The following is a 564,131-nucleotide window of genomic DNA, read 5'->3' on the forward strand; positions in this document are numbered from 1 at the left end:
GGATTTAAATCATTTCCGAACAAGCGCAGGATGTTACTCAGCATCATGCCTAAGCCAAGTGTCGGGCTAAGAAATGATGTGGACACTCGCAAGCACCGGCAAACAAGGCCTTCAGAGCTTCCCAACTCTTTATTCCACATTCGACAACCTGGTATGGGGAAGAGAATTAAATGTATTGAGCACCCACAGGGGGCCCCACCCTCTGCTGGGCAGTTTCATGAACATTTCCTAGTGGAAGTCTTGCAATAGTCATGTTATCAAACCCCATGTTACAGATCAAGAAACTGAGGCTCGAGGAGATGAAGTGTCTTTAGTCCATGCCTGATTTTTATATAAATGAGCTACTGAAAGTATGTGTGTGTGTGTGTGTGTGTGTCAAATGTCACAAGGGACTAAGGAAGGGAGACTGCTTCCCAGTTACAAAAACACTGTGGAATTCCTATTTATGTATCATCTTTGATGACATGCCTCTTATGTTTTGTACATGTTCTTTCATTTTGTTCTTTTCCTTCTTGAATGACTATGGGTTGTTCGGCTTACATCAGTAAGTGTCAAACTGAAGCTAACAATTCACCGATTTTATCTGCTCAATGTACTTTCTCTTGTTTCTTAATACTGTTACATTTCTGAGACCTACATTTCTTAGTGCTCATATCAACATTATCAGTTTTCTATTTTCCACTCATTTTTATAGAACAATGAGAGCAAAATGGAATAAAATAGCTAATATCCATTAAGCACCTTACTGTCTTGTGCAATACCCATAAAAAATCTGTAGTATGTTCACAATGGCAGATGCTGCATTATTAAGTATTGGCCTGAAAAGAGAGAAACTGTTTTGATTGGGCATGGATGAGAACCCAATCCTCCATTTAGAGTTTTACATGTCTGATGATTAAAGAAATTTTCCACGGATGGAGTTCTGCCTTCTCCCAGTTCAAGTCTTCTTTCTCCCCTTCCTCCCTCCCTCCAGTACCAGCCACCGTAGGACACTGTCATAGCACCTTGGGATCTCTACCCTGCACCTTCATGGCTAGAGAGAGTGTGTGGGTGTCACGGAGGGTGGCAAGAATGTCCTGGAAGCCACTCCCACACTAAGGCAGCAAGCAGTAGCCTCACGATACACACAACTGACCGTGATCCCACAAACAGCCCACTAGACCTAAACTAGATGCTTCTCCAGACTCAAGTTTCCCTTCCACCAGATCCCCCCAAATACTCATGACCATTTCAGTGCCACTGGCATGAGAACAAGAAGGAGGAGAGGAAATATTATTAAAATATCTTCCTTATGCAAATTTTAATTTTTAATTTTTTTTAATGGAAGATGATTTGCCTTTTTTTATTATTATTATACTTTAAGTTCTAGGGTACATGTGCAGGTTTGTTACATATGTATACATGTGCCATGTTGGTGTGCTGCACCCATTAACTCATCGTTTACATTAGGTATATCTCCTAATGCTATCCCTCCCCACTCCCCCCACCCCACAAGAGGCCCTGGTGTGTGATGTTCCCCATCCTGCGTCCAAGTGTTCTCGTTATTCAATTCCCACCAATGAGTGAGAACAGGTGGTGTTTGGTTTTTTGTTCTTGCGATAGTTTGCTGAGAATGATGGTTTCCAGCTTCATCCATGTCCCTACAAAGCACATGAACTCATCCTTTTTTATGGCTGTCTTATGCGAATTTTTAAAATTAGATATATATATATATATATGATTTTTAAAATAAAAACTAAAATCATGCAATCCCATTGTTTGGGGCCCACCCAGGGCCTTAGCAGGAGCTTGTTCAAGTGAGCCTGTGGAGCTGAAGCTTCAATAGCTTCATGGTAGGTAATCAGCCTCTGCTGTCACACTGAACTAGAGTCATCTGGACTCTGTTTCACTGGGAATGGGCACAGTGGTAGCAGGGGTGGTAGAACCCATGGAGTACTAATAGGAGAAACAAATGTGTGATGACATAGTACAGGGGTCATCAAACAATGGCCCATAGGCCAAGTCAGTCCCACTACCTCAAGAAAGCTCACCCCTCAAGAAAGCCCTTGCCCCAACAGATGGCCCTTGAGCACTCCATCTCAGCCAGACTTCATGCAGACATGGCTGCTCTCTAAATAGGATCCCAGGGCCAGCACCACGTCTATGGTAGAAGGGAAGAAAATAGCTCCATTATGCTGTCCTAGTCTCAATATTCGTGATGAACCTGTTCTGCCATGATACCAATAATTGCTCGGTTCCAGGTCTCATTCTCTGCCAATCTCCTGAGCTTGGGGTTGGACTGCTTTTGTTTTTTATTTCTGTTGGGGTGTGAGTCTTAGTGTCCTGTGTCTGTCCTCATTTGGTTAATTGCATGTTGCCTATTTAAAATCTCCCCCCACTGTTTCAACTAGATGAAGTGTTCTTTATGTTCTGCTTGGCAAATCAGGTTGCAAAGCACTTGGGGTCCTCCTGGTTTGGAGGGGAGGCAGGTATTATTAATTATACAAGAGCTGTGTGGGGCTGAATAAATCACTCTGGTAACACTGTTGTACTCTTTCCCAGGATTTGGAAACCAAGGAAATATTTTATGTGACATGAGCCTGGATTATTGCAGTAGCCTCCTAACTGGCCTCCCTACTTTCACCTTTGTCTCCTCCTCTCTATTTTCTATTCTCTACCCAACATCCAGAGTGATCCTGTTAAGATGCAATTCAGATCATGTCAGTATGCTCAAATCCTTCCAACAGCTAACCAATTACTCCCATAAACCCAAAGTCCTTACACTGATCTACAAGGCTGTGCATCAGCGTTCTCCCAACCATGCTCCAAATCTGGCTGCCTGCTGTCCATTTAAAAAATAAAGTCTTTTTAAAATGGAACACAGCCATGGCCATTTGTTTACTTACTGTCTGAGGCTTTCTTGCCACAGCTGCAGAGTTGAGCCATTGCAGCAGAGACCATGCATCCTGCAAAGCCTAAAGTATTTGCTATCAGCCCTTTATAGGAAAATCTTGCTGACCCCTGCCCTACATCATGCCCCATCTCCACTCCCTACTGTCGCCTCTCAGACCCTACCTCATCCTTGCTCACTTTGCTGCATCCACACTAGGCTCTCTGCTATTCTCCTAAAAGCAACTTGTCCAACACACGGCCCGCAGGCCACGTGTGGTCCAGGATAGCTTCGAATGTGGCCCAACACAAATACGTAAAAATAAACTTTCTTAATACATTATGAGTTTTTTTTTTTTTTTTTTGGCTCATCAGCTATCATTAGTGTTAACGTATGTTATGTATGGCCCAAAACAAGCCTTCTTTTTCCAGTGTGGCCTAGGGAAGCCAAAAATTGGACACCCCTTCCCTAAAGCACCATACACTCTTCCATCTTGGCCTTGGGCTTGGCTGGTCCTTCTGCTGGGAATGTTTTTCCCCAGGTATCCTCATGACTTGCTCCTTTCCTTCTCTTGGGGCTTCATTTGATACTTGCCTTCTCCCCAGGGACTTCCCTGGTCACTCTATTTAAATTATAGCTTGCCCTTGACAGCCTTTATCCTGCTTCTATTATTTGTGCTTTGCTGAGGGATTTTTCACTAACATAACGTATGTTTTACTTACTTATCTTGTCTCTACCCCTCCACCCCAAAGTAAGCATCTTGAATACAGGTGTCTTTGTCTGTTTCGCTCTTTGCTATATCCTCAAGGTCTCAATTAGTGCCTTGCATATAGTAGGTGCTCAATGAATGTATGTCAGATGAATGAATATAACATTATAGGTTTAGAATTTTGCTGCACAACAGAAAACTCAAACAACAGGGGCCTGTTCAGGCCAGTAGGGTGGCTGCACAAGGCCATCAGGGGGCCTGGCCATCCAGCTTTCCTCTCTGCCATCTTTGGTAGGTGGCTTTTTTTCTCCCTATGGTGTTCTCCTGAGCATGCAGATGTTCGCCTCACCTCTGGGCTCCCCTTCATGCTCCAGGTTATAAAGAAGGAAGTGACTGGGAGAAAGAGGTTCCACCTACATCAGGAAAGCAAAACTTTCTAGAAATGCCCAGCACACCTCTGCATGTATCTCTTTAGCCAGAAATGAGTCACCTCATGCTATGGGGGAGGATAGGAATCACAGTCTCATAGCAGGATGCATTAATACCCTAAAGGAAATCAAGGTTCTGGTAGTAAGGTGGTGAAAGGGGAAATGGATATCAAAGAGGTGACTTATACCATTAGCCACAACTGGCCTTTGATTTTGTTCTCAGCTGGGATAAGTATTTAGAAGGTAGAACTTGGAGAACTCCTAGGACTCCAGAAAAGCACAAAAAGCAGAAATGCTGATTTTCCAAGGTCAGCCCAAACTTCCTCTACAGTGTAGTCTCATAACTTCTCATGACCTTCCTCTGTCATTGGGCTTATGTCATGCTTACCATTGATTCTCAGTCCCTAGCAGTGCGTGTAGCCTGTGGTAGATGCTCAGAACTATTCCTATAATAAATAAGTGAAGTGAAATTTCATTCTGGGGAGTGTGTACACACACACATAGGTACCTATATGTGGGTGTTTAAATGCCCAGTTTCCATTTATTGCATGCTTCCTTTATGCTAGTCATATAACGTCTATTCAATTCTGCCAATAACTCTGTGAAGCCAAGAGTGGTACCCCATTTTGTGGTGAGAATTATAAAAGTCTCTGTTTCAAGGCTCAGTAACCTTAAGGAAGCTTTGCAGGAACTAATAAGTGGTAGAGATAAGACTCAAAGCTCTAGGCCACTGACTCTAAAGCCTATGTACCCGTGATCACAATCATTCATTTAGTAATTCAACAAATATATACTTGGTGCTTACCGTGTGCCAGGCACTGTTACAATGATCGTATTTCCTCCATGTAGAAAATATTTCTCAAAGCAAAAGACTTAAACTTTTGTAAGTGAAGGGTAAGACAAAGAAATTAAAATATAAATGTCCTATCTGTTTTTATCTGTATGTTTTCTTCTGAAAGTTTCTAGGTAAAGAACACACCCATGTACCTTCATTGTCACATGCTTATTTTAAATTTCTCAACTAGCATCATTTACGTGCATTTTAATTTGTTTAATGAGATCATAAATTACTTGAGATTAGAGAGTATGTCTTATCTATTGTCGAGTTCCAATCCTAAACTTGCCTGCATTGCCTGCAGTTAAGACAGTAAGGGGCACACTGAGTTCAATAGATTCCTGTTGGATGAAACAGGATTGGTATGAGACTGGGTTCTTGGCTGCAAGAAACAGAAACCTGTCCTGAGTGATTTAAGCAGGAAAGGGATTTATTAAGAGTGACACAGCCCACAGAATCAGTTTTATAATGTTGGCAGGAACTAAAAGAGGTTACACAGCATGAATATAACCAAAGTCATGGCTGGGTAAGCTGCCACCACTGACACTACCCCTACTAGACACTCAGTCTGTCATTGCTGGATATTGAATGCTGATGTTCACTGCTGGAATACTGTATCATCTAGGTTATGCTGCAGTAACAAACAGCCCTATGTCAATATCTTAAATGACAAAAGTTAAGTTTTTATTCCCATTATCTGTCTCCCACGGTGGGGAGGATGACTCTGATCATCAGAGTTGCTCAAGATTCCAGGCTGACAGAGACTCCAGCTCAACTCAGGTGTTCATGATCCCAGAGGCTGGAAAAATGAAGAGCATGAGGCCATTTGTATATCAGCTCTTGAAGCTTCTTTCTGATGTACCACATGCTACCTCCCTCTCACATTTCATTAATGAAGGCAAGGCACATAGCCATGCCTAATTTCATAAGGGGTGGGAAGGTACAAATCTATTAAGTATCTCCAAGGAGAATTTTTATGTTTGTGATCAGCTTTGATGACTTCACAAACTCCAATACTAACTCCACCATGGATGTTTGCTTACTAGCTCTGCAATTTGTGCTACTCATTTAAAATTTAAAATCTAAAATCCCGGCAAGAGTGTCTCACTGGCACATTGCCCCATCAGAAAGACACATGAGAGAAGGCACATGCTGGTCAGCCCTAAGACCACAAATATGACTGAATTTTTCCTCTTGTTAGTTGGAATTTGCACTGCTGGTCAAGCTTGTTTCTACCAGGGTGATGCATTCTAAAAAGGATCTCTAGATGTGGGCCAACCTTTGCACCCTTTGAAGAGATAGTACTAGGTATTCAAAGCATTTTTGGTTTCTAAAAAGGAATAAATTAATAAAGGAATGTGTCTTATTTATTCTTATGCCCTAGGACTCAGCATTCAATATGTATTAGTCGTACATGTTTCTGAAGTATTTTTCTAGATTAAAAGCTATTGAAAAAAAGTTGGGGGTCAAATAATTGTGGAAAATGCTGGATTCATTTAGTCATTTTTTGTGACAGGCAGCCTCTAAGCTGGTTAATGATCTGCATCTCCTGTTATTCATACCTTTGTCTCATACTCTCTCCCTGAGTGTGGGCTGGGTTTATTGCCTCACTTCTAACAAATACACTACGATAGAAGTGATGGGATGTCAATTCTGAGATTAGGTTATAAAAAGAATATGGCTTCCATCTTGGGTTCTCTCTCTTGCACTTTTACTTTGGGGGAAGCCAGCTGTCCTGTTGGGAGCTACCCATATGACGAAGAACTGCAGCCTCCAGCCAAGAGCCAGGAAGGACCAGAGGCCCATGAACAGTCATGTGGGTAATCTTGCAAGTGGATCCTCCCCAAATGAGGCTTGAGATGATGGCAGCCAGAATGACACCCTAATCTCAGCCTGTGTGATTCCGAAGCACAGAACCCAGTTAAGCTGTGCTTGGATTCTTGACCCACAGAATCTATGAAATAATGTTTTAAAATGTTGTTTTAAAGTGCTAAGCTTCAGAATAATTCTTTACACAGCAATAGATAACTAGTATATTCTTTCATTCATTCGATAAATATCAGAGCGCATGATGCAAGGCTCTTGGGACATTTTAGTGATTACAATAGAACTGAGTTCTGCCCTTATGGAGTTAATTAATTTAAACCCGTTTCTATCCTACAGGAATAAATAGAGGCTTTAATATGTAAATATTAATCATGAATCTCTAAAAAGGGTAGAAAGTGTTTGGTGGATCCCAAACTTTAAACATTTTTATTTTGCTTGGCATTTTGTAGGGCTAATGTTTTGTGGAACACACATTAGAAAATTTTCTATAAGCTAAATGAGTTAATGAATTAAACTTGTAATTTTAAAGGCGTAAACTCCCCTGTAAACATTTCAGAGTATGCCCCCCATTGTTCATTATGAGCTTAATAGCGATTCTTCTTTTCCTGGACCACATGCACACTTTCACTAATCTATTTAGCAAACATTGACTGATTACTATGTTGCAAGCACTGCAAGCACTGGATTGTTGCTTGGGCAATGGTGCTGCTGTGTTTCTCCCCAAGTCTATTTGGAAATTAGCTAATTGTTTCATTTTGGGAGTAATGGTTTTGGTCACAATATTTGGGCAAAGAGCAAAGGAGAGAAAGAATGGAATTGGCTAATGTTAAAATCAAAGCCTCACTGAAAACAGTAATGCGTATTAAAGCAGAGAATTGTCCTCAAGGAGAGAAGACATAATCCGTATTGAAATAGTGCCTGAAACACTTTATTGTACTGTATTTAAAATGTTTAAAGAAAGCTTGGAACAAATAAAGCCCTGAAAAGGTCTTTCAAATTGAAATGAATTCTTGGCGTGCTTTTCCCTCAATGACTAAGGTCTCCCCCCACAATAGCCAGCTTCAGAGAAGCAGTGAGCGGAAGCCAGGCTTTTATCTTGATGTCTAATGTGTATCAAGTGTTTCATATTTTGGGTAGAAAGCAGGGAGAAAGGGACACCTCGTTTATGAAACGGACTGAAATGGCAATCTTATTTTGTCTTTGGTGCACTGCTCCTGAAGAATTCACATGACAGTCCCAGATTTAATGAGGTAGTAAATGTGCTGGGATCAACCTGTCAGCTAATGATATCCCATTTTTATCCCTGGAAGGCATTTTAGGTCTGGATTTATAGAAATAAGGCAGTGCTGGTGTTGGTAAAGGTAAGAAGAAATGGGATGGACTGACGACTCAAAAGTAAAATGTACAGATATAAAAGATAATCTTTATCTCCTTAAAATAGGGCAGACCTTTTTAACTTATGAACCTTAAAGAGAAGAACTGACAAATTTAACCATGAGAAAATTAAAATCTTTTGAAAGGAAAGTAAATAAATAAATTTAAGGGGGAAGATGACAAGCTATGGAGAATTATCTGCAATATATATGACAGAGAAAGACTTAGTATTTTAATTCTATAAGTAGTTCATATAAACCAATAAGAAAAAGACGTCTCAGGGCCAAAGGGGTGCTGCTTCCTACTTGGGCAAGTTGTTAAATCTTTGGACCTCAGTTTCCTCATCTGTAAAATAAGAATTATAGGGTTGTTGTAAGGCAAGCTGATACATTTCATGCACTTGGAATGGTGCCAGACACATTGGGAATGGTATATAAGTGTTAGTTATTTCTCTTAAAGTGATAAATAGAAAAAAATGATCATGGCAAGTGGTGCTGATGTAGTAGAGACACAGGCACTTCTGCATGCTGCTAGAGGGATATAAATTGGTCCAGTCTTCTTGGAGAGCAATTTAGCATCATGCATCAAGCTCTTAGAATACTACATTGCCCTGGACCAAATTCCATTGCAAGAATCTTTCCCAAGAAAATAAGAAGTCAAACATATGAAGAAATAGCTGTAAATGGTTTCTTTTCAGAACTGTGTACATTTATTTATGCAATACTGGAAAGGACACAAATGTCCAATAATAACAGATTCAGTGAGCAAATTATTGAACATCCGTTTAGTAGACTATATCATTATTATAGATGATGTAAGCAGAACTACTATAAAAGGCATTTTGGGGAGAATTAGAATACGAAATACATATTATTAGATAATACTATTACATCAATGCTGTTTCTTGGTGTGATAATGATCTTATATTTCCTTGTAGGAGAATATAGGATACATGCTGAAGTGTTATGATGTCTGCAGCATACTTTCAAGTGGTTCGGGAAATAAACATATATATGTTATTTCTGATACATGTAAAATATCAGAGAATGAGAGAAAGCAAATGTTAGCAATGGTGAATCTGGGTGAAGGATGGATGGGGTGTTTATCAACTTTTCTGTTTAAAATTTTTCAAAATAAAAACCTGGAAAAACATAGGCAAACATTTGAAGACCCAGAAAAAAATTATATATTTCAATGAAACAAATGGACTATAAATCAGTATATATAAATCAGTATGATCCCACTTTTGGTTAAAAGATTAGGATTAGCTGGTATTTTGGGGGGAGGCTGTCTATGTGCCATATATTGTGTAAAGCACTTACGGGCATTGTCTTATGTCATTATAACCCCCCATGAGGATTAGGAGGCATTACAATTTTCCCCACATAAACAATCAATAGATGAAAATTCAGAGGTTAAAAACTTATCTAAAAACCACAAACCAGCCACTGGTATTTAAACATGGGTCTTTATGACTTTAAGTCCACATTCTTAACTATTAACACTACTCTTTTGCACAAAGAGCAGGAGGTTGCTACAGCCGCTGAAATGATACTGATTGTACTTCTTAATTATTGATAAGGGTGGTAATGGAGGTACATGTTCAATGCTTTAAAGAAGCAGAGTAAAGGGAGGGGACTGTTCTGTAGGGCAGAACAGGAGTAGTGTGGTAGTTTTTTACCAAAATGGTAACATCTGAGCTGGGCTTTGAAGGATGCATAGGAGTACAACAGGAAACAAAAAAGTAACAGTATTCAATACAGAAGGAACAGCATGAGTAAAGGCACACACTATCTTTAAGAAACTATTAAGAACTGTCATCTGTTTTTAAAGAGTGTGGGGGTTGGTTATCAGAGCAGGATGGTAGCTAATTAGGTTGGACAGAGACCAGCACTACTACCTTCTGATGCAATGGGAGCTAGTGTAGAAGAATGATCCAGGCAGCAGAGTAGAGGTAAGTTTGCAGGGACAGTAAGTCTGGCACTGGGGACATCAAGTGATGACCTCTTGGTAACAATCCCAACAGAAGGTGATGAGTGATTTTACTGGGATAAGGACAGTGGGAAGGCATTGCTTGGATACTCTCCCTAAAACATACCTGTCTTGCAATATGATAAACTACCTACACGTGTGTCTTATCTCCTTGATGGGTCCTTTGCTTGTCTGTACTCACAACCATGCCTGACATTCTTCTGCCCTGCCTTGCCTACTTTGTGTCACGGGGAACTCCCCTTCCCAGACCCTCTTGCCCTCCAGCTGCTTGGTAGGTTTGCCAGCAGGAGGCCCTGGCAGAAGATGGGAGGTATGTAGAGAGGAGATCCCTGGGCTTTTCTGTCCCTCTCTGTCTGCTTCAGATTGTGTTCCTGGCAGCAGCTGTGTCTTACCTTTGAGTCCAGTTCCTGCCAGGCAGCCCCTCCCAACATAGGCTTCTTCCTGCTCAGCGTCCACTGTGGTTCTAGCTCTTGTCGGTTGGCTTGGCTTCTGGTAATACCATTTCCTTCCTTGTCCCTCCAGCCTTGGGGGCGGCTGAGGCTGCCCTGATGGTGCAAATTGCTCAGCTGCCTCCTCCCTGTCCCCCCCCCCTTTTTTTTTTAAACAGAGTCTCGCTCTGTCACCCAGGCTGGAGTAAGTGGCGTAACCTTGGCTCACTGCAACCTCTGCCTTCCGGGTTCAAGCGATTCTCCTGTCTCAGCCTCCTGAGTAGCTGGGATTACTGGCACCTACCACCACACCTGGCTAATTTTTGTATTTTTAGTAGAAACGGGGTTTCACCATGTTGGCCAGGCTGGTCTTGAACCCCTGACCTCAAGTGATCCACCCACTTCAGCCTCCCAAAGTGCTAGGATTACAGGCATGAGCCACCGCACCCAGCCTTCCCTGTCCTTTTAACTCCTCAGCTCTCCCATGCCTGCTGTAAATTATTCTTTGTATTAGATTCTTTTGGATTAAAACACCTAGAGTGGCTTCTATTCCCTGGCTGGACTCTGACACATTCCCCACCTACAGCAGAAGTTCCTAATGGACAGAGACTCTCTCTCCATTTTTGGAATTCCACAGGAGGGACATAGCAGTTACTCAAGAATTATCTGATTGATTTCCTGGTCTCAGGTCCCATCAGTGATTCTCATAGGCTCTCCTGTGTGGGGCCTGCAAAGAGAAGATATGGGGGAAAGAGGAAGGAGTTCTTAATCCTCCTTCCAGGGGCTTTGCTTGGGTTGTGGAGTAGTTTCCTTTCATTCATTCATTCATTCATTCCTTCAATCAACAAACATGTTTTGAGTACCTAGTAAATGCTGGGGATATAGAATGAGCCATTCCTTGTGGAGCTCACATATTACTAGGGAACTTTGGTGCACCAAAAAGCCATTGGGGAGATGAGGCTGGTCCATTTGTACCAGAGTCACTGACTAGAGAGAATCTGCTTAGGAAATAGAGACTTTCAGGGTAAGAGTTTTTGGGGGCAGATTCTGTGCTAACACACCTATCCATTCACTCCAATGAGCATTTCTTGAGTACTTGATATGTGCTTGTTGATGGGGTTTAGAGTAGTGAATGAGACAAATCGGTCAACATCCTCATGCATCATACAGTCTAGTTGGGGCGACAGATATTAAGCAAATGAGATAAATCTATAATAAAAACCAGAACATGTGCACTGAAAGAGAAGTAAATATCTTATGAGAGCTGATAGTAGGAGAACGTCACCTAGCTTCGGGTTTCGATGGTCAGGTCAAGTCTCCCCAAGGAAATGAGACCCAAGAAATGCCTATCCTATTTGCTTACTGCTCTCTGAGTGCTTGTCACCAACATTCTCAGATTTTAACAGACCAGATTGCCTGAAGATAATGAACTTAGAAAGGTCAGCATTTCCTCCAGAGTCTGTTTTGCTACATAGATGGGTGTGCTATTTTAGCTGTTCTTAGGTAGCTTGTCTGGTTTCGGGGGTCTTAGCTTTGGTTCTCTTTGTAAAGTTATTTCTAGTTAATTCATTATGCAGAAGGTATAGGGGTTTGTCCTTGCTATTTTATACTTGGTTATGTTTTTTCATCTTTCCCTTGCGGTACTATGTCTATTGCGCCGAGATATAATTTCTATCGCCTATACTTTATTTGGGTAAATGATTTAGTTGGGATTGTTCGGTAGTAGGATTGATTGGGTTTGGGGCTAGGATTGGCTCAGGTCACTAAACTGACCTCCTATAGAATAACATTCCTGGTGGAGCAGAACACTGCATTTGTGGTAGCTGTAATGATTGTCCACAAACATTCCAGTTCCCTTTACGGGTGGGTGTTAAGATTGTAGTTTCCTGCTCCTTTGGGGTTAGATGTGGCCATGTGCCTGGCTTTAGCCAATGAAAAACAAACAGAAGTGATGTGGGTGTGTAACTTCCAGGTGAAAACCTTAAAACGTCAGTTTTATTCTTATGGCCTCCACCCCTTTTTCTGCCTCATCAGTTTTAGAAGCGTGTGTTGAGAGGGTGCTTCCAGGGAGAGAGATGATGGCTTTACCACTATGACAAAGGGTGCCTGACACCCAAGACATAAAGAATCACTGCTAGGAGGGCCATGTTCACATTGGGATATGCTCTGACAGCCCCCAAAGTTAACAGGTACAACTATACCCCTTGTTTTAAAAGTTGCCTTTTTAAAGCTTTTTGAGGCCGGGCATGGTGGTTCACACCTCTAATCCCAGCACTTTGGGAGGCCAAGGTGGGCGGATCACTTGAGGTCAGGAGTTTGAGACCAGCCTGGCCAACCCAGTGAAACCCCATCTCTACTAAAAATACAAAAATTAGCCAGGCATGGTGGCAGGCAACTGGAATCCCAACTATTCGGGAGGCTGAAGCAGGAGAATCGCTTGAATCCGGGAGGTGGAGGTTGCGGAGGCCATAAGAATAAAACTGACGTTTTAAGGTTTTCACCTGGAAGTTACACACCACATCGCTTGTTTGTTTTTCATTAGCTAAAGCCAGGCACATGGCAACATCTAACCCCAAAGGAGCAGGAGGTTGCGGTGAGCTGAGATCACGTCACTACACTCGAGCCTGGGAGACAGAGCGAGACTCCACCTCAAAAAAGTAAAATAAGTAAAGCTCTTTGAGTTATGTGACCTATCTGCTCTGCAAATGGGCAAGCCATTATGTTGACTTTGCAATTCTATTTCAGGAGAGAGTTCAGGAGTGGAAAAATACATCTCCTTCTGATTTGAAGCAGACTGAAATTGGGTGGGTTCACTTATAATCATCTACCCAGTAGGAGAGTCTTCCATTCACAACACAGACATTAGCCTTAGCACAAGGATCATTGCGGAGGTTTACACATACTGTCTATGCATTTAGGAAACAGCTGATATTTGCATGGGGTGTGCTCAGAAATGATGCAGTGAAACATATAGAAGTTGTTCATTCATGTGTGTAATTCTCAAACTTCCCCTTTTCTGAAATTCATTGCACTTGCAGCTCTTATTAAAGTCCTTTTTTCAACTAAAAGCTCAGCAAAGGCAAGCTCCAGAAGGGAAGCTGAGTCCCCATAGCCTCCTGACCCATAGCACTGTACCTGACCTATAATAAAAGTAACCAGCACTATCAAGCATTTACAGTGCTAGCCAGACACGCTTCTAGTTATCTAATTTAAACCTCACAGCTGAGCCTCTGAGGAATGTATTATAATCCCCGACTGAAGATGAAGAGCAGAGGCCATTACTTTTAATTGCAAAACCATAATTTTGCACCAACCTAATAGTTAAGTAGTAGAGACAGGATTCAATCCAAGTGGTATTGCTTGGTACAATCATACATGGTAGACGCTCAGAAAACACCAACATGTATGAGTTCAGAACTCAATATGTCTGAGTTCAGTCAAATGAGGCTAGTTTGTATTATGGTTGTTGGACTAGTTGTTGTGCTTACTCTTTGGTTTCTAAAATGCTGAAAGGCAAAGTATTATATTAGTACTCTGATTGACAGGTAGGATTCAAAATAGTGGGTGAAAATAACTTTGTTTTCTTTTAAAATAATTTTATGGCTCTGATAAAAATAATATCTGTTTATTATAAAATGTTCAGAAATTTTAAAAAAGAAGAAGAAAACATCAGAATAAAATTAGAATAAACAAAACTCAATTAGCTGGGCATGGTGGCATGCACCTACAGTCCCAGCTACTCAGGAGGCTGAGGCAAGAGGATCCCTTGAGCTCAGGAGTTCGAGGCTACAGTGAGCACTCCTGCCACTGCACTCCAGCCTGGGCAACAGAGTGAGACCTCATTTCTTAAAAATCACCAGAAATCCAACAAACTAATTATAGCTATTGTTTCTATCCTTTCAAGCAAATTGACACACTTATACACATATTTAGCTCTACATAAGGCATTGTACATAAACAGGATCATAGTACATATACTCTTTCAAACCTATTTTTAAAAACATTTCTTCATGCACCAGTATATTGTAGAAATAAAGGTCACCATCATTATTCTTTGCAACTGCTTAAGGTTGTTTCTCAAAGTCCTATGTGACAACATGACCAAGAGCTTCCTTTATATTTTAAAAAAATATGTAAGGATCACCTTGGATAATATCAGAAGATATGATTTCTGGGAAGTCACAAGGAATACCCACTGACATTTTGATATAAATCAGTAAACTACCCTCCCCAAATGTATGCCCTGTCATGACATACATTCATCATCACTGGTTTTATAAACCTTTACCAATCTGGTGGCAAAATAATCCTAGCAATTTAATTTCTGATTTTTTAAATATATTTTTAATCTTTAGCATATGTTTATTGTCTAGTAGTATTTCTTAGAGGATAACATATATTACTGGTAGTTTTGAATAGTTATTGTATTAGTCTGTTCTCAGGCTACTAATAAAGACATACCTGAGACTGGGTAATTTACAAAGGAAAGAGGTTTAATTGACTCACAGTTTCACATGGCTAGGGAGGCTTCACAATCATGGTGGATGGCAAATGAGGAGCAAACTCACATCTTACATGGCAGCAGGCAGGAGGACTTTTGCCAGGGAACTCCCCTTTATAAAATCATCAGATCTCGTGAGGCTTTTTCGCTACCACGAGAACAGTATGGGGGAAACCGCCGCCATGATTCAATTATCTCCACCTGGTCCTGCCCTTCACACGTGGGGATTATTACAATTCAAGGTGAGAGTTGGGTGGAGACACAGCTGAACCATATTAGTCATTTAGGTACAAAAAGTTTCCTCCCAGCATCGCTTACACCAGTTAATAAGCAGAAAGAAGCAAAGGGGGAATCTGAACACCAATGAAAGTATAAACATACAACAGAAGAATATCTTGTAGACACACACACACACACACACACACACACAGAGAGAATATTTTGGATGAATATTTGATGGCATGGGGAAATTATTATACTATAAAGTTTGAGAAAAGTTTTTGAGGAAAAATCACAATGTGAAATAATTTGTAGAACAATCCCAACTATGTTAAAATATATGTGTTTAAACAAAAAGGCTAGGGAAAAAAATTAAAAGGCTAGAAGGAAATACTACAAGAAGTTGTTAATGTTGGTTACCTCCATGGCATGGGATTTTGGGTGACTTAAACTTTCTTAATTTTTTGTGCTTGCAGACACTGAATTTTCAAATATTCTGGGGCCAATATTTACCATGCGATTGACTTGTTTATTATTATCAGTGTGTGGGGTCACTCACTCCCAGTTGCTTAACAGTATCATGAATGATTTACCTTCGTCAACCAAATGGATGTGTGCTTTGGTTTATTCATAATTCTAAGGATCACATTCATTCGTACTAGTACTATGTTGTGGGCAAGATCCCTGCATTTAAGAATTGTGCCATCTGGAAGGGGAGAGAAGACATTTATAGCATAAGAAGAGGAAAGAGCACGTCTGCTGAGAAATGGCAAGGTCTCCTAGAGGAGGTGGCATTTCAGCCCAGCCTTGAAGGATAAGTTGAATTTGTAATGAAATATTTGTTTTTTCTTCTGACTCTATAAGAAATAAGTGCTTATTACAGAAAACAGGAAAATGTGGGAGCTATTAACAGACATTTATAGGGTTATTATCAAGGTGGAACACTGTGCCAAATCCTACAGAGTACATTTTAAAAATCTCATTTAATCCCCCTTCCCCACTCCCAGAAACCCTATAAAGTGAGTGTGATTACTTTGTTCATTTCAAAGGCAAGGAGATAGATGTGCAAAGGGATTGAATGAGCGACTTCAGGATACATGATTGGAAAAGCAGCAGAGATAGTACTGGAACCCAAGTCAACCTGGTGCTGTAGAAGAAAGAGTCAACATACAGCCCATTGCTTTCAGTCCCTTTTTTCCTCTCCATGAGGCTTTTGCCTCATGGAGAAAATGAGGATTCTCTTGCTGTCTGCATTCTACTGAGTGTTCATCACTTTAGATAGATGATAGTAACTGAAGGCATGGGGTAGGTGAGATCACCAGAGAAACATGCAGAGAAGAGAGAAAAGCCTTGGGGACAAGCCCTAAGCTCAGAAATGGGACACCTTCCCAGGTCGGGGCTGGTGGAGAATTGACAGCATCAGGGAAAACACAGTGGAACTAAGCTTGGATCTGAACATGAATGGTTGAGAAGGAAGGATGGAGAAGTGGAGGTGGGAGAAGAGTGCCACAAGCAAAGGGAACAGCATCTGCAAAGGCATATCAGATGCAAGAGACAACATGTTACCTTGGAAAATCAGCAAGCGATTTCGGGATGGCTGCAGCACAGGGTGCATGCGTATGTGAGTATGCCTGCCTATGAGTGCATGCATGTTTCTGTGTGTAGGTGTGTGAATGTATCTGTGTATATCTGTGTGTCTACATGAGTGTGAGTGTGTGTTCAGAAGGCTGGGGTGATGAGACCCTAGGGAGGAAGTAGAAATATCTCTTCAAGATAGAGATTTTATTTCATTTAGGTATATACTCAGAAGCGGCATTACTGGATCATATGGTAGTTCCATTTTTATTCTTTTTCTTTGGGTGGGGGGAACTTCCATACTGCTCTCTGCAATGGCTGTACCAATTTATATTCCTGCCATCCATCAATGTACAAGGGTTCCCTTTTCTCCACATCCTTGCCGTCCATCCCTTATAAAAGGTTTATGATATTATGGGAAAAATCTGGAAACACAGTGAGATCTGGAAACAGATCCCTGAAATTTAGCTAATCAGTAGAAACTTTATCTGGAAGGTAATGGAAAGCCTTTGAATTTCTTTTTTGATAATTACAAAACAATGATAAAATGAAAACAAGGCTTTCAGAAGATTCTTGGGCTGGATGGTTTGGAGAAGGTAGGGGCAGGAGAACAGGAGACCAGTTGGTAGGATAGTATAATAGTCAAAGTGGGAGGTGATCAGCATGTATATTAGGATGGCAGCTATAGGGCAATGGCGGATTGAGGCTCACCAGTATGAGAAACATGAGACAATTCATGAGGTTATCTGAGAAAGTCTATTGACTCCCACCCCGACCCAGCTTTACTGAGGTATGATTGAAAAATAAAAATTATCTATATTTAGGGTAGATAATGTGATGTTTTGACATACGTGTACATTGAGAACAATGACCACAATGAAGCTAAATAACAGATCCATCGCCTCACATAGTTACCTTCTGTGTGTGATGAGAACATGTGAGATCTACTCTTTTAACAAATTTCAAGTATATAACACGTTATTATTAACTAGAGTCATCATGCTATACATTAGCTCTCCAGAACATATTGATCTTACAACTGAAAGTTTGTGGCCTTTGACCAATATTGTTCCCTTTTTGCCCACTCTCCAGCCCCCGGTAGCCACCATTCTACTTTCTGTTACTATGAGTTCAACTTTTTTTTTTTTAAGAGTCCACGTATAAATGAGATCATGTGGTACTTGTATTTCTGTGTCTAGCTTATTTCACTTAGGATAATATTCTCCAAGTTCATGATGTTACTGCAAATGACAGGATTTCCTTCTTTTTTAGAGCCGAATAATACTCAATTGCAGATATATACACACCACATTGTCTTTACCCATTTATCTGTGGATGGACACTTAGGTATGTTTCCACATCTTGCTATTGTGAATAAACTGCAATGAACATGGAAGTGCATCTCTCCCTTCAAGAGAGAGATGTTCTTTTCCTTTTTTTTTTCTTTCTTTTGAGATGGAGTCTCACTCTGTCACCCAGGCTGAGGTGCAGTGGCGCAATCTTGGCTCACTGCAACCTTGGCCTCCCAGGTTCAAGCAATTCTTGTGCCTCAGCCTCCCGAGTAGCTGGGACTACAGGTGTGCACCATCATGCCCGGCTAATTTTTGTATTTTTAGTAGAGATGGGGTTTCACCAAGTTGGTCTGGCTGGTCTCCAACTCCTGACCTCAAGTGATCTGCCCGCCTCAACCTCCCGAAGTGCTGGCATTACAGGCGTGAGCCACCGCACTTGGCCGAGATTTTATTTTCTTTGGGTGTATACTCAGAAGTGGGATTGCTAGATCACATGGTAGTTCTGTTTTTATTTTTGAGAACCTCCCTGCTGTTTTCCACAATGGCTGTACTCATTTACACCCCACCATCAGTGTACAAAGTTTCCCTTTTTTCCACATCCTTGCCAACACTTGTTACCTTTGACTTTTTGATAATAGCCATCCTTACAGGTGTGAAGTGATATCTCATTGTGGTTTTGATTTGCATCTCCCGAATGATTAGTGATGTTGAGCATATTTGCATATACCTGTTGGCCATTGTTGAACATTCAAAGCAACAATTTAAAAGCATATCCTTATGTCCTTCATCCATTTACAACAAATATTTACTGAGCACCTATGCTGTGCCAGGACTATGCATGGGAACCCCTAGCCCAGCGTAGAATCCAGACAAGTAACCAGACTTTTGTAACCTAGTGTTGCAAGGGCCCAGAAATCAGCAACCACAGAAGGGGACGGAGGCAGCGGAAGCACCGAAGCCAGTCTTGAAAGATCCGGGCCAGCTTCCTATAGGAGGGGATTCTAAGCTGAGAGACACAGTGTGCGGAGCTAGGAATCCCCATGTGTGTAAGATATGGTTTCTGCCTGGGTGGATGGGGACAGACAAGTAGACGACACGATGCTATTTGACACAGGAATGCAGCTAAGCCATGCATATATATATTATATCTTTCTTTAGTCAGGAAAGAAGGTTCTCCTTTGAGCAAATTTACTCCTTTTAAAAAGGCCGAGCTATTTGGAAAGATGCCCACCAGGGTGGCAAAGTGTTGCGTGAGCCCTCCCTGCAGCACACGCCCAGAACTTTGAAGCAGGGACAGGGTCCTCCTGACTGCTGAAAGGAATCGAGTTAATGAGCCCTAGTGGCAGGTGGCGAATGGCCAGAGATCCGGCCTCCCAGTGGTGTCCACCGCCCCGGGCCTCCGCTCGGCGGGCTTATTTCCCTCCATGCTGGAGCAAACCCGGGCTGAAAGAGGGCCGCACTAATTGGTTTGCGTACCCGAAGTGGGAATAGAGAGGGAGGAAAACCATGTTTCAGGTGTTACAGGGGGGAAAAAAGTGAAATGCGAAACGCAGGGGAGAGAGCGACCGTCAGGCAGACACCATGTGAACCGCAGTGGAGAGCACACCTAGGTGGGGAGGTCACCGGCCCAACCCACCACCCTCCGGGAGAATGAGGGCAGGGACAGCAGCAGGGGGCAGCATCCACGTCTCTACGCTTGCAAGGGTTCCCCAACTCCCTGGCCACTGCTCCCCACTTCCTGCAGCCTCGGTCTCCGCCGGGGGCGTGTGTGAGGGGCGGGGCTGCATGGGGAGGAGGGATTTAAAAAAAAAGCGAGGTAATTAGCATTCTCCGATTCCACTGGCTCTCCGCCGCCCCTGCTTTGCATACGTCCGTCCCACTGGCTGCCCGGGGTTTGCTGGGGTTCGGCTAGGTTTGCAGCCGCCACGGCCGCTGCTGCGCTCCGGTGCAGGGCAGGCTGGCGCCGAGCGAACCAGGGCCGGGAGCTGGGAGCCGGGAGCCGGGAGCCAGCTGCCCGCGGAGCTGCGGCGACGGCGGCATCTGGGGTGGTCTCAGTCCCACGAACACCGTGGCCGGCGCCCGGTGGCTTCTGCGCCCAGCGGGGCTCAGCGAGGAGCGGTCTAGACACTTTTTATTTTGGAGGAAAGGGTCAAGCCCCGGCGGGAGCTTCCTTCCCGGCCTGGCTCGCTCCCCACTGCGCCCAGCTCCGGCCCGGACTCTGGAAGATGACTCCAGGGTCTCCTCTGTATATTCCAGCGGCGGCGGTTCCGGGAGGCAGCCGAAAGTAGTAACAGTTGGTAGCAGCGGCTGGTGGAAAAGTGAGCCGAGGCGGCGCGGACTCGGCTCTCCCCGCGCCCCGCGGCACTCGCTGCTCCTCGCCTCTCCTTCCCCTTGGCTCCCAGGCGGCTGCAGCATGAAGTGGCGCAGCGATGGCCAGGAGAGGTAAGAAGCCCGTGGTGAGAACGCTGGAGGATCTGACGCTGGACTCGGGTTATGGTGGCGCGGCGGACTCGGTGCGCTCCTCCAACTTGTCTTTGTGCTGTTCCGACTCGCACCCGGCGTCCCCGTATGGCGGGAGCTGCTGGCCGCCTCTAGCTGACTCCATGCACAGCCGGCACAACAGCTTTGACACCGTCAACACTGCCCTGGTGGAAGACTCCGAGGGGCTGGACTGCGCCGGCCAGCACTGCTCGCGGCTGCTGCCGGACCTAGACGAGGTCCCCTGGACTCTCCAGGAGCTGGAGGCGCTGCTACTGCGCTCGCGGGATCCCCGGGCAGGCCCGGCGGTCCCCGGCGGCCTGCCCAAGGACGCGCTGGCCAAGCTGTCGACGCTGGTGAGCCGGGCGCTGGTGCGCATCGCCAAAGAGGCGCAGCGCCTGAGCCTGCGCTTCGCCAAGTGCACCAAGTACGAGATCCAGAGCGCCATGGAGATCGTGCTGTCCTGGGGCCTGGCCGCGCACTGCACGGCGGCTGCGCTGGCCGCACTGTCCCTCTACAACATGAGCAGCGCCGGCGGCGACCGCCTGGGCCGCGGCAAGTCCGCACGCTGCGGCCTCACCTTCTCCGTGGGCCGCGTGTATCGCTGGATGGTGGACAGCCGCGTGGCGCTGCGCATCCACGAGCACGCCGCCATCTACCTGACAGCCTGCATGGAGAGCCTCTTCCGGGACATCTACTCGCGGGTCGTGGCCTCCGGGGTGCCCCGGAGCTGCAGTGGCCCTGTGTCAGGCTCGGGCTCCGGCCCAGGCCCGAGCTCGGGCCCCGGTGCGGCCCCCGGAGCGGATAAAGAGCGGGAGGCGCCCGGGGGAGGAGCGGCGAGCGGCGGCGCCTGCAGCGCAGCCAGCAGCGCCAGCGGGGGCAGCAGCTGTTGCGCTCCGCCGGCCACCGCGGCCGCCGCAGTCCCGCCGGCTGCCGCCGCCGCCAACCACCACCATCACCACCACCATGCGCTCCACGAGGCGCCCAAGTTCACCGTGGAGACCCTGGAGCACACGGTCAACAACGACTCGGAGATCTGGGGTCTCCTGCAGCCCTACCAGCACCTGATCTGCGGGAAGAACGCCAGCGGTAAGTGTCTGCGCGGGTGCCACTCCCTCTCACCCAACCTGGCCAACTGTTGGCGTAAGTTTGCCTCGGGTCCCCCTCCCGCGTCTTCCCAGCCACGCGCTGCTGTCCCAAGCCGCTGAGGAGGCGGCCGGGCTGGAGGTAACCAGAACAAGAGGTTGCCTGTTTCCTCTTGCACTCGGGTGCGCGTATTTTATGCCACTGGTGCTGTCCCAAGTCCGGGAGCGCGAGGTTCCGCCCCCGGTGCGGGGCGGGGCGACAGCTGCCTCCAGCAGGCAGTGAGCAAAACCCAACACCATTTTTTGGAGCAGGGTTGAGATCATTTGCGCTTAGTACATATACTCCACCCCAGCACTGTTTGTTTTGACCTTGAAGATGCCACTTCCCTGGGCGCATGAATTTGGCTCCCTAGGACTTGGGAGGAGGCTCGTTCCGCTCTCCGCAACCCAGTGCTCCCACTTCCCCCACGCCCTCGGGGGGCACTCAGTGCACGGGGGAAGGAGGGGCTTGGCGGCCGTACCGGCTGAATGGTTGAGAGCTTGCTCGGCCTAGACAGTCGTAGAGGTGTGTATGGTGAGACTGGGGTGCGGGAAGACTTGTCGGTGCCAAGTTTTTCCAGAGCAGTTTTTGAGGGCTAGAGCACACAGCTGGTGGGGGCTGCGGGATGGACAAAGCCCCCACTTCCAGCCTCCCAGCTCTTGGCCTCTCCATTCCCTCTGGCAGGGAGCTGCAGCTCTCACCACTTGGCTGAAGGAGCGCCTCTGGGGATCTGGGCAGGATGGAGCTGGCGGGGGGCAGTTCTGGAGGGGGTTGTCAGTTTAGGGCGTCGTTTCCAGCAGGTTCTATCATCGTCTCTTCACGCCCCACTGTTTTGAAGGCCTGACCTGGGTAGGTTTGAACCCGCAGTTCTGTCCTTGAAGGGGGTGGGGCCGGGGCGCTTGTTTTCGAGAGCTCTCGCTGGCGGTGCTGCACGTCTGCGAAAGCCGGAGCTAGACACTTCAAAGCTTCAATTTTCCACAGGAAATGGTAGAAGCGTAACTGGAGACTCTAAAGGCGAAATAAAACTTTGTTACATATTCGGCGGTTGGGCCAGAGGTTGCGTGGTTGGAGCTGAAATGCAGTCTTTCTGGGCAGATTTCATTCATGTTGCTGCCTGCCTGTTTCCCGGGGGCTGGAGGAGCACTGCGGTGGGCGGTGCCAAGGGTGTGCATGTGCGTGTGAGAGTCTGTGTGCGCGCGCGTCTGTGCGTGTGTAAGTGTGCTTGTGAGTGTGCGCAGGAACGAGCGGGCGCGCGAGGCGCCCGGCTCCAGCGGAAGCCTTTGGAAACCGACCCTGCAGCCCTCGGTCCCTTCACCTGGATTTGATCATCAGTGGGGGAGGGGGAGGAAGGAGCAAAGCGGGTGTGTGTTTGTGTGTGTTGGGGAGGGGAATCCGCGCTGATCACGGAGACTCTTCGGGATCTCTTTGCCAGAGCCCTTCCCCGTCTGCTGCCAGCCAGGGCACAACCCTCAAAGAGAGGATATCTTCGAGGCCACACACACACACACACTCACACACACACCCTGAAATCTCGACTAGGATGGAAACATCTGGGGAGAAGGCATTGGGCTTTGTATGTGCTTCTTCAGAATGACGGGATTCACCTGCAAAACCTGGGAGCTTTGGACTGGATTGCTCTTTGAAACCTTACCTCCACCAAAAAGCACAGAGGGGCTTAATTTCCTTCCTGGTGGCTCCCATGACAATCATCTTTTACTCTTTGCTGCCCCTGACTCCCAACTCCTTACCCACCTTCTGGGCCTGGAACCTCTTCTTTTTTCTTCCTCAGTATTTCTTTGGAAGGCTCTAGTGTGGAAATCTGGGCACCCTGCCCTACTTCTGTCTTTGCCATTATCCTGAAGTTGTGAGTTTGGGCAAGTCACTTTACATCTTTGGGCCTCGGTTGCCTCATCTGTAAAATAGGGGGCTAGATATGTAATACACCCCCAGGTCCTCTTGTAGCTCTGTGTTAGTTGCTTCTATGTTTTTTCAAATCGGTTTTACTTTTATGAACCTTAACAACTTTTAAAAACAGTTTTTGTGTTTACCCTTTTTGGAGGAAGTATAATTTAAGGAAGAAGAAGACCACAGAGTTGGTTTTGGGCAGGGTGAGTGTGTGACGGTTGGGGTTTGCTGCCATCACAACCTCTCCCACACCACAGCGCTTAACTCTTGGGTTTCGGGGCCCCTTCAGCCTCCTCTGGGTATGAGATATACTATAATTTCATTGTGATCTCTTCATGCCTTTTCTTTGGGCTTGTTTAAAATGGCAGGTCATTTATGCAGAAGAGTTAAAGAATGAGTGATTAATTCCTTAGGTATCGGAATTAAACATTAAACATCAAGCCTATTTCTTAAACTATTTTGTACGGAGTCTTTCTGATCTGCAAGCCTTATTAAGGACAACATACCTTACATAATAGATTTTCCCTCCTTTAACTTGGTAGCATCATTTATTTATTCATTTGTGAATTCATTTGTTCATCAGCACTTATTACAGTTGCTGAATGCTAGGGTCTGAGCAAGTGCTGGGTAAGAGGTAATAACAGCTAACATGTATCCAGCAGGGCTCTGTATATTGACCCATTTGATCCCCAGTACCTCTTGAAAAGGTACTACACTATTATCCCCATTGTATACAGGAAGAAACTGAGGCATAGGGAACTTAAGTGTCTTGCTTATTTAAATGCAGATAGCCTGGCTCCAGAGTCCATACTCTTAACTCCTGTCTGTATGACTGTTTAGTGACAGATGAGTTCCCTGCCTTCAGGCATCCCACCTGCCCTTTATTACCCACACAGGTGAACAGAGACGCTTCCTGTCATATAATTCCTGAATTATATACTTTTTGTTCCTCTCAAATGGAACTGGGCAGAACTGGATTTTACATGTTTTTCTATCCCCTGCTAAGCCTAAGAGAGGCCCTAGTACAGAGTTGGAGCTTATTAGATGCTTGTTTGAGTTGAGCAAGCTATTGTACTGTACTATACAATGATGTCCTGAAAGAAGCTATTGCTTTTTGAGTTTCTTGAATCATCTTTGCAAGTTTTTCTACTTCGTTGTTATTGTTGTTCTAAAGAAGGGGTCTCGCTATGTTGCCCAGGCTGGCCTTAAACTCCTGAGCTCAAGCAATCCTCCCACCTCAGCCGAGTAGCCGGGACTATAGGCAGGCACTGGCTCCAAGTTCTTCTTCCTTGGTTGCCCCTTCTTACTGCCATTTCTGTACCTGTCCACCTTTCTAATTTGCTGCTGCTCAACTGCTCAGGCTAAGGAATTGTGAAACTAGTCACATGGGACTGGATTCAGAAAAAAAAGATAATTGGCTCTAAAGCGAAAGAAGGCTTAGGGGCTCTCAAAAATCACATCCATGGGCTTGCTGTGGGCATGAACTTTGTGGTTACGTAAAACCTTTTCAGAACCGGAGTTTTGTGTTGATTTTCAGCTGTTTTGAAGAGCCGGGGAAAGAGCTAAGGGACCCTATTGATGTTTCTGTGGAGTTTTAAAAATTTGACTTGATTGAGCTAAATAAGGAGTGGGCAGAAGTACTTCACTGTGCCTTTGTATGTGCTAGTCATTGTACCTTAAACTCCTTTAGAGCTGGCCAGTTCCTACTCATTCTTGAAGACTTGGCTTCAAGAATGAGTTGGTCTTCCTGGCTTCCTTGTGAGGGCTTCCTTGATGCAACCCCATCTCCGTTCTTATTCATCTCTGTGTCTCCTTCCATATCACTCAGCACAGTGCCTGGCACTTTGTATAATAGATACTCTCTACTGCTTGTTAAACGAATATAATCAGCTCATTCAATTTTAGGCATTTAAAATTTGCCTATCACCTGTAAAGGCAGTTGTTAAGAGAATGGCCTCTGGTGTTGGACCTCTAGGATTTGAATTTCAGGGCTGCCATTTTCTAGCTGTGTGTTCTTAGGTATGCGACCCAACCTCTCTGTCCTCCAGTTTCCTCAGCTGTAAAACAGAGGTAATAATTACAAGGATTAAATGAGATTATGTGTCTAAGGCTATTATAATCTGGCGCTGACACATGGTAGGTGCTAAAATGATGATGATAGTTGTGATAATCCAGGCATAATGGTATGTCATCTCTGTTACATCCAGTTTAATTCATTCCCACATGCTTAGGGTGGATGGAGCCAACAAGGCAGAGAATTTTAACTGGATCCTCCTTTTTAATATAGCACCAAGTAACTCAGTACACCCACCTCAAGGATTGATGCCATGGGCACAGCCTTGTGGCCAGGGTCACAAAAAGATTGTTTTCGTCAAACGAAAATAGCTTATTCTGGGGAGGCTGAGGCAGGAAGATTGCTTGAGGCCAGGAGTTTGAGACCAGCTGAAGCAACATAGTGAGATCTCATCTCTACAATAAATCAATAAATATAAATAAAATAAAATTAAGTTAGCTTATTTTATTTGCTGTATTTTAAACTTAAATGATATCTATCTTTAGTGAAGGGGTACCAGGAAACTTTCTGGAAGTAGTCCCTTATGTTAGTTGGGATGTGGGTTCAGAGGTATATGCATTTGTCAAATGGGGTTTCACCACGCTGGCCAGGCTGGTATCTAACGGTAAACCTAGTATTTGTGCATTTTGCTGTATTGCGAAATATGCTTCAGTTAAAAAAAAGACACACGAAAAAAAGCCATAGGCATTCTTGAATTAAATTTTGTTTTAAATGTACAATTTGAAGGGCAGACTGGAAGAGGCAGTATGGATGATGAAAAGGAAAGGGAGAAAGACCTTACACTTAGATCTAACCCCAAATTTTCACTCTACCATTCTCTAGCAAGTGACTTAATTTTGCTGAACTTAGTTTTCTCATCTGTACAGTGAGGATTACAAAACAAAAGAAGATGTATTTTAAAAAGGAAGAAAACTCAAACCGATCACAAAGGGCGATTACAAAGATTAAATCAGATACAGTTTATAAAAGCACCTGCCACATAGTAGGCACTCGATAATAATGGCTTCCTCAAAAAACAGATTATTCAGGCTGGAGATAATAATAATACTTGGGGGATTTTGAATAGTCTCTTTCATTTCAGGGATCCCCAATCACTTGATAAACATTAATTAACACAAGCCCTCACCTGTCAGCACGGGCTTGGAGGGTAGGTTGCTTTTCAGGTCTCTTGCTTTTCTATTGTCTCTGCACAAAATGCTTGCTCAGCTGTTCTCCTGTCCCTAAACTGGTCATGCTGTTCTGTGGAGCAATGTTGCTGTGTTGGACCAAAAATGTCACAGAAGGAACCCACCTTCTTAAGAGGAACAGCAAACGCTATCTCAAGAGCCAGCTGTAGCAGTGTCTGTGCTCACAGAGCACCTTTTTAATTAACTGGCTTGATGTAAATTAAAACTTGGAATTTGGGTCAGTAGAGGGTGATCTGGTTTTCTGTGCAGACCTGTTAGTTCAGTGCTGGGGCGTTTGCAAGTTGGGTGTTTCCTGAAACATAAAATAAAAATAACAAAATAAAACAATGAAGGACTAACCTGAAGACCTGGTGTCAAGGGCGGAGTTGATGAACTTTGAATAGAAGGAAGGCCTCTAATTCTGAGTCTGTTAGTATTTGTGACCTTGAGCCAGGCACCAAACTCATTATTACCAAACTTATTATCTACTGAGAGGTAAATACAAAATAGTAATTGACTCTGGAGTCAGGCACACCTGTAAGCTGCAGTTTCCCTATCTGTAAAATGGGTATTATAATAAACAGCTCTACTCGTATAGCTTATTATATGCCAGGCACTATTTTAAAAGCTTTATGTATTATAGTCATTATAGTTACATCAGCTATTATTATTATTATTATTATTATTATCATTGAGATGGAGTTTTGCTCTTGTTGCCCACGCTGGAATGCAATGGCGCAATCTTAGCTCACTGCAACCTCCGCCTTCCAGGTTCAAGAGATTCTCCTGCCTCAGCCTCCTGAGTAACTGGGATTACAGGCATGTGCCATCACGCCCAGCTAATTTTGTATTTTTAGTAGAGACAGGGTTTCACCATGCTGGCCAGGCTGGTTTCGAACTTCTGACCTCAGGCGACCCACCCATCTCCGCCTCCCAAAGTGCTGGGATTACAGGCATGAGCCACCGTGCCTAGCCTCATCAGCTATTATTAAAGACAGTTCAGAAATCTCAGTAGCTTAACACAATAGAAATTCATTTCTTATACACTTAAACTCTGATTGGGAGAGGAGTGGGGTTGGAGGAGGCAGGAGGGTCATTTAGGTACCAAGCTTGATTAATGGAGAGTTTGCCTTTTTTATCTTCTACGTGTGGTCTTCAGTGCCTTCCTTGGGCATTCATCCAGCCAGTAGGTAGAGGGAGATAGTGAGTGTGGAGGAGCTTAAGAAAGGTGATATAGGCTAAGCCTGGAGGGACTTACATTGCTTGTGTTCACATATCATTGACCAGATGTATCATTGACTCTCTGACCACCAATTCGTGTGTGCCTGCTTCTTCCTATGCACAAAATACATCCTCTTTTCCCTAAGGGAGGAACCCACATTTTTTCTGACCCCTGCTTCCAACTTCAAGTTCAGAGTCATGGATAGTCCTATCCATGAAGCTGAGTGTGGCACCTCACCATGGTCCAGGGACCCATGAGGCAAAACAAACATATTATCTGCCACTCTGCATTCATATCCCACATCTGAGCAGGGTGGGATAACCATCATGAAACTCCCATTTGGAAAAGATAATCATGGAAGGTACGTACACATCTGTCACTGGTCCTCAGTAGTGATGAAATCTTGACAAGCAAGCACTGTGGGGTAGTATCCTAGCAGTGGGTGAAGTTCCTGGATTAGGTCCTGATTCTTCTCCTGATGGGAATTTACTGGTTCATTGTTCTCCACACTCTCAGCTGTGCTGGTGGGAGGATTTTCTTTGTTATTTTTCATAGCCACACCTGAAGCTGGTCGTGGGCAGTATGGCCTTCTTGGGGGCTCTAAATCTTTTGTGACCTAGTTCTTTCCCTTGAACCTCTGGGGGTCCAAGGATTGTTTTAATGCTGTAACAGTAAAAGACTATTAAAATCAAGGTTTATAGACTTTGCAATGCAATTCCCCCAACAACTTAGTAAGACTTTCATCTATGATGTCTAATATGCCAGTAGCCACACCCAAAGTTATTTCCTAGACTTAATTCTGAAGCCCGGATTATTACTTCCTTTTCCCCATACCTCTCTTTCTCTCTAAATTTAATGGCAGCTACCTTGAGGCCATCAGACTTAGGTGGGACGCTTATATTCTTAATATGATACTTCTTTCACTTAAATGTCTTCTCACTCTTTTGTCTTATTGTTTGGGGTTTAGACATAGTTGTCTGTTTTTACCTCTCCATTATTCCTTTCTAAAATTACTTTCAAACTGGTTAATTTATGCCTGAGTTCTTCTCTTTCCCTAGTACCTTACTTAACTCAGCCAGGAACAGTTAGCAAACTCTATTACCATTATTTTTTCCAGTCTCTTTCTATAGAGCATACAGGCTTAGTAGGCATGAGCTCTGACTGCCAAGTTATCATAGATGACAGTTTAATGAGACATTTTACTTCTGTATCACATGGGTCTCCAGTTTTCCAAGCTCTCCTATAACCTGCTACATGACTTCTAAGCCAATGTCACATGTTTTAAGCAGCCCACTTCTGGAACTAAGTTCTATATTAGTTAGGGTAATGCTAGCTGATGCGTCAGATAAATCCTAACATCTTAGTGGCTGAACATAATAAAAGCTGCTTTCTCATTCATGTAGAGTCCACCTGATGGCAGGGGAGAGAGGTGCTCTGTCTGTGGAAGTTGATGGAAGCTCTGCCATGTTGGACACATAACTCCTGGAGACGTCTCTGATTGAGGATGATAGAGAATGTGGAGGATTATAATACAGTCCTGGGTGTGGGTGTGTCAATTCCTTCCACATTCCAGTGACCAGCACTCAGTCACATGGCCTCTACTAGATGTAAGGGGGCTGAAAATTATGGTCTCTGGCAGGGCAGCCACCCACAGCCCCAAGTCTACACTATCAGAGGGGCATAAGTATTTAATAGAGAGCTAGCCATCTCAACAACCTTACGAAGCAGGCACTATTATTATCCCCATTTTACAGATTAAGAAGTTGGGGAACAGAAGGTTTAATGAGTTTGCTTAAGGTGACATGGCTTGCAAGTGGCCGGCCAGATTTGAATTAGGCATTTGGCAGACTGCCATATAGAATGCTTGTGAGGATTAAAATGACATAATGAATGTGAAATGTTGATCCTAGCATCTCATATGCACTTAATAACTGTTATCTTTATTATTATCGATAGTTTCATTCTATACTGAAAGTGGAGTGGATTAACAGTGAATGGATGTGAAGGTAAAATGTCAATCTGAACGAGTGGGTGCTCCAGGAAAATTGTATTACGTGTATGTCTTTTCTTCTTTGCCTTCTCCTGCATTTTATCCACAGGGGGATCTACCAGTTGCTGAACCAGGGACTATTCCAGGATTTCCACACACATGACTTCATTTAATCTCCACACTTTTCCGTGAAATGACCGTTTCTTATCCCCATTGTGTTGAGGAAGAAACTGAGGCTCAGGAAAGTTTAGCAACTAGTTCAGGATGCCATGGCTACAAAGTGGTTGAGTTGGGACTTGGGCTCAAGAGCCTGTGCTCTGACCTGCCACAGCCCAGTGGTGAAATCTGGATCGTAGGGGCCTCCAGGAGGATCCCAGCAGGACTCCAGTGCAGCCTGAGGGGCGTGTGGGATAGAGGGCGGGGCTTGCCTCCGTGGTGGTGGTTATGGTTGACGATTGTCCTTACGCATGATATGTGGTCGCAGGTCTTTTTTTAGTCCCCGCCGGCTTCCCCTCTCCCTGGCTGCCCCATGAGTCACTTCCCAGCTGTCCATCAGATCACAGCGTAGCCTCCTCAGCTGAGGCCCTGGGGAAATAGCTGGCTTTATCGTCTCCAGGGACAGCTCCCTCCATACCCTGCCTAGCTGGGTGGGCTCAGTGCCATAAGAAGCACAGGCCCTCTCACAAGTAGAACTGAATTCAGAAAACTGTGGCGTAGGGGAGAATTGATTCTATTTCTACTGCAGAGGAGACTGAGCCTGGTCCTCCCTGAGAATCACAGAGCTGGGTTTTTCCCAGACTCTGGAGTTAGGTGCACCAGGGTTCAAATGGAGTTAGGTGGACCAGGGTTCAAATGGAGTTAGGTGGACCAGGGTTCAAATGGAGTTAGGTGGGCCAGGGTTCAAATGGAGTTAGGTGGGCCAGGGTTCAAATGGAGTTAGGTGGGCCAGGGTTCAAATGGAGTTAGGTGGACCAGGGTTCAAATGGAGTTAGGTGGGCCAGGGTTCAAATGGAGTTAGGTGGACCAGGGTTCAAATGGAGTTAGGTGGGCCAGGGTTCAAATGGAGTTAGGTGGGCCAGGGTTCAAATGGAGTTAGGTGGGCCAGGGTTCAAATGGAGTTAGGTGGGCCAGGGTTCAAATGGAGTTAGGTGGGCCAGGGTTCAAATGGAGTTAGGTGGACCAGGGTTCAAATGGAGTTAGGTGGGCCAGGGTTCAAATGGAGTTAGGTGGGCCAGGGTTCAAATGGAGTTAGTTGGGCCAGGGTTCAAATTCTGGCTCTATTGCCTACAAGCCAGGTGATCTTGGGCAAGCCAGTTCGTCCTTCCCAGCCTCAATTTTCTCCTCTGCTTAATAAGGATAATGGTAGCACTTCCTCATAAAGAAAATGCCGTTGAGAGAATAAAATGAGTTAATTCATATAAAAGTCTTTAGAATAATATTGGACACATCATAAGTACTCAATATCTGTTAATAATCATCATCATTATTATTAAGAGCTTAAGCAGTGCCAGCCTCCTTGCTTAAAGAACTGCTCCCTGGATGCTGCCTCATTTACTGAGTGACTGAAAAGCTTTCTGTAGCTTGTCAGTAAACAGACTTCCGGACTTTGACCACTTATTAGCTGTGTGATGTCCGGCAAGTTACCTAACCTCTCTGTGACTCAGTCTTTCCCTTTGTTACATGAGAGTAATAGTGAAAACTAATTCTGAAGGCTGTTGGGAAGTGCCTGACATGTAGAAATTGCTTCATACATGTTGGCTATTGTGGGGTTTTATTATATTCATTATCACTGTTTCTATAGGCACTGTGTTAAGTGTTGAGCAAGCTCCTGTGCTCATGGAGCTTGCAGGCCTGTGCTGGGTTTAATTTATTCATCAAAGAATTATGCAGATGTAAATTTACAACTGGTGACATGTGCAACAAAGGAGAGACATACAGGCTATTAGAGTCTTTACCACGGCTTTTTTTTTTTTTTTTTTTATTATACTTTAGGGTTTTAGGGTACATGTGCACAATGTGCAGGTTTGTTACATATGTATCCATGTGCCATGTTGATTTCCTGCACCCATTAACTCGTCATTTAGCATTAGGTGTATCTCCTAATGCTGTCCCTCCCCCCTCCCCCCACCCCACAACAGTCCCGGAGCGTGATGTTCCCCTTCCTGTGTCCATGAGTTCTCATTGTTCAATTCCCACCTATGAGTGAGAACATGCAGTGTTTGGTTTTTTGTCCTTGCGATAGTTTACTGAGAATGATGTTTTCCAGTTTCATCCATGTCCCTACAAAGGACACGAACTCATCATTTTTTATGGCTGCATAGTATTCCATGGTGTATATGTGCCACATTTTCTTAATCCAGTCTATCGTTGTTGGACATTTGGGTTGGTTCCAAGTCTTTGCTATTGTGAATAGTGCCGCAATAAACATACGTGTGCATGTGTCTTTATAGCAGCATGATTTATACCCAGTATAAATATATACTTTGGGTATATACCCAGTAATGGGATGGCTGGGTCAAATGGTATTTCTAGTTCTAGATCCCTGAGGAATCGCCACACTGACTTCCACAATGGTTGAACTAGTTTACAGTCCCACCAACAGTGTAAAAGTGTTCCTATTTCTCCACATCCTCTCCAGCACTTGTTGTTTCCCGATTTTTTAATGATGGCCATTCTAACTGGTGTGAGATGGTATCTCACTGTGGTTTTGATTTGCATTTCTCTGATGGCCAGTGATGATGAGCATTTCTTCATGTATTTTTTGGCTGCATAAATGTCTTCTTTTGAGAAGTGTCTGTTCATGTCCTCTGCCCACTTTTTGATGGGGTTGTTTGTTTTTTTCTTGTAAATTTGTTTGAGTTCATTGTAGATTCTGGATATTAGCCCTTTGTCAGATGAGTAGGTTGCAAAAATTTTCTCCCATTGTGTAGGTTGCCTGTTCACTCTGATGATAGTTTCTTTTGCTGTGCAGAAGCTCTTTAGTTTAATGAGATCCCATTTGTCGATTTTGGCTTTTGTTGCCATTGCTTTTGGTGTTTTAGACATGAAGTCCTTGCCCACGCCTATGTCCTGAATGGTATTGCCTAGGTTTTCTTGTAGGATTTTAATGGTTTTAGGTCTAACATATAAGTCTTTAATCCATCTTGAATTAATTTTTGTATAAGGTGTAAGGAAGGGATCCAGCTGCAGCTTTCTACATATGGCTAGCCAGTTTTCCCAGCACCATTTATTAAATAGGGAATCCTTTCCCCATTTCTTGTTTTTGTCAGGTTTGTCAAAGAGCAGATAGTTGTAGCTATGCGGCATCATTTCTGAGGGCTCTGTTCTGTTCCATTGATCTATGTCTCTGTTGTGGTACCAGTACCATGCTGTTTTGGTTACTGTAGCCTTGTAGTATAGTTTAAAGTCAGGTAGCGTGATGCCTCCAGCTTTGTTCTTTTGGCTTAGGATTGACTTGGCGATGCGGGCTCTTTTTTGGTTCCATATGAACTTTAAAGTAGTTTTTTCCAATTCTGTGAAGAAAGTCATTGGTAGCTTGATGGGGATGGCATTGAATCTATAAATTACCTTGGGCAGTATGGCCATTTTCACGATATTGATTCTTCCAACCCATGAGCGTGGAATGTTCTTCCATTTGTTTGTATCCTCTTTTATTTCATTGAGCAGTGGTTTGTAGTTCTCCTTGAAGAGGTCCTTCACATCCCTTGTAAGTTGGATTCCTAGGTATTTTATTCTCTTTGAAGCAATTGTGAATGGGAGTTCACTCATGATTTGGCTCTCTGTTTGTCTGTTATTGGTGTACAAGAATGCTTGTGATTTTTGTACATTAATTTTGTATCCTGAGACTTTGCTGAAGTTGCTAATCAGCTTAAGGAGATTTTGGGCTGAGACAATGGGGTTTTCTAGATATACAATCATGTCATCTGCAAACAGGGACAATTTGACTTCCTCTTTTCCTAATTGAATACCCTTTATTTCCTTCTCCTGCCTGATTGCTCTGGCCAGAACTTCCAGCACTATGTTGAATAGTAGCGGTGAGAGAGGGCATCCCTGTCTTGTGCCAGTTTTCAGAGGGAATGCTTCCAGTTTTTGCCCATTCAGTATGATATTGGCTGTGGGTTTGTTGTAGACAGCTCTTATTATTTTGAGATACGTCCCATCAATACCTAATTTATTGAGAGTTTTTAGCATGAAGGGTTGTTGAATTTTGTCAAAGGCCTTTTCTGCATCTATTGAGATAATCATGTGGTTTTTGTCTTTGGTTCTGTTTATATGCTGGATTACATTTATTGATTTGCGTATGTTGAACCAGCCTTGCATCCCAGGGATGAAGCCCACTTGATCATGGTGGATAAGCTTTTTGATGTGCTGCTGGATTCGGTTTGCCAGTATTTTATTGAGGATTTTTGCATCAATGTTCATCAAGGATATTGGTCTGAAATTCTCTTTTTTGGTTATGTCTTTGCCAGGTTTTGGTATCAGGACGATGCTGGCTTCGTAAAATGTGTTAGGGAGGATTCTCTCTTTTTCTATCGATTGGAATAGTTTCAGAAGGAATGGTACCAGTTCCTCCTTGTACCTCTGGTAGAATTCAGCTGTGAATCCATCAGGTCCTGGACTCTTTTTGGTTGGTAAGCTATTGATTATTGCCACAATTTCAGAACCTGTTATTGGTCTATTCAGAGATTCAACTTCTTCCTGGTTTAGTCTTGGGAGGGTGTATTTGTCGAGGAATTTATCCATTTCTTCTAGATTTTCTAGTTTATTTGCATAGAGGTGTTTGTAGTATTCTCTGATGGTAGATTGTATTTCTGTGGGATCGGTGGTGATATCCCCTTTTTCGTTTTTTATTGCATCTATTTGATTCTTCTCTCTTTTCTTCTTTATTAGTCTTGCTAGCGGTCCATCAATTTTGTTGATCTTTTCAAAAAACCAGCTCCTGGATTCATTAATTTTTTGAAGGGTTTTTTGTGTCTCTATTTCCTTCAGTTCTGCTCTGATTTTAGTTATTTCTAGCCTTCTGCTAGCTTTTGAATGTGTTTGCTCTTGCTTTTCTAGTTCTTTTAATTGTACCACGGCTCTTGATGTGGTTGGGAGTAAGGCTTCACTAAGGAAATGGGGAAGTGAGGCTTGAGTGAGGCTTGAATGAGGCTGAAGCATGGCCAAGTTGGTGGAAAAGGTAGGAAGAATACTTGGTGAATACAAACTGCATGTGCAAAGGGCCTATGGCAGAGGAGAGCATGGGGGGAAGGTAGAATGGCCAGTGCAGCTGGAATGGGAGAGGGTAGGGAGGGAGCCTGGTAGAGGTTAGACTAAGCATCTGCCAGATGAAGCAGGCTTTTACAGAGGGCACTGGAGAGCCCTTGAAAGCTTTTAAGGAGGGAGATGCAGTGATCAGATTTGTGTTCTAAAAAGATTATGTTGGCAGTAGTTCAGAGAGCAGACTAGAAGGGTGAACGTGGGAAGGCTGGTTAGGTATTGTCATCATCCCCATCTTACCCAGGAAGAATCTGAGGCTGTGACACATTAAGTCAGTTGCCCAAAGTTGCTAAGACAATAAGTAGAGAACTCAATTTAAAAACATAGAATTTAAATCTGAGGGACTTCAAATTTGACCTTCCTCTCACCATACCATGCCTCATTCCAAGGGAGCATCTGGTTTAACTCTCACATTTTACAAATGTAGAAACTGAGGCCCAGATTGGGATACTGTCTTGTCCAAGATCACACAGCAGAGCTGGAACCCGTATCCCAGGTTTCTGGATTTTTAGAGCCCATCTCCCATCTGCAGTGATGTATTGTCTCCTCTAAACCAGATCACTTGTGGGAAGCATAGTGGGATGAGAGCCTGCATTGTCGACAGCAGTTTGGAGATTAATTTACGATCCAGCTGTAATATCTCCAGTTTTACTATACATCTCACAGTAAAATAAATGCTAGTCTGGAACGTGTGGAGGTCCCCATTAGATCGTGGCTGAACCAATGAAAGCAATTACTGTGAAGATCAGGTGTGCTAAATGCAGAATCAAATTAACAGTTCCCCTGTGCATTCATATCTAAAAGCAAATCAGAGAGGATGCTTTGAGGAGAGGTAAGTGAAATCTTAAAGTACAGTGCCTGCCTCCGAGGTTGAGGCTGCATGGATTAACTGATTTTCTTTGGGTGGTATGTGTCATTGTTCCTTCTTAATCCCAGCTCAGCGTACCACCCAGGGAGTCATGATGTGCCCAAGAAGCAAGCCAGACTTAAATTACCTTTCTTTCTCTGGATGCTTCTGAGCATTTCAAGTACTGGGGACGTGGCACAGCCTTTTTCTCTCTCTGCCTCCTTCCTCAGCCGCTTTCAGCCTTCCCTATACTGACTTTGAGGTTTAGGGGCTGGGCTCAGTCTCGTGAGCAAAGCCACAGGTGCTTCCTGCCCTCATGGAGCTTGCAGGCTTGAGGCGGGTTTAGTTTATTCACAGATAGTCACACAGATGTCAAACTGCACCCATGACAGTTGCTCCGGGGGAGAGGTTCACGGGGCCAGGAGTGTTTGATGGGGACAAAGCCTCCTTAGACTGCGGGGTGAGGTCCAGGGCGGTGCCTGCAAGGAGGGGAGCTGCCCCTGTCTTGTGCTTCCGGGGGGACCGGGGACACCAGGCATTCAGAGGTAGAAGGCTCCTTGTCAGCCTCCTCCACCTGGTGCTGGTGGTGACACAGGCGGTGGGGAAGCCTGCAGGGATGGGGTGGGTAAGGATGTGATCTGTGCACAGGTGATTGGAGCTCCTCCTTCCCACCCGGAAGTCTGCACCACCAGGGCAGGCAGAGAGCGGAGAGCAGGAAATCTCATCCCCATGTCAGCGCCTCTGATTCTGCTCAATCTCCTTCCCTTTGGAAGCCCTCCCCACCCTCCTCCTGCTCCTGCCATTCTGCAGCTGCCATTGTTGGGGCCAGATGGTAGGCCTCTGGTTCAGCTTGCTGCGGCAGCCATGGTGGATGGAGGGCAGGGGCCTCCCCTCCCCCCGCCCCACCTCTCCCCACCTGGGTCCGCTGGCTGCTCTTGCTGATTTGGCTGCTGCTCTAAGTTTTCTCTCTCCCAGCATGAGAGCTATGGATTAAGGAAACAGACCAAGAGTGAGCTGGCACCTTCACAGCCTCTGATGGCCCCATGATGTGGAGCCTCGAGGGGCAGCTGGGAGCCTGTGCTGGGGTAGGAATTTGCTTGAGCCCCGCAGTGCATGGGAAGCCGTCGCTTGGCTCAGGCCCAGGAGGGTGGGCTCCTGCTGTGTGACCTCACGCTCCTGACCTCTCTGAGCCTCATTGCCCTCACATGGGAGTTGGAAATAATGATCACACCAGGTTCTGGTGTTGATAGAGTTGGACGTGTCTAATGAGGCGATGCTTTGGAAAACCAAGAAGCCCAGCACATCATCATGGTAAAAGCTGACACGTTCTGACCATTTGCCTCACTCCTGGCACCATTTTAGGTAATGGAGAGCATTAGCTGCTCTATGAGACAGGTATGGTTATCATCTCTGTTTTACAGATGAGGACACCCGGGAGAGATGGATAGACTTGCTCAAAGTCCTACAGTTAGTAAGTTGCAGAGTGGGGACTCCGTCCCTGGTTCTCAGCGCCTGTTCCTAACCACCATGCCTTGACAAGGGAATATGGGATGTGAGAGAGATCTGACTCAGAAATCATGGAAGATGACTGAGGAATACTTACCCAGGCACCTGGGGTGAGTAACATCACCCCTGTCAGGGGCAGAGAAGTGAGGCAGCTGGCCCGAGACTGTGTGGCTAGTAGCAGCAGATGCCGGGGTTGAACCCAGGCCATCCTGCCTCAAGGCCTGAGCACACATGAGGGGAGGAGGGGAAAAGATGTGAGTCTCCCCAGGCCACGCCATGTGATGTTGTGACCTGTGGCAAGGCCCTGTTCTCCTACTGGCCCTGCTAGGGTTGGGCTACAGATTTGCCACTGCTGAGCTTCCCAGAAGCCTGTGCAAAAGGAGCAATTATGAGCCGACTCACAATTCTTTGTGTGGTGGATGAGACAGCAATAAACTAGCTGCTATAGCTGTGCCTGTTGCTTAGGCCAGAAAGAAATTTCTCAGTAGGAGACTAGAAGCCATTATTAAGTTGCATTTAGAGACCTCACATTTCAGCCCATGGTTGTTAAGGAAGAACAATGGTAGCTGCTTCTTGATCTGCAAAGGGTCTCTCCCACCCATCCCTGCTGCCTTCACCCCCTCCCTCATTCCTTATGGAATGTCCAATTGTTGTCCTTTGTGTATAAACAGAAGGCAGGGGTTGGGGCAGCATATGACTCTTCCTCCTATGTTCTGGAGGAGGGTCTTAGGGTCAGAAGGTGGCCTGAAAGTTTATATCTAAGTCAGATGGTCTGTAGAGAAGCAGAGTGAGTTCATATGCTCCTCTGGGACAAAATAAGCAGACCACACATTGCACCTGCAAATATAGTCATCAGCAAGCTGGGGTGCAAGTTTAGGGGGGCAGGAGAGAGCAGGGTGAGACCTGGGCTTTGGAGAGATTTCATCGATGTGGTCAGATGGGACAGCACTTGAGGGTTTAGTGCCAGAAGGGGACATGAGGCCCGCTCTAGAACAAGCTGTGTTGATTTCACGCAAGTGACTTAACCTCTTTGGACTTGTTTCCTCATCAGAAAAATGGAGATAAGAAATATACCAGGTTCCCAGAATTGTTTTGAGGCTCAAAGGAGTCCTCAGATGTAAAAGTGCTCTGTAAACTGTAAAATAACCATTCATTCAATCATTTATTCAATAGATATTTATCGAGAGCCTACTATATACCAGGTATGGTTTTAGATACTTAGCATCCATCAGTCCATAGAAAAAAATCATGGCCTTTGCAGAACTTACATTCTAGTGGGAGAGACCCTACATAATAAACACACTGAATAAGTAAAAGTGTTAGAAGGTGACACCTGCCGTGGAAAAAATAAATCAGAGTAAGGGGAATCGGGAGAGTAGGGGATGGTTGCAATGATAACATGGTCAGAGTGGCCTCACTCCAAAGATGACAGTGGTGTAGAAAGATGAAGGAGGTGAGGGAATTGATCATGTTGGTATCTGGGAGAAACCTGTTTCAGGCAGAGGGAACAGCCAGTGTAAGGGCACTGAGGCAGGAATAGCTAAGAACCCATTGTGGTGGAGAAGCATGAGTGAGCCAAGAGAAATGAAAGGTGAAAGCACACGGTCACTATAAGCCAGGTTGGGTAGGGCCCCATAGGTCATTGTAGACTTTAGCTTTCATTCTGAGTGAACCGGGAAGCCATGGCAGGGTTTTGAATAAGGATTGGCAGGTCTGGTTGAAGATGGACTCCAGAGGAACAAGAGTGCAGGCAGGGAGACCAGTGTGTGGAGGCTCTTCCAGTAGCCCAGGCAGGAGAGGACGGTGGCCTAGCCAGGGTGCTAGCAGTGGAGGTGGGCTAGGAAGAGGCTTCTGACTATAACTAAAAGGTGGAGTCACCAAGCTCATGTTGATACATTGGGTGTGGGGTGTGAGGGAACGAGGGGGGTTAAGGAAGACTCTGAAGGGTTTTTGGTTTGGACAAAGAGGAGGATGGAGTTGTCTTAAACTGAGATGGGAAAGACCGTGGAAAGAGCAGGTTTGGATATGGCAGGAAAATCAGGACTCCAGCTTGGGACGTGCAAAGTTCGAGTGTCTTTTAGGTGTCCAGGAGATGTTAACCAGGCCGTTGGATACTCATTCAGGAGTATCTCGAATTCAGGAGAGAGGATGGTTTGGAGATACAAATTTGGGAGTTGAGAGCATGTGGATGGTATTTCAAACCATGAGGTGGGCAAGGTCACAGAGGGAGTGAGTATAGAAGGGACAAGAAGACCAAAGACAGAGCCCTTCCTTGGGCCAGACGGAAGAGGAGGAACCAGCAGAGGAGGCTGAGAAGGAGCAGCCAAGTGAGGAGGAGAACTGGGAATGTCCTAGAAGTTAACAGAAGATAGTGTGTCCCCAAGGAGGAAGTAGTCCCTTGCATCAGGTGGTATTTGAGATAGTTACTCCCACTGTACCCCCAAACTCTGTGAGTATTTCTGTCTGCAACTCTTGGGGACTGTTTCAGGCCCCATGAAGAAGCAGCATTGAGGCCAGATGCAGTGGCCTATGTCTGTTATCCCAGTGCTTTGGGAGGCCAAGGTGGGAGGATTGCTTGAGGCCAGGAGTTCGAGACAAGTCTGGACAACATAGAAAGACCCCATCTCTATACAAAATGTAAAAAGTCAGCTGAGAGTGGTGGCATGCACCTTTCGTCCCACCTACTCGGGAGCCTGAGGTGGGAGGATCACTTAAGCCCAGGAGTTTGAGGCTGCAGTGAGCTATGATCATGTCACTATACTCCAGTCTGGGTGGCAGAGCAAGACCTTGTTTCAAAAAAAAAAAAAAAAAAAAAGCAGCAGCATTGATGTACTTATTGGGAACCACACTAACCATAATGATTCTGAGGATATTTGTGATGTTTTCCTAAGGGGATAGAGGGAAAATGCCCTCAGTATATCATCTATAAACCATAAACCAGGGGGATTAGGCCAAATCAATGATTTTGATCTGGGTTCTCATGGAGTAAGGCAGGGAGGCTTCTCACTTCCACCCTGTACACATACATCAGCAGAGTTGTTCCTCTTGTATCTGTTTTATATATACTGGGATTTTTGAATAAGATGTAGAGTTTGAAGAGCACTAGCCTGGGTAATGAGCAAGTCCTTCCTGCTCTGACATCCCGGGAGGCTCTGACTACCCATGGAGCTGGGATCCCACAGTGGGTGTCTGCTTTGGCTTTGACCAATGAGACAAGCTCGGAAAGTGTGTCCTGCTGAGGCTCAGAGAAGCAGCTGAATGAGGCTAGGCGAGTGAGGTAGGGCCAGAAGGGGAGGGAAAGAGGAGTGCTGCGCTCGGAACCTTTGCAGCTCCAGGACCCAACAGGGATAGAAGAGAGAAGACAGGGCATGAGGAGAACCAATATTGGAAATAAACTGAACTGGCAGAATTCAGGGTCCAACAACTGGATGCTTCACAGTTGAAGATGACTCTCCCTTCCTTCTCCTGCCCTGACAATTATTTGCAATTCTGCTCCCTCCCCACCACCCACCCGATGCAAAGCTCTTTTGTGTTCCTCCTTCACTGCTGCATCCTCACCTTCCAGGTGGCATTGCTGATTGGTGGGAGCAGAGGTGGAACTCATCAAAGCCATCTCTGAACCAAAAATAGCCTGTCCAGCCAGACATTTCCCAACCTTCCATGCCAAAGTGCTTGTTCTCATTTGTCAAAGTTGGCATACACACCTGATGGCTCACAAAGGTCTGAGGTTGAAAACAGAAAGGATCAGTCCTGCATTCCCAAACCCTGACATGAGCAAATGATGACTTTGGGATATTGTGACTTGTACAGTCTAAGTTACTTACCCACTCAATTGTCTAATCTGGTTGATTTTGAGGGGAGGGATCACATGGAAGTTACATCAAGGGTCTAAAAACAGACAGTCTGGCTGCATATCCTAGCATCATCCCTTACTAGTTGAGTCACCTTGGGCCAGTTCTCTCTGAGCCTCAGTTTCCTCCCTTGTAAGCATGGTCACCTCTTAGGAGTGTTTGGGGATAAAACAGAATGACGTGACGTCTGTAAGCACTTAGTGTGTGGCAGTGAGTGCTTGATACATGTTGGCTGGTATTGTTGGGACTGTCATTCCCCAGTCATAGAAAACCTCTATTATAACACCCATCAGATTATACTGAATGGCCCACTAACCTATCAGTCTTTACAGATCATCTTGTGTCTCCAGCACAGCATCTGGAACATAGTAGGCACTTCAACATACTTGTTCAATGAACGGATGACACCATAGAATGTAAACTTTATGCAAGCACAGATATTTGTCTGTTTTATTCGTTGCCATCTCCCCAACACCCAGAAGACTGCCAGAGTATAGTACGTCCTGAATAAATATTTGCAGCCTGTGAAAATGAACTGTGAATTAATGGAGCTTCACTAACAGGCAAATCCAGAGCTTGTTGCTAACCATTGGTTAACTGGCTGGGAGTCTTCCTGCATATTTCTGAATTCTCAGCCCTGAACAACGCTCCTTTTCAAAGCTTGCTTCTCTTTGAAGAATAGAAAGGAAATGATTGCCCATTATCCCTTTGTACCCAGTTTCTGCCCATGAGATGGCAACTCCAAAGTTGAAAGCTGTGTCTGCATAGACTTTTGGATCTTAGTGCTGAGAGAAGCTTCACAATTCTCCGGGCGCAGCCCCGCTGTCTTCAGTCTGGGTATCAGATGGATTTTGCAAGCTAGACACCTGAGAACCAGGGAGATTCATAGACTTGTATGGGGTTGCACAGCTGCCGGCAGGCGAGTGAGTCTAGTGGGTGACAGAAGTCCTGTTTTAAAGGTGGAAAGTCCTTCCTTCTCAGCTGGATCGGGATCTCAGCCCTCTGAATTCCCAGGTTGGTGCCTCTACGATGCCATCCTGCCCCAGGGAAAAGGAAACAAGGCTTTGTTCTCTTTCTTTAGTTGTGATTCACACCACTTCCTACTTATTAATGTGGCTGGTTCTGCTAAGCACGTTCGCAATAGTATCTCATTCAATTGCTCCACCACCACTGATGATGTCGGTGTTACTAGTTCCACCGCACAATTGAGGCGCTGACTCAGAGAGGCTAAGAGATACCCAAGGCCATGCAGTGGGGATGTAGGGGCTGAGGTTCCCACCCAGCCACCTGGCTCATCATCACCAGACCCTCCCATTAACTATGTTGGCCACATATGGTAAGGGCACAGTGTGACACGTTGAAAGTTCCCTCAATGCTCTGATGACACCAGAACTGTGTCTAGATGGTGTTAAGGCAGTTGGTCAATTCCATGGGGGGAAAGTCAGCCGTTAGGTGAATAATTCTTGATTTAATCAAATTGGCAATATAGAATTGTAAAGATAAAGCAACCACTTGTCTATCCTCTTATGAGTCGTTGTTTGTGGTCTTGCTGTCCTCTCTCCATCTCTCTTCTAATTCTTCACTCAGGAAAGAGTTCAGTGCCTAGGAGTACCAGGCATTGGTGTAATGGGAAAAGGACATGCCACTGTCAGTTTCTAACCTGGTTTTGTTGTTGGAAAGACCAGAACCATTTTTTCCCCCCAGAACAGTGTGATACTAATTAATTCAAATATTTTATCTGAGCCGGTTTAACCTAATGTTCCTCCTGACTAACTCAAATCTGTATCTTCTTTCCACTTCCCCAGGGACCAAACTCACCTGCCAGTTGAATGAAACTGAAAAGGGGGCCACAGGAAGACAGGAGGAGATGTTTAATATTAATCAGGCTATACTGACTGTAATTTCGAACCCCACAACACCATATTATTACTAATTCTTTAGACTTCCATAATTTACAGAGTCCTGTTAATTATTTCTATTAATATTCACAACAGCCCTATGTTGTAGAGTGGGTAGGTGTTAGTATCCTAATTCACACAAGAGGAAGCTGAGGGTGGGAGAGATGAAGTATCTTGCCCTAGGTTACCAAATAAGTGGCAATCTGGGCAAATGTTTGATTCCACTCCAGTGCTTTTTCTGGGCACATTGTCAGTGCTCAAATGTCTTGAGGACCTGGATTGAATATTCCTGGGTTGGGGAGTCTCATCTGAAGACTAATGAGGACATGGAGGTTGATTCAGCCTTGGACACAATCCAACCAACCCAAGGAATATGTTATGTTGGGGTACATAATCCCCCAACTCTTGGACATATGAAGTTGTTCTGTCCCCTGTAGCCTCTAAGGCCTTGTGGCTGACCCTGGCCCCTACCCTCCTAGCAGCAGTCATCAGAGGGGATGAGGCTCCTCGAGAGCCACCCAGAGCATTTTAATTAATTAACGAATTAATTTTTAAGGGAGAGTCTCACTGTATTGTCCAGGCTGGAGTGCAGTGGCTATTCATGGGTATAATCATAGTGCTCTATAGCCTTGGACTCCTGGGCTCAAGCCATCCTCTTGCCTCAGCCTCCAGGGTAGCTGGGACTACAGGGGCATGCCACTGCACTCAGCTTATCAGAGCATTTTGATTTGGACCTCAGATGCTGCTACTTGAAGGTTAGGAAGTCCATGGAATGTCCACTCAAAAGGAGAGGAGGATGTAACTTCTAGATTATCTGCACTCTTGCTAGTTCTGCAGGTCGGATAACCCCTTAGTCAACATCCCACAGGCCCAGAAAGGAAGGGCCACCGTCCTGAGCTCCTTGCACCTTTCCCATAGTGGGCCTTTCTGGAGGAACCTGTGGCCCAGGCCAATCAAGCTCTTTCTGAAGGAAAACACAAGTGCAGAGGCTCAAGCCCCACATGCCTTGGCTCAGCTGTCAATCTGTTCCGCTCCCACCCAAAAGAGGTCATTCTGTGTTGCGCCGGGTTCTTGCAAAGATGAGGCCTGCCCGGTGAGAGAGATGCCTCTAGACAGGTTCCCTTCCTTTTGTGTTTTTACTCTGCTAGAAGATTTCCACTGAAAGATTGTCACAATCAAAATCTTTATGTATTCTGCTCACAGGGCCTCTGTTATGGATCTTAATCAGTCATCATGTTTTCCTTAAAATTAGTTTTCTATGAAAGGAGAAGTGGGAGGTTATTGATTGTACATTGTATATCAAAGGAAGCTTCAGTGTGTTTTCATTTGGGTTAAGCGATGGGAAGTATTTGTTGCTGCAGTAGTGCCCGAGAAACAGGGAGCTTGTGTGTGTGTGCATGCACGTGTGTGTGTGTGTGTATGTTGCATGTGCATGTGCCTATATCAACTCAGCAGAATTATCAGAAATTGGACGCTTGCCATAGCTTCTGAGTGTGGGTTGAGTTTTGATAGCTAATATTTGCAGACTGTCATGTAGGCAATTCTGACATCTTCATAGACTGCAGCCTTCTTACCTATGGAGGCCCCATCCCATGTCACACTCAAACACAAACCATTACCTTTATATTCCTGGCTAGAAAAAAAAGTTGTAATGATTTTGCTTTTGCGGAATGGTTTTTGCTGTGTTGATATCATACTTATTTTATGAGGGCTCTGATTTCTCTGCTGTTATCTTACATCCTCAGGAATTCTTGCAAAATGAGAAACATCTAACCAGACTTTTTTTTTTTTTGCCCCCCAACGAAATTGTTGTGAATATTGAAGTCAACAATTCATGATGTTGACTTCACATCAAGCATGTTAGCCACTTACTTACATAGTTACTAATCATGGCTTTGCAGTTTTCTTTTCACGTGTTGGAGTTGATAATTTTTAAAGTGTTGGATATTTTCTTGGGCTCAAGAAGGCCCAAGAACTGAGTTGCTTAGTGGAGAAAAAATGGTCTTGTGCTTTTGACATAAAGAAACCCAGCTGAGACTGGCCTCAGAAAGGTCACTCTGAGAGTTTCATACTCTGACTGAGGCATCTCACACATACTGAAATGCGTACACACTCACATTGTGCAGGGCTATGCAGTTGTTAGCAATAAATAGAATCTAGTACAAAATTTAAACAAAACCAAACAGTGAGCCCTCTCCCATCTCTTCCCCCTTCCCTGTGGATGGTGCTGTGTGTTGTCTATAAATCTGAATAGGAAGATGTTTGTGTTCAGAATCTGGAGGTGGGGAAGGGAAAAACAGTTGGTACCTGCGATGTGACTCTTCGTTTTTTTTCAGTTCACTGGTCCCTTTTCCTACAGCTACATGAAGCATCGATGCAACCCTTGGAGAATCAATTAAGTGGCCAATCACCCTATTTTAGAGAGAATAAAAAAATAAGTACCAGGCAGGAACAAACAATGAAACAAACAAACCCTCCTGGGAAATTCACCAGAGATCTCCCAGGATGGAGCCCTTTTCTAGCTAAGTCACTTTACAATCTGCACATCCCCAGGTATGTTTTCTAAAATTTGCCACATGCTTACAAAAATTAGGAATTTGGTGAAGAGAAACAGAAGGACGGTGCTGAGTGCCCATTCTTGGCCAGGCTGGTGCTGGAGAGACAAAGATGAATACAATGCAGTTGGTGCCGTTGAGAAACGCACACCATTACTCAAATCTAGGATGATGTGAACTGTAATGCAGGCTGCGGACAGCGGGCTGTGAGAAGGGCTGGGCACAGACTCCAAGCCCTGTCACAGGTTGCTGGGAGCTCTATGAGCAGAAGAGCCAAGGATGCACTGTTAGCATACCCCCGAGTGCCGTCACCCGCAATAGCTGGGCCACACCAAGCTGCAGGCGCAGACAGGGATTGAGTAATCATGGCTTTGCTCCTGACACGCTGTGCTGCCTCCATCCCCGTTCTTCCATAGCACTGTAGCAGGGACTTGTGAAACATCTACCTTGTGACAGGCTTTGTCCCAGGAGCTGAGGGTAAACCTGGAGGTTGACTAGACTCCCCTGCCAGGGAGTCTAGCAGTGAATGAGAATGCCACTGCCCCAACCCTGTGAGGCTGTCCAGGAAATGTAGACATTGACCAAGTCAGTGCAAGACTGAGGGGGGTAAGAAGAAAGGGAGTGCAGGGTTCCATGGGCCTCAGTTTCTTCAGCTGTTAAGTGAGGGAGGGAATTGGGCTGTCAGTGGTTATCAGACTTAATAGTGACCCCTTTGTTTGGTGTGCAGTTTTTCTGGGAACCTCAATATATGAAACATTAAAAAGCAGAATTGTTTGGGTATGATCAGTATCAGTGGATGCCACTCAGTGGAACCCAGTTTGAAAACCAGTGGGTGAAGTGATCCCTGAGGAGCTGGTATAGTTTGAATATTTGTCCCTGCCCAAATCACATGTTGAACTGTAATCCCCAGTGTTGGAGGTGAGCCTGGTGGGAGGTGTTTGGATCCCTGTTGGTTTGGCACTGTCTTCACCACAGCAAGTTCTCATGAGATCTGGCCTTTTAAAAGGGTGTGGCACCTCCCTCCTCCCTCCCCCATCTTGCTTGCTTCTGCTTTTGCCATGTGACATGCCTGCTCCCCCTTCACCTTCTGCCATGATTGGAAGCTTCCTGAGGCCTCCCCAGAAGCCAAGCAATGCCAGCATCACGCTTCCTCTACAGCCTGTAGAACCATGAGCCAATCAAACCTCTTTTCTTCATAAATTGGCCAGTCTCAGGTATTTATTAATAGCAGTGCAAGAACAGCCTAACACGGGAGACCTCCAGGAGACTAAGCTGTCCTAGAATTTTTGACTTCTTGGTGACAGGTCCCTTCCTTTCTAAGCCACTGTGATCCTGTGTCTGGAATCCTGAATTTCCATTGGGTCTAGGGCTAGCATCCTTCTTTGCAGATAGATGCCAGACTCATATTCCTCATTTTTTGGGGGGTGGGGGGCAGTGGAAGGGGCATGAATGCTGAAGCTTCCATCCAAGCAGTTCCCTAGAGGATGGGGAGAAGGAAAGGGAGAAGAGAGCTGAGGTGTAGTTGGCTTGCTCTATCCCTCTAGCTGTCCAGAGTAGCTCTCAGCTGAAAGGACTGTGGTGGTGCTGTTGTCACTGTTATCCCATATCCCACACTGGCCAGAGCTGTCCTGTTTCATCCCCACTCAACGTCTCAGGACATCTCAGGAACCTATTGCCCTATTGACTGCAAGGTCAAGTCCAAGCTCCTCATCCTGGCACCCCCTAATTCTGCCTCAGTGGAACCTCTGCTCCTCCTAGGCAGAGCATCCATTCTCTCCATGAACCCTTTCATTCCTAATTCCAAGTTTCTGCTCATTTGCCCACCTGGAATGGCTCCTCTGTTCCCCTGCTGTCAGCTTCACTGCTGCAAATCAAGCCCTACATATTTCTTGGGGTTGCTCCCATCCCAGCATTTTTTCCTCCTTTGAACCCCCGTAGGCTTTGCTTGCTGTCTGTAATACAGCTTGGGCAATGGGTCATGTATGTCCTTTTGCTGTTGGAAGTGTTTTGCTATGGCTATGACCTGCCCCTCCATTGGACTGTAAGCTCTTCTAGGGCAGGGTTTGAATCTTTCAGTTCTTTTATTTAAAAATTTTTATTTTTAGAGACAGGGTCTCACTCTGTCACCCAGGCTGGAGTGCAGGGGTGTGATCATGGCTCACCGCAGCCTTGATCCAGGCCTAAGGGATCTGCCCATCTCAGCCTCCCAAGTAGCTGGGACCACAAGTGCACACCACCACACCTGACTGGTTTTTTGATTTTTTTATAGAAATAGGGTATCTATGTTGCCCAGGCCAGTCTCGAACTCCTGGGCTCAAGCAATCCTCCTGTCTTGGCCTCCTAAACAAGACATGATTACAGACATAAGCCACCATATCTGACCTCTTCCAGTTCTTTTGTATCTCTTTTCCTGCTCTCTGCTCAATGAAGATGCCTCTTGGTCAATACTCCCTCAGTTAGAACGTAAACGCATGTATTCACTTAGGGTGTGCTGATTGCTAAAGGTGGCTGGAGGTGAATGTGCCATATTGGACCAATAATAACTTTGATTTGAAAGTATTGGCCAATCTGATGCCACAATGTGTTTGACTGCTAGTGTCAGAGACCAAACTAACAGTGGCTTAAACAAGGTAGGGAGTTGGTTTTCTCTTTTACAACAGTCCAAGGCAGGTAGGCAATCCAAAGCTGGGCTGGTTATTATATTAGTCCATTTTCACACTGCTATAAAGAAATGCCTGAGACTGAGACATTTATAAAGGAAAGAGGTTTAATTGGCTTATAGTTCTGCATGGCTCGGGAGGCCTCAGGAACTTATAGTCATGGCAGAAGACGAAGGGGAAGCAGGCACCGTCTTCACAGGCAGCAGGAAGGAGAGAGAAGTGTGAGTGCAGGAAAAAGTGTCACTTTTAAAACCATCAGATTTTGTGAGAATTCACTCACTATCATGAGAACAGCATGGGGGAAACCACCCCCATGATCCAATCACCTCCCACCAGGTCCCTCCCTTGACTCCTGGGGATTACAATTTGGATTACAATTCAAGAGAGATTTGGGTGGGGACAGAGAGCCAAACCTTATCTGTAGTTCTCCATCAACTCAGGCTCCTTCTGTCTTTCTGCCCTGCCAGCCTTAGCACACGGTTTCCAGTCTCAAGGTAGCCTCATGGTCCCAAGATGGCTGCTACAGCTTCAGTCATCACATGTGCCTTTTAAGCAGAATGAAGAGTGAGAAAGGGTAGGAAAAAGGGTACCTACCAGTGGAGTCAGTCTTTCTTTTAAGCAGTGTCACTGGATGTCCACCTAATAATTCTTCTTATATCTCTTTGGCCAGCACTTAGTCCCCCAGCACCCATATCAAGGGAGGCTAAGAAGTTTAGTTCTTTACCCAAACACAGTGTTCCCACCACTACCACCCAATCACGTTAGTGAAGAAGAGGGAGAGAAGGGAAATTGGTTGGGTTGCCAACCAATAGTGCTTATCGTAGCTAGTTAATGACCTATTGTGTTTCAGGCAGAGTAAGTGCCTGTCAGAGAAGGCAATGGATATTTCCAGCCCCAGCTTTGCAGTTTTCTGCCAGTGAATCCCAGGACATCAGAGGTCAGGTTTCTCTAAGACCTCATCCCCAGACAAGTTTTTGTTGAATGATTCACCTTGAGCCCCTCAAATCACTGAACTACAGTTGACCTCGTGGAGGGATGACGGCTGACACCTTTGTCATGGCCAGCTCATCACCTCCCACTGAGGAATGTTCTTGGCGTTTTCCAGATCACATTAAGATTTGTTAAAGCAGAGGTAGAGCCAGAACAGCCTCTGTATTAAACTCATTGTCCCTAGTGCATGATAATAAACATAATCTTGAGTCCATGCAACTTTGAGCTTTAACACAGATTTAATTTTTCTGTAGGTTTTAATATAGCGCCTTGATTAATAAGAGTGAATTCTGATTTTTAAAAATGATTGATTTGCTTTTAAAATCACCCTGGTGGGTAAAAGGGCTCTAAAAGAAATCAGCCTTGGATTAGAAAGCACTCAACCTCATAACTTTATGGCCAGACCTTGTTTATTTCCAGTGGAAGATAACCATTTTCCAGCCTGGTCCTTCATCCAGGCTTGTGAGATATGGAGCTGGACACCACCCTTGCTTTTCCTGTTGCTCAGGAGGTTCTTCCTACCTGGAAGGAGAGCCCCTTTTCACCCCCCGAAAGTGTTCTCTTTTCAGGGTATTTAGCGCATAGAGATAAACATGAAGTATAAGATCATGGACTACCTCTGGGTTGAATAGATGGGCAAAATAAAGAGTGATAAAGGCAGAAGACTCTTTACAAATAAGTAGACACCTTGATGGGCCTGAAAAATGGATGTCCAAGGCTATTCATAAGGCAAGTGGATGCTCTATTCTCTGGCTTTGGAGCTCTCTATGAAGGGAGAGTTTTACAGGATTTGCCCAGGAAAGAGAATTGGAAAGAGGTTTGTTTTGTCTTTGGATAAAATGGGTGTGGTTTCTTTGGATTCTTTTCAGTTGCAAGTGATAAAAAAAAATTCAACCCAAACTCACTTAAGCAGAAGGGGGGGATTATTGGTTCAAGTACAAGAGAATCCCAGGGACAGGGTTGGCATCAGGGGCTGCCCATGCTGACTGGCTTGGGCCAGTTGGGACCCCCCGCCAACCCTGGAGCTGGGGCTAGTTCAGCTGCTCCCAGACCACACTAGAGTGTAGGAGGGGCTGAGTTCCCCAAAGGAAAACAAGGAAACCTAGGGAGACAAAAAACAAAAAAAAACAAATGCCCTTTGCAGTTGTATTTTTCCCCAAAATTTGAACTGACTGTGGGCAGGTGTTGGCAGTAGGGCTTGGTGGGTGGGGAGGTGGGACAAAGCCTAGGGAGCTTAAGAGGAAACTGTGGGTAGAAGGAAATGAATGACGAGCTAGAGAAGCTACTTGGACGTAAGGAGATAGCTGCTCTTTTCGTCCAATAGTTACTGGATTCCAAAAGTTTTACAAGACATTATCTCGAATAATCTTCATGATGGTCTCACGAGGTATGAACTCGTTTTAGCCTTGTTGCACCAATGAGGAAGCAGACCCAGGAAGGTCCATGGATTTGTCCAAGGTCTCTTTGTCATTAAGTAGCACAATCAGGGCTCACACCTGGGGCTGTTGAGAGCGGAGTGGAGCGGAGCTTGTGCTCATTCCCATCCAGCTGCCCTGCACACCGGAAGGAGTCTGGTAGTGAAAACAGCATGCTCCTGATCAGGGATTCATTTGGGGGCTGCTGAAATAGGTAGTCCTCAAGTCCCTTTTGCTTCTGAGTTTATGATATGGGGGAAGATGGAAAGTCTAGATTGGGATGGGGGCTAAACTGAGAATACTTTCTGGAAGCACCCCCATTGAGGGAAGTTAGGGGGCATCTAGGAGGAGAAGGCCAGGAAATGGCCCTCTGTGATGGTCCAAAGAAGGCATCCTCTAGCTATATCTCTTCGTTACAAGAAATACCATCACATAATAGGAAGCCCTTCAGATTGATTCTGCTCTTAATTTTTTTGTTTGTTTGTTTTAGATGGAGGCTTGCTCTGTGACCGAGGCTGGAGTGCAGTGGTGTGATCTCGGCTGACTGCAACCTCTGCCTCCCGGGTTCAAGCAATTCTCCTGCCTCAGCCTCCCAAGTAGCTGGGACTACAGGTGTGTGGCACCACGCCTGGCTAATTTTTTGTATTTTTAGTAGAGATGGGTTTTCACTGTGTTAGCCAGGATGATCTTGATCTCCTGACCTTGTGATCCGCCCGCCTCAGCCTCCCAAAGTGCTGGGATTACAGGCATGAGCCACCATGCCCGGTGAGTCTGCTCTTAATTTTTTGTCAATAAAAAGTACAATTTTTACTGGAGTCGGAGACCTTGGCTTGCCAGACTCTGTCTCTGAATGCTTGGGGGTAAATAGCAGAGGCCAAAGTATCACATCTCCATTCTGGTCCTGCAGGGAATGAAGAAACAGGGCAGGACTTCCTAGTATTAGGCACAAAACTGGGGTATTTTTATGTGATGTTTTTACAGTGACTGTCATAACCAACAGTATTCTTAAAACTTACTGGGGGTAATCATAGTTTTATTTCATCCCTGTAAAATCTTCCATTTAGAGCAGCATATATTATTCTGCAAATCTCCATATAAATGCTACTCATCCATTTTTCACATGGGCCAGGGAGTAGCTTTAGCTGATTACATTTTGACTGTATTTACTGAAGCAGTCCTCCTAACTTGGGGAATATTTAATTCGGTGCAAACCAATTCCATTCAGTCTAATTTTATTGAGCCAGCTATGAGCCTCACACTGTTCTAGGCGAGGAGATATAAAGTTAAATATGATAGGGTGAATTCCTGCCTTTGAGGATCTTTCAGTTAACTATTGCTGCATAATAACTACCCCAAAACATATTGGCTTCAAGAAACCATTTAATTGTGTGCATCAGGAACCCAGGAAGGGCTCAGCTAGGCAGTTCATCTGTGATGCATGTGGCTCCCAAGATGGCTTCTTACTCATACACTTGGTACCTTGATGCATTTCGACCCCCCTCTTTCTACATTGCATCTTGTCTTCTAAGGCCCCTCCACAGGGCCTGGGCTTCTTACAGCATGGAGGTATTAGGGTAATGGCTGTTTTTACATGATGGCTGGCTTCCAAGAGTCAGGAGTTACAAACTCCCAGGGCAGTTAAGGGCTACGTTCAAAACTGACAGTGTCACTTCCATCATTGGCCAAGGCAGTCACAGGGCTGCCTACTTTCAAGAGAGTGGGAAGCATCCCACCCCTTAATGGGAGAGTAACAAGGTCACCCTGCCAAAAAGCATGTGCAAAGGAATCAATTGTTTACTTCTTTGGAAAATTCAGTTGGCCACAAAGGACATCCAGATGTGCAGTTTAGTAAAGTATAATGCAGGGTGGTAACCACAACAATGAAGCACCAGTGAGCTGAAAGAGGAGCCCAGAGCTGGAGGAACAGGCTTGCCAGTGGGCTGGGGTGGGGTGAAGGTACAGAAGGTTTCAAAAGAAAGAGCAACCAGGGATTGAAAGAAGGGTTTTGAAAGATGAATAATTTGTGCACTTCAGGGAGAGAGAACTGCAGGTGGGAAGGCATGGTGGTGGGGTCCTCATAAAGGCTTTACTCAGAAAGTCTCCCCATACTTCATTACTTTTATTTATATGTACTAATGTGTGCATGCATGTGTGTATATATGGATGTGGGTATCTATGCATATGTATGTATTTACATATGTATATAGAAATATATGTATATACTCATATCTACACACACACACACACACACACACATATTTTAACAGAGACTTCCATTCGGTCTTTCATTCAGTAAATGTGTCCTGACCACCTAATGTATATGCCAGACAGTATTCTAGGTGCTGAGGATGTGATGGTGAAGAAAACAGAAGCAGTCAGAAGAGACCTGTTCATGCCTGGTGCAGTGGCTCATGCCTCCAATCCCAGGCCGAGGCAGAAGAGCGTTTGAGCCCAGGAGTTTGAGACCAAACTGGGCAACATAGTGAGACCCTGTCTCTAAAAGAAAATTTAAAAATTATGCCAGTGTGATTGTGTGCCCCTGTAGTCCCAGCTACCCGAGAGGCTGAGGTGAGAAGATTGCTTGAGACTGGGAGGTTGAGGCTGCAGTGAGCCTTGATTGTGCCACTGCACTCCAGCCTGGGTGAAAGAGTGAGAGCCTGTCTCATAAAAAAGAGAGACCTGTTCATGGTCCTATTCTGTGACAGAGACCAGCAATAAACATTGAAATATGGAATGCGATTTCAGGTAGTACTGAGTGATAAGGTAGGGCTTAGTCAGGGATGCTATTTTAGACAGGGTACCTGGGAAAGCCTCCCTTGGGAGGTGACACTTGAGCAGCAGTGAGGGGGGACCCTAGGCAGAGTTCCAGGCAAAGGGAACAGCTTGTGAGAAGACCTTGGGCATGAGCATATTTGAACCGTCTTGGCACTTAGCTTCCATCTTGCACTGTGGTTCTCTCTGTACCTGTAAACCTGCCTTGTCACCTTGAAGGCTTTCTGAGGTCACACAGCTAGAGTTCAGTGCCCTCTACTCACTTATAGCCACAGAGGAGGGCAGCTGCAGGTGGTGACTGGTCAGCCTCCATGCCTTGAGCTCTGGGGAGGTGGCTTCTCAGGGTGAGCAGCCTGTTCTATCCTGATGCCTCAGCCCCTGCTGTTCCTGGCACTGGGAGATTTGTTTTCACTTAGGGAGAGCCTGGCCTCATCTACAACATCATTGTTCTCTGGAAGCTGGCCCTTTCCCAAGAGGAGGAATGTGGGGCGGCATCGTCATAGTGAGCAATTTCACTAAGAAGGAAGTGTGCTGGGATTCCAGACGGGGAATGATGACTCAGAGTAAGGTGCATAGCAGGTTCTCCGGTTGCTCATCTTCTGAATTCGTTCATTCATTTATTCATTCATTCCCCAGACATTGAGCGTGCAGATGGAAAGGCAGAGTTTCAAATTCAGCTCTGTCATGTACTAACTGTGTAATCTCAGCAGGTTATTTAACCTCTCTGAGTCTTTGTTTCTTCAGCTGTAAAATGGGTATAATCTCTATTTTCAGAGTTGTGAGGATTTGATGAGAAGTCATGGAGATAGGATTGCCAGATTTAGCAAATAAAGACACGACAGCAATCAAATTTGAATGTCAGATAAATAAGGAATTTTTGTTTTTAGTATGTCCCAAGTATTGCATGTTTATCTGATATTCAACTTTAACTGTGCATCCTATATTTTAACTGCAACTCTACCCAGAGATAAGGATTAATTTAAAAAATGCCTTTCTTGGAGGAGCACAGGCTAATCATACACTGAAGGGCAATTTGACTGATGGCAGAGGCACAGACAGAGTGCTGTGGAAACATAGACATCTCCATTTGAGCTCCTAAGAATCCAGACCCATGCTTGCTGATTTCTAGCAGGCTTGTCAAATACCCCAGTGACTGTGGGATTGACGCTGCAAGAGCACAAAATGCTAGCACATTAAGTAATACAGATGGTTCAAGTTTGCTTTTCCACTGAGTAATCCGGGAGGATGAATTCTGTTTCCTTCTCTCTCAAGGCAAAGGATAACCTTTACTGTAGAGGAAACAGACAATTCATTATTTCTAATTACCTATAAGCCATTTAAAAATAAAATGAAACTAATTTAGGGGGGAAAAATCATATTGTTCCCTGACTTTATGGAATGCGCATTTCTCAGATAAAATGGTAAGAGTTCATTATTCTGGCTGGGCGCAGTGGCTCACACCTGTAATACCACCACTTTGGGAGGCCAAGGCGAGGAATCATGAGATCAGGAGATTGAGACCATCCTGGCTAACACGGTGAAATCCCGTCTCTACTAAAAATACAAAAAGAAATTAGCTGGGCGTGGTGGGGGGCGCCTGTGGTCCCAGCTACTGGGGAGTCTGAGGCAGGAGAATGGCGTGAACCCAGGAGGCAGAGCTTGCAGTGAGCCAAGATCTGCACTCCGGCCTGGGCAATAGAGTGAGAGTCCATCTCAAAAAAAAAAAAAAAAAAAATTAATTATTATTCTGCTTCCCCAGAGGCCTAGGGGTAAATTTCCCATGTGCCACCCAGGGATCTAATAGGAGGCACACAACTGGTGTCTCTGGCTTCACACTAAAAAATTCCCAAAGCATCTCTTTGGGTAAAGCTCCAAGCATCAAAATACTGGAGCAGATTGGGGACATTTTTAAAAAGGTGATATCTGCCGGACACATTCTTGTCTTCTCTTGTAAGTGAGTGGCCTGGTATTGAACATGGTCTATCAGCATTACTGAAGGGTCTCTCTTCTTTCCCAGAGATGGCAAGGGAATATTTTAGATGGAGAGGGTTGTTTTAAAAAGCCCGAAAGCCTAAAGTCTATCCTGGAGTCCTTGGTTGCTTTTAGCCACCTCGGGAAACCAACTCTCAGTGAGGTTTGAGTTTTCCATTGTGCCACAGTGATGGATGGGAAGGAGTCAGCACTAAGGCCTTTGCTAAGAAGATTGGAAATGGGGAAAAAAACCGAGCCTGGGGCTGAAAGGGAGGATGAAAGGGGTCCTACAAGGTTATTAAAGGCATTTATTCAATTACAGGATTTGCAGCAAATTTTAATTGATTAGTTAGTGGCAAGCACTCTGCCAAGGGGCTTTTCATACCTTTTCAGGGTGTTTTGATCCTCATTCCTACCTCATGCAGTAGGTATCTGGGTGGCCATTTTACATATTGTAGACCCAGAGGGTTTGAGTTATTTGCTGAGGGCACTGGCTTATGAGTAGCCCCAGGTCTTCTGATTGCAAAGTGCTTGAGCCTTACCATTGTGGTCCACTGCACTTTGCCATCAGACTTTCTCCTGAGGGAGTGTCCCCATTGGCTCCAGGTATTTCTGCTCCTTCTGCCTGCTGTGGTGGATGGAGGAATGGCCTGGCTTCTAATGCCCTACTGTGATTTGAATGCATCCCCCAAGGTTCATGTATTGGAAACTTAATCCCCAGTGCACCAGTGTTGAGAGGTGAGACCTTTAAGAGATTATTAGAATGCAAGGACTGCTCTCATGAATGGATTAACGCTGTTATCTTGGGAGTGGGTTCCTGATAAAAGGATGAATTTGGCCCCTTCTCTCTCTTGCACTGTCTCTGCCAATGTTATGATGCAGCAAGAGGGCCCTCACCAGATGCAGCCCCTTGATCTTGGACTTCCCAGCCTCAAGAACAATGAGCCGAATAAATTTCTGTTCATTATAAATGACACAGTCTCAGATATTCTGTTATAGCAACACAAAACAGATTAAGACACACCCTCTCCCAATTCATATCTGTTTGTGTGTGACCTGAGGCAAATCATGAGACTTCTCTAAGGCATCATTCTCCTTAGTAAAATGATGAGTCAGGCTGAGGTAGGAGGAGTCTTTAACTGATATGAAATCCTGTGTGTCTACCAATGGCATGCCATTCTGTTTCATTCACTCACTCCTTTACTAAATTCACTTAATAAATACCTGTGTTGTGTCAAGTATGTGCCCCAGATATTGGTGACTAAGCAGACAGTTCTGCCCTTTCAGAGCTTGGAGTCTAGGGGAGAGATACCCCAGTCAACAGGCTGTTATGACACTGGGTGAAGAGGGCTGTTAGGAGGCAGGTGCAGGGTGCTGTGGGTACCTTGTCTAGGACTTTGTGGGGTCAGGCGAGGCTCTGGTGAAGGGAAGGACATCCAAGGTAAGAGCCAAATGATGTTCAGGAGTTGTCCAGACTTAGAGGGAACAGTTTGTGCAAAGGGAGGGCACACACGGAGCACTTGGGGAATTGAGTGCTGTGCCAACTGTCTGGATGGAGGCTAGAGTGCAGTGGGGAGGGAATAGTCTGGAGGGAAAAGAGGATGCAGAAATAAACAGGAACCACATTGTGCAAGACCTCAGAGACCCTTGGGAGGAAACTGACGTTTGTTCTCAGGGCAGTGGGCAGGCATCAAAGGGCAGGTCTGTGCTAGCTGTTACTCAGATTGTGTCTTGCACAAGAGTGTCCAACTGAGGGGGCCCTTCCACATACCAAGCCATGGGCCCCAGTGCAGAGCCTGGGGCTACCTGGGAGTGGGTACCTTTTTCTAATTCTTATCAGGGAGCCGTAAGAGCTGGTGGTATCCTTGATATCAGGAGAATGATGTGATCATATCTGTGCTTTTCAGCCTCTTCTCTGGGTGCTGGGTTTGTTGGAGGAAGGAGTAGGAGGGGATGTAGAGTCAGGGCTGTGGGCAGAGAAGAGATGGGGGGTACCTGGGGAGGTAGTGGGGTTGGAGAGAATGAGTGGATTTGAGTACTGAGGATGCCACTGGCCTGTATGAACCACATGGATCTCATTACTTCCTGTGAGTGGGTGAGGTGAGAAAGTTCTTTCGAAAGCAGAAATCATAAGTGGAGGAAGAACACAGTGGAGAGGGTAAGTATTTTGCCCCTGGGCTACCGAGAGAGCCAGAGTTAGGTTTGATTGCCAGCTCTCCAACTCTGGCTCATACTCTTGATCCAACTGTAGGAGACCCATCAGGTGATGATCATGTGGCTGAATGGCCACACTTAAAGCCAAGAGTCAGGAGACCCTGGCATTCAGGTCATGGTAGACAGCTCTTTGGCGTTTCTGAACAGCATTCTCCCTGCCTCTCTTTCATGATACCCTGATGCTCAAACATGTAGGGAGTACCCACTAAGGGCCTGGCTCTGAGCCCAGCATGGTGGGGGGAGATATAGAACCATATGACACCATGTGAGCCCTCAAGGAACTCACTAGTGGGGTGGTAATAAGTGGACGGTTAATGATCAAAGACTGAGAGATGCTCAAGGAATGTTCCAGATTATCAGCTGTGTAGGGAGACAGAGCACAGTGGATATTGACATGGGATCTGGGATCAGACAGAACTGGGTTCACATTCTGGCTCTGAAAACATTTCCTAGCTGTGAGCCCAGGCAAATCACTTAACATCTCTGAACCTCAGTTTGCCCTCCTATGAAATGGGGGTGATTATACTTAAATGGTTTGCTTCAAGGATTACATAATTTGAGGCACGTAAAGTGCTTAGTAGGGTGTTTAGTAGAGGGGTCCCCAACCCCTGGGCTGTGGACCAGTAGGGGTCCATGGCCTGTCCGAACTGAGCGGCACAGCAGGAGGTGAGCAGTGTACAAGCGAGCATTACCATCTGAGCTCTGCCTCCTATCAGATCAGCGGCAGCATTGGATTCTTATAGGAGGGTGAACCCTATTGTGAACTATGCATGTGAAGGATCTAGGTTGTGCATTCCCTATGAGAATCTAATGCCTGATGATCTGAGGTGGAGCAGTTTCATCCTGAAACCATTCCCTCCCCCACCTCCCCTCGTCCATGGAAAATTGTCTTCCACAAAACCGGACCCTGGTGCCAAAAAGGTTGGAGATCACTGCTCTAGTAGACCAGTAGAAAGTAGCTATGTTTAATATTGTTTAGGATAGGCCAGTTTTTGGTGTGTTTTTTTGTGTGTGTCTTTATTGTACAGTTCTGAGTTTTGACAAGTAATAGAGCCATAGAACCAACACCACAAATATGATACAGAATAGTTCCACAACCTTCCCCCAATTCTCTTGTCTCCTGCTTCTTTGAGAGCTAAACCCTCTTACATTCTTTTCCTCCTTGTGATAACTTATTATCTCTTAGTTTTTGTAATAGCTTTCTTGAGATATAATTCACTTACCATACAATTCACCTATTTAAGGTGTACAAATCAGTGGTTTTCAATATATTCAGAGAGTTGTACAACCATCACCACACTCCATCTTAGGACACTTTGCCTCCAAAAGAAACCCCCATAATCTTTAGCAGTCATACTCCCCCAATTCTTTTTGTCTATCTTCTTCTCCCCTGCCCTACCCCTGGCAACCACAAATTTATTTTTTGTCTCTATGTATTTATCTATTCTGGACATTTCATAGAAATGGAATTGTATAATAGCTGGTCTTTTGTGTCTGGCTTCTTTCACTGATGATAATGTTTTCAAGATTCTTCCATTTCTAGCAGATATCAGTACCTTATTCCTTTTTTATTGCTAAATAATATTCAATTGCACGGATGTACCACATTTTGTTTATCCATCAATTGCTGGACATTTGGGTTGTTTCTACTTTTTGGCTATTATGAAGTGGTTGCACCTTTTACAGTCCTCTGAACAGCGTACGAGAGTTCCAACTCCTCCACATGCTTGCCAAACACTTGTTATTATCTGTATTTTTGATTATAGCCATCCCAGTGGGTGTGAAGTGGTGTCTCAGTGGAGTCTCCCTGTACATACCCTTAGCCCCTGGCAATTCACTGGTTTATCCTCTGGCCCTGTAGATTTGCTTGTGATGAATATAATGGCTGTAATCATACATTATATAGCTTTTTGACTCTGCCTTCCTCTCTATAGCATTGTGTACTTGAGATTCATCCATATGATTACATTCTTTTTTGTCTCTGAGTAGCATTCCATTGCATGCATGTGCTACCCCAGGAGTGCCTGCTTTTATTGCCAGTAAAGTTTGAGGGGTCCCTCGCCCAAATGTATCAGAGGCCAAGTTCTCTCGACTGAGCAGGGGCTTTTTATAGTTTGAGAGATCTTTCCCATGTCTCCCCAGGCTGCCAGCCTCACAGGAGACTCCGCCTGTTCCTCTTGTAGGTCCCTCTGAGCTGCAGAGCTGGGCTCACCGTCTATGAGCTGGAGCCTTCCTGGGGTGGAGACCCACCTGGGATTAGAATTTCTCTGTGTCGTGGCTGTGACATGCCATTCTTGGGAAGCAGCCTGTGGGGCCCCAGCCCAGTGAGGCAGGTGGGGCCTGGACCACGTGGAACAGCTGTTGCCTGGGAGCCCTGAGCCTTCAGTGTCCAGCTGTCTCCTGTCTCAACAGGGAGCCCCAGAAGCTCCTTGGATGGATAAACAAAGCCATTTTCTTGTTCCCTTATCTCTTTTCATCTTTTCATGGCAGGCTTGCAGCTTGGGGCTTTGAGCACTGCCACCTTCATCCCCCACCCTCCCACCCTTGAATGCTCCAATTTTCCAACTTTCTATTACAGGCTCAGGGAGAATATGATGTAAAGATATAAAATAATAATGAAATTGCACCTACCAGGTTTATTATATATATCAGAACCCAGAATTTTATGCAAGAAGAAATCAAGGTCACAGGTGGTTAAATCATTTGTTTAGTTATACTGCTGGTATGCAGCAGCCCTGTTGAACTACATTGCTATTGAGTATCAGCAGTGCAACTTTAAACAAATTATTTAACTAAGTGTAACTTTGAACCCACCGTCTGTGCTTTCATCTACTACCAGTGTGTCCTAAACCTCAGTCATTGGTGTAACACCTTCATAAGTCGCTTCTACCTCTTGTGCTATTATTTAGCTAATGTTTTTTATTAAAATCATCTTTAATATTTCTTGTTCAGCAAAAACATGTCCCATTTTAAAAAGCCTGTAACACAGAGGGTTTGATGTGCTAGTTTTATTTCTTTGTAATACACCTTCAAATGAATAAACACAAAACTCACAATAAAAGTGTTCATCCATATACCACCTAAGACCAGCTTTGCCCAACAATGGTAGGTGGTCCACACTTGGGGGTAGGAAATGGCGTGATATACGGGGATTTGCTTATGGGTTCGTCATAGGTAGGCTGTGTCTGTGTTTTATTCATCTTAGTATCCTTACCACCAGGTACCATAAGAGATCCATTATGGGCACTTGGTAAATGATGAATGAATTGATGACAGAATGAATGGAGTTATCAAGGGGAAGATGAAGAATGAGTGCCACTTCCCCTTCCTTATGGAGAAGATCGGAAGTAATCCTCTTTAATAAGAAGAGGAGGCTGGCTGGGAGCTGGGGCCCAGCACCGCAGGAGCAGAGTACTTAGGAGCTATGATGCTGTGACCACTGTGGAGAGGTTGGGAGCCTGCCATTCTCCATGTGAAGCCCTTCCAGGTGTCTCAAGCTCTTGGTTTGTAGGACTGTGAACCCCGTCATCTTAATACAGCCCTTCCCATCACTTTGATCCCTGATGGAAAAATTAGCTCTCATCAGGCTGGTTCTTTAGCTAAAAGTGTTCCACCCTGCGTGCCACTTGCTGTTTTCCTTCTTTTCCAGCTTTCTCGTAAATCCTGGCAATACTCAGATAAATTCTGCACTATCTCTTTTAGAAACAAATGCAGCAGCAAAGACTGAGCAACAGTCAAGGCCACAGAGCCGTGGTTAGTATTTGTATGAGTCAGAAGATCTGTCGGTGATCCTGCCAGCCAAAGTTTACTGAGAACCTACTACATGCCAAGCACTAGGCTTATGCCACTGAATTCTCTTGTCCTTCAGAATCAGACCATCTGGGCATAGCCACTGAAGCTGGAACTTAACTTCTGAGTTTAAAAAGGAAAAAGAAAATCAGCTCAACACCTACTGATTGAAGGCTAGCTATAATACAAAGATAAGTTTCTGCCCTCAAGGAGCTTAGGGGACCCTGAGGAATCTCATGAATTACAGCTTTGGGAAGTTGCTTGTGCATTGGGTCATGTCTTGAAATGTCACCGTACTTGTTCTCTTAGACAGCCAGCATATTATGGACACATTCAGCAGGCAAATGCCACTTATCTGTTTGCCCGGCATTTATGGGGCATATTTTGCAAGAATGGCAAGTGTATAGCTTACCTGTGCTCCCACCTCCACCAACTGCTCCATTGTGGGCATCCCAGAGATGGCCTCAGCATGCTTCTCCACCCAATGCCCCAGGCTTTCAGAGCTGGTATTTAAAATGAAATCTGTAATCTCAGAGACTCAGGAAGCCAAGACAGGAGGATGGCTTGAGGCCAGGAGTTCGAGACCAGCCTGAGCAACATAGGGAGATCCCATCTCTACAAAACATTAAAAAAAATTAGCTGCTTGTGGTAGCATGCACCTGTAGTCTCAGCTACTCAGGAGGCTGGGGCGGGAGGATTGCTTGAGCTTCAGAGTTTGAGGCTGCTGTGAGCTATGATCATGCCACTGCACTCTAGCCTGGGCCACAGAGTAAGACTGTCTCTAAAAAAAATTAAAAATTAAAAAATAAAAATAAGTGAAATCTGCTTACTGACCCTTCTCTGTTACTCTGTTATATTTTACTGGGACTGAAATATCCTTTCTTTCATGAAATGATGGTGCTCAGAGCGTGTGTGGCACCACGTGGGCTGCATAGCACCCAACTCCAGGGGTACCGTTCACTCAGACTACATGTGCTCAGCAGCCTCTGGTCTGCCCTGTGAGGCCCTAATAGGATGAGAGATGGTAGTTGGTATTTCTGGGCATCTAAAGCCCTTATTTGGCAAAATAACACAGTTGGCACCCATGTTGTCAATCCCTTACAACTATTAAAAAAATTACATGTCTGCAAAATTCCTTCTTTCCTTCCTTCCTTCCTTCCTTCCTCCTACTTTCTTTCCCTCCTTCCCTTTCTTTTCTCCTTCTGTTCTTCTCTCTCTTTCTCCTGCAAATATTAAATTGCCTACAATGAACCAGACAGTACTCTGGGGTCCAGGAGTAAACAGCACAGACAAAATCTTCTGCCCTCAATTAAATCCACATTCTAGTGGTGGAGGGGGAAACACACAAATAAATGCAATCTGTAATATAAAATATATAGCTTGTTAGGTGGGGATAAGTGCTACAGAGAAAAATAAACCAGAGAATGAGGATCTATGTGTTGGGAAATTGTGATTTTTGCTGGGGTGGCAGGAGAAAGTGGCATGTTACTAGACCTTCAAAGAAGTTAGGGAATGAGCTCCACAGACACCTGGAGAAGGACTTTCTAAGCAGCAGGTACAGCATGTGCAAAAGCACTGAAGTAGGAATGTGTCTGTTGTGTTTGGAGAAGAGTGAGGTGGCCTGCTGGAGTGCATTGCAGAGGGGAAAGTGGAGGATATAAGTTCAGGCAGGTAATGGGGTGGGGTTTAAAATCCTGTCTCAAATAATGATTCTCAAACTGTGGTCCCTAAACCACCCCAAACCCAGTGAATCAGAAAATCTGGGGGTGGGGTCCATCATCTATTTGTTTTTTTTTTTCAAGACAGAGTTTCACTCTGTCACCCAGGCTGCAGTGCAGTGGCACGATCTTGGCTCACCACAACCTCCGCCTCCCAGGTTCAAGTGATTCTCCTGCCTCAGCCTCCTGAATAGCTGGGATTACAGGTGCACACCACTACACACAGCTAAGTTTTGTATTTTTAGTAGAGATGGAGTTTCACCATGTTGACCTGGCTGGTCTTGATCCACCCTCCAGTGATTCACCCTCCTCGCCTTCCCAATGTGTTGGGATTACAGGCATGAACCACTGCTAGGCCTCCACCATCTGTTTTAAGGAGGCCCCCTAGGATTCTGAAACCCACTAAAATGTGGGAGCCATCTCTCTCTGCAGCATCCAGGCCAGGCCTGACTCCCCCCGAGGAGTCTGCTGTCCCATCCTATGTTACTGGCAGGCTGCGGGCAGCAGCAGGTGTGGCGTGGGACAGAAGGGGTGTCACAGTTGACCTGACCTCCTGATCCTAAGAAATGCCATCATCTCAGCATCTGGAAGTTGACATTCGTACTAATAAAAAAAAGTCAGACGTGGTGCCTGTGCTCAAACTGAGGGCTGGGCAACTGTGAGGACAAAAGGTAGGAGGCACAGAAGTGGGGCTGATGCCCAAGAGATGGGACCATTGACTGTCAGGGTAGAGAGACCCTTAGGACATCTGGTCCAGGCCTCTTATTTCACAGATGAGAAGACTGAGGCCTAGAAAGGAGAAATGACTGCTAATTAGATACAGATGAGATTGTCGTGCATCCTCTGGGCTTCTAGGCACCTGCTCCCTTTCCAGTCTTGCCTCCAGGTTCAGGGCTTCGGGTACTCCAAGAACACTGCTGCTGGGTAAATTCAGGGGATGCTGGTGGTGTGCTGGCTCCAAAGGGAGCAGAAACCGGATAGCAGAGATTACAGCTGCCTCTGACATGATGTCATATTAAAATGAAAGGTTTAGGGAGATGAGCACTGCAGTCTGTCACCAGGCAGCCCTGAGTGTTATTTAGGACTTTGTTTTTGTCTTGGTGGACTGCACTCAGTGCAGCTGTGAGTCACCAAATGATAGCTCTCAGGTTTTGACCCCATACCATGTGCTGGGCGCTGTGCAGACCTCATTTCTAAACTTTGTTTGTAAAATTCCCATTGTATAGACAAAAAAGCCAAGCCTCAGAAACTTTAACTTGCCCAAGACGGGGGTTTGATCCTCCCCCTCAGTCTGAACCAAAGCTGGGGACCTTTCCATTTGCCTCTGCTCCTTTCATCGTCACCTGCCAGCCTATGGTTTGGGCACCAGTTTGGCACCAGGGTTACTGCCAATTTTATCTCTTCCCTTACTTTCCTATTTTCCCTCCCTCTCTTCTTCTCTCTCTTCCTGTCATCATCCCTTTCTTTTCTTCCTACCTCAAAACTTTATCAGGTGCCCAGCACGTGCCCAACTTATGCTGGGTTATAAAATCCAGTGATAAGAGATAGTTCATGGTCTCAGAGAACCCCCACGCTGGTAAGAATAAGTCACATAACTAAATAGTTGTCACATTATATGGTCACTGATATAATCAACGCCTGAACAATATGCAGTGGGAATGAAGGTAATGAAAGGCTTCCCAGGGGAGGTGATAGCCGAGCTGGGCTTTGCAGGATGAATAGGAGTCCATCAGAAAGAGATGGGAAGTGGTTGGAGAAGGGTGAGGAGAAGAAACAGCTCATCAGGGGCTTTGAGGGATTAGGGTATGGACCACTTGGGGAACAGCAAGAGTTTTGCTGGACTGGAGCCCAGCCAGTGGGGTAAGATGTAAGATGTTGAGCAGTTGGGACTTTCACCTGTAGGCAGCGAAGACCCCAAAATCCCAGGCTCCCATTTCCTGAATGTTTTCTCTAGGCAATTCTAAGCTCCCTGGTTTGGTCACCACCTCCCCTCCCCAGCCAGCAATGACTGTCCCACAAGTGCCCCAAGCTCCAACACAACCCCGCCCTGACTTGTTTCAGAGTAGAGTCTGAGCAATCAGCCTCTTAACTGGCAAAGTCAGGGAAGATGCACAGTCCTATCTACCTAATGGCTCTGTTTCCAAAGGGGAGCCAGGCCCATTGGAAGGCAAGAAGCAGAGGTTGTGCTCACCAAAGGAGTTCTCTCCATTAGTCACTGGGTACATGGCTTTTTGTATTTTTTCTGAAACAAGGTCTCACTCTGTTGCCCAGGCTGGAATGCAGTGGCATGATCATGGCTTACTACAGCTTCCACCTCCCAGGTTCAAGCATTCCTCCTTCCTCAGCCTCCTGAGTAGCTGGGACTGTAGACATGCGCCACCATGCCCAGCTAATTTAATTTTTTTTTTTTTTTTTTTTTTTTTTGTAGAAACGGGATTTCACTGTGTTGCTCAGGCTGATGTCAAACCCCTGGGCTCAAAAGATCCTCTTGCCTTGGCCTCCCAAGGTAGCACTTTAGGAGTAGCCCCTGGGATTACAGGTGTGAGCCACTGCACCTGGCCTCACCTGGCTTTTTGAAAAATAAAAAATATATTCTTTTCATATTTCTGACTACATGTGCATCAGAGAAAATTAGGGCATTCACATAAGCGATGAAAGGAAAAAAATGTAACTGACCCATCGTCCCACCATCTAGAGCTAAACACTGCTAACAACTTGATGTATTATAGCATTTCCCAATGTTTTTATGCATTTACGTTTTTTCCTTACAAAATAGAATCACATTGTACTACTGTTCTGTGCCTGCTTTTTTCATTTGTCAGATTATGAGTGTCCTTATATGTCATGACACACTCTTTGATGGCATCATTTAAAATGGTGCATGATGTTTTGTGGTCACTTCTGTAATACTGGACATTTAGTTGTTTCTCATTTTTCAGTTCAAATTATAGTCTGGAGTAAGTTACTCTGCAGCGTAACTTTTCGTATATGATTGATTATATCCTGAGGATAAATTCCTAAATGTGGAATTGCTGGATTTGACCAGCCAGTTCATAAAAGGCTTTGATTGCCCCCCAGAAAGGTTGCAGTGACAACCGTTGAGGTTTGAGAGGATCTGATAAATAATACCTCCTTTCTCTACACTAGTTCTGATATAGCTGATGTAGACAAGGGGCAGGTCAGGGAGTTAGAGATGGAAATGTTGCTTGTATTACTAATACAGGCTGCTTTGTAGAACATGGCTGCTATCGATTGGAGGTTTGTGTCCCACCCTGCCACCTCAACTTGTATGTTGAATTTTCCCCCATGTGAGAGTACTAGGAGGTGCAGCCTTTGGGAGGTAATTAGGTCATGAGGGTGGCGTCCTCATGAATGGGGTTAGTGCCCTTATAAAAAAGAGACCCCAGGAAGCTCACTTGCCCCTTCCAACATGTTAGGACATAGTGAGAGTACTACCGTCTATGAATCAGAAAAGAAGCCCTCATTAGACATTGAATCTGCTGGCACCTTGATCTTGGACTATCCCAGCCTCCAGAACTGTGAAAAAGAAATGTTTGTCGTTTGAGCTACTCAGTCTATGATATTTTGCTACAGCAACCCAAACAGACTGAGAGTGGCTTAGTGGTGTAGCCACAGTTGGCTTCCTGATACTGAACGCTGCAGTGAAGCAGATGAAAGTACCTACTCATGAGCTGTGCTAGGAAACCACAGACCTCAACCTGGAACTATGGTGATGCTGGAGATCAGCAGAATGCTTGCTTCCTGCTGGTAGCTGGCTCCCAAGGAGGATGGGTGGATGAGCGCAGCTATGCCTGCCAGCTGCTCTTCCCAAACTCATTAACCAGATGAGGCTTCCACCTCCCCAGGGAAGACGTAAGGGGGTAATGCCAGGAATGTCATACAAATGGATGTCCCTCCACGTGGCAGGAAACATCAGGAGAGGGGAATACTGTTCTTTAATAATAACAATAAAAATGGTAGACCAGGTGTAGTGGCTCACACCTGTAACCCCAGCACTTTGGGAGGCCAAGGTGCAGGGATTGCTTGAGGTCAGGAGTTTGAGACCAGCCTGGGCAACATAGTGAGACCCAGTCTTTAAAAAATATTTTAAAATTAGTCTGGCAGGTTGGCACGTGCCTGTAGTTACAGCTACTTGGGAGTCTGAGGTAGGAGGATTGCTTGAGCCCAGGAGCTTGAGGCTGCAGTGAGCTATGATCATGCCACTGCTCTCCAGCCTGGGTGACAGAACAAACCCTGTCTAAAAAAAAAAAGGATAGCTAATTTGTACTGAGCACTATCCTAGACATTTTTCATGCATCTTTTCTTTTGATTCTTCTAACAATGAGTTGGATATTCTGTCCATTTCCATTTTGTAGATGAGGAAACTGAGGGTTAGAGAATTAAGGATCCTGTCCTAATTCACCTAGCTAGTACGTGGAGGACCTGGGATTTGAATCCAGGCAGCCTGATTCCAGAGATCACTCAGCCATTATAAAGCTGCCTCCCTGCATCAGCATCACCAGACTTTTGAAAGGGTGATACACCTTAAACTTAGAGGAAGATCGAGCTAAAAGGCCAGACTTCCAGCTTGTCATTGTCCCCAGGTTGAAATGGCATGCCCCTCACAATGTTGGGGCAGGCCTTCTGCCCAGCCTTGTTCCCATGAAATTCATTAATTGCTTCTGAAAGAACCACTTCACCATGTGTTTTAAATTACCATGAGCAGCAATTATGATGGACTGCACACAACAGAGAGGACTTGACAAGTGTCCTTGCTTCTTAGAGAACTAAGAGAGACACACTTGAGTTCACAAAGTGAGGTTTCTGATGATCCCATTTTGACTTAAGGATTGCAGTGCCTCATTAAGGATCTGCTTTAATTTAGGGAGAAAACAATGAATCTGTTAAAGAAATAATTTTTGATTAGAAAGAAAACATAAAATTTGGGAGGGGAGGATGAGAACACTAATTAAACTTTTAATTGTGTCTGTTGCCCTTTAGGGTGTAAACTAAGAAATTGAGTAAAGCAAGAGAAACGGGAGTTTTTCTTTAAGCTGTTTTCCATTGTTCTAGGCAATTCCCCACAGAGCAGCCACCTCTGTTGTAACCCATTTTTAGTTTCAATTGCCATATAAGCTGAAACTAGGCTGTCTTTTCTTCTATTTTTTAAAGCAATAAATTTTGGCATTTTTAAAATTACATGTCGTGATAATTTTCTTATTCTTTAAAGATTGGCTAAGGTATACTAAGAAATTGGAAGACCTACATTTTTATGCATTAGTATATCTGATTGGTAAAAGTGTGGGTGAGGAAATACAGGATACTGATTAAGAGTGTGGATTCTGGGGTCCTAACTCTTGAGGCTCACAGTTGGCTGTACCCTCTAGCTATATGATCTTAGGCAAGTTACCCAACTCTTCTTTGCTTTAGTTTCTTTTCTGCAAAGTGGGGATAAAAACAGCACCCCATCACAGAGTTATTGTGAGGATTTTGTCAGGATAAGCTGGGTTATGCTGAAGTAACAGACAAATCCGAAATCTCAGAGGTTGAATGCAGCCGATGGGTACTTGTCACTCATGGAGATTCCTTTGAAGGGCCGGTGACTCCAGAGCAGTTGCCCTCCATGTGTTGTCTTGACATATTCCCTGCTGTGTCAATTTTACAGCCCCTTCATATCAACGTGCTTCCATTCTTTCTGCAAAAGGAAAATAGATTATGGAGAATTATTTACTGGCTCTCAAATACTTTTTTTTTTTTTTAATGAGATGGAATCTTGCTCTGTCCCCCAGGCTGGAGTGCAGTGGCGTGATCTCAGCTCACTGCAACCTCTGCCTCCCGGTTCAAGTGATTCTCTTGCCTCAGCCTCCTGAGTAGCTGGAACTACAGGGCACACACCACCATGCCCGGCTGATTTTTATGTTTTTAGTAGACATGGGGTTTCACCATATTGATCAGGCTGGTCTTGAACTCCTGACCTCACCTCAGGTGATTCACCCACTTCAGCCTCCCAAATTGCTGGGATTACAGGCGTGAACCACCACTTCTGGCCTTGGCTTTCAAAGACTTCTGAAGGCAGCGATGCAAATCACAAACCACAAATCACTGTTTGCACTTCATTGGCCAAAGCAAGTTGCGGTGCATGAATTCGTGTTGATGGAAAGGGCCCAGAAGCAGAGGGACACCAGGAATATTGGTGAGCAGCAGTATGCCTGTCACCATATGTCTAGTGCTTATTCAAAAGACTGCATGGCACGCAGTAAGTGTAAGCTATTGTTGCCAAAGGCTGGCGCTGCCAAAATATTATTTTAAATTTTATTAAAGCTGGTTTTTCTTCCTTTGAAGATTTGATCTAAGGAATAACTTCCACACAAGCAAAGAGGCCAAATGGAGTCCCCTGGGAGGTAGTGGGTGTTGCTCTCTGTCACAGTGGTTGCTCTAGTACTCTGTACATAGTACATAGCGCACATTTGGGAGGTAGCATTCGCAGTGTTTGAGAATATGGACTTAGAGTCAGACAGTCTTGAGTTTGAATTCCAGAGCTAACACCTGCTGAATGTATGGCCTTGACCAGGTTATTTAACCTTCCTTAGACTCAGTGACTTCACAGTTAAAGTGGTTGTAGCAGTGCCCGCATCACAGGGTTGCTGTGATAATTAAATAAGATAACAGATATAAAGTGTTTGCAGAACCTGATACAAAGTTGAGTGTTCATGGATAGTAATTGTTATTTGTGTTGTGATGATGATGATGATGAGGATGAGCAAACTTTTCTGAACCCTCAACTTGCTCATCTGTAAAATGGGAATCATAATAGTTACTGTTCAGAGTTTTTGGGGGTATGAAGGAAATCACATATATGGACACAATACACAGAGTAGACACACAAAAAAATAGGTGTTTTCCTTTTTTCTCTACCAACTTCATAATGATGTCAGATTTTAATCCCAATCCAGCTGTACTAGATTATTTGGGTATCTTCTTCAACTCTTCCCTGCCTCCCAAGTTGTAGAGGGTTGAACGAGCTGATACAAGCACCTACCAATGTGGGTATGTAGAGGCTGTGCCGTAAATGTCATTTGCTATGACCCCCAACCTGTCCCACCATGTTCTTTCCTCCCTAAAGTACCATTGCCATGATGGGATGGAATTTTAGGGGCCAGGGAGGAGATGTGCTGTGACATTGGGTAGGTCCAGCTTGGCACTGCATAGATCCTAACAGACAACTGCACTGCAGTGAATGACCCCACCTGCTGCAGTGAGTGATGCCACCTGAGGCAACTGACCCGCCAGAAAGTGAAAAGTTACACTTTATTCACAACTGGGTAGCATTCATGGAATTTGACAACCTCTAAAGGAATGCTGGTCACCAGAAACCACCTCACACTGAGATCCATCAACAGTTGGCTTCGATGGGGGGCACCCCTGGGAGCTGATGAAGCCCAGATAAGGGATAACATATCCTGAGAACACACCACACATCCCTGATAGCATCACTGCCATGAGCACCTTTCAGGCCATAGTCACTGTTCTAGAAGGCTGCTGAGAATGTGCTACCTTCTCTTGGAAGCCTTCCACACCTTGCTACACCCTGTCTTCCCTGCTAGTTGGCCCCTTTTTGCTTTGTGCCCCTTTGAACCTTTTATCAGTGTCTTTCAGTGCTTGGCACCCTAAGCAACAGCACACAGTAGGCAGTTCACAGATGACTGTTGAATGAGTAATTAAGAGAAGAAGCCAGTGACCTTGAAAACAACTATTTTCCAGAGAAAGCATCGCACATAAGGTCTCTGGATATAATTATTCTCCTGAGAATAGAAGAGTGAACATGTTCCTCCTCTTCTAAAACCTTTACAAGGAAAAACAAGGGAAGAAGAGAGTAAAAAAGGAAAAAACCTAACACCAGGAAACAACTCTGGAGAATACCATTTGAGGCTGCAGAAAAGGTTCAGGCTTAGGAGAAAAGCATACAGAGATTGATTAGTCATGCCTGCTGGGGAGTGGGCTAGGAGGAGAGCAGCATGTAGGCTTGGGAGCTGCCATTTCTCTTCCACCCTTAACTAGTGACCAAATTAGTGAAAATGCAGCTTTAAGAGTGAAGCATGGTTTTTCTTCAGCCTCTAATTGGGATATTTAGCAAACATGGTTTACTATTAAAGTGAAAATGGGGTGGAAAATAGACAATTTTATAATCCACATTGAGTCTATATTGGTACCCTATCAACAGAAAATATATATTTTTTAATGCATGAGAAGGAAAGTGACTCCTTGCATCTGAGTTACTGATTATTCTTTCTGGAAGGGATCCCATGGTATCCTGGGAACAGGGAGGAAGGACATTGCAAACTCAGGCTGCCAGAAGCACTCCACTGAGAGACTTGCATCACTTCCTACAGGTGAGGCCTGAGCAGAACTTGTAGGGTTCCCCACTTGGCTGTGCCTGTTGGCCATTTGTTCTTTGCTGAGATCCTGTCAGGCAGCTGGGGCACAGCCCCCAACCACTCCCCAAATAGTTGGGACACAGGTGATTTGCTTAGATTTTGCCGCAGTTGGTACAGCCCGGTTGTTGTCTCATCAGACTGCTTGCTGCTTTGTCCTTTATTGGAAGGTGCCTTCCCTCGGATCACAGTGAGGTGGACGATTGGCAGTAGCTGCTGTGAATGGGTATGAACCTATACCTTCATACCAAGGGGGTGGTAACCATAGAGATTGTGAAGTGAAAACCCATCCAAGTTGATTAAAATCTGGTGAGGAAAAGGAAACTCTGTGCTTGTAGAAGACTGATTGGCATGAAGAGTTTAAAATGCATACTGAAGTCAACCAAGAAAAATGATTTACACCTTTTCCTCTTTCCTTTTTGTTTTGGATCTTGGATACAACAGAGGGTTGAATTATTCGTACTCGGAAGTTCACGGAAATTTTATCATCATGCAAGGGCTCTCTCTCTCTCATTTTATTAATATTTCACTTTTATTATTTTTATTTATTTATTTATTTTAGATACAGTCTCACTCTGTAGCCCAAGCTGGAGTGCAGTGGCGCGATTTCGGCTCACTGCAACCTCTGCCTCCTCCCGGCTCAAGCGATTCTCGTGCCTCAGCCTCTGAGTAGCTGGTACTACAGGCGAGTGCCACCACGCCCGGCTAATTTTTTGTATTTTAGTAGAGACGGGATTTTACCATGTTGCCCCGGACAGTCTCGAACTCCTGAACTCAGGCAATCTGCCTGCCTCAGCCTTCCAAAGTGCTGGGATTACAGGGGTGAGCCACCGCTCCTGTCCTCACTCTCTCATTTTAGTTATTCACTTTTTTCTCTTTGTCTATAATCTCCACTCCCCTGTAGGTACTTATCCAAGGTGTTTAATATATGCTCTTGAACAGGTACATGTCTTTGTAAAACATGTAAAATTGCTTTGTGTGTGTGTGTGTTATTGATTTATAGAAATGATATTACACGAAGGAGCTTGTTCTGATCTTTCCATTTTCACCTATGTTCTCAAGATCTAGCCATGCTGGTTGCACATCTAGCTTATTGTTTCTAACAGCGGCACAGTTAATTCCATCAAGATAGGCTAAGTTATGCAGCAGTAATAGCACAAAAATCTTAGCAGCTTAAAATTATGCAGGTTTACTGCATAGCCGTACTACATATCATCCCGTTAATAAGAGTTTTGCTTTGGAGACGTAGGCTGATGGAGCCTCCACCATTCAACATGGCAGACAGACGAGCAAGTAGCAAATCACACACTGGCTCTTAAAGGCTCTGTCCAGAAGGTGACAAACAGCACACTGATTTTTAAAGCCTGCCCAGAAGTGGCCCAAACAAGTCACATGGCCATTCTCCACTTTAAAGGCGGTGGGAACTGCAAGCCTACTATGAATCTAAGAGACGGAGACACTGGAAATATTTGGTGAACTGTGTAACGACTATCACATAGTTGGCACCCATCATATTTTGTGTCTATGCATTCTTTAGTGATGGGCAACTAGTTGCTTCCAATTCCCCACTACCGTGAACAATAATGTTGTCATGAATCTCCTTTCACTTGTTCCCATATGGACCCCGTGCAAGTATCTATACTCAGGAGTGGGTTGGTTGGGTCACAAGGTTTGTACGAACTTGGTTTCGATAATCAGTACCAGGTGAGTCTCTGGAACTGCTATGCCAGTCTAGACTCCCACCAGTGGTGTGGAGGGGTTCCCATTTACCCATATCCTGTTTAAAAATCAGGCCGGGCGCGGTGGCTCACGCTTGTAATCCCAGCACTTTGGGAGGCCGAGGCGGGCGGATCACGAGGTCAGGAGATCGAGACCACGGTGAAACCCCGTCTCTACTAAAAATACAAAAAAATTAGCCGGGCGTGGTGGCCGGCGCCTGTAGTCCCAGCTACTCGGAGAAGCTGAGGCAGGAGAATGGCATGAACCCGGGAGGCAGAGCTTGCTGTGAGCCAAGATTGCGCCACTGCACTCCAGCCTGGGCGACAGAGCTAGACTCCGTCTCAAAAAAAAAAAAAAAAATCAATATTACTCAACATTGTAATTTTGCAAATCTGTTGAGTATAATGTGGAATCTATTGTTGCTTTCATTTTCATTTATCTTATTACTAATGAATTTGAGCATCTTTTCATCTGCTTGTTGACTATTCTGGTTTCCACTTCTGTGACCTGCCTATTCATATCTACAGACCATTTTTCTATTGCATTTCCTTTCTTTTCTCATTGATTTATAGGAGTTAGTTATGTAGTTAGATGTTAATTCTTTGTTGGGTTTAGATATTGTAAATATCACTTTCCATTCTGCCACCTCTCTGTTAGCTTTGTTCACAGTGTCTTTTGTTGAACAGAAACCCTAATTTTGATGTAATCAAATCTACCAACTTTTTTTTTTCTTTTTGCTTTTTGGTTTGTGCCTTGGGGATTTTATTTAAGAGAACCTTCCATGCCCTAAGTTCACAAAGGTATTGTTTCACTTTCTTCTGTTAGCTTTGTAACTTTCCTTTCACATTCAGGTTTTTCATCCACTTAGAGTCTACTTTCATATATTGTGTTTGAGAGGGATCCAAATTCATTTAGTGAGCCAGTTTTCTCGACATTATAGAACCATTCCTTTCCCCATCGAGATGAGATGCAACCTTTATTATAAATCAGGTTCAAACAAGGGTTTTTTTTTTTTTCTTTTTGAGACGGAGTCTTGCTCTTGTCACCCAGGCTGGAGTGAATGGCGTGATCTCAGCTCACTGCAACCTCGACCTCCCGGGTTCAAGCAATTCTCCTGCCCCAGCCTCCTGGGTAGCTGGGATTACAGGCACCCACCACCACGCCCAGCTAATTTTTTGTATTTTTAATAGAGACAGGATTTCACCATGTTGGTCAGGTTGGTCTCGAACTCCTGACCTCAGGTGATCCACCTGCCTTGGCCTCCCAAAGTACTGGGATTACAGGCATGAGCCACCATACCCAGCCCAAACATGTTTTTTTTTTTTTTTTTTTTCTGAGCTTTTGTTCTCTTCTGAGCTCTCTGCACCTTATTGTTCAAGAAATAAAACAGAATGAGTTTTGTTTGGCAGAATTTGTCTGGTGTGTTCTGAGTAGGGGAGCCCTGATGATTTCCTGTAACGCTGGGAGGTGGTGAGGCATAATGAAACTAACATTAAACTTGGGGTCAGAGGAACCCAGGCTTGGTCCTGTCTCCACCACTTACAGCCACGTGAACTCGAACTACTTCCTCAACCTCCCTGAGCCTCCGTTTCTACATCTATTAAACAGGGATGATGATATGTATCTCCTAGGAATTCTGTAAGAGTTAAATGCTAGAATATATGTAAAAGCATAGCTTTCAGTAAATGTTATTTTCCCTTTGATCACTGTCACCAGACAATAACTCTAACAGTAAGTGGTTTTCCCCAGGCCTCACCAAGGTAGGTATAAATTGGGAACACATTATTCCTGATCCCCCAAATGTCACTGCCTCTTGTTCTCACCTGCTAATGGATGACTTCTCCTCAGTTCTTTCTGTGTATCCCCATGGTGGCCCACGTGGGCTCATGGAAGCTTCCCTTTGACCTTCCCACCAATGGGCACACTTCCATGGCACTGCAGAGGTTTCCAGGGACACACAATTTCTCCTCTTCCAAAGTCAGCCAGTCAGCCCCACAGGCTTGGAGACAAAGGTAGCTGTAGATGCTCAGCCAGGAATGTTGGGCGAGTCCTCAGAGTGTGGCTCTTGCCTGGGCATTTCTTCACATGGGCTTTAGGAACACAGTATTTCTGCCTGGCTCCCCTTCCTCTCTCAGCCCTTTCCCCTGAAAAAATAGAGATAAAAATCAAGACAAAGCATGGTCTCTGGGTCACAGGCTTGAGGGAAGAATGGGAAGTGTTGCAGCCGTGCTCTGGACTGGGTGGCCTGGTGGGGCTGCTGAGCCTGTGCTGCTGGAAATAGTTTGGTTGAAAGGCCATGCAAAGCCAGCTCTGTGAAGGTGCTTCTTTGGCTGCCTTTCAAAAAAGGGATTTTTTTTTTTTTTTTTTTTTTTTACAGTTTTGTGACTTAAGCTTTTGATCCCTTGGTTGTGGCTCTGTGCTGATACCTCTGCTAAGCCTTGAAGGGCTGTCAGGCTAGGCAGGAGGATCCAAAAGTTCTTTTCGACCCAGCACATGGCCAAGAAAGGCTATCACCTTTCAAGAAGGGTGACCACCTCCTCCTATACGGCAGCCCTCAGAGGGCGTTTATCTCAGCGGGCATTGGCCTGACCCACCCCCCTTCTCCTCCTCCCTTTGGATTGTGTTTTGAACTACTGCTGGCATAGCCGATCAGAACACGCTTCCCTTCCCCCAACCTTATGATATTAATAAAGCAATTTCATTCCTCTCTGGATCCTGGGACCTGTATGTAGGCTCTGGCTTGATTCCAGCTTGAGTAGCAAGCAGGGAGATCATTCTGGAACTGTGCTGTGTCAGAATGAGACTAAATCCCATCTCTAGGTTGCTTCTGCCAGGCTGACAGATTGGAGAGAAAGGAGATTTAGGAAATCTGCCCCAAACCTGTTGCTAAACAGCCTCACACTGTCTGTCCAGTCCCTGGGAAGGAAGGATTTGACTGGCAAATCTCGTTCTAGGATGAGACTAAGCTACTGTCCTGCCAGGCTCCTACAAAGCTTTAGGGGAGAAGTATGGAGATGGGTTGGGGAGGGGCACTCAGTCCAGATGCCCAGAGCTGGGCCCCGTTTCAGAGCCAGTTGCCCTTTGATTTTAAGCAGTAAAGTCTGGCCTAGACTTCTGTAGTTATTCCTTTACTAGCAGAGGATTCCTTGCTTTTCCCTCTCATTATTTAAATACTCTTGGAATTAAGGAGGTAAATAAGTGTACGCTCAAGATAGATTATGAAATTGAGTTTTTTACTCCTCCTCCATTTCCATCTTAATAGTGCAGTATACTTGCTATATTTTTATGTTAAATGTTAAGAGGAAGGCCATAATTCACTCTTCAAGCTCCATTTCCACTTATTTGATCTCCATTTCGGCTTGGATGGCAAAGATACTTAGTACTTCTGCCACTTGGGTTCTGTGATCATGGCAGACATAAGTAATTGAGCACAGCACTTTTTCTCACTGAGCTCAGATGGGACTTCAGGATCCTTCTCAACACAGTTCTAGGCAGCTGCTACTGATGAGAATTGGCATGTGAGATGTAAACTGTTTGCTCTCCTGCCCTGTAGGTACTCATCTGGTCTTCTTCATAGTTCTTTATTCATTCTATTTGGTACTTTGTACCTTATATGGCAAAGTATCTTCACTTCATAAAAAGGTGAAGACCTATATCTGAAAAAAGTGAAGATATATTTTCTGTAAGTTGCTTGAGAGAAGAATCTGTGTTTGATTTACTTTTGCATCATCCCAATTCTGCCCTGTTGTCATCTTTAATACCTATTTGCTGGATCAATGAATGAATATATCTTCTCATTAAGGCTAAGAGAACAGTGTTGAAATTGTACTCAGGACCAACGTTAGGTCTTGCAACTCCTTCCCCAGTGACACATGAATGAAAGCCAAGCAACAATTACAGAATACAAGCTGAGAGTACATTTAAGCCCATTTCCTGCCCCAAACCAGAACAAAGCAGGGATAGTTCATCTCATGTAAATTTCATAGTACAGGAAACCGCCTCCCCTGAGCCAAAATTCAATTCAACTTGGCGTCTTTCTCAGCTTGGTTCCAGCAAGTGTGTGGCACTGAGAGGTTGGATAGAGCCTGCGTCCTCAAGGAGTGTATTACCAAGGGGGCCATAAGGTGTCCAGATGACTAAATCAGCATGATAACCCCCTGACCTCCTCTACAACCATTCGCCTCTGTGCTCACTGAGCTCAGCCTCGTGGACTTCCTGCCACACTTGAAGATACACCCACCCCAGAGCCTCTATCACACCTGGCAGCCACTGCTTCACCCCCTTGCTTCCCTCTGGGCTTTTCTCAAATGTCCCCTATGTCCCTGATGACCCCATCATTCTCTTTCCTCCTTTTCTTACTTTACTTTTTGTAGTACTTTAACCAGTGGACCTGTAGACATTGACTTATTATTGTCTTTGTTCATCATCTGTTTCCTCCCCTGGGACGTGAGCTGCAGGGACATTGCCTCTTTGGCACATTGGTGTCTCCCCAGTGCCGAGAGCAGGGTTTATCAAACTCAGCACCATTGGCATTTTGGCCCAGACAATTCTTTGTTGTGAGGGGCTGTCCTGTGCATGGTAGGATGTTAAGCAGCATCCCTGGCCTCTACCCAGTAGTTGCCAGTAACACCCCCTCTCCTCGAAAAGAATGCCTCCAGACATTGCTAAGTGTCCCCCGGAGGAGAGGCAAAATCACCTCTGGTTGAGAACCACTGGCCTAGAACAACATTGGCACCTAGCAAACACAAATATGTGTTGGAAGAATAAATGAACCCCTCATTGGTTGGCGGTGCTCCAACTGTGTGCTAAGCACCGGTTTTCTCCCATTTACTGTTGCATCTGTGTGTGTAGATGGAGAAATTCCCATCTATACTTCCTCAAAGGCTGTTCCTAAATGTTTCAGCTGGGTGGTGCCTGTAGGAAAATATATGAGAAGATTCAGGGCCCATAAGCAGAGAAGCCATTAGTTTGAACCCATCTTCCTCTGCCTGGGCCCAGAAAGCAAACACTCCCCTGGGGTTCACTTTATGTATATAAAGCATCGTTTTCCTTTGAGGAAGTAGGGGTGTTGTGAAGTTTAGAGATAATATCCATAAAGCTTCTAAAACAGTTCCAGACACACAGTAGTAGATGCTTAATAAATGGCAGCTGTGATACTATGCACAGGCCTTAACCTGACCCCTGCTTGCCTTTCCAGCATATTCATCCCACATCCCCATCTCCAAGCTCCTCTATCTTATAGATAAAGCAACTGAAATTGAGTCAGCTGGAGGAATGTGCCCAACGTCACACAGCCAGGAAGTGATGGAGCCGGACCCTGGAGCTCAGGTGTCTGGGCTGTGGGACCTGGCACTTTCTCTTCCCTGGAGAGAGGGATGGCCCCATAACTCAGCATCCTGCGCTTTCCCTAGCCCGGTGCCTTCCATTCATGCTCAGTAAATACTTGGGGGGGAACTGAATGCACAGCCCAGCAAATAAAATCAGACAGGATCAGTGCTGGAGTGGAGTCTGCGCAGACAGCTCGGGACACGTGGGAGGCGGAGAGGACTTTCCGGTGGAATTGTTAGTGTGGGTCCTGGGCAGAGGCCTGGGTGAGCCCTCCCAGAGTGAGCCCACCGAGTCTCCATGGTGGGAGGGCTCTGGGATCATCAGCCCTGTTGCCTGCAGAGGGAGTGGTCGGGGAAGGGGGCTGGGGGCAGCCGCAGCCTCCCCTTCGTCTGCCTCGGTGCCCCATACCCTCCTGCCTGGTCAGAGCACTTCTTTGTTCTCCCCTCTGCTCTGTTTTCCAAATCGGAGGCTTTGAGGTCTGCTGGGTCCTTTCCTTTTTCTACTTCCTACATCTTACAGCCCCTGCCTGACTTCGCAACAGGCACAGTTCCGGCTTCAGAACTGCCCTAGTTGTCTAACCTACATTTCCCATTTCCTGCTGGGCAGGATCTCTCACCTGCCCTTCGAGGCTGGGTTTGAGGCCGGCTCACTCCTCTCTCCCCATGTCCCCCTCCCAGGCTGGGACCCTCCCACACCAAGTTCAAAGTTGGCTTTTCAAATCTTGCACTTTGGAGCCAGGGGAGGCCCTTTTCCTGAGTGCTTTCATCCTTCCTGGACTTTTCAAAGTGAGCTCCGTAGCTCCACCCAACCCGCTGGGACCAGGATTCTTGGCTGTCCTGCTGAAAGTGATGCTTTATATACGTAAAGCGAACCCCGGGGGAGCATTTGCTTTCTGGGCCCGAGCAGAGGAAGATGGCTTCAAGCTAGTGGCTTCTCTGTTTATGGGCCCTGAATCTTCTCATATTTTTTCCTACAGGCACCACCCAGCTGAAACATTGAGGAACAGCCTTTGAGGAAGCCTGTGTTGGTAGGGACATCTGAGAGTGTTGATGAATGCCAACGGCTCTGATGGAAAAAATAAGCTAATCGAAAAACCATTTAGGAGTAGCTTTCCTCTACAGTGAATAATTTCATCTTTCCTCATGCTCTGGTACCCAAACTCACCTGAGATCTTTGGCTGTTTTCTCTTGGGCCCTGAATGAATGCTTTGGGATGGAGGAAGTAGCTGGCTTCGGGAAAAGGTTAAGCCTTTTTGGCCTCCTCTTGTCACGCAACACACAGAGAAAACATTTAGCAAGCAGATTCCTGGACTGAGGAACCTCCCTGAAATGGAAACACTAAGGTGTTAAGTGTTAGGGGTTCCCTTTAAAATAACAGTAGTGGCTGGGTGCCGTGGCTCACGTCTGTAATCCCAGCACTTTGGGAGGCTGAGGTGGGAGGATCACTTGAGCCCAGAAGTTTGAGACCAGCCCGGGCAACATGGCGAGGCCTTGTCTCTACTAAAAATACAAAACATTAGCCAGGTGTGGTGACATGTGCCTGTGATCCTGGCTACCCAGGAGGCTGAGGTGGGAGGATCATCTTAGCCTGGGAGATCAAGGCTGCAGTGAGCCAAGATTGTGCCACTGCACTCTAGCTTGAAGGACCAGAGTGAGACCTGGTCTCAGAAATCATCATCATCATGATCATAAGTAAAAATAAATAAAATGATAGCAGAAACAACAGCAACAAAACCAAAGCCCTCTCCTCCCCGTAGGCCACTGGGGCACCTCCAGGGGAGAAGACCAGGGGCCTGGTGCCCTTCTATCTCTCACTGGCTGCGGAGCCCTTAGCAGGTAGCTCGAAGTCTCTGGGCTTAGGTTCCTGGTCTGTAGCACAGTGATGTTCGTTACTTAGCTGCTGGAGGAGAGACCTGGGCCAGATGGTCTCTGAGGTTCCTTACCACTTGGTTTCTGTGATCCCCTCCCTTCCACCTCCACTGCCCTCTTCCGAGGTGGACAATTGTTCTTTAGGGACTTCTCTTCCTGCCCTTGGAATCCTATACCCTTCAGCGGTGTCTCCTATTCACACCTGCAGAGGCTTCCCTCCCAACACCTTGGGAGTCGAATCCAGGGTTCCTGCCTCGACTGAGGCTGTGTACCATCCTGCCTGGCCTGGGCTGCTTTTCCAGCCCACTTCCCCGTGCACCATCTCTTATTTGTCACTCTCCAGGCCCAGGGCCCTTTTTGCTATTCCTTGAATAAGACCAGCAACTCTCAGCTTCAGCTTTTGCCCTTGCGGTTCCTTCTACCAGGATGGTGTCCCCTAGACAACCCCATGGCCCCCGTCCTCACTTCTGTCTGGTATCTGCTCCCCTCCTCGAAGATGCCCTCCTCTCCCTCCCTCACCACCCTGTGCCCCAGCCATCCCCTTCTGTCATCTCATCTGGCCATATTTTCCTTCACAGGGTGTGTGTTACAAACATGTTTGCTTCTTTTGTTTCACTCAACTCCAGGAGGGCCAGGCTTTCTCTGTTTTGTCACCACTGAGTCTCTGGTCCCCAGAACTGTTCCCAGCACATAATTGTAGGCCTTGAGTATATATTTGATGAATGGATGAATGAATGAATTTGCATTTATGCTGCAAACTCCTTGCTCCATGTCTCTGGAACAGGTTGATTTCTCTGGGCTCAAGTTCCTTAACTGAACAATGGGCTTATATTCACCCTAACACCTCACAGTGTTGTGTCTGGCTGCAGTTCAGAAGGAAAGCAGACCTGCAGCCATCTATCCACCTTCCAGCAGAACAGATTCTCAGGCCCCTTGCAGCCCTGACATTGCACGATGCTGTGATTCATCTGTGACCCTTAAAAGACCTGCCCTTAACTCCCGGGTTGCAATACAGCAGTATAGGTTCTCAGCACCGAGAAACAAATACTACTGCTATGGCCCAGAGCAAACAATTTTCTCCTTCATTCTGAGTTATGTAATAATGATCAGAGCTGCCTTTTATTGAGTGATTACTATATGCCAGGTACACATGCTGTTTTATTCAACCCTACAACCCTCGCGCTGAATGTGCGAGGTGCTCTCAGCAGCCCTGTTGTTCAGGTGAGGGGCCCAGAGGTATAAGGGGCAGATTCTCCATTTGAGCCCAGGCCCGTCTGAGTCCAGAGCCCGACATCTCACCCCTGCTGTGTGTTTTTCTGCTTTTCAACGAAGAAAAAGAGTCAGTGGCTACTACCTGGACTGTCTTGGACATGGAGATGCACTGCTCAGATACCCCTTCAGGACTGAAGGGCCTCCCCCACAGCTGAGGGGAGTGCTGCTGGCACAGCTCTCAGCTTTCAGTCCCCTTTGGAAGTTGACCTTGTTTGAGAGAGCTTCTGGGCCAAAGTCTCACCCCTCTCCCTAGGCAGCCCGTGTCCAGGAACTGATTGATGTAGGGGTATAAAAGCCCAGCCCCCATGCACCAATTTAGGACAGCGCTGAAGCATCATCCTAGCTTGCTAACACCCACTAGAATGGCCTGAGGCCTCTGTTGAGACTGCATCACAGTCTTACTTCTCCCTCTGTCCAGTTTTGCTTCTCACCCTTCCCTGCCACTGGGGTTGAGCCCAAGAACACTTCCTTGAGAGAGAGAGAGAGAGCAAGAGTGTGTGTGTGTGTGTGTGTGTGTGTCCCATGTACACTCCTTTTATGCTCATCTCTGTCTCCTTATTTGCTTCTTGGGGACCCCAACTTGCCTCAGGGACATCTCCCCTGGATCCCTGTGGGTCTTAGAGGGCCCCATGTGCTGGAGGTGACCATGTGCTTGGAGGTGACTGTCAGTCTAGCTCCTCATTGTGGTTCTGAGTTGTGATGTTTTCTGGTTAGACGAATAACTCTTTGCTGAGCTACTGTAAACACACACCATGGTCATTTCTGGCAAATGCCTGTTGAAGACGGATGGTTTGGGAATGAGAAAGGCAGAAATGGGATTACCATTGCACACAGCTCACACAGCCAAGAGGAAGACCTTGTTTTGGGAAGGCAGTGGGATGTGGCCAAATGTAATAAAGGCAGTAGGATGTGGCCAAATAATGTTTAAGTCTGGTTGCTTCAATGACAGCCCCATTCTGGACTTGTTTTAATCGCCTCGTAGTTTCTAGAAGGACCACAACACACACTTGATGCTCAAGAAGTGTGGGAAGAAGATAAGTGAATCATCTGGTAGGGAAGTAAAAGGGAACCAAGCAAAGCGAAAAAGTGGGGAACATAATCTCATTATAGACTTCGGGAGACCAAGTCATGTGTAAATTTCACAAACACCGGTGGAGTGCTCCCTTTGTGCAAAGCCAGTGCCAAGGGCTGGAATATTAGATGATTCAGCTGTGGTCCCTGTCCAGAAAACACTTATGACTCAACCTTGGGCATGTCCCTTAACCACTTTCTTTGGCTTGGCTATAGGCAGACATGGTCTCTTAACCTCAAGTCACCTAAATATTGGGGGATGATGGGTTTGCTTCCTCCTGGCATCTTCCCTGCTCATCCCCTTACTTTGCACATCATTTGGCAATGACTGCACCACTGCCACCACAAATTGCTGTTAATTATTGAGCACTCACCATATGCCAGGACCTGCGCTTAAAGCAATTTATGTACACTATGGTATTTCATCCTTATAACAACTCTATAAGGCAGATACTCTCCTATTTTATAGACGAGGATCTGAGGCTCTGGGAGCATAGGTAATTTGTCCAAGGTCTTATAGCAAGTAATTAGGGGAGCTAGGACTGTCCAACAATGCGCCCCATCCTCTTAGTCCCCCTCTACCTGGAGAAGCCCACCTGTTCATATTTTTGGCTCTCACCTTGTCCCCTTACAGGCCCTCATTCCCCTTGAGCTGTCTGGTCCTGCCTCCACACACTGGCTCGCCTTCCCTGTTTCCCTTATCACAACGCGTCCTGACTGTTCATGCCCAAACCTACAGCTGTGCTGGCTACCTCTGCCTTTGGGACTAAGAATGGATCTTCTGTCACTTGTGAAAATGTCCCCTGATGGGTGTTTGGCTGCATGCCATGCCCTGTGGACAAGCATTGGGGTTCCCTAAGAGGCTGTAAAATAGGAGTCACTGGGATTCTGCCTGCATCTGATGTGAAAGCCACGCCTGCTTTTGTAGCACAGAGTAACAGATGGTGCCAGAAGGAATTTAAGAAGCCTGATTTTTGCTCACAGCAGCAGGCAGTGTGGGGTAGTGGTTAAGCACCAGAGCCATCAAAGTTGACATCCTGAACTTACCATGTACCTGCTGAATGACCTTAGGCAATTTACTGAACCTCTCTGAGCCTCCCTTTGCCCTTCTATATAAATGGGATAATAGTAAACTCCCATAGGATTGCTGGAAAAGTAGGTGAGACATTGCATTTAAAGCACTCATTGCTCCATCTGGTGCAGAGTAAGGGCTCCATAAATGGTTCTGGTTGTTGGCATTGCTCTTGGTGTTAGTAGACCAGTTGATAGGGTTTGTCTGTGTCCCCACCTAAATCTCATCTTGAATTGTAGCTCCCATAATCCCCACGTGTCATGGGAGGTACCTGGTGGGAGGTAATTGAATCATGGGGGTGGGTTTTTCCCATGCTGTTCTTGTGATAGAGAAGAAGTCTCACGAGATCTGATGGTTTTATAAAGGGCAGTTTCCCTGCACACACTCTCTTGCCTGCCGCCATGTAAGACGTGCCTTTGCTCCTCCTTCACCTTCCACCATGATTGTGAGGCCTCCCTAGCCATGTGGAACTGTGAATCCATTAAACCTCCTTTTCTTTATAAATTACCCAGTCTCAGGTATTTCTTCATAGCAGTATGAAAATGGACCAATACACCAGCCACAAATTGAATATCCTCCACATCCCATCCTCTCTCATTTCTTTTCTTCCTTCCTCAATATTAATCATTACCCACTGCCAGCAAAGCCTAGTGCTGGGACAGTTGGAAACAGAGAGATGACAAAGACTGACTCAGCCTTGAGGAGCTTACAGAGCCCTCCAGAAGAACAAGGGTCAGTTGGACAAGCTGCCAGGAAGCCTTAGCTTTGAATCTCGGCTCCACTCCTTGCTCCATGTCTCTGGAACAGGTTGATTTATCTGGGCTCAAGTTCCTTAACTGAACAATGGGCTTATATTCACCCTAACACCTCACAGTGTTGTGTCTGGCTGCAGTTCAGAAGGAAAGCAGATCTGCAGCCATCTATCCACCTTCCAGCAGAACAGATTCTCAGGCCCCTTGCAGCCCTGACATTGCACGATGCTGTGATTCATCTGTGACCCTTAAAAGACCTGACCTTAACTCCCGGGGTGCAGTACAGCAGTAAAGGTTCTCAGCACCAGCAAATGTGTCCTGAACTGAGCACTGGTAAACAGACCCAGTATTTATGAATGGGTGTCACTGGCCTGCTGCTTTGCATTTTATCACCAAAGATTATGGAAGATTGGGAGCTCTTATTTCAGAGCATGCTTTATGGTTTTCATTACTCTCCTGAATCTCTGTATAATTTGCTGGGATTAGGGATGGAGTGCCTTTGTTTCTTTGTTTGCATTCTTTTCCTTCCATGTAAACTAGTAAAAATCAATAAAAAGCCAGCAGATGAAAGCCCCGCCCACACCAGAACTTGGTTGCATGTCCCAACATGACTGAGTTGGCCCCTTCTTGGTCAGGGAACAGGCTGAGTGAGCCTGAACCTAGGTTTTTGTTTCTGTGTGGTCTCAAGGAGGACCATGCCCTGTATTTACAGATGGGGAAACTGACACCAAGAATTAGGAAATGATCTGTCTAAGGCTGATTTACCTAGCATCTACTGAACCCCATGCTGAGTCATTTGACAAATTATTTTGGGGTGCCTGCTGAGTGTAATTAGCAAGGATCAGGGAATGGCTTTGTTTCTTTGTCTGCATTTTTCTTTTTAACCCTGAGCTGAGCTGCCATTCTGTCACAATAGTCTCCAAAACAGGGTACATGTGTGAATGTGCACGAAAGGGCAAGAAGAATGTTCTAGAACATTTTTTCTCATCCTTTTAGTATTTATATACTTCATGTATATTTTATAATGAGCTATATGATATAGTAGTACAGCAGTATATTATATACAATGTTATATATGCTATGTATATGTCTCTAATATTATACTATATATTCAGTTATAGGTTTGGTATAATCTATAATTAAATATATAGTCACATATCAGAGAGGTATATATAAGAATGATAGGGATGTGTGATCAAAACTGTTCGGAGACCACCGGTTTAATGAAAGCACAGCTGTTCCTGACCATTCTGTCTACACTACCCACCCCACATCATTACTCTCTTTTCCTCTATTCTGCCTTTGTCTTCATCATTCTCCCTGATACTATATTGCATTTTTGTTTATGGTCTGTTTCCTCTACTAGAAAGGTAGCTCTGCGTAGGTGGAGACTTGGGTTTGCCCACTACTGTCTCCCCAGCACCTAGAAGTGCAGGCTGGGCACTCAGGGGCCTGTGCTAAGTACTTGCTGAAACAAATGAATGGGTGTGGAGCCTCTGTGGACAGGTGAACACACATGCCCCACAAGAGTGGGCCGTGTAAAGGGTTAGGGAAAGTGCAGAGTAATCTGGGGATGCCAAGCGGGCATCTGATCCAGCCTGAGGTATGCAAAGGGGCTTCCTAATGAAGGGCTGCCTACACTGGCACCCAAAGGCTGAGGAAGGAGTTGGCCAAGAAAGAGGAGAGCTCCAGGTAGGAACAGCAAGGGCAGATGGCAAGAGACTAGAGAGGGCAGCGTTTTCCTCAGGGCTGGGCTGTGTCGGGGAATTAATGGCAATGGATGAGGGTGGAAAGGAGATTAGATCTGTTCATCAAACGCTTCCACATTGTCTTCAGGAGTTGGGGCTGTATCCTAAGGGCAGGGGGAACCATTCCGACTGCAGCATGGTGTGGTGTGTGAAGCAGGGACTAAGAGGCCACACCTCTGGATTTGCATCCTGGCTGTGTTATTCGTCAGCTCTGTGACTTTGCAGTTATTTAACCTCTTCGGCCTCAGCTCCCTCAGCTGTAAAATGGGGATGATAATAGGATCAGCCTCAGCAGGGCGTTGGGAGGATTAAATGAGCTAATTTATGTAAATCGCAGAGATAGCTCTTGGCATGTAATAACTACTCTATATGTGCAATTTATTATAATTCATTCAACAAATGTTTATTGAGCCCCCTGTGGTCTCCAGGCTGGAGATACAGTTGTGACCAAATCATACCTAAACCATGGAGCTTGCATTCTAATTAGGGCAGAAGAAAACAATAAATGAAAAAATAAATTAACAAGAACAAATCAGCCAGCAATAAGACCAAGAAGAGAATTAGAGTGGGGATGTATAAAGGTGATGGGACTCCCTCAGGTTGGGAATTCCATAAGGGCCCCCTGGAGGAGGCGACTTACTGGGAATGAGTTTGGATGCTTTCGAAGGCCTGCAAGAATAAGTGTGTTTGCCATATAGTGGGCCCAGGGGAGGGAGGCTTTAGGAGAGATGGGCCAGGACCTGGCACACAGGGCTTGTCTGTCAAGGGAAGGGGTTTGGGTGCAAAGCCACTAGAGGTTTCTATGTGTGGTGGAATTTTTTTAAAAAGATCCTTTTAAAAAGGGCTCCTTTTTAAAAGATCCTCTTTGTAGCAATTGTGAATGGGAGTTTACTCTTGATTTGGCTCTCTGTTTGTCTATTATTGGTGTATAGGAATGCTTGGGATTTTTGCACATTTATTTTGTATCCTGAGACTTTGCTGAACTTGCTTATCAGCTTAAGGAGATTTTGGGCTGAGATGATAGAGTTCAGCCATAAAAAAGGATGAGTTCATGTCCTTTGCAGGGACATGGATGAAGCTGGAAACCATCATTCTCAGCAAACTAACGAACAGAAAACCAAACACTGCATGTCCTCACTCATAAGTGGGAGTTGAACAATGAGAACACATGGACACAGGGAGGGGAACATCACACACCGGGGCCTGTTTGGGGGGTAGAGGGCTAGGAGAGGGATAGCATTAGGAGAAATACCTAATGTAGATGATGGGTCGATGGGTGCAGCAAACCACCAATAGCAAACCTGCATGTTCTACACATGTACCCTAGAACTTAAAGTATAATAATTAAAAAAAAAAAAAAAATCCTCGTAGCTGCTGCCTGGACTCATTGCAGGGTAGGAGGGTCCTTGACATGAAGAAGAAAATGGGCTTGTCGGTGCCCCTGCTGTGTCCCCTCACCTCCTCAATGGCACCTTCCCCCTTCATTGCTTCTAGTTCCCTTACATTCTCCCTGACCCCATGTCAAGGCCCCCTCTGAGGATCATTCCAGCTAAGAGCCAAATGACTGTAGCGGCTTACTTTGCAGCTCTTCGTTTTGGGGCAAGATTGGCCAGCCAGTGAGTACCACATTTAGGGTGCAGACCCACTCCAGAAGCCAGGCCTATAGCCCATTTGCCCTGCATGCATGGCTGGCCAGAGACCACTCGGTGCCTTCCACCCGCAGTCCTGCCTTTAGTATTTGCCTCTGTTGTCTGTGTGTGTGCCGCATTTTGAGAGGTAGCCTGGTGTAGAGGTGAAGCCAGAAGGTCCCAGAGACAGGCTGCCTGGGGTGGAATCCTGCTTCCACTCCTTGCCAGCCAGGTGACCCTGGGTAGATTCCTTAACCTCTCTAGATTCTGGTTTTCTCTTCTGTAAAATGAGGATAACCATAGCAACTACCTTACAGAGTTCTAAGTGAGTTAACATTTATAAAGCCCTTAAATAGAGTCCAGCACATAGTAAGTGGTCAATAAGTGTTCGCAGTTATTATCAGTGTTGCTTTCCTGCCTATTCAAGGGGACAGGCGCCTGTTCTCTGCCTACCTTTCAGAGATGGCTGCAGGATTAATGAGATAATGATTGTCGACTTTTTGGAGCTTTGCAGAACAAAGGCACTGCATAAATACACATGATTATTATTGTCATCTTTATGCTTTGCCTGGGTGGGCCTATTGTGGTTGGCTGATTTATGGAAATGGTGTGTCCCCAGGTGAACTGTATTAGTGATAAGCAAATTGCAGACAGTTCAGATAATCACAGGGTCTTCCATCTGCTCAGGGCCTTTCATTGTGAAAGCTTCCAGGGGGCTGTGTAAGATAGAACAGCAAGAGAGCACCCATCCAAGCATGGCTCCAAGTGCCCAGGTGTGCAGGCATCCACCTATCCATCCACCCAGTAATGAGCATCAGGCCCAGGTGTGCTGAGCATGCTGGGCTCCAGACCCACACACCTGCAGTCTCTATGTGAGTGAGGAAACAAGCGTGCTCCTTGCAAAAATGGCAGTAGCTGAGAACTCACATGTCTGGGACATTTGCTGAGCACCAAGTCATGTTCCAAAGATTTCATATGTATTGATGTGTGTGATTCTCAACATCCAGGGAGGTAGAAACCAATTTTACAAATAAGGAAGCAGAAAAGACCTGCTTAGGGCCATGTAGCTAGGAGGGGGTGTGGCTGGGGTTCCAACTCAAGCAGCCTGGCTCCACAGCCAACAATGTCCTTAACCAGCATGTGACCATTTCTAACGAGGAGCAAGAAGCCTCCTCAAATATCAGCAGAAGGAAAAATAGGTTAACTGAGAGAGCCAGTGTCACTGGCCCAGAATGGAGACCCTGGTTGGGTTTCTTTGTTCCCTAAATGCATCTTGGCAGGTGTCGTAGGTTGAATTTCCTGGAAAAGAGACTCTAAGAGGTGCCTGAAGGAAACTTACTGGGGATTGTCCTTGGGGTTAACTCAGGGATGCAGAACTGGACAGAGAGAGAAGTTGAGCTGTGATATACTCACAACAGAGGCCTCAGTACATCCCCTGGGAATAGCTCTCCAGCGTTGTCCCCAGTCCAGACAAGGGGGTCAGGTCTTTGTACTCCCACACTGACTAGTCATTGGATACAGCTGCCCCAGGAGCGGGTGTGACCTTGAGAGACGCCTTCCTTAGGCTGAGCAGTTCCTAGGAAGAGACTCAGCAGGAGGCCCTTGAACCTGCTGGCAAGGCTTGCAAGGAAGCCCTACAGCCTCCGCTGCAGGAGCCATTGCTGACTGAGCCATTTTATAAAGATCACTCTGGAATCAGGGGTTATAACCAGAAACCAAGGCGATAGCTTGGACTTTCTGGCATTCTCAGCCCCGCCACACCACGTCATGTAGCTTTTTCTTCTGCGTATCTGTTGATTGCTTGCACTTCTGCCCGTCCTCATAGTAGGGCTTAGTTCAGCACTTCTCCCTGGACTGGATTTAGACTCTGATGCCCACTCACTGAGCAATGAAAATAAGCCTGATCTAGCGTCTTCTTTCCTCGAAGGCAGCCATTCATCATTCTTTTTATTGTCTCCTCATCCCACATTTAAGTATTGAGTAGGTGACAGGTGCTGGGGATGCAGCAGTGAGAAGACAGACACAAACAGGGTCTGTCCTCATGGAGTTTGCCTTCTTGTGGGCTGGACATAGACAAGTCAACACTTGGAATACTTTCCAGCAGTGACGAGTGCTGTGATGAAAATAAAGCAAGGTGTTGGGATCTGCTCTAAGCAGGCAATGCAAAGGTGTGTAAATCAACACACCCAAGGGTGACAAACTGCTGACTTACACACCTTTGCATTGCCTGCTGAGAGCAGTGCCTGGTGTGGTCTCCCATTACATGACAAATATTAGTTATTTGATTGTAATTGATGACAGGCTGACTTAACTGGCATCGTCAGGGTTGGGGGTGGCCTGTCCTTCCTTCCTGCTGGCTGGGGTGAGGTTCCGAGAAACCTTCCTGAGGTGTGGTGCTTGCTGACTCAGCAGTGCTCTGCCTGGCAGGGCTGAGATGTTCCTTGGAAAAGCTCCGACCTAGGTCCTTGCCCAGGCCCCCTGGAGCTGCCAATCACAGCAGCTCTGCCAGTATGATGGCTTATGGGGCCCAACAGCTACGTGCACCCCCCCAAGCCCTGACTCAAGTTGGGCAATCTTATGAGAATGGGCGTTCTCTGGCATTTCCTGCTCCTCGCTGGCCTGGAAGACCGTGTGAGAACAGCCCTGCCCCCAACCTCCTGCCATCCTCACCGACGTGCCCATCCTGGCCTGAGCCAGGACCACAGCAGGCCTGGGAAAGGGAACCCTGGAACTTGGAGGATTCTGTGGAGTTGCACAAAACCAGGGTTTGAGTGAGAAGTCTGAGTTCTGCTCCAGCTCCTGTTGTGTGACCTTGACCTAGGGTTCTCTGGGTTTTAGTTCCTCATCTGTGAAAATGAGGCCTTACTAGACTTACCTTATTTCCATCCCTCACAGTTGTTCTCTCCTGCCTCAGGGCCTTTGCACTGGCACTTACCTCTGCTGGAATACTCTTCCCCACCTCTCTACCTTTTACCTAGTAGACTCCATTCCTCCTTCAGGCCTCAATCAATCATCCTACCTGCCTAACGAGGCTAGTTCACGGTTTCCACTCTGATAGGACTACAGAAGATTACATTCTTCTCCCTTGTCATGAATCAGTTGTCAGTTGATATTTGCTTGTGGGATTCTTGACAAATAACCATCCTTACATGCCCCAGCGAGGGCAGACATCTTGCTGTCTTGTCTGTAGCTGTATCCCCAGTGCATAGCACAGAGCTTGGTGTATAGTATATGCTCAAAAATTTTTGTTACAGAATGACTCTTCAAATGAAATTACGTAGATAAAGGCCCTTTATAAATGTAAAGCAGTCAACAGAAGGGAGGTGTTTTATTACCAGTGAGATAATGACATTGGCCTGGAGGAAGCATCTCAGGATCTGTAGGGATTTTGTGTGACTTTTCTAGAGTTAAAAGAGTATCTGCTCCCCATTCTGTCCTGAGTCAGCCTGTGCCTAGTGAGCCCACAGCCCTGACTGATCATTCCATTGGCCTTTGTTATAGAGCACACCAGGGTGGGTGTCCCTGAGCGGCTGGCTGCTTGGTCTTGTTCAGCCTTTCTGTGTTACATCCTTTTCTTGCAGCTGCCACACATAGCTTTCTAATTATGTCATGTCATGGTGATGTCCTTGATAGGTCACAGCGGCCTGGGCTTCCCTGGGTGGGAGGCTGAGAAGTCGAAGGAAATGGAAAGTGTGTGTGTGTATGTGTGTGCACGCTTGCGAGAAGATGGTGTGGATCAGACAGTCAGCTACATTCTTTTTTTTTTTTTTTTTGTGACAGAGTTTCTCTCTTGTTGCCCAAGCTAGAGTGCAGTGGCGTGATCTCGGCTCACCACAACCTCCACCTGCTGGGTTCAAGTGATTCTCCTACCTCGGCCTCCTGAGTAGCTGGGATTACAGGCACCTGCCACCATGCCCAGCTAATTTTTGTATTTTTAGTAGAGACAGGGTTTCACCATGTTGCCCAGGCTGGTCTCGAACTCCTGACCTCAGGTGATCCGCCTGCCTCAGCCTCCCAAAGTGCTGGGATTACAGGCATGAGCCACTGTGCCTGGCCAAGTCAGCTGTGTCCTAAATCCACTTTAAACATTCTCCCCCCACCCTTGAGCCTGCTCCTGCGGGTAAGTCTCTTTTGCCCCTCTTGGTAGTAGGCAGTAGGTGTCCTTGACCAGCCTACACCTAAGTCAGTGAATTTTTATTGACGGACTACTATGTGTCAAGTGCTGGGCTAGGTGCTGAGGGCTCAGCAGTGTCAATCCAGGCAAAGTCTTTGCCAGCTTGTAGATGACTGTTCAGTGGGGAAGACAGATGTTAAACAAATCACCAGATGTAATATTGATATGGTAACAAGTGTTCCAGGTACTGCAAAGAGGGGCAGAGTAGGTGTCTCATTTTTGAGTTTATTCATTCATTTGTTGGACAGTATCTTAAAGCAACTGCTCTGTGCCAGGCGGCATGCTAGGTTAAGTACGTCTCCTCCCTGGGACCTTCCTAGACCACCAGGCCATAGCAGTGACTCCTTCCTCAGAACAGCGCAGGACACCTGCCCCTGCCATCTGGGACTTGGTAGTTTTTGACTTGTGCAATTAATTCAAATTTAGCACCAATATAAATGCACGTCTCATACAGGAGCTTTGTTGACTTTTTCGTGAGATTGGTCCTTATTCCACCAAATAATTAAGACTCCTCCTCCTCATCTTCCTCTTTCCCCTCCTCCTACTCCTCTCCTCTTTTCTCCTCCTCCTCTTCTTCTTTTTTTTTTTTTTTGAGATAGAGTCTCACTCTGTTGCCCAGGCTGGAGTGCAGTGGCACAATCTTGGCTCACTGCAACCTCTGCCTCTCAGGTTCAAGTGATTCTCCTGCCTCAGCTTTCCGAGTAGCTGGGATTATAGTCTCCCGCCACCACGCCTGCTAATTTTTGTATTTTTAGTAGAGACGAGGTTTCACCATGTTGCCCAGGCTAGCCTCAAACTCCTGATCTCAGGTGATCTGCCCACCTCAGACTCCCAAAGTGCTGGGATTACAGGCGTGAGCCGCAGCACCTGACCCTTCTTCTTTCTTTCTCCCTTCTCCGCCTTCTCTTTCGTTCTCCTTCTTCCTTCTCCTTTTATTTTTCCTCCTCCTCTTCCTAATTCTTCCTTCTACTCTTTATTATCTGCCTCCTCCTTCTTTTCCTCTTCTCTCTTTCTCCCTGCTTCCTTCTCCTTCTCTTTCTACCATTTTCTCCTCCTCTTCCCCCTCCTTTTCCTCCCCTTCTCCTCATCTTCTTCTCCCCTCTTCCTCCTCCTTCTTTCCTTCCTCCTCTTCATCTTCCTTTTCCTCCTCATTCCCCTCCTACTCCCACGCTTTCTTCTTCCCTCTTCCTCTCTCTCCCTCTCCCCTCTTCCCCTCCTGCTGGAGGCCTGGGCCAGCTATCCTGGAGCCCTTAAAGGCTCATGCAGGGGCCTGGCAAGTGGCATCTGCACAGCACCAGCAGGTCTCTGCTGGGTGTTCCTTGCTTCCCTGCCCTTTGTATTCTGAATTGACCTAGGGCTCTGCTAATAGATGTAAAGGGTTTGCACAGTGTCTTATACATAGGAAATGCTCAAAGACGAATAATGAACGTGGTCAAGTTAGTAATGATGGTGATAGTTATCAGGGGCCAGGGTTTCCTCTTCAACTCTTCCATGGATACATTAATTTAACAAAGATCAAATGAGTTTGCTCAGATTTTGTGTTCTCTATTCCTCAGAAGAAAAGCATCGAGTTTACATTTTTCCTTTTGGAGTGAACCAACATTAAAAATCAGAGTTCAACTTTTTAATTTCCTTTTTCAAAGAAACAGATATGAGTTGCAGGTGGGTGTTAACCTGTGGTAATTTGGACTGCACCTCTGTACTACAAAGATCACAAGCTTATTTTGAATACTTGACTTTGGAAAATGGAGCCAGAGGCTATGAGATTCACCTCAACAAATTTGCCACAATGTTTGAGAAATTTTAGAAGATTAAACAAAAACCCTTTAAAGAAGCAATGTGACTCAAGCTGTAACCACTTACTTCCTCTAGTCTCTCCCCCATAATAGCTAAACATTTTTAATGCTTATGTACTAGGCATATTGCATGCTTTATCTCATTTAAGCTCACTATCATCTTAGTTTACAGGTAGGAAAACTGAGGTATAAGCAGGAATACTCCCCAAGGATCATAAATGATAGAGCTTATAAATGATAGAGCCAGACAGTCTGACACCTGAGCCTACACACTTCCCCACAGTGACATTCTGCCACCCAACAAGAGGTTCTGAAACTGGCATGGGCAACTCAAATTTCTGGATTTGGCCTCCTCCAACACTCCTGTCCAGAATGACTATTTTGGTTATTAATTTCTGTGAAACTAACCCAAACATAGTAACTTAAAACAACAACCATCTTATCCCACAAATTCTGAGTGTTGACTGAGCTCAGCTGGGTGGTTCTTCTGCTCCAACAATGTCAGCTGGGGCTACAGATAGCTGGGGGGGCTCTACTGGACTGGGATATCTAGGATGACTCCCTGACATGTCTGGTGCATTGGTAGAAGATGGTTGCAAGTGTGAGGTCAGGTGGGATGCTGGGGCATGTGCGTGCGTGTGTGTGTGTGTGTGTGTGTGTATGTATCTGTCTGTCCATTCTCCTTCCCTGATGGAGAACCACTTCCTCTTCCCAAAGCCTTTCCATGATGTCTTTCCATGTGTTCTCTCTGCATGGTCTTTCAGCACAAAAATTGGACTTCTTAAATGGTATTCAGGGCTTCCAAAAGCTCAAAAGCAGAAGCTGCCATGCCTGATTCTCTGGCCAAAGTTCTGTCTAGATTTCAGTGTGGGAGGAGACTAAACAAGGGCATGGCACTGAGAGGGGAGGTCCATTTGGGATCCTCTTCGGAGATCAGCTACCACAGTGAGACTTCTCCTTCCACACAGCTCATAGGCAATGAACCTATGTGACTTTTTAAAAAAGTACCTACTGTGCAGTTTACCTATAGTGTATCTTATTGTATTTAATGCTCCCACCAATCCTAGGAGGTAGATATTATTATCTTCCTTTTATGGATGAGAGAATAGCCTTAGATGCTTAATAACTTGCCCAAGGCCACCTAGCTTATGAGTGAGGGGGCCTGGATTCTGACAGGTTAGCCTGATTCCAAAGCCTATGCTGTTTCCTCTATGACATCCTCTCTTCGGGGAAGGTGGTACACATTTGTGTCTGCTTGCCACTTTCAATCAACTCTTATTAAACAAGCCAACAAATACTCACTGAATTATGAGGATGTACCAGGTTCCAGGAAGAGGTAGGAGGCAGTGTCAGTACTGGTTTCTGCCCTCTGAGAACTTGATTGCAGGGATAAGACAGGTAAACAGGAAAAGATAAAACCAACAATACTGGTTAGTGCTGACATGGTACTACTGAGGGTGGAGGGAGAGGACACAGACTGATGACCTTGGAGGCTGTTCCTCAGAGAAAGTGGGATTTTAAAAAATGATTGGAAAAAAAGAGATTGGAATTTGGAGAAAGGTCTGAGGAGTGGTGATAGTTTAACTTACATAACACATACCATGGGCTTCACAGGGCTATAAGCACTTTCCATGAATTAATTCACTGAACTAGGCCAGGTGCGGTGGCTCATGCCTGTAATCTCAGCACTTTGGGAGGCCAAAGTGGGTGGATCACCTGAGGTCAGGAGTTCGAGACTAGCCTGGCCAACATGGCAAAACCCTGTCTCTATTACAAAGGCAAAAATTAGCTGGGTGTGGTGGCATGTACCTGTAATCCCAGCTACTTGGGAGGCTGAGGCAGGTGAATTGCTTGAACCTGGGAGATGGAGGTTGCAGTGAGCCAAGATCGCACTGCTGCACTCTAGCCTGGGTGACAGAGCGAGACTCCGTCTCAAAAATAAAAATAAAATATTTTATTGAACCCTCAGACAATCCAATGAATTGGGTGCCATCAATATTGCCACTTTATAGATGAAGAAGCTGGGGCACAGAGGGGTTAGTAAGTTGTTTGAGTTCACACAGTGTGTAAAGTGATGGAGCTGGATTTGAATTCCAATTATGTGCATTCTGGCACCACAGTCGGGATCCTAATCATCAGGCCGGACCACCTCTTGTAAGGGAAGCTGATTTAGAAGGGGGGTCTTTTTGGGGAGAGAGTGGGTAAACCAGCTTGGCCAAAACATAGAGCACTTGTAGAGGGAATGAGCATAACAGTGACTAACACTTAAACACATTTGATCCTTCCACCTCCCCATCTACTGTAAGGGAATGATCATCTGAATTCTACAGGTAAAGACCTCAAGACTTAGAGAGGCAAAATGAATTCCCTAAGAGCACACATGTGGACCCCAGACTTTAACCTAGGTCTTCTCTATTTAAGCCACTGTCTTCCTTTCATATAATGAGAAAATAACCTAGTTTGATGGTTTCAGCTGCAGAGGTCCTGAGTGTCAATCTCGTGAATCCCAGTATGCATGTGGGTAGTGGCTCCTTAGCCAGGCATTCTTAGCCCAAGGTTCAGGGCTCTCCTTCATAGAGGCCTCCAAGGCTCCTGCAGCTGTGTGTGATGGTGTATGTGTATGTGTGTGTGTGATGGGGTGTGTGCATTTTCTAGGGAGAAGATGTATAGCATTCACTAGTTTCTCAGGAACACTTGGGACCAACAAAGGGTGCTCAGCTTCTGTAACTGGATCTTCTAACTTCAGATCTGGGTTCTGCTGCTTGTTAGCTGTGCAGTCGAAGGCAAGTTACTTACTATCTCTGAGCACCGGTTTTCTCACCTATAAACAGACTGGCAAAACAACCCTGTGGGCTGTTTGTGAGTGAATGGATGCTGTCCAGCCCTGTGCAGAGCACACAGTAAGTGCTTAACAAATGCCCACCATGACAAGGAGAGGACCCCTTTATCTGGGCATCCCTGCCTTCCTGGGCGTCGCGGCAGGCCAGGGTCCCTCCCGTGAGCTAGCTTTTTCGGGCTTCCCTGCTCTCCCAGCCTGTCAAGCTGTTTTCCTGGAAGTAGAGCCCAGTGCTTTTGTGTTTTTATCTCCTTCCTTTGCAGGGACCCTCTCTAAACTGTTCCTGGGGATCTGACCCAGGCCCCTTAGAGGGAGGTAGCTAAAACCCAGACTCCTTACCATGGCCCACTAGACACTATGTGATCCAGCCCTGCCTCTCCCTCCCTGCCTCTGCTTCTCATTCTCCTTCTCCAGCCACACAGGTCATTCTGTTCTGTGTCTGGGCCCAGATCGTTCTCATCACCGAGCCTTTGTTCATTCTCGTCTTTCAGAGTGGGACCCTCTCTTTGCCAGCCTAGCCTCAACTAATCGCTCAATGTCAGCCTCACTCCCTCAGAAGGGCTATCTTTGACCAAATTCCATCTCTGTTCTCCCCTTCCATAGGACTCCATGTTTCTGTAGCAATCAGTTAATTTGCAATGAAAGCCCATCTCCTCTACACAACTGCAGGCTCTGTGAGGCCGGAAATCACATTCATTGCTGAACTAAGCCTGGTGTTGTGTACACAGTTGGCACTTAATATATGTTTACTAAAATGAAGTAAAACAGTAGGCTGTATTAATCTTTTCTGGGGATTTTGTAAAGAGTTTCTCTGACCTGGGGAAGCTCTCCCACCCTGTGGAAGCTCCCCTTGCAAACTCACAGTGGACACACGCTGAAGGCTGCGGAAGGTGAAGGATGGGAAGGATGCAGGCTTGCTCCTTCAGGGTGAGTCTTGGAGCAGAACCATCACTGGTGAGGTGAAGGGAGGAGGAAGGTGTGTAGGCCACACCTGGTGCAGGGCCTCTGTCGGTGCTTCTGTAGCCGCCGCTGAAGAAGCCAGTGATTTATACGTAGGTGACTCAGGAAACGCTTCCTTGAGGGGCCTGGGGGGTAATCAGTCAGGGACAAGAACTCTGCTCTGCAAACTGCAATCATCACCTCCTGTCTTAAAAATAAATCTTTTTTAGTTTTCTAATGAGGTCACGGGAAGAATCGCTGTGTGCTTTCTAGTAGGAAGGCTGAGCTGAGAAGGAAGCTGATCTCTGGATCTGGTTTCCTGTATCAGGCAGAGGCACTTTGGGGTGGGGATGGGGATGTGCTAGGGAGAGCCAGGGGAATGAAAATCCTTAGGAATCCAAAGCCTCCCTTCAACTACTGCACTGCACAGCAACCAGGAGACAAAGAGTTCCTGGTAACTGATGGGCACTGAGCTCTAGAACTTCAGGCACTGTGTGATGGCCTCCGTGGGGGTGATGGCACTCAATCCTCATCACGGCCCACCCCACTTTACAGAAGCACACCTGCCATGGTGCCTATGTCATAGTAGACTCTCAGTAAATGTTTGTAGAATAAATGATAAAGGCCGGGCGCAGTGGGTCATGCCTGTAATCCCAGCACTTTGGGAGGCCGAGGCTGGTGGATCACGAGGTCAGGAGATCGAGACCATCCTGGCTAAGACCGTGAAACCCCGTCTCTACTAAAAATCCAAAAAAATTAGCCGGGCATGATGGCGGGCGCCTGTAGTCCCAGCTACTCGGGAGGCTGAGGCAGGAGAATGGCGTGTGAATCTAGGAGGTAGAGCTTGCAGTGAGCCGAGATCATGCCACTGCACTCCAGCCTGGGCGACAGAGTGAGACTCCGTCTTAAAAAAAAAAAAAAAAAAAACTTCCTTAAGATGGCACAGACAGCAGTGCCTGGATTCCCACCCATGACCACTAACTCCAAAGCCAGGGTCCTTAACCAACTGCTCCATCAAACCCTCCTGCAAAGAATTTCCACATGGATGCTTCCTGAAGCCCCATCAATCATTGCCCAAACAGGTTTCCCCAGGTAACGTGCACACATCATCTTGCATGATTCTTCCGGTTGTTCTTCGAGATCGCCCTTGTTGGCCCATTTGACAGAGGGGAAAATATCCTTCGAGAAGATAATCAGCTTACCCAGGGTCACAGAGTAATAGATGAGAGAGTTCCTGAGTGAAACTAAGAACTATAAAGACATGGCTTTCTCATTAGGAAGGTTTGATTCCCTTTAGCAAACCTTCCTAGTGAAAGGTACTTTCATTAGTACTTCCTCCTGGCACCAAAATCTCTGTCCATTCTGATCTTGGCCTCTCTGGTAACAGTGGGTATGGCATCCCTGCTTTAAGACCACTTGAGGCTCAAATGGGAAATGAATGCAGATGGGCTTTTGTAAACATTAAAGTGCTATTCCAATGTGAGCTGTTTTTACAGCCTGACTCTTAGGAGTATGGGCTTTAGAGCCAAATGACAGAGTTCATATCCCAGCTCTAACAGTTACTAGCTGTGTTACTTAACCTCTTTGTGCCTCAGTTTCTTCCTTGGCAAGATAATATTTTCCTCATAGGGTTGTTGTGCTATTTAAATAAGTTGATACCATAAAGCATTTAGAACAATGCCTGGCACAGAGCAAGCTCTCAGTAAATGATAGCTGTTTTCCTCCTTATCATCATCATTGTGATCATCATCACCAAAAAACATTATTCTCTCTGCAAATAGAAGCAGGCCAGGGGATTCCCTCAGGGTGGCCTGTGACTCCCAGCAGAGCCAGCGGCAGCCCTGCAGTGGCTGCACTATACAGATGTCTTGGGTTTCCCCAGGGTCCTTGTTCTCACCTGTGTTTTTCTCCCTCTCTTCTGGTATCTCCATGGAGCCTTGAGCACGGCCCACCTGCATACGTGGCCTAGTCCTGTCTCTGACCAAGGCAGCTGGTCAGCTGCTCACCCTCATCAGCAAGTGGCATCAGGATGTGCTCCTTTTGTCCTCACCTGATTGAAGCCCCAAACACCCACCTGCGTGTATACTGAGCTTTATTCTCTGCCCCACTGCCATCGAGTTGACCTGTTTCTTACACCGGTGTTTCTGCCTCGGTTTCCTGGTTTGGTATTTAGGTCCTCTGCTAACATCGTCAAAGGGTCTAGGCTAGGCACTTTCATTAGTACTTCCTAATGCTGATCTTGGCCTCCCTGGTAACAGTGGGTGCAGCCTCACTGCTTTAAGACCACCTGAGGCTCAGATGAGGAAATGAATGCAGATGAATTGCCTATGGCCCTGACACACAACTTATTTCCCCCATGAGTCCCCCCGGGCACTCCCCTGTGCTGGGTGCACTCCTAGCCAGTAGCTTCCCACTAGTTTTGTTAAACATGTTTGAGCATCTACTCTATGCAGGGTTTGAGGTGCACCATCAGTTCCAACCATGTCCAAGCATTTTCCCAATCACATGCACCCCCTGCTCCCACGAACCCAGTGAGAGGGTCTTTCTGTGGTGTCCATGGACTCCCAAGTTAGCCACGCTCCCCAGGTGCTGTAAGAGTGCCATCCACCCCCAGTGAGGGCCAGCTCTGGTCACTTCCCTCCGTCTAGTCTTGTCCATTATCAGCTGCCTCCCTTCTCCCACACTCTGTCCCTAAAGTTCCCGTTTTTGCCCAGGAGGGAGCCAAGGCACAGAGAAAATGAGTAATTGGCAGAAGGCAACACAGCAACCCTGTATGGGGCAAAGAGGTGGTGATCAGAGATACTCAGAGTATAGTGTGGTGAGCACAGGAGGCTCGATGGGAACTCTGTGTGGCCTTGTCCACAGCAGGGAGGGAGCGCTGAAGATACAGACCTGGCTGAGCCAAGTACACATTTGCTGTTAGTCTTGACTCCAGCAGGACTGCCTCCTGGCCCCCTCCTGGCCTAAGCCTGGGAAGTCCTTTGGCCAAGTGCAGGACCCACAGGAAATAGAGAATGTGCCCTGCCCAGCCCTTGTATTTCAAACCCTTTAGAACCCAGCCCAGCCTTCCTCTCCCTCTCCACTTTGTCCTCTGCGCATTAATAATACTTTCCTCACATGGTGGTTGTACTGTAAGTGAATGCATATGTGAATGCATACAAAGCCTTGAGAACAATGCCTGCCACTCACAGCTTCGGCCCCCACCTTCTTCCCTGCCTGCGCTGAACTTTACCTACCCGTGTCTGTAGAGTTAGGCCCAAGTTCAAGATCTGCTAGCCTTGAAAGCTCTGGCAAGTGGTTTAATCTTGCCCAGCCAGTTTTCTCATCTGTACAATGGAGACACTTCTTGGAGTTGTGAAGACTGAATGAGGCAATGCATTAAAAAGATCTGTTCACCCAGCAGCCTGTGCTGATCTCTGGATTTGTAGCAAAAGACAAGGTAAACCCAATCCCTGCCCTCAGGGAAGGTGGGTCCGAAATAAATAGTGACAAAGATGATTTTTTTTTTTTTTTTGCATGGTGAATTTTAATTGTATTTGCTTTGGGACTCATGCCCTTTTCAGTAATTAAAAATGCAGAGAATATAAAACTATCTACCAGAATTAACAGAGGTTGATAATTTCTCATATTTGCATGATTCTCTCACATAAAAGAAGTAAAACATTTTAGCTGCAGCCAAAATCCCTCTTGGTAGCCACTCACTGTGGACCTTCCTCCTTCCCTCCAGGCAGCCCTTGATCTTGAATTTGGGTCATAGTCTTCCAGTCTGTCTTTACGTTGTGCTGTCTCTGTGTGCTCATAAATCATAGATGATTTTTTGTGTGTTTCATTTACCTATAAAAGAGCAAACTATGGGTGATATTCTGCAACTCAATTTTTTCACCCAATATTGTTTTTCAAATCCATCCGTGTGAAAGCATTGAGTTGGCTCATTCATTTTGATCACTACGTGCGCTTGTATCAACCCCCAACCTGTGCTCTCACAGGCAAGGTGTGGGGATCGTCTTCTGTGCCTCCTCTTGGAGCCCCAGTGGGAGGTATTCCTAGAAGTAGAATTGCTGAATCACAGGGCGTGAACGTTTGCAGCTTGACTGGCTAGTGTTGGCCTGTTTTCCAAAGAGGCCGTTTGCACTGATTTATATTAGCAACATCTGAGAGTTCTTGTTTCTCCACATTCCCACCAGTGCTTGGTATTATTAGACTTTTTAGTTTTTGCCAAACAGATTGGGTGTGGAATGGAGCTCAGACCTGTCTTTGTCTGCATATCTCTAATCATGAGGGTGTTGAACATTACACCATGTTTTCTGAATATTTGGGTCTCCTATTCAGTAAAAGACCTGTTCAAATTCTTTACCCGTTATTTTTTTCTATTGGATTGCTTGTCTGTGTGTGTGTGTGTGTGTCTGTGTGTGTTCCTGATACATTTTTGGACTGATTCTTTACCTGTTATATAAGTTGCAAATGCCCTTTCTGGGTGTATTGCTTATCATAGGGTGTGTTTCTTGGGCTTTTTGTTATACCGCTTAAAATTTTGTTATGGTCAAATTGATCTTTTCTTTTATGATTACAATTTTCTTGCCTTGATTAAGATCTGACAATGTAAAGATACTGTCCTCTCTTTTCTTCTAATAATGTTGAGGTTTGTGTTTCAGTTTCATGTTTAGGTCATTCATCCATTTGGAACTTCTTTTTGTGTGTAGTGTGAGATGGGGGTCTAATCTAATTTTTTTCTTCTCTAGGGAAAGTCATTGGTCCCAATACCTTGGTTTGAATAGCCCATCGTTTCCACAGTGTCTTGTAACGGCACCTCCGTTCTGTGCTGCGTTGACATATGGTATTTATGTGGGTCTTTTCCAAGCTGTTTTCTTCTCTTCGCCTGGATAGGAATAATTCCTTAATCATAATTGTGGGAAATGCTATAAAAGATAAGCCCAGGCTGCTATGAGAACACACAGCAGGGGGATTTAGAAGGCCCTTCATTCCTCTGCCCTGTTTTGTTGCTTTCTTAGCTTTTGTGTGAATTACAGACCTTTCCATTACACAGCCTGGCCACCTTGCACAGCTCTGGCATTGGGTTGGGGCTGGGGTGGGCTCCCACTGGGAAAAGAAAACCTGATACATCGAGCAGGGACAGATGCCACACCACCCTGGGAGGCAGCATGCACGTGAGGCCCACGTTTGTTTCCTGAAGCCTGGTGCATGCCTATCCTCACTGTGATAGAGTCATTTTTCAGAGCAATTTAACCATGGCCGTGGGCCTGTCCCCACAGAGATTAGATAACACAGACACACAACAGTGCAAGTTTTAGGGAAAGGTTTAAAGTCTCCAAGCTCATTGGCAGGGTAGGTGTGTTCCAGCGGAAAGAGGAGGCTAGAAGTAGCAGGCTTGCCGGTTGCTGGGGCCGCTTTGAGAAGTAGCATTTTAATATTGCTACATCCCTTGAGCAGCATTTGTGTGTGCTCTAGGGCATTCAGAAATGTCTCTTTATTTCCCATTGTGGCTCTTGAATTCCAGGGCACTGCATGGGCACTTGGCTCTCATGCTGTTCAACCTCACTTTAAAATCCAGCACATGAAGCAGCAATTTAGGAACCTGCTAAACTGGGGCTGGGGGACAGGTAAGGGGGTGGATGACTGTCACATCTTATACAGGAGTCCAAACTCACACTACACAAGACTTATTTAACAGGAAGTTTATGGAGTAAATTGCTGTGTGCCATTTACAAAACACGGTTTGGCTTAGCAATACCTTCTAAGAATCAGTACAATCAGTAAACCAGTAAGAGTGCTGGATTCTGGAGACCACAGACCTAGGGTTGAGGTCTGTGCGATCCTAGACAAGCTACACTGGCATCCTATCTTGCATGGGGTCGGGATAGGGGGAGTTGAGTCTCACACCAATGCACTGAGAGTGAAAATTACCCTAGAAAAATCCCTCACATTGCCTATGAAGTATAATGTACAGACATACATTCTCAAAAGCAGGTCCACCACAGCTATTTTTTTCCTCCATCGCTGGAGTGGACCACCGTGTCTTTGAACACCAGAGGAAGTAGGTGGCTTGTGTGTTTAAGGGATGCATTTGAAAACTGGTTTTCTTTAAACAGAAGCCCAGCTGTCTGGAGAAGAGGAATGCAGCGGTACCCACTGAGCACATTCTCCAAGAGTGATTCCTTTTTGAAGATATTTAAGTAACACAGTGCCACAATGGTTGCTAGGATCATGAACAAAGGATGTCAGGGAACACTGTGGAAACAGGATCTTGAGAAGCTCCCCAAGCAGGGGCACAGCACCCCACCCCCCAAACCCATTCCCTCCATTGTTCGAACCTGGCTCTGCCTCTGTCTTTGAACACCAGACTCATACTCAGGGCTGGGAGTGGAGAACACTTGGTAACAGGGGGACCCAAGGATGCAGAAGAGTCCAGGCACCCATCTCCCCCTCATTTTGGGCATGAGCTCATTGACGGAAAGAATGAGTGGAATCACCTGACAAAAAATGATGATAACAATTACTACTACTATGATAGCAGCTACAATTTTGTGTCCAGCACTGGCCCACATGCTTTACATATTTTTTATATTTTATTTTATTTTACTTTAAGTTCTGGCTACATGTGCAGAATGTATAGGTTTGTTACACAGGTATACATGTGCCATGGTGGTTTGCTGCACCTATCAACCTGTCATCTAGGTTTTAAGCCCCACATGCATTAGGTGTTTGTCCTAATGCTCTCCCTCCCCTTTCCCCCGACACCCTGACAGGCCCCGGTGTGTGATGTTCCCCTCCCTGTGTCCATGTGTTCTCATTGTTCAACTCCCACTTATGAGTAAGAACATGTGGTGTTTGGTTTTCTGTTCCTGTGTTAGTTTGCTGATGATGATGGTTTCCAGCTTCATCCATGTCCCTGCAAAGGATACAAACTCATTCTTTTTTATGGCTGCATAGTATTCTATGGTGTATATATGCCAGATTTTCTTTATCCAATCTATCATTGATGGGCATTTGGGTTGGTTCTAAGTCTTTGCTATTGTGAATAGTGCTGCAATAAACATATGTGTGCATGTGTCTTTATAGTAGAATGATTTATAATCCTTTGGGTATATACTAAGTAATGGGATTGCTGGGTCAAATGGTATTTCTGCTTTACATATTTTAGCTTACTCGATATATGTATATGATCAACACTCACATGGGCCCATGATGAGATGCTTGGGGGGCATTCATGACCAACTCAGGTTGCCAGGCCTCTCCACTGAGAGGCTTAGCAATACCTTCTAAGAATCAGTACAGTCAGTAAACCAGTAAGAGTGCTGGATTCTGGAGACCACAGACCCAGGGTTGAGATCTGTATGATCCTAGACAAGTTACACTGGCATCTTATCTTGCCTGGCATCAGGATAGGGGGAGTTGAATCTCACACCAATGCACTGAGAGTGAAAATTACCCTAGAAAAATCCCTCACATCCACTGGGATTTCTGATTGAGTAGCTAGAGGTGGGGACCCAGGAATCTGTGTTTTTCACAAGTACTCAGGTAACCCTTATATACAGCTGGGTTTGAGAAACACTGAGTCATGATTTCTCTGTTCTTGCTTATGTTTGCTGAGCGGATACAATGACATTTGTGTCTGTTTGCATGCATGTGGCCATTTGCTTGAATTTTGCCTTTTCTAGCCCGAGTCTCCTTACCTGTAAAATGGGAATTGTAATAGGATCTACTTCCTGCCATGTGTGAACATTCAGTGAGATGAAGTACTGAGAGCGTGGTGTCTGGGATGTGGTAAGTGGTCAGTGTTACCATTGTTATTGGTTATGGCTGTTATTTAGGGAGACGCAAAGCATACAAAGAGAGACTTACAGCCCCCCGCAAGAGTGCTACCTGAGTGAAGTGACCTTTACCCAGTTCACTGCTGAGCTATGCTCAAGCTAATCTCCCTTCGCTGGTTTGTACAAGCAGATCTGGTGCCCAGAGGAAAATGGACTGGCAGTGAATTGATTACTTCCTGCCTCCCTAAGCAGCCTGGTTTCGAAAGGCCCTGGTCAAATTAAAATGCATTAACTGAGTTTGTCGAGGAGCGACCAGCCATCTGAGAAGGGCCGGTCCCTGCCTCCTACCCACATGTGTCAGGCTGATGACCATGTCCACATTCACGTGCAGGACCACGTAGTACCAAGACTTGTCTCCTGGCCGCATCCCAGCTCTCATGGAAACCTGGGGTTTGGTTCTGAGCCTGGAGACAAATGAGGTGGCTGTCTGTACCATGTTTCCCAATGGGTTCCTTTTCATGTGCAATATTTTCTCTGCCTATTGTAGAGGCTCAGCCTCAGAAAGCAAAAGCACAAAAAGGCCAAACCAAGAACTAGACCAACCAAAGGGAGCCAAGGGGAGGTGATTACGTAACCCCAGCAGCCAGGTTGTCTGCAAGCCGTATGACTTATTTAGCTGTCTGTCTTTTCGGATGTCAGACTCCATCCTTTCCAGCTGGCTCTCTGCTTTGGTGATTATATTAACACTCAGTAATTATAGGAAATGGACACCTCTCCAGTCACCAGCATTCCCAAGTGGCAGGATGGGGGATATTCAATACCAGGAACCCCCCATCACAGGGGGTCAGTCACTGCCCAAGGTTTCAGTAGTCTGGCAAAAAGAGACAGAAATAATGGCACAGTAGTGAGTGCTCCCATGATGCAAAATGTATTAAATTTAAAGGCTGGTGCTTGATCTTGAGCGGATGCCCTGGGGTTAAAATGTCCTTTAAAAAATCCAAAATGATGATGATTATCAGTGGTTGCCTCTGTCATTTTGACATAACACAACTTTGGCCCCTAATGTTAATCTCTATGTGGGGGAGAAATTCCTGATCGATGAAATTCTAGAGTCTGAGCATCACTGCTTTATACATAAGAAAATAACATAATAAGCAAAATAATAAGAAATAAAAGGAATCTTTTTCATTTTAAAACCCTGTGTGTGTAGCATTTTTTACCCTCAGCTGCTTCTCTTTATATAGTAGGTAACAACTGCTTAGGTTTTTTTTTTTTTTTTTTTTTTGCTGCCTTCTGCCTTGCTTCCCTATCCTCTGCCCTCCTCAGAAGCCTCCCTGCCTGTTAGCCCAGTTCTATCTCGACTCCTAAGCTGGTCTTGATGGAGATTGGTGTAAAATGTAATTATGATAACAGCCACCATTTGCTGCTTTGCTTCATCTTTGCTATGTGCTACTTTATTCAATAAAGTGAATGAAGTGCAGCAACAATGGCAAGTGGACTCTATTAGTAGTAGTACCATCCCTATTTTACAGATGGGAAAACTGAGGCTCAGAGAGGTTAAATCGCTTACACAAAGCCACACAATTTTCAGTGGCAGAGCTGGAATATGAATCCAGGCAGCCCGACCCTGCAGCTTATGTGCTTAACAACACTGCCTCTCATGTGAGCAAAGGATGACCCAGGAGAAAGGCGGGCCCAGATTCCAAATCTGCCTTGACTGCCTAAGAGGCTGAGTCTTAACCTCTCTGAGCCTTTGCTGCTTCATCTGTGAAGTGGTCCTCCTGACAGCTGCCTCCTAGGGTTGTTTTGAGGATGAAGTGAAGTAATGGAAGGCCCTTGGGATATGGTACCCCATCTCCTTCCTCACCTGGATGGAAAGCCATGTTCCAGCCACGGCTACTGGCCTGCAAATGGTTTCCTGGGGCTTTTTGCTGTCATTCGGTCTTGCACCTTGCTCCCCCTAGTGCCAAAACCAAGCTGCAGCTCCCCTTGCTCCCTAAACATTGCCTTATTACCTCTCTCAAGCCACGGCCTCCGCCCCCAGGATTCTGACTGGTGGGAGGTAGTGGGCCTGCCAGCTCTCCTCACACCACACCAGGCCTTGCAGACAGAATTCCTAACGAATGACATCCTTGCCCCTTCTACTATCTCCTAAATTCCTCCTCTTTCTAGATTTGCATCTCTATGGCTGGCCCAGTCAATTGGATACCTGTGGACCAACTATTTCCAGGATAGTGACAGTGGCTTTTGAGTCTGTCCTGCTGCTGGCTTGTCCCCCCACCCACCCCCAGGCTGTGCTATTGGGAGGTGGGACAGGAGCAGTGTAGTCACCAGCCACAACATGTCTTAGACATGGATCCTGCTCCTTCTTCTCCTGCATCTGCTCCAGGTTGTGGAGATGGCTTCCACAGGCCTTGGACCCAAGTCATGCATTCCGACTGTGTGAATACCCCTTAACGAGGGACCTGTAATATCCCAGGCATGGTCTAGAGATCATGTATATCAGTGAATCCTCCTGGCTCCCTGTGAAGTGGGCCCCATTTACTTCCGTTTGACAGATGAGCAAACCAAGGCCTGGTAAGGGCAGAGAAATGTGCATATCGCCCATGGCCCATTAGTGACAGACCTGAACTTGCATAAGGCCTTCTTCATTCTAATATCCCTGTGCCTGGAATGACACAGACCGAAAATGTAATGGGTTGTTTCACCGGGCTCTATTTCCAGAATCCATAGGAAGCTTGGCAGATGGGTGCTACAGCTTCCTACCAGCTACTACATCTCCCTATCAGCTACCTCAGCCCAGGGAGTGCCTTCACCACTCCTGTGAGCCTCAGTTTACTCTTCCCACAATGGGCCTACAGATACCTAGTGATACTTCCTGAGGCTATAGGGAGAATAAAATGAGATCACGTTTGTAAACTGTGCGTCAACAGTACACTTCATACATGTTATTCACCTTATCCTTGACAAAAGCTTCCACCGATACATTATTCTTGTTTTTAAAAACTTAACAGCTGTCTGGGAGCACAGACCAAATGGTCAGGGAGCATTTTGCAGTCAGGCTTAGCTGAAAGTCACAGATCCCAGAGGGCAGAGGAAAACTTCAGGCAATGAAGTTTGGAGGGTCCACCTCTCCAAAGGGCCACATATTTCCTAGGGAACTCTAAAAATGCAAGGGAGAGACCCTCCTTTCCTGGCCCCCTACCCAAATCAGAAGTAAACGGCACATGGCCGGGTGCGGTGGCTCACGCTTGTAATCCCAGCACTTTGGGAGGCCGAGGCAGGTGGATCACCTGAGGTCAGGAGTTCAAGACCAGCCTGGTCAATATGGTGAAATCCCATCTCTACTAAAAATACAAAAATTAGCTGGACATAGTGGCAGGCACCTGTAACCCCAGCTACTTGGGAGGATGAGGCAGGAGAATTGCTTGAACCTGGGAGGAAGAGGTTGTAGTGAGCTGAGATCATGCCACTGCATGCTAGCCTGGGTAACAGAGAGAGACTCCAACTCAAAAAAAGAAAAAAAAAAAAAAACGGAAAAGAAGAAGAAGAAGTAAATGACACAAACAAAGGAGACCCAGTGAAATGCCTGGAAGTCTTTAGAACTTATGAAGAAAACAGAGTCGATAGCAACCAGATTTTATTCTAATGATCCATGTCCCATCTGCTGGAAAGAACTTGCTTCCACAGCAAAATGTCTGCATATTCTCTTGAGCAAGGGGAGAGGGGCCAGAAAAACTTGTAGTTTGGGGAACTGGCCCCACAAAGACTCTATCTCTGCTCAAGAGAGTGTGGTGGCTGGGCCATCTCTGCATTACCTCTCGGGAGCCCCTCCTTGGCACTGCAGCCTGTCTCTAAAATGCATACTAGAGATGGGTGTGCCCAAGACTGCCTTTGAAAGCAACTCTGAAAAATGTAGCACCCCAAAAGATGGAGTATCTGCGAATGACTTGCTGGATTTGGCTCTCCTGGGACTTACTTCCTCTGGCTTCCAGGAGTGATGCATACCCAGGTTTTCTACCGGTTTGGGGAGCACTGATTAATGGTGCTCTGCTGCTTGTTCGAGGCAGGTGCTTTTTCACTGCTACAGCCTGCCCTGATGGATGGCAGAGGCTCTTCCCTGGCTGAGGCGGCCCCAACCAGGGCTCTCTCTCCTCACTCCAGGCCTTACTCATCATAGTAGCTACTGTGTCCCAAATGCCAGCTGGGTTGAGACACTGTTCGTATGTCTTGGCTTGTGGAAACCTCATAGTCTCCTACAGGGAAGGCACTATTAACATTGTCCATTTTGCAGATGAACATAGTGAGACATGGTTTAAGAACTCCCCAGAGGCCTCACATCGGTATGAGGTGGCAGATCCAGGATACAAACCCAGGTTGGTGCAGATCCAAGGCCCTGCTGTTTTTCTGCAACACTCTGCTTTGGTGAGCAGAGCTTGGGGTGAAGTAGACAAGGCACTGGTTTGATTCACCAGCCTTGGGAGGCACCCCTGTCTGGACCATGGCATACAGTAGGCCAGGTTGTACACTGCTCAACTCTAGAGGGCACTGGTCACTGTGAAGTCTATGTGAATGGCGCCCTCTAGAATTAAGCAGTGCATAAACTGCACAACCAAAATGGCGGTCGGGCCACTGTGAGTGCTGTTAGTGGTTATGATTATCACTTAGAGCAGTGTTACCTTGACTCTTCAATTGAGTTCCCATATCCATTAAATAGCAACCTATCAGGGTCATGGTAAGGATCCAAGAGTCAGTCATTAAATGGTCAAATGGTCACTGTTTTTATTGACTTATATTTTACTTTAGATCAATACCCACATCTCCTTTCTGTAGCTTCATCCTTACTGAAGGCATCACTCTCCGAGCAGTGGGGCAGGCAAGGGATCAGAGCTGGCACGGCTGTCCGGGTTTGTCCTCCCTGCCAAGCAATGGCAAGAGAGCTGCGAACAGCAGACACTTGGAAATCCTCAAGTCTGGGCTGGAGCCCTGGCAGCAGGCATCGGATCCGCCAGCTTATGCTGGGAAGAGAAGCCAGTCCCTGGGGGGGCTGTGCTGAAAACAGACACATGGCCTGGCATGGCCACCAGCCAAGGAAGCCTTCCTGCCCAGGATTGGTGCAATTGGCCTCTTCTCTTTGCTGTCCTCCTAGGGCCCATCGTCTGCATGAAAGAGGGATTGAGCCAGACGATTGGAGGCCTGAGTGGAGGGCCCCACTCTGCTCCTCACCAGCTCCAACTTGGATATCATGCTTCTACTCTGTGTCCTCAGTCTTCCCATCTGGAAATGAAGGCATTGGACCAGATTACCTTGGAAAGTCTGTACTTTCTCCCCTCTAGTTTGTTTGAGGGGCACCTTAGGGTCGTGGTTACGTGGAGCTGAGTCGTACTCCTGGGTGCTAGTTCTGGCTTTGCCACTTCTCTTAGCTGGGGCATAAGTCACTTAACCTGCCTGGGTATCACTTTCCTCATCTGTAAAACAGGTTGGGCACATGGTTGTGATAGTACCTGTCCCATGGGGTTGTTGCAAAGATTATGGCTTCATATACGAAGTGCTTAGAACAGTGCCTGGCACCAGAAGCACCCCATAAACGGAGCTGGCTACTTACTAGCCTGCTCCTTAAAGATGTCCCAGTCAGCCAGGTATGAAAGCATGTGCCTGTAGTCCCAGCTACTTGGGAGGCTGAGATGGGAGGATCGCTTGAGCCTAGGAGTTTGAGACTGTAGTGAGCCCTGATCACACCACTATATTCCAGCCTGAGCCACAGAGTGAAACCCTGTCTCTCTTAAAACAAATAAACAACAAAACAAAGAAAAACCAATGATGCTCTACTTTTTCTGCTTAAAGAGTTAGTCCCACTGCCCCAGGACTCGGAGTCTGGTTGCTGTTGAGCCCAGGAACCTCACCACGCACGCTCCTCAAGTGAGCTCAGAGCATGAGATGGTCTCAACTAACCCACAGCCAATATTCATGGAGCATTTCTTCATTCACTCTTTCAGTCTATTTAATGAGCACCTGCTCAGGTACTGTTGTAGGCTCTGGGGATAAGGCAGTGACCAAAACAGGCAGAAATCCCTGTCTTCATGGAGCTTACAATCTAGCAGGGAGAAGCCAGACATTAAATAAATAAAACGCAAAATATAAACATGGATCTCCAGATGTTGCTTTGAAAAAAAAAAAAAGGAGATTTTCTGATTCTTACCATCCTTATCCCTGGTTGTGACTCACTGGTGTATAAAGTCTAAACTCCTCCAGCCTCAGCTCATACCGTGTTCCTCTAGGTGTCCCCTGAGCTTGGGCACTGGAGCCAGAGAAGCCTGAGCTTTAAGTCCCAACTCTACCCCTGCAACTTGGCTGCTTTTGACCTTGGAGAAGCCACTTAATCTTTCCCTTCCTATTTCCTCATCTTTAAAATACCATTGCCCCCATCCCAGGGCTGTCATGAGGATTCAGTGAGTTAATACACATAAAGCACTTACAACAGTGCTTGCCCCTGTATAACCTTGGGCAAGTCACTCTGAGCCTCAGTTTGCTCATCTGTAAAATGGGCATAAAATAGTCCCCAGCTCACCAGGGTTTGGCAAGCTTCAATGTGACAATGCGTGTAAAATGCCTGGCACAGTGCTTAGCACACAGTGGATGCTGTTTCTCCTCTCCTGTATTCTTGCTGCATGACAGATCACTCTGAAACTCAGTGACTAAAAGCAACAACTATTTATAATTGCTTACATATCTGTGGGTCAGGTGAGGCAGCTGAAATATTCTAGGCTCAGCTGGGCCACTGTATTTCAAGCTACAGATCCAACAAGGCTTGGCCCCTTGCTGAGGTTTGGGCTCAAATCTGCTCCACATGTGTCCAGCAGCTACCAGGGGACACGCTTCTCACGGCGCTGCAGAAGTGCAAGATGGTGAACATGCAAGGCCTCGTCAGGCTTGAGCTGGGGCAGGTGCCTTCATTTCTGCCTCATTCTGTTGGTAATCAGAAAAGCAATCACATGGTCAAACTCAAAGTCAAAGGATAGAGAAATAGTTCCCCTTTAGTGGAAAGAACTGCAAAGTCACGTGGCAAGAGGCATGAGTGAAGGCAGGGCTGAAGAGTTGGGAACACTAATAGGATCTACTGGGCCCCCTGAGAACCCCCAGAAGATCATTGTAAGCAGCTGGTGATGGCGGTGATTCAGGGAGGTCCTCTGTGTTTTCAGCTCTACCAGCTCTCCTAGGATTGCTGTTCCAGATTTCTCCCTTCTATGCCTGGGGATATCGTATGGGATTTTCCTCCCAGGAATGTTGTACAGTGATGGAGGATGGGTGCAGGAAGGCTGGACTGCAAAGTCCTGGAATGCTTCCCCCCAACCCCCAACCTCCATGTCAAACCTGTCGTTGCAACGAAATAAATAAAACTGACAGCTGGAAAAATGAGGGGCAAGCCGACCAAATATGATAAATGGTCTCTTGCCGTGTATTGTATTCTCTACAATAAAACCCCAAGCGGAAGCTAAAAATGTGTGCGGCTTTGTGAGGAGACAGGCGTGCTCTGTGTGGCCGAGATTTTCTGAGAAAGGTAATTTAACTGCAATGCACATAAAGGAGAGAAAGGCAAAGAGAAGTAATTTGGAAAGTGTACATCAGGTGCTTTTTAAAAAGTTGATATTGTTGGTTATTTTTCTTTTATTAAAATCCACAGCCCTGTGGGCTGCTGTCCCATCCTTATCAGGCTCATTCAAGACCAGCATTGAGATTTCTAATTTGCAAATTTAAAGATTGTCAGGAAATGGTTTAAACACTCAGTGTGATTGGGGAGCTTTTTGACTGTGGGTGACAAGAGTGGACTCACCTCTGGGAAGACAGTAGGGGCAGGGGAGGAGAGCTGGGCTAGATTTAGGGAGAATCAGGAATAGCTAACATTTACTAAGCACTTAGTATCAGATACTCTTCTAAGTGTTTTACACATGTATTTTATTTTGTCTTACATAAATCTGTGATTTCCATTGTACAGATGAGTGTAATGAGGGTCTGGAAGCTCCTAAGCAGCAAAGCTAGCCTTGGAACCCGGCACTGGACTTCGGTATCGTGAGACCACCCCTGGCTTCCCTGCCTCGGGGAAGGAGCATGAGGCTCAGAGTCAGGCGGTCTGGGGTTCAAATCCTAGCTCTGTCAGTTACGCTGGACTCGGTGACTTTTTATTCATCCATCTGTTCAGCAAGTGTTAACTGAGATTGAACCTTGCACCAGATGCTGTGCTGGGTGCCAGGGGCACAGTGGTGAGCAAGACCCAGGATCCTGTTCTCATGGGCTTTGTAGCCCACCCCTCCAAAAAGTACAGAGCTGCTAGAAAGGAACATAATGCCCTAAGGGCATATGACTAGGGAAACTGTGGGTCCTGGGAAGGCTTCCCCCAGAAAGGGACTTCTGAGTGGATCTTTAAAGGAAGAGTCAGCTAAGCTATATTTCTCCCTCTCCCTCCCCCTCTCCTTCCCTCTCTTCTGTCTCTCTGTGTCTCTGTTTCTCTCTCTCTCTCCTTCTGGAAACTCTAGTACCTGGACCCAGCTGTCATGCTGTGAGAGAGCCCAGGCCCCATGGAAGGGCCATGTGAAGATGTTGTGGCCAACAGCCCCAGTCAGAACCAGCTATGTAGTTTGCAGGCTCCAGTGCACAATGAAAACACAGGGCCTCTCCTGTGGAGAAATAGGAAGGCTTTTACATTGTTGTCGGGAATGTAAATTAGTTCAACCATTGTGGAAGACAATGTGGCTATTTCTCCAAGATCTAGAACGAGAAATCCCATTTGACCCAGCAGCCCCATTCCTGGGTATATACCCAAAGGAATATAAAGATACATGCATGTGTATATGCATTGCAGCACTGTTCACACTAGTGAATAGAGAATATATACACCATGGAATACTATGCAACCATAAAAAGGAATGAGATCATGTCCTTTGCAGGGACATGGATGGAGCTGGAAGCCATTATCCTCAGCAAATTAACACAGGAACAGAAAACTAAACACCGTATATTCTCACTTATAAGTGGGAGCTGAGCAATGAGAATACATGGACACAGGGAGAGGAATAACACACACTGGGGCTTGTCAGGGGTTTGCGGGGAGTGAGAGTATCAGGATAAATAGCTGATGCATTCAGGACTTAATACCTAGGTGATGGGTTGATGGGTGCAGCAAAGCACCATGGCACATGTTTACCTATGTAACAAACCTGCACATTCTGTACATGTATCCCAGAACTTAAAATAAAATAAAATAAAATATTTTAAAAAGACAGGAAGCACACTATATCAAAAAAAGAAAAGAAAATATAGGGCCTCTTGTTTAAAAATAATTATTAAGATTCCCAAAATGGTGACAACAGAGCATTAAATCAACCATAGAGCCCTTCTAAATGTAGTGCCTTGAGCAACTAACTGAACACGTTGCATACCCATGAAGCCCTGGCCCAGCTGAGGTTCCAGCATCACCTGCCAGCAGTAAGAGTGAGGAAGCCTTCCAGAGCACATCGGACCAGCCACTGTGTGAATGCAACCGTATAAGAGATCCTGAATGAGAGCCACTCAGGGCACCTCCAGACACGCCCAGCATGCAAACTTTGTAAGCAAGTAAATAAATGATCAGAATTGTTAAAACAAAACAAAACAAAACAAAAAAACAAATCAGTTACGCTAAGGAAGCGGCGCAGAGTGGGTTCTAGGCAGAGGAAAAAGTACAAGGTGCTGGGTCAGATGGCTGTGTGGTGTGTTTAGGAGCTGAAGTGGGTTGTGGTAGGAGGGAGCAGAGTTGAGGGGAGAGTGGGTAGAGAGGGAGAGAAGAATCCAAGAATTCCAGTCTTGTCCTGAGAGCAGAAGATGCTGGGGAATACAGGAAGGGAAGGACCTACCATGGTTTGCATTTGTAAAGACCTCCTTAGGCTGTGAGATTCTGACTTGGTGAAGGGAATAGAGTTCCTGCAGTGAAATGGGTAGGCCTAGTTAAGAGGCTGTGCAAGGGGAGGGAATAGCCATGGACTGGACCAAGGTGGTGGCAGTGGAGATGGGGAGGGCTTGGACAGATTTTGAAGATGGAATTCAATAAGACGTAGTGAAGGACTGGAAGGAGAAAGAGAAGGGACAAGGGTTACTGAGCCCCTGGGTGAATGGAAGTGCCCTTGCTGGGAAAGGGAGAGAGTGGAGGAGAATGGGGTTTAAGCAAGCTTGTCATGGGTTTCATCCTAGGCTAGCTGAATTGAAGGTGCTTTTGCTAAAAGAGATGCTAATCAAATACTTGGATAGATCAAGCTGCAGGTGGAATTGGGGGGCTTTCAGGGTATAGACAGAGAATGAAGCTCTGAGCATGGATGAAATTACCTGCAGACAATATCTAGAGCTGTGCTATCCTGTATAACAGCCACTAGCCACATGTAGTTACTAATATTTACATTAATTGAGGTCAAGGCTTGGTGGCTCATGCCCATAATCCCAACACTTTGGGAGCCTAAGGTGGGCGGATCACTTGAGGTCAGGAGTTTGAGACCACCCTGGCCAACACGGTAAAAGCCTGTCTCTACTAAAAATACAAAAAAAAATCTGGGTGTGGTGGCGTGTACCTGTAATCCCAGCTACTTGAGAGGCTGAGACACGAGAATCACTTGAACCCAGGAGGCAGAGGTTGCAGTGAGCTGAAATCGTGCCATTGCACTCCAGCCTGGCAACAGAGCGAGACTCTGTCTCCCCCCTCCAAAAAAAAAGTAATTAATTAATTGAAATGATATACAATTTAAAGTTCAGTTGCTTGGCTGCCTACTCGAGCTTTGATTGTCTCCTATGTGTAGACATTCATACTCATCTCGTTGGGGTATTATGAGAATCAAATGCTGAAATTTATGTAAGGCACCTATAAGTGCGGTGTCTGGCATTCTTAAACATTGCCAGAATGAATGTGGGATATTCTATAGTTCTCAATAAATATTAGTGTCCCCCTCTTTTTTCTGGCAGGGTGTGGCAACTTGGTGAGGTCCCTCACTATTTCTCTGGCTCTCCATTCCCTCATAGCAGGAGGACTATGAGCCCTCTGCGCTGCCATGTCTGATTCTGTGGCCTGTGAGCCCAAGGGCCTCATGAGCTATACAGATTTATGCCAAGTGTCTTCTCCTCACCACTTCCCTCGCCTTGCAGGACTGACTAGCTGTGGCCAGTGGGGTAAGTTTTACCTTGAGCTCTCCGTCTATACCCTGAGAGCTCTCCAAATTCCAGCTGCAGCTTGATCTATGTCTCTGATTAGTGGATGTCATGGTTTATGATCTGCAGAGCCACATCTAGCCATACTCAGACCGGTGGTTCTGGGGACTGAGAGCAAGTCCTTTTATGGACTGTGGCACCAGAGCCATAGAACAGTGACTCATTTTGAGCCAAGAGTGTTTATTCCTGCTTCAAGGATGCCAGGGCCCCCAGCAAACCCTGACTCACCCTGAAGGATGAGCAACTGCAGTGCTGTTTAGGAATTGTGGATCTTATTACAGCAATTGACAGTGTTTATAGGGTGGCCCTCTATTACTCTGCTTTAATGCTGCTATCAACAACAGACATTTATTGAGCTCTTAACGAGTACCAGAGACTGTGCTAATACTGTATATACAACCCTTCATTTTATTCCTGCAACAGCCCATGTGGCAAACATAATACAATTCTTCCCATCTTGCAGATGAGGATTCTGAAGTTTGGCAAGTTCAAGTAGCTTGCCCAAGGCCCCACAGCTCCCAGCCTGAGCCAAGCTCAGACGCCTGTGCCTTCACACTTACTGTTGGATATTATTCATCCAAGCAGGACATGTTAGTCCTGCAAGATTGAAAGAGGCAGTGAAGGGGAGCCATTTGTGGGTAACGTCCACCAAATGGCAATGCTGTTCATGAAATTGCACTAACGGAGGAACACGGAAACGTAGGAGGTTTGAGCGTGGGCCTTAGAGATCATTTTATTATTTCACAGATCAGAAAACTGGGGCCCCAAGAGATAAGGGCTGTGCCAGGTGACACACAGATCAATGAAGACACGCCCTTCCCTGACCACCCAGTCAACTCGAAGCCTAGTGCCTGCCTAGTGTACCCTGCCTAATTAGGGTGTTCTTGCTGTGGGCAGTGGGGTGGGGTGGGAGGAAGGTAAGAAACCACTGAATTAAAGGAACTCTGAATTGAAGGATCTCACTTCCAATTGGTTGCCCCTCCCCCTCCACCCTACCCATCTAGTGTCTGGATTACCACATTTGATAGCCCCCAAACTCATAGGATCATCAGGATCATGTGAAGGACCTGCTAAAACTTCAGATTTCCCAGGCCGCAAACCTGGAGCTCCAGATGCAGCATGTCTGGGGTTGCAACTGGGAAATGGCACTTCCTTAACATCCCCAACTGATTTTAATATGCATTGAAGCCGGGCGCGGTCGCTCACGCCTGTAATCTCAGCACTTTGGGAGGCCGAGGTGGGCGGATCACGAGGTCAGGAAATCAAGACCATCCTGGCTAACACCGTGAAACCCTGTCTCTACTAAAAATACAAAAAATTAGCCGGGCGTGGTGGTGGGGGCCTGTAGTCCCAGCTACTCAGGAGGCTGAGGCAGGAGAATGGCGTGAACCCGGGAGGCGGAGCTTGCAGTGAGCCGAGATCGCGCCACTGCACTCCAGCCTGGGCGACAGAGCGAGACTCCGTCTCAAAAAATAAATTTTAAAAAAAAGCATTGAAATTTGGGAACTGACACCTTAGTCCATGAGGACTAAGATGCAGATGAGGAAGCTGAAGTTTGGCAAGTTCAGGTAGCTTGCCCAAGGCCACACAGCTCACAGCCTGAGCTAAGTTCAGACGCCTGCACCTTCACGCTTACTATTGGATATTATTCATCCAAGCAGGACACTCTAGTCCTGAAAGACTGGAAGAAGCAGCGAAGGGGAGCATTTGTGTGTAACGTCCAGCAAATGGCAATGCTATTTATGGAAAAAGTGATTACTGTTGTTCCGTAGAACACCAGCTCAGTTCCATGGGGGCATGAGGAGGTGTTATGTAAAAAAAGAAAGAAAATTGTCTGGAAGATTTTTAACAGCGATTGTTGAAGATTATTTTATGTTTGGGAACTGTTTAGTTAAAGGGGTGATTCTCATGGTGGCTTCACATTAGCATCACCTGGGAAACTTTTGACAACTCCTGCCCAGGCAATGCTGAGTCCCTCTTAGGGGCAGGACTCAGGAATAAGTCATTTGTAAAACTCCCCAGGTAATTCTAATGTGTGGCCAGGTTGAAAGGCACTAGTTTAGACAAAGCTAAATTGGCTTTTTAAATGGCAGAACTTCTCAGGGCTTTCAATACACAACGAAATGTACCTTGTGGATCCCTAAAAGGAGAAATAGATAGTTTATTTTCTCAGCCTGGGCATCTGGGGCACACAAGAGAAAAGAAGGCATAGCTAGGAAAGGAAGGTCATACGAAGTATGGAAAGAGTATGTATTAGTAAGAGGCGGTGAGGACAGGCAATGTGAAATTTAGAGACTCGTCTAATTTTTTAATGCAAATGAACATGAATTTATTTTTAGACTGATTAGAATCTCAGGGATAATTTGCTAATTGGTAATGGTTCCAATACTTTTTCAGCCACACAGCATTTCTGTATGCAATAAAAACAGCATCAATTGTATTATCCTAGTGGGGGCTCCGAATACACTGTGTGGATCATATGGACTGGGGATGTTAGTGCCATTCTACAGAAAGTGATGCTTTAAAAATATCAATCAGCTCCTGTCATTCCCCTACTTAAAACTGTCTGAAGGCTTCCCCTCCCATTCCTCACTTTCTTACAAAGCCCTGCATTACTGATGTCTAAACTTTTACCCCCACCCAAAAACCCGAGCATGCACCCTCATGATAAGCATAATCATTAGGAAATTAAAGACATTATTGGCAATAATATAGTAACACTAATTGACTTTAATTTCCTTCTTAAACATTTAGAGTCAGAAATAAAGGTGGTGAGACATTCAGGTCTTTTTTTTCCTGCACAATCGATAATCATTTGTGCCCCAGTTTGAGGCCACACCTCGTCTGGTCTCTGCCTTTCTCCAGCATCATCTTTTTTTCACCATCCCCCCCCTTTTTTTTTCTTTTTTTTTTTTTTTTGAGACAGAGTCTCACTTTATCACCCAGTCTGGAGTGCAGTGGCGCAATCTCAGCTCACTGCAACCTTCAGCTCCCAGGTTCAAGCGGTTCTCGTGCCTCAGCCTCCCGAGTAGCTGGGATTACAGGTGCACACCACCATGCCTAATTTTTGTATTTTTAGTAGACACAGGGTTTCACCATGTTGGCCAGGCTGATCTCAAACTCCTGACCTCAAGTGATCCACCTGCCTTGGCTTCCCAAAGTGCTAGGATTATAGGCATGAAGCCAGTGTGCCCGGCCCGTCCCACGCAGACTACACTCCCACCTCACAGCTTCCATCTGAACTTCCAAGTGCAGCCCAGACTTGGGGACACGCACGATCCGTTTCCTCCACTTAGAACGCTCATCTTCCTGTTTTCACATTGCTGGCTTCTCCTGGTCACGCTGATCTTAGTTTCACTGTTGCCTCTTCAGAAGGACCTTCCATGGCCACTCCGCATAAAACTGAGATCAGACATCACCATTGACTCACACCCACTGACTCAGACATCGCCCGTTTTAATGATCTGAGTAGCGCTTACCGCTGCCTGGTGTTTTTCTTGTTGCTTTGTTCGTGGTCTGCTTCCTCCAGCAGAGAAGAACAGTGCCCACTACAGAGGAAGAGCTGTGTTAACTATTTTTTGGATAAAAACACAAACTGGGCTGGGTGCGGTGGCTCACGCCTGTAGTCCCAACACTTTGGGAGGCCGAGGCAGGCAGATCACGAGGTCAGGAGATCGAGACCATCCTGGCTAACATGGTGAAACCCCGTCTCTACTAAAAAACCAAAAAATTAGCTGGGCGTGGTGGCTGGCGCCTGTAGTCCCAGCTACTCAGGAGGCTGAGGCAGGAGAATGGCGTGAACCCAGGAGGCAGAGTTTGCAGTGAGCCGAGATCACGCCACTGCACTCCAGCCTGGGCGACAGAGTGAGATTCTGTCTTACCCCCCCTCAAAAAAAAAAAACAAACAAAAACACATACTGAGACTCAGAGGGATTAGAACATTTGTCTAGGCCTGGCTGTCAGTTAATGGTAGAGCTAGAATTTGAACCCCCAACCTATATGACCCCGAGTTCAAGGTTCTTTGCATCATGCCATGCTGCCTCATTCTTCAGGGGCTGGTGAGAGTGGTTTGAGCCCACACTCTGACAGTTTGAGTCTGAAATCTGTTATGATGTCAGATGACTATGGAATTTGAAAGAAAAAAAAGTGACTGGCATTTTATGCTCTGTTTCACAGCCAGCCAGTAATGGGAGGTTGGAAAAATTCTGGAGTCTGAAATAATTCAGGCAGGCGCAGCTGCAAATGAGAAAAGTCTGTGGTCAGGAACTGCAGAAGGTGAACACAACCTGGAGAAATGCTTGCCCACTTGTCATGACGGAGCCCAGAATCCGAGGAAAGGTGCCAGATGTGTTTGTTGAAGGAGAAAGGAGGCTCTTCCATATTTCCTTCCATTTCTTGTGCAATTTTGAAGCAGCAAGACCTGGCACCTAGATAGAGAGGTATTGAACACGTACGCTCTTCCTTCCTTTTATTGAGCACCTGCCAGGAACTGAACTCGAATTATTTCTGTTAGCAGTTTCTGGAAATCCAGCTAGCTGATCCTTCCTCTGTCCAGAAGGTCCTGTACCCACTCCTTTATGCTGAGGGGGTGGGGGGAAAGCAGAAAGGAGGATGAACACCTGAGGCCCTGTGACCTTTGAAGAATAAATGGTTCAACTATTTGGATGCCTAGTTAGGTATGTTTGTTAAGAACCCCCATCACCTCCCTGTCTTACTTCTTCTCTTTCCAGGAGTAACCCACTTACAGTTGAACTAGAAAGCTGTTGGTTGCCTGGCCCTGGCGGTGTTTCCATCTTATTTTCACACCATGTCCTCTGTGTTTTGTTTTGTTTTGTTTTTAAGAGACAGGCTCTCACTCTGTCAGCAGGCTAGAGTGCAGTGGCACAATCAAGTGGTCCTACTGTCTCAGCCTCCCAAATAGCTGTGACTACAGATGAGTGCCACCCTGCCTGCCTAATTTGTAAAAAATGTTTTGTAGACATGGGGGTCACACTATGTTGTCCAGGCTGGTCTCAAACTCCTGGCCTCAAGTAATCCTCCTACTTCGGCCTCCCGAAGCAATAGGATTATAGGCCTGAGCCACCATGCCCAGCCACCCCATGTCCTCTTAATGCAAGGTGGGTTGCTCCCTTCTTCCCTTGTGTTGAGCACAGGATCCCTAGTGATGAATAAACAGGCAGAATAAAGAGGATCAAATTTGACAACTGAAGGCAAGGAAATTAGCAATTGAATTTTCCCTGCCTGGATCTTCCTCTTTCATATCCTGTTATCAAAACAATATTGATGGTGTTGTGTTGAAAGGAGATTTCCTTATTCATTCATCCAAGCATAGGTCCACTCATTCATTGGTTAAAAGCACAACCTTTGGAGTCAAACAGAACCACGTCTGCCACCAGCTGGCCTTGGGACCTGTGTTAGTATCCTAGAGCTGCCATAACAAAATACCACAAACTGGGTGGCTCAGCATAGCAGAAACTTCTCTGAAGGCTGTGGATCCTTCCTCACCTCTTCCAGCTTGACTTATGGCCTCATCACCCCAGTCTCTGTCTCTGTTTCTCATCTGCCTTCTCCTTTTCTGTTTCTTAGAAGGACACTTGTCATTGGGGACCGTATCCTTATAATTCCCCTTAGTAATCCAGGGTGATCTCGTCTCAAGATCCTTGACTACATCTCCCAAGTCCCTTAAATGGGACTTTGACCACCATTTAGCCCACCAAACAACCTCAGGCAAGGTATTCAACCTCTATGTGCTTTGGTGATTTTAGCTGTAAAATGGAGATGCCTGTACTATGTATCCCGTAGGGAGAATAAGTAGAAGGCTCTTTCAGTGTCCATGCATAGCGTGTGTACCATCAACAGCAGATACTTTTGTTTACTGAGTATCCGCCCTGTGCTCAGACATTGTGCTTGGCTCACACTGCATCCCCTGATGAGCTGAGTCCCATGCCCCCTCTGATATAGTCTGCAGAACCTGTGTTTCATTCCTGTGTGCATCTGAGGTCTACCCAGTGATGGGAGTGCCCAGCAACTCTGCAAAGCCCAGTTTTCCTACAGATAGAGAATGACCCATGGTCCCACCAGTAGGGAGAAGTTTGGAGGCAATTCTAGAAAGTTTCTCAGCTTATTCCAAGATATCTTTCTGGCAATTTTTGGGACAGAGGAAACTAGCAGCTGTGTGATGGTTAATACTGAGTGTCAACTTGATTGGATTGAAGGATGCAAAGTAATGATCCTGGGTGTGTCTGTGAGGGTGTTGCCAAAGATTAACATTCGAGTCAGTGGGCTGGGAAAGGCAGACCCACTCTTAATCTGGGTGGGCACCATCTAATCAGCTGCCATTGTGGCCAGAATATAAAGCAGGCAGAAAAACCTTGAAAAGGCTAGACTGGCTTAGCCTCCCAGCCTATATCTTCCTCCCATGCTGGATGCTTCCTGCCCTTGAATATCAAACTCCAAGTTCTTCAGCTTTGGGACTCGGACTGGCTTCCTTGCTCCACAGCTTGCAGATGGCTTATTGTGGGACCTTGTGATTGTGTGAGTTGATACTACTTAATAAACTCCCCTTTATATATACATCTATCCTATTAGTTCTGTCCCTCTAGAGAACCTTGACTAATACAAGCTGGCTCTTAGAAGTCAAGCTAGACCTGCATCCTGTCCTCACACCAGCCCCAGCCCACCCGGCCTAGCCACCGTGGTCTTTTCTCAGTATTTGGAATTGACAAGGACACTTCTTATCCACCACACAGTAGGTGTTCCACAGAGGACAGGGCTGTGAGCATCATGAGAACAGCAGCATGTTGCAGCCCAGAAACTGGGCATCCGAGAAGGGAGTTGGTCTGATAGAGAGCTGGCAGGAGTGCCTGTCCCTGCTTTGCAGTTCTCTTGGGTGACCTTGAGCAAGACCCTATGCTTCTCTAAGACTCAGATATTCAGTTAGAGTTTGATGGGGTTGATTAGGAGCAGTTTTCCAACTTAAAAAACAAAACAGTAAGACTTGCTTTAAAATCTTTCCCCAAATACCATTTTATGTAACTCAAATTATCTGCTGAGGGCTCCCTGTCCTCAGTCCTACCCCCATGAAAGTCCAGTGGCTTCCCTAGGATTTTTTTCAAGTATCCCTGCTTGCCCAGGTAGCAGATGGCCTGATAATTTAATGCAGTTCAAAGGAGCAGGTTGCTGGAATTTAATTAAGAAACAAACACTTTGAGAATGCTTGCTCTCAGAGACAGACTTGAGGGCTGGTGATCAGGGTCATGAGGTTGCATACCCCCAGGGGAGTTTATTAAGTAGTATCAACTCACACGATCACACGATGGGCCAGGGGGCCCATTCACAGCAGAGACCAGGGGAACCAGCTGGGTGGAATGAGGCCCACATGGCTGTGTGCACTGGCCTGTGGCCTGTGAGGGAGACATGTTTGTTCTGTGTCCTTCTCCTCTTGCATTCTATCCCTCCAGGCACTGACCTGCTTGGTCTATGCAAGTGGAGACACTTAGAATAAGCCCAGACTCCTTTTCATAGCCTGAGAAGCCTTCCATGATCTGGCCTCTGCCTGCCTGCCTGCCTCTCGAGACCCTCCCAGGACCAGTCAATTGATTCCTGCCTCTAGATGTTTGCAGTTGCTGTTTGATCTGCTTGGATAATTCTCTCCAACCCCTAATATTCCCATGACCACTTCACTCTCCTCATTCAGATCTTCAGGGTAAATGCTACCTCCTCTGAGACAACTGTTTGGAGCACTTTATCTATGGCCACTCTCTGTCTCCTGTTACCCCCAGCTGCTTAACCCCTCTGTGCCTTGGCTTCTCATCTATAAAATAATGGCACTGTACCACATAGGATGGTTATTAGGATGGAATAAGTTAATACAGGAAGAATACTTAGACCTGGCTCTAGCACATAGGAAGTACTCAATGAATGTTAGTTATTTACATGATCGCCCTCATCGTTAATTTCAGCCCATACTTGCTAACCTTGATTTGAAGCTTCAGACAGCTTTCTTACACACATGCCACAGGAACCAGAGTTAGGTGAAGAGCATGCCTAGCAGAGGGAGCAGCATGAACCAATGCCAGACACAGCACTGTGACCTGGGAAAGCCCAGGTGGAGTGGTATGGATCAAGTGTGATGTCTGAGGAATGAAAAAGGAAATGGTGGTGGAGGAGTCACTAGAAGACCTTGTAGGCCAAGTTGAGAGGTTGGCAGTGGGGAACCAGTGAAGGGTTTTCAGCAGATGTGTGCGTTGGAAAGATGGCCCTGCACCTTTTTCCCCCACATGAGAGTCAAACCCAAAGCAAGGGTCCTCGTTACTCCACTGAAACTGCTCTCTCAGGGACCTCAGTTTATACATCCAGTGGGGGGGTTTCTGATGACGTCCTTCTTGATCTTTCTGATCCACTTGAGAGATGACCACACCATCTCTCCTAAACCCTTCTGTATTCTTGGTGTATTAGTCCATTTTCATACTGCTATGAAGAAATACCTGAGACTGGGTAATTTATAAAGAAAAAGAGGTTTAATGGACTAACAGTTTCACTTGGCTGGGGAGGCCTCACAATCGTGGCGTAAGGCAAAGGAAGAGCAAAGGCATGTCTTACATGGCAGCAGGCAGGAGGGCATGTGCAGTAGAACTGCCCTTTATAAAACCATTAATCATATCAGACTTATTCACTGTCACGAGAACAGCACGGGTAAAACCTACCCCCATGATTCAATTACCTCCCACCAGGTCCCTCCCATGACATGTAGGGATTATGGGAGCTACAATTCAAGATGAGATTTGGGTGGGGACACAGCCAAACCATATCATTTGGCTTCTTTGATATGTTACTAGATCTTCTGAGAGGCAGCACATTGTGCTGGAAAGAACCCTGACTTTAGGCCTGGATTAGAATCACAGCTCATCACTGCGTTAGTTGTGGGACTCAGGCAGGTTACTCAACTCTCACCTTCAGAAGCTTTTCTGCACCCTGGGGATTAAAAGACCCAGCTGTGTATTGACTTTAAGTATGTAGAGGACAGTACCCCATCCCACTGCTTCCTTCTGTCTCCTGCTTTCTATTTTTCTTCCTGCTCCTAAATGTAGGTATTTTCCAAGGGAGCTGCCTGAATCATTACTATTCAGCTGACACAAACCTTGGTTCCAAATTTTCGTATCTCTTCTACCAACTTTCTAAACTGTTGTAAAAGAGTAGAGAGGTTTCAGTAGAGAGGAAGTCTACTGAAGGATTATTGTTTAAGGCTTTTCTTTTTCCATGTACATTTCTCAATGTGCTGAGTCTATCAAGAAAAATTTTGTCTCCAAGAGAAGGTGCAAGAATAGGCAAGAAACACAGTCCTACTGAGAGGCTTTTTAATTAGCCTCATACACGGATTGATTTTTCTCTTCCTGTTTAAACTTAACATCTCTGTAGTTTTAGAGCGAGTTGCCACTTTCTCCAAATTGCATGAGGTAAAGAAAAAGGAGAGATCTGTTACTAAGTGAAGTAGACAGAAGGGATTTCCTTTAAATACCCACAGCACGTGGACTTCTCTGCTGGGACCTTCCACAGCTGAGAGGGATGGCAAGTACTGACCAGATAATATATTGGTGCCAGAAGGGAGCACCCGCTCTGTGCCTCTTTAATGAGGAGAATGAGAATCTGCTTAGACTTTCTTAGAATTTAAGGCAAAGAGAAAAAGCCCGAAAAGCTCTTCTGCTAAGAGAAAATATAAAAAGTGCTGAAATGCTTCAGAGAAAAGGAAATCATGCATTTCTAGGCCTAGCACTGAATTGTTCGGTGAACGATATAAGCCACCTTTGACAGGGATCCACTTTATTTCTTCTCTGGAACCCCACTATACAGAAATAAAATTTGGGCTTCTCAGTCAACGTAGGGAAGTAGGCTCAAAGTACCCCCTGCACCTTCCACTTAAGCCTGGAGGTGAGCTGATCTTTGAAGACCATGGATCTCGTCCAGTCTCTTCATTGTTCAGATGGAGAAACTGATGGACCAGAAAGGCCTCCATTTGCCCAAGGCCAGTAATTACATATTTAGCATTTACTCAGACTCTCGACAAATACTTACTGAGCACCTATGATGTGCCGGGCACTCTTGTGGGCACTGAGCTACAGCAGTGAACAAGAGACAGAGTCCTTGACCTTGTGGAACTTATACTCTAGTGGGGAAGACAAAGTACAAAGAAAAAAATATATAATGTAATGTCAGGTAATAGAGAATGCTATGGAGAAAAGTAAGGTTGGGAGGTAGATAGGTTTGGGGAGCTACTTTCAATGGGATAGTCAAGGAGGGGTCTCAAGGAGGTAAAATTTGAGCAAAGAGAGGGATCCAGGAAGATACTGGGGGAAGAGGAATCTAGCTGGAGGAAGGAACAAGTGTGAAGTTCCTAACGTGAGAATGGACATGATATAAGCAAGGCCAGCATGGCCAGGGCTGAGTGAGCGAGGACACGAATGACGGAAGATGGGTCAGAGAGGGAGATGGGCCAGATCTGCAAGGCCTCACAGGCCATGATGAGGCCCTACAGGTTGCAGAAAGTCTTTGGATTCTATCCAAAGTGGAATGGGAACCCACTTTGATTGAATGGTTCCAAGCCGAAGAGTGACATGGTCTGCATTAGTCTTTAAAGGAATAATTCTGCCAGCCTGCTAAGTGGAGAATAGGCTATTGAAAGATAAGAGGGAAACAGTGAGACCAAGAGGAGATTTTCACAGTTGTTTAGGTGAGAGATCCTGATGGCTTGGACCTTGACGGCAGCAGTGGAGGTGATGAGAAGTTGGCAAGATTTGGGATCTATTTTGCAGGCAGATCCACCAAGATTTGCTAACAGATTGAATGAGGAGATAACTTCTTATGCCTCTTTTGTGCAAAGAACTGTACTAGGTTGTATTAATTAGGACTCTTGCTTATAAGAGCAGAAACTCAGCTCACACTGGCTCCTGTAACTGAACAGTCAAGCCATAGATGGGTTTCAGGCATAGTTGGTTCCAGGATTGCAAATTATATCTTCAGAATTTAGCCTTCTCTCTTATCTTGGTTCCATTTCTCACATGTAGCCCCCAACAGCTCTAATCCGGTACAAAGCTTATGGATAGCAATTGCCATGGGGAAAGAATATTTCTTCCTCTATAGTTTCACCAGAATTAATGGTTCATCTACCTTATGTCACCTGCCCTTTTCTGACACAATCGCTCTGTCTAGGAAAACAGAATACACAGCTTGACCAAGCCTTGTTGTGTGCTCAATCTGGAATTGGGAGTGGTGGCAGAGAAGTGTCCCTTCCCCCCTAAAGTTGTGCATTACTAGGAGGGAGAAAAACGAATACTATGTAGGCAAAAATAATCGATTTATACTACCTGAGGATAATAAGAATTTTTTCAATAAGTGAGAATTCTGCCTTCTCATTTTTCTTGTCACAAAGTATGCTTTCACGGAGACATAAAATGTAATTGTAGCAAAGAGAACTACAATGCGCTTGATACCCATTTTCAGAGTGCTTCGCCACACATTATCCAGCTGCAGAACACAATATCTCCATGCCAAGAAAAGGAAGGTGAACCTGAAAAGCTGACAGTCACATGTTCTCTAAGCACCTGAAGAGCACCGAGAGAGCGGAAAGTCGTACAATATTTCTCCCATTCAGACAGGAGAGCACACTGTATCCAGCTATTGTGTAAGGAGGATGGAGAAGTGGGACATTGATGGTGCGGGGTGGTGTGGTGTGGGGCCAGGAGGAGAGAGGTTGGTGATGAGAAAAAGCAGGGGACATTGCACAGAGGTCCCGATTTGGAGCCCGTGATGCCAAATGACCCCGGACATCAGGCTTTCTGCTAAAAAAGGATAGCTGAGTCACACTGAATTATTCAGACAGAAGTTTGGTGACAACCTGATACCACTCCAGGCCTGTCCCTCAGCAGTGTGGGCTGTTTGGCCTTGAGAATGCAAGCTAGACTCATTTAAAGAAACACTGAGAAGACGCTGGTTTTTCTTCATTAAAATAACAGTTCCTCCATTGCCTCTCTTGCTTTCAATGACATCTGCTCACTTCCCTGAGTTGTTTTCTTTGGATAATTTTGTACTCACCTAAGTTTTGTTTGCCTCTGGGGCTGATTTATTCTTGCCAGTTAAGAAGATTCCAAAAGCCCCAAATTTGTCCATGAAATCGTTAACTTGCATCTTCCTACCCACCATGGCACCATAAGCTGTGCCACGTGATGTGGGAGGACTCAGCTAATGCCATTACCTTGAGATGCCAGAGCGGGCACTTAAGTGGTGTGGAAAAAAAAAAAAAAACAGTTCAGTTTCTCCACCCTGGGGTCATCTCCCTGGTTACCTTATCAGTGGCGGCTTCATCCTGGAGACCTGGGGTCTAATTCAGGTTCAGCGCTTCTCCAGTGCATCCTTGGAAGTTTGAAGTGTTTACTAGGAAAACAGTGTCCTCTGCCTTTTTCTCCTTTCTCTACCCATCACCCACTGCAGGTAAACATCAAGATGGCAGAATTGCTGCTCTGTGGTCCATTCAGGCCCATATTCCTTCTCCCTTGGAGATGCTGAGTGGATTCGGGATCGAGAGTAGAGAGGAAGATGCAGTGAAAGAATTTAAAAGGCTGCTTGGTTTAATGAAAAGCCCTGAGGCTTTGGAATCAGCCAAGGATTGGTTTAAGCCCCAGCTCTGCTGCTTATTAAAGGTGTGGCTTTGAGTGTGTGGCTCCATCTCTCTGAGTTTCCATTTTCCCAGCTGTAGAATGGGAATGACATGCACTTTATGAGGCGCTGTAAGGAAAAAAGGAAGCAAGATTCGAAACTCTTTTCAGTCCAGACCCCTCTCCTGACCCAGACCTGTATACCACCCAGCTGTTGCTGGAAGGGTCCACCTAGATGACCCTCAGAACCCTAAAACCTAGCACTCATCTCCCCCTACATTGCCACACACCAAGCCAGCTCCTCCCAGCTCCTCACCTGAACTCCTGCATATCTGCCACTTTCACATGCAGGGTGAATGGGCCACGCCTGTTAGGTTTGCCTGATTAACGTATTTATGGCCAGCCCTCCCTCTGTGTTCCTCTGCCCCTGCCTTGGCCCTGTCCCTCCTAGTAGCTGTCTAACTGGTTTCCCCACTCCAGTGGTCCATGCTGCGTACACAACATCTTTTCTAAAATCCAGACCCAGTCATCTCACACCCTCGATTGCCTGCCATGGCTCCCATTACCTAAGCATAGTGCCCCAAACTCCTTAGCAGGCCAGGCCCTGTCTGCCTTCCCGGCTTTATCTCTCGACACTCCATGGCCCTGCCATGCTGACCTCATGGTTCATGCTTCCATGCATTTGCCAATGCCACCCCCTCCACCGGAGTGCCATTTTCCCTTTGTCTCCTGGATTGCACATGTAATACTTCCTTATTTTTCAAAATTAGCTCAAGAATCACCTCCTCTATTATCTAAACTTTAAAAGGAATGAAGTCCTGATACCTACCATATGGATGAATTAAGCAACGACTTAATTGGAACAGATTTCCTTGTGGGGTGAGGAAAATGTTTTGGAATTAGATAGGGTGATGATTGCACAAAACTGTGAATGTACTAAATGCCACTGGACTGTTCACCTTAAAATGGTTAATTTTGTATTATATGAATTTTGCCTCGATTAAACAAACTCAAAGAATTGCTCCTTTTGTAAAGACTTTCATGGACCTCCTGGGTGAAAACAGACCCCTTTTTAATGGTGGCCCCATGCCTACCATATTTCATTCAGATCTTATCAGATCACTCCCAGAACTTCACTACACTCATTTATTTCCATGCCTGTGACCCCAGCGGCCTATGAGCTCCTTAAGCTCCATCTTCTGAAGCTAGCACACGGCCAGGCATGTGGTGATGCTCAGTTGGTGCCAATCTTCCCCTACCCTTGTCTTTCTGGGAGGTTGTAACCTTTCAAGTCCTCACATTCTGGAGAAGGGGGAAAGCCTCTGCCCATTTGGGTTCGACCATCCGTCACAGCCTTCTGAGTCGTTTGGAGTTCAGCCTTCTGCAGATCTGGATCTGTTTTGCGGCTGCAGAAGGCATTTGCATTTCTAGCACGGGCTTCCTGGTCTCCCTCCCCTCCCACCCCCAGCAAGGGGGACTCACAGAGCTCTGGCCTAGTTGCATAAATGCTGGCATCTCCTTTTCGACTCCTCTCCTGGGTGTTTCCTTTTTATTTACTATTCTTTCCAATTTTGTGCCATCAGCACTTCACAGTGGTACCATGTCCCTCTTTTTGGAGCAGTTTAGAATGATTAAGGACAAGTAGTGACCCGCTGGCCCCATTGTGTCTAGGCAGGCCCAAGGTAGATCGATGGGGACAAGGAGGGGAGGGGTGGACTGCAAGCCTGGAACAGTGGCTGTGAGCCTGCTGTGAGTCAGCGCAGAGGCCAGCCCAGGAATCTGTGCATGGATGGTTCTAGCCTGGGGCCTGGAGTGGGCTCCCCGCCTGCTGTGGCAGCGTCACGATCGAGGGTGCTGCTGGCCCCTCTTCCTGCCCACTCAACCCAACTCCTATCCCCTTCCTTTCTGGAGTCACCCCAGCAACATCCAGATGTTGTCCTCTGCAATGCCCCACCTGGGTCTCTTGCACATCTTGACCACGTTTGGGTTTACTGATTAGCTCATTGGCATGCACTGGCCTTGCTGAGAGTCAGGCTGTGAAGAAAGGCAGCCTTTATGGAGGGTGAAGGTCGGCACTGCCTTGACACCAGCCAGCAAAAGTCCTGCACCTCAGCCTGGCCTCCCCTCTGCTGCCATCTGCCCAGCCACCCAAGCCGTATCTCTGCCTCTCCCCTCCCCTCCTCTCCCACCTCTGCCAAGTCCTGGGGATTCTGTCCTCTTAAGTCCTCTCTATTTCATCCTCCTTCCCCATGTCCACTGCTACTGCCTTCCCTTGAGTCACTATCACCTGTGACCTGGCAGTAGCCCCCTTATTCTCCTGCTGTTTTCAATTTCATCCATTTTCACCCCTCCACTGCCCCCAGAGCCATTGTATTAGTTGTCCTGTTGCTGCTATAGCAAATTACCACAAACTTTGTGGCTCAAAGCAACACAGATGTCTTCTCCTATGGTCATGGAGGTCAGAAGCCCAAAATGAGGCTTCTGGGGCTAAAGTCAAGGTGGCAGCAGAGCTGGCTCCTTTTGGAGGCTCCAGGGGAAACCCTTGCCTCTTCCAACTTCTAGAGGCTGCTGGCGTTCCTCGGCTTGTGGGTGCACCACTCCATTCTCTTCTTCCATCATCACGTTGCCTTCTCTCTGACTTCTGACCCTCTTGTGTCCCTATTTTTTTTTTTTTTTAAAGAAACAGGATCTTGCTCTGTTGCCCGGGCTGGAGTATAGTGGCACAATCATGGCTCACTGCAGTCCTGAATTCCTGGGCACAAACCACCCTCCCACCTCAACCTCCCGAGTAGTTGGGACAACAGACGTGTGCAACATGCCTGGCTAATTTTTTATTTTTTGTAGACATGGGGTCTTGCTATTCTGAAGCGATTCTCCCACCTCTCAAAGTACTGATATCATAGGTGTGAGCCACGGTGCCTGGCCCCGTGTCCTTCTTATAAGCACGCTTGTGATGACCTTGGGCCTACTCACAGGATAATCTCCCCATCTCAAGGTCCTGAATTGATCACCTCTGCAGAGTCTCTTCTGCCATGTAAGGTTACACGAGTTCCGGAGATTAGTTCATCCTTGGGGTGCCATTACTCAGCCTGTCACAGCCGTTTTCCAAAATACTCGCTACTTCTTTCATTAGAAATCTATGATGGTTCTCAGTGGCTTATGATCAAAGTCTAATGCTGACAGTCAAAATGGATTGAGCGTTCGCCACGTGCATCTGTGACAGTGGGTGAGGTGGTATGAGCTCATGTGTTCCCTGGATGCTGACCATGTCAAAATCTGGGAGCCATTTCAGGGCTTAGCCTGGCATATTCCCAGCATGTTAGCACCTTTGCGCACAAGTCAGAATCCCCCAGAACAGCCTTAAACCCCTTGCCCTCCTTGTTTCCACCTCATCTCTTCATACGTCCCAGGTCCAGCCCTGCCAAGCCACTTGCCGCCTCCCAAAACCCAGATCCTTGCTCTTTGACTCTCGCAGCATCTCCCGCGGTGTCTGGCACACAGCAGCAGTCAGTAGGTGCTCAATAGGTGCTTGTTGAATGGCTGGATGAAAGATGGAAGAAATGGACAAGTGAATGAAAGGAGTAAGGAGGACCAGCTTACCTGGCTAAGCCCTGAAAGGGCTCCTAGACTTGTACATGGCCAGCATCCAGGATCACATTGTCCGACACCATCTCATGCACCATAACAGATGCTGCCAGTTCCCCAGCATGTCCTTGGCCATCACCTGTATCTTTCTGCCTTGGATGTCCTGCCCTGGGTGTCCTCGGGTCCCTGGAGCATGTTCAGCCTCATCTGGGCAGGCTTGAAGTATTGGGGAGTTAACACCCCAGGAGCACCCCTCCACCAATGAAGGATACGAGTTAAGGAATAAACATCCCAGCATCCACACCCTCACCTCCTTGGTGGGACAGTTCTGAGGGATGCTCCACAACCTCTCAGAGGGTCCCAGAAAGACTGAGCCCCAATACTGATAGTGGTGACCTTCTCATTAAAGCATCCTTGATGAGCTCTCTGCTCTTTCTCTCGCACTCCCCACTCCCTTACTGTGCCTCCCAGATCAACAACTTACACCCAAATCCCTGCCCCAGGGTTTGCTTTTGGGGAAAGTCCAAACTAAAATACCACACACTGTGAAGAGGCAAAATCCAATTAAAATAGTAAAGGCTAACATTTATTGAGCGCCTGCTCGGTGCCAGGCACCGTGATAGGCCAGCAGCACTCATCATATCATTTAATCCTCACAGCATCCCAGTGAGGTGGGCGCTGTTACCATTCCTCTTCTACAGATGAAAAACTGGAGACCGAGAGAGGCGATGAGGTTTGTTCAAAGGCACGTAGCTGCCATATTGCTTCACCAATTCGCCAGTCTAAGCATCTAGGGCAGGTAGGGGAGGAAGGTCCAGGGGAAAGAGAGGGAGAGAGGAAAGGAAACATCCTTAAATTAGGAGGACTTGTTCTGTGAGGTGAGTGTGAAGGTTGGGGCTTGTTTCTCTGGCTTAATGTATGGAAAGTGCTGGGCTTCTGTTAGCAGCAGCTGGCAGGCATCCGTTCTCTCCTTGTCTGCTCTGCTTCTGAGTTGAGTCAGTTCTGTTCCAGCTTGGGCAGAGCCTGCGAAATGGGTAGGACCAACTGCCAAGCTGACCCTTGGGTATAGCTGTCCCAGGGCTTGCATATGGGTAGCCCACTATATCTTTTGCCTCTGAGCTTGAGATGAAAAACCACACTGCCATCAGCCTGGACAACTGGTCGACCACACTTCTCCACCCATGTCAATTTAAAATTTTCATTTTCTTTCCTGCTCAGCTCTCTTCACTGGGATGTAGGGAAATCGAGTGTGCAGTGAGTCACAGCTGTCACATTTGCTCACCTGAGCCAAATGCTTCCTCCCACTATGGGCTGGGCTCTGGGGCATTTGTCCTCACCTGCCAGGTTCGAATTGCAAGGTCAGCTGCACAGAAGCTGCTGATTTCTTGAAAGTCTACTACTAGCTGCCGGTGGATGAATGATGGGTTCTGAGAGGTTTGACTCAATGGATTCGTTTTCTCCAGGGCTCTGCACACAAGATAGTCTGCTTTATGAATGTGTAGCTCTGGTTTTAATTCACAGATATGCATGGTCCAAATCAGCCGTAATACAGAAAAAACCATGTTAACCTGTCAGTGTTCTGTGGATAGGCTTTGCAATGTCTGACATTGGTATCCATTGCAGATGTGACCTTTTGAGATACAAGAGTGGCTGTAACAAGCATAGCAGGCAGCACCTGAGACAGACTTTGCAGCCTCACCTCTTGTAAACATTGCATCAACTTATTTTTAAATAGCATGTTTTATGTTCTAATTATTTACTAATAAGCATGAAGAACAGATACCACAAACACCAAGATAATCACCTTTTGTATTTGTGTGTGAACCTTTCTGGTCTGTTTTCTATGCTTAAAGCTATAATTTACAAATTCACATTATGCTATGCATACTGTTTGTATTGTTCTTTTTTCAGTTGGTAGTATATCATGACCTCTTTCTTGCAGTATTGTTCACCTAAAATATGATTTTAAAATACTGTCTTATATTCCATCTCTCTCCTAGAGAAATCATAATGTATTTACCCAGTCCCCTTTTGTTGGACATTTAGATTGTTACTGCTTTTGTGCTTTTATAAATAGCATAATGTTGAATATTTTTGAACGTGACATTTGCCCAGGCATCTCAGATTACTTTCTGAAGACATTTCTAGGTGTGCAACTACTGGATTAAAATGTGCGAAAAACACTTTTGCTTTTGATGTTTGTTGTTTCAGTCTTACTCTTGAAAATTCTGTACAATTTGTACTCTAACAATCGGTGTTTAAGAATACTGATTTTCCCACACTCTTGGCTTTCAAGGTTGACCATCACCACACCTACATATAATCATGATTTGGGCCCCTTCTTTCTAATAGGTGTCTTTCATTTATCCGTCCGTCCATCCGTCCATCCATCCATCCATCCATCCGTCTGTCCGTCCCTTTCTCAATGTATTGGCTGTACCTTCCAGAATAGTGTTAAAAAATAATGGTGATATATCACTATTTCTTGTGCTTGACTTTAGTGGAAATATCTCTAGTGTTTCACCATTAAGTATGATGTTGATTATTAGAGAGATGTTTCCCATAATATTAATGTGTTGTGCTCCTCATTTTTCAAATATTAAAGCAGATTATGAAATGCCTTCTGTCATATTCAAAGATAAGTGCTCATCTCCTTTGATCAGTATTATTGAACTATAGTATTAATTTCCTAATATTAGCCACTTTTTATTATTAGAACAAACTCTTCTTAGTCAACACTTACAATTTTTAAAGCACACCACTGCATATGATTTAGAGATTATGTTTACTTTATAAAATAAATGGAAATCTTCCTGGCTCTCTATTCACAGAAATACTCATCAGAAATATGTGAACCGGCACATGTTTGTGCTTTTTCCAAGTATTTCTAGTAAATGCATGAGGGTCTTATGTGACCTGGATGAATCAAGGTGAAGCCTGTTAGACCCAGGCGGGGGTTGTGATTCTGTGCCGAAAAAAGGTCTCATTCAATTTGATTTCTGTTCTTGTTAAATGCTTACCAGTCAGTGGCAAAATACAAATGAAAACATTCATTCCGTTCCACGAGCAGGCTTGGCTTAGCCACCTCTGCACTCCCAGGAGGTCTGGTACATAGTAGGTACTTTAAAAAGTCAATGCAGTCCGGGCGTGGTGCCTCACGCCTGTAATCCCAGCACTTTGGGAGGCTGAGATGGGCAGATCATGAGGTCAGGAGTTTGAGACCAGCCTGGCCAACATGGTGAAACTCTGTCTCTACCAAAAATACAAAAATTAGCCGGGCTTGGTGGTATGCATCTGTAATCCCAGCTACTCAGGAGGCTGAGGCAGGAGAATTGCTTAAATCTGGGAGGCGGAGGTTGCAATGAGCCGAGATCACACCATTGCACTCAAGCCAGGGCAACAAGAGCAAGACTCTGTCCCCACTACCCGCCCCGCCCCCCCGAAAAAAAAAGTTAATCCAAAGAACTCAAACTGTGACTTTTGTGGGGTGGAGGCAGCATGTATGTAAGTCAGGTCCATGTGGCCAAACACATCCCTAGCATAGGGTAAATCTACCTGATAGCAGTAACTTTGGCACACCCTGAGGATGACCCTGTATGGCAGATGCACCTGAATGTGTGTTCCTAGCTAGGGAATCCGGGAGTGGCCAACTCAGAGATTCCTTCCTTGTCTATAAGGAACATCTGAGCTCGTGGCCTGGCCCATGGAACACGGGCCGTCCAGGGAATTGAGGCCCTGAGTTTGGGGTTAAATGAAGTTTGCAGGTGGAGGTCATTAAGGGGAGGGTGTTAAGTGAAAATGCTATATTTACTGCATGCTGTTTGCAAGAGGTTGCAGTCTTCCTGCCCAGCAGACTGCTGCTTGGCTATGTGGTTATGTTGTCCAGCCCCCAGCCACAGGGCCATTTCTGTGTATAAGGAGGTTTTCCTGTCTAACCCTATTGAGGTTAATATGGGTTTGGCACAACACAGAGCGTGTATGACCTCCCTTCACCCACTTCTTCCTGGTGTAGCCAGGTGATACTGAGGGTGGAAAGCCCTAAAGGTCAAAGGTTACTCTGAGGCCTGAGGACACTGATGGAATTGGGAGAGAAGGAAAGAGGGAAATGGGTTATAAGCTGATTTTGTGTAAAGACACTGTGGTACATTTTTACCTCTCCAAGTCACCGTAAAGTTATTGAGTCCTCAGTGAGACAGGCCTGTTGGCTCCTTCGAAGAAACCAACCTCCCTTCTTTACCTTAGGGATGCCCTGGCTTTCCTGAAGTCTTCTTTGAGGACCTTCTAAATGTTTAGAGCTGGTTCCCAGTGCACTGAAAGTAGGAGATATGGGCAGATATGGGCCATTTTCTCATTTGACAAATATTTATGGTGGTGCCAGTGCCTAGCTTCATGGCTTGGGACAGAGGAGGTGTCTAATAAGAGATGTTGAAAGGATGAATGGATGGGAGTTTACTCTGATTCAGGCAGTGGGCCAGTGAACAACAGTGCAGGTCAAGAACAAGAAGAATGTGTTTCTCTAAGTCTGTACTATGGGGAAGTTGCTAAAAATGCAAATTCCTGGGCTCAGTATAGACTTCCAGTGTCAGAATCTCTATAGGAGATGCTCAGTTATAGGCATTTTATAACAAGCTCCCCCCAAGGTTCTAAGGCACGTTTCAATTTGAGACCTATGCTCTGGGTGATCATTCTTAATGAGACTGTGTTGTGAAAAGCTTCCTTCTCCACAGCCCACTCATTAACAAGCACACACCTATTTGCCTGCCTCTTCTTCATGGCAGGGCAGGGTTAACACATTCAAGACAAGAAGAGCAGAGGGAGGAGGCAAGGGGGTTTGTCAGATTTCTTCAAACCATAAAGATGAGTTATAATTTGGAATTGTAATTACCCAAGCAGCTATTGGGAAAAGAGTAGAGCATGACATGGGCATTCCAGAGCTTGCAGAGCTTGACAAGCAAGATGGCCCTGGGAACAGAAGGACCACTGAGGAAGGAGCAGCCCCCATGGGAAGGGAAGTGGATTTGCTGAGTGCCACTCTGCGTGTGTCATGTATGTTCTCCTCTCTGCATCCTCACAACAGCCTTCAGCAGGGTAGGCCATTGTCTTAGGTTGGTTTTGTCCCAGAAGCAGACTCTAAGCAAAGATGTAAGCTCTAGAATTATGTGCGAGGTGATGGTAGAGGAGTGGGGAAGTGAGTCAAGAAAACTAAGATAGCCAATAAAGGGGTGCTAGCAAGCCAGCTGTCTTACTCTGTTCTGGCTGCTATATCAAAGTACCATTGACTAGGTGGCTTATAAACAACAGAAACCTGTGTTACACAGTAATGGAGGCTGGAAGTCCAAGATCAGGGATCGGTCGGGTTCTAGCCAGGGCCCTCTTCTAGGTTTCAGCCTGCCAACTTCTTGTCCTGTCCTCACATGGAGGAAGAGCTAAAGAGCTCTCTGGGGTCCCTTTTATAAGGACACTCATCTCATTCATGAGGGCTCCATCCTCATGACCTAATCACCTGCCAAAGGCTCCACCTCCTCACACCATCACATTGGGGGTTAGAATTTCAACATGTGGAATTTGCAGGACACAGGCATCCGGTCCTTAACATCACGGATCACCATGGGTGACTGAAGCTTATTCTCACGAGGGAAACTGGTAGCCAGTGTAGAACACATGTCTCAGAGTTATCCCACCTGTAGGGCAAGACAGCTGGGATATGTATACACCAGCTTCCATCAGTCTGTCGTTGGGAGCTGCCCCTAGCAGGCACTTCCAGACTGCCAGTGGATTTGTTGGCACAAGTGGGCTCTGGTGGCACAAGAAGGCTGGTAGGTAAAGAAATGCAGGTGCTGGCAGTAGGAGGTCAGCTGGCATACACTGAAGGGGTAAGTCAAGGGCAGGTGGGCGAGACACCCACAGCGTCTGCTACAGCCTTTCTCTGTGAGCCCTTGAGGGAGGACTTTTGTCTTGTTCTTTACATTCACAGCACTCATCACATACTCAGATGCTCCATCGAAATAGTGAAAGCAAACCTAGGAGCTAGAGGCTAACTATAATTCAATGTCCAAGAACTATATCTGCATTAAGAAGGCTGGGCTGGGCGCAGTGGCTCACAGCTTGTAATCCCAGCACTTTGGGAGGCTGAGGCAGGAGGATTGCTTGAGTCCAAGACTTTGAGACCAGCCTGGGCAATGAAGTGAGACCCCGTCTCTACAAAAAAATTAAAAAAATTAGCAGGTCTGGCTGGGCGCGGTGGCTCACGCCTGTAATCCCAGCACTTTGGGAGGCTGAGGCGGGCGGATCACGAGGTCAGGAGATCGAGACCATCCTGGCTAACACGGTGAAACCCCGTCTCTACTAAAAATACAAAAAAATTAGCCAGGCGAGGTGGTGGGCGCCTGTAGTCCCAGCTACGCGGGAGGCTGAGGCAGGAGAATGGCATGAACCCCGGGGGACGGAGCCTGCAGTGAGCCGAGATCACGCCACTGCACTCCAGCCTGGGTGAAAGAGCGAGACTCCTTCTCAAAAAAAAAAAAAAAATTAGCAGGTCATGGTGGTGTTCACCTGTGGTCCCAGCTACTTGAGAGGCTGAGGTGGGAGGATCACTTGAGCTCAGGAAGTGGAGGTTGCAGTGAGCCGAGATTGCACCACTGTACTCCAGCCAGGGTGACAGAGCAAGACCCTGTTGTCTCGAAAAAAAAAAAACAGATTAAAGGCCGATAGGCACATGGAGGAGGCAATAATTAATTCTTCCAAGGGAGGGTAGCGTAGGAGGTGGCCAGGTGCCTCTTGGGTATGAACAGCACCATCCCTAGGCAGTCACTTTGTCCCTCATGCATTCATTGTCCTGGCTTTAATTTTGGAGCAGTTTAGGCTTAGCTGAGGTTTCTTTTTTGAAACTGCACCGCATCAGTGCTACAAAAACAAACCAAAACCAGCCTTGCAGAACATTAATTAAACATACATGCCTCTGAGTTCTCCTCCAATTGTTGCTGCTCCGTGGGCACATGTGTTTATGGAAATAGAATCAGTGCACACCCACCATTTCTCTTGCAGCTTACGCTGACACTGAGTACGCACATTCCCAGCCCTGACTTTAATCCACACACTGTAGGAGGAGCCCTTCAGAGGCATTCAGAGGGCTAGAGAAGCAGTGCACTGAGAACACGTTGTACACAGCACTCTCTCCCCGCCTGTCACTCTCTGTGGCTTCAAGGTTTTTGTGGCTTTGACCATACTTAACATATTTTGAAATGATCTGTATTCATTCACCTACTTGTTGATGATCTTGCTTCTCTGCTCTGGAATGAAGGTACTGTAAGGACAGAGGACTTCTCTGCCTTGTTTGGCATCTGTCTCATGCAGTTGGTGCAGGGCCTGGCACATAGTAGGTGCTAGGTAACTATTTGTTGAATGAATAAATGAGTACACATATAAGATGTAAGAGGGTCGTTATTTTTTCCCTGAGCTGATACCCCTGGCTTAGCTAGTCTCCTATGCAGAAGCATTTGGCATGTTTCCAACTTTCCCTTGCTTTAAATGGTGCCGTCTATACAGGATATTTTGTTCTTCCTTATTACTTCCTTGGGATGTAATTCCTGAAGTGGAATTACAGGACCAGGGGGCCCATCCCTGTTTTATCCAGTAGAACTTTCTGCACTGATGGTAATGTTCTGTATCTGTGCTGTCCAACACAGGAGCTATTAGCCACATGTGGCTATTAAGTACTTGAAATGGGGCAAGTGTGCCTGAGAAATTGATTTTTTAATTTTTTAAAATTTTGAATAATTTAAGTAGCCATGCCTGACTAGTGGGTGCCATATTGCACACTGCAGCTATACACCATTTTAAAGCCTTGCTCTGCATTTCCAGGGCACCTTCCCCAAAAATAGAACCCACTAGCTGCACCACCAGCACAGCCCATGTCTACCCAGTTCCCTACATCTGCCAACAAGGAGTTTTTATGATTCTTCCTAAGCCATGGCAGAAGGGTTGGGGACATTGTCACATTCTTGCATTCTGGAGGCACCTACTGAAGACTCTCCAAGGGGTCAGATGTGCTAGGAGGGAGAATTCAGGAATGACCCTCCATCCCGGTTGCATGCAGGTTATTGACTGGTCTCTGTGTTCCTTCTGGGAATCAGGTGACAGATGCCTAAGAGGCCTAATCAACCCGTGCTGGGAATGACAAGCTGGGCTTGGGGATCTGCATGTGAGTGCAGTGAACTCTGGGGCTGTGTTTTCTATACCACTAATGTAGTCATGTGGTCAAAGGAGGATTTGGAGCCACTTCTGTGGGAGGCAGGCAGTCAGGGGTATGGCTGCCATTTTGGAATTTCTGGAATGTTCTAAGGATGTGAGGATTTCACATGGCAACATATGCAAGCCTGTGAGTGACTCAGCATCCAGAATGGTTATCCTGCTTGCTATACCCTGCCAGATCCAACACATTCAGGACTTAAAGGAATGTGGCCCTCGTGGGCACAGTAACCAGAGGGTGAGCGAGTTTCTCTGTGTATATTTTCTAAGCACGTGGTGGGACTTCTGCCAGCTCTGCTTATTAGCACACAGCTGAGCACCTAGCACGTCATAGGTACTTTATAAATCTTTGTGGAACACATACCCCCAAAGTATGTGCAACTATTATAGATCAGTAAGAAAAAAAATGTGGAGAAGGTCTATGGTGTTTGATATTTTGTGGGGGTCCTGGTCTCATTTGAGAGCCTGATAAAAGCTATGGACACTTTCTCCCCCTTTCTGCACCCCCCCCAACCCACCCCAAAATGCTTGAGTGCCCAGTCATGCAGAATTTTACCTCTGATTTCAGGAGTAGAAGAGTCATCCTTGAACTCCTAGGGGCCTATGGGTTCTTCCTGAGAAAGCCTGGGCTGTGGATGGGCGTGTTCCATAGCTTAATGTCCTCTGATGATGTGGGTCCATTTCCCGTGGCTGTTGTAACACATGACCACAAACTCAGTGGCTTAAAACAACAGAAATGTATTCCAACATACACAGTTCCAGAGGTCAGAAGCTCAAAGTCAAGGTGTCAGCAGGGCAGCACCTATTCCAGAGGTTCCAGGAGAGCATCCAGTTCTTTGCCTCTTTCAGCTTCTGGGGCCACTGGCATTGCTCCAGTTTCTGCCTTCATGGCCACACTGCCTCCTCTCTTATCTCTCAAATCTCCCTCTGCTTTTCATTTTCTTTTTTCTTTTTTTTTGAGATGGAGTCTCACTCTGTCGCCCAGGCTGGAGTACAGTGGCGTGATCTTGGTTCACTGCAACCTCTGCCTCCTGGGTTCAAGAGATTCTCCTACTTCAGCCTCCCTAGCAGCCGGGATTACAGGTGTGTGCCACCACACCTAGCTAATTTTTGTATTTGTTTTTTAGTAAAGACGGGTTTTCACCATGTTGGCCAGGCTGGTCTCGAACTCTTGACCTCAGGTGCTCCACCTGCCTCAGCCTCCCAAAGTGCTGGAATCACAGGTGTGAGCCACCACACCCAGCCGGAGCCATCATGCCCAGCCTGCTTTTCTTTTACAAAGATACTTGCCATTGGATTTGGGGCCCCACCTGGGTAATCTCAAAATCTTTAATCAATTATATCCACAAAGACCTCTCCCAGAATAAGGTCACATTCACACGTTCTGGGGATTAGGATGTGAACATATTTTTTTTCGAGGCCACCCTTCAACCTATTATAGTGGGTATTGGGGGTGGAGGTGGTTTGCCTTTTCTTGACCTTGACTCACCTTCAAACAGCTCTTGATCAGAGCTGCTAAGTCTCAACAAGAGAGACTGATTTGCATTTTGCCTGTTTTTCTCTGGCCTCAGTCGGTCTCTCCTGAGGATATTCTCTAATGGGGAGACCATTTGAAGGTGATCCAGAGACCCTGAGCTGGGCCCAGATCAGCTCTAAGATGATACAACCAGGCCCCGAGGCATAGAGTCACCCCTATGTCTCTGATCCTGCCCTGGGTTACAATCACTGTGAACACTCTATGTGATGTTCTTTTCTGGAAAGAAGGGCTGAGTGGGAGGGGGTTTCACACTGCTCCCTTTTATCATGCATTGACAGACAGTGGGAGAGATCACCTATAAGCCATTCTACTGAGAATGGATAGTTTGCAAGTCATGCATTTTCAGGCCACAGAAACAAGTTTGCCTTTCAAAAATGGTCTTCCATCCACTTGCAGAAGCTTGTGGGATGGATTCTTTTAGGTGGCATGTGGTGTTTAACTCTGGTGGAGCTGTGTGTCAATACAGCCCATTGCCTGCTTTGCTGCTCTGTGAGCCTACCAGAAACCTGTGTGCTGCAGCCTCGAGAGGCATTAGAATATTCTTTACGTGTTCCATACCTTATCCTCAGGAAATGCAAATATCTGTGCTTTTTGGAAACACATCTTCTGGCAGATAAAAGGCATCAGCCGTCTGAAAACTTCTCCCTTTCTCTTCTTAACCAATAAATTGCTGTTGTTGCCCTCACTCCCCCTCTCAGGTACTTGGAGCCATTCAATTTAACGTCCCCAAAGTTTGCGCTGAAGATGCGATGCAAGGACGCATTAGCACCAGATCCTTCTTAGCAATTATGCTGATTGAAAAATAAATTCTAGTTTTAGAAGGCTACAGCTGCTTGTCTCTTGGGGGGGGGGGCAGTTGCTCCAGGTGCAATAAATTTTAATGCCAAGCAATTACACGACCATTCAAAAAATTATTATTTAATATCTCTTTAGCTGAAGAAAACACTCCTGCTTGTGCCAAGATTAGGCAATTAGCAAATGGTAATGTGTTCCGCAAACATAAGGCTTCACCCCTTTTATTTTATTATTCTGGTTGTTAACAGCCATGGAAGTGTGGCTACCATTTGTCTCTTGAAGAACAAACAGTTTGTCTGTTGCTTGAACATAGACAGTCACCCACACACATGAAGTGCTAATAATCACGTGTCTTTAATGGTGCTGTAATTTGTAGATAACAGCACTTCAGTTGTCTGGTTTTTTTTTCCTTCTAGAATTTAACCTTAGCCAGACATGCCTGGCTTAACGATAAGGTTGGCCGTTCGGTTGGACGGGAGCTGGGTCTGAACTTTAGCTATGGGAGTGTTTGGAATAGGAAGGAAGCACTCAGACCAGTCAGCCCCTCACTTCTTGACTCAGGCCTCTTGCTCCAGGGCAGGCATCTACAGGTCAGAAATCTCACCTCTACCTGGCTTGGTTGCTGCCTGGAATTCGCAGGCCACCCATTCCCTTATGGTAAGCCTGTGTGGATACTGAGCCCATCTGTGGGGTGGGGCTCCAGTATATCTTGGGAACCACACAGGTAGGGCTGAGGCTCCACCTAATGACCTCACCTCTCCTTCCCCCTGCCCTTCCCAGCTTCCCTCTTTTCTCCTGGCCTAGCACAGAGACCTCCTCCCTCTCTCTCCTTTCACTCTGACCTCTATGGTTCATCTGCGCACAGTAACCAGAACGGGCTTTTTCTTTTAGTGATTGACATATGAAAAGCTGCATGTATGTAACATATACATCTCAGTGAGTTTGGGGATAAGGATGTACCTGTGAAATCATTACCACCATCAAGGCCACAAACATATCCATCCCCTCTCAAAGTTTCCTCCCACTTCCTTTATTATTATTTCTATTGGGTTTTGTTTTGCTTTGTTGCATACTTAAAATTTGCTAACAGAGTGAGCTTTTTAAATGTCAACCTGCTGGTATTAATTCCCTGCTGCTTTACTCATCAGTGGCTTCCCGTTGTGCCTAGAATAAAATATAAATGTCTTCATGTGACTTGTTTGATGGCCTGATATTTAGCTGGTATTCATTAGCAAGGCTATACTGGTTATTAGAAGTCTTGTCTGGTTCATTACCTGGGAACACCTCCCCCCGCCGCTCCTTACAATCCAGCAGGGAAGGATTCACCCCTGACACACGTGGGCCTGAAGCCCACTTCATCACTGCGGTCAGCACCCACCTTGAGCCTGTGTGGGTCCGTGACATAGACTGCCTGGCTTGTAAGGCTTACAAGGTTCTGTGGATTCTGTGTCATCTGCTTCCCTCTCCAGGTTCACACCTCGGTGTCCTCCACACAGCCACAGGGACCTTCTTTCAGTTCCCCAGACACCCCAAGCTCACGCCGACTTCTCGGGGCATCTGCCTGTGCTGCTGCTTCTGCCTGGAAGGTTCTAACCTCCAAGCCCTTCTCAGGGCTGACCCTTCTCATCCTTCCCACTTCAGAGGGGCACCTACCTCCTCAGAGAAGCCTTTCTTACCCTGCCTCTTCGCTAGGGCCCCTCCCTTATTCTCTCTCTCAGCTCTTTATTTCATTCATAGAAGTTAGCCCAGCCTTGATTAGTTGTTTGTTCGTGTGTTTTGATGCACTGTTCTCCCTGAGAATGCGTGCTTCCCCAGACCTGGAACCGAGCCTGTGACGGTCCCATTTCAACTCCCCAGCTGCCTGACACAGCACCAGGAACCTACGTGTCACATGGTAATTATTCTGGGATGGAAGAAGGAAAGAAGGGATGCAGAGAAATGAAAGAGAAGAAGAAAAAGTGAAAGTGAGTGGAAGGGGTGAGGCCCATCCATGTGACAATAAAGATAACAGCTGCATGAATGACCACCTGGGCCAAGGGCATGAAATATATAATCTTTACATTCTCACAATAATCTTAGCAAGTTTGTAGCGTTTCTCCCATTTTACAGATGAGGAATATGAGGCTCCAGTTGGAAGTGACTTGCTCAGATCACACAGGTAGGCAGAGTTGAGGTTACGGTTCAGTCCTCAATGTCAGCCGACTAGTTGAAATGCCTGAGCCCAGTGCTGGAGGAGGCATACCCAGCCTCAGCTTCGGTGGGGTTGGTAGGCCAGTGGTTCTCGAAATCTTAGAGTGCCTAAGAATTACCTGGGGGTCACATGGCCACACGCACGCATATATTCATTGCAGCACTATTCACAATAGTAAAGACATGGAATCAACCCAAATGCCCATCGATGATAGACTGGATAAAGAAAATGAGGTACATATACATCATGGAATACTATGCAGCCAGAAAAAGGAATGAGATCATGTCCTTTGCAGGGACATGGAAGGAGCTGGAAGCCATTATCCTTAGCAAACTAACACAGGAACAGAAAACCAAACACTGCATGTCCTCACTTACAAGTGGGAGCTAAAGAATGAGAACACATCGACACAAGGAGGGGATCAACACACACTGGGGCCTATTGGGAGATGTGGTGTGGGGAGGGAGAGCATCAGGATAAATAGCTAATGCATGCTGGGCTTAATACCTAGGTGATGGGTTGATAGGTGTAGCAAACCACCATGCCACACGTTTACCTATGGAACAAACCACATCCTGTATATGTACCCCAGAACTTAAAAATTAAAACTTAAAAAAAAAAAAAGAGTTACCTGGGGGGTCAAGACACAGTGGCTCACACCTAAAATCCTAGCACTTTGGGAGACCAAGGTAGGAGGATCACTTGAGCCCAGCAGTTCAAGACCAGCCTGGGCAATATAGTGAGAACTTGTCTCTACAAAAAGTAAAAATAAAAAAAAATAATAATAGCAGGGTGTGGTGGTGAGCATCTATAGTCTCAGCTACTTGGGAGGCTGAAGTGGGAGGATTGCTTGAGCCCTGGAGGTTGAGGCTGCAGTGAGCAATGATCACACCACTATACTTCAGCCTAGGTGACAGAGTCAGACCCTGTCTCAGAGAAAAAAAAAAAGGAAAGAAAAAGGAAAAAGAAAAAAAAAAAGTGTCATCTGGGATCTGGCGTATGTGCTTAGAATGCAGAATTCTGATTTCAGCCCCAGAGATGTGATTTTAGTAAGTCTGGCATGCAGCCCTGGAATCAATGTTTTTTAAACACCCTAGGTCTACGCTGTGAGAAACACTTTCATTTTCTTATTCTTGAGGGCAGTGACGAGTCTCTGCATTTCCGGGGCCTAGCACAGGGTGCATAGCTGGTACTCAGTAAACATTAGCTAAATGTATAGATGAGTGAGTGTGTGGATGGATGTTTTTACTTTGGATCTTTTTTTCAGTTAAGCAAGAAGTTTTCAGAGTAATTCGGGTCCTGTTAGAATTTTAATAGAGTATAGGCTCAAATAACTTTCCTCCTTTCAAGGATGTAACCTAATTTGTGTCTGAAAAGTAAAGATTGTAGATTTCGTTTCCCTTTGCCTGTTGGAAGCCGAACATTTTTTCGTTTGTTTAATTGTGTACCGCAAAATGTGGAAGATTGATGTCTCTGGATAACATTTATTTGGCTGAATATCTTGACATCGGATGGCTTTTCCTCACCAGGCTCCAAAGTGTTAGGAAACAGAGACGTAAATAAAGAGGCTTGTGGGGCTCTTTTCTTTCCTCCATTTTTCCTTTCTTTCTTTCCCTTCCAGTTAGTAATGCTTCCAGGATTAGTGGTAAGGGACTCCTGAAAAGCTTAAAGCATGAAAATCCTGTTAGATAATTGTGCTTCCTGGAGGCCCAGGGGGACTTTTAAGTAAGGAGCTTTGAGGAGGAAAGGGGGTTGTGGGGAGGCTTGGCCTGCTTGCCCTCCTGGAATCTTCTTTCCTAGACTTGGTGTGCTCCATTCCCACGGCAGCTGTCTCAGTCCACTCCGACTGCTGTAACAAAAGAGCATAAACTGGGTGGCTTAGAAACAATGTTTATTTCTCACAATTCTGAAGTCCAGGATCAAGGCATCAGCAGATTCAGTGTCTGGTGAGGGCTGGCTTCCTGGTCCATAGAGGGCACCTTCTTGCTGTGCCCCCTGTGGTGGAAGGGGCAAGGGGTCTCTTTCTGTCCTATTTTATAACAGCACTAATCCCATTCATGAGGGCTCCATCCTCATGACCTAATCACCTCCCAAAGGGCCCCGTCTCCTAACACCATCATTTTGGGGTTAGGATTTCAACGTAGGAATTTGGGGAGGATATGACATTTATAGCATAGCAGCAGCCACGTTCTATTAAAAATCTATAAGGGAGTGGGATGCGTTTGCTCAGAAGGAATTGCAGAGAATGAAATGGCACGACCTGTTTTTTTAGCTTTTTTAAAAGCAAAGGGGCCAGGAGCGGTGGCTCACGCCTGTAATCCCAGCAATTTGGGGCGGTCCCTGAGGGAGGCTGACAGCTGAGGCAGCACAGCCAGCTGCTGGATAGGTACCTCCTTTGTTTTGAAGGTGACCTTGGTAGCACATGACTTTGTCCACCAGACCTGAAAGAAGGAAGGAGAGCAAGCCAGGTGGACTTCTGAAGGAAGAGTGTTCCAAGCAGAGAGAATAGCAAGTGCAAAGGCCCTGAGGTAGGCATGTGGCAGGAGTTTAAAGAACAGCAGGGAAAGCAGTACGGCAGAGTAAATGTGGGGAGGGGAGTAGGAGATGCAGTCAGGGAAGTATTAAAGTCTGGATTGCAAAGAGTCTGTAGTGCCTTGGAAAGAACTTTGGCTTTTCTCTCTGAGCGTTGTGTTGGGAATAGATGCTCAGCATCTAAGGCCCACTTTCATAATCCGAGCTATAGTCTATGCCAATAGGTCTGAGAGGAGGTGGTGGAGACCCCAATAGGGCAGAGAGCACAGCGTGGGGAGCCTGGTGGGGACCCTGGATGGCTGGATCCAGTCTCCTGCCCTCGGAAAGGACTGACTCTTCATGTCACTGTGAAATGTGGGTGCTCCACCAGGTGCTGAGACAGACTCAAGACCAAAGGCCCTGTGAACCCTTGCCTTATAGACAGGGTCACCCAGATGGGGATGGGGAGCAGGTAGAAACCCAGAGATGAACACAGAGCCTCAACTTCAAGTCTCCAGACCTGGAAAGGAACGGAACCTCCCCTGCCTTGCAGTTCTGGCCACTAGAGCATGGGTAGATTGGCCAGCCACAGCCTGATTGGCTCAGGAACCCTGGAATTTGAGATAAGAAAGCTGGCAGAAGGTCAGCGTCCTGCAGAGAGATGCTAGGACAGCAGAGCATGGCGATGAAGTGTACTGCCAGTCCCCTACCCAGGGTTTCTCTTCACTTTCTACAGCATAGCCAAGGGGCTTAGCTTTCTAAACTGTACATTGGGATATAAGTTAGAACCCAGGCTACACAGAGAAGGGGCAATGAAACAAGCCACAGTCCATTGACCACCCACTGTATGGCAGGCCTGGCTAGGCCCGTTAGGGACCCTGACCTGTTTTAACCCTATGACCAGCACCTAACTGTGCTCAGTGGCCAGCCCAGTGGCTATTAGCATATACTAGATGCTGAAAAAAGATTGTTGAACATAAATAAATAAATAAACACATGAACAGAATGCTCTCCAAGGTAGATCTGTTATTAGTCCTGTTTTATGTATGAGAAAACTGAGATCAAGGGAAGCTGGTAACTTGCTGTAGAAACCACACATGAGCAGTCATAAGGGAGGTGGAGTCCCAAACCCAGGTCTGCTCAAGATGAAATTAACCATGTCTTCAAAATCCATACTTATTGATGTGTCCCAAGATGTTTGGCAAATGAATAAACTACAAAAATACGCACTCAACCTTTTGGAGAAAAGGGAGATTTTTATCGGCACTGTGGAAATGGGATTTGTTTCTAACAGGGCAGTTAAGGTCAGGCCCCCCGGGAGGCCTAGGGAGGTGCTGAAGTGTGAATGAGAGGGAGCAAAGCCCCCTCAGAGGCTAGGAGGGTAGGGGGACCACAGAGTGCTCCAGAGAGAAGGAAGACGGACAGGCCTGTGATACGCGGTGGGGCCAGTCAGGAGAGCTCCACGTGGAGCTGGCTGAGGCAGGGCTGCAGCCCTAGAAATCAGCATCGCTGGCCGCTTTGCCTCTGATCGTGGCTCTCCCCCCGGCCTGGAGCCCCATCTTCCTTAAATTAGCTCCGCTGCTGCTGATAATTGCACAGCTGAAGCTCAGGTCGCTATGCAGACCTTTCAGTGGACAGGCACTGATCGCCATCATGTGTTAAGTCTAATCCTACTAGCTCTGGCCGTCAACCCACAAGCACTTAGCAAAACCTCCTCCATCCCAAGGCACTGAGCTGGGCCCTGAGAATTCAAGGATATAAATTAAGACAGTTCCTTGGCCTCAAGCAGTTTACAGTCTAAATTCATTCACTTAATAGGCATTTATTGCACACCTACCATATGCCAGGCACACCACATGAGCCATTGAAGATATGAAAATGAGTAATGCAGAAATAGCGCCCGCAAGAAACTCATAAATTAGCATTTATTCACTGATTTATTCACTTTTTAAACAGCTATTGAGAACCTCCTGTGAGCCATGCCGAGGAGTGGTGCCCAGGGAGTGGGTGCCCAGAGACACCTCTAATGTATTACCACAAACAGCACTGACAGAAGAAGGAGAGCTCAGGGCATCTCAGAGAACACTGAAAGTTTCAGCAAAGAGAGAGGGATGGTTTACAGGCTTTTTGTTGCTGCTGTAACAAATGATCACAAGTTTATTATTTTACAGTTCTGGAGGTCAGAAGCCCTAAAATCAAGGTGTCAGTAGAAAGTCAGCTGCACTTCTTCTGGAGGCTTAGAGGAGAATCCACTTCCTTGTCTTTTTGAGCGTATAAAGGCCACTTAGATTCCTTGGCTTATGGCCTCTTCCTCCATATTTAAGGCCAGTAGCAAACATCTCCAAATCTCCCTCTCCCTCTCCCCTATCCCCTCCCCCTGTCTTCCCATCTCCTCTGTCTCTGACTCTCTTGTCTCCCTCTTGTAATTACATTGGCCCATCTAGATAATCCAGAGCAATCTCCCCATCTCAACGTTCTCAGCCTAATCACATCAGCAACCCCCTTTTGCCCTGTAAGGTCACACATTCACAGGTTCTGGGAATTCGAGTGTAGCATCTTTGGGGGGCCCTTATTCTGTCTACCACAGTGGGAAGGCACTCAGGCAGGGGAAACTGCTTCAGTGAAGGCATAGTAAACATGGCGCTGAGTGCACGGGAAATAGCAGGAGCCTTCCAGATCTCCTAGATGATGTGGGCTTCTAGAGAGGACTGGCTGGGAATTAGTCTGGGTAGAACAAGGCCAGTGGCTTGTTCCAAAGCTACCATGTCCGGCAACAGTCATGCTGTCTTTACTCGAATGGCATGTTTATTTGTGGTGGCTTGTTGAAGGGGGTGATGGTTTAGAGACTGGGAGGGCGTCACTCCATGCAGATGGGGAGGGGGACCGGGCACATTTTTGGTCAGGTTTTATAAATTACAGAGATTGAAAATTCAGTGTGCCCTGCAGTGTTGGGAAGTGAAACAGCAACACACTTAAGGACCAGGGTCACTTTCTCCCCTGTGTCCCTCATGTGGAGCAAGGAAGCAAGCCCTAGGTGAGCAAAAGGAGCTCAGAGCAGCTCTTGGATATGTCCTGGGGTCAGCAGAGCTTCAGCCCAGGGTCTAGCCACGTCTGCATCCATCCCCAGAGTGACTAATGTCAGCAAAGTCCTTAATCCCGGAGAAAAGAATCATTACAGTGGAGTATCTGATAGACACAGACTGACACAAAGAGGCGGGACTCAAATTCTGAAGACTGTACCCAGATCCCAGCTGTCTTGCTGGCATGCTGTGTGGCTCTGGGCAAGTCACTTAACCTCTCTGAGCTTCAGTTTTTTCATCTGGAAAGTGTGGATAACAATTTCTACTCTAGGGAGCTAGTGGAAAGATTGAATGATGCTTTCCAGAAAAGAGTGTTATAATTTTAAAGGGGTGGGATTTTAAAAAGGATATTCTCATTCTTTGAAAGCTTATCACCCACTCAGGATCTCATAGCCCCTCTCAGTTAACCAGGACATTTTTCCAGAGCAGTCGGTTCCAGAACACTGTGGGGGACCAGAGAGTGCAGTTCCAGGCGTCTGCTCACTGACGAAATAGAACGGGCGGAGGCCATGAGGTTGACCTTTTTTTTCTTTTTTTTGAGATGGAGTTTTCATTCTTGTTGCCCAGGCTGGAGTGCAATGGAGCAATCTTGGCTCAATGCAACCTCCACCTCCCGGGTTCAAGCGATTTTCCTGCCTCAGCCTCCCTAGTAGCTGGGATTACAGGCATGTGCCACCACGCCAGGCTAATTTTTTGTATTTAGTAGAGACGGGGTTTCAACATGTTGGTCAGGCTAGTCTCAAACTCCTGACCTCAGGTGATCCACCCACCTCGGCCTCCCAAAATGCTGGGATTACAGGCTTGAGCTACCTCGCCCAGCTGACTGACTTTTTAAACCTCCTGTCCCCCTCCCAGCCCCGCCTGGTTTTTCATGTTGGTGGTTACCTGAGAATCCGGATCCGCCAAACCCACACCCCAAGCTGGTGGTTGGGAGATGCGGGCAGTGAGAAAGTGAAACGTGTTCTTGCCTGCAACTGGGATGTTTCAAGCAGCTTTGCCAGATTTGAAATTCAAATAGCTGCAGTGCTTCCTGGCGCTGTATTAGTTTTTGCAATTACCAGGTAGAAAAACCTGACAGAACTCACAGGTCAACCCATGTAATGGTTTTCTCCATGTGAATTATGGAGCCCACCCTCCCCTACTTTGCTAAGAGAGAAATCAGAGGTGCCAAGAACAGCCTCTTCATGAAGACCTCCTGCAAGCTAAATACATAATTTTGAAATTGCTTAGAAAGAACTTGAGCTTCAACCTCTGAGCCCTTTCCGGGTCGGTCCTGCAGTATTGGGCCCGAGGGGTCCCAGGAGCTCTTGCGGCTCAGGGTGTTTTACTCTCCTTCCAAATGTTTACGAAGGAGTTGCATGGGCCGAGATGCTCAGCTGGGCCAAGCATGGGCTAAAGACTTTTCCATAATTGTCTTAAGTGAATGTCAGAGCAACCGTGTGAAAGTAAGTTCTGTAATCCCCATTTTAGAGATTAGAGGAATGAGGCCCAGATGGAAGTGGGAATTAGACTGATCTGAGTTGATCAGATGATCAGTTGATCATCTCCCAAACCAGGCTCCGTCATTTAAGATAGAATTGCTTTGGTTTATTCACCTGCAAAAATGAGGATCTTTCAAGGACTTTAAAGGATGCTGGGAGGAGTAAGTTAAGGTGTGTAATTATGGTGGGTACTCCCAGAGCGGCAGCTGCGTTGAGCTGTGTTGATTGAGTTGCCCGAGTCTCACATCCAGGGTTGGAAGCCTTTGTCTTTGACCACTAATTCCATGCTCTGCCCACAGGGGGCCCCATTCAGAGCCTGAGCTCTAACACTGACCCCAGCCACTGAAAATGATGAAAAGAATGGAAGGCAGTTCCCAAATAAATGAGAAGAGACAAGAATAAAAATAATTTAAACTTTAAACTCTAAACCAAGCCCAAGGCATGGTGTGCAAAGCACCCAGCATCAGCTACATCCAGGAAGAGCATCTAAGCCGGGGCAGAACCTGCATTTTCTTTCTTTCTTTCTTTCTTTCTTTCTTTTCTTTTCTTTTCTTTTCTTTTCTTTCTTTCTTTCTTTCTTTCTTTCTTTCTTTCTTTCTTTCTTTCTTTCTTTCTTTCCTTCCTTCCTTCCTTCCTTCCTTCCTTCCTTCCTTCTTTTTTTTTTGAGGTGGAGTCTCGGCTCTATCACCCAGGCTGGAGTGCAGTGGCACAATCTCGGCTCACTGCAAATTCTACCTCCCAGGTTCAAGCAATTCTCCTGCCTCAGCCTCCCGAGTAACTGGGACTACAGGCACCCGCCACACCTGGCCTCAGGTGGTCTGCCTGCCTCGGCCTCCCGAAGTGCTGGGATTATAGGCGTGAGCCACCACACCTGGCCCCAGAGCCTCTATTTGTTCATTGTGGGGTTCAGGACTGCACAGAGTAGTGCTTGGTGATGAGTTCTTGAATGAATGAATGAATGAATGAATCCAAGCAGCATCTGGAGAAGCATGAGGGAGGCCATCATGAATGCAGGCTCAGTACTGACAAGTAAGGAGCAGGAGGAAGCATAAAAGAGAGTCTTGGCTGCAGCCAGGTGCCTGGGGCCACTCTTATGTGGCCACTTGTTAATCGTGTGGCCTTAGGTGAGGCAGCCATGTGTCTGGGCCCTTGGGTTTCCCACTTGTAAAATTGCAGCACTGGGGCAGGGTACACTACAGAGCCTAGACCCAGCTGGGCTCTAGGAAGCCCAGGTAGCATCAGAGAGTACTATCGGGACTTCTCTTCTCTGCAGATGGGATCACTCTTCTTCATGCTTTCATATGTTCATGAACAGGCTGGGCATGCTCAGATGAAGCAGACCTCCCAGCATCTAAACTGGCTGTGTCGACATCATACACTCAGATAGCACATGGGACAAGTAACAAATGGACGTCCCAAAATTTAGAACTCTAAGCTCTTGCTTCACCTTTCACTGCCTAAATTTTTCTTCCTGGCTCAGAAGGCTCTGAGCTTCAGGAAGAAGTTTCCCCTGCCCCCATCTTCAGCTGTTTTGGCATCCCTCCAAGAATCATACTGTGTTGGCCAGCAAGCAAAATAGCATCAACAGTTACAGACTGTCTGAGTACCCTTAGCCATATTGCTTAACTTTTCAGACCTCTGTTCTTGCATTTAGAAATAAATAATGGAAGTACCCACTTTTTTTTTAAGAGATGCGGTCTCACTGTTTGGTTCAGGCTGAAGTGCAGTGGTGTGATCACAGCTTACTGTAACCTTGAATTCCTGGGCTCAAACCTCCCACCTCAGCCTCCCAAGTAGCTTGGACCACAGGCATACACCACCACACTGGCTACCTTTTTTTTTTTTCATAGAGACAGAGTCTCACTTGGTTTCATCACTCGTCTTGAACTCCTGACTTCAAGCAACCCTCCTGCCTCTGCCTCCCAAAGTGCTGGAATTACAGGCATGAGCCATTGTGCCTGGCTGATGTACCCACTTCTGATGGAAGGACATGAAGCTTAACTGAGATAATGAGTTTAGCACAGTGCCTGGTATGCAGTAGGTGCTCAAGGAATGCCAGTGCTCTTCTTTTAATAAATCTTTGCTGTCCCAACAATTAATGTGTGGCAGCTGGAACTCTGAGTCATGAACAGCTCACAGAGACTGGTAGGAAATGATTTGAGGCATTTCTTGGTGGTTACTTGTCTTGTTCTCTCTTATGACTTTTTTCTCCCTTTTTTAAAAAAATCATTTTCTTCTCTTCCCTTAACAGGATGGAGGGAAGTTCTAACTATGCCTCTGAGTTGATATGGTAGGGGCAAGGGAAAGCTTCCCCTTCACCCTTTGAAGGTCTGCTAAACATCAGCTCAAAAAGGCAAACTAAATGAAGAGACATACAAATATATTTGATCACAGTTTTAGATGACACGGGAGCCTTCAGAATGAAGACTCAGTCCCTCGATGGAGTGCAGAAGCTTCTATACCATCTTGGGGTTGCAGAAAGAATAGGAGCTTGGGTCCTGGCAACACAGGTTATGGGAGTAGGGAGAAGAGAAGTTCAATTGAGGGCAATACATGATTATTAGGGAGGATTCAGTGGGCTTGAGGGGCATTCAGTGGTCTAGGACAAGGTCTGTCTGTTGCCCATAAAGTGGACAGTGGTTTGTGACAAAAGTCTGTCCAGGTTTGTCGACAAACTCTAGTCCTCCCTCCTGTGATATGCGTTCAGTTCATGAAAGCCCAGAGAGGGAACTAGAGGTCATTGGTTTCTCTGGTTAGTCTGGACTTTAGGCAAACAAGGCAACTTCAGCCCCTGCTTTGGGAGAGGTGGAGGACTGAGAGGCAGGAGGGGGAGGGGAGGAAAAACACTTGTTCTCCTTTGCAGGTCTCCCTGGGTCCTTATGTAGATGGGGGAAAGTCTCTTCTGGCATGTGTTGATCTCTAAGAGCCTTTAATTCGACATACTCATTATAGCAGGAAGCCATATTTTGGGATGAAGTTCTCTGTGCTCCTTCAATATGTTTTTTTTTTTTTTTTTTTTTTAATGCATGTGAAGTATTTCTAAAGATTCTCAAGTCAAGGAATTCAGCATTAGAAACGGTGCCCTTTTGCAGCACATATGGATTCCGTACGGCGGCCCCTGTGATATTATGCAACTGCCATGTACAGCACGTTTTGCTTTGATAGGTTTGAAAGAAGCGACATTAAAGAGAGAAGAATATGGCACCATAGAGGATGGATTTTCTTACTCTCTCTCGCTCATGATTTAATCTGAGATGAGATTGGTTCACTTTGATAGCTCTTTTCAACCTCTTCTTTGCAAAAGGCGAGGTGGAAACCTCATTTCTCTCTTGGCTAGATGCTGCAACTCCAAAGGTGAATCTGTATAGAGAATGTTGAAGGCAGGGTTGTCTGAGACACCCCGCCACCCTCTGCTGCATTACACAGTACTGAGCCCTCCAGAGAGCTGCGTGTAATGGATGGATGTGCTCCCTGGAGTTAATAAATAACTATCTTCGCCTGGTCCCCTCTAATTCATCCTGTGCACAAGCACCAGAACACGCCATCAAAAACAGACCATGTCTCACTTAAAATTCTCTAGAGGTTTACCACCGACCTCGCGGTAAAGTCTGAGCTCCTTAGCATGGCAGGCGAGGCCATTGGAATCTTACCCCTGCCTGGTTCCCCACCTGTGTCCCTCACTGCTTTCTCTACCCCCACCTTTCCTTCCCCCCAGTTCTCCTGAACAGGCAGCTGAACACACAAGTTCTTCCCTACCTCTCTATTTTACATAGTCTCTCTGCTAGGATGCTTCTCCCCTTTCTGTTTAACTCCCGTTTGCCCTTTGAGACACATTGGAGAATATAACAATAATAATACTATAACAATAGCTAACAGGTGTTGAGTGTTGTTTACTGCATACCAACCAGTGAGCTAAGCCCATTATGTACACTCACACCTGTGCAATAGCCACAGCCAAGCTGAGAGGGAAGCACTGTTATTATTAATCCCATCCTTCATCCCCCATTTTGCTAAAGATGTGCCTCTTTTGAGCTTCTGGAGCATGTATAGACTGGACCATAATTGTTGGTTTACTTCTCTGCCTCTTGCACTAAACTGTGAGCTCGTTCATTCATTCATTTGGTAAACAATTATTGAGCACTGACTATGTGCCAGACACTGTGTTCAATGCTAGGGATAAGATAGGGATAAGAGTGACTCAGACAGATGAAAAGATCTCTGCCCATATGAAACTTTTTTTTTTTTTTTTTTGAGATGGAGTCTCACTCTGTCGCCCAGGCTGGAGTGCAGTGGCACGGTCTCCGCTCACTGCAAGCTCTGCCTCCTGGGTTCACGCCATTCTCCTGCCTCAGCCTCCTGAGTAGCTGGGACCACAGGCACCCACCACCACGCCTGGCTAATTTTTTGTATTTTTAGTAGAGATGGGGTTTCACTGTATTAGCCAGGATGGTCTCGATCTCCTGACCTCGTGATCTGCCTGCCTCGGCCTCCCAAAGTGCTGGGATTACAGGCTTGAGCCATCGCACCCGGCCATGAAACTTACAGTGTCTAGGGGTAAGCCACAGAGGGGAGAGTCTTAAAAATTTAGAAAACTAGGCCGGGCGCAGTGGCTCACACCTGTAATCCCGGGCCAAGGGGGGTGGACTACCTGAGGTCAGGAGTTCGTGATCAGCCTGGCCAACATGATGAAACCCTGTCTCTAGTAAAAATACAAAAAAATTAGTCAGCCTGGTGGTGGGCACTTGTAATCCCAGCTACTCGGGAGGCTGAGGCAGGAGAATCATTTGAACCTGGGAGGTGGAGGTTGCAGTGAGCCAAGATCGTGCCACTGCACTCCAGCCTGGGCAACAAGAGTGAAACTCTGTCTCAAAAACAAAAACAAATAAACAACAACAACAAAAATTTAGAAACCACATCACTAAAACAATTACAAGTTGTAACAAGTGATGGGCAAAATCAAAACAAGATGTGATACAGAATAACGGGGTGGGGCTGAGACGCCTTTTGACAGGGTAGTCAGGGAAGGCCTCCCTGAAGTTTTGACATTTCTGGTGAGGACAAAAGGTAGAGAAAGGGTCAGCTATGGAACAGCAGAGGGAAAGGTCTAGGGAATCGCATGTGTAAGGACTCTCAGGTAGGAACGAGCTTACGGTACTTAAGGAACCAAGGGGAGGCCAGGCTGGCTGGATAATCAGGAGTTGGGGAAGAGCAGCATAAGGTGAGGCCAGGGACCAGTCCTGAGGTTGGAGGCCAAGGTGAGGAGCTGGGGTTTTATCCTAAGAGCAACAGGAGATGATGGGAGGGTGCTATAGATTGAATGTTTGTCTTCCCCAACCCCTAAATTCGAATGTTGAAATTCTAACCCCCAAGGTGATGGTATTAAAAGGTGGGGCCTTTGGGGGGTGATGAGGTCATGAGGGTGGAGACCTCATGATTGGGATTCGTTCCCCATAAAAGAGACCCCAGAGACCTAGCTGGCCCCTTCCACTATGTGAGAACACAGAAAGAAAGTGCCAACTATGGGCCAGGAAATGGGCCCTCGCCAGACACCAAATCTGCTGGTGCCTTGGTTTTGGACTGCCCAGCCTCCAGAACTGTGAGAAATAAATGTCTGCTGTTTATAAGCCACCCAGTCTATAGTATTTTGTTATATCAGCCCAAATGGACTAAGAGGGCTTTAAACAAGGGAGTAATGTGGTCACATTTACATCTTAATTCCTCTGGTAAATCAGAAAATGGGATAGGGCAAGAATGGATGTGGGAAGAGCAGTGAAGAGGCTGTTGGAGCCCCCAGACAAGAAGGGATGGTGGCCTAGAAGGGCAAGGGTACCATTGAGGAGATGAGAAACATGTACAGATTGGAGCAAAAGTTTGAAAGTAAAACGCTGGGAATTTGGTACTATTCTGCAAGTAGGGGTGAGGAGGGGGAGGAATTGGATGACTCCTGGGTTTCCTGCTAGAGAGATTGGGAGGATGGATGGGGGCACTGTTTACTGAGGGGTGGAAATCCAGGAGTGAGAAGAAGAGAACTGGTTTAAGGGGAAATCAAGAATGCAGCTGGGGTCTGCAAAAGTCTTGAAGGTGGAGACCTTGTCTTATTCATTACATATACTCCCAGCACTTACCCTGTGCCTGGCACACAGTAGGTGCTCAATAAGTGCTTGTTGAATGAGTACATACCCACATCTACCTGATCAATGGGGATGCAGCATTAGTCCCTGCTAATGCAGATCTTATCTGGGGATGCCCAGAAGATCCATACGTGAATAGGCCCCAAGCAGGGCGGTGTCCATTATTCACAGGGCCCAGTGCTAAATGAGAAGGTGAGGCCCCTTGTTAAAAATCATTAAGGAATGTAATGTAAGGTGGTGACAGCAAATCATTAAACCAACCACTGCACAGCTTGCATGACCATGAAGCTGGTTTTGCGCCTAAGTAGGAAGCTGACCTATTAAGGGTTAGCGGGGGTTCATCCAGGGTTTCTGAGATAAAGGCTGATGCAGAACTTTCCACAGAATAGCAGAAGGGGCCCAGATGTTCCAGGAGCCCAGCAGGGACAGGCTGTGCGCAGCTTGTGTGTCTTGGGGAGCAATTCAGCTGTGCATCTCTCCTTGATGATGCATCCTTGCCACCTTTTCAGGCAGGCCCAGGTGCAGTGGGCATTGGCCAGATTGGAGGTGGGAAGGCAGGCCCTCGAGTGGGTGGGGTCCTTCCTGGGCAGCAGCAGGAGGTCTCTGCTCTAAACTGCAGACCCCAGGGCTGCATGCTGGGGGAGCTGCATGGTCCATTTCACTCCTCTCTTTTACTCACCCTTTTCCTCTCATATTTGTACCTCTGTTAAATCAGGTACTAGAAAATAATAATAACAAATGGTGCTAATTACTCAGCCTTTGGTATGTGTCAAGGACTGTGCTGAACACCTTATTGTTACAGTCATATTTGACCTTCACAACAACCCTTGAAGTTAAGCAGTATTCTCCATTCCCACTTAAGAGAGAAGGAAACTGAGGCTTAGCAAGATCAATCAAGTCACTTGCCCAAAGAGAAGAGACATTGCTATTATGGAGTTAGCACCTGCTACACATTATCTCAAATTCTAGGTCAGTACTTTCAGTTTATGGAAGAGGACAGTGGGGTCAGAGAGCCCAAGCATGTGGCCTGAGGTCACACAGCTAGAGAGAGGCAGAGGATTTGAATCCCTGTCTCTCTGATTCTAGAGCTGTGGCATGGTGCCACATTGGTGGGGATAAATCTGCACCACTTAACTGTATGATCTTAGGCAAGTTTTCTAAAGAAATACTTTAACATCTGCATTTGTCGCCAAGCCCAAAGAGGGTTCAGGTCCATGGTTCTTTTTTTTTTTTTTTTTTTGAGATGGAGTCTCGCTCTGTCACCCAGGCTGGAGTACAGTGGCGCAATCTTGGCTCACTGCAAGCTCCGCCTCCCGGGTTCATGCCATTCTTCTGCCTCAGCCTCTCCGAGTATCTGGGACTACAGGCACCCACCACCACACCCGGCTAATTTTTTGTATTTTTAGTAGAGACGGGGTTTCACCGTGGTCTCGATCTCCTGACTTCGTGATCCACCCGCCTCGGCCTCCCAAAGTGCTGGGATTACAAGTGTGAGCCACCGCGCCCGTCCAGGTCCATGGTTCTTTCATACCTGTGTGCTGTCGCCCATGCTGGTCTTTCTGCCTGGTGTGCTCTTTCTGTCTCTCAGTGGGGGATCTTACAAGATCCGGTTGTGATGGGACTTTTTTCTTTTTCTTCTTTTTTTTTGGTGTTGTTTCCCCTACAGATAGTGAGCTCCTGAAGGTTGTGAGCAGTGTCTCATTCACCACTGCTTCCTCCATGCCTATTCCAGTTCTCAGTAGAGAGTAGGTCCTGTGTCAGTTAGCTGTTGCTGCATAACAAACCACCCCAAAACTCAAAATGACTTAAACAATAAGCATTTATTTGTAGTATTCACAAGTCCAGGGGATCGCTCTATGGTTCTTCTGTTCTCAGCTGGGCTTTTGCATGTATCTCCTAGGTCAGCTGTGGGACAGGGAGTCAGCTCTGCTTTCTGGACTGAGCTCTCTCACAGGTTAGGGTCAGCTGGCTGCAGGCTGGTCCAGGATGGCCTCTGATGGTACAGCTGGGCTTTCCTCCACTGTTTCTAATCCTATATCAGGCTAACCCAGGCCTATTCGCATGGCCATGCTAGGGCACCCAGAGAGGGAGCAGAATTGAACAAGTTTTCTTTAGGTCTGGGCGTAGCATTCAATCTTGTTATAGCACCATCACATCCACTGCACTGTCTTGGCCAAATGAAGTCACAAATTCCAGCTCAGAGTCAAGTTGCAAGGGCACTTGCAAGGAATGTGGACAACAGAGGCATGAGAAATGGACTACAAATGTATCATAAATGTTTATTAACTAAATAAATGTACATTTAACATGTGCCAATAACTACTGTAAGCTTTTTCCATATTAACACGTTTAATCCTGACAGCTACCCGCTGAAGGAGTTACTGTTTTATCCCCATTTCACAGATAAGGAAACAGAAGCACAGAAAGGTTATATAATTCAGGGGTCCCCAATCCCTGGGCCATGGACTTGTACTGGTCCATGGCCTGTTAGGAACTGGGCCGCATAGCAGGAAGTGAGTGGCAGGCAAGCAAGCGAAGCTTCATCTGTATTTATAGTCATTTCCCGTTGCTCGCATTACTGCCTAAGCTCTGCCTAAGCGGCAGCATTAGATTCTCATAGTGGCACAAACCCTATTGTGAACTGTGCATGCGACAGATCTAAGTCGTGCACTCCTTATGCCTGATGATTTGTCACTGTCTCCCATCACCCCCAGATGGGACCATCAAGTTGCAGGAAAACAAACTCTGGGCTCCCACTGATTCTACATGATGATGAGTTGTATAATTATTTCATTATATATTATAATATAATGATAGAAATAAAATATGCAATAAATGTAATGTACTTGAATTATCCCAAAACCATTCCCCTACCCCCAGGTCCATGGAAGGTTATCTTTCATGAAACCAGTCCCTGGTACCAAAAAGATCAGGGACCGCTGATGTAACTTGCTCAAGGTCACACAGCTAGGAGGTGATAGAACCTGGATTTGAACTTGAACAGTTTGGCTCTAGTGACGGTGCATGTGGCCACTACAGTACTTTCTTTTCTTTTTTTTTTCTCTTCTTGAGACGGAGTTTCGCTCATTGCCCAGGCTGGAGTGCAGTGGTGTGATCTCAGCTCACTGCAACCTCCACCTCCTGGGTTCAAGTGATTCTCCTGACTCAGCCTCCCAAGCAGTTGGGACTGCAGGCACCCGCCACCACGCCCAGCTAATTTTTGTATTTTTTTTTAGTAGAGATAGGGTTTCACCATGTTGGTCAGGCTGGTCTCAAACTACTGACCTCAGGTGATCCACCCGCCTTGGCCTCCCAAAGTGCTGGGATTACAGGCGTGAGCCACCGTGCTCAGCCCTACAGAAGTCTTTCTTTCCCTTGATAATCCTGGGCAAACCTGAACATTGTTCACAGCTGCCTGTGTTAGCCGGGAATAATGGTCTGACAAGCTGGTCTTTGATGGTAATGGTTGTTTTTAATCCAAGGGTGTGGAACTTTGAGATATGGCACCCACGGCTCATTTAAATACAAACTGCTTCAAAGGCTATCCCAAATTTTATTGCCTGGCAGCAGAGCTGGCTTGCCGAAAGATAAGACTCCGAAGTTTTATGAACTGTCACCATGGCAATTTCGAAGACATTGGTTATGCCGAAAGATTTCCTGACGCTTCTTATTCATAATGGTGCTGGCGGGTCCCAGGCAGGCTGATCTATGGCTTTTAATCAACTAATGGATGGGGTCTCTGGGTACAGATTCACAGCGTTCAATCTTGTTAGAGCAGAAAAAAATGCTGCAAGCTCAGAGCTGTCCCAATTCCCAACCCAGGGACAGAGTCCTTCTGGGCAGACAGCAATAACATGGCTCTCCTCAGCTCGATAAAAAGCAGCACTGTCACCCAGGGCCCTGGAGGCATGGCCTCGGCTGCCTGTTGCATGCCAAGGCTTATGTCCTGTTCTTCCATCTGTACCTTCCCACTTGGCAGAACGGGCAAAGAGAGCCAGCGGCTCAAATGTTCACGCTGTAGGAGGCAATCAGGACATTACAGTAAGAATGGAGGCTCTGGCAACAGAAAGAAATGGGTTCAAGTCCCTGCTCTGTCCTTTAGTAGCTGTGTGACCTTGGGTAGCTTGCTTGACCTTTGGCCTCGCTGAGCCTCAGTTTCTTCCTCTGTAAAATAGGAATAATGACATTGTGAAGATTTAAATTAAGTCTTAAATGGGTGATTCATTTAACTTTGCACAAGTTTGGGTGTGAGTACCCAGTAAATGTTCACCGCTGCTGTCTTTGTTCTTTATCCTCATCCTCATTATCATTGCTGAGACTATGTCAAGCCCTGTTTAATGTCCCCCTTTTTCCCAGCCTGATGCAAAGGGAAATAGTGTGCACTGAGTGCCTACTGTGTGCCAGGTATCTTAAATGGGCTTTGTTATTTCATTGTCCCCACTCCCAGGGGAATAAAGCAGTTTTATTGTGATTTGACAGGTGAACAGAATGGGGTCAGAGAAGTTAAGTGACTTGCATAAGGTCACTCAGTAAGCAAAGGCAGACCTGGGATTGGAGCCCAGTCAGGACCAATGCCAAGGTCCACGCCTCTGGGTAGTTGCCAAGAGGACTGGAGCCAGAACAGCAGCCCCATCGATCCTCGTTACATGGGACAAGACAGAATCTAGGAGGATAGGCCCCCTTTTGAAAGTCTTCAAGGTGGAGACTTGGCATGGTGGGGCCAATGGGGACCACTAAGGACCCTAGAGTATTACATCTGGACGGGGGATCTACCCCTCACATTACTGATGGGAAAATGAGATCCACAATGGCCAAGTGTCTTGCTGGGAGATACACTTCCAGTTAGGGGAGAGCCAGGACTTGAACCCTAGAAGCCTCGGGAGCACCTGTGGGCATGAAGGCCTCATAGGGCAAGGGAAATCCAGCAGGCTGAGCTCCTATAGATACCCTGTCCCCAGCTCTCCTCACCACCAGCTTACCTGCTGCTTCCCACAGATGAGGCCATGAAACACTGAACCTTCCTGTGTCAGGGACTCTGGGGAATGAGGCCCTTCTCCTTTATTCATCTGCCACCCCTTCAGGCCCCCTCTATGCCAGGCATGGGAATAGGTGTTTGGAGCTTGGCGGATGCCTTGAAACTCTAAGGCCTTTGAGAACAGGGGGCCTGCCTCCTTCACCTACTCTCCTGTAGAACTTTGCAGTGTTCTGTGTTAGTCTATTCTCAAGCTGCAAATAATAAAAAACAATCCAATAATAATAGCTGACATAGACATGTAGGGTTGGCAGTGTATCCGGCACCTCAGACTCATCTCAGTTGATCCCTGCCCCCGACAACCCTATGGAGTAGGCACTGTTATTATGCCCATTTTACAGATGAGGAAACTGAGGCCCAGAGACATTACATAATTTGCTCAAAGCCACATGCTAGTCAGTGAGGGGTTAGAATCCATCCCAGGAAATCTTAATTCAGAGCCTTTTCACATTGCTGCACTGAACCGCGTGGTAAATTCGTTCATTTGTGATTGATTGATTGATTGATTGATTCAACAAATATTTACTGAGTGCCAGCTACTATGGTAGACACTAGGGATCCAACAGTGAGCAAAACAGACAAAACTCCCTGCTCTTGCGGACCTTACCATCTACAGAGACAGGCCACAAACAAAATTCAAACCTATAGGAGGTTAGATGGAAAAAAATGAAGCGGGGAGTGCTGCAGACACAGTTTTAAGAAGGCTGATCAGAGATGGCCTCGAAGAGGAGGTGATTTTGAGAAGAGCCCTGATGCAAGTGAGGAAGTGCCTAGTGCCCTTCTGAGGGAAGAATATTCTGGGCAGAGGGAGCAGCAGATGCAACAACCCAGCAGGGATGCAGTCAAAGAGGACAGTTATCAGACCCTAGATCCTCAGCCATTTATTAAGTGACCTGCATTGTGGCTGCATTTCTTCTGAGTGAAGCCAGGGCTTGCTGGGTGGCACACATCGCCATGCACAGGCCCTCGGTGGGGCAGCCCTGTGTGCTGTGGGTCGCAGGGGCCGTGGCCTAGCCCTCCAGAGTGCCCCCTACAGCCTGACTGAGCATGGCCCTCCCACCCTGCAGACAGAACCCCTGGCATTCATCTCTCAGTGACTCTAAAGCAGCCAGGGGGGCCGGGGTGGGATTGGGGGGCCATAACAAAAGGAGCCTGAAGCAGGAACCTGGGAAAACAGGCTGGCTCCCTGTACCCTCCTGGTGCCCTGCTACATCAATGTTCTGGGAACGGCTATTTTCTCAAGGGGTAACTTTTCCCCAAACCCTTAACAGGGTACCAAGCCACCTGTTTTCTGTTACAAACCCACCAGTGTTCTTTTCCTGGAAAGAAAAGACAGAAAGAGAAAGAGCCTCGGTCTTGGGGGAAAAGTCCTGGGTTCTAGCCCAGCTCTGCATTCAGCAGCTGTGTGGCTTTAGGCAAGTGGCCTAACCTCTCTGAGCTGTTTACTCACTGGAAGATGAGAAAGCTCACTCTCCCTCTGTGGCCATTGTGAGATAATACTGAGATCCTGGCTGGGAAAATGGTTTGAAAACTCTAGTTCTGGCTGGGCGTGGTGGCTCATGCCTGTAATCCCAGCACTTTGGGAGGCCAAGGCAGGTGGATCACCTGAGCGCAGGAGTTCGAGACCACCCTGGGCCACATGATGAAACCACGCCTCTACTAAAATACAAAAATAAAAATAGCTGGGTGTGGTGGCATGCCCCTGTAGTCCCAGCTCCTCGGGAGGCTGAGGCACAAGAATCGCTTGAGCCCCGGAGGTGGAAGTGGCAGTGAGCCAAGATCCCACCACTGCACTCCAGCTTGGGCTATAGAGTGAGACTCTCTGAAGAAAAAAAAAAAGAGAAAAAAGAAAACTCTAGCTCTCCCTCAGAGGGGCCACGGTGTTGCTTCTCTTGCTGACTCAACATCTCTCTTTTCCATCCCACATCGGGGGCTGGGGGTTGTGTGATGTAAGGTACTCAGAGAGGGTCCCAGTGGGGAAACATATTAAATAATTTTTTAAAATTCCTGCCCCTGTACAGGGTAGAATAGCACGTCACCCTGGAACCTCAGAATATGATTTTATTTGGAAATAGGGGCTGGGCAGATGTAATTAGTTAAAATAAGGTTATTTTAGTCCATTCTCACGCTGCTAATAAGGACATACCCAAGACTGGGTAATTTATAAAGGAAAGAGATGCAATGGGCTCACAGTTCCTCAGGGCTGGGGAGGCCTCACAATCATGGCAGAAGGCAAAGGAGAAGCAAAGGCATGTTCTACATGGCGGCAGGCAAGAGAGCTTATGCAGGGAACTCCCATTTAGGTAACCATCAGATCTCGTGCGACTTGTTCCCTACCATGAGGACAGTATGGGCGAACCCGCCCCCATGATACAATTATCTCCACCTGGCCCCACCCTTGACACATGGGGATTATTACAATTCAAGGTGAGATTTGGGTGGGGACACAGAGCCAAACCATACATGCTGGATTAGGGTGGACCCTAAATCCAGTATGACTGGCATCTTTAAGAGAAGAGAGGACACACAGAGACACAGACACAGGTGGAAGAAGGCCACATGATGACAGAGGCAGAGATTAGAGGGAGACACCTACAAGCCAAGGAATGCCATGGTTTCTGGGAGCCTCCAGAAGCCAGGAGAGGGGCACAAGTTGTCCCTCAGAGCCTCCGGAAGGAACTGGCCTTGCTGGCACCTTGATTTTGGACTTCTGGCCTCCAAACTACATTTGCACTGTTTTAAGCCACCCCGTTTGTGGGAATTTGTTACGGCAGCCTCAGGAAACAAATCCACCTGCAACCCCTTGTTTTATAAATCCTCGGCTCTTGTGGTTTCTAAATAATCAACTTTCTGCTTAAGACTTGTATTGCAGATTTGCCTTGAAAAAGAAAGTTTTGAGGGTGGGGAAGTTGGGGAGGTAGCGGATATGAATAAGCCTGGAGTCAGAAAGCCAAACCTCAGAGATTCACGTCAGTCCCAAAGCCTCCAGAGAAAGAAAATAAGCCAGGCCTGGGGCTGGGGATCTTGAGCCTGGCACTCAGCATAATCAAATGCTCCCCTGCTGGCATGGTTCCAGAGACAGCTGGAATTCAAATATGCTGATGAATAAATAAGGAGGGAGCCAGGGTTTCTCTGGAGATTTCCATCTGATTTTGCACTGTGGGTTGGGGCAAAGAAGAGGGTGGCCCAGGAGGAGGGAGGAGATGGTCTGCATTGGGAGAAGCGTCTGAGCCCTTCCTGATGGGTTGTTTTCCTTTGGGGTCCCTGGGGAGAATTTTGAGACTTCAATCAGCCTCAGTTTAGAAATTCCTTAGTAGAAAAGGCAGTGGGGTTTTGCACATCCTGGAAATCTTCCTTGTTTTTGTACTGTTTTATTTGCAGTAAATTTAAAGTTTTCTTTCATTAATGCCTTTAAAAAGGGATGGGATTTTAATATTAGTTTAATATTCAATGAATGAAACTATCTTGAGTATAGTTTTTGGCTTTCCTGTAATTTCTCTTATATCCAGAACAGTTTCTGAGAGCAGAGAAGTCCTCTAAACCAGTGTCTGGGGGGAAGTAAAAGCTTCCTCGGAAACCGAGGACTGGGGATTTGAAAGTCAGTAAGTAGATTTGTGGAACCCTTCTGTGGGCCACATTGTGCTAGACTTCACAGTAAGTTTGCAGTGGGAATGGTGATGGTGATGATGGTGGTTATGATAATGGAAGTGACAGTGATGATGATGGTGGTGATAGTAATGATGGTAGTAGTGATGGTGATGATGGTGGTGGTGGTGATGATGATGATGTAGTGATAGTGATGATAATAGTGGTGATAGTGATTATGGTGGTAGTGACAGTTATGATGATGGTGATGATGATGGTGGTAATGATCATGGTAGTGAAATGATGATGGTGGTGATAGTGATGATGGTGGTAGTGATGGTGATGATGGTGGTGATGATCATGGTAGTGAAATGATGATGGTGGTGATAGTGATGATGGTGGTAGTGATGGTGATGATGGTGGTGATGATCATGGTAGTGAAATGATGATGGTGGTGATAGTGATGATGGTGGTAGTGATGGTGATGGTGGTGGTGATGATCATGGTAGTGAAATGATGATGGTGGTGATAGTGATGGTGGTGGTAGTGATGGTGATGGTGGTGGTGATGATCATGGTAGTGAAATGATGATGGTGGTGATAGTGATGATGGTGGTAGTGATGGTGATGGTGGTGGTGATGATGATAATGGTAGTGACAGTGATGATGATGGTGGTGATAGTGATGATGGTGGTAGTGATGGTGATGATGGTGGTGGTGGTGATGATGATGATGTAGTGATAGTGATGATAATGGTGGTGATAGTGATTATGGTGGTAGTGACAGTTATGATGATGGTGATGATGATGGTGGTAATGATCATGGTAGTGAAATGATGATGGTGGTGATAGTGATGATGGTGGTAGTGATGGTGATGGTGGTGGTGATGATGATAATGGTAGTGACAGTGATGATGATGGTGGTGATAGTAACAATGGTGGTAGTGAAGGTGATGATGGTGGTGATGATCATGGTAGTGAAATGATGATGGTGGTGATAGTAACAATGGTGGTAGTGATGGTGATGGTGGTGGTGATGATCATGGTAGTGAAATGATGATGGTGGTGATAGTGATGATGGTGGTAGTGATGGTGATGGTGGTGGTAATGATCATGGTAGTGAAATGATGATGGTGGTGATAGTGATGATGGTGGTAGTGATGGTGATGGTGGTGGTGATGGTGATAATGGTAGTGACAGTGATGATGATGGTGGTGATAGTAACAATGGTGGTAGTGAAGGTGATGATGATGTAGTCACAGTGATGATGATGATGGTGATAATGTAGTGATAGTGATGATGGTGGTGGTGATGATGATGATAATGGTAGTGACGGTGATGCTGATGGTGGTGATAGTAACAATGAGGGTAGTGATGGTGATGATGATTGTGGTGATGATGCTGTAGTGACAGTGATGATAATAGTGGTGACAGTGATGATGGTGATGATGATATAGTGATAGTGATAATGGTAGTGATAGTGATGATGGTGGTAGTGATGGTGATGATGGTGGTGATGATGGTGGTGATGATAATGGTAGTGACGGTGATGCTGATGGTGGTGGTGATGTTGGTAATGATAATGGTAGTGACGGTGATGCTGATGGTGGTGATAGTAACGATGGTGGAATTGATGGTGATGATGGTGATGGTGATGATGTAGTGACAATGATGGTGGTGGTGGTGGTAGTGATGGTGGGTGATGATGATGTAGTGACAATGATGATGATGATGGTAGTGATGATGGTGGTAGTGATGGTGATGATGGTGATGGTGATGATGGTGATGGTGATGATATAGTGACAGTGATGATGATGGTGGTAGTGATGGTGATGATGGTGGTAGTGATGGTGATGATATAGTGACAGATGATGGTGGTGGTAGTGATGATGGTGGTAGTGAGGGTGATGGTGGTTGATGATGATGATGGTGGTGGTGATGATGATGATGATGGTATTGATGATGATGACAGTAGTGACCTGATGAACACTGGCAATGTACCTGGCCACCTTGATTAGCACTTTATACACATTATCTCATTTCACACTTACAAACTCCCTATGGGGTAGGTTCTGTGATTACTCCCATTTTACACATAAGATAACCAAGGCACAGCGGGGTTAAGCAAATTGACCAGAGTCCCACAGCCAGTAAGCAACAGAGCTGGGCTTTGAACTAAGATAGTCAGACTCCAAAGTTTGTCCCTAAGCCACATAAACTCAGTATGAGACAAGTGCTTGCAATAATGATAACATCAGCAATAGCAAACACTAACTGTCCATCTCCTTCGCACCAGGCATGTGCTGGGTGCTTCATAAACATTCTCATTTAATCTCCTCAGCACTCTCACAAGGGACTTCTACCCTCAATCTGCAGATAAACAACTTTGCCTAATGCTGTGTTAGGAAGCCTCAACCAGCCTCCTTTTCAATCTTTGCTTTTAGAGAACACCATTCCTGCCTAGGATCAGAAAAGATGGTTCCTACACTGCCACCAACTCTCTGTGGGACCGTGGGGGAATCTGCCCCCATCTCTCTGGGCCTCTGTCATTTCATCCAAAACCAACAGGGAGATACAGATGCTCTCCAAGGCTCAGCCTGGTCAGCCCAGGGAGGAGCAGGAGGCACAGTCCAGATGAGCCAGGTTTAGGGGCAGATGCAACCTGGCACTTTTCTTGCCTTGATTGGGCCGGCTGCCTTCTAAATCAGGCCACTTTTGACTCCGGCTAGATGTGGATTGGCTACAGGGTGGGTTGTGAAAGGGAGTTTATGAGACATGAAACGTGAAGAGTGTGTGTGTGTGTGTATGTGTGTGTGTGTGTATTTATGCAGTGGCCAGAGAAGGCCTCTGTGAGGAGGTGGTGACTGTTTTTGTTTTGATTTTTGTTTTGAGACAGGGTTTCACTCTGTTACCCGGGCTGGAGTATAGTGGTACAATCATAGCTCACTGCAGCTGCAAACTCCTAGGCTCAAGTGATCCTCCTGCCTCAACCTCCCAACTAGCTAGGGCTACAAGCACATGCCACCATGCCTAGCTAGTGTTTTAAAGTTTTGTAAAGCTGGGGTCTCACTATGTTGCCCAGGCTGGTCTCAAACTCCTGACCTCAAGCAATTCTTCTGCCTTGGCCTCCCAAAGTGTTGGGATTACAAGTGTGAGCCACTTGGCCTGGCCAATGATGACATGTGACCGGAGACCTGAAAACAGTGAGGGACTGAGCCATCTGGTTATCCAGGGAAAGAGCACTCAGGTAGAGGGAGCAGCAGGTGCTAAGACCCTGAGGTCTAAGTAAGCTTATGTATTTGAGCAAGGAGATGGGTGTGTTTGGAGCCGAGGTTCTCGATCAGAGGCAGTTTTACTCCCTCTCCCTTGCACCCAGGGGATGTTGGGCAATGTCTGCAAACATTTCTGGTTGGCATAGCTGGGGAGGGAGGTGATGTTACCAGCATCTAGTGAGTAGAGGCCAAGGGTGCTGCTAAACATCCTATAGCCCACAGGACAGCCTCCCTACCTTACACACACACACACACACACACACACACACACACACACACAGACACACACACCAAAGAATTGTCTTGGATCCCACACACCAACCATGCTTAGGTTGAGAAACCCTGATCTAGAGTAGGTGGGGAGAGTGTTAAGAATTGAGGTCAGAGAAGGGCTAGACCATGGAGGGCCTTGGGTGCCATGGCGGGGGCTGCCATAGCATTTGTCACAGCATAATAATAATTACCATTATCATTAGTAGGAGTAGTATATCAAACTCAGGCAGAGCACGCCATCTGCCCTCTAGTGCCCCGAGGACTTGATGCATATTAACCTGTTTACAGCCTACAACACAGCGAGGAAGGCACCGCGGTCAAACAACTTTCCTCAGGTCACACGTTCAGGTGGTGTTGCCCAGTGCCTTCCTAGGCAGACCAGCTCCAGGGTGCAAGCTCAGGGCCCCTAGCTCTGCTCTCTGTATTAGGATCGTCTGCTTACAACTGTGTTCCTCCCCTACACTGTGAGCCCCTTCCTACCTTTATATCCCCAGCACCTGACATAGGGCTTGGCACACAGTAGGGACTCGATGGTTTATTGGATGCAAGTGGGCATCCTCAGTGTAACAGCAGATGCAGTCCCATCATTCTGAACAGTGTGGGCATCCTGCTCAGGGGCAGGGGCTGCTGGGGGCAGACCTCCCCTGTGATGCTCTGTCCTCATTTACATACCAGGAAGGTCAAGTTCACCGTGGCTGCCCTTCATCACTAGGCTGCTGGGTTGTCTCAAGCCTCAGGCCTCCAGCCTTGCCCACCTGACCTCAGGGGCCTGGCTCATCTTGTCTCTTTCTCCCTTTACACATTTCCAGGCTTAACATCCCTGACTTCCCTCCCAGAAAACACACATCCACACACACAGTCGCGCGCTCTCTCTCCTGTTATGTCTTTCATGCTCTTGCAGAAAATAAACCTCCACGTTCGTACTGCCTCTTGGGAGTAGTCTTCATTTGTCATGCATGCATTCATTTTGTAATCACTTACCGAAGCCCTACTATGCATCCAGCATCGTGCTAGAGGCTGAGGACAGTGAGCAGAGCAAAAGAGACAAACAGCGCGCAGCAAGACAGGCAGGTAAACAACTGTCATAAGCCAAACTGTTTTTATCATTTTAGCTGCTGCCTTCAGTATCCTCGGGGGTGGATGCTGCTTGCTTTGGGGGAAAGTCTTAGTGAGCTGCTTGTGGTGGTATTTGGGAGCCTTAGGCTTAGGGCATGGGTGAGAAGGTGTCAGGAGGGGCCCAAGCAAGGGAAAGAGCGGGTCAGTTTCCTCTGCAAGGAGGAAACAGCAGTTGGGTTTACCTAAGAGGATGGAGCAGAGGCTAGAAGAGGGCAGAGGGAAGCGAGGGGAAGAGCAAGGGCCAGTGAGAAGGTGGGGGGCTTGGGACACCGTGGGGTAGGGGACCAGGCTGTCCAGAAGGGGACATTTAAGAACAGGACCACCTTCACTGTGAGCTGGGTTGTGTAACTCCAGAAACAATATCCCCGCTGTGCCACCCTCCCCAACCACAAATGTCCAGTAGAGGCAGGTGTTCTCACATGTGCTTTGTCAAGTGGCTTCTCGGTGGGTGTCGAAAGGGGCCTGGTTATCATGTGAAAGAAACAGCTTGGAGGAAGAGGAGACTGCAGGGCACAGGGACTGCAAATGAGACCTGCCCTGGGGGTCTGCAGACTTCAGCAGGGTGGGGAATTTGGAATCCTGCAGGGAGTTGATGCCGGGCTAGTTCAGATCCCAAAGAGCATGCAGGGCCTCTGGCATCTGGTTAAAGCTTAGCCGAAGGTGTTTCTGGAGAGTTTAATTAGGAACTGTGCTGCTTTGAGCAGGGCCAAGAAGGTCACAGTCATTCATTATGGGCTGATGAGGATCAGCAAATGCCTCACCGAGGAAGAAGCATTTGAGTGGCCTTTGAAGGATGGATAGGAGTTGGCTGGACAGTGAGAGAAGTTGGGGGCATTCAAGGCACAGCATGTTCACCATATCATCTTTCTGAAAGTCAAATAATCTTGAATCTGAAACACCTCTGGCCCCAAGGGCATTGGAAATGTGATTGTCTCTTGTAGTGGCTTACTCACAGTGTCGTTGAGGAGGATAAAAGTCAGGGTGTTCAAGTGAAGGGCTCAGAACTGTCCAGCCAACACGTGGTGAAACCTCAATAAATGGGAGCCGTCCATGTCGTTGGTATAAGGAGCTCCCAAACTCTGAAACCCCTTGGTGTGAGAGTGTGGGCTCAAGTTTGCTGTCTGAAGAGTTGAGGTGCCCTGATCACCTAGCTGAGGTGGGCAAGTCATCCGCACAGCCGTCTGTTTTCGGCTTAGCTGGGGCCTGCAAGAAAATGGGCCTTTGTATTTTGTTATTGTAGAGCGTGCCGTTCCAACAAGCAGCAGCCGTGCCTACCTCTGGCCAGTGCTCCCAGCAGGCATCCCTTGTCTCCCACAAGCCTGGTGTGGCCTGGCGTGGTATAGATAGCCTGTAAACTCCTGACAGCCTTGGCACCTTCTTGTCGTCAGCAACAACCAGAGCACTTGATAATTGTTCACGAATTGAATCTCACCTATTGACTCCAGGCAGAAGCCACTTCAAGACCCGCCTAGAAAACACCTGGATTCTGCGTTACTCCCCAGCCGCTAACACATGTATGTGCATGCACTCATACACACACACATTCACACACACATTCACACACACACATTCACACACACACACATTCACACACACATTCACACACTCACATTCACACACACACATTCACACACACATTCACACACACACACATTCACACACACACATTCACACACTCACATTCACACACACACATTCACACACACATTCACACACACATTCACACACACACACATTCACACACACATTCACACACACACATTCACACACACATTCACACACACATTCACACACACATACACACACATTCACACACACACACATTCACACACACATTCACACACTCACATTCACACACACACATTCACACACACATTCACACACACACATTCACACACACACACATTCACACACACATTCACACACACACATTCACACACACATTCACACACACACATTCACACACACACATTCACACACACACATTCACACACACACATTCACACACACACATTCACACACACATTCACACACACATTCACACACACACACACATTCCCACACACACATTCACACACATTCACACACACTCACATACACACTCACACACACATTCACACACACACACACATTCACACACACATGCCAACACACATCAAGACCCAGCTATATCATGATCCACTCAGGGATCCAGAGAAACCAGCTTCTTGAAGCAAAGTTCATTTTTTCCTGCCTTTCTCTGTCAGAGACAGGGACTTTAGGAAAAAGACCAGGAGAAAATGCTTCTGTTTACATCAAAGGTCCCTCCTTTTGTTTACTAAGAACTGTTTCCCACACGTTTTCCCTGACCGCTATTAAACAAACAACAGAGGCTTGACTGGCTTCAGAGGGCCCAAGATGTGGCCACCAACTGATCCCTCTAGATGTGACCCGCCTCCACCTAGAGACCAGAAGAGGCCCCCCTCTCCCCATGTGCAGGAAGAAGTAAAGGAGGCGCCTGCAGAGACCCCTCATCATTGCCTTGGCTTGAAAGATTCTTAGACTTTGCTGAAACGCTTCCGTGGTTTTCACAACCGAGAAATGCCACAGTCATCCTCTGCTCCCTGATTTTAGCTCATGAGCTGAGGTCAGCTGAATTAAGAGCAAAATGTGCCTCCCAGAAGGCTGGGCAGCAGGGAACTGTCGTTGTATTAATCAAGCAAAAAAGGGGAAAATCTGAAGACCAAGCACTCCCTGGCAAGAGTGCAGGTGAGCTGGAGCCAGCCGGCTGGGGTGTTTATTTTTCACTTCTGTGGGCCTGGCAGGAGGTAGGCACTCTTTTCCCTCTTATGCTGGGAGAGAGGGAAGCTGGCCAGTCAGTGGCCTTGTGAGTATAAAGAGTTTAAAGGGGCTCCAGCTTCTAGCAGGGGACCACCAGGGCCACAGGAAGTTGCAGATAGCCAGGGACCTGCGTGTGAGTAGCTTGCTGCTGGGAGCTGCCAGCTAGGCATGGGAGACTTTGAGGCTGACCTTGAAAACAAACAACGCTGCTTCAAAGATCCACTGTGGATGAGGCTGGGTGAGAGAGAACCATCTATAAAGATGGGCTGCAGATTGTGAGCTGAGGGGCATTCCATACTTAATGGAAGGGAGCACCCATTTCTTGACAGTCCACAAGTATTTATTGAGCACCTACTGTGTGTTAGGCAGTGCTTTAGGCAAAGGAGATATAAAGATGAACAAGATAGGAAAAAATAAGTAAATAAAGACAAATACTATAACTTTTGATGATGTCGAGTGCTATGAAAAAAAATGGAACAGGATATAGGGGCAGAAATGCAACCCATTTTCTAGGCATCTTAACCCATGATGTGGTACAGCAGACACGAGCAGGGGCGGTGTGACCTTGAAGGCTCACATCCAGGTCACAGAACCATTCCATGCCTCAGCTTTCTCATCTGTGAAAGGGGGCTGATCACTGTAGGGATTTCACAGATTCGATAAATAATACCTGTCCTCCCACACCCGCAAAAGCAGGCAGGCGACAAGGATAACAACATCCTCTTGATGATGGGTGAGGGCTGGGTTGAGGGATGTGGCTACCTGTGGGGCCTGAAGTGGGTTTCCAAACACAGACCCCGGCATGAGAAACTGTGACTCACCCCACTCTGGCCACCGGCAGCTCTGGACGGCCACAGGCCTCCCCTGCAGACATCTGCTTCTGATGGGACCCCAGAAGCAGAATGTGTGTTTCCTGTGGGTGGTTGGCTCCCAAAACCAGAAAACAGAGGCGGGAGGAAGGGGTGGAATTGAGCTTCCTCTCACCCTCACATCTGCCGACTCACCAACAGAGGCATGAATGTAGCACCAGGCAGCCCAGGGTTCAAATCCTGGTCTAGCTCTGCCCTCTGCTAGCTGCAGGACCTTGGACAAGCTGTCCAGCCTTTCTGAGAGTTGATTTTCTCATCCCTAAAATGGGAACAGCACTGGCACCCATCTGATGGGGTTCCCATAAGGAGTAAGTTAGGTGACACATGTTGGTTACTTAGGACAGTGCCCGGCATGTACGGGGGTGGAGAGGGCGAGGCATCAGACTGGCCTATTCTCAAAGAAGCCCTCAACTCTAAAGCACAAAGCCACAGAGTTGAGGTTCCCCCAGCAGCAGGCAGTGCCCACCTCATAGGATGGTTGTGAAGATTCAACTGGTTAACATAAGGACAGTGCCTGGCACACACGAGCACTTATTAGGTAATAATAGCTTGAATCATTTGAAGAAGTGTCAATATTCCATTCTTCTTCATCTACAAAAATGGCAACTTCAAATGGCAGACATGATCCTTGTTCATCCGTCCTTCCTCTCTCTCTCTTTCTCTTTTTTCTTTTCTTTCTTTCTGTCTCTCTCTTTCTTTCTCTCTCTCTCTCTCTTTCTTTCTTTCTTGAGACAGAGTCTTGCTCTGTAACCCAGGCTGGAGTGCAGTGGCATAATCTCGGCTCACTGCAACCTCCACTTCTCAGGCTCAAGCGATTCTCATGCCTCAGCCCCCTGAATAGCTGGGATTACAGGTGTGCATGGCCATACTTGGCTAATTTTTGTGTTTTTAGTAGAGATGGGGTTTCAGCACATTGGCCAGGCTGGTCTCAAACTCCTGACCTCAAGGGATCCACCTGCCTTACCCTCTTGAAGTACTGGGATTATAGCATGAGCCACCGCGCCTGGCGGATCCTTGTTATTTTTTAGCAAGGTACTTATGGTAGGGGCTCAAAAATATTTAGTTCCTTCCTCTCAAATAATCTGGTTGGGATGAGCCAGTCTGGGGTCCCAGGGAACATTGAGAGCCTACCCTCCCCACCTTCACTCGGGCCCAGTGTCCTTTACCCTGAGGAGGGCCTGGCTGGCCAAGCCACCCCCACCCCCAGGGCCCTGGTGTGGGCAGTGCAGCCACAGGAACCAGCATGGACCCTTCATAGACCTGGATGCTCCCAACTTGTCACTCGGAGCAGAGCACACTGCCATCTGCAGGGTCACCACTGGGCCTCATCACTTATCATGATTGCTAATTAAAGACAAAATTAACCGACCCTGGCCTGGTGGCACCTCTCCCAATGCCTGGCTCTGGCTGGCTGGGCCTCAGTGGGGAAGGGCTGCCCCCTGATACTTGGGATGGTGGCCAGAGCGAGGGGAGTGGAATCCCACCCAGAACGGAGAAGGTGCCAAGCCATCTGGAAAGCTGGGGCCAGCCCGACACCTCACCGGCCAGCTGGGAGAAATGAGATCTTGGGCCAATCTGGGGGTGACAGGAAAGGGAGGGTGAGATGTGGACGTCTTATTCCCCACTGTATCCCCTGCCCCTTAGAACAGTTGTTGTTGTCAGAGAGAACAGATGTGATGTACTGAGCATGCCAGGCACGAAGGGGGCATTTGATAAATAATAAATTGCTGCGTGGCTTGATGGATAGGGCTGCAATGCATAGTCAGTGCTCAGCGTTTTCTGCATACATTTTCAGAATAACAAACCCCTCTATGGTGCTTTGAGTCAGGTGTTATTCTTAGCATTTAAATATATTCATTCAATGGTTCTCACCAGGACTCTATAAAAGATGTTATTTCCCCATTTTACAGATGAGGGAACCAAGGCACAAAGAAGTGAAATAACCATCACAACGCCACACAACCAGCAAGTGGTGGAGATAAGAGCGGTCACAAGATTTGGGAACATAAGGGATTATCTGGGTGAACATAATCTTCCAGAATAGAAGTCGGTTTTTCATCTTCCTAGAATTTTAGGATTGGGTACAGAAGTAGAGGCTCCCATTGCAGGTCAAGAGGAGAAAAAGGGAGAGGAGAAGAGAGGAGGTAGTTGTAGTAAAAATAACAGCTTATAGGTATTGAGCCCTTACTGTGTGCCGGGTTCTGTACCCAGCCCTTTCTCTGTTTCATTCTATTTAATCCTTAGAGTAGCAGTACTTTGAGGTTGGTGTGAGCTTTGCCTGCAATCTGTAACTTTTACAAATGAGGCGCATTGCAAAATGACCCTGGCGTCCCTGGCAAGAGACACAGAAGCAGCTTCCCCTCCACGACCCCCCAGGTCAGGCAGTGTCCTCTCTATGAAACAGGAGGAAGAACACCCCTCACAGAGCCATGGTGAGGCTCAGGGGCTGAGTGGGCATTAACTGTGCTCCCGTGCCTAGAGTTCAGACTGTGGGCTCCCTTGCTCTGAAGCTTTCTACATGACTGCAAATTGACCCCAGACCGTGAGGCTCCCCTCTGTCCCCTTAGATCTGGTTAGAACACCCATCAAGAGGCATAATCTCCTTACTTTTCAGATGCAGAAAATGAAACCCAAGGAAGGGGTAACTGGAACCTAGGGCCCCAGCCCGACGCAGTCTCTAGGGCTCCTGATACCTCTTGAACCTGAAGAAGGAAAGAGCTGGCTGCCATCAGGGAGGATACTGGGGACCAAAGAGAAAACACCGAGTGGCTCTTGCACATGTCTGGGATGACAGAGCCCAGAACAGAGCCTCTCCACCCATCCCCATTATTTCTGCAGCAGAGGCAGGTTCAGGCTGGAGAAGTTCCAGAGCAAGGAAGTCACAGTGATGAAGAGCTCGGAGCAGCTGGCATGTATGTGTACACGTGAACCTTAAAGGCCTCTTGGATCTAGGAAGATAAGGGCCAAAGGCAGCTACAATGGGAGCTTAAAAAGTGACAAACGGAACCGGGGAAGGGATAGAGCAAACACAGGACCAAGGCACCCTGGCCTCTCCAGGAGCCAGGACAAGACAAAGCTCAACAAGCTATAGGGAGAGGGTCAAAAACGTGGACTCTGGGGCCAGATTCCCTTGGTTTGAAGCCCTGCTGTGCCATTTATTAGCTGTGTGACCTTAGGCAATTCGGTTGGCCTCTCTGTTCTTCAGTTTACATCTGTAAAATGGAGCCAGGAAACAGAATTTCTCTCACAGGGATGCTCTGATGAGTAAATGAAATACTACCTGAGAAGGGCTTAGAAGAGTGCCTTGTACAAACATAGTGAGTGATGTACGAGCGTCGGCTGATACTGTTATCAGTACCGCACCAAGTGGGAACATCCGCTGTTCGGTTCCCCAGATGTTTATCTGATGGAGCCCTCATGGTGGAAAGATGAATGGTCACTGGAGGAGCTCACAGACTAGTGGGGACAAGACATAATGACAGATTTAAGCATTGAGGGTCCCATAAGGTTTAGCCAACTCCAGGGATGTTCAGTGGGATCATTAAGGGAAGTCAGAGATATCTAGAGTGTGACCTTGGCCTTTTGACCTCCCTCAGCACCATCATCAGAGACAGTACCACCAGGCGACAGAAGCTGTACCATTCCAGTGTCCTTGCTTTATAGAGGAAGGACAACATGAAAGCCCCAGGTGGCCCAGGGAACAGGCAAGGCCACAGTAAGCAAGGGGCCGAGTGAGGACAGAGAGGTCCTGTGTGGCAGCTTTGTGGATCCTTTGCACCTTTTTCTCTTTTCATTCGTGAACTTCTCTGGGGCAAGATTATTTTTTAATTGAGTGTAATAGACATACAGAAAGTGCACACATCAAATGTCTACAGCTCAGTGCCTTTTTACCCCTGAACACACACACCTGTGAACCAGGCCTCGGATTAAGAATTCGAGCATGGCCAACCCCCCATCCTCCCTCTGGTCACTACCATTTCCCACGTGTAATGCTGTCCTGACTCCCACAGCATGGATTCATTTCACCTACTTTTTTTTTTTTTTTTTTTTTTTGAGACCAGTCTTGCTCTGTTGCTCAGGCTGCAGTGCAGTGGCATGATGTTGGCTCACTGCAACCTCTGCCTCCTGGATTCAAGTGATTCTCATGCCTCAGCCTCCTGAGTAGCTGTGACTACAGGCACCTGCCACCTTGCCCGGCTAATTTTTGTATTTTTAATAGAGACGGGGTTTCACCATGTGGGCCAGGCTGGTCTCGAACTCCTGACCTCAAGTGATCTGCCCACCTTGGCCTCCCAGATAGTTTCACCTGCTTTTGAACTTCCCCTAAATGGACTGATGCAGTATGCAGTCTTCTGTGTCTGGCTTCTTTTGCTCCACATATTTGTTTGATTCATCCACGTTGTGTGTGGCTGTATTTTATTGCACTTGGTGAAGAAACCATACATTCTACAAGTGGCTGGGCATGAAGCCATTTCTTTTCTTTCTTTCTTTCTTTCTTTTTTGAGACGGAGTCTTGCTCTGTTGCTCAGGCTGGAGTGCAGTGGCATGATCTCAGTTCACTGCAACCTCCGTCTCCCAGATTCAAGCGATTCTCCTGCCTCACTATAGGTGTGCACCACCACACTTGGCTAATTTTTTGTATTTTTAGTAGAGACAGGGTTTCACCATGTTGGCCAGGCTGGTCTCAAACTCCTGACCTCAGGTGATCCACCCGCCTCGGCCTCCCAAAGTGCTGGGATTACAGGCATGAGCCACTGCGCCCAGCCGAGGCCATTTGTCGTTTGGGGCTGCCATGTATTGTGCTGCTGTGGACATCCTAGGGCATGTTTTTGGTGACTGCGCCCAGTCCTGGGGGCTGTATATCTGGGAGCGGAATGGCTGAGTCCTCTGTACTTGACATCCAGCATGGGGCTGGAGAGGAGCCACCAGCCCATGTTTATTGAGCATGGATTCCCAGCCAAACCCTGCGCAGGCTCCCAGCTGTCTGCCACCGCCGAGAGCCACCTTGGCTCACTGTTTCTCTAATGAGGGTGTGACCCTGAGTCAGGCCCCTGGGACGGAGCAGCATGATTTATAACACGATATCGACACATTTAAGGGAATACTGCTCCAAACAGCAGGCTCTTTCCGAATGATTAAAAGCCATGGGAAGCAGAGATGCTTGAGCAAAGATTAAGAAATCAAAACCTGTGCTCTTCCGAGTGGCCTCATCTCTGGGGAAAGCAGGCTGTACCTGGGGCTGGACCGTGGATGCTGGGAAGGGGAGTGGTTGGCCACAAAGGGAAGGGGAGGCATTGGAGGGAAATCCAGAAAGACTGGAGATTAGAATGCCCTGGAAGGACAGGTAGGGAGAAAATGGCCAAACATACATGGAATGAAAGAGAACAATAGGAAAAGCCTTCAGTTGTTATTACATTTTATCAACCTTTAGCACAGTGCTTGGTTCTTAAGGCAGCAGATGCCCTGCAGAGTGAGTTTAACACAGACAACTGGTCTACCCCCTCCCACTGAGTCATATTTTCCAGACTGGGGCTTGAGAAGCAGGCAGTGCAAGCCCCAGCAGTGATTCTGATTTCCAGCCAGGTCTAGAAAACAACTGTTTTAAGGGACCAGTCCCATCAGCCCACCTTAGGTCCCATCAAAAAGAGGCTGAGTTCTCCTGACTCCCAGGCCCCTGACTCTCCTCCTGGTTTCTTTGGCTCTCCCAGTACTGAGTCTGCCCTTCACTCTCAGGGTGATTTTTTAACCATGCATCCTGTCTGGCTGCAGCATTAACTCAACTCAGCAGTGAACCTCCATCCTGGCCTGGCTGCCTCTGGCTGCTTTTAAATAACCCCACTTCACTTTGACCTCCCTCTGGTATGTTTTAAGGAACAGTATCTCTTTGGACCCGAGGTAAGGAAGCAGTCTTTTCATGCACATGGGTTCATGGCGGAGATCTGACTTGACTTTGACCTTTCTCAGCCTTAGGTGCTGCACCTGTGGAGTGGGAATAATGACACCTAGGTCATCAAGTTCTCATGATTACCAAAGAGGTAACAGGCATGAGATGCTGCACACAGCTCAGCTGACCAGTCAGCTACCCAGAGTAGCCAGAAACAGTATCTAAGGGGGAGTGTAAACCATTTCCATCACTCGGGTCATGTCACAGCAGCCTCCTGCCTTGTGGCCCTGTCTCCAGTCTTGTCCTCTCAAGTCCTTTTCCACACAGTTCACAGAGAGGTCCTTGTAGAACTCAGATCTGACCCAGATCCTTTGTGCACTGCAACCCCAGGAGCACAGGCACTAGGTGTGAATCCACAGTTTCTCTGGGCTCAGCCGAAAGGTCAGGACTTTACATGGGTTATTTTGTTTCCTGGTTACAACAAACCTATGCAGATGGTATTGTTATTTTCTTTTTTTTTTAAATGAGGAAACTGAGGCACTAAGAGGTCAAGAATAAAGCTGGAGCTTATGCCCAAGGCTGACACGAAAGCCCTTATCTGTTCTTTGGCCCTCTCCTGTGTGCCCCTGGCCACTGTGGATGAATTTTTGACAACAGAGCATGTCCCGCCAGCTGAAAGTTGAACAGTGCTTCAGGATGGGACCCTCCTGGCCTGGCCAGAGAACATTTTCACATCTCCTGAGGCTTCTGGAGCTCATGTGTTGCATCTGAGATATTGGTTGTTGGTGACTGGGATTAAAGCCGTGGCTCACACTTCCATAGAATGCAGCAAGATGCAAACATCCGCCCCCTAGCAGCCGGGGCCCTGATTTGCTTATTTTGCGGCTTGAAACCACCACTTTCTTTGGTAGGCTGGCGAGAGGTTTGAGGGAGGGCAGTGTGGGGCTGGCTAGCCTGGCCCCCTGCTGTCTAGGCTGTTCAGCCCCTTGCCTGCCCCTCCTGATGAGGCTTCCTGGGGCACAGTGAAATGTCAGATGAGCTGGGAGCTACGAAGCTGGATCTCTACCACCCCAGCCCCTCCTTCTAAATTGTGATCTGGAGACTTTGGTTTCCTGAAAAATCACAGAACTTAAAGTCGCCAAAGCCAAAGGTGAGCATCTCAGAGTCATTTAATCATCTAATCCTCACATTCACCTTGCGGTGTTAGGAGACCTGGATTTAGTTCCAGCTCCTTGTTTGCCTCGAGGTGAAACCTGGATGTGTCAGACAATCTCCAAGGGTCTCAGTTTTGCCATCTCCAAAATACAGGTAATACGGCAGAAATGTAGTAAGTACAACTTGAGTGTCAGGTATACCCATAATATCACTTCTGTCACTAGACCTATGGGACACCTTACCCTGCAGGGAAAGGGAGGGTCGGGAAATGAAGATGATCAAGATAGGCTTTCAAGAGAGGCAATGCTGGAGCTACATTCTGGAGTCTCCATGGAAATTAGTCCACCACAGAGAGCCACGATTGCAGGCTCTCACCACCCACCCCCAAGTGGACCATGAGCTCCTTGAAGGCAGGGAATGTGTGTGTGTGAGGGAATGCATGAAGTGAGTGTGTGTGTGTGTGTGTGTATGGATTTACTTGTATGCCAACTTGTGTGTGCATAAATACACATATATGCTCCTCATTCATTTCACATCTATATGCATGTGGCCAATAGGATATTCATATAGTAGGTGCTCTATAAATATTTGTTGAATTGTACTGAAGAAAAGCAGCTCTGTTTTCTAGCTGGTGGAAGGGTGTCCAGCTTTTGGAAGAAATCCACATCAGGTGTGTCCACAGGACTACTGGTGCTCTGTGCTGGCTCCTCAGGGACATTAAAATAGGTCTGTGCCCTGTGTCTGAAAATACTGGGCCCCTGCACTTAAAATCAAGGCATTGGTGCGCATGCATTGGAGGATTACAGAAGGTCACTTCCACCCCTCACCTCTGACCCTGTGATTGAAGTAAGGTCAAGGGGGTCTGTGGCCTTCCTCCTGCTGTTGCCTGTAGCATGTGTCCATGACACAGAGTTCAATGGGCAGGTCGAGAGACATCACTGTGAAAAACAAGCAAACAAAAGGCGGACTACCTCCTTGTTAGTGTGAAAATGATAAAGAAAGCTGTATTTCTCAGGGTGGGAGGCCACGTGTGTTTGCAGGCACTGGCACTAAGACTTGCCCCTGCAAGATGCATCTTTTGAGATGGGAATTTTAATCTATCCATATTGATGGGCCTTTGGAAAGAAGGTGCTAGAGTGTTGCCATAAAGTTCATCCTTGTGTGTGCTTTAGAGTGAATACTATGGGTATGTCATCCCGCTATATAGGTGGACCTGGAATTTTTCAAAAATTTAAGCTCAAAACTATTGTTTTATTTTATGCTAGTTTATTCTATTGTATTGATTTGATTCCGTTCTATTTTATGCACCAACACACATAAAACAGTTCTAGAAAGGACTAAAGTTTGCTTATGGCAAGATAAACTAAATGTGAACTCAATGACAGAGATAAAAGAAAAATGAGAGTGAAGACACAAAAATAAGCCAGAAACAAGATGCATCTTTAAATAAATGATATACCATTCTATATAGATGCTTACTCTGGTGAACTATAAACAGGGCTCTGAGCTTCCAGGAAGGCATTAGGATAAGGAAAACCTAGTCAGTTATACTGTCCCAGTTATCATCAAACAAACCTATTGATCAGGACAAGCAAACTGTGTCTGATACTGAGACCTGAGGGGAATTTCCTCTAAGCCCTTTGGGAAGAAGACCCGGTGTGGTAAAGAACAACCTCCCTAGAAAAATCCCTACAGAAAGTCCAACATTGCATTAAATGGTTGTGTCCACTGAGCAAATATTCAGCCTAGGCCCTTCCTCAACACACAATTCAGAGAGACAGGTTATGGCTTGGATGCCCAGATCTGCCACTCCTATAATTGTGTCAGTCCATTTAGCACAGGGATTCTTGTGTCAGGGCTGAAACTATATGCGGTTATTTTAAAACTGGTGTTCAATTATGTCATACACATCTTACACTTTAAATTTTTAAGGAGAAGTGGTCTTGTTTGAGTTTTGAAAGCTCTGACTGTTGGATTAAACTCTGTCAAACTAGGCGAGATGGTCAGGCCCATAAAGCGAAGAGCCACACGGGTCTAGGGTACTGCGATGCCTCCCATGCCTAGTCTTGCATCTGGCACACAGTAGGTGCTCCTGGTAGTTGTTTGTTGAATGAAGGGCTAAGGATATGGATTGAATAGTAGTTTGATAAACAAATTAATAACTAGTTAAAGAAAAGAATTAATTAATCCAGGTGCATTAAGATAGTCGTAGTGGACCCCTGCTGAACCTTTTCCATCATGTGAAGAGTTTAAATGATGAGGCAGTGTCTTGCACTCAGAAAGGACTGGATCTTAGGTGATAGTCCAGTCTATCCTCCGCCACCCTCATTTTAATATACAACTAGTACATTTGGCATGCAGGGAGCTTGAAACCTCTCTCATCTCACCCCTTGGAGACAGGACTCTGGTTTCATCATTATCTAGAATCCAAGAGTTGCTTCCTTGCCCTGACTGGGAAGGATTCCCACCATCTCAGCCACTGGCCCCTCAAAATGGCCCTCAGGCCCCACTAGCTGCTAGGTTTGTCCCAACACACACCGAATCAGGAGCAACCTTTGATCTGCCTGAACCTTCAGAACTGTGGAACTAATGGGGGAAATAGGACTTGCTTGAGGTTCTTCCAAGAGATGTCCTAACCCGCCGTCCCACCTCCTTTTCCCTCCTTTCCATAAGGTATTTCACAATGCTTTGAGAACGAACAGGTTTTGAAAATTGTGCTGCATACATTTACTTTGCCCGGGGAATGACACATCTGGGCTCCAGATGTTTTTCAGTCCTGCAGAGTGGTAGCCAATTTCAGGTGGTTGTAGGCAGAGCTCAGACTAAACACAAGGGTGCAGACAGCCACGCATAAAGGCATATTTGAGATTCCTCTGTGGCTTTTGCCACTGTTTTTTTCTCCATCTGGGATGCCCCTTGAGCTACTTGGTGTCTCTCTTCTAAGAGACATCACTAACACACCCCCTGTTAGGGCACAAGCGTCTTTGGTACAGTGAAGAGGTGTCCAGGGACTGAATCCCAGCTCAGCTCTGTGATCTCAGGTGAATTATCTGCCCTCTCTGCATCTCAGTGTCCACATCTGTAAAGGAAAGCGAATGGTCTCCACTTTATAGGGCTGTTTTGAGGGTTACAGAGCTAATGCTTGTAAAATGCCTAGGACAGTGCCTGGCAGATACTAAGCACTAAGTAGGTGTTTGCCATTATTATTCCTAGTATCCTTCTTCTCTGGAGATCACTATGGAATTAGAAGTTGGTCCCTGTCCCTTAATTGGTTATTATCATTTCACCTTAGCCCTATGTGACCATTTTTATCCTAATGTCTCCCTAAAGCCTAATAATGATGGTGACGATTGTGCTGAAATGTATTGAGCCCCTTCTCTGTGCCAGACACTGTGAAAAGCACTTGACATTATAGCCTGTAGGAGAGCCTATAGCTTGGCTCAATTCCTGACACAGAGTTTAGTGCATACAATAATTCTTTGATGTAGGCACTATGATTAGCCCCACTTTCAGCTAAGGAAAAGAAGGCTTAGGGAGGAACTGAGAAAGCAAATCATATCCAGGACTTGATCCAGGATAGCCAGCCTCAGATCCCGTGTTCTCAACCACTACCAGAGATTGAGAAAGAACACAACTAAATAAAAAACTCCTGGCATGGCATACAGACAGAACATATAGTGGCACCTGCTATAGGGTTTGGGTTACAGGCTACTGAAGGAGGTGGACTTTGAGCCAGGCCTTAAAAAGGATGGAGAGTAGGATAGGGAAAGGCATTCCAGGTAGAAGGAATGGCCTGAACAAAGATATAGAGGCTAAAAACCCAGAGAATGTTTAAGCACAGAAGTAGTTAGCATTAGCTAAAGTATAGGTAGGTGGAAGGCTACACCTGATTGTGGAGGGCATTGCATGACCAAAAAAAAAAAAAAGTTATCCTATAGGAAACCGGGAGCTGTGGAATGCTTTTGAGCAGGGAAGAGCATGCTCACAGCTGTGATCTAGAAAGATTAGCCTGGCAGAGGAATATCAGGTGGAGAGATCGGACATTGGGAGGTCACTGGATTTGATGATGCCTAAACTCATGAGATATTCCCAGTGTTCCAGAAGCAAGACTTGGTGAGGGAGATGATGTGTCCAAAGTCACACAGCTAGTGAAAAGTAGAGCCCAAGCTCTAGTCAGATCTTCTCACTCTAAATTCTGTATTCATTCTGCTATATCAAGGAAAGATATAGCTGATCCCATTATAAGATCTGAAAGAATTAAGCCTCATGAACTCTGAAGGGTCATGGCTCTAGTTACAAGGGGTCTGAGGACTCCTCGACATTGTATGCAGAATGGTGTGTGTGTGTGTGTCCTGTGAGCATGCACACAAATGGGATTGGTCATGGGAGATGGCCCACTGCATCCACTTTTTAGTGTCCACAAACACAGTGACAAACCACTGTAAAACCTCAGGGGTCACACCCAGAGGTGAAGCCCAGAGTTCTGCAGGAACAGTGCCTGCATTACAAAACCAACAGTAAAGAGAAGAAAAGAGACAAATTGATTGGTTGATTTCAGTGGGAAGAGGGAAGGGTAGAAGTTAAATGAACACTTGAGGCTTAAGAACCAAGTGTCCTCTGGGCAGTTAGCCTTCTTTAGAGCAGTGGTTCTCGATGATGGTGATTTGCTCCCCAGGGGACAAGTGGCAATGTCTAGAGACAATTCTGGTTGTCACAACTGGGGACAGGAATGGTGCTATTGACAACAAATAATTATCGGACTTACGGTATCAATAGTACCAACGAGGAGAAACCCTGCTTTGGAGGAAAAAGAAGTCTTGACTTCTAGCACAGAGCTGAGCAGAACCACTGGACTTGTATCTTCAGTGCTCAGCTTCCAGAAGAGGCTGAGGGCTAATTAGCCTCCTGTGGAATAACAGGCCTATGTGTGGTGAGCAGAACCTGGAAGTCTTTATGATTTCCATTAACCCTCAGGAATGGATATAGGCCTGACCTTGGAGGCCCTGCCCAGGGGCTCATTTGGCCTGGTTCCCTCTGAGCACCAGGTTGCATCTCCCCCTGCTTATCTGGAATTTAGGACTTGGGTCACTGGTTGTGGTCCTCTGTACAAACCAACGGCACAGAGCTGGAGGGACCTGAGAGGCCCTCTTGTCCCTTCCCTACCTATATCTCACACCCATATTTATAGAAGAAGGCATGGAAGCCCAGGGAGGTGAAATGACTTGCCCATGGCTGTGGTTGTGTATCCATGAGGACTCTTCCAGCAAGTGGAAGAAAATCCTACTCCCAACTAGATTAAGCCAACTGTTTTCATTCAGTAACCAAAACATCCAGGTTCCACCTTTGACACAGCTGGATCCGGGGACTTGGTTGATGTCACTGGGTCTTGTCTCTGGCCACTTCTTCACTCTGTTCTCTCCCTGGGACATTCTGAGCTGTCTTGGAAGCGAGATGATGGTTGGACTTTCAGGTTTCAACTTCACAGCTTTAATCAAGGGAGAAATCAAGAGTGTCTCTCTCTCTCTCTCTTTCTCTTTTTCTCTCTCAGTGGTCCCTGTGAATGCATCTATGGGCTCTGAGTTAGGGAATATGTCCATCCCTGATCCAGCCCCTGTTGTTTCAAGGAAGTGATGCCCTGAATGACCAGCCCAAAGCAGAAAGGAGGGTCCACAATGCCTGTGCAGGGAGTGGAGAGGGGTGGTCCTCCAGAGAAAATTGGGGATGCTATTACCAGAAGAAGGGGGAGTAGACACTGGATGGGCCAAAATAACACATGTCACCCCCTCCAGCTGACGAGTGGCTGGGCTCAGCATAGGTGTCCTCCTATCTAGCCTGTTCCTCCACCTCTGACACAGGGCCCCTAAGGTGGAACAGCTACCTCCAAAGGACTTACCCATGGTTTTGACTCTTGGCCTGGAGAACAAGAGGTGAAGAAGATAGGGAGAGGATAGTCCAGGGCTAAGACCCGAGACCTGGGAGCCAGTCACCCCAGTGGAGTTCAAGATCTCACTTTGCTCTCTTCATGGCCAGGATTTGGGGCACTGGCTTGGAGTGTGGGAAGGGAATAGGAGCAGGTGACTTGGATTTGGACAGTGACTCAGGGGAAAGAGGACAAGAAGAGCCCTGATCTAGGAGCTGGGAAATGACTTAAAAGCCATTTATTGCCCTCTTCCCACCCTTCCTGCCTTTTTGCCTTCCTTCTAGTAAATATGCATGGGGTGCCCACTCTAGTCTGCCCATGATCCCCTTCCTGCAGCACTGGCAGCCTCTCCTGACGTGTCACCTCCTCACTGCCCACTCCAAGCCAAGGAGCAGGTGTAGGATCTCTCCTCTTCCTGGCTCCATTCAGAGCTTGCTTTGATGCTTGCTTGCCTTCCTCCCTCTCTCCCTTCCTTCCCTTCCTTCCTTCCTTCCTTCCTTCCTTCCTTCCTTCCTTCCTTCCTTCTCTCTCTCTTTTCTTTCTTTCTCTTTCTTTTCTTTTCTTTTCTTTCTTCCTTTCCTTTCCTTCTTTCCTTCTTTCTTTCTTTTTTCCAAAGACAGGATCTCACTCTGTCACCAGGCTGGAGTGCAGTGATGTGATCACAGCCCAGCTCACGGCAGCCTTAACCTCCTGGGCTTGAGTGATCCTCCCATCTTAGCCTCTAGAGCAGCTGGGACTATAGGCATGCACCATCACGCCCAATCAATTTTGAAGGGGACGCTGGGAGGAGGTTTTAGAAAGATGGGGTTTCGTCATGTTGCCCAGGCTGGTCTCAAACTCTTGGACTCAAGCGATCTGCCTGCCTCAGCCTCCCAAAGTGCTGGGATTGCCAGACATAAGCCACTGTGCCCAGCCCCTTGATGCTTATTTTTACCCTTAGTTTTCCTGTAGGGAATATTGGGGGAGTGGGTCCCACCAGCATGATTTCCTTGGCCCCTGCTCTTCCCTGGGGACTGATGGGTACTTAGACCCTCTGATATTGCAGACACTCCCGTCCCGTGGCAAAGCACCCTGCCAGATGCCAGTCCCCCAGCCTTTCTCCCTTCAGTCCCCTCCCCTTCCCCACCAGGTCATGTGCAGCTCCCTGAGTGGCATCAGCTAGAGGCAGAATTAACTTGGTTGATCTGATTCCCAAATGCTTGCCTGAAGCACTTTCCAGATGTAGAGGAGATGACATTAGCTAGGTGGTCCATGCTGTTTATTTTTTTTTTTTTTTGAGACAGTTCTCACTCTGTCACCCAGGCTGGAGCCCAGTGGCACAATCATAGCTCACTGCAGCCTCAAACTCCTGGGTTCAAGCAGTCCTTCCGCCTTAGCCTCCCATGTAGCTGGGACTACAAGCACATGCCAGTATGCTTGGCTAATTTAAAAAAAGAAATTTGTAGAGATGGGGTCTCACTATGTTGCCCACACTGGTCGTGAACTCCTGGCCTCAAGTGATCCTCCCACCTTGGCCTCACAAAGTGCTGAGATTACAGGCAGGAGCCATCATGCCCGGCCAGGCTGTTTATCTTTAATTCATTCCAAACCAAGAATCAGATGTGCCTGTGCCTCATAAAGAAGTGTCTGTAAGTCCTTGGGTGTCTGTCCATTGAGTGCCATCCTAGGTGCTAGGGATGGAGAAGGAAACACAGGGACAAACATCCCTGTCTTTGTAGAGCTGACCATGAACATATATTAAGTCAAATAGATAGTCTACCAGCTGGGGAAAGCTAGGTGGAGAAAAGCAAAGCAGGTCTGGGTATTGGGAGAACCAGGGGCCAAAGCTGCAGCTTCAAACAGTGTGTCCCAAAGCCTCTGAAAATGTGGCATTTGCACACACTGAAGGAGGTGAGTGAGTGAGCCTGTGGTGCCTGGAGAGATGGCTCCAGGCAGAGGGATGAGTAGGTGTAACTGCCCAGGGCAAGTTAAAGTAGGAGTTCAAAGAACCAGTTCAAAGAATAATAAAGTGACTGGGATGCCTCAGGCAGAGTAAGCCAGGAGGAAAAGAGAAAGTGAGTCCCAGGGGTGAATGGGTCCCTTGCAGGCATTGTAAGGACTTTGCACTTTATTCCTAGTGGGATGGGGCATTGGAGGGTTTTGAGCAGAGGAGGGACCTGATCTGACTTTTTTTTTTTTTAATAGAATCACTCTGGTTGTTGCATTGAGAATAGACCCTGGTGAGGGTGGGGCAAGGACCAGAGCAGGGAAACCACTCAAGACTGTGTCAATAATCTCAGTCAGCAATGAAGGTAGCAGATGAAGTTGTCAGGACCAGGTACTACCTCTGTGGGTATTGAGAAGCAGTTGTGCTCTACACTTATTCTGGAGAAAGAGGCAACAGGATTTGCTGATGGATTAGATGTGGAATGTAAAGGCTGACTTCAGGGTTTTTGGCCTGAGTCCTAGAAGGAAGAAGGTGTTATTTACTGAGATAAGGAAGATGTTAAAGGAACAGGTTTGGGGACAGGGCAGAGATCAGCAGGTCAGTGTGGGATGTGCTATGTCTGCAATGCCCATTGGACAGTAAGTGATCATGTCCAGTAGATGTACACTGAGGTGGAGAAGACTATGGAAGGAAAGAGACCTTCACATATGTACTATCCTTCCATGCGTATAAGAACCGTAAGCTGATAGATTACATTATCTACCCATTTTAGAGATGAGGAAACTGAGCATTTTAGGGGTAAATAATGGGCCAAAGCTCACAGGATGCATATGTGAGCAACCTCACCCCTATGATTCCAAATTCATTGCTTCTTTCCTCTCCATCTTGCTGATTCCTCAGTTTTTCAGGAGATTAAAAAAACTAGTGGAAAAATTGTTAACCAGTGAATATTGTCATTGTCCTCCTGAGCTAAGAAAAGAGAACCCCTGCCTCCACCTCAGGACCCCTATCCTTCCCTTGTTCCTGCTGTGTCCTAGGCAGTTTGGGTTGTAAGTGACAATCACATGGGTACTACCTCATGCAGATATTCTTACTTTAATTCCTCCTTCTTCTGGCTCTTGGCCCTTTGCTTCTTGAGATGGAAGCTTTTTTTGTGACTCTGGGTCTGTCTGTGTGTGTCTCTGTGTATGTGTTTACACAGTGAAGGCTCAAGCAATGAAAATAGCAGCAGGCTTGACCTTCTGAAATGAATAACCCCAACCTTGTAAATAAATCAACCACTCTACCAGACCAAAAAAGATAATACCTGTAGGGCAATAAATGGGATCATTGTTTTTTGATTTCTTCTTTTTTATATTCTCTTGACACGCAACATAATTTTCTCTTTTGGAAGCAATGTTCTAAGATTGCAACAAACTGTAGTTGAAATTATTTTAGTGAAAGAAAATAATGTCTTAGGGTCATCTAAAGAAATGACTTCATATATCTATTTTACTCTCCTAAGTGTTTCTCCAAGTCATGCTGAAGTGGCAAAGATTTTTCTGATTCCAAGTTCCTGCTAACAAAATACATTAACTGTAGAGAGCAGAGATATTCTGAGTCTAGTGCAAGCAAAACAAACTGGTTAGGAGAGCTGTACAGATAAAGATAAACAAGATTCTTGGATTCCCAATAATGTGCTTGACCTTATTATTTGATGCTGTGGTTTGGATGGTGAAAACTCATGGTGAAATTTGGTCCCCAGTGTGACAGTGTTGGGAGCTGAGGACTAGTGGGAGGTGTTTGGGTCATGGGGGCAGATCCCTCATGAATAAACTAATGCCCTTCTGCAGGGGCAGGGGAGTTCTTACTGTCTTGGGACTAGATTAGTTTCTTTGAGAGTGGGTTGTTAAAAAGAATCTGGCTCCCTTAGTTTCTTTCTCTTGCTTCCTCTCTAGCTCTGTGATCTCTTTGCACATCTCTGCTCCCCTTCCACTTTCCACCATGAGTTGAAGCAGCTCGAGTCCCTCACCAGAGGCAGTTGCCCAATCTTGAACTTTCCAGCCACCAGAATCATAAGCCAAATAAACCTCTTTTCTTTATAAACTACCTAGCCTCAGGCATTCTGTCATAGCAACACAAAATGGATTAAGACATTTAGTATCTATTACCTCACTAAATTCTCATAACAGTCCATTTTACAGGTAAGGAACTAAGGCAGAGAGAGTAGCTCCAGATAACTCATTTAGTAAATGGCAAGAGCTGGCTCCAAAGCACATGTTTTCCCCACTACACATGTTTAGAAATCCCATCCAGGCTCTGTGGATGACATTTGAAAATTCTTTTTTTTTTTTTTTTTTTTTTTTTTTTGAGACAGAGTCTCGCACTGTCACCCAGGCTGGAGTGCAATGCCACTATCTCAGCTCACTGCAACCTCTGCCTCCAGGTTCACACAATTCTCCTGCCTCAGCCTCCCGAGTAGCTAGGATTACAGGCACATGCCACCACACCTGGCTAATTTTTTGTATTTTTAGTAGAGACAGGGTTTCACTATGTTAGCCAGTCTGGTCTCAAACTCCTGACCTCGTGATCTGCCTGCCTCGGCCTCCCAAAGTGCTGGGATTACAGGCACGAGCCACCGTACCCAGCCGACACTTGAAAATTCTGTCAAGTTGTGGGGGCAGGGGACAGTGAGTGGCCATGATGCTGGCAGACATGGCCTTTATGCCATCCAAAGCCATTACTTTTAAAACTCCACAGCTCTCAGGACTGACAGGAAGGGAAGACATTGGAATGTTATGTTCTCTCTTTCTCTCTCTCTCTCTCTCTCACTGGACACAAATTTCCCCTCTAGTTGATGTTTACAACTCTGCTATAGAAAAGAGCCATGACTGAGGATCAGTTCTGCAGGAAGCCCCATTAATCTTGAGGGACATGTTCAGACCTAGTTCTGTGATAAACGTATATTTGTGTTCCCTTAACCTTCTAACTCACAGGCTGGCAATCATTAGCCTGAGTGCCTTTTTTGTAAATAAAGTTTTATTGGAACACAGACACACCTATTCACCAGCAGAATTGAGTAGTTGCTGCAAAGAGTATATGGCCCACAAAACTGAAAATATTTATTATCTGGCCCTTTATAGAAAAAGTTGGCTAACTATTTTTCACACATACCACAGACACACAGATTCTATCTAGCAAACTCCTAGGCAGCTACAAGGCCTAACTAGAGTATTCTTTCTCCTTTCCAAGTATTAATCAGGCCTGACCCTGCTTAGCTTCCAAAATCAGACAATATCGGGCATGTTCAGGGTGGTATGGCTGTACATTAGAGTATTCTTTCTCCTGAGAGACCTTCTAGTAGCTACCCAAGCCCAAGGCAAAGCTAACCACATCCTCCTCTGGACCTCCAAGGGGCTTTTAATAGAAAAAAAAAAAAAAAAATCACTGATGTTCATAGAATACCGTATTCTAGACACTGTTTTAAGCATGTCACAGAGATTAATAACTTAACTATCATAGCAACCCTAAGTGGTAGGTATTTTTATCATTACCATTTTACAAATGAGGAGATCAAGGCAGAGAGAGATTACATAACTTTCTTACAGTCACACAGCTGGTAAATAAGTGAGCTGGGGTTTGAACCCAGGTAGTCTGGCAGTCCATTCACCATTTGGCTGCCATAGGCGCTGTCATTATCCCCATTATACAGATGGGAAACAGACTACACAGCATGTATTCTATTGTGTTCTAAGAGAATCCATGTCTGTTCCCAGTTTTTCCTTGAGAACAGAGGTACCCTTTCTCTCCCCACACCCTAGTGCCCAATGCATAGAGATGCTCAGGCACACAGAGAAGGGGTCACCTTCTTGACCATAAGCTTTTAGAGACCAGAGGGGTTGTCTGTTCATCATTGGGTCCTCAGTGCCTAGCCCTGTTCCTGCCTCAAAGAAGTTGGCCTCAGCTAGTGGGTCAAAAAGGGAGGAAGTTTTCTGAAAATAGGAAGCCCTCCATTTTTGGCTCGCCTGTGCTCTTCCTTCGTTCAAAACTTATGGGATTGGAGCTCTAGTTCCTTTCTACACTGTATTGGCTGCTGAGACACAAGGTCTCTGTCTGCTGGGCTCTCACTAGGAAAAGGTCAGCCAAACCTCAGTGCCAGAGTCTATTTACCTTGGCTAGGAGGTGTTCCTTGGGGAAGGAAAGGACATTACCTGCTACACTCACTGGTGTTTAATGTGACTTGGCTACCTTTTCAAAAGCTTCCATGATTCCACTTAAGGAGGAGTAAATCAGCACAAATTCTGCCAGCACCAGGAAATATTTCAGCAAATGGAATTTTACCTCCTTCTACTCTAGTGGGGTTGATCTTCAAGGAAACCTATTTATCGACAAAGACCCCAACTATATTTTTGCAGACACAAACAAGGACCATAAAGAATCAGTGCCAGAAAGACCGCTGGGAGTCAACTGATGCATTAGAAAGAAAGGACATTGATAAAAAGCTTTAGCAAAATACAAATGACATTTGATCCCCATCAACTGAGTATTTGAGCAGCATCCAAGGGGTGACATTGGCAACAAGGGTGACATGACAGTGTTCAGAGGAAAGGGGGCCCACTTTCAGGTTGGCTGGGTCGGGGCAGAAAGCCTTTTGGGGGAAATAAGATGAAAGCTATGGGGGAGGGGTGGGCCCTCAGTGTGGGAAACAGTGTTTACAAAGGTGCACAGGTGGGAGGGTGGAAGTTGTGGTTCAGGTACAAGCGTACCTTCAAGGAGGGATGGCTGAGATGGTACAGCTAGAAAGTGGGTAGGAGATTCAGCAGGTACCGAGCAGTCAAGGGTCTAGGTCCCAGAGTCAGACCTGGGTTCAGTTTTCAACCATCCACTTTGCTAGCTGTATACCATTAGCTGGCAACCTAAATCTCTTCGTGCCTGGTGGGTGGTGGAGATGTTCTGTGACTCGGTTGGGGTCATAGTTACAAAGGTTGTTCATTTGTCAAAACTCCTCAAGCAGTATACTTTAAATGGATGCTTTATTTTATGTGAATTATATCTCAGTAAAGTTGCTTTCAAAAGAAAAAAAAAGTGTGCCCAGATTTCTTTATCTGAATGGCAGAATAATAAATCTACCTCATTGGAAAGGTGTGAGGAGTGACCAAGAAATGCTTATAAAGTGTTTAACCCAATACTTGGCTCATTATAAACTGTGATTACTATCATTGTGTTATGTTGTGTAGAACATCATAAGCCATCACTGAACACTTTGAACTTTTGTCTGATAGGCACAAGGAGCCATTGAAGATTTCTGAGCAAGGAAGCAATCAAAACTTTTTTTAATTGCAATTATATATATATATATATAATATTATATATATAATATATATTATAAAATTTACCATTTTAACAATTTTTAAGTACAGTTTAGTGGCATTTGGCACATTTATATCATTGAGCAACCATCACCACCAACTAAAACTTTGTTCTTAAGAGAGGAATTGGACAGGATAACCAAGAGGAGAGAAAAGCTCAAAAAGACCATTGGAATGCTATTTAGAACAGTGTGTGCAGATGTTGAAGGCCTGAGTCAGGATGAATTTACAGGAATTGAAGAAATATATAAGAGAACTTAGGAAAGAAGCAACCATCAGCACTGGCAATTGATTGAAATTTAATTATGAGAAAGAAAGAAAGAAGTCACGAAGATGACCAAAAAGAAGTACAAAGGCATCTCAAGCTCTCTTTGTAATATTAATACTTTTCTTCACATGTTATTTGGCTTAAGATTCTGGCAGTTCTGTAAAATAAAAACATTCATACTGATAATAGTGCTGATGAAGGTGTGCTGAGATTGGCACTTATGTATGTTACTGTGGACAGAACCTTTAGAAAATTAACATAGCAGTATATGTCAAAGGCCATTTAAAAAACAAATCTTGGCTGGGCATGGTGGCTCACACCTGTAATCCCAGGACTTTGGGAGGCCAAGGCGGGTGGATCACTTGTGATCAGGAGTTTGAAACCAGCCTAACCAACATGGTGAAATCCCGTCTCTACTAAAAATACAAAACCAGCCAGGCGTGGTGGTGCATGCCTGTAATCCCAGATACTTGGGAGGCTGAGGCAGGAGAATCACTCGAACCCGGGAGGCGGAGGTTGCAGTGAGCCAAGATCGCACCATTGCACTCCAGCCTGGGTGATAAGAGCAAAACTCCATCTCACAAAAACAAACAAACAAAAAAACAGGCAAACAAAACGATTCTTACTCTGATCCCATGCTTCAGTTTTCAGGGATCTAGCTATCAGAATAATACAGAATTCACAGAAGCCGTGTGTGTTGATATCCATGGACCTCAGGTGTTTTTATAATAGCCCCAAAGTGGAAGCAACCTAAATGTCCCCAACGAATGGAATAGTTTGATAAAACGTGACATTTCTACTAAATGAAACTTTAAACATTGTCTTTTTTTGTTTTTTTAGAGACGGGGTCTTGCTCTGTCACCCAGGCTGAAGTGCAGTGTTACCATTATGGCTCACTGCAGCCTCGAACTCCTGGGCTCAAGTGATCCTCAGCCTCCCAAATTGGTTGGGATTACAGGCATGAGCCACCATGCATGGCCAAACAAACAAACAAACAAAAATGTAAAGATGTGTTACAAGACTGCTTTACATAGGGAGGTGCCCTGAGGGATTTAAAATATAGTTAGAAAAAATATATATACTTTTATGCAACAATTAGGGAATAATAAGCCCATTACAAAAGTGAGCCCCACTCATAGGTGGATCTCTGTCCACAGACTGATTATATCTTGCTGCAGGTGCCTTGACATGACTGAGAGAGCAACCCCCAATTCAAACGAATGTGCGCCGGCCCTTCTTTAGTTCCGCTCCACCGCCCAGGTTCCTGAAGGTGGGGCTGCTTGAGGAGACCGTGGGTTTGCACTTGCACATAGTCCTGGTCCCTATGGTCAGCAGGGCACATATCATGGGCAAGGAGCAGATGGTGACAATCTGGTCCTGGTCAACAGCTTGACTGCCATCATTGTGACTGGAAATAGCCCCTGCAATGGATTGGAGAGGGCATCTTCTATGCACTTTAATAAGAATATTATTCTACCTGGACTGGGGGAGTTGAAACAGATGGTGGCATAGTACTGCCTCTGGACTTCTTAGGCTGTAGGATCAGAAATGATCGTGGCGGGGAGAGAGGGATGTGGATATTTACCAGGTGAGAACCAACCCAGGAAGCTCTCTCTAATGCCCCTAGGAATCCGATTGGAACAAATGTTCATAGGAGTTAACTGCAAAATAAAAACAACCCTGTCTCCCAGTGCATTTAAATGTATAAAGCATTTTTATTTTCTTCATCTCATTACCGCAGTCCTGTGACAGAGGCCAGGCAAGTAGTGTTGATTTTGCTTCACAGAAGGAGAAACCAAGTCATAGTAGGGCAGAGGAATTTGCTTCCCCATCTATAACAGAGGATCAGAGGAGAAAGGGTGCGGGATGTGTTAGCCGCATGCAGTGCTTCCAGGCCTAGCTCAGAGCTTTTAAATGATTGCCTCACTTAACTCAGTCTTCACAACCATCCTGAGCCATTGAGAGCCCCTTCTGTAGATGAGAAAAGAGGCTCAGAGAGGTTGAATTGTTAGCCAGGACTACAGAGCTTATGAGGGGCAGAGCTGGGATTAGAACTCAGATCTGCCAGACTCCAAAGCCATACGGGGGCTACACCTTCCCGGGAGACATGGTGTGCATAATAATGACCGTACATCTGAGTAGGTGGGCCTCTGCGGCTGAGGAATCAGCCTGTCTCCAAGACCAGGGATAAAGAGACCAGCTCTCCAAGATCCATTCATTCATCTGTTCATTTGTTCTTCCATCAGCCAAGTGAATGGCTCCTTCGCCCTGAGCCTTGGCACCTCAGTTGTCCTGTTGATGGGCAGCCCCTGCATGCCCAGCCTTCACACCCTGTTCCCTAGGCCTGCTCACACCATCAGTAGATAAGAGGGAACATGGTACCAGAAGTGTGTCATTTCCTTTTAAATGCATTCATTCTTTCACTGGGAAGTCATTCGTTTATTTATTCAACAGACATAGCCAGCCCTTCCCTTCATACCAGGCCTTGTGCTAAAAACTGGGGCTGCAAGGGAAGGAAATGCAGTGCTAGCCCTGGCAGAAAGCAGTCCAGTGTGAAGGAAGGAGGGGTGAACAACCATGAGCCATTTTCATTCAAGAACTGGATGGCTCATGCCTGTAATCCCAGCACTTTGGGGGTCTGAGATAGGCAGATCACTGGAGGCCAGGAGTTTGAGACCAGCCTGGCCAACATGGTGAAACCCTGTCTCTACTAAAAATACAAAAATTACCTAGACGTGGTGGCGTGCGCCTGTAGTCCCAGCTACTCAGGAGGTTGAGGCACAAAATTTGATTGAACTTGGTAGGCACAGGTTGCAGTGAGCCGATATCACGCCACTGCACTCTGGCCTGGGCAACAGAGTGAGACTCTGTCTCAAAAAAAAAAAAAAAAAAAAAAAAAAAACCCGGTTGAACCCAGGCATCAGCCTGTTGGGATCCAGGAACTTTGAGGAGAAGATTATAAAAGGGAGTGATTGTCTGGGACTTTTTTTCCATAGAGAAAGAGGTTTAGTCATAGGGCTGCTGAGCGAGGAGAGGAGAGGAAACCTCTAGTCCATCTCCCCGAGGAGAGGGCTAGGGCTTTTAAGGGGTTTGGAGTGGGCTGAAGTGTGGAGATCGTGTTGATTGGCTGAAGAATGCAGGGTGAAGTCACGGGAGAGGGAGACGAAGAAACTGCATCTTCACGCTGATTCGCTTCCTCTGAGGAGACTTTATAGAATGATGTTTCTGAAGCCCAGTGACCTTCGATGAGAACTTAGATGAGAGTGGAAGGAATCCCCGCCCACCCGGTCCCGGGCCTCTCAGGCTTTGTGTTCACCTCCACTGACTGGAGCCCCCTAATAATGATAACGTCTTGACCATTTTCACATCTGAAAAATTGGGGGTGATGCTGCTCACCAGGCGCTTGCCACACTCCTCTGTGCTAGGCACTGTTCCTCTCTCCATCTCACAGATGGATCAGAGAGACCTGTGTTCTTGCCCAAGTCCCCTGGGGAAGGCAGAGAAGATGGCAGGATGTGCACTTGGCGTTTCTGGGCTCCAAAGTTAGCACCTTTCCTGCCATACTCACAGGCTTCTCATAACGCCAGTGGCAAGGGCGCTTTTCCCACAATCCTGAAGTCACTTTGGCCACGCCCCCAGTCCCTCCCACTTCACCTCATTGTCATCTCTGCAGCCTCCTTCATAGACACTTGTGTCTCCCCTGCAGAATGAGTTAACGGCCGCTGTGGGAGGTCTGCCCTGTCCTTCCAGAGGAGGCCAAATCAACCACATTTAACTCAACCAAAGAAAACAGTGTCCCAGTGAAAGCCAGCATGTTTAGGGGACAGCCACAGGCAAAAACCTAGTACGACTTCTCTGCCTGTTCATGAGCTTTGTGCCCTTGGGCAGCCACTCGCCTTCCCAGAGATAAACTGCCTTGCCCTGCAGCTGCTGGCGCCGGGTGAGCTGAGGGCAGGGAAGAACTTTGTACTAGCAGTGCCACCAGCCTCAGTGTTTAGTAGGTATTGGTGCTGCTGTTAGGACCAGAATGACACTAGGAAAACAGGAAGTGCATTAACCTCTAGGGCAAAAGAGCAGAGCGAAGCTTCCCCAGGGCCAAGCCACAGAGGAAAAAAAAAAAAAAAAAAAAAAAAAAAAAGTCTCTTCCTTGATAGAAAATAGAGGGGAGAAGAGCAAGGGAAAGCCCAAAGGCATCACTGAGGACCGAGGGAGCAGTGGGGGCCTCCCCACTCAGGGCCCTTGCAGGGAAGCATGGGCAAGAAAAGCCAAGAGTAGGTAAGCCTCTTTCTGCCAAGCAAGCTCTGTCCCTGTCCCTTCACTGTCATGGGCCAGAGGACAGCAGAGGACAGCCTTGATGTGCAATGTGGAGGTGCTTTCTGGGGCAGGGCATCCCTTCTGCGCAAATCAGGCCCAAGCATGAAGACAGACCCTCTGACAGCACTTGCAGGCAACATTTTCCCAGCAAGCAGAGCTTGCATCCATCCACAAAGCAGCCCCATGTGCTAGAACCTTCTCTCAGCCTCTGAGGCCAGCCCTTCTTTCGTGGGAAAGAAAACGGCCTGGCATTTCTTGAGGACCCATTTTGTGCTTGGTATCTTTATGTAGGTGCTATTGTTGAATTGTGTACCAGCCAAAATTCATATGATGAGGTCCTAACCCCCAGTACCTGAGAAAGTGACCTTGTTTGGAGCTAGGTTCATAGTGGATAGAACTAGAGAAGATGAGGTCATCCTGGATAGTGCAGGCTCCTAATCCAACAGGACTGATGTCCTCATGAAAAAGGTGAAATTTGGACACTGACACACACTCAAGAACACCATGAAGACGAAGGCGGAGATGGGGAGGAAGCTTCTAAAATACAACCAGGAAATGCCAAGCATTGCCAGCAAAACCCTAGGAGCTGGCAGAGGAGCCTGGAGCAGATTCCTTCTCACAGTCCCTAGGAGGAGCCAGCTCTGCAACACCTTGAGTGTGGTGTCTAGCTTCCAGAGCTAGGAGACAAGAAATGTCTGTTGTTGAAGCCAGTAAATGTGGAACTTTGTTATGACAGTGCTTGGAAGCTAATGCAGTATATTACCTTCTTAGACCTAACAGCACTACACAGGGAGGTATTAGGATCTTCACTTTACAAAAATAGGAATTGAGCTCAGAGACGGCAAGTGAGGAGAGAACGTGGGTAAGAGCCCAGCTTTGTTCAGCTCTCCAGGCTCAAGGAGAGTGAATAATTCACATGAGCATTGGATCCTGAGTCTTGGTTGGAAGTCAAGGAGATCTGAGAAGCACTGTGGGGTTCCCGGGTCAGCAGTTGGCAAGCTGGGATCTGGGCCTATGAAATGAGCCTGCCGAGTCCCTCACCCCACCCACGGTAAAAGAGGCTCCGACAGAAGAGCCGGGACCTTCCCAGATGGTCCTGGGCTGAGTCTGCTGGTCAGGGATCTGGGAAGGCAGGAATAAGGAGGTAGGAGCTGGTCAGGAATCAAAGGGACTCCCTTCATGAGCTGTCCAAAGGCCAGGGCTGTTTTGCATATGGCCCAGGGTAGAAGGCCTCTCCCAGCCTGGACCGGGTATGGCCAAGGAGCCAAATGGCCCAGCAATAAGACTCAGCCTCACGGGTGCCAGGAGCCAAAAGGTCACTGGAGTTTCTCTAAGAGCCTAAGCAACCCTGCCTCTGGCTCTCTTTAATGTTCTTCTTCAGGGAGCTTTCCGAGCCTGGGCTCTCCTCCACTGCTCTGGAATACCAGATTATTCCCAACAGGCCTTCTACAGCGCTCGCCACCTCCCTTGGGCTTCAGCAGCTTCCCCAGGTGGCTCCTCCCCTTCCTACTGAGGGCTCTGCCCTGCAGCTGCTTGTTCTCCCTCCCCTGTTTCCACACTGTTAGGGGAGCTCATCCTCTTACCGCAGGGCCCCGAGGATCATTCTTAATCAAAGCACGGCAAGATGGCATCGCAGTCCCCCGGAGCCTGCAAAACAGGCCTTTTAAGCTCTGTCTCTTACCACAGGACTGCCGGGGGTACAGGGGAGCTGTCACTAACAGCCAGGGAAATGCCGGGATAGGGAGAAGTGGCTGCTGCTTCTCAGCAACCAGGGGAAGGTAGGGGGTGGCCAGGACGCCCAGTGCCCAAGGAGTCCTCTCCGGTGCTTACAGACTGAGGCACATCCACCCCCACAGTGTCCTCAGGAACGCCATGTCCTCTCCCTTGGTAGTGGGGAACGGGGAGTGGAAAAAGACATGACATGTAGTTGGAGTCGTTACATTTGGCCTTAGCATTGCCTCCTGCCAGGCCACTTAGCCAGTGTCCAGCCTGTTGGGGGAAGCCAGGCCTACCTGCACGGGCTTAGCCACTCTCTGGTGTTCCCGCGTTCGTGTGCTCTGCAGGCAGAACAGACTTGAGGCAGGCAGCAGTGGGGCTCGGGCCAGATTGTCCCCCATGCCCCAGGGGGGATGGCCCGGCAGGCCAGTCCCAGCTGGAGGGAGTCCTGCAGAGGGGGCTCCTAGCTGCCACTGTGTGCTCTTCATAGGCCCTGGATTGGGTATGATTAGAACCAGTATAGCCATCCTGGGACTCCATTCCTGACAGGGGCCAGAGGGGCATCAGAGAGGCTAGGACTGGCTGCCTCCTTCCATGCCCACCTCCAAGTCACGGCCAAACCCCACAAACACCTCTCAGGGGCTGCCCTCCATGAATACCCCCTGAACTTCAGGGAAGCCCTTCTGTATCTACAGCTGGTATTGCCTCTTGGGGTATGGTGAGGTCCACCTCATTCCTGGCAGCTTCTCATTGTGCCTAACATAAGCACCCAGGCCCTGGGTCTCAGTGCAGCTTTGCCCAGGTCACATAACTCTTCCCTGCCTCTATTTTCTTGTCTGTAAAATGGGCATGATAAGAGTAGCTACCCCAGGCCGGGCGCGGTGGCTCACGCTTGTAATCCCAGCACTTTGGGAGGCCGAGGCGGGCGGATCACGAGGTCAGGAGATCGAGACCACGGTGAAACCCCGTCTCTACTAAAAAAAAATACAAAAAATTAGCCGGGCGTAGTGGTGGGCACCTGTAGTCCCAGCTACTCGGAGAGGCTGAGGCAGGAGAATGGCGTGAACCCGGGAGGTGGAGCTTGCAGTGAGCCGAGATTGCGCCACTGCACTCCAGCCTGGGCAACAGAGCGAGACTCCGTCTCAAAAAACTAACTAACTAAATAAATAAAGAGTAGCTACCCCATAGGGTCATAGGGTTATTGTGAGGATTACATGAGATAAGATCTTAAGGTATTGAGAATGGCACATAGTAAGTACTAAATGAAAGTTAACTGTAGAATGATGAAGATGGTGATGATGATGTCTCAGTCCCCTCAATTCTGCCACTGTTGCTGTTACTACTATTATTGCCTCATGACTGTTAGTGCCATTATTACTATCACTATCATTTGTGCCGTACTAATACCACTGCTAGGATAAGCACTGCCCTCCAGCATAACAATGATGGGTTTAGAAAGCTTTCAAGACTTTAATGGCTCCCCATTCATGAATGCAGCGGTCAAGGTTTTTCCTATTCTAGCTCTGTCTGCATCTCACCTCTAGCTCCTGCCTTATCCCCAGGTACATCCTGTCTCCCAGCACTCCCAACAGGTGTGCATCCCTCTGCCCCACTTTCTCCCTCTAACCAGACCAGCTCCTTCTTCCTTCATTATTAATCCTCCCTTTAAAAATTACATGCTCCTGAAGGCTCGGCTTACGTGTCACCTGTTTGATTAAATCTCTCTTGGAATTCTTCCTGTGGGAGAGGGCAGGGGAGATATAAGGATGCAAAATGAAAAGTCAGTTTTGGTTAGAATCAGGGATTTTGGTGTCCTGGATGGTAGCATAAGTGGAGGCAGCAAAGATGACCAATAAAACATTGAGAGTTTGTCTGGGGTTAAGCCAAGCCAGGAGCCTGAAGTGACCAAGTCTGCCTCTGAGTGGCTTAGATGAATTCTGCTAAGCACCTTAGAAGAAGAAGAAGAAGCATGGGTTACTGAGCATCTACTGCATGTCAGGCACTGTTCAGATATGGAGACATACCAACCCATACAATCCTCACACCAACCCATGAGGTAGACGCTGTTATCATCCCCACTTTACAGAAGAGGAAACTGAGGCACAGAGAGGTTCATTAATTTATCCAGAGAGTCAGTAAGTAACAAAGCTTGTATTTAAACTGGGGCAGCCTGGCTGTAGAGCCCATCTACCTAACCACCGCTCTGTCTTATTGTACCATGATTATTGTTTCTATTTCAATTTCCCCTCTCCCATCTTTCCTTCATTCTGTTCCACTTACCCTCTACCCCTAAGTGTGAACTTAAGGTAGTAGGAATCAAGTCATCTCTATTCATTAATTCAGCACATTTTTCCTGCCCACCACCTGGAGATATACAATGTGTGAGTATATGGCAAGTACTTTGAACAGTGCCTGGCACATAGTGGGTGTCAGCTCCTACCATCATCATTACCTCCACCATCATCATCACAACCACCACCATCACCATCCCCAACTTTATCCTCAACACCACCACCATCACTATCACCACCATCAGCATCCCCACCTCTATCCTCACCACCACTGTTATCATCATCATCCCTACCATCATCATCATCACCACCATCACCATTATCAACATTATCATCATCACCACCATCATCGTCATCACCACAATTATCATCACCATCATCATCACTGACACCCCCACCATCGTCATCATCACCACCACCATCCCACCACCATCATCCCACAACCAACAGCATCATCATCACCACCATCATCATCACCACCATCATCATCATCATCACCATCACCACCACCACCGTTATCATCATCATCTATATCCCCTGCACAGAACCTGACACTAAGAAGGTTTTCAGTAATATTCTGTTGGATGATGGATAACGAGGCATTTCTTGCAATCATTCTCTGTCCTGGGAGGGACAGCTTTTCAGTGTCAGAAAATCGATGCTCTTATTCTCTAAATCCCCAGAGAAGCCATTTTCTGTCCATCTTCTTCCCCTGAGATGGTGGGCACATCCTTCCTTCTCCTGGAAGTGACTCATTCCCACCTCAACTCTCTGACCTTACTGGGGAGGAGTGATTTTTCCTCTCCTCCACATGCCAGGACATGGAGCCTGACCTTGCTGTGTAAGCCCCTCTCCTTTTTTCCCCATGTCAGGAGAGCCTTGAGTCTGAGGCACATCCTGGAAACAGAAGACAGGCTCAGAACAAAAACAGAAATGGAAGGTGGTGAGGCACCCTGGGGTGGAGGGCAGCACTGGCCCACAAAGTGATGTCTTCAATGGGCTGAGAGGAAGGAACTCCGAGAGCATTTCTGAAAGTAAAATGCCAGAAAAAATGATTCAGATGCAGAGAGGAGTTACAAGGAAGAAAGGAGAAATGGCATTCTTTGGTCATCTCTTTATTTCTGCATTAAATTCTGGAATTTACCCAGAGGGGAGAAAAGGCAAAGGCTGAGGCAGGTGTCTTGACTGAAAACAGATCCTGAGTTTTAAAGTGAAATTAGATGTCTGGACTTCTAGGAAGATAAGTGATGCTCATTTCAGAATGACACCATCAGGTCCCCCAGCACCCCGAGGAGCCTTGTGAAGCTCAGTCTCATTTCAGAGGATATTCATTTTCTGTAGCTGCTGCTAGAACACACTACCACAAACTTAGTGTCCTAAGACAACACAAATTTATTCTCTTACAATGACATAGGTCAGAAGTCCAAAATGGGTCTCATGGAGCTAAAATTAGAATCCATTTCCATGCCTTTTCCAGCTTCTAGAGGCCACCCACATTCCTTGGCTCATGGGCCCATCATCTTTAAAGCCCACAATGGTCAGTTAGGTCTTGTTCTCATTGCATCACTCTGACACTGAATCCCCCACCTCCCTCTTCCAGGTTTAAAGGACCCTTGTGATAACATTGGGCCCACCTAGAAAACCAAGGGTAGTCTCTCTATCCCAATGTCAGATGATTAGCAGTCTTAATTCCACCCACTACCTTGACTCCCTCTTGCCATGTAACATAGCATATTCACAGGTTCTGGGGACTAGGACATCTTTGGGGACCATTATAATGCTGACCATGCCATGTTAGGAACATAGTGCTATATTCTGATTCTTTCAAAATTGGTAAATCATTTCTGAAAGTGCCTGGAAGTAGCCATTACCCAGAAATTGAGTTAAGCCAAGTTAATGTGACCTTAGGAGAGTTACTTAGCCTTTCTGGGTCTTTTTCTCAACTCTATGATAAAAGTTTAGCTGTAAACTCTTGGAAGGAGGGACCACTGCCCTCTCATGCCCAGGTCTTGGCACATAGTAGGCATCAGGAAATGTTAGTGGCTGACTTGGGGTAGCTGGATTTAGCATTGTCCAAGGCTTCCCAGCATTCAAGGCCTGAGATTTCATGACTTACTGGTTCTAAATAACACAGTACGAACTTTCAAAATGGGTAATTACATCTGTGAAGAAATGACCCTGGGCAAAAAGTGTGTCATTTTTCTCGGTAGCACAGTGCTGTGTACTAGAAGGCATTTGATTACACACACAGAGAGACACACAAAGAGGGAGGCTGTGTGTGTGTGTGTGTGTGTGGTGTGTGCCTGTGTGCAAACTTCAGATTGTAAAAATTCTCACCTAACCGGCAACTGGAGCTCCCTGAACAAAGGCTCTCTAATAAATTAACTCATGAATTTGCCCTGTGTATTCATCTGTTTTCACACTGCTATAAAGAACTACCTAAGACTGAGTAATTTATGAAGAAAATTGTTTAATTGACTCACAGTTCTGCATGGCTGGGGAGGCCTCAGGAAACTTACAATCATGCTGGAAGGTGAAGGCCTTCTTTACATGGCAGCAAGAGGGGGCAGGGGGACTGCCAAACACTTTTTCTTTTCTTTTCTTTTTTTTTTTTTTTAAGATAGAATCTCACTCTGTCACTCAGGCTGGAGTGCAGTGGCATGATCTTGGCTCACTACAACCTCTACCTCCCAGGTTCAAGCGATTCTCCTGCCTCAGCCACCCAAGTAGCTGGGACTACAGGCACGCACCACCATGCCCAGCTAATTTTTATATTTTTAGTAGAGACAGGGTTTCGCTATGTTGACCAGGCTGATCTCGAACTCCTGTCCTCAAGTGATCTACCTGCCTTGGCCTCCCAAAGTGCTGGGATTACAGACATGAGCGACTGCGCCTGGCTGCCAAACACTTTTAAACCATCAGATTTCGTGAGAGCTCACTCACTATCATGAGAACAGCATGGGGGAAACAGCCATGAGGGAAATCACCTCCCACCAGGTCCCTCCCCTGACATGCGGCGATTACAATTTGAGATGAGATTTGTTGGGGACACGGAGCCAAACCATATCACCCTGGTAGGACAAGCACTATTTATTTGTTGTGGATCCTGCTGTGCTGAGGCCTGGCTCCTCTGCTGAGAGTGACCACCGGTGAGGGAAGAGCCTGCGCCCACTCCCAAGGACTGGGGTGGCAAGCACCCTGCTGCCCTCTCCCTGGCCCCCCATGACCTCTTCGTTGTCTGGATTGTGCTTCGCCATGCGCACCTCCAGGTTGCCCTCATCTGCTTTCAACCATCTAGTCTCGAGGGTGCTTCCAGGCAACCAAGATAGGCTGCTGCCCTTTGATTCTCTCCTGAGCACTCTCTCCGTTAGCTTGACTGCCAGTCATTATTAGCACAGTGCCTCACTTGGGTTACAAAGTCTGTTCAAGCCCTAGCTGGCACGTGTATCAGCAGTGTGACCTTGGACAAGTCACTAAAAGCTCTGAGCCGGTTAACCCCCACTCTCCACCCCTGCCTTCTACCGGAGTTGCCTCCCTGCCATGCTCAGGCCAGGACTGTGTAAACCAGGGGTCCTCCATCTCATGGCTACACATGAGAATCCACCTTTTTTAAAAAACAAGCACTCAAGAATGATTCTACTGCAGGCAACAAGCAGACCCCACTCCAAGAAGCTGTGCTCCCACCCAGCCTGGCTACTGTCTTTTGCCACCCAGAGGACTGCACAGCCCAGCCTTGTTCACTCTGTGCCCAGATTATTTCTCTTGCCTCTGTTAGAGTCTTTAAGTGGCTCTTCATTAATCTTAGAATAAAATCTAGACTTTTTAACATACCTTATGAGCCCTTTCCTGACTTGGCCCCCACCTTTCTCTGCAGCACAAATTCTGAAGCCAAACAGACTAGGTTCTAGTCCCAGCTCTACCTATTGTCAGCTGTGTGACCTTGGGAAAGTAACCTAACCTCTCTGTGCCTCAGTTTCATCATCTGTAAAATGGTAACAAATAACAGCAACAATAAAACCAACAGCAACTGCAGAGGGATGCTGTAAGGATTAGAATAGTTAATGCATGTAAAGAATTAACATTGAATAGTGCTTGGCTCGTAGTAAATGCCATATAAAGTCTTAACTCTGGTTTTTCATCAGTATTATTATTATCTTGCTGCAACCCTGGATGGATGTGGACATTCCGTAAGACAACCTGCGGTGGGAGAAGAGGTAGGGATCCCAACCATTTGGGGCAGCTTGTTGGAGGAAGTGGCATTCAAGTTGTGCCTTGAAGAACAGGTAGAGATGCTCCCAGTAAAAAAAAAAACAAGGGAGGATGGCTGGGCGCGATGGCTCACGTTTGTAATCCCAGCAATTTGGGAGGCCAAGGCGAGTGGATTGCTTGAGACAGGAGTTCGACACCTGCCTGGCCAACATAGTGAAACTCCATCTCTACAAAAAAATAGAAAAATTAGCCCAGTGTGGTGACATGCACCTGTAGTCCCAGCTACTTGGGAGGCTGAAGTGGGAGAATCACTTGAACCCAGGAGGCAGAGATTGTAGTGAGCTGAGATCATGTCACTGCACCTCAGCCTGGGTGACAGAGCGAGACTCCATCTCAAAAACAACAAAAAAAAGAAAGACAACCTGTTCAAGTGTGAGTTTGCCTGTTCTGGAAAAAACAATGTCCAGGCACATGTCTGGGATCAAATGAGATAGAGCGTCCATAGGTGGGGAAACACCATGGAGCCCTGAATCATTTGGTTTTATCTTGTGGTTTTTCTGGTCTGTAATGCGAATGTTATGTGTTGGGGTCAGGCTTGGTGAGGGGCAGCGATGGGGCAGTAACTGTGATTTGAGTCAACTCAGAGGTTCTCAACCTGGATGTACATTGGAATTACCATGGAGATCATTGAAAAAATGCCACTGCCTGGGTGACGTCCCCAGAGATTCTCCTTTAATTGGTCTGGGTTGGGACTGGGCATTGGTGCTTTTTTTTTTTTTTTTTTTTGAGATGGAGTCTTGCTCTGTCACCCAGGCTGGAGTGCAGTGCCATGATCTCAGTTCAGCCTCCTGGGTTCAAGTGATTCTTGTGTCTCAGACTCCTGAGCAGCTGGGATTACTGGTGTGTGCTGCCACGTCTGGCTAATTTTTGTATATATTTTTTTAGTAGAGATGGGGTTTCACCATGTTGGCCAGGCTGGTCTCAAACTCCTGACCTAAAGTGATTTGCCCACCTCAGCCTCCCAAAGTGCTAGGATTAAAGGTGTGAGCCACCACGCCCAGCCAGCATTGGTACTTTTTAAAACTACCCACGTTATTCTCATGCATCCTTAAGGGGATGTGAGGCGATATAGCACCACCAGTGTGAAAGTTGGTTCACAAAATGTGGATATTGGAATGATTTGTGACCCTCAAAAGGGCCACAGTACATAAACATATATACAGTGTATTTATAATATTAAAATGTCATGAAGTGGAATGTTTTAAATCAGGGGTCCCCAAACCCCAGCCCATGGAATGGTACAGGTCTGTGGCCTGTTAGGAACTGAGCCACATAGGAGAAGGTGAGCAGCGGGTGAGCGAGCATTACCACCTGAGCTCCGCCTCCTGTCTGATCAGTGGCAGCATTAGATTCTCATAGGGGTACAAGCCCTGCTAGGAAGTGTGCACGCGAGGGATCTAGCTTGTATGATCCTTATGAGAATCTAATGCCTGATGATTTGAGGTGGAACAGTTTCATCCCAAAACCATCCCTGGCCCCACAACCCACCAGTCAGTAGAAAAACTGTCTTCCACAAAACCGGTCCCTGGTGCTAAAAAGGTTGGGGACCACTGTTTTAAATTATAGTGTCTTGACAGAAAAGTGCAGTAAGGCCAATGGATCAGGAGACAATTACCATTGAAAAGAGAGTTTGTTACTTACAGTTCCCAAGAGGAGGGGACATGCCAGGCCTTATCGGGTCACATGGGGAAGCACCAGGGTTGGTCAGGGGGCAGAAGGAAACCATGGGCAAGAGCCTTTATTATCGTTTCCGAGGGAAGGAACGGGTGAGGCAGAGAATCCAGGTTTAGGATTAGCTAATTAGAATAATTTCAGCAGGCTCTGAGGCATAGGGACTGCCCCTAGTTGCCTGGTGCCTGGCCCTGGAGAGATTAGAGCAGTTGGATAGTGGCCCAGAGTATGACAGCCTCATAGACATGGTGGCTGGGATGTGGGCTTTGGATGGATTTTTTTTACATTTGAAAAGTGTGCTTGCTGGCAGGTTGTTTACTGTCCCTAGGAATTGGCTAACCTTGAGCGGGGCCAACCCTGGGGGCTGCCCTCCAGGGTCAGCAAGGCCCCAGGTGTCAAAGCATCAGAATACAGACAATAAAAGGCACGGATAAGGCCAGGCGAGGTGGCTCACACCTGTAATCCCAGCATTTTGGGAGGCCGAGGTGGGAGAATCCAGGTGTATGAGAACAGCCTGGACAACATGATGAGACCCTGTCTCTACAAAAAATCAAACATTAGCCAGGTGTGGTGGTTCACACCTTCAGTCCCAGCTACTCAGGAGGCTGAGGTCGGAGGCTCACTTGAGCCCAGGAGTTCGAGGCTGCAGTGAGCTGTGATTGCGCCACTGCACTCCAGCCTGGGTGACAGAGCAAGACCCTATCTCAAAAAAAAAAAAAAAAAGAAGAAGAAGAAAAAGAGAAAAAGAGACCTGGTTAATACAGTGGGGTGGCAGTGGAGAGGTAGGGAAGAAAATGTCCATAAAGGCTTCTTGGGGTGGAAGGGGTGATAATAAAAAGCTGAGAAACATTGAGTTATATCTGGGCTACTTTCATGTAGTTTTTGATGCAACTCCCAGAACAGGTGCTAGGAGAAAGCCTCTCCCCAGAAGCATCCTTATCTTTCTCCTTGGCTGGATAGGGCCCCGCTTCCCCAGCAAGGGCTGTGTGCTCCCTTCCCCAAGGGCTCCTGGCTTTGGGAAAGTGCAGTACCTTTTAACAGCAATGACAAAGGAGAATTTAGAGTCCTCCTGTGGTTTATTTTACTCTGTAATCAGCTCCTGAATTTGGCCTAATGGGATTCTAATGTTTTTAAAAGCCAATTTAGTAATCTTTGTATTTTCGATGGATTGTGAAAGGCCTATTAGTTCTTTATATCAGCGTGCACATGCATGGCTGCAAATGGCAGATTTATGCTTTTATGTGCCATTAACATCTACACTACGTTAACAGCAGCATTTAGTCAGCTCTCAAAAACTTGGCCTAATCTCCTCTATGCCTGTAAACACACACACACCCACCCCTCTCTGTCATTGCATGTGGTCAGCCACAGGGTATTTCAACTTATTAAACATTCTAGTGAATATTTCCTCACTATATCATATCAAATAATAAGTCTATAGTCACCAGGCTGTTTAATTAAAGATAATCAGTCTTTGAAGACCTAGAATACAATTAAATATACTTAACACGAAGGCTTGGTTGAACATGATTTAATCTTTCCTTTCTTGGGTGACTCAGGATCTTCCAGGCCCTAGGGACTTTCATTATGAATATAAATGATCTATGTACTCTGCAGAAGTTCCCTTGGAAAGGGATTTTCAGTTGGAAGCATGCCAGATACACCAGCCTCCACTATAGAGGGTATCCTTGCTATTACCTGGAAATGGTTTCAAGACACCCCTGGGACAGGACAAATGTGAATGTTTGTCCTTGGCATAAAATGCTTCTGACAGCTGGTGTGAAGCCTCTCCATTTCTTCCAGCCCCCTTTGATTTCTATAACAGGGAGAAATCCTCAGTGGGGTGCTCACTTGCTATTAACACCCTTCTTTGACACTTAGTAATTTTTATTTTTTACCGTGAACTCTACCCAGGACTCATTCTTTAACTCAACTTGTGTTTATCAAACAAGTGTCAGTGAGACACAGAAGTGGAGAGTTGGTAACGGGAAGAGGTACAGCTAAATTTATTTCAGGGAACATAATGCATACTCAAATAGTAAATCCAAAAGTTTTCTTAAATGGATGTATACCTCCATTCACCCCTAACTGCCCATCACCTTCCCCTTCCCTTTCTAATGTGACTACCTTCACCATTTGAACCATAGTCAGATACTTAATGAATCAGAATTAAAATTAATCCGGGAAATAAATAGCTAAAAAATAGCCTCGAAATATCTTTCAGAAAGAAGACGTAATGAATCAGGACCAGCCCTACCTAATTTAAAAGCACTTATGAAACTACAATAATTAAGCAGTGTGATTCTGACACCGAGAAAAACTAGATCAGTGGGATAAAATAGGAAATATTGCTGTGTTCTCAACGACATCTGGAGATAAAGCACATGATGAAGTGGAATTATTTTAAATCAGTGAGCAAAAGGTGGATTATTCAGCAAATATTGGCTCAATTGGTTAGTGACTTGGGGAAAACAGAAACAAAAACTGGATCCCTACCTCATGCTATACAGATCAAAGGTTTTTTTTTATAAGTGGGGGTTTGTAGTATAGATTATTTCATCATCCAGGTATTAAGCCTAGTATTCATTAGTTCTTTTTCCTGAGCCTCTCCTTCCTCCCACCATCCACTCTCCAATAGGCCCCAATGTGTTTTGTTCCCCTCTATGTGTCCATGTGTTCTCATCACTTAGCTCCCATCACTTAGCTCCCATCACTTAGCTATCATCACTTAGCTCCACTTATAAAGTGAGAAAATGCAGCATTTAATTTTCTGTTTCTGTCTTAGTTAAGGATAATGGCCTCCAGCTCCATCCATGTTCCTGCAAAGGACATGATCTCATTCTTTTTTATGGCTGCATAGTATTCCATGGTACATATATGTACTATATTTTCTTTATCCAGTCTACCACTAATGGGCATTTAGGTTGATTCCATGTCTTTGCTATTGTGAGTAGTGCTGCAGTGGACATATGCATGCATGTGTCTTTATAATAGAATGATTTCTATTCCTTTGGGTATACCCAGTAATGGGATTGCTGAGTTGAATGGTATTTCTGTTTTTAGGTCTTCCAGAAATCGCCACACTGTCTTCCACAATGATTGAACTAATTTACATTCCCACCAATAGTGTATATGCATTCTGCAGCCCAAAGGTTTTTTTTTTTTTATAATAGAATCCAGTCTTGTCTGTCTTGAAGACTGTGTTCTTAATCATTTTATTACACTGAAACACTGATTACAAATGTATCAGCATATATAGGCACTATATAAAATCAAACAGACTTTTAAAATAGTCAAACAGGTCTTGATACACATTTTTGTTACTATGTCATTTAGTGCCACTTCATAACAAAATCTTGATTTTTCTCTTCTAGTTTTCAAAAAAACCCTTCTTTTTCCCTCAGTTTTTTTTTTCTTTTCTTTTTTTTAGTATTGTACTTTAAGTTTTAGGGTACATGTGCACAATGTGCAGGTTTGTTACATATGTATCCGTGTGCCATGTTGCTGTGCTGCACCCATTAACTCGTCATTTAGCATTCGGTGTATCTCCTAATGCTATCCCTCCCCACTGCCCCCACCCCACAACAGTCCCCGGAGTGCGATGTTCCCCTTCCTGTGTCCATGTGTTCTCATTGTTCAATTCCCACCTATGAGTGAGAACATGCAGTGTTTGGTTTTTTGTCCTTGCGATAGTTTACTGAAAATGATGATTTCCAGTTTTATCCATGTCCCTACAAAGGACATGAACTCATCATTTTTTATGGCTGCATAGTATTCCATGGTGTATATGTGCCACATTTTCTTAATCCAGTCTATCGTTGTTGGACATTTGGGTTGGTTCCAAGTCATTGCTATTGTGAATAGTGCCGCAATAAACATACATGTGCATGTGTCTTTATAGCAGCAAGATTTATAGTCCTTTGGGTATATACCCAGTAATGGGATGGCTGGGTCAAATGGTATTTCTAGTTCTAGATCCCTGAGGAATCGCCACACTGACTTCCACAATGGTTGAACTGGTTTACAGTCCCACCAACAGTGTAAAAGTGTTCCTATTTCTCCACATCCTCTCCAGCACCTGTTGTTTCCTGACTTTTTAATGATGGCCATTCTAACTGGTGTGAGATGGTATCTCATTGTGGTTTTGATTTGCATTTCTCTGATGGCCAGTGATGATGAGCATTTTTTCATGTGTTTTTTGGCTGCATAAATGTCTTCTTTTGAGAAGTGTGTGTTCATGTCCTTCGCCCACTTTTTGATGGGGTTGTTTTTTTCTTGTAAATTTGTTTGAGTTCATTGTAGATTCTGGATATTAGCCCTTTGTCAGATGAGTAGGTTGCAAAAATTTTCTCCCATTTTGTAGGTTGCCTGTTCACTCTGATGGTAGTTTCTTTTGCTGTGCAGAAGCTCTTTAGTTTAATTAGATCCCATTCGTCAATTTTGGCTTTTGTTGCCTTGCTTTTGGTGTTTTAGACATGAAGTCCTTGCCCATGCCTATGTCCTGAATGGTAATGCCTAGGTTTTCTTCTAGGGTTTTTATGGTTTTAGGTCTAACATGTAAGTCTTTAATCCATCTTGAACTAATTTTTGTATAAGGTGTAAGGAAGGGATCCAGTTTCAGCTTTCTACATATGGCTAGCCAGTTTTCCCAGCACCATTTATTAAATAGGGAATCCTTTCCCCATTTCTTGTTTATGTCAGGTTTGTCAAAGATCAGATAGTTGTACATATGCGGCGTTATTTCTGAGGGCTCTCTTCTGTTCCATTGATCTGTGTCTCCGTTTTGGTACCAGTACCATGCTGTTTTGGTTACTGTAGCCTTGTAGTATAGTTTGAAGTCAGGTAGCGTGATGCCTCCAGCTTTGTTCTTTTGGCTTAGGATTGACTTGGTGATGCGGGCTCTTTTTTCATTCCATATGAACTTTAAAGTAGTTTTTTCCAATTCTGTGAAGAAAGTCATTGGTAGCTTGATGGGGATGGCATTGCATCTATAAATTACCTTGGGCAGTATGGCCATTTTCACGATATTAATTCTTCCAACCCATGAGCATGGAATGTTCTTCCATTTGTTTGTATCCTCTTTTATTTCACTGAGCAGTGGTTTGTAGTTCTCCTTGAAGATGTCCTTCACGTCCCTTGTAAGTTGGATTCCTAGGTATTTTATTCTCTTTGAAGCAATTGTGAATGGTAATTCACTCATGATTTGGCTCTCTGTTTGTCTGTGATTGGTTTATAAGAATGCTTGTGATTTTTGTACATTGATTTTGTATCCTGAGACTTTGCTGAAGTTGCTTATCAGCTTAAGGAGATTTTGGGCTGAGACAATGGGGTTTTCTAGATATACAGTCATGTCATCTGCAAACAGGGACAATTTGACTTCCTCTTTTCCTAATTGAATACCCTTTATTTTCTTCTCCTGCCTAATTGCCCTGGCCAGAACTTCCAGCACTATGTTGAATAGGAGTGGTGAGAGAGTGCATCCCTGTCTTGTGCCAGTTTTCAAAGGGAATGCTTCCAGTTTTTGCCCATTCAGTATGATATTGGCTGTGGGTTTGTCATAGATAGCTCTTATTATTTTGAGATACGTCCCATCAATACCTAATTTATTGAGAGTTTTTAGCATGAAGGGTTGTTGAATTTTGTCAAAGGCCTTTTCTGCATCTATTGAGATAATCATGTGATTTTTGTCTTTGGTTCTGTTTATATGCTGGATTACATTTATTGATTTGCATATGTTGAACCAGCCTTGCATCCCAGGGATGAAGCCCACTTGATCATGGTGTATAAGCTTTTTGATGTGCTGCTGGATTAGGTTTGCCAGTATTTTATTGAGGATTTTTGCATCAATGTTCATCAAGGATATTGGTCTAAAATTCTCTTTTTTAGTTGTGTCTCTGCCCGGCTTTGGTATCAGGATGATGCTGGCCTCATAAAATGAGTTAGGGAGGATTCCCTCTTTTTCTATTGATTGGAATAGTTTCAGAAGGAATGGTACTAGTTCCTCCTTGTACCTCTGGTAGAATTCGGCTGTGAATCCATCTGGTCCTGGACTCTTTTTGGCTGGTAAGCTATTGATTATTGCCACAATTTCAGAGCCTGTTATTGGTCTATTCAGAGATTCAACTTCTTCCTGGCTTAGTCCTGGGAGGGTGTATGTGTCGAGGAATTTATCCATTTCTTCTAGATTTTCTAGTTTATTTGCGTAGAGGTGTTTGTAGTATTTTCTGATGGTAGTTTGTATTTCTGTGGGATCGGTGGTGATATCCCCTTTATCATTTTTTATTGCATCTGTTTGATTCTTCTCTCTTTTCTTCTTTATTAGTCTTGCTAGCAGTCTATCAATTTTGTTGATCTTTTCAAAAACCCAGCTCCTGGATTCATTAATTTTTTGAAGGGTTTTTTGTGTCACTATTTCCTTCAGTTCTGCTCTGATTTTAGTTATTTCTTGCCTTCTGCTAGCTTTTGAATGTGTTTGCTCTTGCTTTTCTAGTTCTTTTAATTGTGATGTTAGGGTGTCAATTTTGGATCTTTCCTGCTTTCTCTTGTGGGCATTTAGTGCTATAAATTTCCCTCTACACACTGCTTTGAATGTGTCCCGGAGATTCTGGTATGTTGTGTGTTTGTTCTCGTTGGTTTCAAAGAAAATCTTTATTTCCGCCTTCATTTTGTTATGTACCCAGTAGTCCTTCAGGAGCAGGTTGTTCAGTTTCCATGTAGTTGAGTGGTTTTGGTGAGTTTCTTAATCCTGAGTTCTAGTTTGATTGCACTGTGGTCTGAGAGACAGTTTATTATAATTTCTGTTCTTTTACATTTGCTAAGGAGAGCTTTACTTCCAACTATGTGATCAATTTTGGAATAGGTGTGGTGTGGTGCTGAAAAAAATGTATATTCTATTGATTTGGGGTGGACAGTTCTGTAGGTGTCTGTTAGGTCTGCTTGGTGGAGAGCTGAATTCAATTCCTGGGTATCCTTGTTAACTTTGTCTCATTGATCTGTCTAATGTTGACAGTGGGGTGTTAAAGTCTCCCATTATTATTGTGTAGGAGTCTAAGTCTCTTTGTAGTCACTCAGGACTTGCTTTATGAATCTGGGTGCTCCTGTATTTGGTGCATATATATTTAGGATAGTTAGCTCTTCTTGTTGAATTGATCCCTTTACCATTATGTAATGGCCTTGTCTCTTTTGATCTTTGTTGGTTTAAAGTCTGTTTTATCAGAGACTAGGATTGCAACCCCTGCCTTTTTTTGTTTTCCATTTGCTTGGTAGATTTTCCTCCATCCTTTTATTTTGAGCCTATGTGTGTCTCTGCACGTGAGATGGGTTTCCTGAATACAGCACACTGATGGGTCTTGACTCTTTATCCAATTTGCCAGTCTGTGTCTTTTAATTGGAGCATTTAGCCCATTTACATTTAAGGTTAATATTGTTATGTGTGAATTTGATCCTGTCATTATGATGTTAGCTGGTTATTTTGCTCATTAGTTGATGCAGTTTCTTCCTAGCCTCGATGGTCTTTACCATTTGGCGTGATTTTGCAGGGGCTGGTACCGGTTGTTCCTTTCCATGTTTACTGCTTCCTTCAGGAGCTCTTTTAGGGCAGGCCTGGTGGTGACAAAATCTCTCAGCATTTGCTTTTCTGTAAAGTATTTTATTTCTCCTTCCTTTATGAAGCTTAGTTTGGCTGGATATGAAATTCTGGGTTGAAAATTCTTTTCTTTAAGAATGTTGAATATTGGCCCCCACTCTCTTCTGGCTTGTAGAGTTTCTGCCGAGAGATCCGTTGTTAGTCTGATGGGCTTCCCTTTGTGGGTAACCCGACCTTTCTCTCTGGCTGCTCTTAACATTTTTTCCTTCATTTCAACTTTGGTGAATCTGACAATTATGTGTCTTGGAGTTGCTCTTCTCGAGGAGTATCTTTGTGGTGTTCTCTGTATTTCCTGAATCTGAATATTGGCCTGCCTTGCTAGATTGGGGAAGTTCTCCTGGATAATATCCTGCAGAGTGTTTTCCAACTTGGTTCCATTCTCCCCATCACTTTCAGGTACACCAATCAGACCTAGATTTGGTCTTTTCACATAGTCCCATATTTCTTGGAGGCTTTGTTCGTTTCTTTTTATTCTTTTTCCTCTAAACTTCCCTTCTCGCTTCATTTCATTCATTTGATCTTCAATCACTGATACCCTTTCTTCCAGTTGATCGCATCGGCTCCTGAGGCTTCTGCATTCTTCTTGTAGTTCTCAAGTCTTGGCTTTCGGCTCCATCAGCTCCCTTAAGCACTTCTCTGTATTCGTTATTCTAGTTATACATTTGTCTAATTCTTTTTCAAAGTTTTTAACTTCTTTGCCTTTGGCTTGAATTTCTTCCTGTAGCTCAGAGTAGTTTGATCGTCTGAAGCCTTCTTCTCTCAACTCGTCAAAGTCATTCTCCGTCCAGCTTTGTTCCACTGCTGGTGAGGAACTGCGTTCCTTTGGAGGAGGAGAGGCGCTCTGCTCTGTTTTTTCCCCATCATTGTGGTTTTATCTACTTTTGGTCTTTGATGATGGTGATGTACAGATGGCTTTCTGGTGTGGATGTCCTTTCTGTTTGTTAGTTTTCCTTCTAACAGACAGGACCCTCAGCTGCAGGTCTGTTGGAGTTTGCTGGAGGTCCACTCCAGACGCTGTTTGCCTGAGTGTCAGCAACGGTGGCTGCAGAACAGTGGATTTTCGTGAACCGCGAATGCTGCTGCCTGATCATTCCTCTGGAAGTTTTGTCTCAGAGGAGTACCCGGCCGTGTGACATGTCAGTCTGCCCCTACTGGGGGGTGCCTCCCAGTTAGGCTGCTCGGGGGTCAGGGGCCCACTTGAGGAGGCAGTCTGCCTGTTCTCAGATCTCCAGCTGTGTGCTAGGAGAACCACTACTCTCTTCAAAGCTGTCAGACAGGGGCATTTAAGTCTGCAGAGGTTACTGCTGTCTTTTTGTTTGTCTGTGCCCTGCCCCCAGAGGTGGAGCCTACAGAGGCAGGCAGGCAGGCCTCCTTGAGCTGTGGTGGGCTCCACCCAGTTTGAGCTTCCCGGCTGCTTTGTTTACCTACTCAAGCCTGCGCAATGGCAGGTGCCCCTCCCCAAGCCTCGCTGCCCCCTTGCAGTTTAATCTCAGACTGCTGTGCTAGCAATCAGCGAGACTCCATGGGCGTAGGACCCTCCGAGCCAGATATGGGATATAATTTCCTGGTGTGCCACTTTTTAAGCCCGTCGGAAAAGCGCAGTATTAGGGTGGGAGTGACCTGATTTTCCAGGTGCCGTCTGTCACCCCTTTCTTTGACTAGGAAAGGGAACTCCCTGACCCCTTGCACTTCCCGAGTGAGGCAGTGCCTTGCCCTGCTTTGGCTTGTGCACGGTGCGCTGCACCCACTGTCCTGGGCCCACTGTCTGGCACTCCCTAGTGAGATGAACCCCGTACCTCAGATGGAAATGCAGAAATCACCCGTCTTCTGTGCCGCTCACACTGGGAGCTGTAGACTGGAGCTCTTCCTATTCGGCCGTCTTGGCTCCGCCCAACCCAAAGTTTTAATAGTAAAAATGTAACTAAAATTACCAGAAGAAAACATGGTTAAATTTTTAATAATCTTGAATAGGTGGAGGGCTTTCTGAATGTAAACCCAAACTCAGAACCCATGAAGAGAAAGACCAATGACTTTGCCTGCGTTGGATGAGAATACTTCTACTTAGAAAAATACTGTAAGCACACTCAAAAGGCAGTTGAAAAACTGGGAAAATATGTGTGCATGACACATGTCAGGCAAAGGGAATATTTCCTTAATATAGAAAGAACTTTCACAAACCAATAAGAAGAATTTGATATTTCTATAGAGAACTAGGCAAATGATATACAAAAGCCACTCACAAAGGCAAACAGATGTTAATAACCATGAAAAAAATGGTCTTTCTTACAGTTACATGAAATCAAATTAAATTAGATACCATTTTCCAGCTTTGACATTGGTTAGGGAATGGTGTATGTACAGGTACTTTTCTCAAGGCAGTTTACACAGTTGTGTTTGTACATTTCTTTTTGGGATTATTTGATGTGTGTTTGTCCTCCCAGCTAGACTTTAAGCTCTATGAGTTTAGGGCTTGTATGGTGTTTTTCTCATACCTTTATCCCCTGTAGAACCTGCACATTGTTTGGACTTAATAAATATTTGTTGAGTGAGTGAATGAATTGATTCACGAGACTACACAGAAAGTTCTGGAGTCTTACACAAGAAACTAATAATAGGGGTTACCTCTGGAGAGTGGGATTAGGTCCAAGGAGAGGAAAAGAGGTTGCTTTCAGTTTATTGTTTTATCCCTTTCTTATTATTGAAGTTTTAAAAATAGGCTTAGATAACTCTGTGATTCATATTTTGAAAATAGCTTACATTTTTAAAATGAATGTTCAAGATGGCAGTGAAGAGAGGGTGTAAAGAGGCCAACTTCTGATGTACCACATTATCTCAACATGTTGATAGGTAAGCAGAGGGTCAGTCTGGGATGGAAGCCCTCAGGAGAGTGCTGAGGGGCAAGAAGGATACAGCCAAGTGTCCTGCTCAGCCACCCCTAAGGGGCTGGTTGAGCTCTAGAGGCACAGGCAGAGACAAGGAAGAGACAAGTGGGTGTTGAGAGTCCAGGGAAGCAGGAGAAGTCAAGTTTGAGATGTCTGCCAAGCCAGAAAAGATCCACAGGCAGCATTCTGAGTCCAGGAGACCTGAGAGGCCAGGAATGATATGGGGCGATGCGCTGGTCTGGGTCTGCTGGCAGCCTGAGTAGAAAGTGCCGTTCTCTGCCTCTGTCATCCTTCCTATTGACTCCCTCCCTCTGATGGTTATTCTGGCCAGAACACCAGCAATGAATCCTGACCTCACGGAGGCATCAGAATTGGTTCCCAAGGGATTCAGCTGCCTCCTCCCAATGATATACGACCCCCTCAACAAAGCACTTGAGCCCCTCAATGCTCCCCTCCATGATCTGGTCCCTGCCCACCTCATGGGAATTCCCTTCAACTCAGTGTGCCAGCCATGGCCAACTTCTTACACTCCCCACAATGCACCATGAGTTTTCTTGCCTCTGTGACTTGGCTTTTTCTGCTCCCTCCAGTTTGGACTCCCCTATGCCCTCCTCTTCCCCACCCCCTAGCCAGGTCACCTAATAACCATCAGCTCATCTTTCAATCATCCTAAGTCAGCTCAACAATGAAGGCTTTCCTGACATGCCACCCAGGTGGAATATCCAATTTCTGTTTGTGCCATCAGTGTAGCATGGATGGACTTCTCTTAGAGTACCTGTAACACTCATGAACATTGTGCCTATTCCACCATATTGAGAGTTTCTCAAGGGCAAGATCTATGTCTTAATTTTCATTGCAGTCCTAATCTGGCACATTATATTGAGTAGATTGACGGAAGGGTAGAAAGATGGATGGATGGATGGATGGATGGGCAGATGGATGGATGGATGGATGGATAGATGGATGGATGGATGGGCAGATGGATGGATGGATGGATGCACGGATGGATGGGCAGATGGATGGATGGGTGGGTGGATGGGTGGATGGATGGAAGAGTAGATGTATAGATGAATAGATAGATGAATGGAAGTTAAGCTCCAAGAAGGAAGCTCCTTTGTTTTCTCCTGTATCTCCTGTTGCTTAGCATAATGACTAGCACATAGGAGGTGCTAAAAAAATTGTTTAGTTAATTGAAGGATGATCAGACATATGGACGGAAGTTTGGATGGATGGATGGATGGATGAATTTTGATTCCAAGTATGCATGGTCACCTTGATATAGAGCAAGGTAGACATTGTCCAAAAAGCTGCCTCCTCATTATTTTACCCTGGTCCATTGCCATGATGTTAATTAAAATCTCAAAGATCATTTCTTTTTTTTTGGAGACAGAGTCTCGCTCTGTCACCCAGGCTGCAGTGGTGCAGTGGCACAATCTCGGCTCATTGCAACCTCCACCTCCGGGGTTCAAGCAATTCTCCTGCCTCAGCCTCCTGAGTAGCTGGGACTATAGGCATGTGCCACCATGCCTGGCTAATTTTTTATATTTTTAGTAGAGACAGAGTTTAGTAGCCAGGATGGTCTTGATCTCCTGACCTTGTGATCTGTCTGCCTCGGCCTCCCAAAGTGCTGGGATTACAGGTGTGAGCCACCGTGCCCAGCCAAGATCATTTCTTTACTCAACTCCAGCACACAATTTCCCTGTCAGTTACACTCCAGGGCTGAGTTTTATCACACCACATGACGTTATGGCCATGAGTGTCACTACTGTGTAGGGGACAAGGGAAAGGCTTTTCAGAGAACTTTCAAAGGCCACAGTCAATGCTCCTGGGGGCCAGTTGATCTAAAAAATCTGACTAACCTGTGACATTTCCACAGCTACCCAAGATTCAGCTGGAGGTCTAAAATGCCATTCCATGCCTGGAAGTTCTGAAATAGAGCCCTAGATCTTTTAGGAGGAGTTGGAGACTGAAGCAGGTGTTCCACAAGTCCTGCCAGCCCCCAGGAGCTCCTTGATACAGAGATGAGGAAACAGGGAGAATGAGTCTCTTTCCTCTTAAGCCCCTATGAGGCGGATGTCACCCAGGAGTCTGTGGGAAAGTTGCAATGATAATGCAAGAAAGGCTGACCCCTGGGAGAGAAGGAGGGATGGCAAAGGAGGTAACTAACAATCTTGTTTGGATTACATTGAAAGGGAAAGTTCTTAGGCAGTCTGAAGCCGAACCACCAAAAGAATAAGATGTAGGAAACAAAGATGGAGAATTTTCAGAATTGAGTGCAAGAACAGAGCTTGAAGTACATGTGGAGAATAAGGTGGTGACTTTCTGAAAAGAACATGAAGATATTTGTGGATCATTTATTAATTCAACCATGAACACTGAGTACCACAAAGACAACAGGATGTGTTCCTGCCCTCACAGGCTTCAGGCTGGCTGGGGAGACAGACCCCCTACCCACTAGTATACTATAAGAGAAACAGCAGCTCATAGCAGGAATGGGGTCCCACTGTGCAGCACAGCAGGGTGACCCCAAGTCAGCCCGGGAGCTTCGGGTATACTTCCCAAAGGAGCTCCTTACTGGGGCCGGGACCACCAGACGCAGATGCTTTTCCAAATTGGAGTAGGGCATGCCTCTCGCAGAGGAATGGTTTCAACAAACCAAGCCTGAATCTGTTTCCCACTGCCAAGTCTCTTAAAAGGGGTTTCCAGGCTAGAGTACGAACATTTTTTAATCTGATAATTTCCTGTCTTGTTTCCTAATAAATTTAACAGTAAAAGAAAGCCTTCTGGCATTGTCTGTGTTATTGGATTCCTAAATCTTTAGTTTCAGAGACCTTCACTTAGATTATTAGCAAACATTTATCGACCCTCTTCTGTGTGCCAGGTTGTCTCTATCTATTATCCCCTTATAGCCTCCCAGCCATGCTAGGGGGTAGATAGTATCAAACAGTTTACAGAGGGAGAAATACACTCAGAGAAGCCAAGTCAAGAGACTTGGCCTCACAGCTGGAAGCCAGTAAGGTGGGAATCTGAACCTGGCCAGGTCCGTCCAATGCCCGTTCAAGGGCTGGTGCGCTGCTGCACCCCAGCTGCTTCCTTCCCCTTTGTTAAAGCTGAGACATGGCGCCAGGACCCTCCCCGTTACATTCTGGGGTCACTTAACAGAAGGCCAAGCTTGTCAGGCAGGACTTAGCAGAGTCAGCTCTCCTCCTGCAGCCAGAGACAAACAAGGCAGCACCCAAGCCTGTGTCCAGAGTACCAAGGCTTACACGGTCAGCCCCTCCCCAGCACAGCCTTATACAATCATCTCCTGCTTGTAGCTCCTTCCCCAATGGTATACCATAGCCGCCCCCACACAGGGAAGTAAACCTTTGGTTGCCCACACTCTAATGCTGGAGATGGACAACACATTAACAGATAATATATAATATAGTATAACACAGTGGTAGGTGCTATAAAGAAGAAATAAAACAGAGTGAGGGGATAGGAGAGCGATGCAGGGTGTTATCTTTTAGTAAAGTAGTCGGAAAGGTTTCTCTGATGGCTGGGCACAGTGGCTCACGCCTGTGAAAGAAATCCCAGCACTTTGGGAAGCTGATGAGGGTGGATCACTAGAGCTCAGGAGTTTGAGGCCAGCCTGGCCAACATGGCAAAACCCCCTCTCTACAAAAAAATACAAAAATTAGCTAGACATGATGGTGTGCACCTGTAGTCCCAGCTACTTGAGAGGCTGACGTGGGAGGATGGCTTGAGCCTGGGAGGTGGAGGTTGCAGTAAACCGACGTCAGGCCACTGCACGCCAGCCTGGGCAATAGAGCCAAATACTGTCTCCAAGAAAAAAGAAAAAGAAAAGTCTCTCTGAGGAGGTGACATTTCAGCAAAGAGCCCTGAGTAAGAGAGCAGGCTGTGCATCTACCCAAGAAAAGAGAGTTCAGGAAGAGAACAGGGCAAATGCGAGGGTCCTGGGATGAAAATGTGTTTGCTATGCCCAAGAAACCCCCAGGAGAGTCATTGTATCATCTTTGCCATCCCCACCTTCCTACACACTAGGTAGATTCTTCCCTAGGCCAGGCCCAAAAGAAATTGGCAGTCGCAAATTGCCTGAAACAACCAAATTCTACACAGCAACATGGGGAAAAGTGAAAAGCATTTTAAGACAACAAGTTAACCAACTCTCAGTTTTGTAACTGATAAGTACCACTTAGATATGGTGCATATGCAGCATAACAAACTACCTCCAAATTCAGTGGCTTCAAACATCAACCATTTTCTATTGCTCAGTACTCTGTAGGTCAGCTGGGTGGTTCTTTGATCTTGGCCAGGCTCACTTATGAGTCTGTGGTCAGTTGCTAATCTTGGCCGGACTCTCTTACATTTTTTTTTGTTTTGTTTTTTGTTTTTGTTTCTTGTTTTTTTTAATTTTTTTTATTATTATACTTGAGGTTTTAGGGTACATGTGCACAATGTGCAGGTTTGTTACATATGTATCCATGTGCCACGTTGTTTTGCTGCACCCATTAACTCGTCATTTAGCATTAGGTATATCTCCTAATGCTGTCCCTCCTCCCTCCCCCCACCCCACAACAGTCCCCAGAGTGTGATGTTCTCCTTCCTGTGTCCTTGAGTTCTCATTGTTCAATTCCCACCTATGAGTGAGAACATGCGGTGTTTGGTTTTTTGTCCTTGCGATAGTTTACTGAGAATGATGTTTAGGAGTTGGCTGACTGTCCATTGGTCTAGGAGAGCCTTGGCTCTTCTCCAGGTGTCCTTTTTATCCTCCAGAATGCTAGCCAGGCTTCTTCTCTTGGTGGCGGCAGGGTTCTAAGAGAGAAGAAGCAGGCAAGACCTTTTGAAGCCTACACTTGGAACTGGCACCCTAACATTCCCATCACATTCTGGTGGCCAAAGCAAGTCACAGGCTGGCCAAGATTTAATGGATGGGCAAATAGACCCTTGATGGAAGGAACTTCAGAATCATCTTGCATGCATATAGACAGGGGTGAAAAATGGAGACCATTTTTGCAGTCAATCTACCCAAACAGATAGGGAATCAGAGACTGGAAAGCATAACACTGCCTAATTCTGGAGCAAGCAACTATGACTTCTGGCCCCCAGGTTTTAGTGGGGAGTCTAGAATGTTTTACCTATTCTGACGGAAGCCCCATCAACAAAGCTTTGTTAAACTCTCGTCAGCCTAGGGGTTTTAAGGATGTCCATTAAGTTCAAGAGGACTTTGAGGCTCTGAAGACCAGTAATTACCCTGGGTCAAGCCCAGAGGTTTTCACTTAATAACTACTGGTAAAGAAAAGCTAACTCCATACTTGATAAATCTACATAGTTCTGTTCACCCACCAGCCATGACCCCCTAAATCCCCCCAAAAATGACTGCAAAATATATGGAAACCCCAGGAAGCAAAAGAACCAGAGCTACTGAGTTATTTCACTGTTTGTGCTTAATTTGTTATTTCCAACAGGTTTTGAGGCAACTTATAAAAACATGTACAACATTGTATCATAGACAACAAAAGGCAAAAATGTTAAAAATGCATTTCCTTATTTACGCATGGGCTGCAAATTTGGCTGTGAGCTTCCTAGTAGGAACTGAAAGTAGGAAACACATCTATGCTGTGTATCTGTAGACTTTGTCTTTTGTCCCATGGGGGCAAATTGTAAACGTTTTCCATTTGAGATTAATGGTATTTCAGCACCCATGAAGTTTGTATACATGCCTGTCAGTTCCTGGGTAATAATGCCAGGGAAAACATCTCACATATGGTTATACTGTGAGCTTCAGAAGGGCAGGGATCCAGCTGTCTGTGTACGACCATGTTCCCTAGTTGTGCCTGGCAGAAAGTAGGGACTGAGTAACCAAGAAGCAGTATGCTGAGTGGCTAAGAGATTGAGCTCTGGAATCAGAAGACTTGGTATTCGATTCCTAGCCCCATTTTTAGGATCTACGTGACGTTAGGCAAATTACTGAACAGCTCTAAGTTTTATTGCATTCCCTATAAAGTAGAGATAATAATGGCAAGTATTTTATAACACTTCCTCTATGCCAGGTATTTTCCAAATGTTTTGTACATATTAACTTTTTTAATCTTCCTCCAACCCTGTGAGGTAGGCACTATTAATATTACCATTTTACAGATAGGAAAACCAAGGCACAGAATGATTGTAATTACTTGCCTAAAGCTACACAAGTAGTAAGTAAAGCAATCAGGGTTCAAACCCAGGCAATGTCAACCCAGAGCCTTTGCTCTTAAGTTACCTTATACTGTCTCCTCATAAATGTTGGATTTCCTACCATATAGTGTGGCTGAGAGGATTAAAATAAATCTGAATTTAAACATGTAAAATGCTAAGCAGAGTGCCTGGCCCATAGTTTGTACTCCATAAAAGTTGGCTGTTCTCCTCCTTCTCCTCCTTCATCACCACCACCATTATCATCATTTAAGGTTGGATGGATCAATGCTGATGGTTCTCTTACTTGGTTTTCTCTTCGTACATAAGTAGCATCTGATATGGTTTGGCTCTGTGTCCCCACCCCCTCACCTTGAATTGTAATCCCCATAATCCTCACATGTCAAGGGCAGGAGCAGGTGGAGGTAATTGGATCATGGGGGCAGTTTCCCCCATGCTGTTCTCCTGAAAGTGAGTGAGTCCTCAACGAGATCGGATGGTTTTGTAAATGCCTGGCATTTCCCCTGCTTGCACTCACTCCGTCCTGCTGCCCTGTGAAGAAGGTGCCTGCTTCTCCTTTGCCTTCTGCCATGATTGTAAGTTTCCTGAGGCCTCCCCAGCAATGCAGAACTGTGAGACAATTAAACCTCTTTCCTTTCTAAATTACCCAGTCTCGGGTATTTCTTCATAGCAGTGTGAGAATGGACTAATATAGCATCCCTGTCCCCTGCGTTCAATAAAAAAACATAGACACAGAGAAAAGCCCAGAGGAGAGTGAAAGGATGTCAGGGCATTATATTTGCCAAGGGGCCATCCTATACATCTAGAAAAGTAGGCACATTGGGAGGCAGCAATGCACCCTGATGGCCTCTATCAGAGACACAGTGCCAGACATGGTTGGCCCAGGGTTCTGCCCAGAGCAGCAGCTTTCATATTTTTTGTTCAAAATGACCTTACCAAATGGTTGTCTATCTCCAGTTGCACAAGATTTTGGAAAGATGATCTGCAAGGCCATTTGAATCCAGACATTAAATAAACAGGACTGCACATCTGTGGGAACAGGGTATTTATCCGGCACTTTCTATAGGCCAGAGGCTTTAAGTATATTATCTTGTTTAATCCCTGCAATAAACCTATGAAGTAGATAGTTTAACCCCTCTTCGCTGATGCAGAAGCTGGCTGGAGAGCAGGAAGTTCTTTGTCCCATTTGCACAGAGGGCAGCTGCAGGACGGTATCAAGCTCTGGCAGTGCCGGCATCTTGTCCCCCTTGCTGTACCCCACCTTGCCGCCAGGCCAGTCCCAGAGCAGAGAAACCTTGAATAAATGGGAATGTGGACAATCAAAGGCATTCGTTTGCCCTTTTTTAGGACCCATAAACCCTTTGGAGAATTTGAATGAACTCCCCCCTTAGACAAATGCACAACACACTCAAATTAACAAAATTTTAGGGAGACCGTGACCCCTCCAGCCCACTGTGGATCCTGGCTTGTGTTCACTTGCTCTCCAAGGAAATTATTTCCTTTAGGTCCACTCAAACTCATATTTGAACCTCAGTTCCCTCTGTATCTAAACTCAGGTCTTCATCACCAGGCCATGGCTGCCCTTGACCCTAATAGTGGAAATTGACGAGTAGTCCAAAACTCAGGCCTGCACCTGACACTAAAACATGATGCTAGGACCTTCTCCCTGACCAAGCAGATTTTTACATGAAAAATAAATAAATAACTTCAGTTTACCTGTATACCCCATACAGAGTCTCCAATGAGGAAAAAGAAAATTAAACCCTGGTATATAATCTTTGTGTAATATATCAATTATAGATTTCCCTAATCTCTATAATCTGACTCTCAAAGCTTCTTTGAATAATTGTATTTCCATATTTAAATTTCATAATCCTCTAAAAGAAGGAGAAATAATTCCAAGGGAAATTGTTGATTCTTTTGATAAAGACAAAGTAGTCGAAAGCTGGGTTAGTGCACATTAACTGACTTTCCTCCAGTTAACATATGTTAAGAACCTACTGTTTGCTTAGCACATGCAAAATATTTTGATACACATGATCTCATTTCACTCTCATACCTCACTCCCATCCCCAGAAGTCCGATGAGGAAAACAAGGTCATTACTATCACCCCATTTCACAGAAGAGGAAACTGAGGTCCAGAGAGATTCTGTGACCTGCCGAAAGTCAAACACAGTGAGAAGTGGCAGAGCTAAGACTGAAGCTCTGGGTTCCAGCCTCCAAGTCCCATTTGCTCAGGCTTCCAAGTCCCAATTGCTCAATAGGTGAGGCAACATTTTAAAACAAAGATCTGGGTTGTTGACTTGCTGCAAATAATGCAAATACCAAGAAAGCAATCCCGTTGAGAACATGGGAGTCATCTGTACTATTAATTAGACAACCTTCTCCCCAACATTCAGGGCCCTGGTCTCAAGTCTCCTTTGCTGTGTAGTCCCCTCTGATCATCATCCCTTTTCCGTAACTAGAGGGTCTCATTACCCTGAAAATTGGGTCACATGTTGGAGTGGGTCATGATTATCTGGCACTTTTTGCAGTGAACTCTTTAAGGGGTAGTAAGTTCCTGAATTAGTCAGAGATACCAGGAGCATCACATGAGGAATTGGCCCAAGATTCATTGCTGTGGCAACAGCTACTTGACTTAGCCTCTGACTTAATGTCTTGGCAGGTGGGCAAACCAGAGGAAGTAAGGATGACTCAGTGTGTTCCTGCCTGGGCTGAACAGGAGAATGACATGGCTGTCAAGGGAGAGGCAGGAGGATGGGCTTGGATGGTGAGCATTTCTGGGAAGTTCTTGTCTTCCCTGAAAGCTGAGGGTTCCTGAAGTACAGCACTAGGTAGTGCCCAGGAAATGGTGAATCTGTGTCACAGCCCACAGTGTTTTCAGACTGCCCATGTAGACCCATTAGTGGATCATGATGTCACTTTTGTTGCTGCAGTCAGCATTTTTTATTACTAAGATGGAAGAGAAGTGAAAAGGAAAACAAATGAGAGTGCCTCACATGTAGTAAGGGTCACTGTTATTTTCCATTAATATTTTAATGGAAATTATGAAGAGTGTGTGTGTGCATGTGTGTGTGTGCACGCACACACCAGGCTGTGATATAAAATATATTCTTACTCTGAGTCACAGTCAAAAATATTTGAAAAAAACAAGATTAGATTAAAGTCTTAGAAAAAAATTCCTTGACTAATTTCCTGATTATAGAACCATTAAAATCTAATGGTCATCTGTATCATTCATCCATTATTCATTTTTTTTAATTTTTTTGGAGACAGAGTCTCACTCTGTCACCCAGGCTGGAGTGCAGTGGCATGATCTCAGCTCACTGCAACCTCCACCTCCCGAGTTCAAGTGATTCTCCTGCCTCAGCCTCCTGAGTAGCTGGGATTACAAGCATCCGCCACCACAGCCAGCTAATTTTTTGTATTTTTAGTAGAGATGGGGTTTCACCATGTTAATCAGGCTGGTCTTGAACTCCTGACCTCAGATGATCCGCCCACCTTAGCCTCCCAAAGTGCTGAGATTACAGGCGTCAGACACCACACCCAGCCCCGTTATTCATTATTCATTATTTATTTATCCAAAAAGTCATCTACTAGAGTTCCCTACCCCGTTGTCTCACCCTCTGTTAGATGTGAAGGTAAAACATTTAGGAGAAAGTGAGTAGCTCAGCGTGTCTGGAGCCACCAGTCAGGCAGTGGGGACAAGAGCAGGAGTGTGAAAGGCCCACCTTACCAACGTGCCCATCTTCAAAGGAGGAGGCTTTGCTGAGGCTGTGTGGTTCAGGCAGGGTGAGGAGTGGATTTTAACTTCTGGCCTTGGCATTCTGTCTTCCCTCACTTGCTAGTTGGTTTAAATTATTTAGCACTTGTCTATTGACACTATTTTATTTCCAGATTATTTTGTCCATGCCAGTGTCATCTCTTCAGTTTTAAATGACTTGAATATGTCCTCTTCTTTTGCATCTCCAAAATGCTGAGCAGGTATTGCCTAGGTTTTCTTCTAGGGTTTTTATGGTTTTAGATCTAACATTTAAGTCTTTAATCCATCTTGAATTAATTTTTGTATGAGGTGTAAGGAAGGGATCCAGTTTCAACTTTCTACATATAGCTAGCCAATTTTCCCAGCACCATTTGTTAAATAGGGAATCCTTCCTCCATTTCTTTTTTTGGTCAGGTTTGTCAAAGATCAGATGGTTGTAGATGTGTGGTATTATTTCTGAGGGCTCTGTTCTGTACCATTAGTCTATATCTCTGTTTTTGTACCAGTACCATGCTGTTTTGGTTACTGTAGCCTTGTAGTATAGTTTGAAGTCAGGTAGCGTGATGCCTCCAGCTTTGTTCTTTTGGCTTAGGATTGACTTGGCAATGCGGGCTCTTTTTTATTTCCATATGAAATTCAAAGTAGTTTTTTCCAATTCTGTGAAGAAAGTCATTAGTAGCTTGATGGGGATGGCACTGAATCTATAAATTACCTTGGGCAGTATGGCCATTTTCACGATATTGGTTCTTCATATCCATGAGCATGGAAAGTTCTTCCATTTGTTTGTATCCTCTTTTATTTCATTGAGCAGTGGTTTGTAGTTCTCCTTGAAGAGGTCCTTCACATTCCTTGTGAGTTGGATTCCTAGGTATTTTATTCTCTTTGAAGCAATTGTGAATGGGAGTTCACTCATGATTTGGCTCTCTGTCGTTATTGGTGTTATTGGTGTTTAGGCATCAGCAAGGACTTCATGTCTAAAACACCAAAAGCAATGGCAACAAAAGTCAAAATTGACAAGTGGGGTCTAATTAAACTAAAGAGCGTCTGCACAGCAAAAGAAACTACCATCAGAGTGAACAGGCAACCTACAGAATGGGAGAAAATTTTTGCAATCTACTCATCTGACAAAGGGCTAATAGCCAGAATCTACAAAGAACTCAAACAAATTTACAAGAAAAAAACAAACAACCCCATCAACAAGTGGGCGAAGGATATGAACAGACACTTCTCAAAAGAAGACATTTATGCAGCCAACAGACACATGAAAAAATGCTCATCAGCACTGGCCATCAGAGAAATGCAAATCAAAACCACAGTGAGATACCATCTCACACCAGTTAGAATGGCAATCATTAAAAAGTCAGGAAACAACAGGTGCTGGAGAGGATGTGGAGAAATAGGAACACTTTTACACTGTTGGTGGGACTGTAAACTAGTTCAACCATTGTGGAAGACAGTGTGGCGATTCCTCAGGGATCTAGAACTAGAAATACCATTTGACCCAGCCATCCCATTACTGGGTATATACCCAAAGGATTATAAATCATGCTGCTATAAAGACACATGCACACGTATGTTTATTGCGGCACTATTCACAATAGCAAAGACTTGGAACCAACCCAAATGTCCATCAATGATAGATCGGATTAAGAAAATGTGGCACATATATACACTGTGGAATACTGTGCAGCCATAAAAAATGATGAGTTCATGTCCTTTGTAGGGACATGGATGAAGCTGGAAACCATCATTCTCAGCAAACTATCGCAAGGACAGAAAACCAAACACTGCATGTTCTCACTCACAGGTGGGAATTGAACAATGAGGACACTTGGACACAGGAAGGGGAACATCATACACTGGGGCCTGTTGTGGGGTGGGGGGAGGGGGAAGGGATAACATTAGGAGATATACCTGATGTAAATGACGAATTAATGGGCGCAGCACACCAACATAGCACATGTATACATATGTAACAAACCTGCACGTTGTGTACACGTACCCTAGAACTTAAAGTATAATCATAAAAATAAAATATAAACAAATGTCGAACAGGGTTGGAAACACAGCAGGTGTTCAATAAGTGTTTCCACTGTATTGACAAATACTTGTTCTTTAGGTCTCTGATAAGACATCCCTTCATTCCTAACCTTCTCCTACCATAGAGCATTTAACAAATGGTTTTGTGGCTATGTGTGTAACAACGTGTCTCCTTCACTTACACTGGGAGCTCACTGAGCATGGGATTATGTGTGTTCTCTCCATCACTATATCCTCAACCCCAAACACAGCACAATGTCTGCCTTGTTCCTTGTATCCTCAGTAGGATACTTGGTAGGTGTATCTGTTGGTTTTCACCACAATAATGGTGAGTAACTAACATCCCCACTATCTCAGTGGCATACCAAATAAGCATATGTCTTTATGGGCAGCTGGGGCAGCTCTAAGCTGCAGGCCAGTTCTGGATCTGCTCTGTGTGTCTCTCATGCCAGGCTAGCCAGGGCATGTTTTTCTTTTCTTTTCCCAACTTCAGATCTCCAGTTTTGCAGACAGCACATGTTTTTCGTTTTGCTTTTCTTTCTTTTTTTTTTTTTTTCTTTTGACAGTCTTGCTCTGTTGCCTAGGCTGGAGTGTGGTGGCACAATCTTGGCTCATCACAGACTCTGCCTCTCAGGTTCAAGCGATTCTCCTGCGTCAGCCTCCCCAGTAGCTGGGACTACAGGTGCATGCCACCCACACCCAGCTAATTTTTATATTTTTAGTAGAGACAGCGTTTTGCCATGTTGGCCAGGCTGGTCTCGAACTCCTGACCTCAGGTGATCTGCCTTCCTTGGCCTCCCAAATTGCTGGGATTATGGGTGCAAGCCACCATGCCAGGCCTAGGGCATGTTTTTCTTATGACCAAGGCAGAAGCACAAGAGAGCAAGTTCAATTTTACAAGTATTCTTCAGGCTTTTGACTCCATCGTATTTGTTAACATAGCTTTGACCAAAGTAAATCAAGTAGTCAAGCCCAAAGTCAAGAAGAAAGGAAAAGCACTCAACTTAGGGAGGTTGGGGTGGCAAAGGAAAGAGTGAATATTTCCAAATCATCTACCCAAGTAAGTTCCCAGCTTCTCACTGAATGTTTATGGAATGGAAAGGAAGGAAAGAGGATAATTGGATTCCAGGGATTTCCCGTGGGTATTCACCATGCAAGTTACAAAAGCCTATGGGGACTCTTCTACCTCCTGACATATAGCTCTACAGAGAAAGCCAGAAGCCTTGTCAAACGGGTAACAGCCCAACCATCCAGAGCTAGATTGTTGAGCAAACAAAGTGAGCCCTCAGAAACAATTTTCGGCAGAAACTATTCCCCCAGGGCACTGAGGGACCACAGCTGCCTTTGTCGGGAGAACAAAGGGAGTGACCTGACCACCAGAGTCACAAGAAGTCGCATCTAGGAATGGATAGCAACCCTTCCAGGCCCGAGGAGAGGATTCTGTTTTGTGTCCTTTGGAAATGTGTGTGTACAGACGAATGCGCACATGCTTGTTAAAATCAGTAGTCAGGACTTTGAAGAGACCTTTGTAAATAGCTGGGCATCCATTTCTAAAAGGAGTCCAGAGCGTTGGTTCCTACATTGGCTTTCTTTGCAGTACCAGCTCTGGCGTGGTTTGAGGTTGTGCAAGATGTTGCACCCCTCCCTTGGTTAACTGAAAAATAACAATCTGTTTTCCTTTCATTCTCTCTCTCCCTTCTGACTGCAGGGGTGCTGTGCCTACCAGACAGCCTGAATCTTCACAGAGACCCACAGCGGTCAAACAAGCCAGGAGAACTCCCCATGTTCAGCCAGTCGGAGCTGAGGACCATCGAGCAGTCTTTGTTGGCCACGCGCGTAGGCAGCATCGCCGAATTGAGTAAGTAGATGTTGGTTCTCCAGCTCTCATGCCCAAGACATATCCTGTCTGTGCCCGAAGTGACGCGATGTCCTCATGCCAACCCCTCAGGGCACTACTTTGTAATCAGCGGGGTGACACCTTTTATTGAGTGCCTGCTGTGTACACTAAACAATGCCAGTGGCGTGGGGAAGGTAAGAGCTCTGAAGCTGGTACATTTCCTGGTTCCGCCATAAATGTAGGTCAGGTTCCTAAGCTTTTCTGAACCTCAGTTTCCTTTTCTATAAACTAGAGAAAATACCAGTGCCTACCCAGAGTGTAGTTGCGGTGATTCAATGAGCTCGCATCCATAAAGGTGTCAACCTAAATAACAAACAGAGAAGGAGATTCTCTAAAACAAACTCATGTTTATCTGGGAATAGGCCTTGCAATGAGAATGTGCATACCAAAGTATATTCTCAGAGAAATACTAAGTGTGTATTCAGGGGGCTAAAGGAGGACAATGGTCTTTAATGGAAAAGTGAGGAGGAGGATTACAAAATTGTTTTTGAGATAATTATCATTGGCTACAAGGATCAATAAATAACAAGGGTGGCACCAGTCCGAGGTTGGACTGGCAGTTGCTGGTCACATGTCTTCATATAAGTTGTGTGTGTGTGTGTGTGTGTGTGTGTGTGTGTGTGTATGAAGTTACCATGGCCTTCATGCAAGGCTGTGATTTTTGCAGAGGTTTTCTGTGATAGTTCTTGTTATCAGGCATTTGTGCATGGAAATCTTCTCTTCATGGCCTTCCCTGACTCTCTTCATCAGGGATTTTAACACAAATGATTCCATTTTAATTCTGACAGCTTTCACAAGAGTGTTTGCCAAGGTGCCTGGCACATGGTAAATACTCTATAAATGGCTGGCCACTGTTGATTTCCACAATGAGATCCACTTAAAGCATATATCAGATCACATCTCTCCTCTGTTCAGAGTCCTCCACTGGCTCTGGTTCAGTGGTTCCCCATCTGACCCACAGGAAAAGCCAAAGCCCCAGAATTACTTCCAGGTCCCCCCACCCCCTACCCTCCCCAGACATCCTCCTCCACCCCCCCTCTGTCCCCTGCCTGTTCCTTGAGTACAGCAGGCTTACCACAGGACCTTTGCACTTACTCTTCCCTCTGCCTGAACTGCTCTTCCTCCAGGTATCCCCATGGCTCACTCCCTCACTACCTTCCCATTTCACCCAAATGTTACCTTCTCAATGAAGCTTTCCATGACCATTGTATTTAAAATCATAATACTCTGAGGACCCTTGTCTTAGTCAACTTGGGCCACTATAGTGAAATACCATAGACAACTTGGCTTAAAACACAGACATTTATTCCTCACAGTTCTGGGGGCTGGGAAGTCCCCAAGATCAAGGTGGCGGACAATTCAGTTCCTGGTGAGGTCTCTCTTCCTGGCTTGCAGATGGGTACCTTCTCCCTGTGTTCTCACAGGGTGGTGAGGTGGGGGAAGGTATTCCTCTTCTTATAAGACCTCTAACCCCATCATGATGATCTGCCCTCATGGACTCATCTAACCCTAATAATTTGCCAAAGGCCCTATCTCCAAATACTATCACATTGGGGGGCAGGGCTTCAACATATGGATTTGGGGTGACAGACATTCAGACTATGGCAACTCTTCTCCCCTTCATTGCTTTACTTTTGTCCCCAGAAGTTATCATCCTAAGATATACTCTATATTTTTGTTTTTTAATAATAGGTTTATTGAGATATAGTTCGTATACAATTTACCTTTGTAGAGCATACAATTCAGCAGTTTTTAGTATATTTACCAGAGTATGCAACCATGACCATAATCAATTTTAGAACATTTTTATTACGGCAACAAGAAACCCAGTACCCATCAGCAACTACTCCCCTCCCCTCCCACCCACACTCTATATTTTATTTTTTTAATTGTCTCTCTCTCTGTCTCCCTACTATATAGAATATAGTAGAAACATTTTATTTGCTCACTGATGTAACCCCAGCACCAGGAATACTGCTTGGCATATAGTAGGCCCTCAGGAAACATAAAGCAAGGAAGAGAAAGAGAGAGGGATTGGGAAATGGGAAAAGGAGGGAAGGAAGGAAGGAAGGAAGGAAGGAAGGAAGGAAGGAAGGAAGGAAGGAAGGAAGGAAGGAAAGAAGGGAGGAAGGGAGGGAGGGGAAGGGAAGGGAAGGGAAGGGAAAGGAAGGAGGGAAAAGAGGCAGAAAGATGCAAAGAAGGAAGGGATAATCAAGGTTGGGGTGTCCCAAGTTTAAGTAATAATTTACCATGCTTATATACCCCCTAATTCAGGGCTGTGCTCTGTGAGTCTGACCAACCAGAGGAAAGCAATCCTGTATTTACTTATGATCCAATTGATTATCAAACAATTTAGCTGAATATTAGTTACTGATGGAATTGAAGCATTGATCACAGAAATGCTAGATTGTGTTAAAGTGGGAGTTGGTATTGAAATTCCAGCAAATCCTGAACTATGAGAGAATTTAAGACCCAAAATACAACTTCCACTTCTTCCCAGAGGAATTCCCTGTACACCCAGATAGGGACCCTCCATTAAGCTTACGGCCTGCACCTCTGGAAAGGGAGTCAGTAGCTGATCCAAGCCATAGGGGGCGCTTATGGCCACTAGAGAGCTACTTTCCTGGCATCTGAACTTGGAAGTTGCGCTTCCATTCCCTTCAAACCTCTGATGTCACAAAATGCCTCCTGTCCCAGGGCCTCCTAACTACTGGTCAGTCCTGGGATTCTTCTGAAACTTTTGGGAGCTACAACACCTTTGGCAATCTGGTGAAACCTATGGACCCTGTCTCAGAATAATATTTTTAAATGCATAATGTGCAAATGATTACAAAGGAAACTGATTACATTAAATTTCAATTATCATAATATTTTTAATCTCAATTGTGGCATAGTAGTTCTCTGGGTTTTTTTTCTTTTTTAATTAGCACATGATATAACAAGATCTAGCAGCAGGTCAGATGACCCCATGATTTGGGTATAATATGTGTGAATGCTATTTTGAGATGTCTGTGACAAGTGGAATGGGGTAAGGAAATATCTGCATTTTAATACGTACTCAGGGCATTGAGAGGCAGAAGGTCCAAGTGGCACTCTTGGAGAGACATTGCTGTAAGAAGAACTGCCACACATACGGGACTTCAGTGTTTTCCAGAACATGCTTATGACCCTAGAAATGTAGGATCTGGCTACCGAGTTGGGACATAACTTTGTGGGACAACCCCAGAAGAGGCCCTCACACCATGTGGCCCAAACACACTGTCCCTAAGGTCTCAAAGCTTTGTCCTGGGATGTCTCAAAGTCCTCCCCCGGCCTCCAGCACCTGGACTGGGGCCCTGCGTAATTCTGGCGCTCTCTTCGAAGTAAGGATTTGCTAAACAAATCTGCTCTTCACCTAAGAGGCAGCCTGCAGGAGCTGCTTGCCGCATAAATTGTTTTTAAGGATAATTTGCTCTGTAAATTAAATGCTGTCCGCATTGAATGTTGACTTTTGCATGTGAGTTGTTGGCACACAAATGGGTGTTGCTAATTGCGAATGGGTTTTGTACATTCATTAAGTCAGCCCCATAGAATGTGTGCACAAGGAAGCACTTTGATAAGTCACGTCGGCGGCTGAAAGGAATAAAATTGCCTTTCTTCTGATCTGACTGTAATTTAGACTGGCTTGCTCTGTGGTCTGAATCAATATAGCCTTGCTCTCTGTGTACATACAGAGCTGTTCTTCATATTCAAAGGTTGCTCTGCCAATGTGGAAACCACTGTTTTTCCAGCAAAGGTGAGATGGAGAGTTTGTTCTTAGTCATTCCTGCTCTTGTTGAAACAGGGACATGTCTGGCCAGGGTCAAGAGTGGAGCCCTATTTTAGTAGCTAATAACAATAATAACGGCAGTAGCTGAGGTATAATGAACCAGGGAACAATGATAAGTGTTTATAGGAGTTACTTCCAATATGTTATTATTGTCCACAACTTATCCAAGATCAACCACACCTGTGAATTGAATGGCTCAAAATTGAATCCAAGCTTCTCAAGGCAAAGCTTTTATACTTAACCACTAAACTACACTCCCTCCAGGGAAGTCCAGAAGATATTTCCACTCAGACTTGAGATTCCCCACCTCTGTACCATCAGGGTGTCAGTTGGGTCTGCATTCCCTGCAAATTGCTCTGAAGATTTGCAATTTGCTCTGTAGGGTGCACTGTGGATGCTCTCCTGTAAACTAAACTGGAGGTGTGAACTTCACAAAGGTTACTAATACCTCCCTATATACAGCAAGCACTGCGTGATGACATTCCAGTCAATGACAGACTACATATATGATAGTGTTCCCATAAGATCATAACACTGGCCAGGTGCAGTGACTCGCACCTGTAATCCCAGCACTTTGGGAGGCTGATGCGAGCGGATTGCTTGAGCCCAGGAGTTTGAGACCATCTTGGGCAACATAGTGAGACTTTGTCTCTACAAAAAATAAAATAAAATTAGCCAGGTGTGGTGGCATGCACCTGTAGTCCCAGCTACTCGGAAGGCTGAAGTGAGAGGATCGCCTGAGCACTGGAGGTCAAGACTGCAGTGAGTCATGATCACACCTCTGCACTCTAGCCTGGGCGACACAGCAAGATCCTGTGAAAAAGAAAAAGAAGAAAGGAAGAAAGAAAGAAAGAAAGAAAGAAAGAAAGAAAGAAAGAAAGAAAGAAAGAAAGAAAGAAAGAAAGAAAGAAGAAAAGAAAGAAAGAAAGAAAGAAAGAAAGAAAGAAAGAAAGAAAGAAAGAAAGAAAGAAAGAAAGAAAGAAAGAGAAAGAAAGAAAGGAGGGAGGGAGGGAGGGAGGGAGGAAGGGGAAGAAAGAGAAAAAATATTACTGCATTTTTTACTGTACCTTTTTTATGTTTAGGTATGTTTAGATACACAAGTACTTCCTATTGTGTTACGATTGCCCACAATATCAGGACAGACACATACTGTACAGGTTTGTAGGCTGAGAGCAATAGGCTATACCCTACAGCCTAGGAGTGCAGTAGGCTGTACCCCTAGGTTTGTGTAATGCAGTCTATGATGTTCATCCAACAATGAAATCATCTAAGGACATATTTCTCAGAACCCATCCCTGTTGTGAATCAATGCTGGGCTGTATCTAGACAGAGGACCACCTCTGCAGACTGGGACTCCTCCTGGTAACCCTTGCTTGTTTCCTCGGGGCCTCATATTAAAATCTAGAACTGTCTTGATCACCTGGAATGTCCAACGCACTTATCTTTGTCCAGCCTGTTACGGCTTGAGGTAAAAACACATCCACTATTTCTGGAGCACCTACTGTGTACCAGCTGCTTTGAATACCTTTAAGGTATTATTATTCCCATTTCACAGATAAGCAAACTGAGACTTAGGAAGGATAAATGTCTTGCCCAAGGCCACTCAGCTAGTAAGTGACAGTCATAATTAAAATCATTTTTTTCTTTTTCCCTCTGCTGTGCTGTGTGCAAATCACCTTTGTATTGTGAGCACCTAACACATCACCCACAACTCAGGAAATTTCCCTTGAATGTCAAATGAATAAATGAATGACCTAAAGTGAACTTGTCTGAAACAAAAACTGAAGAAAATGCTGCAAGTGAGTGGGACTCTTAATGAAACCCAGTCAGATAATAAATTTTCTATTGAGCTGAATTTTGAACTCAGGGACATAGAGCTGAACCTATGCAGGTTCTAAAATATTTGACTGGTAAGCTAAATCAAGAGGCCACGAAAATTGCCAAACTGACACCAGCTGGCAATTCTTTGATCCTGAGCCTTAGGAAATTTGCCGGGTGATGGACATCACAGTTGACTTAGGGTTCGGTGGGTGGTCCAGGTCTTCTTCCCTGAACCAGTAAGCAGGGCTGGGGGAAGCAGGTCCACCCAATCCCCACAGGGCTATGGGGAATCAGAGGCCCTGGCTTCTTTCCCTTTAGGACCAATTTGCTTTTGGTCCCATCCAAGTCCATATTTGTGTCCTCTGAGACCTTGCCTTGGCTCTTCTGCCTGTCACCTCAACTTTGCCCCCAAGCTCCCAGTTAAACCCCCAGCTGACAGTCATTAATGATGGTGCTTGCTTTCTGTTGTTTAAAGAAAAAAAAAAATGAGGACTTCTTGGTAAAATGTCTCTTCCTGTTGTCTTTTCACACTAGACTGTGAACTTGCTGTCCCCAGGCAATTAGGCAATCAAAACAGGGCCATTAATTTACAACTGTATAAAAAGGTTTTCTGGGTTGTCTCTCCTCAGTGTCACAGAAGAAAATGCAAACCCACAAAAATAGCGCTTTTTGCTTGGACAAAGTTGTCTTTCCCCTTGTTTGAAATGTAAGTGGGCTCTTTTCTGAGAGTCCCCTGCCTCCAGCCCCTAGGGTATACCTGTAATCTTCTCATGTGGTGAAGTGGCCACTGGCCTACTGATATTTCTTGAATATTCCATTCATGCCCCTACCACAAGGCCTTTGCACCTGCTGCTCCTTGTGCCTGAAAAGCTCTTCCCCTAATATTCTCAAAGCTCCCTCGCTTCATTCGAGCTTCTTCTAAAATGTCACCTCCTCAGAGATGCCCTCTATGACTGCCCCACCCACCTACCCCTCCCCACATCACTCCCTATTCCCTCTTCTGCCTTAATTTTCTTCTTGCACTTGTTACCACCTGACATGCTATATATTTGTTTATTTTCTGTCTCCCCCACCAAGACTGTAAATCCCATAAGAGTTGAAACTATTTCTTTGAGACGGAGTCTCACTGTTGTCTCCCAGGCTGGAGTGCAGTGGCGCAATCTCAGCTCACTGCAACCTCCACCTCCTAGGTTCAAGCAATTCTTGTGCCTCAGCCTCCCAAGTAGCTGGGACTACAGGCATACACCACCACGGCCAGCTAATTTTTGCATTTTTAGTAGAGACGGGGTTTCACCATGTTGGCCAGGCTGATCTCAAACTCTTGAGCTCGAGCATTCTGCCCGCCTCAGCCTCCCAAAGTGCTGAGATTACAGGCATGAGCCACGGCACCTGGCCAAGACTTTTTTTTCTTTTTTTTTTAACATCACTGCATCCCCAGTGCCTAAAACAATGTTCAGTACACAGTAGGATACAATAATATTTGCTGAATGAATTAATGAATGGCAAGCTTCCAGCTGAATCCAGAGGTCAGCCTTAGCTTGTTGCATCTCTTTTCCTTCATCTCTCCTTCTCCATAAAAATCTCTCATTACCGTGTACCTAATGACCTGGATTATATGTGGTCTTTTTTCTTTTCTTGTTTCTTTCACTTTTTCTCAAGGAGAGGGGTTTCAATCAGACGAGTTAAACAGCAGTTTATAATACTGCAGAGTGACTTGGTTTCCTCATATGTGCTGTGTGACTTAGGGCAAGTGACTTGATCACTCTGATTTCCAGTTTTATAGTCTGTGAGAAAAGGGTGACAATACCTCCTCTCCCAGGATTGTGGGAGGTTTGGGAAATATACTAGAGTAAGTGGTAGCTGGCCATGGATGGAAGGAAGAGTAGGAAGGCAGTGAAGGTGCTGTATCAGCATGGGTTTGGACAGAAGGAGCCCACCATTGGAATTTGTGACTCTTTATCCCAGGGTGGTCACACTTGGCATGCAGGAACAATGGTTTCTTGGGGGCTCCACAGATGATCCTGAGTCAGGTAAGTTAGAGTAGCATTTCCCCAAGGGTGGCACTGGAAATGATAATAGGTGATGCACAAAACACCTTCTAATTTAAATTGCAATATATTTTTATGAGTACTGGGACAATATTAGTTTTCCATTTATGGCACTGATATGAAATTTTCTCTTAAAATGAATTTATATGTGTGAAATAATTAGCCAATTTAAAGAAAAATATTAAGTAAATAAATTGTATCAGCAGCACACAGATATGAGAGACATAATGATGGTGATTCCCAAATGGCTGATATTTGGGAAACATAGTTATTAGTGGATTGATTCTCAGGTAGGCTTCTAAAATCAAACTCCATCTATCCAAACTCAGTTCAGTTAGTGACTATTGGATTTGTTGTTTTGGGCTCATGACACTGACAAGGGAAGCAGCAGATAGAACATATTATAGAGCAGGGTTTGAAAGGAAGCTAGTGACTTCAGGGATCCCTGTGCCAGCTCCATCTCCCATGGCCAGCCCTCCTCAGAGACATCTTTGGGACCTCTGACCTTGGGACTAGGCTGCTGCTGTTGCTACTGCTGCTGCTGATGGTGATGATGGTGGCAGTGATGGTGACGGTGATGGAGATGATGATGGAGGTGATGACGGTGGTCATAGTGATGATGATGGTGATGGTGATGATGATGATTATGATGATGATGATGGAGATGATGATGGTGATGGTGATGATGATGATTATGGTGATAGTGATGATGATGGAGATGATGATGGTAGTGATGGTGATGGTGACAGAGATGATTTTGGTGATGATGATGGTGATGTCTGAGATGATGGTGGTGATAATGATGGTGATGGTGATGATGATGATGGAGATGATGATGGTGATAGTGATGTAATGGAGGTGGTGGTGGTGATGATGATGATGGAGATGATGATGGTGATAGTGATGTAATGGAGGTGGTGGTGATGGTGATGATCATGATGGAGATGATGATGATGATGTTGATAATGATGGAGATGATGACGGTGGTCATGTTGATGATGATGGTGATAGTGATGTAATGGAGGTGGTGGTGGTGATGATCATGATGGAGATGATGGTGATGGCGATAATGACAGAGATGATGGTAGTGATGATGGTGATGGTGATGATGATGGTGATGGTGATGATGATGATGATGTTGATAATGATGGAGATGATGACGGTGGTCATGTTGATGATGATGGTGATGGTGATGAAGATGGTGATGGTGATGATGATGATGGAGATGATGGTGATGGCGATAATGACAGAGATGATGGTAGTGATGATGGTGATGGTGATGATGATGGTGATGGTGATGATGATGATGGAGATGATGATGGTGATGGCGATAATAATGGAGATGATGACGGTGGTCATGTTGATGATGATGGTGATGGTGATGATGATGATGGAGATGATGATGATGATGTTGATAATGATGGAGATGATGACGGTGGTCATGTTGATGATGATGGTGATGGTGATGATGATGATGGAGATGATGATGATGATGTTGATAATGATGGAGATGATGACGGTGGTCATGTTGATGATGATGGTGATGGTGATGAAGATGGTGATGGTGATGATGATGATGGAGATGATGGTGATGGCGATAATAATGGAGATGATGACGGTGGTCATGTTGATGATGATGGTGATGGTGATGGTGATGGTGATGATGGAGATGATGATGATGATGTTGATAATGATGGAGATGATGACGGTGGTCATGTTGATGATGATGGTGATGGTGATGATGATGGTGATGGTGATGATGATGATGGAGATGATGATGATGATGTTGATAATGATGGAGATGATGACGGTGGTCATGTTGATGATGATGGTGATGGTGATGAAGATGGTGATGGTGACGATGATGATGGAGATGATGGTGATGGTGATGGCGATAATAATGGAGATGATGATGGTGGTGATGATGGTGATGGTAATAATGTGACAGTGATGGTGATGATGACAGAGATGATAATCATGATGATGTACATGATGGTAATGATGATGGTGATGGGGATGGTGATGAAGATGAAGATGATGATGGTCGTGATACAAAGAATAATAGTACTGAATACTTATTAAGTGCTTACCATATACCAGACTCTGTTCCAAGTGCTTTAAATGCATTATATGCATTTCTTCATTTAATACTATGAGGTAGGTACTATTATTGTCCTAATTTTGCAGATGAAATGAAGGTTAAATACTTTATATATATTATTTGTTTAATCTACACAACAAATTCATTAGGTCATAATCATTCTCACTTACAGAGACATTAAATAACCCACCTAAGGTCACTCATCTAGTTAGTAGCAGGTTGGAGGCTCTCAGTCTGAGTCTCAAGAGCATGTTCCTAACCACATGCCACACTGCCTCCCCTTCCCGGAACAAGACAATGGATGAGGCATGGTCTCTGCTTTTGAGACTCAGTAGGGAAAGTAGATGTGTGGATAATTAACTGTGAAATGCAACAGAATTAAACACGTAATGTGTTAGACTTTATAAGCAGGCTTTGCGGGTATATAGAGAAAAGAGGGACTTGATTCTGACCAGGGACATCCTGGAGGGCTTCATGGAAGAAGTAGCATTTGGTCATAGCCTTGAAGGTCTTCAGTTGTTAGGAGAATGAAGAAAAGGGCAATCAAAGGTGGGAAAACAAGAACAGAAGAAGGGAACCTGGAAATGCATAGCAAGCTGAAAGGTGCTCTGAGGAGATGGTGAGATGGTTAGCTCAACCAGGGCAAAAGGTACCTGACCGTCAGGCTTCCCAGTGCCTTGGGGAAATGAATGAGTGGAGTAGGGGCTCAAAATGATTCTCTTCGCTTCTCGACTTCCTTTTGAATCTTCTTGTTTTGAGCTTTTTAATGGAAGTTTTTGAGAGAGACAGAGGGAAAGATAAGTGTCTTCCACCCTCAACCTAGATGGAAGGTGCAAGAAAGTAAATGCCACCTCAGTAAGCTTATTATTCTGGTAATAAAAGTAGCACATGCCATAATTCAAAGTTCAGAAACTACAGAAAAATTGGACAGAATGTCATTGATAATCCCACTAGGGAGAAAAGTCCTTGGTCAACACTTTGGGTTTTTTTTCTCCCTGATATTTACTTAGTACATAGTTTTTAATAACATAATCCTGATTATACTGTATGCAATTTTGAATTTTGCTCTTTTCTACTTAACATTTTAATATGAGGATTCTTTTTTTGGTATTGCAGTTCTATGTAATCATTTTTAATGGCTGCATAAGTTTATTATTTTATCATGTGGATGTAGTAGAGTTTATTTAATCATGCTTTTTATTTTTAAACACTTGTTTGTCAAATTTTGGATCCCATAAGTAAGGTTTGGGTGCAAATCCTTGTGCATGAAGATTTTGCTGCATTTTGAATTCAAACATTGGGACAGATTCCCAGAAATGGAATTACTGAGTCAGGAGTTATGAATAGTTGTTAGTACCTTTGCTACATAGTGCTAAATTGCTTCAAGATGGACTGAGAGCTGGCCAAGGCTTCATTGGGCTGCCTTTGAAAGAGGGACTCCAATCATTTGGAATGAAGAGCACAGACCTTAGAGTCAGACAGACCTGGGTTGGAATCTTGTCTGCCTCTTATTAACCCTGTAACATTGGGCCTGTTTTCTTATCTGCAAAACATTGTTCCTTAACTTTGGCACTGTTGTCATTTTGGACTAAATTATTTGTTGTGAGAACTGTCCTGTGCATTGTAGCATGTTTAGCAGTATCTCTAACCTCTAGATGCCACTAGTAGACCCCTGGATGTGACAATCAAAATGTGTCCAGAAACTGCCAAATGTTCCCTGGAGGCAAATGCAACCCAGTGGAGGATTACTGCTGTGAAATTGAAATGATATTAATACATACCTTATAGAGCACTGTTAGGATTAAAAACAATGTATATTAAATACTTTCATAGCACCTGATACAGCTTTTACTATTGTTATTAGTAATAGTGGTAATAATAGTTTCTCACTGCTGGATGCTACAGAAGGACTCTGGAGAGGACAGACTGGATTAGCTCGAAGGCCAGTCCCAACTCTAGGAGCCTCTGGTTCTTTGATTCTTTGGCCAATCATCCAGCATTGTCTCCGTTCCTCTCAATCCAGTGGTCAGAGAGTGGCCTGCTATTTAGAAATGGAACACCTGCAATGCTAGTTACAGGAAAACCCCTCAGCCCTCACAGGACCCAAGCCTAGCATAGGGAGACGCCTAGAGTCCAGGAAACTGCATTACTGCAGAGAGGGGATTCACTCTTGGATAGTCTCTCCCTGCTCCCCAGTCCTGCAAAACCAAGCTGCTGCGGCATAGCACCAGTTTGAGAGTAGTCATTACTAGACTACATCCTGCCCTGAGACCCAGTAGCCCCTGCATCTCCACACCCTTGGGACTCAGCTGACGTCTCCCACATCCACTCAGAAGTCTGCAGCATTGCAACACCAGCTGGACCCAGCAATGCAGCCACATCCTCAGCACCTTAGCCCAGTTCAGTGCCCTACACCATGGGGTCTTGCACATCAGGGAGTCTGCCTCCAGGGCATAGGAAGCCAAAGCACACACTCCCCGGTACCTGAGAGCTTCCTGCCCCAGGGCCACCAACAATAGCAAACTTGCCCCCTCCAGTGGTCCCACACATCACTCAGGGACCTAAAGACAAGACCACCAGCATCAGTACCCAAACACAGCACCCAAGAGCCTGAGGATCAGCTCACCCAGGGTCTGCCATCACCAGCACCCACGTGTGCCATGCAGGGGCCCCAGGACAGGCCCAACCAGGGCCCACTGCCACTGCTGTCCAGTGAACCTGCCACTTCAGTGATGGGACCACCATGCACCTTTGTGCACCATCCAGGAGCCCAAGAACTGGCCCATCCAGCATCCTTGTCCCCAGCAAAACCATACCACATCCATCACAAACAACTACCGTCTAAGCTAGTGAGGAACACTGCTGACGTTGACTACAGTGGAAGAAATCATACAAAGGCTACACTGCTGCGCCCACCCAGAATCAAAGCCAAAGAACCCTACCCAACTAACACTATAGACGCATCTACAGCAAAAAGTCTTTCCTTGCAAAAGCTACTCCATAAAATTAGAAAAAGCAACTGCATAGGAAACCTATTTAATAAAATAATAGCTGAAAACTTCAAAAGTCCTGTGAGTGATATAGGTGACATTCAGGTAAGGTAGCTCAAAGATCTCCAAATAGATTAAACCCCAAAAGGTCCCCTCTGGGGCACATTATAGTCAAACTGTCAAATGTCAAAGACACAGAAAAAATTTAAAACAGCAAGAGAAAAGTATCCAGCTACATAAAAGGGAATTCCCATCAAACTAGAAACAGATTTCTCAGCAGAAACCTTACAGGCCTGGAAAGAATGGGATGATATATTCAAAGTGCTGAAAGGAAAAAAAAAATCCTGCCAGCCAAGAAGACTATATCCAGCAATGCTATCTTTTAGAAATGAAGGAGAAATAGTCTTCCAAGGACAACCAAAAACTGAGGGAATTTACCACCTCTATGCCTGCCGTACAAGAAATACTTAAGGGAGCCCTACATCTGAAAGTAAAAGGACAATATCTACCCTGATAAAAACACATGCATGTATAAAACTCACTGATAGAGCAAATACACAAATGAGAAACAGAAAAGAATCAAACATTATTACTACAGAAAACCACCAAACTGCAAAGCTAAAGAATAAGAGAGGAAGAAATATATACAATATAATATACAATATACAAAGCAATCAGAAAACAATTAACAAAATGACAGGAGTAAGTTTTCACCTATCAATAACAACCTTGAATGTAAATAGTTTAAATTCTCCAATTAAAAGGTATAGACTGGCTGAAAGAATAAAAAAGTAAGACCCAGCTAGGTGCTACCCACAGGAAACTCACTTCACCTGTAGAGACTCACGTAGACTGAAAGTGAAGGAATGGAAAAAGATGTTCTACACAAACAGAAACCAAAAGCATACAACAGTAGCTATATTTATTTCAGACAAGAATAGACTTTAAGTCAAAAAAACATAAAAAGAGACAAAGAAGGTCATTATATAATGATAAAGGAATACTTTCAGCAAGAGAATATAAGTTTTAAATATATATGTACCCAACACCAGAGCACCCAGATATATAAAACAAACATTATTAGCTAAAGGGAGAGATTTACTGCAATACAATGATAGTAGGGGACTTCAACAGCCCCCTTTCAGTAATGGACAGATAATCCAGAAAGAAAAATCAACAAAGAAACATCAGAGTTAAACTGCACTTTAAGCCAAATGGATTTAACAGATATTATACAACATTTTACCCAACAGCCATAGAATACACATTTTTCTCAACAACACATGGAATATTCTCCAGTTTAGACCATATGTTAGGTCACAAAGCAAGTCTTGACAAATTTTTAAAAACTGAAATCATATCAAGTATCTTTTCAGACCACAAAGGAATAAAACTAGAAGTCAATAACGAGGAACTTTGGAAATACATGGACACTAAACAGCATGCTTCTAAATGACCAATGGGTCAATGAAGAAATTTAAAAGGAAATTAAAGAGCCAGCCACAGTGACATGCATCTGTAGCTCCAGCTACTCAGGAGGCTGAGGCAGAAGGATCACCAGAGCCAAGGGCTTTGAGGCTCTAGTGTTCTATGGTCACAACTGTGAGTAGCCACTTCATTCCAGTCTGGGCAGCATAGCAATACCCTGTCTCTTAAAAAAAAAAAAACAAATATAAGAAACTCCTTGACACAAATAAAAATGGAAACATAACATACCAAAATCTATAGTATACACAAAAGCAGTGCCAAGAGAAAAGTTTATAGCAATAAACACGTACATCAAAATAAGTAGAAAGATTTTTAATAAACTGCCTAACAACGCACCTTAAGGAACTAGAAAAGCAAGAAGAAAGCAAACCCAAAATTAGGGGAAGGAAAGAAATAATAAAGATCAGAGCAGAAATAAATGAAATAGAGACTAAAAAACAATACAAAGGATCAATGAAATAAAAAGTTTTTTTAAAAGATAAACAAAATTGACAAACCTTCAGCTAGACTAAGAAATAAACAGAGAAGTACCAAATAAATAAAATCAGGGACAAAAAAGGAGGCATTACAACTGATACGACAGAAATACAAAGGATCATTAGAGGCTATTATGAATAACTATACACCAACAGATTGGAAAGCGTAGAGGAAACAGATAAATTCCTGGACACCTACCACCTACCAAGATTGGACCATGAATAAATAGAAAACGTGAACAACAATAACAAGCAATGAGATTGACTCAGTAATAAACATTCTCCTAACAAAGAAAAGCCCAGGACTGGACGGCTTTACTGCTGAATTCTACCAAACTTTTAAAGAAGAATTAACACCGATTTTTCTCGAACTATTCCAAAAAAATTTGAAGAGAAGGGAATTCTTCCTAACTCATTCTACAATGCCAATATTATCCTCATACTAAAACCAAACAAAATAACAACAAAAAAGAAAATTATAGATCAATATCCTCGGTGAACATAAATGCAAAAATCCCAACAAAATACTAGCAAAGCAAATTCAGCAGCACATCAGAAACATAATACATCGTAATCTAGTTGGATTAATCCTAGAAATGCAAGGATGGTTCAGCTTATACAAATCAAGAAACACACACATCACATCAGCAGGGTAAAAGAACAAAAACCATGTGAGTATCTCAATAGAGGCAGAAAATGCATTTGACAAATTCAACATCCCTAAACTCTCAACAAATTAGGCATAGTGGGAAAAAACCTCAACACAGTGAAGGCCATATATGACACACCCACAGCTAACATTATATTTAATGGGGAAAAGCTGAAAGCCTTTGCCCTAAGAAATGGAACAAGGATGCCCACTTTCACCACTCTTATTCAAATTGTACTGGAAGCCCTAACAAGCAATTAGGCAAGAGAAAGAAATGGCATCCACATCAAAAAAACAGGAAGTAAACTGGCCCCTCTTTGCAAATGGCATGATCTTATATTTAGAAAAATCTAAAGGCTCCACCAAAAAACTGTGAGAACTGAGTAACAAATTCAGTAAAGTTGCAGCAAACAAAATCAACATACAAAAATCAGTAGTGTTTCTATATGCCAATAACAAACTAGTTGAAAAACAAATCAAGAAAGCAATCCCATTTACAATAGCTACAAAAAAAAAAAAAAACCTAGGGATAAATTTAACCAATGAAGTGAAAGATCTCTACAATAAAAACTACAAAACACTGATGAAAGAATTGAACACGGAAAATGGAAAGACATTCCATGCTTATGGATTGGAATAATTAATATTGGAAAATTATCATCCTACCCAAAGAAATCTACAGTCAGTGCAATCCTTATCAAAACACCAACGACATTCTTCAAAGAAATAGAAAAAAAACACCTTAAGGTTTATATGGAAACACAAAAAAACCCTAAATAGCCAAAACAATCCTAAGCAAAAGAGGAGGCATCATGCTACTTGACTTCAAAGTATACTAAGCAATAATAACCAAAACAGCGTGCTATTGGTATAAAAACAGGCACATAGACCAATGGAACAGAATAGAGAACCCAGAAATAAATCCGCATTTCCAGCCAACTGATTTTCAACAAAGGCACCAAGAACATATATTAGAGAAAAGACACTCTTCAATAAGTGGTGCAGGGGAAACTGGATATCCATATCCAGAAGAATGAAACCAGATCCCTATCTCTCACCATATACAAAAATCAACTCAAAATGGCTTAAAGACTTAAATGCAAGGCCTGAAATGTAAAACTCCTAGAAGAAAACATAGGGGAAATCCTTCAGGACATTGGTCTAGGCAAAGGTTTTAGAGGTAAGACTTCAAAAGTACAGGCAAGAAAACCAAAAATAGATAAATGAGCCTATATCAAATGAAAAAGCTTCTGTGCATCAAAGGAAACAATTAACAAATTGAAGAGACAGCCTATGGAGTGGGAGAAAATAGTTGCAAACTATTCACCTGACAAAGGACTAATGTCCAGGATAGACAAGGAACTCAACTGCGAAAAAAAAAATCTGATTTTAAAATGTGCAAAAGATCTAAATAGACATTTCTCAAAAGAAGACATACAAGTAGCCAACAAGTACATTTTTAAGTGCTTAACATCAATAATCATCGAGGAAATGCAAATCAAAACCACACTGAGCTATCTCACCCCAGTTAGAGTGGCTGTTATCAAAAAGAAAAAATAACAAATACTGGCAAGGATGTAGAGCAAAGGGAATCCTCACACACTATTAGTGGGAATGTAAATTAGTACAGTCATTATGGAGAACAGTGTGGAGGATCCTCAAAAAACTAAAAATGGAACTGCCATATGATCCAACAATTCCACTACTGGGCATTTATCCAAAGGAAAGAAAATTAGTATATCCAAGACATGTCTGCACCCTCATGTTTATCGTTAACACTACTTATAAAACCAAGATATGGATCAACCTATGATGAATTCATCAACAGATGAATGAATAAAGAAAATGTGTATATTTATACAATGGAATACCACTCAGGCATTAAAAAATGAAATCCTGTCATTTATGGCGACATGGATGGAACTGGAGGACAATATATTAAATAAAATAAGTCAGGCACAGAAAGATAAATACCACATGATCTTCATATATGGAATCTTAAAAAAAAAATTGAGCCCATAGAAGTAGAGACTAACATTATAGTTATTAGAAGCCGGGAAGAGTAGCGGGGAATAGAGGATAGGAAGAGGTTGGTTATGGATACAAAATTACAGCTAGATCAAGAACCAAGTTCTAATGTTCTATTCCACTGTAGGGTGAATATAGTTAACAATAATGTATTGCATATGTTCAGAAAGCTAGAAGAGAGGATTTTGAATGTTCCAAGCACAAAGACATGATAAATGTTTGAGGTGATGGATATGGTAATTACCCTGATTTGATCATCATACATTATATACATGTATCGAAATATCACTGTGTACCCCATAAATATGTGCAATTCTTATATGTCAAGTAAAAAGGAAAAAAAAAAAGAAATAGAATTGCTTCTCAGGTCTTCCTGATGGCAGCCTTCCCCCTTGGCTTTCCCTCCACCCTCCCTTGCTCACTCCAGGCTGTCTGCAGCACAGCCTTCCTCCCAGAGGACAGTGAGTGTCAGCATGGCTCAGTTACTGGGCAGCCCACACCCTTCAAACTGCTTCTCTCTGGGGGCAGTGAAGGCCAAGTCTATCTCAGATCTGGCCAACCTCAGAGCTTCTCAGACTCTGCCCTCTAAATGCAGATTCACAGAAATTCCAGCCTCTGCAAGTTTGTCCAGCAGTTTTTCAGAGTCCCCAGGTGGCATCTGATGTGTAGCCACCACTTCCTGCCAGGCTGTGGCCCAGCTTAGGGCTGCCCACAGCCTGCGGCCTTGGCCTCCTGTGAGCCTGCATGAGCCTATGGCTGGGGCTGCCTTGGGGGACCCTGACCTCCCAGCCAAGGGCAGGACTGGGAAGTCTCCAGGCCTTTCCAAAGCTACTGCCATCAACCCTGCCTCCATGGTCCATGCAGCTCTTCCTCACTCTATGCCCACCGAGAATGCCACTACCAACAGACGCCAGTGGAAGGGATGCTGAGCTGTTCTGCCAAAACCCTGGGAATGCAGAAGCAGCTTGGGATCTCCAGAGGCTGTGCTGCCCCCAGGGCATGAAGACCCCTGCCTTCACAGGGCAGCGTGGTGTGGGGGACAGCCAGATGGCAGCAGCTTCCAGGCCAGTTCTTGGACTCAGTGGCAGTGTAATTTCAGTCTTATTAGTTATCTGTGCCTCACTCTCCTCATTTGTGAGATGCATATGCTAGCAGGACCAGCCCCATTGGGTCATGTGGCACTTAAATGTGTGTAACAGGTCTAAAGTGCTGAGAATTATCCTGCACACAGGAAGCACTAGCTGTTGGTTTGCTGTCATCCACCTTAGCCTCCTCTGGTGATCCCAGAGCTCAGCTGTCTGGGCTCCTCCACCTTTTCACAGCTTTCAGGGAGCAGCTCTTTCAGCTCTGCCAGGGGCCAGGTAGGAAGTCTGATCAGAGAGGCCAGAATTCTGTTGATTTCAGCACCAGCTTCCTTCCAGGCCTCCGTTGTTGTTGAGTTGCTTCTTCTACCCCTCCAGGCTCTTCCTGCTTGGTGATTTATTTCTTACGGCCTCATCGGTCACTTATGCAGGTTGACCACCTGCCACCCGCTGTCCTCCAGACAGACACCAACAGGGCAGACTCTGAGAACCCCAGGCTGGAAGCTCTGCTCCATCAGCAGAGGCCAACCAAATTCCTGAGCCCCCACCCCACCAAGTGGGCCCCACTCTGGAGTCTGCAATGGCACAGACTTTGGGAGATGTTTGGGATTTGAGCCTCAGACTCTTCGTCAGACTTTTTAAGGACCACACTCAAAAGTGGGTTCTAGATTTGTGCCTTTTTGGAGGCACTGTGTCATAGTCACAAAGAACACAAGCCCACATTGTGTGTCCAACTCCAGGTTGGAATCACAGCCTGCCACTTGCTGAGTGACACCTGGGCCGGTTACCTCCTCCCTCAATTTTCCCATCTCTGAAATTGATATAATAATGCTCATCTTATGTGGCTCTCACATAAATCAAATCAGAAAACATGTCTAAATGCCCGGAGACATGGTAGGTGCTCAGCATATTGGGGCTTCTACCTCTGCTGTCTCCTCTTCCTCTACTCTAAGCCACTGTCCTCACCGGAAAATTAAAAACATTGTCACAGTGACCCATCCCCCCCCAGGCCTCTATCTTTGAGTTTTCTTCTAGGTCCCTTCCCAACTTTCACCGATTGTGAGCTCTTATTCTGACCAGTGGCTGGAGCTTCCCCTTACTAGGCTAAAGTGATGTGAATGGCAGGAGGCAGGCACCCAGCTTAGCTTCCTTTTTTTTTCTTCCTCCCAGGGAGTGCAATCTCTAAAAGATGAGAATGGAGAGAAAAAGGAAGCAGTAGCAGCTAAGGATCTCAGTGCACCCCAAAGGGACCGCAGGAATGAGCAGCTTTGCAGTGTAGAGTCCTAAAAAAGTCAACCCCAGCATGAAGCAGCAAATCAGGTGCTCAGGGTTCAGCATGCTGGCAGGACTACCCCTCTCTGTCCCACGTACCTAGCATCCTGGTCTCACCACTCAGAAAGGAGGAAGAGCAGGCAGGCCATGAGCCCAGGAGAACTGCTTATTCAATGCCAAGTGTGCCAGGCATTTGCACAGTTTGCACTTAACCCTCATAACCACCTGAGAGGTGAAGATTATTCCTCACCTGAGAAGTTAAGTGACTTACCTGTGTTTACACAGGCTGGAGCTGAGATTTGAACTCTTTCCTCTGACCCCTACCTAACTTTCAGCAGTAGTTCCCCATGTTTTCCATCTGCAGCTGCCCTTGTGTCTTCCCTGTGATCTGCCTCTGAAAGAGAATGTCCTTCCTTGATGTTTTCAAAAATTTCTTGGATGAATTTTCCAGCTGTGGGAAATGGAGAGTGGAGAGGCAGGCTCAGGGCTGGGTATGTGAAGATGCAGACAGATGTAGGGCTGTAACCCCCTGAGTTAGTCTATTTGTGCAGCTCTAACAAAACTCCTGAGACTGGAGGATTTATAAAGAACAGAAATTTATTTTCTCATAGTTCTGGAGGCTGGGAAGTTCAAGATCAAGATGCCAGCAAGGTCAAGGTCAGGTGGTCTGGCTCTCTCTGCCTCCACGATGGTGGCTTGTTGCCATATCCTCATATGGCAGGAGGTGGAAGGGCAAGAGAGAAGGGTGTTCCAGCTCCAGAAGAGAGAGAGAGAGAATTTATCTTTCCTGTGCCTTTTTGTTCTATCCAGGCCTCGGCCACATGGATGGTGCCTGCCCACATTGGGTGAGGACAGGTCTTCCTCACTCAGCCCACTAATTCAAATGCCAGTCTCTTCTGAAAACACTCTCACAGACACACCCAGAAATAATGCATTAACGGCTATTTAGGTATCCCTTAATCCAGTCAAGTTGACTTCTAAAATTAACCGTCATACCCACTGCTGCCATCTGCTCAAGGCCCTGATCTGTTGGCCAGGCACTGAGCTCAGTGGATTGTAGTCTAGTTAGGCTGCCCTGACGAAGCCTTAGGACTTAGATAACATAGAGCTTTCCTTTATTTTGACAACTCCTATTAGAAGTAGGGGCTGAGCTACTACTCAGTAGTAGCTGGGTACTGTGGCTCACTCCTATAATCCCAGTACTTTGGGAGGCTGAGGCAGGAGGATCACTTGAGGCCAGAAGTTCAAGACCAGGCTGAGTATGAAAGCAAGACTCCATCTCCACTACAAAAAATTAAAAAATTAAAAATAAAAAAATAGCCAGGCATGGTGGCTTGTGACTGTAGTTCCAGCTACTTGGGAGGCTTAGGTGGGAGGATCACTTGAGACCAGGCTGCAGTGAGCTGTGATTGCCCTCCAGCCTGGGTGAGAGAGTGTCTCTTAAAAAAAAGAAAAAGAAATAGTAGCTGCTTGGAATCTTGTCATGAGAAGGACTTTAAGGCTGCATCTATAATCAATCAATCAATCAATCAATCAAGAGCTCTGTGAACCTCATTCCCATAGTCAACCCCCCTAAAGTTGGTGAACAGTCCTCTTGCCAGTCATCTTTTGAAGTAGTGGCCCCTCCCTCAGACAGGAAACAGGAAGCCAGCAGATGAGTGCTAAGCCTTCGGAGGAGAAACTCCTGCCTCTCACTTTGCCTCACTCACTCGAGTTTGGATGTTAGGTAAATGTGTCACGTTGAAAGGTACAGCAGGATGGTGGAGAAGGGATGAGATTTAAAGGCCTGGTTTCAGCTGGACAGTGAGAGGGGATGGGGGAGACACATCCCCCCAACAGGGGCTAGCATCATGGCAGATATTGTATTAGTCAGCATTCTCCAGAAAAACAGAACCAACAGGATTTCTCTCTCTCTCTCTGTAGAGAGAAAGACTGAGAAAGCCATTTATTTTAAGGAATTGGCTCATGTGATTATGGGAGCTGGCAAGTCCAAAATTTTGCAGTACAGGCCAGCAGGCTGGAGATTCCAGTAAAAGTTGTTGCAGTCTGGAGGCGGAATGCTTTCCTCTTTGGGGAACTTCAGTCTTTTCTCTTAAGGCCTTCAATTAATTAATGAGGCCCACCCACACTGTGGAAGGTAATCTGCTTTTCTCAAAGTCTATTGATTTAAATGTTAATCACATCTAAAAAGTACCTTCATAAGGGAACAATAGACACTAGGGCCTACCTGAGGGTAGGGGATGAAGGGGCACGAGGATTGAAAAACTGCCTGTCGGGTACTATGCTGTTTACCTGGTGACAAAACAATCTGTACACTGCACCCCTGCGATATGCAATTTACTCATGTTACAAACCTGCATGTGTACCCCTGAACCTAAAATAAAAGTCAGAAAGAAAAAAAAAAAAACCTTCTTTATAGCAACATCTAGACTAGTGTTTGATCAAACAACTGGGCACCATAGCCTGGCCAAGTTGACACATAAAATTAACCATCACTGGCCAGGTGCCGTACTTGTAATCCCAGTACTTTGGGAGGCCAAGGCGGGCGGATCACCTTGAGGTCTGGAGTTCGAGGCCAGCCTGTCCAACATGATGAAACCCCATCTCTACTAAAAATACAAAAAATTTAGCTGGGAGTGGTGGTGCATGCCTGTAATCCCAGCTACTCAGGAGGCTGAGGCAGGAGAATTGCTTGAACCCAGGAGGCAGGGGTTGCAGTGAGCCGAGATCGCACCACTGTACTCCAGTCTAGGCGGCAGAGCGAGACTCTGTCTCAAAAAAAAAAAAATTAACCATCACAGATATCTTAGGCGACTGTCTCCCAAAGTATGCAACACATTCTGGTGTGCATGAGATGATCATAAGTAGGACAGGGCCAATGCATTAAATAATATTGATTATAGAGTGATTCTTTTAAATTCATTTCAATCTTAACTACTTTATAAAGAAAGGTTCCATTTGATATCAGCCCCTAACACTTCTCTTACACCTGTTATTTATAAAAAGGAAAACAGGGCCAGAATTCAGCTAGAAATTAATTACATTTGATCCTTGAACAATGTGGGACTTAGGGGCACTGAACCCCCATGCAGTCAAAAATCTCTGTGTAACTTTTGACTCCCCAGAAACTTACTGCTAATATCCCACTGTTGACCAGAAGCCTTACTGGTAACATAAACAGTCCATTAACATGTATTTTATGTTATATTCTTATATATGATATTCTTACAATATGTAAGCTTGAGAAAAGAAAACATTATTAAGGAAACCATAAGGAAGAGAAAATATATTTACTATTCATTAAGTGGAAGTGGATCATCATAAAGGTCATCATCCTTGTCATCTTCATGTTGAGTAGGCCCAGGAGGAGAAGGAAAAGGAGGGGTTGCTCTTGTTGTATCATGGGTGGCAGAGGTGGAAGAAAATCCATGTACAAGTGGATCCATGCAGTTCCAGCCTGCATTATTCAAGGGTGAACTGTACACTGTTTTGTTGTCATCAAATTTACTTGGAGCGTGGTGGCTTATGCCTGTAATCCCAGCACTTTGGGAGGCAGAGGCAGGCGGATCACCTGAGGTTAGGAGTCCGAGAGCAGCCTGGCCAACATGGTGAAAACCCATCTCTACTAAAATTACAAAAATTAACCAGTTGTGGTGGCAGGCACCTGTAGTCCCAGCTACTCAAGAGGCTGAGGCAGGAGAATTGATTGAACCCGGAAGGCAGAAGTTGCAGTGAGTGGAGATCATGCCACTGCACACCAGCCTGGGCAGCAGAGCAAGACTCCATCTCAAAAAAAAAAAAGGAAAAAAAAAACAAAAAGTACAGTGTGATAACCCAAGTAAGGGCAGGGTGGTTCCAGAGGAGGTTTCCTAGAGGAATTAATTTATAAGCAGATACCTGGATGATCAGTTGGAGTTAGCCTGGAGAAGAAGAGGGAGGGAATGTTCTGGACAGAGGGAATAGCATATGCACAAGGCTCAGAGGCAAGAGAGAGCATAGCCCATTCTTGTGACTACGGTTAAAGCAGTGTTGGCCACAACATAGAGGGTGTGTCTCAGGGCGAGGGAGGCAGCATGCAGGAATGGGAAGCAAAGGGCTTCCTGAGCCTTGTTAGAAACACTGGGTTCCAGAAGGGCAGAATTAAAATGATCTTAGCAGCCCTCTGTGCTTGAAACAGCACACCAGATTCAGTAAGCCCTCCTATGCTGAATGAATGAATCCATTCCTCTCTGCTTGGTGAGTGACTTCAAGGTCCCATTGAACCACTTCATTTAAATAAGGGACTGCAAGGACCAGAGTCTCTACAGAGATCTTCAGGTACAGTTTCTCTGCCAGTGTTGGCTGCCTGGAGGATCTGAAATCTTCCTTCTGTCCACAGGTGACCTGGTGTCCCGCGCAATGCATCACCTGCAGCCCCTCAATGCCAAGCACCACGGCAATGGCACCCCCTTGCACCACAAGCAGGGGGCGCTGTACTGGGAGCCCGAGGCCCTGTACACCCTTTGCTATTTCATGCACTGCCCGCAAATGGAGTGGGAAAACCCCAACGTGGAGCCTTCCAAAGTCAACCTCCAGGTGGAAAGGTAAGAACTGCCTTGCCTTGCCTTGTGGTGGGTGGGTACTGCCTCCAGGGTGGGACAAGTGTCCAGGACGGGGAGGATGATGGGGGTAGAAAGGACTCACTTCCTAAAACTTGCCAGAGTGGTCCGGGTGGGAAGCTTGCACCCTGAGGGGATATCTTAGACCCGTGTGGGGGTCCTTGAAATGGGTTTTTATAGGGCTGGTTCTGTTTAGGATAAAACTAGCCTATGTCAGACAAGTGGGTCTGCAAATTCCAGAGGGGTAAGGGCCTCGGCAGTGAAGGTTGGCTTCCTCGTGAAGGCAGTCTTGGAGGACGCCACCACCTCTCGTGGGAGTTATCTTCATCTTCTTTCATCCTGGCTGCCCTGGGGCCCGGGAGAACCAGAAGCACCTATTCAGCCAGAAGTGGGCCTCTCAGGTGGGCAAGGGGCTTGATTGCCCAGGGGGAGGCAGTGTGACTGTTCTTTGAAGCTGAATCCTCACGGGAAGGAAGGAACTGGGAGAGGACTCGGAGGCTGCCTGGAGGCCTCCTCTCTTCCTCCGCACTTCCTTTAGCAACAGATTAATAGATCCTCTCCCCACAGTGTCTCACGAATCAGGTCCCTCCTCCATACAGACCCATTCACTCTAAGTACTATAGGTGTGGCCCATTTATCAAAAAGAGTGGTTAAGAGAGCAGGCTCTGTGATCCCAACTGCCTAGGTTCAAATCCATGCTCTTCTCATTAAAAGCTGGGGATCCTTGGGAAAGGCATCTGCAAAATAGGGACACAAAGGGTAAATCCTACATAAGGATGTTTGAAAATTAAATAAATTGAACAGTGCCCGGCACATAGTAGGTGCTCAATAAATGTTAACTTTTATTATTATTGTTGTAGATATGATCTGCATATAGCTGAACAACTCCCAACTTGGGCTCCTGCAGTTTCCTTTCTGTTACTTGGTGCCAAGTGGTTTTGAAAAGCTCATTGGATGCTCTGTTTCTGCCAGATGGATTGGGGCTGAATTGGGCTCTCTTACAAAACCATGTCTCTTGGCTTTCAATTAAGGGAAAAGGATGGAACATAGGCTATACGGAGGTTACTGTTTCTTTTCTTCTTCTTCTTCTTCTTTTTTTTTGAGACAGAGTCTCACTCTGTCACCCAGGCTAGATAGAGCACAGTGGCATGATCTCTGCTCACTGCAACCTCTGCCTCCCAGCTCAAGCAATTCTCATTCCTCAGCCCCCCAAGTAGCTGGGACTACAGTCATGCCCCACCACATCCAGCACATTTTTGCATTTTTTTGTAGAGACAGGGTTTCACCATGTTGCCCAGGCTGGTCCCAAACCCTGGGCTCAAGCAATCCTCCTGCCTCATCCCTCAAAGTGCTGGGATTACAGGAATGAGCAACCATGCCAGGCTACTTCTTTTTATTTAAGAATCCCAACTCAACATCAATATCTCAATCCAGTCTGGAATTAACTTATTCAGGAAATTAACTCATTAAATTACTCAGGTCTCCCACCATCCACAACAAATCAGTCAGTACGTTGTGCATATTTTCACGTGCAAACATGCCCCAAATGGAGAGGTGGTAAAATGTCCATGGCCAAAAAATAATCTTTCAGACACACCAAAACTTTGCTGTCTCTGGGTACAAATGCTAAGAGTTGAGAGAATGGAAACTGTTGGTCTCAGCCTATGGAGTGTCTAGCTCTTCACTCCCAGCCCTGACAGCCGGTCCAGTAGTGCAGTTTCTCTGTCTCAGCTCCTTCATGTTGTCTCCTGCTTCCACCTCCAAGCAGATGAGCCCCTCTCCCTGCTGCGGCTAGACACTGGCTCCGCTGAGCTCCAGAACCTTCTCATCTCACTCGGCCGACTTCCAGTTTCCACTGTCAAGTCTCATACTTGCAGGCTGACTCTTCTTCTCCTAGCACCTTATTCTTTTCTGCCTCATACTTACCATAATTTATAACTATGTGTGTATTTCTGTGTTTATTTATTGCCTGTAAAGCTTCATGAAGGCAGAGAACACATCTGTTTTGGCCATCACTCCTCAGTTGATGCCAAACTCAACATCTGGAGCAGAGTAGGAAGTCCACAAATATTTGTAGAATGAAAGAATTAGCAAACCTGTTGATCTAAGTGCCTATGGGACATTTCCATCTGGAGAGTTCAAACTACCTCAAAACTAAAGCCATCATCTCTCCCCCAAAACCCACTGTTCCTCCTTTCTCCCCAGGCTCTAAGAATGGTACCACCATTGGCCTGGTCACCCCGGTCAGAAAACTGAGACTTGACTAGCACTCCTTCCTCTCCCTCACCATCCCCAGGTGGTCAGCAGGTCTTATTAAGCCTGCATCAGTGAGATTTCTTTATTCCTTCCCTGCTAGACCACTGCCACTGCATGGCTCAGGACCCCATCTTTTCTACTTCAGTTTCTACTTTTGATGTCTACATGGTATCCTTGCATGTGAGCTTTAATAATCCTCTGACCTTGGAAGGCTGAGGCGGGTAGATCACCTGAGGTCAGGAGTTTGAGACCAGCCTGGCCAACATGGTGAAACCTCATCTGTACTAAAAATACAAAAAATTAGCCGGGTGTGGTGGCACACACCTGTAGTCTTAGCTACTCAGGATGGTGAGGCAGGAGAATCGCTTGAACCCAGGAGGCAGAGGTAGCAGTGAGCCAAGATCATGCTACTGCACTCCAGCCTGGGTGACAGAGTGAGACTCACACTTGTAATCCCAGCGCTTTGGTAGGCCAAGGCGGGTGGATGACTTCAGCTCAGGAGTTCCAGACCAGCCTGGGCAACACGGCAAGACCCCATCTCTACGAAAAATACAAAAATTAGCTGGGTGTGGTGGTGCTTGCCTGTAGTCCCAGCTACTTAGGGGGCTAAAGCAGGAGGATTGCTTGAGCCTGGGAAGTCGAGGCTGCAGTGAGCTGAGATTGCACCACTGCACTCCAACCTGGGTCACAAAGTAAGACCCTGTCTCGAAGAAGAAGAAGGAGAAGAAGGGGGAGGGGGAGGGGGAGGAAGAAGAGGAAGAGGAAGAAGAAGAAGAAGAAGAAGAAGAAGAAGAAGAAGAAGAACAACAACAACAACAACAACAACAACAACAACAACCACCACAACCCTCTGATGAGCTCCATCTTCCTCACACCTACCAGGCTGGAACTTCTAAAATGGAAGTCTTGCCATGTGACATCCTCCCTGCTCCTGCTCAGCACAGTTGCCCAGCTCCCATTATACTTTCTATTACACAGTATCCATTTTCCCTCTTGAATCTCCTTCTGGACTCAGAGTGTAGTTGGAGTGGCTGGAAGCCAAAAAGGACCTTCTAACGCTTCCAAATCTTCTGGGACAAGTTTTAAAGAGGCACGAGCAGAGAAGGAGAGCAAAGAGAACATGTCCCAGAATTTGTCAGAGCCATTTATCTCGTTCTTTCCATGCTTCTTTGGTTGAATTTTCAAGAGTCAGCACAAAACACAAAGTGGAACTTAGCGTTTTCCAGATTCTGTTCAGCGTGATCCTCTGGGAAGCATGTGGATTGGAAGTCATATAGTCCTTTAAATTTGGATCCCAGCTCGGCTTCTTGTAGCTCTGTTATTTCACCTCTTTGAACCTCCATTTGTCCTTCGTAAGGTGAGAACACAACCATCCTCATGAGACTGATGTGAGCAATGAATTAGACATTGTAGCTAAGACATCCAGTGCCATGCCTGGCACAAGGGGAACCCCCTTCCTCCCTAAAACAGTTACTTATAGTATACTTTTTGGGCTCTAAAATGCTATTTTCATTGTCCTTAAAGAAACCTGCCTGTGATTCTTTCTAGAGGGATCGTTATTTCTTCCGGCTCCCTGATGGAACAGGCTTTAGTGTTTAGCACCGGAAAACACACGTGGAAGAACTTCAGAGGCAAGGGGGCCTCTGTTTTCAGTCAAGTGTTTATTCACACCAGCTCTGTACCAAAGCCTCCAAACGAGAATTTCCAATAGAAGTTAGGACTCTAATTTGGAGTTATTTCTTTCTCTCCTCTCTCTCTCTTTCTCTCTGTGTGTGTTCTTTTTATTCTGCAAATCTATCAAACATGATCATCTCCTTGACTATCTTTATTCTGACAAAGTCAGGTAGGGCCATGATGCTTATATGGTTTTCCTCTAGACTATAAGCTCTTCAAGAACAGGGGCTGAATATTATTTGTTTTCATCTGTGCCCAACGGACGGCCTGGGAAATATTGGCGAAATATGGATTATTTTATGCCTCAAACCATCCTTTCTTGTCAGAACAGCCTTTCTTGGCTGAAGTATTTGGAAGTAGGCCTGCATGCACCATTTTACCATTTCATGTGGGCACAGCTTTGGAGTTGCTGCATTTGTTTTGGATAGTTTCGTTTTTCATTGTGGAATTTTGAAGAAGCTTAGTGCCAGTGTGAGATTTCTGTAGTCTAAGTTTTTCCAGAACTTTGGCTACTATTTCTTGAGCTTCTAAAATCATTCAGGTACCTCAGATATTTTTATTTTAAAAAACTCAGACAAATTTTATAATATTTACGATTAGGTGATATTTATTTTCCAAATAGTAATGATAAATGAAAACAGCTTAATTTTGATGGGAGGGGCTGCGTAAGGGTACTGTTTTCAAAAAGAATCATCCTAAATCTAGAATAAGGTTTCCTTCACCTGTATCATTACCGGAAATATCTATGATTCCTAGATGTCTTTGGCCATGGATAATTTTAGTAATTTATTACCACAAGATGAAAAAAATAGTAGGATAAATTGGAGTATTTTGTTGCCTCAGGTAGCTAGCTGGTAATGCCTGGGGTAACTGTGAGCAGCTTCACTTGGAAGACTAGACAATTACGTAGTTCTGCCCTCTTCCAGTCTCACTGAAAACAAACCACAATTTATTCCTAGGTAGTGGTAGCTCTTGTTCCTTTTGCAAACGGAATGTACAGACATTCATATCAGGGAAATGTCTGCCAGGGGAATATCAACTACAAACATGAGTATACAATCACCAATCACCAACTGTTTGAGGAAAACTAATAATGTGAAACAAAATAATCTTAACAAATGGAAGAATTTACACTTGAAGAAACAGAGTTAATAAAGCAGACATAACAGACATTAGCAGTGAATGACAACCAAATACATGTTCCATGATACTCACTCTACCAAAAGCTCACCCCAGCACATTACATCTTAACATTTTTTATCTCTGTGATATATGTGACAAGTGAGATTCAAACTTCAACTTAATCCTGTGGACATACCTGCAGTTATGCAGTAAGTCCAGCATGTTAGTTACAGCTCTACTCTGTTCTTTTCCAATAAGGAATGTAAATCAGAAGGCAAGTGAGTAGAGGTATCCTTGATACAAGCAGCACTACCAGTCAGGATACTTAGTTGCAAAAGCTGAACCTCTCATGACTGCTTAAAGCAGGAAGAAAACCTCTGGGAGGCCCAGTATGGGTAGAAGATTAACAAATCTTTTCCCCTTCTTTTGACCTTGAATTAACTCTCTAGCTCTGTTCCCCTGGAGGAAACCTTATAAAAATTGCAGTGTCAACCCTTATGTTTCTGGGAAACATTGCTTATGGTCAGAATGATCCCAGATTAACAAATTACATCTGGCCTAGAGGTACCAGAAATATTGATAAAGACCCAGAGCTTTTGACTTCCCTTAATTTATTGACTCTTGTAACTAGCTGTGTCCTTTGAAGAGACCTTGGAAGCTATTGCTATGGAGTTGTTACAAGAGATATTGGGGTTTGTAAACCAGGGCAGGGCAGGGCAGGGCACGGCACCTCCCACAATCACCCATGTGGATCTCAGCTCCTTGCACCTGCATGTCACCTGGACAGGAGATAAGTTGCTGATGACTGGGCAAACTGCTACAAGGACTCCCACTGAAAGAATGTCTGATACTGTCTTGCTGGGCCCAGGGTAGCCTATGATAGTCCCATGAATCTAAATGTTTAGTAGATCCTAATAAGACTTCTGGTGGGCATTGAAGCCAGAGAGCCAGGCTTTGAGGCTATATAACCAGGCTACATAACCTGGGATTGCACCCCAGGACTGCTCTAGCAGAGATCTCACAGCCACTAGTACTAGGCACAGACACTGGACCTCACACCACTGATGCTGGCCATTGAACACTCCAACAGGACCTTTGTCATTGTTGCCCCTAAACGCTGAGTGTCTCTGTCACCACCCATATCAGCTCCATGTACCCCATATGTCACAGGACCTGCCTGGACCCTAACAAGGGAGTCTGGGAAGGTGAATTTCTACCTGGTAGAACTATGGACTCATAATATGAAAAATTCTCCAAACACAGTAACATCATCAGTGGTTCTGGGAAGCTAAAAAAAAACCGAAAAACAACAAGAACAACAACAACAAAAACGGATAAAATCCACTATATTCTTCTAATTTTCTTTCTTTCTTTCTTTCTTTCTTTCTTTCTTTCTTTCTTTCTTTCTTTCTTTCTTTCTTTTTTTTTTGAGACAGAGTTTCAGTCTGTCACCCAGGTTGGAGTGCAGTGGCGCGATTTCGGCTCACTGCAACCTCCACCTTCCAGGTTCAAGCGATTCTCCCGCCTCAGCTTCCCAAATAGCTGGGACTACAGGTGCGTGCTATCACGCCCAACTAATTTTTTTGCATTTTTAGTAGAGACGGGGTTTTGCCATTTTGGCTAGACTGATCTCAAACTCCTGACCTCAAGTGACCCGCCTGCATCAACTTCCCAAAGTGCTGGGATTACAGGTGTGAGCCACCGTGCCCAGCCTGTGCTAATTTACTTTTAAAAAAATAAATAACACACAAGCGAATCATTTGCACAGGCCAGCACTTATGACCATTATTAGTCACACAAGTCACAACTGACTGGCTTACACATCACAGTTGAGAACAAAAATACCACCCCAATATAAGGACTCCTTGGTCTAACACCCTGGAAGCCTCAATAGCAAGAAGGAGGAGAGAGGAGAGCCATTCCTGGTATCCTGAGCAGGGATTTAGAAGGTCTATTCTCAGAGGAAGAATGCTACTTCCTTATCTTCCTGAGGGAGCAATCACATCTGGCTCATTTTGCAGTCCCCTACAATGCCCAGCCCAGGGCTAATGGCTCTGGAGAAATTCAGAGTTGCCAGATGAATGGGGACATGCTAGAGCGAGAAGATGAGATATTAGATCGGTTTTCTGTAGACCTGGAATCTCAACCACCATATAAATGATTCCTAAGGAGAAAAAAAAATACATGTTGAATTCTAAATTATTAACTCAAAAAGCAAAGTTTTGAAACATGATGCATTTGTAACTTGAGCATTGTGGCAATTTATTTCCTCTGGCCATGGTAAAAACTGCTGTAGCTCCACTATGTTTCAGACTGCAGGTTACAGCCCATAAGTGGGCCATTACATCAGTGTGCTAGAGGTTAGCTAACAACACCCTGCTGGTAAATCTGGCCCACTGTCTGTTTTTACAAATAAAGTTTTATTGGAATACAGCCACACTCATTTGTTTACATATTATTTATGGCTGCTTTTGCACTGTGACAGAGTTGATTAGTTATGACAGAGACTTTAGGGTCCAGAAAGCTGAAAATAGTATTTGGCCCTTCCCAGAAGAAGTTTGCTGACCTCTAATGTGGGTTGTAATCTTCCTTTTTTTTTTTTTTTTTGAGGCAGAGTTTCGGTCTTATTGCCCAGGCTGGAGTGCAATGGCACTATCTCTGCTCACTGCAACCTACACCTCCCGGGTGCAAGTGATTCTCGTGCCTCAGCCTTCCAAGTAGCTGGGATTACAGGCATGCACCACCACGCCCGGCTAATTTTGTATTTTTAGTAGAGATGGGGTTTCTCCATGTTGGTCAGGCTGGTCTCAAACTCCTGACCTCAGGTGATCCGCCCGCCTTGTTCTCCCAAAGTGCTGGGATTACAGGCGTGAGCCACTGTGCCCGGCCATAATCTTCATTTTCAGAAAAGTCAGCGAGAATTAAATTTTTAAAATCAGAGTAGTTTTTACCCCAGTTATATTAACCTAACTGAAGTTGATTTCTTGCCCAAGGCCATACCTGAAGTTGGAGAAGGAATACTTGAACCTTTGGAGTCAAGCCCTGGTCTGGGCTCCTAGCCATTAGTCTGTTTTGCTTCCATAGGCAGTGGTTTTAAAGAAATAAAGTTTGAAAGCCTCATCCCCAGTCCCTAGAATTTTTTTCATAATCTTCATTAGTATTTGCAGGGTATAAAATGAATACACTTACTAAATAAAAATGTGACAAGTCCAAAAAATCTAAAGAAGGAACTTTGAATGACTCCTAGTCTCTGTATCCAGGGATAAGCACTATCACTATATAAGACATTTCCTTCTAGTCTAGTTTTCTGCGTACATACAAAAGTTTTTCGTTGTTTCACAATATAGGATCCAGATACTACACCTACTTTTGTTGATTTGTTCCATTGGATAGCCTTCAAAAGCATGACTTTTCACTGGACTGTTCTGTCATTGGATATGAAATTTAGTCAAAAGAGATCTTAGAACAGAGAAAGTTCACTTCTTTCATGTCGAAGTTAATGAAACCGAAGCCCAGAGTGAAGAGGGACTTGGCTGGAGTCATGAGCACATTTCCAGAGGCTTTGCGAGGCAGTGCCTCCGTGCCTTTACTTATGTTTTGCCCTGTTGAAATGCTTCCTCTCCTCTGTGCCATCCTCTAGTTACCTCCTTAAGTTCATCCTTCAAGATCCAATTTAGGCATCACCTCCTCCAGAAACCCTTCCCTACCACTTCAGATTATACTAAATGATCAGTGCATAGCATATAGTAAGTGCTCAATAAATACTTACAGAACTGAACAGAGCTGGGCCTGAAACCTAGGTGTTCCTGCTTCCAGCCCAGAGAGCCATGTTGCCGAATCGACTCAGGCAGTCCTCATTTTGGTACTGGTTCTTGCATTCAAGTGCTGTGTGACCTCAAGGCTTCAGTTTCTTCAGCTGTGAACAAGAAATAATAATTTCTACTTCATGGGGCTGTTTCAGTGACAAATGAACTAACTTACCTAAGTGTCATGCATGATCATTGACACCATGGCAGGTGATCCATAAATGGTGGGGATTATTCTCTACTCCCTTAATCCAGATTGATCTCTTCTTTGATATTGCAAGAGATTTTGATGAACACTTACAAATGTGGCAGGCCCTGCTCTAAATACTTTATGTGTATTAACTCATTCAGTCCTCCGAATACTCCTTGAGGCAGGAGCAGATAGCCTTACCTCTTCCCATTTTACAGATGAGGAAACTGAGATGCAACACGGTCACGTAAGTTGCCCAAGGTCATGCACATTGGGGCAAGTCTATAAGTATCACAAATGTCAAATGAGTGCTGGGTGACTATAGGGAAGGGAGCTACATGCTAAGGGAACATAATATGCACCATCGGGGGAGGAAGGTGAGTGGACAGAGAGTGAGACCTTGTCCAGAAGAGGCTTTGGATGCAGCCGCAGACCAAGCTGGAAGGAAGGTTGAGAGACTTGATAAGGCGGCAGGATGTTCTCCCGTAGGCAGTGAAGAATTCAGAAGAGACTGGGCATGGTGGCTCAAACCTGTAATCCCAGCACTTTGGGAGGCCAAGGCAGGCAGATCACTTGAGAGCAGGAATTCAAGACCATCCTGGCCAACATGGCAAAACCTCACCTCTACTAAAAATACAAAAAATTAGGTAGGCATCGTGGCACATGCCTGTAGTCCCAGCTACTCGGGAGGCGGAGGCACAAGAATCACTTGAACCCAGGAGGTGGAGGTAGCAGTGAGCCAAGATTGTGCCGCTGCAGTCCAGCCCGGGTGACAGAGCAAGACTGTCTTGAGAGAGAGAGACAGAGAGAGAGAGAGAGAGAAAAGGAATTCAGAAGAGCTCAGAAAGGGATGCTGAGCAGGGAGGTAAGAGACCAGAACTGTGTCTGAGACCCCAGTAGAAGCATAAGGGATGGTAATGGAGAGTACTGAACATTTGATGAGCGTCTATGTGTCATGTACTGTGTGAGACACTTTACATACAGAGTTTAATTTAACCCCCACATCGGCCTTGTGAAGTAGGTTATGTCTCATCTGCAGATGAGAACATTAAGTCTTTGATCCTAAATTGCTGCTTAGTAGGAACGTGTTATTTGGAACCTAAGGATCGTCACAGCACATTTTTTATTTTTAATTAATAAATAATATTTAGATATGCTTATGGGGTACAGTGTGATATTTCAATACATTTATACATCAATTAGGAAGAGTAGTTCTCGATTTTTCTTTTTATTCTAGAGCCAGAACGTCTAGGTGAATATTCAGAGCTCTAATACTCATTAGCTGTGTGGCCTTAAATAAGTTACTTAACCACTCTGAGTCTCAGTTTCCTTATCTGTAAAATGAAAGATAATCATAGAATCTACTTCAGAGGGCTGTTATTAAGCAATTTTGTGTTAATATGTTTAAAGCACTTAAAACTCAGCACACATTAGCCTTTTTATAGATAATAGCCGTTATTATTCTCACTGTCATTGTGTTTATGGCCTGGGTATGTATTCTAGCAGAGCCTCTCAAACATTAATGATTTGAATCACCTAGGATCTTCTTAAAATGCAGATCCTATTCATTAGGACTGGGGTGGGGCCTGAGAGTCTCCGTTTCTAACAAGCTCCCAGGTGAGGCTGTTGCTGCTGGTTCAGGGACAACACTGTGAATAACAAGGTATAGTCGTTTTTTGTGCATGTGTCTTATCTCTGTTCCTTAACCGAAACCAACCTCCATTTTTAAGTTACCTAAAGGCAAGAAATCAGCTTTTGTAGTGACTTTTGTCTCCCTGGTAGAGCTTAGCCTGTCATAGGTGCTCATGAATATTCCTCAGGCTTTGGGGGCTGGAGTGAGCCTTGCAGGGCCTCGACTCCCCTTTCCCTCATGCGAGGCTGGATCCCTCTGCAGTTTGCTGAAATGAATGGGTCCCCAAGGTCAGACGTGGCCAGCCTGCAGAACTCTCAGGCTTTGGAGCAGTAGCTGCCAAGTGATAGCTTCGAGCATCCCAATTTAACGATCATCCTTAGCCTAACAAGGCGGCCAGCTCCTCTAACATGGCTCAGGAATGGCAAATGAGTGACAGGCTGTGCCAGGAAAAGGTGAGGCAGGATTGGACAGGTGTCCTCCCTGGGGACAGCATCAGGGCAAATCCTAAACTTCACCCGCTTCAGGGCTGTTAAACACCTCTGGCCTCCAGGGCTTGTCAAACAGCTTCTACTCGGTTTCCCAGGAGTTCTCAGCCAAGGGGGAGAGTTGTTTCTGACCACAGGTGACAAGCTACGAGGTTCAAGTTTAAGAAACAGCTCTCCCTCACAACAGGCATGTTTAGTCTGATCAGATGGATAGGCTGCACTTGTTTATTTCAATGTCCACGTCTTTTTGGAATCCCACTAAACTGGCTGCCACATCAATCTAGTTTGGTCTAATATCAGCTTCTCTTTATTTCATGGGAAAAGGGGAAAAAAATCTGACTTCTATGACACAAAGACTAAGGAACTGGAGCTGCACTGTCCAGCATGGTCACCACTAACCTCGTGTGGCTATTTACATTTAAATTGATTCAAATTAAATAAACTCCTCTATACCATGCGCCTCATTTTAAATGCTTGACAGCTGCATGTGGCTCAATGGCTCCCATATTGCACAGCATAGGACATTCCCATCATCACAGAAACTTCTATGGGACAGCCGTGAACTAGAGACTCAATGCAGGTAGTATCCCCCTTCCAGAAAAACAGACTGAAAATCCCACTCTCAAAGCAACAGAGAAGGATTCATTGTAGAGACCAGGGACCAACTCACCTACTGCAACATATGCCCCATGACTGTGTTTTGATCCTCTTAGAGCTGAGTTTCTTAAAGCAGCCATCATCATCAACATCACCATCTCATTTTGCCAGGTGTTTATGACATGCCAGGCGTCTTCTAAGTGCATTAGCTCATTGAATTCTCACAAGAATCTTATGAGTCAGTCAGCATCCTTTTTTTTTTTTTTTTTTGAAACAGAGTTTTGCTCTTGTTGCCAGGCTGGAGTGCAATGGCGTGATCTCAGCTCACTGCAACCTCCGCCTCCCAGGTTCAAGCAATTCTCCTACCTCAGTCTCCCAAGTAGCCGGGATTACAGGCATGCACTATCACACCCAGCTAATTTTTTGTACTTTTAGTAGAGACGGGATTTTTCCATGTTGGTCAGGCTGGTCTTGAACTCCCAACCTCAGGTGATCCACCCACCTCAGCCTCCCAAAGTGCTGGGATTACAGACATGAGCCACCGCACTATTGCTCTGTCTGTCTTGCTGCTGAGGAACTTCAGGCTCAGAGAGGTAATGTAGCTTACCCAGGTTATACAGCTATCACCAGGCAGAACTGGGATGCAAAGGCAGGAGCCTTGAGTGCAGAGTTCAACCTCTCAACTGCATCCCATGCTGGGATGAGATGAGAAGAATGCAGGATATAGAGAGAGGGCAGAAGAGTCTGTGTGAAGGTGAAATGCCTGAAAATCTAAGGCCAAGAACATTCTTGCCTTAATGTACATCGCCCTCCGTCTTCCCTTTTTCCTTTTAGTTTTGTCCCTGGCTTAGGAGCAACAAATATTGCTAATAAAAGTGGAATAATGGGCCGGACGTGGTGGTTCACGCCTGTAATCTCAGCAATTTGGGAGGCTAAGGCGGGTGGATCACCTGAGGTCAGGAGTTTGAGACCAGTCTGACCAAGATGGCAAAACCCCCATCTCTACTAAAAATACAAAAATTAGCTGGGCGTGGTGGCACGTGCCTGTAATCCAAGCTACTCGTGAGGCTGAGGCAGGAGAATCGCTTGAACCCAGGAGGTGAAGGTTGCAGTGAGCTGAGATCGCGCCATTACACTTCAGTCTGTGCGACAGAGTGAGACTCTGTCTCAAAAAAAAAGTGGTATAATGATAATCAAATCACTCCATCTGATTGGACGGCCTTTGAGAAACATGTTAATCTCCTGACACAAATTGCTATATACAGTGATACGTTGCTTAACAATAAGGATACATTCTGCGAAATGTATCATTAGGTGATTTTGTCATTGTGGGAACATTGTAGAGTGTACTTACATAAACACAGCTAGTGTAGCCTCTCTTCCACACCTAAGCTACATGGTAGAGCCTGCGGCTCCCAGGCTACAAACCTGTATAGTATGTTACTCTACCGAATACTGTAGGAAATTAACATAGTGGCATTTGTGCGTCTAAACAGATCTAAACCTAGAAAAGCTGCAATAAAAATGCAGTATTATAATCTTATGGGACCACCATCATATATGAGGTCTGTTACTGACCGAAATGTCATTATCATACAGTACATGACTGTATATAAATGCAGAACCTGCTTCTTAAATCTTTACTTCAGTATTACTTGAGCTTTTCATTTTTCATTTTATTTTAATTGTTTTCATTGTTGATTCTATTTATTTTTAAGCTTTAACAGTCAGTCGTTCATTTAGTCAATCCATAAGCATGCATTAAGTGCCAGCTATAAGCACAATAATAGTGAGAGATAATATTCATCAAATTATTTGTGTACCAGGCACCATTCTAAGTACTTTACATGAATTAACTCATTTATCACCCATGATAACTCCATGAGGTATGTATTATTATTGTCATCCCCATTTTACAGATAGACAAAGTGAGGCTGAGGATAGCTAATTTGCCCAAGATCACAGGGCCTGGAAGTTGTAGCACAGGGATTCAGGCCCAGCAGGCTGGCTCCAGAACTCACTCCCTTCACCACCATACTTTTGCTGCTGTGTGTCCAGCCCTTTGCTAGGGAGGGGGGACTCTGAGAGGCCTCACATGGCTCCCATCCAGCACAGCCAGAATGGAGAAAGAGTGCAGTGTCAGAAGGGAACTGCTGGGAGTGGGACAGATCAGGGAAGGTGGTATTTGAGTCGGACTTTGAAAGATGAATAAAACCAGCCATTTGAGGATTGGGAGTCGGGAAGGTGTTCTAGGTGAGAGGAGCAGCTGTCAAAGGCTCCAGGTAGGAAATCCAGAGATAGTGGGGGACGCATAGACCAACTGAGACAGACTGGCGCTGGGGCTGGACTGCCCATCAGCTGGTTTGCAGAGGTGCAGCTTTTTAACCAGTTATTAAAATGCTGAAATGCTTCTCTCTATGGGTTAGTGAAAAGCCACTGCCTCAAGTGCTCCCAAAGCCACGATGTCCCTGCCATCCAGCAACAACAGCTTGGCATCTAGCCCTGCAGGTGCTCCAGGATGCCCTGTCTGCACTGAGGCTGTAGGAGTTGATTGGTGCCTGAGCCTTAACAGTAGTTAAATATTTAGAATATCATCCTGAGTTGAAAGTGTCTGGGAGAAGATTTTTGTCTGCAGGTGTCATGGGGGCCTTTGTTCCTTTGACAGCAGGGTTAGGGTTGAAGGTTTGGATCAGGGGAGAAGCATAAGCAAAATCCAAATGCCTCTGCTCATCCTTCGGACTCAGCTGCATCCCCACCTCTCCCGTGAAAGGTTTGCTGACCTGCGCCTCTGGCAGGAGAAGGCCTCCTCTGTTCACAACCCCTTTGGTGAATAATTTTAACAGTCCTTGAGTGCCAGCTCATGCCAGGCCCTGTGACGAGAGCTTTTCCAGAGCATTTCGCTTAAACTTCACAGTCATTCTCTCAGCTACTGTTATTTTGCCTATTTAACAGACAAGAAGAGTGAGGAGCTGTTCTGGGGCTTGCCCAAGGTCACACAGCTAAGTTAGGATGTGGCAGGGCTGGAAGTTGAGCCCCAGCACTGTGATCCCAGAGCCTGCATCCTGTTGCCCACCCCCCGTGGGGCCCCATGACTGCTCTGGCATTATTTGCTTCCATGTCTGTCTCCATTGCCAGACTTTGAGCTCTGCACAAGCAGGGACTGGGCTTTGATCATTTCTCTCACTTTCTGACAGCCAGTCAAGGCCAGGCACAGAGTGGGTGGGGAGGAGAAGGATCAGTTAGGACCTAGCCCCAGGGGACTGGAGCAGAGAGAGATGTAGGGACCAGCTGGATACTTCCTGCAGGACTCCCAAAGAGAGATGACAAGCCCATGGCTGAGTGAGTGCCATCCTCAGTGTCTCCCAGAGAGAGATCACCAGTTGGCCTCCTCCTTTCTCCCGAATGGTCCCAAGGGAAGCCACATTGGCCTCCCCAGGTTGTTGGCTTGCTCTCATTTGTCTGGAACGGACAGCCCCGTGCCTGCTGTGTGTCTGGGGCCAACACGCAGGGGGAAAAAACAACATTGGCGGATATTAGCCCTTGAAGCTGCCCAGTGCAAACTGAGGCTGGCCCAGCATGGCGGGAACCAATGGAAACCTGGAGCCCAAATGCCTGGGAGCAGAGGGGCCTGCAGAGAGAAAGCACTGTCTGAGCTCATCCCACTTTTGAACCATCTGCCCCTGCACCAAGTTTCCACTCTTTTTTTATCCTTTCAGAAATAGTGATATTGACAGCTGCCAGCACACAGCTGGTTTTCACATGTTATGGGAAGTAGCCCTGCCAGTAAATTTGGTCATTTGCCCAGTAGACATGGCATCTGAGTTGAATGTGCATTCTTCAAAGTCTGACTTCACAAATAAATCCTCTACAGGTACACAGTTCCCTGGATTTTTATTGATTTAATTACATTTTCCCCATCCCTCCATTTTGCTCTCCTCACAGACTACATCTTTTTATACCTACAACAAAAGGTGCTATAAATTCAATTTTTTTAACTGAAAAAGGTATATATGCTTGTTTTTTAAATTTTGGAAACTACAGGAAAATATAAGGAAGAAAATTAAAATTATTTACAATTCTGCTACCCCGAGGTAGCCAAAATTATTATTTAGTTTATTGTCTTGTGTTTAATATAAATAGGGAAGGTTTTGAACATAGTTACACTGTGTATATATAATTTTGTGTCTTATTTTTATTTCACTTAATAGCATACCATAAGCATATTCCTGGTAGTACTATAGAACATTCATAAACATTCTTAATGACTGCAGAATATTCCATCATGTGACTGTACCGTAATTTGCCTAATGGCTCCAGGGTTTGTGGCCATTTGAGTTGTTTCCAGTGTGCAAATTACTATTCTTTTAAAACTACCCACAGTGGTGTGACTAAAACATCAGTGGAGAGGAAATGGTTATGAAGAGAGTAGTCAGCTTGGAGTAGAGCAACTGAGGGGTTAATTCACGGGGCCCGTTGGTGGCCTGTAGGAGGAAGAAACTGCAAAAGGAGAACCCTGGGAGAGAGCCTCACCCAGCCCAATCCCAGCTGTTGCTTTTTTTCCAGGAAGCAAGGCCTTATGGGAAGTGTAGGGAACAATGGCGTCTGCCTGGCCTGCAAGCTTTCTAGAGCAACAGTAATGATCCGAACCTCTTGGAGTGAGCACTTCCACACTCAGGATCTCCCTCTGTTCTCACAGCAAAACCAGGAGCTGGGAAGATCGCTTTTCACATCTCCAGAGACTGACTCTAAAAAGTCATGAGATTTGCCCCAAGTTATGCAGTGAGTGGCCAAACTGAAACCAGAGGGCTGCTCTAGGGATCCCTGGGAATCTCCTCCCTCTCTTTCTGGATTGCTTCTAGAATGGAAAGAAGCATGGCAGCCTCATCAGAAAGCAAGTTTTGAGCTTGTTCTGCAGACAAAGTTCATGGCACGTGCACTTGGCCAAGTCTACAGATGAGGAAGACGCCACAATTTCAGGAGGTTTTTGTTTGTTTGGTGGCTGTGTTTGTTTGTGTCTAATTCTGGATTTTAAAATGTGGCTCTATCTTATATTTTCTGTGTGTACAAGAAGCATCACCTGTGATGGCTTTCTCAGTTCTTTCAAACTAGAGTGAGGAATTCGGTCAAGAGTTAGCCAGTCGGGTTCAGACCTGCTCAGGAATTTAGGCCAAGTGTGCTGGCAGAAGAAGGTGGATGTGTTCCCAGGCTTCCATTCTCTTCTCACTGTTAAGTTCAAACTCCCCCCCTGGAGCAACTTCTTTTTGCAGTCTTTTGTCCCATTGCTCTGTATTAGTCCCTTACATAGAATCCCGCCCTCTGCTTGCACAGCCACACCCCAAACCCTGGGGCAGCAAGGGGGGGGAAAGCATATTTTTGTGATTAAGAAAGGAAACTAGTAAAAGGAAACTAAGGACCAACTTGTTGAAAACACTGAGCATCCATTGCCTCTAAAATCCTTCCCTGGAAGTACTGTCCCTCTTCAGACTCCAGAGCACTTTACAGCAACATCCCACAAGGCACTTTTCATGGTCTGCCTTGCATAAGAGTTATCTGCTTTTCTTTCCTTGATAGCCACTTAATGCCCCAGTCCACCAGTCAAAAGTCCGATCTAACAGATACACAAGTATAATTAAGGAGTATAATTATAATTTAAAAAGTCAAACAGACTTTATGCAATTGGGACTGCCCTGGAAAGTCAGGGATGTACAGTCACAGTAAACCTCCTTGCTAGATTGAACACCAGAGACCAGGTTTTAAATCCTTGTGTCCTCCATAAAACTCAATACAGACCTTTGCTCCAAGGAGGGAGTCAATAAGTCGGGAACCAGGTAAGTGCTCAGTCTGCTCCATAAACCGCTCTCCCTGTTCATGTATTTATTAATTTATCAGGTTCATCTTACTCCTTCACCCTCTTACTCCTTCAGCTACTCCAATTCATACAGAATCCCCTGAAACTGCCGTACATTTTTTCACCTGATTCCCTCTGCCTGGATTCTTTTCCCAAACGCTTCTGCCTCGCTGGTCCAGGCTCAGGGCAGCATTTCTCAGCACACTCACTCCCTTCAACTGTGGCTGATTTAGATGCTCCTACTTCCTTCTCTCATTAGACTTTGTACATTTCTTTATAATAAAGCTTTTCGGAAGGTGGCATAGTAGCTTCTTTTCTCATGCTTTTCACATTAGACCTTGAGTTCATTGGGTACTAGGACCTCTGCAATATCACCAGGTGTAGAACCAGGTACACAGAAGGTACTTACTTATTCTTTCATTCATTCAACATATATTTATAGAGCATTTACCATACAACAGGCAAAATATCTGCCTTTGTGGAGCTTACATTCTACCAAAGGAGACAAAAAAGAAACAAATGCATAAATAATACAAATATCAGGCACAGAGAAGTGGCATACGGAGAAATCAAACTGGGTACTCAAACCAAGGACAACTTCTGAAAAAGTGCTATTTTAGGTAGAGTGGTCAGGGAAGTTTTCTCTAAGGAGATAGCATTGGAGCAGAGATCTAAAGAAAGTGAAGCAGCAAGCCATGTGGATATCTGAGGAAAGATCTTGCCAGGCAGAACAGTAAGTGCAAAGGCCCTGGGGCAGAAACATTCTTGGCATATGCCAGGACCAGCAAGGAGGCTGGAACAGAGTGAGTGAGTGGGGAGTGTGATCAGAGACAAGTCCAACATGGGCAGGGTCAGATCCTACAGGTCCCCTTAGGCCTGCAAAGGGACCTGATTTCTATTCCATATGTGACAAGAAGCTCAGTACATTTTTGTCAGATTGAATTATTTGAGATGAGTTGAACTAAAACAAATTGGGCATTGTCTTAGTATAGGCTCTAAACCATTGTTTGAACCCTGCAGTATCCTAAGTCTGCTCTCCTTGCCTACAAACACAAAAGCACTAGGAACAGTACCATTTAGCAGTTTGAAAACCTATTCGTGTGTGAGTTTGCCTGTTCTGGAATCAGTACAGCCTTGTCATTGTTCCCAAGGCCTTTTGACCAGTGACACTTTTGCCAGCCTTTCCTATATGGACCAGTTTCATTGTGTTGGCAGATGTGGACCAGGGAACATCTGAACGCAAGAGGAATATGGTCCTAACGCCACTCTGACATTTCTGTTTCATTTCTGTCTTTCCCAGACTCTGAAGTCTTTGAGGGTCACTGGGATTTATTCTGGGCCCTTGGCAGGGTCCCGGGCCCGACTCTTAACATAGTTTTTATCCAAGCCTGGTTCTCATTAAATCTTAATTATGTGAAATTCCTGCGCTTCATGCAACTGAAAATAAGGCACACTTTGCTATTTTTATCATTTTCCTTAGTCTTTATAAACCATTCCAGTGAACCATTCCCTGGAGTAAAGTGGGAATTTAAGCTAAGCAAATTCACAGAACTCAATTGTACATTCATTAATTCATTTAACAATCATTCATTCACTCAAAGAAAGGTGATTGAGGACCTACAAAGCACCAGCACTGTTCGAAGTTCTGGGGAGGTAGCAGAACACATAGTAAGCTCCCGCTCTCATGAAGTTGACAGTCTAGCAGAGGAGACAGAACAAACCAGGAAACTCATATAAAATGTCATCTTGAACAGTGATAAGTGCTACTATGTGCAAGTCTGGAGGATACAAAGATGAACAATTCATGCCCCTACACTGTGGTTGGGGTGGCGGTGAAGACATAAGTTAATAACAAAGGTATGATATATGGTATTGGGCATTGTGCACAGAGTGCTATGGAGGAAGAGGGAAACAAATGACCATTGTGGTTATGGGGGGTTCTTAGAGAACGCTTGAAGAGGTGACATTGGATCAGTATCTTGAAAAATAAGTAGGACTGTACTGGATGGAAAGGGTAGAAAGAGAAAGGAAACGAGCAGGTGCCAAGACAGGGAGAGATGAACAAACACAGTGTATTCCCAAAGTGCCTGATCATTTGCTGTGACCACAGCACATTGGTGCTAGATAGGCATGGAATGGGAGCATGACAGATGCGAATGTAGGTTGAGGCTAATTAATAAATGGCCAGGCTGAAAAATTTGTGCTATAATTGGATGACCAGATTTCCATGTTAGTGCATTTATCCTGGCAGCAATGTGAAAGGATTGAAGAGAGAAACTAGAATCAGGAAATTATCATGAAAATAACGCAATGGTCTGATCTTAAAATTAGTCTCTCTCTCTCTCTCTCTCTCTGTCTCTGTGTGTGTGTGTGTGTGTGTGTGTGTGTGTGTGTGTGTTTGGCTAATCAGTTAAATTGAGAGTGTTAGACTCTTAGGGTTGGGAGGGCTCTGTGTGTGTGTGTGTGTGTGTGTGTGTGTGTGTTTGGCTAATCAGTTAAATTGAGAGTGTTAGACTCTTAGGGTTGGGAGGGGCTCTGAAAGTCATCTAATCCTGCCACCCATTGTATGTTTGACTTTCCTTTCCAACATCCTTCCCAAAGGATCACCCAACCAAAACACCAGTCTTTGAGACTTCCCATCCAAGCTTCAGAGAGCCAAGACTCACTCATGTGGAACAGAGATCTGCTCCCTGGAGCTACCACCAGTACTACTTTTGCTCCTTGAGGCTGAAAGACCCAGTCTAATCCCTAATTCGGTGCAGCTTTGCATTATTTAAAAGCAGCTGAAATTTCCTGAGCATCTCTGTGCGCTAGGCATGCCTACAGGGCACGTATCACCCCATTTCCAGATTGGAACCTTGGGCTCATTGGCCATGTGAAATTTGGTCGTTGACCCAATTATTTGGCAGCACCAGGATCAAAACCCAAAGCTCTCTAGCTCCAGAGCCTGCACTCTTGGAAACAACTATCAATTTAACTCAACAAATGTTTATTTAGCACTGACTGATGTGAAATCTCCTGTCCTGGGTATTAAAGAACAGGGTGGAGCCAGTGAGGAGCAAGCATGGTTACTGTATTCCAGGAATCCCCATTCTGGAGATTTGGACAGTGGAGTCCACACTCAAGCATTATAATAATGTCTAATTGGCTTTGCTTGCAGCCTGGGCTATTCCAGAAGAGGAAAGCGATTTCTGTTTAGCCCATTGCATAGGCCTGGTTTCCTACTTGTTACAGTGGGGCAAGCCCAATGCAGGAGACACCTCCACAGAGTCTATACCCAGGAAAAATCATCTGTATGCTGGAAGGATACAGGAGGGGGATGTACCCGGGAAGGTGCAAGGCATGTGACTGGTGTATATAACCAGATTTGAGCAAACAAAGCTTCAACTTGGACACATCCCAGTGATGAGCAAAGAGGAAGATATAGCAAGACCGAGAGAGGCCGGGAAGCTGGAAACAGGAGAACAGGTTCAAAGAACCGATGGGAAAGCCTTCAGAACCAAGCCTGTGCACTGAGCACGTATGCAGGAGCTCCCCCGTTAGGCACTTTGTGGTATTGCTATGCTACAGTTGTGGCTGGAGGACTTGAAGGAAATGGGCCCAACCCTGACATTGTTGGCATCTTTGTTCACTGATTTTTTTTTCTGAATCTAATGTTGTGTTTGTCTAAATCTACTGTTTAAATTTGTGACAATTCTGACTATATGTGCTGCACACCAGACGTAGATGAAGATGCCTGAATGTCAATCTTCCATATAATTGCACTTCCACCCCTGCTATTTCATTTCCCCTCTGTTATTCTCACTCTTTAGGGGAGAGAAGCACCAAAGGGTTAGGAGACATCTGTGCCTTCTCCATGCACCTTGCACCAGTTCCCATTCAGAGCCAGCTTCCATACCCCAGCCAAATCCAAACACTCCCCTGCTTTCCAGCCTGCACCCCTCCATCTCCTGACCTCACAGGGCCTCCATCTCTTGGTGAGATCTGCTTTAGTTCTTCCTTGGTTGTGAGCTTTACACTCACCCCCTCGTTGGTAGTTGCTCTGCCACCCTACAGCTGGCCCCAGAAATCAACCCCTTTCCTTGGAGGGAGGGACTTCAGGATTCTCCTGAGAAGGAATTAGACAGGTGGGCAGGCAGGGGCACACGTGGTCCCCTTTCCATCTCACCAGATACTCATCCCTGAATATTTTGCCAGTGTCCATGGAGTGAGAGGCCCTGAAGTCCTGACCTGTTCAAAGAGTCCTTCTCTATATGGTACCAATGTCCAGCTTAATAAGTAGCCCTTTTGATTTTTCTTTTATTAAAATCACAAGCTTCCTCCTGGTTTCTATCATCCCTCATCTCCAGATTCAGCAAAATGTAAAATGGGTAACATTTAGACTGGGAAGTAAATTGCATGTATGTTTTCTTCTTGCGCACATAGAGGTCCCATAAATCTGCTAAATGGCCAAATGGTGGTTTTGTGCAGGCACCAAAAATTACCTCTTTTCCTGCTCTTATCTTTTCCTCGATTTTTAATTCTTCTAGAGATTCCTTTTTTCTCTCCTTCCTTTCTCTGTGTTCCTTTTTTATTTTTCTTTTTACCGGAAAATTCTATCCCATTCCCATCTGCTACCTCCTTGAAGGAACCTTCTCTTTCTACATGGTGTCATTCTATTTTCTTTTTTTTTTTTTTTTTTTTGAGACGGAGTCTCGCTCTGTCACCCAGGCTGGAGTGCAGTGGCACGATCTCGGCTCACTGCAAGCTCCGCCTCCCAGGTTCACGCCATTCTCCTGCCTCAGCCTCTCCGAGTAGCTGGGACTACAGGCGCTCGCCACCACGCCCGGCTACTTTTTTTTGTATTTTTAATAGAGACGGGGTTTCACCGTGGTCTCCATCTCCTGACCTCGTGATCTGCCCGCCTCGGCCTCCCAAAGTGCTGGGATTACAAGCGTGAGCCACCGCGCCCGGCCCATTCTATTTTCTTATTCTTATTATCCCAGTTATTCTTGGGGCTTTGGTGCAACCTGAGACAAATGATGTTTATTTATTCATCATTTATAACCAATTTAACTCTGAAAGGGACTTGAGCCAGACTCACAGTATGAGTTAGTTATAACAGAATTACTAAACAAAGATAGCACTGTAAAAAACATGTCATTAAGAGTAAGGAAGACTGCTGTAGCAGAAAATCTCTCCGAAGGTTTCTTACTGCAATTTAACACAAAATTTAGCATTGAGTTTCTTAGCCACCAAGGCAAAACAGGAAACAGGCATGATGTAGCTTTCATCATCTAATTTAAATACACACACACACACACACACACACACACACATCTTTACCAAAACACAGTTCATGAAAGATCTTTTCTGACTGCAGCAAGTTCAATCCAGGTCTGATACTCTTAGCCCTTTTCTGGAGATCTGAATCACCTCAGAAGCTTTTAAAAACAATCTGTAGGCCGGGGCAGTGACTCACATCTGTAATTCCAGCACACCTGTAATTCCAACACTTTGTGGGGCCAAGGTAGGAGGATCACTTGAGCCCAGGAGTTCGAGACCAGCCTGGGCAACAGAGGGAGACTGCCCCCGTCTCTACAAAAGATTAAAAAATTAGCTGGGCATGGTGGCAACTGCCTGTGGTCCCAGCTACTCAGGAAGCTGAGGTGGAAGGATCATCTGAACCCAGGAGTTCAAGGCTGCAGTGAGCCAAAAGATTGCACCACTGCAATTCAGCCTGGGTGACAGACCAAGATCTTATCTCAATCAATCAATCAAATCCATAATCAAGTCAAGGGGAAGGGAAATCATTGACCTGTGCTCAGAGTAGTCAGGGTCCTTCTGAGTAACATGGTGACAAGTGTAAATGACAGCATTCATTATACAAAAGTGTCGCCCTTGCGGGTATAGGAATCATGACCTTTCTGCAAGTGGAGCTTAGAGTTCATATGGCCCAGTCTCCTCACTTCACAGATGAAGAACTGAAGTACAGTCGTGTGCCATGGGACAATGTTTCAGTCAACAATGGACCACATACGTAAGGGTGGTCCCATGAGATTATGGTACTGTATTTTTACTGTGCCTTTTCCACATTTAAATATGTTTAGGTACACAAACACTTCCCATTGTGTTACAGCTGCCTATAGTATTCAGTACAGTCACATGCTATTCAGGCTTGTAGCCTAGGAGAAATAGCCTATCCCTTATAGGCTAGGTGTGTAGTAGGCTACACCAGAGGTCCTCAACCCCCGGCCCACAGACCAGTACTGTTCCATGGCCTGTTAGGAACCAGGCCACACAGCAAGAGGTGAGCATCAGTCAAATGAACATTACTCCGCCTCCTGTCAGATCACAGGCTGCATTCAATTCTCACAGGAGCACAAACCCTATCGTGAACTACGCATGCAAGGGATCTAGGTTGCGCTCCTTGTGAGAATCTAATGCCTGATGATCTGAGGTGGAACAGTTTTATCCCAAAACCATTCCCCCCTCCCCCCAGTCCATGGAAAAACTATCTTCCATGAAACCAGTCCCTGGTGCCAAAAAGATTGGGGACCGTTGGGCTATATCACCTTGGTTTGTATAAGTGCACTCTTGATGTACATTCTTGATGTATTGATGTGCTGATGCTCACACAATGATGAAATCACCTAACAGAGGATTTCTCAGAATGTATCCTGGTCGCTAGGTGACACTTGACTATATCTTAGTGCTGAGTGACTCAATGTCACACTGGTCTTTGGAGAAGCAATAAAATAATGACTAAACATATGGACTTTGGATTCTAGCAGACTTGAGATCAAACCCTAGCTCTCCCCAAACAATTGTGATATTCTGTGCGAGTTACTGAATCTTGCCAAGCCTTGTAACAGTTTGCTCATCATTGTAAGATAGGAATATTACATATATTTAAGCATTCTGCACAGGGCCTAGAATATTATAGGCACTCAAGAAATGATGGGAGCTATAAAATCATGGTAAAGGTGATGACGATGTGTGTAGATCATGATAATGGAAAGACAAAGTCAAAAATGCAAGTTGTGTAATATCTACCACAGACCCCTTCCCACTACCCTACTTGGCTGGGATTCTGGTCTGGAATTGTACTGACCCAAAAGACATCTCTTAGAGCTGCATTGTCTGGGAGGATAGCCACTAACACATGTGGCTATTTAAAGTTAAATTAGTTAAAATTTTAGTTCTTCAATCACACTAATAACATTTCAAATCTTGAGTAGCCACTGAGTTTCATAGCTACCAAACTGGACAGCACAGACACAGAACATTTTTCATCAGAGCAGAAAGTTTTATTGGACAGAAAGTTCTATTGGAAGCTGCCCTCACAGGCTTTTTCCCCTAGCTTCTTTATATTAATATTTTTGTTACTTCTTTCTCTCAAAATATGGTACTATTATTTTAAGCTAGAAGAGAAGTTTCTGCAGTCTCCTAACTCCACCTGTGAAGACACTGAAGCCCAGGGGGTGGAACAGATAGATATACAAGTCACACAACTAGTTAATACCAGAGATGGTCCAAACGTGCTTCTGATTCAATGCGTGAATCATTCTATAGCAACACAGGAGGCCCAGGGAATCAGCTAAGCCTGTGTTTTCCTAAGTAGGGTTCTGATTGATCAGGGCTGAAGCACACATTTAACCCATTCTGTCATACTGCCAAATGCAGGGTGATGTGAGTCCGAGTGGTTTATTACGAGGGAACTAGAATATCATCTTCTCAAAGCCACCACCCAGTGGCAAGGACATTCTCAAATCCACTACCCAATGGCAAGGACATTCTCAAAGCCACCACCCAATTGCAAGGACACCAAAGATGGCATGGGGGAAGCTATGGACTGCTCAGCCTCTCCTCTACGTTCCTTTCCGGTTTGGGTTGTGGAAGAAAGAGATGCTGCTTGGTGTTTTCGAATTGATCTGTTAATTTTAAGTTTAAAATGTTCATTTGCAAGAGAATTTTTGTAAGGATAAAGACTTTGAGATGTGTTTCTGACTCTTAGAATGTCTATGTTGTTATTTTTCTTGGTTGGGTTAACTATGATAAGTTCAAAGCCATGGTTGGTAAATTTTCACAAGGTAATTCAACTTCTTGTGACATAAGTCACACCTTTAAATGAACAAAAACAATTCATTGTAACAAATATTTTCACAACTTTGGTTTCTGAGAACAAATATCGAGTCTCAAGTTTACAACAAGTTAGTAGTGTTTAGACGATAACTGTTAAAAGGAAAGGTTTTTGTCCTTTTTTTGTAAACAGAAAGAAACACGAATCCATGCTGACACCACAGGAGAAACAGAGATATAACTTAAATGTTATAGGAACTGATACAAGTGTCACTTAGATTCAGCCACCAGTGTCAGAAAACGCAAATAGCTGGTGTTTAAACAAGATAGAAGTTTATCATACAGACATAGCCTGGAAGTAAAAAATCCAGGGCAGGTATGGCCACTTAAGCAATGGTCAGAGGTACAGGCGCCGCTTCTATCTTGTTGCTCTGCCTTTATCAACAAGTGGCTTCCACCACATGGTTCAATTTGGCTGCTTGGGCACCAGCCATCACGTCCACAGTCTTGCTTATAGAGGGAAGATGAGAGAAGGTTGGGCCTCTTCCCTTTAGGGCCCTTCCTAGAAGTCTCACAAGGAACCGCTGCTTAGACCTCATTGTAAGAAACAGTCTCCTAGGTGCAAAAGAGGCTAAAAAATAGAATCTTCGTGCTGGATGGTCATGAGCCCAACTAAAGATTCTGAGTTTCATTACTAAGGAAGAAGAGGAGAACGCGTATAGAGGAAAAGCCAGCAGCCTCTGCTGCAGTATAGATATATTCGTTGTTAACTTTCTTTTTTTTTTTTTTTTTTTCCCCAAGACAGAGTCTCACGCTGTTGCCCAGGCTGGAGTGTAGTGGCACAATCTCAGCTTACCGCAAGCTCCGCCTCCCGGGTTTAGGCGATTCTCGTGCCTCAGCCTCCCGAGTACCAGGACTACAGGCACACACCACCACACCCAGCTAATTTTTTGTATTTTTAGTGGAGATAGTGTTTCCCCATGTTGGCCAGGCTGGTCTTGAACTCCTAACCTCAGGTGACCAGCCCACCTCAGCCTCCCAAGGTGCTGGGATTACAGGGATAAGCCACCATGCCCAACCCTTCTTTTTAACTTTCTATACAAAGGGTTATGGCTAACCTATAGTTTTACCTTCTTAGAAGGGTTTTTGTCAGTCCATTCTTTTTTTTTTCTTGTTTCCAGTGGGATTGGATGTCAATCCATTCTTGAGGTTTTTTCCCAAATACATTTCTGATTTTGTATCTTTCAACTGCAATCCTATCTGGGGAAGAATAAAAATATTAGGAACTTACAGTTTTCTTCCAGAAGTTGCAGGCCCTACCTGTCTGCTCCTCCCCCTGCCTCTCTCTCCAGCATTGCCTCCCACCAGTCCCCTTCCTTCTGTTGCTCTCTCTGTCTCAGCCCCAGTCACAACAAGCTGAGGTCCAAAGCACCAGGCCCCAGGCTTCCTCTGGGCCTTTGTACACATGCTGTTAGCCTCTGCCTGGAAATGACATAATGCATGGCTAATGGGCCTGGCTCTGAGCCCAGCTGCCTGTGGTATATCCTGGCACTGCTGCTTATAACTGTGTGTGTTTAGATAAGTTAGATAACCTCTCTGTGCCTCTATTTTATTATCTAATAATATCACTTACTTTAGGGCTCCCGTCATTATCAAATGAGCCAACATCGGAAAAATGCTTAGAGCCTTGCTTCACATATAACAAGCCCTCAATAGTAGCTAAGTTTGTTGAGCATTTACTATGTGCTAAGCACCTTACTGACATTCTCTCCCTTAATGTTCACAACAATCCTGAGGTGTGGCCTTACAATTCCCCTGTTTCACATATGAGGAAACTGAGGCACAGAGATGGGGAGTGGTTTCCCGAAGGTCCCACAGCTAGCAAATGATGAAGCCTGGGCACAAACATCTTCAGAGTACATACCCTTACTGCCACATCAGCACCAGATGTGAAGGTGTGGTGGGTTTCCTTTGTAAGGCTATGTGCTGCCTTTTGCTAATTTTTATGATTTTTTTTTTTTTTTTTTAGAGGCAGAAGCAGGCCCACATGACCGCTAGGAGCCCACCCTGGCTTTTGCCTCTTGGCCCTGCCCGTTTAGGCTTCTAGAGGCACCTATCCCAGGATATGAAGCTGTACAGCCTCTGCTGCCTCCTGGATGTTTATTTTTTGTGCCCAAGCCTGCAAGGAGTGTTTTGCGGCAGCCTCACACAGAGCCTGTGGCTTCTCCACTTCTGAGGCTGTGGCTCCCCTCCCAGGGCCATTTATATCCTGGGCCCCATCATCATCCCACCCCATTTGAGATCAGGTTCCTGCCACAGAGGCGTCTGCCTTCCTAAACCAGGCTGGTCTGTGGCATAGGCAGCAGCTAGCGGAGAGAGGCACAGGCTGGCTGGCTGGTCCTCACGTGGTATGTGATGGACACTGAGCTTGCTGAGCATCCTGCAGTTCAGAGCTGGCACTCTCTAGACCTGACAGTCTCAGCCTTTGGTCGGCATCAGAAAATACCTACAGAGAATAAGAGATAAGATGCAGATGCCAAGTGCAGCAGACTAAATCACAAATAGCTCCAAAATGATCAAGTCCTAATGCCCAGAACTTGAAAATGCTACTTTATAAAGAAAAACAGTCTTTACCTATGTGATTCCATTAATGTTGACATGAGATTCTCCTAGATTATCTGAGTGGGCCCCACATCTCATCACAAGTATCCTTATAAGAGAGAAGGATGCTTGACCCAAAGAAGGAGAAAGTAATGTAAGACAGAGATAGAGACTGGAGTGACTAGCCACAAGCCAAGGAATGCTAGCTACCACCGAAAGCTGAGAGGGGCAAGGAATGGACTCTCTCCTAGATCTCCACGAGGGTGGGGAGGCCCTGCAAACACCTTCATTTTGGACTTCTGGCCTCCAGAGCTGTGAGAGGCCAGAAGTCCAAAATATGGCCACCAGATTGTTGTTTCAAGCCACCAAGTTTGTGGTCTTTTGCTACAGCAGCCATAGGAAACTAACACACCAAGCAAACACGCACAGACCCGGGAATATCGATTTTCACCAGCTCCCCAGGTGATCTGGAGACTTCCTGAAGGTGGAGAACTAGATGGAGCATCCAGGCTGATGCTCCAGGAGGACCATGAATTCTTACAGTTTTGCTCACATCCTATTTAAATTGTGAGAGCCTGAAGCATGTTGAATGCCTAAATACCGATGGGAAACATACAGAGAGGAGATGGAGGTTGAAGTCATGGGACTGCAGGGAGATAAATGATTGAGCCAAGTCCCCAGGGAAGCAGAAGCAGGGAAGAGAAAAAGGAACCCTTCTCTGGGATGGGAAGGGAAACGAAGGCTAGGGGATGTGTGGCTGTTTGCAGGCAGGGTCGAGGTTGTTGTTACTCATGTATCATTTTTGCTCGCTCTGCCTGGACCTGCCTGTCCTCAGCACTGTTTGCAGCCCTTAGCCCTCTAAGTCACCTTTCTTAGGATGTGCAGCTGGAAAGCCAGAGATGCTTCCTTGGTCAGTCACATGCGTCTGGGCGCCATCCGTAGAAATCACCTCCTCACCTGTGCCCTTTGCCACTTGCCCCATTTCAGGCAATTTATGTAATCACTCATAAGTGGCGCTGACCTTCACGCTGCAAAAGACTTGTACTTTGGTACAAAATGGCTTACTTTTCCCTAAAAGCACTGACTCCATCCATGAGGCCTCTGTTTCATGGTTCCCAAGTGGTGTATTGTGCATAATCAGGATTTGGGGAAATCATCCTCCATGGGATCTAGCACCCTGAGCTTCCTCCCTGCCTCAGCCAATTGCGTATGATGGTGAGGGAGGCAGAATCAGCAGTAGAAAGAGAAGGCTATGTCCCTGCATGCAACTAAATCCCACTGCAGATGTGTGTCAGTCAGGTTTCTCCAGAGGAACAGAACCCATAGGATGTCTGTACATATTGGTGGAAAGAAGGGGAGATTGGACGGATGGATGGATGGATGGATGTGTGGGTGGATGAATGAATGGATGGGTGGCTGGGTGGATGAATGGATGGATGTGTGGATGGAATGGATGAGCGGGTAGATGGATGGGTGGATGGATGGATGGATGGAACAGATGGTGAGTGGGCAGATAGACAGATAGACAGACTGATCAACACACACATATATTACTGGTTTTGTTTCTCTGGAGAGCCCTGGCTAATACGCTTTATATACACACACAGATTTAAGGAATTGGCTCACAAGATTGTGGATACTGGCAAGTTCAAAATCTGCAGGATAGGTCAGCAGGCTGGAGACCCAGAAAAGAGTTGAGGTTGCACCTCAAGTTCAAATGTATTTGACTGACAGAATTCCCTCTTCGGGGAAAAATCAGTCTTTTTTTTTTTCTCTTAATGCCTCCAACTGTTCAGATGAGGCCCACCCACGTTATGGAAGATAATCTGCTTTACTCAAAGCCTACTGATTTAAATGTTAATCTTATATAAAAATTCAGAGTAATGTCCAGACTAGTGTTTGACTAAATATCTGGATACTGTGACCTAGCCAAGTAGATACATAAAATTAACATCACAAGGTGTCTTTCTCAAGTGTTTATATTCCCAGGATGATACTAAATACTGCTATGAATACAAAATAGTCTGCAGACAATGCTTGGTTCAGAACAAACTCCCCAAGACTGAAGGGCTTCACAGGGTTGTTGGAAGACTAAATGAGAATCCAAGTGGAGACAGAACCCACCTTTATGATAAAACCTGAAGCCACCAGGCACTAGCTTTTCCCAGCCTCACTTGCAACTTGGCAAAGGCTCATGAACCAGGCTCGGCCAATCTGATGCACCAGCTCAACTCCTTCTATTCCATTGTCTCCTGGACCTGTGACCCCTTTTTCTCCCACACTTAAACACAATAACAGAATTCACCTTCCCTGGTTTCTGACTTGAGTCATGATTCTCTGTAGATCATGGTTACGCAAAATATGTTCCATAGACCAGCAGCTGCATTATCACTTAGGGGCGCATTAGAAATGCAGAATCTCGGCTGGGTGCGGTGGCTCATGCCTCTAATCCCAGCACTTTGGGAGGCCAAGGCAGGTGGATGACCTGAGGTCAGGAGTTTGAGGCCAGCCTGGCCAACATAGTAAAACTCTGTCTCTACTAAAAATACAAAATTAGCTGGGTGTGGTGGCGCATGCCTGTGATCCCAGCTACTTGGGAGGCTGAGGCAGGAGGATTGCTTGAACCCAGGGGGCAGAGGTTTCAGTGAACCAAGATCACTGCACAACAGAGCAGGACTCCATCTATTAAAAAAAAAAGAAAGAAAGAAAGAAAGAAATGCAGAATCTCAGGCTGTGCCCCAGACTCTCTGATTCAGAATCTGCATTTTAACAAGATCCCAGGTGATTCAAAGGCACAGAAACATTTAAGAAGCATTGACCTAGAACACTACCTTGGCTCCTCCCACTCCAGGCCATCTGCAGAAACCACCCTTGTGGGCAGTTGGACCACGCCTCGCACAGTAGGGCTGTCACTATAGTAACCAGCTGTGGCCACCTCTTACCTCTTACCTCTACCATATTCCTGGCTTTGGTGCCCACAGATGCAGTGATGTTACAATGAGCATTGCTATAGAAACCAGCACCGGATATGGTCTACTATCAATTTAGCTGCTTTTCCTTCCCTTTCTGTGTCTCTGGAATTATGAGCTTCCTAAACCACAAATATCAAAATTCCTTTCCAGTCTAAGAAACACTCAACAAATAACAAAGATGAAAAGTCAGGGCCACATAGTTTACAAAGGGAAGGCTATAGCATCTGCAGAGGTTTGCATCTATTTGAAAAGAAGAGGCAGAAACATCCCTCTATGTCGCTCTGTGTAGCAAGGCCTTTTCCTGCACCTGGCAGGGAGAAGATGAGTGATGCTAAAAACAATGTTGGTGATGATGATAATAACAGCCCCTGTTTATTGAGCACTTTCTCGGTACCAGGTGCCACGCTACATACATCATCCCGTTCAATTCTTCCAATAACCCTGTTTATTTGTTCCCTGTGACTGCTGTAAAAAATTACCACACACATGGATGCTTCAAACAACACAAAATTCTTCTCTTAACAATTCTGGCAGCCAGAAGTCTAAAATCAGCCTCACTAGGCTAAAGTCAAGGTGTAGGTAGGGTTGGTTCTTCCTGGAGGCTCTGGGAAAGAATCTATTTCCTTGCCTTTTCCAGCTTCTAGAGACTGCCTGCATTACCTAGCTTATGGCCCCTTCCTCTCATTACTCCAACCTCTTCCACTGCTTCTTTTCCTTTTTCCTTTGACCTTCTTGCCTCCCTTTGATAAAGACCCTTGTGATTGCATTTAGGGCCCACCTGGAGGCTCCTGAACTTAATCACACGTGCAAGGTCCATTTAGCCAGTTAAGGCAGCTTTCACAGGTTCTAGGGATTAGGATGTGGACATCTTGGGTTAGGGTGGGAGGCATTCTTCAGCCAACCATACCCTCTGAGGTGGGTGCTATTATTATCCCAATTTTCCCAATGAGAGAACTGAGGCATGACACTTGAAATATCTTGTTCAAGCTCCCACTGCTGGAAGGTAGAGCTGGAATCCAGTTCCAATCAGTCTCTCTCCAAAGCCCGTGCTTCTAACCACAGCACTGCACAATCTTCAAATGGCTTTGACCCCATCCCCTACTGCACTAGGTTGAAGGAAACAAGCCAAACACCATCAGCTTTCTAAAGAGTTTGAGCTTCCAACTGAAGCCCATCTACTGAAGATTGAAACCTCAAAATAGGATTTCTTGGTTTGGGGACCCTTTGCTCAAGTTTTCTTCAAAATGTCCAACCTCAAGTATGTTAGTTTGCTGGGGCTGCCAAAACAAAATGCCATGGACTAGGTGGCTTAAACAACAGAAATTGATTTTCTCCCCATTCTGGAGGCTGGAAGCCCCAGATCAAGCTGCTAGCAGGGTTGTCTTCCTCCGAGGCCGCTCTTCTTGGCGTGCATGGCCACCCTCTTGCCCCACTGTGCACACACAACCCTCTCGTGTCCTGATCTCCTCTTCTTCTAAGGACATCAGTCAGACTGGATTAGGGCCACTCTAATGGCCTCATTTTAACTTCATTACCTCTTCAAATGCTCTCTCTCCAAATACAGGCATATGCTGAGTACTGGGGGTTAGGGCTGCAACATAGGAATTTGGGGGAACACAGTTCAGCCCATAACAACAGGCAGTTTCTCTGAACCCTAGAACAAGGCAGTTTAGCATGTGAGATGAATTCCTGAGCCCATGGATGTCCTCACTCCTAGGTTCCATACGTACTCCGCATTCTTTACCACGTCTCCAACCTCACCCTCAGCAACTCTTTCAATACCTTTTAATCTACTACCTCTGGATATGCCTGTGGCTCAACATTCTCCATATCCAACCATGACCTCTTTGTGGGAGGGTCCTATCTTCTGATCTCCCAAAACTTTCTGTCCCTATCACTAGGACCTTCATGGTGTTCTCTCTATCTTCCCTAGTCTACACACTAGGTACTTCCTAAGGCCCCAGCAACTGGCTTTTCCAATAGAATCGAAGAATATTAGCATTGGAAAGAACTGAACAGGCTAATGGTAGCCGCCTCTGACCTACCATCTGCATTTGTAAGTAAAGTTTTATTGGAACACAGCCAAGCTCCTTCATTTGTGTATCATCTGTGGCTGTTCTCACTGGAATGGCAGAGTTGAGTAGTAGCAACAGAGACTGACCATATGGCCCACCAAGCCTAACATACTTACTAGCTAGCCTTTTACAGAAAAGGTTTGCTGAGCCCTGAAATAGATCATCTGATCCAAACCCACCCCACTTTACAGGTGAAGACACTGAAGGCCAAAACGTTGATGGGCCAGAGGACCCCTCCAGTGAGTTACGGGCAGATCCAGGGCTGGGATTCAGTTCTGCAGAATCCCAAACCAGGCCTTCCCCACATCCTGTAACATTCTTTCTAGTTCCCAGACTCCCCAGCCAAACTCCTTTTCCATCCTGGGTGGTCAGCCTCATCACCAGCTCTCTCTTCACCATTGCAGAGAAAGGCCATGTCCGTGTATGTTCTCCATCTCCTACTTGAATCTGGGCTTAACAACCTTCCTGAGCTGACGTGCTGGCTTGACCCTGCAGGAAGCCCATCAAGGCTTTCTCTTTCCTTCCAGAGCCTCTAGTCACATCCTATATACCTCTCCTAACACCACAGTGAAGATGTAGATGGCCACTCTCCTGTTTGAGTGGAGCATCTCCCTCCTCTGCTCATCTCAGGCCACCTGGTTGGGAATTACAAACCTGGCTTACTCCAGAATTTCCAGGAGAGCTTATTTAGAATGCAGATGCCCAGGCCCTACCCCAAGACCTATGGGAGCCAAACTCTGGTTGTAAAATCATGGCTGTTGCCATTTTAACAAGCTCTTCATGTGATTCTGATGTTCAACAAAGTCTAAGAACAACTTCACTAAACCGTGAGCTCCCCAAGCTTTTGGGTTTTAGTCACTGCAAACAACTTTAGAATAAAGGAGACAACCAGTGGAACATTGTTTTCTTAAAAAAAGTATAAAGAGAATGCAAGATTTTTTCTTCAGCATTCTCCACCCTCTCCTTGACTCAGGGCCCTCAAATTCTTTCCCATCTCCAATTCCTCCAAAGAAAACATCACAAATAATGCTATTTTTTCCCCTCTGAGTAGACAAGATAAGAAGATTTTTAAATGAGTTACTGGCAAAGAATTCATGAGCTTATATACTATTAAGGTCAGAGTGACAAAAAGAAGGCAATGTTGAAAGGAGAGAGTGGGTACATAGAAAATTCCAGGAGAGGCTGGAATCCTGAGGTTCAAGGTGTCTTATTCTGGGGCTTGCCAGCTGTCTTGGTAAAGGTGTTATTTTGAAGGCAGCAGAGCCTTTTTCTTTCTTTTTTTCTTTTTTTTTTTTTTTTTTTTTGTTGCTATTCTTTGGCATTCACCAGGCATTGGCTGTGTGCCCTGGGCCTCGCTTGGCATCTAACATGAAAGGCAGCAGCCCAAGGGCAGTTCTGTGATGGAGATGCAGCCCCCCAGGGACTCAGGGTTGTGGACTGTGCTCTGGGGCCACTGAGCAAAGGAATGATGGGGGGAGTTGCCTCTGAAACCTAACCCAGAGAGGAGTTCTCTGAGCACTTGGGGCTGGTTTCCAACAGTAATGGAGACACTGTGACAAAAATAAGTTCTGCTCACCTGAGACAGTAGAATCCAATTCAATTTCAAGTCAGTGTGTGTTTATTGAGTGCCTGATTCAGTTTAGGTGATGGAGAGAATGGGAGAATGAGGGAGACAGCCTAAGAAGCAGGCTGATTCAGGCAGAAAATCCTTGGGACTCTGCCCCACAGATAGGTCCACAGGTCCAGAAACTCAATTTTATCAGTCTCACCCAGTAAGAAATTGGTAAATCTTAGTCTGTGTCATGCGCAAATATTTATTAAGTGCCTACAGTGTGTCAGGCACCATCCTGGGGCTGCGGCGGGAGCCGTGATCCAGGAAGTCCCCATTCCCTGCCCTGGTGGACTTTACATTCTAATGGGGTATTTGCAGAGGCAGCAGGTAAGGCCAGAGGAGTCCTCTGGGGTGAGGCCCACAATGCAAGGGATTCAAATGGGGTAAAGTCAGGAGGAACGTCTAGGGAGAAATGGGATTTAGCCTGTGGTTTGAAGGCTAAGAGGGATGTGGATTTTTAAAGGGCTTGAAGCCTTACAGACAGGAGGCTCAGCTGCATGAACAGCAATGAGCCCATTGCACGCTAGCAAGAGTCCATGACCTGATCAGCTCCCCCGGGGTGACAGGTGCATGCTGGGTAACAGAGTGCATGCTACGAAGTTGGACAAAAGAATGTCAATATCACATGGGGTTTCTCTACACATGCTATGTAGTCAAATAACTTGGGTCTGACTCCCAGCTCTTGCTAGTCTTGTGGTCCAGGGCATGATACCTAACCTGGATCAACATCATTCTCCTAATCAATGAAATGGGCATAATCATAACTAGCACAGAGGTTGGTCCTAGGCATTCAGATGAGACCATGAATGAATGTAAATGGCTGAGCTGCTGAATATTATTAATATTCCCAGATCAGTTACCTCCTAGCCTTTCCTAGTCACATTATCCCCAGGTTACAGATGAGGAAACTGAGGCCCAAGGATTCCAGAGAGCACTGAGAAAGTTGTCCTTCGGTCGTAGGCATTGTCTCAGTTAATGCTTGCAACAAGCTTGCAATAGCCTACCATGATCCCATTAGCAGGCAGGGAACTTGAGGCTCTCAGTTTCAGGGGTGTGACCAAGGTCCAAAGGGCCTCGAATTGTGGGCGCCACTGGGTGGCTGCCCAGCCTGGCTGGGTCTGGGGGAAGGCTGCCTGTTAACCTGGCTCTCTTTAGAGAGCCTTTTCTAGGTGCCAAAGCCTTTTGGCAGCATGTTGTCTGGGCAGAGCTGAAGCCTGAAAGAGCTCCAGAAAGACGACAGGGACCAGGCTGCAGATGGGAAGGGAGCGCTAGCGGATACCTTAGTCTTGGGCCCACAATCAGGGAGCCCCAAATAGAAATAACACGGGGCGCTGATTGGTTTTCCGCCGCTCCAGACCCTGCGCTTGGTGCTTCAAGTGACTCATCCTTATGTTCACATGATCGCCGAGAGGGATAATATTCCCAGATCAGTTACCTCCTAGCCTTTCATAGTCACATTATCCCCAGGTTACAGATGAGGAAACTGAGGCCCAAGGATTCCAGAGAGCCCGCCCCGGGGTCACCAGTGCGGTCCGGATGTCTCCAAAGGCTCTCCCACTACTCTGGAATTCAGAGGCAGGGTCTCCAGGGAAAGCGGGGTGTGGGCTGGGGAGTCGAGAGATGGGGGGATCCCCCCGAGCAGGGGGTGGGGCCAAGCCGGCAGCCCCTGCCTCCAGGGAGGCCCTAACGCGCGTCTCCGGGTTCCTCCTCCCGCCGCAGGCCCTTCCTCGTGCTGCCGCCGCTGATGGAGTGGATCCGGGTGGCCGTGGCGCACGCCGGCCACCGCCGCAGCTTCTCCATGGACAGCGACGACGTCCGCCAGGCGGCCCGGCTGCTGCTGCCCGGCGTGGACTGCGAGCCGCGGCAGCTCAGGTAGGCGCGGGGGCGGGCAGGGGGCGGCGAGGGAGGGAGGGCTCCGGGCTCGCAGCCTCCACCCCTCCAATCAGAGCCCCGCTGGGCGGCCTGAGCCCCGCACACCTCGGCGGCACTGGGGTGGAGGCTCCCTGGTTGAAGTGGCAGACGCGGGCTGAACAATAAGCAGGTCCCTGGAGTTGCAGGGATGAAAGAACGCGGCGAGGCCCGTGGAGGACGGTCCGATTCTTAGATTACAGATGTCGGTGTGGCTTCTCTCTGGCTATTCTCTCTGCGCCTAGCCTCTCCCTCTCTTTCTCTCTCCTCTCCCAGTAAAATCTGGTCTTCCTGTAGTTTTTTAACCAAACCTTGCAGAGTGAAATTTCTGGCTGGGTCAGAGAGCGCCTCTGCGTTTTCACTCGCGTGAGGATGGAGTGGTCCTCTCTGCCTTCCTCAGGCCTGTATCCAGGGCTGTCCTCCATCAAGCTGGGAATCACTCATGGGCCACTCAGGGGCCCCCATGCGTGGGTGCTCATTTTGAGCCAAAGCAAGAGAAATAAAAGAACTCACTCAGGTGAGTCATAATCTGGCTTTAAATGCAAAAAGCACAAACCCAGTGGGGCGTGTGTGTGTGTGTGTGTGTGCGCGCGCGCGTGCACGCACACGCACACACCTAACAGCATGCACTTTCCTGACTCCCCCCACTCCCAGCTGTTTCCCAGGTGTCGTTGTCATCATTTTCAAATCCCCTCCTACCCACTTGATGGGAAACTGCCTTTCCTCCACAGTTCATCCAACCAGGCCAAGGGCAGAGATTTCTGCCCTTTCAGTTCTGATTGGGGTTCTGCAAGGAAATGGAGGGTTCGTGGTATGCAACAGCCCCCTGAAGGCCCGGAGCTGTCCCTCAGCCCAAGAACATGCAGAGAGCTAGTCAAAGTCATAATTGCTAGTATTTATTGGATGTTTACCACATGCTGAGCACTGTTCTAAGTGCTTTACATAGATGAATGTTTCCCAAACAGTGTAAAGTAGGTACTGTGATTATGCTCACTTCAAAGGTAAGGAAACTGAGGCACAGATAGGTTAAATACCATGCTCAAAGTCACAGGAGTAGTAAATAATAGAGTCAGGAGACGAATTCAGGCAGCCCAGAGCCCTGGGATCATATTTCTAACCACTGAGCTTTCCTGCCTTCAGATTTTTGTCTGGGCATTTTCTGGCTGTGCCACCATGCCTTGTACCTTGTCACCTACAATAACAGCCCAACTCAGGGAGAGGCAAGGGAAGGGTCATTCACTGAGCACCTACTATGTGCTGGTTATCAATTGCAACAAAAGATTTCTCTCCTTTAGTCCCTGAAGCGGCATCATGAGGTTGGCATAATCTTCCCATTTTACAGATTAGGAACCATTGGCGGAGCAGATTGTAGGTAGAAGTGCCAAGGAAGAAACTCTTGTGGTCCTATTCTAAGTCCAGCCTCTGCCACCAGACTGTGCTGCCTGCTGTTTTCAGGGGTGGGCGGGAGACATTCTGCGTGCAGGCTCACTCCCACCACTCCAGCCCATTGCCCCCATCTCTGACCTGGATGTCTCGGCAGTTCCTGCTCTCCTTTTGCAGGAAGCCCGGGACTGCTGGGTGACAGGGAATGTTAGATGTTTTCTTAATGCTAACTGACAAAGCGTTCCTTGTTTGTCATACCTTCAGGAGACCCCACGGCTTAAAAGTTAGGAGCCTGGGCTCCAGGGTCCCATTGCCTGGGTCCAGATCTCACTACCAGAGTTAATCAACTGTGCAAACTTGGGCAAGCTAGTTAACCTCTCTGAACCTTAGTTTTCCCATGAGTAATGTGGAAATATGAATAGCAGCTCTGCTTAGAGGTTGGTGTGAGCACAAAGTAGGATAATGAACGTGCAGTATCCATTCAAACAATGTGTGAAAGGAACTAAGTGCCTATAAAGCGGTCATTTTTAACTAAAGTCCCCGAACCTCTGCTACCGCTGAAATAATGAGGAGGCTCCTACTTAGGTATTATTCTATAATTTTGGAAGGCCTTTAATACTTTCTCATAAGAGCCTCAAAACAGACATTGGTATCCAGGAAAAGCAGTGCTGCCCCATTTTACAGAGGTGGAAATCAAGCCTTGGTGACATTAAGTAACTCTGCCAACATCACACAGATGGTAAGTGACAGAGTTGGGAGCCAGATATCACACCCAGAGACCCACTGATACAACCATGTGTCATTTTTCTGCTCTCTCACCCTAGACCTAGACAAGCCCTCTCAGAGGACACTGTCTTCTGGATGGCTGTGTCCCTTTTCACAATTTTGCAGACTGAACATGAGCCTCAGGGGCCACTGTCCATCTCTGCGCCCCTCCCTCAGCACAGAGCTCTTTCTGCATGGTCTAGCGACCAAGTATATGTCATTCTGACAGTCACACCAAGGATTTCAATTTCAGCATCTGTCCAGTTTGAAGCCTCAGCCCTGGCATTCAGGATGTGAATGAGATGTGCACACAGGCCAGAATGAGCAGAGGAAGTCGCTTCCTCTGAGTCCCTGGGCTCTTTTTCATCATTTATCTCTTCATTCTTGACTCATTTGTGTCCTGAATGATGATTTGTGTACAGAAAACATACTAATTGATTGTTCAAGCTAAAATTGTCATTCGATTTGGAAATCATCTTCAAAGAGAAAACCGAAATATTCAGTTAGCTTACCTAAATAGTAAGTGAAGGATTTACAAGTTCTATTAGCTACAAAAAATCCAGCACATGAAAGGATAAACCATTTCTTTTAAAAAGAATACTTATTTTTCAGACTAATCAACATACAGATACATCTACACGTATATTTTCTAATCTCATTTAATGTGACATGAAGTAGGAATTACTGTCTCCATTTTGCAGGTAACAGGATCAAAGAAGTTTTGTTCATTCAAGACACCCAAGACATAGATACCAGGGACCCACCCTGTTCCTTACACTTACAGTCCGTGTGGTGTGTACATAGCTGCCCCCAACAACTGTGCAAGACAGCCTTTATTATCCCATTTTACAGATGAGAAGACTGAGGCCCATTGAGGTTATGGGACTTATCCAAGGTCACACAGCTGCTGTGAGGCAGAGCAGGTCTAGAATGGAGGACTTGGCAAATAATGTAAAAATACAGTCTCCTTGCCTCTCTGCCCTCCCAGACATTCATTTTAGAAGTTGCCGGGTGGGCTCCTATTTCTGAGTCGGTCAGAGCTGAGCTCCTTCTTTCTAAATAAACAGCCCCAGAAAGGGGAAGGCAGTTTGGTGTTCTGACAAATGCAGGAACTTGGGACATGATGTTGGTGGCTGGAGTGTCAGTGACTATTAGCACATATAATTACCTACCAGCTGGCCAAGGTTTCCTGGTGGGAGGCAGCCTGGATACCAGCCGGGACAGAGAGACCAGAGTCAAGGATTCCCAGGTCTGATGCTGGCACTGCCATTGATTTTCAGAGTGACCTTGATCAAAAGCTGCCAGAGCTCTGCTTTGTCTTTATGAAGCTATGGGAAGGTCTCACCATGGTGATCAGGTTTATTCAAAAAGGAATTCCATTCCATGAGGCTGCATTTCTAAGCTCACAGTGGTGACCCATTTATGCTTCCTTAATTAAAGTATCAGATAATACAAACCTGGTGAATTCTCCTTTTTTTTTTTTTTTCTTGTTCTTTGGAAGGTGAAGGAGTGGGGAGGGCAGTGGAAGGGAAGAAAAGAGCAATTAATACATTTGACAGGGTTTCTTATGTATTCTTAATTACTGGTTTTGAAACACTTTGGAAATACACAGAGTAAATACTGTCATTTTCCTCATATAAGAGGCCATTTTTCTGCTCTGGAGTGAAGGCTGTGTTAAAATAAAGGTGGTCAGGGGTGTTCTTAAGTCCTTTCTTAGCTGATAAATGGTACCTATTGACAGGATTTGGGGGCTGTTTGAACCACGAGTTTATTCCAGAAAATTGTTACTCATTTTGCAAGTGTTTCTGCAATGTAAACCAGATTTTGAGCTGTTCCAGAATGGGAAAGTTTAGGGGTGGTAAGCTGCAAAGAGTATTAGAATGGGACTCGGGAGGCCTGAGTCATTACATTCTTGCCTTCACTATATTTATTGAGCACCAACTAAGTGCCAGTCCCCACACAGATGCTCTCATCTAGGTCTGCTGCTTTCTAGCAGGTGACCTTGGGCAAGTCCCCTCCCCCATCTCACAGGGCTTGGTTCATCCTCTGTAAAGATGTTAGTAACAGCTGCCTTGTGGGCTGGGGAAACTTGTCGGGGGTCAGGGATGAATCGAACGAATTGCACCACTCTATGACCTGCTACTTTCAACCCTTCCCAGGTCCCCTGGGCACCTTTTGAGGCTGACAGGTTTCGTTATTTGTCTGGTGTGGGCCAAACTGGATTATAAGGTGAAGGCTGGGCCTCAATAGCACTTTTCCTAAAATACAACTCTATAATGACAGCTGGAAGTTCAGGTTCATTTACTGAAGATGAATGGTGTGCTGAGGCCTGCCCGGTCCACACGGGACATCCTCTATGGCCGTTTGAGAACAAGATCGTCCAGATAAGGAGAATTCCAACCCTTGGTGTCAAAAATTACCATCCATTCCCTCCTGAGATCTGTATGGTACCTGATCTTTTTCTGGGGTCAGGATACATGGAATGCCCAGGACTTAAATGTCACTGAGGCGATGCAGATGGTAAACAATAGCGGACAAATGAGCAACATTATTTCATAGAGCATGAGTGCCACAGAGAAAGCAAAACAGGGTGTGGGAGTAGAGAGGAAGTGAGGAGGGAGGGACAAGTCCATCAGGTGTTCGGAGAGCTACTCAGGACCTTGCAGGGGCAGGGACAGGGTCATGCTCCTGCTTCAAAGAAAGGCTTGGTATCTTATGGGGCAAGGGGCTTATGGCTTTCCATAAGCCAGCTAGAGCTGCATCCACACCAGCCATTTCCCACAGTCATGTCCACACGTTGACCCCTGAATTCAGACCTCGGGCCTCCCCCATCTTTCCCTCCACAGGTCACCTGCAGAGGCTGAGCACCTGGGCCCAGTGTGTGGCTCTGTGAGGCCTTGGAAAGCTCCCCAGCCTCTCACAGAGTCAGAAACTTCTCTCTCCTCTTTCCTTGAATGCCCTTGTCCTTCGCTGGCCCTGAACAAATCCTGCAACTCCCCACAGACTCTCCGGCTGGGCTGCCAACCCCTTCTTCACCTCCAGCAGACATCACACTCCATGCCACGGCCCTGTGGTGACCCACTTGGAGCCACTGCCTCCCCCGAACTGATGTCAATGCATTAGCGCCTCCCAGAAAACAGAGAAACTGCCCTCTCCCTGATCCCTGGGGAGTTGCTTTGGGGCTCAGCTGTCCTCACTTAACAGAGTCAGAGACAGGCCGTGGAGCCTGCTCGTGGAGCCTGCTCAAGGAGCCAGTCTAGTACCTTGCACTCAGCAAACATGTATGGAGCACCTGCTGTGTGCTTGCCTGCTCTGTGCTTGGCTGGGTGGGAGGTGGGCAGAGAGATCCACACGTAATTAAAGAAGAATGTGGTGACTGCTCTAGAGAGGTCAGTAGAGATCTAGGTTTGAGGGAGCAAGAAATGACCTCCCTGCCGAGGTGCCATTTGATTGAAATCCTGAAGAATAAACAAATGTATCAGGTGGAGAAGGTGAAAATGGGGAAGAAGGGGAAAAGGCATTAGAGAAATAAATCCACACAGAGGGGACCACATATGCAAAGGCCTCAAGGTGGGAAACTGTTGGAAGAAACACAAGGAATTCAGACAGAGAGAGCATAGGGCTCAATAAACAGGGAGCACCCACTGTGGGCTGGGCCCTGCACCAGGCATTGGATACAGAGCTGAAGGCAGGGCCGAAGAACTCACCATGGAAGGTCTTTTATGCTATGCAAAAGAACTTTGGCAGTATCCTGCAGGGGGTAGGAGCTGTCGTGGATTTGTAAACAAGGAAATGACAACAGATCAATATTTTAGAAAGACGGGCTGCTGGTAGTGTGGACAGTGGGCTGAGGCGGGCAGGGGCAGGGGAGCCTGGAGTCATTTATCCACGTGAGATGCTGACAGCTGGAGGAAGGCAGGAGCAGTGAGGATGGAGAAACAGGGAAGGATGCAAGAAACAGGGAAGGATGCAAGAGAAGGCAGAAGCAGCAGGACTTGGTGATGAACGTCAGGAAGAGGGAGTGATAAATATTCCAAGTGGCCCTGGTGGCGGGGGAGCAGGAATGGGGGAGTGAGTGTTTAATGGGTTCAGAGTTTCAGAGGGAGATAGATGGTTGCACAACAATGTGAATATACTTAATGCACAGATCTGTATACTTAAAGATGGGTAAAGTGATAAATTGATGTTATGTCTATTTTATCACAATAAAAATATGGTCCTGAGGTGTTCTCAAATAAAAAATAATCCATACATAGCAGGGTATAGAGTGTCAGCACTGGCCTTGTGTGAAATACACACACGTGTATTTGCTGTACATGCTTAGGCTGCCTCTGGAAGGATAGATAAGAAATGGATAACCAGAGTTGTCTCCAAAGAGGGGAATTGGGAAGCTGGGAGTATCAGTTCCCTAGGGCTGCAGTTACAAAGTACCACACACTGGCTGACTTAAAACAACAGACATTTATTGTCTCACCTTTCTAGAGGCTAAAAATCCAAAACCAAGGTGCTGCAGGGCCATACTCCTTAAAAAGCCTCCCTCTAAAGTCAAGGATCCTTCCTTGACTTTTTCAGCCTCTGGTGGCCGCAGGCGTTCCTTGGCTTGTGGCAGCATTACTCCAATCTCTGCCTCCATCTTCACATGGCCCTCTTCCCTCTGTGTCTGTGTCCAAATTTCCATCTTGTTATAAGGACAGCAGTCATATTAGATTAAGGCCCACCGTAATAGCCTCATCTTAACTTGATTATATCTGCAAAGACCCTATTTCCAAATAAGGTCATACCCACATGGAAAAGGAGTTAGGACTTAACATATCTTTTTGGGGGACACATGTCAACCCGTAACACTGGGAGGCAGTAGTAGGAGGGAAACAGACTTGGAATGTTGGGTTTTGTGGCATGTGCCTGTCTTGCCTAGTAGGGCCTTCACCAAATGTTTACATTAAAAGTTGACTCTGAAGTTTCTAGCATGGGAGAGTGTGTAGCTAGGGACGGTTTTAACAAATGCGGCACAGGACAATGTGGGAGAAGTACTAATGGGTTCCATTTTTTGTGTGTGTGGTGTTTTTTTGTTTGTTTGAGACAGAGTCTTGCTCTGTCACCCAAGCTGGAGTGCAGTGGCATGACCTCAGCTCACTTCAACCTCCACCTCCCGGGTTCAAGTGATTCTCCTGCCTCAGCCTCCTGAGTAGCTGGGATTACAGGCACGTGCCAACACACCCTGCTAATGTTTGTATTTTTAGTAGAGACGGAATTTTGCCATGTTAGCCGGGCTGGTCTGGAACTCCTAACCTCAGCTGATCCACACACATCGGCCTCCCAAAAAGTGCTGAGATTACAGGCGTGAGCCACCCCACCCAGACGGGTTCCATTTTTTAAATGTTGGTTGTCCATCCAAGTGAGAGAGTCCTTATCAGGCCTCTTTATTGGAGCAAGGTTGCCAGGGAATTAAGTCCACACTCCAGCATCTGCTCAGAAAGGAAGCAGAACACTGTGGTTAGAACCGCAGGACTTGGAGCCTGACTGCCTGGGTTCAAATCCTGGCTGCACCGCTTACTCTCTGTGTGACTTTAGGCAAGTTACTCCCCTCTCTCGTCCTCAATTTCTGTATCTGTAAAATGAGGACAATAATTATACCCACCTCATAAGGTTGTGGGAGGATTAGATGAAATAATGTATACAAACTATTTAGCATAATACTTGTGTCATAGTAAATGCACATGAAATATTAGCTTATTTTCTCCCCTCTGGACCAAGAAGGTCAGTTCTTTCTGGTTGCCAAAAACAGTAGCCTCATGGTCCTCTGAAAAGAAGGGAAAGTAAATATCTTGAAGAGATGTGGCATTATACCATTTGGGATATGGTTGGTAGCCCTCACTGAGATCTGGTGTGTCTTGGACCTTCTGCCACTGCTGGAAGAAAATCAGCTGGGGCTGTCTGGCTTGGGAGTCACTGTCCCCACCTGTGACTCCAGTGTTCCTCTGTGTGACTCAGGTTTTCTGTTGCCTCTGAAATATGAGATTTGGAAAGCCATCACTGGCTGGAGTCCTAAACCATAATCAAAGCAGTTGAACATCCATCATTTGCACCCAGCATTTGCAACCAGAGAGGGGCTCACTAATGGGAAAAGATAGCGGAAGGGAAGGAGGACCTGTGCAGATGGGAAACGTGGTCCCTGATTGGCTGGGCCTTGCCCCAAGTGAGCAGAGTGAGCAGAGGCTAGGAGAGACACAAGGGGGCATGGACTATTACAGAAGAAAGGTTCACAGCCCAGACTTGTATTCCAGACAGCTGGCCTCCTCCTCCCTTTAAGGCCGGGGCAGAAATAAGTTGCCTTGATTGTGGGGCCTGGCACATAGTTGGGGCCCAATAAATAATTGTTGAATGAATGAAGGATGCAGAGAGCTGTCAGGAAGTGTGTTGGTGGTACTATAAGTGAACAGACTGAGACTTTTCCTGGACGAATTTTTTTTTTCTTTTTGAGATGGAGTCTCACTCTGTCACCCAGGCTGAAGTACAGTGGCACGATCTCGGCTTACTGCAACCTCTGCCTTCTGGGTTCAAGCAATTCTCCTGCCTCAGCCTCCCAAGCAGCTGGGATTACAGGTGCCCACCACCATGCCTGGCTAATTTTTGTATTTTTTTTAGTAGAGACAGGGTTTTGCCATGTTGGCCAGGCTGGTCTGGAACTCCTGACCTCAAGTGATCTGCCTGCCTCAGCCTACCAAAGTGCTAGAATTACAGGCGTGAGCTACTGCACCCAGCCTTCTTTACTAATTTAGATGCAAAAAGGCTTCTACATAAACACACTAATAGACAAGTGAGAACTCAGGTGTAGAACTCAGAAGAGAGGTCTTAACTAAAGAAGTCTTTGGGGGCACTTGGCAAACAGGTGCTGTTGAAGCCATGGGTGTGGAGGATGTTGCCCCTGGAAGCGACTGATGAAGATGAGTCACTGTGAGACAAGGAAGAGTGGTGCAGAGTCATAGAAGAGCCCAGAGAAAATGAGGTAGTAGGGACCAGGGAAACTGAGATCGAAAGAGGTCACCAGAATCCAAGGTTGCAACACCAGCAGAGAAAGGAGGCCACTGGGCTGGCAGTGAGGAAGTCATTAGTGCCCTTTACAACAGCAGTTCCAACAGGCTGGTGTGGGTGGAAACCAGACTGCAGGCGGCAGACAGTTTGCCAACACTTGGAATTTGTTCTGAGCTTCCAAAGTGTTAAAAGCAAAACAGAAACACATTTCGTACTTATAGCAACACAGGGAACTACATCTTAAATGGCATTTGAGGCTTGCTTCCAAAGTAAGCCTTCAGATTCAGGCTGGCAGTGTTGAGGGTATGTAGTTTGCCATGTGGGATTTGGCTTCCTGGGAAACAGGGATTTATTGATTATATATTGATTTATTTTTGGCCCACTCTTGAGTCTATTAAATTTCTCACCAAGATGCTTATTTCCTCAGGCCAGCAAAGCTCCCAAACTCTAGTTTAAAATATTAATTACATGAGGACATTATCTTTCCTTAGCAATTAGTCAGGCCAGCAGTACTTACTACAAAGTCATGTGCTTAGTACAAAGTGCTTAGGACAAAGCCAGGACAAAAGTATTTTTGGTAACAAAGAAGGAACCAGTCCCATATTTTAAAAAGCTCATAGACATCACAAAGCTCAGTGTGTACATGCCATTTCATTAAATCACCCTACAAAAGGTTAAGAACCACCAGATTGAATGATCTCCAAAGTCCTTTCTAGCTCTGAAAAGTATTCAGCTTTGTGGTCAGATGTTAGATATGCAAAATGGCATGGTAATAGTCTGTTCTCACATTGCTCTAAAGAACTGTTAATACCTGAGACTGGGTAATTTATGATGAAAAGAAGTTTAATTGACTCAGCGATCTACAGTCTGTACAGGAAGCATGGCTGGGGAAGCCTCAGGAGACTTACAATCATGGCGGAAGGGGAAGTAGGCCGGTCTTACATGGCTGAAGCAGGAGGAAAAGGGCAAAGGGGGAGGAGCTACACACTTTCAAACAGCCAGATCTTATGAGAACTCACTCACTATCATGAGAACAGCAAGGGGAAAGTCTACCCCCATGATCCAATCACCTCTCGCCAGGCCCCTCCTCCAACACAGGGAATTACAATTCAACATGAGATTTGCGTAGGGACACATATCCAGACCACATCAGGCAGGGACACTGTTACCTGTGGGGGAAACTGAGGCATGTCATGGGCAAAGGAAATAAGAATAACTGCAGCTCATGCCCTCTCTTATATCTCCACAAGATGGCAGGAACAATCAAGAGCCTGCATGGATCAGACCCAGTTCTGGGCATTTCTCATGCCCACCTCCATTCAGTTTCCTTCAGCCCTACAAGGGGCTTCCTTTTCTTCTTCACACCTGAGGAACTTGGAACTCTGGGAGGTTAAGAAACCTGCCTATGGTTATATGGAGAATATGACCCATCTGGAATATGAGTCAGGTCTGTCTTACTCCAAAGCCTATGTTCTTTCTACTAGAAAGGCAGCCGTAATCAAAGAAATGGGAAGTGTGAAAGTCACTTTTGCACCAGGCCTTTGGGTTCATCTTGAAAGAATCGGCCTCCAGCCTCAGTTCCCCTTAGGAAGTCAAATGCACTACATCCATCTAGCATCATCAGCATTTCCAATGCCAGAACTCCCTGTGAAGACTTAGCATTGAAATATTCTATCAAACAGCCAAGAAATATGTGAAAAGTCCCCAACCTCACTAGTAATCCTGGAAATACAATTCAAGATCACACCCAGGTATGCATTTCATACCAGTCAGATTGGCCAAAATAAATAAATAAATAAAATCTGATAATAACAAATTCAAGAAAAGATGTAGAATAGTGAATACTCTTAAACACCACTGGAGGGGACTCTGGATCTACTTCAAAGTAGACTTGAAAAGACATAATTCTACTCTAGATCTATACCCTAGAGAAAGGCTTCCCATATAGAAATAAGAAGACATGTACATGGATATTCATAAATGCATTTTGTAATAGCAAAAGAGAGGAAAAAACAAGCTGCCTAGAGAGAATGGATAAATAAATTATATTGTGTTGTGTTCATTCGATGGAAAACCAAGCAACAATGAAAATAAATGAACTAGATCGACCTGTTATTACATGGCCAACTCTCAAATATTATACAAAAAAAGCAAGTTGAAGAAGGATTTATGCAATATGCTAACACTTCTATGAAGTTCACCCACATGTAAAACATCCTGTGTATTCTTAGGAATTTATATATATAGTAAAAAGAATAAAGCATGCATAGGAATGACAAATGTCAAATTCAGGAGAGAGGGTACTCAGAAAGGTAGACAAGATGATGGAGTCACGAGGTGGGGTGCAGGGGCCTTTGTGCTTGTAAGTCTTTATTATTTCAATTGTGTTGGATGGTCAGCATGTAGGTGGTCATTATATTACTCTATATTTTATGTGTGCTGAAAATAATTCATTAACAATAAAAGTTATCTACTTAGCCAGTATTTGCAATAACACATTGAGAAAGCAAGTTCTGGGATATGAATATGCATTATAAAGAAGGGTTAAGTGATTCAATAAATTTGAGGAACACTAGCTTAAAATTAAATAAGCTTTAAAAAGATACTCAGTGGTTTTAACATCCTATGTTTCCTGTAACTCTCAAAAAGAAGTTTATTCTGTTTAAATATTTTACCATAGAGCAGGGGTGAGCAAACTATAGCTGCTTGCTACCTATTTTTATAAGTAAAGTTGTGTGGGAAAACAGCCCCTCCCACTCGTTTAGTATTCTGCAGCTGCTTTCCCACTACAGTGGCAGAGTTGAGTAGTTAGGATAAAGAACATGTGGTCCTCAAAGCCTAAAATACTATCTGGCCCTTTGCAGAAAAAAAATGTGGACCCATGATAGAGCATCTTGTGGGACTTGTGTTACTAGGAGTGCATTTGGGGATTGGAACACTAGAAATTTGCCCTAGCACTTGGGAATTTGGTTTGTTTATTGGTGAAAACTGTTATGAAGAAGGCCATCAGTTCTTTCTAGAATTCCTTGGAGGGTGGATGGCGTGTGTGCTTTCATCTTGAATCTCCAGCACCGAGCCCACTAGCTAGCATATACTTAGCACTTCACTGAAGTACTTCACTTAATTGATCTAAACTTGAAAACCATTCGTGGAATGGCTTAATTAGGATATAGATTCATTAGTTATAATGGACATTCAAAATACCTGTGGCTTGGATAAGATAGGAGTTTTAAAATCTCCCTCATATAACAGTCCAGACATAAGCAACCCTGGGCAACTCCACAAGCTTGGGGACCCAGCCACCTTCCCTCTTTTTGCTCTGCCATCCCTTGGGTGACACCTTCCTCTGCATGGCCCTACCCAGCAGAACTACATCTATCTAGTGGGAAGAGAGAAAATAGAAGGGCAGGGCATTCCCCCAGAGATTGCACACGTCACTTCCCCTCACTTCCTATTGGCCAGCACTTGGTCATATGCCCATACATAGCTGCAAGAGATTCTGGGAAATGTAGTCTTTATTTGAGCAGCCATGTGTCCAGCTAAAAATTCAAGACCTGCAGCAACACATAAAAAAGGTAATGTCTGAAAGACAGCAAACAGTCTCTGCCAAAGGGGATGCATTAAGGGTTTGCATCCTTAATTAGAGGTGACTCCTTCTCTGGAGGTGGCCCTTATTTTTTACTCTTTGAACATAAGCCATGATGCTGAAGCAAGATAATGCTGCCTCGTCATTTTCTACTCAAAATCACATGACAACACATTCAGACATGTGCACCATAGTTTCATTCTCCTGGGTGTTTGCAGCCCTCGCTTTTGAAATAAATATTTTGAAACATATTCAGACAGGCCCAGAATTTCTATCTTTTGGTATCTCTCCCAAATCAGAAAGAACTGGCAGGGAGGAGGCCTTGGAATCACTTGCTTTATCTTATCTAAGGCAGATTTAATGAGCTGGTTCTTTTCTGTAGTTTAGTAGCAGATTAAACAGCAAGTGGGCACGATTTTTGGACAAAGATTCCTCCTAGGAACTTTTGCAAGCGTTACATGTTCCATTTGCTGAGATAATATAATTTTTTCTTTCTTTCTTAGAAAGGTGCACGGAGATCTTAGTGTGACTTACCTCAGCACAAAGCATTCTCAGTTTGTTCATCTTTTTGCTACCCAAAAGAAACGGAAAAAAATCATCAACCAGGAGACTGGAAGCCTACGAAAGGGAGTTTGACTACGGCATTCTTGGGAAAGCGTGTTGAGGAGGGGGGCCAGTATCCGAGTCAGACATATAGTCCTCTCATTTGCCATTTCACGACTCATTTCTGAAGGCACCATTTTATTGTCACACTTACAAAATCCTGTAATGGGAACTGCTTGATATATAAAAGATGATGCAAAAAATTTGTATTACCCTACACCAGGGTCTTTCAACCTCAGCACTACAACATTTGGGACTGGATAATTCATTGTTGGTGGGGGGCTCTGTGTATTGCGGGATGTTTAACAGCACCCTCACCTCTACCTACTAGATACCAGCAGCACCTCTTTTGTGTGATAGCCAAAATGTCTCCAAATGTCCCTTGGGTGACAAAAATCGCCCCTGGTTGAGAATCACTGACCTATGCCAACCTAAATGTGTTTATAGAGAGACTTGCTGAATGACTTTGGAAAAAAGATGGATTTTGTTCCTTAATATGACTGTGACTCAGACAAATTAGTCAGCCCTTCTGGTGCTCCCAGTTTCCTGATCTTAAGAAAGTAAGGCGTTGGGCTGTGCAATCTCTTTCGGCACTGACATTCTGGGACCCTGCAAGTCAGAAGCTGTTATGTGGGATCTGTTTCTAGAATATGATCTGAAGGAAAGCAAGCCACAAGGGAGCAGATTTGACCTGAGGAGCACCCCATTTACACAGGCAAGAAAGCAGTAGGGAAATGTGTATTCAGAGTGGGAAGCAGGCCTTGTTGGCTGCAATGGGGGGAAAAGAAATGCTTGAGAGGTGGGGAACTTCCCAGAGGAGCAACGGCAAAAGAGCCTTAAACTTGAAGCCTATGATTAGGAAGATATATTTCTTTGGCACCCTACCCAGTACCTGGCATCTAGTAGTTTGTTGACCAGACCGCAGCACTGGAAGAGAATCTAAGAGAATGTGGAAGGCTTTTGATAGCACAGAGGGGCAGTGGAGTTGGGCGGGAAGAATAGGCTCCAGCAATAGCCTGCCTGGTTTCAAATCTCAGTTCTACCACTGACTAGCTGTGTGACCTTGGGCAAGTTTCTTAGCCTCTCTGTGCTGTCATTTTCTCTTCTGAAAAATTAAGATTAATTTTGTAGGATTAAAGTAAGGATTAGATAAGATCATGTATGTGAATGAGTATATATGTATGCACATATATTTATATACATAAAATATATGTGCATTCACATATATTATTTCACATATTTATATTCACATATAAATAGGTAATATTTATATATAAGCATATGTATATATATACTTATATTCACTTATATATTTATAAATATTATGTGTGTATATATAATTAGAATAGTTCCTGGCACATAATAAATGCTATGTGTTTGCTATAATTATTATTTGAGAATCATAAAATATTAGGTATGGAAGCACTCAAGAATGCCTAGCACACTGTTTGACATTTAACAGGTGACAAGAATGAATTAATGAAGATTTCTTAAAATATTAGTTCCTTAATATTCATCTGTAATACTAGAACATATCACATTGCACCCTATTCCAGTCAAGAATCCAATTGCAAATGCCACTAGGGCCAGGCAGGAAACACACGGGTGGATCCAGTTGGCTGTGGGGCAACAGAGAGAACTGAGCAAGTGTATGCCACACATAAAAGTTTTCAAATTTGGCCTGGTGCAGTGGCTCACACCTGTAATCCCAGCACTTTGGGAGGTCGAGGCGGGTGGATCACTTGAGGTTAGGAGTTCAAGACCAGCCTGGCCAACATGGTGAAACCTCGTTTCTACTAAAAATACAAAAATTAGCCAGGCATGGTGGTGGATGACTGTAATCCCAGCTGTAATCAGGAGGCTGAGGCAGTAGAATTGCTTGAACTTGGTAGGTGGAGGTTTCAGTGAGCTCAGATCGCGCTACCACACTCTAGCCTGGGCGACAGAGCAAGACTCCATCTCAAAAAACAACAACAAAAAAAATAGTCTTCAAACACCATATTGGCACACAGCATGAGTCTTGGGATCGCATTGGCCACAAGCCCTAGAGTATTCCCCTCTGCATCCAGGCCAAGAGCCTCTCCCTCCTCCCCTCCCTACTCTCCTCACCCCTCCACCTTCCTTCCCCTTTCCTTAAGTTCTCTTCCAGTCACACCTCCTTGCCTCACAATAAGAACAGAATGTGGCTTTCCTCGTGGCTCTGAGAATCGCTGGGTTGCTTTTAAATAAAAGCAGAAAACAGCAAATCTTGCTCTTGTCCCATCTCAGGCTGACTTTATTCAGGTGCCCAGTAAACTGAGAAACTAGATCTGGACACAACAGACACCTGCAACCCTGGTGCATCCCTTAGACCCCTACCAAACAGCCTGGAGTGTAACCACAGACAAACTCAATGGCACATTGTTGTGCTTTTGTAATGCCCTGTGGGCCATAAATGCATCACCAGACTCTCATAAATGAAACCTCTACTCTCCTAGATATTCTGAGTCCGTAGACTCTAACATTCTTATCTTGAGCTCCAGAAATTAGGACATTGGAGAAAGCAGCCAGATCTGGCCCTGTACATTCCAGGAAGGACATGTTTCCATTCTGACCTATTAAGAGAGTAGCCATAATGGACATTGTCTTAGTCCATTTTCTGTTGCTATAACAGAATACCACAGAATGGGTATTTATAAAGAAAAGAGCTTTATTTGGCTTACAGTTCTAGAGTCTGGAAAGTCCAAGAGTGTGGCACCAGCATCTGGTGAGAGTCATCCTATGGTGGAAGGGCAAGTGAGCATGCACGATAGAGAGAGAATGGCAGCTGACCTCACCTCTGCAATAACTAGCCCACTCCCATGATAATGGCATTAACCCATTCTTGAGGGCAGAGCTCTCATCACCCAATCACCTTCCAAAGGTCCCACCTCAAAACACTACCACAATAGCAATTAAATTTCAATTAGTTTTGGTGGGGACATCCAAACCATAGCAGGCAGGTATTTTCTGAGTTCATGTATTAGATAGATGGCCAGCTGCCATAACAGAGTGATTCCAGAGTACGGTGGCTTGGCTAAGAGAGATGGTATTTCTCTGTCATGTAATATATCAGCCATTGCAGGCTGGTGGGGTGACTTCTCCACAAGATCTTTAGAGGACCCAAGTTCCTTTCATCTTGTTTCTTTGCAATTCCTTGAAAGCAGGAGTCAGCAAACTATGGCCCCTGGGTCAGCCTTCTGTTTTTTAAATAAAGTTTTATTGGAACACAGCCACACCTATTTGTTTACTGTTTGCAAGCTCTAACAGCAGAATTGAGTAATTACAACAGAGACCATATGGCCTACAAGCCTAAATTATTGACTGTGTTGCCTTTTAAATTCTAAAGTCTGCCCTAGAGCATTAGGCTCACCTGCATAGTCAAAGCTAGGACACTGGCAAGTCTGCTTATCAGCTGGGGAAAGGGACAAAGGGAAAGTCAGAGCTAGGAGCTTCCTTTTAAGCAAATGACATTGTGTCATGCTGGTAAATGTTTAACAATCATCTGTCCCAGGAGGGTGGTGAGAGCTGTGGTTTGCAGTGTTTGCCAATTTCCATGGTGTAAATACCCCCAGTATGGCTGATTTTAAGTTAGCAATGAGATGTCACTGAACACAGGATGGGGAAGATGCACACAGTTGGCTTTCACAAGCCAGCAAGATCTGGCTTCATCTCACCACTGGACACAAATGGTACCCATGCCACTTCCACTCACGTTTTATTGGTGAGAACTGAATCACATGGCTGTAAGCAGCCACAGAGTCTGGAAAATGTATGCCCTAGCTAAGTGGCCCTGTACCCAGCCAAAATTCAGCGACACAGGTGATTCTATATTACTATGAGGAAGAAGTGGAGAACAACGGTGGGGATGGTTAAAACTCATTGCCACACATTTCTTTCCCAGGTGATCTTCTTGGCCACAGGAATAAATGTTCGCATGAAATAAGAGCAAAAACAGAGAAGCTAATATGTTGGGATAGAGTAAGGGAGAAAAGCTATTACACAGTAAAGAATGGTTCATGAGTACCAGAAGACATGTAATAAACTCAGGGAAAGTCCATGCTGGGAGGTACCCAAGAGCTTGACTAGCCTAACATCCCCATTTTACAGACAAGGAAACTAAAGTTGTTAGAAGAAATGTGATTTGTCCGAAGTCACACAGCTAATGGGTGATACAGCCATGATACAACCACATTCATCTGGGCCCTTATCCTGTCTCTGCTCCTGCATTACCCATTGTTTTCAGAACTGTTCTCAAGGGTCTGGGTGTTCCTCCTTCCTGGATAAGTCTGGACATGGCCTCAGAATCCCCCTTGACACCATCCTCCAGTCAACCATAGCAGTGAATCAGAGTTGATGCACAAGTTGAACCCTGTCTGCCATCCTTGGTTTAGGTGTTGTTTCAAGGCCACCATGAAATTCCCCAGAGATCTTGAACAGGTGTTGGGGTGTTGACTGCCTGGAGTGTTTCTCCTGCATTTCAGATGGCTGCCTAGCTCCAGGTCATCTAGATGTTCCTAGCCTATATGAGTATTACACATCCCAATTTTCTCAGTGCATGTCCATAAACAGTGCCCCAGCCTAAAAAAGACAGATTCATGTGTATGATCTCACTTCATCCTCACCAAAATCTTAACACATATATACTGTTCTCCCCATTTAATGGATGAGAAAGTGGAAGCATAGCCACAGATGGGATAGTTTGCTGAAGGTAACACAGCAAGGACATGTGCTGTGTCCACATGCATTTCAACTCCAGCAGTTCCCTGCCGCCCTTCAGTGACGTCCTGAGTATCCAGACAAGTGAAATCAGCATTATTGTCTACTGGATACCATCCATCTCTGTTATGCCCGCAGAGGAATATGAAAGGCTGGCAACTTGGTCCTTAATTACTATTTCGAGTTAGTGTTGTACTTTCATTTCTCCCCGCTATGTACCTTCATTTTCAATTATGTTGTTACCTTCGTAGCCAAACAGCTCACTTAACTTCCTTTTCCACGACAGTCTTGTGAGGCTGGGGCCCCTCTCTGACTCATTTGCTGTTGTATCACAGCACCTAATCCAGCGCCTGGCCAATACTGGAGCCCAATAAATATGCATGTGTGAATTACTATGTGCCAATTAAAAATAATAATAAAAGCCAAAAAAAAGTCTGTATGAATGAATGAGTGATGGTATTTCCCTGAGACTCTGAGGTTCTCCAGTGCAGAAATCACATCCTATTGGCCTCTCTGGATCCCCAGTGTGTGGCACAGAGTAGATATTCAGTAATGTTGAATTCTGCGGAATGGGCTGGGATGGAGTATGGGCATTCACCCACAAACACAGGTCTTACTTGAGCCTGGACTTTGGAATGAGACAGATCTGGATTGAAATTGAAGTCTAAGGAACTGAGTGACTTTAGGGCCAGATATGTAACTTCTCTGAGTCTTTGTTTCCTCATCTGTAAAACGGGGACATGAAAGCTTACCTTTTGGGGTTCCTGAGGGTTTAAGCAAGATAGAGGTGTGAACTGAGGAGTGAGGATGCCTGGGTTGAGTGCCAGCTCCATCACCTACAAGCTGTGCGACCTTGAGCAACCGATATGCAACCTCGATGCCGCAATTTTTCTTCTGTAAAATGAGCGTAACAGTCCACAGTTTGTGAGATTATTTTGAAGATTTAACTGAGCTATTATATGTGAAATACTTAAGAAATGAAAAGCTGTCTATAAATGCCAGTCATCATTATGATATTAACTATGGTGTGTTAGGAAAGCTGTTTGTAAATGTTTACTGTGCCTTTGGTTATCGTTATTATCTTTGCTCTCTTCCAAGACAACTAATCTGACTGCTGGATGGAGCCATAGTGTAACCCAAACCACAATTCCCAGGGGCCCAAGCAGCAGAATGGGGCTGCATCCTCTCATATTTATCCCCACAACAGCCAAACACCTCAGCCTGCACCTTCCAATGGTAGGCTTCAGGAATCTTCCATGTGAGCAAGGAAAAGTGACTTTTCCTCTCACGCAGCTCCCCAGGCAGATGGCTGCTGCCTTGGAGAGGAGCCTTGGAACTTGCTCTGTCGCAGATTGCCAACCTGCTGGTGATACCTAGATGAATGAGAACAGAAACACATGCACAGGGAAGTGAGAAGCCACCGGCGCCACGGCAGAGCTCTCACGAGGCCCTGCAAGTGACAGGCCAAGGGGAGGGCTGGGATCAGAGGGACCAGGCTCTAGAACAATTGGAAAAGGTCTTAGCAGCAAGGAAAGACCTGCCCTGGGATTGGAGGATTGTGTGGCTGAAGGATGGTGGTGGGGGGGTGTCCAGATGGCCTGATTAAATCCCTGGAGAGAGGACCTGCAATTATAAAATCATAGCAATGAATTACACATTCCATGTATTGGGCAATTATTATCATCACACGCCGTGCTAAGTGGTTCAAAAGAATTATCTCTTTTAAACCTCATTGCAGATGTAGACAGTGAAGACTATTATCATCATCCCTGTTTTGCAGAGGGGGAAACTGAGGCTTAGAGAGTTTTTTTCACCTGCCCAAGATCCCTTAGCAAGTAAGTACTGGGATGTGAATTTTGGACTTAGGCACCAGCCTCTCCTGCCTCTGTGAGGGCAAAGGCTTTGGATTCAGACACTCAGACCTTCGCCTCAGTTTCGTTGCTGGTAGAATATGAATAATGATGATGATCTCCTCCCAAGAGAGGATCCATTGAAGTGGTGAAAATTGGCTATTTAGCACCATGTGTGAAACACAATAAGCACGTAATAAAGGGCGGTGTTTCTATGAGTGATCATGGTTATTGGGGCTGCTCGGGCCTTTTGCAGTACAGATCCCGGAGTCATGGTATGAGGAATCCCTTTGGAAGCCTGTGCTTCCAAGCCACAGCAGCCCAGTGTTTGGCAGCACATCACTAAGAACTGGGCCATGCAGAGTGATCAGCAGGATGGACTATGGAGCCAGACTGCTGGGTTCAAATCCTGACTCCTACTCAGCTGTGTGACAATGAGCAAGTTGATTAACCCCTCTATGCCCCATTTTCCTTATCTGTGAAATAAATTTAAAATAATAATGCCTTCATCGTAGGGTTATTGTGAGGATTAAGCAAGTTTGTATTTGTAAAAAGCTTACAATATGCCTGGTAAATAGTAAGTGCTGTGTAAGTATTTGCTAATAAAGCATGTTAAGTAAGATTAGTGTTCCCATTTTACATATGGGAAAACAAAATGAAATTAAAGCTGTGCCAGGTTGCCTGGTGAGCGAGGGCACAGGCAAGGGATGAACCATGGCAGCCTGGCCTCCGAGCCCGGATCCTTGGGGGTGGGCTTAACAGAGTTACATGGGAGTAAAACTCTCAGGGAATCTGGGAGCTGCCGGTTACCTTCTAGCAACAGTGAGGTCAGGATTGGTCCTTGGAATTGGAGAGAAAAAGGAGGGCCACGAGCCTGGTAGGGTAGGCCCATGGCACCCTAAGGAGCTCTGAACTATTCCAGAAACTGCGTTCATCTAACACTGACTCCCTCCCCACCCTCTGCTATCACTCGCAAAACCACGCTGGACAGGAATGGCAGCCTTCCCGGGGGCCAGGCTTTCCCCACTGGGTAAGGTCTACTGTGATTCTGGTGGTATTTGTCAGATATGATATCTAATTTGAGACCTTAAAAAACACTTGGACTGTAGTCTCTGTGTCTCTGTATTTGCTTCTTCCAAATACAGTATATTCTTTCCAAAGTCTGCACTTTGCTTTGTAATTTATTTAAGGATTATCATAGGAGATCTCTGACACTTAATGAGAGCTGTATGCTGAGCGCAGTACTCTGCTAAGCACTATACACAAATTATCTCATTTAATTCATATCCAAAATCCTGTAAAGAAGGTATTACTAAGTTCATTGCACAGATGAGAAAACTGAGCCACAAAGTGGTTATGTAACGGGCCCCAAGATCACACAACTGCCACGTAGCAGACTTGGGATTTGAGATACCAGAGTTTATGCTTGTAATTTCTATGCTAGCTTTAAAGCATAATAAATGCATAAAGATGTCCAGGGCCTCACCAGCTTGCATTTAGCACTCACAAAGCATCCAGAGATCCGCAGAATACATTAACTCCCCGCCTTGGTGCCACCTCCTTCCCAAGAGGGAGAAAGCAACGCCATCGCTTGCTGTCCTCAGGCCTGCAGGCTTCCTGGAAAACATCCTTCTAAAGTCATGTCCCTGAAGTGGTGGAAGATATTGAGCCTATCTCTTGGGGCTGGGGCACTTGAGAATCAGAGAAATTGACCACCTCGGTAGCTGCCCTCTCACTTAAATTGATCAGATTTTTTACTGCATCATTGAAAGCCACTTGAAGGGAAAAACCATAAAGCTGATTGCCTTCTAGTGATGCCTCAGGTGACCAGCTGAATAGATTTCTGCATAAATAAGTCAGGCACTCAAGAGGGCACACTTATTTGTCCAGGCCACGGAGGGACATGTTGGTTTACAGTGGTGGAGATCCTTCAGGAACTTTCTGGAAAGGCTGTATGGGGCTCTCAGCCACATTTACAGATATGCTACAGGAACGTTTTTTTGCAGAGTTAAACATTTCTGACAAATGGGGTTGAACAGAAAGCCACAGTTGTCATAGATTTTTAGGAAAATGTTTCTTACCTGCTCTAGTTCACTTGCCTGACTTAGCTGGTAAAATTCAGTAACCAGAACCATTATTTATTATTTATTTTGGATGACCAAGAGATTATTGATAAACAGATGCTTTCTGGGGCCTGCTTTCAAGAATGAAGACCACACAATGGCAAAGGACACTCTCTTCAGTAAAAGGTTTTGGGGAAACTGGATATCCATATGCAGAAGAATGAAATTAGACCCTTATGTCATCTATATACACAAATCAGCTCAAAATGTAAGACCTGAAACTATAAAACCACTAGAAAACACAGGTGGAAATTTCCATAACATTGGCCTGGGCAATGATTTTTCTGGTGATGACTCCAAAAGTACAGGCAACAAAAGCAAAAATAGACAAATGGGATTGCAACAAATTAAACAGCTTCTGCATAGCAAAGGAAACAATCAACAGGGTGAAGAGACAACTTATGGAATGGGAGAAAATACTTGCAAATCATACATCTGATATGGGGTTAATATCCAAAATATATCAGGAACTCAAGCAACTCAATAGCAAGGAAATTATCTGATTAAAAAATGAGTGAGGGCCAGGTGTGGTGGCTCACGCCTGTAATCCCAGCATTTTGGGAGGCCAAGGCAGGCGGATCATGAGGTCAGGAGATCGAGACCATCCTGGCTAACATGGTGAAACCCCATCTCTACTAAAAATACAAAGAATTAGCCAGGTGTGGTGGCGGGCACCTGTAGTCCCAGCTACTTGGGAGGCTGAGGCAGGAGAATGGCGTGAACCCAGGAGGCAGAGCTTGCAGTGAGCCGAGATCACACCACTGCACTCCAGCCTGGGTGACAGTGAGACTCCATCTCAAAAAAAAAAAAAAAAAAATGAGGCCGGGCACGGTGGCCCACGCTTATAATCCCAGCACTTTGGGAGGCCAAGGTGGGCAGATCACGAGGTCAGGAGATTGAGACCACCGTGAAACCCCGTCTCTACTAAAAATACAAAAAAATTAGCCGGGTGTGGTGGCGGGCGCCTGTAGTCCCAGCTACTCAGAGAGGCTGAGGCAGGAGAATGGCGTGAACCCGGGAGGCAGAGCTTGCAGTGAGCCGAGATTGCACCACTGCACTCCAGCCTGGGCGACAGAGCAAGACTCCGTCCCAAAAAAAAAAAAAAAAAAAAAATAGTGAAAGCCAGGCGCGGTGGCTCATGCCTGTAATCCTAGCACTTTGGGAGGCCAAAGCAGGCAGATCACTTGAGCTCGAGTTCGAGATCAGCCTGGCCAACACAGAGAAACTCCGTCTCTACTAAAAATACACAAATTAGCTGGGCGTTCTGATGCGCGCCTGTAATCCCAGCTACTCAGGAGGCTGAGGCATGATGGTCTCTTGAACCCGGGAGGCAGAGGCTGCAGTGAGCTGAGATCGCACCACTGCACTCCAGCCTGGACAACAGAGAGGAAAAAACATAATGAGCCAAGGTCCTAAACATGTCATTTCTCAAAAGAAGATATATAAATGGCCAACAGGTATATGAAAAAATGCTCAACATTGCTAATCATCAGGCAATGCAAATTAAAACTACAATGAGATATCGCTTGACACCTGTTAGAATGGCTGTTATCAAAAAGATGAAATATAAAAGTGTTGGCAAAGGGTGTCAAGAAAAGGAACCCTTGTACGCTGCTGGTGGGAATGTAAATTATTACAGCCATTATGGAAAACAGTATGGAAGTTCCTCAAAAAATTAAAATAGAACTACTATAAGATCCAGAAATCCCACCACTGGCTATATATCCAAAGGAAATGAAATCAGTATATCAGAGAGATATCCACACTCCTATGTTTATTGCAGCACTGTTCACAATTGCCAAAATATGGAATCAACCTGCCTATCAACAGATGAATGGATAAAGAAAATGTTGTATATATGCAAAGTGGAATTACTATTCAGTCCTAAAAAAAAAGAAGGAAATCCTGTCATTTGTGACAAAGTTGGTAGACCTGGAGGACATTGTGTTACGTGAAATAATCCAGGCACAGAAAGAAAAACACCACACGATCTCACCATAAATAAATAAGTATGTGAGGTAAGTAATGCATATGGTAATTAGCTTGATTTAGCCATACCACAGTGTATTCATGTGGTGCACCATAAATACACACCATGCTTAATGGTTAGTTAAAATGTAATTGATTTTTTTAAAAGAATGAATGGTAGATCATGCATGTCTCACCTGTCCATTGGCACAGCGTGTGTCAGGCACTGATGGGTATACAATAGACAACAAGATAGATGTGGTCCTGCCCCTCGGAGGCTGGCATGCTATTGGAAAAAACAAACATTTTTTAAGTAAATGAAATAGTCACAAACTGTGAAAAATGCTAACAAGGAGACAAACAAAATTGGCCTGGAGAGCCCTGGCTTGGATGGACGTATCAGAGATGTTCCGCGGAGAGCCAGGGGAAAGACCTTCCAGGGAGAGGGAACCACAGGAGCTGAGTCCTCTAGGGAGGAAAGCCACGGCCTGTTCAAGGGTCAGAAGAAAGAGGAGAGTTGCTTTTGCAGAGTGAAGGAGGGAGAGAAGCTGGGAAGCGGGTAGGGCCCAGAGCCTGTAGAGTTCAGCAGGCCCCTCCTGGAGAGCTGGACTTTATCCCCAGTATACTGGAAGGCAATGGAAGGTTTTAAGCAGGGGCGTAACATGGTTCTATTTATGTTTTAAGCTCACTCTGACCTTGTGTAAGAGACTGGTTTGGATGGGGATAATGAAAGCAGGAAGACCAGCTAGGAGGCTGTGGCAGTAACTGGATATCTCAGAGATAGATGCTGGTCTTTGAGACCCAGGTGGGGCAGCAGAGGTGGAGAGAAGTGGATGGATTTGGGATTTCATTGGCACAACCAACAGCTGATGGAATGGATAAGGGCATAAGAAAAGGTTCCGGCCTTAGTACCTGGGTGGACAGTGGTGCTGTTTACTGAGATGGGATGACTGAGGGACAAGTTTGGAGGGAGGGGATAGGTATGTTAATGAAAAGTTCCATTTGGGACCTGCTAAATTTGAGGGTCTGAGAGCCATCCATAGCTGAGCTCAAGTAGGCAGCTATATGTGTGGAGTCATAGGCATGGTGGAGGGAGAGGGTCAGGTCCCACTGAAGAGGGCAGGATGGGGGGTCAGGTCAAAACCTGGCTCACCACTTACTAGCTCTGTGACTTGGACAGTTTTCTTAAAGTTTCGTCATCTGTGGAGTGGGGGCTTCCAGCAGCTCCTACCTACATCAGGACTTGTTGTGATGGTTTGAGTTCATACATAGAAAGAGCTTACATTTCAATAGTGAGAATTCAGTAAATGTCAGCTTCCTGTAATAACAATTATCATCATCTTAGCTACGGTAATTTTCTTGCCATTTGTCTCTTTCTAATTAAAATCAAGTACCTCGATAGCTGGTAAACACTTCTCCTGATGTTCTTGGAATTATTCATTTACGAGTCTGTGAGCTCTGTGAACACAGGGTCTGTGTCTCCCACCTTTGTAGCCCCGTAGTGTGGGGCCCAGCATACACCGTAGGTGCCCAGTAACGTTTATCCAGTCATATGGAATGAAGAATGCATATTTTTCATGCAAAAATGCATATTTGATTGAATCCATCAAGCATGAAGGATATCAGAAGGAACTTAGACAAAAAAGAAGAAACTCCAATGGGTGTATTTCTGTGACAATAATTTACAGCATCTTTGCTCCCAAGAAGGGAGCTCTTGCTTTCACAAAGAAGCCTCTTCCAGAATTGGATAGTGGCCTGTGAGAAGAAAGGTTTTCTCTATAGTGAGTCAAATCTGATACCTCCCTGAGATTTGCACACACACAACCCCAATCGAGGGTCCAGACTTTTCAGCACGACACACCCAGACCTGTGCGCACGTCTCTCGGAAGCCTCTGTGATGTGTGCTCTGGGACCTTGCTGTCTTACTCTGGCCCGCCTCCCTCTGTCACGTTCATTTTGCCTGAAGCTCCTTCCTTACCCATTGTTTAGGGATCGTTGCTCCCTTGGATGAAGCCCGCAGCTGCAGCAAGGGTCCCCCCCCCTTCCCCTGGAGATAGATGCTGTGTTTACATTCTGGAAGGATCCATGGTTTCTCCTTGTGTTCTTTCTGGGCCCCTAGTCTCTGCCCTCTCCCGGATAAAAGTCAAGACACCCGGTTAAATTTCAGTTTCAGATAAACAATGGATCCATGGTTTCTCCTTGTGTTCTTTCTGGGCCCCTAGTCTCTGCCCTCTCCTGGATAAAAGTCAAGACACCCGGTTAAATTTCAGTTTCAGATAAACAATGGATAATGTTTTTAGTATAAGTGTGTCCCATGAAATATTTCTCAAGTATTTATATTTGCTAAATCTGGTAACCCTAGCTGTAGGAGAGCCACGTTCAAGGCCCCCATGAGCTGGGCCAAGAAGTTCTATGGCTCAGCCACGTTCTGTTCCCTAGAAGCTCAGGTCTCGGATGCTGATGCCACAGACTGAAGCCAGGCCCCGGTCCTCCAGCCAGCCCTCCGCCACTGCCGGGATAGCCCTCTGTCTTCCCTGGGGAGCCTTCCAACAGCGTTGGGGTGTTCTTGACTTTCCCACCAGCCATGAAAAGGCCTTAATCCTGGAGTCCAGATTCTGATCAACTCTGGGCCCCTAAGTACCTTTCACTGTCCCTCCCAGGGCTCTCCTACAAATAGGCCCTTGGAGGCCTGGCCTGACATTTAGGTCCTGAGACAGGTGTGCAGATCAGACCCCCCGCCGCTCCCCGCGCCATCGCAACACCAGGCTTCTGGCTCCGCTCCTTGGAGTCCGTCTGTGTCCCAGCAGCTCCCCCTGGTGGCCAGAAGCAAACGCTTCATGTCTAGCATCGAGCCAAAGCATCTCCTACCCCTGGATTCCCATTCCGGAATAGTTTTCAGACCAAGGCTCCTCCGCAGAGATGAGTGATGTGTCAGGAACCCAGGGACAGGCCAGGGGCACACACATCGCATTCACTTCTTGGGGCTCTTGTGGTCGTTCACTCCTCAGGTGCTCAGGAGTCTCAGCGCCATAAACCTGGGACAATGGCCCCCTCTCGTTCCTCACAGACTTCGCCCTTACTTCCACCACAAAGTGGGTTCATTAGAGGCAGGAACAGAGCCAGGAACCTCGAACAGTCGGCTCCTCCCCTTAGTTCCCACCCCCTGAGTCAGCAAGCAGGGGGAGTGTGAGGGGTCTGGGACAGCTCTGACTCCGGCTGACACACCTGCCTCTGGGCAAGGGTGGTGCATATCTGAGAAGCCGGCAGGCACACATGGAGAAGTCAGAGTCCACGCCCTCTGCTCCATCCCAGTAGCCACCGTCTCAACTCAGCCCCTCATCACTTCACACTTTGGCAGTGGTTTCTGTCCACTCAGCTAGTTCAGTTGGCTCCAGCACGTCTCCTGGCCTCCAGGGTTGCCTCAGGCCCACCCTCCATCCTCTCCTAGGGTTGGCCATCCAACCATATCACTCCCCTCACAGCTTTTAAGGATAAAGTCTGAAGCCTTAAGGACTACGTCACAGGTCCTCTAGGCCCTGCTTACCTCAGCTTCTGCCTAGAAGTTTATGCCCCAGAAACACTGAAACCTCCATGGTTACCTTCACACAGCCTGCATGTCTCAACACCATACTTTTGCTCATACTGGCCCTGCTCAAAGCTTTTCTGCTCTCTCTTCTCCTATCTTCTGAGTTAAGACACAGGCCAGGTGCAGTTGCTCATGCTTGTAATTCCAGCACTTTGAAAGGCCAAGGTGGGAGAATTGCTTGAGGCCAGGAGTTCGAGAGCAGCCTGGGCAACATAACAAGACCCTGTCTTTACAAAAATCTTTTTTGATGAGCTGGGTGTGGGTGGTGGTGCATCCCTGTAGTCTCAGATACTGGGGTAAGTAAGGCAGGAAGATCACTTGAGCCCAGGAGTCTGAGGCTGCAGTGAGCTATGATTGCACCACTGCATTCTAGCCTGGGCGACAGAGCAAGACCCTGCCTCAAAAATAATAAAATAAAATAAAGACACAGATAGCCCAATGGTCATCTCCTCCAGGAAGCCTTTCTGGATCTCCTAGTCTCTGGCCGTTTCCTTGCACTCCTGCAGCGCATGTATTCTATAACAGTGCGTGCCTCTGACCCCTCAATCTTTGCATTTGCCACATTGAATTATAACAACCCATGGCTGTGTCCTCTCCCTTTCCAGGCAGTGGAGCCCCAAGGGCAGGGATGGTGACATGTTTACCTTTGTGTTTTCAGCACCTAGAACAGAGCTTAGCACAAGAGATATTCAATAAATGCTTAGTGATTTGATTTAATTAATTGATTGATCAGTTCATTGTGAGAAGGAAGTAACATCCTTTACAAGCAGAATGTGTAGCACCTTCTTGATTCCATTGATTCTCCTCCCCACCCTTCCCTAACCTCTTTCTCAATGCCCTGGGCTGGCTGGGTGACAAATTCCCATGCACCTTGCCATTTATATTCCTGTTTGATCTTGCCGGTTCTCTGTCCTGCGACTGCGACTGTTTTGAATGCAGAGAATCCACCCAGTCTGTGTTCATTCAGCTCCCATTAACCTCTGTGTGCTTTGCCCTCTCGGGCCCTGGGATGGAGAGGCTCAAGAGACAAGGCCCTTGCTCTCAGAAGTCCCCAGCCTAGAGCGGGCAGTCCGACAAATAAACAGGCAAACAGTTAAGTCCTGTGATTGCAGGACAGGGGGACAGTAGATAAACAGGCCAGCTCTCCGCACAGACCACCTGGGTTCAAATCCTAGCTCCACTGCTTTCACACTGTGTAGCCTTGGGCAGGGCCCTTATCTGTCTGTTTCCCCATGGGTGAAAGAGGGGTCGTAAGATTTACCTCTTGGGTTATGTGGGGATTCAATGAATTAATTCATGCAAAGAGCTTAGTGAGAGTGCCTAGTCCATAGTAAATATTCAGTACGTATTGGTCGTTATGTGACTTAGCTCGGTATGCTATGAGAGCACACAGGAGACTAGACAGATTCACAGCAGTCATAAAGGACAAAGGATCAAGAGACATCCGGAGGCAATCATTTTAATTGGAGCCTACGAACAGGCAATTTACATGAAAAGCAAATGCAATGTCCCAGGGTGCTTCCTGCAGAGTTTGCCCCTGTACCCCTCTGGGAAGCCGCTGTACCCGCATGATGTCTCTTCCCTTCCTTAGGGCAGACGACTGCTTTTGTGCATCTCGAAAGCTGGATGCGGTGGCCATCGAAGCCAAGTTTAAGCAGGACCTGGGTTTCCGGATGCTGAACTGTGGACGAACAGACCTGGTGAAGCAGGCGGTGTCTCTGCTGGGGCCCGATGGGATCAACACCATGAGCGAACAGGTACAGGGTCTGAGGGTCTGAACAGGCTCCGCACATCCTCCATGTGCATCACCCCTGGCAAGACAGCTGGTGAATCCCCACCGCAGGCGCTGGGCAGAGGCTCCCCCTGCTGACGGCTTAGATTGCTTGCTTGCTTGTGTTTTTCTTCAGTTTTTAAAATATAAAAATGCTGTGGTTCATCTTTATAGAAGTAGCACATGATCATTGCAGCTGAAATGGAAAAGAGAGGAAAAATAGGCCCATTCCAGAAAGGAAATAATGCCATCACCATGTAACCATCATTTATATTTAGTATCTGTCCTTCAAGTCCTTCTTCCATCGTGGTTAAAATTAGTTCTCTGCTTGTCTGTCTGTTCCTGCACAGGACAAGCCCAGACAGATTTCTTCAAACATTTAGGGTATGTTTAAGATACACAAAAGTCATTCTGGGGACCCTAGGAGGCACCTCAGAGATAGGCAGCTATCCCCCCTAACTCCTGAAACTGAGATACAGTGAGAGACATGTGGGCCCGGCAGTCAGGGAGATACCTTTTGTGGTGAACCGTCATGGACAGAGAAAACAAACCGCAGTTATAAATGCAAGTCTCACATGGAAAGTCACAAGGGACAGATGGGGCTGCTTCTCACATGGCAGCTCATGCAGTGAGTTCCAGAGAGGGAATGACAGGGACTATTTATTTAACTACAGCTATAATAATTTTATTGAGCAACACCAAGGAGCTCTAATATACACACACACAAACACAGACGTACATGTATATTTGTATTCTTTTTAAAACCCCAGTGATTTATTACACCTTGCCTTTTTCAATATTTTATATTAAAGTTACTTTGCAATATTGTTCAATATTCTTTTTTTTTTTAAGAGATGAGATCCCATTATGTTGTCCAGGCTGGCCTTGAACTCTTAGGCTCAAGAGATCCTCCTGCCTCAGCCTCCTGAGGAGCTGGGACTACGGGTGTGCACCACCACACTCGGCTTATTTTTATATGTTTTATAGAGACACGGTCTCGCTACACTGCCCAGGCTGGTCTCAAACTCTTGGCCTCAAGGAATCCTCCCACCTTGGCCTCCCAAAATGCTGGGTTTACAGGCAGGAGCCACTGGGCCCAGTGTCTTTTTTAAAAATCACTTCTGATGGCTATACAAAATGGTCATTATTATTTATTCATTGACCAGGCCTCAATTGTTGGAATTTAGGTTGTTTCAAATTACTTTTATTAATAATGCTAGGCTAAACATATTTACATGAGTCTTTGTTCAAATCTGTGATTATTTCATTAGGGAAATTTTTAAAATGCAAATAGTGGCTCAAACCCACCAGCTTTTCTTAAGGTTCTCAATCTTAAATTACTTTCCCAGAACTTTTGTTTCGTTTTACACACCCTCCAGCTATATGTGTGTTCACTATTAACTCTTCTGCTTATCTTTTGCCTGTTTTTCATTAGAGCTTTACTGTTTTTCTTCTTTATTCAGGAGCACTGTTTACATATTAGGCACATAATCCTTTGTTATAATGTGATAAATATGCCTCAATTCATTGTTTACCTTCTGATTTTGCTTATAATGTTTTCAATTATATGTCCTCAATGCTGTAATGATTTTCATTTGTGATTTCTTCCATTCCTTTTATGCCTAGAAATAGATTCACAAACCAGTTAGATATCTTTTATGGTTTTAACTTTTCCCGTACATCTCTAATCAAACTAGAAATGATTTTGATGTGTGGTGTGAGAAAAGCCTCTAATTTGGATGCTTTCCCAAATAACTGACTTTGTGACACTGTTTATTGAAAATCCATCCTTTCCTTCTGTTGGTTGCAATGCTTCGTTTATAGAAGCAAGAGTCACTGGTGAATCTGGTATTCCTGAAGGCCATTCCTCATTTGCTTGCCTTTTGCTTGCAAATGACCATGTCAAACCAGATGTCAGTGATGGGCAATGCCACATGCTCAGAGGCATTCAATTTCCTTGATGCTGACCAGCAGCTTTTATAGAGCAAAGATGACACTGTTATATTGTGAAAGAGAAAATGTCAGATAAACAGTGTTTACCAATGAGATAACTTAGGGCTGATATTGCAGAATCAATCTAGAAAGTTCCTAAGAGCTTTAAGTGTTTAGCAAACACCCTTAGGTCTGTTGCACCCTAAGACAGACAGACGAACGAAAATCCTCCAAGGCAAGGAAAGATAAATGCTGAAAAGGCCGTGGAGGCTCCTTCGTCGCCTCTATTTTGGTTTCCACATGTGGAGGGTTGTGACCTTACGAGTCACAGGGCTGCACTTTATTTTTGTCATGCCAGAGCACAAGCACGGCCTCCGAAACACAAGTAAGATTTTCCATTTGTTATTGTCGACTGACCACAGCCACCTTGTAAACGTTCTCCGTTCTCTGGTTTTTAACTCACCGCAGGGCATGACTCCCCTGATGTATGCCTGCGTCCGTGGGGATGAGGCGATGGTTCAGATGCTGCTGGATGCCGGAGCTGACCTGAATGTGGAGGTGAGGGTGCAGAGGCCAGCAGGGCCCCTCGGCCGGCAGTCCCAGGGGAAGGCAAACAAGAAAGGGGGGCTTTTTCTCCCAAGAGCTGCCGCTGAGGGTGCACAGTGCAACAGATAGCTCTTTCCTGTGTCCTTTTAGTTGCTGTGGCCCTGGTGAGACCACCTGACAGATTTTGTCCATCCTGAGGCCCCAGCCCAACCAAACCCCAAGGAGCTGCCTGCATGTATGTTATGTTTTAAAACAACCAACATAGCTGCAAGGAGCACTGGCTTTTCCTTAGCTCGGCAGTCCTGATTTCCAGAGTTCCTGATTCCCAAGGCTGATCAATTTCTTCTAGGATGGGGCAGAAGGAGCACTCCTGAGCCTTCAGCCCTCTCTTTCCACTTAACACACAGCAAAGGAGGCACTGACTCAATCCCTAAACTGAAGTCTTCCTCCCGCAGATCCTCCACGCTCCCCCTCCAAACCCTCTTTGGCTCACCTTGTTGGCTGAGTTGACACATCTTAAAGCTAATCTCAGAGCTTCCCTGAGACAATGGGGTCTGGTGGAAAGCATGTCCCCCCAGAAACCCTCCCCTCCCCCTTGCAACACTGGCCTTAGAATCTGACAGATTTGGGTTCAAGTTCTGATACCACCGCTGCCATGGTGATTTGCTTTTGTGCTTGGGCAAGTGCCTTAACCGTTTTTCTCTCCCAATCTGCAGAATGGGAAAATAATCGCACTCATCTCATATAGTTGTCAGAAGGGATATAGAGAGTAGGTTTGGAACTCAGTTCATATTGGTCCCTCCACCCACACCCCAACCTCGTCATAGGTGAAATGTCACTTTTTTGCCATGTTCTATGCTGCCTGAAGACCTGCTCTCCCTGGCGTCAGGATATTGGCAGTATCAGACAGCAAAGAGATTGACGAGCTGAAATCATAACTCAGCAACCCTGGGAAACCTTTTCAGTTCAAAATTAGATGCCCGTGCAGTCTCAGTACTGTGTGTGTGTTTTTTTAATGTGAGTTTTATGTTTATCTGAGGAAAGCAGACAATAGACATAGTTTTGGAACCAGAATCATTTTGGATCCTATAACTTTGGAATCTGTGGGGATTTTCCCTCCTGCTGTGAATCCTTAAGCACCATGCAGACCCACGCAAGGGGTCCTCAGCATTGGGTTCTGGGGCATTCTCCGGTCCTCTCTAGCCCATCCCACGGATCTCAGCTCAGGCCTTCCTCCGGTGGATGCTTAGTGAACCAAACTGCTCTGAGTGAAGCAGGCATTGAGGTTACATGACCCCAGGAGTGATTGGGAGAAAAGCTCCATGTGGGTGCTGATCTTGCAAGACCCTAGCCTTCAGCTGCCCTGTCTCTTCTCTCTTGGCCTGGAGGGTTTTTAGGCCCCCATCCTGAAAGACCAATCTCAGATTGTTCATTCATGATGTGTCCTGGGAAAGCTTTGTGTCCATATTTCGGTAGTACAAGAGGGTCCTTGTCAACCAGGAAGCCAGCAGAAGAGTGAAATGAGAACAGGGTGGGGCCAGCTGTGATCAGATGGTGAAATTCCTCCATCAGACGAGTGATGGACTTCCCTGGCTTGAAAGCTGAAAGCAGACCATCCCTTGCCTGGGGTTTGCCACCACTGAGAATCTCTCTTCAAAGTGTGGATGGCATGGTAGTGGCATCTCATGCTCTCTGACATCCTGTAGCTCCCAGAACCACCACCTTCTGCTAGGTAGAAAGAAGAAGGAGACAGGCCAGAAAGCTAGCTCATTGTAACCGCCATTACAGCTTCTCCAAAGCACCTGAGAGGCGATCAGAATCATCCATTACTTCCTTTCAGAGGAGGAGCGAAGGAGTCCTTCTTAAGCACAGAGGACATAAAGTCACTGAGACATTTTCTCACTGCCTTCAAGGGTAAAATCTCCAAAACACGGACTTCCATTGTCCTGCCTTTGGGGAATCGCTTTGGTCTCTGTTCTTACAAACACAAGCAGAACAGATCCACGGCTTTGGCGAGAGGTGTTTGGAGCATCCAGCAGTGGAAAATCCCTGCCCTGTATCACCAGCTCTTCCCAAGGCATCTTCCAGGATGTCTTTTTGTCCATCTCTAGCCCATGTGCCCAGCCACAGATACGTCAGATTTGCTAGCCTAAGTATTGTGAAGGTCACATTTTGAAAATAACTTCAATTTGTTTATAGGTTGTCAGTACTCCTCATAAATATCCATCCGTCCACCCCGAGACCCGCCATTGGACGGCTCTGACTTTTGCTGTGTTGCATGGACATATTCCTGTAGTTCAGGTATTAACGTATTTCCCTATCCACATCTGACCTTTGATTTTACCTCTTCCATAACACACATCTATACCTCTCCCAGCATGCATATTCTCTAAGACATTCATATTGGTTAACTGCAATTCAATATAGCATATTCATATCATGTGAATACAAATGTTATATGTAATGATCTATATGGCCAGGCTTTAACCAATATGAAATGATCACATATCCACACACAGCCTCACACACAGAGTGGCAGACCCATGAAGTTATTCCTGGTTGCTCTGGGGTGGGACTTCAGCTGTTTTTGTGGATTTGTTCATTTTGCTTGTCGCAACATGAACATGAGACTTGGTTGCTATCGATACCTTAGAACCTTCCCTTAGGTGTGACCCCTGGTGTTTGTGTAGAATCTACTGGTTTCCAGCCAGTGGGAAGACGCATCCAAGACATCAAGGGAGTGTTTCCAAAAGACACTTGCTTGGATCCCACTTCTTGAGAATCAGCTCCAGGAGGTCTAGAGTAGGGCCTTGGCCACGTATCTTCTGAAACAGCTCCAAGCACAGTGACATGTCCTCATTGGAGGTCCTTTGGGCATATGAATGGGTATCGCTTGTACTTTTTCTGGCTGTTATAGAGTTGGTGTTCAGTGAACAGCCAAACAGTACATTCTAAATCATAAGCTTGATCTTTACTTCATCAGAAAAGAGAGATCAGCATCCAAGTTCATGACTGCACCTGGTCCTGTAGTGAGTGCTGAGCTTTGGGCACATCAGGAACTCACCTCCTTTTGTGTGGTCCATGCCTCTTGATTCCATTCAGAGCAGGGACAGCTCTGCAATGCTGGAATTTCATGGGAATCCTTTGTTGTTTCCTGGGTCATGAGAATCCTTAGAACAGATCCCAGGTCATATTTCAGGAGGCTGACAGTGTAACGTGTCACACTGAGAGCTGGCTTCTGCCTATAGAACAGTATGCCCAGTCCACTCCTGGTAGAGGAAACTTAGAAAGAAGGGGTTGGATGGTGGTCTGGTGGACACAGATGTCATTCTTTAACATGCAAGGACATTCCCGACCTTTAAATCAGGAGTGGGAACAGTAAGCAGCCAAGCAAAGCCACACAGAAGTCAGGCCACCGCCCTGGCGCAGGGCCAGTGATCACAGAGTGCCAAGTAGGTGGCTCCCCCATGGCCGTGCCCTCAGGGAGCCCTAGGTAGGCAGTAAAGATAGCAGATTTTTCCCCCATTTTCCATCAGCAGTACTGACAGCACATTCACTGTGAATGAGACCAGGCGTAGACAGAATCCCTACCTCTTTAGGAAGCCCAGCTATCTCAGGGGACGCACAGAATGAAGTCTTATGAAGCAAAACTTCTGGAAGCTCACTCTGCCACTTTATTAACTGATCTTGCTGGCCAGAAACCTTAGCATTTCCTAAACTGTCCTCAGGGCCATCCAGGTGGGGCCCCAGGAGGCCCCCCAAAGTCCTTCAGAACTCTTGAGAGTCTGTGGTTCTACGAGGCTACCCTAGTGCCCTCTGAGGCTTTGTGTAACCAGCCCAGGAGGGGAGTCTTCCAGTATCCCTGTGCCAAGGACCTTTAGCCCAGTGCTTCTAGAAATGTTGATATATGTATACATCTCCTGGAGATCTTGTTAAAATGCAGACTCTCATTCAGTAGACCTGGGTGGGGCCTGAGAGTCAGCATTTCCCACAAGCTCCCAGGTGGTGCTGATGCTGTTATGCATGGAACACATTCCAAGTAGCCTAGCAGCAATGAGAGGCTCTCAGTTCATCCTCCAAGGTACAGTTGCCCTCCAGCCTGTGCACGCAGTCACCGACCCAGAGGGAGGGAAGGAGCGCTGGCATCTCACCCATCCCAGCAGTCTTTCCTGACGCCTGTGCACAGCGTATCTCCTCTCACCGTCTCAATGGCCGCTCTTCCTCTGCAGCTCCTCCTGGATGCTGGGGCCAAGGTGGAAGGCTCAGTGGAGCACGGCGAGGAGAACTACTCGGAAACGCCCCTCCAGCTGGCAGCTGCTGTAGGTAAGAGCTGCCGGTTCTCACCCTGGCCAGGGAGCTCCAGCGCATCCTGGCCCTTGAAGTGCCTGTGACTATATTTTTGCTTTATTCTCTTATAAAACCCCCTTCTCTGGGCTTGCAGGAAATTTTGAGCTGGTTAGTTTGCTGTTGGAGCGTGGTGCCGATCCCCTGATAGGAACCATGTACAGGAATGGAATTTCTACAACCCCCCAGGGTGATATGAACTCTTTCAGCCAGGCTGCAGCCCACGGACACAGGTAGGCTAGGATGGGCCAGAGCCAGAGGTCCCGAGTGGTGTTTGTTAAAAATGCAGATTCCCAGGCCTACCCCAGACCCATTGTCTCTCTGGATGTGGGGCCCAGAGGCAGTGTGAGGTGGTCCAGGCCCCAGGCCTGGCCAGAGCGACCCTACCTGCCAGCTGACAGCCAACTCCATGCAGTGCACATCCACTCAGAATGCTTTATTTTACCCTCTCCCGGCCAGCTTTAAACTCACAGAGAGACATCACTGTTGGTCGGTTTTGCTCAGAGCACGTCATGTCAGCTGTCATGAAGTAAGAATCCATTTTAAAAATAATAAAACCTTTCATGTTTGGTGACTTCCCTTCTACATCTCCTGAATTTCTCCCCTGATCATCAGCTTTTATTACACATAACCCCGAGCAGAGCACATTCACTTTGGAGAGAGGGCAGGCTGACAGTGACAAGTGCAGAGTTCTAGAGCCTTCTAGATTTGGGAGGAAATCACTTAGCTCCAAGTTGCCTCAAGGAAACAAGGCCAGTCATGCCTCATCATCTCCTCCATCCCCAAAATGTGGTACCCACTATTAGGCCTCTGAAAGTGCCACCCGTTGATCTGGTCATCCCCCCACCCAAGTTAGTGGCCCCCTGCTTCCCCAGCCTGCCCCTGCCCTGCCCCAGCAGAGCCACTTCCATCTCTGAGTGTCATCCTCTCTGGGTTTATGATTGACAGGAATGTGTTCCGCAAACTGCTCGCCCAGCCAGAGAAGGAGAAGAGTGATATCCTGTCCCTGGAGGAGATTCTGGCCGAGGGGGCTGACCTGGCGGAGACAGCCCCGCCCCCCCTGTGCGCCAGCCGCAACAGCAAGGCCAAACTGAGGGCCCTGAGGGAGGCCATGTATCACAGCGCTGAGCATGGCTACGTGGATGTCACAATTGATATCAGGAGCATAGGTCAGTCTGGGCACCCTCCACCACAGGCACCATGGTGCCCCTAGCTTTAGGTCCACACACACATGAACACACACATGCACGCACACACACACATGCAAAACACACACATGCACACACACGTGCACACACACACGAGGGGACCCAGGGAGCTTCCCCTTTACCAGTCAAAACACTTCCAGGCCAAGATGCCCACACCGTCCCCATAGATAGCAGCATCCTGCCTGCCCCAAAGACCCATCCTCAGACCATCTTTCCATGATTCCCAAACACTGGACCCTGGGGCAGGAATTCAAATCACCGGGGGAGCTTGTCTGAATACCGATTGCCAGGCCCTACACCCAGAGGCTCTGCTGTCGAGGGTCTGGATGGATAAAGGCTGGAAATCTTTATATTTAACAATCATCCCAGGTGGTTCCCAGTGGTTGAGGAATCACTGCCTTTAGAGCACCCAACTCCACGAAGCAGCACTGGGCAGTTGTTAGGGTGAGGGCGCCCCTTTCTTACCACAACTCCTGTTGAGCTTCAGAGGGCAAAGCCACTCTCAGGAAGGTTGGGCTGGCTCTTCCTTGGGTGAGCTAGCCCAGAGCCATCTCCTCCATGTGTCTGGGGAACAAGGCTAGCCTAGCCTTCACCAGCCTAGTGGCTTTCGCTCTGGCATGGAAGCAGCCGGACCTAGCCATGGGTCCCTAAACACAGGATGTGGCAGATTAAGGCAGGCTGAGGACTGAGAAGAAGCCTCCTAATGCTGTTCTGGAAACGACCTCTCTCCAGGGAAGGTGGGGAGGGGTTAGTACATGGAACGTTTGTGCCATTGCCCTGGAAGCCTATTTTGCATGATTATGAAGCTCGAGATTCCGAATGGGCTACTTGTTATAAACAGTAGCGAGATGCGTCCTCCTCTGTCTGTGCCTCTGCATGAGAGGGGAGAGGCAAATTATAGCAATCAGCTGCTGGAGAGGCCCCTGTTAAAGGAGGAAGACCTGATGAAGTACCTGCAGATGGAAATGTTGTTTTGCACAGAGGAGCAGCAGAAATATCCTCCCATGTCTTCTTATTCGGGTATAAATATCTGTCTTAGCCAGAGCTGTAAATAGTGAAGTCCACCAATGGGTTTCACCAACTCTAAGCTCTCATGTGGGCATGGATGTGTTCCAGATCCTTGGGCACATCCACTCTTTAATCCTGAGCAAGACTCTTCTCCCCCCTGAGCTTCTTTCCCCAGTAAGTAGAGGGGATGGAGCCTACGCACTCAGAATCCAGAAGTGTGGAATATGCATAAGTAGCGTGCATAATAATTCCAATGTGCTACACGATGATTATATCTTGTGAAATGCAGCCCCTAATAATAAGAGTAGCATGCAGAGATGGACACCCATAGTTGAGCGAATTGAATTATGACCTTTAATTTCAACTTTTGCAGGTCTTTGGGAAAAAATCTACACTGGTTCTATTCGTTGAAAGTCAATCCCTTGGTCTCGTCATTTAGTAATGTCCTGGGGAAAAGCCAACTTCCAGATAAAAACTCGCCTACTCCTCTGGTTTTCCGCCTTTCCCCTCTCTCTCCCCCTCCCCTGCCACCTTCCCTGGCTCCTCTTCCCGCTCCAGGCGTCCCGTGGACTCTGCACACATGGCTGGAGTCTTTGCGGATCGCCTTCCAGCAGCACCGCAGGCCTCTCATCCAGTGCTTGTTAAAGGAGTTTAAGACCATTCAGGAGGAGGAATACACGGAGGAGCTCGTTACCCAAGGCCTGCCCCTGATGTTTGAGATCCTGAAAGCGAGCAAGGTACGTGGGGTTTGAGGCTGTTGTGGTCATCGGCAGAGAACAAAGCCGTAGGTTCCCAGATCTGAACGGTCTTTTTCCTGGTGTTCCCCTTTGAGTGGGATCACTACGGTCATAGTGACCAGTGGCAAATGTACCCCAGCAGACGAAAGCTACCTGTGCACTCATTTGTGGGCAGCTGTCTTGCTGAGCATCCACATGAGCTAAGGCACTTGGGCACATGGACTGCTTAGATATTTTCTAACTCAAGGAACGTGCAGAAGAGCTGGAGAGATGATACCAACATGTGTGCCCCAACAGCATTATGAGACAGTTGGTACAACAGTATTAAATTTGGGGGTGCAGGCTAGGAGAGGTGTGGGAGTTCAGGAAGGAGGAATGGGAGGGTGGGTACCCTGAGGTGCTGAGACTAGACCACGCGGGGATGGACGATAGGAATCGACAGGATGAGGGAAATGGTTGCAGCTTTCTGGATAAACAGAATACAGACCCTGCTGAGGCTTCTGAAAAGCCAGGCCCTAGGAGAAGGCTTTTCAGGTCAAGAGGGTCAAATGAACCTAGCTCTGACCCCTGCTGACACCTATATCCCCAGCAACAGGGAAATGCAGCCTCTTCATAACAGCAGTCCAGTCTTTCGACTATTACAACATTAATTCTTAAAAATATCTTTGGGGTCATTTGGTGATGCTCTCTAGACACTCCAGTCCCTGCAGGGCCCCAGCACCAGCCCTCTCACCTCTTTGCCCCAGAACAGCCTTTGTGGAACTCTGGGGTCTACCACGGAGCCTGGGAAGTCTCAGGGGAAATTGGCCTCTGAACCAAAGGGCAGTGTGGGTCTCCCTGCCGGGCTGGGCTGTGTGACTGTCCATGGGGTATTCGAGGGGACATGGGGCTGCTTCCTCCATGCAGCAGGGATGGCCCGTCAGCAAGGAGGCAGCAACACAGCATCTCTGCTTTCGGAGCTCTGGGCCTCGGGTGGAAAGCGAGTCCCATTAGGTGTTCACATTAGCGCCCGTCCTTAGCCCGGTGTCCCTGGGCCACCTGCAGGCTAGATTTGTGCTTGAGGTCAAGACCCACCAGGACCCCAAATGGGAGCAGGTGCACCAGGCCTAGGGTAACAAGCTTCGGTGAGTCCGTGAGGAGTAAAACCTGCTGGAAGCATTTCAAAACCAAACTCGCCACCCGACTTAAAAATAAGTAAATGAATAAAGAGGCTTTCACCTGAAATCACCTAAGAAACTGTCTTAGTGAGAAACATTCCCAGGGTCTGGTGTTCTATCATTTTTGAGGTTTTCTTTGTTTGTTTGTTGTTTTTAACTTTTCTTCAGGCTATACTGGGAATTCTAGAATTTATTGAGACGTTCTATGTATTAAGTAAACCTAACCTGTGCGTTCTTAAAGTAAACTTTACTTTGAGGTATGACATATGTACAGAAAAGTGCCCAGCTCATAACTACAATGCCAAATGAATTTTCGTAAGATAGACAAACTGTGCAATCCTCATCCAGACCGAGAAATGGAACATGACTAGCACCCAAGTGGTCCCCTTACACCCTATTCCGCTGCTATCCTCCAAAGGGCCGCCACTCTCCCGATATCTAACACCACACTTTGTTTTGCCTGGAGCCACAATGTGTTTGACTTGGACAGCTCATTAAATCGGAAATAGTTCTCAGAACCTGAGCCCATGATTATAAGAATTTACAGGCTGAAGCATACAAAATACCCTCCATTCACAGAAGTGGTGGGTGCTCCCATCGTTCAATAGTCAGTCATTTGAAAATCAGGCTGACTGGGTATGGTGACTCATGCCTGTAATCCCAGCACTTTGGGAGGCCGAGGTGGGAGGATTGCTTGAGCCCAGGAGTTCGAGATTAGCCTGGGCAACATGATGAAACTCCACCTCTACAAGAAATACAAAAAATAGCTGGGCGTGGTCGTGTGTCGAGAGTAGGGAGCCAGTGGAGTGTGTTTTGCTTTTACAGGGGGTTCAATGGCACCCCCTACTGGTGAAATGTGGCTTTACACATCACATGCACAGACCACTGGCAGGGGGTGGGAGCGGGTGGGTGGAGATTAAAGAGGAGATAATTTCCCCGAGCCTGCAGAGTGAAGTCACCCATTCCCCAAGCACGGGGGATATTCTTGTAATCAAAAGAAAAACTGGAGAGAGATGATGACAGAGAAATTCCAAGTTGAGAAGACAGTCTCCTGTCGGACAATAGGGCAGCCATCATCACAGAGCTGGTCAGCATTGTTCCTTCTCCTTGCACTTTAGGATTCCTGTTCAAATGTTTGTCCTAACAAGTATCTTTTTTTTTCTTTTTTAAAACAAGGTCTCGCTCTGTCGCCCAGGCTGGAGTGCAGTAGCATGATCTTGGCTCACTGCAACCTCCGCCTCACAGGTTCAAGCCATGCTCATGTCTCAGCCTCCCAAGTGGCTGGGATTGCAGGCATGCACCACCATGCCTGGCTAATATTTAGTAGAAACAAGGTTTCACCATGTTGGCCAGGGTGATCTCGAACTCCTGACCTCAAGCAATCTTCCCACCTCAGCCTCCCCAAGTGCTGGGATTACAGGTGTGAGCCACTGCTCCTGGCCAAATATCTTGTTTTATCAGAGTAGTGAATAGATTCTTGCAAATAAATCCACTTTATGGTCAACTTATAGAAACAGCTGTCCTGTAAAATGAGGCATATTCCTCCCACTATTCTTGGTTTGTGCTCACTCAAACCATGCTTGAAATCTGACCACACATCTGCTTCTATGTTCTTGCTTCTAAATTTGGACTTCAAATGAATTCGGTGTCTCTAGACTTCCCCAGGAGCAGAACAATATATTCATTTTTTTGAATACATCTGTTTAAAAAGAATTCCCAGCTTATTTGTCTTTCTTTTTTTTTTTTTTTTAAGATGGAGTCTTGCTCTGTTGCCCAGGCTGTAGTGCAATGGCGCAATCTCAGCTCACTGCAACCTCTGCCTCCCAGGTTCAAGCAATTTTCCTGCCTCAGCCTCCTAAGTAGCTGGGACCACAGGCCCGAGCCACCATGCCCTGCTAATTTTGTATTTTTAGTAGAGACGGGATTTCACCATGTTGACCAGGATGGCCTCAATCTCTTGACCTTGTGATCTGCCCACCTCAGCCTCCCAAAGTGCTGGGATTATAGGTGTGAGACACCGCGCCTGGCCTTTTTTTTTTGAGATGGAGTCTCACTCTGTCACCCAGGCTGGAGTGTAGTGGTGTGATCTCAGCTCACTGCAACCTCTGCCTCTCAGGTTCAAGCGATTCTTGTGTCTCAGCCTCCCGAGTAGCTGGGATTACAGGCGCCCACCACCATGCCTGGCTAATTTTTGTATTTTTGGTAGAGACAGAGTCTCACCAATTTGACCAGGCTGGTCTCGAACTCCTGACCTCAGGTGATCTACTTGCCTCAGCCTTCCAAAGTGCTGGGATTACAGGCATAAGCCACCACATCTGGCCTCTAGCTTATTTTTCTAACACATAATTCCTCTGGGCATAATCAAGAGATAATCAGGAGTGTCCACTTGGTTCCAGGCACTACAGTGGTGATGGGACAGACATGTTCTTTATCCTTCTGGAGCTTACTGACCGGAAGCAAGAAAATAAATCAACAAAACAGAGTCAGAGCATGATCAGTGTTTACAAAATGAAATTGGACCATGGTATGGTCTCTGGGGGTGGGGCTGATAAGGTATAACTTAGACAAAATGGTCAGGAAGGTCTCCCTGAGAAAGTGGCATTTGAACAACCACCTAAGTGAGGAAAAGCTTCCAGCCATGCAGAGATCTGGGGCAAAAGCATTCCATGTCAGGGAACTGCAGGTGATTAGGCTCCTAGTATGAATGTGCTTTGTGTGCTCAAAGGAAAAAGTGTAGGAGATAAAAATCAGATTGCACTGGGCCAGGGAAAGTTTGGGTTTTCTTCTATGTGTAGTGAATGCGACACGACAAGAGAGGTTTTAGATAGGGGCGAAGTGTGATTGGTGGGGTTTTTTTAAAATTTTTTTTTTTAAAGTTTTTAAGGTTTTCATTTTGCGATGAAAAACTCAAAACTTAAAATGTTTCTGTTTTTAAACTTTTTATTTTGAGATAATTGTAGATTCATGCAGCTGTAAAAAATAATACAGAGGGATTCCTGTGTACCATTTACACAGGGGGATCTCAGTTTCTCCCAACGGCAATATCTTGCAAAACTATGGTAAAATATCACAACCAACATAGTGACATGATCGTCAACATGCAGAAAATTCCCATCACCACAAAGATTCCTCATGTTGCCCTTTTATAACCACACCCACTTCCCTCCTGCCTCCACCCTTCAGCCCCTACCTAGCCACTGTTTCTCTAATTTTGTCATTTAAAGAATGTGATTTAAATGGAATCATATGGTATGTAATTTTGGAGATTAGACTTTTGGCAGTCATCATAATTCTCTGAAGATCATCCAGGTTGTCGCATGTATCCACAGCTTGTTCCTTTTCATTGCTGAGTAGTATTCCATGGAATAGATGTACCCCAGTTTGTTTAAGCACCCAACTGTTGAAGGACATCTGAGTTGTTTCCAGTTTTAGGCTATCACAAATAAAGCTGTTACAAACATTTATGCACAGGTTTTTGTGTGAATATATCTTCATTTCTCTGGTATAAATGCCTGGGAGTACAACTGCTTGGTTGTATGGTAGTTGCATGTTTGGTTTTTAAATAAACTGCCAAACTGTTTCCCAGAGTGATTGTACCCTCTTACATTCCCACTGGAAAAGACTGAGTAATTCAGTTTCTCCATATCCTCACTGTTTGGTGTTATCACTATTTTTCATTTTAGCCATTCCGATAGGTATGTAGTGATATCTCATTGTAGTTTTAATTTGCATTTCCCTAAATGGCTAATGATGTTGAATATATTTTCGTGTGCTTGTCCACTATCTATATATTTTCTTCAAGTGAAATGTCTCTTTGTATCTTAAGTCTGTGTTAAAATGAATTGTTTGCATTTCTACTGTTGAATTTTGAGTGTTCTTTATGTATAGTAGATACCAGTCCTTTGTCAGATATGTGGTTTGCAAATATTTTCTCTCACTCTGTAGCTTGTCTTTTCATCCTGCTATCTTGGCACTGGCATTGATTTATGTTTTTATTCATGGACTTGGAGATCCTCTTGGTCCATGGTATTATGAGTGCTCTTTGATTGAAATCTGGATGTTTTCTGAGGCTCTTGATCTTATTTGGACCTTCTGCTTTAGTTCACCTTCTCTGACAACTGCTCTGACAGAGGAAGAGTAGCCGTCACCTCATTACTGCCAGGTGGATGTAGAAATCCAAGTTCCCCTACTTGGCTTCTGTTAGCACCCAAGATAAGGGCTAGCTATTGGGGGTAGGTGGGGGCAGGTAAGTGTTCTGGCTCGCATGTGGTCTTCTCTGACATGTGGTGGGGGTGGCCTCATGACTACTGGGCAGTGGTAAGAGTCTGACTCTCCAGTGGCATCCTCTGACACCACCCCAGTAGGGAGTGGGAGGGATGCCTCATTACTGCCGGGTGAGAGGGGGGTCTCCACTGACACCTGGGTATCAGGGGGTGGGGGCAAGGCTCTTTACTGGCTGGTGGGGATAAAAGTCCTGGCTCCCTACTTGACCTTCAATGACACCATCTCAGTGGAGTTTCAGGGGTGCCGTGTTGCAGCCTGGCAAGAGTAGAAGTCTAGCCTTCCCACTTGACTTTTGCTGGCAAGGTGAGTCCACAGGTTTTCTGTGCTGTTTGGCTGGAGTAGAGCAACTATTGTCTGAAAGTTTCCTACCTTCTAGGCTATCCATTTAGTGGTCCTTTGGCTAGAGAGAGCAGGCGTTTGTTGTGGCTTTTTTCCCCATCTGTGCCCTCAGTTGCAGCTTCTTCAATGTCAAGTATGGGATGATGAGGTGAAAAGGAAGTCCAGTGAACCCTCAACTGTGCTGCTCCTCCAGTCCCAAGCTCCCTAGGTCATCTGCCGTCTTCTCTCTACCTTTTAAAGTCTTCTTATGTTTCTTTTATATATAATGTCCAGAGTTTTTAGTTGCACTTTGCAAAAGGATTAGGGAAAAGTATGTCTATTACATCTTCCTGAAGCAGAAATAATCATGTGTTTTTAAAAGATCAATCTGACCGCTGTGTACTGTCTTCATCTTTTTTTTTTTTTTTTTTTTTGAGATGGAGTCTCACTGTGTCACCCAGGCTAGAGTGCAGTGGCACAATCTCGGCTCACTGCAAGCTCCGCCTCCCGGGTTCACACTATTCTTCTGCCTCAGCCTCCAGAGTAGCTGGGACTACAGGCGCCCACCAGTGCACCCGGCTAATATTTTTGTATTTTTAGTAGAGACAGGGTTTCACTTTGTTAGCCAGGATAGTCTCGATCTCCTGACCTCGTGATCTCCCTGCCTCAGCCTCCCAAAGTGCTGGGATTTATTGTCATCTTCTTAAACCATCTGGGATCTCAGGCACCCTCAAAGAAGTGAGTCTGTTTCCAAAGCCACCAGTTGGACGGTGACTATCAATGTCACCAAAAGCAAAAACCTCCATGTCAGCAGAAAAAAATAATAAATGGGATCCATAAAGCCTCTAAGGACTGGCCCAATCTCTTTGTGCCTCTAACTCTCTAATAATTAACCACGAACAAAATGACAACTACCAAATAGACACAGGATTAAATCCCAAAAGTATCAAACAGCTCAAGAAGTCATCTGATTTGGGAGGCCAAGGCAGGTGGATCACTTGAGTCCAGGAGTTTGAGACAAGCCTGGGCAACATCACAAGACCCCATCTCTAAAAAAAAAAAAAAAAAAAAAAAAAAAAAAAAAAAAAAAATTAATTTAATTCTAAAAACAGAAAGTCAACCGAGACGTTCCCAGTTCCACACAAAACTGCAGTCAAACCACCTAAGAGAGGAAAGTCACAGTGTATGTTCAAAACCTTTGAAAATAAGATTTAGTAAATAGTTTGCTAAAAATTCTTAATTTGCAGACCCCAAGTTTGTGTTTAGCAACTGATTGGGCCTGTCTTTCTTACCTCCTTGTTTCGTTTCTTCACTCCCTCCCCTCTCCTCATTCAGTTCTTCACCATCCCTCTGGCCTCCCTTTTCTCTATGGTCAGGACCCGTGCTTAGGAAGTGACCTGCCCCAGGCACTTAAGCCTGGACACGGATCTAATGAAAATGACCACTGTGTGCCAGGTGCCATTCCAGGCACTTTCTACTCATCAGCTCCTGGGAAGCAGGTAGTTGTATTTTTATTCCTATGTTAGCGATCATGGCCTTGAGGCCCAAGAGTGGGTCACCCTGCAGAGCCAGGATCCTGACCCAGACACAAAACCCATGCTCTTAACTGTGAGGTCACCCTGTCACTCTGCTCCCTTTCAGGGTTTTACCTGCAGTGCACGTCTCACTGTGAAATGACAGCTTCATCCCCTTTAAGGGCAGAAGCAGACATGGCCTGCAGCCATGGTGACTTTTTTTGGTGGGAAGATGGTCCCAAGTCAGGTGCAGTCATGGGCCCCTAGCATCTGCATTGGGAGGAACCTTGGAAATCATCTACCCCAATGAATATCCCAACCCAGTCATCTGAATCCTGCTATCGGAATCTTTTCCAGACCTGGAAAAAGTACTACTTAAAGAAACCATGAAGTAGGTAAAAATACCATTGATGCAATTTATTATTTACTTGATCTTTTTCTTAAATGTGTTTGAAACATATTACTACCATAAGTGGATACCCTACATCACTTGCCGTGAGTAGAAGGGACACATCAAAGTAGATGTGCAACTGCACAATAGCAGTAAGATGAGTGCTGCACTCAGGGCCTCAGGATCTTGCTGGGATCCTTCTGGGGCCAGTAGCCCACCCTCCACCTGCCTCCACCTTTCCAGGTGTGCTCACCCCTCACAATGCAGCCTAGCCTGCTCCACAAGGGAGCCACCTATAGAGGTGGGTCTTTTTTTGGGAGGTGGAGGGAGGGAGATGGAATTTCGCTCTTGTTGCTCAGGCTGGAGTACAGTGGGGCGATCTCCACTCACTGCAACCTCTGCCTTCCAGGTTCAAGCGATTCTCATGCCTCAGCTTCCCAAGTAGCTGAGATTAACAGGTGCCTGCCACCATGCCTGGCTAATTTTTTGTATTTTCAGTAGAGACAGGGTTTCACCATGTTGGTCAGGTTGGTCTTGAACTCCCGACCTCAGGTGATCCACCTGCCTCAGCCTTCTAAAGTGCTGAGATTATAGGTGTGAGCCACCGTGCCCAGCCCAAGTGAGTTTCTTGACGTGGATTAAGACAGAGCTTGCTGTCAGTGTCCTCGAAAGTACCAGTAACTCTACTTTCTCTTGATTCTGAGACACAGCTTTTTTCACATTTGAGCATTTCTCCATTTGAAACAGGTCTTAAGATGGATGTGTACATTTAATAAGGAGGGCTTTTTTTTTTCTTTTCTTAAAACCTAACATGAATTTTATGACATCTTAAGAAAAGGGATGAGATTCAACTACGGGAAATTGCTATTTAGGAGTTAAAAATGGTCAAATAGCGGCACTTTCCTTTCGTTCAACCTAACAGCATATGGTGATACGTTCTCTTTTAGCCCTCATAGCAACCTCATCAAGCAAGTATTTTTAATCCTCTTTGCAAAAGAACACCAAGGCCCAGAGAAGCTGAGTAACTTTGCCGAGGTTACAGAGCTAGTGAGTGAAGGGCCAGGACTAGGACGCTCTCCATCTGGTCCCATTGTTTATGTTTTCACCACCACATAGAACTCCAGCCTGAGCCACCTATAAAGGACCTTTGGGATTAATCCTAGTGCTCCTTTCAGAAGAAAAAAAAAAGTATTTCCACATCTTTTTAGGAGAAGAGTGGAGTCAAAGGAGATGAGGAAAGATGTCACCCCCCAAATTCACAGCACTCCATCTCAAGAGAGTTTCCTGGTAACTATGCTATTAAGAATTTTGCAAGGCCAGGCGTGGTGGCTCATGCCTGTAATCCCCGCACTTTGAGAGGCTGAGGCAGGAGGATCTCTTGAGCCCAGGAGTTCAAGACCAGCCTGGACAACATAGTGAGACCTTGTCTACACACACACTAACACACACACAATTAGCTGGGCACAGTGGCGCACACCTGTAGTCTCAGCTACCTGGGAGGCTGAGGTGGGAAGATCACTTGAGCCCAGGAGGTCAAGGTTGCAGTGAGCTGGGGTTGCACCACTGCACTCCAGCCTGGGCAACAGGAAGAGACCCTGTCTCAAAAAAAAAAAAAAAAAAAAGAATTTTGCTTCACTTCCCTTTAGTTCTTTTGTATGGCCACACAGTTCCGAGTCCAGATGACCTAAATTTACTCCATCTGCTCATCTAGAATCTTCCATGAGAGACTTGAATGGCAGGTACCCAGTGGCATGCCAATAACACGCACTAACCGGGGACTGTGTCCTTCGGCCTGGCCCCACCCCCACCCTCCCAGACTCATCCCGGCCTCCCAGGTCAGACCCTGCATGTGAAGACCAACTGGCCTGCTGCTCTGAGACTACAGCCTGTCGTCCCTTTGGCCTAAAGCACTGTGCTTAAATGTGCTGCTCAGAGAATCCAGGCATCTGTCCCAGCACAACCACCACTCATTCCCGCCTCCAGAATGGAGCGAGCCTCAAGTTTGGTTGCTTCCATTCTATTGTCCTTGGGTTTTAGTCCAGAACTTACCAAGCCCATAGGATAACCCAGCTTATCATCCCAGTCTGACCCCCCTGACCCATGGATCTCACCCCCTAACAGCAGTCGCCTGATACGAATGACACCACCCCTCACACTCAGAGGGGCCCTCCTGGAGTTCAGAATTGTTTTGGGTCCCAGGTAACCAGGACAAATGACACTGGTGCTCCATTGCCTGGAGGAGGACCACTGAGAGGGTCACAGGGCAGACACCTCCACAAACATGGACAGATTCAAGGATGCAGTGGGGAGTTTTCTCTTAGGACTCTGTTCCTTGAAAAAGAAGCGGGTAGAAAGTGACAAGAAAGCCTCACGAAAGGCAGCATCTTTGGTGCCAAAACTTGGCGTAGCACCCTAATCCTCTGCACAATGTCCAGCTCCTGGGAACCAGCCAGTGCTTGGCATTTAGTAGACACTCAATAAATATTTGGAGAATGAATGAATGAATGAATGAATGAATGAATATGCAGCTTAGTGAGTGGGGAAACATTTCCTAAACCTCTGGGGAATGAATGGATGAAGTGTAGGGAGCCCCCTGATGTTCAGTTAAAGCCTCCACCCTCCCTCTTTCTCTCTTCTGAACTTCTAGTGCTTTCATTATAATCATATTTCCATGGTGGGAAGTTTTTTTAAATTTATTTTTAGAGGTGGGGTTTTGCCACGTTGCCTAGGCTGGCCTCAAACTCCTGGGCTCAAGCCATGCTCCCACCTCAACCTCCCAAGTAGCTGGGACCACAGTCATGCACCACCATGCCCAATTTTAAAAAAAAAATTTAAACACAGGGTCTCGTGATGTTGCTTAGCCAGGCCTCGAGCTCCTGGGCTCAAGCAATCCTTGGCCTCCCAAGCAGCTGGGACTATAGGCATGCACCACCATACCAGGTTTTTAAAATAGATTTTATTTTTTTAGGCCAGTTTTAGATCTACAGAAAAATTGAGAAGACAGTACAGAGAGTTCTCATATACCCCCTCACTCACTTTTCCCTATGATTAGTAGGCTATATTACTATGGTACAGTTGTTATAATTAATGAACCAATATTGATACAATATTATGAGCTAAAATCCGTACCTTATTCAGAGTTCCTTAGGGTTTTGTTTTTATTTTTGTTTTAGATTCACGGGGTTTATGTGCGGGTTTGTTACATGGATATACATGATGCTGAGGTTTGGGCTTCAATTGAATCCATCACCCAAATAGTGAACATAGGGCCCAATGGGTAGCTTTTCAGCCCTTGCCTCCTTCCCTCTCTCTCTCCCACCTCTTTTGGAGTCCCCAGTGTCTGTTGTTCCCAACTTTATTTCCATGTGTACCCAGTGATCAGCTCCCACTTACATGTGAGAACATGGGGTATTTGGTTTTCTTTTTTTTACATTCATTCACTTAGGATAATAGCCTCCAGCTGCATCCATGTTACTTCAAAGGACATTATTTCATTCATTTTTAGGGCTGCATAGTAGTCCATGGTGTATATGTACCACGTTTTCTTTATCCAGTGCACCATTGATGGGCACTTTGGTTGATCCCATGTCTTTGCTATTGTGAATAGTGCTGCAGTGAACATGTGAGTGCAGGTGTCTTTTGGGTAGAGTGATTTCTTTTCCTTTGGGTGTATGCCCAGTAATGGGAATATTGGGTCAAATGGTAGCTCTATTTTTAGTTCTTTGAGAAATAGCCAGAGTTCCTTAGTTTGTACCTGGTGTCTTACTCTGCTCCTGGATCCCATCCAGAATACCACATTACACTTCATTGTCATATCTCTTAGGCTCCTCTCGATGGAGGCAGTTTCTCAGACTTTCCTTGTTTGGGGTGACCTTGAAAGTTTTGAGGAGCATTGGTCAAGCATGTGTAGGCTGCCCCTCTAGTGGAATATGCCTGACGTTTTTCTCATGATTAGACTGGGGTTATGGATTTTTCACAGGGAAACCCTGGAGAGAAAGACATCTTATCAAGGGCACATTCCATCAAGGTGAGTTATCACTATTGATGTTGACCTGGGCCACCTGGCTGAGGCAGTGTTTGTCGAGTTTCTCTACTGTAAACTTCCTCTCTTCCCCTGTTTCCATACTGTCCTCTTTGGAATGCAGTGAGCATGCACTGCCCTCACCTAAAAAGTGGGGAGTTGCACCTCCCCCTGATCATTGTTACGTATTTGAAGATTGTCCATTCGGAACAAGCATGACCAGCCCTTATATTTACATTCTCAGGTGATACAGTACACATTGAAGTTAGAGTTCAACTGGGAGTTCCAGCAGAGGAGGGGTCTTGCCTTGCCTGCTTCTGTGGCCCCAAAAGAGTGCCTTTCACACTGTGGCCCCAAAAGAGTGCCTTTCACTCTTCTATGTTTAATCAATACCTTCTGAATCAAATTAAACCACCACCACTGTCCGCCAAAAAAGAAAAACTTGCAAAAGAGTCTACAGACTGTACAGGCCTCTCTCAAGGGCACAAGAGTCCAGGAAATGGGTTCTTATTGCTTCACTCAGAGTTGATTAAATGGGAGCTGATTCACCAGCGAGATGCACGAGACACACCCTGGTGTAGACGAGTGAGACCTCATCCCTAACATTCATAATACAGTCTGTACAAAGCATTTTTGCAGATAACAGGTCTTATCATTTTTATGACCAGCCAGTACTTACCAAGTGTCCACCATGTGTCTGGCACTCTGGGTCACAGAGATGATGAAATATGGTCCAATAGATGTAAACTTTAGATGAGATGTGTTAGTTTTCTATTGCTGCAGTAACAAATGACCATAATCAGAGGCGTAAGGCAACACCTGTTTATTATCTCATGGCTTCTCTGGTTGGAAATCTGGGTGCGGTGTGACCCAGCTGGGTACTCTGCCTAGAATCTCAAGGGCAAAATTAAGAAGTCAGCAGGATTGTGTTCCTTTCTGGGGTCTTTGGGGAAGAATTGCTTCCAAGCTCATTCAGAGATTTTGGGTAGAATTCACTTCCTTGTGGCTGTAGGACTGAGGTCCCACTTCCTTGCTGACTGTTGGTGTCACACTTAACTCCTAGTGTGGTTACCTGAGTCCCCTCACAAGCTTGCCATGTGGCCCCTCCATCTTCAAGCCAGCAACAGAGCATCAAGTCCTTCTCAGACTGGGATCTCTTTGTCATCTTGTTCTCCCCCCTCCCTTTGAAGTCCTTTTCTGCCTCTACTTTTAAGGGCTCATGTGATTACTTTGGGCTCACCCAGATAATCCAGGATAATCTCTCTATTTGAAGGTCAACTCATGAGGAACTGCTATGCTCTCGAATGTTTGTCCCCCCAGAATTTAAATGTTGAAGGCCTAACCCCCAAGGTGATGATATTAGGAGGTGGTGTCTTTGGGAGGTGGGTAGGTCTACAAAAGAGACCCCAGAGGGGCCTCAGCACCCCTTCTACCACGTGAGGACATAGCTAGAAGGCACCATCTATGAGAAAGTGGGCCCTCACCAAACACCGAGTCTGCTGGCACCCTGATCTTAGACTTCATAGCCTCCAGAACTGTAAGAAATAAATTTCTGCACTTTATAAACCACCCAATTTAGAGTATTTTGTTAGCAGCCCTAATGGACTAAAGCACTCACCTTAATTACTCCTGCAAAGTCACTTTTGCCATGTAAAGTAACGTGTTCACAGTCCCAGTCCCAGGGGTTATTAGGGCATGCAATCTTCTAGGAGGCCGTAATTCTTCTTACCACACAGTGCTTCTCAAGCATGAGTGTGCATGGGAGTCACCTGCAGAGTGTGTTGAAAATGCAGACTCTGATTCAGTGGGCCTGAATGAGAGTGTGTGTTTCTTACAGGATCCCAGAGGATGCTACTGCTCGTGGTCTGTGGAGCACATTTTGGGTGGCAGGGCTTTAGGTCAGAGGAAACAAATTTATAGCCCACAGCCCAGGTCAAACCCATGAGAGAATTTCAGTGCATGGAACCTGTGGTTCTCAAACTCAAGGGAATGTCAGTATCACCAGAAAATTTGTTAACATGCAGATGCCTGGGCCTCACTCCCAGGATTTTTAAGTCAGAAGGTCTGGGGTGAGGCCCAAGAATTTGCATTTCTAATAATCTCCCAAGTGATGCTGGTCCAGGGACCACACTTTGAGAAGAACTGCATTAAGCTGGTAGGCAGGCAGTTATTTTTATGAGTATTAAGTGAGGGGAGCACTGAATGCCCTTTGGTTATAAAGCCTCGTCTTTGAAAGTTGAGTCTCTTTGTCCTTCAACTATGATTATGCCTCTGTGAATCACATCTGAGGTGACACTCTTCCTTCTGTGATCTACCCACTTTAATTGAAGGGTTTGGATTTTCTTTTATATGCCAAGCTGTATGCTTCTGCCTTGGGAATACAGTGAAGTGGGTAGATTTAAGAATAGCTTGAACCATTCACATCACTAGTGGCCCCAAAACCATCTTTTAAAATTCAAAAGACTATTTATTGTTTTTATCACAAAAGCAATGCTTGTTTGTTATAAAAAATACAAATAAAAGAAAAAACATCCTCATCTCACCCAAAGGTAACTACTCTATTTTTTTAGATCTTTTTCTATACATATCTGTCAATCCAAATATATTTGTAGAGGGTTTTATTGCCAAAAAGACATGGTACAAACTGTGTTGTAACCTACTTTTCTTCCTTAATCTATTGTCAATATTTTTCAATGTAACCCCTTTGAGCCCCTAGTTTCAACACCCTTTATCCAATAAAAAGAAACAAAATGCTCTGTTTCGTTTTTTCCTCCTATACACCTGCAGCTGGAGGGAGATTAATGAACGGAAATGGCTGCAAAGTGGGAAGAGGTCAATGTGAACGATGAGGGTCAGGGAGAAGCAGGCGCCTGTGTCCCCAGCAATGAAGGGCAGCTGTAGTTTTGGGTTGCAGAACCAGTTCCCTCCCACCTTTTGTTTGGAGCCAGTGATTCAGCTGAGCACTTCTGGGTCCAGAAATGCCTCAGCACCAGAATCAAGTTCACAAGAAAGCTGAACCAGGAGTGTTTGTCTCGTTAATGGAGAACACAGTCACAGGATCAAAAAGGCTAATTTCAGGATAATTCTCCTGAAATCCTGCTAATTTCAGGATAATTCACTGCTTCCAGAATTTTAGAGTGCTGGTAAAGGTGGGTTTGGGGTAAAAACTTATTTTCCTTTCGCTATGAACTACAAAAACCTGCTTTCCAGTAGGTAGCGAATCATGAGGGCCAGAGAGAAGAATTTCTTAAGCTTCACCGGTGAACCCACTAGAAATAGACAGTGGACAAAACAGAGCAAGTAAATCCAGGACCCATGAGTGCAAACGACTTCTGTGCTACCCCAGGGGATTTCTCCTGTGGCCTGCAGTAAATGTGTGAGCTCTTATCACCTGGAAGGACGCATTCCTGGGGCACAGCTTGGCTGAGGCTGGCCACAGCCCCCTGTATCATGACCTCCTCTTTCTTTTCTGCAGAATGAAGTGATCAGCCAGCAGCTGTGCGTCATCTTCACCCACTGCTACGGGCCCTACCCCATCCCCAAGCTCACAGAAATCAAACGGAAACAGACCTCACGCTTGGGTGAGTGGTTCCCCCAGGCCTGTGTTGGCTGCTGCTTTGTGATTTAAGGACGGGGAGCCAAAGAATGCCATAAGGAATGCCAGGAGGGAGGGAATTCAAGGGCAAACAAGGTCGGTACAGGAGTCAGGCCGGGGGAGATCAGAATTTCGCCTTTATTATGTGATGACACTGGAGAACATACCTTGGGAATGTGGACAAGGAGATTTGCCAATTACAGGGTCTTGGGTCTTTCTCCCCGAGACACAGACAGTGGGGGCTGCCAAAGGCCTCCTGATTCCATACATATCCCCTGCACAGGTGGCTCCTGAAAGAAGGCCACACTGCACATGGCAGCTCTGTCCCCCAAACTCTCCCCTCTAAAAGTCCTTCTTCTTCACTAAGAAGGAATGAGAAGGAGACAGTGAGGGGCCAGGGCTGTTCCTCTAGTGGAGATCCTTCTACAGGAAACTAGGAGAAGGGAGGAACAACCCCCCTACCCCCCCACACACCCACACACACACTCCCATAAAAACATGAGGGGACATACCTGAGCTGCAGAGGCTGGATGCTCAGAAGTCCCATGAGAGTATCAATAACCTCTTCCGGGAGGCGTGCACTGTGCCAGCTCCAGCCACGCACTTGACCTACCCTATCTCAAGTCATCTTCAGGCCACCCCAAGAGGCAGGCACTGTGACTGCAATATCAGTACATTATGGCTGCAATATCAGTACAAGGTGAAGCTGGAACTTGAACACAGGTGTGCCCAGAAGCCATAATTTTGTCATTCTGCAGTCCCAGCTTCTGAGATTTTTCAGAAGAAACCTTTCCATCAGGCACTAGGTTCTTTCAGAAGATTCTGGGGCTGTTGCAACCGGGTTGATCAACCTACAAAAAGGAGAAGGAATATCAGGCTGCTTTGAGGCCTGAAACATGAGCCTTCTGTTGCAAGGGCCTGTCTCCCTGCTGCCTGGAGATTTATCAAATATTAAAGATAAAGGATTCTTTTTCCCTACATAGGTTGGGGACCTTTCCTACTTCCTGTTTCCCTTTCCTAAGAAAATTGAAGGATATCTGAGCAATAGAAGACTGAAATTTCTACTCTTTAGCAAAATTTGAAAGGGATGAGCCAGTTTAGATTAATTAAAAGGCTGAATTCATGGGACTATTTTAAAGTTATTTTTGTTCCTATCTTGAATAACTTGTTAATTTAAATGAAACACAACTTTTTGCTGAAATGGAAAATTTTAGCAGCTGAGTCAAAGGCTGTCTATCTTTCTGACCATGTGTGGAGGAAAACTGGGATGTGCCCAAGTCACAAGTACTTCTCCCTTATAGAAAACAGGTATTAATTAAAATGTTATCAGGGCAACACGTTATAAAGACCAGTCAAGTTAGCAAACGTTAGAGAGTGAGGGTTACATTCCCAGTGCATAGCAACAATCTCTGATATCTAGGTGCCTCATAAGACACCCTCCTTAGAGCAAAACTTTTGCAAGGTCTGTTTCAATGGCATAAAATTTGCTTTCCCTTAGCTACAGGAAGGGAGGGAACATTTTCTCCTCCTGAATTTGCTGAGGTTTCTTTCACTAGCTGTTAAAAGTTTCTGGTTTTGGGCCAGACATGGTGGCTCACGCCTGTATTCTCAGCACTTTGGGAGGCCGAGGCAAGCAGATCAAATACCATCAACATCCATTGAGCATCTACTATAATGGTCACGTTTATTGAGGGATACTCATGTGTCAGTCATTTTGCTAAGTGTTCTCCATAAATTCACTCATTTATTCCTCACTACTCTTAAGGTCAGGAGTTTGAGACCAGCTTTGCCAACATGGTGAAACCATGTCTCTACTAAAAATACAAAAAATTATCCGGATGCAGTGGCACATGCCTGTAGTCCCAGCTACTCAGGAGGCTGAGGCAGGAGAATCACTTGAACCCCGGGAGGTGGAAGTTGCAGTGAGCCAAGATTATGCCACTGCACTCCAGCCTGGGCAACAGAGTGAGACTCCATCTCAAAAAATTAAAAAAAAAAAAATGTTTTTAAGTCCCTGGTTTTCAGCCCAAGCATTAGAATTCCAAGGGTTAGCACCAAGAAGAAAAGAAAAGGCAGACCTGAGAGGCTCAAAGCTCATGATATAAAAGAAAAACCATCATGTAGTTATTAACAAATGGAATATACAGCAGGGGCATTTTGTGTCTTCAGTCTAGCAGCTCAAGCTGCATAACTAAAGGTCACCAAATAGTGGTTCTTTAGGGACCTGCTTTAAAGGAAAGACAAGAATGATCAGTGACAAGGATCTCAAACCGGCATCTCTGTGGGACCAGGCAGGTGGTATAAACGAGTGAAATGGGTTCAGTGCTAGACAACAGGGAGTGGTGGGGACTGTGGCAAATCAGAGAGCACTGGGTTTTTTGTTTTTTTTGTTTTTGTGGTATGGTGTCCTCTTGCCCTCCCAGTGAATTCTGGGAGACAGTGGTAAAAGTAAAAGTAGAGGATATTAACAGTCTGGGAAGCAGGAATGAGGGACTGGCTGGAGATGAACAGTGGGTGTGATAGGTGAGCAGAGGGAGGCAGGTTACCGAGCAGAGAGAAAGTCAAGTGAAGAAATGAGTTTTCGTCAGCTCTCAGGCCTTCCCCTGCAGCCTCTTTTCTCTTTATCTGGATCATTTCAGAAGTTCTGGGGGGAGTTTTTTAATTAAAATGTTTAAAGAAAGTGGGATTACACAGGTGATTTTCACTGTTTATACTTTTCTGATATTTTTAAAGTAAGAGCCTTTTTTTAAAAAATGAAGAGAAGTGAGGTAGCTCTGTACTGACAGAGAAAGGTGAGTGGAGGACCACCAGGACCACCATCTGGGGCAGCACAGGGTTCGGGGTCTGAGTGAAGAGAATCAGTCTGGAAGGCAAATTCTGGGTCCAAGTTACAGCAGTCTGGGGAAAATGCAGCCAGGCCAGGGCCCCAAGGTGCAGTCAGCCAGGGTGAGCCCAACAGCTGAGTAGTCACAGCCCCCAGGAAGACAGGGGCTTGGTCCTGCCCTCAATAGTTTAGGACAACCCATAAATCCAGCCATAGGAAGCAGTGGGGTTTCTTTTCAGTACAGCCCCTGAACCCCTGGAGAAGGGCCCATCAACAACAAAGAACAACAACAGGCTAAGAAGGGCCCCCGGGTCCTCAGCAGCCTCCTAGAGCAAGTTTCTGCAACAGGAGTCAAGGCGTTCTTTCATTCACTCGAAAAACAACCATTGAACCTCTACTAATAGTATAAGGTCATGTTTATTGAGGGATACTTATTTGCCAGCCACTTCGCTAAGTGCTTTCCATAAATTCACTCATTCGTTTATTCCTCACTACTCTGTGATAGAGTATAATGGGTATTACAATTTCCATTTTCCAGAAGGAGAAACTGAGGCATGGGTAGGCTAAATAACTTGCCAAGGTTATAGAGCTGAGATTTCTAGCCTAAGAGCCCACACTCTTACTACACTTTACCACCTTTTTGTACTAGACACAGATGAAAGGGTTTGAAATGGACAGACACGGATACATCGTAACATGATGAGGCTACAGCAGGGGTGCGTATGCTGTGGGAACTCAGCTGGGGCTACTGGGTCTGGGGAAGGTGGGGGAATCTGGCAAGGCTTACTGACCAAGGGTGTCTGATCAGTATGTCTGAAACTTGAAGACCACCTAGGGATGAGCCAGGTTTGGAAGGGGCTGGAAGGGTGTTTTAGGTAAAGGAACAGTGTGTGCAGAGCCCCAGAGGGGAGAGAGCACGTAGCACTCATGGGGAACTGAGAGCCACCCATAGCTCAAGCACACACACAGTTTGACAGGGAGAAGCCAGAGAAGGCAGTGGAGCCCAGTCACAAGTGGCCTCATTAAGACGTTTAGACTCTATCCTGGGAGCACTGGGGAGCTATTGAAAGATTTATAGCAGAGGAGGGGAGTGGCATGATCAGAGCTAGCTTTAGGAAGGATGGCTCCTGCAGTGAGGTGGGTCATCAGCTTGAGGGGCCAAGAGTGGAGGCAGAGAGACCAACAGAGGCTCCTGTGAGTTCCCAGAAAGAGAGGATGTAGCCCAAACTAGGGTAATATCAAAGGGAATAGAGGGAAATGGAAGATTCAGGAAACACTTAGGAAGACAGGGGGTGTTGATGGATATTCTCAACAAGACAGAAGTGCTGAGCTGAGGACAGACTGGCACCTTCAAGAGCCTCGGGTCTCAAGGGCTGAAATGACAGGCAAATTGGAGGATCCTCATGTTTAACAAAGCAGGCCATCCAATCAGAATGTCCAGGTTCAAATCGTAGCTTCTCCACCAGTCACTAGCTTGAACAAGTCACTGTAAATTCTGTGTGCCTCAGTTTCTTCAACTGCACAGTAGGGATAATGCGCAACCAGGTTGCATATCCTAAGTGCTCAGGAAGTAGTAGCTAAATCTTCTTTATTCTAGAAAATGAGGGCAGGGGCCTGGCTCATTTGTCACTGACCCCGATAGAGAAAGGCTTGGACTTAAATCACCTGGAATGCAGTGGCGAGGGGACAGCTCTTCTAAACCACTTCCTTTGGGCAGGGAGGGCGCTGAGCCCTGAGAAAGAGCAGCAGAGGTGGGGATGAGTGGCATTCTTAGAGACAAGGTGGGTGGGTGACCATAGGTAAGTCTTCTCTGGGGAAATGCTACTTTTAATCACAAATAAGCTATAAGGATTTCCTATGAAAAACTGAATTTCAGTCAGTTGACTGTTCCTCTGATTAGTCCTGTCTGCTGTTTGGTTGCTGTCTTGCCAATGAGTATTTTATCACCAAGATTTCCTTGCTCACTCTTATTTGCACTTTCTACAAGATAAATCTAAACTTTATCCTTTTTTCCACTAAAGCTACCTTTTTTTTCCCTTTCCTGTTCCAGATCCTCATTTTCTTAACAATAAAGAAATGTCTGACGTTACCTTTCTGGTAGAAGGAAGACCATTTTATGCTCACAAAGTGCTGTTATTTACAGCCTCTCCAAGGTATGTGTCATCGGTTTTGAAAGCAGCTGCATTATGACTTTGGCTGTTGCTATTACTATTTTTTGAAGTTCAATTTTGGTGGTCTCTTCACCAGACTGACAGATCATCTTCACAAAATCAAGAATTCAAGAGCACAGGGAAGCTGCTGGCATAAACAATCTAGAATAAGGGGCCCCCTCCTCTGGGCAAATAAAGGGGGCGGGGGGGCCGAGCTTTGGGAGCAGAACATGGATTGGGTTTTGGCTCCCTCGGCTAGGTGGCCTTGTGCAGTGAACAACCTGAGGCCCCACACACGGGAGCCTTGAGACAGCCACTCTCCAACTGTCAGGGAACAGACTTTGGCATAAGCCACTGAAATTCACAGGTCCTGACTTTACTTTTCCCTAACTGTGGAGTTAACAGACAGTAGTATCATGTAGCAATAGGAAGAACTGCTCACCCTCTCTGCTGGCTCTGCAACTGCCCTTTCTTCTCCTTTTGAGTTGAGATTGGGTTGACAGTTTAGAACCACATTGTCCAGGGACCTGAACAGGGAGCAGTGAGGCTGGGGCAGAGGAGAGATTGATGCTGAAATGAGGAGGAGGCAGGAGAGAATGATGCTGAAATGAAGAATACCAAGAGTCCCAGCAGGGGGTCCCTGAGTTGGGTAAGGACACTGGGAACCCAGAAATGGAACTCCCTTCCAGGAAGTTTGCTAAGAGAATGTGTGTGACCAGCATTCCCTGTATTTCTAAAAGCATCCAGGAATCTCCAGTCCCCCCACCAAAACCAAACACAAACCCCAGATGTCTGCTTTGCCACTGCAAGAAAAATATGTTTTCCCTTGCATAGTTTTCAGTCATGACACCATAGACAAACCAGATCAATATTGTACCAATGTTATATTCTTAGTTTTGACAAAGGTGCCATGACTGTGTAACATGTTAACGTTAGGGGAAGCTGGGTGAGGGGTAAACAGGAACTCTCTGTATTATCTTTGCAACTCTTCTGTAAATCTATAATTTCAAAAATAAGTTTAAAAAAACAGATGCATATCAACTTATTCTTAAACATATTATCTGTGTGTTCCATTGATAAGATCTCTACCCACAAAGAGCTTTTAGTTTAGTTGATGGGCAGGAAAGTGCATTGAAAACCCAAGACAGAAAGTCACCCATAAGGGAGATGATTCGGTAGTCAACAAACATTGATTAAATATCTGCAATGTGTCAGGTTCATACTGGGACAGGATGTGGGGTTGTAGCAGAGACAGAAACCACTGAAGTCCCTGCCCTCATGGAGCAAAGCGTGCTCCATGGGCACCAGAGGGGAGAGAGTGAAGCCACAGCCCTGGGCTCAGGAGAGATGCCATGAAGGTGGTGGCCACGTGACAGGCCCTGAAAGATGCACAGGGTTTAACAGTCACTCATTCTTTTCCAATCACCAGTTGGAGAAAGAATGTAATTGTTCAAAACACTGTTTTTTAATTTTAGAGTTTTAACTTCAAATTAGATTATGGTATAATAGGAGGGTTTAAATTAAGAACTGTAAGGATATACCAGTGCTATATTTCAGAGTTGCAGGGGAAGAAACAAGGTATTTCCATTGTCAGAAGACCAGTTTTTTTGCGAGCCATGGATTTGTGTGTGTCTTTTTTCATCTCTTTTTTATGTCCTTGTTCAGGTTCAAAGCACTCCTCTCCAGCAAGCCGACAAATGACAGCACCTGCATAGAGATCGGCTATGTGAAATACTCCATCTTTCAGGTGAGCCCCTGGTGTGGCCTGGACTCTGTGCTGCGGGGCACAGGGCACAGGTGGTTGCCTCAGATCCTCAGCCTGAGGATTGGCCATTTGGAGAAGTCCTTGGAATAAGCTGTCAGTCTCTTGAACTCCTGGCCCCTCCTCACAGTGCCCCTTCCGTTTCCATCCATTCATCCCTGCAGCATTAACTGAGTGCCTGCTATGCCTGACACTGTGCTAAGGGCTGGGGACACAAGGATAAAGGATGTCCTCTCCTGGGGACTCAGAGTCTGGGGAGGCGGGGCGGTGACTGAGTAATTCGTCAATTACAGTATACAGTAGCGTACTCAAGAGGAGTGAGCCAACGTGCTGCAGCAACTCAGACCAGGGGAAATAAAGAAGTCCTCGGGGATGAGGTCTTATGAGCCAAAACATCCAAGGCTGAGAAGTTGGTGAGCCACAGGAAAGACAGGGCTCAAGAAAGCTGGTTAGAACATTCCAGGCAAAGAGAACAGCAAGTGCGAAGTCCCAAAACTTTGGTTGAGCTCAGCGTCATCAGGAGCTGCTGTGCTTTTAGGGAATTTGTACATTTTAGCATTAGTCTAAATCTACCCCAATTAGGAAAGGAAGGCTTCCTCATCCAAGGCCAGATGACATGACCATTTCTCCTTCTGTTTGGGGGGAGTTCATGCCATGAACAATGAGTTTTGGTTTATGTGGTTTTTCTGAGGGGCACCGCAGCTTTTTTTGCTTTTCCACCTTCCTTCAATTATGCCTGATTCATAAATCCTCTGCAACAACATTCTTGCAGCTAATAGAAATTCACTCACTCCCCAGCCAGCTTTGCACCTGTATTTCTACAGCTCCAAGACCCTCCAGGCGCGTGAAGGCTGTGTAGGCCCCTTGGTCCCACCAGGCTGTCTTCCCACCTTCCAGGGTTCAAAAGACAATGTGGGTGACCTGGGGACAGAGTTTATAGAATGCCTGTAATCCCAGCACTTTGGGAGGCCAGTGTGGGCTGAGGTGGGAGGATCACTTAAGCCCAGGAGTTTGAGACCAGCCTGAGCAACATGGCAAAACCCTGTCTATTAAAAATACAAACATTAGCTGGGCGTGGTCACAAACACCTGTACTCCCAGTTACTCAGGAGGCTGAGGCTGGAGAATCACTTCAGCCTGAGAGGTCAAAGTGCAGTGAGCCATAATCTCGCCACTGCACTCCAGCCGGAGCAACAGAACAATACCCTATCTCAAAAAAAAAGGTTTCCAAAGATAAGATAAGCCTGGATGAGCTGTCCCCCTGAGGTCAGGAGAGTAGTGAGGAGGCTGGAGCCCCAAGGTGGGCCTGGGGAGTTGGCATACTCCAGACATCCAAGTGCCCATGTCCTCTCAGCCTAGGCCCTCCCCACCATTTTCTACTGAGAGCAAAGTGGTCATAGCCCCTTCCTGAATGGCAGCTGTTGGGTTGGAAAGCTGGGTTCCATGCAGCCATGGCTTTGCTTTGGAGGGTGATGAGGAAATGTTTGTGGAGCCATGAGTAGTGAAGCACTGGTCTGTGCTTACACATGTTATCTGGATTGTTATTCCTTTTTTTTTTTTTTTTTTTTTTTTTGAGAGAGAGAGAGGGTCTGGCTCTGTTGCCCAGGTTGGTGTGTAGTGGCACAATCTTGGCGCATGGCAACCTCCACCTCCTGGGTTCAAGCCCCACTTCAGCCTCCTGAGTAGCTGGTAGTACAGAAGTATTTCATCACGCCCAGCTAATTTTTGTACTTTTTATAGAGATGGGGTTTTGCCATGTTGCCCAGGCTGGTCTCGGAACTCCTGAGCTCAACCAATTCAACCGCCTTGGTTGGCTTCCCAAAGTGCTGGGATTACAAGCATGAGCTACTACGTGTGGCATTATCCCCATTTTTATAGATGAAGAAACTGAGGCCCAGAGAAGCTAAATGATGTGCCCAAAGTCTTAGTTCTAGTTAGCGATAGAGCCAGGATTTGAACCCAGCCTGCCTGGTAGCAAAGGGTGGGGACACTGTTCTAGAATACCCTTTCTAAATGGGAATGTGCTGAGAGTAAGAACAGTTCCCACGTCTTGAGCACTGTGTGTAAGGCTCAAAGCCAGTGGTTCTGAACCTCAGCTGCACATTAGAATCACCTGGGAGCTTTGACAATTCCCAAAACCCAGACCATACATCAGACCAATTCAATCAGAATGTAGGGGTGGGGCCCAGGCATCAGCATTCTGAGGTCTCCCCCACCTCCTCCCAGTATCCCAAAGTGCAGCCAAGTTGGAGAACCTGTGCTCTCAGTTACAGCATTTCTTACACATTAGCAGCTCTCAGAATACCTGGAGAAGGGTGGGGTGCTTGTTAAAACACAGAGAACATTTTAAAATGCAGATTCCTGGACCCCACCCCAGAGTTTCTGATTCTGCAGGTGTGAAAATTCGTATTTTAACCTTTGGTTTCAGGGGCACATGCGTAAGTTCGTTAAATTGTGTGTCATGGGGGTTTGGTGTTCTGATTATTTTGTCACCCAGTTAATAAGCATAGCACCCTCCTCCCACCCTTTACCCTCAGGCAGGCCCTGGTGGCTATCGCTCCCTTCTTTGTGTCCATGTATAAGTGAGAACATGGATGCAGTACATGGATGAAGCTGGATTACAGGCATGAGATGGATAAATTCAGGTCTCCAGCTCCATCCATGTTGCCACCAAGGACATGATCTCATTCTTTATGGCTGCATAGTATTCCATGGTACATATGCACCATGTCAGAATTCACTTTTTTTTTTCTTTTTGAGAAGAGTTTCGCTCTTGTTGCCCAGGCTGGAGCGCAATGGCGCAATCTCGGCTCACTGCAACCTCTGCCTCCCAGGTTCAAGTGATTCTCCTGCCTCAGCCTCCTGAGTAGCTAGGATAACAGGTGCCCGCCACCATGCCTGGCTAATTCTTTTTGTATTTTTAGTAGAGACGGGGTTTCTCCGTGTTGGCCAGGCTGGTCTCAAACTCCTGACCTCAGGTGATCCGCCTGCCTCGGCCTCCCAGAGTGCGGGGATTACAGGCGTGAGCCACTGCGCTGGCCCAGAATTCACATTTCTAACAAGAACCCAGGTGCTTCTGCTGCTGCTCTGGGACCTGCCTCTGAGAACCACTGCTGCCCCTCACCTCATTTCATCCTTCCTGCTGCCCTGCGAGGTAGCCATAATCCCCACCTCACAGACGAGGGCACGCATTCAGAGAGGTGGAGTAAGTGGTCCAGGTTCCTGCTGCTGCTCCTAGCAGAGCTGAGGTTCAAACCCAGGCCTGGCTGACTCCCGGACTGTTCTCTTAACTTCCTCCCTTCTGTGGGCACCTGGGCCCCCGCTAAACTCACCCAGCCCTGAGGAAAGAATCTTTTGGCCCATTCGTCTGGAGCATGAGCTGGAAGCTGGAAAATGCATGCTCCCCCAGTGCTCATGAAGGGGGAGCTTACACTGTGAAGCCTGGGACTAACTGGGGAGGTTCCTGTAATAAGAACTTGGCTCGTAGTAGGCGCTCAGTAAATGTTTGCCAAGCGGCCTCACTGAACGAGACCTCCATGGGAAAGGGCAGTCCCTGGAGGAATCCCGAGGCCTGTAATTGCTTTTGACGGGGGATGGTTTCCTGGCCACATTAGACTCACGTTACTGTAATGGGAAGGGAAAATTTAACAGGCCCCGGGGACTTTTCCATGTGCCCACCCTTTCCCATAAAAGAAGAAAAGCCTCATTTGTGGCTTGAAATAGGCCAAGGAGGGCTGAATGCGACCCAGCGGGAGGCTCCCAGGGGCCGGCTTACTTCAGTCCATGCTGACAGAAGAATTTTAGTAAATGAGCCTGCTTTGGGTCTCCTCCCCCAAGTCTGTTTAACATCACACGCCGGCAAGGGCCAGACGCAGCTGAGGCTGCACCTGGAAGTGGGGGCCTCCGCGAAGCTGTGGGTGCCATTTGAATCCCTGCTTCATGCAGGTTGGCAGCTGCCAAGAAAAACAACTCCACGAACAGGCCCGTTGGCCTAATAAGCGTTTGTTTCACCCCCTTGCAGAAAGGCTTGTGCCGGCAGAGTTGGAAGGAGGCCTGGGCCAGCCCAATTTAAATTCCATTAGCCCTGGGATCTCCGTCCACTAAGGAGCAGCGTTTCAAGTCAGCAGCCCCACCTGGAATATAGGAGACCACGTGCTAGAGAAATGCTTTCTAAATGTTCAGGGCGGTCATTATTATGGCTCTTATTGTTATTTGTTTAGCCTTTATAAATGAAAACTGCTAGGAGAATAAATTGATTTTAATAAGGCCCAATCCCAACATTTGCTGACTTGATATTTTAAATGCTTATGACCCATCAGGGTGGGAGAGGGGAGGGTAAACAATGCTGTGTTATTGCACAAATCCTCAGATGCCACCACCATCTCTGCCACAAGCAGATGGTCACAAGACCCCAAAGTCGGTATGTGGGAGACACACACAGAGAGGCGAGGATTCGTGTTTATGGGTAGGGTGTACACACCGCAGGCTGTTTGCTTGCTGTGTGCCAGGCCCTGGGATACAGCAGTGGGCAAAACCTTATTGTGCCCTCTGACTCTAGTGAGAAACAACACTGCGATGGAGGATGATGCACAATTGCCTGATGTGACCTGTGGTGGGGTGGAGATCTGAGGAGGTGCCCCACTGGAGATGACCACTGACTAGATCCAGAAGGAGCAGGCAGAGCTCAGTGGACAGAAGAAGGGGAGGGCATCCTAGCAGAGGGAACAGTGTAGGCAAAAGCACGGGACTAGAAGAGAGGGTGGGAGGTTCTGATGCAGGCAAGCGGTTGAGTGGTCCGAGCATAAAAGGCAACTTTTGGCCAGGCATGGTGGCTCACACTTGTAATCCCAGTGCTGTGGAAGGCCCAAGGCAGGATGATCACTTGAGCTCAAGAGTTCAAGACCAACCTGGGCAACATAGCGAAATCCCGTCTCTACAAAAAATACAAAAGTTAGCCAGGTGTGGTGGTACACACCTGTAGTCCCAGCTACTCAGGAGGCTGAAGTGGAAGGATTGCTTGAGCCTGGGAGGCAGAGGTTGCAGTAAGCTATGATCACACCACTGTACTCCAGCCTGGGTGACAGAGTGAGACCCTGTCGCAAACTAAATATAAATAAATTAAAATATTAGCCAGGCACGGTGGTGCGTGCCTGTAGTCCTAGCTACTTGGGAGGCTGAGGTGGGGGGATTGCTTGAGCCCAGAAGTTTGAGGTTACAGTGAGCTGTGACCACACCTCTGCACTCCAGCCTGAGTGACAGAATGAGACCCTGTCTTACATAATAATGATAAATAAGAATTTCAATAAAGCTATAAACAGTATTTTTAAAATAACTTAAACACACATGCAAAAAGCAGTCTGAGACCAGTCGCAAAGACTTTCAGATGGCCTGGGTGAGAACAAGGCAGCATGTAGCAGAAACAAGGGAAAAGATTTTTCAGCCTCAGAGAAAATTCAAGACCTGACATTTGCAGAGGGCTTGCTATGTGCCAGGCCCCTGCTAGGCCTGTTCTATGCAGTGACTCATTTAGTCTTCATCACAATTCCATGAGGCAGGTAACATTATCCCCACTTCACAGATACGAAACTGAGACACACAGAGCCTAACTTAATTCAGGTCCCCCAGCTTTTAAGTGGCAGAGCCAGATCAGAAACTGAGGCAGCCCAATTCCAGGCTCACTGCACTTAGTCAGTGTCCTATATTGGTCACAGACTGTCAGCCTGAAGGGACCATCGAGGACAACCCAGTCCAGGCTCATTTTACAAGTACCCAAAAAAGGGAGGTAACCAGTCCGTAGATTTCGCCCACACAGCTGCCTTACAGCCAGGGAGGTAAAGTGAGTTTGTCCAGCATGCAGGTAGAAGACAATAGGGGCCGGGCACGGTGGCTCATGCCTGTAATCCTAGCACTTTGGGAGGCCGAGGTGGGCAGATTGCCTGAGCTCAGTAGTTCAAGACCAGCCTAGGCAACACGGAGAAACCCCATCTCTACTAAAATACAAAAACCTAGCCAGGCATGGTGGCATGCACCTGTAGTCCCAGCTACTCGGGAGGCTGAGGCAGGAGAATTGCTTGAACCCAGGAGGTGGAGGTTGCAGTGAGGGGAGATCACGCCACTGCACTCCAGCCTGGGTGACAGAGCAAGACTCCATGTCCACACACACAGACATACACACACACACACACACACACACACACACACACACACACACACACATAAAGACAATAGGAAGTGGAGGAGACTGGGACAAACCACCTAAAAAATTAACACCCAGTTGTCCTAGGAGATAAGATAGCAAAGTCAGATACATCCGTGGGCCCCATTCCATTCAAGGGACACCAGTTTGTCAAGCTCTGGAAACTTCGCCTGCTGTTTGGACATCCTGAGTCACATGAATAAAAAACATCCCGACTAGGGCCACTGACATCATTAGTGATACACAGAAACCCTGGACCCCTCATGGCTTTGCCATGGAGCTCAGCACATTGTAATAAGGAGCAGGTGGCCCTGTGGCATCCCAGAGTCACCCTCTGGGACTTCAACAGGAGGCTTTGAGTCAAACTGGGCCATGTTCACAGGGGAACGACCCTCTGGTGCAGGTTCTTAAAGCCACGCCACGTGTGCAGCAGTTCCGCGCAGCATAACTGGGGCGGGAGGTGGGAGAGGACCCCGTGATTATCATGCGTAGATGGAAAAGCCGGGATGAGGAGCAGCAGCTAAGGGTTGTTTAGTTTGGTCTTGGGGGTAGACGTGGAACTGGGGGTGGGAAACCATATGGAGACAAGTTTCAACATGGTATCAAACTATCTGACTGATGAAACTGTTCAAAATGGGCAGTCTTCTCCCCTTAAGGTAGTGAGCTCTTGGTCACTGGCGACATGGAAATGGGCAACCATTTGGAATGGATGTCCTAGAGGTCTCAGGAACTAAGCCTGAGTTGGGACATCCACTGAATGGCTTTAAGATGATATGTCTTTGCCGTTGACAGCTGTTCTCTGTGTTTTCTTCCAGCTGGTTATGCAGTATCTCTACTATGGTGGCCCAGAGTCACTGCTCATTAAAAACAATGAGATCATGGAGGTAAGGGATCCATAGTGGTGTTGGCTGTCACAGGTCCCTTGGGTGAGTGGCACCTCTGTAAACTCGGGTCACCAGCCTGCATGGAAGTGTCTGGAAGGACCCGTGTTGGGTTTTCATTTGGATGAAGACTTGGGGCTTTTGTTCCTTCCTGACTCCTCAGTCCTCCCAGACAGGAAGGGCTTCTCATCAAAGACCTTCCCTGGCAGGCTGGGGTGCTAGTGCACTTGCTTGCCTGATTGCTTTCAGTAGCCACTGAGTGAAACCCAATTTTAACTAGCATTGGTGGTAAGGGGGCAGGGAAGGGAAGGAATTTGACTGAAAAGTCTGAGGCTACAGCTGAGGCATTAATATCATCAGGAAATATCCTAGATGACGTCTTCTCCCTTGTCACTTATGAAAGAATTATATCCCCTAAAAACATCCCTCAAATCATAACACTGGCCATTCTTCCAAGATGCAGAAGCTGAGGGCAGATTACAGTCTCCTCCCGGCTTTCCTCAAACTGAGCATCCCACAGTCATGCAGCCCACGCCTGCTTCCTTCCCTCTCCCCCGCCCCCGTCCGTCCACCTCTTGTAATTCGACCGGTTCTAGCCCCACATATCCAGGAGCCTTGTTTCTGCCCGCTTTTGTCCAAAGCCAAGATTTTCCCCTGTTCCTTGCCAAAAGTGGAAATCTTGTTCATTTTCCTAATTGAAACTGGGAGCTTTGAACCAGAAGCCAAAAATCACCCCCAATTAATCCTCAGCAAAAGAGCCAGGATCACGGTCAGTTGTCTGACGTCTAGGGTGCCTGGCTGACGAGACATGTCAGGACACAATCAACTGTTCAAGAGCAGACCTCACACAGTGGTTACAACACGGATGCTGGGCCAGACTAGTCTAAATCCAGGCTCCACCGCTTCTGAGCTGTGTGACTGTGGACAAGTTATTTAACCTCAAATCCTCAGCTTCCTCGCCCATAAAATGGGGATAACGATCTATCTCATTGGGTTTTTTAGAGGATCTTAAAAATGTGTTAAGGTGCTTAGAACAGTGCCTGGCACACAGTGATTGCCATTAGCACTATGTATTCACTGCAGGCCCACTTATCCTTTCTTCTTATTCTGTGAAACCTTCTGTGGTCACTCTCTCTCCACCCAAACACACACAAACACAGACACACATGGACACACAGTGGCTCTCTTGTCTCCCTGGACTACTCCTCTGATGGTTTTAGTTTCGAGGATGTGGGCTCATTTGTAAACAAAAGTGCGGTGGTGTTTACAACTAATTTTTTTTGTGTGTGAAACAGAGTCTCACTCTGCCCCCAGGCTGGAGTGCAGTGGTGCAATTTCGGCTCACTGCAACCTCTGCCTCCTGGGTTCACGCCATTCTCCTGCCTCAGCCTCCGGAGTAGCTAGGATTACAGGCACCTGCCACCATGCCCAGCTAATTTTTTGTATTTTTAGTAGAGACGGGGTTTCACCATATTGGCCAGATGGTCTCGAACTCCTGACCTCAGCCTCCCAAAGTGTTGGGATTACAGGCATGAGCCACTGCACCCGGCTGTTTACAACTAACTGATCACAACCAGTTGTGAATTTCTGTGTTCCTTCTCCACTCCCACTGCTTCATTTGTCTAGCCTTAACAAAAATAAAAATAAATAAAAATAATTTTAACTAAAAATAAGGAATGTACATTTAAATCATTTCAATCATACAGACGAATTTTGAATACAAAGCAGCTGCCTGGGCCCACCCTGCCCTCCCTCCAGTCCCCATTCCCAAAACAGGTCCTTTGAACTCTTGCTCTTAGCTCTTCCTTCCCCTCCCCAAAGCCTGTCATTCTCTCAACATACATCTGTCGAGCATCTCCCAGGCTGGCACCATGCTCAGGGCCAGGTTACAGCAGTGATGAAAACTGACACAGATCCCTGCCCTCCTGGACTCTAGTGAGGGAGGCAGACACGACGTCACATCTGGTGTGCTGTGACTCTGAGGAGTGAGACAGGGCAAGGAGGAAAGGAGGACAGATGGGATGGAGGGAGGCTCCTCTGAGGAGGTGACATCTGAGTGGAGACCTGGACAACAGAGGGAGTGAGCCACCTCGATATCCATCTTGCTGATAATACCCTGATTTTCACCCTTATTTCTGGACATAACAATTTTGGGCATTTTGGGTTGACCTCCTGCTGTGATGGGTATGAATTGAGTTTGCTTGGTCCTCCCCTCCCCCTTCCCCGTCTTCCCCAACGATGGAATCCTATCTTTGTCCTCTTCCTCTAGTGTTACCTTTGTGCATCATTTCCCGTCCCCTACCCGTGACACTGCTGTGGAAGATGAGGACGAGGACTGTCTCACCACTATAGTTCCTTACTGTTACCTCCTTTCCATCCACCTCCCAGCTTCTAACAGACTCTTTTTGTGATTTTTAGCTTCTGTCTGCTGCTAAGTTTTTCCAGCTGGAGGCTTTGCAGCGACACTGTGAGATTATCTGTGCGAAAAGCATCAATACCGACAACTGTGTGGATATTTACAACCATGCCAAGGTAATCAATCTCATTCTCGCGCAGTGCGCACACAGGAGCGCTGAAGCCGGGGAGGCTTTTCCTTGGCAAACACAGAGGCAGGGCAGAGAGCAGGTGCTGGGCCAGTTCTCTCAGGGCTAAGCCGCTGGCCTCTGCCAAGGTCTGCTTCCTGCCCTAGAAAAGATGCCTTCCACCTTCCCTCCAGAACAAGGAAAGTAGGAGCCCAGAAGTTTCAAAGGCAGAGTTCTCAAACAGTGCTTCTCGGACTTTCATGTGCACATGACTCACGTCCCAGACTCTGATTCCACAGGCTGGGATGAGCCCTGTTCGGCTTTTCTAACAAGCTCCCAGGTGACGTCTCTGCTGCTGGTCTAAGGGACACCTTCTAAGGTTCTAGAACAGTGGCTGTCCAATCCAGCAGCATCAGGGAACTTGTCGGAAAGATGCATTTTCAGGCCGTACCCCAGACCTACTGAATCAGAAACTTCAGGGGGGACCCAGCCACCTGTGGCTTTGCATGCCCTCCAGCTGATTCTGGTGCATGCTCAGGGGTGAGAACCACCCTTCTAGAATTGTTCTCAATGCCAGCTGCACGTTAGAATCACCTGGGGACTCACTTAAACTTTCTATGCCTGGGACCCATCACAGACTCATCAAATTAGCCTCTGGGAGTGGAACCGGGACAAAGGTATCTTTCAAAGCTTCCCAGGTGATTCTCAGATGTGGCCAAGATTGAGAACAGGCTGTAAGCACTGCTGAAGTCTTTGGAGTCTGCTTAATCAGGCGGACCCAACACCTGGCTACTAATTAGAATCACCTGGGGGAGCTTTCTGAATGCCAGTGTAGTCCCCACCCCGATGACCTCAGCACTATCCCCTCAGGGAGCCCAGAAATCTATATTTTTAACAAGCTGCTAGAGTGACATCAGCCCTCAAACCAGTCTTCACTCCAGTTTTCAGGAACCACTGATTTCATCCAATTCACTGCATCAGTGGGGAGACTGGGCCCAAGAGAAGTAAAATACTTTGTCCATGTACCACTGCATTTTGTTCCACATGCTGAGCACAGGGGGGATTAACAGTTCCAGCAAGAAACAATAAAACCAGTTAAGATGAGGAGTTAGGTTGTTTTATTTATTGATTGATTGATTTTTGAGATGGAGTTTCACTCTTGTTGTCCAGGCTGAAGTGCAATGGTGCAATCTAGGCTCACTGCAACCTTCTCCTTGGTTCAAGCAATTCTCCTGCCTCAGCCTCCCAAGTAGTTGGGATTACAGGCGTGAGCCATCGCACCCGGCCAAGATGAAGAGGCCGAGGTGGGTGGATCATGAGGTCAGGAGATCGAGACCATCCTGGCAAACACGGTGAAACCCCGTCTCTACTAAAAATACAAAAAAATTAGCCAGGCGTGGTGGCGGGCGCCTGTAGTCCCAGCTACTCGGGAGGCTGAGGCAGGAGAATGGCATGAACTTGGGGGGCAGAGCTTGCAGTGAGTGGAGATCGCGCCACTACACTCCAGCCGGGGCGACAGAGCGAGACTTTGTCTCGAAAAAAAAAAAAAGAAAAGAAAAATCAGATTGCATGTGAGATGCTACTTGCTTAAGACATCATTCAGTGAGCCCTTTTAATGTGCAGGCACCTGTGCTTAGAGCCTTGTTGCATCTTGTTTTTTAATCTTCACTACAACCCTTTTAGGTAAATGCTACACTAGTCCCATGTCATAAGGAGACTGAAGCACAGAGAGGTGAAGTAATTTGCTTAAGGCCACACAGCTAGTAATGAAATTTTTGTTTTATGGTAAAATGTACATAACATAGAATTTGCCACTTTAACCATTTTTAAGTATACAGTTCAGTGGCATTAAGTACATTTGATTGTTCTGCAACCATCACTACCATTCATCTATAGAATTTTTTCATCTTTCCAAACTGAAACTGTACCCTTTAAACACCAAATCCTCATTCCTCCCCTCCCCTAGGCCCGGGTATTTACCATTCTACTTCCTGTCTCTATGAATTTGACTACTCAAGGGATGTCACATAAGTGGAGTCATACAGTATTTGTCTTTTTGTGACTGATTTATTTCACTTAGCATAATGTTCTCAAGTTTCATTCGTATTGTAGCACGTGTCAGAATTTCTTCTTTAAAGCTGAATAATATTTCCTTGTATGTACATGCCATATTTTGTTCATTCATCTATCAATAGACACTTTGGTTGCTTCCACTTTTTGGTTATTGTGAATAATATTGTGTTGCTATGAACATGGGTATACAAATATCTGTTCAAATCCCTGTTTTTTTGTTTTGTTTTGTTTTGTTTGACACAGAGTCTTGCTCTGTTACCCAGGCTGGAGTGCAGTGACATGATCTCGGCTCACTGTAACCTTTGCCTCCCGGGTTCAAGTGATTCTCCTGCCTCAGCCTCCCAAGTAGCTGGGACCACAGGCATGCGCCACTATGCCTGGCTAATTTTTATATTTCTAGTAGAGACAGATGCTTGCCATGTTGGCCAGGCTGGTCTTGAACTCCCGACCTCAGGTGATCCACCAGCCTCAGCCTCCCAAAGTGCTGGGATTACAGATGTGAGCCACCGCGCCTGGCCTCGAATTCCTGCTTTCAGTTATTTGGGGTATATTCCCAGAAGTGTAGTACTGAGATTTTTGAACTCAGATTTGTCTCACTCCAAAGCACAGGTTCTTAACCCTGTGTTTACTGTCTGGCTTAATAAATGTTGGAAATATTTTCAATAATCCTTGATACTCAAGATTTTCTGATTGGCTATCAGTAAATCAAAAAGTACAGTCAGTCTTCATTGTACACACACACACACTTGGTGTTCTAGTTAAATGAGGATTATACCAAAATCTGGTTTCTCAGGACACAAGCATTTTTTTTTCAATCTTAAACCGATTACTTTGCAGAAGAGAGGGCTCTCTCTCTCTGTACCAAGGCAGAGAGCCTGATTAGACTTGTGCTCCTCTGCCCTCCTCCTTGACCATGGTCACTCAAATTGCCCCATGAACTTGACATCCACAGTGGCTTTTCTGTGGCCTACCACCGTGGCAGCGAGGCCTGTGTTTCACAATCCCATTTTAATCTTTTCAAGTTCATTGTCAGGCAGCTTCTGTAGCATATCTCGTGATTTAATAATGTCACCTGATGCAATGTGAACCCCGGCTGGGAATACAGGGTTAGAACGCCTATGGCAGAGAAACTGCCTCTTTCAAACATATATATATACACACACATATATATATACATATGTGTATATATATGTATATACATACATATATATGTGTATATACATACATATATATGTGTATATATATACATATATATGTGTATATACATACACATATATATGTATATACATACATATATATGTGTATATACATACATATATGTGTATATACATACATATATATGTGTATATACATACATATATGTGTATATACATACATATATATGTGTATATATATATATATATACACCTACAAACACCCCTTTGCAGACAGGGCTTTGGCTTTTACAAACAACAGCTCTGCCTCCGCCTTCCAGGCCACTACCTGGCGTGTTTCCAAGAGAAATATCTGCCCTTTATGATAGTCATGTGGAGGGCAGGGCAATGCCAGCTGCCCCTGTCCTTTCTGTGCACTGCTTCCCCTGTGCTGTGGATGCTGCAGCCCGCTAATGGTCACACACCATGTGGATTCGATTCCTGGCAGATTGTGCTGCAAATAGAGGATAGTTTAGTAAAAAGAGTGGTAAAGAAAGAAACCAACACTTGCATTTGTAACTCCAGGAAATACAGGCGTTTAGATGCTAAGAGCCACGTTCCAAATGTCAATGAGGACCTCCGCAACGTTACCTCTGTATTACATCTAACAGTTTGAGACAGCTGTGGAATTTTATACAGAGGAGAAACCCATTCCACAAATGCATGGCTTAGCCAGCTCTTTTTTCCTAGTAAACCTGTCCCAAACTATACAGTCATGAAAAGAGGCCCTGGAGCTTCTTGTGGCCCTTTCAGTGTGTCTCTTGAGAAAAAGAACAAGCTGGTTCATCAGATTGAATCTCAGCTGTTGTGGTTAAGTTCAACAGTGCATCATGATGGAAATAACACAGGTTTGGAAACCAAAGGATTTATTTGCTAGTGTTTATTGAGTAGCCAGTATTTCCTAGGAGCTGTATTCATCAGAATATAATAAGAAATTAGAGAAGCTGGGCACAGTGGCTCATGCCTGTAATCCCAGCACTTTGGGAGGCTGAGGTGGGAGGATCACTTGAGGCCAGGGGTTTGAGATCAGCCTGAGCAACATAGTGAAACCCCATGTCTATAAAAAAAAATACAAAAAAAAAAAAAAAAATAGCCGGGCATGGTGGCGTGCACCTCTAGTCCCAGCTACTCAGAAGGCTGAGGCAGGAGGATCACCTGAGCCTGGGAGGTCAAGGCTGCAGTAAGCAGAGATCACGCCACTGTACTCCAGCCTGAGCCACAGAGTAAGGCTCTGTCAAAAAAAAAAAAAATTAGTAAGACATGGTCTCTGCCCTTGAAAAAATTACCATCTAGGACAAGGGTCAAGGGTCAGCAGACATGTTCTGTAAAGGGCCAGATAAATATTTTCAACTTTCCAGACCACACAGCTGGCTTTGTACCTACTCAATTTTGCAAAAGGAGCCAGAGAATATGTAAATGAATGGTATGGCTGTGTTCCAATAAAACTGTATTTATAAAAACAGGTGGTGGGCTATATTTGGCCTTCAGGCCTATAGTTTGCCAACCACTGGTCTAGGGAATGCGAGCTCCAATCCCAGTTCTGTTAGTAACTAGTTGTGTGGAGATAGGCCAGAGGCTGATATACAGTCACCATTCAATAAATACTATCAAATATTATCAATGTAGGTATATATTATGCTTTTATTTTCCACTAACTTGTGCTGAATGACACTAATATACAAAGCAAGTGCCAGGTGTTCTGGTGGGGGGAGCTCACTGTGTCCTCAGAATCAGATAGGCAACTCTGAGCCTCAGCTTCCCCACGTGTACCAGGAAGCCTTGTACTCTGTGATTCTAAGAGCAGGATTCATGTTGAAAGAGTGAAAAGATTTCTAAGCCAGGTGCAGTGGCTCACGCCTGTAATCCCAGAACTTTGGGACACCCGCCTTGGAGGCTGAGGCAGAAGAATCACTTGAACCCGGGAGGTGGAGGTTGCAGTGAGCCGAGATCATGCCACTGTGCTCCAGCCTGGGCAACAGAGCGAAACCCTGTCTCAAAAAAAAAAAAAAAAAAAAAAAAAGAATGAAAGGATTGCTAAGATTTCTCCCAGCTCCAGGATTTGTGCATCTATATGGACATTTGTGGGATAACTAGCCCACTCACTGATAAACTTCATCAAGCTTTATAAGCCTCTTGGAGACCACAGAATTACCACATGTATCCCTGTCCTAAATGGCACAGCAGAGCACGATACCCCTGTAGTCCACCCCCTTGCTTTTGTAACTTGGAAAACTGAGGCCCAGAGAAGTGATTTGGTTGGCACAAGGCCAGGGAGTGGAGGCATGGACTCCAGCCCTTTGATAGGATGAGCTGCAAAGTCACACCCCATGGGTGTGTGCTGGGGAATCAGAGACATTCTGCAGCCAGTGCCTGCCATCATTAGCTCTGAAGGCATAATCTGAAAGGTGCTTTTCGTAAGCGTAACCATCTCCCATTTCCTCTCCACTCTCCACAGTTTCTTGGAGTCACAGAGCTCTCAGCATATTGTGAAGGCTACTTTCTCAAAAACATGATGGTCCTCATTGAAAACGAAGCATTCAAGCAGCTCCTGTATGACAAAAATGGTGAAGGGACCGGCCAGGATGTGCTCCAGGACTTACAGAGGACGTTGGCCATCAGAATTCAGTCCATCCACTTGTCGTCTTCCAAAGGTTCCGTGGTATGAAACGCCCAGTGCAGGGAATGCTTCCCAGGAACTTTCCAGTTCTCCTGCCGCATTGGCTTTACACAAACACAGACAAATTCCACCTGGCACCTGTTTTTGGCTGGGCCAAGGAGCTGCCTCTACTGCTCCCACGTGTTCCTGTTGAAAAACAAAGGACTTTCCACTGGTCTGCAGATCAGATCAGCTGGGTCCAGAGCTTAATGGGCAATTGGACAACGAAGTTAACCCCAATTGAAAGCACCCCTAGGACCACTGAACACCCACTGCCGGGGACCACTGTCCAGTGAATGGATTGAGGCCTTTTAAAGGTCACTCAGGTTCCAGGTTGACAGTTGGAGAACTTGAATGTACCAACCATGAAGAGATTGTATTACACATTAAGGACCTTGGTAGCTGTGCTTCAGCAAACGTCAACCATGGTAGCAAATTGGTGAGGCTGTGACCCATAATGAGGAAATAATTTGGCAAATTTTTAGGGGTGGGAACTTTTTAAAATGTTCATTTAAAAAAAAAAAAAACAAAAACAGGGCAGTCTTGTAGTTTAAAATATATTTCTAAAAGCTTAACAGTTCGTTTTCAACTAAATTGTGTTTAGGGATCTGTGTTTGAGATTTTTCCTTTTTTTTTTTAAATAGTAAGTCACAGGTCCACACTGTGTAAACATGCATCTGATAAGATACTGCTGATATTCTAAACAAGTTGAAATAATCTTGCCTTAGTGATCATGATTACACAAAAGAGGTGCACTGCCAATAAGTATCTCTAATTCAATAGTTGAAAGCAACCTGCATGCTAATCGTGGTTTCGGGGTGAGAATAAAACACCCCCACATAACATGCATTTGCATGGGCCCGAACCTGTGAAATGTTACATTTGTGCTTCATTTTTGCCAAGGTAAAAATGCGCCATCATTTCTAGCTAAAATTCCATTTGGTGAAACCAACATATCCATTTCTTTTCCTAGTTACGGATGATTTGGGGATGCTTTTGCAGAAATGTGTTCATAGATGATGCTGAATGGGGGGAGGGGGGCAGCACGTCAGAGAATTTACTATTAATCCCAGAGTTTTCTCTGTATTCTCAGAAGATGTTAATAGTTTGTTACTAGCCAGAGAGTATGACTATGTTAGATTATTTTTAAAGCTGAAACATGTATGATAGGATGGATTCTTTCTGTATTCTGAGAGTGTACAGTACAGGATTATTATAATGAAAGTTTATATCAACAGGGTTTCGTTGGCTCTGCCATATATTATAAGCAAAAGAGATTGGTAAAGTGCCACAATATTCCAGATAACTTTTCAGTTGCGGCCTTTCTTCTCGTTCTTTAATTTGAAACCTAGATACATGCAGTAAAAACTAGGAGAATGACTTTTACCCTTGGGGACGGCCAAGTTTTGTTGATAAACCTATTTCCTAGCATGCCTTCAGGAAGTTGTGCCAGACCCTAGATTGTGAAGGAGCCACTGTTCTTCTGTTGTACTAGCTCTCTGAACCATTGTTCAGAGGACCAATGTCACATCGCTTCATGGGTGTGGCCCATGGAGCATCTGGGTGACATCTGTCTACAGTATTGGCTCTTCTGTGAGGCTGATACACAAGGCCTCTCTTCCACATGGTCATTTGCAAACCTCCCCCAGCCCCTACCATCCAATGTGGAAGGAAAACAAGAACTGCCTGAAGAAGAGTCCAAGCTACAGATACACAGCGTGTGCATTGCGGCTGTCACCTTCCTCCTCCCTCTTCTGTATCCTCAGAGATGCTGTGTGGATGTTTCCTTAACCTCAGCTGACTTCCCTGTGAATGTCTAATGCTAGTTCAGGGCCTCCAGGCATTGATTTGTACAGTGGCAACTCCCATTGGGGCTTCTGTTATCGTTTGGTGTGCTTTCTCTGTCATTAAAAGAAATGATTTTCCCAGGCCGTGCATCATGTGTGTGGTTTGAGTGGGCTCTTTATCTCAACAGTTCAAGCCTCAGAACTTCACTCAGTGAAGAGATTGGACAATGTGGCCCCGCAGAAAAAGTCAAGGGAAACGAAGACGCTAGATAAAAGACAAATGTTCCTGTTGCTGGCGGTGTGGCAGCCAAGCCCTAGTCCCCAAGCTGCACACACTTCTGAGTGATGCCCTTGGATCTTTTTCCCATCAGGCAGAGAAGCTACAGGTGCTGCCATTTGGGCCACCGCCGTAGCACTGCCTAAGGCAGAGAACTCACCTGCAGAGGGTGGGTGGAGTTCTGGCTGTCACTCATGTGCCTTGATGACACTTTTTGAGGATGGGGGGATGAGAAGGACAAGTTATCTCCACATGGTGTGTCCCCACCAAGGGCCAGCATGAGCTGATGCTAGGGGGTAGTGGCAGCATTATGGGATGGGGGTGGGGGTCATGGAGGGACAGGCAGCTCTCTTCTTGGGTGTCATCATTGCTGAGGTCAAACCAAGTCCCCAGCGGCTCTGCTGTGGCTCCTGACCCAGCCTGGGCCCAACCCAGGCATGTGTGCCGATAAATCCCCCTGGCCAATCCACAAAAACCTACAGGCAGGTCGGGGGAGAGGCCCAGCCAGCCCTGGGAAACCTGGGCCAGTGAGACCCGGTAGAGAGCTCACATCGCCCCACCTCCCGGAAGTGACTGCTCAAGTCCGCTTAGCAATCCAGGTCTGTTCCTTCTTTAGGAAGCAACCAAGTGCCAGGGGCCAGAACTGTGAGTCAGGCCAGGAAAGCAGAAGGGCGTTTTATTTTTGACTGTGTGTCACCCTCGGTGTAGCCTCACGGTGAGTAGGCCTTTTTGATTTATTGCTTTTAGAATGATAATGATAAAGTGCATGCTACCCCATTTGCCTTTTACTTGTCTGAGCGGTGGCTTTGACATTCAGGCCTCAGCAAAGTCCGTACAAGGGCCCATTAGCATCTTAGGGTGTGGAGGAAAGCGCGGGGTGCGGTGGGGGCCTGCCTGCCACGAGTTCCCTCCACCCCTTCTATTTGCAATGGGACACTGGAAGGAGTGTGTACGTGCAGCCGCCCCCAAGAAACACAAGGACCCGACTTAGCTTCTGTGCCCACCCCCATGGCCACTGGTCTTACATATACCAGACCTGGATATCATTCATTCTCCTCAAAAGAAGGAGAATCCACTCAAAATGAAGATCAGGATGTGAGCTCCCATCACGGAGATGCCCAGGCAGAAACCGGAAGATGATGCAGTCAGGCATGGGGGCGGGGTTGGAGGAGGAGCTCTGGGACCCCCTCCACACTGAGATTCTGTGATTCTGCTTTTGTTCTGTGTTCCCCGTTCTGCGATTCTGCTTTTGGATCTCACATTGTTTCTTCCTGTAAAGCCCCGGGCAAAAAGTGCTATCCGACTGTATGTTGTCATACCAAGACTTTCATCACACAGTGTTTTGCCAGCATCGGGCTGTGTGGATAAAGGGTTCTTTGAGAAAATCTATTTCACCAGTCTTGGGTCCTCTGCCTTCAGAATTCAGCACTCACCTCCCTCCACCCCCACCTTGAGTCACAGATGAATGAATAGTCGCAGAAGTGCTCACATCCTCCCACTTCTAGTTCTTTCTGCCTGGCCCCTACACAGCCTCCAAGGCCAGCAGTTTCCTGGGTTTCTCCACTCAGGGAGACATCTGTTGAGCACCTTCTGTTGGCAGCACTGATTGCTGAGCCCTGGACTCCAGCACAGACCTGAAAACCCCGTTCCAACTGGATCCAACCCCTGACTAGCTTTGAGACTTTGGACAAGTTACTTACTCTATCTAGTATTCACCTTCCTCTTTCGAAAAAAAAAAAAAAATGGGTTTAACTATAACTAGTGGCCGGCTGCTGTGGCTCACGCCGGCCACTAGTTATAATGTAATCTCAACACTTTGGGAGGCCAAGGTGAGCAGATCACTTGAGATCAGCAGTTCAAGACCAGCCTGGCCAACATGGCAAAACACCATCTCTACTAAAAAATACAAAAATTAACGGGGCGTGGTGGTGGGCACCTGCAATCCCAGCTACTCAGGGAGGCTGAGGCAGGAGAATCAGTTGAACCTGGGAGGCAGAGATTGCAGTGAACCAAGATTGTGCCACTGCACTCCAGCCTGGGCAACGGAGTGAGACTCCGTCTCAAAAAGGAAAAAAAAAAAAAAAAGAAAAAAAAAACCTATAACTAGTGAATAGTGTTGTTGGGAGGATTAAAGGAGATATTTTGTACGAGTCCCACACTGTTAGTAGCAGGCAAAAGGCTTTTCTGAACTTCTAAGACTGAGCAGAAGGAAGGGGAAATTGATGATTCATACAAGGAAAGGAAGGCTAATGACTTTGCCTTCATTTCTAGAACTTTCTACAGCAGCGGTTCCCATGGTGATTTGTGATTCTCTAGGGTTTTGCTACTTATTCCGAGGAGTATAGGGAAATTCCCCCCAAACTGAGCTCTTTTGTGATTCTAGTTCCTAGCACAGTGCTTCACACAAAGTAATCGAGAAATGTTTGCAAATGGAAGCCAAGTACACCTGGATTTCCTTTCATATAAACATCATATTTTCAAAAGCTTAGAGTTGCAGGGATTCACTCTTCCAAATTCCTTGTCTACACAGGAATGTGAGATTCACATGTGTGACTTGGATGACACAAGATTCCTATGGTGTGTGTCTAAGGTCCAAGACCCCACAAATGGCTGAGCAGGGCCCACGCCCGCCAGAGCCAACTCTCAGTCCAGGGCTTGAGGACCACGGCTCTGTGGAGAGGGAGAGGATAGCCACAAACCCCCAAATGAAACAAACTGCTAGATATCCCTCCAGAAAAATCTGGGACTGCTGTCCTCATCAAGTTAGCAGGCAAACCCATATGCCCTGTGCTGCCACTTGAGTGTGTGGACATTCATCCCCCACCACTCCACCAAGAAACCTCCCTGGTGGAACTTCACGTCACCTCTGTTCCTCCCAGCCTAGCCAATGTCTTGAATAAAGCAGCACGTGCCTTTGGCCGGGGCCATTGCAGAAGCTGCTATGATGCCTATTTTTTCCACCCTCTTTAAAAATAACTCAACAGATTTTGAACTTCCTGCTTGGCAGAAAAAAATAGAACTCATACTCAGCAATCACATTGCGCTTTAGTTCCCACCACTGATGAGGCAGGCAGATAACAAGTGCCCTGTGAAAGGACACATCTCCAAGTTTAGCCCTGAATCTGAAGAGACAATCTGTCTGCGTGAATAGGCAATTAGAAGAGATGCCCTGATGTCACTGATGCGTTCTTTGGATGTTGCTTTTCAGAGTTAACCTTCAGATGAGTTCTGAATTTTAATGCTATGGAAAACCTCTGGGATGAAGAGCTACAAAGGGAAGAGGCTGATTGGTACAACGGAGGGGCTCTGTGCTGGGCACCACATCTCACCCCTGACCCTGAATCTGTCATCTGCTACCTGGGTGACCTTGGCCAGGCCTCTTCTCCATCCGGACCTGTTTCCTCAACTCCTTCTGACTTGATGTCGTGTGGGCCTAGACTGGAACCTGTCACACTCTCCTTACCACACTCCTATATTAGAACCTTGTGAGAACATCATTTTGTGTAATAGAACATTCCAGATTGCATCCAGGAGGATTTAGCAAAAGTGACCTTTTTCATCATTTTACAATGATGCCTTCAGCAAAACAGGCTCCCAGCAGGAAACCAGATAAAAGCGTTAGAATGAGGCTTCAGCTATCTCACCATGAAGATGGCATCTCTCTAGATCATTGCTACATGACCACCATCTCCTTTTTGGTTTTGGGTTTTTCTTTTCACTTTTTATTTTGAAACAATTACAGATTCGCAGGAAGTTGCAAAGATAGTACGGAGTAACCCAATGGTGACATCTTAGATAAATCTAGTACAATATCCAAACCAGGAAGTTGACATTGCTACAATGTGTGTGTATGGTTCTGTGACATCTTGTCACGTGTGGAGTCGTGTAACCACCACCACGGTCACTTTTTCCCTCACCGCAAAGATCTCCCGCATGCTACCCCGTTGGAATCACTCTGGCCCTTCCTCCACCAACTTCATCCCAAACCCCTGGCAACCACTAATCTGTTTTCCATCTCTATAGTTTTGTTATTTCAAGAATGTTATGTAAATGAGACCATATAGTAAGCAGCCTTTGAAGATTAGTGTAGTTATTATTATTAGTAGTAGTATTATTATTGACACAGGGTCTCGTTCTGTCGCGAAGGCTGGAGTGCAGTGGTGCGATTTCAACTCACTGCAACCTCTGCCCCCCAGGCTCAAGAATCCTTCTGACTCAGTCTCCCAAGTAGCTGGAACCACAGACATGAGCCACCATGCCCAGCTAATTTTTATTTATTTATTTATTTATTTATTTATTTATTTATTCTGGTAGAGATGGGGATTTTACCATGTTGCCCAGACTGGTGTCGAACTCCTGGGCTCAAGCAATCCTCCCACCTCAGTATCCTGAGTAGCGGGACCACAGGCATGCACCACCACTACCAGATCACTTTTTAAAAAAATTTTCTGTAGAGACTGTCTTGCCATGTTGCCAGGACTGGTCTCAAACTCCTGAGCTCAAGCAATCTGTCTGCCTCAGCCTCCCAAAATGCTGGGATTACAGGTGTTCGCACCTCAAATGGTGAGACTGGCTTTTTGCACTCAGCAGAATGCCTCAGAGACCCATCCAAGGAGCCTGCACATATGGAATGTTTGTTCCTTTTCATTGATGAGTAGCATTCCCCTGTATCCTGTCACCTTTTAACCAGAGAGAGACAGGGGCTTTCTTTGTCACCCAGGCTGGAGTACAGTGGCGTGGTCACAGCTCACTGCAGCCTCAACCTCCCCAGGCTCAAGTGATCCTCCAACCTCAGCCTCCAGAGTAGCCACAGGTGGAAGCCTCCACGCCTGGCTAATTTTTTTATTTTTTGTAGAGATTAGGTCATACTATGTTGTCCAGGCTGCTCCCAAACTAGGTCTTTCTGTAATTGATGACTTCTAGACATCTCACTGATGGTGTAGGGCAGTGCTTCTCAAATTTGTTAAAATGACTCCATGGGGCTGGGGTGGGGCTTGAAATTCATTGTTTCTAACAAGCGTCCCAGCGCTGCTGCTGCTGCTGCTGCTGCTGGTCCAGGGACCTCACTTTGAGTAGCAAAGGTGTGGAGTCTGGAAGTCAGAGATTCATCTCAAACCCTTTCTGCTGCCAGGCCAACCTGTGACACCTGTTCTGTCACCTGGCCTTTCTGGAGTCTCAACCTTGAGGGTTATTACGAGCCTTTCTTTCTGACCCAGGGGAGACATTTTCACAATGCATCTGAAAAAAAATCATTTGAAATTTTATCTTCCAGAACCAAACACTGCATGTTCTCACTCATAAATGGGAGTTGAACAATAAGAACACATGGACACAGCGAAGGGAACATCACACACCGGGGCCTGTCGGGGAGTGGGAGCAAGGAGAGGGAGAGCATTAGGACAAATACCTAAGGCATTCGGGGCTTAAAACCTAGATGACGGGTTGATGGGTGCAGCAAATCACCATGGCACATGCATACCTATCTAACAAACCTGCACATTCTGCACATGTAGCCTAGAACTTAAAGTATAATTTTAAAAATAAATAAATGTAATTCTGTCTTCCTAGGTGGAGGGCTCTAACAGTCTGAATTAAGCTAAGGAATTACTCACACATAACCTCATTCTACCTTACTTTTCCCTGGTCTGTTGTTGATCTAAATCAAGTTTATTTATTTCAGGGGTATTTACTGATGCCCTAATATAAATAAGAGACCCACTCCTGTGCAATGCCATTAACCAAAGGTAACCAAAGGTGACCCCACCCCTTTTCTTTGTCCTGTTTCCTTCAGGGTTGGCGGCAGAAGGAAACGAAAAGATTCTTGTTTATTTTCAGACTATGCTTTGAGGCTTCTCTCTGCACTCACAGAGCCCCCTGGGGTGGCAGGGACACCCAGGAGAATCAACAAGGGAAGAATCAAAGATGCTGCCCCTTCCCTGTTCACTTCACAACACTTTGATAATGGAGAGGGACGCTGGAGTATCTGGTTCAAAATGGCTGCTGGGTGACCCTGATACTTCTCAGTTGTATGCTATGGGGAATGAGTGGGTGGGGAAGAAGAAAAAGTGGTAGGATTTTATCCATAATTACTCATTATTTTCTTTACTTGTGAAGGGAACGAATGCATTTTTGGCACTTCAAAGGACTCGCTTTCATACATTAAATATTTTGTTTGAGGAAGGGAAAAGCTCAGATAGTGTTTTCTGTTGAATAAGTAATGAGAAAGTAAATGAAGTCTGTTTTTTTCTAGAAATTCCTTGAGCCAAGGAATGATTCCTTGCCCCTAAAATGTGAGGATTTCAGGTGACCAGTGAGTTTAATGTAAGTCAGCTGCATAATGTGGCTGCTTAGAAGAGTTCATTTAGCTATGGGCTACATTAATAGAAGCATGATTGCTAGAATGATGGAGGTGATGGTTCTCCTCTGTGCACTGGAGGGCTCTCTGCTAGAATTATGCACTCAGGTCATGTCCTGTATGAGTCAAGGTTTCTAGCAGCAAGCAACTCTGGTTCATTTCAGAAGAAAGGGGGTTTACTCAAAACTGTTAGAGGATTTACACAGTTGTTGGGAAGGCTGGAGAAACTATTAAAGGCAGAGCCTTTTGGAATAACTTACAAACCATGACAGAGTGACAGAGTGACACTCAAAAAGAAAAAAAAAAAAAGAACAGCCAAAGGAACTGGGATGTTTGGCCTGTAGGAGGGAAGACTTGGGTGACCATCTTAATTGTAGTTGTCTTCATTGCTGCCACTGCTTCCACCAAATGATGTGGAGGCAGAAATCACTAATGGCATTTCTGTAGTTCCCAGAAACTTGGCTTCAGTGACTGCTCTTTCCACAAGCACCAATGTCATTCCTACATCAGGAACTCAGCCGACCCGAAAAAGCTCAATGCTTCTGCCTCTACTTGCACTACATAATGGAAGCTCCCATCTCCTCATGTTGGCCCTTTAGTATCAAAATTTCACTGGGTACATCTACATCTGACAGGCAGAACCTAGGTCCCATGCCTGCACCTTAGCTGCAGGGGAGGCTGGCAGTTTCAGTTCTCACCGCTATGTTAGGGAGGTAGGAAATGTACTGTGTGATTTCTACAAATATAGAAAGATGATGGGTAGCCATGAACATGACAAATGTCCCCTGTGCTTGATGAAAGTCACAGAGAAACTGCAGCCTCATCAGAAGGGAGTAACCAAAGGTGAATGAACAGCCAAAGGGGCCGGACATGGTGGCTCATGCCTGTAATCCCAGCACTTTGGGAGGCCGAGGTGGGTGGATCACTTGAGGCCAGGAGTTCGAGACCAGCTTGGCTAACATGATGAAACCCCATCTCTACTAATACAAAAAAAAAAAATACTAATACAAAAACTAGTCAGGTGTGGTGGTGGGCACCTGGAATCCCAGCTACTCAGGTGGCTGAGGCATGAGAATCATTTGAACTCAGGAGGCGGAGTTTGCAGTGAGCCAAGATCATGCCACTGCACTCCAGCCTGAGTGACAGAGCGAGACTCAAAAAGAAAAAAAAAAAAAAAAAAAAAGATCAGCCAAAGGAACTCGGACGTTTGGCCTGTAGGAGAGAAGACCTGGGTGACCATCTTAATTTTAGTTGTCTTCAAATAGCAGAAGAGGCTTCATAGATAAGAGGAATCGGGCTGAGTGTGGTGGCTCCTGCCTGTAATACCAACACTTTGGGAGGCTGAGGCAGGAAGTTTGCTTGTTTCTAGGAGTTCAAGACTGGCCTGGACAACATAGTATGACCCCATCTCTACAAAAAATTTTAAAAACATTAGCCAGGTGCAGCGGTTCATGCCTGTAGTCCCAGCTACTCTGGAGGCTGAGGTGGGAGGATCACTTGAGCCCGGGAGGTAGAGGCTGCAGTCAGCAGCAATCATGCCACTGCACCCCAGCCTGGGCAATAGAGCAAGACCCCCATCGAAAAGAAAGAAAAGAAAAGAAAGGAACTAGCTTGTTCAGTATGATAACAAGGATAAGAGCTGTCCCAGTGACAGACCCTTCAAGGATTTAGATTTCACCTAAGTATAAATAAGAACTCTTAACAGTCAGAGCAAAGCTTTCCAAAGATGGAATGAAGAAGTAGTAGTGAGTTCTCCATGACAGAAGCCATTCCAGAAAATGCTAGCCAACCCCTCAATAGAGATTCAAGCAATAAAGGGAGGGTAGAATTTAAAGGTTCCTTACAACTCAGGGGTGTTGTCATTATTAGTTCTCTCCTTCTGATACACATCATCTATTTGGCCTCAGAAAATGGATATCAATCTTGATATAGCTTATGTAGAATTTGTAATGACCTCCCAGCCTTCATTTTTTTGGCCACTGCTGCATTTTATTACAGCACGCCACCCTATTTATCTTCATCAGGTTGTGAGGCAGCAGATCAATTCATTATTCTTACTTATCTAATACAGAAGGAAGAAAAATTGTCCACAAAATCTTACCAGCTGGGAAGAGAAAAAGTAGCTAGAAGCAATTCGGTCACTGAAAAATAGAACTTCTTTTTATAAAGAAAAAAATGCATTTCAGTAAAACGATCAAGTTAGGGAAAGGCCATTTTTGAGAGTAGGATGAAATCCAGGTATGTGAATTTGCACACGTCTGCCACGTCTCATATGCATTTCTTAAACTGGATTCAACAAAGAAAAACCATGAATCATGCATTGGTTTGGCATAAGTGGCTGGTGAGTGAGGTCTCCTGTCCGCCTCAGTCTTCCCTCCTGCAGAATGGGAATGTCATTGCATTAACATGACAGGTGACTGAGAGGCACTCTTGCAGCAATGGTGGAAGGGACAGCTCTGTCAAAATGCAGGGAGAAGCAAGAGGGAAGAGAGGGATTTTCTGTGCCCTGGACACGGCCACCTCCGATTTTATCATGGGTTGGTTAATTCCACCTCCCCAGCAGCCTCAGGTCCCCAAGGGGCAGCAGCGGCTCTGTAAGCCATCAGCCTGAGGCAGACTACTGGCTGCACTCTTACTCCACTGTGGAGTATGAGGATTCATCCACCAGGCTCCAGTTTGATTCACGGCACTCCCTTGACAGCCTCATTCCCCAGAGTCCCTGAGGACCCCAGCATTTTGTTCATCTCCTGTTCTGAGCTCTTCGGGAGGGAATGTGACTATGTGACTGTCAGCCAGTTGTCACATTTCATCCCAGAGGCAATGGAAACGATGCCTGAACGCCGTGCCTCTGTGTGCTGCGTCAGAGACGCCTCTATGTGACTGAAACATCATGGACAATTTTCAGTACACAGGAGGCTGCTCTTTTCCATTCCTTTGTATTTTGTGCTTGTCTTTATATGCCTTTATCTTCCTTCTCATAATAAATCCTACATGGTAAGAATTTTGATTCCTATTTTTACAGATAGGGAAACTGAGGTGCAGGCAACAATGCTAAAACGTGGCAGAGAGGGAATGTGGACCTAGGCTGACCTGACCTCTAAGCCCAACTCTTTGCGGTGCCTCTTCAGTTACAATGCCTCCTCTAAAGAGAGAGGGGAGATAATAAGATGCTTTTCTCCTCTCCACTGCTTTGAAAAATATGATCAAGCCAGGCACAGTGCTCACATCTGTAATCCCAACACTTTGGGAAGCTGAGGCAGGTGGATTGCTTGAGCCCAGGAGTTTGAGACCAACTGGGCAACAAAGTGACACCCCATCTCTACCAAAAAAAAAAAAAAAATTGGCCGGGCATGGTCGTGGGTGCCTATAGACCCAGCTATTCAGGAGGCTTGAGCCCAGGAGGTAGAGGTTGCAGTGAGCCAAGATCATGCCAGGGTGAGTGACAGAATAAGACCCTGTCTCAAAAAATAATAATAATGAAAAATATGATCAGCTGGGTGTGGGGGCATGTGTCTGTAGTCCGAGATACTGGGAGGCTGAAGCAAGAGATTCACTTCAGCCCAGGAGTTCGAGGCCAGCCTGGGCAACATAGTGAGACCCTGTCCCTAAGGAAAAAAAAAAAAAGGAGAAGGAAGAAGAAAGAGCTTTCTGGGCTAAGACAAATGTTAATCATATGTATCTGTGATGAGCTGTGATAACAGGTCTACTTGTTCTGGATGTCTTTTTTTGGTGAGTATTGTTTGGGGGAGAAAGAGGTATTGGGTGGCGTGAGGATTTAATGTAGATGGACCAATGTTTAATGGGACTGAGGACACAGGGAGGACACAGAGGGGACACAGAGGTGTGGAAGACAGGCTCCCTCAAGGTGCTCCTTGACACATAGACACAGCCTGGGGGACTTAGTTGCTGCCAAGCCAACTCTTGGTGTGAAGTGAGGTGGCAGGAGTGGGGACGGACGGCCACTGAGGACCCACCACCCCAGGATGGCGGGCACCTCTGGCAGGCGGGTCCACGGTTACTGATTGTCATGGTCAAACTTAGCTGGGCACTGGGTCCAACAGGAGATGTGACTGGCCCATTTTGCGTCTTTTATCTGAGACTGCACCTTTCCTAACTCAGATTTTTTAAGTACTTTTTTCTTTATACTTACTTTGTTTTTCTCTGTACTAATACACTAACTCAGATTTTTGGCTTTTATTGGGACAACGTCCCACCAACCTGGATGCTCAGCCTCGTTTGGTAAAGCAAGAAAAGTATCTGAAAAATGTTCCCTAAAGGCTGATTTCAGCCCAGACAGTCACTCAGTGATGCGCCTCACTTACCAAGGACACACCCCCAAAAGGCGTCTCCTGGCCTCCGGGTCTCACTCTGTTACCGCAGGGTGTGGTGGAGCAGGTGTGGTTGGGTGACCACCAAGACGGATTTCAGTCTCTTTCCAGGCCCAGGGAACAATCTGAATATGAGAGACTTGGCTTTTAGCCTCCTGTTAGAGCCAAGAAAGACTTCAAAGACTCAACGGCTTCTAAGGCTTTTTACATCAGCAAAGTCCTGCAAAGCCTGCCAATGAAGCCTGCCTTGACGCCTTTCATTCTAAGGACAGAGAAGGCAAATTCCGTGGCCACTTTCTGCAGAGCAGCAACTGGGCTCCTTCTTTTTACTTCCATGGGGAGGACAAGAGATTCATTTGCTTTCTGTTGCTGAGAATGCTATCAAAACAAATTTTATTTTAGCTGCAACCTTTCAAAAGCGTCTTAAGAATAAAGCACCAAAAACTCCCCAAGCTTAGTAGGCATGCTAGCTTTTTCATGGTTGGTGTTTTTTCTTAACTGTGCCAGTTTCAGCTGAAACATGGTTCCTTTGTTTCCATTTCCCACTGTACATACAGCACTGGATTCTTGGGGAGCAAAAGCACGAGGGCAGATTGAGAAACCCCAGTTCATGAGAAGTTTGTTGTTGTGGTGGTTGTTGTTTTAGCAAAGAGAGGAAATTGGTAAATAGCTCTGATGTCGAGGCAGCAGGAGGTCAGGACATTGAGCAACGTGCAGGTGGGGTTGTGGACTCAAGGCTGAGCGGCAGGGGGGGCTTCTCCCGGTGCAAGCCTTCAGGAACGCCAGCCATGAGTTGGACAGTTCTGGCTCATTGTGTGGAGTCCTAAGTGGTCACGCTCCACACTCCTAAGTGGTCACACAGTTGCTTTAAAGAAAGGTAATGGCTCATTAGGTAGATTTGCGTAGGATGCAGCTTGAAGTGGGGCATAAAATCCTTTCATTGTCCAATGGGGAGGTTACAGTGCAGCAGCTACTCCTTGTACTTGGAATGAGGGAAACAGCGTAATCTAGACTTGAACACGGGCTCAGGAACCAGGAGCGCCAACTGCAGATCTCACTCACTCTCACGGTTGTTTGCAACTTTGGGCAAGTCGAGTAACTTCTCTGCTGGATCACTGCTTCTCCAACCGTGTGAGCATTTGTAGCTTTTCCCAGAGAAGTACTCTACTTCCTGGCTTTCCAAAGTGGAGCCGGACAGTTGCTTCTGCATCATTGGGAGTTTGTTGGGAATGCAGAATCTCAGCCTCGATTCCAGACCTACTACCATGGAATCTGCATTTTTAACCAGAGGCCCAGTGCTGAGCACACTGAGGTCTGAGAAGGACTGCTCTGTTCTCCCAGGTTACTGTGACGGTATCAGGTTCTTCTGTTCCTCTCTCTCAGAGGATACTTGAAACAACACCTGAAAAAAAAAAAAGACAATCTAGGCCAGGCATTGTGCCTCATGCTTGTAATCGTAGCCCTTTGGGAGGCCAAGGCAGGAGGATCGCTTGAACCCAGGAGTTTGGGACAAGCCTGGATAACATAGTAAGACCCCATCTCTACAAAAGAATGAAAAATTAGTTGGGTGTGGTGGTGCACACCTGTAGTTCCAGCTACTTGGGAAGCTGAAGTGGGAGAAGTGGGGGGATTGCTTGAGCCTGAGAGGTCGAGGCTGCAGTGAGCCATGATCGTACCACTGCACTCCAGCCTGGATGACACAGCGAGACTCTCAAAAAAAAAAAAAAAAAAAAAAGATCATCTATATATATGGTCAGGACTCAGGTAAGATCCTTAAGATGTTTTTGTATTCATCTGTAATAAGTCATTTTAAGAACTCCATGTTCTGTGAGGCATTTTCTGAAAGTCATTTGTGCACCCATCTATTGCCAATGATTTCTCCTCTGACTAGAGGTGTGAGATGTTTTTCAAGCCCGCTATGAATGTCTGTTAAATTACCTTACCCATTAGATGTTTTTTTCCCCTGCTGTCTCTCACCAGGCGAATACTGTGAAAAAGCTTTAGAACACTGTGCAAGCAATCATCCTTTCCAGCCACCTGTTTCTGCTGACAACTTTATGAATAGCTTCTTTACCAATCATTAGACAAAACCATTCCATTCTGGAGAATGATGACACAGAAGGTTAAGGGCTTTTTCTAAAAGCACATACACAGGTGTGAGGTTTGCCAAAACCAGCTTGTGCCCAAAGTAGGATAGATGGGCCACTAAGGGGAAAGAGCAGAGAAAGGGATTCAAGAGAAGGAAGTTTTTGTAAGGCTTGTGCTATAGACTGAGTGACTGTGTCCCCCCTAAAATTCACAATCATCAATGTGATGGTATTAGGAGATGGGGTGTTTGGGAGATGCGTAGGTCATGAGAGGGGAGTCCACATGAATGAGATTAGTGCCCCTATAAAAGAGACCCCAGAGAGCTCCCTCAACCCTTCTGCCATGTAAGGACACAGTGAGAAGACAGCAGTCTATGAACCAGGAAGCAGACTCTCACCAGATACTTCATCTGCTGGTGCCTTGATGTTGCACTTCCCAGCTCCAGGACCATGACAAATAAATTGTTGTTTAAGCCACCCAGTCTGTGGCATTTTTGTGAGAGCAGCCCAAATGGATTAAGACAGTTTAAAGGGGGTCTTCTGAATGGTACATCCGGGGGGCAAAAGTCACAATTTGAAATGTCTTCCTTAGAAATGTCCTCAAGAATATAAAAGTAATAATAAGAAATCGATTTTTACAGAATGCCCCAAACTCCTAAGATTTCAGCCTTTAGGTTATGTCCCTGTCATCCTATTAATGAAACGTGACTTTTTCAGTAGTACAAAAAAGTGTTTCTTTTCATCCAAAGGAGACCATGGTCCTGTCTACAACATGGCATGAAGGAGGACTGATCAATTATCCAGATAATACAAGGCCAACCTCTGCCCCCGAACACCACTACCACTGTACACAACATCATCACGGCCTTCACTAAAGCATCAGACCAGGGAGACTAATCACATTACTTGGACAAAGGTTAGCAAACCACCTGCCTCATGAATTCTTCTGTTTATTCTGTGGCAGTGGTTCTCTACTGGGGAAGATTTGGCAATGTCTAGGGACGTGTTTGGTTGTCACAGCTGGCAATGGGGTGCTACTAGTGGGCAGAGGCAAGGGATGCTACTGAACATCCTACACTATGCGGGACAGTCCCTTACAACCCAGAATCCTCCAGTCCCGATGTCAGTAGTGCTGAGGTTAAGAAGCTCTGTTCTGGGAGATGGGGTTGAGCCTCTATTCACTGCAAAGCACAGGAATATTCACAGTAATATTGAAAGAATAGGGGCCAGCACTTTCTCCATGGTTTCTCCAACAACAGGAAAAGCAACATGAACAGCCTCTGGGATGAGCTAGATTGAGCCAAGTCCAATCCCATTCAGCTGTATCATTACGGGGCGCCTTATGACACCAGAGCTCAGGTATTGACAGTTCGGCCCTTCAGAGGGATTTCTTGGGTTTTTAGCTTCTTCCAATCCTGGTACTTTGGCCTAGATTAGGGCTTCTGGGAGGTCAAGAGAAATCCAGGTCACATCCATTTTGGAGGCTCCAATTATAACAGCAAAAAGAGGTCGGGTGTGGTGGCTCACACCTGTAATCCCAGCACCCTGGGAGGCCGAGGCAGGAGGATTACTTGAGGTCAGGAGTTCGAGACTGGCCTGGCCAACATGGTGAAACCCGAATCTACCAAAAAAAAAATACAAAAGTACAAAAAGAGGCCAAAATAAGATTATAAAAAATTCTATTTATTTTAAATATTTGCACATAAGAAATCTAAATATTTGCATATAAGAAATTATCCCATTACCCCCCCAGCAATGGAATGCAATGTACTTGTACCATTCACAATATAATTGCAATATTTATACAATTTATGTATTAATTCACAGTGCCCTAGAGACAGGATTGCCTTACAGTAGGGTACAACCTGAAGGAAGCTTTCTTTTCCTTGGTCCTGTCAGTGTGTCTCTGTAACTATAAATATATTTACTTAGAAATAATATTAAAGATCAGTATTTACAGCTTTTTGAGGCTATATCATAAGAAGCAACAAAAGTTCAGAGGCAGAAAATAATAGTTAAAGCATACAAGTACTCACGTGTTTATATACATATATGTATAACTATGTATAGTTAAAACATAAAAACTGGATATGTTGGATAGCATTCTAAGTGACGTGTGTGTGTACAAACTTTTATTATTTATTTATTTATTTTTTAATTTTTTGAGATGGAGTCTCACTCTGTTACCCAGTCTGGAGTGCACTGGTGCAATCTCAGCTCACTGCAACCCCAGCCTCCTGGGTTCAAGCGATTCTCCTGCTTCAGCCTCCTGAGTAGCTGGAATTACAGGTGCCTGCCATCCTGCCTGGCTAATTATTATATTTTTAGTAGAGACGGGGTTTCACCATGTTGGCCAGGCTGGTCTCATACTCCCAACCTCAGGTGATCCACCCGCCTTGGCCTCCCAGAGTGCTGGGATTACAGGTGTGTGCCATGTGTAAACTTTTATAGCAACATTTTGTTGTCATCTTCCTATTTTACAGATGGGGAAACCAAAACGGAGAGTGACTGAGTGACTTGCCCAAGGCCACACACCTCAGGAGTAGGTATGTAAGTAGAATCAGGATTCAAACTGAGAAAGTTCTGCTCCAGAGGCCACCACCCTTAACCATTTTCATATGTAGCCTCTCATAAGGAGAGGGGCAGACTCAAGTAGATGTGCAGAATCATAGAAAGGCTTCAGAAAGTCTATAGAGAGTGGTTCAGGCATTGGAGTCAAGCAGATCCAAGTTCAATTCCAGGCTTTGACCTTATTAGCTATGAAGCCTTGGGCTCCTTACTTTAACCTAAAGCCTAATGGTCCCCACCTGTCAAGCGAGGCTATGTTGGAATCTGAGAACTAGCCCTGAGGGCACAAGGAAAGGGCTCAGTCATCACAGCTGTGTCTGATCTCAGCCTCTGCCTTCCTAGATAATAAAAGTGAGGCTCAGAGACAGAAGGTGGGCTGCCCAGGGCCACACAGCAAACTAGTGACAGTCCTCAGCAACACATGGTCCAATGTCCTGTGCATAGCATCGGCAGCTCTAAGCCAACTCATCTAGTCCACTCTGCCCCCTACAGCTTCTTGCCCATTTCAGGGCTCCAGATAGGCTTCTGCCCACCTGCAGGGCCACGCTGCCGTACCTGGTGGTCTGTGGCAAAGTGGGTAAAGCAGGAACAACTGGAGAAGACACAGAACAAAACAAGTGGGGAAAAAATGTTCAAGGTCCAGGCATAGGCTAGGTGTGGTGGCTCATGCCTGTAATCCCAGCACTTTGGAAGGCAGAGGCAGGAGATTTTCTTGAGCTCAGGAGTTCAAGATTAGCCTGGGCAACATGTTGGAAACGCGTCTCTACAAAATATTCAAAAATTAGTCAGGTATGGCGGCGTGCACTTGTAGTCCCGGCTACTCGGGAGGCTGAGGTAGGAGGAGCGCTTGAGCCCAGGAGCCAAGGGTTGCAGTGAGCGCGGATCACACGACTGCACTCCAGCCTGGACGACAGAGCCAGACCCTGTCTTAAAAAAAAAAAAGGGCCAGGTGTGGTGGCTCAAGCCTGTAATCCCAGCACTTTGGGAGGCCAAGGCAGGCAGATCACCTGAAGTCAGGAGTTCAAGACCAGCCTCACCAACATGGAGAAACCCCGTCTCTACTAAAAATACAAAATTAGCCGGGCATGGTGGCTAATCCCAGCTACTCAGGAGGCTGTAATCCCAGCTACTCAGGAGGCTGAGGCAGGAGAATCGCTTGAACCCAGGAGGCGGAGGTTGCAGTGAGCTGAGATCCTGCCATTGCACTCCAGCGCTAAACTCCTCTCAAAAAAAAAAAAAAAAGCCCAGGCATAATCCTGGAGTGTCCACTAGGTGGAGCCACACTTCTGCATTCTTGAGTTCCCAAGAATTTAATTTTTTTTTTTCTATTGAAGAGCATGAATCTGGCTCTTACGTGAGGGATTGAGAAGTTTCACTCATCCATTCATTCATTCAATATTTACTCAGCACCCACTCTGTGCCAGACATGGGAATCCAACACTAAACGCGGTACTTAGGAGCTGTAATTATCATCCGGCAACAAATTCTTGGCTTCTGTGATGAATCTCACAGCCATGCAACAAGTACACCATCCCATCCTTAACAAGGTCTGAGAAGTCATCTTCCATTTATTCCTCGAGTATTTATTTGGCATGTACTCTCTCCCAGGCCCTGGGCATGCTAAGATGGATAAGACCATCTAGTGGAGAAGACAAACTTATGACCGGTGTCCGCTCAGCCTGACCTACATGGTGACTGATGCCTGCCAAAGCCTGGCTGGAGGGGCCCAGTAACCATGCTCAGATCCTCCTTTCTCCTCTGGCATCACAAATGGAGAGATCAAAACCTTTGCCCAGCCCATCCTTCCTCTGTTTCTCATGAACAGTCTGGTCCATTTCCCTGTCCTCTCAGAAATCTCTGTGAGTGCCACATAGGTGGGGTATCATGCTGCTGATAAAGACATACCCGAGACTGGGTAATTTATAAAGAAAAATAGGTTTAATGGACTCACAGTTCCACGTGGCTGGGGAGGCCTCACAATCATGGCGGAAGGTGAAAGGCACGTCTAACAGGGCAGCAGGCAAGGGCAAAAATGAGAATGAAGAGAAAGGGGTTTCCCCTTATAAAATCATCAGATCTCATGAGACTTATTCACTATGATGAGAACAGTATGGGGGAAACCACCCCCATGATTCAATTATCTCCCACCGGGTTCCTACCACAGCACATGGGAATCATGGGAGCTACAATTCAAGGGGAGATTTGGGTGGGGACACAGCCACACCGTATCAGGTGGGGTTTCTGATGGCAAGGATGTGATTGATTTCATTATATCCAGGGCTTTGATGGAGGCTTTCACTTTTTCCTGGGCACACATTTCTGTCTTTCCTTCCAAAAGAGGCGGCATGGGTGTGGAAGGAACCACACAGGACTGAAGACGGAAAACCCAGGCTCGGTCCCCCATCCTAACACTTAGATGATGTGTGGTCTTAGATCAGTCACCTCCTTCTTCTCGTTAGTCTTCCCAGCTGTGGTAGATTAAATGTGGCCACAGATTCTTGACAGATCTTCCCATCAGGAGATGGCACCTTTCTCCACTTCCCTCGATCCCGCAGCCAGGCAACACTCTTGTCCAAGTCACCGGCATCTGCCCCTTGATTACTGCAATGACCTCCTCATAGTTCTCCCCACATTCACTCTGCCCACCCCACCACCCCCAGCCCCGCATTCCACACACGGGAGCTAGAATGACCTGAAATCTAAGTCGGATGATGTCATTCATCATCCTACGCCCCTACCCACAGCCCTGTGCCTCCCTAACCACCCACAGCAAGACTGCATCATCTGGCTCCCTGTCACCCCTCTTCCCTATCTCCTCGTTCACACTGCCACAGCCTCACCTCTGGGATTGTGACCCTAGTACCACACAGCTGGTCATCTGGAGACAGACTGGAGCAGAAAACCAAGGTAGAACTTGAGTTGGAAAGCTTACAGGGTTGAAGTTTCACTTTAACGCTGAGGTGTTACACAGAAGCTAGAGAGGGCAGAAAACTACTCAAGTCTGCGGAAAGGAGTTTTTCTGACAGGTGGTGATGGTGGTGGCATCAAGGAGGAGGGGACTGAGGGAATGCAGTTTCTGGTAAAGGGTAGATAGTCAGAATCCTCAGCTGTCACCCAGCAACTGGACAGTGAACAGGATGAAGCAGTCACCAATCAGGCTGTCACAACCACATTTGCTTGCACGTCTTATTTAATTTTCCCTTGACCATAAACCTCTGATCCTACATTACAGTACAAAGTCCTCGGAGGGAAGGGCCGTGTCATGTTCATTTTTGTAGCTCCCTGTCTCCCAAACTGTCCTGCATAAAGATGGCAAAAAAACAATTGTTGCATGTCATGGGTGACAGTTCTTCTTGCCTCCTCACGGCAGCACCCCAAGTTTCCTCTAGAGAATTCTTGCTGCCAACTCTGTGTTCCCTGTACAGCTAATTCTCTCTCTGGCTCCAGGGCTGGGCACAAGGCTCAGCCTTTGCTGAGCAGAACATCACCTTCTCCTGACCACAGTGACTGGTGATCATTCCAGAACCCAAGAGGCAAGCGAGAGAGAAGTAGAGAAACGCAAGTGCTTTTTCTGCCGAGGTTGCAAGTAGTAAAGATGCAGCAAGCCTGAAGCTCCTGACGGCTTAAAGTTAAGTGAACAGATTGTAAGACAGAGACTAAATATAGGAGAGAGGTCCAATCCTGATGACAGTGGCTTCAGCCCCTAGATCCAGCTATGTCTGCAGCTATTTATGTCAATAGGTTCTTGAGCTACTAAGCATATAAATTCTCTTTCTTGCCCAGGGCAATTGGAGTCCTGACAGACCAAGGAATGAATGAATGAATTGATGAGCAACTCTACCAGAAAACTTGTGTCACATGACAGAAAGGATCCTATCTCAGGAGTCGGGGTAGTATATTGCCATTACTAACTCTATGACACTGGGCAAGTTTCCTGATTTTTTTTTTTTTTTTTTTTTTTTTTTTTGAGACAGAGTCTTGCTCTGTCACCCAGGCTGGAGTGCAGTGGCACAATCTATCTCTGCTCACTGCAACCTCTGCCTTCAAGAGATTCTCCCGCCTCAGCTTCCCAAGTAGCTGGGACTACAAGTGCGCACCACGACGCCCAGCTAATTTTTTTTTTTTTTTTTTTTTTTGAGACGGAGTCTCGCTCTGTCGCCCAGGCTGGAGTGCAGTGGCGCAATCTCCGCTCACTGAAAGCTCCACCTCCCGGGTTCATGCCATTCTCCTGCCTCAGCCTCTCAAGAGTAGCTGGGACTACAGGTGCCCGCCACTACGCCCGGCTAATGTTTTGTATTTTTAGTAGAGACGGGGTTTCATCGTGGTCTTGATCTCCTGACCTCGTGATCCGCCCGCCTTGGCCTCCCAAAGTGCTGGGATTACAAGCGTGAGCCACCGCGCCCGGCTAATTTTTGTATTTTTAGTAGAGACGGGGTTTCACTGGCCAGGCTGGTCTTGAACTCCTGACCTCAAGTGATCTACCCAGCTCAGCCTCCCAAAGTGCCAGGATTACAGGCTCGAGCCACCATGCCTAGCCTTCCTAATGTATTTGAACTTCAGTTTAGAACTCTAATGTTATTCATTTATTCAACGAATATTTACTGACATTTCCTGTGCCAGGCGCTCTGCCAGGTGTTGGCAACACTATGGTAATAAGACCCTCATGGCTCTTGTCCTTGTGAAAATGCCGATTCAGTTCTAGAAAAATCGAGTTTCATTTCTGTACACCTGATTTTGTCACTGTCAAATCTATTCATGGTATAAGTCTCTAGCACTTGGTAACTGGTAGCTATCATTCCTTCCACTCCTTATCAGTAATATTGTAGAGTCAGCTAGAGGAGGAGCAAGAAACAGAGCCTCATGCAATGGGGGAGGAGGGTACCATAGGCTTCATTTTCTTCCCAGCACTCAAGGCCATTTAGAAAAAAATGTTTATGAGCCTAAGTACAAATGACACTGAGCTAGAGGGTGTAATAAGAGCCTGGCACGGCCCAGGGTTCGATCCTCTGGGACCCTTAACTAAGAATAGCCAATGTGCCAGCAACGACATTTATTCTGGCCTCTGGCAAAGAGACTTTTCTGACTTAAGTATATTCATCAGTTCCCAAGAATCAGGCTTAGAAACAGCTACTTAAGCTCAATCTCTTTCAATTCTCATTATAAGGAACTAATCATACCTGCTCCCATGGGATTTTCATTTTTAAAGGGAATTCACAGCTTGGGCTGAAGTGGCAGAATGTCAGAAATAAGTCCTGTAAAAGAGGCTGAGTTTAGCAGGCCCAAAATAACTGGAGTCCTAGCTTACCTTCTGTTATTTAACTTATTCACTCATTTAACAACTATTATTTATCAAGAGCCCACCCTGCACCAGGCACCGTGCTGGGCGTGACAGCAAACCCGACAGGGACTGGGCCATCGTGGAGCAGAAGCTGGCTCATGAGAGGGCAACCCACGGGGGCAAAAGACCTAGAGTCATATACTCAAACCTAAGCCCATTCCCGTATACCAGGTGAGCCCACGTGAGCCTAGCCAGGGGTTAATCCATCAGCCTCTGCTAAGAAATCAGTTCATGCGCTCTATTCTAAATACAGCACAGTTCTCACCTGCTTTATTATTGCTGCATTAAAAGATGACCTCAAAACTCAGTGATTTAGTACTTACTACCACTAAACTATACTCTTAAAAATGGTTAAGTTCGAGGCCGCAATGAGTTATGGTCATGCCACTGCACTCCAGCTTGGATGACAGAATTGTAAACAGGCACCTCCATTTTTTAAGAGAATGAGTTATTTTTTAAATTTCATTGTTCTTTTCTCTTTTCTCCTTTTCGCCTGTTCCCCACTTCCTACTTAGCTCTTTAGAAATGCGACTATAACCTCTTAGCTTCCCTTCACCAGACACTCTCTACAGGGCAAGCTTATCTAACTATGTGCTTAAAAGCTCCAGAGTGGAAATTTCTCCCACCAGGAGACTGCCTCAAGAGACAACAGTCCATTTACAACCGTGGGCTGTCTCCTACAAAACACTCTCTCACCTGGAGAGTATCCGGAGACAAGCGCCGTTTTTACAACTTAATCCTGCCCATGAAGCACCAGCTCAACCATCTGGTAGATAAGGCACTGAAGCAAGTCACATAGGCCCCTACTTGCCTGCCCCCTCCCATGCATGCCATTCATGCCACATCCCCCTTTAAAAGCCCCAGCTTTCTGCCCCAGAAGTGAAGTGGTACCTTAAGGCAGGAAGCCTATACTTCTTCCCTTAAGCTAGCTTTGGAATAAAAAGTCACTTTTTTTTTTTTTTTTTTTTTTTTTTGTTGAGACAGAGTCTTGCTTCTTCACCCAGGCTGGAGTGCAATGGTGTGATCTTGGCTCACTGCAACCTCTGTCTCCCAGGTTCAAGCAATTCTCCTGCCTCAGCCTCCCAAGTAGCTGGGATTACAGGCATGTGCCAGCAGACCTGGCTAATTTTTGTGTATTTAGTAGAGACAGGGCTTCTACTATGTTGACCAGGCTGCTCTCAAACTCCTGACTTCAGGTGATCCACCGGCCTTGGCCTCCCAAAGTGCTGGGATTACAGGCGTGAGCCACCACGACTGGCTAAAGGTTACTTTTTTTATACCAGACCTCATTCTTGTTATTGGACTCTGCAAGAAGGGAGCACCAAACCTGCAACTCAGGGTTTTGTTTTTTTTTTACTTTTTATTTTTTGAGACAGGACCTCACTCTGTCACCCAGGCTGGAGTGCAGTAATGCAATCATGGCTTACTGCAGCCTCAACCTCCTGGTCTCAAGCAGTCCTCCCACCTCAGCTTCCCGAGTAGCTGGTGTTATGGGATCTTTGAGGTGTCGATTTTCTGGCCAGAAACCTCTGTGGCAGGTGGCACCTTTGCCCGAGTTCTTGTCCTGAGTCCGGGACGAATGGGGAACACAGACAAGTGAAGGGTGAACAAGCTGAAGATGAACTTTATTAAGTGTTAGAACAGCTCAGAGAAGACCCACAGTGGGTAGCTCCTCTCTGTAGGCAGGTCGGCCAGTCGAGTGTTCAGCTGTCAGCAGACAGGAGGCCCTAGAGAGGATGGCTCCTCTCTGCCAGCAAGTTGTAGTATCATCTCCAGCTAACAGCAGAGAGGAGAGCTGCTCTCTGCAGCTGGTCCTCCCATAGTCTCAACGTCCTCTGCGTCCTCTGCTCTGCTCTGGCCATCCTCTCTCGTGCTCTGGTTGAGACCGGGCTTTTACGGACCTCAGAGGGGAGGAAGTACATGCCGATTGGTCCATGGGTGGCCATTGGTGGCCCAGAAGAGGTACCATGAGTCCCCACTCCCAGCCTTGGAACTGGGAGCTGGCCCCCAGCTTTCAGGCCCTCCCTGGCCTGAAGGTCAGGCCTTACTGGGGAACCCCAGCCCAGGAATCTGTCTGCCTCGTGATGCCATTCATGGCCCTGGGGCTCATCCCCAAGCCCGCTCCAAGATCTGAGCAGGTTCCAAGAGAGGAGAGAAGTCAGGCAGCAGAAGCAGACAGCCCTGAGTGACGGAGTTGGGGGGGGCCCTTCCCGGGCCCCTGAGGGCACAGGCTATATAGATGGCCCAGTCCTGCACCTGGGAGGGCAGCCACAGCTGCACCCTGGGAGTTCCCACCCCGCCAACTCGGGAGGGGCAGGGATCCCACTTGTCCCCAGCTCCTGCCTGCTCTGTGGAGCAGGAGGCCCAGGTCTGCAGCCACTGGTCGGGTGGCTGCAGCTGCACCTGGGAGGGCAGATCCTGCTGCTCCCGCCACCCCCACCAAGAGCACAGGGAGCCTCAGATCCACAGCTGCAGTTTGGGTGGCTGCTGCCTGCTCTGTAAAGCAGGAGGCCTGGGTCTGCAGCTGCAGTTTGGGTGACTGCAGCAGTACCCGGGGAGCTCCCGCCCCAACTCAGAAGGGGCAGGGCTCCCACCGGCTCCATGGAGCATGCAGCCCCAGCTGTGCCTCCTTGCTGTAGCTGGCATGATGGCAGCAGCTGTTGCCATCACTGGGACCACAGATGCATATCACCATGCCCAGCTAATTTTTTTTATTTGTAGAGACAAGATTTTGCTATGTTTCCCATGCCGGTCTCAAACTCCTGGGCTCAAGTGATCCTCCTGCCTTGGCCTCCCAAAGTGCTGGCCTCTAAAAGGAGGGCCAAGTGGATTTAGGCCGAGCCACTGAGCCTACCCTAAATCTGTCTCTTTTTAAAAATGGCAAATTTTGTGTTATGTATATTTTACTATAAATAAAAATTATAGAAGGATTTTTTTTTTAAAGTTAGTGGTTAGAAACAATCTTTTACTAAGCTCACAAATTCTGGGGGTCAGAACTTTGGGCAGGGCACAGTGGGGATGTCTTGTCTCTGTTCCATGATGGCTGGGTCTCAGCTGAGCAAGCTCAAAGGCTGGGAGTGAATCAACGTCTGGGAGCTGGATTCACCTAAAGGCACTTTCATTCACAGGTCTGGGTTAACTCAAAAACTAGAACTGTCTACTGGAGTACCACATGTGGTCTCTCCATGTGGTTTGGTTTCCTCACAGCATAGTAGGCTCAGGGTAGCTGATATGGTTTGGGATCTGTGTCCTTACCCTTGAACTGTAATAATCCCCACGTGTTGCAGGAGGGACCCAGTGGGAGGTAATTGAATCATGGGGGCAGCGTTTTCCTGTGCTTTTCTCATGATAATAAGTCTCATGAGATCTGATGGTTTTATTAATTAATTAATTTTTATTTTTTTTTTGAGACAGAGTCTTGCTCTGTTGCCCGGGCTAGAGTGCAGCAGCACGATTTCGGCTCACCACAACCTCCGCCTCCTGGGTTCAAGCGATTCTCCTACCTTAGCCTCCCAAGTAGCTGGGACTATAGGCATGTACCACCATGTCTGGCTAATTTTTGTATTTTTAGTACAGACAGGGTTTCACTATGTTGGCCAGGTTCATCTCGAACTCCCGACCTTGTGATCCACCCGCCTCGGCCTCCCAAAGTGCTGGGATTACAGGTGTGAGCCACTGCACCCAGCTGAGATCTGCTAGTTTTATAAAGGGGAGTTCCCCTGCACGTGCTCTCTTCTTGCCTGCTGCCATGTAAGACATGCCTTTCTTCTCTTTTGCCTTCTGCAATGATTGTGAGGCTTCCCCAGCCAACGGAAACTGTGAGTCCATTAGACCTTTTTCTTTATAAATTACCATGTCTTGGGTACATCTTTATTAGCAGTGTGAGAACAGATTAATACAGTAGCCAAACGTTATATGGTGGCTCAGGGCTCCAAACATTAGTGTTCTACTGGTGGGCAGTGGTGGGGCGGGTGGCGGTGTACAGGCGAAGTGGTGTGGAGGTGGGGAAGCAAAACCTGCATCCCATTTATGACTTAACCTTGGAAGTGTCATTTCTGTCATACTTTATTGGCCAAAGCAGACCTACTACTACCCAGATTCAAGTTGGTGGGGGCGGGGGGGTGTGCTCTGATGGAGGAATATCAAGATCACGTTGCAGACAAACATGTGTGAAGGACTATATTGTTGCAGCCATCCTTGAAAAATATTATCTGCCATATGATCTTTCTAAAATGGGTTAAAAGCAAAGAAACCACAGAAGAATCATCTTACAGAAACAGAGCAGGGGGAGAAGCCTTAATTAACAAATAATCTGCCTACACAAACAATGAGCAATTTCCTCCTGGGAGGATCTCTCCTCAGGCTGGGAGATTGCCAAGGGCATTAGGCTGAGTAGAGTTGGTGACAGAACTCATAGTTGTATCAGCTCCTCTGTGTGTGATCTGAGTAGGAAAGTATTTGACTACTGCGGACTCTAACTTCATCTTTAAAACAAAGTGTTGTGAGAACCAAGTAAAATATTGTATAGAAAGACAAATGTGTTGCAAAAAGGTCCCCGAATAGAGCCCACAGGTGGACATCCCCCGTTTGACAATGCGACTGGGGAAGACCACGTGTACTGCCAGTTTATCCTTGCCACTGTTTCCCCATAGCAGCCACCTTCCTGTTTCTTTTGCTTGCCTCTCTCAGAAGTAGATGCATTGAGGGCAAATGACCAGGACAGGGCCACATAGCCAAGAAAGAGATCAAAACCCAGATTTTTCTGGGATGCTAGTTTGAGATTTTCCATTCTACAGACGTCCAGCCACTCACAAGTTCTAACAGATGACTGATCTTAGCTGAGAAGCATGACATAGATACAAGGGAGTCACACTGCCTGTGTTCATATCCCAGCTGCACCACTTACTAGCAGTGTGACCTTGGAAAGGATCGCTGTTTTCCCAGGTGTAAAACAGAAATAAGACCTCCCACAAAGGGGTAAGTAATCACGTGATACGGCACTCAAAACAGCGCCTTCAACATAAGTAAGCCCTTTGTGTTTGCCAATACTAAAATCACTACCGCATACTTAGTATATAATTGGTGCTAAATGATTTTTTCTCACTTATTTTTTTTTTTTTGGTGCTAAATGTTTTAAGGTGAGAAAGTAACATTTAGCGATGTAATGAAATGTAATGGTGGGATCTCCGTGAAACGACAAATTCATTTTGGAGAAAGCTTTATAAAAACGCAAACCACAAATCTCTGCCATTTGTCAGCTTGAAGTCTACGGAACTGCAAGCAAAATAAAGATTGGTGGAACTTTGCTTCTGACTGACCCCTACAGTCCCAAATATTTTCTTGGCCTTTACAAACCCTGCAGGCATCCTCACATGCAGTCCTGAAAAGCCTTTTCTCTATACTCCACGCAGCCCAGACCAGCCCACGTGGATTCCTGGCTTGGCTGCTTCCGCTTCCATTCTGTCTCCTCCCATTTCCTATTCGGCGCCTCAGAATGACGTCTGAAAAGAGCGCCGACGCTGCCCAAGCAGAAGCCCGCGCATGCGCTCTGCCCTGGCAGCGGCCCCGTGCAGAGCCTGAAGCGTGTGCCAGCAGCGCGGCCGTGGTTCCTCCCGCTGCGGCCGGGTTTCTAGCGTGACACGCCCTTGACTTGAGGACCATGAACCGCAGTCGCCAGGTGACGTGCGTGGCCTGGGTCCGCTGCGGCGTGGCCAAAGAGACACCAGACAAGGTGAGGCCTGGTCACTGGGAGACAAGGGGAGCAGCGTCTTTAGGGCACGGCGGGTCCGTCCAACTGGGGGAACGTGGACCCGGAACTCGGGGCGTTGGCTGGTGCGACTGGCTAGGGTGAGGGCGGCTCTGCCCGGATTGTCGCGACTAAAGCTGCGGTTCAGAAGGTCTGGTTCGCCTGAGCATGGATAGTCAAGGCCGCGCCTCCTCACTGTTCCCACCCTCAAGCCCAGCCCCACTCCCAAATTCGCACGCACATGGACTTAGCGGGCCGGAGGGGGTTGGGCTGCTGCTTTTGGTGGGTAATACCTCAAAAGGCTTTTTGACAACACCACAGCTTTACTAGCACCCAAGTGCATTTTCAAGCATAACTGGGAAGAGAGCATGAAAACTCCACTTTCCACTCTTGTGCTCCGTGTCTGAAGGAGTGAGGATGAATGTGGTGTAGAAAAACTGGTGTGGAGGCTAAGATGTCGTGAGGCTGGGAGATGAATAGGGAATTTCTTCAGTAATCCAAGTGAGATGTTGATGGCAGCAGTGAGGATGAGAGGTAAATGTAACACATGAAAAACCTACAGGAGTTGGAGACGTCTTAAGACTGTAGCAGAGGTGACGATTACTTAAGTAATTTCCTCATTGGATACTAAGTGCTTTCTGTAGGCCAGGCATTGTTCAGGGACCTGGGATAGGCATGAACAAAATAGAAAAAGTCTCGCTGGACGCGGTGGCTCACGCCTGTAATCCCAGCACTTTGGGAGGCCAAGGCGGGTGGATCACGAGGTCAGGAGATCGAGACCATCCTGGCTAACACGGTGAAACCCCGTCTCTACTAAAAATACAAAAAATTAGCCGGGTGTGGTGGCGGGCGCCTCAGGAGGCTGAGGCAGGAGAATGGCGTGAACCCGGGAGGCGGAGCTTGCAGTGAGCCGAGATCGCGCCACTGCACTCCAGCCTGGGCAACAGAGTGAGACTCCGTCTCAAAAAAATAATAACAATAGAAAAAGTCCCTGCCTTTATAGAGTCGACATGTGCACATATAGTATGTCAGGGGGAGTTAAGTGCTACCAAACAGTAAAAGGGGTTGATTTGAATGTAATTGACCCAGATAATGATGACGGTGATAGGAATGTGATTGGCCTGGACATGGAGTTAACAGGAATGACGGATTGGAGTAGTCCCAGTAGTTGTAAATTCCACCTGGGCACAGACTGTTTTATTTACTGTTTCTCCAGGGTTTGGCTGATGGTAGGCACTCAGTGTTATAGAATAGGGACAGAAAATTATTTCATATAAAAATTGTTGGAGGAAACAGTTATTAAAAAGAGACATATAGCCTTTCAAATACTTGAAGACAGTGATTTCCAAATGAATCTACACATTGAAAATCTCACACTTGGGGAGGTTCAAAAAATACTGATGTTTATGTCCCACTCCCAAGTATTGTGTTGTAATTAGCCTGGAGTGTAGCCTAAATTATTTAAGATTCCCTAGGTGATTCTAATATACAGACAAGTCTGGGAACCACTATTCGAAGAGTTTATAGGAAAAAGAGATTGAATTTATTTTATGAAATCCCAGAAAGGAAAACTTGGACCAAATAAGAGAAATTGGACAAGCCAGTTGCGGTGGCTCGTGCCTGTAATCCCAGTCATTCAGGAAGCTGAGGTGGGAGGATCGCATGAGCCCAGGAGTTCACAGCTGCAGGGAGCTGTGACCATGCCACATCTCTTAAAAATTAAGGCCGGGCGCGGTGGCTCACGCCTGTAATCCCAGCACTTTGGGAGGCCGAGGCAGGTGGATCATTTGATGTCAGGAGTTTCAGACCAGCCTGGCCAACATGGTGAAACCCGGTCTCTACCAAAATACAAAAATTAGCCGGGCGTGGTGGTGCGTGCCTGTAATCCCAGCTGCTCAGGAGGCTAAGGCAGGAGAATCGCTTGAACCCGGGAGGCAGAGGTTGCAGTGAGCCGAGATGGCGCCATTGCACTCCAGCCTGGGCAACACAGTGAGACTCCGTCTCAAAAAAAAAAAAAAAAACAACAAAGAACAGAGGACTCATGTAAGGGTGATTTGTTAAGGAATGCCCACAGGGAAGAGAGGGAGAGGTGCCCTAGATAGAGTCAGAGATAGTTGGAAGAAAACCAGACGAGTACCACAGAGCCACTTTACCAAAACCAGTCTTTGGGGTTTTAAGACTGAGAGGTAGAGTAGAATGAGCATGATTTTTGAAGTTTCAGGTGGTGAGGGATCTTAATTGTAAGAATCTATAAAATCTATATTTTTTAATGTGGAGTCTGGATTGATGTTTGATTCTTATCTTGATGACACTGCTTGGCGTTACATTTTACATTTGTTTGCAAACTACTTTTTAATTCAAATAATTTGATGATTTCCTTACACATATTGTAATGAAATCTTTGCTGTCTTGCAGGTAGAGCTGAGTAAAGAAGAAGTAAAACGCCTCATTGCTGAGGCAAAGGAGAAATTGCAGTAAGTTTAGGACCAGATGAAATCTATATCTTAAATGATGACGACCACGTGGTCTTGTTATTAGAAGGTGCCATTTGGGTGATTCTCTTTTTCTTTCTGTGCTCATAGAGAAGAAGGTGGTGGCAGTGATGAAGAGGAGACAGGCAGTCCTTCAGAAGATGGCATGCAGAGTGCACGCACCCAGGCACGCCCAAGAGAGCCCCTGGAGGATGGTGACCCAGAGAATGACAGGACGCTTGATGATGATGAGCTGGCTGAGTACGACTTAGATAAATATGATGAGGAAGGTGACCCAGGTTAGTTTATCCACTTCTGATGGTTTGTAATTACAAGCTCAATATGTTGGATCATGTTTGTGGTGTTCCAAAGTTTACTCTTAGATTTTATTGTTCTTGACATCAGTAAGATAATTTGGTCGAAGACTTGTGTAGACAGCATGATTCCTAAACTAGTTTAGAAGATAAACTCTAACCCACTAACTAAGATACAAATCTAGGATCTAAAAAAAAAGTACTGTGTATTTTATTGCATATGTCAGGTTTAATAATCTGTAACCCACTTGTGAGTTTTTGTATGCAGTTATAATACTATGGTGTGCTTGAACTTAAATCCATATACCTTTTCCTCAACTGCAGTCAGTCTTCTCAGAATACAGTAGTCCCCCCTTATCCACGGTTTTGCTTTCTTCGGTTTCAGTTAGCCACAGTCAACTGCAGTCTGAAAATAGGTGAGTAAAGTACAGTATTTTGGGAGAGATGACTTTCACATAACTTTTATTACAGTATAATTATTTGATTCCTAGGTACGTATAGGAAAAACATAATGTATATAAGGTTTGGTACTATCTGCGGTTTTAGACCACCACTGAGGGTCTTGGAATGTGTCCCCTGTGGATAAGGGGGACTACTGCATACATTTTGAGATGCTGTTGTTGGAGATAATTAGAAAAAGAGGCCAGGTGCAGTGACTCACGCCTGTAATCCCAGCACTTGGGGAGGCCGAGGCAGGTGGATCACTTGAGGTCAGGAGTTTGAGACCAGCCTGGCCAACATGGTGAAACCCCGTCTCTACTAAAAATACAAAAATTAGCCAGGCGTGGTGGCGCACATCTGTAATCCCAGCTACTCAGGAGGCTGAGGCAGGAGAATCACTTGAACCTGGGAGGCAGAGGTTGCAGTGAGCCAAGATCGTGCCACTGCACTCCAGTCTGGGTGACACAGTGGGACTCCATCTCAAAAAGAAAAAATCATGGGTGGGAAGAGAAAAAGGAAATAGAGCAGAAGACAGTTCAGAAGTAGAAGTTTGCATAGAAAGCCTCATGGGGAATAAAGTGAGCCAAGATGACAACTACCTATATTGCTCTTCTGGGGAAAGTAGGTATAAAGATAAATGGAAAAGGAGCTGACAAAAGCTGACAAAGCTCGCTTTGTTTCTTTTGGAATGTGCTACCCTAGGTGGCACTAACCCCTAATCTTGGGGTTTAAGAAATAGGCATTTGGCACACTGAGCAGGTTAAGTAAGTTATTTATTTAACTTGTAAATCCCAGTTAGTCTGCATATTTGGGAGCTGAAGGGACTCCTGACAGCTAGAATCAGCTACTCCCAAGTTATAAAATCAAAATGTAGATGATCGGAGACAAAAATTAACTCTTAATACAAATGTTATCTGCGACAAAGTAAAATTACAACTACCTGTTAAATCACAACTACCTGTTAAATTGATGGTTAAAATATTACATAAGAAAGTCATAGCAGAGCTGAGCATGGTGGCTCATGTCTGTAATCCCAGCTACTTGGGAGGCTGAGGCAGCAGAATCGCTCAAGCCCAGGAGTTCAAGGCTGCAGTGAACTATGATCACACTGCATTCCATCCTGGATGACAGTGAGACAACATGTCTAAATAATAAAAAAAGTTTTAAAAAGTTATAATCAGACACTTAAAAATATTGGTATCTGTTAGAATATCATTGAAATGCTGAGTAAAATAATATACTTTTGTGTGTGTGTGTGTGAGACGGAGTCTTGCTCTGTTGCCCAGGCTGGAGTGCTGTGGTGCGATCTTGGCTCACTGCAGCCTCCAACTCCCTAATTCAAGCAATTCTCCTGCCGCAGCCCCCCGAGTGCTGGGATTATAGGCACACGCCACCACGCCCAGCTAATGTTTGTGTTTTTAGTAGAGACGGGGTTTCACCATGTTGGCCAGGATGGTCTCGATCTCCTGACCTCATGATCCGCCCGCCTCAGCCTGAAAAACTCCAGCAATGGGGAGAGGGAGAGTCGAAAATGACATTGAGGAAATAGTGTTAACTGTTAAAGCAAGGTAATTCAAGGTTCGTGATGCCCTCTCTACTTGTGTTCATTTTTCAAAATTTCTATAATACAACATTTAAAAAAAATCAGACAGGTACGGGTGGATGGTGAGCACCGTGGGGTATCTGGAAGAGCAGTGTAGTTGGAGTGTGTAAAGAATAGGACATGAGACATGATCTGTGTTGGGCACAGGAAGATTGGTAAACAACAGACAGGCAATGAGAAATGAGTAAGTAGGTTCTGGGTGGAGATGGGACTGACCAAAGTCAATTAGCTGTCTTGTCCTGGATGCCTCAGGCAGGGCATGTTTGACCACTGTAGATAACATTGCGGAGGCAGAACTGAGCCAAGTAAGAGGAAGATTCAGTGGAATGTGACAAATTATAGGAAGCCTTTAGTGCCAGAGCAATGTTGAGCTTGACCTGATGTATGTGATGATACAACCTGGAAAAAGACCCAAAGGAGGGGAAATGCTCGGCAAGTTGATCTGCATGAGTGAAGCACAGAGAAGGTGGATGGGGAGTTGCTGGGAAGTCTGGAAGAAAGACTTATTGGGTCCCAGTAAACTTAGAATACCAGGCTTAGCAATCTGTGTGTTCTCTGTGCGAGAGGAAATCATTAAAGGTTTTTGAGCATGGAACACATGATAATTGAACATGCACTTTAGGAAGTTAACTCTGGCAGCAGTGGAGAACAGGTTGACAGATAGGGTGAATCTCTTAGAGGAGCAGAAACTTAAGATAAATTAGGCCAGAAGCAATGAGGGCCTGGCTTGGGGCACTAGGAATGAGGAGGAGGACATGGAAGAAAGGGATTGCAGAGGTAGCTGGGAGTTTTGCATCATCCTGGTGGATGAACTTTCTTCCAGAATTGGTACCTCTGGTTTCCATCTTATTATCGCTGGTGTACCTCTTTTCTTTCAGACAAGAAGTAACCCTGATTTCCTCACTCCATCTGAATTGAATTTTATTGTCATTTATCCATCTAGATGTTCATTCCTCCTTTTTGCTCATTCCCTTGGCCATCTGTTCTATGGATTACTATTAACTTCATTTTTCATTATCCATAGTACTTAAAAAGGAATCATTACCTCCATTTACCAGCGGCACACAGCTGGTGAAAGACGGTGCTGAGTTTTGACCACTCTCTGGCTCTAAAGCCTTCATTCTTTTCACTGCATCTTTTCTATGGATACAGTCCAGCAAGGATAGTTTTTTCTATTGGACTCTGGGTTATGGGCTCCAACCTTGTTAGGGACAGAGTGCCGTAGAAATACAGAGAAACAAATAACAGCCTGGAGAGATGGCATTCCGAATCAGCTCTTTCTCGTGTAGCAGAAATTGCTTTCTCTGTTGCATATCAGATGTTTAAGACCTATCAGTCCTGCCTCCTTAAAGTGGTTTCCTCTAACAATTCAGTGTATCTTCCTTTTCCTGAGTTATCCTTTACCATTGTAAATGTGCCATAAAAGAGTAAGTTTAGTGGAAAAAGCATACTGCGTTTCTTTTTTCATATGTTAATAAGGCATATTAGCATATCAGAACACGTGCAGTAGAGCAACCTGGTTAATTTTTTGAAACCTGTCATTTCTCAATTTTATTTGACCAGGCAACCCTTATTTATTGTGTTGATTTCAGTGTTTCAGGGTCATTTTATTTCCAGGTCCTCAAGGCTGCCTCTCCGTAGCACCTTCAATCATGAATGCACGGAGCTAGCTAGAGAATCTCAAGAGAGTTCTCATATTTTCTAAAAGGGTCTAATTCCCTGATACAATTCTTTCATAGGAAGATTGTGAATTCCAAAACTGTCTGAAATCCATTCCAAAGGTCAAATACAAAAATGGCTTTTAAATTCCTGCTGCTGCTTACGTAGTTTCCTTTCCCAACTCTAGATGATCCAGAGTTAGTTATAAAATAGATGGTTGCATCTAAGTCCAAGAATGGATGTCATAGAAAATATGTTTTTGTCAAGATGACTATTTTATTATTGTAGTTTGTCAATTTTTCTTACAGATGCCGAGACTCTTGGTGAGTCTCTCTTGGGTCTTACGGTCTATGGGAGTAATGATCAAGATCCTTACGTCACTCTGAAAGATACAGTAAGTATTTACATTGTTTTTCTAATTATGCTCTTAAGTGTTCAAAAAACCTTACTGGCTCTCTGCTTCTAGTCAATGACCTTTTTTTCCTCTCACTTAGGAACAATATGAACGTGAAGATTTCTTGATTAAGCCCAGTGATAATCTCATAGTTTGTGGCCGAGCTGAACAGGACCAGTGCAATTTAGAGGTGCATGGTAAGTGATAAATCCCTTACTAAAAGATTTCCTAAGTGATGGTAAAATAATAAGTGAAATAGTTACCATTTCAATTTTAGGTGCCAGATCCTATTGTATCTCATTTAAGTTGGTTACATAGTTAACTTTTACACAGGTGGCCAATTTCTTGGTTATTGTTCTGGGTATGTGTAGTCCAGTACATCACTTTGGTATCTGAATTTTCTATGGAAATAAGTCCTCTGGAAATTTTTCATAGGGGTGTTTTTTTTGTTTTTATATATAAACAGGGTCTCACTGTGTTGCCCAGGCTGTCTCAAACTCCTGGGCTGAAGCAATCCTGCTTTCACCTCCCAAAGTGCTGGGTGCTGGATTACAGGTGTGAGCCACCACACCTGGCCTCACAGAGGTTTTTAATCTTTTATTTAAATGTGATTGCCTGTTTTTCACTCCTCTCCTACTCCCACTATAAAAAACCTGGAAGTAAAACTATATGTAAAAATACAAGGCTGGGTGCGGTGTCGCACACCTGTAATCCCAGCACTTTGGGAGGCTGAGGTGGGAGGTTTGCTTGAGTCCATGAGTTCTGGGCTACAGTGAGCTGTGATTCTATGTTTGCTCCACTGTACTCCAGCCTGGGTGACAAAGACCTCATCTCTTGGGGAGAAAAAAATGTATAATCTCATTTCCCTGAGTTAATAACTTGACACCTTGGTTTTTTACTCCTAATTTTTTTTTTCTGGCTACTTTTTCTTTATGTGGATTATACTGGATAGACAGGTTTTTCTCATGTTTTTTAAATAGAGTTATTTCAGATATTTCCCCTTTGCAAAACATTTTATTTTCTTCATAATAATTCAACACAAAGGGCCACATTTCTTTTTTGGAACCAAAACATCTTGATCACCTTTCCCACTTAAGGAATATTTGTATCAAAGCCAGAAGCGAATGCTTTGCAGTAATCAGAAGTAGGCATGAAAATAGGAATTTTTAAATCATATTTTTAAATGTTTTTGATTTAATATTAATTGAATGGCTTGCCTCACTTTGGTATTTTTAATGTAAAATCTGTTTTTTATATGCTAAAAGTAGACTTCCACAATGTCTGGAGCACTCTGCCTATAGATTCTCCCTTTTGTTTTTCTTGTCCCTTCCACTGTGCTCATATCCTCAGACAAGTCCATCTTTGCCCGATACTCTCCTCCCCCAGCAGTCTTCAGATCGTCTTGAAACTTTGAAGATTCAAAGAGATTATTAGGCTGATAAGTCCTTTTGTTATAGGAAACACAGTTGCACAGCTTGAAAAAATAAAACCCTTAGGTTTAATGTTTATCGGCATCTTCTAGGTTGCTTCATCATGGCTTCCATTGATTAGCTTGGATTTCTGTAACTCTTCAGAATCTTTAAGGCTGTCTGTGGGAAGCCTATAGATTAGACCCATTTTATCCCATGGCTCATTGTGATCTGTTTATGCATAGCAGGCACTTTCATGTGAAATTATTCTTTCTAACTCTTGATATCTTTGAACTTTTACATATTTCAGATGAAAACCATTTGTTTACTTTGCTTTTAAGACCAATTCTAATTTCAAAAAATTGAGACCCAATTACAGTTTTTTTTGTCATCATTGATTTTTTTATGCATTTCTTACCTGAGAACTTACAGTCATTCCTTTGAACTCAGGATCAAAGAGGAGCTGAGAAAGAAGTTAAAGCTGTTATATTTCCATTTCCTTCTCAGTTAGGTTATTATAGATATACTTTATTATTTGGGTTTGGAAGGAATCTCCAAATTGCCCAGTATGTCTGTGCAAGAATAACTTCAAATTTATATTCTAAAACTGATCTGAATATTGATCTCACGTGGTTAAGAGTATGTTTTAAAGTATTATTACCAATTGCCGGGTGCAGTGGCTCACGCCTGTAATCCCAGCACTTTGGGAGGCCAAGGCAGGCGGATCATGAGGTCAGGAGATAAGACCATCCTGGCTAACACGGTAAAACCTATCTCTACTAAAAATACAACAACAACAAAAAAATCAGCCAGGCATGGTGGCGGGCGCCTGTAGTCCCAGCTACTCGGGAGGCTGAGGCAGGAGAATGGCGTGAACCTGGGAGGCGGAGCTTGCAGTGAGCCGAGATCATGCCACTGCACGGCGACAGAGCGAGACTCTGTCTCAAAAAAAAAAAAAAAAAAAAAAAAATTATTACCAATTTTATGTAAAATGTAAGCTGAGTATATCGAACATGGTTGAGGTTTTTGTAGCACCACAGTCTAATGATTTTGAATGTGAGTTCTCTTCATAGGGATGTGATAGAGCATTACACAAATCTGCTAATCCCAGGATCTATTCCAGAAGCAGCAATCTGAGGAATTAAAAATAAAATCCTTAACTTATTATATATTTACCTCTTTCTTAATACAAAGCATATGGGGAGGGGTTCTGATTAGTGGGTTCTGTTTTATCACTGTTTCACTGTGTAATTTTTAAAAGACTTCTTACTCATTGATTTTACAGTGTTTTTGCTGCTTAACATTACAGCTGTGAATGTTAAGGAGCTGTTAGTTGCCATATTCCAAAAGGATGTCCTCGGGAGCTTTGTTTACATTGTTCATCTTCATAAACCTTTTTTAAAAATATTAAGAGTAATTTTTGATAAGCATTTAGATTTCCAAATATGAATTATTTCTCTCCCGTGCTATTTTTGGTTTGTTCTTTTTGACTTATAATCAGCTAGACCATTAAAAGATAAAATAGTAACTACTTCTTGTGGAGAGTTTATGAACATTTGTTTTCTGTGAATGACCTAGAAGACAGGACCATTTATCTGACAAGGATGCAGGTGGAGTATCAGATGTCAGTGTTCATTTTCTCCTGTGGGGTATGCCACACGATGGGACTATATGAGACATGCAGAATTTTTGCCTAGTCATGATATTGGAATCTTTTTTTTTTTTTTTTGAGATAGAGTCTCACTATGTCTCCCAGGCTGGAGTGCAGTGGTGCGATCTCAGCTCACTGCAACCTCCACCTCCCAGGTTCAAGCTATTCTCCTGCCTCAGCCTCCCTAGTAGCTGGGACTGCAGGCACGTACCACACCCAGCTAATTTTTGTATTTTGAGTAGAGACGGGGTTTCATCATGTTGGCCAGGCTGGTCTCGAACTCCTGACCTCAAGTGATCCGCCCACCTTGGCCTCCCAAAGTATTGGGATTACAGGCATGAGCCACCGCACCCAGCCTGGAATCTCTTTATAATATCAGATGTCTCACTTTAAAGCACATGGCTCACGTACATTTAATAGAATTTGTTTTTTTGAGTGGGATGTGATTTTTGATGACTTATTCTGATGCATTAAAGTCTCTTTTCCCAATCTTTTCAGTTTATAATCAAGAAGAAGACTCTTTTTATGTACACCATGATGTACTCTTGTCTGCATATCCTCTGAGTGTGGAATGGCTGAATTTTGATCCTAGCCCAGATGATTCTACTGGTAATTAGAAAACTTAAGGTTGTTCAGTGATTTCCAGTCTTATGTATTTTCTCCTGGCTCCATAAATTATGTATTCTCTTGAATGTTTTCAGAATTGTTGCTGATATTTTCTGAAGTTACTGTTATTTTATGAAGTTATAGAGTTCTTAACACACCATCACTTTATTGTTTAGGGTCCATAAATCCCCAGACTTTAGATAGGCTAAGGAGGTAGCTGCTCTACTATAGGCTGAAGGACAGGGCCTGAAGCCTTTTGGACTGTAGAACTGTAAAGGTCCCACAAAGACTCAGTATAAATAGCCTGATGTGTGAGATGTTACCAGAGTTCAGTGGCATAACCTGTTTTAGAAAACATAAGGTAAAACCGAAATGAAGAGGCTTGTCACAAGTAATTAGGTTCTCATGTTAGTCTTTGTAACCACATCTGCACACTATTAGTTGCCCCTGTCCGTACTTTTTAATAAGGGTAAACACTGATTATACTGTCTTACATCTTGTTTGCACACCTTGTTCACATTCATGATCTGATCTGATCTTCATCCCCACAGCACCCCATGAAGGAGGAAGGGAGGAAGGTTATTCTCATTATATAAATGAAAACACTGGAGCCAAGAGATTGAGCCTTTCTTACTCAAATTGTGGCCCAAAGACCAGCAGCAGCACTGCATGGTTATCACCTGTGACCTAGTTAGAAATGCCCACCCAGAACCACCTGAAATACAATTTGCATTTGTAACATTCAGATGCCATATATGCATATAAGTTTGAGAAGCACTGCTCTAAAGCATTTTTCAGTGAATCTACAGTGTAATGTATTTGATTAGAAGTTCTGTATGTCTTTTTTTGTGTAATCATACATGCATTGTTTCCTCCCATAGGAAATTACATTGCTGTAGGAAACATGACCCCTGTTATTGAAGTGTGGGACCTTGATATAGTGGACTCTTTAGAGCCAGTCTTCACACTCGGAAGTAAACTTTCAAAAAAGAAGAAAAAGAAAGGAAAGAAGGTAAAGAAGTTAATAAATATTTAAACTCTAATGACAGAGGTAAGTTTACTCGGGAGTAGGGGTGAAGGGTAAGAATGTACACTTTTTCAATCAGGTATTCTTGGTGAGATGGGATAGGTAGTTATGAAATTATTGTAATTTTTAGTTTTGAAAAGCCCATCCAAAGAAAACTTATTTCTGATTGCATAAAACCTCCATTATCATGTTGTTCTTTCTTACACAAAACTAGTTCAAAGCTAGTATATTAATATGAATAGCTACCACAGATGAAGGACTTGCGGATTATGAGCCTCCTCCAAATACAGTAGCTATTTATACAGATATACCAACCTTGAACTTTAAAAAAATTTCTATTACCGTGTTGAATTCTAATTATCCATGTATTAACTCCTGCAGCTTTTAAAATCGTTAGGTTTTATGAGGGTTGGGACCTATATTGATACTTGTATAATTACAGTACCTAGATTAAGAACTGCTAGGCCAGGCCACGCACGTGGCTCACGCCTGTAATCCCAGCACTTTAGGAGGCTGAGGCGGGTGGATCACCTGAGGTCAGGAGTTCGAGACCAGCCTGGCCAACATGATGAAACCCTGTCTCTACTAAAAATACAAAAATTAGTCAGGCATGGTGGTGTGTGCCTGTAATCCCAGCTACTTGGGAGGCTGAGGCAGGAGAATCACTTGAACCTGGGAGGCAGAGGTTGCAGTGAGCTGAGATCGCACCACTGCACTCCAGCCTGCGTGACAGAGCGAGACTCTGTCTTAAGGAAGAAAAAAGAACTGCTAGGCCAGTCATAGTAGCTCACGCCTATAGTCCTAGCACTTTGGGAGGCCATGGTGGGAGGAGTGCTTGAGCCCAGGAGGTTGAGGCTGCAGTGAGCCATGATTGTGTGCCACTGCACTCCAACCTGGGTGACAGAGCGAGATTTTGTCTCTTAAAAAAAAAAAACTACTATAGTTTCTTCCCTGTTCCCTGTAATGAAATTTTTTTCTTTTCTTTTTTTTTTTTTTTTTTTTAAAGAGGTAAGGTCTTGCTCTGTCTCCCAAGGCTGGAGTGCAGTGGCATGATTATAGTTCACTGCAGCCTGAAACGCCTAGGCTCAAGAGATCCTGGGATTCTCCTGCCTCAGCTTCCTGAGTAGCTGGGACTATAGGCTTATGCCACCATGCCTGGCTAAGTTTTGACTTTTTTGTAAAGACAGAGTTTTGCTATGTTGCCTGGGCTGGTCTCGAACTCCTGGCCTCAAGCGATGTTCCCACATTATCTTCCCAAAGTCCTGGGATTATAGTGTGGGCCGCTGCGCCCAGCCCCCATAATGAAATTTATCATGAGTCTCTAACAGGGAGACGAAGTTTTATTTATTTTATTCTTCAAAAGTTTATATAATATCAAAACAATAGGTCGGGTGCAGTAGCTCACACCTGTAATCCCAACACTTTGGGAGGCCGAGAGTGGATCACAAGGTGAGGAGTTCCAGACCACTCTGGCCAACGTGGCAAAACCCCATCTCCACAAAAAATATAGAAATTAGCTGGGTATGGTGGCGTGCGCCTGTAATCCCAGCTACTTGAGAAGCTGAGGCAGGAGAATCGCTTGAACCCAGGAGGTGGAGGTTGCAGTGAGCTGAGATCGTGCCACTGCACTCTAGCCAGGGCAACAGACCAAGACTCTGTCTCAAAACAAAACAAAACAAAACAAAATAATCTTAAGGTTTAAAGAATCTTGCAGATTAATATATTCAGTTTTATGGGGGGACTTTAATACAGAAAATAATTAAAACAATTATTACAGAGTTCCTCAGCAGAAGGGCATACCGATGCTGTCCTTGACCTTTCATGGAATAAGCTAATCAGGTAAAAACAAATAACATTTGAATGACTGTAAAAGACTGTAGCCATTGTGATCTTACCTCATGCCGACACTCATCTCTTTATTTGTGCTGTGGACCTTTGTGTCTGTCTATCTTCCTTTCTTGTAGGATGCCCTGCTTGCAGGCAGGAGCTCTGCCATGTGTTTCTTTGCATCCTCCAGGTCACCTGCCAGCTCATCACTGTGGGTGCTCATTACATGTTTGGTGACCAAGTGTCCTCTCCACCACCACTGGAAAAAAACAGGGTGTTTGGCAGTGCCCATGGTGCAATAGGATTGTGTTTCTTCCCAGAAGACATTTTTCTCTGTTTAGTTTTCATATCTCACCACATACTCTTATTTTTTCTTTAAATTATGGCAAAATACATATAACATAAAAGTTAACACTTGTATTAGTCTGTTTTCATGCTGCTAATATAGACATACTCGAGGCTGGGTAATTTGTAAAGGAAAGAGGTTTAATTGATTCACAGTTCCATATGGCTGGGGAGGCCTCACAGTCATGGCGGAAAGCAAATGAGGAGCAAAGTCATGTCTTACGTAGTGGCAGGCAGGAGAAAGGGCATGTGCAGAGGAACTCTCCTTTATAAAACCATCAGATCTCGTGAGACCCATTCACTATCACGAGAACAGCACAGGAAAGACCTGTCCCTATGATTCAATTACCTTCCACCTGGTCCCTCCCACAACACATGGGAATTATGGGAGCTACAATTCAAGATGAGATTTGGGTGGGGACATAGCCAAATCCTATCACCACTTTTACCATTTTTAAGTTTGCAGTTCAGTGGCTTTCAGTACATTCAGAGTTGTGCAACCATCACCACAATGCATCTCCAGAACATTTTCATCTTTCCACACTGCAGCTCTGCCCTTTAAACACTGACTTCCCATTTCCCCCACCCCCAGCCCTGGCAACCACCACTCCACTTTCTGTCTCCGTGAATTTGACTAAGTATCTCATATGAATGGAATCATACAGACTTACTTCTTTGTGACTGGCTTATTAATGTCTTCAGGTTCAGTCATGTTCTAATAAGTGTCAGAGTTTCTTTCCTTTTTAAGGCTAAATAACATTCCATTGTATGTAATGTATGTTATCCGTTCATTTACGTGTGGTCACCCGGATTGCTTCTGCCTTTTGGATACTGTGAATAATGCTGCTATGAATGTGGGTGTACAAATATTCAAGTCCCTGCTTTCAATTGTTTTGAGTATGTACCCAGAAGTGTTATTACTGGATCTTATGGTAATTCTGTTTTTAATTTTTTGAGGAGCCACCATACGATTTTCCATAATGGCTGCACCATTTTACATTTTCACCAACAATGCACACAAGGGCTCTAGTGTCTCCAACATTTGTTATTTTCTGTTTTTCATAATAGCCATCCTAATGGGTATGAAGTGGTATCTCATTGCGGTTTTAATTTGCATTACCCGCCCCCCTTTTTTTTTTAAGTAAGATGGGGTTCTAACTATGTTGCTAAGGCTGGTCTCAAACTCTTGGGCTCAAGCAATCCCCCTGCCTCAGCTTCCCAAGTCACTTGGAGTACTGGGGCTTGCCACCACATCTGGCTTAATCTGCATTTCTTAACGATTAGTGATGTTGAGCATCTTTGTTTTGTGCTTATTGGCCATTTGTGTATCTTCTTTGGGAGAAACGTTTTTCAAGTCCTTTGCTTACTTTTTTTTGAGACAGGGTCTCACTCTGTCACCCAGGCTGGAATGCAGTGGCACAGTCAGTGCTCACTGTAATCTTGACCTCCTGGGGCTCAGGTGATCCTCCCACCTCAGCCTCCCAAAGTGCTGGGATAACAGGCATGAGCCACCAAGCCTGGCCTCCCTTTGCCTGTTTTTTGTGTTTGATGTTGAATTTTTGGAGTTCTCATATATTCTGAATACTAACTCCTACCAAATACATGATTTGGAAATATTTTCTTCTATTCTGTGGGTTGTTTTTTCACTTTCTTGGTGCTACCATTTGCAGCACGGGTTTTTCATGTGATGGTGTCTACTTTATTTCTTTTGTTGTTCATGCTTTTGATGTTGTATCTAAGAAACCATCGCTTAAGTCAGGGTCATGAAGGTTTACATGTATGTTTTCTTCTGAGAGTTTTATAGTATTAGCTCTTACATTGAAATCCATGATTTTGAGGTTTTTTTGTGTGTATGGTGTGAGGTAGGGGTCCAACTTCTTTCTTTTTCATGAGGATGATTCACTTGTCCCTGAACCATTTTTGTTTTGTTTTGTTTTGTTTGAGACAGGGTCTTACTCTGTCACCCAGGCTGGAGTGAGTGGTGTGATCTCAGCTCACTGCACCCCCCACCTCCAGGGTTCAAGTGATTCTCCTACCTCAGCCTCCTGAGTAGCTGGGATTACTGGTGCATGCCACCATGCCTGGTTAATTTTTGTATTTTTAATAGAGACAGGGTTTCAGCATGTAGGCCAGGTTTGTCTCAAACTCTGGACCTCAAGTGATCTGCCTGCCTCTGCCTTGCAAAGTGCTGGGATTGTAGGCATAAGCCACCATGCCCAGCCCCATTTGTTAAGACTTCTTTCCCCATTGAACATTTAATTACCCTAGTACCCTTGTCAAAAACCAGTGACTATAAATGTTTATTTCTGGACTGTTAGTTTTAGTCCATTAATCTGTATGTCCTTATGCCAGTAGCACATTGTTGTGATTGCTGTAGATTTTCAGTAAGTTTTGATGCCAGGAAGTATGAGCTTGCCAACTTTGTTCTTTTTTTTCAGTACTATTTTGGCTATTCTAGGTTCCTTGCATTTTTAGAATCAGCTTGTCACTTTTTTTTTAAGTCTAATACTAATAATAGTACATCCTGTTTTGTTTTGTTTTGTTTTGTTTTGAGATGGAGTCTCACTCTGTTGCTCAGGCTGGAGTCCAGTGACGTGATCTCGGTTCACTGCAACCTCCGCTTTTTGAGTTCAACCTATTCTCCTGCCTCAGCCTCCTGAGTAACTGGGATTACAGGCGTGTGCCACCATGCCCAGCTAATTTTTTGTATTTATAGAGAAGGGGTTTCACCATGTTGGCCAGGCTGGTCTTGAACTCCTGACCTCAAGTGATCCACGTGCCTCAGCCTCCCAAAGTGCTGGGATTACAGGTGTGAGCCACTGTGCCTGGCTGTGAATCAGCTTGTCACTTTCTGCAAAAAGAAAGAAAAAAGTCATCAGGGATTTTGAAAGAGATTGGTTGAATCTGTAGATCAGTTTATAGCTCCATCTGTAGATGTAATATTTCCATATTGACACTATTAAGTCTTCTAATACATGAACATGGGGTGTCTTTCCACTTATTTAGATACTCTTGTTTCCTTTCATAATCTTCAGTAGTTTTCATTATGTAAGTCTTACATTTCTTTTGTTAAATTTATTCCTAAGTATTTTATTCTTTCTGATGCTATTGTAAATGCAATCCTTTTCTCATATTTAATGCTCTTGACTTTTAAAAGATTACCTGATTGGATTCTTCCCTTTCTCAGAAATGTTTTAGCAAGTGCATCAGCTGACAACACTGTAATTCTGTGGGATATGTCCTTGGGGAAACCAGCAGCTAGCCTCGCTGTACACACAGACAAGGTATGGTGATTTAGTTGATCACAGCGGTTCTTAAAAATTGTATGCAAATATTGGCTAAAAATAATCCCAAACGTTTATATATGGCTTTGAAAATAATTTTATCTGGCTTGCAGCATGCTTTCACATGTTATCTCTTAGGATTTTCACAAAGCCCTGTGTGGTAGGTATAATGCCCATCTTAGAGATGAAAAAATGGGTACAGAAAGGTATGGTTACTAGGAACATTAGTGCTCTGTAACGTATTTATAGAGGCTCCTAAAAAAGGATGAGGTCTGTCAGTCACAATGATAACACCCATTACTGCGTTATTCCCCAGAGATCTAATGCACATTATTTTGGGACTTCTGGAGCATGGGGAATTCACCAGATGGGTTTGACTACTTCCCGTTTTCTTCTGAGTATCTTCTAACATTTGAGGGACTAAGTATTCTGCCAAACAGTTTGGGGAAACTACATTTTCTTTAAGTGCCAGCCTTTATTTGGGAGCATGGTTTGCCCTTTGATTATGCAGTACATTTATGTTTCTTTTGTTTACTGTATTTCAGAGGGAAGCATTTATAGAAATACTATCAAATAGATTCTTACCACATGTTAGGTAATTTTATGAAAAGCAAACAAACAGAGATCTCTGCATTTATGTTTCCTCCCTTTAGGTCCAAACGCTGCAGTTTCATCCGTTTGAAGCACAGACTCTGATTTCTGGCTCATATGATAAGTAAGAAAGCACAGCAAGAATGATTGCTGCTCTGTTTTTATCCTCTAGAAGTCATTTTAAAAGTATCACTTGATACCCAGGCAGCGTGTATCCTTGAGGCCACTTTTATGTTTAAATTATTTACACTACTTATTTTTCCTTTTAACTCTGATCCTTTCAGTCTACAAGGGAACATGGTTCTGTCATAATAATATAACTGTAGGAACTAGCAACTTCTTTGGCTTTTAGAGGCTGTACTTTGCCTTTATGGGAAGAATTTCCATGTCAGAGGGCATGGATATAGAGAGACATGAAGAATTGGGGCCACTGTGGTCAACCACGGGGTTTCTACCTCTTATCAGTGCTCTTTTTTACAGATTGGGTCTACAGGTGGGAGAAACAGATAGAAGCCAAAACCAACTTTGCAGTCTTTATTTTCATTTCTTATCCTCTTAAAGCGTGATATGTTTACATTTCTTGTGATTCACGCAGAATTACAAAAGTGCATCTCTTGCTTCCCCCAACACACTAACCTGCTTATGGAGAGTAAGTATGCCTAAGACATGAGTAACCTGGCTCTGAGCTCGACCAGAGAAGGGGAAATTAGAAATCGTCCTGGGCTTTTGGACATAGAGAGGACTCTTCTTGCGAGTGGAAGATTTGACCTGGAGAAGGTCAAAACCACTGTAACATTAGAGGCACCAGTGCCTTCAAGTGTTAAGATCAGAATCCACCAATTACTGAAACTCAGCTCATTTTTTTTCTACTTTATTTAGAACCTTAAAACAGGCTTTAAATGAATCTTGATTTCACAGTGCTATTTTATTACTATTTCATTATAAATAAAACATATAGGACAATTGAACTCTTAAAACCCTAACTTTGCCTGAATGTGTCTAGGTCAGTGGCTTTGTATGACTGCCGAAGTCCAGATGAAAGCCATCGAATGTGGCGATTCAGTGGGCAGATAGAGAGAGTGACTTGGAATCACTTTTCACCTTGTCATTTTTTGGTAAGAGTACGCATGTTGTTTTGCTTTTCTAGGTTACTAATGACTTTTTAAATTCCATAGTAGAGAGAATTATCTGAAAAGCTTTTTCTGTTTTAACAGTATGAGGTATTTGGGTTTAGGGTTGAAAGCATAAGGTTTTTGTTTTGTTTTTTTTTAATAAGAGAACGGCTCTTATTTAAAAAGCAGTGAACGTGTAAATGATTTTGCTGGTTGCTGGCCATTCCAAAGTGTGCCACGTTTTATTTAATGATTTTGATCATTTTATTGTAGTGGTGTTTGAAATACTAAGCATAGTTAGTATTTTTTGTTTTTAATGGCTAAATCAGTCCAAGAAGATACTCTCTTATTTAAATCCTCATGCGTAAGTGGATCTCTAGTGATGAGAATGCTAACCTGTTTAATTTATATCACTATCTCCCAAATAGGAAAAAAAGTATAAGACCTCTCTCTAAATACCTTTATTATCTAAGGAGGACAATGATTTTCCACATAGCATCCAAAGATTCCACTGACATTTCAGTACATGTAAAAAGAAGAGCCCAGCTTTCATCCAGAGGGAAGATTAGTTAAATCTGTTGCCCAGTTTTCCTGAAGTAAATATGTAGTGCTTTGCAAAGGTGGGAAAGAGTTGTTTTGTTTTTTTTTTCATTGAACTTTAAGTTCTAGGGTACCTGTGTACAACGTGCAGGTTTGTTACATATGTATACATGTGCCATGTTGGTGTGCTGCACCCATTAACTTGTCATTTACATCAGGTATATCTCCTAATGCTATCCCTCCCTCCTCCGCCCACCCCACGACAGGCCCCAGTGTGTAATGTTCCCCTTCCTGTGTCCAAATGTTGTCATTGTTCAATTCCCACCTATGAGTGAGAACATGTAATGTTTGGTTTTCTGTCCTTGCGATAGTTTGCTGAGAATGATGGTTTCCAGCTTCATCCATGTCCCTACAAAGGACATGAACTCATTCTTTTTTATGGCTGCATAGTATTCCATGGTGTATATGTGCCACATTTTCTTAATCCAGTCTATCATTGATGGACATTTGGGTTGGTTCCAAGTCTTTGCTATTGTGAATAGTGCCACAATAAACATACGTGTGCATGTGTCTTTATAGCAGCATGATTTATAATCCTTTGGGTATATACCCAGTAATGGGATGGCTGGATCAAATGGTATTTCTAGTTCTAGATCCTTGAGGAATCGCCACACTGTCTTCCACAATGGTTGAACTAGTTTACACTCCCACCAACAGTGTAAAAGTGTTCCTATTTCTCCACATCTCTCAAGCACCTGTTGTTTCCTGACTTTTTAATGATCACCATTCTCACTGGTGTGAGATGGTATCTCATTGTGGTTTTGATTTGCATTTCTCTGATGGCCAGTGATGAGCATTTTTTCATGTGTCTGTTGGCTGCATAAATGTCTTCTTTTGAGAAGTGTCGGTTCATATCCTTCGCCCATTTTTTGATGGGGTTCTTTTTTTCTTGTAAACTTGAGTTCTTTGTAGATTCTGGATATTGGCCCTTTGTCAGATGAGTAGATTGCAAAAATTTTCTCCCATTCTGTAGGTTGCCTGTTCACTCTGATGGTAGTTTCTTTTGCTGTGCAGAAGCTCTTTAGTTTAATTAGATCCCATTTGTCAATTTTGTCTTTTGTTGCCATTGCTTTTTGTGTTTTAGACATGAAGTTCTTGCCCATGCCTATGTCCTGAATGGTATTGCCTAGGTTTTCTTCTGGGGTTTTTATGGTTTTAGGTCTAACATTTAAGTCTTTAATCCATCTTGAATTAATTTTTGTATAAGGTGTAAGGAAGGGATCCAGTTTCAGCTTTCTACATATGGCTAGCCAGTTTTCCCAGTACCATTTATTAAATAGGGAATCCTATTTAATAATAGGATTTCTTGTTTTTGTCAGGTTTATCAAAGATCAGATGGTTGTAGATGTGTGGTATTATTTCTGAGAGCTCTGTTCTGTTCCATTGGTCTATATCTCTGTTTTGGTACCAGTACCATGCTGTTTTGGTTACTGTAGCCTTGTAGTATAGTTTGAAGTCAGGTAGCCCGATGCCTCCAGCTTTGTTCTTTTGGCTTAGGATTGTCTTGGCAATGTGGGCTCTTTTTTGGTTCCATATGAACTTTAAAGTACTTTTTTCTAATTCTGTGAAGAATGTCATTGGTAGCTTGATGGGGATGGCATTGAATCTATAAATTACCTTGGGCAATATGGCTATTTTCACGATATTGATTCTTCGTATCCATGAGCATGGAATGTTCTTCCATTTGTTTGTGTCCTCTTTTATTTCGTTGAGCAGTGGTTTGTAGTTCTCCTTGAAGAGGTCCTTCACATTCCTTGTAAGTTGGATTCCTAGGTATTTTATTCTCTTTGAAGCAATTGTGAATGGGAGTTCACTCATGATTTGGCTGTTTGTCTGTTATTGGTGTATAAGAATGCTTGTGATTTTTGCACATTGACTTTGTATCCTGAGACTTTGCTGAAGTTGCTTATCAGCTTAAGGAGATTTTGGGCTGAGACAATGGGGTTTTTTTTTTTTTTTTTGAGACGGAGTCTCGCTCTTTCACCCAGGCTGGAGTGCAGTGGCGCGATCTCGGCTCACTGCAGGCTCCGCCCCCTGGGGTTCACGCCATTCTCCTGCCTCAGCCTCCCGCGTAGCTGGGACTACAGGCGCCTGCCACCTCGCCCGGCTAATTTTTTGTATTTTTAGTAGAGACGGGGTTTCACCGTGTTAGCCAGGATGGTCTCGATCTCCTGACCTCATGGTCCGCCCGCCTCGGCCTCCCAAAGTGCTGGGATTACAGGCGTGAGCCACCGCGCCTGGCCAGACAATGGGGTTTTCTAGATATACAATCATGTCATCTGCAAACAGGGACAATTTGACTTCCTCTTTTCCTAATTGAATACCCTTTATTTCTTTCTCCTGCCTGATTGCCCTGGCCAGAACTTCCAACACTATGTTGAATAGGAGTGGTGAGAGAGGGCATCCCTGTCTTGTGCCAGTTTTCACAGGGAATGCTTTCAGTTTTTGCCCATTCAGTATGATATTGGCTGTGGGTTTGTCATAAATAGCTCTTATGATTTTGAGATATGTCCCATCAATACCGAATTTATTGAGAGTTTTTAGCATGAAGGGCTGTTGAATTTTGTCAAAGGCCTTTTCTGCATCTATTGAGATAATCATCTGGTTTTTGTCTGGTTCTGTTTGTATGCTGGATTATGTTTATTGATCTGTGTATGTTGAGCCAGCCTTGCATCCCAGAGATGAAGCCCACTTATCATGGTGGATAAGCTTTTTGATGTGTTGCTGGATTAGGTTTGCCAGTATTTTATTGAGGATTTTTGCATCGATGTTTATCAGGAATATTGGTCTAAAATTCTCTTTTTTTGTTGTGTCTCTGCCAGGCTTTGGTATCAGGATGATGCAGGCCTCATAAAATGAGTTAGGGGGGAAAGAGTTTTTTAAAAACAGCTTTCTCAAAAGATGTGGACAGTTTTAATAAGGTTCCTGAAGTAATGACTCTGAGATACTTAATCTCAATTCTGCACCATTAGTAGAGGTGCATGCTGTTCTAGCCAGGCAGCCTTGAAGCCAGACTCATTTTACAATGATCAGGAATGAAGTTCCAGTTGTACTTGAATGTTGTATTGTACTTCGGCTCTCACTCGTCAGGCACTCAAACTTCCAGATATTATTTGCTAACAAATGGTCATAGATATTAAAATCCCAAATATTTAGGGAAGTGGGAGGTTAAAGTAGATGAAATGGTTCACCTGCTTCCCTCTCATCTCAAAAGAAGAGCCAAGCCTTCTCTTCCCCGGCCTAGCCTTCAGACTGCCTCAGCCGTCCTTTCTTTATTCTTTTTTCTTGTACTGGCTGTTGCCCTTGGCCTGTATACAGGCTCAGGTTTCTGTCTCCCATTTTTGGCTCTGTATGTCTCTTAATTCCTTCATTTCTTCTTCCTTTCTTGACAGTGTAACAACCCACTCTAATCTGCCTTTCAGTCCTAAGTTCCTTATCTGATTGAATTTCTCTGCCACACTGGTCGATTTGACTGTTGGTCATGCCTTGGTTCCTCAACACTCTTCCCTATCCCTTCATCCCTCTCTGACCCACTTCTGTGGATGCTTCCTCAGCCTGCAACTTGATTAGCCATGCTCACCAGGCCTCTGTTCACGTGGATGTAACTATGGCCTCTTCTACCTCTCTAGCCCCATTCCAGACCACTCACCACAGCTTCATACTCATATCCAGTAGACATGTCAACTGAATTAGCCCATGTGAGTGCAAACTCAGGTCATCCAAAAGTAAATGATATTTCTGTCCATGTTAATTTTTTGTAAGTTCCCCCAGTAAGTCATATAGCTGATTTTCACTATGACTTAGACTTTTTACCCATTGTTAGATTTTGTGACGTAGCATGACCTTGCCCATCTTTTACTCTTTCTAGGCCAGTACAGATGACGGCTTTGTATATAATTTGGATGCACGCTCAGATAAGCCAATTTTTACACTTAACGCACACAATGATGAAATCTCTGGTGAGCAAGAGTAATGCTTCTTTCATTTTTATTAACTTATGATGAAGTAAATCTGTATTTCAAAGTGAAAGTGTCTACACTAATCTTCCTTTAGGTCTTGATCTTAGCAGTCAAATCAAGGGCTGTCTCGTGACTGCTTCAGCTGACAAATACGTGAAGATCTGGGACATCTTAGGAGATAGGCCAAGTCTAGTTCATTCTAGGGACATGAAAATGGTAAGAATCTCCCTGGGTATCTGTTTTTTATTTATTCTGTTTCTGACCTTGTCTTTTTCTGGAACTTGTGTTGCGTGTTTTTCTGTTGGAACTATTGCATTAACGAATATGGATGTGTTCGGGAAGTGAATTTTGAGTTTAGTCAAATTTGGTGGGATTTTATGACTTAGAACACTTTGTGGGGAATTCAGTGACTGGTTCTTTTCCAACTCACATGATTAACAGTTGTTTGGTAAGGCTGGAGAGAGGGTTTTCTAGGACACAAGTGAAATGGCTGCTTTTTTTTTTTTTTTTTTTTTTTACCCTGAAATCAAGAGCATCCCAAGAAATCTTGAACCTCAGGGCACCGTAGCTATTAGGGTCAGTTTAATGTATCTTTATCTCTTTGTATAACTAGTTCTGACTACACTGAAATGAATTACTATATAGTAGGAAAAATTTAGAAATAACCAGATTCACTCAAGAAATATTTACTGAGCACCTACTGTATGCCAACCACTGAGTTATATGTTAGACTGCAGACATAATAATACTGCACAGCTGTTCAAAATTGTGTATGAATAAATAAATATATGTAAATATAATGGAAAAACAGGTTACAGAAGCAATTTTTGTAGTACCATCTCATGCTTATTTTTAAATGCATAATTGCCTAAATGCTTACATTTAACTCTAGTAGATTATATCCCAGAACATAAACCGTGGTTACCTCCTGGAGAGATTTTCATATATTTTTTCTTGTTCATATTTTCTATAACAAATATATATTACCTATTAATAAAAATGTAAAAAAGTTTAAAAATGATTTAAACTGGCATCATTGTTATTGTTTAAAAGGACAGCTAAAGTTTCTGGAAATACATGACATGTTAGGTTTATTAGGAAATCCCTAAGAGACAGAGTGATAACGAAGATGAGCAGCCTGAGTGGTCAGAAGATGCAGATATCATTGTGGAATAACCAGCATGCTGCACTTGTCTGGCTTCATATTGTAGTAATAGCCCTTCTGACTTGACTCTGAGCTACCTTTGCAGTAGGCTTGAAAGTGATAATCCTAAATTGGTTTTGAATAACCATTTAAATCATAGGTTCTCAGAGACAGAGTTAGGATCTAGATATTAGGGCTCTCTGAAGAGATTGAAATCACCATCTTCCTGTTCTCTCTCTAGGGAGTTCTCTTCTGTTCTTCATGTTGCCCTGATTTGCCATTTATTTATGCCTTTGGAGGTCAAAAAGAAGGGCTTCGGGTCTGGGATATAAGCACAGTCTCTTCAGGTAAGGATTTTTAGTTCTCTGCACACCTCCCCCTGCCCCTTTAAAAAAAAAAAAAAAAAAAAAAAGACAGGGTCTCACTATGTTGCCCAGGCTGGTCTCAAACTCCTGGCCTCAAGCAATCCTTGGTCCTCAGCCTTCTGTATAGCTGGGATTACAGGTGTGAGCCATCATGCTGGCCTCTCCTCTTTCTGAATGAGTTCTGTAAGGACTGACACAGAATGTGTGACTTGAATTGCTTCTCAGCATTTTGGCTAAGATCAAGTGCAGAATGTGTGACCTGACTACATCAGGAAGATAGCAAAAGTAGTGTAGTCTTTTTAGGAAAGAGACAAGATCAGATGTAATTGGTAATGTTTGTTCATGTTCACAAATAAGTTTGTCTTCACACTTATTAAGTGTAGATCATTTAATGCCAACACCAGCTCAGTTGGGGAGACCCTAACCCAGCGGTGCTAGAGGAATTAAAGACACACACACAGAAATACAGAGATGTGAAGTGGGAAATCAGGGGTCTCACAGCCTTAAGAGCAGACAGCCCTGAACAGAGATTTACCCACATATTTATTAACACCAAACTAGCCATTAGCATTGTTTCTATAGGTATTAAATTAACAAAGTATCCCTTATGGGAAACGAGGGATAGGCCGAATTAAAGGAATGGGTTGGGCTAGTTAACTGCAGCAGGAACATGCCCTTAAGACACAGATTGCTCATGCTATTATAGCGTTTGTGGCTTAATTAAGACACAGATTGCTCATGCTATTGTTTGTGGCTTAAGAATGCCTTTAAGTGGTTTTCCACCTTGGGCGGGCCAGGTGTTCCTTGCCCTCATTGCCGTAAACGCACAACCTTCCAGCTTGGGCATTAGGGCCATTATGAACATGTTACAGTGCTGAAGAGATTTTGTTTATGGCCAGATTTTGGGGGGCTTGCTCCCAACAATTTAACAAATACATATCTTAAAATTGAAAGATCTTTGGGGAAAGCTGGAAAGAAATATAGCATGGTCTCAACAAATAGCCCTCTCCCCCACAGTCACCAGTGTGAATAAATCCATCCTTTGCGTAACTATAAAATTCTACAAAATCCAACTTTCTGGAAGGGGCCACTCCTCTCCCTTCGGGGATCCTGGCTGCTTATTTATTACTTTGAGGTAGTCTGGTGTGTTCTATAAACACAGAGATAATATGTATATATCCCCACTATATGATTCCTGCATCTTCCCTCCCATGCAAAACAAGGATCCTGAGATTTTTCTCCAGGCTATTCTGATGTGTGTGAGTCCTAAGTCCGAAAAGTTCTGTGCTGGTTATGATCAGAGAAAAGTGAAAGAAAAAATAGGAAGCAATCAGAAGTAGAATAAGGCCAGGAGAGAGTCATTTATAAGGAATGGGACATCTGTTACCAAGGCGGATCAGATAAATCCAAGACATGGCAAAGAAAGTAAATATACAAAAAGTAAATATACAAAAATAAATTAGACCATTTAAAAAAATAATTCACTTCATTCAGAACCTTAACTTAGACTTCTGAGTTGGTTACTCACTTTACCATTTATAAAGTACTAAGTATATTTTCATAAAATTTCTGCCCCAGAATAGAGAATCTCATTGCTCAATTCTGCATTTTAGTGTCTTTTTATATTCTGACTTAATCTCCTGATCTGTTTGTTTCTTACCTGTTAATTTGTATTTTAGTAAATGAAGCATTTGGAAGACGAGAGAGGCTTGTTCTCGGGAGTGCAAGAAATTCATCTATTAGTGGCCCTTTTGGCAGCAGGAGCTCAGATACACCCATGGAGTCTTAATGAAGATCATCTAATTTCCTGCTTACCTTAACTGGGAATTTTAAAAAGTTGGTCTAAAAATGTTCCATGTGTGGCAGCAACCATGCAGAGTGACTGAAACACAATTCATTTCTGACTGCCTGACATTCCTTTCTGCAACTGCGGTGGCACCACAAACAGCCAGTCTTTGTGCTTGCTCTTCAGATGGATGGTTTGTAAGACTCTTGTTGCATTTCTTAAAAAAGAGTAATAAAAAGGATTTTTAAAAGTAATTCCTTAAACATACCATCTGTCACAGTTAATCTAGGTTTGTAAATAGGTAGTAATTTATAGAATTTTTAAAGCAAAAAATCCTGTAATATTAAAAGATGGGTAAACCTAGGCCCGGAAAGGTTGTTATTTGGCTAAGATTGCACGGGAGGCCACGAACAGAGGCAAGTGCCCCAGAGACTCCACTTTCATTCCTAACTGTTCTCAAATTACTGCTCATGATTGAGTATTCTCAACGCAACTCGTAGAGTTTGATAAGTAAAAGTTACATGCCCCTGTTTTCCTAGCATGATATTCACTGTTATCAAAGACAAGAGGCAGACCATTCATTCATTCTCATAACACTGAATGCTATTCTGTGCCTAGTGCTATACAAGGCATGGGACTTGTGTCAATAAGTCTTTGCTCTCCACCTAACAAGGGACAGTTTTAATTATAGATTGTCTTCCTATTAAGTATGAGTTTTAGTAGGCATTAAAAATTATTTTTCTAATATGAGACCCAACCCTAACTTGCCAGAAGAATAATCAGTTCATGAACCGTTGATATTTCCTGTATATTTCATGAATGTGACTTCAATCATTCTAGTGTTAATACTGTGGAATGTCATTGGTGTAGCAATGTGGGTTCACCAAAACACCTTTTTATACAGAGGACAGATGTGTGAATTAAAGAGATTAAAGGATAGAGTATTCTGTTTCTTTTTGTTTTGATTTGGCTTTTAGGTATTAAAATAAGGCCCATATCACTAAAAATTAGTAACAGAGGGAGACCTCTAATAGATTTAAACTCGGTTAATTCTCTCAAATTTGACGTTTTCTCCTACAAAGAATAACTCTAAAACAGGCATCTTCCCAGGACTTTCCGTTCTCAGGAAAAGACTCAGTTACGTATACAAAATAACTTCCACTGCTTTATGTAGTCATATAGGTCTGCCTAAAATAAGAATTTGTATTTAATAAATACCAAAATTTTCAAATGGTAAATGAGGTTGACACCTCAGTTTCCAACCTGAAAGTGCTAGTGCAATGAATGCTAAGCATGGGGTGTTTTCTGAGCCAAAAGAATGTGCCTGTGAAGTAGTTGGTTAGAGCAGATCTGAGCACCTGGGACCAGAAGAGTGCTGGCCGGGACCTGCAGTTACTGCTAAAAGCCAGTGCAGGCAGTGGGTAAGACATCTGAGTAGACAGGCAATAGGGGTAGTCAAGCTGTGGGAACTGGGTAACATGGGGATTAAAATCCAAGCCCAGATTATAAATGTAAAAGGAGGCTCGATTGTGTCATACTGACTGAGGAAAGGGTTCCATATCACTTCCCACTGTGGGTACATTTTGCACCTAAATGTGGGTAGATCTGAGCCCAAAGATGTGTGGCTTGGAATGCCTGTCTAGCATAGAAAGTAGGGTAACGACATGTAACATTTTCACCACTGGTAGTTTGTTGGTGACTGGTGTTTTCATTACATAACACATGGAAATGCCATGGAGCCAAACATATTTGTCAAAAGTGAAAACCTGATACTAACTTTTAAACAATTTTACCCAGATGGCTGGGCGTGTTGACTTATGCCTGTAATCCCAGCACTTTGGGAGGCCAAGGTGGGCGGGTCATCCGAGGTCAGGAGTCCAAGACCAGCCTGGCCAACATGGTAAAACCCCGTCTCTACTATAAATACAAAAATTAGCTGGGCGTGGTGGTGGGTGCCTGTTAATCCCAGCTACTTGGGAGACTGAGGCAGGAGGATCAGTTGAACCTGGGAGGCGGAGATTGCAGTGAGCCAAGACCACGCCATTGCACTCCAGCCTGGGCAACAGAAGCGAAACTCCGTCTCAAAAAATAATTGCCCAGATGTAGGCAGGTGCCAGCTAATTATATCTGGGAATTCAGATTCACAGGTGCCAGCTAATTATATCTGGGAATTCAGATTCTGCAAAACCAATTGTTTATAAAGTAGAAATATCAACTTCTATGATACTATATTCTATGAGCATTATACAGGTAGAACTTAAAGGCCTCAATTTTTCAGGACAACCCAAACTACATCTTACGAAGCTCTTTTCAGTAAAGGTGGTATATGAAATGTATGCTATACTCTTACATATTCTTTTAGGTGGAGGAGGTTTTTGTTTGTCTTTTGTGTGTGTTTTTTTAGACTGTGTGTTGAGTTGCCCAGGCTGGAGTGCAATGGCATGGTCTCGGCTTACTGCAACCTCCGTCTCCCAGGTTCGAACGATTCTCCTGCCTCAGCCTCCTGAGTAGCTGGGATTACAGGCATGTGCCACCATGCCCAGCTGATTTTTGTATTTTTAGTGGAGATGGGGCTTCACCATGTTGGCCAGGCCAGTCTCAAACTCCTGACCTCAGGTGATTGCCTGCGTCACCTCCCAGAGTGCTGGGATTACAGGCGTGAGCCACCGTGCCCGGCCAAGGGAGGTCTTTTCAAGTACTTTTAAAACATCCTGTCAGAACAAATAGCCAGATTTTGTTTCAGAAACAATTTGTTTCATACTTCCATTTCTAGATGTGACAGTATAGCTTAAACAAAAGCTGAACAGGAGGCATGCAACATCTATTTGAAGGCACTGAAGTGCTTCTAAGGCAGCCAGGACTTGAGGGCAAAGATCCTGGGAGAAGGGATGTGCAGAGAATTAACCCCATGTGACTATGCTGATTTTCTTAGGCATTTACCAATTTTTTGTTGTACGAGGTAAGAAAACTGAGAAAAGCAGCAGAGCAAAAACAAAAATTGAACTTGATTTCAAAAAGGAAGGTCTCTAAAAACACTCCAAGCTCTCACTGTGACCCCTCAAAGGCTATACCCCAAAAGTTGAGATAAACCAGTAGAGCTAACTTTAGGAATCTGAAGCCCAGCCTTGAGTAAGCTCAGTTTTTGACGGGTTTGAGGTGTCCCTGCTCTAGTTTCACAGAGGACAGGGTGAATCCTCCCTGGAAGAGGATAATTTCATCCACAGCTTCTAGTTTTTCATACACAATCTCTTGCATTCCAGCAAACATTTCTAAGCACACTAAGAAATAGCACCATGAGAAAAATAGACTTGTAATAAATTCACACATTGGACTTATGTTGGACATGAACTTTGAAATAGGATTGGTAAATGTAAGAAAAAATAAGATTGACTATATCATCAAGGAATTGGAATCTATAAAGAATTAAATGAGAACTCTAGAACTTAAGAGAATTTTATATATGAGACTAGCAACATTAGAGTTGAAGAAGGATTAGTGAATGTGAGGGTAGGTCAATGGGAAATATCCACACTAAAATACAACGAGTAAAAAGTATATATAAAAAGGTATAAGATGCATCAGGCGTGGTACAAAAGTCTAACATACGTGTAACTGGAATCAGACTAGGATGAGGGAAAGTAATATCCAAAAAGATTATGGCAAAAGTTAAACACAAGTTTATGAACCTAAAACTACTCCTTGGTATATATCCAAGAGAAACAAAACATGTCCTTACAGAGACATATGCAGATGTTCAGCAGCAGTGTCATTCTTAACAGCCCCAAAGTGGAAACAATCCAAATGTTCATCAGTGGGTGAATGAATAAACAAAATGTAGGATAGCCATAAAATGGATTTCTGTTCTGTGATAAAAGGGAATGAACTAACACATACTGCAACATAGATGAACCTTTAAGACATGCTAAATGAGAGAAGTTGGACATGAGGCCATATATTATATAATTCCATTTATATGAGGTTTTCAGAGGAAAAGGCAAATCCATATATACAGTACCTTAATCATTTCCTGGGATTGGGAGTGAGAATAGGGTGTGACTGCAAATGAGCAAAAAGGATCTTTTTGGGTGCTGGAAGTGATTTAAAATAGGATTGTGGTGATGGTTGCACTATTTTGAATATCCTAAAAACCAATGGATTGTACACTTAAAATGGGTGAATTTTATGGTAAGTAAAATACTTCCTTTAAAAAGATGAAGACACTGGCTGAGCATGATGGCTCACACCTTTAATTCCAGAATTTTGGGAGGCCAAAGTAAGCAGATTGTTTGAGCCTGGGAGTTCAAGACCAGCCTGGGCAAAACCCCATTTCTATAAAAAATCTCTATAAAAAATACAAAAATTACCTGGTTGTGGTGGCGCTTACCTGTAGTCCCAGCTACTTCAGAAGCTGAGGTGGGAGGACTGCTTGAGCATGGGAAGTGGAGGTTGCAGTGAGCCAAGATCACACCATTGCACTCCAGCCTGGGCAACAGAGTAAGACCCTGTCGCAAACAACAATAATAATAATAATAAAGTTAGGCTAAACTTACGCAGAATGAAAACGATCCCAGATGGGAATACAGAAATGAAGGAAGGAATAATGATCAACATGGGTAAATTTAAGTCAATATTACCACAGAAAACAGCAATAATAATGTTGTATAGGGCTTCAAATGTCTGGAAGATTAAAATGCCTGACAAAAGGCTAGAAGGAGACAAATAGAGTTAAGGTATTCTAAGATCTCAGCATTGTTTTGGAAGGGATAAAACTATCACTATTACACTCTAATAAATCGAGGATGCATGTTGTAATCTCTAGGTGAACTACTAAGAGTACTGAAAAAAGCCAAAAGGGGAGAAAGGGAATAATACTTGATTAATTCAAAAGAAGCAAGGAGGCCGGGCACAATGGCTCATGCTTGTCATCCCAGCACTTTGGGAGGCCGAGGTGAGTCAATCACCTTAAGTCAGGAGTTCGAGACCAGCCTGGCCAACATAGTGAAGCCCCATCTCTACCAAAAATACAAAAATGAGCTGGGTGTGGTAGCATGTGCCTGTAATCCCAGCTACTCGGGAGACTGAGGCAGGAGAATTGCTCTAACCCAGGAGGCAGAGGTTGCAGTGAGCCAAGATCATGCCATGCACTCCAGCCTGGGTGACAAAAGTGAGACCCTGTCCCCACCCCCCGAAAAGAAAAGTTAGAAAAAGACCAGCAATTTAAACCCAAAAATGTGGACAGAAGGAAATAACAGAGTAGAAATTAATGTCATAGACAACAAATACAATATAGAAAATCATCAAAGAAAAAATAGATTATTTACAATACTAAGAAAGTTGATAAACCTATAGCAATAGTGAACATAACACAAATTATTAACATCAGACTTGAAAAGGAGGACATCACTACAAACCCTATAGATACTAAACGGTAAGAAGATATGAACAATTTTTTGTGATTAAATTTAAAAATGTATATTAAATAGACAAATTCCTAGAAAAATATAACTTAGGAAAACTGATACTAGAAGAAATAGAAAATTTGAATATTGAAACATACTTCTTATTCATATACAAGAGACATGTTTAGCTAGGTCAAAGAAGCAGGGAGTTTGGCTCCATGACTGCCCTGAAATAATTTCTTCTCTCTGTAGCCATAGAGTTATACAGTGAAAAACCAGAAAAGAGTCTGATCCTGCAGGTTACTGATATACAAGATAAGTTGAATTCACTGCTTCAGCAGGTTTCTTAAATAACAATTGGATTATTTTGGAAGAAAGCATGCAAACCCAAAAAGTAGAATGGTGATATCTGAGAACATTACAATGACCAAGTACCCAAAACCCAAAGATCTGCCAACAGAAGTAGCTCCTCCCCTATCTAATGAGAATGGTTCTGATTTTCTTGAATATCTTGTAATGATCACACCTCAGGTAGTTATCTTCTAAAACAGTCCCCATTCTCTTCATTTACCACTCCTACCACCTCTTATTGCTTCTGACCTATGACAAGGTGAAACACTCAAATTCTCTATAATTCCAAAGTCAAACCTTGGAAAAGGAAGTTTACATATTAACAGAATTGCAAGAATTTCTTAATGTATTGGCAAAATCTTAAGGAATATGTGTCAGCAAGATTCTGAGGATTCTAGACCAGGGAAGGAGAAACACAGTTTAAACTGTTTATTGATATGGATACATTTAATTGCAGGTGATCATGGGTGATAATCTAACCTATGTCCCAGCCATGCTTGCCAGGTACAATTCTGTCTCCCCTCCTCTAACAGTAACTGGATCCTCACTGCCTTGAAACCAGCCAGGTCAGATAAGTAGTTCAAGATGTCATTTCTTTAAGGATCTGTTGTCTGCACTATTTTCAGACAACTCCTCTAGCTAGTTTAAGCAAAAAGCATTTATTGAGCAATATAGATCACTCATGGAATCACTCACTGAAAAGGCTGACAAAATGGAGTCTAAGCTGAGTTCTAGGAATGACTCCTAATCCCATACCACAGACATTAACTCACAAGGTGCATCTGCTGCTTCAATGGTCAAGAAGCCACCTACCACATCAGAAAGCCTCCATCCACCATCACCACCAGCTCTAAAACCACACCTCACTGGTAATATCCAAGCCTGCACAGTAGATACCTCAGGCCCTGCTTCTCTCCCTGTGTAATTGTTCTGAATCTTGTCTCACATGAGTGCATCTAATTAGAGGAATTTTAGTTTTGCTTGGAATCTCAGCTCTGAAGGGATCTGGAAAACAGTTATTGGCTTTCCAGACTCTACAGTAAGGAAAGCATGATAAAGGGGATTGACATCTACAGCATGCCCCTTGTATAATTCATGTTAATATATAGCTAGGGATAGATAATAAATGATCAGACAACAGGCTTTTTAACAATATGTCTTGGAGATATTCCTGTGTTAGTACATATGGTTTTACCTCATCCTTTTTAATGACAGCATTGTATTGCTCAGTATGGGTGTGCCATAATTTCTCCAACATTTCATTTCTGGAGAACACTTAGATTTTTTCCATCTTCACTTAAAAATACTGGTGTATTTTTCTATCCTCACCACACATCCATAAGAAAGGACTAGGATCCTGTACATAATTTTTTTTCATATGTATGAGCATTTCCATAAGATTTCTGAAAGTGAAATTACCGAATCAAAGGGTATATAATTCCTAAATTTGTTTGGACATTGCCAAATGACCTTTGAAAAGAGTTTTTGCAAATTAATACTTCCAACTAAAAAATTTCCTCTCTTTCCCCTAAGCGACCTGGGATGATCTGTGAAAATGGTTCTCTAGTCACTTGACCCAGGAAACCCCACAAAATCATGCAAATCAAGAGGTTCAAATCTTCATGTTCACTAAGAACACTCGTGAAACTGCCCAGGCCATCAAGGGTATGCATATATGAAAAGCCACCAAGTATCTGAAATATGTCCCTTTCAGAAGCAGTGTGTACCATTCCGAGGTTACAGTGGTGGACTTGGTAGGTGTGCCCCTGCCAAGTAGTGGGGCAGGACACAGGGTTGCTGGCCCCAAAAACAGTGCTGAACTTTTGCTGCATATGCTTAAAAATACAGAGAGGAATGCTGAGCTTAACGGCTTAGATGTAGATTCTCTGGTCACTGAGTATATCCAAGTGAACAAAGCACCTAAGATGCACCACCGGACTTAACTAGAGCTCACGGTCAGATTAACCCACACATGAGCTCTTCGAGATGATTCTCACTGAAAAGGAACAAATCCGAAACCAGAAAAGGAAGCTTCCCAGAAGCAAAAGATATCCCAGAAAAAAGTGAAGAAACAAAAACTTATGGCATAGGAATAAATTTAGTGAAAAAGTAACTAAAAGTTGTTGTTGTTTTTTTTTAAAGCGTTTCCTTTCCCTTAAACCCAGGTTAAGACTTCTAAATCTTTGCGACTTTGGCCAAAAACAATACAATTGCACTTTCTTATTACTCATGAGGTGGAGTATGTTTTCATGTTCTATTGTCTATTGTATTTCTTTTTTCTTTGATGGCTTGCCTGTTTATATATTTTGCTGTTTTGTGCTTTTAAAACTTAATCTGTAGGTATTTTTTTTCTATTCTGCTTGTTAGTCATGTTTTTCTCCAGTATATCACTGGGGTCTTAATTTTGGTCATAAATTTAGGTCTTTAGGAAAGCCTTCCCCACCCCAGCATTTAAAAAATACTTGGTGAATTTTTTGCATTTATCTCTTTAAATTCATCTGGAATTTACTTGTGTGTAGTCTGAGGTAAAAATATAACATTTTACCTAACGGACAGCAAATTGTTCCAATACTGTTAATTGAATAGTCCATTCTTTCTCTACTGGTTGAAATGCCAACTTTATATTATATACAATATATTTATATCTATATACCTTATTCTGGACTTTCCATTCTGTACTAGTGCGTTATTTCCTATGCCAATAACAATTATTATTTTTTATTTTAAGTTCTGGGATACATATGCTGAATGTGCAGGTTTATTACATAGGTAAACATGTGCCATGGTGGTTTGCTGCACCTATCAACCCGTCATCTAGGTTTTAAGCCCCGCATGCATTCGGTATTTCTAACAATTATTTTAATTACTATAGCCTTAGTATTTTGGTTCCCAATAGGACAAGTTCCCCTCATAGTTCATCATTCCCCAAAAAATTCCTGGCTATTCTCTTATGCTTTCTTTTTCAAATGAACTTGAACTTGTCAAGCTCCATAAAAATCCCTTTAAGATATTGAATGGCATGTTATTGAATTTACAGTAATAAAGGAATAATTTAATAATTGTATACTATGGAATCTTTCCATTTAGGTTCATGGGTCCCCTTTCCGCTTATTGTTCTTTTACATCTTTTGTTTTTCTTTTTTTGAGATGGAGTCTCACTCTGTCACCCAGGATGGAGTGCAGTGGGATGATCTTGGCTCACTGCAACCTCCACCTCCTTGGTTCAAGCAATTCCCCTGCCTCAGCCTCCCGAGTAGTTAGGATTACAGGCGCATGCACGCACAGCTAATTTTTGTGTATTTTTAGTAGAGACAGGGTTTCACCATGTTGGCCAGAGTGGTCTCAAACTCCTGACCTCAGGCAATCTGCCAGCCTTGGCCTCCCAAAGAGACAGGAGCTCAACTCTGGAGTCCAGGCTGAAGTACAGTGGTGCAATCATAGCTCACTGCAGCCTTAAATTCCTGGCTCATGCAATCCTTCACCTCAGCCTCTGGAGTAGCTAGGACTACAGGTGCGCACCACCACACCCAGCTAATGTTAAAAGTTTTTGTTGAGACAAGGTCTTACTATGTTAACCAGAGTGGTCTTGAATTCCTCAAGCAATTCTCCTGCCTCAGTTTCCCAAAGTGTTGGAATTACAGGTATGAACCACAGCACCCATTCTATCTTTCAAATGAAGTTTATTCTCTTTTCATATAGACTTTGCTAGTTGCTGGATTTATTTCTAGGTTTTTATGAGTTTAATACTAAGGCGGATAGGACACTTTTCTCATATTTTGCAGTTTGTTATTCCTAACATATAGAAGAGCTATGAAAATGTGTATGCTCTCTTTGTACTGGGCACCTTGTTAAACTCTCAGTTCTTACAGTTTTTCAGTTAATTTTCTTGATAATTGTCTGCAAAAAGGGACAGTTTATCTGTCTTATTTCCTTGACTAGGATCTTTGGTACAATGTGGAATACAGTTGTGGAGAGGACAACATTGTCATGTCCCTTTAATGAAACTATATATGTCTAATAGTTTACCACCTCGTGGATTGTTCACTGGTGGTTTTGTTTTTTGTTTTGTTGTTTTTGTCTTTTTTTGAGATGGAGTCTCGTTCTATTGCCAGGCTGAAGTGCAGTGGCACAATCTCAGCTCACTGCAACCTCTGCCTCCCAGGTTCAGGCGATTCTCCTGCCTCAGCCTCCTGAGTAGCTGGGACTACAGATGTGCACCACCATGCCCAGCTAATTTTTGTATTTTTAGTAGAGACAGGGTTTCACCATGTTGGCCAGGATGGTCTTGATCTCTTGACCTCGTGATCCACCCGCCTCAGCCTCCCAAGTGCTGGGATTATAGGCATGAGCAACCGTGTCCAGCCAGTTCACTGGTTTTTTAAAAATTTATTTTTTTAAATTTGCCTTTTTTTTTTTTTTTTGAGACGGAGTCTCGCTCTGTTGCCAGGCTGAGACATTTCTGATAAACTTTTAACATTCAAATTATCATGCTTTTCCTTTTATATGGAAAACTTTACTCCTTTTTCTCTGGCTAACTTGTATTCGTCCTTTAAAGTTCAGTTTAAATGTCATTTCCTGAGTAGGGGGGTTCCAAGATGGCCGAATAGGTACAGCTCCCAGCGTGAGCCACACAGAAGACAGGTGATTTCTGCATTTCCAGCTGAGCTTTGAAGAGAGTGGCAGTTCTCCCAGCACGGAGTTTGAGATCTGAGAATGGACAGACTGCCTCCTCAAGTGGGTCCCTGATCCCTGAGTAGCCTAACTGGGAGGCACCCGCCAGTAGGGACAGACTGACACCTCACACAGCTGAGTACCCCTCTGAGGCAAAACTTCCAGAGGAATGATCAGGCAGCAACATTTGTTGTTCAGAAATATTCGCTGTTCTGCAGCCTCCGCTGCTGATACCCAGGCAAATGGGGTCTGGAGTGGACCTCCAGCAAACTCCAACAGACCTGCAGCTGAGGGTCCTGACTGTTAGAAGGAAAACTAACAAACAGAAAGGACATCCACATCAAAACACATCTGTACATCACCATCATCAAGGAACAAAGGTAGATAAAACCACAAAGATGGGGTAAAAACAGAGCAGAAAAAGCTGAAAATTCTAAAAGTCAGAACACCTCTCCCCCTCCAAAGGAACGCAGCTCCTCGCCAGCAACGGCAAAAAGCTAGACGGAGAATGACTTTGACGAGTTGAGAGAAGGCTTCAGACGATCAAACTTCTAGCTAAAGGACAAAGTTTGAACCCATCGCAAAGAAGATAAAAACCTAGAAAAAAGATTAGACACATAGTTAACCAGAATAACCAGTGTAGAGAAGTCCTTAAATGACCTGATGGAGCTGAAAATCATGGCACGAGAACTACGTGACAAATGCACAGCCTTCAGTACCTGATTCGATCAACTGGAAGAAAGGGTATCAGTGATTGAAGATCAAATGAATGAAATGAAGCGAGAAGAGAAGTTTAGAGAAAAAAGAGTAAAAAGAAACAAACAAGGCCTCCAAGAAATATGGGACTATGTGAAAAGACCAAATCTACGTCTGATTGGTGTACCTGAAAGTGACGGGGAGAATGGAACCGAGCTGGAAAACACTCTGCAGGATATTGTCCAGGAGAACTTCCCCAACCTAGCAAGGCAGGCCAACATTCAAATTCAGGAAATACAGAGAATGCCACAAAGATACTCCTCGAGAAGAGCAACTCCAAGACACATAATTGTCAGATGCACCAAAGTTGAAATGAAGGGAAAAATGTTAAGTGCAGCCAGAGAGAAAGGTCGGGTTACCCACAAAGGGATGCCCATCAGACTAACAGCGGAACTCTCAGCAGAAACTCTATAAGCCAGAAGAGAGTAGGGGCCAATATTCAACATTCTTAAAGAAAAGAATTTTCAACCCAGAATTTCATATCCAGCCAAACTAAGCTTCATAAGTGAAGGAGAAATAAAATACTTTACAGACAAGCAAATGCTGAGAGATTTTGTCACCACCAGGCCTGCCCTAAAAGAGCTCCTGAAGGAAGCACTGAACATGGAAAGGAACAACCAGTACCAGCCACTGCAAAAACATGCCAAATTGTAAAGACCATCAAGGCTAGGAAGAAACTGCATCAACTAACGAGCAAAATAACCAGCTAACATCATAATGACAGGATCACATTCACACACAATATTAACCTTAAATGTAAATGGGCTAAATGCTCCAATTAAAAGACACAGACTGGCAAACTGGATAAAGAGTAAAGATCCATCAGTGTGCTGTATTCAGGAGACCCATCTCACGTGCAGAGATACACATAGGCTCAAAATAAAGGGATGGAGGAAGATCTACCAAGCAAATGGAAAACAAAAAAAGGCAGGGGTTGCAATCCTAGTCTCTGATAAAACAGACTTTAAACCAACAAAGATCAAAAGAGACAAAGAAGGCCATTACATAATGGTAAAGGGATCAATTCATCAAGAAGAGCTATCATAAATATATATGCACTCAATACAGGAGCACCCAGATTCATAAAGCAAGTCCTTAGGGACCTACAAAGAGACTTAGACTCCCACACAATAATAATGGGAGACATTAACACCCCATTGTCAACATTAGACAGATCAACGAGACAGAAAGTTAACAAGGATATCCAGGAATTGAACTCAGCTCTACACCAAGCAGACCTAATAGACATCTACAGAACTCTCCACCCCAAATCAACAGAATATACATTCTTCTCAGCACCACATCATATTTATTCTAAAATTGACCACATAGTTGGAAGTAAAGCACTCCTCAGCAAATGTAAAAGAACAGAAATTATAACAAACTGTCTCTCAGACCACAGTGCTATCAAACTATAAGTCAGGATTAAGAAACTCACTCAAAACCGCTCAACTACATGGAAACTGAACAACCCGCTCCTGAATGACTACTGGGTACATAACAAAATGAAGGCAGAAATAAAGATGTTCTTTGAAACCAACGAGAACAAAGACACAACATACCAGAATCTCTGGGACACATTCAAAGCAGTGTGTAGAGGGAAACTGATAGCACTAAATGCCCACAAGAGAAAGCAGGAAAGATCTAAAACTGACACCCTAACATCACAATTAAAAGAACTAGAGAAGCAAGAGCAAACACATTCAAAAGCTAGCAGAAGGCAAGAAATAACTAAGATCAAAGCAGAACTGAAGGAGATAGAGACACAAAAAACCCTTCAAAAAATCAGTGAATCCAGGAGCTGGTTTTTTTTTGAAAAGATCCACAAAACTGATAGACTGCTAGCAAGACTAATAAAGAAGAAAAGAGAGAAGAATCAAATAGACACAATAAAAAATGATAAAGGGGATATCACACCGATCCCACAGAAATACAAACTACCATCAGAGAATACTATAAACACGTCTATGCAAATAAACTAGAAAATCTAGAAGAAATGGATGAATTCCTGGACACATACACCCTCCCAAGACTAAACCAAGAAGAAGTTGAATCTCCAAATAGACCAATAACAGGCTCTGAAATTGAGGCAATAATTAATAGCTTACCAACCAAAAAAAGTCCAGGACCAGATGGATTCACAACCGAATTCTACCAGAGGTACAAGGAGGAGCTGGTACCATTCCTTCTGAAACTACTCCAGTCAACAGAAAAAGAGGGAATCCTCCCTAACTCATTTTATGAGGCCAGCATCATCCTGACACCAAAGCCTGACAGAGACACAACAAAAAAAAGAGAACTTTAGACCAATATCCTTGATGAACATCGATGCAAAAATCCTCAATAAAATACTGGAAAACTTAATCCAGCAGCACATCAAAAAGCTTATCCACCATGATCAAGTGGGCTTCATCCCTGGGATGCAAGGCTGGTTCAACATACACAAATCGATAAACGTAATCCATCATATAAACAGAACCAAAGACAAAAACCACATGATTATCTCAATAGATGCAGAAAAGCCCTTTGACAAAATTCAACAGTCTTCATGCTAAAAACTCTCAATAAATTAGGTATTGATGGGATGTATCTCAAAATAATAAGAGCTATTTATGACAAACCCACAGCCAATAGCATACTGAATGGGCAAAAACTGGAAGCATTCCCTCTGAAAACTGGCACAAGACAGGGATGCCCTCTCTCACCACTCCTATTCAACATAGTGTTGGAAGTTCTGGCCAGGGCAATCAGGCAGGAGAAAGAAATAAAGGGTATTCAATTAGGAAAAGAGGAAGTCAAATTGTCCCTGTTTGCAGATGACATGATTGTATACCTAGAAAACCCCATTGCCTCAGCCCAAAATCTCCTTAAGCGGATAAGCAACTTCAGCAAAGTCTCAGGATACAAAGTCAATGTGCAAAAATCACAAGCATTCTTAAACACCAATAACAGACAAACAGCCAAATCATGAGTGAACTCCCATTCACAATTGCTTCAAAGAGAATAAAATACCTAGGAATCCAACTTACAAGGAATGTGAAGGACCTCTTCAAGGAGAATTACAAACCACTGCTCAACGAAATAAAAGAGGACACAAACAAATGGAAGAACATTCCATGCTCATGGATACGAAGAATCAATATCGTGAAAATAGCCATATTGCCCACGGTAATTTATAGATTCAATGCCATCCCCATCAAGCTACCAATGACTTTCTTCACAGAATCAGAAAAAAGTACTTTAAAGTTCATATGGAACCAAAAAAGAGCCCACATTGCCAAGTCAATCCTAAGCCAAAAGAACAAAGCTGGAGGCATCATGCTACCTGACTTCAAACTATACTACAAGGCTACAGTAACCAAAAGAGCATGGTACTGGTACCAAAACAGAGATATAGACCAATGGAACAGAACAGAGCCCTCAGAAATAATGCCACACATCTACAATCATCTGATCTTTGATAAACCTGACAAAAACAAGAAATGGGGAAAGGATTCCCTATTTAATAAATGGTGCTGGGATAACTGGTCAGCCATATGTAGAAAACTGAAACTGGATCCCTTCCTTACACCTTACACAAAAATTAATTCCAGATGAATTAAAGACTTAAATGTTAGACCTAAAACCATAAAAACCCTTCGAAGAAAACCTAGGCAATATCATTCAGGACATAGGCATGGGCAAGGACTTCATGTCTAAAACACCAAAAGCAATGGCAACAAAAGACAAAATTGACAAATGGGATCTAATTAAACTAAAGAACTTTTGCACAGCAAAAGAAACCATCATCAGAGTGAACAGGCAACCTACAGAATGGGAGAAAATTTTTGCAACCTACTCATTTGACAAAGGGCTAATATCCAGAATCTACAATGAACTCAAACAAATTTACAAGAAAAAAACAAGCAACCCCATCAAAAAGTGGGCAAAGGATATGAACAGACACTTCTCAAAAGAAGACATTTATGCAGCCAAAAAACACATGAAAAAATGCTCATCATCACTGGCCATCAGAAAAATGCAAATCAAAACCACAATGAGATACCATCTCACACCAGTTAGAATGGCGATCATTAAAACGTTAGGAAACAACAGGTGCTGGAGAGGATGTGGAGAAATAGGAACACTTTTACACTGTTGGTGGGACTGTAAACTAGTTCAACCATTGTGGAAGACAGTGTGGCGATTCCTCAAGGATCTAGATCTAGAAATACCATTTGACCCAGCCATCCCATTACTGGGTATATACCCCAAGGATTATAAATAATGCTGCTATAAAGACACATGCACACGTATGTTTATTGTGGCACTATTCACAATAGCAAAGACTTGCAACCAACCCAAATGTCCAACAATGATAGACTGGATTAAGATAATGTGGCACATATACACCATGGAATACTATGCAGCCATAATAAGGATGACTTCATGTCCTTTGTAGGGACATGGATGAAGCTGGAAACCATCATTCTCAGCAAACTATCCCAAGGACAGAAAATCAAACACTGCATGTCCTCACTCACAGGTGGGAATTGAACAATGAGAACACTTGGACACAGGAAGGGGAACATCACACACCGAGGCCTGTCGTGGGCTGGGGGGAACGGGGAGGGATAGCATTAGGAGATACACCTAATGTAAATGACGAGTTAATGGGTGCAGCACACCAGCATGGCACATGTATACATATGTAACAAACCTGCACATTGTGCACATGTACCCTACAACTTAAAGTATAATAAAAAAAGTCATTTCCTTTGAGAAGACTCCCCTCATCTCCGTAGCCTGCATAAGATACCCCTGCTGTGTTACAATGTAATCTGTCTTTACTCCTTTTAAAATTTTGTAATTACTTGCTTAGTAGTCTCCCTTATTAGATTTTTTTCTTTCTTTTTCAGACAGAGTCTCGTTCCATTGCCCAGACTGGAGTGCAGTGGAGTGATCTCCGCTCACTGCAGCCTCCACTTCTTGGGCTTGAGTGATTCTCCTGCCTCAGCCTCCTGACTAGCTGGATTACAGGCATGCACCACCACACCTGGCTAATTTTTGTGTTTTTAGTAAAGGCGGGGTTTCACCAGGCTAATCTTGAAATCCTGGCCTCAAGAAATCCACCCGCCTCGGTCTCCAAAAGTGCTGGGATTACAGGTGTGAGCCACCGCACCCAGCTCCTCATTAGATTTAGTATGAAGTAATAGGATTTTGCTTTGTGTTACAAAAATCTAGCTAATTGGGATGCCTTACCACTTGGTATATTCAGAATGTCTTTTCCCAGCATTCACAGCAAGCAACCATACATTCATAGTCTCAGGGCATTTCTCAAGTCTTATTAATCAATTTAAAAAACTTGATTATTATCAACCACCAAAATGAGAGTACTGAGCCACCCAAGCTAGATGACTTTTCCGTAATCATACTAATAACTCTATTCCACAGAATACGGTAGAAAAAGCATTGAATGCAAAGCTAGGAGGCCTTACTTTCCAATCTCACACTTCAGTAACTGCATTAACTTCTGGGACATTCTGTGGCCTCGGTAAAACAAAGATATTAAAACCTACCCTACAAGGTTATTGTGAAGTTAAAGGACTTAACATATAATAAACTTAAGTAAGTTACTCGAGTTCTGTTCCCTTCTTTCGAATGGTTACTTCTCAGCTTAAAATTGAATTTCCTGGTCACAAGCCATTGCTTCTCCTTAAATACACACCTCTCCAGCCCTTAAAGTCTAACATGTTCCTTTCCCAAAGAAAACAAACAATGCTGGATGAATAGACCATCTTGCTTTTCTCTTGCTATGAAACATACTATTTGCCCACTGGCACAGTGGGAATTTTAGATGCAAAGTAGCCCGGCTCCCTTTGTTTTTGCTACAGCACATCTGGGTCAGGCATCTTGAATAAGTCCCTTAACAGAATATTATGTCATCTCATATGCTTTTGAATAATTCACTTGTCATAACTGAGTGGTAGTTGGCTCTAATCAACTAAGAAAAATGACCCACAAAGGTGTTCTTTGCTTATAAAAAATAGATTTCACAACCCCAGTGCAAATATGCAACTAAGTGTAAGCAGCAGTGTGATGCATCCTGAAATGAGGTGTCAGAACAACAGCAGCGTCTAAATAATGTTTCATGTAGATTAACATGGAAGAGAGTCCTGGAAGAGAAATATAGGCATTTTTAAAAAGTGCTCCCAGGCAGCAAATCACTGAATATGAAATGCAACAAACTGTATTTTTTTTTTTTTTTTTTGAGATAGAGCCTTGCTCTGTTGCCCAGGCTGGAGTGCAGTGTCACAATCTTGGCTCACTGCAACCTCCACCTGCTGGGTTCAAGTGATTCTCCTGCCTCAGCCTCCTGAGTAGCTGGAATTTACAGGCACCCACCAGCTAATTTTTGTATTTTTAGTAGAGACGGGGTTTCACCATGTTGGCCAAGCTGGTCTGGAACTCCTGACTTCAGGTGATCCACCTGCCTCCCAAAGTGCTGGGATTACAGGTGTGAAAAGTGTAATTTTTCTGAATTTCATTTTCAACATCTAGACAACTGAGGGTAAAGCCTACTTTTATAATGCCCAATGAGGAGTAAAACAGTAAACTAAAATGTACTACCTACCACTAGAAAGCATATTTGCAAGCAAATTTGTCACAAGGGCCTAGGCAGTGCTAGCTAAGAGGGGCCAGAAGTTGTGTCTATTGATCAATTAACAGATCACTCAAGAAGTAAAATTTCCCAAAGTAAGTGACTTTCACCTTAGGTGATTTTTCTTTCCCAAATCTGGCCCTAAACTGAACTTGATGCTTGCCCAACCCCAAAGCCCATGCCCAGCCTGAGCCTCAGCAAGTATGTAGCAGCATAAGATGTGCTGCAGGGTAAGGAGGCAGGTGCAGGGGGCAGAAAACACAAAGAACAAAGCATGCTCTCCATGTGCTCCCTAACTTGTAGATATAAATATGCGTTGTCTAAATGGAATAGTTTAGAGTTTATGTGATTTCCTTTAAAGACTTGTAGCCTGGGCCAGGCACGGTTGCGCATGCCTGTAATCCCAGCACTTTGGAAGGCCGAGGCGGGCAGATCACCTGTATCCAAAGGCAGGAGCAGAGTCCTAGTCATTTTTCTGTTCCCCCTACAATGCCTTAAAGTGTACCAGGACTTAATAAATGGTTTTTGAAAAGAACATTCTCCTTGTCTGAGGACTATGCAGGCCTGAGTGCCTAATGATCCTCAATGTGCATATACAAGAAAAGCTAAGGAGCAAAAAAGCTGTTAAGGAGTGGTTTCATCCCTTTCAGTAGTAGGGAAATTTGCTGGTGGCAATATACACCACCAGAAATGGTGCCTGCCTTTATATTGCTCATGCTAACCTGTAAAGCTGGGGTTAAACTGAAGTCACTATACTGGAAGCTGCTCCTCTTTAAGCAATCATTATCAAGAGCGTGTACCTGGTTAGACTGCGTAGTTTGCCAGGGCTGCCACAACAAATTGCCATGGACTGGGTAGACCAAACAGAAATGTATCGTCTCCCAGTTCTGGAGGCTGGAAGTCTGAGATCAAAGCAATGGCAGGACTGTTCAGAGGGCTGTGAGGGAAGGACCTGTTCCAGGCCTCTTTCCTTGGGCTTGGAGATGTCTTCTCCCTGTCTCCACATCATCTTCCCTCTGTATAAGGCTTTGTCCAAATTTTCTTTTTCTAAGAACACCAGTCACATTGGGTTAGGTCCTAACTTAAGGACTTCATTTTAACTTAATTCCTTCTTTAAAAACCGTATCTCCAACTACAGTCACATTTTAAGATTACTGGAGGTTAGGACTTCATCATATGAATCTGGTGGTGTTGGCAGGAGGCAGTGTGTTCACCCGTAACAGACCATAATCACTTGTGTATATGGAGATACATCATTCCTTAGTGTGTGCCTCCAAGTTTGGTGATCAGATCATCATGTTTACATACTTGATGAGGGGCTGACAGCTTCTGGCATGTTTATGCTTCTTGGGACACAGGTAAAGGAGTGTTTACTAGAAAGCAGGGACACAGGTCAAGCATGAAAAGGCTGACGAAGACTCTAGTTCCTGTTACCTCTTTGCCCTCTGAGAATCTCAGCACAACAAAAATGCCAGGATTATGAGCAACTCACCTTTTTGAGAAGGAAATGCCAAGCATACAGTGAGCTACAAGAATACTCTGAACTAGTTTATAGGCTTTGGCCTTGAAAACTCAAATTATTCCAGTTTTATATTACTAAAATCAGGGCTTCTTGGGTATTCTATACGTCAATTTTTTTAGTGTAGAAACCTATGTTAAAATGAAACATGTAGACTAATGGGAAACTAAAGAATATCAGCTACTGTTTACTCCATGTTGAGCACTGTGGGAGCCACTGACATGTATGAACTTAACATCTAAATAGTATAATGAAGTGGCACTCTTAATACTCTACGGTTAAGGGAAGAGGCATAGAGAGCTTACATAACTTGGCCAAGGTTACAAACCTTCATCACACAGCAAAGCCCACACTAGAGAACATTCTGCAGGGCTCCAGAGCCTACATACACATCCTGCCTCTCACCATGACCATTTACTCAACAGCAGCAAGGCCACCCAAAATGGGCAGACGTGTCAAAGGGCACTTACTCATTTATTCATATTGTTAAAATGACTTAGAATTTAAAATTAAGATGTAAAAAAATGGAGACAGTTGTAAATACCAAGCACTAACAGCTATATTTTCACTAAAAAGGTTTCCAAGCTTCCCCTGCTGTTTGTGTTCCTGTGACACTAGGCCTAACTATCTTGGGCATCATTTCAGTCTTGGGAATGAAGGAAATTAACCCAGTGTGTGCTACTGAGATAAAGGAAGAAAGGGAGCTTAGAGTCGCAGTACCGGTGGTTTCCTGGGAATGAGGTAGCCTGCTAGCTGGATGCCTTTGGCAAAAGGCTGTTTGAAGCTGCCCTAGGAACCAGAGCTGCCCTGAGGGAGGCATCACGACTCAGTGTCAGCAGCCACCCCTAACCATCCACAACACATCCCCCAACCCTCCACTGCAGACCTGCCACATTTCTCCAAGGAGGTAACAGAGTAAAGGCATACCTTAGGCAGGAAGAGGGCAGAAGAGGGTTGGAAGCACAGGAAGCAGTTTGTCTAAGTACTAACAGCAGAAACAATAAGAATATGATCTCGAAAGCTGAAATACTCTAGAACTGCTCTCTCCTTCTAACCTCAGAAAGATTCAAATTGTACTTGACTTTCCCTAGAAGACTCACTCATCTCCTTCCTCCATAAAACAAGACTACCAGAGGAATCCTGTATTTTAAAAAAGTTTAATTTTAATCCTTCCTAGAGGAATACAGATTTGAATGAAATACATTCATTCCATAAATACATTAGCAGCAAAACCTTCCAACCAGAGTCCTCTACTCCAGTCCAGAGGTTGTGCCTTGAGCAGGAGAGCATCCATCAACCCTGTCAACTTAAGGGTGGGTCTGCTTCTGAAAAACGCTGGATGTGCATGGGTGACTTAACTAAGCTGGGACCCTGAAAACAGGCCCATGTGGTCACCATTTAGCCTTCTTTACCTTCCAAAAATCCTTTGGCATCTTCCATGCTTCTCTGATGAGGTTCCTCAGCACTGAGACAACTGGGAAGACCTAACTTTGCACATGCATTAAATAATTTGTTATTTTGAGTTGGCAATGTTTTAACACTTTTCATAAGGTAAATGAAACATAAAAGATTATTCCCTTCCTTCCCTTCCTCAGGTGAGTCCACATGTACTCGTCAGGAGACAATCCAGCAGGCATTATCTGGGCTCTCTGTATCTCCAGGCCCCCTTTGTCTGAATGGCTGGAAGTTTACTGGAGAGAGAGCCATGTCTAAACCTACAAAGATCTCCATGTCACAATAACCAGGTGACTTGCTCAGGCTTCCATCAAAGCTAATTTCTTGGGCAGAGGCCAGGCATCTCTCCTCTTGTTCTCTCCATCATTGACTACTGACTGACTGCCGTGCCCTCCAGGCACCTGCCGAAACTTTGGAAAGCAAGATCTACCCTAAACTCCCAAGTGGCCAGGAGCAGTTAAGGCAGGTCCTGCTTTAAACTTACCGGCTGCCAAGTAGCACACTTATGCCACTGTGTCCCAATCCATTCTGTGGTGAGTATAAGTCACAAGAGTCTGCATAAAACACAATCAGCAATAAGGATGGCTATGGGCCAAGGACTAAGTTTAGAATGTTACCAAGTCACAGGACCAGCAGGAAAATGGAATAATGGAAGAATGTGAAATAAATCTGATTTGTTTGAGCAGAAGGCAGCTTTGATTCAGGCATAAATGCATCTCCCAGATTATCATGTAAATAAAGACCTCAGAAGCTCACACTTCTCTCCTAGTCCACCACTTAAAATAGGACACATGCTCAGTTTTCCCAATCTGTTTTAAAGCGTTTTCATTAGGATACTCTTCTGTAAGTGCTTTATTCATTCCCAGTCTGTTTTGATTATTGGCTGAAAATAAATCAGGAACCATTTTATATAAAAACCATTATAGCAGATAACTGGTTATGTGTATTTTTCCATTTGCATTTTCATCCAAAATAGCTTGTTTCTTTTCCTTTTATTTATGTGCAGAAAGAGACTCATCCGCTGAATACACAGCACTGTTAATCCTACAGTCTTCTGTCCCCACAGAGTCTGCTAGATCTTCCTCTTCTGAGTCATCCTCTTCTTCCTCCTCTGGTGCTGATGAACTGGAGGTGGGCCCTTTGCAGGTTTTCAGGTGGCGGGTGAGATGGTATTTGGTTAGATAAGCCTTTGTACATTTTTCACAGACATAATCCCGTTTTCCTTCATGAGAATTGAGATGCTTCTTTAAGTGATTTGTTCTCAAGAACAGCTTATCACACTTGGGACACTTGATCTGGCGTTCTCTAAGAGGAACACAAGAAAAAACATTTGATTTGGGGTTACAAATAACAACTGAGGCAACACTTATTCTTCATAGCCGCAGGCCTTTGTCAGAGCAGCTCTATCCTTCTGAATCAGGCTTTTGCATGGGCGATATACAGAAGACTCATAAAACGTGTATAGTTTAAAACAGTGGTAGGCTGATTTTGCCTGTTTTAGAATACTATGTAAATTCTCGAATTCTATGTCAATTCTATATATATTTCTTTTGTCTTGCTGCATTCTCTCAGTATGATGCTTATAAAATTCATTCAAGCTGCTGTATCAGTTGTTTGTTCCCTTCCACTGCTGTATACTATTTACAAATATACAAATATACCACAACTTATCTATGGTACTGGATTTGTCTCTAGCTAATGAATATTTTGGTGGTTTCCAGTTTTTATTATCACGAGCAAGAGTGCTATGAACGTTTTTATATTGTTACTATTATTTTTTAGAGACAGGGTCCCACTATGTTGCCCAGGCTGGAGTGCAATGGCTATTCACAGGTGTGATCATCATGCACTACAGCCTTGAACTTCTGGGCTCAAGTGATCTGTCCGCCTCAGCCTCCCAAGTACCTGGGACTATAGATGCATGCCACTGCACCTGGCATTTGAACATTTTTATACTTGTACGGTGCTCTGCAATACATGTTTCTCTAGGGCATATACCCAAGAACTATATAGCTAAATCAAAGGATATGCACATCTTCAACTTTACAAGATAATGACAAACGGTTTTCCAACGTAGTTGTTTCAATATACACATCCATCATTGACGGTTCTGGCTGTCCCATATTCTCAACTGGAAGACTCAAATTTGAAAATGTCTGCCAATGAGCCAGTACGTAATGGTATCTCATTACACTGTTATTTGTGTTCCCTGGATGCCACTTTTATGGAATTGCCATTTTTCTGTGCTTTTCTTAGACTAGTGGTTCTCAAGTAGGGGCGACTGCCTCTATGGGGGCATTTGGCAATGTCTGGAGGCCTTTCTGATTGTTATACTGGGGAGGGGTGGTATAATTAGTATCTAGCAGGAAAAGGCCAAGGATGCTGCTAACCATTCTACAATGCACAGGGCAGCCCCACAACAAAAAATTAACTCGGTCAAAATGTGAATAATGTCAAGGTTTGAGTAACCCTGGTCTAGACATTTCAGAGCTGAAAAGAACCTTAGAGATCACACAGACCAGGAATTTTTTAACTTTTTTTTTGAGTAGCTGAACTCCATGTCTTTATGAAAGCCCAAAATGAAACAGTTAAAGCAAGTTATTAATAAAATCCTGGAAGGAGAGGGTGCAGTCAGGTGTTCTGAAGCCTGGCTTCCTTAGCATTTCTCCCATCCTCTTCTAGCAACAGATGGCACTGAAGAATTCTTGGAATTCCCTGGAGCAGTTTTAAAACCACCAATCTAATCCAACCTCTTAATTCTGCAGATGGGAAACATCATGTGCATAAAAACTACTAAGCAACTTGCCCAAGGCCACAACAAAACCCCTATCAAGTGTCTGACTTTTCATCTTCTAGTCTTACGGTTTTTAGATGTTTATTCAACACATATTTACTGTGTCTAATTATGCCAGGCACTGTTCTAGATGCTAGGGCTATAGGATGTGGGTAAACTAAGTCCCTGCTTTCCTGAAGCTTACATTCTAAGTGGACAGATTATAGCATAAACAAATGTGTAACATGATATCAGATAGCAATAAAGACTATGAAAACACATGGAGCCAGGTAAAAGTGAAGGGGTCCCTATTTTAGATAAGATAGTCAAGGAAGGCCCTCCTGAGGAGATAACATTTGAGCAGAAACCTGAATGGAGGGAAGAAGACATGCAGGAATCTGGAGGGAGAAGTTTCTAAGGCAGAGGCCCTAAGACTGGATGTGCTTAGTATGCTCAAGGAGTAGCAAGGGGAGGGTCAGAATGGCCAAAGCAGAATATGAAAAGTAATAAAAGGTGAACGGGAGAGGTAGCCAAGTACTATTACATCATAAAGGGCCTTCTGACTGTTGCAAAAAGCTTTTAACGCAAATACGATGGAAAGCCACCAGAGATGTACGAATGAAGACAGGCACAATCTGACTTATATTTGAAATGGATTGCTCTGGCACTGTGGACAGAAAACTGTGTGTATGTGTGTTCATCTGTGTTGCGGAGTAGATGAGGAGAAATAGCAAGTAGTAGCAGGGAGATCAACTGGGAGGCTACTGAAGCCATCCATAGAAGAAAAGCTGGTGGTCTGGAAAAGGTGATAGTTGAATGAAGGAAGGAAGGAAAAACTGAGTTGAGAATTACTTCAAGGCGTTTGGCGTGACCATTGAGGTGAATAATGGTGGTGCCATTTAATGAGCTGCTCAGCACTGGAGGAAATCAAATTCGTGGGGTAATATTGGGTTGAGTTTTGGACACATTAGATTTAAGTTGCCTAGTGAACATCCAGCATCGGAGCTGCTGATGGTGAGGTGTATGAGGGTGGAGACATAAATCATAAGATGGTATCTAAAGCCATGAGACACGATGACCTGGGGAGTAAACATCACTGCTCTTCTGCTCACTTCCTTTCTTACAGGAAGGGCAAAGCCAGGTTCTGTCAGAACTCTTCCACTCTCGGGGGACACTAAGGGGGAACTCCTCTTGCATTTGGCATTAGGGCTGTAGCTGTTTTTTTTTTAAGTAGATAAATAAAAAGACTGCTAACACCACTATATCCACTTTGAAATGCCCCAAAGTAAAAATACAAGCATCTGAAAATTTTACCAACGATCTCCATAGGAAGACTTAAGCCTCATTCAAAACCATTTTGAGGGAACAGTGCTTCTTATATGAATGACTTATACCAGCTTTGACAGTCCAAAACCTTCTTTCTATCCCATGAAAGTTTGGAAAGAGGCTTACCATATTTTCTCATCCTGAAAAGGAGTCCAGATCCACATTTGTTAAGCAAAAGTAAAATGAAAGGATAGAGGCTGATACCGACTTGATTCAAGCAAAACTTTTCCTCAAACTGTAATTGTGTGATCTTTAAGAAACAATATATCCACTTGCCAGAGACACTGTGGAAATCAGTCTTGCATGTGGATGAAGTCAGTAGTCCTTAACCCCGGCTGGGCACGAGAATCACTTGGGGAGCTTTTTAAAATACCAAGGCCAGAGCTCTAACACTGACCAATTAAATCAGAATTCCCGTAAGTGGGGTCCTAGCACCAATTGTTGTTTTTCACATTTTCCAGGCAATTATAATGGGCAGTCTTCTGGACAAATATTTGTCCCCCCTCACCCCAAATTCACATGTCGAGGCCCTAACACCCAGTGTGAGGTGGAGCCTTTGGAAGGCAATTAGGGTTAGATGAGGTCATGAGGGTGGGGCCTCCATGATGTAGGATTAGTGTCCTTATGAGAAGAGACTGGAGCTCTCATATTCTTTCTCTTTCATTCTCTCAACAGAAATGTATTTTCTCACAGTCCTGGAGGCTGGAGTCAGAGATTAGGGTGCCAGCCTGGCTGGGTTCTGGTGGGGGCCTTCTTCCAGGCTTGCTCATGACTGCCTTCTCTCACTGTGTCTCTCCCCTGTTGATTGAGCCACAAAATATGTGGTATTTTATTATCGCAACCTGAGCTGCCTAGACAGGATGTTAGACTAGACGATCCGGGGATCTCTTTTGGCTCCAATATTGCACAATTCAATGTAATATTTGATAATTTCTGTCTAATTTTGTAAAATTTCACACTAGCAATGAAACTAAAGAAGTCTTTGTTTTAGAATGTCCTTCTGAGAGTTAGGAATGTAGATCCAGGCTCCTTGGCTGTTTAGCATCTCAGGCTGCATTGTGATGAGGAAGCAGACAGAAGAACTGGTATCAAAGCCAAGTGTTTATCCAAATTCTACATTAAGAATATAACGTTTTCAGTGAAGATAAGATTTCTAAAGAGAATCTCCATAACATAAGCTGAAAACATTTTCTTCCTCTTCTAACACTTGTTAAAAGCTAAGGACAACAAAATCCATCTCTTCCTTCTATGACCACTGTGACTAATGCAGTCTAGACATTTAATTATACTTGGATTCATGCAATAAATTCCTGATTCGTCTTCTAATATTTAGGCTTCCCCACCCACAATCATCCTCTGTTCAGCTGCCTGAGTAATCTTTGTATTAACAGAATGGGTATGTCACTATGAGAGTCCTTTCCTTAAAATCCTATAGTGCTTGCACAACAATGTGAATATAACTAACACTATGGAACTGGGCACTTACAGACGGTTAAGACGATAATTTTTTTTTTTTTTTTTACTGCAATTCAGACACACACACCCCAACAGAACAGTTCCAAAATGGCAGGGGCTGGCAGATCCTTCAGTGTCTCGCCATTATTTCTAGAATGAAACTGAATTTTCTTAATAGGACCAAAGGCTCTTCATAGTGTGGCTGCTGACCCTTACTCTTCTCACTCCATCACTCTATCGTCTAACTATAAGCAACCACTTGTAGTCCATAGTCCTTTTTGTCTCTAGGTTTTTGTAGATGTGAAAAAAGAGTACATGTTAAAAGTAAGAAAAAGAAAGCCAACAACTGAAATCTTCCAGGATAACACCAAAAAGAGTGTTCCAACCTTGGCTTGGCTGCATGGAACACAGAAGGCATCTACCATGGTACCAAGGCAGGAAACAGATGATGAGCCAGGACTTCCCAGCCCTTCAATCAGCAGGCGGGCTGCAGCCACACAAAGGCTCACCACCTGAGGAACAACATCTTGGCTGCAGGGTAACTTACTGAGTGTGGATGAGCACATGCTGCTTGAGGTCCTGCCTCCGCATAAACAACTTGTCACAGTAATCACACTTAAGATTCTTCTCCCCAGTGTGGATAACCATGTGGGACTCCAGGTGAGCCTTCTGGGTGAAAGACTTGTCACACAAGGTACACCTGTAGTTCTTCTGACCTGCAATCAGCCCAAAGTATTACACCGTGAAGAAAACAACTGCTGGCATTCCCAAGACACACAGGCACACATATGTGCATGCAGCAGAGGCAGGAATGAAACACAGCTGACTGATAAGCGGCACTTTACTTTCTAGGGTTGTCTATGTGAGACCACTCAGAGCCCCTGAGTTTATATTCTGCAACTAAAGCTAGTAAATTAATTTGATCTCCTTTAGGACCTCTGACCTAAACATGTATTTTTAAAAAATGTATAGGTGATACATAAAACTTGAAAAAAAATGACTTATAAGCCTAATGCCCTAACACAAACATTAAGCAAAAAAAAAAAAAAAACAACAACAACAAAAAAAAAACTCATGAATTCTAGGATTTGTCTATAGGGAAACATATTTCCACAAGATAGATTTTACAGTTTTGTATCTTTTTAAAACATATAATATTGCCTCAAAACCAAGGATGAAACAAAATCCTTCCAAGAATGCAAAAATAAGATTCCTCTAAGTCAGGGGTCAGCAAACCTTCTCTTAAAGGATAGATAGAATTTTAGGCTCTGTGGGCCATAAGGTCTTTGTCGCAAAAGGATGAGGAAGAAACTTTTGAAGATTTGGAGAAAAGATGATCCAAACAAGAAAGCTAAAACCATCAGTTATTTTGTATTTATTTTAAAAAGTTAGTGGCCAGGCACGGTGGCTCAGGCCTATAATCCTAGCATTTTGGGAGGCTGAGGTAGGCAGACTGCTTGAGCCCAGGAGTTCAAGACCAGGCTTGGCAACATGGCAAAACCCCATCTATATTAAAAATACAAAAATTAGTCAGGTGTGGTGGCGCACGTCTGCAGTCCATGCTACTCAGGAGGCTGAGATGGGAGGATCACCCGAGTCCTGGAGGCAGAAGTTGTAGTGAACCAAGATGGTGTCATGGTACTCCAGCCTGGGCAACAGAGTGAGGCCCTATCTCAAAAAAATTTTTTTTCTTAAAAAGTACTAAAAGAAAGGTGTTGGTTTGCATGGGATTTAGAAAATGGACGCTCAAAAAATAAATTGCGGCAATATTTATTGAGCAATAATATTAAAGGAGAGAAACTGGCTCTGGCTGGTGACTAGGGGGTAAGCTCTAATGAGAGGCTCAGACTCAGATGCTTCTATTTAAGACCAAACACACTGATCAACTTCCTGATTATTAAGTGCATTTTCCCAGGCACCTTCCAACTATGGTGGGGAGACCTGGAAAGCAGAACATCCTAATAATTGGAAGTGACAGCCTCCAAGGAATCCCAGTTAAACCACGAAGGTTTCTTTCTCTGACATCAAATCTCAACTCCACCTACAATCCCTCTACAAAGCCTTTACTACCGCATTTTCTAATTGTTGCAAAAATTCCATTCTGATGGGCCAACACAACTTACCTGTATGTATCTTGAGGTGGGTCCGCAGGTTGCTGGGATCACTAAAAGCCTTGCTACAGAAATCACACTTGTGGGGCTTCATACCCATGTGACCCATAAAGTGGACATGAAGTTTGGAAGGAGAGATAAAAGCTTGGGGACACATTGAGCACTTCCACTTCCTTTCTTTGCTGTGACTTGGCCCATGGCTGCCACTATGTCCCTGGGTAGGAAGATGGTTATGGATGTGGCTGGTCAGATGGGCTTTGAACTCTGTGTAAGAATTGCACTCCTTGCCACAGTTACAGAGATGCACATCCGGGTGTTCAGGAACACCTTTAAAAAAAAAAATTACTCATTATCTCCCAATACTTGAATCTTAAAACTTGTTCTTGATATTAACAATCATCGCTTACAGTTTTCCTTTCTCCCCAAATTTCCGATTTGCCCACTTCCTAAATGACGAATTAATGGGTGCAGGAAATCAACATGGCACATAGATACATATGTAACAAACCTGCACATTGTGCACATGTACCCTAAAACCCTAAAGTATAATATAAAAAAAAAAAAAAAAAAAAAAACTAAAATGTCTTATTCAGTGCTTTATCCCCAGCATCTAAAATAATGTACTAAGGGCCAGGCACAGTGGCTCAGGCCTGCAATCTTAGTGCTTTGAGAGCCCAAAGTGGGATGATCACTTGAGGCCAGGAGTTTAAGATCAGCCTGGGCAACACAGCAAGACCCCATCTCCATAAAAAAAAAACGTAAAAATCATTGGCTGGGCATGGTGATGTACACCCATAGTCCTAGCTAATCAGGAGGCTGAGGCAGGAAGACTGGTTGAGCCCAGGAGTTGAAGGTTATAGTTGGCTATGACTGCACCGCTACACTCCAGCCCGCCAGAGTGAGACCTTATCTCTAAATACAAACATACATACATAAAATAGTGTACCAGGCACAAAGAAAGCACTTGGTAAATACTGGATTATAAGGCCTCTTTTATAAGCAAAATATTTAGGTTTTATAGCATACCCAAACTCTTAAACATCAGCTGTCATCATGAAACAACACAGCAAAGAGAAAGCCTATGCAGGTTAAATCAAACCAAGGGACTTCGCTGTCCTTCGTGAATTTATATCTCAATGGTGCTAGCTCGAAAAGTAGCCTTAGGAACTTCAATGCCCCAAACCAAAGTCCTACCATAAAAGACCATATCATATGAATTATTGCTTGATCAATAACATTCAGCTTGTGAAGAACCTCACAGATTTTAACACCTCAAATACAGAAGTAATAGTTTGCATTCATACAAACAAAGGTATATGATTTGCTTCAGCTAACATGTAAATCATTACCAAAACTTTAATCCTGGTCTTTGGTATTTTTACTATGCCAGATTCATTATAAACACATCTTATATTAACTTACCAATCTGCTGAGCATAATCTCGGCTATAATAAAAAAGCAGTTCATTTTCAGGAGGGATATCTTGTGAAGTGCAGAAAAAGATTTTTCCATCATGAGGATAAGCCACCAAATTCTGCTCTTCCCGGTTCCTGAGTTATCACATTTAATAGATCAAGCACATTAATTTTGAAATGCATACTAAGCACAACATTCCCCCATTGCAAAATCCTATATGAAAGCTTAGGCAGAACTATTTACTATTTCCTCTGGAACGTTTTTGTAATTTCCCGTCCTATCTATGAGAAGGCAGTTGTAGAGAAACAGAATTCTTACTTCAACATATTAGCTGATGACCTTTTGTAGTCAAAAACACTAGAGTCTGTTACTGGAAGCAAACAAGGTAAATAAAATGAAGTCTTTAAAAAACAGTATGACAAAGACATAGAGATAGCTAGCTAAACAAGAATCAACTCCAGTAACTCAGGGGTGGACTAACAGCCAATGTAAAGAAAAGACACCCACTTGCAAATTCAGTGGTAACTATATTGTTCCTTGGTAAGCGTTTTTTTTTTTTTTTTTGAGACAGAATCTCACTTTGTCACCCAGACTGGAATGCAACAGCACCACCATAGTATGATCACAGCTTGAACTCTTCAGCGCAAATGATCCTCCCACCTCAGCCTCCCAAGAGCTGGGACTACATGCATATACCACAACACCCAGCTAATTTGAAAAAAACTTTTTTAGAGATGAGGATCTTGCTATGTTTCCCAGGAGGCTGGTCTCGAACTCCTGGCCTCAAGAGGTTCTTCCACCTCAGCCACCCCAAGTGCTGGGATTAAAGGTGTGAGCCACCATGCCTGGCTGCCTTGGGCTTTACGTATGTCCAGGTGTTGGTGTAATTTGGATTCTTAACTCTTCCCTCTTTTATGCAAAGCTTCCTATTGAAAAACATCTAAATGGTAACTATTTTTTCTCATCCAAGACTACTCATACCTGGCTTTGCGCACAAACATCATCCAATTACATTCGTTTTCATCAGTTGTAATGATGCAGAATTCTAGGACACCACTGTGGTATATCTGCCAACAGAAAGCAAGCACACATGTCAAATGCACTGACATGCAATAAAGTACTACATTACACTTAGGCCAGCAATCACCTCATTTACTCATTTGCAGTAGGTCCCAGCTTTCTTAGTGTGAAAATATATTCCTACCTTCTCCAACATGCTATCATTTCAACATTCTCCCTATTTCCAGCAATACAGTAAAGACCATCAGAGACCTACAGTTAGTGCTCAGTGAAGAGACTGACTTTGTTTTTGATTATTCAACCTTTGCCTGGAAAAGACAAAAAACCAGTCTACCTGTCCACCTGTCTTCATCACCTATCACACAGTAGGCACTGAATGACTGAATGTCCATTAAGGGCAGAGGATCATTCCTTCTCATGATTTTCCCACTTGGACCTAGCATTCCAAATTTAAAGTTCCCAATGACAGTGGTACCTTACCTTTTCAAAGATCACAAGACCCATTTTCCCCTTACTTCAATTTTGCAAGCATCATTCCCAATAGATATCTATGTGAAAATCTTGCATTTCTAACCCCTCTCATTAGAAAACTAGAAAAATAGGCCAGGTGCAGTGGCTCACGCCTGTAATCCCGGCACTTTGGGAGGCTGAGGCGGGCGGATCACTTGAGGTCAGGAGTTCAAGACCAGTCTGGCCAACATGGGGAAACCCCGTCTCCACAAAAATACAAAAATTAGCTGGGCATGATGGCAAGTGCCTGTAAACTCAGCTACTTGGGAGGCTGAGGTAGGAGAGTCACTTGAGCCCAGGAGGCAGAGGTGGCAGTAAGCCAAGATTGCACCATAACACTCCAGCCTGGCCAACAGAGCAAGACTCCATCTCAAGAAAAAAAAAAAAAAGAAAACTAGAAAAATAATCTTAGCTTCTTATTCCAGAATTATTTCCTAAGATAAATATTTGAGGAATGTTTTAATTACAAAGTAAGACTTTTATCATATAAACAAAGTCCATGGCCTCAGCTGTCACAAGTAATTCAAATGCATTAAATGGTTAAAATAATTGGGTTAACTCACAAAACAGAGACAAAAACAGTTTGTCCTCTATTTCCAGTAGCTGGTGTTTTGCTGTATGTTATAACTTGGCTACCAAGAATGATGAATGTAACATTTAAAAAAAATGTACATGAAATGAATGACTGACCAGTGAATGGCACTGTATCAGTTCTGGCTGATTTTGACTTTATCATAACTTTTTAACTACCTCTTACTAAGAAAAACAGCCAAAAGCCACAGAAAAGTTTCATCAGGACTGACCTTCCAGATATGGTTAACTGCCTTGTCTGTCCATTCCGCTACTTCCATGGAGTGACTCTGCTGGCCAATTAGAGGTCCAAAGCAAGTCCGCACAGGAATGGTTTCTCCAGTCCATACACCTATCAGTGGAAGGACACCAACTACACAATCAATGATTTAAACAGCAGGATACAGAAGAAAGAGGTGCTTCACCCATGCAAAGAATCTTATTTTCAGTGAACTTAACCAATATGTAGGCTGGGCGTGGTGGCTCACGCCTGTAATCCCAGCACTTTGGGAGGCCAAGCTGGGCAGATCACCTGAGGTCAGGAGTCCAAGATCAGCTTGGCCAACAGGGTGAAACCCTGTCTCTACTAAAAATACAAAAATTAGCTGGGCGTGGTGGTGCACACCTGTAGTCCCAGCTACTTGGGAGGCTGAGGCAGAAGAATTGCTTGAACCCAGGAGGTGGAGGTTGCAGTGAGCAGAGATAGGGCCAATGCACTCCAGCCTGGGTGACAAAGCGAGACTCCGTCTCAAAAAAATTAAAAAAATAAAAAATAAATAAAAAAAACAATATGCTAGCATTCCTCAGAGGTGACTAAGCCTTGTGGGTCCTTGCCTGTAAATATATAAAATGTAATGAACAGATAACATAGGGCTCACAATAAATGCTGAGTAAGAAGAAACATCAGAAATTCCTGAACCTAGTTTTATCCAAAGGGAATCTTATCATGTCTCTCCAAATACAATATTTTGGAGTTAAATATAAAAAAGTTTGTAGCTCACACATATAATGAGCCAACACTCTGGGAGGCCAAGGCAGGACTGCTTGAGGCCAGGAGTTTGAAACCAGCCTCGGCAACATAGTGAGATGCTGTCTCTACAAAAAAAAATTTTTTTTTAAATTAGCTGGGCATGATTGCACATGCCTGTAGTCCCAGCTACTTGGAAGGCGGAGGCAGGAAGACTGCTTGAGCCCAGAAGGTCAAGACTGCACTTGAGTTACTGCATTCCATATGTTGGGCCAGCGCACTCCAGCCTGGGCAACAGAGTGAGACCCAGTCTCTTAAAAATAAATAAATAAATAAACCAGAAAATATTATTCTATTGTAAAAATATAAAGCAATTACTATAGAAATAAATCAAACTTCTAAAATCTTTTGTGCTTAAAGCACTGCTCTATTTTACCTAAACTGTTTGATGCTTTCAAATGGCTCACACCCAAACTGCAGCTAAAAGAATAATGAACCTAATTTTATATTTCCAAAGAAATGTCACAGTAACTCAGAAGCCATGCTAAATTCAAATATGGGTAAGTAAAGTCTGGCAATCTACATTCTTTATTCCTTTCTTCTAAGAAGCATTATACGATCTACAAACATTTGATCTAAATTTGTGTCATAAGGTGAGTTTTCCATGTTTCTATAAAAGAAACTAAGTTTTAAGAAATGTGTTTTTAGAATAATTGTTAGTGGATGAGACAACTGAGAATACAAGTCAAATCTTCAAAGACTCAGTCTAGGATTTTTTGCTTTACTCAATACTGATTCTAACAAAGGAGAGGTTTCCCAATAAAGTTTTTGACTTGATTTATTGCTGTCATCAGTGGACAAGACTAATATTCCATAAAAGCATAAATCTTAAGCCATAAATTGACTTTTGGTCCAAATCATTACTAAATTATACACATCCACTTTTACAACTCTACCCTACAAAGAAGAAGAGATGTAATAGTGTTTTACAGTTCCAAGGTTCTTACCAACTTCTGCTCCCACAACTGACTGACGGAGAACAAGCTGCTTTGGGAGAGAAAGCCTTGCTCTGCTCTCTATTGGAGTGTCAGGAACAAAAGTCACCGGTCCATGTTCGGGACAGTCTGAGGGATAGGCGCGGTCACACAGAGTACACCCTATAGATGACAAATTTGAGCAATACAAATGGGTTTAGTTCAAGCAGGCTAAAATTACCACCAGGGTTTTTTTTTTTTTTTTTGAGACGAAGTCTTGCTCTGCACCCAGGCTGGAGTGCAGTGGCGCGATTTTGGCTCACTGCAACCTCTGCCTCCCGGGTATAAGCAATTCTCCTGTGTGCCACCACGCCCAGCTAATTTTTGTATTTTTAATAGAGACAAGGTTTCCTCATGTTGGCCAGGCTCATCTGGAACTCCTGACCTCAGATGATGCACCCACCTCAGCCTCCCAAAGTGCTGGGATTACAGGTGTAAACCACCATGCCCAGCCCCAGGTTTTAATTTAAATGCTAATTACTAAAATGTATCCAGTAAGAAGCATGGTTCTAAGAGAGATATTCTGATCAAAGACTCACTTCCTTACACTAACATATATATCTACTCTTACATCACTCTTGAGACTTCAATAAGATCTGATTTTTTTTCTTTTGATCCAACAGGACAAGTTTCCTATTCAGTGCATAAGAGAAACACTGATGAAAAAATTGGCTGGGTATGGTGGTTCACGCCTGTAAACCCAGCAGTTTGGGAGGCTGAGGCTGGAGGATCACTTGAGTCTAGGAGTTCAAGACCAGCCTGGGGTAACACAGTGAGATCCTGTTTAAAAAAAATTAAAAATAATAATAAAAGAAAAGTATAGCACCATATTACTTCAACAATCAAGAACATTATCCCTTACATTAAGTAGTACATTTAGGTATGATGCCCTAAAGTCCAAAAGATTCCAATTCTGAACTGTAACAGGAAACTGAGTTGAAATGCTGTTAGTTATGCAGAGCCAAAATATGGCCACAGCGGTACAGCTGGCTCTGACCCCAGTGACCTATGCTATGAACATAGGACACTGGGGTCAGAGCCAGCTGCACCACTGTACTCTTTTGCTTCACTATAAACAAGATGGTCAACCAAGTTTTGATGACACATTCTTAAGACAAAAACAATTTGCAGCCTGCTCTTTGAAAGGGCAGAAGAACTGCATTCTTGCAGACATTATTCGCTTAAAATTCTTAATTTCTTATTTTTCATACGGTCTTTCTTTCTGCATTGACAGAGGGGATGCTGCCTTTATATACTGTTCTCTATTCTTACTACAACTTCACTTTCACAAGCTTATGAGTGTCCTCCTCCATAAATCTTCTGCTCTATTCTGTATACTTTCCACTCTGCTAAGGAACAGTATTTACGATACTATTATGCAATAATAACGTTCAAACTCCAAAATCATTCACAATAATAGTTGGAATACATAAACCTTAGAATCACAGTCATCTATCTGTCTTCTTTTCTTTTCTTTTTTTTTTTTTTTTTAAGACGGGGTCCTGATCTGTCACCAAGGCTGGAGTGCAGTGGCGTTCGTGCTTCAGCCTCCTGGGTAGCTGGGACCACAGGCATGCACCACCATGTCTGGCTGATTTTTTAATACTTTTGGTAGAGACAGGGTTTCGCCATGTTGCCTAGGCTGGTCTCAAACGCATGAGACCAGGTAGCAACATGGCAAATCATCTCTACCAAAAATACAAAAAATCAGCCAGGCATGGTGGCAAGCACTTGTAGTCCCAGCTACTGGGGAGGCTAAGGTGGAAGGATGGCTTGAACCTGGGAGGTGGAGGTTGCAGTGAGGCTGAGATTGCGCTACTGCACACCAGCCTGGGTGACAGAGCCAGACTCTGTCTCAAAAACAAAAATAAATAAATAAATGAAAATAAAAAATTAACTGTTAGCAAAAATGTGGAGAAATTAGAACCCTCATCCACTGCTGCTAGGACGGTAACATGGTACAGCCACTTTGGAAAGCAGTTCCTCAAAAAGTTAAACATACAGCAACTCTACTCCTAAATATCCAAGAACATATGTTCATACAAAAACGTGTACATGAGAGTTCATAGCAGCATTATTCATAGTAGCCAAAAAGCAGAAACCACCCAAATGTCCCTCAACTGATAAATGGATAAACAAAATGTGGTATATCCATATTACAGATTATTCAGCTCTAAAAAGAAATGAAGTACAAATACATGCTACAACATGGATAAGACACAACAGTATTATGCGAGGAGAAAGAAACTAGATCCAGAAGGCCAAATATCGCATGATTCCATTTATATGAAATATCCGGAAAAGGCAAATCCATAGAGACAGAAAGTAGATTAGTGGTTGCTGAGAATAGGCGGAAGGAGGGAATGGGAAGTGACTAACGGTTATGAAGTTTCTTTACAGGGTGACTAAAATGTTTTGGAAGGAGACAGTGGTGGTGGTTGCACAGCCTTGTAAATATACCAAAAAACCCACTAAATTGCACATTTAAAATGTATAAATTTTATCTCATTATAACCCACACACACTTAGAAGAGGTTCCATTTGCCCTCTTAAGAAAAAAAATCAATAGGCCACCTCTTAACTTCTGCTAAATTAATGAACCTTATATTCATTACATTCTTCGATTAAAACATTTTAAAATTCTAAATTTGAGACTTTAAAAGGTTAAAACTAGTCTCCCCATGGCCTGGATTTTGTGGCACTGAATGGTTCTGGGTTTCCTCCTACTTTTGGGGCTCCCATTGAGTCTATTTGGAAGCTCCTCTTCTGCTATATCTTGACATCCCTAGCCCTCTTCTCATTCCACACTCTTACTAGATGATTTCATTCCACTTCTACAGCCACAAATAACATCTTAATGTTGATGATTCTTAAATATTTCCAGACAGATCTCTCTCAGCTCCACACACAACTTTTCATTAGACATCTCTACTAGGTGTCTTACAGACACTGAAATCAACATGTCTAAAACTTGACTCGTCACTCCTCCCAAAATAATAAAAATCAAAATTGTATTCTCCTCTGCCTTTCACTACTACCCTACCTACTTAGTTTCTGTTTGCCTTTTTTTCCGGAGACAGGGTCTCACTATGTTGCCCAGGCTGATCTTGAACTCCTGGTCTCAAATGATCTTTCTGCCTCAGCCTCCCAAAGTGCTGGGATTACAGGCGTGAGCCAACACATGGCCTTCTCTACTTACCGAGTTTCTATCTACCTAGTTTCAGAAGCCAGAAACCAGGGCTTTCTCCTTAATCCTTCCCTCCTCCAACTTTATCCAATCAATAAGCTCAACTGGGTTCTCTGCAAATGTCCTCCACTCTTCTGCATCCTAATTACCTCTACTCTAGATTGGAGAATCATCACCTTTCCCATAAATTATGATATCTTCCACACCTCCTTGCCTCTTAACAAATTTATTCTCACATTGTAGCAAAGCCCTACCCCAACCTTCACTCCCTAAAACTCTTGACCGGTCTTAAAAGAGCCTTGGTGTTCTGACTCCTACTTCTCTCTTACCACATGACCCCTCTCCTCACCCTCATTTTAGGCTTCAGCAATTCTGAAACACTCATGATTCTTTGGTTCTAGGCACTTACAGGTGCCAGCTCCTGCCTTCCTGACTCTCAACTGCCCACATCTTTCTTGTCCTTAAGGTCTGTGCTAACATGTATGTTACTTCTGTTGGTTAAATCTTCCTCGACCCTTCCATGGCCTGGCTAGTTGCTCCCCTTCAGGCTACTTTAGTACCATGCACTTCATCCCATCTTCACACTTATTATTATACTGTAACAGTCTCCTATGCTTCCTACCAGACTGTAAGCTCCTTAAAGGTATGTACACATACTGTCTCTTGGTAGATCGTTCTATCCCTCGCATCTAGCAGAGGCTGCCACGCAGTAAGCACTAAAGAGCCTGGCATGATGGCTCACACCTGTAATCCTAGGACTCTGGGAGGCTGAGGCAGGAAGACTGAGTCGAGTTCAAGACCAGCCAAGGCAACACAGTGAGACCCCCATCTCTACAAAAAAATTTAAAGATTAGCCAGGTGTGGTGGTACACACTTGGGGTCCCAGTTACTCGGGAGGCTAAAGTGGGAGGATTGCTTGAGCCCAGGAGGTCAAGGCTGCAGTGAGCCGTGATCACACCACTGCACCCTAGCCTGGGCGACAGAGATATTGTTTTTTGTTGTTGTTGCCCAATAAGAAAAACTTTTACATGCCCACGAATAATTTATATGCACTCTGAGCAAAGAAAAAAAATTGATTTATATCCCCCTACATTTTTCCAGAGGGTTATAAAAGTGACCTAATAATTTTCACAAGGCATGTCACAAACAACTTTACTAGAATTTACCCCTATAACTTTCTATTGTGAAACCTTGGGAAATACCTTAACTATTACTGGGCTAAACTTACCTTTTTAAAAAAAATATTGTATTATCGCTATGATTGTTTTTTAGAGACAGGGTCTCACTTTGTTGCCCAGGCTGGAGTGCAGTACTATTCACAGGTGTGATCGTAGCATACTATAGCCTGAAACTCCTCGGCTCAAGTAACCCTCCTTCCTCAGCCTCCAGAATAGCTGGTACTATTCACAGGTGGCATCATAGCACATTATAGCCTGAAACTCCTGGGCTCAAGCAACCTCCTGCCTCTGCCTCCAGAATAGCTGGGACTACAGGCACACACTACCGCATGTGCTAAGCTTATCTGCAGAATACAAAAATGACTACTTCACATTTCATTTCTTCAGGAAGATGCTTTAAGAACCAACTAAATGTATGTATATCATTTGGCTTACTGGAAGAAAAGGCACCACATTAATATAAAGGACAATACCAAGGCAAAGAAAAGTTCCAAGGTCTAGTTGCTTTCTACACTCCCTTAATGCCAAACTTTATGACTTGTTAGGGATGGTGGCCCTTTTTACAAGTATTTCCAAAAAAGAAAGGCTAAGCACACTCACAAATTGTAAACAAGGTTGCCATGTTTTCCTTGTTTGAATTGGAGTCTTCCATTTGCAGTGAAGGTGGTACAAAAGAAAGACTGTCTGAAGATACATCTACATGACCTGTCCCCATAGCAACCTCCTGGGTGATGGAAGAGACAGCCACAGGTTCTAGGCTGAGGCCAACTTCATGGAGGGAAACAGATTCTAGGGAAGCAAGGTTGTGTGAGGTAGAGAGTGCCACGCTGACAGAGTTGGTGCTCATGGCCACAGTGTGAATGGAGTCACTGAGGGCACTGTCAGACATGCCATTGACCCGACTTGCAATGTGGTCTGTCTCCATGACCACAGGGAGCTCCAGGCCATTCCCATGCATGGGTATCACACCACCATGTCCTACAGCGTCTGCTGCAAGGTTGTTGCTCACAGAATCCACAGACAGAGGTTCATGACTTCTGGAGCCATTTGGGATTTGGGAATGCTCGCCTGCAACACCGTCCATTGTAAGCTCCTCTGCCATTCCATCTGTTGAAATTGGGCTGGTAACCCTAGAAACGTTCTCCATAGTGATTGCTGTGTCCAAGGCCACCTCATGGCCATCACTGGGATGAAGACTTTGGGCACCATGTGTGTTCACAGAGCGAGAGTCTATTGAAACAATGCCTGGTTCTAATCCAACATTTCCATTGGACTGATAGGGATCTAGTGCTGAAGGGTTATTGGTGATAGATAATGCTGTGTTACCATCAACATTTATAGAGTTGGGGTGGATGTACTGAGGAGGTGGTCTGTCAGCTAAATAAGATAAAATGCCTGAGAAAAGGAAAAGATGAGATATCAGAGACTTTTAGTACATTATTAAAGAATTCCAAGCACTAGACGCTATTTCCTTACAAATATAACTAAGTTCAAATAATCTCCTGCTTCTTTAATTTAATCGATACACATTATTTTATAAATAGCAACATACATATACCATAATTGAGTTTTTCCTGTAAAACTCAAAAATCCTTAAAAAGTTAACTATGTTCCTTTGAAGCTAACTGGGAATCACTAACGAAAACACTGCCTTTAATATACATACGGTTGCAATTCCTGAGTCCTAAGGCGTAAAATTTGCTTTACTAATTATTAAAAGGTAAAATGATTTAAAAACAGATCTTCCATGTGAAAAATAAAACTTAATTAAATATAATTTAATTAAACTATCATAACACAAACTAATACAAGTCACAGTTGTACCTGTTTTATTAAAACAAAAAAATTAACACTTGTGCTTGGGAGGATGTGGTGAAATTATATTACTAAACTGCCAGAGGGAATGTAAACTGCTAAAACTTCCTCGTGAAGTATATATATTAGGAGCCGCAAAAATGTTAATACTCTCTTGCACAAGAAATTCCACTTATGGTACTCTTCTCTAAATCCATTTTGTAAATATTATACATAAAGACGTTCATAAGAGCATTAGCTACAATGGTAATAAAAACTGGAAAAACCAAACTGTCCAACAATAAAGATAATAAACCATCAAATACCCATTCAGTAGAAAGTAATGCATCATTAAAAAGGATAATTATGAAAACCATGTAGCAGCAAAGGAAAACACCCATGTTAACAGCAGAGAAAAAGATACAGTGAAAAAAGTAAAGAGAGACAATTGTATAGAAAGTATGGCCTTGGGCAGGGCACAGTGGCTCACGCCTGTAATCCCGGCACTTTGGGATGCTGACGTGGGCAGATGGCTTCAGCGCAGGAGTTCGAGAGCAGCCTGGGCAACATGCCAAAACCCCGTCTCTTTTTTTAAAAAAGTTATTCATAAAAAAGAAAGGAAATACGGTATGGTCTCAAGGCAGGCATGTGCCTGTATTCCCAGCTACTCAAGAGTCTGAGGTGAGAGGATCACTTGAGTCCAGGAGTTCCAGTCCAGCCTGGGCAACATAGTTGAGACTCCGTCTCCATTTAAAAAAAAAAGAGAGCGAGCGAGAGAAGAAATCGTGGTCTTAATTATGAAAATTGGTAAAAACCTATACACCAAAACAAATGGCAGGAAGGAAGTACACCAAAAAGATGGATGATGGGACTGAGTGGTTCCTTCCCTTATTTGCTAAATTTTCTGCAATAAGTATATTATATATAATATATTATATATAATAAATATATAATATATTATATATAATATACTTATTGCAGAAAATTACAATTATATATATTTATTATATACTAAATTAGATATTTATATTATAAATATATAAATTAGATATTTATATTGTAATATAAATATTACAATATAAATATTACATATTATATATTATATTATATATATAACAGAATAAAAATTCAATGAACTTTAAAAAACAATGACACTGTAGCAAGACACTGTAGTGCTTGACTGAAATTATAGCTGCAGAATTATAAACACCGAACGAAAGAGATACTGGAGGAGAAAGAAGAAAAATTATGTGCAATTAAGAAATTCAGCTTAGTCAAACTGTATTACTAATGTGTTATGTGCCACATTCTAAGAGGAAAAGTACACAAATATAAACAAAGATATTTTTCCTGCCTAGAGATTAATATCTAATAGTGACAAACAGAAAAAAGTGTTATTCATATTTTCAGGAACTAAGGTTAAAAGTTGGCGCCATTCTTTTTTTCTAACATCTCAAGTAACTGTAACACTTACCAGGTAGAATGGTTCTGAAATAACTGCTCTCCAGGTGAGGGTAAGGTGGTGGAGGTAGGGTGTAGTTTCTTTCAGGTAACCCACACATCACCCCTCGATCCCCAATACCCATTGGTAGCATTAAAGACAGAGCAGAAGGTAGAGAGCTCAGGGAGGGACCCAGGTTTGGAATTGCCACTGGGAGGCCTACAAAACAAAATTTTTTTTCTCAGTTAAAAGAAAATAGGTAATTAAAAATTCTCACTACAACCACTGGCTAAACTCTTAAAAAGGTTTTTACACATGGGCAAAAATCTCACCTAGTAGCCCTTTTCATCCTTAGACAGATGATGTGCAAATATCCACAAATAAGCCTAAAGAAAGTAATCTTAGTCCCAAAGATAGTTTTTAAGTTAGTTCTAAACTGGCAAGTTGATACTCCAATTGTCTGTATTGTGCTTAAATACCAAACTATTTAATTAATTAATCAATTGATTTGAGACGGAGTCTTGCTTTGTTGCCCAGGCTGGAGTGCAGTGGTGTGATCTCGGCTCACCGCAATCTCAGCCTCCTGGGTTCAAGCAATTCTCCTACCTCAGCCTCCTGAGTAGCTAGGATTACAGGCACACACCACCACATCCAGCTAATTTTTGTATTTTTGCTAGAGATAGGGTTTCACTATGTTGGCCAGGCTGGTCTCGAACTCCTGGCCTCAAGTGATCTGCCTACCTCAGCCTCCCAAAGTGCAGGGATTGCCACCATGCCCAGCCAAAATATTTAATTTAGAATTAAAAACCGAGTTTAAATACAACAAAACAAATTATATAGAGAAAAAAACAATGGAAACATAAAATGTTCATAGGAGTAGTCCCTAGGTAGTGACAGTATGAAATTTTTTTGGTATTTTTAAACTTTATTTACCATTTTATATGGTGAGAATATTTCATTTCTACTTGGAAAATAACATAGTTTACATGTAAAACTGTACATGTACACTTTCAATCTTTTGTATATATGCTACACTTAGTGATTAATAAAAGCTTTAAACGTGAGATTATATCTACTTTGAGTTATATGTACTTGCAAAGTGAAGTGACTTTTACTGTGCCTAAGTATCATAATAAATACCCACCAACTTGGTCAGTGCTGATTTGCCTATTTTTGCCAGGGGCAATATATTTGAGACAAGGTTTTGCTATGCTGCCCAGGCTGGAGCATAGTAGCATGATTACGGCTCAGGCAGCCCCAGCTTTCCTGGCTCAAGCAGCCCTCCCTTCTCAGCCTCCTATGTAGCTCCTATGTAGCTAGGACTACGGGCATGTGCTACCATGCCCGGCTAATTTTTTTTTTTTTCTTTGTAGAGATGGGGTCTCCTTATGTTACCTAGGCTGATCTTGAACTCCTGGGCTCAAGTGATCCTCCTGCCTTGGCCTCTCGAAGTGCTGGGATTATAGGCGTGAGCCACTGTGCCTGGCTGGCAATATTTTTTAATAGGCTTTTCCACCTTAACAAGAGTGTCCACTAAAGGGAATGCCTACAAAACAATCAAATGGGTTAACCATTAATAATTTTTTAAAATTTCTTTTGTGGACACTTAAATAAATGTGAAGAGACCCTAGTTTCGATGAATCTTATTTAACTGCTGCATTTTATTAAGCAAGTAATTCTCTTTAGACAACTATTTAAACAATATATAGATTTATTTACACTAACTCCTACTTTGACAAAGAAAGTCCAATACATTACAATGTCATTGATCCTAAAGAACTGACAGCTTATCATTGTAATAATCAATAGAATATTTATTCCATTTATATTCCATTTCAATAGAATAAGAAAATGAAGCTAGGCAGAAAAAAGGTTTTAAAAGTACAGTGACGGCTGGCGCGGTGGCTCAGGCCTATTGGGAGGCCGAGAAGGGTGGATCACCTGAGGGCAGGAGGTCGAGACCAGCCTGGCTAATATGGTGAAACCCCATTTCTACTAAAAATACAAAAAATTAGTTGAGTGTGGTGGCGTGTGCCTATAGTCCCAGCTACTCGGGATGCCGAGGCAGGAGAATTGCTTGAAACCGGGAGGCGGGCGGAGGATGCAGTGAGCCGAGATTGTGCCATTGCACTCCACCTTGGTCAACAAGAGCGAAACTCCGTCTAAAAAAACAGAAAATAAGTCAAGTGTAGGGGCGCGTGCCTATAATCCTAGCTACTCGGGAGGCTGAAGCAGGAGAATCACTTGAACCCGGGAGGCGGAGGTTGCAGTGAGCCGAGATGGTGCCCCTGCACTCCAGCCTGGATGACAGAGTGAGACTCCATTTCAAAAAAAAAGATAGGAAGAATGAATTTTTCCTATACTATTTTGCTGTGTATGCAGGCTTATGAGGCGTTCCATGTAAAAGCCCCAGGTAAAAGTACCACACTTCTTTCCACATTAATTCTAGACCTGGTACACTTGCCATTTAATTTCAAACCTGGTGGAATATAAAGCCCAATTCCCCATGCTCTCTGGGAATAGTTATTAGAGTAATTTTAACTGATTCTCTTCTATTAACCCAAGGACAGGGTACTAAAGTGTGAACCAGATGAATGGGCAACCCTAAATAAAATGCCAAGTTAATTACAGCTCTGGACAAAAAGCTACCAACTCAGAAGAGGACTATCAGAAAAATTGCTACTACTATACTCTACCTCTACAAAAACCTTATTTTCCATTACCTATCACATGTCGAACCACCATTCAGGCCTGCTTACCTTCTCCCTTCTACCTTCTACCCTTAAGGGGGCTCTGATCTCTTCTAGACTCCATTTAGAATTGATAACACAGTTAAGTGCTGAAATGCAGTAGGTCTCCCTTACCACCCACCTGGGGCAGGGATGGCACTGTGAGTGGGTGAGGCAGCCAATCCCAGGTGACTTCCTGAGACTGGCAAGGTATTGCTCACAGAGGATGAAGTCAGCTGCTCCATCCCCACTGGGCTCAGGTTCATTTCATTCATCCTAGAAAAGAGCACACACAACTAGTTATGCAAAAATTTACTCCAATGACTCTGTATTAAGATACTGAAGAAACTGAAACAGTGGGGATGGGGAAATGGGACTTGGCCAACTATTACTTCACTTTTACGCTCAACAATTCTCTTAGATAGCTAGTGCCATATTCTTTCTACTGGTAAGAAAACTGAGATTGAGACATTAAAAAACTCAATTCAATGTCACATAGCAGAAATAGTGATTTGAATTCTGCCTTGTTCGAAAAAGAAACTCTAGGCACACCATCTAAAGCAAAGTTTGCAATCCTTAGAACACAATGGCAATAACAGTTTGTTTTTTTTTAAATCACTCAAGCTTCATCTTTTACAATATTTATTTTTCTCCAAATGGCTTATTATTTCAAACCAGTAGTGTTTTAGGAAATGCATTTTAACCTACTCAAGTAAATTTTACTAATCATTTTTAGTAGGAGTTAAAGATTCTGATTATCGATGAAGTGAAAAGCACCGTATTTTCCCCATTCAGCAACAGTTTACTAAGATTCTGTATCAGTATATTAATGTCCTAATATTAATGTCCTCCATATATTGAGGGTCACTATGTAAGCTTTGCTACCACTTCATTTAAAATGACTTCAAATCCTCACACCAATACTGCAACGTAAGACAGATGAGGGAACTATGGCTCAAAGAGGCCATGTCATATGACCCAAATCACATAGCTATTAAGTGAAAGATCACAGATCAAACTGCAGAACACTGCCAAAAAGTTTTTTATTGAACCAAACTTTTTTTTGACTACAGACTATTTTTGGCAAGGTGAAGAATCTAGGAATCACCTTTTCTATGTAAACCATCTTGCACTGCCATTACAAATGTCTTTTGAATAAGAGTAATACTGATTTGAATAAAACAGCACTGAAGGCTGTTATCAAAAAGCATTAGTTCTTATATCAGAATTTAGAGACTACCATACTATAAACATTATAGAACCACTAGGCTAGCCAACAGGTTATCCAAAAGGGGCTCTTTAATGACCTCCAGTCCTTACACTGGGCTTCATAATAATGAATTATTCTCTGCATATGTGAGGGGTTGAAGCAGAGAAGAGGAAACAAATGAGGTTACAATTCCTTAGCAGTGAAATCAAATCTAAATAGGTTTTTAATTCTGAAAAGTGGCAACGCCATTTTATCAATCAACCTGAAAATAATAATAGCTAAAATTTATGGCTCCCTTACCATGTGCTATGTATTGGGCTAAGTGATTTATATGTAACTATCTCTCTTAATCCTCTTTTTTGTTTTTGTTTTTGAGACAAGGTCTTGCTCAGTAGCTGCAAGCTGGAGTGCAGTGGCGTGATCATAGCTGACTGTAGCCTCTACCTCCTAGGCTCATGAGATCCTCCCACCTCAGCCCCCCAAGCAGCTGGGACCACAGGCATGTGCCACCATGCCTAGCTAATTTGTTTTTATTTTGCAGAGATGGGGTCTCCCTATGTTGCCCAGGCTGGAGGTAGGTTATTATTTCCCACTTTAAAGATGAGGAAACTTAAGATTCAATGATGCTAAGAAACTTAACCCAGAATCACATAACCAGTAAGGAGAGTTGGGATTTAAATTCAGATCTAATTTAAGAAACCAAAGCTCTTAACTATAGTAAGAAAAAGACAATTACAATAAAAGAACTATATTGCCTTTTACACAGTTGCAATACATTAGGGCCTATCTACTTATATTGTGTATTGTGGCATATATTTAAAGTTCCACATAGACCTGTTTCTTGCATTATTAGGTTTCACCCTTATCCCTGGCCATGTATCCCATAAAACTAAGCTCTAAGACATCAATAAAATGTAAAAGGCCAACCTAGTACCTTGTATAGAACAGACATTCTGAATTTTTTTTTTTTTATCGGTTGGAGCAATGCAAACTCATCACCCTTACCAGAAAGACAGCTAGAAGCACCTGGCAAATGAGGTACACCTTATGAAGAACAGCATGCTAATAAGTTTTTATTATGCAATAAAATAAAGCAGCCCAGGTGTGGTGATTTACACCTGTAATCCCACACTTTGGGAGGCCAAGGCAGAAGGATCGCTTGAGCCCAGGAGTTGGAGACGTCCCTAGGCAATACACTGAGACCCCTGTCTCTACTAAACATTTTTTTTTAACTTAGCCAGGCGTGGTTGTTCGTGCTTATGGTTCCAGCTACAGGGGAGGCTGAAGTGGGGAGGTCGGGGCTACAGTGAGCTCTGCCTGCACCTCTACACTCCAGCTGGGGTGACAGAGTGAGGCTGTGTCTTAAAAACAAAAATAAGCAAAAAATCCCTGTAGCCTAAAGAAAACATATCTACCTTAATTTTGAAAGTTGCTGGGCTTGAGGTGGTTTAAAACAGACTTTTCCCCAACTCTTTATAGCTACAACCATAATTAAAACACTACAATCACTACAGCCGTTAACAGCCTACTTAAATTGGTTACAATATTTTTTTAAAAGTACAACTACAAGTCTGCACCTTCAACTCTCATTCTGAAAATTCCTGAATATTTATTTAATCTCAAGATAAAAATCAGCATGGTGTTTCTAGGTTGACTCCTAGGCCTTCTGAAACCAGTTCAAACCAGAGTTTAATGCGAGAGGCTCAGCAGATTTCTGCTTTGTTGTGAGTCACTAAAACGTGATGACCTCAGCAGCCATAAACCAAAGGTAATGAGTATCCCACAGAGAGAAGGCAGATGAAGGGAATGTACAATATGATGATCCTCATAAGACTTTCTCATTCTAAAATGCAATTCTATTCTCATTTTCTTTCTCCTATGAGATTCTAAGAAGCAATCCCGGAAGAAGGCAAGAATTAAGATACTAAGCTCTAGACCTTCCCTACTCATTTAAGGTAAAATAATTTCCTACACAGTTCTACAGTTTGTGTGTTTCTAACTGACCTATGCAACCATCTGCCAGTTGCTGATTTTACACCTTTTTCTTCGCATAAAATATAAGAAACTAACTGAAATGCAGCCACTTTGAAAAATGCAGTGGGGCTTCAATCATTTCAATGAATTTGTGCCTTATCTTCCTCATTCTAAACATACGGCCTTTGAAAGGGCCTTGAAAAAACAGCCAAATACAACAATTTCTGTGGCCTGCTTCTGTACTTAAAAGTACTTTAAACATCAGCATGAAGCTTGCAGAATTAAGAACTTAATTACCTCACTCTATCGTCCCTGCCATACCAGCAAAACTCAAGGTGAAGCATAGTAAGATAACAATACACGTTGGAATCCGGAAAAATATATTAAACGCTCAAATAACTGAAAGACACAGGAAAAAGGTGTCAACAAGCCAACAATAAATGTGTGGCTACTGGGAACAACTTTCCGCATGTGGAGTAAATTAGCATGCATGAGATTACATTCCACCCAACACTAGTTTCTGGATTTCTTGTTCCCTTTGCAAATCACACCTGTAACCTTCTCAATGGCACCAAAAACAACGGCACTGACCCTGGACACTCACTTGCCAGTTTCCAACGATGTCACCAGTGCTGAAGCCCACCTCCCTACTCACCTGTGATGCATCGGCTTGGGGCCAAATGTCAGAGAAAGGAGCGCTCGGGTGATGGGGAACAGGCATCAGGGTTTGCGTTCCAGGGTCACGTGCTACCGCATCTTCCTCACAACCGCTGCACCGACGCGGCCACTCGTCCCCGGGGTCGCCCGGGGCCGCCCAACTTCTCCCGAGGGCCGGTGGCCGTGCACCCTGCCACGGGTTGGGACATCTCGGGGAACACCTGGGGCCTTCCGTCCAGAAGCTTCGGGAGGGGGCCTGCCCAACCTGGGGGAGTGGGGACAAGAACGGTTACCAAAACCACAACGAGGTCGCAGCCCCCATCTTCTAACTACCTGTGAGCCCCAGGCGCTGCCGATACCGCCTCCCAAGGGCGGTGGATGAGCCCGCCCGGGGCCCGCAGGCCGGGCCGCCGCGCCGCGCAGCGCCTCGCCCCGCTCCGGCCGGGCCCTCGCGCAGCCCACCTGCCAGCTGCGCTGGGGGCGCACGCGCCTGCTCCACTGCTTTGTTCCTCATCCGGGCAGAGTTCGCCTCGGGGCCCTGCCCGTCCGCTCGGCCCCCTCACCCCGGGGGCCGCTGCCCTAACGTTTCCCGCCCCGCTCGGCCCTTCCCGGCCCGTGGCCTCCTCTGGGCCGCACCCTCCGCGGCGCGTTTCCGGCTCCTCAGCCACTCTCGGCGCCCGCCGCTCCGCCCGCCGTGCGTGCGCCCTCCCCGCCGCGGCCCGCAGGCGGCGCCCGCGTACCGCCTCGTCCTTCTCCCAGCCCAGGCCCCTCCGCGCGTGCGCACGGCAGAGGCACTGGCCGCAAGTCTCCATCCGGCCGGGTAGAATCGAGCGCCGAGCGATCGACCCATGGTTGCTAGGCGACCAGGGCTGCTGTTCCTGCAGGGAGTGAGTTTTGAATCCCCTAAATCCCGCAGACTCAAGATTTCAGTCTTCATGACATTCCCTTACTAGAGAAGCATGGGTCCACACAAAGCCCCCAAAATTCGAAGTATCGAAATTTGGCCCCGAGAGTTGCCTCTGCTGCCCAGGAGGAATTGGGATTCTATCCTGAATATTTTTCGCTGTCTGCTACACCTGAAGGCTGCCCAGTTTCCCTGCTTCCCGTCGTAAATGCTGGGGTTTGGGATTTTAAACAAATTTCCTTCCCCTTTTCTCTGCCCTCAGTTCTCTACTGCGCGCCATGCACTGTGCCTAACGCTAGGAGTACCGAGATGGCTTTAAAGGAAGATGGTCCCAAGCTCCTGAGCGGTAGACGTTGAAACTACACCACACTGCCTGGTGGCTCCCTTACACCAGCAGAACAGCAGATCCAGGAATTCTTCCTCTCATTCACAAAGCGCTGTTGAATTACATCTCAAACCTAGGGATACAGAGCCAGGGACAAGCCCTGACCTTCACCCGCCTGCAGTCTAGTGGGAACTGATGAATTTTGAAAATTCAATCTAATGTGAAAGGGTAGAGGCACATGCAACATTTTGGACGAGAGCTGGGAGGGGTGTCAACCCCCATAATGTTTCCCTTCCTTTACTTCTCATGGCGAGAAAGCACATTCCAGATGAGGGAACTTCACTGAACATTGGCAGGCAGGTCACATTGGTTTTGCTCTCTGTTGACAACAAATAGAAATCTAAATCAAGAAGGTCATCATCTCAACTGAGAGACAGTATTCCCTGAAATGCCACTTCAAATCTGGAGACTAGAGAATGATGATGTATCTTATTATCAGCTGAATGCTTTCACTAGGTTTGGGTTTGGATGTCTATTCTTTTGGAACAATTTTATTAAGTTGAGAGGTGAACATAAAAATCAGGTCACATAAATATAAGAGCTAAAACCATAATACTTACAGAAGAAAATAAAGGCAAAAATCTTTGTGACCTTGATAGGACAAAAGAAATCACAAACTATTAAAAAATTGGAGCAAGTGCAGTGGCTTTCGCCTCAGCACTTTGGGAAGCTGAGGTAGGAGGATCGCTTGAGCCCAGGAGTTTGAGACCATCCTGGGCAAGAAAGTGAGACCCTGTATGTACAAAAAATAAAAAAAAACTAGCTGGGCATGGTGGTATGCACGTGTAGCCCCAGCTACTTGGGAGGCTGAGACAGGAGGATAGCTTGTGCCCAGGAGTATGAGGTTGCAATGAGCTAAGATTGTGCCACTGCACTCCAGCTCAGGTGACAGAGAGAGACCCTATCTCAAAAAAAAAATGACAAATCAAACTTCATCAAAATTAAAATGGCTGATCTTGAAAAGATACTGTCAACAAAATGAGTCAAGCGAGAGACTGGGAGAAAATATTTTCAAAACAAATATCTGACAAAGGATTTGTATCTTGACTATATAAAGAACCCTTTAAATGCAATAATAAGAAGACAATTAAATTTAAAAACTTAGGCAAAAATTTCAACAGCCATCTCACCAAAGAAGCTATATGGATGGCGATTAAGCACACAATAAGATGTGCAGCATCATTAGGTATCAAAGAAATGCAAATCAAAGCACAATGAAGTGATATTACACATTTACTAGAATGGCTAAAATTAAAAAGACCAACTATAACAAGTGTTGGCGCAGATATGGAGCAACTGGAACCCTCACATTTTGTTGGTGGGAATGCAAAAAAAAAAAAAATGCCACAGCCATTTTAGAATTTCTTTCTTTTTTCTTTCTCTTTTTTGTTTTTAGACAGAGTCTCACTGTCACCCAGGCTGGAGTGCTGTGCTGAGATCTCAGCTCACTGCAGCCTCTGCCTGCTGGGTTCAAGTGATTCTCCTGCCTCAGCTTCCCCAGTAGCTGGAATTCCAGGTGCTCACCAGCACGCCTGGCGAATTTTTGTATTTTTAGTAAAGATGGGGTTTCGCCATGTTGGCCAAGCTGGTTGCGAACTCCTGACCTCAAGTGATCGACCCGCCTTAGCCTCCCAAAGTGCTGGGCTTACAGGCATGAGCCACCATGCCTGGCCGGCAATTTCTTATACCTCTTACACCATACAATTCTCCACACTCCTTAGGTATTTACCAAAGAAAAATAAAAACATATGTACAAAGACTTGTACGCCAATGTCCATAGCTGCTTTATCTGTCATAGGCCAGAATAGGAAATGACCCAAATGTCCATCAACTGACAAATGAATAATGATAGTGTACAGTATCTATACAGTGGAATTCTCAGAAATAAAAAGGAACAAGCTGTTGATACATGGATGGATCTCAAAGCCATATTATGCTAAGTGAAAGAAACCAGACGCAATAGACTATATATTATGAGTCCAGGTATAAGAAATTCTAGAAAAGGCAAAACTGTAGTAATAGAAAGCAGAGAAGTGATTGTCAGAAGTTGGGAATGGATTGGGGGATGAGATTGCCTACAGTGGGGGCATAAGAGAACTTTTAGGAGTGATGAAAATGGTCTTGATTGTGGTAGAGGTTACACAACTGTATACATCTGTCCAAATTAATCAAATAGTAAACTTGACATTGGTGAATTTTGTTGTATATAAAAATACCTCAAAAATTCAATTAAAAAATTATGTCAAGATTAACAAAAATTGAAGTGTTCTGACTCTACTCCCCAGACTAGGCCCACTGTATGCTCTCTTGTAGTACCTATCTTTATTGTAATTAATTGTTTAATTTTCTATTTTGCCAAATAGATTTTAAATTTTGGGGAGAAGATTCATGTCTATCTTATTTAATGCTATATAACATAGCACTATCCCTGGCATATATTACATATTCAATGAATTTCTGATGCCTGAGGGAAAGTCGAACTGGCATAATTTGAAGCCACACATATTGACTCATATATCTATTTACTTGGAGATATACAGCAAATGGTTGCTCAAAGATTGCCTTAACTGCTGATTTAGGGTGACTTACCCCTTTAAGGAGACTCCACGGTGCTGTTAAGACAATAAAGACAATGGAAAGGCCAGACACAGTGGCTCACACCAGTAATCCTAGCACTTTGGGAAGCCAAGGCTGGTGGATTGCTTGAGTCCAGGAGTTCAAGATCAGCCTGAGCAACATGGTGAAACTTGTCTTTACAAAAATCAGCCTGGTGTGATGGTACATGCCTGTGGTCTCAGCTACTTGGGAGGCTGAGGTAGGAGGATCCTTTGAGCCTGGGAGGTTGATGCTGCAGTGATCTGTGATCAGGCCACAGCCACTGCACTCTGGTCTGGGCGACAGGGCAAGACACTTCCTCAAACAACAACAACAACAAAAATGGGAGAAACTGGCCAATCACACAAGTAGAAATGAAGAGTGTTGGCGTGGCGGAACAATGAGGATACGTTCTGAGGAATGCAACCTTAGGCGATTCTGTGGTTGTGCAAACATCATAGAGTGCCCTTACACATACCTAGATGGTCTAGCCTACTACACCCCTATGCTAGATGGTATGGCCTATGGCTCCTAGGCTACAAACCTGCACAGCATGTTACTGTACTGAATACTCCAGACAATTGTAACATCGTGACATTTGTGTATCTAAACATATCTAAACATAGAAAAAGTACAGTAAAAATACGGATAAAAGATTAAAAAATGGTATGCCTGTATGGGGCAGCTTCATTATAATCTTATGGGACCTCTCTTGTATATCCAATCTGTCGTTGACCAAAACATCATTGTATGGCACAGGACTGTATTAGTATGACTGTGAAATAATGATGGACAGTATAGTCAAGGATAGACCTTAGAGATAATATCAATGAAGACAACCAGGTAACAACCACTAAGATTTTTCCTGGACATCAGGGATAGACACAGAGAGGAAATTACCTTTAAACATTATTTCCTAGCACTAAAGACAAGAACAGTAATGGGTAAACTTTGCCCCAGATTTAGCTGATCAGGATATCTTACTTTTAACTGACCCTAATTAAGGTTTCAAATCTTGCTTCCTATTCCTTATGGTAAGGAGGATCTGGAAATAAAGACCTTTTATGTAGGTAAACCTGTTCTTTGGCATTTTTGGGATTCCTGCCCATAAGTTTGATACAATTATAATGTATAATGTAAGGACTGACCTCCTTCTTTATTTAATATTTGCAGAGAGGCATAGAGTTTATTCTACAAATGTTTGTTGAGTGTCTACTATGTGCCAGGCATTGCTCTAGGAACTGGGGGTATATAGTAAACAAAATAGGCAAAAAAATACCAGTTCCTCTGGAGCTTACATTATAATGGAAGAAGATAGATAATAAAGAAATAAATAATTAAAATACACAATATTCCAGATAGCAATAAATAACATAAAAAAAGAATGGCTGGGAAAATGGACAGAAAATGCCTGGGGATGGGCCTGCAATTTTAATAGGGTAGACAGAGGACTCATCACTCAAAAGGTGACATTTGAACCAAAGGAGAGGAGAGAGTGATCCATGCAGACATCTAGAGGAAGAATGTCTCAATCAGAAAGAAGGTTAAGAGCAAAGGCCATGAGGCAGGAGATTGCCTGGCAGATTTGAGAAATTGCAAGGACACCAGTGACTCTAGAACTGTATTACCTAGTGTGGTAGCTGCTACCCACCTGTGCCTATGGAGCCCCTGACATGGGCCTAGTTTACATTGTGCAATTATTTTAGAGTGGGGAGTAAAATAGAGAGATTTTGTCAATAGCCCCAATTCTTTACTCCTCTCGGTAGCCAGCCTTTTTTCTCTTGGGAAGAAGTGGAGTCTATTTTTCTGCCCCTTGATTCTGAGTTTGCCACGTGGGACATATGCTTGCACTGAGCCAAGGTCAGGCCAAATCACTGATCCTCAGGCTCAAGAGCTAAACAAGTGCTTAGCATTTTATTGATGGCCATTCTGAGGAGGCTGCCCCCCTTATCTTGGCTACCTCTGAATCTCTGCTCTGATCTTAGGAAACTGATACATGGGTATAGGGGATTAAGCACGAGTACTTAGAACAATATTTCTCTTAGATTAATGTCCCAAGTACTTGTTCAGCTCCTCTAAAAGCTGTAGAATTACTTGTTTTCTAAATGCAGTGTATGTGGCAGTAGAACTGGGGTGATCTTGTGTGTTCTGTTAACTCTTAGGAATTTTTTTTTTTTTTTTGAGACAGAGTCTTGCTCTGTCACCCAGGCTGGAGTACAGATGGTATGATCTCGGCTCACTGCAACCTCTGCCTCCTAGGCTCAAGCAGTCTTCCCACCTCAGCCTCCCGAGTAGCTGGGATTACAGGCATACACCACCACAGCCAGCTAATTTTTGTATGTTTTGTAGAGATGGGGTTTTACCATGTTGCCCAGGCTGGTCTTGAGTGATCCTTTTGCCTTGGCCTCCCAAAGTGCTGGGATTACAGGCATGAACCACCATACCCGGCCAAGTCTTAGGACTTTAAAGGGTAAACACATGGTTTCAAACTAATTCAGTTTCTCCGATCTGAAGGAACTGTACTAATTTCTGTGAGGGTCATGCAGAATGAATGAATCTACACTCTACTCAGTCTTTTGAACAACACCCCTCTAACTAGACTGAGCAGAATAAGAAATCAAAGAGTGAGCAGAAAAAAACACATCATCAACACCACAACACAGAGGACTTCTGTGACCAAATGTGGGGTGGTTTTCCCCACACACCAAGCAAACAATCAATTCTGCAACACACACCAACTGGGCACCCTCCAATTTAATTTCAACACTATCTACCTGGAGATAGCGTCAGATCCCACAGGTTGAGGGCTCAGTCCCATCAGACTTCCCCCGACCCTTTCTCATCAGACACCAGTCACAAGTCCAGGCCTCTGGAACTTCTGACCAACTGGCTTCAAATTGGGGTTTCCGTGACCCCCTCTTTGGGTCCCATTAATTTGCTAGAGTGGCATACATAACTCAAGGAGACACTTAACTTACATTTACTGGTTTATTACAAAGGATACAGATGAAGAGATGCACAGAGCATGGCACAGGGAAGGGGTGCAGAGCTTCCATGCCCTCCCTGCGCATGCCACCCTCCAGGAACCCCTAGGGGTTCAGTTATCCAGAAGCTCTCCAAACCCTGTCCTCTTGGGCCTTTAACGGAGACATTATTGGATAGGCATGACTGACTACCATGTAGAAATGTAATTGGCCAGAAAAGTGTGTGATCGAATACTAATAAACTGAGTGCAGAAACCCAGCAAGGCCTGTTTGTTCACATTCTTCCTAGTCTCTTCCATGCAGCATTCCTTCCTCCAGCGGATAGGGCAGGACTCCTGAATTGAGGGTCTCATGACCCACAATTATAAAGGTGGTGGAAGATAAGAGTTGTGCTGTGGGCTGGTGAAAGAAGGGCAGGGGAAGTTCAGAGAGAGAGAGAGAGGGAGATTCTGTTTTCTGAGGCCTGCTTCTGAGTGCCCCAACATTATAACAAAAGATTGTAACCAGAGCTAAGGGAGTTATAAGCCAGGAACTGTGAACAAAACCCAATATATCATAATATCACAAAGGGGAAATGATTCGTAGGAGTTTAGCCAAAGAAGTTTTAATGTTGATATCTCTGAATTTCAACCTAAAAAGATAAGGTTATTTAAGCTTTGGGTTTTAATTTATGCCTAGCGATTTGGTAATGAGGATATTTTTTTTTTTAATTCGGAGGATTATTCTGTGGGTAATTTATTTGACTGCATAACCTCAGGCCAGCTATACTGGAATGGACTTCATTAGAAATAGCAAATAAAATCAGGAATGAGTTTTTGGCATGGGGTCCACCATATTTTGGGGTTAATTTAACTGATGTACTGTTCTGATTCATTTTAGAAGTTTAAGGGGCAAAAACTAAACTGCCTATCTGTGAGTCTAAGATGATAAACAAAGGAGCAGTAGTTGCCATTGAAGGAAGCTGGAAATTCAAGAGAGAAAGACAAGATCGTTGTCTTTGTTAATGGCCTCCTAAAATGCCAACAGCAATGATAAAAGAAAAGAAAAAGTAACTGAAAATTTACCTCCAAAGAAGGTCCATAGCCGGGCACAGTGGCTCACGCCTGTCATCCCAACACTTGGGAGGCTGTGGCAGGTGGATTACCTGAGCTCAGGAGCTCGAGACTAACCTGAGCAACACGTTGAAACCTCATCTCTACAAAAAATATAAAAATTAGTCGGGTGTGGTGGTACATGGCTGTGGTCCCAGCTACTCGGGAGGCTGATCGATTGAGCCCAGGAGGCTGGGGCTTCGGTGAGCCAGGATTGTGCCACTGCACTCCAGCCTGGGCGACAGAGCAAGACTCTGTCTCAAAACAACAACAAAAAGTCCATCTGCCATATGATTATTTTTTAGCAACTCTCCAAGGAACAGATAATTTTCATCTTTTACAAATGGTTCCAACACCTAGAAACAGATGGAAAACCATTAGAACTAGTAAGAGAGCTTAGTGAAATGACTAGATTAAAGATTAACATGAAATAAATCAGTAGCTTTGAATAACAGAAAAAAAATCTTATTCACTATAGCAACAAAACCTATAAAACATCTTAGGTTTTATATGATGCTGAACATGATATGTTCAAGACCTACATGGAAAAATCTTTTTTAAGAGTTTGAAATAATGCTGATACCAAAAAAGGAGAGCACAAGAAAATAAAACTATGAGCCAATATAACTTCGGACTATAAGAAAAAAATTTCTAAATAAGATATTAACAAATTGAATCCAGCAGTGTATAAAAGAATTATGACTTCATAGGATTTTATTCTAAGAATGCAAGGTGGCTCAATGTTAGAAAATATATTATAGCAATTCACTACAATAAGAAATAAAAAAAGAAAATACATGATTATAGATGTTAAAAAGCATTTGATAAAATTTAATAGCTCTTCCTGAAAATAACAAACAAATTTCCTTAGCTTGGTAAAGAATATCTACTAGATAGGGAAACATTAGAAGCTTTCTTATTAAAATACTAGGATGGGCTGGGTGTGATGGCTTACACCTGTAATCCCAGCACTTTGGGAGGCCCAGGCGGGTGGATCATGAGGTCAAGAGATCAGAGATCGAGACCTTCCTGGCCAACATGCTGAAACCCTGTCTCTACTAAAAATACAAAAATTAACTGGGCGTGGTGGTGCATGCCTGTAGTCCCAGCTACTCAGGAGGCTGAGCTGGGAGGATGGCTTGAGCCTGGGAGGCAGAGGGTGCAGTGAGCCGAGATTCTGTCAGTGCATTCCAGCCTGGGTGTCAGAGTGAGACCCCATCTCTCAAAAAAAAAAAAAAAAACCGTCTTGAATGGGTGTTATTTCACAAGTGTATACATGTATTCAAAGCTTTCGAAGCTCATTAAGTTGTATATTTAACATCTGTGCATTTAATTGTATGTAGATCTTATCATGATTAAAAATCATTAGAGCTAATAAGAGAGCTTAGTGAAATGACTAGATTAAAGATTAACATGAAATAAATCAGTAGCTTTGAATAACAGAAAAAAAATCTTATTCGCTATAACAACAAAACCTATAGAACATCTTGAAATAAGCATAATATCTTCAAGACCTACATGGAAAAATCTTTGAAATTAATTAATTAATTTTTATTTTTTGAGATGGAGTCTTGCTCTGTCACCAGGCTGGAGTGCAGCGGCACAATCTTGGCTCACTGCAACCTCCGCCTCCTGGGTTGAAGTGATTCTCCTGCCTCAGCCTCCCAAGTAGCTGGGACTACAGGCACGTGCCACCATGCCCAGCTGATTTTTGTATTTTTAGTAGAGATGGGCTTTTACCATGTTGGCCAGGATGGTCTCAATCTCTTGACCTAGTGATCTGCCTGCCTTAGCCTCCCAAAGTGCTGGGATTACAGGCGTGAGCCATGGCACCTGGCCAGAATTTACTAAAGAACAAAAAAGAAGACCTGAAGAAGTGAGTTCTGTTATGTGCATATATGGAGATATGCAATTTTTTTTTAAAAAAGGTAATTCTCTCCAAATTAATCTTTTTAATGGAGACAGGGTCTTGCTCTGTTGCCCAGGCTGGAGTGCTGTGGCATGATCACAGTTCACTGCAGCCTCGCTCTCCTGGGCTCAATCAATCCACCCGCCTTAGCCTCCTGAGTAGTTGCGACCTCAGGTGCATGCCACCATGCCTGACTACTTTTTGTATTTTTTTGTATTAATGGGGTCTCCCCATGTTGCTCAGGCTGGTCTCAAACTCCTGGGCTCAAGTGATCTGCCTGTCTAAGCTTCCCAAAGTGTTGGAATTACAGGTGTGGGCCACTGCGCCTGGCCCAATTTCTTTCTATTTAACACAGCCTCAATTAGAATCTCAAGTGGTAGTTTCTTCCTCATGGATATTAAAAGTGCACGTTGTGTTCTTTTCCAAATTTGGGCAATCCTTGCCCAAAAGTTCTTCCAGATGAATTTTAGAGTCAGCCATTCATTCTCCAAGCCTTGAGTTTGGTGCCTCTTCATAATTCACATCAAGGTGTTATACAGACAAGGGGAGGCCTTGTAAAACTTGCGGTAGGGGAAAGTAGCCTTAAACAAGGGAGAAAAGACAAAAGCCAGAAGGAAAGGATTAAAATATACCTGCCCATCTGCCCCCTTTCATGAGCAGACCCAAATAGGACTACACAAACCCAGCCCCAGTTGCTCTTGGCAGATTAGCATATATGTTACATGATCTAGCCAGCCTTAGGACAGCTTTAGGTTGGAGAGAATGTTTATCTGGGTCAAAACTGACTGGAGAGTAATCAGGAGTCAAAACTTCTTCTTTTGATCTCTTATGTAAAGAAGGTAACCCCCACCCCATACCCTGCACATCATGTGAGTAAAACAGTCCTATTCCTACTGGAAAAGCCACTTATTTTCAATGCTTTTGTTCTTTAGGAAAGGCTGTCAGCATTCTTTGTGACCATGCAGTTAGGTCATTATAGTACTTGGATCCTATAAAAAGACCACTGTAGGATCAGGATTTGACCAGTTTTTTTTTTTTTTTTTGACAGAGTTTCGCTCTTGTTCCCCAGGCTGGAGTGCAATGGCGCAATCTCAGCTCACCACAAACTCCACCTCCTGGGTTCAAGTGATTCTCCTCCTGCCTCAGCCTCCTGAGTAGCTGGGATTATAGGCATGCACCACCACGCCCAGCTAATTTTGTATTTTTAGTAGAAACGGGGTTTCTCCATGTTGGTCAGGCTGGTCTTGAACTCCTGACCTCAGGTGATCCGCCTGCCCTGGCCTCCCAAAGTGCTAGGATTACAGGCATGAGCCACCGCGCCTGGCCTTGACCAATTTTGATTGTGGTATTAGGGGGAAGAGAGAGAGAGAGAGAGAGAGAGAGAGAGAAAGTCTTATAGATACTTCTTCCTCAGAGACAGAATTTACAGGGAGCCAGAAAACCTAGTCCGAGAGTTCTAATTTCTAATGATAAATCTGTTGGTTTGGGCCAGATCAGGGGGTGTCATTTGAACTTTCTACACATTTTCTCTTACTAAGTTTCACTGAGTTATAAAAATAAGAAAGTAATAGTGTTGCTATTAACAAGTTAAACAGTAGAAAGATTTATAAAGAAAAATGAACATCCCCTGCTTCCTCCCCAATGCCACCCTTTCTTTTCAGGCAACCAATGCAAAAAACTATTTAGTGTGTGTCTTTCTATTTCATTCTCCATGCTCACAGAAACACATATAAAGGACATTCACATCATGTAGAATTGTTTTTATGTTCCCGCTGCATATGTTACTCTGCAATTTGCTTTTTTCACTTATGACATTGTGGATATATCTGCAAGTTCTTACATACAGATTTTACTCATTATTTTTAATAATAGCACAATATTCTAAGATTTTTAACTCTTTTCCTATTGATGGAGATTCAGGCTGTTCAGCCTGTTCCCTTTTTCTTCTTCTTTTCTTATTTATTTATTTTTTGAGACAGAGTCTTGCTCTGTCGCCCAGGCTATCTCAGCTCACTTCAACCTCTGCCTGCCAGGTTGAAGCAATTCTCCTGCCTCAGCCTCCCAAGTAGCTGGGACTACAGGCAAGTGCCACCAGGCCCAGCTAATTTTTTTGATTTTTAGTAGAGATGGGGTTTCACCATGCTGGTCAGGCGGGTCTTGAACTCCTGGCCTCGTGATCCTCCCACCTTGGCTTCCCAAAGTGCTGAGATTACAGGCATGAGCTACTGCACCCGGCCTCGCCTTTTTCTTTTTTTTTTTTTTTTTTGAGATTGGGTCTTGCTCTGTCACCCAGGCTGGAGTGCAGTGGTGTGATCTTGGCTCACTACAACCTCCGCCTCCAGGATTCAAGTGAGTCTCCTGTCTCAGCCTCCCAAGTAGCTGGGATTACAGGCACCTGCTACAACCCCAACTAATTTTTTGTATTTTTAGTAGAGACAGGGTTTTGCCATGTTGGCTAAGCTGGTCTTGAACTCCTGACCTCAAGTGATCTGCCCACTTTGGCCTCCCAAAGTGCTGGGATTACAGGCATGAGCCACCTCGCCTGGACTCTTCGTTTTTCAAATCGCTACAAATGTTGCAATAAACATTATTGTACACATAAATAGGTATTGCTACATTTATTTTGGTAGGACAAAACGGGACAGCTATCTGAATCAAAGGATGTGATGTGCACTATTAATTTTAATAGTTTCTTTAGCTGGGACGTGGAGGCACAAGCCTGCAGTCCCAGCTACTCAGGAGGCTGAGATAGGAGGATCCCTTGAGCCTGGGAGGCAGAGGTTGCAGTGAGCCGAGATCGCATCACTGCACCCCAGCCTGGGTGACAGAGTGAGACCTATCTTAAAATAATAATAATAATAATTTTAATAGTTTCTTGAAGCAATCTGTGCTCCCACCCTTTCCTCAAATCCTTGCCTGCCCTGAATCTTAGCAATCTTTTAAATTTTTGCCAATCTGAGAAGGAGAAATGGCATCTCAACTGTTCTTCCTTTTGCTCTCTTCCAATCTAGTCCCCAATCTGCAGATACAATTATCTTTTTTTTTTTTTTTTTTTTTTTTTTTGAGATGGAGTCTCGCTCTGTCGCCCAGGCTGGAGTGCAGTGGTGTGATCTCGGCTCACTGTAAGCTCCACCTCCTGGGTTCACACCATTCTCCTGCCTCAGCCTCCCGAGTAGCTGGGACTACAGGTGCCTGCCACCACACCTGGCTAATTTTTGTGTATTTTTAGTAGAGACAGGGTTTCACCGTGTTAGCCAGGATGGTCTTGATCTCCTGACCTCGTGATCCGCCTGCCTTGGCCTCCCAAAGTGCTGGGATTACAGGCGTGAGCCACTGTGCCCAGCCCAGTTATCTTTTTTGAAACACTAATCTTCAAATATCACCTCCCTGCTTAAAATATTTCATTATCTTCCTGTCACTCTTAAAAGTGAAAATCTTTGACATGGCCAAAAGCACCTTGTGGTATAACAGCTTACCTGCCTGAGTGGTGGACTTTTCTCCTAACAGAAAGGGCTTTCTCAATTCTACTGAGAAATTGTGATGATATATTAGGCTGTTTGCCAGTACAAACCTCATCGGGAGCTACAACTTTTAATTTTTCTTTCTTCTTTTTAAAAGATGGGGGTCTTGCTATATTGGCCAGGTTGATCTTGAACTCTCGGCCTCAAGCAATCCACCCGCCTTGGCCTCCCAAAGTGCTGGGATTACAACCTTGAGCCACTGCACCCAGCCAAGCTACACTTTTAAAAATGTGACTTATACCCGAAAGGAATAATTATTTCTATTTTATTTGCCTTGTTTTTTGAGTTGCTTCGGGCAGATCACTTAGAACAAACAGGGAAGCACAGGACTTGCCAAACTAAAAAGAAAAACATGTTAGGGCAGCACCTTGTCTGCTGAGGAATAGGCAGAAGGTCTCATCATAAATGTAGGGGGTTTTTGCTTCTCTTGTTTTTAAGTCGGACTTTTAAAGTAGAAGACGCCTTTAATGTACTGGTTTGCAGAAGAGGAAATCTGATTTTCAGTGTGATAACATATTCTTTGACATTAAACAGTACAGTTGGATTTTTAATGACACTTTCATCTTCAAAGGATTTACCATCACGGATGGATTAATTAATCATTTTGGAGGGGTTGTGTGTTAAAAAGACAAGTCTTCAAAGTCATCATCCTTTCTCCTTGGAACTGGGAGTCTCCACCTTTCAAATGTTGCTTTCCTGCCCCCAAGAAAGAAAATAAATGGCATTTTTTAAAGAAGAAGAATCCAATGGAAAAACATTCTTTGCACTATGGAAAGATGATGTCCTTATATCCTGGGTGAGATTAGAAGAGGAGGTTGGGAAGCAGTATTTAAGCTGTGTTTACAGTAAGCACTGTGAGAAATAACCGGCTAAGCGCGTTTGTTATTGTTCAGTCTTTTGATGTGCTCTTAAAAAGTCGCATATCCATAAAACATCCTAAACAACCATAAAACAACGTAAGTTGGAACATAATATGCAGACCATTATATTCTTTGCTACAGTCTGTATTTTTCCTGTACCCTTCAAATATGCCTCATTGAGTTTTTAAAAGATTCGGTTTGGAAGAAGAAAAACCTCAAGCCTCGCCCCAGGTCTTCCTTGACTTGACACATTTTATGACCGCAAGGGAGCAGTTTTTCCTTTGATGAGGCTCAGACCCCAGAAATGAAAGAGCAAGTTTAAGTTTGCAAACACTCTAAAAGCTCCTTCCATTAGACCTGGTCGCGGGAAACCACAAAGGACAGTCAAGTGATTTTCAAGGAGAAAGCCTCTGGTCCACTTTCCCTCCCCCGCCAGGAGATCTACTGGTTCCTGGGAGGAGCTCTTCTCAAATCCTGAAGATTGCTAGGCTCTTGGCGAACGACTCATCTCTTGAAGACCTAGAGTGGTGGATTACAGGCATTGAAAAGCTTTTGGTGGCTTTGGAAGATGACTCCGGTGTGAGCTCACCTTTCCAGGCTGGGGGACCGGGCAGAGGAATGCCCTTTGTTATCTTTTGAAAGAAGATCAGCGGGGAAGACGGGGTTTGAAGTGTCGATTAGGAGGTCCTACGTCTTTGCCTACCACCTCTGCCTAAATCTTCATAAAAAGATCGAGGAGTGCAATGAACTTCAGGAATCATGCACCGTTTCCTTGAAGCCTGTCCAGGAACTTAAATTCCGGACCCAGAAACTTCTCCAAAGACAGACCCACTGAGCCAAGCAGTCTGCACCAGCACCTCTGCTTCTAGGATTCTGTTTCGTCGTCTTCTATTGAGAGATTGACCTGTTGAGTGATTTGTGTGCTTTCCGGCAAATGATGGAGACGCGTAAACCGGCGGAACTGCTGGCCTTGCCATACTCGCTGCGCACCGCGCCCCTGGGCGTGCCGAGGACCCTGCACGGACTCCCGCGGAGGGACCCCCTCAGGGTCGCCCTGCGTCTGGACGCCGCGTGCTGGGAGTGGGCACGCAGCGGCTGCGCACGGAGACGGCAGTACCTGCCCCTACCGCTGGACGGCGCCTTCGAGCCCGCCTTCCTCCGCAAGCGCAACGAGCGCGAGCGGCAGCGGGTGCGCTGCGTGAACGAGGGCTATGCGCGCCTCCGAGACCACCTGCCCCGGGAGCTGGCAGACAAGCGCCTCAGCAAAGTGGAGACGCTCCGCGCTGCCATCGGCTACATCAAGCACTTGCAGGAGCTGTTGGAGCGCCAGGCCCGGGGGCCCGAGGGCGCGGCCGGCGCCGTCCCCCAGCGCAGGGCGGAATGCAACAGCGACGGGGAGTCCAAGGCCTCTTCGGCGCCTTCGCCCAGCAGCGAGCCCGAGGAGGTGGGCAGCTAGCGAGCGCCCCGACCGGCCAGGACCCCGCGCCCGCCGCACAGCGCGCAGCCGGGCGCTCAGCCTAAGGTCTCTTCGAAGGTGGTTTGCATTGTTAATCTGGTATCTTCTCCAGGACTAAATCTTAAGAAAAAGAAATGGGTGCTGGGGTTTGGAGGATGGGGGAGTTGTTTTGACATTGGGGAATTTCTCCCCTGCCCTTATTGGTTACGTGCCTGCAACTTATAGGTGCTTATTAAGGAGACTCTTTTCCTATACTTCTAAAATGCAAACTGTTCCAGATTCTGAGCGCCTCATTGTAAATACGATTATTCTAAAAACTCAAAGGGCAAGAACAACTGGAATTTCCCACCTTCCGTGGTGTGGGTAAATGGTGTACATAAATATTAAACCTTAACCAAAGAGGAACTTTACTGCCACCAAAACAGAAACAACCCCAAACAGCCAAAAGCAGTCCTTAAAAATGAGAGGAACATTTTCTTGCATTCCTTCCTTTGGGAATTGTATTCGAAATGTAATTGAAAGTAATTGTTGACCTCTTGCTTTGGGTGAAGGAGACTGTAAGCTGATACTTGAGAACGAATTTGCCAGCATGTGCTGTTGACTGTGTGAATGATGGTGCCGGGGAATCCATGACTTGGTACATACTGTTTCATCTAGTGGCCAAGTGGAAGCTTTGTAGCATTGAGCAGATAGTAAAATATCTTAGAATTAATAATCTCTTTGGAAGAGAGCCCAGATTTGTATGAAAACTTGTTTTTTCTCTCAATTGTTTTGTCCACTGTTTTCTTCATTTTCCTTTTCTCTGCATACCCACCCCCCCAACCCCGCCAACCTGTAGCTCTCCATCTAAGTTTTGGATAAACTGAAGTGGCACTGTGACTTTAAAAATAAAAAAGAAATCTACCTGGAAGTGCTTTTTGCGGGTTGAGCCAGATGGGGGAAAGATATGGGACAAGAGGGATGGATCGAAGTTGGTACATTCTCAAATATTTTTATCACCATGAGGGCTTCCAGGTACAGTATATGGAAATGATGTAGTGACTTTGGCCATGTTAAAAGCCTTTTTTAAAATATTGAATTTGGGTCTTTTTTTTCTGAGAAACAATTTTGAGTTCAGTAAATAAGTTAAATGCTTGCTGATGTATGAAGATCAACTTCCCTAAGATTGTTTTCTAATATGCCGAATTATCCTTTCCATGGAGGCAGCTTTGGTTTGTGGGGGAAGAAGGAGGGGAAATGGAAGTGGACAAAGAGAACTAACAGTGGAAGTGCATCCTCCAGGTAGATTTCACTTAGATTTTATTACCTCCTTTTACAGTTGTAGCAACTAAGGCAGGCTATGTTCAGTGGACATCTTTTATGTGCTAGGAATTTTGTTGTGGCTTTTTACATTTTGTCCTATTTAATTGTCATAAATTTGTGGGGTGGGTATGACAAATATTTTGTGATTAAAAAAAATATGAAGCTCAAAGAGGTTACATACCTTGACCAGTTTAGTGTTGCTAGGATTCCTTGAGCTGAGATCAAGTCCCGAGCCTGAACCCAAAGCCAAGGATTTCTTTCTCCCTTACCGTGCTGTCTCTTGCTCTGTCATTTGCTAGCAGAGCAAATGTTGCTGCAACTCAGTTTTCTCACCTGTACAGAAATGTTTACAGAAGTGTATGTGAAAGACCTTGGTAATCTGCAAGGCACTAACCATTGATAAATTAGTAGCTTTATTATTTTGGGGAAAATACTATTTCTCAGTTTATGGAGAATAAAGCCTGGTTAAGAATAAAATCTCTAGGTGGAGTTGGTGTCATTTCTTCAGTGTTTCAATAGAGGACAGAGTGACCACACTCTCTTACCTCCTCTGGTAAGGTTCTAGGATACATGCTTTGAATGCTGAATCCATGTTAAAACATAGAATTGGCTGGGTGCAGTGGCTCACCCTGTAATCCCAGCACATTGGGAGGCAAAGGTAGATGGATTGCTTGAGCTCAGGAGTTTGAGACCAGCCCAGGTACTGGAAACCTTAATGTGGTTTTTATTTGAAGCCCTGTTGGGAATAAGGCAATGATTTTGAGAGATCTTTTGGAAAAATAAAAATAAAACCCTCTCTCAGCTGGTGTGGTGGCTCATGCCTGTAGTCCCAGCACTTTGGGAGGCCAAGGTAGGAGGATCACTTGAGGCCAGGAGCACGAGACCAGCCCTTGGCAACATATAGAAACCTTGTACCTACAAAAATTAAAAAAATTTATCCAGGCTTGGTGGCACGCCCCTGTAGTCCCAACTACTCAGGAGGCCGAAGTTGGAGGTTTGCTTGCACTCAGGTGTTGGAGGCTGCCGTAAGCCATGATTGTGCCTCTGCCTGCCCTCCAGCCTGGGCGACAGAGTAAGACTCCTATTTAAAAAAATAATAATAATTAAATGAACTCCTTTTGCAATCATATAACTTTTTAAAAGAAAAAATCATGCAGTTTTTCTGGGACCTTCCTCATGACTTACAGGAAGAGCACCAATCGGGGAATGAGACCTTTAAAAAGGTTCGACCTCTTTTCCTGCGAATGATCACTTCATTAACCCTAGAACAATTTAGCTTTCAAACAGAACAAAATAAATTTCCAGTGAATTTTGTGGAAGCAAGAGTGCAGGGGAGTTTTTTGGCAATGAAGCATTTGTAAAAGGAGAAAGATTTTCATGTCCTTCAACATCTTCCCTTTTTTAATTTTTACCACTCAGCCCAGACATACCCCTTGATTGCACTTGATTGCTTTTAGAATACTCCCTGTGGTTGGCAACCTGAGTAATTGCTGCGACACCCACCCCACCCCACCCCACCCCGGGCGTGCAAAGCGGGAGGGCCTGTGTTGGGATGTGGCAGAGCGTGCCCTGGCCCTGAGGCTGGAGCCAGCTCTTGCCACTCACAGACTTGGTGGCTTTGAGCAAGTCCCTAACTGTTGTGCTCTCGTTTCCTATGCTAGGACACATGAAGAGTGGATCACATTATCTTTTAGACTCTTCTGGCTGGAAAATATCATGCATCCGACCTGTGCAAAGTCCCAGCTGGGGGAAGCAAATGCAATAAGGCATGCCCACTTCCTGCCACACAGCAGGGTGCTTTCTGTTCCTGTATTTCCCTCTTCCCATTAGAATGATCCAGCCCTGCGGCTGCGGCCTACATTTTTTTTTTTTTTTTTTGACTCCTAGTTGCTGTTACCATGCCCAGTTAAAACAAAACAACACAAAAAATCACTGAAAGCTTTATAATTTTTTTATGGAATGGAACTTGAAGACTCTTTACAAGTTGGTGAGGAAATAGACCCATTTTACCTCAATATGAGGAAAAAGGTATAAATGGTGTAACTGATATCCAAAATGGAAGATATGCTATGAGGAGCCAAAGAAAAGAGGGATTTGGTCCAGCCTCAAGTTAGAAGGGAACAAGAAGGAAAGGCTTTGGTGGATGCGGCGTTTAGTAGGTAAGAATGGAACGAGAACTCCAGGCAGAGGGAACAAGAAGAACAAAGTTGCTGAAAAGACAGGAACTGTTTGGAGAGCACAGAGAGGCTGAGTAATAGGAGGCTGCACACGATGGCTGAGGCAAGGCTCTAGGGACATTGAACGCCAGGCTAAAACAGCTTGGAGTTGATTTTTTTTTTTTTTTTTTTGAGATGGAGTCTCACTCTGTTGCCCAGGCTGGAGTGCAGTGGCGTGATCTTGGCTCACCGCAAGCTCTGCCTACCAGGTTCACACCATTCTCCTGTCTCAGCCTCCTGTAGCTGGGATTACAGGTGCCTGCCACCATGCCCAGCTAATTTTTTGTATTTTTATTAGAGATGGGGTTTCACTGTGTTAGCCAGGATGGTCTCGATCTCCTGACCTCGTGATCCGCCCGCCTCGGCCTCCCAAAGTGCTGGGATTACAGGCATGAGCCATCACGCCCGGCCCTGGAGTTGAGTTTTTAACCAATGGGGAACTATTGAAAAAAAATTGAGGGAGGGTGTTGGAGAAGGTATGTGGTTAAGGATCATGGTACTCCGGTGGTAGGAAGCAGCTGACCAATAGGGTATTGCCATAATTAAGGGAGAGGAAATGAAGTGGGAGCCTGAACTCTGATAGTGTTATTGGGAATGGGAAGGGAGGGATGGATTAACATGTGGAACTGATAGGTCTTGGCAACTCAGAGGAGGGGGAGGGGATGAGGAAGAGGGAGAAGTTAAAGACAACTGTGGTTGAAATTGAGAACACAGAAAGAGAAGTGGATTTAAAATGTAAGAGTCTTGTTTTGGAGATGCTGAATGTAAAATACTGGTAGGCCACTCCTGCCCACAAACAACCGAAAATGCTGATGTTGAGGTCAAGAGAAAAGTCAAGCATAGCTGTTTCTTTAAGAGCCACACACTTATGGGGAGTAATAGAAGTAGGTGTGATCTCCACAGGAGAATGTTGATGAGAAAAAGAGAAGAGTTGGGCGTGGTGGCTCACACCTGTAATGCTAGCACTTTGGGAGGCCGAGGTAGGAGGATCGCTTGAGCCAGGAGTTCAAGACCAGCCTGTGAAACATAGGGAGACTCCCCGCTGTCTACAAAAAAATTTAAAATCATCCACAGGTGCATGCCTGTGGTGCTGGCTACTCGGGAGGCTGAGGTGGGAGGATCACCTGAGCCCAGGAGGTCAAGGCTGCAATAAGCCGTGATCGCACCACTGCATTCCAGCCTGGGCAACAGAGTGACACTGTGTCTCAAAAAATATATATAAATAAATAAATAAAGAGAAGAAAGCAGGGACAGGCCTGCATTGAAGGTGTGTCAGAAGAAGAAATGTCTTTGAAGAGAGCTGAGAAGTAGGAGCCAGAGAAGTTGGAAAGAGAATCAAGCTGGTATGAAATTGTGGCAGTTAAATGAGGATATAATTGTATCAGAAAGAGGGAGTGGGTGACAGCATCCTGTGAATCAGAGGTGTCAGGTGGTTGAAGTATGAGGGGAACTCATTGGGTTGAGCCCTTCACTCTGGCCCCAGTTTCTCTGCAATGTGCTGCATGAGGCAAGGCCTGGATTGCTGTCCTGACTTTAGCACTCTGTATTGCTAGAGACCTCTGTAAGAGCAGAAATAGCACAGTGGACTGAAGGAATGAGAAGTAGAAGTCAACTTGAAGACTGCCCTTTCTATATACTTCACAGTGAAGGGAGAAAGAGAGCTGGGCTGGTGTGACCCAAGTGGAGGAAAGGATGGGATGCCAAAGATAGTTCTGAGCCTGAGGTCTTACAGGTAAACAGGTCTAGCTGATTCAGAGGCTCAGAGGTGACAAGGCTTCAGGGAGTCTGAAATTAGGTGGAGGTGAAGGTCCTAGGAATTGGAGAGATTAAATAACTGGGAGGGCAGAGGGTTGGAAGGTAATGCACTAAAACTAAGGTAGGTTTTTAAGTCATTGAAGAAGATGGAGCTGGTTCTGTCATTTGCAGACAGTGGAGATGAAAATGAGATGAGGGTTGTATGAAAAGTATACCTGTGTGGGTTTAATATTGTTCCTTGGGTGCTAACTAGTTTCAAAAGCATTAAGTTATCAGTTTTTAATGACCTGGTTAAAAAAATGACACAGATCTTCTTCATAATGACACATTTTAAATGATATTCATATTTATTTAGTAGTGTAAGGTTTTGTAACTATAAATATCTCCAGAAAGTTCTGCAGTGTTTATTTATTTATTTATTTATTTATTTATTTATGTTTGAGACAGAGTTTCACTCTGTCACCCAGGCTAGAGTGCAGTGGCATGATCTCGGCTCACTGCAACCTCCGTCTCCTGGATTCAAGCATTTCTCCCACCTCAGCCTCCTGAGTAGCTGGGACTACAGGCGCTCACCACCACACCCAGCGAATTTTTGTATTTTGGTAGAGATGGGGGTTTCGCTGTGTTAGCCAGGCTGGTCTCGAACTCCTGATCTCAAGTGATCCGCCTCCCTCGGTCTTCCAAAGTGCTGGGATTACAGGTATGAGCCACCACAACTGGCCTAGTGTTTATTATATGAGACAGTGATAATATATGCCACACACCTTGCCCAAGAATCTGGCAGCAAATAATAGGTGCTCAATAATTCATTAATTTCCTTTTGTCTGTGGCTTCTGGGGTAAAAAAAATACACTGCTTATGTACAAAAACATCAACAAAGAAACCAATACGGAGTAAATGCAATAGATTAAGGGCTAGAGAGAAATAAATAGTACCTTACTTTCTTTCCTTTGTGGAATTTCTGGGGACGGGGGAAGAAGAATAAAAATCTTTCAAAGAAGAACAGGGTTTGGAGGAGAGTAGAATTGAGATACCCTTCAGTCATCTAGATCTGAAGATATGGGGTCTGTGCCTTTTCACAGAGCAGTTTTGGATCTGTGGGCAACAGAACTTCAATCCTGGACCCTGGGACTTAATTCCTGTCCTCCTGACTCCAGGTGCTATAAGCCTGCAATGGACTGTATGCTTGTCCCCCTCCACTGCAAATTCATATGTTGAAATCCTAACCCCCAATGTGATGGGGCCTTTGGGAGGTGATTAGGTCATGAGGTCATGGGGCTGGAGCCCTCATGAAGTGAGATTAGTGCCCTTAAAAGGAACCCCTAGAGAGTTCTCTCATCCTCTTTGTGACATCTAAGGATACAACGAAAAGTCAGCAGTCTGCAACCCAGAGGAGGCCCCTCATCAGAACCCAGCCATCATCTTGGCATCCTAATCTTGGACTTCCAGCTTCCAGAACTGTGAGAAATAAATGGCTGTTTAAGCTGCCCGGTCTACAGTACTTTGCTATAGCAGTCCAAAGGGACTGTCACAAAGCCTTAAACTGAACTTGACAGCCAAGTCGAATCAGGCTGGGGAAAGCATCTCTAGGCTGTGTCAGCATTCTCCAGCTATAATCAGTCAAGAGGTTTCAGATGGATGTGCATACCAAAAGCTTTCTGAGCTGTTTCTGTCTAGACAAAGGTTTTCTTCAAAGCTTCAAAGTTATCGTCATCATCTCCAAAAATGGTTAACAATCCCATTTTTCACCCTAGGAATGAAATTTTGATAGCAATGTTGACCCGCGGAATCCTTCTCACAGTGATCACTATAAAGGCAGACTGTACCCCTAGGCGAGCTCTTTTGACCCTTCTATCAACCATTGCCAGCTCTTTCATCTCCACGTCAAGACAGACAGGCTGCTGGGAGAGGGCAGACAGCCTGAAGGGGCTTTATATTTTCTTTATTGGACCATGAAACCATAGCACTGTCTCTAGCTCTTTGATTATTGTCACTAAGTTGTGTATGTGTGTTTTACTCACAGGCTGTCTGGGTGGTGAGATTGGTTTTTTAATCCTTTCATAGCTATTTAGCTGCGTCCTTTGGTGAAGAACTGCCAGTGGCCTTTTCATGTTGGGTTACTCACTGTCATGAACCATGGCTGAAATGAAACCTCAGATGCTTCAGAGGGAAGTGTGTCCGGATGAGAAAACTCTCCAAACTGGTTTCTGCCCACAGTGTGGGCCTTGAGGGGGCCATTTCTGAAGTTGTTTCTCATTTCCCTGACCATGAAAAAAAAAATATCTGAAAGAGGAATCCTATCTCAGAGTCACAGGACTAGAGAGGGCCTTGGGAAATGACCTCCTCTGATCCTGGGAATTTTAGAGAAATAAGGGTTAAACTGTGCGGACAGAAGCATATCTGTTCTTTCTTAAAAGACCACCAAACACAGATTCTCCCATCAGGTAACATTTCCTGAGGGCCTATTATAAGGCAGGCTAGTCTTTTATTGTTTTTAATTTTTTTATTTTTGAGACAGGGTCTCATTCTGTCGCTCGGGCTGGAGTGCAGTGCCGCAATCATGCTTACTGCCGCCTTAATTTCCCAGGCTCAAGCACTTCTCCCACCTCAGCCTTCCAAGTAGCTGGGACTACAGGTGCATGCCACCATGCCTGGTGAATTTTTTATGTTTTTGTATAGGGTCTTGTTATGTTGCCCAGGCTGGTCTCAAACTCCTGGGCCTGAACTCCTGGGCTCAAGTGATCCTCCCATCACGGCTTCCCAAAGTGTTGGGATTACAGGTGAGAGCCACTGTGCCCCATTCCCCCCAACTTTTTTTTGAAAGTTACTCTGTTACTCAGGCTGTAGTGTAGGTGGCACGGTCACAGCTCACTGCAGCCTCCACCTCCTGGCCTTAAGTGATCCTCTGCCTCAGCTTCCTGAGTAGCTGGGACCACAGGCATGCACCACCACGTCCAGCTAATTTTTAAGATTTCTGTTTTTTGTAGAGACAAGCTCTCCCTGTGTTGTCCAGGCTGGTCTCAAGCTCCTGAGCTCAAGTGATCCTCCCACCTTGGGTTTTCAAAGTCCTGGGATTATGGGCATGAGCCACTGCACCAAGCCTAGTCCTTGTAAATACTATTCCCGTCTGATCTTCACAACCAACCTACAAGCCATGTATTCTATTTCACTTCCATTTTAAAGTTGAGGAAACTGAGGCTTAGAGAGGTTGAGACACATCACACAGGTAAGTGGTAGTAAACCACGTCTTGTTGCAAAACCTGTGCCCTGAGCCTCTATTATGTCATTCATTTGGACTTCCTCCATCTGTCTGTCCATTCATCAATCAGCAAGTAGTTACTGATTGCTTACAGGAAGCTTAATGGTAATGGCTAAAAAGAAAAATAGAGGATTTTTGTTGTTCAATGACTTTTAATCCTTACTTTCCACCATCTGTTTCCTGTCTCTGTTCTGAGGCTCAGTGCTGACCACATTCAAATGACTAGACAACCTTCGGTCATAATCAAGCGTATTTTAAGATTGACGTTAAGTCTCACTGTGAGCTCTTCTTATTTTAGACCTATAGTTGTCATACAGCTCAGTATCCACACAGTAAAATGAGGTACAGGTGGAATAAAGTGCATTTGGGGTCCTGGTTGCTTGGGGAATTCTTGTTAACCCCCATTCATATTCACAGCAACTGAGGTTGATTCAGAACATTTCCTGATATTTTTCTGGTTTGACATCTGAAGGGCGGGCAAAGTGTTCTCTCCAGAAAGCTCATGACTATAGTTAACCTTGACAAAGTAGAAAGGACCTGGGTTCCAATCCTGATATTACCCCCTTCAGGGCTATGTTTCCTTGGCAAGTGACATGACCTCTCTGAACCTATTTCCCCATTCGTCAAGTTAAGTAGAACACCTATTCCATCTCATAGGGTTGTGGTAAAAGTGAAATTAGGTTACATAAATAAAAGAGCTCTATAAAGAGCTGTTATCACTGTGAACTCATGTGCAAATTCTCTAATGGAAGTTTGAGATAGCTTTGCAGAGAAAACCAACTACAGTACTCTGGTATGTAGAAAAATTCAAAGCAATGTGGTCAGTCATGTTGATTAAATCTTTGATTATAGCAACATAGAAGATTATTTAATGTTGTGTAACAAGCTACCCCAAAACTTACAACAATGATTTATTATTCCTCCCAAGCCTGTGTGTTAACTGCCGGTCCATTGGCTTGTGTCCCCTGGGCTCATGTCTCTAGTAGCAGAATGCAGCTGAAATGGCTGCATGGTCCAAGATGGCCTATCTTACATGGCTTATGGTTGGCTCTCTCTCTGTATGTGGTCATTCATCCTCAAGGAGTTCTGAGCTTCTTTCCACAACGATCTCAGAGTAGCAGGAGGGCAAGAAGGAAGGCTGTGAGGCCTTTTAAGACCAAGGCTCAGCTGGGCGCAGTGGCTCACGCCTGTAATCCCAGCACTTTGGGAGGCCGAGGCAGGCAGATCATGAGCAGGAGATCGAGACCATCCCGGCTAACATGGTGAAACCCCGTCTCTACTAAAATACAAAAAATCAGCCGGGCATGGTGGCAGGTGCCTGTAGTCTCAGCTACCCGGGAGGCTGAGGCAAGAGAATGGCATGAACCCGGGAGGTAGAGCTTGCAGTGAGCCAAGATCGCACCACTGCACTCCAGCCTGGGCGACAGTGCGAGATTCCGTCTCAAAAAAAAAAGACCAAGGCTCAGGAGTCACATAATGTCTGCCTTCTTTTGGTCAAAGCAAGGGACAAAGCTACCTAAATTCAAAAGGCAGGACAATAGACTCTCCCTCTTGATAGGAAAGGCCACAAAGTAACATTGCAAAGAAGCATCCAAAATAGGAGAAAATGTGGCCCCATTGGCAAATGATCTACCATAAGTCCTTTGTGTATGAGGTGTCATTCTTTGTTTCAAAAATAATATATTTTTAAATAATTTCAAACTTACACTAAAGTTGCCAGAACAGTACAGAGAACTATCTCCCATTTGCCCACATTCCCTAATTGTTCATTTTACTTCTTTTCTCCTTTGTCCTCTCTCTATAAATAAGTACTAATTATCATAAGTTGTTTGGGAATTTTTATCTTTTTTAAAAATTACAATTAAATATTAGAGACAGGGAGTCTTACTATGTTGCCCAGACTGGTCTCGAACTCCTGGCCTCCCAAAGTGCTGGGATTATAGGCATGAGCCACCATGCTCGGCCTGTTTCTGAATTTTTATTTATTTATTTTTATTTTTTGAGACATAGTCTCACTCTGTTGTCCAGGGAGGAGTCCAGTGGTGTGATCTCAGGTCATTGCAGCCTCCATCTCCCAGGTTCAAGCGATTTTCGTGTCTCTGCCTCCCGATAGCTGGGATTATAGGCGAGCACTACCATGCCTGGCTAATTTTTGTATTTTTAGTAGAGATGGGGTTTCATCATGTTGCCCAGGCTGGTCTTGAACTCCTGGCCTCAAGTGATCCTCCCGCCTTGTCCTCCCAAAGTGCTGGTATTACAGGTGTGAGCCACTGTGCCCAGCCTGTCATGTCTTTTCAAACTTCTTCAATCTGAAACAGTTTGTCATCATCCTTTCCATATCTTTCATTTCCTTGACAGTTTTAAGCGTGCGGGCCTTATGTTCTGTAGGACAGCCCTCAACTCAGGTCCATTTGATATTTGCTCATTCATGGCAGGAACATCACAGAGATGGCGATGTGCTCCTCTCAGTGCTTCACACCAGGGACGGGCTCGTTCTACCATTGGTGATGTTGACCTTAATCATCTAGTCATGTTGGTGACTGCTGGGTTTCTCTACCTTAATTTCACCATTTCACCTTTGTAATTGATTAGTATTGGTGGTGGGGGGAGGTATTCCAATATTATGCCAATATCCTGTTCTTTGTCACGCTTCCACCAACTAGCTTAGTGTTCATCGACAGCTCCCATATGAATCAGTCACCTCCATAGTGGTTGTCCAATGTTGATTATTTCCGTGAGTTCCTCCATATTTGTTAATTGGCATTCTCTTGTAAGGAAGAACTTTTCCTACTCTCCCATTGATTCATTTATTCACACCAGCATGACTTCATTTAGTGAGTTGTACTTGATTAATATTTATTTTTTGAGAAAGGATCTTGCTCTGTTGCCCAGGCTGGAGTTCAGTGGCCCTATCCTAGCTCCCTGCTATAGCCTTGAACTCCTGGGCTCAAGTGATCCTTCCACCTCAGCCGCTCGAGGGACTATAGGCATGTGCCACTGTTTCTGGCTAATTTTTAAAGTTTTTGTACAGATGGATACTCACTATGTTGCCCACACAGGCCTTGAACTCCTGGCCTCAAGTGATCCTCCTGCCTTGGCATTGATTGATTGATTGATTGACTGAGACAGGGTCCTGCTCTGCTGCCCAGGCTGGAGTGCAGTAGCACCGTCTCAGCTCACTGCAGCCTCAACCTCCTGGGATTAAGTGATCCTCCACCTCAGCCTCCTGAGTAGCTGGGACCATAGACACGCCAAACACACGTGGCTAATTTTTAAATTTTTTTGTAGAGATGGGGTGTTGCTTTGTTGCCCAGGCTGGTCTTGAATTCCTGGGCTCAAGCAATCCTCCTGCCTTGGCCTCTGAAAGTGCTAGGATTACAGGCATGCGCCACCATACCTGGCCCTTGGCCACTGTTTATTTTTGATGTTCAAATTGTTCTTCTTTTGACCATGAGAGTCCCTTCAAGCTGCTTCCTTTTGACAAGTCTTCATCATTCATTGAACACTTCCTTATTTTCTGCCAAGAAAATAATGTTTCAGCCACCCCGACCTCCATCTCTAACACACACACCACACACACACACACAGACACACACACACACACACACACATACACACACGCTGACTTAACAAGGATGATTTCAGGGAACCCCATTTATTATATGCAAACTTTTGTGTGCATTATTCTGGGAAACAGTTTAGCCTAGCTATGCACAGATTCTTAGGGAAAATCCCTGACCTCAAAACACTTAAGGACCATTGATTAACACCTCAAGGGACTCCTGGCCATTCTTTCAGATCTCCTGTTTATCAGGTTAATTATTGGGTAGCCTGGAGGGGCTTTAGCCTTCTTACTATCTTAATTACCTCCAACCTAAAACAACCTCTAGCTTACAGGAAATGCTCAGTATATGTTAGTTGTTAAGATTATTAGGGAAGATTCTCCTGCTCTGTTGCTAGATGCCTCAGGTTCTGAGTCCTGAATATCCTAGTGGAATTTCCAGTTCAGCTGGCTATAGAACTAATAAAAATTAAAAAAAAAAAAGGAGAAAAAGGATAATTCTTTTTGGATCGTGAGAAGGCAGGTGTTAATTCCTGCAGTGCCCCAGGTGGAAGTTTATTGAGTCTTATGAAGTAAGCAGCCCTGGGATGGGAGATGTCCAACAGCCACCTGGATGGCCTCAGCTGCCTTGCTCTCTCTCCACCACCCACATGGTTGACAGTGGTTAGTTTCTTTCAGGAAAGATGGGAAAATATACGCTGGTCCCTGAAGTGATCTTGTTCTCTCACACCTGAAGTGATCTTGTTCTCTCACATCTGAAGTGATCTTGTTCTCTCACATCTGAAGTGATCTTGTTCTCTCACATCTGAAGTGATCTTTTTCTCTCACACATGAAGTGATCTTGTTCTCTCCTGAAACCAAAGCATGCATTGTTACCTCTTCAGTGAGTTATGGATTGCCTTGTGGCATTCATTTCACTTCACTGAATATTTCTGAATGCTTTCTAACGGCAGAACTAGGGCTTGCTTTTTATTTTGTCAATTGTAAGACACAGTCACCCAGCTTCTCAGCAATGTGCTGAGCGAGGCTGGCAAGTTCCTTGGGGTCACTGGGCCTCATTTCCTTGTGGGTCCTGGGGAGATGGATTATGGGCCATCTAGCTTCCTTCAAGCTCAACGTTAGGTAACTCTATCATTGTTAGCTCCTGCGTTACTTGACTTTTCATACGTAAATAATGAAGGATTTTTGCTCCTTATTTCAGCTAAATCTGAGTTCTTGTGTAATGACCAGGAAAAATTAAGCACATGGACACATTGAAGGGTGAGGACAGCAGAATTTATTGGGCGAAAAGGAAAACAAAAACCCTTAGCAAAGTGAAAAGGGGTCCCCCAATAGGCTCCCACCTCACAGATTGAATATCAGGCCACCACACACAAGGTGAAGAGGCCAAGGCTGCTCCCCGCTGCACAAGGCACAAATTTCCCCATTCTCCCAGGCAGGTCCCCAGTCCATTGCAGGCATGCGCAGACAAGACCCTGGGCAGGTTCTCTCATCTGCACAAAAGCATTTGATGTAAACACTTGTTGGGCAGGTTGGACGAGGTTTTGCCATGTTGGCCAGGCTGATCTCCATCTCCTGAACTCAAGTGATCCACCCACCTCGGCCTCCGGAAGTGCTGGGATTACAGGCATGAGCCACTGTGCCTGGCCCCATACACGGAATTTCTTTTGCAAGATTAATTTTTATAATCCCTCCACAACTTGTTTGAACTTTTAGCTTTATCTTATCTAATTCAAAACAATCCTTTAACCCTAGGCAAAAATTTTCATTTTTTTTTTCAAGTATCTCACTCTGTCACCCAGGCTGGAGTGCAGTGGTACAATCTTGGCTCACTACAACTTCTGCCTCCCCAGTTCAAGTGATTCTTGTGCCTCAGCCTCCCAAGTAGCTGGGACTACAGGCATGCGCCACCATGCCCAGCTAATTTTTTATATTTTTAGCAGAAATGGGTTTCACCGTGTTGCCCAGGCTGGTCTCAAACTCCTGAGCTCAGGCCATCCACCCGCCTCAGCCGCGCAAAGTGCTAGGATTACAGGTGTGAGCCACCATGTCCAGCCAAAAATTTACATTTTACCAATAATCTTTAAGGCTGTTTTTGTTGTTGTTGTTGAGATGGAGAGTCACTCATCACCCAGGCTGGAGTGCAATGGTGCGATCTCGGTTCACTGCCACTTCCGCAGGGAGGAAAAGTGAACATTCTCCTCTTTTTTTTTTCTTTTTTCTTTTCTTTCTTTCTTTTTTTTTTTGATGGGACACAAAAATCACTGCTAGCAAATGCAAATACAAACACATGGGGACTACACAAAATTTTAGAGCTTCTGCATGGGGAAGAAAAACAATGAGTTGTAAAAGAAGGCATCCTACAGATTGAAAGAAGGTTTGGCAAAATCATATCTGTGAAAGGGGTTGTTATCTAACATGCACAAGAATATATGACTATATAGTAGAATGTACTACTATAACTGGGAAAATGAACAAAACCTAATACCCAATCCAACACTGGGCAAAAAACCTGAAAAGGTGTATCTGAAAAGAAAACTTGAAATTGCCTAACAAGTCAAAGACAAGTTGCTCAACTTCACTAATCCTCACACAAATGTATAAGTGCAAACCACACTCAGTCACCTCTCACTCTACTTAGAAGGAAACTTACCAAAACCAACAAAAAATCCCCATATGTTCACAGGCAATGGCCAATGTAAATTTGGAGAAAAAGAAACTTTTTTTTTTTTTTTTTGAGACGGAGTCTTGCTCTGTCACCCAGGCTGGAGTGTAGTGGCACAATCTTGGCTCACTGCAACCTCTGCCTCCCAGGTTCAAGTTATTCTCCTGCCTCAGTCTCCCAAGTAGCTGGGACTACAGGCGTGCACCCCTACGCCTGGCTAATTTTTGTATTTTTAGTAAAGATGGGCTTTTGCCATGTTGGCCAGGCTGGTCTCGAACTGCTGACCTTAGATGATCCGCCCACCTTGGCTTCCCAAAGTGCTGGGATTACAGGCATGAGCCACCACACCTAGCCAAAAGAAACTTTTATACACTATTGATGGGAATGTACATTACTGTACACATGATGCAAAACAGTTGACGTTACCTCAAAAATTTAAAATTATAACTACCCTTTCATATAGCAGTCCTACCACTGGTTATGCACTGAAAGCACGTGAAATCTGTTATGTTGAAGAGATATCAGGCTTCCTATGGTGACTGAAGCACTGTTCACAAAGCAAAGATATGGAATCAAACTACCTGTTCATCCACAGATGAAACAATACAGAAACCAGAGTACACAATGGAATTCTCTTCAGCCATAGAAATTCACGAAATCACGTCATCTGCATCAACGTGCAGAAACCTGGGGGACGTGACATTAAAGGAAATGAACCAGGTAGAGAAAGACAAACACTGCATGATTTCATGCATGTAAGAATGAGATCAACTTTGTCTCTAAACAACTTTATCTCCTAGAAGTAGAAAGTTCAACAGTGGGCCGCACACAGTGGCTCACACTTGTAATCCCAGCACTTTGGGAGGCAAGGTGGGCAGATCACTTGAAGTCAGGAGTTCCAGACCAGCCTGGCCAACATAATAAAACCCTGTCTCTACTCAAAATACAAAAATTAGCTGGGAGTGGTGGTTGGTGCCTGTAGCCCCAGCTACTTGGGAGGCTGAGGCAGGAGAATAGCTTGAACTCAGGAAGCGGAGGTTTCAGTGAGTCAAGATCACGCCACTGCACTCCAGCCTGGGTGACAGAGCGAGACTCCGTCTCAAAAAAACCCAAAAAATAAAAACAATAACTTGACGAATGTAACTAATCACGCATACACGCAAAATCAAAACCACCATTCATAGTCCATCTCACTCTAGATGGACTGGATACTACAAAAAAGTTGAAAAATATTAAAAGACAAAACAATGATGGTGTGGGTTTTCCACAAAGGGGGAACTTGTCTCCGCAGTTCGTGGAAACATAAACTAGTATACACACTAAAAAAACCACTTGGAGATTTCTCCAAACCTTAAAACGACAACTACCATTTCATCCAGCAATTCGACTACTAGGTATATATACACAGCACATGAAATCAAGACACGGAAGAGATTATCTGCATTCGCAGGTGGAATCCAGCACTATGCAGGATAGCCAAGAGAAGAAATCAGCCTACCTGTCCATCTGCAGATGAAGGGATAGAGAAGCTGTCCCACATGCAGACACTAGAATACTCTTCAGCCAGAAGAACACAGTGAAATCCCATCATGGGAGCCACACGGTTACACCTGGAGGACATGAAGGTAAATGAAATGAGCCAGGCGGAAAGATAAACTTTGCATCCTCTCACTCATGCAGAAGCTGAGAAACTGTATCTCAAAGACCTGGAAAGCATAGCAGTGGTTATGAGAGGTTGGAGGGAAGAGGGGGAATGACTAGGGATTAGAAAAGGGTACAAAGTTCCACACAGATGAGAGGAAAGAAATCTTGTTCTTCTATTCCACAGCAGGGTAACCAGGGTTACCGAGTATGGCTGCATCTTCAAAACAGCTTGAAAGGAGGATACTGAAGCTTCTTGCCACAAAAGAATAAACAATGGTACAAAATAACAGAGACACTAAATACCCTGGTTTCATCATTCTACAATGTAAGGAAAGACCAAAACATTGCACTCTACCCTCTCATTGTATTCCTTTGCTATTCAGCAAATTTGTTTAAAGAAACTTAAATACATGATGCTAAAATTCACACGGAACCATGAAACACCCTGAATTTCTTCCAAAGCAATCCTGAGACATCCAGACGATGTCAGATACATCTCACCCACCGATTTCAAATTTTATGGAAAAGTTAGGGACCTGCTTCCACACAGAGCAGTGGAACACGAGAGAGGACCAAGAAGTAAACTCACACACCAAAACCCTACTGATCCTCTACAGAATCCACAATAATAAGCAAGGGGGAAAGATGCCCTATTCAATCAATGGTGGTGGGATAAGCGGCTAGCCATGGGCGGAAGAGAAACACTGGGTCCCAACCTCTCGCCAGACACAAAAAGGAACTCCAGATGAATAAAAGTTCTAAATGGAAGACCTTAAACGATTAAAATCCTGCAAGAAAACATACAAAATACCTTTCTTCACATAGGCTTTGGCAAAGAATCCATGTGGCTACATCCCCAAAAGCAATGGCAACAAAAATTGACAAGTCAGACCTAATACTGTAAAGAGCTTCCACACAGCAAAAGAAATTAGCAACAGAGTAAACAGACAGCCTACAGAGTGGGAGAATGTGTTCCCAAACTGCATCTGACCAAGGTCTAATATCCAGAATCTTTAAGGACCTTTGCAAATCATTCAGCAAGAACAAACAAAGAAACCCATTAATAAATGGGCAAGGGACATGAACACACACTTCTCAAAAGACAGTGTGCAAGTAACCAACAAAGAGGAAAACATGCTGAAACTCACTCATTAAGAGAGAAATGCCAGTCAAAAGCAGGTTGAGATACCATCCCACACCACTCAGAATGGCAATGACAATGCAGACAAAGAACAGACCCTGGCGAGGCAGCCGAGGAAAGGAAACACTGATGTGGTCTTGATGGGGCTGCAAACTAGTACAGACACTGTGGAAAGCAGTTTGGAGATTTCTCAAAGAACTTAGAACTACCATCTGACCCAGCAATCCCACTCTTAGGGATCTACCCAAAGAAAATGCATCCTTCTATCCAAAAGACTCAGGCACTTGTATGTTCACAGCAGTGTCATTCACAAGGGCAAATAAATAGAATCAACCTAGGTGCCCATCAACAGTGGATAAGATAAAGTTGTGATACATATATACCATAAAACACTAAAGAGCCACAAAAAAAGACAATCACATATTTGGCAGCTGCAGGCCATTATCCTAAGTGAACTACAGCCAGAATAGACATTTATACAACATATATGAATCATGTACTTGCAATGATTTATATGAATATTTAAGACTAATAAATTTTCAAAAGGGCGATTAAGGTTGTCATTTACTATTTTCTACCCAGAAACGCTTTTGTTTGAAAGGAGGGAAAGAAAACTTCAACGAAATTAAGTCCTAATACTCCAATTTTAAATCTCTCAGTTTGCTCAGACTAGGCTGGAAAACGTGATTTTTTCAGGATGGAAGAGTTCTGAAAGATAGTAGAATATGTCTGCTACCTAATAGACATCCAGGTAATATTTGATGAATAAATGAATTAAAAGAATGGATAAATACAGTTGAGGAGTTCAATATTTTTTGAATAAAACTCCTATAAAGTAAACTAATACTTCTGCAAAAGTAATAATCATGTATATCTTCTATTTTTTATTTTCATAAGGACATAATGAAAATAAAATGATTACACTACAATTTTTTGCACATATGTAATGAATCTACATGTAATGAAAACATACATATGTAATAAAATATATAGATAATAAAATCTACAAGCACAGAAAAAAAGAGTCCCTTTATTCTGAAGAGGTCAAAAGTTCTCAGAAGACACCAATCTACACAAAAATAATAATAATAAACAGAAAGTAATAAATTATTTTTATCTTTGAATATTTATATTCTTCTCTTCCCAAGCATTATTATAAACTTTCACTACAACTTTTATGCATACTCATTGCCAAAATCGCAGATAAGAAAAAGGAAAAAACTGTATATATTGTAAATATTTTTGATAACATAAGATCACAGCCTGTGTGGTTATATAATCAAACTGATTTTTTTTCTCACTCAATATACCAAAATACATCTTTGTACATCAACATTCTTTGGTATCTGTTGCCACCTTCAACAATCACTTATTATTCCATGTTATGAATGCGCTGAAATTTATAAAATCCATTCTATGTGTTCTTCCTAAAATTAAGCAGTGCTGAGATAACCAAATTGCATATACGTCTGTTTCCTAAAGTTATTTTAGTATAATGAAATTGAGGAGTAAAGAGCATATACTTTTAAAAATGGCACTTACCACCAAATTATCTATTTGAAAAGTCATCAGACTCTTCAACTTTAAGCAGCAGTATAAGAACCACTGCCTTTCATCATCACAAAATTGGGAATAGAAAACAGTATTTCACTCTTCTACTTTAAATTCCTTCTCTTCCCAGGAAAGCTAAGTATGTTTTCTTTTGTATATAGATAACATGTTAAAACCCTGATATTTTATTAGGTTTATGTAAAATCAATAAACACATAAAGGGCTCACATTTTAAGAAAAATGGGTCTTCCTATCAAAGAACATGCAGCTCTCTTCCTACTTCAACATTTCCTTCTAAGGTCCCTCAGTAAAGAACGTATTTACATAGATGTACATTGATATAAAATGGATATTGGATTTCATCCAAAGAATTTTTAGCCTACTAAAAATATTTTATGAGTATTTATATTATGGGAACCATCCTCTCATTATGCACCTTTTTGTCATGTATATAACATCATGTTTTAAATGTATGCACTAAAAGTAAAATACTGGACCGGCGCGGTGGCTCACGCCTGTAATCCCAGCAGTTTAGGAGGCCAAGGCGGGCAGATCACTTGAGGTCAGGAGTTCCAGACCAGCCTGGCTAAAATTGAAACCCCATCTCTACTAAAAATATAAAAATTAGCCGGGCTTGTTGGCCAGCGCCTGTAATCCCAGCTACTCCGGAGACTGAGGCAAGAGAATCTCTTGAATCCCTGAGGCAGAGGTTGCAGTGAGCCGAGATGCGCCACTGCACTCCAGCCCAGGCTACAGAGTGAGACTCCGTCTCAAAATAATAATACTAATAAAATCCTTTATATACTTGTTAGTGAAATCACTAAACTTGTCTATAATATGCTCTACACGGAACAGTATGAGAGGATAGGAAACCAGCTAACGTTTTGTTTTGGTTTTGTTGCTCATGGCGATCCACAGCGCCTCCTCCAAGGGGTCCCTGTCCAGGGGCTGCGGGGCCGGCACGGAAGGACAGGGGCACCTCCCAGATCTGCCCTTCCCGCCGCCACCCTCGGCTGGGAGCTCCCATCTCCTTTTCCTGTTGTCCCCCTCCTTCAATGCAGGGCTCTTGAGCAGAAGGCACTGCTGCACTGTGGCCATGTCTCCCTTGCTGGCCGCCTTGTGGATCCTGCCGAGCTCTCAATCTCTGCGGTGCTACCAGGGATCCGAGTAGACGTGGTCAGGGATGGAGCCCAGGGCCACCTGGTCCTTCTTCCTCCTAGAGCCTCAGCTACCCTGCAGCTCCCCTTCGCCTTTTCGGGGACTCCGAAGTCCAGTCACAATTAGCCAAGCCCGGGGCACCAAAGCCTTTAGCAGCGAAACCGCCGCTTCCGACCTCTCCGACCGAGTGAGCCAGGCAGAGCCGTTAGGCCCGCGGCTGGGCACCACAGCCAGCCCGAGGCCCAGGAAGCCGCTCCCAGGCTGAGCGCTGCTGGCGCTGGGCTTCCAGGGCCGGACTGCCCGAACAGGCTGGGAACGCTGGGGCCTTGGAGCTCTGCAGCCACCAGAGATAGGGCCGAGTGGGTCTGGTTACCCCCACCCCCGTGCCGCCACTGCCCGGCAGATAGCCTGGCTTGGCTGCCCCAGCTGCGACATCTGGCCCCCTGTCCGCGTCGCTGGGAGCCCCGCGGGGTGGGAGGTTGCTGGCTGTTGCTGTCCACTCCGGATTCTGAGGCAGCCCAGGGCACGCCTACCCCACCTGCCTCGGTGCCCTTGAGCTGCAATCGTCACCGGCACTCCGGGCGGGCAGCAGCAGCCAGGACATCCCGCCCGGCCAGGCTCCCAGCATCAGAGACGCTGGGTGGACAGCGTGGTGGCGGCCAATCCAGGCGGTCCGCCAGACCGCGGCAGAGACAGCGCAGGGGCTGCGGGTTAGCACTGCCCAGCGTTAGCGGCCCCCAGCTCTGTGCGCCCGCCGAGGAGGAGACAGCCAGCAGCCGGGTCAGGCAGGCTCTCGCGCTGGGGAGGCGGCGCACTCAGGATACTGAGGCCGCCCAGAGCACGCCCCGCCAGCCCACCTAGGCGCCTGAGCTGCAGCCTCTGCGCCGTCTCTGCCGCGGTCCGGCAGGCCGCCTGGATTGGCCGCCGCTGCTGCTGCCACCACGGTGTCCACCCAGCGACTCTGATGTGGGGAGTCTGGCGGTGGAGGGTGTCGCGTGCTCTCCGGCAGACCTGTAGCTGGTGGTGGAGCCGAGGGCCCTGGGGCATGGCAGGCAGGGACTTGAGGCCCGCAGGAGGAGGGGGCCGTGCGGATGCTGGCTGTGCCGGGGCTGCCTGAGAACCCGCGGAGGCTGGGGGGCGAAGGCGCGCGGCACCGGTGCGCAGGAACGCGGTGGTGGCAGGGTCCCAGACTGCCCAGCCTAGGACGGGCGGGATACCGGACTGCAGAGCCGACGAAGGGCGGGGTCTCGGCTACGGAGCTATGGACCCAAGGGTGGGCGTGCACACGCCGCGCTGCCTGACCAGTCTGCGGGTCGGTTGTGCCTGCCCGGGGACAAGCGCTCCAGGAGCGGTCAAGGGATTCTTCTGCCTCAGTCTCCTGAGTAGCTGGACTAGAGGCGCCCGCCACCCGCGCCATCACGCCCAGCAAATTTTTTGGTATGTTTAGTAGAGATGGGGGGGGTTTCGCCATGGTAGGCCAGGCTGCTCTCGAACTCCTGTCCTCAAGTGATCCGCCCACCTCGGCTTTCCAAAGTGCTGAGATTACATGCGTAAGCCACCGCGTCCGGCGCTTTGTCGGGTCCGGGATGGAAATTGAGGCAGCCCAGCCCCTGGCCGAAGGACCCGTGGGCGCTGCGCTCACCGCCCAGGGAGCAGAGGCATTGGTGTCTGCTGGGGACACCATACCTGGGGAGTCGAGGGGCCTCCTGGTGGTCCCTCACGAGAAGGGGCGGGCACAGGGGGAGGAGGAGCGCGTCCCGGTGTAGCGGTGGCTGGAGTGGGCCCCTCGAGCTGGGGTGGTCTCCCGAGAGGCGCGGCTGCTTGGAGTAAGCAGGATCTGTGGGATTTTCCTCCCACCCTAGGAGGAGCGAGGTTGGGAACAGGGAGGTGGGTTTGAGAACTGGCTTCCCATGAACTTGGAAACCGGTCACCCACCGCCGGGAGAAAAGGGAGGGACTGGACACGAGCCCAGCACTCCGAGTGGGATTCTCCCAGGATCCTCCCGCGGCCCCGCACAACCAGGGGACCGGGGAGACTGGCAGGACGCCCCACCCAGCTGCTCGCCCAGCTCACTCTGCGGCCGGAGGGAACACTGGGGGACAAGCCATGACCGGGGTCCTGGGTCACAGCCCCGGAGCTGACAGAGGGAGGGACGGGCCCTCCACAGCCGCTTCCCGCGAGATCCACCAGCCCATCCTCAGTCTGGGGACGCCTGCCGCTTTCACTCACCGTTCTCGGCTTCGGGGCTGTCCTGGCGCCCTCCCTATGGCTCCCGGAGAGTGCAGATCTCAGCGAACAGCAGGGACGCCAAACCCAGCGCAGCGGGCTCGAGAAGCAGGACCCTGCCAGAAGCAGGAACGAAGCCCACCACCTGCGGGCAACAGCTTCACACCTGACTGAACAGTGTGCACGGTCCCCAGCCCCCCTGACTGGACACTGACTCAGGTTCCCCGCCCTGGCTCGAGGCTGAATGGAGTGGGAATGACAGGTTCATGGCCACAGGGCCCGCATCCTCCCTGTGCCAGGACGCCTTGCGGAAGCAGGGACGTGATATTTGCATTTATACAGGACTTTCTTCAGGCTTTGTCAAGCAGACACTGGCATCTGCCTGTACGCAGTGGGCCCTTCCTGATTTTTCCTCCTGGACAGGGTGGGTCACAAGTAGGAGAAGGAAACTCCACACTCAGTGCCTAACGGAGCGAGTGATCCCTGGGCCTCAGAGCAGCAAGGGTGCCCAGGTCTGGAAAGGCAAGACTAAAGCAGGAGGGAGTCATGCCTGTAATCCCAGCAGTTTGGGAGGCCGAGGTGGATGGATCATTTGAGGTCAGGAGTTCGAGACAAGACTGGCCAACATGGTGAAACCCTGCCTCTACTAAAAATACGAAAATTAGCCTGGCTTGGTGGCAGATGCCTGTAGTCCCAGCTACTGGGAAGACTGAGGCAAGAGAATCACTTGAACCTCGGAGGCAGAGGTTGCAGTGAGCCAAGATCATGCCACTATAGTCCAGCCTGGGGAACAGAGCAAGACTCGAAAGAAAGAAAGAAGGAAGGAAGGAAGGAAGGAAGAGAAAGAAAGAAGAAAGAAAGAAAGAGAAAGAAAGAAAGAAAGAAAGAAAGAAAGAAAGAAAGAAAGAAAGAAAGAAAGAAAGAAAGGGAAAGAAAGGGAGAAAGAGAGGAAAGCAAGCAAGCAAGCAGGAGGCAGGGCCACTGGGAGGAGGCTGCTGTGGGGCAAGGCCAAGGCTTTCTCATACCCTATCTTTCAATCTATTCATTCGCAGCCAAGAAGATAGACACACCAACAAGAACGTCATTATTAAATGCATGGAAAAACTGGTGTTATATGACAGCAATATTCGATAAAGGAACTAAAAGAGAAGAAAAGCAAACATTTAAACTAGATCAGAGAAGGAGCCCCCTACACCCACAGTTCACAAGGAAAACCCGCATTCGGGAGGATAAGAGTATTCCAAGCTTGGGAGTCAGACTCTGACCCCTCGCATGGAGCCTAGGGTGGAACAGACCAGGAACCTAAGGATTGAACTGTGAGCTCAACATGCTTCCCTGACCATCCTCAGTGTGGCAATGCTCCCTCCTTCAGTGCTTTAATGTCCACCAGCAGGAAGCTCTCACATGGCATCAGTTTAGGATTCTGACCTGAATAAACTGTCAAATTCATAAACCCTTTCTCCAGTCTGAAGTTGTACGAGTGACCTTCACAGATTTTCTTCACATATATATTAACCTAATGGCGGAAGCTGTGGCAAAATTAATAGAGAGTTGATTTGGCCTGAGGTTAAGGACAGCTTCCCAGGATACACTTCCAATTGGCCTTGGGGAATGCTCTGGAGAATAAAGCAGAGGCTTGAGTTTTTAAGAAAAAAGACAAATCACAAAGAAATTACAAAAGTTGTTCAGGAATTCTCATTGGTTCATACAAACATTGGTTAGTGACTCATTACATTGTCGAGCTATTGGGTAAAAGTTCTGCTTAGCATTAATTTAGAGCCCACAGAACAAGTGGCTTCAAGAGGTAATTAGCTCAAGTGGAGAGTGAGATATGACTCCTGTTACATTTTAAATGCCTCTCTGGGCCTGATTTAAAGGAACTTTAATTTTTTTTTCTTTTTCATTACAAACTACAGTCTGACTCCAGCAATTCTAATACCAAAATGAAAACATTGTCCAGGAAATGGTCCCAGACACTGGAGGTGAAACCTCAGAAAAGACAGAACTCAACCTGCTCTCTTGCCCCATTCTCAACCCCCACAACCACATCTGCATGCAGGTCTCCAGCTTTCCAGGCCTCTGTAGCTTCCAGAATCCACACTCCTTAGCTGTTCCAAATAGCTGGAGGCTATGTGCAGGGGAGGGCAGGCTGCCCAGGAAACACCAAGGGAATCTCCATTTCCTTCCCTATATTCACAGGCTCAAGGCTGGCCTCAGCTTGGAGTCCCTGGCTTCAGGCTATGCTACCCACTGCAGGCTCCTCCGTATTCCCATCCCACTGCATCTGCTCCTCATCCATCCGAACCCTCCGCCCTGGTGGTCCCTCCTGCCCCAAATTCTGCAGCCCCAAACCCTGCTCCTCCTTCTTCTCCACCTGTTACCTGTTCAAAAACTGCTCAAACCACCCATGCTATTCTCCCCGTCCTGAAGGTGGCCAGAGCTGAAGGCATTGCTCACATTCATGTCCCTTTCTCCATGTCTGATTTGTTGCAGATGAAACAGTGCCGAGGATCTTTCTCTAAAAATCCCTTTCATTATTGCAGGGAATTCCTGCACATAACCCAATCATAGAGAGCGCTCAGCCGAATTAAAATGAATATCCAAGCTACAAGTATATTCAGAGAGGCCTTTATGTTTTTCTCTTTAAGAAATCTTGTTTTCCTGGAAAGGCTTTTGTTTTTTTTTTTTTTGAGACAGGGTCTTTCTCTGTCACCCAGGCTTGAGTGCAATGGCATGATCTTGGCTCACCACAACCTCCGCCTCCTGGGTTCAAGCAATTCTCCTGCCTCAGCCTCCCGAGTAGCTGGGATTACAGGCATGCACCACCATACCTGGCTAATTTTGTATTTTTAGTAGAGACAGGGTTTCTCCATGTTGGTCAGGCTGGTCTTGAACTCCTGACCTCAGGTAATCTGCCTGACTTGGCCTCCCAAAGTGCTGGGATTACAGGTGTGAGCCACCGCACCCAGCTGGAAAAGGATTTTTTCTAGTCAGCTGAATTAGTCTTCTCCACTCTGTCTTGCCACTCTTGGTGCATGTATGAGAAACCCTAAAATAACTTCTGGTGACCTGAGGCTCCTTGGGAAAACAGAAAAGGTGTCACAAATCCCATTTTGGGAAAAATCTCTGTTTTCCTTATGGAACCACTGGAATTAGAGGTAAATAAGTACCCTTCAAAATGTCTTTGTCTTCCAGCTATGCTTATTTATTAGGCCCTGGAAACTATTTTCCTGGCCCTGCTCTTAAAGGGTCTCACCCAAAGGCCAATAATCCAATTAGGAAATTAGCAGAAAAAAATATTATAACTACTATATCTTCTTCTGGTTGTCTATGTGGCTATACATGTGTTTATATGTGTTATGCATGTAATGTCTATTAAAAAAGCTCTAATTAATTGGCCTAAAAAATAAGCATTTAAATCAAATATTTTTAAGGAAAAAGTAAAAGCTGTGGGACTTTTCAGTTTATGTAACTTTAATCTTTAAAGTTTACTGGTACAGTAAGATTAAAAACATTTTAAGAGTTGCCAGCATACATTTTTGTTTGCATTTACTAATCAAGCAATTTCATACCCATCTGTGCCAAATGCTATAAGGTGTCAAAATTTGGCATAGAGGCTACAAAACTGTAACTCAGCCCAAACAGAATAATGTTTGCTTATGTAATTTTTAGATAAATGGAACAGCCCTTTCGTGGACTTTGCAGGAACATGGATGAATCTGGAAGCCATCATTCTCAGCAAACTAACACAAGAATAGAAAACCAAACAATGCTTGTTGTCATAATTGGGAGTTGAACAATGAGAACACATGGACACAGGGAGTGGAACATCACACACCAGGGCCTGTCAGGGGGGTTGGGGGCAAGAGGAGGGAGAGCATTAGGGCAAATACCTAATGCATGCAAGACTTAAAACCTAGATGATGAGTTGATGGGTGCAACAAACCAACATGGCACATGTATACTTAGTAACAAACCTGCATGTTCTGCATCTGTATCCCAGAACTTAAAGTAAAATAAAAAAAAGGAAAAAGAAAACTGTTCAAATCAAAACCTGTTGAATTCTGTGAAAGAAAACATCACACCATACCATATATGTGTGCCATATCTTATTTTTAGCATTTACAGCTGGTTATGTCTATGTGCCTGGAAAGGCTAACCTAGCTCGGAAGTGTTTGCTCTGAGCTTGTACAAAACATTGCTTTGAAAACTGTTCAAAGGCGGCCAGGCATGGTGGCTCACATCTGTAAACCCAGCACTTTGGGAGGCTGAGGTGGGTGGATCACGAGGTCAGGAGATCGAGACCATCCTGGCTAAAACGGTGAAACCCTGTCTCTACTAAAAATACAAAAAATTAGGTGGGCGTGGTGGCGGGCGCCTGTAGTCCCCGCTACTCAGGAGGCTGAGGCAGGAGAATGGCGTGAACCCGGGAGGCGGAGCTTGCAGTGAGCCGAGATTGCGCCACTGCACTCCAGCCTGGGCGACAGAGCGAGACTCCGTCTCAAAAAAAAAAAAAAAAAAAAGAGAAGAAAAAAAGAAAACTGTTCAAAGGCAAAACATGGAATTCAGTGAAAGAATACTGCATATGATATGTGATTTTGGCACAAAGCTTCCTTTTGTTACTAGAGCTGGACTTCAGCTCTTTTAATGAGGGCTGCCTGGGATAAAGTATTTTTATCTTCTATAAAACGAAGATTTGACAACTGTTCTTTAATAAGAATTTGTTTAATTTAATGAAAGAAAACAGCACATCATAATACATTTTGGCAAAAGTTTGCTATTAGCTTTGAGAGCTAGATATTCTCATTTTCTGTCAGAACCTAGTATGCTCAGAATTGTCCAATTTTTGACAAACCTTGAGTTTACTTTTCAGCTCTGGAATGCATATGTTCTGTGTCAGCCTACTGTGGTCAGAATTGTGTTTTCTGAGATTTGACAAGCTGTGTCTTTGAAAACTGCTGTTGGTTAATACATATTGAGCTCAGTAAAAAAGCACATCTTACATTATTTGTGCGCCATATCTTGCTTTTAACATTTGGGGATATATGCACATATCTTCCTGGAAGCACTAACTGAGCATTGAAATATTTTACTTTGAGATTCTACAAAAAGTGTTTTTGAAAAGCGATCAATGACAAAACCTGTTGAGTTCAGTGAAAAAACCCAGCACATCATCTAGTTTTCTAACATAAATCTTGTGTTTACCTTTTAGGGCTAGATATTAGCATTTTCTATGTAAGCCTACTATGGTCATAATTGTGTTTTCTGAGATTTGACAAGATGTGTTTTTGAAAACTGGTTTTGGTTAATAAATATTGAATTCAGTGAAAGAACAAAGCACATCATACATTATTTGTAGGTCATATCTTGCTTTTAGCATTTAGTGGTGTATATGCATATCTTCCTGGAAGTGCTAACTGGGCTCCAAAATGTTATTTTCTGAGCTTGTAGAAAACGTGTTATTTAAAAGTGATCAATTTCAAAATACCCTGAATTCAGTGAGAGAAAAACAACACATCATCTAGGTTTTTGGAAGAAAGTTTGCATTTAACTTTTAGGGATAAATACTCTCATGTTCTTTGTGAGCCTACTGTGCTCAGAATAGTGTTTTCTGAGATTTGCCAGATTTTGTCTTCAAAAACTGCTCTTAGTTAATACATTTTGAATTCAGTGAAAGAAAATAGCACATCATACATTATTTGTGTGCCATATCTTGCTTTTAGCATTTAGGGCTCTATGTGCATATCTTCCTGGAAGCACAAACTAGGCTCTGAATGTTGTTTTCCTCAGCTTGTACAAAACATTTTCTTGAGAAGTGATCAATGTCAAAACATGTTGAGTTTAGTGAAAGAAAACAGCACATCATTTTGTTTTTTAACAAAACACCTGTGTTTACCTTGTAGGGCTAGATATTGACATTTTTCTGGGTGAGCCTACGATGCTCAGAATTGTGTTTTCTGAGGTTTGACAAGCTGTGTCTTTGAAAACTGCCCTTAGTTAATGCATGTTGAATTCAGTGAAAGAAAACAGCACATCATACATTATTTGTGTGCCATATCTTGCTTTTAGCATTTAGGATTGTCTATGCATATCTTTCTGGAAGCAATAACTGGGCTATAAAATGTTTCTTTTGGGAGCTTGTACGGAACTTGTTTTTGGAAGGTGATCAATGTCAAAACATGGTGAGTTCAATGAAAAAACAAACACAGTACATCATCTACATTCTTGGCCCAAAGCTTGCATTTAACTTTAAGTGCTAAATACTCACATTTTCTGTGTGGGCCTACTATGCTCAAAATTGTTTCTTCTGAGATTTGAGAAGAAGGGTCTTTGAAAACTGCTCTCAGTTTATACATGTTTAATTTAGTGAAAAAAGACAGCACTTCATACATTATTGGTGTGCCATATATTGCTTTAAGTATTTAGGGTGTCTATGCATATGTTCCTGGAAGCTCTAACTGGGCTCCCAAATGTTATTTTCTGAGTGTGTACAAAACATATTTTTTAAAAGTGATCAATGTCAAAACATGTTGAATTTAGTGAAAGACAACTGCATATCATCTAGGTTTTTGGCACAAAGCTTGCATGTACTTTTTATGCCTAGATACTTGCATGTTTCATGTGGGTGAACTGTGCTCATAATTGTGTTTTCTGAGATTTGACAAGTGTGTCTTTTAAAATTGCTCTTAGTTAATACGTATTGAGTTCAGAGAAAGAAAACAGCACATCATATATTATCTGTGTGCCATATATTGCTATTAGCATTTATGACTATATGCATCTCTTCCTGGATGTGCTAACTGGGCTTTAACATTTTTTGTGTGTGTGTGCTTGTACAAAACATGATTTTGAAAAGTGATCAATGTCAAAACATGTATAGTTCAGTGAAAGAAAACAAAGCATCATCTAGGTTTTTGACACAAAGCTTGCATTTGCCTTTTAGGTCTAGATACTCGCATGTTCTGTGTGGGCCTCTTATGCTCACAATTGAGTTTTCTGAGATTAAAGAAGATGTGTCTTTCAAAACTGCTCCTAGTTAATACATGTTGAATTCAATAAAAGAAAATATTATGAGGTCAAGAGATCGAGACCATCCTGGCCAACATGGTGAAACCATGTTTTGTGCCATATCTTGCTTTTAGCATTTAGGGCTCTATATGTATATCTTCCTGGAAGTGCAAACTGGACTTCAAAATGTTTTCTTCTGAGCTTCTACAAAACATGTTTTTTTAAAGTGATCAATGTGAAAACATGTTTATTTCAGTGAAAGAAAACAGCACATCATCTTGGTTTTGGGCCAAACCTTGTGTTTACTTTTTAGGACTAGATACCTACATTACCTGTGGGTGGTTACTATGCTCACAATTGTTTCTTCTGAGATTTGACAAGATGTGTCTTTGAAAACTGCTCTTAGTTAATGCATGTTGAATTCAGTGAAAGAAAACAGCACATCATACATTATCTTTGTGCCATATCTTGCTTTAAGTATTTAGGGCTGTATGTGCATATCTTCCTGGAAGTGCTAACTGGGCTCCAGAATGTTATTTTTTGACGGTGTACAAAACGTGTTTTTGAAAAGTGTCAATGTCAAAACATGTTGAATTCAGTGAAAGAAAACAGCACATCATCCAGGTTTTTGTCACAAAGCTTAAAATCTCTTGTGTTTATGAAGAAAACTGATGATAATTGTGTTACATAAGCATCTAGTGTCTTATTCTATGATGTGCACTTTGAATCTACTGTGGACCTAGATAGATTTGCCTCATTTTTACATGGGAACAATTGAGTGTCTTTCTTTTTTTTGAGACAGAGTCTCACTCTGTCACCAGGCGGGAGTGCATGGCATGATCTTGGCTCACTGCAACCTCTGCCTCTTGGGTTCAAGCGATTCTCCTGCCTCGGCCTCCCGAGTACCTTTGCGCCATCACACCCAGCTCATTTTTGTATTTTTAGTAGAGACGGGGTTTCACCATGTTGGCCAGGATGGTCTCAATCTCTTGACCTCTTGAGCCACTGTGTGCGGCCACAATTCAGTTGCTTAACACGAGTATCTTTTATAAAAATCTCTGATTCCCAGGGGAATCCAGAATGGGGTGGTGCACTGAGAAGAGAACATCTTTTACTAACTAAAGTGGTTTTCAATTTAAAGTGCATTCATTAAAAGCCTTTCTTATAGCCTGGGTCTCTTGATCACATACACACATTACTATCATGAATATTTAAACTTAATGTGGTTGCACACAGATTTAGTTAATAAAACATGTTCATACTGGTGAAGGATATTAGTGATTAATAAGCAAATCTTTTATGAGAAACACAGCATGGCACTGAGATTCTTGAGTGATTAAAAACCTGTAATACTAAGCCACAAAAACTTAGCAGAGAAATAAGACATAGTCATTAATTTAGCTCATTCTAGTGAATCACAATTATAAGACTTAGTATGTCTCTGAGGGGAGGTGGATATGGGACTTCTTTTATGAAAAAATAATCCTACAAAATATATTTTAAATGTTATTATTATTTAAATTGTAGCAGATGAAACATTTATTTTCAGATATTTCAAGTTGGGATTCTACTAGTTTGCCTGTAGAAGTGGTGAGAACAACCTATAAACAGCATGTACAAGAAGAAGAATGAAGACCACTGCTGTGGAGATAACGTTCTGGAAAAGAAGAGGGATTGTGAAAGTTGGCAGGAAAGGAAAAAGTTACCTAGGTGACTTAGAAATTTAAAGACAAGGAATCTTGATGAAACTTACTTCAGATGGCTTTAGTATATTTCCAAATAAAAATACCAAATAAAAATCAAGTAGAGTTTGCCTACAGGGAGTCCATTAATGCTGCACCTGCTTCAATCTCTTACTCCTTTCCACCTCTGTAAGCAACGCTGCCATCTACCCAGACCACTGGGTAGGAAGCCTGTGGGTCATTTCATATTCTCTCCTATTCCTCACTCACATCAAATCACTCCTTATGTTCTATGGGGTCTATGTCTGTGAGTCCTCTCCATGCCCATATCTTTCAGGCCTTTTATCATCTCTATCCGTGTGGCCATAATGTCCTTACTGCTTCTCTGGTCCCAATCTTCCCGCATTCACCTGGGCAATGATGATTCTAAGCACAGGTGTGGTCACATGACTCCTCTACCCCATACACCTCTATAGGCCCCACCCCATGACCTGCACAGGCGTATATTTCCTGTTTCATCTCCTGCTGCTCCATTGACACTGAGCTGTTAGTTTCCTAGACACAGCCAACTGTCTCATGCCTTTAAGCCCCTGATCAGACACATCTCAGAATGCACTGTCCACTGCATCTGATTTATCTTTCTGTAAGTCACGTGTTAGCACAGGGCCAGGAATGTAGTAGCCATTTAATATTTTCAAGAAATAAAAAATAAAATGGATGTATTTCAGAAAAATATGTTTCCTAACCTCTGAAATGGGTGAGTGGATTGTGATGACATTTGAGATGAGTTCTAGATGATATCTTTGAGTTTGACAAATTGACAGAAGTAGGCTTCAGAAGGTGGGTAATAAGAAACTACTCTGAGCTAAAGGAGCATGTTCTAACCCAATGCAAGGAAGTTAAGAACCTTGAAAAAAGTTAGAGGAGTTGCTAACTAGAATAACTAGTTTAGAGAAGAACATAAATAACCTTATGGAAAAGCACAGCATGAGAACTTTGTGAAGAATACAGAAGTATCAATAGCCGAATGGATCAAGTGGAAGAAAGGATATCAGAGATTGAAGATCAACTTAATGAAATAAAGCATGAAGACAAGATTAGAGGAAAAAGAATGAAAAGGAATGAACAAAGCCTCCAAAAAATATGGGACCATGTGAAAAGACCAAACCTATGTTTGATTGGTGTACCTGAAAGTGACAGGGAGAATGGAACCAAGTTGGAAAACACTCTTCAGGATATTATCCAGGAGACCTTCCCCAACCTAGCAAGACAGGCCAACATTCAAATTCAAGAAATACAGAGAACACCACCAAGATAGTCCTCAAGAAGAGCAACCCCAAGACAAATAATCGTCAGATTCATCAAGGTTGAAATGACGGAAAAAATGTTGAGGGCAGCCAGAGAGAAAGGTTGGGTTACCCACAAAGGGAAGCCCAACAGCAGATCTCTCTGCACAAACCCTACAAGCCAGGAGAGAGTGGGGGCCAATATTCAACATTCTTAAAGAAAAGAATTTTCAACCCAGAATTTCATATCCAGCCAAATTAAGCTTCATAAGTGAAGGAGAAATAAAATCCTTTACAGACAAGCAAATGCTGAGAGGTTTTGTCACCACCAGCCCTGTCTGACAGTGCTTCCTAAAGGAAGCACTAAATATGGAAAGAAAAAACTGGTACCAGCCAGTGCAAAAACATACCAAATTGTAAAGACCATCGCCACTATGAAGAAACTGCATCAATTAACAGGCAAAATAACCAGCTAGCATCATAATGACAGGATCAAATTCACATATAACAATATTAACCTTAAATGTAAATGGGCTAAATGCCCCAATTAAAAGACACAGACTGGCAAATTGGATAAAGAGTTAAGACCCATCAGTGTGCTGTATTCAGGAGACCCATCTCATGTGCAAAGACACATGTAGGCTCAAAATAAAGGGATGGAGGAAGAGTTACTAGGAAAATGGAAAGGAAAAAAAAGACAGGGGTTGCAATCCTAGTCTTTGATAAAACAGTCTTTAAACCTACAAAGATCAAAAAAGACAAAGAAGGGCATTACATAATGGTAAATGGATCAATGCAACAAGAAGAGCTAACTATCCTAAATACATATGCACCCAATACAGGAGCAACCTGATTCATAAAGCAAATTCTTAGACACCTACAAAGAGGCTTGGACTGTCACGCAATAATAGTGGGAGACTTTAACACTCCACTGTCAATATTAGATCAATAAGACAAAATTATTAAGGATATTTAGGGATTGAACTCAGCTCTGGAACAAGCAGACCTAATAGACATCTACAGAACTCTCCACCCCAAATCAACAGAATATACATTCTTCTCAGCACCACATTACACTTATTCTAAAATTGACCACATAATTGGTATTAAAGCACTCCTCAGCAAATGCAAAAGAATGGAAATCATAACAAACAGCCTCTCAGACCACAGTGCAATCAAATTAGAACTCAGGATTAAGAAACTCACTCAAAACTGCACAGCTACATAGAAACTGAACAACCTGCACCCGAATGACTACTGGGTAAATAACAAAATTAAGGCAGAAATAAATAAGTTCTTTGAAACCAATGAGAACAAAGACACATTATACCAGAACCTCTGGGACACAGCTAAAGCAGTGTTTACAGGGAAATTTATAGCAGTAAATGCCCACAGGAGAAAGCAGGAAGGATATAAAATCGACACCCTAACATCACAATTAAAAGAACTGGAGAAGCAAGAACAAACAAATGCAAAAGCTAGCAGAAGACAAGAAATAAGTAAGATCAGAGCAGAACTGAAGGAGATAGAGACACGAAAAAATACTTTAAAAAAATCAATGAATCCAGGAGCCGGTTTTTGAAAAGATTAACAAAATAGATAGACCACTAGCCAGAATAATAAAGAAGAAAAGAAAGAAGAATCAAATAGACACAATAAAAAGTGAAAAGCGGAGATCACCACTGATCCCACAGAAATACCAACTACCATCAGAGAATAATATAAACACCTCTATGCAAATAAACTAGAAAATCTAGAAGAAATGGATAAATTCCTGGACACATACACCCTCCCAGGACTAAATCAGGAAGAAGTCAAATCCCTGAATAGACCAATAATAAGTTCTGAAATTGAGGCAGTAATTAATAGCCTACCAACCAAAAAAGCCCAGGACCAGACAGATTCAAGGCCAAATTCTACTAGAGGTACAAAGAGGAGCTGGCAACATTTCTTCTGAAACTATTCCAAACAATAGAAAAAGAGGGACTCCTCCATAACTCATTTTATGAGGCAAACATCATCCTGATACCAAAACCTGGCAGAGACACAACAAAAAAAGAAAATTTCAGGCCAATATCCCTGATGAACATGGATGTGAAAATACTCAATAAAATACTGGAAAACCAAATGCAGCAGCACATCAAAAAGCTTACCCACCATGATCAAGTCAGCTACATCCCTGGGATTCAAGGCTGGTTCAACATAAACAAATCAATAAACATAATCCATCACATAAACAGAACCAATGACAAAAACCACATGATTATCTCAATAGATGCAGAAAAGGCCTTCAATAAATTTCAACACCCCATTCATGCTCAAACTCTCAATAAACTAGATATTGATGGAACATATCTCAAAATAATAAGAGCTATTTATGACAAACCCATAGACAGTGTCATACTGAATGGGCAAAAGCTGGAAGCATTCCGTTTGAAAACCTGCACAAGACAAGGATGCCCCCTATCACCATTCCTATTCAGCATAGTATTGGAAGTTCAGGCCAGGGCAATCAGGCAAGAGAAAGTAATAAACGGTATTCAAATAGGCAGAGAGGAAGTCACATTGTCTCTGTTTGCAGATCACATGATTCTATATTTAGAAAACCCCACTGTCTCAGGCCAAAATCCCCTCAAGCTGATCAGCAATTTCAGCAAAGGCTCAGGATACAAAATCAATGTGCAAAATCCACAAGCATTCCTATACACCAATAACAGATAAACAAAGAGCCAAATTGAGAGGTGACAACGTGCTAGCAGCCCTCGCTCTCTCTCGTCGCCTGCTGGCGCCTCCTCGGCCTCCGCCTCCGCTCTGGCCGCACTGGAGGAGCCCTTCAGCCCGCTGCTGTGCTATGAGGGCCCCACTCCGGGGCTGGCCCAGGCTGGAGCTGGCTCCCTCTTCTCCAGGGGAAGTGTGAAGAGAGAGGCGTGGGAGGGAGCTGGGGCTGGGCACGGCACTCGCGGGCAGGCGCGGGTTCCAGATGAGCGCAGCTTGGCAAGCCCGGCACTCAGGCATGGTGGGCCGCGCCTGCTGGGCTTGATCAGAGGCTGAATCCCTTGCATAGACCGCCGTTTCCTCTTCACAGGATCATTGGCCACCATAGCAGGTCTCTGTCTCTTTCTCGCTTCCCCTCTTTTCCTCTTGATTGTCTGGGAGGAGCTCCCTCTGGGCTGCTGGAGTGCCCAGGCTAGGTGCCCCAAAGTCCCGCTGCGCTGCGAGTGCCAGTGAGAGATGAAGCCAGCTGGGCTTCTGGGATGGATGGGGACTTGGAGAACTTTTCTGTCTAGCTAAAGGATTGTAAACGCACCAGTTAGCCCTCTGTGTCTAGCTGAAGGTTTGTAAATGCACCAGTCAGCGCTCTTTGACTAGCTAATGGGGTAGGGGACTTGGAGAACTTTTGTGTCTAGCTAAAGGTTTGTAAACGCACCAATCAGCACTCTGTCAAAACGGACCAGTCAGCACTCTGTAAAATGGACCAATCAGCTCTCTGTAAAATGGACCAATCGGCATGATGTGGGAGGGGCCAAATAAGGGAATAAAAGCAGGTCACCCACACAACCCACTCTGGTCTTCTTCCAGGCTGTGGAAGCTTTGTTCTTTTGCTCTTCACAATAAATCTTGCTGCTGCTCACTCTTTGGGTCTGCGTCACCTTTATGAGCTGTAACACTCACCTCAAAGATCTGCAGCTTCACTCCTGAAGCCCGCAAGACCACAAACCCACCAGAAGGAACGAACAACTCCAGACGCGCTGCCTTTAAGAGCTGTAACACTCACGGTGAAGGTCTGCAGCTTCACTCCTGAAGTCAGTGCGACCACGAACCCACCAGAAGGAAGAAACTCCAGACACATCTGAACATCTGAAGGAACAAACTCCGGACACACCATCTTTAAGAACTATAGCACTCACTGCAAGGGGCCACGGCTTCATTCTTGAAGTCGGTGAGACCAAGAACCCACCAATTCCGGACACAAAATCATGAGTGAACTCCCATTCACAATTGCTACAAAGAGAATAAAATACCTAGGAATCCAACTTACAAGGGATGTGAAGGACCTCCTCAAGGAGAACTACAGACCACTGCTCCACTGGTCAAGGAAATAAGATAGGACACAAACAAATGGAAAAACATTCCATGCTTATGGATAGGAAGAATCAATATTGTGGAAATGGCCATACTGCCCAAAGTAATTTATAGATTCAGTGCTATCCCCATCAAGCTACTATTGACTTTCTTCACAGATTAGAAACAACTACTTTAGATTTCATATGGAACCAGAAAAGAGCCTGTATAGCCAAAACAATCCTAAGCAAAAAGAACAAAGCTGGAGGCATCATGCTACCTGACTTCAAACTGTACTACAAGGCTACAGTAACCAAAACAGCATGGTACTGGTATCAAAACAGGTAATACAGACCAATGGAACAGAACAGAGGCCTCAGAAATAACGCCACACAACTACAACCATCTGATCTTTGACAAACCTGACAAAAAACAAGCAATGAGGAAAAGATTCCCTATTTAATAAATGGTGTTGGAAAAACTGGCTAGCCGTATGCAGAAAACTGAAACTGGACCCCTTCTTTATACCTTATACAAAAATTAACTCAAGATGGATTAATGGCTTAAACATAAGACCTAAAACCATAAAAACCCTAGAAGAAAACCTACGCAATACTATTCAGGACATAGGCATAGGCAAAGGCTTCATGACTCAAACACCAAAAGCAATGGCAACAAAAGCCAAAACTGACAAAAGGGATCTAATTAAACTAAAGAGCTTCTGCAAAGCAAAAGAGACTATCGTCAGAGTGAACAGGCACCCTACAGAATGGGAGAAAAATTCTGCAATCTATCCATCTGACAAAGGGCTAATATCCAGAATCTACAAAGAACTTAAAGAAATGTACGAGAAAAAAACAACCCCATCAAAAAGTGGGCAAAGGATATGAACAGACACTTCTCAAAAGAAGACATTTATGCAGTCAACAAACATATGAAAAAAAGCTCATCATCACTGATCACTAGAGAAATGCAAATTAAAACCACAACAGTGAGATACCATGCCAGTTAGAATGGCGATCATTAAAAAGTCAAGAAATAACAAATGCTGGAGAGGATGTGGAGAAATATGAATGCTTTTACACTGTTGGTGGGCGCATAAATTCATTCAACAATTGTGGTGGACAGTGTGGTGATTCCTCAAGGATCTAGAACCAGAAATAGCATTTGACCCAGCAATCCCATTACTGGGTATATACCCAAAGGATTATAAATCATTCTACTATAAAGACACATGCACACTTATTGCAGCACTGTTCACAATAGCAAAGACTTGGAACCAACCCAAATGCCCATTGGTGATAGACTGGATAAAGAAAATGTGGCACACATACACCATGGAATACTATAAAAACGGATGAGTTCATGTCCTTTGCAGGGACATGGATGAAGCTAAAAACCATCATTCTCAGCAAACTAACACAAGAACAGAAAACCGAATACCGCATGTTCTCACTCCTAAGTGGGAGTTGAACAATGAGAACATATGGACACAGGGAGGGGAACATCACACACCAGGGCCTGTTGGGGGGTGGGAGGCTAGGGTAGGGTTAGCATTAGGAGAAATATCTAAGGTAGATGATGGGTTGATGGGTGCAGCAAACCACCATGGCACTGTATACCTATGTAACAAACCTGCACATTCTGCACGTGTTCCAGAACTTAAAGTAAAATTTTAAAAAATTGTATATACATATTTATAGTATATGGCATGCTGTTTTGATATACAAATTATATATACATTAAATATATACATTATGTGTGTGTGTGTATATACACACACACCCCTTGTGAAGTTATTAAATCAAGCTGGTTGACATATCCATCACCTTACATACTTATCATTATTTTGGTGTGGTAAGAACATTTAAAATCTATTCTCTTAGCAATTTTCAAGTATACAATACGTTATTATTAGCTACGGTAACCTTGCTGTACAATAGATTTCCAGAACTTATTCATCTCGTCTAATTGAAGCTTTGTACCCTTTGACCAACATCTCCCCTTCTGTCCCTTGCCTGCCCCCGACCCTCACAACCACTATTCTACTCTCTGCTTCTATAAGTTCAGTTATTTTAGTGAATATTAAGCCCCAGGGCATTACTGCATACTACTGTAGACTTTACAAACACTATACACTTATGCTGGCTACACTAAATTTATAAAAAGTTTTCTTTCAATTATAAACTTAGCTTACAGTAACTTTTTTATTTTATGAACTTTAAATTTTTTTGACTTTTGATTCCTTTGTTATAATGCTTAGCTTAAAACACAAGCACATTGTACAGCTGTACAAAAATACTTTCTTTTTTATATCCTTATTCTGTAAGCTTTTTTCTATTTAAATTTTATTTTTAACTTTCAATTTTTTTGTTGAAAACTAAGACTCAACACACATACACATTAGCCTAGGCTTACACAGGGTCATGATAATCAATATCACTGTCTCCCAACTCTACAGCTTGCCCCACTGGAAGGTCTTCAAGGGCAATAACATGCATGGAGCTGTTATCTCCTGTGATGACAATGCTTGCTTTCTGGAATACCTCCTGAAGGACCTTCCTGAGGCTGTTTTACAATTAATTTTAGAAAATAAGTAGAAGTAAACCCCAAACAACAATAAATAGTATAGTAAATACATAAACCAGTAATGTAGTCATTTATTATTGAGCATTGTGTACTGTACATAATTGCATGTCCTAGACTTTTGTTATGATGGACAGAACAGTAGGTTTGTTAACATCAACATCACTATAAACATGTGAGTAATGCATTGCACTACAATATTAAGACAGCTATGATGTCACTAGGTGATACAAAATTATCAGCTCCACAATAATCTTATGCATCCAATGTCATATAAAACAGTCTGTCATTGACCAAAATGTCATAATGTGTCAAATGACTGTGCCTCACATTGTCTGTATTCATTCATCCATTAGTGGACACTTTGGTTGATTCCATATCTCAGCTAGTGTGAATAATGTTGTATTGAACATGGGCGTTCAGATATCTCTTTGAAATACTGATTTTATTTCCTTTGGCTATATGCCCAGTAGTGGGATTGCTGGATCATGTGATGGCTCTGTTTTCAATCTTTTGAGGAAACTTCACATTATTTTCCATAATGGCTGTAGTAATTTACATTCCCATCAACAGTGTGCATGGGTTCCCTTTTGCCCACATCCTCGCCAACACTTACTATGTTTCATCTTTTTGATAATGGCCATTTGAATGAGTGTGAGGTGATATAGTGGTTTAATTTGCATTTCCCTGATGACTTGTGATGTTGGGCATTTTTCCATATACCTGTTGATGATTTGTATTAGACAAAACATACTTCAAATCAAAACTCTTACAATAGAGATAGAGGACATGATATATTAATAAAAGGGCCAATTCATCAATAAGATATAACAATTATAAATATATACACACCAAATAATGGAGTCCTAAAACATATGAGGCAAACAATGAATGAGCTGAAGTAAGAAATAGACAGTTCTACAATAACAGTTGCTGATTTCAATATGCCACCTTCAGTGATGGGTAGAACAGGCAGACAGAAGGTCAATAAGGAAATAGAGGACTTGAACAACATTAAAAACCAGCTAGACCTAACAGACCTCTCTAGAACGTGCCACCCAACAACTTCAGAATACACATTTTTTCAAGTGCACATGGAACATTTTCCAGAATGAGGCATGTTAGGCTACAAAAGAAGTTTGAACAAATTAATAAAGATCAAAATTATATGAATTATATTCTCCAAACACAATGAAAGCAGGTAGGAATCAATACCAGAAGCAAAACTAGTTAATTTAAAAGCATGCAGACATTAAACGATACATTCTTAAACAACCGATGGGTCAAAGAAAAAAATTATAAGGGAAATAAGTCATTCTGGGAACGAATGAAAATGAAAACATAAAATACCAAAACATATGGAATGCTTATGGAACAACTGTGAGTATGCTCAATAGAGGGAGTATAGGTGGTGCACGAGCATGCAGGATGGGAAAGAAAGTGTGTATGTATTTCCATAGATGCTGTGTGTGACTCCACATTTCTCTGTTGAGAGAATGCACCAGAATACATGTGTCTCAGTAGGTGGGGAAAAGGGCCAAGAGAAGGGCGTCTGTAGGCTCACTTGTGATAAAAGAGTGTGTGTGTGTTGGCTGTGGGGCAGAGCGTGGACGAGAGAGACCGAGATGAGGTATAAGAGTGCGTGTGAGAGAGCCTGGAGGAGAGAGTGTGAAAGTGTATACAAGACCCTGTGACAAATGGTGTGTGTGTGTGCGTGTGTGTGTGTTAGAAAAAGAGTGGGTGTGTCTCTTTAAGGGAGAAAAGGCTAGAGACCAAGGAAATGTGTTTTTGAGAAAGTGAATTCCTTTATTTAATAATTATGTGTGTCACAGAGAAATAAGTCTCCCATGGGAAGGGATCCAGCCATGTCCCATCAAATCTAACCTGCTCCCGCCCTGTCCCCAAACCCCAGCCCCCAGGGCCCCATCTGACCCCATCAGCCTCTCTGGCTGTACCATAGACCTCAAAGTCAGGAAAAGGTGTTTTTGGCTTCCTTCCCTAGCTCCGTAGAGCTGTGCTGCACCATTTGGTAACAATTAGTTGCATGTAGTTTGTTAAATGAAAATGAATTAAGATTAGAAATTCAGTTATTAATTATGCTAAGAGAACTAGGACAGATGCAGAAAGAAAAAAATATTGCATGATCTCACATGTGAAATCTAAAAACACAAAAGTCGATTATACAGAAATAGTGAATAAAACAGTGCTGATGGGGCAGGAGGTGCGGAGAGGGAATGGGAGACTTAGGTCACAGGATACAAAGTAGCAGCTATGGATGACAAACAAGTCTAGAGATCTAATGCACAACAGGAGTACTACAGGGAATACGACTGCACTGCATTTGAGATGCCTGCTAACTCTTAGCTGCTCTTCCCGCAACCCACGCCCACCACCAAAAAAAAAGGTGGTAACTGTAAGACAACAGATACTTTAATTTGCTTCACTATAGTAACTATTTCACTATATGTATCCCATAACACAATTTAAATATTTTTAAATTATAATATTTATAATTTATAGCATTTATTTAAAAAACTTCAGCTCCTCATCTGCACTATCCACATTTCAAGTGCCGAACCGATATGTGTAGCTAGTTACATCAGTTTGTGCAGCACAGAGAATGTTTCCATATTTCTCAATATTAGATTGGATACCCTGTCAGAGACCTTTAATTCTCTGTAAAAAAAATTAAATTAAAATCCCTGATGCTCTCCACCCCACCCCATACATACCCCACTTCAGCAGAGGAGCTCCAGAGACCTTCAGCATCAGAGCCAGGGCTGGAATTCTGTTGGTTGGGGGCATTTTTCTGACTTCAGCTCCTCTGGACAAAGATGCTCAATTCAGACACACACACACACACACACACACACACACCCCACTCCCCTCCATTCCAGACATGGTCCAGAGCTCTCCACACAGAGTCTGATGACGCAGAGCTCAGGAGATGTTTTCTGTTAAAACAGCGAATGAAAGAAAGAATGGAAAAAATAGGGTAATTACACGTATTCATTCGTTCACCTTGAAATCAGCATCCATTTGTGGCGGGGTGATTGCCAATGAGGTAGGCATCCTGGGGCCCCATCTTTAAATGTGTAATAGGGAAAACATGCCGTTACTTGCCAGCTCGTATTGAGAGCAACTGTGGTCAGAACCCTCCAGAAAGAGGAAGAGGAGATGCAGGGTCCTTGGTGCAGTAACATGCTTCTTAGATACTAAGAGAAAAGAAAGAAGAAGCTGAGGAAATGGTACAGTTTCTAGGCCCTTACTGACGTGGTGACTGTTCTCTAGGTACTTACCTTGTCTCTTCCAATTTCAATCACCTCTTAAAGGCCCTGCCTCTCAATACTGCCACACTGGAGATTAAGTCCAGCATGTGAAATATGGGGGACACATTCACACAATCAGTACATAGTGTTCGTTTGAACTATAAGTATGCAAAATAAATATAGTAATTTCAGTTTTTGTTTGAAAGATAGAGAATGATCTCTTTTTTTTTTTCTGTTGCTTTCACAGAGGAGGGCATTGCAACAAAAAAGAAGCCTTAAAAGAAAATCCATGGCTGGGATGACTGGGTGGGGTAGCTCATGCCTGTAATCTCAGCACTTTGGGCGGCTGAGGCAGGCGGATCATGAGATCAGGAGATCAAGACCATCCTGGCCAACATGGTGAAGCCCCGTCTCTACTAAAAATACAAATATTAGCTGGTTATGGTGGCGCATGCCTGTAGTCCTGGCTACTTGGGAGGCTGAGGCAGGAGAATTGCTTGAACCTGGGAGGTGGAGGCTATAGTGAGCTGAGATCATACCACTGTGCTCCAGCCTGGGCAACACGGCAAGACTGTCTCAAAAAAAAAAAAAAAAAAAAAAAAAGAAAAGAAAAGAAAAGAAAATCCATTACAAAGGGAGGAATAAAACCAAAGTGTCACCTACACTTAAAGCAATAAGTAAAACTGCTGCATTAAACAAAACAACAAAAAACCTTAAAAAAATTAGAGTAAAATCTTCAAGATGCTTGCATGTCATGGGCCATAGGGTCTTCCCACATGGCCTTAAGTGCTTTGGGAAGAGTGATCTCTAAAAGCAGAATAAAAACAAGAAGAGGTGGTTATTAGGAAACAAAGGCAGCAGCGCAGTTTCTCAGTGGGGAGCACCTTGGAAACCCACGGGGGGTGTGTGCTTGTCACAGGGATTGGGGCCACTGTTGGCATTTAGATGCTGTAGGTGGCAGGCACTAGAAGTCCTGAAAAGTGTAAGGAGTTCCAGGGATCAGCAAATTTCTTCTTCTTCTTCTTCTTCTTCTTCTTCTTCTTCTTCTTCTTCTTCTTCTTCTTCTTCTTCTTCTTCTTCTTCTTCTTCTTCTTCTTCTTCTTCCTTCTTCTTCTTTCTTCTTCTTCTTCTTCTTCTTCCTCTTCTTCTTCTTCTTCTTCTTCTTCTTCTTCTTCTTCTTCTTCCTTCTTCCTTCTTCTTCTTCTTCTTCTTCTTCTTCTTCTTCTTCTTCTTCTTCTTCTTCTTCTTCTTCTTCTTCTTCTTTCTTCCTTCTTCTTCTTCTTCTTCTTCTTCTTCTTCTTCTTCTTTTTCTTTTTCTTCTTTCTTTTTCTTCTTCTTCTTCTTCTTCTTCTTCTTCTTCTTCTTCTTCTTCTTCCTTCTTCCTTCTTTTCTTCTTCTTCTTCTTCTTCTTCTTCTTCTTCTTCTTCTTCTTCTTCTTCTTCTTCTTCTTTCTTCCTTCTTCTTCTTCTTCTTCTTCTTCTTCTTCTTCTTCTTCTTCTTCTTCTTCTTTTTCTTTTTCTTCTTTCTTTTTCTTCTTCTTCTTCTTCTTCTTCTTCTTCTTCTTCTTCTTCTTCTTCTTCTTCTTCTTCTTCTTCTTCTTCTTCCTTTTTTCTGAATTTGAGACAGGGTCTCACTCTGTCTCCTAGGCTAGAGTGCAGTGGTGCAAACGCAGCTCACTGCAGCCTCAACCGCCAGGGCTCAAGTGATCCTCCCAAGTAGCTGGGACCACAGACGCCTGGCTAATTTAAAAAAATTTTTGTAGTGACAAGGTTTCATCATGTTGCCCAGGCTGGCCTCAAACTCCTGGGCTCAAGTCGTCCTCCCACCTCGGCCTCCCAAAGTGCTGGGATTACAGGCTTAAGCCACCAGACAGTAAATATTTTAGACTTGTGGACGGTACTGTAAGTTCTCTGTCACAACCACCTTAATGTTGTCACTGTGGCATGGAGCAGCCCTAAGAAACACACCAATAAAACTTTATTTACCAAAACAGGCAGCCTATCAATGAGTCACATTTGCAGACTCCTCAGTTCGGACATTCTATGATGTGCTGGGTCGGTTTCGCTTCAGCCTGGTAAGAGGCACGTGACAAAAACTGGCACGAAAGGAGCTGTTGGAACCAAGGGGCAGGAAAGGACTGCCCTAGAGAATCAGCTAGAAGACGGACGGGCATTCTGGGAAGACAGCAGACACATTCTGGAGGAAATAAAGGATTTTTGTTTTAAGGGGATGGGAGGCAAGGGAAGAAGCTGAGAGGGTCTGTGGGTCTGAAATGGGGTCTCTAGGTAGGAAAATGTGTGAGATAAAGTGCAAGGCTGAGAGCAGGAGGTGGGGGTCCACTGCGCTGAGTGTGCACAGTTGCACGCACCGCAGGGGCATCTGCGGCTGTGGGTGGAGAGAAAAATCCTGGAGTGCATATCTGAGTGGGGAGGTATGGGTGGGAGTGGCAGGGTGTGTAAGAGAGCGTGGGTGACAGGTGAGGGGCTCATGTGTGCAACTGTGCATTCTGCGAGTGAGAAGGTCTCGGACTGAGGAATTGCGTTCAGTGCTCAGGGGTGACAGTCCCCACGCAAGAACCTGGGGTCTCAACCAAAAAGACCCACACCCAGGCAGGGCCCTGTGACCTCTGGCGCCACGTGCTGGTTGACAGATGCCGCTACCTGAGAAAGATCCCTCCAGTCCCCTCATTGATCAGCCGTAGATCATAAACGGAGCCACAACCCAGGAGCCCCTCCCGCCAACCCATGTTAGCAGAAAAGCCCTGTGGGCGGGCGTGTGTCCACTTCTGCTCCTCTGGACGAAGATGCCCACGTCTGAAACTCCCACCTGACCCTCCCACCACTCCGATACAGCCCCACCTGCACAGCTCAGAGCACGACCATTGACCCTCTCTGTAGCTCTCGGGACATATTTGCTATTGAAAGAACAAAATAAAGTATATTTATCAAGATTAAATAAGCAAGTCATTAATGGAGGAATTCATTCATTTAACATTCAATTATGGAGGGCTCACTGCAAACCAGGTTCTCAGTATTTTGAGGGCCTAGTAGGAGGAAACTCTTTAAATGTCAGCTTCTACTGAGAAATGTTGTGGATAGAATATGCTGGAAAAAAAAAAGAAATGTAGAGATTCTGGGTTTGGTGCTACTGTGTATTTATCTGCTACTGTAAAGAAATAAAGATGCAGAATAAATAGAATCTTATTTCAGCCCCTACCCATGTGGCGTGCTGCGTTCAAGGTGGTTTAACTTAGATTGTCTCCATTTTGACGAATGAGGAAATTGAGGAGAGAGCTAACACTCTCTGTTTTTTTTTTTTTTTTTTTGACGGAGTCTCACTCTGTCGCCCAGGCTGGAGTGCAGTGGCACGATTTTGGCTCACTGCAGTCCCCACCTCCTGGGTTCAAGCAATGCTTCTGCCTCAGCCTCCTGAGTAGCTGGGACTACAGGCGCGTGCTGCCACGCCTGGGTAATTTTTTTTGTATTTTTAGTAGAGATGGGGTTTCACCATGTTGGCCAGGATGGTCTTGATCTCCTGACCTTGTGATCCACCTGCCTCAACCTCCCAAAGTGCTGAGATTACAGGCATAAGCCACCACTCCCGGCCACTCCCTCTGTTTTTTAAGCCTTCCACTGAATTAGAACTGTGACATTTTGCTTTTTTAAAAAGAAATGGAGTGATGGCTCAGAGATGAAATAATCAAACCCATGATTAAATGTAAAGTGAGTAAAATGGAGGGTCTAGCAAACGGATAAATAAATGGTCACTGAGCTAGGCTGTGGAAAACCAAGATCTGGAAGAGGGAGGGGTCTGCCACCCTCATCTGGTAAACTGGAACCCTTTTTCTGCCTTTCATTTATCTGGGACCTTGAACTGTCCTTCAGCCAGGCTCCGCACACCCTTGGAGGTGCCTGGGTTGGGGGCGGGGGAGCTGTGTCCAAACATCCAGACCAGGGCTGCTGAGGCCCCTCCCCAGGGACTAGAGCAGGAAGGGTTTCTGGGAAGCCCTAGTATAAGGAACTTCTACTGTGCTTTTGGCCGCCCAGGGACCACACCTCCTTTATCTGGTGGCAGCCCCACGTTCCATCTGAGGAATTACCTGACTCCACCCAGTACAGTCCTGGCTTGGTGCCAGGGGAAGGGGCTGCTAGCCAGAGTTGTTGCCCTTCTCTGGGTGACCCGTGAGATGCCTTCTGGGGTACTGGATCTTGGGACAACTCAAGATGGAGTTCCAGAGTCCCTGATCCCTGAGCTCTTCCAACTGGGATCCTCTGCCAGATTTTCTGTCCATCCTATTCCTCGTCAACCTCTCCAAACAGCCCTAATCTGCAGAAGGTAGCTGGTTGGTTCTGAAGGTTGGAACTCGGCAACGCTTTCTGCCATTGAAAGATCTAGATGCATCTCACAGCAGGCAATGGCACAGCTAACTTTGCCACCCACCTCTTGGGTATTGGCTTTTCCTAAACATCTACACGGAGGCAGCCGTCCCCAAGGCTGATTTCCAGTCCCAGGAATCATAGACCCTCACATCAGCAGTATATAATCCTACTACAGTTAAAATATTAGGATAAAAAAGGGAGAAAATGTGGAAGAAATGATATTTATTTCATATTAAATTGAACCATAATTATTATATTCATTTATTTATTTATTTGGTTAAAACCATGTATTTTGGATCCATACTCAGGGCTGCAGTCCCAGTTCTCAATTCCACGTTGTACCATGGTTGGTAAGTTAAACACAAGAATGGGCATCTTAAGGCAAGTTGAGGAACACAGGAATATAAGTAAATTAATAACCGGTTCTTTTAGAAGTGATCAGAAATTCTCTCTGGGAGAACCAGCTTTGTCTCAGGACTTATGGAAATATTCCTATAGGAAGAAACAACTCCGTGGGGGCTTAGTTTAGTGGGTTTTCTCCAGGTCAATCAGGCTTCAAGGTTTTAAAGCAGAAGGAAGGGGGTAGTGTAGATGCGTGGAGGCTACTGAAAATGTTGGCTGCAAATTGACCCAGGAATTTAAACCATGGCGATTTCCATTAACCTCCTAAGGAAGAGGGAGTCAAATCTCAGGTCTCAAGAGATGTAAACGTTGTGAAAACTGAGCATGGACTGTGTCATGTGGGTCCTGGCTCAGTGGTGGTGTTTCTGGAAGGGGTGGACCTGTACCAGCACTGTGGCGCCCCAGGTCCCTTTTTGAATCTGAACACAGTGCCTCCTGGGGGTGGCTGCATGTTTTATTTGTATCCTAAACGAGTGGCCTGTTAACAGGGTCTGCAACTGTCACTAAGTAAAACGTGCACAGGATCTTAGGCACAAACCATTCAAATCATACTGGAAAGGCCTCCCAGTAATTTCTTTTTCCTTTTCTTTCTTTCTTTTTTTTTTTTTTTTCTGGAGACAGGGTCTTGCTCTGTCACCCAGGCTGGAGTGCAGTGGTGTGATCTCGGCTCACTGCAACCTCTGCCTCCTGAGTTCAAGCGATTCTCCTGCCTCAGCCTCCTGAGTAACTGGGATGACAGGCGTCTGCCACCACCTGGCTAATTTTTGCATTTTTAGTAGAGACGAGGGGGTTTCACCATGTTGCCCAGGCTGGTCTTGAACTCCTGACCTCAAGTGATCTGCCTGCCTCAATCTCCCAAAGTGCTGGGATTACTTGCATGTGCCATTGTGCCTGGCTTGGCCCAGAAATTTCTAAATAAATAAAATATAACTGCAACTTGTGAATTATCCATATGACCTCCTCATCTCCATGAATCTCAAAACTATTTAAAATTAGCTTCATTACTTTTGACCATTAACTATTTTCCATTTAATTGAGAGGCAAAACAAGTCAACAGTAACGTTTCTTCTTTCTTATCACTGTTTGGCAATAATACCAAGGAGAAAAATCTTGCTCATAAGATGGGAATAAAACATGGACAAATTCTGTCTCCCCTTTGTTTATTTATTCTAATTTCTTTATTAGCACATAATTATCAACACATTTAGGGGGTTTCGATACATATAATGTGTGGTGATCAGATCAGGGTAATTAGCACATTCATCATCTCAAACGTTTATCGTTTCTTTATGCTGGGAACATTCAATATCCTCCTTCCAGCTATTTGAAACGATATAATATGTTCTTGTGAACTATAGTCATCCTACAGTGGTATACATCACTAGAACTTATTCCTCCTGTCATGGTCGCTGTAACTTTGTATCCTCTGGCAAATCTCTCCTTGTTCCTCTTTTCTCTTACTTTAGACCATAGCATGGCCTAATAATTGCTTAGCAAACATTCTGCTCATCCATCTTCCTGGACCTGTTTCTAAGTGCTTTAGCTAAAACAAGTGAGAATTTATATCATGAATTAGTTGAGGGTGAATATTCACAACACTGAAAGTTTTAAATGGTAGAGAAGCCATCAATATTAATTAAATTAAACTGAGAGGTTTTTTTTTAAACTCGCCATTGTATTGACTAAAGATTAAACATGAAATCTTTACACACACATGTAAGACTATAATATATTGTATAATATATTGTACCTATATATACATACTTATATAAAATGTACTAATATAAGTAATACGTAAATATAATATAGCATAATATATAATTATGTAATATATAATATATATAATACATAATCTAAGTAATAATGAAGTAGAATATCTAGATTTAATTTATTTATATAAACCACGTCCTAGAAGTAAAAGCATCCTTAATAAACAGTAGTCAAAACAATGGGCTATGAGATTTGCAAACACTCAAGAAAAGAAATGTCTTTTTTAATGTGAAGTTCAATATCATGTGAAATTTTAACACAATTTGGAAATTTTGTTTCTTAATAATATTTAAGTAATAAATTGGAAAGATCAGCTTTGGGCTATTGTAAAGCCATTGTTGTCTAAAGTGACTCTTAAGTGGAAATGCCATCAATATCCCCTTAAATCACAAAATTTGTGAGAAAAAGTAGTAACTAAAATCTGAAAGTGTGACCCAGCTGCTGTTGCATGTCTCCTGTCCCTGATCGCACCTTACAGCCCATCACTGGCCTGATCACTGCTGGCTCTTGGCAGGTGAGACCGGACAGGGCCTCACGCTTGGACTCAAGCAACCCTCAGTGGGTGTTGGAGAATCATGGACATTCACCCACAAACTTTTTTTTTTTTTTTTTTTTTTTTTTTGAGATGGAGTCCCACTGTCTCACCCAGGCTGGAGTGCAGTGGAGTGCAGATCTTGGCTCATTGCAACCTCTGCCTCCTGACTCCTGGGTTCAAGAGATTCTCCTGCCTCAGCCTTCCAAGTAGCTGGGACTATAAGCACATGCCACCACACCTGGCTAATTTTTGTATTTTTAGTAGAGACAGGGTTTCACCATGTTGGCCAGGTTAGGCCAGAACTCCTAACTTCAAGTGATTTGCCTGCATGGGCCTCCCAAAGTGCTGAGATTACAGGCGTGAGCCACCCCACCCAGCCTCACCCATAAACTTATGTGTGCCAATTCCCTGGAGGTTCCGCGATCTACTTCCATAACTGGAGCCAGCCTCTCCAGGGGTCACACTGCTGCCTGGACAGACTCCTTAGGTGGGGTCTGTTCCTCCCATCACCATCAGCTTTGTGGATTCATTGCTTCCCGTGAGAGCTGCCAGCGCTTTCCCATCATTGCTCCAGGGTGTCAGCTCCTAGTTTTCTGCTTTTTTACCAAACCATGACCATCTCAATGCTGGGTGCACTACCAGGCATCTTCTGCAACACAACATTCTCAACCCCCTGCTGGGACCACTGCAGACAAATACATTATGCAGCAGGTTATAGAATATTGTTTTCTTGACATCTAGTGGGAATCTTGAGCATTTGCTCATTAATGTGGTCATCAGGACTCCTGAATTCTCTGCAAGGTAAATGCACAGGATCAATAAACAGCCTAAATCGTTTCATGCCTCCTGTGATAGCCACTGGCCCTTCTTTCTGCTCAGAAATGAGCCTGGCTGGCTGACAAAATCCTACGTAAACTCAAAGCCCAACTAAGTGGCTGCTTCCTATATGAGCTTTTTTATAGCTCGAGATAAATTGTTTCCACCATTTTTTGTTCTGTCATGAGAAATTACACACCGATCTCACAGAACTCTACTCGCAAGTTTTAGTTTGAATTGTCTTTTTCAGGTTTTTTTCCCCCTTAGAGAATATAGGAGGGATGGACCCTGTCTTTATATTTGGGTGAGGAATGACCTAGAATCCAGCAAAACATAAACTACAAAATGATCGCTTTATAAACAAAATCCAACTGGATCCAATCACCCGACATCAATCCTACATCTTAGTTCCTGAGACTTCATTTCCATTGTCTAGACACTGAATCACTGAGGCTCATCTCATCCCATTATAAATCATATTTGAGTAGTTCCAAAATTAGGTATTTTCAAAAGTATATACAAAGAATGAAAGAATATTCATTTAATATGTGATACACTTTTAGTGGGGGAAATAGTAAGATTATATTTATTGAAGTTATTTAGAACTTGAGTCTGGGCACAGTGGCTCATGCTTGTAATCCCAGCACTTTGGGAGACCGAGGCTGGTGGATCACATGAGGCCAGGTGTTCAAGACCAGACAGAGCAACATGGTAAAACCCCGACTCTACCAAAAATGCAAAAATTAGCCAAGCGTGGTAGTGCACGCCTGTAATCCCAGCTTCTTGGGAGGCTGAGGCATGAGAATTGCTTGAACTGGGAGGCAGAGGTTACCGTGAGCTGAGGTGGTGCCACTGCACTCCAGCCCCTGGGCGATAGAGCGACACTTTGTTTTTTAAAAAAAAAAAAAAAAAATAGTTATTTAAAAGTTGAAAATGAAGCTGCTCTTCTATAAATTAAGTAGACATTAATCACTTAAATTAACCTAGCCTCTTCCATGATATCTGTAGATTCATTATTCCTTTTGCTCAAGATCTGAGTCTCTCTGAGTCATCTGATGCCATGAGGAATCATATTTAAAGAGGACCAGAACTAGGCCTCTCTTTAAAAAAGTATGTAGAAAGAGAAAAGTTATTTAATCTGTGATAAAATGTGAGATGGGAAAAATAGCAAGATGATATTAGAATCATTTGAATTTTGAAATGAAACTACAAATATCTCAGTAGGGGATTTTTATACACAGAAGGGAATTAAAATGAAAAGACTCAAGGCTGGTTCAAGGGAAAGAAAAGTACCATTTACTTCACTGTTAATGATTTCTACTTGAAAACATAAGCAGCAGAGAAAACATTCCCTGTTCTTCGACTCTGGCTTGTATCCTAACACTATAAAGTGCCTAATACCCAGAGTTTAATGGTCATTTTTCACAATTTAAATTATTCTTACTATTTATCAAAAATTTTTAGGATAAAAGATGAACAATTTACTTCCAAAGATAGAAGTAAATAAAAACTCTCTAAAATTTTCTCATTGGGATGCATGCACCTATTACCTTTGAGTCTGATGTATATAAATTTATAGAACTTTGTAAAATTGCAAATGCAATCACACTGATAATCTATTTTAGGATTCTAAGCAAAGCTTGACGTGTATAATATATATCAGCAAAACCATTGCTACTAAAAAATGCCAGAATAATCCCTAAAATAGGCTTATAATATTAGTAGGTTAGGTCTAATCTAATCTAAAATGATGGCAATTTAATCTTATCTTCTTTTTCAAGGTAAATATTATTGGGATGAAGCGTTTTACTAAGAATATTGTGGACTGCAGATTTATCACCAATAAAAACCTCATTCCCGATATGATTAAATAAAGGCCTGATTAGGTTAGAGGGGGTGGCAGGGTGTGATCATGGAGGATTAGAGAGAGTGGCAGGGTGTGATCATGGAGGGTGGGGCAATCTTGCCAATAAAAGGCCCTCATATGCCCCTTCCCCACCATACCTGAGCTCTTGGTGGAAGACGATGGCGTACAAAGGAGATTTCAGCAGAAGAGGTGAGTCCACATCTGTGTGCTTTGCTTTTCCTTCTCAGATGTCTAGAATTGGGGTTATAACATAGGGGGATGAATGAAAGAAATTAGTAATTAATGCATTCAACAAGGGCTGTCTGAGTGCTGCCTTGGAGTTGAAGTCAGTCACCATGGATCCCCTCACTCTAGGAGTGGTGGCAGTCAGTTTGGTATTCAGTCCCAAGGCTGCAGGAAGGATGTAGTTCTTATTCTCATTAATGAATCTCTTGCTTGGGCTCCCCTCAGAGGAGAGGAAATGACCCCAGCTCCCTGCTCCTCACATGGGTGCCGCTGTGTCACGGGCTCAGGCTCTCTGCTGGCACAGCTGCTGGGTCACCAGGAGAATCGACTCTTCCTCCAACTCAGCTCAAAGCACAGAGACCATTTGGGACTTGTCTTTCCCAATAGAACTTCAAATCTCTGAAGACAGGGGCATGTGCTGGAGTGTTTGTACTCACGGTCTTGTTCTAAGGACTATAAAGCTGGAGCACAGTAACTCTATGCATGGAAAGGTTGTCACTTGTCACACACTAAGAGGCTGTCATTTCATGAAAATTCACTTCCCTGTGTATTTTTTTTCCCTGGCAGTGACCATGGATGAACTCTTAAAAGAAGCAACCAGATGTCCCATCTGCACAGCTTACTTAGAAAAGCCAATGTCCTTGGAGTGTGAATGTGTCTTCTGCTTCAGCTGCGCCAATTCACTGCAGAAGGAGCCCCAAGGGGAAGGTGTCTTGTGTCCCTTCTGCCTGGAGGCTTCTCAGAAAAACAACATCAGGCTCAATCGGCAGCTGGGGAGGCTGGTTTCGCACATTAAGGAACTGGAGCCCAAGCTGAAAAAGATTCTGAAGATGAACCCAAGGATGCGGAAGTTCCAAGGTAAGGAATCTGTATACCCTGCCCCTTCCCACTACCAAAACAGGAAAAATATTCATGCAATTGGCTCTCCATACCATAGGGGAATTAGCTGATGTCTGGCACCTGAAACTGAAATGTTCCTCTGGCATCAGTGATTCTCAGCCCTGACAACACGTAGAAACACCTGGTTTTATTTTTTGATCTCCAACAAAAAATACCCATGTCTATGTCACGGCTTAGACAAGGGATTCTCAAAACTTAAAAGAAATGTGTACACATTTATGAGATACACGTGCAATTTGGTTACATGCATTGATTACACAGTGGTCAAGTGAGGGCTTTTAAGGTATCCTTCATTCAAATAATGTACATTGGACTTGAAGGATAACAGGTTCTATAGACTTTTTTTTTCCAGAATGGTCTAGACAATAAATTTTCCTGGGCCAGATCCCACCCCTTCCTTTCTTCCTCTTCCACTAAAGTTGGTGACTTCACTTTTCAACCGCATACGCAATGTTGTAAAGTGCTCATTCTAACAATTTTTAAATACCTTTATCTCATCTCTTAAATTTAAGCCCATTAACATTGTCTTGCTTAAGGCCTCAACTCCCCCACAGGATGAAGAGCATCCTTCCATCTAGGTCCTTATCTTCCTCTTGGCCTTAGATTCTCTTAAGTCCAGGCATGGGACCTCTGTTATCAGCTGCAGAGATATCCCATCTCCCGTCAAAACTGTGAACAAAATTAATTGGTTACAAATATGGAGAACAAAAGCCTGGATTCATGCCCTAGACACTATTTAAATTGGACCAATAAAATGTGAAAAAGAAACATATCATTTAATATTGCTAACTTGCATTGTCTTAACTATCAGTCATTTTTCACTCATCAGTATAGTAGAAAGAGGGTCATGGTGTCTGTCTTGAGACCCTCCACTTTAAGCAGAAGAAATACATGACATAAACAAACACATGACATAATGTAAAATAAGAACTTCTACCATGAATAAGAGCCAGTTATTATAACAAGTGTATCTGTGAGAATTTCAACTACTCAGGGAAGTTGCCTCGAGAAAAGCTCTGACTTCAGGAAAAAAAGCAGATTGACAGAAACCAAAGTCAATGAGATATTTGGGACTTTGCAGTAGAGGAGTGAAATGGGCTTGGCTTCTGTGCATTTGCTGAGCTACTTGTTTTTCTTTTCGCAGTGGAGGTGACCTTGGATGTTGACACGGCTCACAACCTCCTCCTCATTTCTGAAGACCTCAGGAGCGTCCGATGTGGGAGGATCCATCAGAATCGGCCAGACAGTGCTGAGAGATTCAACTTGGTAGGTGCTGTCCTGGGCTCCCCTGGTTTCACCTCTGGCCGCCACTACTGGGAGGTGGACCTAGGAACAAGCGAAGAATGGAATCTGGGAGTCTGCAGAGAATCTGCCAACCGCAAAGGGAACTTCCAAATGACCACAGAACATGGATTCTGGATTGTGAGTTTGATGGCTGGGGGCTTCCACTTTGCTAACACAAGCCCTCCAACACCCCTCTGGGTGAACCCCAATTTAGAGCGAGTGGGGATATTTATGGATAGAGGCATGGGAGACATCTCCTTTTACCACCTTGGAGATGGATCCCACATCTATACATTCACGAAAGTTTTTCCTGAGGAGCCACTGCGCCCATATTTTGCTCCTTCCACTCTCCCAGAGCAGGGTATCCTGAGTGTCTGTCCTGTGATAAACCCAGGCACTGCCCATCCACTAGTCCATCCCGTGGAGGGCAAATAAACCCCCACTGCATAGAAACAGGATCGGGAAATTAAATTACTTGGTGGGTAGACCTAGGAAGTTTCTGTTGGGTATACATATTTTACAAAATCATAGCAGAAAAATATAGACCATTCCATGATGTAGTTAACTTCATAGATTCATTAGAATAGAAGCTGAGTTTTAAATATTGATTATTGTCACCATCAAACGTGTTGAGTTTTGTGTTTATATTTTGTTTCCTAATGATACGTTTTGTATTCTTAATTTCCAAATGCTTTACCTTTTATTTCTGTAAGTTCGGCTTTATGTATTATGGAGTTTATAAGTTAAATAAATATTTGGCTGTAACCAAATGGATTATGTGAGTTTCTAAATAATAGGGGTGCAATACTTTTTATTCACAGTGCAATGTGTGTGTGGGGGGGTGGGAGGGGGCAAGGGTGTGTGTGTGTGTATTTGAACAAAACAAAAGTGGATAAATACCTGTGTCCAATCCAGCACTGAACAACTTTCCACTACCACAGCTCCATGTAGCTAACATTGTCTTGGACATGAGCTTGTCTACATTAACAGTGGTAATTCCCCCACTGTAGAACGTACTGCTTTGTCTGGAGTGCACTCCTGGTAACACCTGACTCTGATCAGCCGATCCTTCCTCCTTCCGTTACCCCTGTGGGGTCCTCAGTGCTGTGCTCCTCTGGCTAGCACAGCTCTGGTCACTCTGCCGATGCATGCTGGGGGCCAGGCAGTCATGCTCTTATCACAAGTCAGTTCCCTGCAGGAGGGATCTACTGAAACTAGTGCTGGCTTTTCAAGTGTTCTTTGCATTTTAAACCATTGGCAACCTTTACATACTTTTTTCTTAAGAGCCTCACTCTGTCTCCCAGGCTAGAGTGCAGTGGTGTGATCTCAGCTAACTGCAGCCTTGACCTCCCCAGGTGCAGGTGATCCTCCACCTCAGCCTCCCTCTAGCCCCAGCTGGGACTACAGGTGTGCACCACCATGCCCAGCTGATTTCTCCTTTTTTTTTTTTTTTTTTTTTTTTAAATAGAAACGGGGTTTCACCATGTTCCCCACGCTGGTCTCAAACTCCTGGGTTCAAGCAATCTGCTCACCTTGACCTCCCCAAATGTTGGGATTACAGGTGTGAGCCACTGCTCCTGGCCTTATATCCCATTTTTTAAGAATCATTGAAGATGGTCAAGGGTCTGACTTGTCAGCATTGTGAGCTGACTTAGAAAAGGCCCTGCCTCCCAGCCACGTGAATGTGCTGGGGATATATGCAATATTCTATGACTGAAAAGTGCACTTTCAGCAGAATCAGGAAGATCCCAGCATATGTATACCTGCTGACTGGCATAGGTAAGTTTCCCAGACTTTGACTCCAGAATTCATGAAGTTTCAGAGAAACTAGTGGAGGGAAAGGTAGGAGCAGGAGGAAAAGGAAGAAGCCAAGCAAAAGTGCAATTTTCGGTAAAACCCGAGTTTTAAAAATAAAATTTATTATTAATTAAGTAATTTTTTTTAGAGACAGGGTCTCACTATGTTGCCCAGGCTGGTCTGGAACTCCTAGTGTCAAGCTATTCTCCCACCTCAGCCTCCCTAGTAGTTGGGGTTACAGGTGCCAGCCACCACATCCTGCCTCAAATATTCTTTAATTTCTCTTGTGACTTCTTTGACCCGTGTGTTACTAAATCTCTCAACATTTTCAGAGAAGAGTGTTGTTTAATATTTTTGGAATTTTCTGTCTTTCTGCTATAGATGGCTATTCTGATCTATTGTGATCTGAAAGCATCCTTTATATGATTTATACTCTTTTCAATATGTGAAGGCGTGTTTTATGGCCCAGAATATGGTCTATATTGAATATTCCTTGAGAGCAGACGGGGCACCGGACCTCAATCTCGGGCGCCATCTGCTGGTTGTTAGAACAAACTGCCTGAGAAAGGCTCCCTCAAATCCCCTCATTGCTGGGTTCCCCACATTGGTAAACTGGATGAACACCAAGGAGTTCCTCTTGCTCCATGCAGTTCAACAGAAAAGCCCTGTGGGTGGGCATTTGTCAACTGCTCCTCTGGACAAAGATGCCCGGGTCAGAAACACATCCCTGAGACCCTCCCAGCATGCAGATAGCAGCCCAGGCTGTGACATCTCACCCTCAGGCCAGATCCAAGCAGTGAAATATATAATCTAATCTCTTCCCCAGCCCAGCTCCTTGAGTCCCGGTTTTTCATTCTCCCATTCTCAACTCTCCCACCCCTGAATGATCTAAAACCACAATGAAACCTTTTTTGAATTATTTTTTAATAAATAAGGCCATCCCATTTCATGTAGTTTGTGATATAAGGAAAATAGTAAGATTGTAAAAATATCTTTTACTTTTGACATGGTTACTAACAAAGGGAAAGGAAAAAATTATGCCAGGAACTTGAATAGCTTGATTATCTGGGACTATTATTCCTGTTTGTTTTAAAATCAAACTCCTAAACACAGATCTTAATCCCAGCACTTTGGGAGGCTGAGGTGGGCAGATCATGAGGTCAGGAGTTCGAGACCAGCCTGGCCAACATGGTGAAACCCTGTCTTTACTAAAAATACAAAAATTAGCCGAGCATGATGGTGGGTGCCTGAAGTCTCAGCTACTCAGGAGGCTGAGGCAGGGGAATTGCTTGAACCAAGGAAGCAGATGTTGCAGTGAGCCGAGATCGCGCCATTGCTCTCCAGCCTGGGCAACAGAGTGAGACTCCATCTCAATAAATAAATAAATAAATAAATAAATAAATAAATAAAAAGGAAGCATAAAGGAAAAGCCCATTTGAAGAAATCATTATGGTCTAGTGAGGGTGATTTTAGGAAAGACTTATGATTAGGTTGAATTAATTTCCTTGGTCTAAAATAAATATGAAGGCTGGGCATAGTAGCTCATGCCTGTAATCCCAGTACTTTGGGAGGCCAAGGCGAGAGGATCACTTAAGGTCAGAATTTGGAGACCAGGTTGGGCAGCATAGTGAGACTTCTGTCTCTAATTAACAAAATAAATAAATTAAATAAATATGAGGTGGTTTTACCTGGTGAGTAAAAAGTACTTGAAACTAGCTCCATTCATTGCATAAGGGCTAATAATGATGCCACATTGGCTTTGAAAGTTTTCTGGCCAAATTCCAAATTTTGTCATATGCAAACATGGTATTCAAAAGCTAATCCAGAAAAAAGGATATGTCTATATTAATCAAAATACAACCATTTGCAGGATAAATTGCTGTCCTTTGCACGTGGTGCTTCTCTATATCTTCAGTAAAAAACTCATTGATTCCAGATTTAAATCAATACCTGGTTGAGTTAAAGAGAAGGGGCACGATGTAGATAAAGTGGGAGGGAGGACTTTCTATATAAAAGCCCCTTATATATGGGTCCCACTCCACATCTCAGCTCCCTTCAGAAGCAGCTGGAGCAAGAGAAGCATCTTGTGGAAGTGAGTCCAGTGTTATTCCTTTCTCACTTCTCAGCTTTCTACTAAAGACAAATATAAGAGAGCAACGTCCAGGGAATGAAGTTATTAATGCTGCAAGTATGATCTGAGGCCAACTCAATGCCAGGCACAGTGGGAGCACTTAGGGACACAGGATCCTCTGCCCACAAGCTGAAGGCAGGACTAGATTCTCAATACACAAGCTGGGGGTCTGACAGATTCTTTCAATCAAATCATAGCTTGGGCTACTCTAGGAGATGACAACTTGAGTTTCCCCCATTGACTTAACCCTTCAGCTGCTGCTGTGGGTCTGTGCCCAGCCAGGTGGGACCAGATGAAGAGTTGGAGGGGCTCTGGGTCTAGGCTAGGGATGTCTCAGACAAAATAATGTAATTCATATATGTAGCTATGTATTTCCCAATAGCCAAGTTAAAAAATGTAACAAGAGGCTGGGCGCAGTGGCTCATGCCTGTAATCCCAGCACTTTGGGAGGCCGAGGCGGGCAGATCACGAGGTCAGGAGATCGAGACCATCCTGGCTAACATGGTGAAACCCTGTCTCTACTAAAAATACAAAAAAACTCAGCCGGGCGTGGTGGCGGGCGCCTGTAGTCCCAGCTACTCGGGAGGCTGAGGCAGGAGAATGGCGTGAACCTGGGAGGCAGAGCTTGCAGTGAGCCAAGATAGCACCACTGCAGTCCAGCCTGGGCAAAAGAGCGAGACTCCGTCTCAAAATAAAAAATGTAACAAGAAACAAGATAAATTAATTTTAATATCCAAAGGATTATCATTTTTAACATGTAAATTAATTTTCACCTTATTAATGAGACATTTTTCTGATAATGTCTTCAAAATCCTGGGCAGATTTCACACTGAAAGCATGTCTCACTGTAGATAAGCCTCTTTGCAGGTGACAAGAGCCACATGTGGTTGGCAGCTCCTATATTAGACAGTCCAGTTCCATTCCCTTTCACAATCTCAACTCTAAGCCAAGTGACAGATTACGTCCTTTATTTCACCTAGAATTTCAAATTTAGAAGACCAGGCCATTCGCATATATTCATATATATATGAGAGAGAGAGTCCTTAGCCCTTGCCTTGTGCTAGGGATGGTATGTGATATCTCTATGTGTGTGAAGATGAAATAGCCCGTGTTCTTTCATCTTCTGGATCTCCATTACTATTATGTATGTTTCACCCCACAGCAGTAGCAACGGCTGCACACTTTCAAGAAGCAAGCAGATGTTCTATCCATCTTTTAATGTGGCTACATCTGCTGCCCCTACTGCTTCAACTTACTGAGGAGAGAACCCCAAAAGGAGAGTTTATTGTGCACTTTCTGCTCAATAGTTTCTCGAAAGAATGAGATCAAGACAAACTGCCACCTAGGGAAGCTGATTTCCAAGATCAAGGAACTGGAGCCCATCTGAAAGCTATTCTATGCCTGAACTCAAGGATGCCGAAGTTCCAAGGTTAGGTATCTGGAGCCCTCCCCATGAAGGCCCCAGGAAAGCCAATGGTGAAAAATGCTCTCCATTAAATATAGGAGTCAGCTGAATTTTGGCACCTAATGTTCCTTTTTTTTTTTTTTTTTTTTTTTGAGACAGAGTATCACTCTGTCTCCCAGGCTGGAGTGCAGTGGCCCGATCTCGATCTCGGCTCACTACAACCTCCACCTCCCAGGTTCAAGTGATTCTCCTGCCTCAGCCTCCCGAGTAGCTGGGACTACAGGTGTCCGCCACCACTCCCGGCTAATTTTTGTATTTTTAGTAGAGACAGGGTTTCACCATATTGCCCAGGCTGGTCTCAAACTCCTGACCTTGTGATCCACCCACCTTGGCCTCCCAAAGTGCTGGGATTACAGGCGTGAGCCACCGCGCCCAGCCAAATTTTGGCACCTAATGTTCTTATGCTCTTTAAGCAACACTAGTTCTCTCTCCTGAGTATGGATTAGAACCACCTGGATTTTTTGAAGGCTGTGTAATGTTTAGGTCATGCCCTATACCTGTGCTGTCCAACATGATAGCCACGGTAACCATTAAGAACTTGAAATGTGGTTAGAGCCACATATGGAAAGAGAATATTTTTGATCAAGTTAAATAAAAATATTAAAATTAATTCACCTGTTTCTTTTTATGTTTGATAATGTGGCTACTAGAAACTTTAATATTACACATGTGGCTGGCATTATGTTTCTATTGGGAACACTACACTGGATCATGGCTTTTCAAACTTTTATGCATTAGATTACCTGGGGGACTTGTTAAAATGCAGATTCTGATCCTGCAGCTCTAGGCTGGTCTGCAAATCTAGATTTCTCTCCCAGGTGCCCAGATGATGCTGTTGCAGCTGGTTCCCACACATGCCGAATAGCAAGGGCCTGGTATCAGCTGCATCTGAGCTTCTCTCTGGCTGTGAGGCTCATGACTGCAATATTTAGAAGCACTCTGGTGATTTGTAACAACCCACAATGAGTCTTGGCAACCATTATCATCAATGAATTTATTCCAGGGCTAATACCCCTAGGCAAAGAGTGATAAAAGTGCATGTGGTTATTGATCCTGTAGATATAGATTTAGTTGTGAATTCTGGCCCAGAGCACTACATCATGTGCTAACCACATGTAGCAGGCACTAAAGGAAATAATGCTCGATTCAATATCGCAACTTAACTCTGAGTAATTTTTGTGACCCAATTTGGTGGAATGTATATATTTAAAGTGAACTATCATAACTCAGCTGCCTGTATAATGTGCTAAAGTCAGCATGCCAGCCTATACCTACCAGATTCCTGAACGCAGACTCATTCGAATGTGCTAAGTCTTCCTGCATCTCTCTCTGTTCCTAGTGTCTATTACAACGTGTCATAGAATTAATGGTGGCTGTGTTGGGTTTGAATGCAATAGATGTACTGCCCACTTGATGAGAGGCTGACTTTTTTCTTCCACAGTAGATATCACCTTGGATGTTGACACAGCTGATGAGCTCCTTGTCATTTCTGATGACCTGCAGTGTGTCCAATGTGGACATATGGAACAGAAGCTGAAAGAGCATGCTGAGATTTACCTTCAGAGTTGGGGCTCCCCTCAGTTCACTTCCAGTTGCTATTATTAGGAGGAAGATTTGGGAACAAGCATAGAATCAGACCTAAGATCTTGCAAAGAATCTGTTCACCAGTGAGGAGAGATCAAACTGTCTACAGAACTTGAATTCTGGACACTGAGTTTGAGAAAGGGAAGGTGCTTCTCAGCCAGCACTGTGCTTCTGACTGCACTGTGGGTAAATCCCTGGTTACACAAAGCAGGGATTTTGCTGGATACTGGCATTACAAACATTACTTGTTGTTACCTTAGTGATGGATCCTATATCTTTTTTTTTTTTTTTTTTTTTGAGACGGAGTCTCGCTCTGTTGCCAGGCTGGAGTGCAGTGGTACGATCTTGGCTCAGTGCAACCTCTGCCTCCTGAGTTCAAGCAATTCTCCTACCTCAGCCTCCTGAGTAGCTGGGACTACAGGTGTGCACCACCACATCTGGCTACTTTTTGTATTTTTAGTAGAGATGGGGTTTCACCATGTTGGCCAGGAGGGTCTCAATGTCTTGACCTCGTGATCCGCCCTCCTCAGCCTCCCAAAGTGCTGGGATTACAGGTGTGAGCCACCATGTCCAGCCCAATTTTTCTTATAAATTCTTTTTTGGCCGATTAGTCACTTTAAAATGTGTTAATTTCCACGTATTTGTGAATTTTCCATTTTTCCTTCTGCTGTTGATTTCTAGTTTTATTCCATTGGATGTACAATACAGGGCCCATTTTCGCCTAATTTATATAACACCCTGTTTATATCTAGTCTCATATATTTTCTCTTTATCCACAGAAAAGTCAAGAATTTGTTATTCTTGTCTCTGGTTTGCCCTTCCCTAGAGCATTCAAAGCTTTTTTTTCGCTGTCTGGAAAGGAAAAGCTGGACAGGCCCATGGCTTAATTCTCATTCATCCATAAAGTTATTTAGACCAGGAGTTTTCCCAGTGAGCTCTGTTTTGGCCCTGCAAGTGAACCATATGTTGACAGTTGCACATGGAACAGAGGCAATGGGAATAAAAGCCCCTTTGTGGGCTCAGTAATTATTGGCTATAAACAAATAACATGGTTTTACAGAAGAAAGAAGACCTAGTATTAGATAGATCAATAGGGTGACTATAGTTTGCGATAGTCTATTATACATTTAAAAATAGCTGGAAGAGAGAATCCAAATGGTTCTAGTATAAAGAAAAGACAAATATTTAAGGTGATGGATATCCCAAGTATACTGATTTGATGTTTACAAATTATATGAATGTGTGAAATTATCACGTGTACTCTGAAACTATGTACATCTATTATGCATCAATAAAAACAAAATAAAACAAAACTCTGTATGTCATTCATTAATTGAGTTCACCTTTTCTAGGAGATTCTGCATATTAAAAGGACACAGAGAATATTGATTCAAGTCAGGTCCACGGGGCACTGAGGGCTGTCTGCTGCTCTCCACTGAGGCTGTTGTTTTCAGCAGAGTGTCTATAAATGTCCTACAGGAGCAAATTAACCCAGGCGTTCACCTGACTAGTGAAACAGATGCAGAGGAAAGGGGAGGTCTCTAGGCCTCCAGGATGTAAAGGCAGAGTCCCATGCACCTGGACCCTGAGAGGAGCAGGAGGCCTGATGACACAGGGGTGGGAGAGGTGACCTTGCCTCCCCTCCCCAACCCTCAGTAGGTTCCAGTCAGGAGATCTGCACATTATAAATGGACAGTGACCTGGAGCTCTTTTCTTTTTCCCCTAAAACTAATTATTCTATGTAACAATGACACCAAACTTTGCTTATGTCTTTTAATTAACAAAAAAAATACTATACTGTAATGATAAAACCATAAATTTTATGGTTTTAGTATATGCCAGTGGAAAATGATTATAGAAGACACAGGGCTATAGACTGAATGTTTGTTTCCCCCCAAGATTTATATGTTGAAAGCCTCCCTCCCGTGTGATGGTTTTAGGAGGAGGGGCCTTTGGTAGGTGATTGGATCACAAGAGTGGAGATCTTATGAATGGGATTAGTGCCCTTATAAAAAAGACCCCAGAGAGCTCTCTCACCCCTTCCCCTATGTGAGGACACAGAGAGAAGGCGCCATACCTAACAAGCTTCTTGGTTCATAGATGTCCTCACTGGACACTAAATCTGCCAGTGCCTTGATCTTGGACTTTCCAGCCTCCAGAACTATGAGAAATACATTTTTGTTGTTTATAAGCCACCAAGTATATGGTCTCTTGTTAAAGCAGCGTGAATGAGCTAAGACAATCAGGTTGTTCTTTGTGTTGCCTCCAGACTCTCAGAATCTGTGTGCTTCCCCAAAGCATCTGGACTTTCTATGTGCTTTTTACACATCTCCAAGCATGGCTCAAATTTAAAAGTCAGAAAATACCAATTGATGGAGAGGCTGGGGAACAACCAATCTCTTGTTCATGGCTGGAGTGAGCATCAGATGGGCATTCCATTTGGAAAACTCTTGGTCAGTATCCACTAAAGGTGAACAAAAGCATCCCTGTGCACTTGCGAATCCTTTGATGAAGTAACAGCTAAAGGAAATGCATGCATAGATTAATGACAAATGACCAACAGGAGGCAGCATCTGCTAGAGCTCCGCACACATGCTCTGGAGTCAGACAACTTCAAGTTGATTCAGGCTCTGACACTTGCTGTATGGATGACTTTGCACCAATCACAGCCCTAATTTCCTCATCTACTAAATAGGGAGAATAGTTTTATCTCTTTCAGAGGGTCATGGAAAGGATGACACAATAGTGTTGCTGTAACAGCACAGTACTTGGGCCATAAAAAAGCATTCCGTTCTGAGTAAATATTGTAATTATTTCCATAACCCATCTTATGATTATTATTAGCCTCTACAAAAGTACACTAAAAGGAACAAAAAGGAGGAAATAACTAGCCAATCTTGGGAAATAAGGCAATGCTTGAGGGAAGAGGTGATATTCGAACGTGATTTTCTTTTTTTTGAGACGGAGTCTTGCTCTGTCACCCAGGCTGGACTGCAGTGGCGCGATCTCGGCTCACTACAAGCTCCGCCTCCTGGTTCATGCCATTCTCCTGCCTCAGCCTCCCGAGTAGCTGGGACTACAGGCGCCTGCCACCACGCCCAGCTAATTTTTTGTATTTTTAGTAGAGATGGGGTTTCACTGTGTTAGCCATGATGGTCTCGATGTCCTGACCATGTGTTCCCCCTCCTCAGCCTCCCAAAGTGCTGGGATTACAGGCATGAGCCACCGTGCCCGGCCCATGCATGGCTTCTTGAACCCTTGCCTTGACCACCCTGCAGTGCCTCCACCTGATTTTGTCTAAACATGTGGAACCCGTCCTCGCTATCAGGACTGTGGAACCAAATGCAGACTCCTTTCTGGTCTATGGGGTCCTGGCTCTCTCAACTGGCAGCTCTCCCCTTTCCAACCCGTTCATTCACACGTTATGTCCTTTTCTTTCCTCTGCAAGTCGGATTCCTTTGTTCAGCTCCTTCCCACGCCACCCTCCTTCCAAGCCCACAGTTTAGCTGCCAGTCAGCATTGATTTGCTCAAGTCTTTACTTAGTGCCTAGATCCCCTCACTGTAGATTCCAAGGAGGGAAATGTGGGTCTCATTCACTGCTGGGTCCTTAGTTCTGAAACTAGCACTGCCACATTAACAGATGCTCACAAAATTATTTTTTTCTTTTTCTTTTCTTTTTAATGATCTTTTCATCTTCAAATGATCTTTTTAATTTTAATTTTTAAATTTTTTGTTTTTGTGGATACATAGTAGATGTATATATTTGTGGGGTACAAGAAATATTTTGATACAGGCATGCAATGCATAAGAATCACATCAGGGTAAATAGGGTATCCGTTACCTCAAGCATTTACCCTTTCTTTGTGTTAGTAGCATTCCAATTATACTCTTTAAGTTATTTAAAAATTTACAGTAAATTATTGTTGACCGTAGTCACTCTGTTGTCCTATCAAATACTAGATTTTGTTTATTTTAACTATATTTTTGTACCAGTCAACCATCCCTACTTCCCCCTCCCTGCGACTAGCCTTCCCAGCCTCTGGTAACTATCAATCTAGTCTATCTCCATAAGTTCAATTGTTTTAATTTTCAGCTCCCACAAATGAGTGAAAACATTCGAAGTTTGTCTTTCTGTGCCCGGTTTATTTCCCTTAAGATAATGTCCTCCAATGCCGTTGATGTTGTTGCAGTTCAGCCAGATAGCTGAATTGTATGGATGAGTCAGGATTTATCATTGGAAGAGTATGGAAGTTTATGGGGTGAACAGTTGAGCTGCCCGGTACTTTGAGGTTCCAGGTCACTGTGTCTTTCTCAGAAGTCTTTATGTTTGGAGGAGTTACATGTCTCCGGGCTGAAACATGAAGGGCCTGGAATGGATGAGCTTTGGAACCCTCTCCAGTCCTAGCTCCCATGATGCCTGAGCCTGAACATCTCTTGGTAGATCTTGTTTGCATTTTCTCTTGTCTTTGTTCTTAGAAACACTGAAAAACTTTCATACTTTTCCAGTGACAAATCCTGAATCATGCCATTACATACATCACTATATCTCTCTCTCTGTCTCTCTATATATCACAATATCTATCACTATGTATCACTGCATCACTATATATCACAATATATATTACAATATATATCACAATATATATCACAATACAGATCGTTATATATCCTGACTTATCACTATGTATCTTTCTACATACCATTATATACCACTATATATATCACTATATATATATAACTATACATCACTATATATATCACTATTGTATTAATCAGGGTTCTCTAGAGGGACAGACTTAATAGGATAGATGTACATATAAAGGGGAGTTTATATTAAGGAGTATTGACTCACACGATCACAAGGTAAAGTCCCACAGTAGGCTGTCTGCAAGCTGAGGAGCAAGGAAGCCAGTTCGAGTCCCAAGACCTCAAAAGTAGGGAAGCTGATAGTGCACCCTTCAGTGTGTGGTTGAAGGTCTAAGGCCCCTGGCAAACCACTGGTGTAAGTCCAAGAGTCCAAAAGCTGGATAATTTGCAGTCTGATGTTCGAGGGCAGGAAGCATCCAGCATGGGGGAAAGATGAAGGCTGGAAGACTAAGCCAGTCTAGTCCTCCCATGTTCTGCCTGCTTTTATCCTGGCCGCATGGGCAGCTAATTAGATTGCACCCACCCAGGTTGAGGGTGGGTCTGTCGTTCCCAGTCCACTGACTCAAATGTTAATCTCCTTTGGCAACACCCTTACAGACACACCCAGGAATGATACTTGCATCCTTCAATCCAATCAAGTTTACACTCAATATTAACCATCACAACTATATAACACAATCTGTATCAGTTTATGTCACTTTATATCCCTACATATCACTATACAGCTCACTATATGTCACTGTATACCACTATGTATATCACTATATACTATTATAAATCACTGCATCTCACTATATATTATAATATATATTACTATATATTCCTACATATCACTATATATCTCACTACATATCATCATATACCACTATGTCTGACTATATATTATTATACATCACTATATATCTCACTATATATTCCTACATATCACTATATAACTCACTACATATCATTATTGTATACCACTATGTATATCACTATAAATATCATGACATATCACTATATACCACAATATCTATCAGTGTATATCATGACATATATCATGATGCTGCTACATATCACAATATATATCATTATATATCTGCATACCACTATATGTATCACTATATATTATTATACATCTCTAAACATCTCACCATATCTCACTATATGTCACAATATCCCTACATATCACTCTATGTCTCACTATATATCATTGTATACCACTATGTATCTCACCATATACATTACTATACATCACTATACATCTCATTATATATCACAATATATATCACTATATCCATACATACCATCACATATCTCAGTACATATCACTGTATACCAATATGCATATTATTATATACATTATTATACCTTACTATATATCTCACCATATACCACTATGTATAATGGAGGTTCCTCTTCTTCCTATATACACAATGTGGAGCTTTATGCATAAATATGGACGTGTCCTCCTCTCAAGGAGAGTGACCCAGACTCTTCTTGCTCCTCATTCTTTGATGCTCTGACTGACAGGGAAGTGTCACCACCTGTGACTGACCTTCAGGAGGTGGATCTAAATTCATTCACCCATACTGAGATGTGCTAGACTTGGTGACATAGCTCCAAAGAACAGAGCATAGAGAAGGAAAAGAGTCGCTTTATGGTGAAGCAGGCTAGCACACATGATCTTGACCAAGAGATGAAGGTTAAGGTCAGCGGCGCTGCCATGTGGATCTCATAATTCTGCAGTTGCTGCTGGCTGAGGGAATACTCTTGGCCTACTGCGCGCTTGAGTAATTGACGCCCTGGAATGGTCTCAGCAAACGGGCCATACAGGATTTTGCTACTAGCAGGGCTTATCCTGTACGTGTTCCTGGCAAGAGGTGTGTCCTTTTGTATGAACTGACCGAAATCTAAATCACAGAATTCTATTTGCTGGGATCTTTAAATGGATAACTTCTCAATTAACAGGAAAATGAAAAAATTATTTTATTTATAAGGTTGATGGAAATATCCAGGGAAAATTAAAGAAAACGTAGTAATATTTGCTCAGGTGTTTTGAGTGTGCTTTACTTGGGGTTACTACCCTATAAACATCTTGTCCTATCGACATTTTTTCCTCCTAACACTCAACACATTTCTTGTATGGCTTACGAAGTACATTTTCTAGGTGTGATCCAGCTTGGCAGTACAATGAGAAGCATGCCTTTATATTCTCCTTGAAAGGTTGAGGACTGTTAATTGACTGTGGGGTGGCAATTATATTCTGAGAAGGATTTTAGCAAACATTTTGGTTTCACTTATGAAACAAGTCCTTACATCACATAAGTAGACCTTATTTTTACTGGTTGTTGTTGTTGTTTTGTTTGTTTGTTTTTTGAGATGCAGCCTCGCTCTGTCGCCAGACAGTGGTGCGATCTCGGCTCACCGCAACCTCTGCCTCCCCGGTTCAAACGATTCTCCTGCGTCAGCCTCCCAAGTAGCTGGGACTACAGGTATGCGCCATCACGCCCAGCTAGTTTTTGTATTTTTAGTAGAGACAGGGTTTCACCATGTTGGCCAGGATGGTCTCAATCCCTTGACCTTGTGATCTGCCCACCTCGGCCTCCCAAAGCGCTGGGATTACAGGTGTAAGCCATCGCGCCTGGCCACTGGTTGTTCTTAGTTAAGATGTTCACCTGACATGTAATGAAATGTTAATCTATTTGATTTTCTTAGATGAGCCTGTGAATTATTATGGGTATTGCTAGTTTTTAAGTTTTCTTTCTCCTAAACTGAAAAGCAGGGGTATATTTTCTGCTGATGAGATATTAATTATGATGATTGCTAGGCAGTCAAGACTTAATTCTTTTTCTTTTTTTTAAGACAGGGTCTCTGTCACCCAGGCTGGAGTGCAGTGGCACAATCATAGCTCACTGCAGCTTCCAACTCACGGGCCCAAGGGACTTTCCCACCTCAGCTTCCTGAGTAGCCGGGACTACAGGCTCTCGCCACTATGCCTGGCTATTTAAATTTTGTTTTTTTGTAGCAATAGGATCTCCCTCCATTGCCCACACTGGTCTTGATCTCCTGAGCTCAAGCAATCGTCACACCTTGGCCTCCCAAAGTTCTGGGATTACAGGCATGAGCCACACCATAGTATGCCAAAACTTAATTCTTAATCCTATTTTGTTACCTTCAATATCACCTGAAATTGAAACAAACACTCAGGCACAGACATACAAACAAAAAAGCCTGGCTTTTGTTTTGTTTTGTTTTTTAGTGGCAGGGTCTCAGTCTGTCACCCAGGCTGGAGTGCAGTGGCGCTATCAGAGCTCACTGCAGCCTTGAACTCCTGGGCTCAAGCAATCTTCTTGTCTTGTCCTCCCAAAATGCTGAGATTACAGGCATGAGCCACCATGCCCAGATTTTTTTTTTTTAATGCCTTTTTGGGTAAAAGCCAAATAAGACAGCCAAAGCCATGTATCACTACTGTGCTATGAAAATGAGTCTCAGTAGTGCTTTAATATAAACATTCCTATGCAGAAGTAAGTAATGCAAATGGCCCTATTCTGAAGTAAAAGGAATTTGACTTTTGCATTATTTTTAAAAATAATTAAAATCGGAGTTATTTTTAAATTCTTATTCTAAAAATAGAGAAGAGAAATTGCTTTAAAAATACAGAGTGGATAAAAGAAGAGAGATTAAAATTTGAAATGGATTTGGGAAGTTAAGTGCTGATTAAAGGAGAGAAATCAGTTTGTAAGGGATTATCCCTGGGCCTAATTGTTTGAGGACGTGCAGCCTTGTAGGAAATGGGCAGGACAGACAGGCTGTGTTAGAATGCCTGTGTCAGGATGAGAATGGAAGGCTCCTGAAGACAAGGGTGGTTGCTTGTGTTTCTTTTGAATCCCCAGTAAATGTAATTTTTCTTTTGGAGACATTGGTGTATGGGCACATTTCTCAGCAGAGTGCTAATGTCTGGGGAAAATGGTTAAAAACTGAAAACTTGGCCGGGCGCGGTGGCTCACGCTTGTAATCCCAGCATTTTGGGAGGCCGAGGCGGGCGGATCACGAGGTCAGGAGATCGAGACCACGGTGAAACCCTGTCTCTACTAAAAAATACAAAAAAAATTAGCCGGGCGTGGTGGCGGGCGCCTGTAGTCCCAGCTACTCGGAGAGGCTGAGGCAGGAGAATGGCGTGAACCCGGGAGGCAGAGCTTGCAGTGAGCTGAGATTGCGCCACTGCACTCCAGCCTGGGTGACAGAGCAAGACTCCGTCACAAAAAAAAAAAAAAAAACAACAAAACTGAAAACTTACCTTGGCAGTCTGAGGACAAAACCACAAAACCGTAAATTGTTTGGGGGCTTTCTTCAGCTTCACATCTACCAGAAAACTTCTTACCTTTAGAGTTTTCTCATCTATCAAAGGACAAGGTTGCAGTGGTTATCATTGCCATGAAAGTTCCCCAAATCTAATTTGCTTTTATCCTTCCCACTGATCTTTCTCCTGCAATTAAAAATGATGAACTGTTTCTGGATTTTGAATTAGGGATTTTTCGTTTCTGTATAATTCTACCTCTGATGTATTTTGCGTTTTCTCTGGGTATATGCCATTAAAGGAGATTTGGATTGCAATTTGGCTGCTTCTTAGGAGAGCAGACAGAATATCATATCATTTTGTTTTTTCTATTTGCAGCTTTTCATTGATGCAAATAAAGCTTTGAGTTTGTGCAGTTCTGACATAATTCTTGCTCTTCTGCAGACACATGAAGTGAGTGGTACGTCAGAGCGAGTTTTGGAATATATTTGGTCTAGTGGTGAAAAATGACCAGCGCTATGATGACATCTGGGTTTCTCGTGTGACCTGGGATAGTTCCTTTTGTGCTGTCCATCCCAGATTTATTGCCATAATCACACAAGTTAGTGGAGGAGGAGTGTTCTTTGTGCTCCCTCTGCACTAGATAAGAAATTTGACCTTCCATTCTGTTAGACACCTTCCGGTAGTCTCTCTCTTTTTTTTCATAATTGATTGACTTTAGAGATTGACCACTCACCAAGTATTGTTGGATTGATGGGGCCATTAAATTCTGATGCAGGTGAGGTTGAGTTCCACATGACTTGCTAACCCCATTCGTTTTTCTCTAGCAGGAAATCATTAGATAATGGTGACATCTGTTCTGGGTGTGTCCTCTATGGATGAAAAAGGTTACCATAATGATGTTGTGAGCACAGGTAGGCAGAGGAATTGTACGATTTAATCCAGAATAATCCACTTTTCATAAAAGTGGAATACAGTTTTAAAAACAGTTACGTTTGTGCTCCAAAGTAAAGTTGTAAAAACAATTATATTTTTAATTGGGTGGAAATTTGTAAGATAATGTTCTCTTCCTTATGAAGTCATGAAGGCTGTGACTTCTTGTTCTTTTCCAATAGCAAATGGGATGACAGCACAAGAAAGTATTTCAAAACAAATACAGATTTCAAGTCTAGACATAGGATTCAGCATAGGATTTAATAAACAGTATTAACAAGTGGCAGAAATAAAGGGTCTTTACTGAAAGTGGTTCTGTGGGTTCTTCAACCTCAGTTGGCTTCCAAGCCATCCTCCTTCCTTCCTTTATCCTCCCAGAGAGCCACTCCAAGGTGGGAGGTTAGATAAGAATTCCGTGCATTTGCTGACCAATCATGAATACTGCAGCTCAAAATTTGCACTTACT

The 564,131-nt window shown here is 44.8% G+C and overlaps 4 protein-coding genes and 1 non-coding gene across 16 annotated transcripts; 4 read left to right on the forward strand and 1 right to left on the reverse strand.

Moving 5' to 3' along the window:
• Positions 1 to 19,238: 19,238 nt before the first annotated feature.
• Positions 19,239 to 375,285, forward strand: ABTB3 (ankyrin repeat and BTB domain containing 3). 3 transcript variants are annotated; one of them, XM_055240104.2, is made up of 17 exons: positions 19,239 to 21,616; positions 235,252 to 235,401; positions 259,582 to 259,786; positions 296,453 to 296,605; positions 325,866 to 326,031; positions 328,446 to 328,535; positions 330,723 to 330,824; positions 332,753 to 332,846; positions 332,965 to 333,100; positions 333,816 to 334,036; positions 335,642 to 335,820; positions 350,981 to 351,086; positions 355,975 to 356,077; positions 357,740 to 357,821; positions 364,847 to 364,915; positions 367,331 to 367,444; positions 373,156 to 375,285. In XM_055240104.2, exons 1-17 carry the CDS (start codon positions 20,479 to 20,481, stop codon positions 373,363 to 373,365), a joined length of 3,318 nt encoding a protein of 1,105 aa, XP_055096079.1. In that variant the 5' UTR covers positions 19,239 to 20,478; the 3' UTR covers positions 373,366 to 375,285. The 3 variants fall into 3 exon arrangements, with proteins under 3 accessions (XP_055096079.1, XP_055096081.1, XP_055096082.1); XM_055240106.2 differs by lacking the exons at positions 332,965 to 333,100; positions 333,816 to 334,036; XM_055240107.1 differs by lacking the exons at positions 19,239 to 21,616; positions 235,252 to 235,401; positions 259,582 to 259,786 and adding an exon at positions 296,175 to 296,308.
• Positions 79,932 to 80,011, forward strand: LOC129461339 (small nucleolar RNA SNORD74). Its single transcript, XR_008650490.1, has one exon. It is a non-coding gene; the product is annotated as a small nucleolar RNA SNORD74 (small nucleolar RNA).
• Positions 375,286 to 376,004: 719 nt separating the features above from the next.
• PWP1 (PWP1 homolog, endonuclein) lies at positions 376,005 to 429,372 on the forward strand. Of its 3 annotated transcripts, XM_063614377.1 has the most exons (19): positions 376,005 to 376,135; positions 390,674 to 390,736; positions 399,697 to 399,914; positions 400,893 to 401,073; positions 401,508 to 401,827; positions 404,258 to 404,316; positions 404,425 to 404,612; positions 408,639 to 408,724; positions 408,825 to 408,921; positions 412,283 to 412,393; positions 413,272 to 413,402; positions 415,195 to 415,256; positions 418,777 to 418,873; positions 419,527 to 419,588; positions 420,468 to 420,579; positions 425,045 to 425,135; positions 425,230 to 425,351; positions 426,521 to 426,626; positions 428,324 to 429,372. In XM_063614377.1, the coding sequence occupies exons 5-19, from the start codon at positions 401,756 to 401,758 to the stop codon at positions 428,431 to 428,433; spliced, it is 1,506 nt and encodes a 501-aa protein (XP_063470447.1). In that variant the 5' UTR covers positions 376,005 to 376,135; positions 390,674 to 390,736; positions 399,697 to 399,914; positions 400,893 to 401,073; positions 401,508 to 401,755; the 3' UTR covers positions 428,434 to 429,372. The 3 variants fall into 3 exon arrangements, with proteins under 3 accessions (XP_063470447.1, XP_055096088.1, XP_055096089.1); XM_055240113.2 differs by lacking the exon at positions 399,697 to 399,914; XM_055240114.2 differs by lacking the exons at positions 376,005 to 376,135; positions 390,674 to 390,736; positions 399,697 to 399,914; positions 400,893 to 401,073; positions 408,639 to 408,724 and having other exon boundaries at positions 401,632 to 401,827; positions 404,425 to 404,444; positions 408,838 to 408,921.
• PRDM4 (PR/SET domain 4) lies at positions 415,710 to 477,305 on the reverse strand. Of its 8 annotated transcripts, XR_010114928.1 has the most exons (13): positions 477,036 to 477,203; positions 476,572 to 476,838; positions 472,875 to 473,008; positions 470,037 to 470,222; positions 467,369 to 468,163; positions 462,377 to 462,526; positions 460,636 to 460,775; positions 459,284 to 459,369; positions 458,309 to 458,436; positions 456,899 to 457,213; positions 455,323 to 455,491; positions 432,815 to 432,932; positions 415,710 to 418,440 (listed from the first exon to the last, which is right to left on the reverse strand). XR_010114928.1 is itself a non-coding variant. In XM_055240112.2 (12 exons), exons 2-12 carry the CDS (start codon positions 476,580 to 476,582, stop codon positions 432,893 to 432,895), a joined length of 2,154 nt encoding a protein of 717 aa, XP_055096087.1. In that variant the 5' UTR covers positions 476,583 to 476,838; positions 477,036 to 477,203; the 3' UTR covers positions 432,355 to 432,892. The 8 variants fall into 8 exon arrangements, 7 of the variants coding, with proteins under 7 accessions (XP_055096087.1, XP_063470444.1, XP_063470442.1 ...); XM_055240112.2 differs by lacking the exon at positions 415,710 to 418,440 and having other exon boundaries at positions 432,355 to 432,932; XM_063614374.1 differs by lacking the exon at positions 415,710 to 418,440 and having other exon boundaries at positions 432,357 to 432,932; positions 460,636 to 460,754.
• Positions 477,306 to 490,909: 13,604 nt separating this feature from the next.
• On the forward strand, positions 490,910 to 494,069 carry ASCL4 (achaete-scute family bHLH transcription factor 4). The gene has a single exon (XM_055240115.2). The coding sequence runs from the start codon at positions 491,757 to 491,759 to the stop codon at positions 492,276 to 492,278; it is 522 nt and encodes a 173-aa protein (XP_055096090.1). The 5' UTR covers positions 490,910 to 491,756; the 3' UTR covers positions 492,279 to 494,069.
• Positions 494,070 to 564,131: the final 70,062 nt, after the last annotated feature.

The sequence above is a fragment of the Symphalangus syndactylus genome, chromosome 13, assembly GCF_028878055.3.
Source record: "Symphalangus syndactylus isolate Jambi chromosome 13, NHGRI_mSymSyn1-v2.1_pri, whole genome shotgun sequence".
Classification (NCBI taxonomy): Eukaryota; Metazoa; Chordata; class Mammalia; order Primates; family Hylobatidae; genus Symphalangus; species Symphalangus syndactylus.

Coding starts and splice junctions, on each gene's coding strand:
- PWP1 (XM_063614377.1), top strand. CDS start 401,756: ATGAACCGCAGTCGCCAGGTGACGTGCGTGGCCTGGGTCCGCTGCGGC. Junction 404,317..404,424: donor GAGGCAAAGGAGAAATTGCA/GTAAGTTTAGGA, acceptor CTGTGCTCATAG/AGAAGAAGGTGGTGGCAGTG. Junction 426,627..428,323: donor TATAAGCACAGTCTCTTCAG/GTAAGGATTTTT, acceptor TTTGTATTTTAG/TAAATGAAGCATTTGGAAGA.
- ASCL4 (XM_055240115.2), top strand. CDS start 491,757: ATGATGGAGACGCGTAAACCGGCGGAACTGCTGGCCTTGCCATACTCG.
- PRDM4 (XM_063614372.1), bottom strand. Junction 459,370..460,635: donor CAGTTAACCATATCTGGAAG/GTCAGTCCTGAT, acceptor TTCTGTTGGCAG/ATATACCACAGTGGTGTCCT. Junction 455,492..456,898: donor CCACCTCAAGATACATACAG/GTAAGTTGTGTT, acceptor GGCTGATTGCAG/GTCAGAAGAACTACAGGTGT.
- ABTB3 (XM_055240104.2), top strand. CDS start 20,479: ATGGCCAGGAGAGGTAAGAAGCCCGTGGTGAGAACGCTGGAGGATCTG. Junction 235,402..259,581: donor AGGCAGCATCGCCGAATTGA/GTAAGTAGATGT, acceptor TTCTGTCCACAG/GTGACCTGGTGTCCCGCGCA. Junction 326,032..328,445: donor TCAACACCATGAGCGAACAG/GTACAGGGTCTG, acceptor AACTCACCGCAG/GGCATGACTCCCCTGATGTA.